The 477,505-nt window shown below is 35.7% G+C and overlaps 18 protein-coding genes and 1 long non-coding RNA gene across 29 annotated transcripts; 8 read left to right on the forward strand and 11 right to left on the reverse strand.

Annotated features, from left to right (window-relative positions):
* Positions 1-1,689: 1,689 nt before the first annotated feature.
* Positions 1,690-4,478, reverse strand: LOC123322541 (mitochondrial import inner membrane translocase subunit Tim23). 2 transcript variants are annotated; one of them, XM_044910483.1, is made up of 5 exons: positions 4,317-4,478; positions 4,020-4,260; positions 3,511-3,680; positions 2,480-2,591; positions 1,690-1,800 (listed from the first exon to the last, which is right to left on the reverse strand). In XM_044910483.1, the coding sequence occupies exons 1-5, from the start codon at positions 4,384-4,386 to the stop codon at positions 1,794-1,796; spliced, it is 600 nt and encodes a 199-aa protein (XP_044766418.1). In that variant the 5' UTR covers positions 4,387-4,478; the 3' UTR covers positions 1,690-1,793. The 2 variants fall into 2 exon arrangements, with proteins under 2 accessions (XP_044766418.1, XP_044766419.1); XM_044910484.1 differs by lacking the exon at positions 1,690-1,800 and having other exon boundaries at positions 1,867-2,591.
* Positions 4,479-6,714: 2,236 nt separating this feature from the next.
* Positions 6,715-7,623, forward strand: LOC123312039 (proteasome subunit beta type-1). Its single transcript, XM_044896224.1, has 2 exons — positions 6,715-6,905; positions 6,965-7,623. The coding sequence occupies exons 1-2, from the start codon at positions 6,811-6,813 to the stop codon at positions 7,575-7,577; spliced, it is 708 nt and encodes a 235-aa protein (XP_044752159.1). The 5' UTR covers positions 6,715-6,810; the 3' UTR covers positions 7,578-7,623.
* Positions 7,624-7,979: 356 nt separating this feature from the next.
* Positions 7,980-8,849, forward strand: LOC123317836. Its single transcript, XM_044904448.1, has 2 exons — positions 7,980-8,046; positions 8,099-8,849. The coding sequence occupies exons 1-2, from the start codon at positions 8,016-8,018 to the stop codon at positions 8,785-8,787; spliced, it is 720 nt and encodes a 239-aa protein (XP_044760383.1). The 5' UTR covers positions 7,980-8,015; the 3' UTR covers positions 8,788-8,849.
* An 8,115-nt stretch (positions 8,850-16,964) lies between these two features.
* Positions 16,965-20,835, reverse strand: LOC123322582 (endothelial differentiation-related factor 1 homolog). The gene is made up of 2 exons (XM_044910526.1): positions 20,584-20,835; positions 16,965-17,634 (listed from the first exon to the last, which is right to left on the reverse strand). Exons 1-2 carry the CDS (start codon positions 20,705-20,707, stop codon positions 17,318-17,320), a joined length of 441 nt encoding a protein of 146 aa, XP_044766461.1. The 5' UTR covers positions 20,708-20,835; the 3' UTR covers positions 16,965-17,317.
* Positions 20,836-26,333: 5,498 nt separating this feature from the next.
* LOC123306490 lies at positions 26,334-30,777 on the reverse strand. The gene is made up of 4 exons (XM_044888528.1): positions 30,476-30,777; positions 29,281-29,950; positions 27,773-29,210; positions 26,334-26,449 (listed from the first exon to the last, which is right to left on the reverse strand). Exons 1-4 carry the CDS (start codon positions 30,775-30,777, stop codon positions 26,334-26,336), a joined length of 2,526 nt encoding a protein of 841 aa, XP_044744463.1.
* A 24,082-nt stretch (positions 30,778-54,859) lies between these two features.
* On the reverse strand, positions 54,860-271,948 carry LOC123316690 (obscurin). Of its 9 annotated transcripts, XM_044902893.1 has the most exons (60): positions 271,755-271,948; positions 255,472-255,516; positions 254,841-254,951; positions 252,858-252,976; positions 250,229-250,372; positions 239,731-239,853; positions 237,919-238,089; positions 237,439-237,604; positions 206,372-206,464; positions 192,566-192,865; positions 187,134-187,293; positions 186,390-187,079; positions 181,942-182,301; positions 179,941-180,285; positions 179,481-179,705; positions 174,507-175,124; positions 170,123-170,452; positions 166,635-166,886; positions 163,390-163,531; positions 161,985-162,169; positions 161,673-161,924; positions 160,109-160,286; positions 159,920-160,053; positions 159,656-159,865; positions 159,298-159,596; positions 157,366-157,526; positions 156,710-156,885; positions 152,561-152,848; positions 150,903-151,025; positions 144,013-144,843; positions 135,046-135,333; positions 130,579-130,824; positions 128,205-128,573; positions 126,424-126,441; positions 124,165-124,391; positions 121,927-122,094; positions 119,931-120,111; positions 119,283-119,688; positions 115,832-116,210; positions 114,373-114,531; positions 114,072-114,316; positions 113,575-113,876; positions 111,896-112,250; positions 108,390-108,716; positions 105,223-105,460; positions 104,389-104,671; positions 97,452-97,750; positions 93,772-93,997; positions 91,334-91,580; positions 80,268-80,495; positions 73,099-73,243; positions 70,256-70,391; positions 70,029-70,200; positions 65,898-66,364; positions 63,515-63,692; positions 61,160-61,448; positions 58,657-58,837; positions 57,046-57,271; positions 56,877-56,982; positions 54,860-55,168 (listed from the first exon to the last, which is right to left on the reverse strand). In XM_044902893.1, the coding sequence occupies exons 3-60, from the start codon at positions 254,862-254,864 to the stop codon at positions 55,052-55,054; spliced, it is 14,307 nt and encodes a 4,768-aa protein (XP_044758828.1). In that variant the 5' UTR covers positions 254,865-254,951; positions 255,472-255,516; positions 271,755-271,948; the 3' UTR covers positions 54,860-55,051. The 9 variants fall into 9 exon arrangements, with proteins under 9 accessions (XP_044758828.1, XP_044758820.1, XP_044758844.1 ...); XM_044902885.1 differs by lacking the exon at positions 254,841-254,951; XM_044902909.1 differs by lacking the exons at positions 166,635-166,886; positions 254,841-254,951.
* LOC123316741 (ejaculatory bulb-specific protein 3-like) lies at positions 74,692-78,898 on the forward strand. The gene is made up of 2 exons (XM_044902960.1): positions 74,692-74,904; positions 78,645-78,898. The coding sequence occupies exons 1-2, from the start codon at positions 74,718-74,720 to the stop codon at positions 78,848-78,850; spliced, it is 393 nt and encodes a 130-aa protein (XP_044758895.1). The 5' UTR covers positions 74,692-74,717; the 3' UTR covers positions 78,851-78,898.
* Positions 271,949-281,723: 9,775 nt separating the features above from the next.
* Positions 281,724-283,813, reverse strand: LOC123320773 (28S ribosomal protein S29, mitochondrial). Its single transcript, XM_044908202.1, has 2 exons — positions 282,728-283,813; positions 281,724-281,962 (listed from the first exon to the last, which is right to left on the reverse strand). The coding sequence occupies exons 1-2, from the start codon at positions 283,678-283,680 to the stop codon at positions 281,752-281,754; spliced, it is 1,164 nt and encodes a 387-aa protein (XP_044764137.1). The 5' UTR covers positions 283,681-283,813; the 3' UTR covers positions 281,724-281,751.
* Positions 283,814-283,982: 169 nt separating this feature from the next.
* On the reverse strand, positions 283,983-285,368 carry LOC123320766 (flotillin-1-like). Its single transcript, XM_044908191.1, has one exon. The coding sequence runs from the start codon at positions 285,295-285,297 to the stop codon at positions 284,002-284,004; it is 1,296 nt and encodes a 431-aa protein (XP_044764126.1). The 5' UTR covers positions 285,298-285,368; the 3' UTR covers positions 283,983-284,001.
* Positions 285,369-287,135: 1,767 nt separating this feature from the next.
* LOC123314418 (probable DNA mismatch repair protein Msh6) lies at positions 287,136-297,105 on the forward strand. Its single transcript, XM_044899707.1, has 2 exons — positions 287,136-290,186; positions 296,381-297,105. Exons 1-2 carry the CDS (start codon positions 287,258-287,260, stop codon positions 296,794-296,796), a joined length of 3,345 nt encoding a protein of 1,114 aa, XP_044755642.1. The 5' UTR covers positions 287,136-287,257; the 3' UTR covers positions 296,797-297,105.
* A 5,045-nt stretch (positions 297,106-302,150) lies between these two features.
* On the reverse strand, positions 302,151-303,606 carry LOC123312421 (putative peptidyl-prolyl cis-trans isomerase dodo). The gene is made up of 3 exons (XM_044896847.1): positions 303,446-303,606; positions 303,122-303,313; positions 302,151-302,865 (listed from the first exon to the last, which is right to left on the reverse strand). Exons 1-3 carry the CDS (start codon positions 303,498-303,500, stop codon positions 302,645-302,647), a joined length of 468 nt encoding a protein of 155 aa, XP_044752782.1. The 5' UTR covers positions 303,501-303,606; the 3' UTR covers positions 302,151-302,644.
* A 25,893-nt stretch (positions 303,607-329,499) lies between these two features.
* On the reverse strand, positions 329,500-330,243 carry LOC123306500. The gene has a single exon (XM_044888541.1). It carries the CDS (start codon positions 330,241-330,243, stop codon positions 329,500-329,502), a length of 744 nt encoding a protein of 247 aa, XP_044744476.1.
* An 11,903-nt stretch (positions 330,244-342,146) lies between these two features.
* Positions 342,147-445,637, forward strand: LOC123308295 (ecotropic viral integration site 5 ortholog). Its single transcript, XM_044890901.1, has 13 exons — positions 342,147-342,299; positions 405,482-405,786; positions 425,730-425,959; positions 427,119-427,310; positions 429,384-429,743; positions 432,844-433,002; positions 433,061-433,297; positions 436,369-436,704; positions 437,217-437,384; positions 437,444-437,707; positions 444,268-444,369; positions 444,557-444,606; positions 445,515-445,637. Exons 1-13 carry the CDS (start codon positions 342,244-342,246, stop codon positions 445,519-445,521), a joined length of 2,466 nt encoding a protein of 821 aa, XP_044746836.1. The 5' UTR covers positions 342,147-342,243; the 3' UTR covers positions 445,522-445,637.
* On the reverse strand, positions 391,073-397,896 carry LOC123308288. Its single transcript, XM_044890889.1, has 3 exons — positions 397,688-397,896; positions 395,333-395,435; positions 391,073-391,519 (listed from the first exon to the last, which is right to left on the reverse strand). The coding sequence occupies exons 1-3, from the start codon at positions 397,761-397,763 to the stop codon at positions 391,117-391,119; spliced, it is 582 nt and encodes a 193-aa protein (XP_044746824.1). The 5' UTR covers positions 397,764-397,896; the 3' UTR covers positions 391,073-391,116.
* On the forward strand, positions 439,608-441,473 carry LOC123308278. Of its 2 annotated transcripts, none has more exons than XM_044890877.1 (2): positions 439,608-439,975; positions 440,044-441,473. In XM_044890877.1, exons 1-2 carry the CDS (start codon positions 439,610-439,612, stop codon positions 440,059-440,061), a joined length of 384 nt encoding a protein of 127 aa, XP_044746812.1. In that variant the 5' UTR covers positions 439,608-439,609; the 3' UTR covers positions 440,062-441,473. The 2 variants fall into 2 exon arrangements, 1 of the variants encoding a protein (XP_044746812.1); XR_006537082.1 differs by having other exon boundaries at positions 439,608-440,743; positions 441,366-441,390.
* Positions 445,638-449,357: 3,720 nt separating the features above from the next.
* LOC123310627 (zinc finger protein on ecdysone puffs) lies at positions 449,358-460,524 on the reverse strand. Its single transcript, XM_044894185.1, has 6 exons — positions 460,363-460,524; positions 459,909-460,239; positions 455,482-455,845; positions 452,689-453,305; positions 452,345-452,579; positions 449,358-449,987 (listed from the first exon to the last, which is right to left on the reverse strand). The coding sequence occupies exons 2-6, from the start codon at positions 460,227-460,229 to the stop codon at positions 449,725-449,727; spliced, it is 1,800 nt and encodes a 599-aa protein (XP_044750120.1). The 5' UTR covers positions 460,230-460,239; positions 460,363-460,524; the 3' UTR covers positions 449,358-449,724.
* Positions 460,525-464,397: 3,873 nt separating this feature from the next.
* On the forward strand, positions 464,398-464,879 carry LOC123316000. Its single transcript, XR_006538011.1, has 2 exons — positions 464,398-464,603; positions 464,661-464,879. It is a non-coding gene; the product is annotated as an uncharacterized LOC123316000 (long non-coding RNA).
* LOC123315991 (arginine kinase-like) lies at positions 464,825-473,087 on the reverse strand. The gene is made up of 4 exons (XM_044901904.1): positions 472,802-473,087; positions 467,160-467,595; positions 465,333-465,553; positions 464,825-465,118 (listed from the first exon to the last, which is right to left on the reverse strand). Exons 1-4 carry the CDS (start codon positions 473,070-473,072, stop codon positions 464,871-464,873), a joined length of 1,176 nt encoding a protein of 391 aa, XP_044757839.1. The 5' UTR covers positions 473,073-473,087; the 3' UTR covers positions 464,825-464,870.
* Positions 473,088-473,646: 559 nt separating this feature from the next.
* LOC123318342 (centrosomal protein 43-like) lies at positions 473,647-476,699 on the forward strand. Its single transcript, XM_044904952.1, has 3 exons — positions 473,647-473,945; positions 474,017-474,064; positions 474,120-476,699. Exons 1-3 carry the CDS (start codon positions 473,865-473,867, stop codon positions 474,975-474,977), a joined length of 987 nt encoding a protein of 328 aa, XP_044760887.1. The 5' UTR covers positions 473,647-473,864; the 3' UTR covers positions 474,978-476,699.
* The last annotated feature ends 806 nt before the right edge of the window (positions 476,700-477,505 follow it).

Genomic DNA, 477,505 nt, shown 5'->3' on the forward strand with positions numbered 1-477,505 from the left:
TCGATGTTTTAGCACTACAGTTTTTAAACCAGAGGAGATACAAAAAATCTGATACCCCATTCTCGTTCTCTTTTTCTGAGAAACTAACAATATAGTAGTAGTCATTTTTGCCACTTTCTTTTGTTTTCGAGTTATAAGCAAAAAATGGAAAAATGGCGATATCGAAATAAATTTATATCTCCGCTAATACTGATGATAGAGCTCTGAAATTGAAACATTATACAGGCACTTTTTTACATAGAATCCAGTGGCGTGCTCGCCTTTTTAGTAGGATTTTCAATTACGATGCTATTACCCGAAGTTATCTTTTTTTGAATGGGAACACTAGTTTTCTGTGCAATTTTTTGAAAGCTTAATTTTTACTGATTTCAAAAATATATAACATCACATGGTTTGTATCAATATAAATAATAGAAAATGGTCAAAAACTTTTTTTCTCAATATTTCTATGGTTTCAACTTTTGATGAGCACAGAAACATATAGCATCGTATGATTACCACTGTCTCCTTCTATAAATCCTTTCATTATTATAAAAATTTATGAAATATATCTTGATTCAAATTTTGTGAAAATTGGTAAAAAGCATAGAAAGAATGACATTGCCGGAAGGAGACTGCTCTTGTTATAGGAAATTCTATTTTTCTGTGCTCGTCAAAAGTTGAAACCATAGAAATATATAGAAAAAAGGTTTTTCACCGTTTTCTATTATTTATATTGATACAAACCATATGATGTTATATATTTTTGAAATCAGTAAAAATAAAGCTTTCAAAAAATTGCACAGAGAACTAGTGTTCCCATTTAAAAAAACATAACTTTGGGCAATAGCTTCGTTATTAAAAATCCTTCTGAAAAGGCGAGCACGCCACTGGATTCTACGTGAAAAAGTGCCTGTATAATGTTTCAATTTCAGAGCTCTATCATCAGTATTAGCGGAGATATAAATTTATTTCGATATCGCCATTTTTCCAATTTTTGCTAATAACTCGAAAACAAAAGAAAGTGGCCAAAAATCACTACTACTATTGTAAGTTTCTCAGAAAAAGTGAACGAGAATGGGGTATCGGATTTTGTCTATCTCCTCTGGTTTAAAACAGACCCTTTCTCTATGGTTTAAAAACTGTAGTGCTAAAACATCGAAATTTGCCCACCTATACAGTTCACAACTGTTGTGAACCACTCTACGAACAAGCCTATTATTCAGTTATCTAAAAATGACGAAGTTGCCATGCATTTTCCTTTATCTAGTTGGGTTGAAAAAGTTGTATTTCAGGTATCACCAATTTTGCACACCACAAGTCAAAAACTTGCCCTGTATATCATCTTGTCCGTTATAAATAACTGCTCTGAATACTTGACAATACCAGGTCTATGAAAGTATTGCTTGTTTCAAGGTAGAAGTAAGTAATTACGTTAGGATTGTGTTTCACTTCTCCAACATACAAAGTTACGCCCAAGTTCTAGACTGGGAAATAAGAGTTAAGCGACATATTCTGAAACGTATTCCCAATCTAAGTGAGGTCCACTTCATGTAATTTTATACATTGGAAACTATAAGGTATTCTGAAGATATTAATAATAAAATATTTTTTCAAAGATATTTCAAATAGATATAGAGCTTGAATCAACTTTTAAAAGTAGCCGTCTTGTTAAAAACCCTCTCCAAAAGCACACAAAGTAAATACATGTTCAGAACTATCATACTAATTTATTTACAAGTTCACAATTAGGGATTAAAAAGGTGGGATAAAACAAAGTGTTCTATATTTCCTTTTGCATGTTGTCTGTCCTATCATTTCCTGTTGAAAAAAAAAATACCACAATGAATAAAGGATTGATAGATTCAAAAATGGTAGAGAAAGAGATTCCTAGTTGGTTAATTTATTGAAATCTTCACAGCTTATAGCACAATATCACAGCAAACAATATTAAAGAAACTAAAATTGATTTTTCTGACTTTCTTCACAGTCTGATAAACGAGCTTTCTATTCTGACAATTTCAATTAAATCAAAATATTTTATTATTTGAAAGTCTGTACTGTCCAATTTTTGTTTATTTCATTTATATCTTTTTTTTTCAACTTTTGCATCACTTTTCAGACTGTAAAGTAATGTTATAAATTAACACAAAATAAATCTATCGTTACAGTGAGTAACCAAACATTTAACTGTTTCAATCACACATGAAGAATCTATTTTATATCCATGAGAAATATTTATCAAATTACTCAGATAAGATGAAAAACTGTTTCCATGGAAGATGTTCTCCTCATTTAGAGTTTATTTTCAATAACATTTTCTCTAGAGTTAAAGAATCGATATATACATAATACAAACTATACCAATAATTAATCTGTAGAGAGAACTCCTAGGTGAGGTTTTCGGACTAAGTGCTATAACTATTAATTCTGAAGTCTCAAAAAGATAAACCTTTGAAAATGTTACAACCTCCCATCAAAATGCGAGAATAGTTCTTACGCTGGATTGAATGTCCTTATGGCTGTGAGTTTATCTCTGTTGTTCCAGAAAGCATATATTAAGGATACACCTAATCCTATTCCTCCTCCAATTCCGCATTTCTTCAAACCAGCTAAGAAAGAGAAAGATATTCATAAAGAATCACAAATCAAGGAATTAACATTGATATTACCATCTTTTCTTACAGAATGTTGGTACTCATGTGCCAATCTATCATTGAAATGTCATAATTTGACATTTCAATGTTTTAATAACATTGAAGCATGGTTGTACAATTCAAATCAGAGCAGATTTCAACATTGAACCAGGTTCAACCTGTCAAAATTGTATGGACTGGTCAAGTTCAAATTTAAACTTTGCTTGAACTTGAACTGTACAATGGGGAATTCTCCTCAATTTGGGTTATCACTGCATATGTAAGTTTAAACTGAATAATTATGAGTTTCATTTATGATTTTTTCAAATCACTGCGGAAACTATTCAAAATCATCCTTCAAATATGAAGTTTTAAAATTTAAATCGCTTTGTGTGGAGTTTACGATTTGGCAACAGTGCATACAAGACAATGAAAAGAGCAATGTCCGATCAGCTTGTTTATAAAATATCAGCTGTTAATCTACAGGCGCGTACTTACTGGCGAGCTTCAACTGCAACTGGCCATAAAAATCCTATAAAATTTTACGACCTTCCTCATTCGTCGCAGACTTCATAGACAGCCATCTTTGTCTATCTCATCAAGATAATGCATTTGTTGTCCTTTATTATCAAGATATATTTCAGTCGATGTTGCCAGCTTGTACAATTCTCACAAAACGCTTTAAACTTTAAATACCCATTTTTCATTTTTAAGTGCTTAAAAATAATTTTTTTTGGGAAATGGTTGAAGTGGTTATTTCAAAATGTGACATTTCAAAGATATTTCATAAAAAATACATCATTTTCGTCAGAAGAAGTATTCCCTATTGGGCCTTAAGAAAATTATCATAAAAGTTCACCACTGAAGGTAAACCCAACTTTCACTCCGTAATTACCTGTGGATTTATATAAAAGACCTGTTGCTGTAGCTGCTGCTATTGTATTAAGATCATCATCAGTCCCTCGTACCCATGAGAGAATTACTCCAAAAGCTGAATATATCACAGCAACTGATCCAAATGTATTCGCTGTTGCACTACCCTTTTTCATTATGTGATTTATTAATCTGAAATTTGTGTTTGATTATGAGGAACTTGATTGATCACTATAATGAAGTCAACATTTACAAAATTCCTATTTAAATGCATGCTCGTAAGATAAATACTAGAAAAAGGTGCTCGATTAATTAAAATTACCAAACTGAAAATAGGGCAGTGTACTTGAATCACACCATTTAAACAAATTAGGGTGCCATTCTCAGAGATAGCTGAAATTAATATTTCAAATTCAATCACAACACTGCTTTATGTTTTATATCAACCTACATATACCTAGTTACAGTCTATAGTAGCATTGATAATTAACTGGGTAATTTAGAAAAAGGCAACCAGCCCAAGCGACTTACTGAGTTCTTCTCAATTTTCCAGTTTGTCCTGCTAATGTTGTAGCACGAAGTCCATTGTAAAAACCTGTGGCACCACCTATACCAGCTCCTATCATACATGATCCCCCAATTTGTCCAAAGGCCAATTCCATTCGGCCTCTCTGTTTACTTGCTCCATCCAGAAATATGAATTCTGGTTGAGCTTGATTTAAATATCCTGGATCGTAGTTCAGGTAAGGTGATGAAAATGGTTTGTAAGCACCTGATAAACATGCCCAAATGTTATTTTGATCGAAACTTCAGTATGAGAAATCTCACCTGTCAATCCAGAAAAAGGTGAATTTCCTTGACTAGAGTAGATATCTCCATCTTCACTTATATTCGACATATTAAATTTATAATATTTAAAATAAAATCAGAAGTTCTCCTGAACCAACAAGGATTATTACATCAAAGGAAAAGACAGAAAACGTGATGATTTAATTTGACTTTGACATAGCATAGAATTATATCTACAGCCGTAGAACTTCCACTTGCTTCCACCATCTAAATAAGTTTTTGGAATTTTTTTCCATTTTCACTTATGGTAATGATATATCAGATGTAACAATACAGTTCCAGTTGTTCTAGCAAAATTTATTTTCTATTCATCGTAAGATATGATGATTTCTTTTCAGGATTCACGTGAATCCTGCCAACGATGTCCCCTCTGTGAAATAACCAAATTCAACTTGTCTCTTGTCTCCATTGAACTCTATGGGAACTGGAATGGCATCGCGATACAGGCAAAATGAGGAAGAGTGAAAGGGAAGAAGTAGAGCAACCTTTCTCTCTCGCACGCCGTTGCTATTAGCAACGTAAACATTTCAATGTGCGGGAATGAAAGAATGAACTATTCGAACTGAAAATATTTGAAGGTTTGATACTGATTGGAAAAATTCACTTCTTTCTCTATTCCCAAATTGTTCAAATCTTTCAACGAGTCGGTTCGTACTAAAAATAATTAATCATTAGTTTGTCATTCTAATCGAAATTTCTAAAAATTTTGCACTTTTTTTAGTGATTTATGATGTTAATCATAATTTCTTGAATTTCGGGAACGAAATTTTTAATAATCAACCTTGCAGCCTTGGTGAATTAATAAAATAGAAGCTTTAGAGTAATTTGAATATAAATATTAATTATAATCTTGAGGCAAGAATATAGGAAATGATCTTCTGAAAAGCCTCGGATAAAGCTTTGGAATCATATGAAAAGCAGTGTCAGCAAAGACAGAGTTGTCTCTGGTGTCAGTGCGAGAGATTTTAAATATTCCAAATAGTTCAATATATAAAAGGAATCATATCAAAAAGTAAAGAACAAAATTGCTGAAATATTTTTATTTAACATAATTGGGACAAAAATGTTACATTTGCTTAACAATTATTAAATAAAATTAATTTAGTCATTTTCTGACGAATAGTAGAGGATCTCCATGAAGTTCATCATTCATTAATTTTGATTGATGGAACATTCTACACTAGCCCTAGTGCACTCTTCATGTTCGAAATAAATCCTAAAGCGAATGTCTTTCGATAGTGAAAAAGAATGTTGGTATCATCAATTTCCAATGATTCTAAATATTCTATAGTTTCACTGAAAATTTCCTGAACATACCTCAGGGAAAAAGATCTAATTGGAGCTTTAAACCCTCTCCGGAACAGATTTCTAGAATTAAGAATGTCAAACACTCTATCAATTTTTCTAATGAATTCAACGGTAGCGGCACTATCTTCGAATTGTAAGTTCTTACATTTGTTATCAAGAAATTCCATAGCATCTGCTACCCCATTACTCATTGTTTGAGTAGCTAATCTGACATTCATAATTCTATTTTTATAATTGATAATGATATGCTGAGATGAGAGGGAATTAGCCAACCTTAGACCTTCCTCCATTTGAACTTTTTCTAATTCCTTGACAAACTGCCAAGAAATGTTTCCTGTGGGGGACTGCAAATTTTTTTCTGCAAATGTATTTCTACGGATACCAATTTTTCCTTCCTGTAGCTTTGGTCCAAAGTTGTAAAGTAAAAGGTTTTCGGAGAGGGAACCTAAAAAAATGAAAAACATAAGGCATAATTCCTAATTATTTACTGCTTCTCTCCTTTTGTGGATTCTCACTTCTGTAAAACTGTTCAGGATGGATTGGTTTATGTGATACCAACACTTCACAGAAAAAATATTATATTTATGTCCCCTGCATTATGGCATCCGTTTCCAACACAATACTGGACCATTGTTGTTATGAAATTCTTCTTATTCAAAATGTTTTTTGTTACTGCAAAAACCACTTTTGTCACTCTGGGAAACACATAGACTTAAAAAACACTCATCAAAAAACTATATTTAAGCTTTGAAAAAGCACAAGAAATTCTGTTCAACAGCTAACTTGACTTGATATATAGACATTTTTCGAGTTTCTTAGGAATGTAAATCGGAAGTATATGGCTTCTAAACAATTTTTCACCATGATTTTTACTAAAATACTGACAAAAAGACATTAAACAATGTGATTTAAAATTTATCTACGAAAATGACATTTAAATTTAGGTTATAATAGTGTAAACAAAAACACGCTAGAGAGAGAAAGGTTGCTCTACTTCTTCCCTCTCTCTCGGTCACAATTTTCGACGAATTTTGCTACCTACGAAGCCATTCCAGTTCCCATAGAGTTCAATGCTTGTCTCTCATGGCTCTGTGATTAAAGTCAAAAAGTTGTTGATCATCGTTGGTCAAAGCTTTTTATTCATTTCGACTATCCTAAAATTAAAATGTCTTTAATGATGAATGATTCTCGCCCATATTTTGAAGATTATTCACAAAAACCAATGCAGCGACAATTTAGCCCATATGCAGATAATGGAGGGTAATATCCAGCTGAATGTATCTTTCGTTTTGAAACTCATTCAAATGTTATTTTTGCAGGAGTATTATTGCTATAGCTGGTGATGATTTCGTTGTAATTGGAGCTGACACTCGATTAAGTGCAGGATATTCAATCTACACCCGTGATCAAAATAAGCTTTTTAAATTATCAAATACAACTGTGTTAGGTTGTTCTGGTTGTTGGTGCGACACCCTTACCCTCACAAGAATTTTGAATGCTCGTATGCAGATGTACGAGCAAGAGCATAATAAGATTATGTCCACACCTGCTTGTGCCCAAATGTTGTCAACTATGCTTTATTACAAACGATTCTTCCCATATTACATATCCAACATTTTGGCAGGATTGGATTCAGAAGGAAAAGGATGTGTCTACAGTTATGATCCAATAGGACACACAGAACGTTCGAGTTATAAAGCTGGTGGATCTGCAGGTGTTTTATTGCAACCTCTATTGGATAACCAAATAGGTCTGAAAAATATGGTCAACATTCCTAATGCCCCCCTTACCATCGAGAGAGCAGTTGGTATATTAAAAGATACTTTCATCTCTGCAGCAGAAAGAGACATACACACTGGTGATAGTATTAAAATTAATATTATCACTAAGGATGGAGTCAAGGAAGATTCTTTTGAATTGAGAAAAGATTAAACTATTGTACTTTATTTCATTCATTAAATCTGTTTTGATTTATTAAGAGGATATTATTATTTCACATAGACATATAGTCTCTATGTCTATGTTATTTCATGAATTATCCTGAGTAATTGTGAGTATCTTGTTTTTGTGCGTTGAATAATAAACTAGAAGTTTTACAGTAAAATAAATTGTTATCCTCTTGGAATTTTTATTTTTTAAATATTAATGGTGATCTCATAGAATTAATAACTTGTTAGGTTAGTATATCTATGGGTAATCCATAAGTCTATGGTATTGTCAAGTCTCTGTCTTTCTCTATGATTTGCATTCACAGAATACAAAAACATAGTCACAGAGAAATAATATTTATGATCTATGATGCTTCCTAAATTTCAGACATTCGCATTTGTTTTTCTATGATTTGCATCATTCAAATTTTGACTTTCAAGCATGTATAAGAATATATTGGGTGATATGAAGGGTGAGTGATCTGAGAACAAGCTCGTTTCATGGAATAACGTTGATATTTCCAGCCATTTCTTTCAAATTCGACGCGAATTGTACTCCAGATTGCATGTATATAAAAGAACATTCGCCTCGGAATAATGATGCATCGAAACCCCTAGGACGAACACTTTTTGTCGCCAGAGTGCCGTTATATTTGGAAGAGAATGATATCAAGAAATTATTTTCAGCGGTTGGACCAATAGTTTCAGTGAATCTTCAGAAAAATAAATCTAATAGTTATGAGGACGAAGCTTACTTCATGAAAGGATTGCAATGTGCATTTATTATATACAAATCCAGAGAGAGCTTAGTGAAAGCGTTGAATTTGGATGAGTTAAAAACATTAACGGATGAAAATTATTCTCCGCTGAGGGGTCTGCAAAAATATGTGAAAAAGTATAATGATTCCATTTGTAGTCATGCTGTTTTGTTGAAAGAAGCAAAAAAAGCAATTAAGATGCAGGAAAAAATAGAAGCGTTGTTGAGTAAAAATAATGATACAGTTGAAGACAGTTGCACTTTGATGATGTTGAAAAGTAAAAATTCTGATTCCATTGGAAAACCTATCACTAAAGAAAAGAAGCAACACAAAAATTCAAAAACATGCTTTCGACATAAAACACTAAACATGGAAAATTCTACAGTTCCGAAAAGAAAAAAGAGGGATATATTAGGCAAAAAAGATCACTCAACTCAGTTCAGTGAACGTTTATAAACTTTATAATCACTTGATGAATTTGAGCTTTTATTGGAATAAAATACACAAAAAATATTTTTTGTCAGTGTTTTTCATACAGTCGGCTTATACATCGTTAAGCTGCATCCACTTTAAGCCCCGTACACATCTGAGCAAAACAGCCGAATGAGCATTCAGATGTGGACGGACAAAACACATCGCACCGAACGCGCTCATGTTGCGCAAAGCAGATCCGCAATTTGTCAGTCCATCAAAGAAAATTCGTGCTCAGTGTGGACGGGCATAGTTGACATCTTTTCCTCGAACCGAACGCACACATTTAAATATGGATTTCTCGCAAGAAACGTGTTTGAATTTAATAAAATAGTATGAAAGCAGCACAATTTTGTCGCCCTCACTTTGAATGTCGTGCAATAAAAAAGTGCTGTTGAGGCTACGGTCTCGACTTCTTTGTAGATATAATTGTGAAGACCATCTAGTACGCCGTCGTCTCTTCTTTTTCAGCAACTCGTACAGAATTATGAAAGAGGCACTAGCTCAACCTAAGTTTTCAATCCTTAGAACATAGAATACATAGAATGATTCCTTTTTTCTAAGTTTCCATCGTTTACGTTCGTAGCACTGAACTGACACATCCATTGGAGCGGCTCCGAACACATGCTCATGCTGCTCGTGCGTCGGATAGAAAAATTGTCCAACGCTCATTCGGTGCGGCGTGCTCATTCAGCTATTTTGCTCAGATGTATACGCGCCTTTATCCAAGGCTGCGCGGCAAAGCTGCTGTGTATGTGGATGCGTCGTCGGCTTGTGCCGACATGCCGCTGAAAAATCGCTGAATTGTCGGTCTCCATCAAAGCAAAGATTATAGAGCTAACTCTATAATCTTTGCATCAAAGGAAGCCAATAGAAATATATAGTGAGGATGTACCAAACGCTGGCCTCACTGGCTCGAGCGGCTTCAGTTGCAATTTAGACTGTGTGCACTACCATAGACAAACTATGCACTACCGAACATGCGGCCAATTGTTGTCTTTTTCTAGAATTTTGATTAGTCCACACTCACGTCTATGTCCATAGAAAAGAGACAATTATTGGCCGCATCATAGCTTCCTCCCTTTCTACAGAGCAGACACCACAAAATACTAATATACAGACACTCTTTCTTGCGGGTATTGCTCAGTCCATTTCTCTGTCAATGAGTCGAATTACGAAGGTCGATGAACAAAGGTCACTGTAACAAAGGTGGCACAGTTTTACTATTATTATACGTGAAAATATTTAAACATCCCAATAACATTAACCTCTAGCAGTCTAGCGAGATGTTCGATATGAGAAGTTCTCAAGAAAAATCATTCACGAAATCCCTGAGAGTTTCATCAAATTGCTCAACATTGCTTTCAAGCTCTGTGAATAGAAACTTTGACCCCCGCAGAGTTTGTCTCTGACCCTCGTTTTCACACACTTGAGCTATGGTCCGTATATACACATTTCGCGTAGGTATGGTCCGTATATACACATTTGGTAACCGAAAGTTACCAGAGCGGTTACTCTGGTGACAGATATTGAACCGAATTGTCAGGAATTCGACATATACGGACCGCCCACTTACTAACCAGAAGAAACCAAAGTGTATATACGGACCACAGCCCTGGTGACAGATATTGAACCAAATTGTCCGGAAATCGACATTTACGGATCGCCCACTTACTAACCAGAATAAACCAAAGTGTATATACGGACCACAGCCTTGGTTTCTTCTGGTTAGTAAGTGGGCGGTCGAATTCCTGACAATTCGGTTCAATATCTGTCACCAGAGTAACCGCTCTGGTAATTTTCGGTAAAATTCGGGCAAATGTGTATATACGGACCATACGCCATACGGATAGGGAATCAACGCTTAATTGAAGGATAACGGATTTTTTTTTCAACCGATAAAAATTTCTGTCATGAGTATTACTTTATGTGGATTTAAGTTTGTGCTTTTTGGTGTATTTTGCTTTAGTTTCTTTTTCTGGTGTACTTCTATTAAATTATTTCTGAGCTTTTGGAGGAACGTGAATTCTTTGAGAAATCACAAACAAAAAAACATAAAAACTTCGACTAACAAAAAAAAATACTTAATTGATTATTAATTCCCTCTTTGCACAAAATTATCAAGAGTTTCTTGAATAAGCTTTGTCATGTTCATATCGACACTTCGTGAAGTGGCAATTCGTCGTCAGAGCTTTGATTTTCTTCAATGATATCAGCAATTACTTCATCATCTTCCAAAAACTTTGTGCCCCAATTTTCGTCATTATAACCATGTGCCCATATCTTAGAACCTCTGTTTCATCTATCGGATCATTAGCACGATTTACTCTGTTCACTAACTCCACTAAATCAATTTCTTGATGTAGTCTAATTCAGTTAAAGGAACCAAATCTTCTCCATTCCATTCTTCCATGTTCGTAGAGGAAAGGATTTGACATTTGACACCATGAATTTTAACCAAATTTTCAGACACTTTTTTCCAAGATTCGGCTAATGCAAACACATCATCTTTCAATGACACATATTCTTCAAACATTGCGCAATATTTTAATCATCTTGTAAAAGCACCTCTTGCAACAATCTTTTCCTCTTAAGACTAATAAAGGATTTATTAGTTATTTATTAGTCTATGCTTTTCCTGCAAGTCTCTTTTACATGATGAATCACATTCTGGTCCATTGGCTGAATCAGTGCGGCTGGTACAAACATAACCTGAATATTGCCATCATGACTGGTCAGTCCTTGATCTAACTTATGAGCTGAAGCTTTATCCAATAACAATACCTAGGGCTTTTTCTTGCAAATTACTGGCTCTGAGATGCTTTCTTACACTTGGTACAAATTCATTATGGAACCATTCTTTGAAAATGGCTTTATTAACCCAAGCACTTTTTTGTTTTCGATAAACAGGTAGCTGGATGTTTCTGAATGGTCTTAGTTTTTTTGATTTACCGATAACAAGCAATCGCAATTTATGCGTATGGTCCGTATATACACATTTGGTAACCGAAAGTTACCACAGCGGTTACTCTGGTGATAGATATTGAACTGAATTGTCAGGAATTCGACATTTACGAACCGCCCACTTACTAACCAGAAGAAACCAAAGTGTATATACGGACCACAGCCTATGTCGGCCAGTTGCATTTCCATAAGGCATAAATGTAATATGTAATTCTAACTTTACTGATCTTGCGGCCAGGTGCACCCTTTTCGTCTGCGTGTACCAATGTCTTTTCAGGTAGGCAACGCCAGTATAAACCGGATGATTCGTCCGCGTTATATATTTGTTCTGGAGAAAGACCAAGCTGATAAATTTTTTGTTTAAATTGAATACGAAAAGGTTCTACAGCATTTTTGTCACACGACAGCTTTTCTCCGGTAATTTTCAAGGAGCGGATTCCAAATATACGCTTGAAGCCATTAAATCATCCTCAACTTCCTTCATCCTTCAAACTTCACTCCTTCACCATAATCCATTTCTGAGAAGAATTATCGAGCCTTCTGGAGTATGACTTCTTCAGAAATAGGTGCGTGCCGAGATCTCTGTTGTATAAACCATGTTTATACAGCATCTTCAACATCATGAAATTCATTTTCAGTTCGCGATACATAGCGGAGAGTTTCATCCTTCTTTTTTTTATGTCCGATATTGTGGACTTTCCAACACCAAACCTTTCTGTCAGAGACGTGAATGAAGATTCCAGAGTTAAAGTCACATGCTTGCGTTTGGAAGCTATGATTTAAACTAAATGAACACTAACTGAATGTCCCCAGAAATATGTATAGCCTTAGCCATAGAGAAAGGGACAACTTTTCTCTTGTCTCTGGCCTTAGCGTACGAGTTTCAAAAGAACAACATGGCGGGCGTTCGGATTGCAGAGTTCGGATTATACATATGATTTTAAGCGGGCCGTTCGGATTATCCATACATTACTGTAGTAATCTTTCTCGCATCAAATTAAGATACGTTCATTCAATTATTCTCAATATCCCAATTGCTACTTCTATATTCAGAAATGAAAAGGTTTCAGTGATTTCGTTTTGGAAATCGAGTGACTGTCAAATCGTCCGGTAATCAAAGTTTTGTGAAACCCGCTGTCCGTGTTCTTGATGAATTTTTCTGAACGCGCGTTATTTTGTTATTAGGCAGTTTCGAATCATTCTGTTCTACGCATTCCAGACAAATAGTCAAGTATACAGTTTTGCAAGAATCTGTTAATACACTCACTTTCAAAAGTCCTGCACCCCCTAATTATTAAGGCTATCTCAAACTTTGAAAAAAAAATTATACCCTCGGGTTCAAGGATAATGAAAGGCTTTTACAGAAATAAAATGAAATCAATTTCATTTCATAGAATTATGAAGTTGAAACAACAAATACAAATTAGGAATCAAAAATTGCAAAAACAAAAATTAAATTTGAACGGAAAATTAAGAGTTAATTATTAAAAGAGCAAACTAATATGCAGTATTCGAGCCTCTGCTGCTTAGCAATGCATTCACTCGTCTAGGCATTCCAAAAATTAAATTATTGATTATTTCCTGCGGAATATTCATCCATTCCTCGGTAACAGCTACAATAAGTTCTTGTGAATTTCGTGGTGGATTATTTCGACGGAAAACGGCTCTGGAGACATGATCCCATATATGCACTATAGGATTTATGTCAGGAGACATCGCGGGCCATTCTAATCTGATAATGTTTTGGTTTTCCAGGGCTTCTTGAACACCTCTAGTGCGATGTGGCCTGGCATTATCGTCCATAAAGATAAATTGAGCCTCTAATTCATTACCCATGGGTATAATTACAGGATTTATGATATTTTCGAGGCAATATGCACCAGTCATCGTCCCGGATATGTGAATTAGTGGCGTTCTTCTTCCAAACATTCTGCCTCCCCAAAACATTTCAGTGCCACCGCGAAAAGGAGCAACTTGAATAGCTCTCTCAGGTCTATTTCGACATCCTGGTTCCCTCCAAACTCTTAAGCGGTAGTCATCACTTACTAACCCAAACCGTGACTCATCTGTAAATAGCACATTCCTCCATTCTTCTAAATGCCAGTTTTGATGAGCTCGCGACCACTGCAGACGAGCGGTTCGGTGACGAACAGTTAATAAACGAACTCTTAGAGGCCTTTTGGACCGCAATCCTGATGTTAAAATTCTTCTACGAATTGTAGCACATGAAATTACACGGTTGTGGGCTCTTTGGAATTCCGACCTGAGTGTTGGTTCCGTCACTGACCTATTTCTACGGGCTGATTGGGCAATATACCGATCTTCCCGAATCGTGGTAACACGAGGACGACCATTTCGAGGTCTTCTATGCACTCTACCAGTTTCCTCATAGCGCCTAATCGTTTTGCTAACCGTGCTTCTATGGAGGGTGCTCTCTACCCTCCATACGTGCTTCGAATAATGTTCAGTCTATTGGCTATCTGATGGCGTGAGAGCCCTTCTTGCCAGAGAGCAATAATTCTAGTTCTGTCAAACTCAGACAACTCGTTTCTGGGCATATTACACAGTTTTTGAACTAACCGGTACTCAAAACGAAAAACTACTGATCCGCAGAAAGGCACACATTTGACAAAATCGATATTTAAACACAAGAACATTTTTCGTTTCGTAATGTTATCGTTTTATTTGGTGGTCAACAAGTTTCTGTTGTTGTCAGTAACAATTTGTTGTGAATCTTGATTATTTTATCTCCACTACAGGGGGGGTGCAAAACTTTTGAAAGTGAGTGTATGTATTTCAATGGGCTTCCTACAACGGTTAATTTCGACATGAGGCAAAACCGCTCGATTTTTTTTTCAATATTCGATAAACTACCGATCAAATTGAGTTGACATTCAGTACTTATAGTTGCAAAGTACTATACACGAATTCTTGAAAAGAATTCGGTGGGTTATCTCATCACTTTAAAATAAAAAAAAATCTGAAAAAAAAACTCAGCATCTCAAGAGCTGATTGCCAGATGAAACTAAGTTTCTGTCAAGAATCTTAAAATGTTATTCTTGGGCCAAGTACTCGTTTCAAACTCGATATAGCTACATGAACAGTATTCATGGGCGCCCGCAGAAAATTTTCTCAGGGGGGGCAAAATATCATCTACGATTAGTTTTACTGAAAGAAAAATTTCTCTAACGGTGTCTATCAGAAACTCAGGGGGGGCCGTGGCCCCCCCTGGCCACCCCCTGCGGGCGCCCATGACAGTATTAGAAGTATCGGTATATACTTCACACGAGCGTCGGAATTAAGCACTGCGTTTGAGTTCATGCAAAATGTCATTGAAATGCACCAAAAATATTTCAACTCCATTTATAAAAATTGACATCAGGCGCATCGCAAAGTTAACTAAATAAAAGAAATATATCTCTTTGCAAAGATATTACACAATAGTGGTGTAATATCTTTGCCTATATTTGGCTTTAGCGCGTTTTTTGCTGGAAGAACATTGTCATATGCTGAAATGAAATTTGTTCGAAAAAGCCCCATATTTGTTACTATATTTCAAAAAGGAACTCGAAATTCCGGTAAATAAAATTCGAAAAAAATAAGCTTTGTCACTCTTCGTATGAGCACCAACCAGTCAAATTTCACATTAATTTCAATCAATTTCACATTAATAGATTCAAAATTACGAACTGCAACAATGTTTTCCAGAACTTTGAACTCAAAAAAGATTTCAAAAGCATTACATTCGCGCACACCCACACATTCATGGACATACATTTTTTTAGGGATTCCGAACTTATACGTCTCCTGAAACGTTTTTTGTGAAAATTTTTTTCGTAAACAGTTATAAATAATTCACCTTTATTTTCAGAGTTTACCAAAATTTTTATATATTGAATAAACTCATATCCATCTATCCATAATTTTTTTCGAAATGTAATAAGAGTGTAATAAGAGCTGGCGATTGTCAGCAAGCTTTAAGAAATTGATAATTGCAGATTCACTAGAAACGCAAACTGGATAGAGTAAGCAGAAAGATAACCATTTGTATTTTTATTTAATTATTGCATTTTCAGGCAGGTATCGCCATATTTTTTTGTCATTACCGCACTTCAGGTACAACCGTTCAGGTACAACCTCGATCTTTTTAAATCATTCAGTTTATCCATAGATCTCTATGAGTTTATCTGTTGTCGTTTACTCTGCGAGAGTTGAGCTTGTGGAAATTCGAATTTATCATGAATCTGATTAACTGGATTTTGAAATAGTTGCCCTCATTTTTCGGAAATTTCGATAGCTTTATCCTGTGGGAGCACACTCCGACCACGTTGTTGAGCAGAACTGAAATTTCAAAGATATCTCAGAAAAAAGAAATTCCAACTTTCCTTCATCTGAAAACCGAGAGTTTGGAAAGTTATCGCGTTTATTTTGAAAATATACGCAATTTCTGAAATTCTCCAAACCTCTATCGCAAAAAACACACCATTTTTTCCCTACTCTATGCTGCTTCTGGATCATTCCAGGCCTAAGTAAGAGTCATTCAATTAATAATAGTTGCCGGCGTTTAAAATCAAAGTTGCAGGAAGCAATCATTCATAGATTGCGCCTCAAAGCGAACATGACTACTGACATGGGGTTATATAGTCTCTATAGCCATGACTACAATGACTCTAACAAGAGCAATTGTAGTCGATGTAGGCTTAAGATCTCAAAGTGGTTACTCTAATCTTTGCTGGTATCAAATGTGGAATGCGATATCATGAGCAGTGCGTTAACAAATCGGCGGATGAGGAAGTCGATTTTGACTGTCCTCAAGTCTGTTGCTTTTGGAAATTTGATTGTTTGCGAGAGTTAAACATAACTTATGCTTGATAATTAAGTATTGCTCTCAGTTACCAAATACGTTAAGCCTATTTTGATAATTTAGGTATGTAAAACTCTAATAGGCCTTATTATCCTACTGTGGTACAATGAGGCCTACTGTTGGGTTCATCAGTGAGTAACCGCCTTTACTTTTTCAACTTTCTTGAAAAGCGAATATTCTGAAAGATAATTTGAACTGATTTCATTCAACTCTTTAATTCTTTCCGTCTAGTATTTCTAGGAAAAATACGCTGTGGAGTAAACTTACAGGGGTTCTATTTTTAAACTGACCAGAACCCATTGAATTGAAAGAAATAAATCAACAAATGCAGCACTCTTAAAGAATAGCCAATAATATATTTCGATCATGTTTTTGAAGTATCAAAGAGGTTATTATTTGATATATTGAAATAACCTTATGACATACACACTATTTTTAATACCACTTATGTAAGTTCATCAATGCTTAATAGTCAAAATAGAAACATATGTATTGATTCTTCTCTATCATTAAATATCCCATTTTTTTCGAGATTGTTATTTTAATTCATCAAAAATTTGAATCGAAATTAAAGTGAAACGCTGAAAAAACTCAGAGAAACTTTAAATTAAATGCAAATTGAAATCTAACAATCGTATCAAGATTTAAATACAACAATTTCTCCTCAGTCCCCTCAGTGGGGACTTTTTATTTTTTGTCACCGGGGGGCTGAAGGGGTCTTCCCCTGTCCTTTCCTCTCAGTTTCATTCCCAGCACTCGTTCTATTTTTCCAATTATTATATTATTTGGAATACCCCTTCCTGCTTCATAGTCTGTTATGATTTGTGGTTTCTCGTTAATTTTGGTCGCCAACTCTTTCTGACTCATATTTTTGGCTTGGCGACCCTGCTGGATGAGTTTACCTAGATCCAAGGAGACTGTTTCATGTTTGAGTTCTTCAGTCTCCCGATCTAGCTTCGCAGTATTTTTTGTGGCAACGTGTTGTTTATTGCTCCCAGCTCCCCCTAGAACAAATATAATTTTTAATGCATTGTTTCCTAGCCAGCAGCTGATGGTTAACAATACAGGGCGAGTCTTTGTCGTGTGTTGAAACACTAGATTCCAATCATCTAAACAAAACTAACAGCAACTTTTTTCATTTACACTTTCTAAAGATGTAGTTGCGTCAAAAAAAAGAAGACCTCGTTACACGCAGGGTAAGGATTCTAAGTATGACTCATTATTTTTATTTCAAGGTTAACAAACAGATGAGTTGTGCATGAGCGTAAGCGACCTAGGGTAATTGTTATTTGTTTTCGTTATATACAACGATACATATAATTATTTTTAGATATGGAGTTTCTATATAAGGTTGTGCAGAATTATGTACATATATTAATTTCTGGACCTGAAAATAGGGCTATTTTTATGTACACTTTCTTCTAAAAGTGGATATTAAGGCAGTCATTCCCCTCTGAACGATTGACTTGAAAACCTTATTTTTTTCAAATAATTCCCAAACGGTTTCTATAACTATTATTGAGACGGTCTTCGATTCCTGTCAGATATCGCTAGGGTGTATTCTTGCACCATACCGGCTTCTGACATTGAATAAAAGGGCCATCAATTCATTCCATTTTCGGCGTGGTAGGAGTTGGTGAGTTCAAATGAGACCGAAAGCATATGGTCAGCACCTACTTTCTTGACGAAATGATATTTTATTATTTTTGTTAATATTTTGAGTGATGGTGGATTGGTTGTTAGTTCGATTCAGATCATTCCATTTTTTTTTATTTTATATTAGCCGGTGTCATGTTTCTGAATTAATTTAGTTTATTATTATTTTACAATAAGAGATACCTATATTTTTGGGAATTCAACTGTAGATGGCAGCGACATTACGATGACAGTTCGAACTAAATAGTTAGTTATAGTCATTTATGAAGAGAATTTTGAGATTTTCGCCAAATGAATACTTTTTTCTTAGATGATAGTTGTTTTTTCTCAATTCTGAAGATTTTTCGCCGAAACTTGATTTAAGTGTGTTAATAATTATCAATTTTGGATCAAAAAATGTCATGAAGTGTTGGTATTTATGAAAAAAATTTTCGACTATGTTCTGAATCAGCTGACAAACAGACTAATATTCTTTAAATCCGAATGTCTTGGCTCTTTAACGATCGGGACATTGATTATATAAGAGCCACTGCTATGATATCTTGCATTCTTCAATGCCAAAAATTGGAACATTGATGCTAAGAAAACTTGTCCAAATTGAACTGGAAATATTTTTCTGAATGAAGTTTGCGTGGATGTTATCGAATTCATATGTATATCTACTTACTAGTGGGAAAAAGACCTCTCTGGGGAAACAGATTTGTGATTTGTGCATATCAAGGCAAATTCAAGGCCTGTTTAGATGTGGATAATTGTTAAATGTTGTATAGATATTTTATCAACCGAATTATTTAAATTTAGATGTTAATTTTGGTAAATTTTTCAACAATAATGTTTCTTCCTTTAAAAAAAATATTGTACTACTCCATAGAATACTTGATTTCACAGTTACTGTGTTAGTTAATTCTTTCAGAGTGTTTGATTACTATTAAACATTTAGATAACTCCAATGTGAGAATTTATGTATTCAGGTAACCAGAGCAGGAAATTTGTACGCCATCGCCAAGAAAATTTTCATTATTGAATAAGATCACTTGTTTTAGTAGTATTGAAAGTAGTACCTACATATTTTGCTAAAACCTGATATCACATAGAGCTGCCAGAAGACTTTCAATGTAGTTCATGTTCAAATTTGCCTACACTCCACCACTGACAATTCTCAAATTGATATTTCAAGTGTGGAGGTAGTAAATGAGTATAATTTTTTATGATTAGTTCAGAAATTCCCACTGTTTGAGATATCCTTCAAGACCTTTTGCTCTTTCAGCTTCATCTCTACAATTTACTTGAAGTCTTCGTAGACATGGAAAATTAGTTACTGTCTCTCTCTAAAATCGAGAAATATTGAAATGTATATGTATCGCAAAAGCTGTGGTACAAATCGAAGGACCACCAAATAATGAAAGTTATCAAGTCAAGAAACTGATATTTGTTAAAACAACTAAACAATTCATCAATTTTAATTATGTACATAAAATATTTTTGTTGTTCAACACCAACAATTTCCTTTTATATCTCCCAAACAAAGGAGAATTCATAAATCATTCATCAATATATTATTTTGCAATGACCCCAAATAATGGGACAGTGTGCACATAGAGATGGCAGGGGCACAATGACATCACAAGTAGAAGATGCTAAGGAGATACTAACCGAGCGATTTTAAAGGAGCCATATAATTTTCAGCAAAGACATTTATATATAGGTTTTTCAAGGTGAATAAAAATACTTCCTTTACACATGATGCAAGAGCTAAGAGCTATCCATTAGCAAATAAAGGTCACGAATGTCCAGTGAGAGATTTATATCAAAAAACCAATCAGAAAGTTGAAGCCATTTCATACATTTCATGATTACAAAACAGTAAGAACACAGTTTGGAAGAAATAAGAACAATTTCTCCAACATATATTAAATTAGGTAGGACGAAATGAATACCTTCAGTAGAAATAATAGAATGTCTTCAATCCATGTGCATTTACTAAGCCTTTGTATAACAATTCATTGTAAAAATGGCAGGCATTTGCTAAGGAGCTCTTCATCACAATAACAGTTTCTTTTAGAGCCGACTTACATAACTGATTATGAGTACTAAGAATAGAACATAGTTTCCATTTATGAAAAACATGCTTTATTGATACCTAGTTGAGGGTCACAATGAAAGTTTAAAATATCAACAAACCTTCAAGTACCTTAGTTATCGATGGTATGAATTAATATATGATTGATATTGTTATAAAGTTTGATCACAATTATACCCAATCCAAATACAAGGAAGATAAGGCTTTTTTGACTCACATTTCAGTTGTGTGTCCACTGCGACTCCTTGACGACGTGCAGCGTTTACAGCCTGCTCACTCTTCATTGTCGAAGCCTTTGGGGCCCTTTTTTTTAAAACGGTTACAGTATCCCAATCAGACATTGTGGTTTTGTTGGGTTAATGTTGACAAAGATTTCGAAATCTTTTAAGATATATCCTTTTCCTAATAATTATAAGACGTAAATGACTTTGTGTAAAATGACACTTAAATCACGATACCACAGAAAATATTAGCAAAGCATAGAAGAATTGACATATTCTAGAACATGTATTTTCTTTAGCTTTGTTACGCATGACCCGAAATCATTTTGAACTTGGAACAAAAATTCATATGAAAGTTTCGGTTCGAAGAAAATCATATATTAAATATATTGCGTTTTTTCAATTACTTGCAGTTGGTATTGAACATAACTCAATTTGGTATCGACTGTATCGAGCAATCTGTATTCAGCCCAGCCTAATATTCATTTCTAATTCTTCGATCTGTATTACAATCATTCTTTAGTTTTGTTTTTCCGTTCGCTCCATGTAGAAAGGACCAAGTGTAATCGGATCCTAGATTCAATAAGGCATTTCGATCAAAGAGAAAAATGATAAATTTATTATTTGAATTGATATGGTACACATATTGAAAAAGTGTGATGAATTTACAAGTAGTATAGATGAATACTTTTTATCATTACATAAGTATAAGTTATTATATATAAGTTTTTATACATTATGTAATAATTTGAATTAAGAATGAAATGTACATTTTGCATAAGGATTGTAGATTTTCTGGCAATATCAATCATAAGAATTCAACTGTTATTTGAGGTAAATGGGAGATTTTTAAGATTTCTCAATCCAACCCTCAAGTGAATGTACACTTCATTGTCAAAAACTTCTCAGTAAAGCTCATGCAAAAAATAAATTTACAAGATCGATTATATTTGAGAAGTTTAATATAGAAAGTTGACTAATTTGAAGAGACCACTCAAGATTTAATACTCTAAAGAAGTTTATTACTGCTTACCCAGAACAATAGTGTTATTTAGGGTAGGAACCCCTTATAGACACTATAACTTTGAACAAATTATGATGGGAATGCTTATTAGAAGTTTTTCTTTTCTTGAATAAGGAAAGACTAATTGAATATTAACTTTAAAATTTATTATGATCAAAAATGGCATGAAGGTCAAAAATAATTGTATACATACTCTGCGTAACAATCAATAAATATACTTTACAAAAAATGGAATGAAGTAAATACTTCCGCAGTCCGAAATTTTCCACCTTAGTGACGAATCAAGTTCTCAATCTGCAGGTACCTGCAGATTGAAAATGGGGATACGTATCCCCATTTTCAAAGCTCGTCTTGGAGTTTACAGCTCCTGACGAATCGTCTTCGTCTTTTTCAGAGTTCGAAATTTTTGAATTACTTTTTCTTTCACATTTTCCAGTTCGTAAACATTCTAAAGCTGCCTTTTCTCCTTCTTTCGGATTTGACTCCCAAGGGTTCCAAAATTTGAGAATTAAGGGCTGTATGAAACGATGAAATAGAAATAGAATCAATGGAATGATGAAACAAGAAATGCACCCAGCCATGTTGAATGTTTATCACAGAAGCACAGATTACAGAGTAGAATAGATCTGACACTCACGTTCTACGATGCAAAATACAGTTTATCCCGCCCTCAGCGCCCCCATGCGGCTGCCACCCAACTAACCGGGAGAAATGTCGGTATAACTGGAAACTGCAATCGCATGGCGCGAAATTTAAATTAGCCCATTCACTGGTATTTTAGACGTCGATAGTATAATATGGATTATTAGGGCGAATTTTAAGGAGAAATAAAACTTGTCATGAAAAATATACATATATTGATATACCCAGCACAGGAAAAAAAATATGGAAATACATAAGCTATAATTATGGCAATGAATATATGAGCAGAGGTAAAATGTCAATAGGGTCACATATCTTCGTAAGACAATAATTATAATAAACAGTAATAATATTGTTCATAGGAAATGAGGTTGAAATCATTATATGTTCAGAAATCTTCAACATTATCCAAAAAGGACACAATGTTTGTTGGGAGTCAGCAATAGAAATCAAAAACAGCATGCCAAAGCTAAGAATGCATGAATAATTTGGAAAAGAAAAAATTAGTTGCCCAAAGACCTATGTGGATTTTATATTTTCCTGCAGGAAAGATTTCAAAGTCTCTAAACAACGACTCCCTGTTTTATCTTCCTCACAGTTAGATCACCAGGAATGCACCGACATGAAATTATTAATAACTAAAGTTTTGAATGATGAAATAAAGTGTTCAACATTTGGGTTAGTATTCCTTACTCCATGTGCTCTAATGTACCCAAAAAAGTTTACTAAACAATCTTGATTGAAAGCCCCAGTGAAAATATATTTAAAGTGATAATCATTGAACAGTTTTTGTGTAAGGTAAAGGAATGCGTTCAATGTTGTCACTATATTCTTCAAAGTGGGCACCACAATGGATCTTTTCTTTCGAGGGCAATAAAATGAAATACTGTTGAAAATTTGTATCGCCTGCTCCCAAACAACATTGTGTTCTGTTTGAATACTAACCGTCTTCTTTAAGAGTTTCGCAGTGGATGTCCAAGCTCTGGATACATTCAACGAATCAAATAACTCATCCAAGAATAGTATAAAGTCAGCAGTGTCGATAGCCTCTCTGTGAAGCTGAAGCGGATGCTTGATTTCTAAAAAGGAAAATAGTAAATTTTTGTATTATTATGTTTGAAAAAAATACTTACCCCATTGAGAAATGAGCTCCATCATTGACCCCACGGAGTGGCTTAATAACTGACTACACAGTTTGACTTTCATTTCCATTAACACAATTTTTAAAGGGTTTGGTTGGATTGGTTTAAGTATAAACGATTAATGTTATAATTACGTGGTTCTTTGAATCAAATATTTCTCACAAGAAAATTGATTTCCTGATAAAACTGTCGAGTTCAATAAATGGGTATTTTTAATTTACTCCCGTATGATATCTCGTTTGTAAACAAGAATTTGCATTAAAGCATTTTGACATTGACACTGTTGGCGTTCACAAATCCAATATGTCAGCAAAGAGGAACCTCCTCTTTGATGTCAGAATACAGTAATCTGTGGAGAATATGATATATATTTTCGTATGCAGTGCCACATAGCGATTGATTGCAGAACTAAAAACCGTATTTGGGGTGGGGGTAAGGAAGTGTCAAGCCCCTGCACAGAAGTGTCAATAGTCAATACTGTCAATAGTGACAGAAGTGTCAGAGTCAAATGTCATTATCAGATGATAACAGGAGGTTTGAACTACAGACGCAGAACCTACGATTTATTTTCTTCCTAGAAGCTACTAATCCCGTACATAATTTTTCGTATTTGCAGTGCTATGCAGGCTTTTTCCTAATTATTAACTTTGGCAACAGCTTAAAGTTGACTCGATATTGGCAAAGAGTATCAACAAGAGGATTCACTCTATCATTTTGGCCGGTTGCATTTCAATGCCCTTGAATGTTCCTTGGTTTAGTGGAGGGACGAAAACGAAAGCAGATGTTCGTTCTGTTCGCAGGTCCCAATCTGATTGGTCGCCCAGATTCTCGTTTGACTATAGTGAATCTGAGCGCAGTATTGCTGGCGCGTAGCGTCTCCCCACTTCAAGGTTGAAATTCCATGCATTCGTTCCAGTGATGGTGTTCAAAAATCTGGGTGTTGAGATTTTTGGCAATTACTTAAAAGTGGACTGTTACCAAATGATTGAGTTGGAGATGGTAAAATAAAATCTTTATTGTATATCAAACACGTCACATAATAAATAGACACTCGCATGAAGTAAAATTATATACAACATCTAAACAGAGTGAACCTATTTACAAGTATTGAGAAGTTATTGAGAGAATTTGAGAGTAATGTATCAACGAGAAAATCAACGTTGTATTTGCTTGAGAGAAAGAGCAGGTTGAGTGAATTTCATGTATCGAGTAACAAGATCAATTATTATGTATTTGATAAGAATTGAGAGAATTGAGATAGATTTGCATCAAAACGTGTTTATGTATTTTGAGTTGCATAATAATTGAGCTTGATAGTTATGAATTGATGTGAGTGTTATCATGCAAGCACAACGTTTACAGTGATAGAGTTTACGATTTCATAAACTGTCTCGCTATCAGAAAAACAGAAGGTTGCAGTGATAACTTGAGAAGTTAGAGATATCTAATATAGTGAGACAGGGGTAATGAGACAGAATGAGAGAGAGATGATTACCAACGCTTACAGGAATAGCAAATCTATTAGAAAAGCAGAAGGTGTTTTATGAGAGTACATAAATTGAGGTGAGTTGTGTTACAAATGTAATGTAGAGAGATGATTACCAACGCTTACAGGAATAGCAAATCTATTAGAAAAGCAGAAGGTGTTGTATGAGAGTACATAAATTGAGGTGAGTTGTGTTACAAATGCAATGTAGAGAAATGAAATAGTGTAAACGTAGAAAGAATTAATGAATAGTATTCAGAATTGAGATGAAACAAGACGAGCAGTTCACAACGTTAGAGAAAATAAATAAGGTATCATAAGTTTCAGGTAATAAAGACATGCAAAAGTGTATAATAAATTATACTTATTGAGTTGAAATCAGATTGGACCTCCTCGAGCGTTATCACAAACCAGTCTGTCCAAGAGAGTTAATTGAGTGTATTCCTTTGTTCGGAGTGCTGAGTGTAGTGAGATGGATTTCGATCTGGTCTATGAGAAGCCTTCGAAGTGTCCAACTTGAGCGTAGAGGTACCTGAAACTTAAGAGGCCTGAGAAGTCTGATCGTAAGAGGTGTAAAGTTAATCTGAGGTGACATATATACAAAATGAGAGTGAATACAAGTATATAAGCTTTTAATAGAGTGGTGTGAAATGTGAACTTGGTGCTAAAATTAGAGAAATTAAAATGTGAGTGGTTTTCGAGATGATGTGATTTTAAGCGAGTGGAATATCGATGCATTTTGAGAAGGTTGAAGCAGTTAGGTACATTGAGCACGTGGTTGAATGAGAGATTTGGAGAAAATTGAGAAAATATGCATGCAAATATGATAGAGAGATGTAGAGCAGAATATTGCAAATGTAATAGTGAGAAAATGCATAGCGATGGAGTGAATGTTGAGAGGAAAATTATGTAGAATGATATTCTAACGTGACACATGCAAAAAATGATTACAGTTTTTGTTGAGTGAAAAAATACTGTACCTTTTTGAGATGTTGATCGATTGATTAGTATAATATAAAATAATATTATTAGATTTGAGCTGATTGAAAAAAGTTGAGAGTGCACTAAAAAATCACGTTAAGAATTCACACCAAGTTCCAATTCACTTGAGCGAACTAAGAATCTAGAGAGAATGAATTAAATTGAGCAGATTCAACAGGTTCCACCGGTTTTTTTGAACAGCTGATTGACAGCGATTTTAAGGTTACGTTCACAGAAGCATGTAACGATAAACGTAGTCACTGAGTTGCTAAAGATGTGCATGGAGTGGTAGAGTTGGGTTAAAAATTACTCCAATTTTTAACATTCCGGCCGCCATAATTAACGGAGTTGATTATAATCGAGTAGGTCTTCGTAAATTATCCATTGTGAGGAAGTTGAGGCAATCCATCACTCCAGTGTCTGAGCTACTCAATCCACCCATAACTGGAGCGAAAAGACTGCTTTCAATCCTCAGAGTGTGGAGGAATGGATGAGATGGCTGCACTTGAGATGTGGGTAGTTGTGCCACGAGTTGTTGAGAGCGGTGCCACAGTGCCTTGCATGTAGAGTTGTTTGGTGAGTTTCATCTATAACCAAAGAAGTAAATTGAGAGTGTTGAGGAAGAATAATTGGATGCTTGCTATCTGGGTCGAGCTGAGAATGGGAAATTCGTCCGCCTACACGAATTACACCATTGTTGTCGAGTTGTCGAGTAGTGGAGTGAGTCTACTGAATACATGTGAAGAGTGAAGTGGAGTCTGTGATTGAAGAGCCTTGAGTTCATGTGGAAAGTAGACTTTTTGAGTTGCCTTCGAGATGCTTCCAAGTCAGTTGAAGTCAGGTGTGTGAGGTGTGCTGGATCCAGCTTGCGTTGGAGTCGTGCGAGAACCTTTGAACAAATAGAGGTAATTCTCAACAATTTATTCAAATTGGAATACCTATAGATGAGATCCCATGAGTAGTCTGACGTAGTGGAGGTGAGTATGGAGATGGCTGGTCTTGCTTCTGATTCATGGTCGGTTGTCGGTGCCGGCTGACGATTTGGCCATGAATCTTCTGACTTGGAAAGCCATGGTGGTCCCGTCCACCATAGCGAGTGGTTGCGAAGTTGAGATGAAGTTAACCCTCGTGATGCACAGTCAGCAGGATTGTCTTTGCCGGAAATATACCTCCAATGGGCCCTTGGAGTTAGATCTTGGATTGTTGCAACTCTGTTCCGTACAAAGTCCTTCCAACGTGAAGGGTGAGTGTTGATCCAAGCTAGAGTGATTGAGGAGTCCGTCCATAGAGTAGTTGAGTGAATGTTGAGAGCTAAAACATTATGCGCATAATTAACGAGTCGAAAGAGGAGAAGAGCAGCTGATAATTCGAGTCTCGGGATTGTGAGCGGTTTAAAGGCGATACTTTGGTTTTGGAGCAAAGCATTGTAACTTTGCATTCCTTGGACGGAGTTCGAACGAGAAGGTAGAGAACGGCTGAAATGGCGAGTTGAGATGCATCAGAGAAGCCGTGGAGTTGAATGAAAGAACCCTCTTGAGTGTTAATCCATCTTGGAATTGTGATGCTGGCCAGCTTGGAGAGATCTTCACTGATGTCGTACCATTTCTGTTGGAGTAGTTGAGGTAGAGGTTCGTCCCATGATAACTTTTGGAGCCATAATTCCTGCAACAATATTTTAGCCCTAATCGTAACAGGGGAGACTAAACCGAGTGGATCAAATATTTTTGCAATATGAGATAGAACTGATCGCTTGGTGATCAAAGACCCAGATAGATTGGAGCTGACTTTAAAAGTGAAATAGTCTTCTTGAGGGTACCAGATTAGACCTAACACTTTAGTTGAGTGAGAACCTTCATCGAATGAGATTGGAGTGGGTGTTGATTCTTCCTCTTGAGTGACGTGAGAGAGACTTGAGACGTTTGACTGCCATTTTGCTAGCGGAAGGCCGGCCGCCATGCAAAGGTTCTGGAGTTGTTTGGCAATTTCGAGAAGTTGATGTTCAGTATCTGCTCCACCACAAATATCATCAACATAACGACCTTTTGTTAATGGAGGAATGGCTAGTGGAAAGTTGTGACCCTCATCTTTGAGAAGTTGGAGAAGAACTCTGATTGCCAAAAATGGAGCTGATCTAGTTCCGTATGTGACTGTTGTGAGATGGTATGTCTTCACGTTGTTGTTTGAGTCGAGCCAAAGGATGCTTTGAAGATCCCAATCATCAGGATGAACAAGAATCTGTCTGTACATCTTTGTGATATCTGTAGAGAAGACAAATTTAAATTTACGCACCCACATAAGAACATCTATCACGTCGAGTTGAAGTTTCGCTCCGGTGTGCATAATATCGTTGAGAGAAATACCAGTTGAGGTGGGGCTGGAGCCGTTGAAGACTACTCGCAGTTTCGTTGTAGAGCTGTCTGTTTTGAGAACACCATGATGAGGAAGAAAATATCTTGAGTTGACCTTTTCTGACGAGACTGGTTGCATGTGCTGGAGGAGTTCATATTCATCGAGAAATTGGTGGTAGAGCAGAGAGTAGTCAGGATCCTTGTCGAATTTCCGAATCAAGGCTTGCAGACATCGGAAGGCTCGTTGTCTGGAAGAACCTAAGACGTCAATAGATGATTTCAATGGTAATCTTACCATGTATTTCCCTGAGGAGAGCCTAGAGTGAGTGGAGACAAAGTGGTTTTCACATTCTTGCTCGTCAGAGGTGAGATGTGACGTAGACGTTGGTTGAATTTCTTCCTGTTCCCAAAACTTAGTGAGGAGATGATGTAGGTCTTCATCTTGAACAGTATGAAACATTGGAGATTGGATTGGGAGGCGTTCCTGTTCTTGACACACAGGTCCTAGGATTAGCCAGCCGAAGATTGAGAGTTGCGCGATTGGAGATGATGGAGGGCCTTTTTTCATCTGAGGAAGAACAACTGAGCCATATACATCAGCACCCAAAATGATGTCGATGGCTCTTGAGATGTGGTATTCTGGATCAGCTAACTTGAGATGCTGGAGATGTAGAGATTGCTGAAAACATGTATAGAAGGAAGGCAAATTAGAGAAAGATGATGAAAGAATGTGAGCATCAATATTTATGGTTTGATGGTCATACGTCGACTTGAGAGTGAGGGCAAGAGATCCTTGTGTTCTAGAAGTCTTTCCATGAATTCCCACAATTACAACATGCGACTTCCTTCTAGAGATGTTGAGTTTTCTGGCTAGATCTTGAGAGATGAAGGTCAGCTCGGATCCACTGTCGATGAGTAGTCGAACCGTGTGTGATCCTGTTGAGGTGATGAGATGGGCGATGGCAGTGGCGAGGAGAGTGTTGAGTCGTGGTTGAGGTAGCTGAAGAAAAATAATTCAACGCTTCTTCGAACTATTTTAAAGGCTTTAGAGCTGAGTTGCTAGAACTCACCTCCCTTTGAGCAGATTTTTGAGATGTGAGAGCGTATTGTGGAAGCACTCGAGGGGGTACCGGTGGAACTTTGCAGTGTGGTTTACTGCTGAGAGGAGCATCATGTAGAAGTGTATGATGACGACTTCCACAGATTTTGCAGATCTTTGTCGTTCTGCAAGAGTGGCGATGATGTCTACCGAGGCAGTTAGAGCAGAGGATGCGATATAATACTACATCAGCTTTTTCTTGAGGTGAGCGTTTGGAGAAGCGAGGGCAATCTGCAATAAAGTGGTCGTGTCCACAATCATCACAGGTGTAGCTGGGCATAGAAGAGACTTTTGAGATTGGAGTGTTCGAGGAGGCCGGTTTGCTTGAGATGAGTGAAGGAGAAGGTTTATTTTGAGCTGTAACCTTTTGAGAGATGGTGTGCACTGTTGTGCGAGAGCGAGAGGATTCTTGAGGTGACTGTCTCTGGTTGGACTCAGTCCATTCTAGAGCTCTAGAGCGGGATTGGAGGAACTCCATCAACTGAGCGAAGGAGGGAAATTCGGTATTAGAGGAGATGAGAGTTTCCCAATGAGTGCGAGAGGCGTGATCCATACGATTGATGATATGGAACACCAAGAGATTGTTATTCTGCTCTAGATCTTCACCTAGAGCTTTCAAACTTTGGAGAGGATTGACGATGCTGTCAATAAATTGACGAAGAGATGAGGCGGTAGAATTTTTCTGATTCGCCAATGAGAAGGAGAGAAGTTTTGAGTATTGAGAAGAGAGGAGCAGCCTTTTATTTTCATATTTATCCATAAGCTTCTTCCAAGCTATGGGAAAAGAGACTTCCGTTAAGGGAAGACTAGAGATGGCGTCGAGAGGTTCTTGAGAGAGACATGTTCGAAGGTAATGTAACCTTTCAATGTCAGAAATTGAGGTGCTATTGATCACGAGTGATTGAAAAAGGTCTCGGAAGGCAGGCCATTTTGAGAAGTCGCCTGAGAAGGTGGGAATTGAGATGTCAGGCAATCGAGGACGAGTTTGAGAAGACTGAGGGGCTTGAGCAGAAGTGGATGGCTGTGAATCCACAGGATTGAGTGACATATTGAGTTGTATTAATTTTGAGATGGCTGATTGGTATAGAGAGTATTCCTCGAAGAAGACTGAGGATGCGAAGTATTCGTGGTCGAGACAAGACTCAGGCCACGCTGACTCAAAATACGAGTGAGTCTTTGAGAAGTTCTTGTGAAGGTCTTGCAGTTGTTCTTGAGTGTGTGACAGGTCTTGTACAGTCCATGTTGAGATGTTGGACAGCTTGGAGAAGATGTCCTTCATGAGTTGCAGTCTACTCATTTGAGTAGCGACTTTCAATTTGAGGTTGGTGGGAAGACCAGCCGAGCGAGTTTGAGGTCCCACATCAGGCTGCGAAGATGTGGAAGATCTGGACGATCGAGTAGTAGGGACCTGCAGTTGAGTGTCATCCTCTTTTGGAGATGGAGAAGATCTTCCCGACTTTTGAGACATGACCTTTTTGAGATGAATGTGATAAGAATGAATTATTATTCCAACTCAACCATCCGGCTCGAAGGACCAAATGTTCAAAAATCTGGGTGTTGAGATTTTTGGCAATTACTTAAAAGTGGACTGTTACCAAATGATTGAGTTGGAGATGGTAAAATAAAATCTTTATTGTATATCAAACACGTCACATAATAAATAGACACTCGCATGAAGTAAAATTATATACAACATCTAAACAGAGTGAACCTATTTACAAGTATTGAGAAGTTATTGAGAGAATTTGAGAGTAATGTATCAACGAGAAAATCAACGTTGTATTTGCTTGAGAGAAAGAGCAGGTTGAGTGAATTTCATGTATCGAGTAACAAGATCAATTATTATGTATTTGATAAGAATTGAGAGAATTGAGATAGATTTGCATCAAAACGTGTTTATGTATTTTGAGTTGCATAATAATTGAGCTTGATAGTTATGAATTGATGTGAGTGTTATCATGCAAGCACAACGTTTACAGTGATAGAGTTTACGATTTCATAAACTGTCTCGCTATCAGAAAAACAGAAGGTTGCAGTGATAACTTGAGAAGTTAGAGATATGTAATATAGTGAGACAGGGGTAATGAGACAGAATGAGAGAGAGATGATTACCAACGCTTACAGGAATAGCAAATCTATTAGAAAAGCAGAAGGTGTTTTATGAGAGTACATAAATTGAGGTGAGTTGTGTTACAAATGTAATGTAGAGAGATGATTACCAACGCTTACAGGAATAGCAAATCTATTAGAAAAGCAGAAGGTGTTGTATGAGAGTACATAAATTGAGGTGAGTTGTGTTACAAATGCAATGTAGAGAAATGAAATAGTGTAAACGTAGAAAGAATTAATGAATAGTATTCAGAATTGAGATGAAACAAGACGAGCAGTTCACAACGTTAGAGAAAATAAATAAGGTATCATAAGTTTCAGGTAATAAAGACATGCAAAAGTGTATAATAAATTATACTTATTGAGTTGAAATCAGATTGGACCTCCTCGAGCGTTATCACAAACCAGTCTGTCCAAGAGAGTTAATTGAGTGTATTCCTTTGTTCGGAGTGCTGAGTGTAGTGAGATGGATTTCGATCTGGTCTATGAGAAGCCTTCGAAGTGTCCAACTTGAGCGTAGAGGTACCTGAAACTTAAGAGGCCTGAGAAGTCTGATCGTAAGAGGTGTAAAGTTAATCTGAGGTGACATATATACAAAATGAGAGTGAATACAAGTATATAAGCTTTTAATAGAGTGGTGTGAAATGTGAACTTGGTGCTAAAATTAGAGAAATTAAAATGTGAGTGGTTTTCGAGATGATGTGATTTTAAGCGAGTGGAATATCGATGCATTTTGAGAAGGTTGAAGCAGTTAGGTACATTGAGCACGTGGTTGAATGAGAGATTTGGAGAAAATTGAGAAAATATGCATGCAAATATGATAGAGAGATGTAGAGCAGAATATTGCAAATGTAATAGTGAGAAAATGCATAGCGATGGAGTGAATGTTGAGAGGAAAATTATGTAGAATGATATTCTAACGTGACACATGCAAAAAATGATTACAGTTTTTGTTGAGTGAAAAAATACTGTACCTTTTTGAGATGTTGATCGATTGATTAGTATAATATAAAATAATATTATTAGATTTGAGCTGATTGAAAAAAGTTGAGAGTGCACTAAAAAATCACGTTAAGAATTCACACCAAGTTCCAATTCACTTGAGCGAACTAAGAATCTAGAGAGAATGAATTAAATTGAGCAGATTCAACAGGTTCCACCGGTTTTTTTGAACAGCTGATTGACAGCGATTTTAAGGTTACGTTCACAGAAGCATGTAACGATAAACGTAGTCACTGAGTTGCTAAAGATGTGCATGGAGTGGTAGAGTTGGGTTAAAAATTACTCCAATTTTTAACAGATGGGCATAATCGGATGATTGCAATAATCGGATGTTCGATTATCGATTTTTTCAATAATCGGATGTTAATCCGAATAAAAATCGTCGTAATGGCAAATGCTTTTTTTCTGCATTCGATTCATATTTTGTAGTATTTTACCTGAGTTCATGGGGAAAGTTCCCAAATTCTACCGAAAAAATTATCATTAAATTCATTCCGAAATGAAAAATACATTACCAAATCAATAAAATATTATTTTTTTCAATTTTCAGCTTCTGTAATATATTCTATATTTCTGGACAAAATTTCGAATTAATTTCCAATATCTACGTTTTCGTTTCTTATACTTAATTCTCCAACTATACCTTGCGTTCAATAAGAATGAAAAATCTATCGCCGAATGAACGATCACAATCAGAGACAACTGTCTCTGATCACAATCGGCCCGAGCCAAAAATCGATAGAAGATTTTTATTCGAACTGTATAGTATAATCACGGCCTTCTAAACCGCCGTGGTATAATCGACATGCAGCCGCCGACTATGTAACCATTCGAGAATTCTCATAATCCGATGTTTCGGTGAGTTCGAATAAAAATCGTCTACAGCGAGCCAGTCAAGACCATAAGGCACAATATTGTTTGCCAACCCATACGGCTTTCATATAAAATGCACTCTAAAGACTATATTCATTCAGTCATCCCCTCCATAAAATCGGTCCCAGTCAAAAATCGCAGAGACGATTTTTATTCGAACTGTATGGAAAGATCGACATTCAGCCTCCGATTATTTAACGATTCGAGCATTCTCATAATCCGATGTTTCGGTCAGTTCGAATAAAAATCGTCTACAGCGAGCGAGTCAAGACCATAAGGCACAATATTGCTTGCAAACCCATACGGCTTCAATGTGAAATGCACTCTAAAGACCATTCATTCAGTCATCCCTCCGTAAAATCGGTCCCAGTCAAACATCGCACAGACGATTTTTATTCGAACTGTACGGAAAGATCGACATGCAGCGGCCGATTATTCAACGATTCGAGCATTCTCATAATCGGATGTTTGCGATTATTCCAAAAATCGGATTACCGATTATTTTTCATCCGATTATGCCCATCACTAGATTTCCCTTGTAAATCGGCGAAGTGAAACCTCTTGTTGTTACTCTTTGATATTGGACTGACTCAACAGCTTCACACAGTCACACACACATATTCCTAGGAGCTGGTGCTTTCGAAAACTTGCGATTGACATATCTCCGAATTTTCAAGAGGTAATAGAATAGTTTTTAGTGCAAAAAAAGCATTATTTTTCGTAATGAGCGTATTTCCTCCTTCGCCCGTTGCGCAAAAGAATGCGAATTACGAAATAGTTATTTTCCTTATTATCAAGTGCGGAAAGTGATACTTGCCCGCACGAAACTGCCGTTGCCCGAACGATGCGAAGCAGAGTTCGGGTAAGCAGTTGAGTGCGGGCAAAACACTTTACGCAAGAGTTAGGAACAATATTTTTTCTACAAGCGCTTGAAATATATAAATATATCCATTTCACGAAACAGATCATATCTCATTTGATTAATTCATATATAATGACAGACGTAATTCTGCATGTCATTACTATGGGTTTCTCATCGTTGACGTTCTATGCATAGAAACATGATAGAATTTAATTTACTCTATAATATTTGCGTGCGGGAAAAACCCCTGCTAATCCATTCCCGCACGCAAATGCGTGCGGGAAAGAAATAGCAGGCGTTTTTCCCGCACGTTTTGGGAAAGTGACTCTTTGCAACTTGGAATGCGTGCGGGAAAAAGGTTGAACGCGCACGCTTGTAGAAAATAGTTATTTTCCTATCAAGTGCGGAAAGTGATACTTGCCCGCACGAAACTGCCGTTGCCCGAACGATGCGAAGCAGAGTTCGGGTAAGCAGTTGAGTGCGGGCAAGACACTTTACGCAAGAGTTAGGAACAATATTTTTTCTACAAGCGCTTGAAATATATAAATATATCCATTTCACGAAACAGATCATATCTCATTTGATTAATTCATATATAATGACAGACGTAATTCTGCATGTCATTACTATGGGTTTCTCATCGTTGACGTTCTATGCATAGAAACATGATAGAATTTAATTTACTCTATAATATTTGCGTGCGGGAAAAATCCCTGCTAATCCATTCCCGCACGCAAATGCGTGCGGGAAAGAAATAGCAGGCGTTTTTCCCGCACGTTTTGGGAAAGTAACTCTTTGCAACTTGGAATGCGTGCGGGAAAAAGGTTGAACGCGCACGCTTGTAGAAAAAAAGTGTTTTCCAAGAGGAACCTTCCTCTTTGGTAATAATATTCTCTGGACGGTTCGTCAAGAGGATCGACTTCAACAATTGCACTAGAATGAATCTACAGAATCGGTACTATACGGTATCGGTACTATAGATACGGATTCACTACTCATTAAGTAACAAATCGAATACACGATGAATAGACCAGTGGGACATCAGAGATTCTATATCTCTGGGGGACATATCTCTAAAATGATGCTACATTTTTGTAAAAATAAAAAAAATTAAAACCTCATTGCACTTTATTCATATTACACCATTGAAAAATTGATTTCTGATAGGTTGATTCATTGTGCATGAGTCATATCTATAGACTGGAATGATCACCAAATTAAAATTTACCTTTAGTCCATTAAAGAATGATTATGATTGATATATCGGATGGCTATGGAAAATCGAATTCAAGTTGGTAATAGCCCAAAAGTAAATATATAAATGGAATGAATTGTCGGCCTGATGATGATGTATGAATACACCCTAACGATATCTGATAAGATACAATTCATTTTCCTAACGTTCAGAGTGAAGATAGCAGTATGTAACAATCTGATCAAATTCTCAGACTGAAAAATCGTACATTACGATAAGTACTAACAGAAATACAATTACCATGGTTTTCGTCGGGGTGTGAGTTGTGTTGCTCTGACGAGGTCAAATGAGACCAAAACCATGGTCAGCATCTACTATTGTCGACGAAATGGAATTTCTGGTAATACTTTGAGTGATGGAAGTTTGTTAGTTCGATTGAGATCGTAACATTTGTTGATTTAATTATCGACGGATGTTATGCATCTGAATTAATTTGGTTTATTGTTCACCTGAAACCGGAAAACTGACAGAAATCAAATTAAGCGGATATTCTCTACGTGTGCGAGGAGGCGATCAAAAAATTTTTTGCGGTGTTCCCCTGCTCTAATATCAGCAATATTTTCACCTACTATAATCAATTCAAAAATGATTGACATCCCAGTAGGCCTTGAAAGTCCAGGCCCAGCTTAATATCTCGTCACAAAAGAAAATTATATTCAAATTTAGGCTATATCAATGAACATTCTAAGTTGTTAAAATTATGTTCCCAAATTGTTCGATTCATTTAAGTTCTAAACAGCAGTACCTACAAAATTCAAATTTATTGGGTCAGTGCATAGTAGTTTATTCACGACAAGCTGAGCCCGCCTGCTTCGCAGGACCAATTTTTCACATTCTTCAACACGACACAAGAGAGAATACATATTACTTGATATGACTCAAATAATGCGTTCTTTAAAAAATGCCTGGACGAATTTCACTGCTTCTCTATCTGTAGATGGATGATACATCTTTTACATATAACGACGACCATATTTCGCAATTTACAATCATTCAACTCGCAATATTTTTGGAACTATTGATCCAAAATATCTCTGAAGAGGTAGATGTTCTTGTTAAAAATAAATTAACCATTCTCGAGTAATTTGAGTGAGAATATATAGGTACGTTCTTCTTCCGAGAGTACAACTAGAGCCAGTTGTACAAAAAATCATAGGTACCAACGGTCAAAAGTTTGATTGACCTTACTGAAGTTATACTCGCAAAAACGAACAGAATAACCTTCAGAGTTGAATTTCTTGTAAAATATGCATTTTTTGTTGATATATCAACAGTAAAAAAAAATTATTTTGATACGTATTATCTAAAAAAATTTTTAGAACAAAACAGAAAAGATTTACTTTGTCGAGAACTACCCTTTGTGATTCCGGGAAAAGATTAATAATAAAAAAAATCCTCTTCTATCTTCAAATAATACTCAATATTGGAATTTCAACTGCGGGAGAAATATCAGTTCAAAATAGACGGTCAGAGAAATTGGATAGAGTAAATAGAGGAATGAATAAATATCCTTACATTATTTTTTTTTTCATAATCAAAGCCCTAGAGCCCCAGCTCAAACGATTAAAATGAACCAACACTATTCTGTAGACGATGGAGAGCGATGTTTAAAACGGCTGGCCAATAAAACTGATAGAGAAATGTATCAGATTTACTCAGAAAAATTTATATTTCTTTCTGACACCCCTAAAGCTGTAACTATTCTTTCATGTATTTTACGATCGAGGGTATGTTCCTTTTTTTTGTTTCGAAAATTTGAAATGGCCAAGAAAATTTATTTCCCAATGCACCCATTCCATCCATTTTCTTGGATGGCCATTTTAAATTTTGGAAAAAAGGAGGAACATGCGCTCCATCGTAAAAAGAATATCGATTCATTTTCATCGTTGGAGGTGGTTTTTCTGAGTACATTCTGATACATCCCTTTATCCACTAATTTTCTTGGCCGGCCATTTTTAAACTTGAAAAATGAGGAATATGCACTTCATCGCAGACTGAATAGTTCATTTTGATCCTCGGAGCTCTGGTATGAACAAAAAAAATTATGTTAGGGATATTTTAGTTGTCCCTCTATGTACTTTATACATCAATTTCCTTGGCCGGATGTTTTGAACTGATTTATCTTCTGGAGAAGGAATCCTTAAAAAACTATGAATAGAAAAAAAATTGGTTCATGGTTGGAGGTGGCGTTCTAGGGCTGTCATACTGAAACAAATTTTTTTTTCTGAGTACATCCGGGATTATAAAACATGATCTATAAACATAAACATAAACATAACTTTATTCTCATAATCAGTGTACAAAACAAAGGAAGAGAGAAAGCGTCAAGAATACAAATTCGAGAAATCACTGAAAGGGATATTCCATAAATTCCTTGATTGAATATGGTTCAACCATCACAATGAGCTTAGTTACTTCAGTTCTGAATTTTTTTAGATCTGACAATATGACAATTTTTTTCGGAAGTATATTGAAAATCCTTATGCACATATATTTTGTGTTTTTTTCAGTAAGTGCCAAGGAATGCCTCGGAAAGTGATATGGATCTGTGCGCCTTGTATTGTTTTTATTCAAGAAATCTTCAAAATATTCAGGATGTTTTTTTACAAATAGTAGACATTCCAGTATATACAGACCTGGAAGAGTGAGCTTAGAATTGTCTCTGAAATAACCTCTACAAGATTCCCTATATTTTAAACCTAGTATTGCCCTTAAGGCGTATTTTTGTAATATAGACAATCTATTCAACTCGCTGCTTCCACCCCATATAACCAGTCCGTACCTAAGAACTGAAATAAAATTTGAGTAGTAAACAACCTTCAGTAGTTCCACGTCCACTCTAAGAGACAATACTCTGATCATGTACAGCACTTTATTTAATTTTTTGCTGACCTAATTCACATAATCACATATAATTCTTGGTATGAATAAGTTTAATTATATGCATATTGAGAAATATGCACCGTTTCATTAAACGAGATTAATTCCTTAAACTTCATTTTTTTCCATAGAGATTCTATTATGCTTAAATGTCGTTTTAGAGCTCAAGCTTCGTTCAATCAAACGGTGCATGCGGCATTAAGGTTCAATGAATAACGAACAGTGCGATCCACAGACGACTCTCGTTATAAGCAACAGTTGTTTCTCACTCTCGTACTCCTTGACATATGATTTTCATAGTCCAAGGATAAACGAACAACCACAAAAAAAAAAAGATGAACTCGAAGACACATGCGCTATCGCTCGCCTTAGACTGGCCATACTCCACTAACTTAGGTGTACGGAGAAAGTTTAACTTTTTTGTCCACCTAAGAGGTAAACCTCGGCGTATGTGCCACTACATCCGATGAAACTCCAGAGCTGTGTGGACTCCAAGTTCTCAAGATAAACAAACGGTACGTGCAGAGACAACCATGGGCCTGTTCCGATATTGCTGGTTTTACTGGCCCGCAATCGAATAACAATAGAACTCGAACGACTGGGCCAATAGGAATCGTCTCTGAAATACTGACAGTACTCAAAGATTATAGCAAAAAGTATCATGATACTCTTTGATTATAGAGTTAACTAACTCTATAATCTTTAACAGTACTGTACGAATTTTTAACAGTTTATAAAGCAAGTAAAATACGATTTTCACAATTATTTATTTTTCTGCCTTCTTTTGACAATCAATCAAAAAATTACAACTATTTTCCCAGACTACTTTTTGAATACATAAAAATATCATTAACATCAAGTGATCAAATGAACCATAAAAATGTGTCATCGAAATGGCTTCAACATTCTCCACCAACCGGAATGAATGATTGTCTTAACCATCAGAATTTTCTTTGGTGGTCAGCACACAAAGCTTGCTTACTGGCCTAGTGAACTCCCCATTCTTTGTCAAAATGGAGACGACTCTTATTATGCCATCTCTACCAGGATGCAGCCTCAAAACTTTTCCTAACATCCAATCGTTTCGTGGTGCCTTTTCATTCACTACCAAAACGATATCTCCAACTTTGATGGGTTCAGGTTTGAAAAACCATTTCTCCCTTTTCAGAAGCGTAGGTCTATATTCTAGAATCCAACGTTTCCAGAAGGAATCTGCAAGAGCTTGAGCAAATCTCCATTGTTTCCTACAGTCAAGATCTCCAGTGAATTCTCCGATATTCTTAACGTTTCCGGGCCTCAATAATAAGAAATGGTTAGGTGTTATCGATTCTAGTTCGTCTGGGTCAATGGGAACATGAGTCAGTGGTCTTGAATTGAGTGTCTTCTGCTAATAAAGTTGATAAAACTTCTTCTTTGGGATTTCTTGACTTCAATACAATTTTAAGAGAAGTTTTTATAGAACGAACCATTCGCTCCCATATACCACCCATATGCGGAGCTGCTGGAGGATTGAACTTCCAGCGAATGCCTTCAGTAGAGAGTTGATTTGATATTTCTACGTGATCGCAGTTCTTTTCAACATAATCTTTCAGCTCCCTATCTGCACCAACAAAATTAGTACCATTATCACTTCTGAATTCTATTGGTTGAGCTCTTCTCGCCATAAATCGTCGGATAGCCAAAATTGTTGAGGATGTATCCAGAGATGCTGCTATTTCAATATGGACAGCTCTTATACTGAGACATGTGAAAAGCACACCATACCGTTTTTCCACTCTCCTTCCTATTGAAACCGTCATAGGTCCGAAAAAATCCACTCCTGTATAAGAAAATGGATAAACAAAAGGTTGTAATCTATGTTCTGGCAAGTAACCCATCATAGGAACTTCTGGTATACATTTATATCTCTTACAACCTTGACAATTTCTAAAACATTTTTTAACGGCAGCCCGTGCATGTAAAATCCAAAATTGCGATCTTAAATTGTTTATCACCGTTTCAACTCCTATATGGTTAGCTCTTTCATGATAGTGATGTATAATCAATTCGGTTATTTTATGTTTAGGATCAAGAATTATTGGGTTCCTAAAATTTTCTCGTAGGCCTAATTGTTCTCTGAAGAAAAAACGTCCGTTCATCCTCAGCAAATTATTTTCATCTATAAATGGACAGAGTTTGAATAGCTTATTATTTTGCGTAATGTTTTTGTTTGTCTTGAGGTTAGCTAATTCAACTCCAAAGCAATCTAGTTGTACCTTTTGTATTAAAAGTTTGAAAGCTTCATCTAAAAAACGATCTTCGAGAGTTATATCCCTAAGTCTTTCTCTGTTTCGTAATTTCAAGATATGAGTTGCTAATAAAACCCAGGCAGTACTTCGAAGTAGTCGCACCCACTTAGAAAATCTGCACTCATCCGGTACAGCTACAAATCTATTTTCAACTGAGTCATCTACTACAACACAGTTGATTTCAATGGACACATTTGGTTCTGGAGGCCATTCTTCAGCAGGCATTTCTAGGAATTTTGGACCTGATAACCATATCGAGAAATCAAAGTTTCGACTTTCCTTAGTTGCCATATCAGCAACGTTAAGCTCAGAAGGTACCCAATGCCACTGCGATATTTCTGAGTTCTCATGTATTTCTCCTAATCTATTAGCAACAAAAACGGGGAATCTTCGACTTACTGATCTTATTTGCTGTAAGACCACTAATGAATCTGTCCAATAATATATATTGCGGACAGAGTATTCTATTTCCTCTATAATGGACTTAGCTAATCTTATACCTAAAACAGCTGCTTGAAGTTCTAATTTTGGAATTGTTTGTTGTTTAATCGGTGCTACCTTGAATTTGCAAGAAACAAAACTAGTCGATATGTTGTCACTATATTCGGTTCTCAGATAAGCAACGGCAGAGTAAGCTTTATCACTTGAATCGCAGAATAAGTGGAGATCCATTTGCAGGGATAATGAAGGAAATGAAGGAAAGTATGGTCGTCTAATTTTGATTGGCACAAAGGAATTTAATTCATGAATCCATTTCTTCCAAAAATGAAAAAGATCCTCCGGAATTTCTATATCCCATTCTATACCGATTTTCCAGATATTCTGAATCAAAATTCGAACTTTCACCATAAAACAACTCAAAAATCCTAAAGGGTCAAAAACGGACATAACCAGCCTTAAAACTTCACGTTTTGTTGGAATCTTTTTCCCATTATACAATTCTTCAGGCAATTTTTTAAAATTGAAATTGAAAACAAACTCGTCTGTTTGAGGAGACCAGTTGAGTCCTAAAACGCGTTCTATCTTTTCAGAATCAATTTCTTTAGAGGAAGAATCAGTTTTCAAATTTTCTGGTATTGTTTTTAAAACCTTTTGAGAGTTACTTATCCATTTCGTTATTTCGAAGCCACCTTTCTTATGAACTAGGATAACATTTCTCACCAACTGAATTGCTTCATCTTCAGAGTCACAAGAATCCAGATAATCGTCTACGTATAGTGTTGTCGCTTGATAGCTCTTCCTATGTTTGTGAACTCCTCCTCACATAAATCTGCATTTTTATTTTTTATGAATTGAGCCTTAGATGGAGAGGAGATCGCACCAAAAATCATGACATTCATCTGATACACCGATGGCTTGCCTACTCGATCCCTTCCTCGCCAAAAAAATCGTTGACTGCACCTGTCCTCTTGCCGAATGACGACTTGATGGAACATTTCCGCGATATCAGCACTAAACGCAATTTTTCCTTGTCGAAACCGCCACAGAACTGAAACTACAGATGGAACGAAATCTGGTCCCTGAAAGAGGAAATCGTTGAGACTGTAACCAAAACTTTTAGCTGCAGCATCAAGGACAAATCTTATTTTTCCAGGTTTATTTATATTCCAAACCGCAAAATGTGGGAGATACCAGTCCTTCGGATTTTCTGTCACTTCATGATCCTCTAATTTCTTTGCATAACCTTTGCGTTCATACTCCTCGATTTTATTTATATATTGTAAAGCGAAGTTTTCGTCTCTATCCATCTTTCTTTCCATACATGCTAAGCGTTTTAAAGCCATAATTTTACTATCGGGAAAGGTTACGTCTTTTGTTTTATATAAATGACCTATTTCAAACCGAGTTCCATTATAAATCGAAGTATTTTCCATGATTTCCAAAGCTTTCTTGTCATCTAATGAGTAAATATCCCCTGGTTTACTGCCATAATCCTCATATTTAAAACTATTTTTCACTAGGATTTCTAATTCATCACATGAACAACAACCACAGAAGTTGATATTCACGGAGGAATTTCCAGAAATTGGAGATAATTTTTCAGTAACTGGTCCATGAATTGTCCATCCCAATTTTGATTTTGATAATATAGGCATGTTCAAACGAGGTTGTATAATTTGGCGAGGAATAATTAAACCACAATTATCTTGTCCTAATAAAATTCTAGGCTTTGCATTATTTAAGGAATTCAAGACTTCTTGATCTAAGTACGGATATTTTTCCATTAATTCATCAATGTCTACGTTCTGCTGAGGCAATTCAAGGTCTTTGACAGTTCTTAAATTCCTTATTTTATAAAAATTTTGTTTCACCTTAATTCCTCCGGAAATTTCGACAGAAACTTTTCTCGAATTATCTTCATAATGAGTTACCTGGTTTGTCCACTGAAAGCACACGGGAACTATAGGACCTGACAATTCCAACTCACTGGCTAGCTGTTCTTCTACCAAAGAGCAGGTCGAGCCCTCATCAAAAAGAGCGAAAGTTGTCACTTCCTTGCTCGGTCCTCGAAGAACAACGGCTGCTATTCTCAGAAGAACAGACTGCTTCTCTGTTGACAGCTTGCCACAGAAGGATGAATTTTCGTGGGCCAACGTTTCTTCATTCGGAGGTACCGCCAGGTGAACCAAATGATGATGTTTTCCAGAACATCCGTTTACGCCACATCTCGTCTTCTTATAACAGCGTTTATAACTATGTCCTAAACATAAACAAGAAAAACATAATTTCAGGTCTGAAGCATCTTTTCTGCGTGCTACAATTGTTTTTTCGAGGAATGTTTTACAATTCCCCACATTATGTCCGTCTTCTTTACAGACTGGACATGATTTTTTGTCGAAAATTTTGTCAGACTTATTTTTCAAAGTGAAAATTGTTTCTTTCTTAAAGTTCACCTTTGATTTTGAAATTGGATTAGAAATCGATGCCACTGCTCCTATTTCATCCTCATACCATGCCGCGAAGTCTTCTAACGAAGTTGGTAATCCCTCTTTGTCTCTTTGCAACTTGCACTTACCCCAATTGTACTTCTGTATCGGGGCAAGCTTCTCTACAATTATTGCCATAAGTTCTGGATTGAACAAATACAATGTGCAATTAATATTTCTCATAGTCGTAACTAAATTATTAATAGCATTCGAAAATGCAATGCAAACATCTAATTTATCTTCTTTGACAAACCCAAATTTTTTAACCTTTTCCATTAAACTCAATATTATCCAATCAGCCCTGCCAAAGTTCATTTCTAACATTTTCATAATTTTGCTTACATTTTCAGGTGAACTCAAAAGTGGTTTGATAGTTTCACGTGCTTTGCCTTTCAAACTCCTATCCAACCTCAATAAATTATCGTAATCATTCAAACCATAAACCTGAGAAGATCTCTTAAATTCGCTAAAGAAAAGAGGCCACTCTGTGAGCTCTCCTGAAAACAAAGGTAGCTCTTTTAGTTTTTGACGTTCAAGTATTTTTGTTACATTTTCTGTGTTTTTAGTGCATTGTTCTACTATATTTAAAAAAGCATCAGACCTCTCTTCAAACTTTCCTTCCCAAGAAAAGACTGGATCTGGCTTCCTTTCAGAATTTGCCACTCGGTCAGGATCACATTTACGTATCCAATTTCTCACCTGATCTTGATCTCTATACATACTTCTTTCAGACATATTGCCTTGTGAACCATCATCAGTGACACCTTCCTCTTCGAGCATTTTCATCTTCAGCTCCAATTCTTTGAAAGCTATTTCTTTTTTGCTTTGAATCATTCGCAATCGTTCCATGCACTCCTCATTTTCGAACCTTTCTTTCAATCGTAGAGCTTCCATTTCCAAATTCAGTCTTGACGTAGTGCTTCTTACTCTTGATTTATTACTTTTTGAACCAGAGTTTGAATATGTATCATCCACATTTTTACTCCCTTCATGATTGTTTTCTGTTTTCTTCTGAACTACAGAACCTTTTTCTAACAATGGATCTAATGGACTCACCACCAACTGATTCAAATCAACAGATTTTGCCCTTTCAGCTTCATAATTCTGGCCATTCCTAGACAACATTTTATTACTCATGTTCCCCGAGACCAGTCCGCTCTTGCCAACATCTGCACCTAATCGAATCGGTGGAATACCCTTATTGTTTACTCTCAAACTTCTTCGAAGTGCTGCTTCTCCATTTTCTTTCTTCTCCATAGCGCAGTTCAATATACTTTTTACGAAGGACCACAATAAACTGTACGAATTTTTAACAGTTTATAAAGCAAGTAAAATACGATTTTCACAATTATTTATTTTTCTGCCTTCTTTTGACAATCAATCAAAAAATTACAACTATTTTCCCAGACTACTTTTTGAATACATAAAAATATCATTAACATCAAGTGATCAAATGAACCATAAAAATGTGTCATCGAAATGGCTTCAACAAGTACCGTTCAGGAATATCGGAACAGACGGCTTGTCTCTGGGTACGTGTATGGGTGGCTTTATATTGTCGAGTGGTGGGGACTAGATGTCGCAGTGAATCCAGAGATATAGAATTATAGAATATCTCTGAGTGAATCTCACGCTTGAATTAGTTTCTTGCCAAAATACGTAACATTTCAACCTGCTATATCTCGCGAATTTTTGGTCGAAAGAAGATGCTGCAAAGAGCATTTTTCGTCAGGAATATAATATATGCCGAAGATGAAGGTCATATTCATTTGTATATTGATTCATTTCAAGACAGTCGAAAGACCTCTTCAAGTGGAGCATATTTTCTAATCAAATTTAATTGTAATTTTTCTCTATCTCTTAGGCCCGACGCAAATAGAAACGCAGGTTGGTGAGGTGACGCAGGTTGACGCAGCTTTTTCCTGCCATGCACGTACTATCTGACAAGTCACTGTAACGCTTTATTTGCGCGGTCTTTGTCTTTTCTATGCTTTACAAAAACTCACTCTGCGTCACCTCAATAACCTGCGTTTCTATTTGCGCCGGGCCTTATAGTTTTCAAAACGTCGTGCATAATAGCCGGACAGAAATGGACTCCTGACTCCTTCTGACTTTTTAATAATTGTCGTCATATTTCAACCGAAATCATTAACAAATTTAACATATGAACCTTTCTCTTGAATCACTATCTATTGAAAAAAACCGATCAAAATCCGTTGCGTAGTTTTGAAGATCTAGAATACATAGGGACAGACAGAAAGACAGCGGGAAGCGACTTTGTTTTATAATATGTAAAGACAGTGATAGTGATCCATCTAATTATGAATAAGAGAAAAGAAATCAACCGATTGCAGCATTGATATGATAGATTTGGTATTAACCGTGGTGGAATAGTCGTCTTGGAGCTGGCCGGCCGGGAGAAAACATACGATTACGATCTATTGATTATTGATCTAGTTAGCCTAGACCAGTTCCATCCATCAAAAATATTGAGTTACCATGGCAACAAACAATAACTTATAAGAAGTGTCAGTTTGAGGTCAAAAAAGTAAACTTTCATAGAAATGTGAGGAACTGGTTGGATAATAATTTTCCAGAAAGATGGATCGGACGTAATGGGCCAGTCAGTTGGCCTCCACGGAGCCCCGATATTACCCTTTTGGACTACTTCGTATGGGGGTTTTTGAAAGAAATCGTATATATGACTCCTGTGAACTCAAGGGAAAAACTTATTGGCCGTATTCAAAATGCTTGCGACGAATTGAGAAATCGAAATTTAGCTGCTGCTGTCGGATCAATTAGACGTCAATGTGAATTATGTGTTCAGCAAAATGGGTCATATGTACTTCAAACATCTTCTTCGTTCGTTTTGACTGTGGTTGTTAATGCTTATTTTTTTTAGTTACACGTTTCGTTCACAAAAATAGTCTTATTATTATGTACCTACCATATCAAATTTTGGCCATTTCTTCATGCATGAGAATGTGTTTTATTTTTTTAACCGGAAACGGTGCCTCGTACAGCAAAAAGTCAAGAGACCGAATTTGCTCCAAATTGAATAAGGATTTAAAAAGTAATTTTTATTGTCGGCAAAACCAGTGGCGTATCATTTTTTTATCTGAAAATATTCAGTCTCGCTGCAGTACGGACGCCACTGATAGAATAGAAAAGAAATGATATTACGCAAAAGTGCTCCTTGACGCTCAAAACCTATGTCTCAAATTTCATAAAAATATTTCAAGCAGTGTGAAAGTTATTAATAAAAAACATTTTTTTTTCTATAATTTTAACACCCCGTATCTCGGAGAGGAAACATTTCTCGACATATGTTTATATGACAAACTAGGGCCTATTTTTGATGTAGAATACGTGGTTGAAATTTATTGGTTACGATCTGGACCAGCCTGTATATAAGAATAGAAAATTAAGAAAAAAAAACTTTTTGAGAAATTTATTTTCATTCCCTGTATAACTGAATGTCCTCAGGTTTCAAGGATATAATCCCAATTTTCAGATTTCAAAAATGTCCATCGTCTCCAGAAACGTATATAGCAGTACGCAGCTTTCTATTTTGTGATATGACAAACTAGGGCTTATTTTTGATGTAGAATACGTGGTTAAAATTTCTTGGTTACGATCTGGACCACCCTGTATTTGACAGCGTTTGTTTCAAAATAGCGACCACCCCTGTTGGCAGACGCTTACGATTTCAATTCAGTTAAGATGCTAGACCATTTTGACACAACATTCATCTTGGTAACTATTAGGAAGTTCTAATCGATTTTTTCTCATCTTTTTAATTTTCTTTATCCAATAAGGCGACCACACACGAACGGCAGACGGACGGTTTCAAGTTCACATTATTAAAATGAACCGAAGTGCCAAACCAAACCTTTGGTAACTTATGAGGTAGTTGTTTTTGCTGCCAGCTCTCGGACTATTAAGAGGTAAGCAGATTTACGAAGATATGCCTAATACCCTCAATGTCCTTCTCATGCAACCGTGAAAAATTGGACTGCAAGCTTCAAAAGAGGTAAATTTTCCATTGAAGATGATGACCGATCGGGAAGACCAATTTCTGTGTCAGTCTCCGAAAATATCGATGCAGTTCATGACATGATTTTATCAGACCGTCGAATTGGGCTAAAACTAAGATGTCTAAAACTCTGGTGTATTCACTGATTCGATTTTGTTTTTAATTTCGTGGGGATATGGGATCAGTTTCGTTTCTCCTACTGTAGGTAGCGCTGTTTGGAATTTGACAGAGCATTGTCAATTGATATTTGAAAATAATTTGAATACTTCCTACGACTCACGAATATGTTCTATTTATAAAGGATTATTGGTGTGTGAAAATGTATTAGTTTCGAGAAAGGGATGTAGAACATTCATTTATTCAACATGTCGTTCAGTTTTCTGTATGGACAATCAAGAACTACAGCTAAGAATTCGGTGTTGTTGGAATTTGAAGCAGAACCAAATGAGATGAACGAACATTCGGGACCGATATAGCTAAGTTTTATGGAAACTTCAGCAATGTTTCAAAGAAACTGTATTGGAAATACGTAATGTGAATTGTGAGCATGTATTGAGAATCAGGAATACATAAATCTATTCGAGTCTGTTACTTAAAATATTCTTCCTGAGTAGATATAGTAAATATTCCCTTTCCGTCAACTGAATATATTGGATATTTGACCAATCAACTGTGTTTTATTAATATCATATTGAATTATCTCCCTCACGAATTCAATTTGTCAAACGGAAATTATCTTGAAGAAAAATAGTAAATACTCCTTCGAACCCTAATTCGATAGTGTTGAAAATATTGAAGGATTTGTTTTTACAAAGAAAATTAAAGTGTAAATCACAAATAATCCTTAACAGCTGACAAAATGGGCCAGTTCATATTTTGAACTCGTTGATCGATATTCGATATATGAACGCAAAACAAAATAAAACGAGAGATCATTGGACTTCCTTTGGATAGAACGAAGCAAATGACATGGTGGCGCCGCCACGAAACTGATCCCATATCCCCGATTTTCTGAAATGTTGATGCTTGCAAAAAGTGACAAGTGCACACACCACTGTTTTAGACATCTTAGCTAAAACGGATATCTGAAGCACTGAATATTTCATACGAACACATCTATATGATTATTGACGTCACAGATAACAGAATCTCATGTCTAAATTGACGTGAAATAGTTCACGTCAATCTGTTATCTGTGATGAGAAAAATTGCTGCAAAATGGATCCCCAAAAGTTTGAATTATGGAGGGATGAACTACCCTCCATAGTTTGAATGTTGACCAAAAGCGTGCAAGGGTAGAAGCGTCGCGTTAAATCTGTGCTCGATTTGAAAACGATGTAGACTTCTTAAACCGAATTGTTACTATGCTGCCTTGCTAACAAGAAAGGTCCCATCTGCAAAATGTGAGAAATATGATATAATCTGAATAATCTAATAAAAAATACCGGAAAGAAATAAATCAAAATTATGTTTTGCAATTAAATTCTATTCTTCGACATAATATACAAAATAAAACATGAAGAGTTTGTTAAAATACTATTGCGTTATACAATGAATAGAAACAAAAACCGGATTTTCTCGAAAGCTATATTTTGGATATGACCTTTCATGTTAGGACGGCAGTATGGATGAGACTTGGGTACATTTCTACGATCCAGAAACAAAGCAACAATCGATGGAATAGCGACACTCTGGTGCTCCTAGACCTAAGAAGATTCGTGTCCAAAAATCTACTAGTAAAGTTCTTGCTTCAGTTTTTTAAAAGGTCGTAAATTTTCTTCCAACAAGGAGGTAATATAAAAGCTGTGGAGGTCTAGTTTTAAGAGCAAGAAAAAACATTTTTTTTGAAATATCTAGAGACGTTGCAGGTTCGCTGTAATAAATGTATCCAATTAAGAGGAGAATATGTTGAGTAATAAAATATTGTGACATTGAAATTTTGTTTGGTTCTATAGTAGCCCAACAAACACAATATACAGCAACTGTACAAATACTGCACTACAAGTGCCACCAGAATGCAGCACAGAGATTGCTGTACTGTAACTGCACAGTTTCTGTATTGATAATTCTGCATTTTCAAAATGCAGTTTTTGATGTACAGTAACTGCACAGTTTCTGTATTGATAATTCTGCATTTTCAAAACGCAGTTTTTGATGTACAGTGACTGCACAGTTTCTCTATTGATAATACTGCATTTTCAAAACGCAGTTTTTGATGTACAGTAACTGCACAGTTTCTGTATTGATAATACTGCATATTCAAAATGCAGTTTTTGATGTACAATAACTGCACAGTTTCTGTATTGATAATACTGCACTTTCAAAACGCAGTTTTTGATGTACAGTAACTGCACAGTTTCTGTATTCGCAATTCATTTCAAAAATGGAGTATTTGATATAGAGTTAATAATAGAATCTAGAGTAATAATTCATAGGAATTCCTAAAACTTATACATATACCTTCTTCAAGAAGTTGAAAATTCGATTATGAAGGTTAAAGACACATTTCATAAACAGATTTAATTCAATAATTATGAAGACTCCTTTCATTACCAAAATATGGATTATACCCATAGTAGAAGAATACTTCATCGCACCATGGTGGTACTAGAATTAGCCAAATGATGGCATCACTGCTTTTGACGGTTGCGATCACAAGTAGCAAGTAGCATACACGGCTATTGCGATGCAGCATACGCCAAACGATGGCGCCACCGGCGACGCACTACTCTATATCCTCCATGTAACCGGCGTTTATAGCAGGCACGAACTACGCTGCTTCGACGATTGTCGTAGGTAACTCCTATGGTTCATTATCCTCCATCCTCAAGAGCAGGCCATTCCTCAAATAGCGTGAACTCACCTTTGCGCTTACCGCCAAAATATCATGTGAAATTGAAAATTTCTAATTTGCAGAATAGATATTCTGTTTATAACTAGGAAACTTCTCTAATAGAATATTGTTTCGTAATTTCAAGTTTCGATATAGTTTTTACACAGTGACTGCTACATTTAAAGTGCAGCTTACTGTACAGTTTGAGCACAGTGTCCATTGTATATAAAATACAGCTTGCTGTACAGTTCTTGCGTGAACAAACTCCATATAAAATACAGCTAGCTGTACAGTTTTTGCACAGTAACCACTGCATTTAAAGAACAACTTGCTGTACAGTTTTAGCACGTAACTGCTGCATTTGAATTGCAGCTTGCTGTACAGTGGATTGCAATGCCATCGCTGTTTTTGAAGTGCAGCTGTGGCTGTATGTCGAATGCAGTTTGTACAGTACAGTAACTGCAAAGTCCACCGGGACATATACGGTCCTTTTTGGTGCAGTTATTGCATTGCCGTAACTGCAGTCAATAGAAGCAACGAAGTACAGTTTTTGCACAGTAACTGCATTTCAGTGTTTGCTGGGAGGCTACGAATTTTTCAATATATCCTCTTATATGATTTCAACTCGAGACTGCATCTCCACAGATATCAGTTCTCATCCTTTTTTATATAAGTGTTTCACTTTATAACCCACATCGTAAGGCATGAGATTGAGAAGTCTTGCATCCAACTCAATTGGAAAATGGGAAAAAGAATGAGAATAAAATATTAAAATTTCTTTGATATAGGCTTATAATTAGTTATTATGGAAAGAGATTTTATTCATCAATTTTAGTTGATCAAGTTAATTAAACAAATTAATCGCATTTAGTCTGATTTAACAAAATAGTCGGATTATGAAATGGATTTCAGATTCTAGTTTTGGTGGACTATTCGAATCCACTGGCTTAGATTTTCGAAGTTGGTCGAAAAATCTTATAAAAATTTAGTTCAAGAGAGGGATGAGTTGTTGGTCGTGGGAGGAAGGGGTAACGTCTTTCGCCTGCTCAGCTTCTCACTGAATAAATGAATATATTCTTCATTTCTTATTACAACTATGTGAACCTCAAAAGAGTGACGTCAAAGCAATTAAATCAATTAATTCATGCTCCTGTGAAATATTCATTCGTGGAGTGAGGTTCCAACCTTAAAAATGCGGTGCTCCCATAAGATGGTGATCATTCTTGAATCTTGACACCATCTCATCAGTTGTAATGGTTATCTAAAATCTACAAGATAGTGTAAATGTTGAACGACAACTATTGTACAGAAGCTGAAAGGGGAGAAGGTAAAGGAAGCTTGCGCCAAATTCAATGTAATTTGTGATCGAGCTGATTTCCCGATTCTTGGTATTGGTAAATTTTATCCAGTCAAACGCAAAAAAACTAGTAAATTGAGGTGATTGACTAGTAAGCCCAGCGATATATTTTTCCGGTGGATCTATCTTTTAACACAAATAAAAAAAAAGTCATAAGCGAAAATAAGATCAATCAATCAAATCAATTTATACACTGTAGTGATATATGTTTACCCCGGACGTCCAGTTTCAAGAACGACTATTCCACCACGATCAATACCTTTATGTCTGATATCAATGCTGCAGTCTGTTAATTTTTTCCCTTATTTAGAATAGAATGCCGAAGCGAATAATAAGCTATATCCGAACTAAGATGGTTTCCTTGAGCGAACCTAGGTGTGCAAAAACTATAGGACAGCGTCACACTGACTATCTTGCGCCGAAACTCTTCAATCAGTTTCCATCTTACGGATAAACAATGTCAATATGTTCGGAAAGAGGTGTGGAAAATGGATTATATCCTGTGGAAGGGAAAGAATACATGACTTCATTAACCATAGGTGTGGGTGTGGATAAAAAAAGTTATATATACGAAAAAAAAAGAAAAAAAATGTATACGAAACGATTACATAAATGAACGAAAAAAAGGGTATTCAGTTCAAATATAGGGTGTTTCATCATAAACTGGACAAACATATATGGTCGGTAGGTGAAACCGGGAGAATCATTTTTGTCTTATGACATATACCCCGATTTCGACGCACATGCGAGATACAGGGTGCTAAACGTCGTATTTGAGCAATATTCTAATGAGTGTGGTCAGTTATGTATAAACCTCAAAGTAACGGTTTCTAGTCACATCGGAGTATTTTTGAGTGGTCAATTCAGAAAAGATGTACAACTTCAAAATGGCGGAAAACCTTCAATGTTCGTGATTTTTTTTTTCGGATGCCAAATTGAATTTCATTTTCTGAATGAACACAATTGTAGAACAATTTCTGTGAAGAAATTTTTTTATAAATCGAACACAACTTTTTTTCACATGTCTACAGCGAAAAAAAAAAATTCACCCGAAATTGTTGAAACTTTTTCCAATTGTACTTCCTTTTATATCTAAAACGAATATGGAAACAGAATCGAAAAATATTAAACCGTTTCTTTACTGCATTCATTCAAATATCTCGTAGGAACCTAACATAATAAAAAAAACTGGTTGGGCTTTGAGGCTCAAAATTTTTACATTGAGCTGTCGAAACATTACAGATGGTAATATGAATTTATCACAAAAAAAAAATTTTCGATGAAACTTTGTTGGGAGTCGAACTCGCGACTTTGTGGTATTACCCTCAACTGTGGAATGTAAATTGAAACTAATCGAAGGATATGAATTTTTGTCACCAAGCAACGGCAATTACCGTTGCTTGGTGACAAAAATGAATGATGAAAATTCATATCCTCTATCCAACAATTTTCTTGGCCGGCATTTCTGAAATTGAAAAATGAGGAAAAGGCGCTTCATCGTAGACTGAATAGTTCATTTTGATCCTCGGAGCTGTAGTATGAACAAGAAAATTATGTTAGGATATCTTAGTATGTACTTTAGCCACCAATTGCCTCGGCCGGTCATTTCGAATTGACTTATTTTCTTCAGAAGGAGTCCTTAAAACATTCTGAATAGAAAAAAACAGAATATCGGTTCATTTTGATCGTTGAAGGTGGGGTTCTATAGGGCTGCCGGAATGAAACGAAAATGTTTATTATTATATTCTAATACATCTTTCTATCCACCAATTTTCTTGGACGTTCATTCTGATCTTGAAAAGCATGAGGAATATGCGCGTCATCGTAATATGAAAATCAATAACGAAATCAGCGATTATGAAACATGATCTATAAACCTTATGAAATGAGACCATCTCTCCTTACATATAGCTAATTATTCGCTTCGACATACTATTATGAATAAGGGAAAATAAATTAACCGATGACTGCAGCAACATTGATATGAGAGATCGTCCGGGAGCAAAAACACGATTATATGACTTGAGGAAATAATATTAATTCGAGGAGGATCATATGTTGTATGTATCAAATCAAATATGGTTCCATCAGGACAATAGTCTCAATCATGAATTAATTTGGAATGTTTCGAACATTACAGTTTAAATGTTCCATGAGCTGTGATTTTCAACATCGATACATTTTAGATTTCAGGATGAAGAATATTTCATAACATTTAATAATTTTACTCAAAAGCTAAGTAAATTCAATTGTTTACGAAACTGAACATAACCTCTCAATGTAGTAATTTTTGAAAGATCCTCATTTTGAACTTACTGTACTTAACTGGCATGGGGAAAAATTGTTGGGCAGTGAAAATAAGAAAGACTCGAAGATGATATTAATGCAGTTTTAGTTCTAACTGAGATATTACAGTACAAATCTGGGTTAGCTGATGACTGAAGTTAGGTACATAGGTTACGTTAATGTCAGCTGATGTGCTAAGCTCCCTTGGCTGTTTTGCGAGAATTGACCCTATCGACTTGAGTGAATGGCACGAAGGCATCTCGAATTTTTTAAAATTCACAATTGATATCGATATTTTGCGTCCGAATTCAATCACGGATTGTGCTATCAGTTGTCGTTTTCTGGTTGGTTTCGTGTAGAAAAGTATAGGTTCTCAGGAATAATAAAACTCCTCCGAAACTATAAGAAACGGCAACAGGCCCCAGGTGAAGCTGGATACGTTTACATTCGTGTTGAAAAAATCTCGAATTTCTGAAGCTTTTTTCTCTTATTTTCTATCTATTTTCCGAGTCGAGAGTAGTACGCGCCTATGCTCCGCTTATAAGTCTTTCGTTTGGCATTTTTAGCGGACATGGATGTGCTAGGATTTTCCAAGAAACAGAGAATTGCCAAACCTCAAAATCAGCTGATTTTCCCCTTTTACCTCTCCCACTGGGTGCTTTTGAAATCAGTAGTACGAAGAGATTAGACGCCACTTCAGTTCAGTCATATACCTACCGTTTTTATGTTCCTTTTTTTAACAGCTTTTTAACAGGTCTTGAGGACCATATTTTGTTTTTGATTGATCTTGTTAAGCATACTCTCGTATATTCGACAGAAATTCATTATCGCGAAAACTTCAATTGATATATTTACAGATTGAATGTATTTTTTCTTCAAAATTTTTATTCGGAAGCTATTATAACTTCTGTTCGATAACTGAATTCAGCAGAATATCAATAACAGAATAATAGAGGAAAATATTCACAAAAAACAAATTCTAACAAGAGAAAAAATATAACAATATTTACATTTCACAAAAAAAATTAAATTTTTCAAGATGTCATGAGTTCTTCTTGAATACTGAATGACCTGGTGAACTTGCTCCCAAGTTTCTGTATCAGTTTTTCGGATTCCACCGATTTTTCATTGTGGTAATCGTCACAGTATTCCTGAAAATGAACAAAATTAATTTACGAATACAAAGCTAGAAGACGGGGTGAGTCTTTGACTCGTACAAATATTTAAACAGATTCTTGAGGCCAAAAGAAACACTTCTTTTCTTTATCATTTTTTCCAAATCAGCTTGGTTTAAAAGATAGAGGCTGTTGAAAAATCATAAAAAATGTTGTTTTCAGTTCTCATAAATGGTTTTACGAAATGAATTTCGGAATATACTTTTTCATTTATTTGATGAATCTTTTTCGAACACAAGATTTTACCCACGTCTTCCAGTTTTCTCATTATTACCATTAAGTAGCATGAAATACACCAAAAATTCAAAGAACTAAACTGTTGAAACTAAGTTGGACGCTATCTAATGAATATTTGAACGTTTTGTGAAACAAAAGTATTCTTCATATATTCTCGTATAATGCGCCGTTTGCGAGTAATTTGATGTTCAATAATAAAAACTATTTCTGTGATATTCGGAAAATTGGGTACTTTGGGTGAATACAACTCTGTTTAAAAGATACACAGATGTGTAGTGTCACAGATTTAGCTAGTTATTCTGAAGGTAATTTTGTTTTTCCAAAGGTGGCACAGTTCATTATGAATACTTAAAATGGCTATATCTTTTTATCAGGGCCGGATCGGATAAAATGGTATTTGAAAAAAGTGTTTCTTTTGACCTCAATAATCTACTGTTGAAATATTAACGAGTCAAAGACTCACCCTGTATGAAAGTTATTGTTATTAGCAAAATTATGTTACACAATGAGTATAAACAAGGTTGTCTTTCAACGAATTATCATCAGTCTGTTTTACACAAAAAATAGTTTTTTTTTCAGGAACCGGTTGTCCACTATGCGAGTACTTCTTTATTTGAAAATCTCACCCCTGACACCATTGCAATATCTAAGTCGTTCAGGTATTGCCTTCTTTCACTGGACCACCTTGCGTGTTAATGAATGAATATACGAATGTATACAGGTTGGGCAAAATTAGTTGTCTACTGAGGGTATCTCCACAACTATGAGAGCTGGGACTAATCGTCATGTGAAAACAGAATCGGCCTATCATTTCTAGATCTTGAGTATGAACAAAAATTGGGAAATGGCCATTTTCAATAATGCTGAACTATTATAGCTTGTTTCAACTCGTACTGAAAATCATTCTGACATTCCACAGGCATTCTTCTATGAGTAATTCAAACATGATTTTATTATTTTTCCATGCGGCCGTTTTCAAGATTCTGATTTATCACAAAATGTAAACTATAAATGAAAGTCCTTTCATCTTGCTGCAAATTTTTTGATGATTTAAAAATGTATCATATGTAACTATTAATCTAAAAAGTTCAAGAGAAAAAACTTTTTTCTCCTTTTTGTTTCATTATTCAATAATATATATTCAATAATATATAAAGACAATAAGTAGGTAGGCGTTACCATAGAGACTGTTGAATATGCATTTATTTTTCCTGGACTATTATTGTGTCCAATATTGACTCTGAAAAGATAGAAACGATAGGCCGGTTCTGTTTTCTGATTTGGATTTCTCAGGAAAAAGGAGCTAAACAATGTGTTATCCTTTTTCTTCTAGCTGCTATAGTTCTCGAGATCTCCTCAGCAGATAACTAATTTTGCCCACCCCATACGTGTATTTGAGAATTACACGAATGAGTATGCGGGGTGCCATAATGAAAAAATTTCTTACCTTCAATCGATTTCCCAAAAATACAGCACGTTCCCGTTTTTTGATCATGAAATCGGTTGGTAGTAGCCATCTGTTTTCGTGGCATTCTTCAGCTGTAGGTCGTTTGCTATAACGATAAACAATGATGGGATTTCGTATGAGTCGTAGAAAAATTGCGGGTTGGACTTACTTTGGATGACGTTTGAACAGAAGCATCAGGAATCTAGTAGCCTCTTGTGAAACTTCTTTGAAGAGGTGTTCGAAACGATATCTGACGAATAGGATGTTTTGTCTTGTTTCGTTTTCATCTTCACCACTGAAGGGAAGTTTTCCGGAAAGCATTACGTATGTGAGAACACCTACGGTCCATATGTCTGTCTGAGGTATGGCTGGTTCTTCGCTAAGAACTTCGGGAGCTGCGAAAATTGAAAAAAAAAAACATGAAAAATTCATTCTTCGAAGTATAGAGGTAATCATAATACAAGAAGTTATTTTGATGGAAGGTCAAAATATATAGTTTTGGGTACCTAATATTTTATATATGGCGCGTCCCGAAATGGGCAATCTTCCTAACATCCTGAATAATCATTACTTTTGAACTACTCTACATATTTTCCTAATATTGGATTTATAAGTTCTTTGTCTGGAATTCTGTTGATCAACATAATGTCGTATTTCAGGCCTCAAAAAATTGATTATTATGTTCAGAGTCTAAATAAAACCCTGTACTTATATCAATATTCTGCAAGTACAATACAAATTTGGAAAGAGCAGAAAAAAAAATAAGTAAAACTAAATGTTTTTCGTGTTACTGCATATAATTTTTTCACTTAACAAGTGAACAGCTAACAGCTTGAGGCAAATTTAGATATTTCCAAAATTTGGTAGCACAAAATTTAAAAAAAACATTTTTTCTTGCTCAAAAAACTTTTTTCGAGCTTGAATAACCATCCACTATTTCTTATTCCCCTAATTTCTGGATCCCAACCTTATTGAAAAACGAGATTTTTTTTATTTGGGACGAATTTATTATTAACGATAACTTACTTTCAAATATCTTGTTTGCGTAATTTAAATTTGGGCTAAATTTGAAGAAAAATATATCGAAATGAGAAAAATTTCTCATTCAGAAAGAAGCATAACTTTATTTCAAACTGAAATAACGGCACTGCAACAAATCTGCATTTGAAATTTATATCTTTATAGCTAGAGCAAGAGCATATAATATGATAATTTCTCAACTCTTCTAATGAACCATTGATGATAAAAATAGCATGAAGCATTGTATAAGTAGGTACTGTGTGATTTAGCAAATAATACCTACACTTTAATATCGATATCCTCTACTGTTGACCCAGAGAACGTCACAATATACAGGTGTGCCGGGAGTAACTGTACATACTCTTACCAGAGATAGGGAACGAGTACGGATTGACCAGAAAATATTAATTTCCGGGCATTCCCCAAGTAAGCTTGACTTGAGGGTGATTTTCGAGAAATTCATGGGAATACTGAGATTATCATCAAAGCCAAACTGATATACGGAATTTATTAAAGCATGCTGTGATCGATTCAGACAGATATAAATTATTTCGATATTTCAGAGCCGAACTCATTAATACTCATAAAATGTTCAGGGTGGAAACATCGCTTCTTATTTTGAATTTCAAATTATTGTTTCGCTTTTTAGAAAGAACCCACAAGCCCTATATGAGGGCTTGTAACATTTCACCTCCACAAACGGAAAAATATATCACCAAAAAAATGCATATGAAGTTTTCATGTTTTCTTTGTTACTTACAAATATATTGTGGATGGCCAACTACAGGGACTTCACTACCCAGTTTGGTAACCCTGTGAGCAGATCCTAGATCGATCAATTTTATTTGAACTGATCTGATACTGCACATAACAATGTTATCAGGTTGTAGGTCCAGATGGCAGAGTCCTCTCCAATGAAGATACTGAAGACCATCCAAGATCTGTAAGAAATATATGTTTAGCGCAAGAACAGAAAATACACCACATCAAAAGAAGAATGTATGTATGTTTAAAAAGATTCCTAAGATTTCCAAGAGAATTAGATTGGTAAAAGACGTCCGATTGAATGGCCACCACGCTTCCCAGACTTAACACCTTTAAATTTTTTCCTCTGGAGACATTCAATGTCAGTTACTTGTAATGTCGGTTTATATTCTTGGTGAAATTGACGCTTAGATGAAAAGCTGCTGTAGTCGGTTGAAATCAGTCAATACAGAGAAACTTAAAGCGGTTGAACAATTGCTTGGTGATGAAAACGGGAAAAAAGTTTAAATACACATATTTTGAATACTCATGCAATCAAGTTACGAGATAACGAAAAGAAGAAGATACTAAAATGAGAATCGAAAAGTTGGCCGAGTTTTAACTTTTTTTCGAAACACCCTGTATATAAAAACTGATCTCTTGTCCTTTCTATGCAATTAACTAGATTAGGAATCCCCTCAATCAGTTTGTATAAATGTTCTTATGTATCAATAGATTATTTGTTAATTTTATACATGAGTTTCATTTCAACTTCAACTTTTCCCCCAGAAAAATATAGAATATAACATCAAAGACCTGTCCATGGATTGACGGGCCGAATCCACATTTTCCCCTTCAATTTTTGTGTTTTAACATCTTAAAATAATCACCTTCTGTTTAGTGGAATGCTGATTTCTATTGATCAAGATACGGGGTGCGTTATTACACTGGTGACAGCGGTGGGATTTTTCTTGATTTTTCTGGGGTAGAATATTAAATTGAAAAATTATGTATAAAATTAACAAATACTCTATTGAAAACATTAGAACTTCTCTACATACACTAGTGTAGTCGATGACGACCAACTTAAGTCTTCAATTTCTTAAAACTCATGAAAAGAGCACAAATCAATTAACAATATTTCCCGCACTTTTCCGTAGTAAACGATTAGCGCTGATTCGTTTCGACCCTATACCTAGGCCCGTTAGTAACTCTAATAAAAAAAAATTCCTAAAAACTCCTAGTTTCGATCTTCATCCGTTTTAGACCATAAATCAAAAAAAACGAATACTCCTGAATACTGTTTCAAAAATTCCTCCTAAAACTGACCTTAACTTTAATTTACTTCCGTTTTCCTCTGGCTACCTGTTTCCTATTATACCGTTTCTACAAAAAAAAAACAATTATGAGTCGACCGAGTTTCCTATACTATCCCGTGATTTACTTGTAGTTTTTCCTATAACTTCGTGAAAACCTCTTTATTCCTCGGACCGACTGACTAGATTTTTCGAGGTACTTTTTCTCCCTGGTCTTTCTCTACCACGCTATGGGTGGAATGCTTTAAAACAAAATCACTGAACAATCATTTTTGCTGAGTTTTAAAATCAGCGTTCCCAAGCACGGCTTCTACAAAATTTTTAGCTATTTCGAATTCTGAGAACCGATTTCTTCTCAGGGTCTCTAAACTAATAAACTTATCCGAGAAAAGTAGCAAGATACAGACTCTGCTGTTATGAACATACTTATCGCCCTATCTTCGGCCGAATTTCTCTTTATCTTCAGACTGAGTAACATGAAAACTCCTTGTGAACTCAATACCTTTCTGTCTCAAGTGCTCTGAAGTATCATATTATAATAATGCTGTCGTAGCGTTTGTGTCTGTGTGAAATATTGTAAGTCCGCATGATATATCGCCCAAATAATCATAAATTAATTCATAATTCTCGTATTCCGATTTATTGCAATACTCCCTACCTTTGAAAAGTTTTGGCATTGGATGCCATAACTTTTCATAACTTAATATGTTCATCCCAAAGTCCATCCATTCGATCGATTATTACATGATTGCCTTTGATATACATACTTATGAGGGGTTCAGAGCTGAAGTGAACCAAGTCCATTCAGCCTAGTTTTGAGATGAATGGCTTAGAAGTTGCTTATCACCCATTAATTCAAAAGTGACTTCTTTAGATTTTCAAAGGTTAGAATGTAAGCATATGCTTACATAAGAATAATAAGAAATGAAGAAGTCACTTTTGAATTAATGGGTGATAAACAACTTCTAAGCCATTAATCTCAAAATTAGGCTGAATGGACTTGGTTCACTTCAGTTCTGAACCCCCCCTTATAATGAACGATGATTCATCAGTAAATTAGGCATTTTACATGAAAGAATTCTTCTTTCCACTCAATGCGAACTATTCGTGAAATATGCAACTTTGTTTCCATCGAACAAATTGGCAGGTAGTTTTCACCAAGCATGAATCAACTCACTAAAATGTAAAATGCTGTAATTTTACCTGTCCAACAATTGTAGTGACTGTTTGCTCCGAGTATTCGTGTCTACTGGCAAGATAGGTCAGGACGTCAGCGCCTTGAAGTTTTTCCAAAATGAAGACTGCTGGTTTAGTTTCTTCAGTTTTGTAGGCTGCCAGTAGGCTTGCAATACGTTCGTGCCTCAAGGATCTCAGAGCAGCGAATTCGCCATCTACTTCTGGTAGATGATCTTTGGTAGCGTCCATTAATTTTGCGACGACTATTTCGTCCGTTTTCTTATTGACCGCCTTCACTACTTCTGAAAATCTTCCCCTGGAATTGAAGAAAGATGGAATTGTAGAGCTATTTAAATAAGTATTAAACTGACAAAAATTTATTTGTCTATATTACTTGGGGAGCCGAAGAGGGAAATTCGGGATTTACTCGAGCGTGTCAGATTAATATAAAAGGACATACCTTGGACCCTGCAGAGTACCTCTACCAAAAATTAGACCTGTATATAGGGGGAATTGTCTAGGACACCCTGTCAAAATAGTAAAAAAAAAACGATCATTGTACATACTCGAGCGTGTCAGATTAAGATATATGTGGTTAATTACATGTTGAAAAGTATATATTCTCTTAGCCTGACAATTTAAGCGTGTCGAAAATGTTTGAGAGGGCGCCAAAGTTGCAAAAAAAAAACGTCACGTGTACATTCTCGAGGGCGGTGGCGTTTTTTCTCATTTTGAAGCTAATGATTCAAGAATAACGGAAAAAATATAATCTGATAGTTTTAGCCGAAACAATTAAAATTGGCCATAAAGGTCACAAAAATCAGTTTTTTTGAATTATCTCCTTTCCTGAGCTTCAAATCTTTTTTGCATTCGTTATAAAAGTTGTTGAGCATAACATTTTCTACAAATTTTGTCCCGAGCAATTTTTCTACGTTCAAACGTTTTTGAGATATATGGCGATTAATGCGAGGTTTTAGCGATACATGCTGAAGCGAAAATTCACTCGTTGGAAAATAGTACATTCTAAGGTTCATTCACAGACAACACTAAAATTTTCGTGACTATATGACTACGTTCGGCCAGTAAACACCGGTACAGAGCGAGTAGAACTAGAGTTTTATCACAGATCAGCTAGGGCTGATGGAGCCTGTACAAATTGGCAATTTTTGAATGAACGAATGACAAATGTCAACCACAAAAATCTGAGAAAAATTTGAATTTGAATGCAATTTGTTCGAAAATGTATATGAATATATAATCTTAGGGTGGATTAAACGGAAATTCTACAGTTTTATGAATAGTTTGTTTATAAGTTGTTTTTTTATGGTTTGTCTCGTTTCATAACCCTACTTCTACACAAACTCCTTTCGCGCCCCTTGGGAGCTGGGGGTCATAGAGTTGATTCCGAAAACTCTACTCCGTCTAGAACGAACGACAACTATTGACACTTTTTGTTCTGAAACTGCGTGCCCGAACGACTCGGAACAAAAAGTGCTGATATAGTCTACTGGCCGAACGCACCTTATTTCGAAATTGTCATCATAGAAATACCTTGTAATTTTGACAACTGTAGATTAGACTGGGATTCTACATTGACCTTGCCCTTTCGCATGTGTGGCTAAGCTTTTCGCCCTTATCGCCCTCTAACTCGAGAACGGTTAAGAGTAAGTAAAATTGCTTCAGACAAAAGCTGTGTAGAATTTTATTATCTACAACTTTTATAATGAATACAAAAACGATTAGAGGTGCAGGTAGGGAAATATTCGAAAAAAAAAGGATTTTTATCATTCTCAAAGTGTCAGATTAAGAAAACCCCTCCTGATAAGTGTCAGATTAATGGGTCAACACGTCTTCAACACCAAGATTAACCATCTGTATGAAAATCTGACACGCTCGAGTATGTACAAGTAACGATTTTTTTACATTTTCAAAGGACCGCTGTGACCTTGCGTCACGTCGAAATTGTCAGTCCCTTGAAAAGTAGCTTCCTTCGGGTCAAATTAACATATCCTCCAAAAATTTGACACGCTGGAAATTTTTTTTTTACCATTTTCAACTCTTCCGTACGGCCAGTCCCACCGCGCAAACTGTCTGATAAGCATGAATTCATTATCAGAGACTCGTAGGGCATATACAGTATCTTAATCTGACACGCTCGAGTATGTACATCTGATGATTTTTTTTTACATCTTTGAGACCCTGCTGACGCTTTCCCCACCGCTGAAAGTGCATACATCATAGAACCTTTCTTTCTTTCTACCATCTAATCTTCAAAATCCACTAGGTCTCCACGGCGCTCGAGTAAATCCCGATATAGCATCGTCGGCTCCCCAACTAATCGAGTGCACAACATATTGCGTGTTAAAAAAAAAGGTATATCACCTTGACATCTCAGAAATGAAGGAGTATTCTTCTTCTGGATTTTTGTACTGCCATTCAATGGGTTTTGCTTCGATAGCATAATCGGGGTACGTTTTAGGATCCACCTTCACTTCGTGTCCACTGTCTGTCATCTGTTGCAAATGTTGCATGGCTTTGCTGAATTGTATCATAGGAACTCCTGTAATTTGAGAGGAATATTAGGATCAGATTATCTTATTCTACATTATAGAAGTATACGAAGCTATTAAGTATCGATTGGAAATGGAGCATCATTTAGCACTAATCTTGTCTCGAGTACCTATATCAAAAGTCTCGTAGGTTTTTCGTACATAACCTCCTTTGAATGTGAACATTTTTTGAAGTGAATACTTCTTTTGGGCGCGCTCTAACGTAGGGAGTGAATCAAGATTGGTTCAAATCTGCGTTACGGCCGAATGAAACTAAATAGTGGATAAAATTTTCAGGGCGTAAAGGCCTACATCATGTGCAATTAACATTTTACTGCAAGTCGATTGAGGATTGAGAACTGTTTATTCACGTCAACTGTTGTATGCAGGAAGCATACCTTGCAAGAAGGGCCAATTTAGGAGAAATTATGACCTTTATACGTCCATTCAAAGATTCTCAATTGCTACTCCTTAATTCAATATATTCAGAAATGCAAAGGTTTTATTGATTTCGTTTTGGGTATCGAGGAACTGTCAAATTGTTGTTTGGAAAGTCAAAGGTTTATGAAACCTGCTGTGAGTGTTTCGTTCATTCATTAATCAATTCGTATATTGTGTCATAAAGTGACCATATCATAAAGAAATTATAAAAAAAACTATTGAGGGGCTAATATGCAGGTCTTGTATACGTATACCTCAGTAGTGAAGTTTTTTTTAGTTGGGGTTTTGAAAATTCTGTAAATAATATGTAAGTAACTGCAATGTGTATGCTATGATGATATATTGAATATTTGTTCATTTTAATTTCTGATATGAATTGTACAAATTCAACTAAGTTTATTAATTCAAAACAATGTATTGAACAGAAATAACACCTTCGACATAGAGCAAATCACCATATACTTTTGTCTCCTAGTCAATGCTCTATATCCGTTGTCCATAATTTCAAATTTTTGTAAATGTTTATAAATTGCAAATAAAAAATACCACCAATTGATTCCAATTGTTCAGGTGAAAGCTAACATTCTGATCACAAAACAAAACCATACTTTTGTTTTATTGCACAGGATATTTGTTTTATGGTCTCAACAAAGTCGATATTGAAATTCAAAACAAGGAATAGAATTCGAATTTCGCGCCCCTCTATTACAAAACAGAAAACTGTTACTAAACAGGTTTTCTGTATTGACAGTACGTTTTCAGCGCCATCTCATTGTCAAATGTGTTTTCACTGACCAAAATGTAGTCGGTTTTTATAGGGCGTTTCCTATCTTTCTACTCTATAATCTTTGTTCGTAGAGAGACCTAGGAAATTTTTGCTTCGTATCGCCAATGAATTAGCAAGACTTGTTTCGAGTATTTTCTGACAAAAGGGCTAACTTTCGTAGAGATCACTAGCAACCAGTAAGAAACTTCACGTGATAAGAGTGGAGCAGGTTTTCTTCTGCTGAAGTATCTCTATTTGTATGTTTTCAAAATTAACGAAATGTTTTATGAATAGTGATATAAATGCGATGGGAATTTTGCGGAATATAGACAATTATGGAATTTTCAAAAGATAACCTCAAATGAGACTTGGATCTACGAGCTTTTAACTGCCAATTCACAATGATGTTAATGGTTATGGTAATGTTAACGGTGAGCTACAATGTAAACGCTTAAATAATAATAAATAATAGAGCTACTACGATACTGTTCCTATCAATGTTAATGTCAAGCGTAATGTTGATGATAATGATAAATATTTCTTAAATTTATTATTATTTAAGCGTTAACATCGTAGCTCACTTTTAACATTACCATTACCATTAACATCATTGTGAAATGGCAGTTAGTCAGTCAAATGCTCTACCATCTAACACTGAGCTACCAGTAGGAACAACAACCGTTTCCTGTCTACAGAAGTACAGAACATCTCATGAACGTGGAAGTTATATTATGTCTCTAACTCTACTAACTCTGAATTCTGGGACACGTGTTCCTCTTGTGCGGATGCAACAGGTCCTTCTATAGTAGCTCAGTGGTGGAGCACGTGATCTATCAAGAGAGAATGTGTTCAAGTCCCGCCTTTTACTTTTCAGAATTCCTTAACTGATGTCTGTATACCGCTAATTTTTTATCATTTAAATTTACAAAGAAGGGGAGGATATGACTGAAAAGATCACCTCGGAAATGACATATGCGTGTTTGTTAACCAATTCATATTCTAATATTACCTGCATCTTTAGTGGATATGGGAGCTGAGGTCACTCCTAGCTCACTCCAACCCATGGCGTTCTTTGCCGCCAACCTGAAAAGATAAGTTTTGTTCGGCTGAAGTCCCTTCATCAGATAAAACTCGTGATCTATATTGTCCGCCTTTTTGGTCCATTCCATGTCATCTGCCAGTTTATAATCCAAACGATAACATAAGACAGGCGAATTTCCGTCGAACTTGGGTTGTTTCCAGGTCAGTAAAATTTCGGTGTCTGACACTTGGGCAGCTTCAGGAGAATCCGGTTCGTCAGGAGTTAAACCGACCACGATGCGCGTCCTGGCGACCGTTTGGCCTATCTTGTTCCTCGCGACCACCTTATACATCCCTTGGTCGAAGGAGAGGGCAGGGCAGAGTTTCAGATGCGATCTTCCTATTTCGTCCGTGATTATTTTGATGCGATGGGATTCTGCGATTATGGCGTCGTTTCTGAAAATTGGGAAAGTCGCATGAGTCGAATGAATCTATACCTATTGCTTGAAAAAATAATTTTTACAATCGAGCAGTGAAATATCCACATAACTTGCTATCAGTTCCGTGAAATGATCACAAGAAATTGTGGTTATGTTCCGGGGGTTAGCAGATGATCCGGCTATAAAAAGCATAGACTGTTCTCATTTTCAACAACTGAACTGGAGCTACCAGAACGCTATTCCTAAATCCAAAACACAAGACTCCCCAAAATAGCTCTGTATGGCGAATTCACAGAGGGAGCCCGAAAACCAGGAGGCCAGTATAAGCGATTTAAGGATATACTACATCAATCCCTAAAATCAGTTAATGCCAATCATAACTGGGAACAATTAGGGTGACCGGCCACCGAATGCGAAGTTGAGCGAAGCTCAGCGTTTTCAATGCTAAATGACAAGCTACGTCACTCGATTCGTAGCTTGTCAATTATATTAGCATTGAAAACACTCAGCTTCGCTCAACTTCGCATTCGGTGGCCGGTCACCCTTAGCGTTGTACATGTCACAGTGGAGGTCTTTGGCACACAGTTTTTTTTTTGTCTTTTTGTAGATTTATTCCCGGTAACGGGATACAGCAATGAATGAATTCCTGAAATCCCAAGTTGTTTGAACCACGAAAAAATTTTGTACTATTGTGCAGCAGGCAGCAGATTGGGATATACTGCGCCTGATTCTTATGCCTCATGCTCATGGGATAAAACAAAACATTCTTCCATGACGGAGGAATAAACAGCATTGTGCGACGTATTACTGATACAATAATTGTGAATGAAACTTTTCTGTGAAAAAATTGAGTCTGCTGGCTGCGGCGGGCAAATTTATCTGACAAAATACGCGCCAATATGACATTCAATCGGACCACACATTAAATAAAAGAAGCGTACAAAGCGACAATAGTTAACAACCTCATAAACTGTCCTAGTTGATTCCGCCAGTCCTGACGGATGGCGGAGAAAATCGAATAAAATTTTTTGCCATTCAAGTTTTTCCTTTCTGATGAAAAAGGTGCGATTTTTCTGCAACTACAACAAAGCCAAGGTCGATCGTTTCGCGAAGACTTTCGCTCTTAATTCGACTTAAAAACTTATTTGTACTCGGGAACATCTAACACTTCAATTGAGCTTGATGGGTTCAGCTGCCAAGAAAACAACTGGACCAGATGGGTTATCTTTTATTATCTCAAAAAGTGTTAACCAGAACTGACATCTGATCTTTGTAAATTATTCAACATGTCATGTAAGCAAGGAGTTTTCTTTGAAGAACCTTAGAGTGCAACCCATTCCAAAGAAGTGGAAAAACTGACATGAGATGATGAGAAGAATACCTATCAATTGAAGAGAAAATTGAGTCCCTGTCAAACTAGTACATGGTTGGTCCCATACGAGATCGTCTCAAGCATTCTACACTTTGGGGCATACTTTCGATAAGATAATTAATGAAATTTGAGACAAATAGGTTTTTTTAAATTCCATTTTTGGTTCTGTCGTTGGTTACTCTTAGTCGACAAGGTTCCTCGGTGTCTGGGGTGTTAGCGACAACCAGTGGAAGTCAAAATCAACGTACACAAATTATATTTGTCGACTCGTACAAGGAAACACAAATGGCACTATTACAAAATTCGTACAGTGAAAGACTCGAGATCAGTGAATTTACAGGGGCAAAAACAGACGGAATGAAACAGGATCCGATCTCAAACGTTATACGGGGTTTACGGACGTGTTCGCCAGCCAGAACCTAAGACGCACACTTAACGGACAGGCATCGACTTCAGCCAGGTTAGGGGATGAAATACGACGACACAGAATTATGACGGCTCACCCTTAGGCGCGTTCGGCACTCCCCGGGTATCCACACCAGCAGAGTGCTTCCCTAACCGTAGGGGTGAACACGGGAATGTTCTAGGAAGGGTAGCCACCCCAAAGTGCCTTCTGTACCCTCCGGGTATCCGCACCAGCAGGGTACGTTATTGACAGTAGGGGTAGAATTCAGACTCGGGTATAGGAGGGGTGTAGACGGAGACTGAAGTTCCAATGATATATTAAAAAAAACGTGTCGTCTTACCTATCGTTTTGGCCACTTGCACTCGTAAAATTTCCCGAACCACCCAATAAAAGTAACGAAGAAAAAAAATAAAATTATATTCTGAATCGTAGCAAAAAGAAAAGAAACTCTAAAGAAATCTTCCAACGCGGTAGCAAGACAAGTTTTTACGGTGGACCGCACTAATTAATCGCAAATCGTGAGTAACCGTAAGTCGACAGCAAGTTCATGGTAAGTGAACAGCAAGTGAAGTGACCTGCGGGGAAACATCTGATTTTATACCCACAGGGGGGAGTGCGGAAATCAGATGTGCCCCGACTGTCGAAATTCAGTAAAATTTGCGTCGATGAAGACGTCTTAATTTCGACTTATCTGTGCTAGCAAACAAAAAACACGGTTTTCTTCCAATTCAGGATGTTTTATACGGTGCGACATCGTTTTTCAGAACTGAAAACGGAACAAAAACGGCGCGGAACGTTTAGGTGCGAAACGTTTACAATTCCGAACGATGTCGGAATCCTGAATTGGAAACTGCAAATATTTCTGTCCAAAATTAATTCAAAATAAAATTTCTTAAAAATGAAAACTAAAAGATTATTCTAAAATGAGGGGGTATGTTTGAAAACTACCCTTTCATTACACTTTGTGTCATTAGAATGACATGAAACGTTTTTTAACGTAGCGGATAAGACGCTCCCCTACTCCTAGGGTCAGATCTAGCACTGATTTTCGGGGGTGGCAATGCCATATTTCATTTGGCGATTTTTGATCGCAGTTTTTTTTTTAACTTAGAGAAGTCTATCTATTCGAGCATATTCAGAAATGAATAAATGCCCAGTTTCTTGTTGAGAATAAACTATTAAATTTCCGCTTATATAAAGGATGTGGCTGCATCGTGATTTTCAGAAAATCTTGGAACCGCCGCGCCGTCTCGATTACCCATAAGCAAAATCCATAGGCTTCTTCTAGCTTCAGATGAGCACGTGCAAAATATCGATACATTCGGAATGCAAGCGTGACCACATCAATTTTCTTGATGCATAAACAACTCAAAGAAAGTCTTTCCGTTTTCCACCAAAATTAGCAAGCTTTTTAACACTTTAAAGGAGAATAATCCTGCCACCGCCAGAATTGAGCTCGATAGCTTCAAAATTGCGACTTGTTGAGGTTCCACAACAAAGCCTTACAAAAACAGACAGAACGTTTTTTCACGGATTGTGAATCTACGTCCTTCGGAGCGGATTGGTAAGCTCCACAGGAGCTGGATCTGTTCCCTTATCAGAACAGGCATACTTCTCTCATGTTGAGAGTTCATCGCTGAAACATTCATTGCAACTCTTGAATTCTATCCAGAAGAAAGCCGTATGTCTGACATACTTTAATAGACGGTATAAGAACGTTGAATTTTTCCACACCATCAACCCTTTTTTCCTGTCATTAGAAGAAAAAAATAAGATTCAAAAGTGCTAGTCAGCCAAAATTGTAATCAATCAACATATCTCTATCTGATGTTTGATATTTTATGTTACAGTTCATTGAGGAAGTGACTCAAAACATTTTCAGAACCTCAATTAGGTACTCACTTAAACCACTGCACGATTGGTGCTGGATCTCCAACAGCCAGACAACTGAGCTCCAAGTCTTTGCCTTCTTGCATAGCACTGAACTGTGGTTTTTCCCTGAAGAATGGTAGCCTTCCTTCCTGCTTGCTTTCGATGAATGCTTCTGCTTCAACGTACGTGTCCAGACGTGAACCTGTATGAAAAAAGAGGTTAAGGACTACGTTCATCAGTTTCGAAGATTTATTTACCTATTTCGTGCTTCAGTCTTCTGATTGAATAGCTGCTTTCGCCAGTACCGTAACGGTTGATTCTTGCTTTTCTCTCATCATCTATTTCTTCATCCATAACATCAGTGAAACGACGCCTTTCTCTGATTACTGGTGTCTGAAAAGACAATACGACTATCAGCTTACGACTTATGATAGATAATTAAACAACTTATACAGAGTTGGACAGAAGTCTCGAATAAAATTAATACTTCTTTAACTAATAACTGAAAATGAAAACGCTGAAACTTGTCAATTTACTCTTTATTACCCTCATTGTCTGGCAATAAAATTCAGTGTTTCCTTCAACCCCTTAGCTACAAACTCATCCAACTTATTTCAAGTATGGGTTCGTTGATAAACCCAAGGAAAATGGAAATAAGAAGAATATTAAATGAATATTAATGGAAACAACAATTCCGGAAGAATTGTCTTTCTAATAGTGTGGGTTAGTTATTAGATCATTTTCCCTCGACAGTACACTCAGTACAGTGTAGCACTGAATCTTCCGAACGGAGGATGGTAATCTTAAGCGATATTGGGGCGTCGTTTTGAGGTATTCCCATCACGATTAGCCACCTGTCACGCAAAGACTGAACCACACCTCACTTTTTCTGCAGACTCCTATAACAGTCCAAAGCTCCCAAGTTTAACTACAATATTGAATAACTTATCCTTGTGAAAATCATCTAATTAATTTTTTTTCAAAATAATATAAGCAATCTGTCAGACATATTCGCAACTCAAATAGAGATGCAACTAGAACTCATTTTTTTATCGATTCCGCATAGCTACAGAGGGGTGAAATCTGAAACCCTTTTTGCCATAACCTTTTATTCAGGCTCATCAAAAAATATGTATCGAAATGACGATTTTTTCTAGAAACTTCATTGCCTTTTAACATTGCCATAAAAGGATAAATTAGATCCTTTGGTTTCTTTTTGAACATCAAATCGGCGTATTACTCATTTGACATATTTTTTCGAATAATTTGTGCACAAATCAAGTAGGTACACACAATGAACTAACTCGTTAATACTGTTGGTCAAACTGACATTCGAAATTACAAAAGGTCGATCGTAAGTAAGATGTCTAAAATACTGGTGTGTGCACTTGTCACTATTTGCAAGCCCCAACATTTCAGAAAATCGGGGATATGGGATCAGTTTCGTGGCGGCGCCACCATGTCATTTGCTTCGTTCTATCCCTGTTCTACCAGAGGAAGTAGAATGACACTCTCTCGTTTTATTTTGTTCTGCGTTGATATCGCACATCGATCAACGAGTGAACTGGCCCATTTTGTCAGCTGTTAAGGAGTATTTGTGATTTACAGTTTAATTTTCGTTGTAAAAACAAATCTGTCAATATTTCAACACTATCGAATAAGGGTTCGAAGGATTATTTACTATTCTTCTTCAAGGTAATTACTGTTTGACAAATTGTATTCATGAGGAGGGTTATTCATTTTGATTTTAATAAAACACAGTTGATTGGTCACATATCCAATATATTCAGTTGACGGAAAGGGAATTTTCACTATATCTACTCAGGAAGAATATTTAAAGAACAGACTCGAATAGAGATATGTATTTCTGATTCTCAATATATGCTCACAATTTACATTACGTATTTCCAATACAGTTTCTTTGAAATACTGCTGAAGTTGCCATTAAACTTAGCTATATCAGTCCCGAATGTTCGTTCATCCGATTTGGTTCTGCCTCAAATTCCAACAACACCGAATTCTTAGCTATAATAGTTCTTGATTGTCCATACAATAAACTGAACTAACTGAACGACATGTTGATAAATGAATGTTCTACACCCTTTCTCGAAACTAATACATTTTCACACACCAATAATCGCTTATAAATACAACATATTCGTAAGTCGTAGATTCAAATTATTTTCAAATATCAATTGACAATGCTCTGTCAAATTCTAAACAGCGTTACCTACAGTGGAAAAAACGAAACTGATCCCATATCCCCACGAAATTAAAAACAAAATCGAATCAGTGAATACACCAGAGTTTTAGACATCTTAATCGTAAGCACCGAATGAAGATCATGGCGGCTTTTGGTTGGTTGTTCGAAAACAGAGCAAAGGATATATTTTATTTTTTACGGTACTATAAAAATTCAGGAATGCAAAAAGTTTCCAGATGAAATTGTCTTTTCAATGCATAATTTTTAATGATGATATTCGAAGATTGAAAAGTTATGGTAGAAAGTCAAAACGGGTTTCTGGTGCACTCTATTCGAAAAATACTTCTGCAAAACTTCATTCGTTCATCTTAGTCATACTTTGAAAAATTGAATAAATCCATAGCCAAGTCTTCTTCTTTGAAGCAACGTAACTCTTCAATGAAGCTTTTCCAGACATACCTCCATGGAAACCTTTCGTCTTATTTCAAGGTTCTTAACCTTTATCCAAATTTATTTCGATTAATCCTGTTACACCCTGTATATATGCAATATAATAACAATCCAACTCGAAATTTACTCGAACTTTACCACCATGCTCCATATTTAGAAAACTAGCAATGGCATTGTGTGCCACATTTAAACTTTTGGTTACCAGGCCATGAACAATGATGATGTTTTTGGCACTGCACATACAGGTTCACTGATGATCTGTTTTTCATTTCACATGGCCAAAATGCAAGAAGCATTACAAGTCTCTAACTTGGAATGAACTCAGTAAATAAGATGAGTTACTATATATGATCTCTTAACTTACCTCTTTCATTCCGAGTTAGAGACTTATACTGTAGAAATCCTACAGTTATTTTGTTATCTAAATTTATTTAGTGATTTACTTACTCTCCAATCGTAGCCATGCTCATCAGATACAATATGAGAACTTCCTGGACCTCTGTTTGCTGCTACTTTCATATATTCCCTGATACGAACAGGGAAATCTACATCTCTGAGCTGAAGCAGGTAAGTATCTGGGCCGTTTTGGTAGCTGAAAACAGAAAAAAATAGAGTCAATAACGGTTGAATAATGAAATACTGTACACCTGTGGAGAAGTGAATTTCTACTGGGCATTTAGCAGAAAGTGATTCTTTGAAAACAAAAATGAGTAAAGTAAAATGAACATAAAAAGAGGCGAAACGGAACAATATGTGTCTTCTTTTTTTGGATCTTTGAGGTGCTATAATTTCCAGTTCTATGATCGAATCGAATTCGGTTTTTGCGAATCGCCGAGTCAATTTTTTTTTCTATTTCATTTGCACAGGACAATAGGACAATGAGAAGCACCTGAAAATCTATATTCTCAGTAATTTTCATCCAAATCGATACATTTCTGTTGCAAAAAAAAATTTGAAACGAAAATCGCTCGGAAAATCGGTTTTTTCATTTTTCACTATGAATTCGAGGTTATGTCCCACCTCGGTAAATGGTTATAGAAATCTCAATTATCTACTACTCTCACCTTGAATTTTCTCTTCATCAATATTAATTCACTTATAATTTATGCTAGATTTTCCGACTAACCACATACTGCTAAGAGTACTACTTTTACCGAATTCTATTCATTAGTATATCACTCATAATTTTCCGACCAACCCCATACGGCTATATAAGAATTTTTATTTAATTCGGGTTTCTTAAATCGGTTTTGATCTGGTTTATCAATGAAAGCAAAAAGTTGTTGTAAGCACTTGATTTTTGAGCGAAATTTCATCAATTTTTATTCATTAGTTTCTGGTGAAATCCTGGATTTGGGAGTTTTTCATTGGATTCGTCAAAATCTACTTGCCTGTGTCAAAACGTGAATTGTTCCAGGGAATGTTTCTTTTAGATGAACTATGTCACAATTTCTCGAAAAATGAAATTCATGAAACGTACCTATACCAAACATTTTCGGTTTATCTATTTTTTCAATGAGTTTAAGCTATTTCATGAATTTCGAGAAACAATAGTTTTTTGGTAAGATCAGAGAAATTCTACCTTTACATATTTATTCAACGCAATTCTCTCACAGAAGAATTGTTATAGGGTGATTGGGGTGAAAGGTTCAAATCGAAATGTATTTGCTTATGTTGCTGATCATTTTCCAGCATTCAACAACTGTAGGTATCTATACGTTATATAAGGTATCGAAATATTATAGATGATTCTACTAGATCTTTTCTTTTTAACGCGACGTATATTCAAAATTAGATGCTATCGGGAATAAATTATCTAAATCAATCGCATTAGATGAAATTCTAAGAAGTCCTTCTAGGCGACATTCAAAAATAAACGATCCTACATAACAATCATATTGTTACAAAAACACAAAGTTTGAAGATCGAGTTCTCGAAGGAAAAAAAACGATGTGATGAGAAAATAATTGGGGTTTCCGTCGTCGAAACAATTTCGTACTCTTATAAATACCCGATTCGCTTTTTCTCAAATCAGTCGATTTAATCCGTCGAAACATTTTATCAACATGAAGTTCTTCGTCATTTTTGCAGCCGTTGCCGTTGCTTGTGTCTTAGGGGGTGACGTATACGATACCTCGAGATTCGACAATGTTGATATTGACGCCATAATTAAAAATGAACGTTTACTGCAGAACCACTTCAACTGCTTTCTGGAAGGAAAAGGGTGCACACCAGAAGCTGAGGAAATCAGAAGTGAGCAAAACGAATAATTATTGTGCACACATTTTGTTCATCTTTACAAGCATCATATTTTGTACACCTACATTTGCATGGAATAGTTATTTGTGCAACCAGTTGGAAAAAGTATTATTTTTCGTAATGCGTGAAATACGAAAAATAGTGTTTCTCATCGTATTTCACACAATATTTTTTCTAATTTTGAATACGATGTAGCTATGAATTCAAATCAAAAGTACCAAAAACGTCTATACAAGCTCGCAGGTTCTTTTTGAATCGTTTAGTGGCGGAAACATTTTATTTTTCACTCCGTTACTATGGAAGCAAATATCTTTTTATCATCAGTTGCGGAATATTTTACTTTTCGTAACTGGTTATGAAAAGTAAAACGTTTCAAAACGTCAGTTAGTTTCAAAAGTGTCACTTTATATGTCAAAATTAGAAAAAAATATTATCACCTACTTTTAATCCCTTTTAAGTTTTCTCAAAATGTCTCTGAAACTATATTCATTATACACAACCCGGACAGAATTGTAATCATTTCAACCACTTGCTGGTACTTTGTTTCTATTGAATAGCTTACATGGCAACTCTCACCATGGCAGATGAGTAGTCATGAAAAAAAATCCTAAAGGAATTCTATTCGATTGGATACTTGGAAGTGACTCGAGCATACGAAAATACAGCGGGAGTCTCTTAATCTCGTACTACTAAGTTCGTAAGCACCGAGTGGGAGAGGTAGGAGGGGAAAATCGGCTGATTTAGAGGTTTGGGAATTCTGTTCCTTCGAAAACCGCCGCACATCCGTGTCCGCGAAAAATGCAAAACGAAAGACGAATAACCGGACCATAGGCGCGTACTACTCTCGACTCGGAAAATACATAGAAAATACGAGAAAAAAGCCTCAGAAATTCGAGATTTTTCACAGGAGTTTTATGCGATCCGTGCGTTGCGTACGATGCGGAACTGTGGACGCTTACCTTAACGAAGCCAGCTTCACCTGGGGCCTGTTACCGTTTCTTATACTTTTCTACACTCAACCAACATAAAAACGACAACTGCTAGCAAGAAAATCATTCTCCATATCCCGTAGCACAAATCGAACGCCAAATATCGAGATAAATTCTGAATTTTCAAAAATTCGAGATCACTTCGTTCATTCAAGTCGATAAGGTCCATTTTCGCATAACAGCCAAGCGAGATCACCACATCAGCTGTCATTGGGGTAACCTATCTATGTACCTAACTTCAGTCATCAGCTCTTGTTTGAAATAAATTTAGTTAATCTGATTAATTTTTTAATACTTATATTTCGGATAGGTCGATTTGTATTTTGAATTGCTCCCTTTTTTGATGAAAATGATTTTTATGCATATTCATAAAGGGCATTTCAAGTCACTCATCAGGCGCAAATTCTTATTCGTTATTGTTATAAAAAGATATTTAACAAACATCAACTGATTCAACTCAATGAAATAGTTCAAGCAGTTTGAATGCAATGTCAGGAGGTTTTGTTCAGCATTTTTCGCCAAACAGAAAAGTTAGATAATTGTTATTCATACAAGAAAAGAAGTGATGTTAAATGTTTTTTCAAGAGAAGAAAGTTTAACACATGAGCCCGAAGGGCGAGTAGGTTTCTTTCTCTGAATGAATTTAAATTTATAAATCAAATCAAAATTTTATTTCATTTTGATTAGGAGTCAAATGATAACACTTTCAAACGAATTATCTTATTTATGAAAGGATATTGCTATGATGATTATTGCTACATTATTATTTAATCCATAGCAACAAGAGTAAGATGACGTTTATGCTCATGTCATTTCTTATATTATTTGTATATAAAAAAAATATTTCATTGAATGGATAAACGTCAACTTACCCTTGTTGCTGTGGTTTGAACAATGTCGTCTATAAACGTCAAAATGGAATAATAGTTATTTTGTTATTTATACGGCAAAAGTCAGTTAAATGTTTATTTCTTCGAATGAATAAACATTTATAAATCACGTGTTGTATACAAAATTTTGTTCCATTTTGATTGGGATTCAATTGATAACACTTTCAAAAGAATTATCTAATTTATGAAATGACATGAAAGGTATCGTTTCCATTGATTGTTGCTTGGGCACTATTCAAACCATAGCAAGATGACGCTTAAGCACTTTTGCTTGCAAACGTCAAAATGGAATGAAAATTATTAAGAGTAGTAGAGCGTATCGAGAGAAGATAAACGGGGAGATTCATAACTCTGTTGTTTTGAGAGAAACAACGTTTGTAGAAAAGTCAGACAAAATGCCGAACATAACTGAAACCCACTAGATTGAAATTTTGATTACTGCCTATACGGAGGTAGGTCAAGAACACAAATTGAAGCTCTTCATTTAAAAAAAAAGAGAAGGATATTGAATATTGATTTATCGCCCATCTCGTAAACTATCAAAAACAAGATTGCAAAACAGTTTGGAGAAAATGAGGATGTAAGAAAACAAACACCTAATCGCTGTCAGAGTGCCCTCACTTAAGTTGTCAAATTGAATGTATTCCTCTGTGTTCAAGAAAGTCCTCATGTCCAACTAAGCAAATAGCTAGAGGAAATCGAAATTAGCCAGTCCTTGTAGAGTAGACGATAATTCTTAAAGAACAGAAATTTCATACTCATGGAAGACAATCCCCTCAGGAACTCAACAGAGATGATCTAGATACAATCCTCAGGACCTCCTATGAATGATCCAGTAGAGAGATATGTTGTTGACATAGAAAACGTCATGTTTTCTGAAGAATCAACCTTTACGTTAACCGATTAGGTAAACGGTAGAAATTATCGTTATTGGACAGACAAAACCCACAGTGGATGAGGAAAGGCCACACTCAATATCCAGAAAAAGGCAATGTTCGAGCAGGGATTGCTCGTGATCGAGTAATAGGACCAGTTTTCTTCCAAAAAAATCACAATGGACCTGGATATTTAGAATTCTTGATGGTAGTACTGGTACGATTCGGATGAAGCTGATGTCCTAAATAGAAATATCTGTTTTCATTATGACAGTGCACCTCCCCATTTTTCAAGACCTGTCGCTGAGTATCCAGATGATATATTCCCAGGCCGATGTATTGGTAGAACTGATAGAAGACTATTTTTTGAATAGCCTCCCACGTTTCCAGATTCAACACTCATGGACTATTTCTTATGGGGGTACTTGGAAAGCAAAGTTTTCAAGATCAAATCGGGAAACAACGGGCAGTTAAAAGAACGAAAGCACTTATTTCCGCATAAGTCAAATGACATTTCTAAAGAAATGTCCCAAACGAGTTTCAGTTCCGTTTAGGATATTGTCAGTTAGTTAATGCACGACATTTTCAGCGTTTCTTGAAGAAACATATTTCAGCTGATGTTAGATAGATCAGTTGTTTAATTTTCTTCATCTTCGAACAAAATGAAGATTTTTAATTTTCTACGCACGTGCAAATTGAGAACATTCAATAAAACAATTTGGATTGTCATTTAAAACAATTATCGATGGAGTCATATCTCAAATTAGGCTCCAACATTTTCTTACATCAAAAAGAACACAAAAAAATATTTAGGATATACTGAGTCTTTCCTCGTTAGGTACTATATAACAAATGATTTATTCGAGGAATGATATTGTTGTTGGACATTTTCTGGTTCGAAGCGTTATATTTCATTCAATTTCATCATCCGCCGTCATGAAATACCTGAAAGTCTTTATTGATCTATTTTGAACTTGCAGAACATATTCCTGAAATAATGGAAACCTGCTGTGCCAAGTGTTCAGACAAACAGAAGGAGAATGGCAAGAAAATGACAGAATTCTTGATCAAGAATAAACCAGAAATGGTTAAGCAGATGCTGGACAAATACGACCCCGACAGAAAATATCTGGAAAAATGCGCCGATCACCTTAAATCCCAAGGAATCGATCTGAGCAGTTTCTGATAAGGATGTGTCGTGTGATATCTGAACGAAATAAAGTTTGTTGTTTTATTCAGTTAGTTTTTTTTACACCCCACATAAAGTAAGCTCATTTCTTACTGGATCTCTGATTCTTCCATTTCCAGGCGAATGCAAATGAGTCAAAGAAGACTACAGGGGCCCCCGATCATATCCACATTTATTCAGAAAAAAACCTCGTCTTGCAAGTGAAAATGAAAAAAAAAATTGCCTCACAATCACACGAAATGCAACGAGATCTACTATAGAGCAAAATTCAGCTGTCAGTAAAAAATAACGTCAAATCAAAGGTTAGCCATATTCTCTCTAATTATTCCTACCCTCCTACAATAACTTCCCCTAACGGTGGCAATAAAGTTTTCGGCATCCCTTTGAAATCTAGGCCACCGTCGATAATGTGTCTACATAGGGGTACAAAGTGCAAGACACTTGTTTTGCGGCATTTCTTAGTTCTAAATAGTAAATATTGGTCATATTCATTTAATAACCCTAAGGAAGAGTCGAATAGTGTTGATGGGGATGAACAAGTTATTCATTTTTCGTTGTACTTGCATTTCATATAAGATATTGTGGAAAACTGAACCGTGTTGTGTAAATGATCAATTTCTTTTCATCTTTGGACTTCTAATTTGAAGGATAACACATTCTTTCTGAACTATATAAGGTGAGCTTCAGTTTCATATTTTTGAAATCCCATTCTTACTAAGGTATTGTTTCAATTCCAGGCTTCTCTGATGATCCAAAAATAATTGTTCATTCAGGAAATTGATTTCTTAGAGTGGGTTAAATTTCACAGAATCTTTCCAGTTTTCATTTCTACTGCATATTTACTTTTCTAAAAAAACTAGTAAAAAAGTGAACTAGTGTTCACTTTTCTGTTCACTTTAATCCATTTGTTATATTTCAATTGAACTTATATTTTATCAATGAAATTTATATTTGTTTTGAAAAAAAAAATGGAAAAGTAGAGGGGGGGCCCGAAATTTTTCAAGAGTAGGGCTCCGGAAATCGTTGATCTGCTACTGGTGATATTCGTGCCCTATTCGTGACATTCGTGAAATCAGTAATTTTCCACAAATATCTCAAAAACATGAAGTGCTCCATCATTCGAATGATTGAAACTGATTCATATTATAACTGGAATTTAGGGGAGATACCCATAAACCATAACGAACAAGACAACAAGAATACCTAAGTAAGTACGTGATAAAAATTGATGAAACTGGTGTTTTGTGCTTATCTTCACCAAGGTCGTGCTCCTGATGCTGTGTTGAACTCATACAGTGAAAAATTTCAGAGTTAAAATATCAACCTAGTTTTTCCCCAAAATGTCAAAAAACAATAAATTAACAGGAAAAGTTGCCGAAAATCGATATATGAAAAAAAATCAAAAGATTCTTACTGGCTTTCTGATTTGATCATGCCGATCTCGTAGTTAAGGGGAGATCTCGATGGAATCTGGTCTTCCCATGGGGTACGGGCTCTGGGAACCTTCTCTTGAGGTGGTGGAGTCGCCCTTGGTGTGTACGACTCGCCAGGCGGGTAAACCATCTTCGAAGGATGGGTGAATGCTCCTTCGAGCGGTCTGCGTCTGTACCACCTCTTGCAGGAGGCATTGTCATACCATTCTCTGAAATAGTAAAGACAATAATAATAGGAATGACCACGCCTAAACAGTGAGGCAATTAATACAATAAAAAGGATAAATTCAGATGCATACCACCCGCTGATCAACAAGTGTTACGATCTGAATTGAAAAAGATTCACCAAGTAAATGAAAAACTATATTGCGAAATTTATTTCATTCGTTAAACTTTTTGTGTGATAGAACAAAAAATAACATTTTTTTCCGGTATTTTTTAAACCGAACCGACTCGGAGAAAAAAGGTACCTAAGGAAAGAAGGGTTTCTTTTGACCTCGCAAATCTACTCTTGAAATATTTGTACGAGTCAAAGAATCACCCTGTAGAATTTCATAACAACTTTTGTTCTATATCTGTTTGAAAAAGCTAACAATTTTGAAGGAGTAAAGAATTGTTGAAACTTTCCCATTACCATCCCAGTAGTCTGGAATATGAATTATTTCCAAATATAAAAGAAAGATGATGTGTTGATATCCAAACAGAAAATAATTAATAATCAAAATTAATCCATATCTATACATAACATCTATCCATATAAAAATCAATGTTACGATCTAAATGGATATAACCAACCACCAGTAACTCGGGGTAATAGTCCATCGTCAGCGTAGATGCTGACTATAGTTTTGACCTTATTTGTACCTACTTATTAGAGCAACATAGCTGCCACCTCTATTGTGAAAGGAGATGCCAGAAGATGCTTATAGGTATTTTCATGCATACCCCAGCGTCTCATGGCAGGTACATACTCAAACTATCAAGTCAAATTGAACGAAACCATGGTATCTACTCTTCCTTGATGCCGAGGTTCGAATTTCCTCAAAGAGATCGAGACCACAAAATGTTTTCTAATTTGTCATAAATCCACGTCGAGTTTTTGACTCGTAAAAATATTTTAATAGTCGATTCTTGAGGTCGAAAGAAACACTTCTTACTTTACTACTTTCTCCGAATCAGCTCGTTTTCAAAGATGCAAGCTGTTGAACAACCATAAAAAATGTAATTTTCAGTTCTATCTCACGAAATGAATTCGGAATATAGTTTTTCATTTATTTGATGAATCTTTTCCGAACACAAGATATCACCCACGTCTTCCTAGTTTTCTCAGTATGACCATTACGTACCATAAAAATACCAAAACCCAACTCTTGAAACTAATTTGAAAGCTATCTAATGAATATTTGCACGTTTTGTAAAAGAAAAGTATTCCTCATATTTTCTCTTATAATACGCCGTTTTCGTCTAGGTAAGTTCGAAAATTAAATAATATCTGCGAAAATTGTGCTGAATATAACTCTGTTCGAAAGATACACAGATGTGTAATATCACAGATTGAGCTAGTTATTCTGAAGGTAATTTTGTTATTCCAGGGGTAGCACAGGTCATTATGAAAACATAAAATGGCTATATCTTTTTATCAGGGCCGAATCTGAAAAAATGGTATAGGAAAAAAGTATTTCTTTTGACCCCAAGAATTTACTGTTTTATTCGATTTCGATATAGAAGATACATTACAACAAAATTGAATATTCAATGAATGGAAATATGCAGTACCTAATTGTAAATCGATAATTAATCTTAATTTTCGGAATTATCTGAAGCAAGATTTGAATTGTTCCCAATTAAAATGGGGGTTTTATCGAACTCTTACGCTAATAGAAATTCCAACTGGTTGATATGATACTCTGAGATATGTAGAATTTTCCTCTGAGCATATAACTTATCGTTTCCATCGATTATTTTGAGCTTGTATTCGAAATATTCTTCAACGTCTTTCGACATAGCTCACTGTTCACTTTAAAAAACCACCACCGACTGTCGTCTATTTCCGGACGTATTGATGACACCGATTTGAAAAACTTCCAATGTATTTAGGATACGGTACATAAATAAATTATCACCTGTGTATTGATGCATAAGGTATCAATGAAAAAATAATCAATCATTTCATTGAATTAAGCATTTGTTTTGAATTGATTCTTCTTACGAACTGATCCAAAATTTCAAGTTAAATGTCCGTTAAGTGAATTTAACCAAAAGAAATAAGGTGGACGTTGGAGGCGTAACATTTTGGAATTGATCAATGATGAAGAATTTCTAACGAAAGCATTCATTACACAGGCCAACACACATTTTGGTGCCTGCGATTTTTTAACTGTTCCTGAGTAATTTTTGGATGCAGAATGTAAAAAAGTTCTCAGATTTTGTCTATCAGATCTAGTTTTTGAGATTTAAAAAAAAAATTGTGTATATAATTCACGTTATAACTGTTATAATATATAATATTACTATTGACAGTTAAAAAAACAAAGACACATGGATTTAAGTATTTATTGCAAAAACTTAATTTACATAATAATTACATTAGTCACTAATCACATAAAAATTTTCTTTTATACGATTTTCTAGAATGGAGTTTACTAGGGCAGTCTCGCTGAAGGCTCCAGCAGTAGTCCGCCATCATGTGGCTACCCCATCGTCCTTGATAACGATCTTCCATAGTTTTAATATCCTGATGGAATCTTTCCCCCTGTTCTTCACTACAATCACCTAAGTTTTCTGGAAAACGATCTAGGTGGCTGTGGAGGTAGTGAACTTTTATACTCATGTTACAGCCGAGAATATTAAAATTTGAAAGCATAGTTTCCACTAATTCTACGTAATTCTCTGCTTTATGATTGCCAAGAAAATTTTGTACTACTTGAACAAATGAACTCCAAGCGTTAGATTCAGTCTCGTTCATTGATGTGGTGAGTTGTGGATCTTTAACAAATTGCCTTATTTGGACCATCAAATATACCAGCTTTTAGTTTTTCCGTGCTAATGTCAGGAAATTTACGTGACAAATACCCAAAACAATTTCCATCTCGATTTAAAGCCTTCACAAATTGCTTCATTAGGCCTAGCTTGATATGCAAGGGCGGAAGTGAGATTTTTTCTCTTGAAACCAAAGGTTCGTTGATCACGTTTTGTATTCCTTGAATCATGACATCTCTTGAAGGCCAATTTTTGTTAACCCAGTGCTCATTTTTAGCTCTGCTGTCCCAAAGGCACAAAAAACAAGGATATTTTGTATAACCACTCTGCTGTCCAAGGAGGAAGTTAATCATTTTTGAATCAACACAAATTGACCACTGATGATGTTCGTATTCAATTTTTCTCAAAACTAATGCTATTGTTTCATATTCTTCCTTCATGTCTTACATATGAAATGTGGGGCCCAAGATTTATCTTGATCTCCTAAATGCACGCCAAAATAGGCAAGATAAGCTCTTTTCACAAAGTCAGAAATCGTTTTTCTGCTCTCTTTCAAAGTGTATTCACCACACACATAACAAAAAACATCGGGATGATTTACACAGGTACGTCTGCTTGTGGATGCCATTGTTTCAGTTTAGTGTCTTGATACTACAAAACGACCAAAATTTACACAAAATGATAGCACAACTTTACTTGGGAAAACTCAGTAATATACTAAATCAAGTACAGCCAAGCAGGCCAAGGATCGAGTCGTAGGCAATTACAGGCATAAAAGTAATTAAGAGCCGAGTTAAGAGCACTGTATTGAGTAGTTCCTAGTATAGGAACATTGGGTCAGGGACAATTCCAGGATTTCCAGGTATCCATTTGGCTAATTAGATTCTGGGAAATTTCTATTTTGACGATTAAGTACATATTTATCTCTTTATTTGTTGTCCTTTATCAGAAAAAAATATACCATTTAACCTGTAACGTGTATCTCAGAAACTAGAGCTGATAGAAAAAATCTGGTGGCATTTTTGGAATCAGCACATTAAAAAAATCTAAAATCAGATGTTAGATTTCCGGCACCAAATTTTTTTTTTCATTTTGTTGGCCTGTGTTATTGAAATGGCAGATATCTTGTGAAATATCCTCTAGTTTCTCCCTTGGCGTAGTTATACCTTCATAAGTTTCAAAATTATTCAATTTCCTACATCATGATTTTCCAAGAAAGACGTTATAGGTTTTCGGAAACTGAACAAGGATATGAAAACTTCATATTTAAATTGATCAAGAAAACCTGAGAAAACAGCATCAGTTGGAGTTCCGTATCTTGCCGTTTGTTACATCGTGAATATGCTAGGTTGTCTGACTCGGGTTTGTCAGGCGGATTTTGTCCCAGTTGGTGGTGACGCCTCGCGAACAGAAAACAAACTGTCCGACTCTCAATTACAATAAAAACAATTTCATCGTCGGACGCGCCGATAGTTCTCCTCGTAAAAACTAAAGTAATCCTATCACAGCATTTATCGCACCATTTGTCATCTTTATTGAAATCATCTATGAATTAAACCAGACTGATATTGAACAACTTTGAGAGAAGTATTCCCTGTTAACGATATTTATTGTCGAATTCAGTGTTAGTTTTGAGAATCCAATGAGTGGCTTCTTCTTCTGAAGTAAAATTAACATTGAAGTAACCAGTTTAGATGATCGGATTTTTTAACTAATCAGATCCAATGATTGCAGCCACCTTCAGTGTGTACAGTACTGAAACTTGAATGAAGGTGATTATAGCTGCGAGAGAAATACTTGGTGATAACCAGACCAGAAGGATTGCTTGCACATTTTTCATGATGAGCGGCATACATTTTGCATTCAGAGCATGAGTTAGATGATCAGAATTTCAGTAAATTTCAATTCCTCCAGTCCTATATAACATCAGAACGTCTCATGTTAAATGATCACTTTGTGATTCTGACCTTGAAATCTAACATGGGCTGATAAAATCTGACAATTTAAGAATAAGAGTGAAACTCCAAATACATCGGACAATTTAATACTTAAGGTGGGATCCATTGCTACATGGCCTAAGACAGCGGCGTCCCTCGCTTCGTCTCTTTCATGCACCCCTTTTTTGTTTTCCATTGAACCAGTAGCGTCAAATTTCGCAGTCAGTTGCACAACGTAAGCAACAGATACATTTTTTCCTGGTTGTCGTTCGTTAATTAATGCCGCTGTTGTTCGCGCAGAGTCGTTATTTCGAAAAAATAATTTTATCGTTTCCAAACTTTTTTCTACGGAATACACCATTTTGATTCCACTAAAAATTTACAATCGCTTTGACACACTTGTAACGTTCTTAAAAATTCACGATAGACTGAGGTAAAAAAAATTAACAACATAAATACTAAATACCTTTGAAATGGGTCGGATACGAATAATATTCTCGAGATAAATTCCACATTGACTCTTTCATTACTTTCGCTGTTATTTCATTATCGATGGATATTTCGAAGCGAAATTTTAGGGTCCAATAGTAGGTACTCGTTAAACGATCTTCATAATAAGTTATCGCAACACTCCTCATCTATATTCAAATCAAAAGAGCGGAAAAGTTGTTCCCCGCCTCGAATCAAAAATTGACAGGTCCGAGCGATTTTTCACATTTTCATTTTGAAGTCGAGAAATCGAGGTGTAAAGTTTTCGTTGGATCTCCCTGTATATTAGTAGTGTTCTTTCGAACTGATTCAACTCATGGCACTTACGTAATGGACGAGTTCACTAGCGTGCGCTAGCACCACTCTGTAATCTGTGGCTAGCACAGATTACATCTGTAATCTGTGTTCGCTAGTGTGAAAGTGTTTTGGCTTTTGGCATCGGAAAGAAAAGGAGAAGAGATAAAATTTCCGAGAACATTTTTGAGACAAAATTGGAAAAACCTCAACTCAAGAATCGACTCCGAATCAATTTGTGTGTCAAGAGCACTTTTGCGATGAAGATATCAAAAAAGATGATGGATTTATTATAAACGAAATCGAAATTATCATCCCTCGTGAGAAATTGGTCGCATTCAGCGGACGGAGCGCAAAGTGCTTCTGCTACCCATCGGCATCGGTAGCGATAGCGGTCGGGAACACGTTGAACGTTCGCTGTCAAGCCGAGATAGGATAAGGCAGTCCGACGAGCTGTCACGATCAGCTGATTGGTTGAGAAGTCTGTAGGAAAGACGTAAACAAACGGATTTTTTAAGTTTCATTAACCTTGTGCTGGTTAAGTCAGATTTTTTTTTGTGAAGAACATAACCTAGAATTTTGACGAATTACTTTGTTGCTCTAGTATATTTCCTTTAATTTATTAAACATCCTTATATATTTCTTACCATCAATTTCCAACTTTCGCTCCTTTCTGCTACCGCTACCTAGCACAAATCAAATCCGCTCCCAAAAGTGGCGTCTGCTCCAGAACGTGTTGAGAATGTAGCGCATATGTCACCGAACGTTTCCGCTAGCGTTTGGAACAGTTGTGCAACTGTTTCGTCCGTTAAATGCGACCATTATTGACTCTTCTGAATAAGAATATCCAACCAATAAAACTACATGGTTCAGAAGTGGATATTCTTGAAGAATTTTGTTGGCATAACATATTATATATGGTTTACTAGCTGGCCCGGCGAACTTTGTTTCGCCTCAGAGATACATAAAGTTGTATTAACTAACCATTGGTATTTTTTCAAGTAGGAGATATATTAGGCGAAATTAAAGTACATACAAAATATACAAATAATTTAATTACATTGAAAAAGGTATGTACATTTTTATTTACATAAAAAGACTCAATATTTCTGGATCTTCCACGAAGACGTGGCATTTTTCGGTGAATATAACGTAGGTACTGTAAGAAAAGACATAACTTATGTAAAAAAGGTATAAAACTGAATTGAGATGAAAACGTAGGTACTGTAAGAAAGTACATAACTTATGTAAAAAAGGTATACAACTGAATTGAGAAACTGGATTGAGATGAAATTTGATTTTAGTAACAGGTCTGAAAAGTTTTTCTGTACCACATTTTATGAATAATGCATAATTTAATTTTTGATCATCACTCCCTATTATTTTCGAATAGTCAATATTTGAAATAAAAACGATTGAAAATAAGTATTATGAAATCATTGAATGAATAAATTAGTATGTTCGAATATTTATTGATTATCTTGCGAGTAAAATTGATAAAAAATCATGTAAAATACTCACTGTGATATCACACTTAGTTCGCAAAACGTATAGTTTTTTACGTATACTTCAAAAACTTTAACACTTTCACAATTAGAATGTCACTTATCCAAACACAATGATAACACTAAATTTTTCTGAATCCGTTCGCAGCTCACCCTCTCACACGGCCTACTATCAAAATACTGTTCAAATATAAGAGACATCACAACAAAGTCGCGCAGTAAGGCCAATCGAGGGTAGTTCCCAGTAGTAAATAAGACCGTTTGACCAATAAAATATCAGGTTTAAGCAAAATAAACCGATTTGGTTTGTTTGTTTGCATTCTCTTATATTTGAACAGAGTATAACATATTTATGTCCAAATATCGGCAATTTGGCCGCTAGCCCGACGGCGACGCACGTTTGTATTTAGTGAAATGTGCAAACAAAGAGCAATAAAACGAATGCAGATTTCAGAACAGACCCAAGATTCGTTTGAAGAAGAAATGCCGAAGTATGGAAAAACCTTCAATTTGTACCAGTTAACATTGGGGCACAATAGGCCACTCCAACAAAACAATTAAATATGGCCGCTGGGGACGTGCAGGTCGCAAAACAAAGGATAATAGGAATTCACACTCGTAATCTACCACACAAAACAACTAAAATATGCCTATATCGTTTGAAAATCAATAAAATATCTGCGATGGTATTGATTCCAAGCCTCTGTGAAGACTTAGAAATCGGTTTGTTTACGTCGGTCCACAAGGCTCAGCAGGCAATCAGCTAACCGTGACAAATCGTTGGACTGCCCTAAAGAGAACTATTATCACGTACACCTCACAGCTAAACAGCTTCATGAAAAAAGGATAAAACACCCCAAATATTATATTAGGTCCTCTATCTCTCCACTTTTTTTCAATAAAATAGGAAATCAATGCGATGCGATATTAGACAACAAAAAAACTGATATCTTTCCGTACGGGAAGCGGGTATTTGTGTAGAGGGCTCTACTAAATTCGAATAATATTAGAATAATTTGAATAATTCGAAAATTCGAATAAATTCGAATATTCGAAAAAAGCATGAAACGAATATTCGAATTGACTCATCCCGAAAATTCCGAGCCCTAGTCTGTAGCCGGTTTCCCACTGACGTCTTTATTAAATAATTGTGATGAATAGCTTATTTATTTGAATCAGGATCGATACCGTATTCATAAAAACCTCCTCTGAAATAAGGCAATATTTTGGTAAAATTTTTATTACATTCAGAGGGTTTTTTTCAGTTAACCTTGAGAGATAGACATATGCTCTCGCGGACTTTTTTGTAGAACTGTTGAAGAGCCACATTTTTGTCATACATTTTATCAATGTTAGTCATATGGTTTTCGCAGCGTACGCAACAAAAGCTTGAAAATTGCAAATTTTCTTACATATTAGGAATTTTTGTAGATGTCTGAATTTTTTTCAGTGAAAAATATAGCATATGCCACCCGAGAATGATAAAGCATTCTGAGAGTGAAAAAATTACTGAAATCGGTCCAGTAGTTTTTGAATTAACTAACAAAAAATTAATTTTTCCCCTTTAAAGTATAAAATTTCCAAGAAAAATATTTTCCAGTGGACTAAATTGTGATTCTAAACCATCCTCGAATTCATTGGAATATACACAAAAAATTTCATCAAAATCGGCCCAGCCGTTTAGGAGTTGTGTGACAAAGCCACGAACAGAAAAATTATATATATTAAGATAAGATAAGATTAAGAAGATTAAGAAGATTTGAATAATTCGAAAATTCGAATAAATTCGAATATTCGAAAAAAGCATGAAACGAATATTCGAATTGACTCATCCCGAAAATTCTGAGCCCTAGTCTGTAGCCGGTTTCTCACTGACGTCTACTACGGCAGCATCATTATTTGATGCGGGATACGGCTTTATCTTCAACCTACGATATCTTCTAAAGTATTCATCTAAATCAAATTATGTAAAGGGCAATTTTGTTCTTTATTAAATAATTGTGATGAATAGCTTATTTATTTGAATCAGGATCGATACCGTATTCATAAAAACATCCTCTGAAATAAGGCAATATTTTGGTAAAAATTTTATTACATTTAAAGGGTTTTTTTCAGTTAACCTTGAGAGATAGACATATGCTCTCGCGGACTTTTTTGTAGAACTGTTGAAGAGCCACATTTTTGTCATTAATTGTATCAATGTAAGTCATCAGGTTTTCGCAGCGTACGCAACAATAGCTTGAAAATTGCAAATTTTCGTACATTTTTGGAATTTTTGTAGATGTCTGAATTTTTTTCAGTGAAAAATATAGCATATGCCACTCGGGAATGATGAAGCATTCTGAGAGTGAAAAAATTTCTGAAATCGGTCCAGTAGTTTTTGAATTAACTAACAAAAATATAAAATTTTCCCCTTTAAAGTATAAAATTTCCAAGAAAAATATTTTCCAGTGGACTAAATTGTGATTCTAAACCATCCTCGAGTTCACTGAAATATACACAAAAAATTTCATCAAAATCGGCCCAGCCGTTTAGGAGGAGTTGTGTGACAAAGCCACGAACAGAAGAATTATATATATTAAGATAAGATATAAGATATCGGTTCTCAACTGAGTATTGGAAACAGAATCTACTCTAATACCTAAGTGATAAATCTGAGATTGCTACCTTTTTTTGTCTCGATGTGTACTACTCCTCACTGAAAATTTATATAATTTTGAAGATTACGGTAAACCAACTAACATACTTTTTTTCAATAAACAATGTTAAACAAAAGTAGGTACAATTTTTTTGATCAGTGATTTCTTTTGAATTTCATTGATTTCGTCATTTATTATGAATGAATAAAGCTCATAACATAGTCCCCTCTATAATTTGACTTGTATTTTATTGCATATAATTCAAAGAACTCATATTTAATATATTAAATATTCAAAGAACTCATATTTAATATATTAAATATGAGTTCTTTGAATTATATAGTATATATATATATATATATATATATATAGATTTGAAGAAAGGTATTTGAAAAATCATCAGAAAAACCACGATGACACATAACCTACAATGAAATGAAGGCTGTTCATTACAATTATTAAATTTGACGCTTGAATCCCCCCCCCCTTATCAATACACGCAGCAATCGCAGCGACACCTATCCTACGTTCCCCGTTTTCGGGGACACATTTTTAGTACGGCGATAGTTCTGCTCTCTCTACTCTCCATAGATGAAACCATAGTCTAATAATTGATAAATTATTAGTCTGTTGATGAAACCATAAATATAATGCACGAAACACGAAAAAAACGCCTGAATAATGTCAAAATTCACGTTGAAAATTCATTATGAATTTTCTTTTATATCGCTTGGATTAGAGAGTCGGGGACATTCCAAGGATTGTAAAATGATGAAAGCAACCGAAAGATACAAATATAATTTGAAAAAAATTCATTTCCATTGAAAGAGTTTTTTCTATTATTTACAAGGTTGGCAAACGTTCCTGAACTCGTCCATTCAACTGAAACTAATTTAGCAATCAGAACATATGCATTCACTGAATACTGGAAAGAATGCGCTCGCTTTTATCATAGCTATGAAGACGTTTACTCGAGGTTATTAATGAGTCGTTTTGGTGTTTTTCGACTAATTTCAGCGATCAGAATAGTAGTTAATTGTTACTTTCGTGTTGTGTATGGAGGAACTGATTGCAAACGAAGGAAGAACTATCGCTTAAACTGATCTATCTGATTTAAGTTACCTACATAGACACCTTCATTCAGTACGAAAGAAATAAATCATTATTATTATTGAATATATCAGCAATTTAATTCAAAACTCACCTATACAGGGACCAGTACTCCCTAAGATATCTGGAACTAATTCTGAACTCGTCTGAGTAGGTCTTATCTGCCCTTTCCAACCAGGGATGTTTCAAGGCCTTATAAACGTCCATCCTTTCTTCCCATCTGTATGTCAAGAGTCTCGTTATGAAATCTCTGGCCTCTGAACTGATGTTTATCCACCATTCTTCTTCGAATACCCATTTTCCACTTTTTATATTGGTCAAGGTTTCTCTGTCATTCGCACCTTGAGGAAGAAAGATGGTGATAACGATTCAGATCAAAATCTTACTCATAGGATGAAAAGCTTCAAACAATGATTTTAACTCCCATGAAATCCACAACGGTTAAGTCTGCTATGATGATTACGTGGCTTTTTTGAGCTATTTTGAAATTTTTAAACTCGATGCTTTTGGTTTAAGAATTTCGATAAATGTACTAGAGGTGCTATAGGTGTTGTGACCGCTGACCAAGATGTGTTGTTGCGGTACCAAAGTCGCATTGGTGATAATCGCCATGCCCACATGTCAGCTGTGGCCCTGGGAAACGGGTCAGGGGGCTTTAGGGCTTTTCGCATGCGGTAACTAATCTTTATTTGCCTATTGCTTATTGCCCCTGATTCATAACTGGAATCTTTGCCTCTGAAGAAGTCCATGACTAATCTCTACAGAAGGGGTGACGAGCATTAGCCTTGTGGGTACTGAATTAATGTGATATGGACCACAGCCGGCGTTCGCAAATAAAACGTGAGGCCCGGCGCAAATAGAAACGCATGTTGGTGAGGTGACGCAGGGTGACGCAGCTTTTTCTATTTGCGCCTAGCCTAAGGCCAGGCGCAAATAGAAACGCAGGTTGGCGAGGTGACATAGGGTCACGCAGCGTGAGTCTTTGTAAAATATAGAAAAGAACAAGACCGCGCAAATAGAGCGCGATGATGACTTGATGCAGAACTAAGTGCAGCGCAGAAAAAAGCTGTGTCACCTCATCAACCTGCGATTCAATTTGCGCCCTGCCTTATAGTATTGTCGCTAGCAGTATCCAGGGTATCATTTGTTTCCTTTTTCTATTGATATTATTTTCAGCCTAGAATTTCATCTAGATATGTACTCATCCTCGAAGAGACTACTTTTCGTGCTGTTAATACATCGAGGTAATAACGCATACCTGGTTCAATAAGGATGAGTCATAAACTGCTTGATGAAGTTATCTCTCAAAACTAAAATATGCCCCTTATTGAACCATTTGTTATGATTATTCGATAACGATTAGACCAATTCGCAAGGAAGCCCCAATTTGGCGTCCTAACATAGAAATTATCTCTGTAGAATTTAAAAATTAGTTGTTGCATAAACTGAGTTTCCCATGGAACGATAAAAATAATGAAGGAGTATTTGCAGAAAAAATAATCACGACAATGGAGAAATGTTCAGAAACAAAAAATCGGCATAGCTTTAAAATAGTACAAAAATTTAAATTATTATAGGAGATAAGATAAATTAAAGATATAACTAGTAGCAGTAAAAGATCAGAATGAACACATTTTTGTAGAAATTTTCTGCTTCAAACTTGACGAGAAGGCAACATATCCAGCTATCAGTTTGAAGAAATTGCCTACGGGTTTCTTCATCCACTGATTCTTCCGATTAAAGTTCAATGAGAAGGAACACCAATCCGGTGAAACGATTATTAAAATATTAAAGGAAAAATAAAATTTAGAACACACTAAGTGTCCGAGCGTGAATTGTCAAGTTTGTCAGGTTTGTCAGGTGTTTTTTGACCAAGTTGTGAGCGACACTTTACGGACAGGAAACAAAACTCTCCGTCTGTCAATCACGATGACAATAACAATATCATCGTCGGACGCGCCTAAAGTTTTTCTTTAAAACCCAGAGCAATCCTCTGTAATATCACCGCATTTATCGCACCATTTGTGATCTCTAGTGAAATCATCTATTAGTTATACCAGAGTGATATTGAGCAACTTTGAATGAAGTGTCTTGTGCCTTTTATATCACCGAGGTGATAACCACGAAGCCGGTACAGAAGGAAAGATAGTTCCCTGTTTTCCTTCCCTTTGGAACCCCCTATCTGCTACCAGACCAGTGGATAATCGCAAGGATTCTTCTTAAGCCCGTTGGGGAGAGCAATTTTATTTTCACATGATCAGTTGCTCAATATCCGCAATAATCATTATTTGAAATTGGTCGCAAATAGAAACGCAGATTGGCGGGGAGACGCAGGGTGACGCAGCTTTTTCCTGGCGTACTATCTGATAAGTCACTGTCACGCTTTATTTGCGCGGTTTGGTTCTTTTCTATGTTTCACAAGAACTCACGCTGAGTTACCTCACTAACCTGCGATTCTATTTGCGCCTGGCCTAAGAGTCTAAGGAAAGAAAAAAATGGGAAGAATTAGGAGATTACGAGTTTTAAAATTACCTCTAAATGGTGATCTTCCGGATAGTAAAATGTAAGTTATAATTCCCAAACTCCACATGTCATGAGCCATACTAACTCCTTCTCCATTAACACACTCTGGACTCACGTATTCTGGCATTCCGAATTTGAGATTGTAAAGTCGGGCCATGTTGATTCTTCTTGTGAGGCCAAAGTCGCAAATTTTCAGATCGTCGCCTCCAGGATGGGATATCAAGAGATCACCAAGCTAGAAAGTATAAATAAAAATCATATTTATTCGTTGTTTTCGATGAATATTGCTACTTGCATGTTTTATAGTTTTTAAAGTAATATTTTCAATTATTCGGTATTTTGATAGGATGCTCTGAGAAAGTTTCCTTAGTGTTCATATTCCCTTCAGATTGATTATTGGGAAAGTGAGAGTTCGGCTTCTGCAGAATTACATTTTTTAACCAGCTTTTATTTACTTGACCTGTATGTGTACTCTATACACTTTGATAAAAGCACTCGGTTGGCCATGAAATAATTCTCTTAGTTCTCTAGTTTTTGTAACTAGAAGGGACTAAGGTTGATACCCATGAAATGTAGTTAATGTCATAACGACGTTGCCACAACGAATATCAATTAATATTGCCATAATGCCAAAAGTGGTAGAAAAAGGGAGAAGACAAAGTATCAGGAAGAGAGAGAATTTAGAATTGAGGGACGCTCAACCAAATAATAACACTGTTATTCAAAAATCTACAATACATCAGACGGTGTAGAACGTATTTAATGTGAGTAAATTTATATAATGTTTCATCTAAACCTAAAAGACTTATATTTAAGCTGAATGTTTCCACAATCAGAAAGATTGTGAATGGGGAGGGTAACAAAGAATTTCCTTTTATTGGGAGACCCAAAAAGGTGGTGGCATTTATGGACTTTATTTTTAGAAAAGACCTGCAACATTCTTTTGATTATCCATTAATTCCTTTGAGAGATACCCATTTCCTACCACTGCATCAGATTGATTTCATCTTCAGTTTGTTTTTTTTTTTAATTCAACAACTGATGTAACGTCTTCAAACTTTAACTAAAGAAGAAAACCAACATTAACTCTTCTTAAATAACTGCATATTATGTGTCAATAATTCAATTTTCCTCCATAGCAAAAATGAATATATTTAAAAACTGATCTCATGTTTTTTGCTGGAAATAACTAGATTAGGAATCCCTTCAATAAGTTTGTAGGTATAAACTTGTATTATAATTGGGTAGCCCACGATGCTGAATCGGGATTTACTAGAGCGTCGTGGAAACCTAGTGGATTTTGACGAAAAGATGGCAGAAAGAAAAAAAGGTTCTATCATGTATGCACTTTCAGCGGTGGGTAAAACGACTGCAGGTTATCAAAGATGTGAAAAAAATCGTCAGGTGTACATACTTGAGCGTGTCAGATTAAGATACTGTATATGCCCTATGTCTCTCTGATAATAAATTCATGTTAATCGGACAGTTTGCGTGGTGGGGCTGACCGTGCTGAAGAGTTGGAAATGGTAGTAAAATGTTTTTTTTAAAGCATATTAGATTTTTAAAGATTATATAATTAGACCCAAAGGAAGACACTTTTCAAGAGACTGATAATTCGGACGTGGCGCAAGGTCATAGCGGTCATTTGAAAATGCAGACAAAATCGTTAATTGTACATACTCGCGTGTGTCAGATTTTTATACAGATGGTTAATCTCGGCGTTGCAGACGTCATGACGCATTAATATGACACTAATCAGGGGGGTTTTCTTAATCTGACAGTTTGAAGATGTTAACAAGGCTTTTTTTTTAAATATCTCCCTTCCTGTACCTCTAATCGTTTCTGTCTTCATTATGAAAGTTGTAGATAATAAAATTCTATACAACTTTTTCGTGTCAATTTTACATACCCTCAACCGTTTTTGAGTTAGAGGGCGATAAGGGCTAGGAGCTTAGTCACATATATGCGAAAGGCCAAGGTTAATGCAGAAATCCAGTCTAATGTACATATATCTTTCAATTTATTAACGCCCTACTAATAAGTGTTAGGTAGTGATAATTTCCTGGTCCTCAGTCCCGTTATCACTACCTAACATTCATCATATATGTCAAAAACGTTCGAACGTAGAAAAAATTGCTTCGGACAAAATTTGTAGAAAATGTTACGCTCTACAACTTTTATTATATATGCGGAAACAATTTGGAGCCCAGGAGAGGAGATAATTGAGAAAAACTGATTTTTGTGTCCTTTATTGCCAATTTTTCTTATTTCGGCTTGCCGAAACTGTCAGATTATATTTTTTCCGTTATTCTAGAATCATTAGCTTCAATCTAAGAGAAGTTTGGCGCCTCCCACAAATTTCGTCCTGCGTGAATTGTCAGACTGAGAGAATATATACTTTTCAACATGTAATTTACCACATATATCTCAATCTGAAACGCTCGAGTATGTACAGGGTGAGCAAAATTCGTAGTCTACTGAGAGGATCTCGAGAACTATAGCAGCTAGAAGGAAACGGATGACACATTCCCGAGGTTTTTCTCGGAGAAACAAAGAATGGTAAAAACCGCAGTCTCCTACGATACTTCGTTCTGGAGTTTTACAATTTCGTAAAGTTCTCATAACTTTTGTGTCTTGGAAGTTACAAATCTGAAATCTGAAACTTAAACCTTCTACAGGCACTTTTTTACGTAGAATCCACTGATGAACTCAACATATTTTTTTCATTTCGAATCATTAGGTGAACTTTCATTTTTTTTAATCTAAACTTTTATTGAATTTGTTATTTTTCTATTGGACAAAAATCTTTTGTCAGTAGATTCTACGTATGAGACAAAAAAGTTATGAGAACTTTTCAGAATCATCAAAATCTCAATTTTTGTTTATAACTCGAAATACAAAAATGATTGGCCGATTCTGTTTTCAGATTTGGATTAGTCAGGAAAAAAGAACTGAGAATGTGCCATCCGTTTTCTTCTAGCTTCTATAGTCCCCTCAGTAGACAACGAATTTTGCCCACCCTGTGCAATGATCGTTTTTTTACTATTCTGACGTAGACAATTCCCCTATTTACAAGTTTAATTTTTGGTAGAGGTACTTTACAGAGTCCAAGGTAACTCCCGTTATATCATTAATCTGACACACTCGAGTAAATCCCGAATTTTCGTCTTGGGCTTCCCAACTATTATGTTCATCACAGATTTTCCAATTCATTTACTTTATGACGTAAATTCACATTGTGATAAGTAACTTTTACGTAGAACGGACAACATACCGATGATTTAAAACTCCAAAATATTTTGACAAGCGTCCTAACCTCACATTTTCGAACTATACAGTGTTGAATGTGTCACATTTCCATGGCCAACGGAGTGCTTTCATAAAAGTGAATATAGAATATGTACCTAATGGAATATTTCAGCGCGTTTTTCATCAATTAAATGAGTGACCTTAACGTGAAAATTTGCACAAACGTTTCAAAGGTCGATGACAATACAATTTTGTCAGAAGTTTGATCGAATATCTTATATCCGAGATCTTCAGGATAAGTGGAAAAAAATGCTCTTCTGGCGAAAGACGATTGAATCACCCTTGTATTTTTTTTTGGCAACAGATCCATTTCTTAATGGAGTTCTTATTTTTCTTCGACTACATTTCAGATGAAAAATGAAAACTCTAGTTTTACTCACGGTCAAACCCATATGTCCAAATCCTCTCTCGTGCATATAATGAAGTCCGCCCAATATCTGCCTGATGAATCCAGCAATATCGCTCTCAGTATAATAATCCTGTCGCAGCAGATAATCCTTTACCAATTCTCCACCTGCGGCTAATTCAAGTATCAAGGTGATCGAATCTTCCGTCTCGTAGGCGTCTCTCAGACCGATCAGTTTCCTGTGATGCAGTTCGTTCATCATTTCATATTCTTTGTACATGAATGGTCGGAGGTCACCACGTCCATGCATAACCTTAGCGGCGTAAGTTCTTCCTGAAATATGGAAGGGGAGATTTTCAGAATATTTTACTGATAAATAATTCATGGCAAGTCTTCGACTCTTCTCTACGTCTTCTCTACGCAGTCGAGAAATAATGGTATGTCTCATTCGTTTACATCATTCATGACTTGGGAAAATAAAAATTAAAAAAACTGGCTTATATTTTGTATTGCCTCCTCGTGCTCTGAGGAATTTCTTATGACTGCTGCCATATAACGTGGTAATATTACAATATAGACCCGGATATGGAACACAGTATTCCGCCGTCAGGTGCTGCGAGTACCTTAGAGATATCTAAAATAGATACCTACGACAATTCAAAGAATTGTTGTTTCATTAAAGCGAGCTAGTCATGAATCAGTGCAGGAATTCCCAGCGATCATATAAACACAAATTTGTAGACTGGTTTCGGGAGTAATGTCCCTCATCAGTACAGTGCAGTGTTGCACGTCTCAACCAGAGGTCTTTAAGCGAAACTGAGGGCCTGGCAAGGGGGAATATTTTTCAATCCCCATCACGACGCGCCACCTGTCCCACCAAGACAGAGCCAACCCTCATTTACTCTGTAGAATCCTACTCCCATCCATGACTCCCAAACAATACCACGTGATCTGCAGTCACCGTAAGTACAACTATTCGCCAAGAGTCGTTATTTCTTGACTGAATTCGGTCCGAGAGCGTACCCTTATATTCTCCTGCAGTCCTTTGGCGAATAGTTGTACTTTCGTTGACTGCAGATTAGAAGTATGTCTGAGAGTCATGGATGGGTGTGATTTTCTACAGAGTAAGTGAGGCTTGGTTCAGTCTTGCTGGGACAGGTGGCGTGTCATTATGCGGATTGAAAAATATCCCTCATGGAGGGCCCCTAGTTTCGCTTAAATACACCATCCTCTGGTTGAGATGTGTAACACATTCCGAGTCATTCGCTTGACAAGAGAAGACGTGCTACAGTGCTCCTAGTGCTATAAAAGAGAAAGCGGACGAGAAAGTCGAAGTGTCATAAAAGAGAAAGCGGACGAGAAAGTCGAAGTGTCACAGTGCCTTAAAAGTGAAAGCGGAGGTGAAAGTGTACACTGGCGAAGCTGCGGAATTTATGATTCCGTCTACGAAACTTCCGAAGTTTTTTGTAAGTTCTATAAGTGTATGTGTTATTGAGCGGAAATTCGTTCAAATTCAGTTTATTCAGTGTCGAGTCCAGATCCCAAGATCGCTGGTTCCACGGATATCACTGGTGAGTCGATTTATTTTTCTGATAGTATAGAAAATATTTAATTTAGCCACATAGCTTAATAGTAACATAGTAGTAAGGATTTCCAATATTCATTATTATTCCGAAATACCTCATATATTATAGTTCAATACGGACAAAAAGCCATGTCGGAGGTCTCAGACAATGAGAGCTCCTACATGGAAGCTACGGACACCGAAGAATTTAGCGATGGAGATGCAGAGGAGCTTGTAAGGCTCAAAGAAGAGAATGGGCAGTTGAAGGCTCAAATAAATAAACTGACTGAAACCGTGTCTCAGTTGGTCGGGGAGATACGCCTCTTGAGAGAGGAAGTTAACAAGAATAAAGCTCCTCAATCCCCTAGTTTTGCTGAAATTGCAAAACAGAATACGGCACAGAAATCCCCCACATTTGCAGAAATTGCAAAGCCGGTAGCGGCCCCAAAAATTCCTCCAAACAGGAAGTAGCTCCAGAACCGGAGAAGAAGAGAAATTTTGCAACTCAAGTTGCTAAAACCCAGAACGCGCCGCCCACAAAACGCGCGCGTAAAGGAAGTTCATCTTCAGACGAAGAGACCGCAAAAAAAGCAACGGAGTTACCTAAAAAAGATAAAATTCCACCCATCACGACGATGGGTACAGCCGATTGGGTAGAGATCTCAAAAGCTCTCTACTTGAAGAAATTCAGCTACAACAGAGCAACCGTCGTAAAAGACGGGATCAGGATCGTAGCCTCGACTGTGGACGACTACAGGAACATAACAAAATATTTTGACCAGATTGGTAAGGAGTACTTCACGTACCAGATGGAGGAAGAGAAAAAGATATATGCAGTTATAAGACATCTCCCAATAGATGCTGACCTAGATTTAATAAAAAATGATCTAAAGGTCCAAGGAATCCATGACGCCGAGGTGTCCAGAATGACATCCAATAAAACCAAAAAGTTTATACCCTTATACCTGGTAAAAACTCAGAGAAAGGAGATTTTCGAAATAAGACGCCTCTACAATCTCTGCATTGTAGTGGAATCAAAAAGAAGGGCAGAAAATCCAAGCCAATGCTTCAGATGTCAGAGGTACGGACATGCCCAAAACAAGTGCTCTTTTCCATACAGATGCGTCAAATGTTTGGGCAATCATTGCACAAAAGATTGCGAACTTACCAGAAAAGGTGAGGAGAGAAATGCCACATGCGTTCTGTGCGGTGAAGAAGGCCATCCAGCAAGCTACAAAGGATGTAGCGAATTCAAATTAGTTACAAGGAAGAGGAAAACAGGCCAGAAATCGGCTCAGCAGAGCACGATTCCTCTAAAAGTCCAGGAGAAAAAGAAGCCCACCCCCTCCAAAGTAGACGACAAGAAAAAAGAAGTACCCAAACCAGTACAGAAGAAGGAGACACCGAAAATGCCCCAAGCTAAACCTACGATCAACAAAACAAAAGAAAACAGAAAAGTCTCTGAATCCGCCGACGATTTAGACACTTTTACTGAAAAAATTTTCAACAAAATCATGTTGAAAATTGAAAGAGAGATGGAGAAAAAACTCCAAGGAATGTTCAGTAAACTGAAATAATGGAACATACAACTAGGAAAAATTCCCTTAAAATAGTCTCCTGGAACATAAACGGGGTCAGAACTCGAAAACCCGAGATAGAAGAAATAATATCAGAGAGAAAACCTGATATTATAGCCTTACAGGAAACAAGAATACAACCAAATACGCGATTGAATATCATGAATTATGAGATTTATAGATGTGACAGAATCGCAAACACTGGGGGAGGTGTTGCCTTACTGGTTAGACGAGATCTGAAACACTATTTTAAAGGAAGATCTGACGAGTCACAAATAGAAACAGTGACGATTGTAGCTGAAATAAATCGACAAAGAGTCGAAGTCACATCGGCATATAAAAGACCCCCAAATAACCTATTGGAAGAAGAAATCAACAACTTACTAGATGGAACAAACCCGAAAATTTGCATCGGAGATTTTAATTGCAAATCTCCAGAATGGAACAGCAGGATGGAAAACAGAAATGGCAGAAAACTGAAAGATCTCGCTGAAAAACATGAATAAGCTATCGTTATTGGACCTGAAGAACCAACGTACCTAGCATTCGGAAATGGATTACCAGATATAATTGATATCGCAATTATGAAAAATATCACTAGAGAATTCTCGATAGAGACCTTGTGGGACGGAACCTCTAACCACAACCCCATCGAATTAACAATAGGAGAAGGGCCAAGAAGAGAACTAATGCAAACAAGAGAATACACCGATTGGACGAAATATAGCCATCTGATACAATCGGAGGTAACAGAAATACCGACAATCAACACACCGGAAGACCTAGAAAGAGCAGTTGATAAACTAGAAAAGAATATAATAGATGCCTACAAAAAGAGCACAAAGAAAATAACGAGACCAGCACCGATACATCCACACGGTGATACACCCAGAGAAATCAAAGATCTCATCAGGGAAAATCGGAGACTAAGAAAAACATACAGGCTCAATAAAACAGATATAAATAAGAGAAATCTAAACCGACACAGCCAAGTTCTAAAAAATGCCCTGAAGGACATGAGAACAAATAGATGGAACAAAAGAGTTCACGAACTAAATACTATCGATCATTCTGCATGGAAAATGCAAAAATGCCTGAGAAGAGAAAAGACTAAAATACCACCTCTCCACGGAGAAAGAGGAATGGCATATACGAATATCGATAAAGCAGAAGCACTGGCGGACTCGATAGAAAGAGAATCGAGAATAAATTACAGATCTGATGACGATAACGACGAGCTGGAAGATCTTGTAGAGAACAACGAAGAAGAAATGGACGAACCACCAGTAGACGACAAAATAGAAAAACCAACTTCTCCATTTGAAATAAAAGAGATAATCAGAAGCTTGAAAAATAGAAAAGCTCCCGGAAGTGATAAAATAACGAATGCTATGTTGAAGAAATTACATAGAAAAGATATAGCTGCTCTCACAAATATTGCAAACGGTATAATGAGGACTGAACACTATCCGGAAAAGTGGAAAACTGCAGAAGTCATAGTGTTCAACAAACCAGGCAAAGATAAGAAATTCCCCCAAAACTACAGGCCGATAAGTTTATTGTCCGCCCTAGGAAAAGTAGTAGAAAGGGTAATCGCTAGGAGGCTTACAGAAGAAACTGAAAATCTGAATCTCATTCCAGCAGAGCAATTCAGATTCAGAAGAGACCACTCAACTGAACAGCAATTACTGAGACTCACAGAATACATAACAGAAGGATTCCAAAATAAACAAGCAACCGGTCTTGTACTACTAGATGTCGCCAGAGCATTCGACAGAGTATGGCATGAAGGATTGATTTACAAAATGAGATATGCTGGATATTCAATGAAACTGTGCAAGTTGATTAGGAATTATTTGAGGAACAGAAGATTCTACGTGAAAGTGGAAGGAGAAAACTCCACAACCAGATATATGGAAGCAGGGGTGCCTCAAGGGTCAGTACTTGGGCCGTTACTGTATAACATATATATTCACGATATACCAAAATCTCCAAGGACTATGCTGACACTATATGCCGACGACACAGGAATCGCAATGCGACATCGCAAGCCAGAAATTATAGAAGGAATGTTACAAGAAGCTATAGATGAAATAAATGACTGGTGTATTAAATGGAAAATAAAACTCAACGGACAAAATAGCCAAGCGATATTGCTGCAGAAGAGGAGACTAAGAACTACAACAAATCTAGAGGTAGATGGAGAAGAAATCGAATGGAAAAACGAAGCAAAATATTTAGGTATCACCCTAGACAAAGGTCTAACATGGAGAAGCCATATCAAACAAGCCGTTGACAAAACCAAGGCAGCGATGAATATGCTCTACCCGCTGATAGGTAGAAAGAGCCACATGTCAAATGAGACAAAATTGAAAATAATCAAAGCCGTTGCTAGACCGCAACTGACTTATGGATCAGGTGCTTGGGGATTCGCGGCAAAGAGCCATATACAAAGAATTCAGGCAACAGAAAACAAGCTACTACGATGTGCCATAGATGCGCCTTGGTTTGTCAGGAACAAAGAGATATATCGAGATTTGGAGTGGGAAACCATCACTGAATTTATGAAGAGGAAAGCTGAAAAGTTATTCGAAACAGCGAAGGAACATCCAAACGAAGAACTCAGGAGACTAGTGGACTACGATCCGGAGGAAGACAGAAGAAGAATGAGAATTTACAAAAGGAGACCGAGAGATCAATTGAGGAGAGATTAAAATGAGTACGACAACTTATTAAAACTATACTAAGAAGAGATATCCGAAATGGACGAACATGAAAACCCTAGCACGACAATGTGCAAGAAGAAATCAACCGATTAAGGGATAAATGGTTTATAGGCAAATGCCCGGAACCAACAAAAAGCAGGTTAGGTTTAGTGGGTCGCGAACTCAGGAGAGTGAGTAACCCCACAGTGTTCCCTAGAAATGGGTTCCTCTGGGCGAGAGATAGAGCCCCGTGTTTTCACGGTCGCAGATTCCCACTGCTATAAAAAAAAAAAAAAAAAGAGATGTGTAACACTGCACTGTACTGATGATGGGCAATGATCCCGAAATGAATTACAGTTTGTTTTCTTCGAATTGTCGTCTCCATTTTAGATATCTCCGTGGTGTATTTGACGGCGGAGAACAGTGTGCTCCAGATCCTAGCCTTTAATTCCTCACCGAATGCGGTCTGCGAGCGTACCCTTATTCTCTCCTGCAGTCTCTTGGCGAATAATTGTACTCTCGTTAACTGCAAGGTATGTCTGGGAGTCATGGATGGGGGTAGGATTCTACACAGTGAGTGAGGGTTGGTCCAGTATTGGGTGGACAGGTGGCGCGTTGTGATGAGAATTGAAAAATATCCCTCATGGCGGGCCCCCAGTCCAGTTTCGCTCAAAGACACCATACTCTGATTGTGAAGTGTAACACTGCACTGTACTGATGAGGGACAACAATCCCGAAACCGGTCTATAGTTTGTGTTTATATGTTTCAGCCTCTTTACGAATTCCTGCGCTGATTCATGACTAGCTCGCACAAATGGAACGTCAGTTCTTTGAATTGTCTTTATTTTAGATTACAATATCAGCCAAGATCATGCCAATGATTCATTTTCTGACATAAATGATTTGTGAATAAAATAAAACCTCTTAAGCTTTAGCGCATCTGAATGAATTGAAAACTTCCTGTAAAATAGAAAGAACATTCTCTTCAAGAGCAACAATGGATCATCATCATATTACGCCTAACATTCGATTCTTGCACTGTTCAACTAGACTTAAAATTACTTTGTGTTAAGATTGAATTATCATTACCGTGCCTAGCTATTTTTCATATCGACATAAACTTACCATTCAACCTTTCTACAGCGTGATATGTTATTCCCTGCGTTCCTCTACCCAATTCATCCCCAATATCGTAGAGGTCGGTGTACAAACGTTTTCTTATCTTTATCGGCGATGGGTTGTTGTAATTTCTCATGTTATATTCCCAGTCGTTTTCTTCAATGTGGAGCATTGCGCTGCTACTTGTGGAACCGGCCACATTCCTTGCACTCACGGAATACAATCCTTCATCCTTCATGATAACATCGTAAATAGTCAGGATAGTGGTATCAGGTTCGTTGAAGGCGATCTGAAAGGAAAGCATCAGATGAACATAAATAACTTAAGATCAGAAAACTAGATCTTTTAGTGCCAATTTCAAAAAACGGTGATCAACGATCAACTCCGCTTATTTTAAGCACAGAACAAAATCCAAACAAACTGTTTCTAACATTGACATTTGCTTTGTCTTAAGAGTGAATAAGGGTAAAGAAACCCCCACAACACAGAGATACTCCATTTTAACTGAAGCTGAGATGCGGCATGGATATAAATCCATAAAGTCCCAAATCACGTATGTATTTATGAAATGAAAGGCAAAATATTCGGTAAAAATTCCATAACCCTTCTCACAAAATCTTAAACAACAAATAGATATCATACGAAGAAGTATGCGAGTTGAAGGTTTCGTACAAGAGCATGTCATCATTTGATATACTGAATATATGTTTGTGGAAAAAAACTAATTGATTGATAAGTTCTGGAGTGTCGAAGAATCAAGTGACTACTCAAACAATCGAAATACTCATAAGAATTCTGCACGAATAGAAACTCAGAGGAATTCAGTTCTCGAATTCTCACCTTTATTCTGCTGGATGGTGCAAGGGGTTTCCAATCTTTGTACCATTTGATTTCAGGATATGGTACACCTACTATTCTTGCTTCAAATCTTCCTTTACCCCTCAGGGTTATATACTCCACCTCTGGTCGTTTCAAGAATGTTGGCAATTCTGCTATTTCCAATCTTACTCTTTGTCTCGCTTCACCGTGTTCGTTTCTTGCTACAGCTTCATACCATCCAACATCTCTCTCTAACATCCTTCAACAAAATATTCACTGATATTGAGGAATGTAAATTGCATGAATATTGTAAGAAAAGAGTCGATGAAAAATTATTTTATGTGGCGTCCGAGGAAAAAATTAACGGCGGAAAAAAAAAATTTCTACTTATGTGTCCTATTTCAAGAAATATAATATTATTCATACTCTTATTTCTCTTTTGAACATGTTACAATGTAGTGAAAATGAAAAAAAGAGTGCAATAATGGAAATTAATTCGTATTTCACCTGCTGATATTGATATAAACAAGTGTTACGGTCTGAATCGAACAAGCCAAATTTGACATCGTCCGTACTCAGTTAGGAAGCACGGCTCACCAAAGAAGAGTAGATGATGACCATGACTTAGGACTCATTTGATCTCGTCAGAGCAATACAGCTTTCACACCGATGGAGAAAGGCTTGGAATTGACGGACCCTAATCAAATACTAGAATGAGCTTCTGAGCATAATTGAGTACTCTAACGTCATGGCAAATTTGGCCAATTCGATTCAGATCGTAACACTTGATGATATCCATATCAGCGAGGGATGTTTAAATTAATTTTCATCATTGTATTCATGCCTCAATGATGTAGGTGTTATATATTTTTCGTTAGATTTTCGCTGGCACCATTTCTGACGAGAAATCGAACGCGTCTCGCCTCTCCGTTCCTACGCATGTTTACTATAATATGAGTGAAGCGTACTAAATCAGGAGAATATGGGACATATAACATTGTTTTCGTCTGGATTTCCATCTGGAGGATAGTGAATTGGATCTCGTTGCTCACTAGATAGCGCTCGTATACTTAATAATAGTCAAAAGGTTCTACAAGTATTCAATTACGCTCTTTCTATTCCAAGCTTTTTTATCGTAGAGTTGTGTTACTCTGACGAGGTCAAATGAGACCGAAACTATGGCCAGCATCTAATCTTCTTCAATGAGACACGCTTCCTGGCGGGGTTATAGTTTATAGTTTGGTAAGGGGGTTACATCCCACTGCGACCTTAAAGTCTATTGCGCCCTCTATTCTGTTCGCATAACTACGCCGTCCAGCTCTATAGTTGCAATGAACTCTAGTATCTGAGAGGGTACCAAGGGGGCTATGTCCTCATTCCTCTTATAATTTTCTCGTACTAGGAATTCCTTGCACAATGGCGAAGCATTTTGTAACCAGGTAAATAGGAGTTTTTACCTCTTCCCCACAGAATCTACACTCGTCAGTGTCTGATTCCAGGAAGATTTCCCAGAGAGTTTTTCCTTTGGTTTCTTCCTTCTCCGGATACTCTTTCTTATAGGTGCATTTTCCTATACCACAGAAAGTTTCAGGGTCAGTAAGTGGCGATTGAGCTTCCTTTCTGGCTAGTTTTTTAGGCCCTTCGTTCCTTTGAGTCCAGATTGACCAGACTGCCTTGCTGTTCTTGCATATTTCATTAGGTTTCCTTCGGCATATCAGCTTCATAAGAAAGCTCGAAATTAATTCCACTGAGTTTGAAAAAGCGGTTCAAAGAAAGATTCTACATTTGCTAGGAAAACAAAATGCACAACTTGAACATATACCGGGTGTCCCAGAACTTTTAGGCCAGCAGATATCTCAGTTACCTGCGGAAAAAAAAAATTTTAAAAAATACTTGTCGTAGGAGACCATACGCTCTTTCATGCAGCATAGCAAAATCCACCCCCTGACAAACAACCCCTGAGAAACAACCCCTAACTTTTGTTTTTCAAATGGCACCCCCATGTTTGTTTGGCTTCAACTGACAGCTCTTTTTAATTCTCAATCAATGATATATCATAATATGTAGTTGTAAAGATAGTCACTCGATAAAATTGAATTCGTTAGTGGGTACTGTTAATTGGACTGATCGAATTAGTCCACATTGTAGAGACAAGAAAAAGTGTTGTATATCAAAATGCAAATTTTTATTTTCCATAATTCTGCATGCCATTCTAGCTACCATGATACATCATTGAATGAGAAATGAAAAAAACTGTAAGTTGAAGCACAACAAACATGGGGGTGCCATTTGAAAAACAAAAGTTAGGGGTGGTTTCTCGGGGGTTGTTTGTCTGGGGGTGGATTTTGCTATGCTGCATGAAAGGGCGTATGGTCTCCTACGACAAGTATTTTTTTCAATTTTTTTTTCCGCAAGTAATTGAGATATTTGCTGGCCTAAAAGCTCTGGGACACCCGGTATTATGAATTTTCAATGTGATTATGTGAAACTATAAAATTCGATATTCACCCTCGTACCCTCGTCTGATTTTATATTATTGCTTATCTCTTAACTTCTTATTTGAAATTTTGCATTTGTAACCGACCCCAGCCAAGAGATTCACTTGACTTGTTCCTTTTTCCCATACAAAATCATCCTCTCACGTTCTCTGGCTTCATAGTTTATCTCATTCGCGAATTTCAAGGAATACTACCGCATTTGTAATATTCAGAAAATTCCGTTTCGGTTCTCATGGAGGTGGGAGTTGTGTTGCCCTGATGAGGTCTTATGAGACCGAAACCATGGCAAGCATTTCATTTACAAGTCAGTTCAGCTACTGGGTTCTCTGCGGTAACTTTAGGAACAGAATTAAGGAACCCGTGATGTGTATGATACTGGCTGCAAACTACAGGGCAGTTAGAATAACCTTCTTTCGGGGCAGTACCATTTACAATATATGCTAATGAAAGAAGTATCGATATAAAACACCCAACCACTAATATTCTGGTCAAAAAGTGATTACTGACCAAACTTTTGTAGTTGGTACCAGTACCAAACCAAAGAAACGTTGGCATCAACTCATAGAACAATAGGGCAAGGCGATCATAAGTCAATTATAGTTCTATAGGCTATATGTGGCGTTGGTGAGAAGAATATGATTAACCCCGTTTAGTAATTAAATATGAAATCAATATCGTTTCGGAACCTACTTGTTTATGAACAGTGTAGCCTGTCCGTTTCTCGTGTAGCTATAATCAAATCGACCTCCAGATTCAATGAGTTCATCGTTGAAGTAGAAGGAAACTTTAGGCTTGGGATATCCATAGACAAACCAGAAGAGGTTAGAATTCTGGTCCTTCACGCCGTACTGGGTATCATGCTCCTGCCTTAAGAATCTCGGGGCTTGGGCCATGTTATCTACTGGGGGTTTTTCTATATCGAAATCTCTCGGGAAGTAGGGAGAAACGTCCGGTTTGAATTCTACATCGGGAGGAAGATACGGACGCCACTTTGGCAGTTCAGGTTCAAGTTTCTCCCTGTAAGGAAGTAGAAAAAGGATTAATAGAAGACATTCTGATATATCAAGCATGTTGTTATTATGGAAAAGGCAGCTGAAAGCAACAAGGAAGCAAGCAGAATGAGCTAAAGTAGCGGAGTAGATGGAACCAAATAACTGGGGGAATATCACCGTTTCAACATTGCAGAAGTACCCAGCTAGTTTGAAAATTGGGGATTATTGGTGTGTTGATGAGTTTGTTATTATTCTATTTAGTTTAACGTAATTTACTCCGTCGTGTCCTAAGATTAGCATATAGGTAGATGTTCTCAAAGTGTTCTTTTCCTCTAATATTTATGGTGTGAGAACCTATGGTTCCCAAAAAAGATACCGAACATCTTAATTTGGTCCCTTCGCTTCGAAATCAGTTAATTGCCGTCTAATTCACGACGTGCATTCCAAGATAAGACTACAGGGTTTCTCGATTTCTTTTGATATTCATGATGTGGGAAACCTAGGTTTACCAGAGAGTTACTCAAACATCCTACATAATCCTATCCATTTCTAAAGCAGTCTCTTCTCCACTAACTCCAACCGTGTATTATAAGCTCAGCTCACGTTTTTCTCGATTTGTTTTCTCTTTGAATATTCATGGTCTGAATTGGAGAAGAGAAATCTAACATATTGCCTGAATAGTTCAGGTCCTTTCTGAATCAGTTCTTACTCGACGGATGTTACAGATCGTTCGCCAGCCAGAACCAAGATACTTAGCAGACACTACTTCTCTGCTTCCCTGCTCCCCCCCCGGAGGTTTCAAACCAGTAGAGAATCGTACTCACGGCAGAGGTGGTACTCGGATAGGACGAAGAAAAGGCACACTGGTTCACCAGTCTGTTTTTTGCTTCACCCAGGTTTTCACACCGGAAGAGAATCGTACTAACAGCACAGGTAGAACTCGGAAAGGACACGGAAAAAGCAAATCATAGCGGTTCACCACTCTGATTTCTGCTTCCACCGGGTTTTCACACCAGAAGAGAATATTACCAACAGCAAAGGTGGAACTCAGACGGGACGATAAAAAAACACAGTGGTTCACCAATATTTTTTTCTGTTCCCCCCAGGTTTTCACACCACAAGAGAATCGAACTCACAGCATAAGTGGAACTTGAATAAGACATGGAAAAATCATAGGGACTCACGAATCCTTCTCTGTTCCTTCCGGAGTTCAGAGCAAACAGAGAATCGTACTGACCATAGAGGTGGAACTCGGACAAGACGAGGAACAGGCACAGCTGTTTTCTGATCCCCCTTTGTTTTACACCAACAAAGAATCGTATAAATAGCAGAGGTGGAACTCGGAAAGGACGAGGAAAGGGCACTCTGTTTTTTGCCCCCCCGGGTTTTCACACCAGCAGAGAATTGTACCAAAGGCTCAAGAGAAACTCGGACAGAATAGGGAGCAGGCACAGTGATTCGCCACTCTGTTTTCTGTTCCTACCGGGGTTTTCACATCAGCAGTGAATCGTACTGTCAGCAGAGTTCGAAATCGAATAGGACAGGGAAAAGGCAAGGCATAGCGGTTCACCACTCTGCTTTCTGCCCCCCTGGGATTCCACACCACCAGAGAATATTACTTGTTAGTAATAATAATAATAATAATAATAATGGTGAACCGCTGTGCGTTTTTATCGTCTTGTCTGAGTTATACCTCTTCTGTTGAAGAGGTATAACTCAGACAAGACGATAAAAACGCACAGCGGTTCACCATTATTTTTTCTGATCCCTCCAGGTTTTCACACCAGAAGAGAATCGTACTGACAACACAGGTGGAATTTGGATACGACATGGAAAATGCATGGCGGTTTATGACTCTTCCTCTGTTTCTTCAGGGGTTAAGAGAAGAGAATCGTACTCCCGGGGTTTAGAACCAGCAGAGATTCGTACCAACAGCAGAAGTGGAACTCGGACAGGATGGAAAAGGTACACAGCGGTTCACTACACTTTCTCTGCTCCTCTTGAGGTTTTGAACCAGCAGAGAATCGCAGGAGTGGAACTCGGACACAGTGGTTCACTACTCTGTTTTCTGCTCAGCCAGGGTTTCCACACCAGCAGAGAATCGTACTAACACCACAGGAGGAACTCAGATATAACTGGGAAAGGGCAAGGTATAGCGGTCCACTACTCTGTTTGTTTCCCTCGGGGTTTCACACCAATAGAGTATCGTACTCTCAGCAGAGGTGAAGCTCTGACCGGAGAGTTGAAGCTGAGATTCCAAGTACTGAGTGCTCTTACCTCTGTGCTCGATATATGGCTTTTCCTGGGCATCGCGTCGGACCCAACGGTTTTTCTGGCACTTGTCATACACGTGATCAACCTTCACGTGAGCTACGAGGGGAACGAGCTGAACACGCTCACTACCTTATACCGGAAGAAATCGCAGCGAAACAATAGAAAAAGTACGACTACGGAAATTAGACAAAAAGAATACCAGCTAAAAGACTACCTTCAAGCGTACTAACTTACACGGAAAGCAAGCAGGAAAACTGAAATTACCATTTAAACAAAGAAAAAATATATGGTTGTCGACCCAATGATATAATGACTAAATATGAATACAGATTTAATACTCTGTATAGATTGACAACTCGATACAGAATCAATACTAAATACCGAATGCTAGACCGGCGGGGAAACACCCTCCTTTGTAACCATCTGTAGGGTGCAGAAGATTCGCGTCGATGAAAATATCTTGGCTTGACGTAATGACGAACAAAAACTTGGTTATCTCCAACTTCAGGATGTTTCTCATGGTTATACATCGTTTTTCAGATATGAGAAAGAAGAAAAACGGTCCGGAATGTTTAGGGTCTCACAATGAATTGGAATTAAAATTATGTGAAGTAAAACCGGAAACGAGAAAAAAGATTAATTTTTACGGAAAAATGAAACTTCATTACAACCGTCACTCTTCATTCGGTTTCATGCTTAGAACATAGAATATTATTATTCTATATTCTAAGGTTTCATGTCACTGGGCAGAGAAAGTTTTTTATGGCATAGGGTATTTCTAATATCATTGAGTGAATTCGAACTTTCTAATTCCTATAACTTGGAAAATAATTCCAACTATGATGGCAGTGTTGAAATCTATCGAAGCAAACAGCAAGCTTTTAGTTCATTTGTTAGCCTCCTCAAATATCTTAATGCAGAATATCTTACCTGTGTGTGATAGCATAAGGTGAAGGATCACTAATTCCATATTTGTTCTCTACCCTGACTCGGAATTTGTAATCCCTGAAAGGCTCCAAGTTCCTGACCTCACAAGTACAACTTCTTATACCAGTTCTGGCTGTGAACCAGTCGCCGTTTGGCAACTCGCACATCTCCAATTGGTAGGTGACCGGGAATCTTGGTCCAGTCGGTATGGATGGTTTCCATGAGAGGGTGCAATGGCGATCAGTCATTTGTGAAATTATCGGTGGGTTTGAAAGAGGCATAGGAGCGCCGCTACGTTTGTATTTGTCATATTCTATGTATTGGTCTACCATTGGACGTTTGCTCTTCATTTCGTTCTCTGAAATACGCAGAAGAAATATTAAGGGTAACTTTATTCGAACCAAATGCTCATTCTATTTATTGTAGGTACGTGTAAAAAAAAGGAAAAAAGGGTGGCAAGTTTTTAGTAAGCCTTTTTATAACTCAAGGACTCTTACTTATTATTATTAATAATAGAACTTCATCATCATTAGCAATTTAAACAAACTTTACCACTATTCTTCACCCTGAATTTTTTGAATTGACCTGATGCAACTTATCAGATACACTCGCAAGTACTGAACCATTTATGGAAATTATGGAACAATTGAGACTCAAGTAACGAGGGCCCGACTCAGATGGAGCGGCCACATTCTGAGAATGCAAGACATAAGAATCCCCAAAATAGCTCTGTATGGCGAATTCACAGAGGGAGCCCCGAAACCAGGAGGTCAGTATGAGCGGTTAAAGGATACACTACATCAATCACTAAAATCAGTTTGTCAATCATATCTGGGAACAACAACTAGCGTTAGACAGGTCACAGTGGAGGTCTTTGGTACACAGTTATAATGGATAGTCGAGAAGGTTACAGCGGCGGCCAGATATGGTTGGTGACTATCCATGCCCGGAGTGTGGAAGGATCTGTAGGTTATGGTTGGGTTTCTTCAGTCACAGAAGGGCACACAGTCGCAAATAGCTCTAAGAAAGTACAGGGTGTTCCTAAATTGAACGTACAAACGAAAAGGGAAGATTCCTTAAGTGAGTTTAAAAAAAAAAGTCCCATATACATGGGGTAGCAAACGTTTCGTTTTCGAGATACAGAATGTTGAAGTTTGAATTTTTTCAAGTTTTTTTCTCATAGTATCTACACTTCACAAGATAATCACTGAAATGTGGCATAGATATTACATTTTAGAGTTCTCACCACGTGACATGGCAATTTCGATAGAAGATCTACAGGGTGATATTTTTTCTGGAACACTGCCACCTGTTCTTCTGCAGAACTTTTTTTTGGTGAGCAACTGTTAATTTGAAAAAATGTAAAAAGAAGCTTTGTTCTTATACTAAACTTTTCGGTCTCTTGTAGTTTTGTCGTATCTACCAACGATTTCGAGAAAAAAACTTGAAAAAAATTCAAACTTCAACACTCTGTATCTCGAAAACGAAGCTTTGGCGACCCCATGTTTATGGGACTTTTTTTTCTTAAACTCACTTAAGGAATCTTCCCATTTCGTTTGTACGTTCAATTTAGGAACACCCTGTATAAGTCTGTTCGCACCGTTTTTTTTTTGAGCCTTTTTGTAGATCTCTCGGTAACGGGATGCAGCAATGAATGAATGAATGATATAAAGAATACTTACCATCGAACTTCAGTACTGCATGACATATGTCACTTCCATGTTCGTTGGTTATCTTACAGGTATACTTTCCTAGATCGTCAACATCAACCCCAGCGATCGTTAACCTGAGCAAGCCGGCCATGTCTGTCTCCATCTTGATACGAGTGGACGGAAAGATTTTTTTTCCTTCATGATACCATTCGACTTCTGGATCTGGTATTCCGGAAGCGCATGCTGTGAACTTCGCTGTCATGCCTTTGAAGAGTTCGGTGTCACCAATTCTCTTCAAGAACACTGGAGGCTCTATCTTTTGTCGTACTTTTCTGAAAGGAATGAAGGGTATGAATTATCCAATTACGCAAAATATAGAAGGATTTTGGAATCAGCACGTTGTTGTGTAATTTAATTATAATTTCGATTTTACCAATTTTGACAAAGAAACATTTCGAGGTGCCTGATTGAGCATCAATGTTTGATGAATTGTTTTTGGAATTGGATGTTAATTTTTTTCAACCTACATTTCTTTGACCACCTCCAGTGAACCGGTACATTCATCTTGACCTTCTTTATTTATGGCAGTCGCTCTGTATACACCGGCATCTTCTGGTTTACAATCAATAACATATAAGCAGCACATATCGCCATCACGTTTGATGTGGAATTTACTGGTTTCACGTAGAGGAATTCCATCTTTCGACCAAGTAACTTCTGGTTGAGGTACACCAGTGACCCTGCATGGAAATTTGGCATCTCTGTCTGGCAACTGAAATTTCAAGCAATGTTATTATAGGGAAATGATGGATATGTATGACGAAATACCTGCTGTAAATCTCCAAATCTTTGAGTGAAGCTTGGTGGTTGGTAAATTTTTCTCACTGTGGCCTTTCCTTCCGTGGTATCGTTTCCTAACGGATTTATTAGTTTCACTTTGTATATTCCGGAATCAGATGGTTGGGCTTGGTCAATTTTGAGGCCAACCTGCGGGAAACAACATGAGAATAGATTCTACATACCGATCGATTAGGAACTCAATATTGGAAAGATAGTAAGACTGTTATTTAACTTAGAGGTCGTGAAGCAACAACTGGTTATAAACTGTCAATTGTCAGTATGAAAAAAAAATTTCAGAATATTAGTAGGTCATCAAAATACTCTGTCAAAATACTCTGTCCGAGATCATCTAAATAGTAATTTGTATTTGGCGTATCTTGAAAGCAAGGATAAAGATGAAAAGCATACATTCCTCCTAATATAGAGTTCATGGGACTAGCCCATGGTTTTGATTAGAGCAGATGAAGTAAGAGTACATGAACGTCAATTCAACGCCCCTCAGAATTTACAACTGGAGGTTGGATCTGCCAATTGAGTTCCAATGAATTCAAGTTCCTATTCGTCTTTTGCTTGCCATGACTAACAAATCGCGAAGCTAGTGCTTGCGTGTTTGTAGCTGAAATCTCGGGAATAGTTGTTTTGCTCATGACTAGTTGTAACCTCTCGGCAAACCATCTAATCTTTTCAAAAATATAGCTCGTCACAATGTACTACATGAATGAATGACCGCTCAAATGAATCAAATGCGTTACTGAAACTTAATCATTGTATTTATGTAGATGAGATTAGAGTAATTCTTTTGGATAAAGTGGTATTTCATACTGTGTGTGGATAGAACTTCAATCATAAAGGGATGGTTAATAACATAATTTTTTCATATTTTTACCTTAATCCAAACTTATTTATCACTTGCTTGAAAAATCACAAAGCTAAGTTGATACAACATTCCATATCTTTGAAGAGGAACGAAATTTGCCTGGACAGCTATTTAATAGTAAATAAGTACACATACTAGTGGAATGAAGTAGGTAATGTCATTATTTCACTGGTGGATATACCTAGTGGTGCTTTATGTGGTTCATATGTGTGGATAATAAGAAAATTTGTATATCTTTTGTATCTTTTGTATATATTGATTTGACATTAGGTCCTTTCGTTTGCATAAAAAGTGTAGCATTTTTCTACACTCTATTTTAGTATTCGTTTGCTACTGAATTTACACTAGTGTAGAGGAGGTGTAGTTTATCTACACCACCTTTCGACTAGGCGTAGATAAACAACACCTCCTCTACACTGGTGTAAATCAAATCAAGTGTAGAAAAGTGCTACACTTTTTATGCAAACGAAAGGACCTATTATTGAGCTCCCGCTTGACAAAATAACGATACTCATTGTATTTATCATTTTCTATCATCACGTATTACATGAAATCTCAGTTTTCATTTACCTTCCTGCCATCGCAAGTCATCAATATTCTGTCGGTTGGCACCAATGGTACGTTATCCTTCATCCATTCTACACTTGGGATTGGATTACCAGTGAATCCTGCTTCGAGAACAAGCGGCAGATCTTCATCGGTTAAGACATCTCTTAATGCGTGTAAAAACATGGGTCTTTCTTCGGGTTCTCCACTCCTCGTGGCCGGTTTGACTGTCAGAACTGCAGAAGTCTCAGCCTCTCCAGCTTCGTTGATTGCAATCGCCCTATACGTCAGGGCGTCTCTCGCTTGATCGGCCGCATCAAGAAGCAAAATGCTCACGCCTTCGGGATGATCGGTGATTTTTATATGCTTGGTATCAGAGACCACTTCAGCGCCATTTCTAAACCTGAAAATGATGATGATGATATCTAAAAACCTTGTTTTTTCAAGGTCTGACGTATCACGCTAAGTACATAATAGAGTTATGTAATTGAGAACAAAAACAAGGCTTGAACAGGTATATTTACTCTACAGGTTCTAATTTTTCAATCTAGTTATTCATAAGTTTCAGTGTCCAAACCAATACACTGATCTATGTTGAGGAAATTACAGAAAGTAGACGCGAATAATTGAAATCTGTAGTATGATAAACTTGCCTTTTTCCAACCATAATGAATCATACTATAAAAAAAAATTTGAATTTTTTCTCGACTGTGCCAGAAGAAGCGTGAACGTGAGCGTCATTTAATGAATATATTAATTATACATATAGGGTGTTCAAGAATCAATGGATAATCCTCAAACACCTCATGAAAGAGCTATTGCAAAAATTTATTTTCATCAAAAATGTCTTTTTTCAAAATATTGATTTTTTTATACCATTCAGAGTACCATCAAATTCTTAGTTTGTTTTTGGTGAAATGATCTTTGTGGAGTATGCTATTGAATATGGGGAAACGGGAAACTACATTATTGGAAAATCGTCGAATGATATCAGTTATTTTGTTTTCAAACGTGTTTCAATAGGGGATTACTGGTAATACTGGTCTTTGACTCGTACAAATATTTTAACAACAAAACAATAAAAGTGTTTCTTCTTACATCAAAAATCTATCGTTAAAATATTTGTACGAGTCAACGACTCACCCTGTATAAATGCTTCAATTTTTCGTTGTATAATGTATGTGTGTTTCAATAAATGAATAAATAAAATTATCAGAAAAACCAATCGAAAATCGAAATTTCATGATAAAATTTGATGCATAGCATTTTGGAATAGAAATAGGATATGAAAGCCCTCATTGCAGTTTGTCTAGAAAACGTGAGAAAACTTCATGAAACGTTGTTCCCTTTCTTGCCGTTCTGTCTCTAGCATCCGAATTCATTGTTGAATTTAGTTTTTGTATTAAGAATTTAATGAGTGGTTCTGCTTCTTCTGAAGCAAAATTAATATGGAAGTCTCCAGTTGGGATGATCGGCTTCCCTCCATGATGATTCATCATCAGATCCAATGTATTTTTATTACTATATTATTTCTATTACAACCTATTGACACACAGTCAGGCAATTCCAATAGGAGCAAGAAATTTTCTATCCAATTAGAACTTTGAAAAATAATACATTTCAAATTCAACTTTCTATTGCTGAATAGTTTTCTATTATAAACTCAATTTGGGATCCTATCCACTACAGCAACTAAAAATCTAAACTTGTTTCTGTAATCTGTGGCATAGGCTAAAGCAGACCAAAATTCTGATGATGTAACTTATATCGTAACTCCTATGAATGTAACAATAAGACAAACCCCTTCGCTTGCTTCAAATGCCTCAGAAATTGCCGAAATATGTTCTTTCATTCATTCATTTATTGCTGCATCCCGTAACCGAGAATATATCTACAAAAAGACTCAAAAACAAAACTATCGGTGCGATAAAACCTATAATTTCTTAGGGCTACTTGCGACAAAGTGCCCTCCTATGACTGAAGAGACCCAACCGGGACGTACAGATCCTTCCACACTCCGGGCATGCATAGTCACCAACCAGATCTGGCCGCCGCTGTATCCTTCTCGAGTCTCCATTATAACTGTGGACCAAAGACCTCCACTTCCACTGTGATCAGTCTAACGCTGGTTGTTCCCAGTTATGAGTGGCATTAACTGATTTCAGGGATTGATGTAGTGTATCCTTAATCCGCTTATACTGGCCTCCTGGTTTCCGGGCTCCCTCTATCAATTCGCCATACAGAGCTATTTTGGGGAGTCTTGTGTCTTGCATCTTCAGAATGTGGCCGCTCCAGCTGAGATGACTTCCGCATTTAAAACTTTGTGGAACCATCTGATATCCATTATTTGTCTTAGTTAGTTAGTTGTTGCGTTTGTTCAAGCTGTTTAATGTGTAGCCTGTAGGGCGTCCAGCTTTCGCTTCCGTAAAGAACCACTGCTTTGTAAACATCTGTCTTGGTCTTCTGATTGAGGTCGTGATTTTGATACACTCTGTCCTTTAGTTTCTAGAATGCCGAATTGATGCGGTTGTGTATTTCCGTGTTCAGGTTAGCCCTAGTATTTATGATGCTTCCCAAGAAGTATGTGCAGCCTATTGGCCTGCTACTAAATATATCATCAGTTAGTTCTGTAGTAACTATTATCACCTTCATTCAGTATGAGTGCTGTACACACCAGAGGTTGCTCCAATCATTGGATCTGATGATGAAAAACCGATAATCTTAACTGGGGATTCCTATGTTTATTATGTTTCAAAAGAAGCGAAGCTACTAATTTAATTCTCAAAACGATTGAATGCAATGAACTCTTCTTCAGTTATCACAAACCTATCGTATTTTTTTGGAAAATCATGATATAGAAAATTGTTTAAATATATTTATCTCAAACAATGAATGGAGTTATAATTTTATTCGATCAAAATATTTAGTTTCCTCCCGCAGTGTACTATAGGCGCACTATTTTTTTTCTTTCATGAAAGTCTTTCAGTCTTTGTAAATTCGACTTTGCCATTCTAACTATTCATGAAAATTCAACGCTTATGTAACTTAAAAATGAATTCGTAGGGAACAGCTGACTAAGATGCCACGTTTTTTACAAAGAGCAATGATGCCTGGCCAATACTTCGATAACTATCGCCGCTTTCTGTAGGTTCTGTCCGAAGCCGAAGTGTACTTATGAGTAAAACCACTAGCGCTTCCGTCGCTACTTTGCTGTGACCCCCCCCCCCTACTTTGTCGTTTCATTCAGCCGTAATACAGATTTGAACAGATTTTACTCCCAACGTTGTAGCGCGCTCGAAGAAGTATTCACTTCAAAAACAGCCAAGCTGATGTATTCACGCCATTTGCATGAAACTTCTTTCATTTAAATATTGAAAAAAGCGACAGCTTTCAAAATTTTCCGGACATCACATTTTCTGTAAAATGGCGTTACTACTCACCGACATATTGCACTCTCAATTAAACACCTACTCACCATGATATTTTCGGCTCTGGGTAACCATCGGCCTTCACTTCAAATTTCACAGGAAAACCTTCGACCACTGTTTGGGGCTGTAGTCTCTTCGAGAATTCCGGTTTCACAGGTCTTCGTTCGACCGTCACCTTTCCTTCAACTGCAGATTCGCCAAGTCTGTTGGAAACTAGGACTTGATAGGTTCCCGCATTTTCCGGCTTGGCACATTCGATTACCAAAACTGTTCTTCCGTCGGGATGCTTCTCAATGAGGACATCTGCAGATGCTCTGATGGGTAAACCGTCCTTCATCCATTTGATCTCGGGTGGTGGATAGGCTATAACCTGTGCTTCCAGACGTAAGGTTTCACCTGTAGCTAGGTCGGTATCTTTGAATACCTTCTTGAATTTGGGTCTCTTAGGGTTTGCTGAAATTTGTAAAGATGATTTATACTTGATTCATATTATGATAAGAAAGTTATAATAGGTCCTTTTGTTTGCAGAAAAAGTGTAACGCTTTTCTACACTCGATTTTAATATTCGTTTGCTGATTGAATTCACACCAGTGTAGAGGAGGTGTAGTTTATCTACATCTCCATTTGACTATGTATAGATAAACTACACTTCCTCTATGTTGAAATAAATCAAATCGAGTGGTCGAAATACTCACGTTGAACAGCCACTGCACATAAGCAAGATGTGTCTCCGTTCTGATTTTTAATCACCAACTTATAAGCTCCACTATCCTCAGGAGTAACATTGTCGATGGTCAGTTTTGCAGTGCCATCCGGAAGAAGGACAGTTTTAATTCGTTCATCAGTGATTGGTTCGCCATTTTTATACCATATAGCCTAAAAGAAGCGAAATCATTCATGAGTCTGATTATGTATTAATCGTTCCATATAGGAAAAAATTAACAGTTAACATAGAAAAGACTAAATTCATGACATTTACAAGCCTCAGAACTGGATAACAATCATACGATATTTTATCAATTAGAGAAAGTGATAAATTATTCCAGATAAGAATTGCAGAAAATTTTAAATATTTAGGAATAATAGTAGACTCTCAATTGAGATGGAATGAACAGGCCCAGCTAATAGCGAAAAACTCTCAAGCATATATTCAGGAACTTGAGAGAGATATGTAAAGAAGATGAACTGCGGAAAATATATTATGCTCAGTCGAACCACACCTGAATTATGGAATACTAGCCTGGGGAGGACTAGCGAACTCACACTTTAAAGAAATACAAGTTGCTCAAAAATGGGTAATTAAAATCATGTATCGAAAATTAATTTTCGATATGATATTTCTCATGAAATAGTCATTGCCAAATTTCATGGAAAGGGGTGCACCAAACATAAGTTTTGAATAGGAAAAAGGGATCGAGTGACACCTCATTTCAAAGATCTTTGAATTTACTCTTCTATTCTAGATATAATATTCTCTGTTCAGTACTTTGGAAAGAAAAAACATATTTTCTCCTGATCGACCAGTTTTATTCGAGTTGTTTTAGTGCGAAAGAATTAAAGAGGCATTGGTACTACACTCTCTGAAAATGAGCAATTTCACCTAGATATTCGATATTAGCAATCAATGAAAATGAAATTTACCGAAAAAGAGTAAGAGGAAAATTTTTCTTCATTTAATGTTGGTAAGAGGCAGAAATCACAATGTAAAAATATGAACCAAAGTGTATTAAATGTGTTCAACACCAGATGCTCCTCAAAATGTACCTGAAATTTTCGAATCGGGTTTTCATTTTCGCATCGGGTTTTCATTTTCGCATGGAACCGAATGAAGTTCAATTTGATTGGTATGATTTTCTTGAATTTTTGTACTTACTTGCCGAATTACTCACTTAAAAAACTCGATCGAGTAGGACTTTTCTGCAAATGAAATTCGAAGACCTTTGAAATAAGTTGTTACTCGTCCCCTGTTCCCTTTCAAATTCTTGGGGCTGAGTACCGCAAGATGCGAACTATAATGGATGTATTTTATTATCTTGGGGTATATGGGGTGTCAACTTTTCATTGGGGCACACATAGGGAGCGACAATTGGATGTAGTGGTTCGTGATTCGAAGATGCACAGGAGAACTGTAGAAGTGAATTCTGATTTCGATAAATCACAGTATCTTCATTCTATATAGTTGAAAATAATTCTGGAGGAATTAGTATACAGGGTTAGAACTATTTCGAGGCGGACTACAGGAATATCGGAAAACGTTAAAGGGTGGCTTAAATTACAAAAAAGTAGAACACCAGTATAATCGCTATATAGGATTGTGACAACAAGCCGAATTTCGTGTAGTTATTTCCAAAAACAAATGAGTTATGAAGAAAAAAGAAAATCTTAATTTTCAGTTTTTTCGAGATACTCAGGAACCATCAGAGATATTTTGGAACTGTTTACATCAGCACACTCATCCTTAAATAACGCAAAATTTTTGTAATTCAAGCTACCCTGTATTTCTAACGGCTTTCGATATCCCTGTAGTCCACCTCTGAATAGTTCTAAACCTGTAGAGTACCCACAATGAATTATTTTATTTTATTATTCACTAATAATAAACAAATAACTCGAGCTAAATAGATGATATACAATTATAAATAAGCAGAAGCAAAACTCAGAACATTTTTTCCAATGTATGTGAATACTCACCGTTGGTTTTGGACTACCAGATACTTTAGCTTTCAACTCGAGATTTTGTCCTTCGCTAATTTCATGAGTACGATCTAATTTGATGTGGAAGTTTGGAGGCGTTTGTATCATTGCGATTTTGGCTATACTTTCCACTTCTCCAACGCAGTTCACTGCCATTGCTTTATACTAAAATGAAAACACAATTATTGGTATTATAGTTTATGTCCATAGTACGTGAAATTATACGTGGGTGTTGAAAAATTACAAAAGGTGATACATACAACATACATTCGATAAAAAAAATATGTTCAAAACAATATAACTAAGAAAATTTGGTTTTTAATCAATTGTTCGAATATGTGATTCTTTTAGTATGATTAATACTATATTATTCATCGAGCAAATGGATAATAGACATATGTGTGAGTAGAATACTATACAGGGTGGGCTAAATTCGATGGGATTGATAGGCACCTCTGTAAGCGTAAGAGCTTGGCACGTTTACGACCTCGATTTTCAAAATATTATTGATGGCCAAAACCGCATCCCTCTTTGTTTTTTTGATTCCAAGTTATAAGTGAAAACTCATTTTTTCTACTAGGTTTTCGAAACTATTACTTTCCACACGCATCGACGTTTGGAAAGAAGTACTTTTCCGCACGCTAATGTTAAAGAGTCGCATCAGTCATAAAATTTAGGCATGTCTCTCTGCACCAATCATAAAATTTAAATGTTTCTCTATGCGGCTGTTTATTTGAATTAAAGTTTCAATGACATGTAGGCGTTAATTTTCTACTCCCTAGTAGGAACATAAAATTTTTTCATGTCTATGCTACGAACGACTGGAATTGCTATAATGTCGGTATCAAGACGAAAACTCTCCCTGAAAGTGTTTCATTTACGCTAGTAGGAAAAATATCGTTCTGAACTCATGTGAAAAGTGACTTTTCCGTATCGATAGCTTGACTGCGTCTCCTGCGGAAAAGAATGACTTACCACACTTGCGGAGAAAATAACTATTTCGGTTCTTTGAATTTCTATTTTGTTTCAGTGATATCAAAAACAAATGTAGCATTCTTGAGACACTTTTCTATGTAGTATGCAGTTGCGTAGTCAAAGATTTTTTTCAGTACGCCACTTCATTGAAATAGTAATAACATTTTTTGGAATATAATCCCTATGTTTTTTTTTTCATACTCCAGTAAATTTTTTTTCTGATGCAGAATATATAATATGCTCAATGTCTGTAATTTTTCTTCCAATGAAAAAACCTTATGATTCTATGTTGTATCAGGTTATGAGAGACTTTTTCATTCCAGATATCCAAAATGATGAGAATTTTTCAATACGGAATGCATCACTTTCAAGAAATTTCATAAACCTGAATTTGAATGAATATGTTCCGAAACCGTTACAACTAGTATATAATCTGTATATACTATACAGTACTAGAATAAAGTTCTATACATATTATCATATTATCAATGGAAATGACCTGCCAACTTGACTAAACTAGTTTTTGAGTTTTTTTATTGAAAGAATAATTAGAGACACAACGTATATTATATATTATGAATCAGAAAAGAATGGGACTGGAATATGTGAAAAAAATTGGTCTCCTATTTAAAAAATGACAGTTGCTTCTATATCTGTGAAATGACTAGATACAAAAATGACAAAGTGTTTCTTTTCATTTGATGTTTTCAAAGAAAATCAAAATACCCATCTAATAATGTATGTTCCTATACGAAAACCTTATTATCCCGGAAATAAAGTCAAATCTCTATGAAAGAGAGGGTTTTCAGAATGCCTTGTTAATTTTATCAACATGAATGAGATGAACAGCTTTAGTGGAGTTTTCAATGCCAATTTTTTGGTGTTTCTTATCAAGTGACAAAACGAATAATTTTGGTTAACCTTGTATATCACAAACCAAGTTTTTTCTACACAAAACTCATCTTCCGGATATCAGTGACCTATTCTCAAGGATTCAGCTTGTGTAAATGTGAAATATCTAATTTTTGTACAATTGTTTCTGAACTGTCATCAATCAAACTTCGATTGCGACCTCAAATTATGATGATAACAATAAATTAGTATCAACCGTTCGCTAAATTTTAGCACTCGCTCAAATAATAATTAAATTATACATAGTTGATGCTCGATTTTATTTCACGGGCCATAATATTCTCTACATAAATGAATTTTAAATAGGAATATGTTTAGAAATCATCAACAGCAAACAAAAATACTCACGAATCCAACGTCATCTTTGTTGTAGTTCTTTATGTGGAGACAACTGGTAACTTGCATTTCGGTATGTGTTTCTACCTTATGATTTTCATCCTCAATCAAAGGCTTAGCATTGAAAAACCACTTTATTTCTGGCTTTGGCAAGCCATCAGCACGCACCATCAGATCAGCTTCTCCTCCATCTTCCACATTATCTTCTAGCAATCCAGTGATGAATTTCGGTTTTTCAGCTGTATAAAATTCGCGTTAAAATCCAGCATGTAGAAATGTTGAAAACATCTAGGGTTATCACGAAAATATGTACTACTGGTTTTATATGTATCAGATTATGAAGTTTAGGCAGGTTATTCGAGAAAAAAATGAGGAACTACTATGGAGGGTATAATGCTTTTCGATATAAAAGGAGTTTTTGTGAATATATTGCGTCGTTCTCGATATAAAGTATGATGGAAAGTGAATGATTTTATTTTTTTCCTACTCATGTAGGCAGAAGATAACTGATGTTGAAATAAGATGTCTCGGCGTAAAGTGGGAACCGAAATTATTTCAGAGAAATAACATCCGCTGAGATAAATATCACCCAGTCTTACGATTTGAATCCATTCAGTCACGCACTTTTATTCAGAGTACCAATGAAAAGAAGATGACCATGGTTTATGTTATCTGATCTCATGGGTGTCATGCAGGAGAATTTTTCTTAATTTCTTTTAGAGATAAACAATCTCTACTTCTTTAAATAAAATTCCATCAACTGAAATATCCTAATCATATCTCGAGAACGATGCAACATAGAAGGTGTTATAAAACTTTCTCGGATCCAAAGTAGAAAACCGAAATTTCGTGGTATCTCCTTCAGAGATGTAGGTATTATTCGAAGCACGAGAAGCCAAAATAAGTTTGCAAATAGCTAATTCAAACTACAACGGCGGATTATTTATCAGGTGAAAGTGCACATAAGAGACTTGAAATTAAAATAAGATGCGATCATTGAAATATACCGAGATACATAATGAGTGTACCAAGTCTAGTGAAAATATTTAAATTTTCAGGTGAAAATTGGTATATATTTCCTAGGCAGCGATGAGAACGTTCCTGAATTGAGCGGTAAGGAGTGTTAGTCTACACTAGTCACATTATTCTACTGACGCCAAGGTGAAAGTAATCCAAAATTGGTGGGATATGGTATGAATTCACTAATCCCCCAGCCATAATATCTTGGACGAGAATAATCTGGAGACAGAGGAGACCATGACAACAATTCATTTCGATTTTGATATCCAAGATAACTTCTCGCTCTGGATAATCTGAACATAATAGGTTTTAATTCTTATGCTCCTAGATGGATGAAGAGTCTCATTCTTGTTTTTAGGAGCATTCCCTCGTCCAAAGAAGGGCAAATCTGGGTGTTCCCACAAACTGTGAGCTACAGAAGCAATATTCGAAGGGCACAAGTGTGATTCAACACATAACTGACTTGTCCCAAGAGCTTGAATTTTCGCACCAATTACAAGGTAACCGAGAAGGTGCTTCACGACGTGCGAAAAAACTTTCAGCTCAATACGAATTGTTTCATTAAAGAGTTCACCTTTTTTGTAATGAATTTAAACAATTTCGATGCGCTGTTGCTTCGTATATCGTTTCATTTTCATTCTCGACATAGTGATCATCTGTCCAAAAATGACAGCACTCGATATAACAAATGTCAGAATCACGGAGTATTCCAAATGAAACCCTTAATTGAAAACTACAATGTATCTATGTGTGCTGCAGAGCTGATTGACGATTTTGCAAGTGTGATTGCTCGCATCTGTTGAATTTCAAGATCTATCTAAACGACATACATTATTACACGTGAAGTGTAATTGTAGGTATGACCTCTCCGTGTCTTTCTTTTTTCTCAGGTTGAATTCCTGTATCCATACCGCTATTCAGGCAAATTGCTGAAAGAACTAATCCTCTGGCTCGAAGACTGAAGGCTAAATGGTGTGAACTGTAAACCATCATTAAAAAACCGCTTTTTCCTTACCAGAAAATAATATGGCAAGGAACAATAAAGTCCATCGATATAGTTGAGTGAACCGGTGATTTCACTTCACTCAGTGCCATCATTCTTAACGGTTCTATGAAATGAATACTGAAAAGTGATCAAGGCAGTGTGCAAATTCACCCATATCAATAATACCGATCCCGCATTCTATCGCAATTTGGAATCAAAAGCGAATAAAGCATTGCCATCAATAATTATTTTCTAAATAGACTTACTCGACGGTTCAGTGTCTTCTGTAATGGAAAATTTTATATGGTTAGTGTGAAATATTTATGTCTGTTTGTTGTTTCAGGAGGTGTGATTTATATCCCACTGAATTTCAATTTGAATTTTAAGCAACTTATAAAAATTGTGAACGCAATTGTCGTACATAAGAGAAATAAAGTAAGTTTAAACATAGAATATACAAATACAGGGTGATTCACCATGAACGGTACGAAGAAGAAAATTCGCGAACTGTGTAGGTTTTTTGCCATTTTGAATTTTTTTCACTTCTACACCATATTTGAAAAGCGCACGAAAAAGCCAAGATGTGACCAGAAACCTTTATTTCAACACAATTTCAGATATAACTCATCATCACCAAAATATTGTTTACAAATGACAGCTTATTAAATGATATAAAGTTGTAATGGCGTTTCCTTGGTTGTATCGAGCGCCATCTATTCTTTAAGGGGGAAAGTAGTGGTGGTCTTGAGCCGAAGACAAGGTTCCGTGTAATCTGAGCGACAACCAGTGAAAGTTAACATCAGAGTTCACAAATTTTATTCGTAGATTCGCAATGAGGAACACAAAAGGCACTGTTATAAAATCAGTTGAATGAAAATCGCAACGCAAAGGTGGTGAATTTACGGAGAGAGTTGAACGGAAAGAATAGGGGATCCGATCTCAAACGCGCCAAGGGTGATGCGGATTCGTTAGCCAGCCAGAACCAAGGTTCACATTTAACGGGCGGATGACGGAACTCAGCAGGGTAAGGGTTTGAACAAGACGACACATAAATAAGGCTGTGCACCTCTGAGTGCTTTCTGCTCCCCCAGGGTTCTCACACGAGCAGAGAATCGTACTTACAGTAGGGGTAGAACACAAATTGTGGCAAAGGATGGGTAAAGGAAGAGGCTGAAGTACCCAGATAATAGTACGGAATGCTGTCTTATCTCTGTACTCTAGATGGCTCATCTATAGTTTCAACAATTGCCCTTACACCGGTGAACTCCAATTCAAAGGAACTCTCCCCTACTATGACGGTAACAAAAAAAAATGAAAAATGAATGATAGCAGAACTACAGAAAAAATTTAACGGTAAGGAACCCCGAGTACGAAATTATGCTTGAACCTACCTTGACAGAAACAGGCTCGCCACGAAATGGCACAAGCAGAATAATAATCGGAATCGCTACTTAACACCTGACTAATCAAAATTTGAATTACTGTAAAATCGGACTGCAAAACTGTGACAGAACATTCGAAAAGAATAATCAAAACTAGAATGGAGTAATAGAATTTGAATCGCCACTATGTAAATCCGGAATCACTACTAATTTACTACTCGAATACTCAGTACAGAATGAATTAACACTAGCTACCGTATGAATACTCAATACAAAATTAATCGATTCTTTTTATACCCACCGGTGGGGTGTGGAAACGGAATGTGTCTCAGATGCTGAAAATCGGCATGAAAATGTCTTGACTCTGCTAATTAAAAATCAAAACAGAAAACTTATTTTTAAAACGGCGGTGCTTTTTTGTGAAAAAAAATGAAACGTCATTACAATGTTTGTCCAGTTTATGGTGAATCACTCCGTATATATCAGTTGCACCATTGGGTATTGAACTCAATGGTAAAACGAAAACTCTGAAGCCTTCTCAGAGTCCAATAACTCTGAAAACAAATTCTCTTCCAAATAACGAACTATTCACCTATTACCTGTGAATAATAATAATAAGGGAATAAAACACAACAAATAATCTTAGGAGGAAGTGGTCGACTTACTTATTGTCTTCAATCTAGCCTCACTCGTGGTCTCTCCTAGTTCGTTTTTGGCTGTTACCTTGTAGTATCCACCATCAGAAAGGAGTACTTTCTTGAAGATCAACTTGTACGTTTCATTGGCGACATCTTCGACGATCTCAACATGATCATCAGCCTCTATAATATGATCGTCCTTCGACCATGTTACCTCTGGAACTGGATTGGACTGTACGATAATCTTGAATTGTGTTGCTTCTCCAGGTACCACGGAAACGTCCTCTGGACCCTCGATTTCCGGGCGCAGGATTATTGTAAGTTCTGCGCTGCTTTCTGCCTCGGACCATACGTTCTTGGCCTTGACTCTGTAATTTCCTTGGTTGAATCTCTCACCTGGAATATTCAGTTAGTTTAGCTAGTCACTAGACCATGTGTCATACGTTTTCTTCTAACTCTTATAGATCTCGAGATCCCCTCAGTAGACAACAAATTTTACCCACCCTGTATGAAATAAGTGTAAAACTATTGTAAAGAAAAAATGAAACAGAGCAGATGGCAAATATTTTGAGCAGTCTCGTTGCCATAGTATTCAAATAGTTGAGCTTTTGGGAAGAACAAGCATAGTCCATAAAGTGAAAATACAGGATATACATGTATAACGAATTAAGTGTTCGGCACACCCAACAGGTGCTTTTACAGTATGAACCACAGTCTTATACAGGCTGGTCCAACGATAACTTAACACCTCGATTTTCCGACTGACAATGCTTCAAATTATCCATCGAAAATGAAATAACAGCGATAATGGTGAAAGAGGCAATGAGGTGTTAAGCAGTTATATTATTAATTTTTTGTCCAAAAAAACTATTAACTTTTTGTCCAAAAAAGTAGAAGGACCAAGTTTTTGATTCATCTTAGTCTATCGTGAATTTTTAAGAATGTTACAAGTGTGTCAAATCCATTTTGAATTCGGAGTAGAGTTAAAATGGTACATTCCGTAGGAGAAAGGGTGGAAAGGATAAAATCATTTTTTTAGATATAACGACTGCGCGATCAACAGCAGCAAAGAACGATATCCTGAAAAAAATGTATCCGCTGCTTACGTTGTGCAACTGGTTGCCTAATTTGGCGGTACTGGTTCAGTCGGAAACAAAAGGGGGTGCATGAAAGTGACGAAGCGAGGGACGTGGCTGCCTTAGGTCATGTAGCAATAGATCCGACCTTCAGTAGTAGGAAATATTCCGATATATCTGGTGTTTCACGCACAACAATCATGAGAATCCTTAAACAACATAAATTCCATACGATTGGTTCAAGAACTGAATGAGGATGATTCCGAACGCCGACTTCAGTTATGTGAAGAGGTCAGTGAATTGATATCAATCAAAACTGCATGTGCGATATCTGTATTTTTGGACGAGTGTTCAATTTCTCTTAACAGCATTGTAAACCGACATAACTATCGGTATTGATCAGATGTAGATCCAAGATTATTTCGAGAGGTGCATACTCAGCAAAAAATTAAATATTTGGGCAAGTATTCATGGAAATATTGGACCTTTTTTATGCCCAGTAATCTCACTGTCAAATTTTTTCAGATCCATTGGAGAAAGCTATTTATCCAGCTCTCGTGCAAGTATTGGAGAATGCAGAAGATAATCAAACCACCTCATTTCGCTCAAAAGCTGCGTCGGTTCTTAGATGAAAATTTTCCTCACGCCTGCATTGGAAGAAGGGGACATATTGGGTGACCACCCAGATCGCCTGATCTGGCTCTACGGGAATTTTTCCTATGAGGTCCATTTACGCTACCTAGCCTGAGTCCCTGATGATTTGCGAACACCAGATATTACACCAGAAATGTTGAGTAATGTACGTGATCGTTTTAAGCAAAACATATATTAATAAGTATATGGAAGTGAATGGTGCCCATTTCCAGCATTCCATGAACTAATCCTAAAAGTAAGTACTCTTCCACAATTTTACCATTCATTTCGTTATCGATGTAAACTTTGAGGCAAAATTTCAGTATCAGATATTACTCGATAAGATCTTTAACATAAGGTATCGCAACAAGGGATTGTGCTCATCCCTGTAGGGATTGTGCTCATCCCTATGAGGAGGTTGAAGTTACGAGGATGTGAAGAGCGCAAAAGTTGTTCCCCCTCGAATCAGAAATTGACGTATACGAGCAATTTTCTACATTTTCAGTTTGAAGCCGGAAAATCGAGGTGTTAAGTTTTCGTTGGGCCACACTGTAGACATTTCACGAAAACTATAATGACGGAGATTGGTTGCACAAGAATTTCGCAAAATTTAAATGTTGCGCTTTTACTGAAAAACTCTTCATATTATGGCAGTAATACTTTCTGAAATATTTCAACACTTTTGTACTTACATCTTGGAATGGTCAACGAAAAAGTACATTCTTTCAATCCATCTTGAATTTCGTGGTCTTCAGTCTCCAGAATTATTTTGTTCTTTTCGTAGTCATCAATGGTCATTTGTTCGTCGTTGAAGTACCATGTTATATCGGGAATAGGATCAGCAATAACAACAATCTTATGGATAACAGAATGTTTCTTGACTATCGTTTGATCAATTAATCCTTGGCTTATCTTTGGTCTTCTCAGTTCCTTCTCAGCTAGAATCATAAGACATAAAAATTGATTCATGATAATTATTAGCCTCAGTTTGATGACAGACACAAAGTTTGATGGTGTTTAAGACATATTATTGAAAATAGCAAACTTTCAATGCCAAATTATCAGCATGAGGCTTTAGTGAAGTAGACAAAAAACATGGAGACTAACTCAACTCTACAGTATTATAAAGGGTGATTCCGGAGGTGACCGTCACATTTCAGGAGAAGTTTACATTAGTAAAGACAGCTTCGAAAAAATGTTTGGTTTATGGCTGGAGCCCTCTTATCTGTTGAGACTCTACAGGGTGATTAGTTCGATTCGACTTCGGTATGGTTTATTCAATTTTGATTATTTTCTCATTGCCGTACAATATGAAGGTGTAAATTCAATAATTCCAACGTTTTTCTCAAAATACCGGGTGGTTATTGTGATAATTTTGGATTACGTGTGCAGGTTAATGAAGAACACCCTTTACATTGCGTTTTCAAAACCGTTTCAGATCCTAGCATAAGGAGTCGTTATTCCAGTAATTTCAATTTTTTCCGGGAAAACATTTTTGAAAAAGGAACAATATCGAAATCTCGCTTAGATGCGGTGGAAAAGGATTCAATATGCAAAGCTGTTCCTGAGTTGTGAAATAGTTTTATTAAAATACAAATCCATATTGAATTGCTCATATTCTGAATAAAAACATTTTACAGGAAATAACTTAATATGCACTTAAACCGGAAGAATTTACATAAATAAAAACATACGGGACATGAAAGGCTAAACTGAGGATTAACAGAATATTCACATTGCATTTTCGAAATAGTTTCCACTTTTTTGAAAAAATTTTTGTGCTTTTTTACCTGAAATTCTGATGAGAGTTGGATTTTGTTTCAAAATATTGTATCTCTCCAAAAATTTTTCAATTAGATTTTATCTACTCCTAATTTCTACTTTATAAACTTTTTTCTCAGATATCCCCACAAAAAATGATTTAGAGGGTTCAAATCAGGCAATCTTTGTGGCAAAGCAATGAGGGCTGTGACGTGTTGTAATCTTCGTGATAGATATTATGGCAATATTTCGTGAACCTTTTGAATGGAATGGAATGGATCAAACTTTTCTTTCTTCAAAGTCTTGCGCACTTTGCTTTGCGAAGTTCCTTACCCGATACTTATTTGACGAGTACCTACTAAAAGACGGTTCCTACCACCCGTTCAACGATTTGATTAGAAATTTCGTTATTATTGGTATTTGGCCTATCAATGTGCTCCGCCTTACTAGGATTCTTTAGAATAATGAAACACTTTTCCAAAAGTTCCTTTTTCTGGTTGACGTCAGTTGAGAAATCCTCTTTGGTATTCAATTTTGGATTCATTTCCACTTCCATATCTGCATATTTCGCATGAGTAAATAATTGTGGCATGTCGTTATACACTTGTGACAGACTATTCATTTGAAATTAATCTTCACGTATTAACGGATTTAAATAGGATTTTTTTTGGGATTACAATTTCATGGAAAATTTTCAATTTGAAATATTTTTTGTCGACCTCTATCTGATTGAACATGATACAGACTTTTGTGAGACCGCAAATGAACAAAATTACTTTACGCTAGCCGTTTCATAGAATTAGTTTTTTTATCAGAACACCAGTGGAGCGCATATGGAGTGATTTCTGATTTTTTGCAGACTTGTTTATGATGTTGTACTCATGAATAATCCAAGTTTGTGACCTCGAGCGCCGAACGCAACCTTGTCAAAAATCGAAGAAACCGCGAAAAAATCGTGCATTTCTCAAATTTTGGCGATTATCACCCTGAAGAACTAGTTTTCGAAAAAACTTCTTCAGGACGTTTTTGAAGTAGACTAAATTTGCTAGAATATGATACCAGAACTTTTTCTGCATAACCAATAGTTTTCGAGATTAAGGCCCTCTTTGCTACCGCTTAATGGAAACTTAGGGACACCGACAATTGGCAACGCTGTGAAATTATTAAGTTTTCGGTACACTCGACTTACTTGAGGATTCAAAAAGAAGAAATTTCATATTTGTTTCCATGATCTGTCAATATTTCATTTGGTCTGCTGCCCATCACGTGAGTGCCGTTTGAACTCAAAATCTACATAATGTGTCCCAGAATCTCCCAGTCTCAGCGTGGGTTTGTGTTTTTCATGTAGGGAGACTTTAAATGAAGGTGAAGTGCACCTAGTGAGGAAAAGAGGTGTAAAAACCTTTTTGAGTTGAGTGTTTCTCTTAAGAATATATAAAATAAATAGACGATTCTTGAAGGGTGTGAATGAGTTATATGTATGTGCACAGTGCTTGTCAGATAAAATACAACAATCCGAAGTTGATCGAACCAGCTGTTAGCAGTGGACAATCAAATATTACGCCATCAAGACCCACGAGATCTGTCTCTGAGCAGTTCAATTTCAAATTTCAGAACACTGTTTGTCTATGTGAAGACAAAATAACTGAAGAGTTCCTTGTGGCAGAAATGAAGAAGAGAAGAAGGCAGAAAGACGGAACAATCTCATAACTGCGGAAGAGTTGTCTCTCAGTGCAACTATCTTGAAAGCAGCTGAAAAAACGTTGTGATGAATGGGCTCTTGAAATAAGAGATCGTATATATATGAGTACACAGATTTGGTAGCCCGTGATGCCAGGTACCACCAACAGGAAGGTCCAGAGGAAATCGTCAGCATCTCTCTGTTGATGAGACCGTGGAAGAGATTTAATCATTTCTGGAAGAGAAGACCACAAGGTCTCAATCCCAAAATGATTGCCAGAGATGCAGCCCCACAACACCTCTTGCAGATGATTTCTTGTGGTTGCACGAAGGGTTGTGGGAACGCGTGCAGCTGCAAGAAGGCAGGATTAAAATGCTTATCAGTCTGCAAGCACTGCAGCGGAGCCTCTTGTGACAATATACCTGATTTTGCAGTAGCAGATATCCCAGAAGGCGACGATCTGTCCGATGTCGAAATGTAGGATGACTTGTGGACACAAGAAGTCGATCATTCATCACCATCCCCTGATGGAGATATACCATCATACGTCAATCTAGATAAGGACGAATCTCAACCGGGACCTTCAGAGAGGGCTAAATTAAATTTTTTTTGATTTTTGACATAAATCTATTCCGTAACGAATAAAGCTATCAATTTTTGTTGTAATTATCTTTTTCACTTCTTTATTCGTAGCTTAGCTTAAACATCATGGTTCACACTTCTCATTCTTTTTCTTCTACATCCCATCATAAAAGTACAGGGCTCCGGTAGTATAATCAGGGTCAAAATTCATTCAAAACGGAATTCTAAAAAGATGATGAACTTTGAAAGGCTTAATCTTGAAAAGTATTGAGTCTACTAAGACAATTCTGGCATCATAATGTGGCAAATTTTGTCAGCTTTAAAAACGTCCTGAAGGGGTTTTTCCGAAAATTAGTCGAGAAAAACACGATTTTTTCGCGGTTTTTTCGATTTTTGACAAAGTTGCGTTCGGCGCTCGAGGTCACAAACTTGGATTATTCGTTAGGCCAACATTATAAACAAGTCTGCAAAAAATCAGAACTACCGGATTTCACTCATGCTGTGATGTATAAAGTTACTGGACTACTTTGGCTACCCAACTATTGACGATACAGCTTTACTAAGTACCTATTTCAGAATATTCTAACGGCATTGGAGCTTAGTTTCGATATTTCTATTATTTGAAAATTATTTCTCGGAAAATCTGAAGTGTATCAAAAAATTTTATAATACTCATATGACTCATAATGGTAGAATCTGAAACGCTTAACAAAGTTTTGGAAACGCAATGTTTTTTTTTACCTGAACACTTTATTTGAATTTCATTCAGACTCACAATGACAAACCGGTATTTTGAAAAACGTATCATAATTATTGAATCTACTCATTCGTATTGTACTACACTGAACCTTGACCTGTAGAGTCTTAATAGGAGCCCCCAGCTACAAAACAAACATTGTTTCGAAACTGTCTGGACTAGTGAAACTTCTAAAATCTGACGTTCTTTTCCGGAATCACACTGTTAAGTATATTGATGCAGACATTTCTTGAATAAACTCTTATTCTATTCTATCATACCATGGTTTTCAGATTTCAATAGATTGTTTCTGCAGGTATTTAGATTCACCTCTCAAATAGCTCCATACAGGAGAACCTATCATTTTGTTTCAATTCGAAATATAATTGTTTTACTCACGCGTTACATCTAATACAGCTTTCTGTACAGCCTGTCCTAAGGGATTAGAAAGTATACAGGAGTAAGTGCCAGCATCTTCCATCTTCAATTTCTTTATTTCCAATTTGAATTCTTCTCCCTCCTGGCTCACTTTCATCCGAAGGTGAGATTCAGGCGTTATTTCCTTATCGTCATGCAACCATTTTGCTGTGGGCGGAGGGTTGGCGAAACCACGAACGATGTAGGTGATACCTAAAGATTCTGGACGAGAACCATCTTTCATGTTGGTTGTAAGAACACTTGGGGCAACTGTCGAAATGAAAGAAGTTTAAATTTCGGGAAAATTATATGAGACGGGTTGATGAATTCCTCAGCGAATAGGTTTTATGCGAAAGATGCGGCCCTCAAATGTTTCTAAGCATATAACATACTGACGATAGCCGGTAACACAAATACGGGAACAATCAATTTGGGCGTTAAAGCTTCATTTTGGGATATATAGGGTGTCCCAGAATTAATCGATAATCCTGCAACATCTCATAGAAGATTTGGGCACTCTGGAAAAAATACCAAAAAAAAATCTCCTACAGAATTTTTTTCCAAAACAACGATTTTTTCAACACCGAGTTACGTCTCCAGAGACCACGGCATGAGTAAAGTTAATCATTTTTCTAATGCCAAAATATTCTTCATGCAATACTCCGATAGGTATCGTATCGAAGGCTTTTGTCGTTATTGAAAAAAATCTCAACTTTTCAATCAAATATGTATACTTCATTCAAATTTATTTTAGCAGTCGGTTGGCCATGAAATAATTTTCTCAAGTTTTTGTAACTAGAACGAAGTAAGGTTGGCACTCATGAAATGTCGTTAATGCCATAACGCCGTTGCCACAACTAATATCAATTTTTATTACGAAAATGCCGAAAGTGACTGAAAAAAGAGACAGGGTTTCAAGAAGTGCTATTTAGAATTCAGGTCCGCTCATTCAAATAGTTATACCCTGATATTCTAAAATCCACAATACGTCAGACGGTAGCGAACATATTCAATGTAAGAATTTATATAATGTTTCATCTGAATCTAAACGACTTATATTTCAGCTGAATATTTCCACAAACAGAAAGATTGTGAATGAAGAGGATGACAAAGAATTTCCTTGTGGTGGCATTTGAGAATTTTATGTTTGAGTGAATTTTCGTTTTCTACAAGATTTTCGATAAATGTCATCGGAGAATAAGTTCCCCAAAATGGATTTTTCTATTTTTCATTTGTCTTGTCCTATACAATGTAAATGTCTCAAGGTACCAATCAATACCTAATTATTATTATTACATCAACGTATTAAGATGAATAGCCACGAATACGCGCAAGTTGCCCTGTTACTTGTTTATTCATGTGAAATTTTTGTTGAAAGGTGAAGTACATCTTAACTTGAAACTTCCTTCAATTCCTTTTACTTATATTGATGCAAGCAAGATGATTTTTGTTGAAGAATTTAACATTCTTGTAATTATCTGTTAATTCCTTCGGGAGATACCCATTCCCAACCACTGCATCATATGCATTTCATCTTCGGGTTAATATTTTTGAAATCTACAAATGATGTAAGCCAAAGAAGATAACGAACATTAACTCTCCTCAAGCTAGTGCATATTATGATATTATACTGATCTCTTGTATTTTCCATGCAAATAACTGGATTTGGTATGCCTTCAATCAGTTTGTATAAACTTCAATTATGTTCGTCACATATTTTCCGAAGAGATTCGACATTGTGATAAAATACGTAATAACAGAAACTTTTACGTAGAACAGGCAACATAGCGTTGATTAAAAACCCAAAAATGTTTTGACAAGCTTCATAACCCCACGTTTCCGTACTATACAGAGTGAAATGTGTCAAATTTCCATGGCCAACCGACTGCTAAAATAAAAGTGAATGAAGTATATGTAAGCCTGAGTGGCCAACCCTCACTCAAATGGAGGCCTTTACTACTAGTCATTGTTGGTTTTTTAAACATTTAGGCTAGGACAACAAGAGTTTTCAACTGATTTTTAGCACCAAAGTTAAACAGTTTTATTTGACTGTTGCTCGTCATTTATAGACGAACAATGCTCTTTAAAATGGAATCTTTTTCTATTTCCAAACCTCTTCTTCGCTTAGATTTTGAGAAACGCTTACACAAACAATATCTAATCTAGATCCTGCACGAGATTCGCGATTCCTGTGGCCCGTCAGGATCAGAAGAATAGAATGTAAAATACTAAGATTGAAAGTGAATGTTGAAAAAAAAAGGGAGAATATATTTCGTTTCTCCAGAAATAATGAATGAATAATGAATGAATTTTTTTTTTTCAAATGTGCGTTACGGCCGAATGAAACGAAATAGTGGTAGAGGTCTCTATAATAGAACAAGATAGCTATCGTGGCAGAGGTATATGTAGTGGGATCTTGCTGCTGCCAAAGATTAACTCCTTCCTCTTTGCTGCTACGCTTCTTCGGCTTCGGACAAATGGTAAGGAGAACGGGAAACTTATTTTAATCGAATAAAATTATAACTTCATTCATTGTTAGAAAATAATATATTAGTTAATATACAGGGACTACTGGGTGAGTCTTTAACTTGTACCAATATTCAAACAGTAGATTCTGGAGGTAAAAAAAAAACACTTTTTTCCTAAACCATTTTTTCCGATTCGGCCTTGATAAAAAGATATACTTAGCCATTTTAAGTTTTTATAATGAGCTGTGCCATCCCTAGAAAAACAAAATTTCTCAATTTTTCGAATTCCACAGATATTTTTTATTTTGGAACATCAAAATACATACTCGAAAACGGCGCATTATGAGGGAAAATATGAAGAATAATTTCATTTCACAAAACGTTCAAATATTCATCAGATATCGTCCTAATTAGTTTCAAGAGTTGTGTTCTTTGAATTTTTGATATTTTTATGGTACGTAAAATAATAATAAAACTGGAAGACGTGGGTGATATCTTGTGTTTGACAAAGATTTATCAAATAGATGAAGAACTATATTTTGAAATTCATTTCATTCGATAAAATCATTTATGAGATAGAACTCAAAATAACATTTTTTATGCTACAACAGGCGTATCTTTTAAACCGAGCCGATTCTGAAAAAATGGTGAAAGAAAAAAGTTTATCTCTTCAAATATTCTTATGAGTCAAAGACTCACCCTATATTCACGATAGGTTTGTGGAAACTGAAATAGGATCTGAAAACCTTCGATTGCCAAGAAAACGTCGGAATACTGCATCAAGTACAAAGTACGGTATCTTATCGTTATGTCGTTCCTTCACTAGCATCCGTTCTCATTGTCACATTCAATGTTCGTTCTTGAAATTCAAGGAGTGGCTTCGCTTTTTCTGAAGCCAAATTTACATTGATGTCCCCGACCCCGGTTAAAATGATCGGCTTTTTATCATCATCATATTATTATCCAATGATTGCAGCAATCTTTGGTGTGTACAGCACTGACTGAAGTTGATTATAGCTGCGGAAGAACTACCTGGTGATATGCCAAAAGGATTGTTTGCCCATTTTCCATTATCTAACGAGCTGCACATATTTCACGAATTTCTGAGGCATTCAGAGTAAGTGAATTAGTTTGTCTCATCGTTTCATCCATATGAGGAGGAATGACATGAGTCACATCAGTAGAATTTCGGTAAATTGTAACTCCCTCACACACTCAGTTGCAGAAAAGGCCATTATACTGTAATGGTCCCTTTAAAATTTTAATTCTTTATTAAACGGGGTTTTCTGTTGCAAGTAACCTGATTTAATGATTTAAACGTTTTTTGCAGTGAAAATTGTTGAGAATTTCTTTTATTCGTTACATATTATGTCTAGTTTGTCGAGCATGTCTAGCCTCTCGTCTCTTTCCGATGGAGAAACAAATACTGACACGAAAAATTCATTAGGTTCATAGCATAGATATGATTTTTGCATTTTCCAAGATTTTATTAGTTACACTATCGTTTGTACACTAGAAATGCCATTTCTCGGGAGGAATGTCATAATTCTTTTAATGAATTCATTACCGAAACATTAACTAATGGAACGAAAATTATTGAAAAATTAATAGTCCGGGAGGTGGCGTCACTTTTTCATCAGTGATTTATCTGCAACTCAAATGTGATTAATTAGAGAGTTACACTATTACTGTACTCGAAATCGAAAGTCAGTCAGCGCGACCGTGTTGGGCCTGGGCGTGGGAGGCAGTTAAACTCGCCGGAAAAATCTCAAAAAAAAGTGATTGATCTCCACGTGAAACTTTGTAATAATGTAAATTATTCATGATTATGAGTGAAAATGGGCGTCAGTCACGTTCCCGATGGTGGAAACATCGTCAGTCAGGCGTTTGAACGGGTCGGAAAAATCGGAAAATGAAGTGATCGATCTGCACTTGAAATTTTTAAAAATTATTATTTTAATCGAATTGAACGTAAAAATGGACGTGTCACGTTTATAGTGGTGGATTCTGCGTCAGTCAGGCTTCCAAAGTCAAGGGCAGTGACCAGCTTCCTTTGGCGCGCTGCACCTTATGCAGTTCGAATGTTTATACAGGCAGTTACTTGTTTATACAGGGAAAGGAAGCCCTTCAGTATTTAAAGCTTATTCTGTAAACAAATTTGTCATCACTACACTTCTCACGGGGAGACAGGGTTTTTTACTGAGGTTTTTCCCTAAGCTCTTGTATCATACTCTAAATTGTATGGTACCCCGTTACACTAACCTTTGCTAAAACTCACACATATGCTATATTGTTTGATAATTAAAAATGTATTGATGACATTCAAAAGAATATATATATATACAGGGTGCTTTATCATAAACTGGACAAACATATATAGTGAGTAAATAACACCGGGAGAATCACTTTTGCCTTATGACATATACCCCGTTTTCGACGCATAAGCGAGAAATAAGGTGTTCAACGTCGTATTTGAGCTCAGTTATGTATAAACCTCAAAGTAACGGTTTCTGGTCACATCGGAGTATTTTTGAGTGCTCAATTCAGAAAAGATGAAGAACTCCAAAAAAAAATTTCAAAATCGCGGAAAACCTCCGATGTCCGTGATTTTTGTTTGTTTCCAAATTGAATTTCATTTTCTAAATGAACACAATTTTCGAACAATTTCCTTGTAGTTTCCTACAATCAGGAAACATTTCAACAATTTTGAGTTTTCATTTCTCAGAAACGCGTCATAAGGCTTATTAGCGGCTACACACTGCCCAACTCGGTCGGGCCGACAGACCGACTTGGTTGGGTTGGATGTGAAATCGGTCCGTGTGTAGCTATGACCGACGACAGAGGATTTGTCGGGTCTTGTCGTACAGCCTAGCCATCCAGCCGCACGACCGACCGACTAAGCTGGATCGTGTGGAACGCTGTCGGGACGTCGGGTGGAAATGTCATTCTGTATTCAGATGTCGACTGGACAGGTATTCGCTGCTGCAAAAATGGCCCTCACTATTGATCCGAGCGATGTATAATCCAGCGATCGTGAAATTCAACTGACCAAGTTGGACGGCGGTCGTGCCGTCTGTACGCAACGCCCAATCTGGTCGTCCCGACAGTTGGCCCGACCGAGTTGGGCAGTGTGTAGCCGCTTTATATTCAAACTTCGGCAACGTGATTCATGTCATCCGATTTTCAGTTATTTTCGTATTCTTCCCTTCCCTTGTAAATTCATAATTGTCTTGTTTATATCCACCTGAACATCGGAAAATACAGGAAATGCTCTGATTTTCATGGGTATGAAACATGACACACTGATACCATAGCCTTCCCCAGGCATCATACAGTTAAATATGAGTCCTCACCGAGTTATATAGGTATCAAATTATATAACCATTTGTCCAGTCGCTTGAAATCAATGAGTGGAAAATCTTTAACTAACAGGTGTTACTACAGTGTGGAGGAGTTCCTTAAGGACTCCATTTGTTGAATTTGTTATTTTTTTTTCTCTTCTATTTGTTATAATATATGACTTGTCCTATATATTTCTAAAGTGTCCAAAAGAATCAATAAAGTTTATTTATTTATTTATATGATGAAACACCCTGTATAAACAGGTAATTGTTATGTACACTCGATAAATAATCGTCAGCCGGCACGATGCCGGTGGAATATGCGTCATTCGAACTGCATAAGATGCAGCGCGCCAAAGGAAGCTGGTCACTGCCCTTGACTTTGGAAGCCTGACTGACGCAGAATCCACCACTATAAACGTAACTGACGTCCATTTTTACATTCAATTTGATTAAAATAATCATATTTCAAGTGAGGATCGGTCACTTGTCAATTTTCAGATTTTTCCGATCACTTCAACCGCCTGACTGACGATGTTTCCACCATCGGAAAAGTGACTGACGCCCATTTTCACTCATAATCATGAATAATTTACCTTATTACAAAGTTTCACGTGCAGATCAATCACTTTTTTTTAAGATTTTTCCGGCGAGTTTCATCGCCTCCCACGCCCACCGCTATTGGACTGACTGACGCGCGGACCTCATATATACAAGTGGAGAACTACTCATCCTAAAAAATTCGTGTGAAGATCGATCACTAGTTCAAAAGTGACGCCACCTACCGGACTATAAGTTCTTGCAACAGGCATTGAAATAATGAAAACATCAAATTTAAGGCACTATTAATTAATGCTGATTTAATGGACTCCTTCTTGCAACTGCGTGTTCAGTCTCTATATGAGATCGTTTGATATGACAAACGCAATTAAATTTTGGAATGTCAAATGCTTCTTCATTTTTCAGCCATTCATTCATTTTCGTTGTCTAACTCTATCCTTGAAATCCTCAACATGGGCTGATAATTTCTTACAATTCACGGGGAAGAGTGATGAGCCTCTTCAACCACTAATGAGTTTGGAGGGTTACCAAACGATTGAGAAAAAGAAGTAAATGATATTCAGACGCCTACCGATAGAAAAATCCGTAAATATTACGATCTGAATTCAACTAACTATCTACCATTACTGAGGGTGGAAAGAAAGACCGTCATTATCAAGAAAGAGTAGATGCTGACCATGGTGTTGATCTCGTTCGATCACCCACCCTGATGAGAACAGTTATGGAATTTTCTGACTATATTAAATGCCGGCAAGTTCTACCCAGTATCATCATACTCGATCGCCATCCAGCAGCTAACGAACCAAAATTGAAATCCTCTCCTTTCGACCCAAGAGTAAAGATGGTAAAGTTCATCTTCATAATGCTTCAAATCTCAGTCGTGAGACATTGAAATATATTGAGAGAATGCCTACGAAATTCATCTTGTAGACTTCACGTTGACGTTGCTGCAATCATTAGATCTGACAATAAAAAAGCCGATCATCTCAGGCTTCAATGTTAATTTTGCTTCAAAAGCAGCAGAGACACTCATTCTCAAAATGAACACTGAATATCACAATGAGAATAATAACAGAGATAGAACAATAAGATACGGAACTATACGGTTGATGCAGATTTTTTTGCGTTTGTTGTTTGCAATCGAAAGTTTTCATATCGTTACTTAAGTTTCCAGAAACCTTTCGTGGCTTTTTTGAAAAATCAATTGTATGAATGAAGTTATAATTTTATTCGTTTAAAATAAAGTTCCGTCAGTGGAGAGAGTTCATAACTCCAACTATTAGATGGATTTATAGCGAAAGTTGCCGAAGTTTTACTTTTCGCGTGGCTTTTCACGCACCAATTTTTTTTTTTCATTTATGACCTCACCTGTGGATGATAGATGAAAATGAATTATTGGGGATACTACGGTACAATCCTTCGAAATGATAGAATTGATAAAGATATGGTTGAAAACTTAATACTATGCCTGAAAATCAAGAAATGAACACGAGCAGGGAAAATATGTATTGGGAGTCTATTTTTTAGGACTGTCAGTATACATAAAAAGTTGGCAAAAGTGAAGGTATTTGTGAAATGTCTGAGAAATCGAATTGTTCATCCTGAAGACACTTCTTGTTATTCCTACAACTGCTCACCATCTTATTTTTTTCACGATTGTGTATCACAATCATGGATGAAAACGAATTAATAAATTAACCACTAATTTTCACTAATAAATTTACCATATTTCAATCAAAATTAACTGCGTTCATACTTACGAAGTACAAAAATTGATGGTTTTGTAACTGCATCACATTGGGAAGGATGATAAGATATATGAATCATGCAGGTTTCATTTGTTCATTACAAAAAATTTAATAATTTAAAACAATTTCATCCATTAGACAAAAAAATACTCAACAACATAAAAAACTCACTACTGTATTTACAAAACAAATGATGAAATCAATAAACTCTATTCTCATTGAATAGAAAAGTCCTTCCTTTTTCTTTACAGGTTTTAAACCTGACAATTTTTCCATTCCAAAAATACAAAAAGTAAATCAACTATAATAAAAGGTTCATTAGTTTTAGCATTTATTGTTTTCATCATCATTATCGAGCAAAAACTTTTCAAACGTTGAAGCAAAATTTTAAAGATTGTTAGATTAGCATATAAAAATCATTAATTACTCGCCATATAAAGACCCTCTTTTTTACGAGGTTGGAATACTTATACAAGGCTCTCACCTTGTGATTAATCTTGAATTCATCCACATGCTAGCAGGGACAAAATCTTTTTGTTTTAGAATCTGATTCGTTGTGTTCATTGAGAAAAGAATCTCCGGTTAATGTCAGCGTTTTAGTTAATTACTGGAAAAGCATAAGCATTAATTTAAGGTGTATGTGTAATTATATTCGGAAAATGCTTTGAAATCACTTCATTTCAGTTGAAATCGAATTTTTCATCCTATGACTGTTTGTTTGGCTGGAGATATTGTGATTTTTCATAGTTATTAGGGTATATTTAATAAAATTTATTATTTGTTAAAACATAGTGTGTATGGTATTTGATACGTTGTTTCATTTTTAAATACCTTCTTCTAGTTTCCTTCCTTCGTGGTCATCCTCCACATTTTTTGTGATTATCTCTTCATCTTCTCTTTCTCTACTTTGAGGTTTATCATTAATTTCGCCTTTGGCAATAGTGTTGTCCACCGAAAGAGAAGCTTTTCTGGATAAAGAAGTAGGTTCAGGGGTAGGAGTACCTGGTTCTTCATTTGCATGATTATGCATCTCAATGAATTCTTTTGTCCCGCTTAATGCTTTGGATGGAGTACCTGCGCTCACTGGTGTAGGTTCAGCAATTTCAACCTCTGGAATTTTTTGTATCGTAAGTTTCAAACTTTCCTTTCTTCCACTCCTTGATTTCAGAGGTTTAGGTTCTTGAGAATTTACATCGGATGTTTGTGGAACATCTACAAACTCTTTCATTTCAACTTTTTCTACCGGAGCAGATAGGCTCCTACCAATTTTTGTCTTATGTTCATCAGAAATACTTTCTTCAAGTTTAACACCTGAATTTGTCTCTATCAGTTTTTCCTCCAAAATTTCCTCTCTCTTACTAGACAAGGCATTTGTTGACTTTGGCAGTTCTACATCTTCAACGTTTTCTTCCTCTATTATTATATTTTCCACTACATCTATTTCTTCTATTGTTACTGATGAAGTTCGTCGAGATTTTTTGGGAAGGGTGAATGTTTCTTCTGCTGGTTTGATACTTTCATCATATCTTATATTGTATTCAGCAGATTCAGCATGGACTGAGCCTGGTGACTCAATCAAAGGGGTGGAGGGTTCCTCAATGAAGGGTTTGAGAGTTACTGTTAGAGTTTCCTTCATGGTCATGTGGTTTTTATCAACTGGACCTATTTGTATAAAATGTGTAGTGTGAGACTTGTTAATATGGTTGAGTTTTTACAAATCGGTTTCATGTTATTCTTGATCGAGAATATGTGTGATGAAAAATTTCCCAAAAAAACACCAAAAATTTGAATCGAATGTATAATGATGAAAAAAATTGCTACAATTCGTCGCTCATTCAATTGGACTTTGAATATCGAAAATTACTTCTTTGAGAGCGTTAAATTTCTACACACCTATCGAATTCAGAAAAAAAATTAGAAACTGAATAAGATTCGAATCAGCCATAACAGTTGAAGGATACCCACTTGGAGCACTGTCGAATAAATACAGGATGTCCAGAAATAAAGACAACAAAATTTGGTCACAGATTTTCGAGGCAAAATAAGGAGACCCCTATTTCGTCTTTCGGAGTTCAGCACCCTGAATTTTGTCCCTAATAGTCATCTCTTCTTATCTTGAAATCCGGTTATAAAAATCAAACATCATAAATTTTTACACAGCAGTTTTATTATATGAGAAATCTGCTACCTATTAGGGCGATGGGCAATGGTTTTAAAGACATTGTGTTGTGTTGTCATCCAGCAAAAAGAATCGGATCCATCGCCAAAATAGGTAGCACTGTAAGGTTTCACCTATTATAAAACTTCGTCAAATTCATGCAGTGACTTTCGCATGACCAGATTCTGAGATGAAAAAAAATCTATATTTGGGGGGGTGTACCTTTGAAAGAGTGGGTCTATTGGCAAAAATCAAAACTGTGATAAAATTTTGTTACACTAATTTCGAGACATCCTGTGTGAGGAACATTCCGTAATTTGCATTCAGTTAAAAAAATTTTATGTTTCCGAAAATTTTCTATTGTAACATAAAGTATGTTCGAAAAAATGCGGCGTCAAATAGGCAGTGAAATTTGGTAGTTTGCTATTCTGTAGCAGTCAAGGTGGCGTTTCGGATTTCTGCTAGAATCTGATGGAAATTTTCCTAGAAAAGTTTTGATATTGAAACTCACAAAAGATGCTGATGCTATTAGCTGAGCGCGACATTTTGACACATAACATCAAAAGCTTCATAATTCCGAAGGCAACTTTACCATTAATTTTTTTGAACAACCGTTAGTTTACCAACTTTATCGTGATTGCTTGAAAACAAAATTTTTTGTGTTCAACAACAAAAGAATCTTCTACCTATAAATAATTTTGTTAACCATTGTCACTATAATTTTTGTTTGCAAGTGCGGCAAAAATGAAGATGTTCCGATATCCGAAATTGCTAATATTACGTGAAAAACAGCGTCAAATATACATCCCCTCTACATATATTATGTGCTTCGAAATTGAAAACGTTTTCGTTGAAAAGGGAAAGAGATATTGTAGTTTTTCATTATTTCGAACAATCAACTACTGTTTGTAGCATACAAATACTGGGACTACCAAGCTATTATGAAAATGTTCAAAAGAGTTTAAAGCATTAGGTTGGAGCAGCTATAGTCTGATCAAATGGTGTGCCAAAGCGCCTGTTTTGTAACATGAGTCCGGAATTGTGTGTTTTCTGGTGTCCTGAATACGAATCCGCAGTTTTCTGCCTCGTAGCAATATTGGCTCAGTTCGAAAACGTGAAAAACCTCGAAATTTTTGGAGTTTTTCCGGTTCTCTGGTAATATCTTGCGAACGATGCGTACAGAAAATGTGACTATATTCAAAATTGATGAGCACAAAATTCTGCATCGAATGACAACTGTTATTGCTGTAAGCTCGACATCGTCAGTCGAAAAAATTCAATTTTAGTGAATTTTTGTGAAAACTCTGACCCTTCCCCCTAAAACATCCAATATGTTGTTGGGTGGGTCGGATTTCTTCTTATTGGAGTTATTGTACCCCTTCATTTCGACAAAAAAGCGAAAAATGAGGAAATGACTAGTTCATGCGTAAATCCAAACTTGAAATTTTGGTGTTCACTGAAATGAATATTTGCTGAAATTTTTATTCGAAGGTTTTCTTACGTAGAGTGGCTGTTTTCAAATCGCTATAGCCTAATAATGTGTTTATTGTAGGTACCTACTTGAAAGAGAAGTTGCTGAAAATTGTCCTTTTTGGACTGATTACGACAGGTCCCTCAAGCTGAAGACCCACCTATAACATTCTAGCAAATAGATGTGATAGGAATTTCGTGCCCATTTTGTGCCAATTTGTACCGTAAAAAAATTTTGTGCCCGTATATTCCGACTTTTCCGATGGGTCACCAACTTGACGCTGAGACCCGCCCATGGAATTTCGACAAATGAATATGATAATAATTTTGTGATCATTTGCTGACAATTTGTGCTGTAAAAAAATTTTGTGTCCGTATATTTTCCGAGATATTCCGACTTTTCCGATGGGTCATCAACTTGAAGCAGAGACCCGCTCATGGAATTCCGTCAAATGAATATGATAATAATTTTGTGATCATTTTGTGCTGTAAAAAAATTTGGAGCCCGTATATTTTCCGAGATATTCCGACTCTTCCGATGAGTCACCAAATCGACGCTGAAACCTGCCTATGGAATTTCGACAACTAAATATGATGATAAGTTTGTGCCCATTTTGTGCCGATTTTTGCCATAGAGAAAAAATGTTGTGCCAGTATATTTTCCGAGATATTAAAATTAAAAGGTTCTTCGCGAATTTCGGCCTGTGCCGGTTCTGGTACAAAGCAGCAAACTGCAAATTCGTAATCAGCACCCTAAAAAATATATAAATATTTCCGTTGATCATGCTACTATATTTTTGTTCAGTCAGGAAGGAAAACATAGGAATACCAGAAACGCCAACAAATGTTGGAAATGTCAATAAGGATATTGAGATGTGGATAGTAGCACACCATGTAATTGAGAATCAAAGAGCCTTTCTATTTTGGACTGGAAGAAGAGCCTTGAAGAAGCTCAGAATATCCAACATATCAATAAATTAATCACGACAGCAGAACAATGAGATCAAGAAGACAAGTACATCTGAAGACACTACTCGAAGATCATAGGGGTAAACATCTTCACTCTGTATATTTTTGGAGTTTGACAGTCCAAGGCTTGTTGGAAGAATAATTATAATTTGCTCAAGGAGGAGACGGAGAGATTTGATATGATTTGTCAAGATGGAGTGATATATACAGGGTGTCCAGGGAATAACTGTACATACTCTTACCAGAGATAGAGTTGGACTAGCTGGTTACGGATTGACTATAAAAAATTAATTTCTGGATTTCCCTAGAAAGCTACAGGGTGATTTTCCAACTTCATGGAAATACTTAGACCATCATAAAATCCAAACTTATTGACGGATATTATTGAAACTTGGGAGGTTATTGACACATGCTAAGGTCAAGTCAGAAAGATATCAATTATTTCATTATTCCAGGACCAGACTCATTAATTTTCATTTAAAGTGTTCAGGGTAAAAAAAACACTTTGTGTTTCGAATTTCAAATAATTGATTTGCTTTTTAGGAAGAAGCTAAATTATGCTTCAATTTTTGGTATCACTCAAAGTTCTCACATCAACAATTATTTTTTTATGAATTTTTGAATTTGGATAAAGTTCGAAAAATTGAATTTTCCACCATGAAGAGAACTGAAAATCTCATGTTTGAATATAAAATGCTTCGGAGCTTTAATAAGCACTTCAATAACGAAACGATAACAAATTAAAAAAACTTAAATAAAGTAAAGAGTACCTAATAAAAATAAAAATAGGAACGAATGAATTGCTGAGTCAACGATATTTCAAAAGTGGTTCGAAACGAAAACCATTAGCTTGTATACATTTCTCTTGCCGAATTTTCAAATTGGATACAGTCTTCCGAATCATACCGCCATTATTTCTTATAATATCGCAACAGTTGATTATTCTGTTCATCAGCTGGTCTCTTGACTGGAAGAAGTGTAACTTTGGTCTATATCATTGTTGTCGAACACCCGGTATAAAAAAGAATAATTTTGAAATATGCTATACACATAACCAATTTTTTTTTTCAAAATACCTTTATTTACTCCCTCAAAGTGAAATCCGCGTCTGGGGTGGCCACCCAGTATATCAACAAATTATTATAGTCTTCTTCACCTTCAGTGACTTTTTTAAGGAAATTTATTATTTATTTTCGACCTGCACATGATGTCCTGTTCAGGTAAATAAATTGCAATTTTCGAACTTTACCCAAATTAAGAAATTCATAAAAAAATTATTGTTGATGTGACAACTTTGAGCGATACCAAAAATTGAAGCATAATTTAGCTTCTTTCTAAAAAGCGAATCAATTATTTGTAATCCGAAATACAAAATGTTTTTTTTACCCTGAACACTTTAAATGAAGATTAATGAGTCCGGCCCTGGAATAATGGAATAATTGATATCTTTCTAACTCAACCTTAGCATGTGTCAATAACCTCCTAAGTTTCAATAATATCGGTCAATAAGTTTGGATTTTATGATGGTCTAAGTATTTCCATGAAGTTGGAAAATAACCCTGTAGCTTTCTAGGGAAATTCGGAAATTAATTTTTTATAGTCAATCCGTAATCAGCTAGTCGAACTCTATCTCTGGTATGAGTATGTACGTTTACTCCCCGGACACCCTGTATATATATATTCTTTTGAAAAAGAGTGTTACAAACTTTTACAATCTGAAAAACAATGAAGCGGGTGTAAAGAAATGGCAACAAAAGACAGATCCTAAAAACCTGTTCATCGTTCCAGATCTCAGTGTAAGCAGAGGAAAAATGTCAACGGGGTACCATACATATCTTCGTATGATACATGAAAAAACAGAGATAAAAACCTCAGAAAAAACTCTCTGATGGAGTGATAAAACAATAGATGAAGATAGCTGTTATGCACGTCCTGTCTGCTTGCAGGCTTCCTCATCTGCTTTCATCTATATGCTGGCATATGCTGCTCGCATATACTGGCACTATGTTTTTCCAATAACTGAACAGAACCACTCAATGAAGCCAAGTTTTAGTTCTACTTGTACAATTTTTCTCTCCTGTTGATAATAATGTGATGCAACAAGAACAAAAAGAAGAAAAAATGCAAAAATTCGATACCTCATAGAATTAAAGATTATTCCTGCCTGAAGAACTCTGGCTGAGGTATTGGCTTGCAGAATACAGAAAGCAATATTGCCCAGGTCCCATCAGCTGTTAAAGGTTACTTGCAGTTTCCATTCGAAATCATCAGCAATGAGTGAGTGGACAGTTCCAACAGAAGTCATGCTACTTCAACTAGAACTATTGGACCGCCACTTCCACTTGATCTTTGGATTGCAAAGTTGAATTTGGTCGAGAACTCTTAGCTTGGATAAAAAATGATTGAAGTCAAGTATTCGTGTTTCGATGAACCGGAATTTTGTCTTATGAGTTCAGACCGACATGCGTTAGTTTCCTAGAGCAGAAAATTCTCTTCACTGATGTCATTGAATTTCTGTTTTATTATTGTTTTCAATAAACTCCGAACGAAACCCGAAAAAATTGTTGCAATCACCGTCTCAATGAGTTCGTGAGTTATATCACAGAACCGAAAACTGAAACAGAAAAGTTTTTTGAATGCAAATCCGGGAATGGCCCTTATCTTATGCTCAGCAGTGTACAATTCGAGTGGATGCTGTATGTTTGAATATGTCGGAAAATGACTGAATATATCATTGAATAGAGATGCTGAGAGTTTCGTTGTTGGCGGGTGAAACTGTTAGATGAAATTATGATACAAAAATCAAAACAACTACAAACTCAATCTACGCTTCGCAACAGCACAAAAGCTTGTAATACTTCTCAGATATGTATCTTCCAGTAATAGAGGAAAGAAAAGAAAAGCATCATCATTAGGAGATTGCTCCAAATGATTTTCTCCATACTGGGTACTACATTCGCGAAGCAAATTACCGTTTAAAAATTCTCCTTCAAACTGCTAAAACCAGACGATAAAAGCTAGAGTACTCCGGTAAATCTATAACCAAGACTACCGACAGAACAGTCCTCGCAAACCGTTAGGTATTTCGAATCCTGACGTCAAAGAAATTTTTTTATCACCATACCTTTCTCCTCTTCATCGCTGACTTCTTCTATTTGGACATTTTGTGAGTCGTCTTCTACAATCTCGATCTTCATTTTTTTCGGTTCTTCCCCTGTTTCTTCCACGGCGTCTGTATGTGTTACTTCTGTAATTAGTTTGTTGAGGGATAACAGTTAGTTTACTCAACATACGAGAACAAAGGAGTGAAATTAATATTTTTGGGCCGGTGGTTTGCATAATCCGATTTTTGTTCACGTCAGACACATAATGAGGTAATTTGCGACATAGTGCTGTAGATTATTCAAATTTTCAGAAGGGATACATAGTCAATTCAAAATAAGCGTAATTTCTAAAATACCCGTTTGAAAATGGTTATCTTTATTATCGAATGAGGATCATTACCTAACGTTTGAATCAGTCGTTCAGAACAGTGACCACTTTTGTTCTACTCCACTTATGGAATTCTTAGGAGACCGTCCATGGTGACGACATCATTAGGAGACTTGTCTGTCACCTCGTGAGGATCCAACCATTTCTAAATACATCATAGCAACCGTGGTTTTCTCCTGTGTTTTCCGGAAGTCACAAAGTAATGGGCAAAATGGGCAAAGGATGGACAAGAAACTGAATGGTAGAAGAAACAGGTAGTCCAAGTAGTAGGAAATTGCTGTTTATTTTTATTCTCTTCTCGGAAAGTTTTCTTTTAATTTAAGGTATAGGGTTTATTTAATTAACCCCCCTCTTCCTCACGTAAAATCGAATGAAATAATAAAAAATGCAGGTTTTAATTTGAAAATCATAGGTTTAGACGAATTCGGTATGGCATACTCTTGAAATTGCCATCAAATTAGCTATTTAATCATGCAAAGATATGGTGGGATGTGTCATTTAAAATAAGAAAGTAGCTGTTTTCAGCACCGGAAAATGAAAATATTTTTGGAGAGAAAGTTCGTGGTCGAAAACACCAACATAAACAAGATTGTGATTAGTGCTCTATAAGCTCCTAATAGGCCATCCACCGTGGGACACCCTGTATAAATCGATTTTCAGTGCCAAATAACTCGAAAGAAAATGGCACTATTTCACTAATTTCAAAGAACTTTGAATCATATATTCTGCCCTCCAAAGCAGTATTTCGCAAATGCTTACAATTTTGGTCTGAATCAAGATCCGGATTCTGCAAACCAATGGCCTTCCATGAAGAAGTACATGGAGAAACATATGACGATAACAGCATGAGTAGACATAAACAACATGGGTTTGAAAAGAACGTACACTTCGGGACAGTTATTGCAGGATTTCATCATAGATTCGATCTACAAACTTTCCAAGTACAACTTAACATTACCGAATGTCAGTTTATGGAAGTAAATCCTGCAGTATTCTTGGGGTTTGGACATTGTACATGTATCACACCAATGTACTTACTGATGTGCATAAAAAAATCCTTGATGCGGTACCACCAAATTGATAATAGCAAACAAGTCGTATATCTTGAAAGGATATATTTGAATTTCACGAATTATCAAAAATTCTAGAGAAATGGTAATAATATAAAACTCATAGACACAAAATATAATATACGTTCATATAAGTTTTCGCATTTATAAGTATTTGATTTTCATGAAAAATATCATTGGGAAAAAGAAATTTAAGAAAAAAAATACAAAATGTACTTACTGTGAACTGTAACATGGCTCTTACTACTGACAGTACCCAGTTCATTCGTTACATACACTTCGTATTCTCCTTGTTCTTCATATTTTATGAGACTGACATCTAGGTTATAAGTTTCGTTTCGTTTGGAATCTCTAGTAATTTTTATTCTGGCATCTGCGTTAACTTCCCTACCGTTTCTGAGCCATTTGATCTGAGGTGTTGGACATGCTTCTACCTCCAGTTCTAGGTGAAGGGTGGCTCCCTCCTCAACTGTGGTATCTTTGAGATGCTTGATAATGCGTGGAGCACCTACGACATAAAAATCATCAAGTAATATTCCTACTATAAGAATTTCGAAAACATTTTCCAAGTTGAAAGTATTGGATAATAGTAAATTTGGATGTCCTGCATTGACACCATTAATGTATAGTTCCATATTTAAAACATATCAAGATGCTTCTTGGTACCCAAGTCGTCTTGTGTGAAAATGTCATGAATTCTTCAATTTTTTAATTTGTAGAGCCCGCTATATTAGAAGCTGATATCTTCAGGGTTGTCTGTTGTCTGTTTTTGGCAGATACCAGGAAACTATGCCAATCAGAAAAATGGAACGATAACTGCTCCAAAAATGCATCCAAATTGGAAAATTTTTGAGGCAAGAGTTTCCGAAGTATTCTAGTCATCAAGCACCTTGGCAAGCTATTGTGAATGTGTCTAAAATTATACGCAAGAATTTACCGCCTTCTGTGCGTTGCTTGTCACAAAAAACAACGACAGAATAATTGTTCGCAAATTGCTTACAAACTGTAGTCGTGATATTGATTGAGTTGAACTGCGAAAAGTGTAATAATTCAGTGAGATTAGATAAATGGGTGATGCCTAACCTACTGCTGGTTCCTGTACCGAGCATTTGTAATGAAGGTTCATTTTTTTTTCAAAAATTTACCCTCATTTTAGAGTGATTTGATAATTTATTTTGATTTTTAATCAACATTCTTTTAATTCCATTCAATATTCCGACATCGTTCGAAACTGTAAACATTCCGGACCGTTTTATTTCTTTTTCAGTTCTGAAAAATGATGTAGCACTGTGCAAAACATGCTGACGTTGGATATAACCGAGTTTTTGTTCATTAGTTTATAGATAAGCAAGACAGTCAAGACATTTTGATCGAAGCGAATTTTACCGTTATTTGCATCAATTATGAAGGTCATACCGTTTGCACACCGTTGGGTACAAAAGGAGATGCCCCCCTCCCCCGCTAGCCAATTATTCTCTATTTAGTCGAGAAACCGCATTGATTACTTCTGATTCTGAGCATTTCTGTATTTAGTAGGGATTCTAAATTCTGTCTTCTGATTATCTCCGTCTTTCGTATTTATCCGGATTTCGATTAATCCGGTCTTTTGTAGCTGATTATTCTGAATTCAGAGCGAATTCGTATAGTATTAATTCTGAGCTATATACCGGGTGGCCCAACCAGACGCGGCGCTCATTTTGAGGGAGTAAATGAAGATATTTTAAAAATCTTTTCTTGTGGTGTGGTGTGGTGTAGGATGTCGCAAAGCACAATTTGAAAATATTTTCAAATATACAGGGTGTTCGAAAACAAAGATATAGACCAAAGTTGTTACACTTTTTTAAATGTAACACCCTATATTTGACCTCAAAAATGGAATGGCCAACTCAAGTTACGATGAGTTTCTTCAGATTACTTGATAGCTCGGAAGCACCCTTTACGAGATAATGGCGAAAAATCGAAAATATGTTTTTTTTTAACTAGCAATTAATGAAGAAACTAGCCAGCGATACAGACAGAATTTTTTCGAGTAGATAAGTTGGCTACTCCTACATATAAAAGAAAATTTCAACTCTGGAATATACAGAGTGATCATAATTAATTCTCAAACATCAACTACAAATAATCGTTCTTATTAATCTTTCTTATTTCAAATGGCACACCCTGTATTTCTATATCTCCTTGAACGTAAAAATTAACTTCGAAACTATCTTCATAAAATTTTCCTACATCTAAACCTGATAGTTTCTGAGCAATTTTCGATTTTTAATTCAAAACTAGTAAACCATTTTCGCCATTATCTCGTAAATGGTCCTCCTAAGGTATAAAGTGATCTGAAGAAAATCATCATAATTTGAGCTTGCCATTCCATTTTTGAGGTCAAATACACAATGTTACATTTAAAAAAGTGTAACTTTGGTCTATATCTTAAACCTGTATATATGATAATAATTTTAAATTTTGCTTTTGAACACCCAACAGACACCACAAGAAAAGATTTTCAAAATATCTTTATCCACTCCCTCGAAATGAGCGCCGCGGGTGAGCCAACCGGTATAATCCTGTAGTGAGTGCCCGTTTAATGTGAAATTCTGCGATTTTCTGTTAGGGTTTGAGGGAACAATCTCAGCAACCTTCGTTCGTTGCGAGCTGTCAAGGTACGTGCAATCATAACTTTGTAGCCGAGATTCCTTGCCATTCAACTGCATTTCCGTAATTTTGCTATAATTTTTTCCGTCATAGTGGATTGCGTGAAGGAGTCCTTGCCGAGTGCATGGACAATCGCTGAGATCCACCCTCTAGACGAGCCAGAGTCAAGAGATAAGACACCACTCCGCACTAGTATCTGGGTAAAGCTTCCACCTTTACCCATCCTTAGCCAAAACTTGCCGGTGTTCTACCTCCACTATTAGTACTATTCTCTGCTGGTGTGAAAACTCGGGAGAAACATAAAGCACTCAGGGGCGAACACCCGTGGCGCGTTTGAGATGGGATCCCCTTCCATTCTGCTCACTCCGTGCAATCATCACTTTCTCTTAGCTAAAAGAAGTCTAACTATTGTACTTTGATTTTCTCTTGACTGATTTATTTTATATCCCTGTGAATCAGAGTTGTGTAATAGTGCCTATTGTGTTCCTTATTGCGAAATAACGAATAAACTTTGTGAATCCGAATTTTGACTTCAACTTGTTATCGCTAACACCCTAGAAAACTAGAAAGCTTGTCTTCGACTCGAAGCCACCAAGGTAGGTTTGCTATTTACCTCTTTAAAAAATAGCTGGCGCTCGAGATATCCGAGCAAAAGTTGTTACACAGTAACTATACTTATTAGTTGGGGAGCCGACTATGCTAAATCAAGATTTACTCGAGCTAGTGGATTTTGAAGATTAGATGATTAGAAAAAAAATGGTTCTATGATGTACGTATGCACTATCAGCGGTGGGGAAAGCGTCTGCAGGGTCTCAAAGATGTAAAATAAAATCGTCAGGTGTACATACTCGAGCGTGTCAGATTGAGATACTGTATATCGTCGCCTTGGACGTGAATAGGTCTAATCCACAATTTTAGGTTTTCTGAGTTTGAACTGTAGACAACTTAAAAAAAGCTCAAATTTTGTATTTGTGAAGACATTCAATCGATTTGTAGCTTATTCGTTGAGTTCTAACAAAATTGCTGAAAGATCTAAGCAACAATTTTTTTAAGTGAATAGAATCTAGCGGCTTGGACCGTTATACTATTGTTTTCTACAGGGCTGATTTGAAATATTCAATAGGAGTAAAAAGTAGTAACCCACATTTGACAAGCTGAGACCTGAATTCTATAGTCCTAGTCGTGAGCTAGGCGTTAATGATTTTTTAGAGCGAAAAAAGTTCAAATGTGTTTTACTCGAAATTTATATTGAGTGGATTAGAATTAGACCCATTCACTTCCAAGGCGACGATATGCCCTACGTGTCTCTCATAATAAATTCATTCTTATCTGACAGTTTGCGAGGTGGAGCTGGCCGTAAGGAAGAGTTGAAAATGGTTGAAAAAAAACTTTTTTCAGCCTGTCAGATTTTTAGAGGATATGTTAATTGGACCCAAAGGAAGCTACTTTTCGAGAGACTGACAATTCGTACGAGACGCAAGGTCAGGGCGGTTAATCTCGGTGTAGCAGACGTGTTGACCCATTAATCTGACACTAATCAGGGAAGGTTTTCTTTATCTGGCACTTTTAGATGATAACAATGCATTTTCTTACAATATCTCCCTTCCTGTACCTCTAATCGTTTCTGTATTCATTATGAAAGTTGTAGATGATGAAATTCTATACAACTTTTGTCTGACGCAATTTTAGATACTCTTATGATATTCTTGAAGATACTTACAATTCACAGTTAATTTGGCACTTGTTTCAGCCTCACCACATTCATTGCTCAATTTGCATGTATATTTTCCAGATAGGGAACTCGAAACTTCCTTTATCACTAGCTTCACACCATCATCATACTCAATGCTAGTGAATTCGGACTTTGTTTCGGTTATTTCCATCTCATCCAAATACCTGCGATTCATAACAATTTCATTTTAGAAACTAAAAGAATACATTTGGTGCATAGTGAAGGAATCCTTATTTAGACTTTATACACACTTAGGGTCCCATAAACTACGCCACTGACTTATAGGGTGTTGAAAATTGAAGATATTTTTCCAGTTTTTTCTTTATTACGAAGAGTGGTCCAAATAAACTACTTGCTCATTTTCAGAGGGGAAATTGGAAAAGATAGGAAAAAATTATTATATTATTGAGAACAATTTTAACTCTGCAGAGCAAGATTCGCAATTTCCTTACTGAAATTAGGCATTGAACTAAAACGGGCTCAACAACCTGACAAACAAATACAGTTTGAGGAGAATAAACGCACAATAATCACTAGCTTCACACGATTCGTAATCACTTACAGACATGAATTCGATATTTTGTACTAGTGTGATGAAAAGCTGTGAATAGTATTAATTATTAATTTCATTTTAAAAATCTCACCATTTGACTTTGGGTTTGGGGAAAGCTTCTAGTTTCACGTCGAATGTGACGTCACAATCACCCTCAGTTACGGTCATATTATGAAGAGGTTTCGTAATTTTCGGGACTTTTTTGACGTCAACCCTGACTTCATCGTCCACTGTGCCATGAATATTCACTGCCTAAAAGTAACATTTTTGAATTGTTTAATGGGAGAAATTATTATCAAAAATGAAATTAATTCCAAGGAGCATCCTTTATTATAAGAAAAAAAAAATGAAAGTTTCAGAAATCTTTGATTGATGTAGCCGATACTTAATGAAAATCCTTAATTGAACTGAAATCATATTTATTTTGAGTATAGACTAAACGGCCTCAAATCACATAAAATTGAATAATATAAGGCATTGGAAAATTTATGGATACCCAAATGTGGATACCCTGAAAATTCTACGGAACGCAGTACCAAATGTATACCCAATGTTGAAAACTACGTTCTAAAAAAAATTTTCAAATACGCCACTGACTTTTATGTAAAAATATCTATTGTAAGCAGTTTTCATTTTTTCATCACATACAGGGCCTGAGAAATAATAACATCTCCAAAAGTGAACATTTTCCTTTTCACCATGTATTTTAGGAACAAAAATAGTTGGAATATTTCTGTTTATGGCTTTGAAAGTTTTACAAAAAAGTGATACAAGGTCGCGAAGCGCGTCTCTATCTCTAATAATATCTGAGGTACAGTGCAGTCTCAACTAAAATGGGACACAGTGTATATACTGTTTTTTTAACGAATATCAAATTTCCTGTTTTAATAATTTGAACTTGAACCTAACGTTTTGTAAAAACATATGATATCTGACCAATTTATGAAAGAACATGAATGTATCATCGAGATTTCGAAATGGTATAACTCACTTTATTGCCATCAGTCAAGGCCTAATTTATTGTAAACCTTGTTTTAAAAATTTTGAACTGAAATGCACGCAGAATAAAGCAATCATTCATAAGAAACTGTAGAACATGTATGGAAGCTCATGATGGCCAATTTGAACACTTTTTGTGAAATTCAATTCAATAATACGATACTTATTTCAAAATTGTTTTTTTTTGTTTTCTTACATCATTAAACACCTAAAATATTCAAGTTAATCTCAAGTAATGAAGTAAATAAGCACTTTTAAATCAGGAAAAAATGCTAAAAATAAATTCCTATCATAATGAATCAGAAGCTTCTTTTCTTAATTGCAAAATTCCTAAAATTTACCCCATACCTTAATAGGTATGAACTTAAAAATATTGATTTCAAAACTATGGGGTACAATAATAAATGAAAACGAGAGATAATGATAATTTATTGAATTGAAAAGTTGTTCAGAGTGGCCACCAACTCATCTATTTGAGAGTAAAAAGTCTTATCCTCGATATAAAACCAGATAATCCCTAACTTGATGAACACACAAAATAATAGTTTTTTCGCTTTCGACGGCAGCTTCAGTGAAGCAGTGAAAAATGTCTACGGCAACTGAGGAGAAGTTGGCTCATCGGAAGAATTGCGCCAACAATATAAATTTTAACATTTTATGAATCTCTTAGTTGAAGGGTTAAATTAGGAGGAGGTTGATCCTACCCTGCCTTATTTACCCAATACTCTATTTGGTTCCATGCGAAATTTTGGGGACATAATCGATATGAATTTTGAGCGGGGAAAATCAAAGTAAAAACTGAATCATCGAAACAATTCATCCATCTACATCTAAGAGATAATCCGAAACCAGATAACAACACTTTGTAATTATTTCATTCCATTCAATGATAAACCAACTGGAGTTTCATCTACTTAATTCAAATAATGATCAGCCTTAAGTATCATGAGATACAGTGTGTCATGGATAGAACAATCTCATCTTTATTCATTATCGATATATCTGAAGTATATTGAATCCTCACCTTAAACTTGTAATTAGCTGCATCTGTGGTAACTGCTCCAGAAATCTTTAAAATATAAGAATCCCCCTCTTCTCTTATGGTATAGTGAGAATCTGATTTTATTTCTACATCGTCCTTGAACCATTTAACTTCTGCTTTAGGTTTAGATTCTAGTTTGATGACGAATTCGACATCCTCTCCCTGAGCTACAACCTTGTTCTTCTGTAATCCCTGAATTATTTTAGGCTTGCTGTAGACATCCAACTCCCAAAATTCAGACACCTGTGCCATTTCGTTCAAAGCCACAACCGAATATGAACCTTAAAATGCCAAATGCGTTACTCGAATAATTCAATATATGCGAGGGTTCATATTCTACCTGTATCTTTGATTGATGTTTTCTGGATAACCAATGAGTATTTGTCTCCTTCCTCAACGAATTTAACCCTTTCACTCTTCTTTATCTCCTTTCCATTCTTCAAGTACTTTACAGTTGGTTTTGGTACACCTTCAATCGTCATGGTTAATTTTAGTACTTCATCAGCATGAACTGATGTGTTTTCAATTTTCTTTGTGATTTTTGGAGGAGCTGAAAAATTAATTATAGAATTTTGAACATAACCAAGCAGTATTGTTTATTGACCTTTCACAGTGAGCGTCATCTCTCCAGTATCACTACCAAGCTCATTTTCAGCTATTATTGTGTATTTACCAGCATCTTCAGATTGAACATCTTTGATTACCAAAGAAATATTTTCATCATCATCGTGAAGTATCCTGCAATGAGCACACAAAAAAATATCACCTATACAGATATATCCGTTTTACTCACTTATATTTTGAACCTGCTTCGATTATCTCATTGTTGTGAGTGAATTTGACAACTGGCTTAGGGTAACCTTTCACCTGTAGCTCTAGCATAGCTGAACCTCCAGCTGTTACTATAGGGTCTCTTCTCTCGATAACAAGTTTTGGCTTTTCTGGCTCCCTGAATATTTGATTGATTGTACCTAAAATGTGTTCAGGCTTTTTATTATTGGTAAAAAAACACTGGTGATGAAATCACTTTATTCATAAAAGTTTTGTATGTGATAATATATAGTTATGGAAGACTAGTTTCGTAATAGAATTCTGTTGGACCCAACAAAAAGTTCTGTTTGTAATCTGCTCAGACCCCACATGAAGAATTTGCTTCAGAACTGTGTATAAGCTTGTCTGAAACTTTTATGTTTCCTATGCACAAAATTCAATTTCACGTATAAGAGCACCAAACATAAACATAAAATACTGTTCACACTAATGGAGGAATTCGTTAATAGAATAAACATACTAGTAAGGGCACTGCTCATTCAAATATGGTCAGTCAAATATTCAAGATTTGCAATATTAAGGCAACATACTTTGCACAAGACGACGCTGATAGGTTGTACGGACATTTAACCAAAAAGTAATCAGACTGAAGAAACATCCGCTTTGTATACCCTAGAGCATCTGCAGCAAATGGAACACACGCAAGAGCAGAGATAAACTGACGATACACGGAGACCAACAGAGCTGTGATAACGTCAATAGCTGCACTGCAGATAATGGCAGGCATACCGCCCTGGAGGCTTGAGTCAAAACTCCGCCACAAAAGGGTGCAGACTACGAAAAAACAATCTAGTAGACCACGATCAGAGCGACATACAGATCCCACCTATGTCAGAGATTTAGGGACCAGACCAAACGAACAGAACGCAAAATAGCAAGAACGAGAACCATGCAACCAAGTATACTAAACAAATGGCAACAGAACTGGGGAGAGGTTGTGATAGCACGAGCATACTGCCGAGGAGTTGGAAGCGACAGAGTGAAGCTGACATTTTAGGCAACTGAAATTCTTAAGCGACATGGTGACGTTCTTGTGTATCTGAAAAGTTTTAATTTGACTAGTACTGATGCCAAATGCAAATGCAAGAACGGATATAATGAAGATTAACAACGCATTAATTGTACGCTGTTACACAGACAAGGCACAAGAAAAAAGATAAAAAATAAATTTGGAAACATCTTACTAAGACTGTAAGTGAATCGAAAGAGACTAGTAAAGTCGTAAGCAGAATTAATGATTGGGTAGAGACTGTCGTTTAAGACTTAGCCCAAGTAGACTTACCGACTTATAGGAAAATTGTCTACAAACTGCTCGTTGGCATAAGTGCAAGGTGGACAGCTTGAACACTTTTAAAGGTATGCTCTGCGAGGGCTAATTATGTTGACGTTCTCTTCATATTTTATATTATAAGGTGTGTGAAGTCAATTTATTTTTATATATCTCTATCTACATATGTAAAAATTCTGGGCCTTATAAAGTTGATTGTTTATACGCAATATATTAGTAGCTGCCTTCAAGTACTCACCATGTACTGTTAACTCCGCACTACAACTTATATGACCTCGAGATGTTTGGGCAACGCATGTATAAAGTCCAACATCCTCTGGTCTAACATGTTGGAACACAAGGGCAAGTGAATCCTCGTCATCACCCATGAGGACCTTGAAACGTTCCTCTGGTTCGAATGGTTCTCCATCTTTCTTCCATAAAAACGTTGGCTTTTCTCCAGGAGGAAGTGTCTCTCCTTCAGGCATATCATCGAAGACTTGTTTGTCTTCTGTTGAAGAAAGTAAATTAAGAAGTTTCGACATCGGTACAATGCCAACAATGATTTTACCTGTTACTACCACTGTTGCTTCGCAGGATGCTTCACCATACTTGTTGGTTGCAACGCATTTATAAGACCCAGCATCTTTCTGTTTGACTTCAGGTATGACTAGTTCGTAAAACCCTACATCTGAATGTTCTCGTATAATTTGATAGGGTTCTGTATTATCCAAAATTTTGTGGCCATCTTTGAAGCTGAAATCATACTTTATTGTACAGGTTTTTTTCTAGAATCACCACATTGATTTCGATAAGTGAATGTTTTGGTTTTTCAGTAGCAGAAAAATTCACAAATGAAGAAAACATATTTGAAAGTCCTAATGCTTATTGGAATATAACTTCAAGGATTTGACCTAACACAACACAGAATCCATGTTGGGTACTACAAGGACTTTATGGATTATTGTATAATAGCATCAGATTTACCCTCCATCTGACTCGAGGGTTTCAAACCATATATCTGTTTGTTGTGTAGACTCCAGGAGAAAATAAGAATTTAGTACAGTCAAAATGAACAAAAGAAACCATTTTCTAATGTCGTGAATATCAGAATTGAATTTTTCACCGCAATTTAACGCTATTCTTCATTTACTACCGACCGCATCATTCAACAACCTATGACATATAATAACTATTGAAAAAAGTGATTTTGCACTTCACCAAATATCAAAGGGAATTAATAAGAAGGAGAATATCCAATATTTTAGGGTTTCTTAACGATGAAACAAAGAACAACCGACGATTCTAATTTCTAATCAATCGCGGAAGTCAATTTTTAGTTGAGTCGTAAAACGCTATTACAAACCTTTATCTATGCATAAAATGGGACAGCTTCGTGCATGATAACTACATACTACTTACTTTGTCACGATTATATTAGAAGATTGAGTATGTAGGTGCAGGTAGATATTGTAGATTTTGAAAAATCTGCTTATCTGCTTGAAGTGCCTATAGCTTTGGTGATAATAAAGAGAAAGAACGCTTTGAAGAGAACTGAAATAGGATATCATATGGGAGGATACAAAACAACCATATTATGTATTATGCTAGGCCGACGACGTAGTATTTATCGCCGAATCAGATGATGACCTCCAAAGACTATTACAGACATCGAATAAAAAGATGCATTGATTTAGTAATACTTATAAATTGATGATTAGAGAGGCACAAGTAGCAAACTAGCTTTTTCTGCGTTATCTGCCTACCCACCAAAAGAGTTAATCGGTGATATTTTTGATCAAAATGCCTAAGATTTGGGCAGGGTTGAGAAACTTAGTTTATGTCAGTTCAAGTCTTCTTCATTCTAATTTTCGAGTAAAGCTAGATGATCGTCATCTTGCTATTAAATTAGCTTTTTTCCTAGGGTTTAGTTTTGAGGAAGCCTGCATCATCTTCCCAAGATCTAGAATACTCACAATGATATTTCGGGATTTGGTTCACCAGCAACTTTCACCATAAATCTCAGATAAGTATTTTCCAAAAGCTCTGTATCCTTCAGAGCTACAAGAAACTCTGGATGGTCATTCTTCATTCTATCAGCTCTTTCCTCCGGTGTTACTACAAAAGAGAAGTTTAATTGAAAAATATAACTTAACATTTCGAATGAAACCATACAAGATGATTTTCACACCAACAGTGAGTTGATAGTGTAATATGTGTTCTATGTCATAAGTTGTTATTATTTTTTTAATGATTGATATTATTGATCAAATAATTCTGCTGCTGTTTTGATCTTGAATCAAAATACCTCGCGAGTTTTATAATTTCAAGAATATTTTTTCCTCGGTGATTTATTTCGCAGTCCAAGTACGACTGAAATGAGTATTAAATTAGTATTGTACTCTGTTGTAATAAAGAAAATGGTCGAACAAGTGAATCAGCTGATCATAGTGATCAGGTGAAGTGAGAAGTGTTTTTGAGTACTGCTACTCTGGAAAAATTGGTGGAACTTTTGTATACATATCCAGAACTGGCTGAGTTTCGTTATTCCTTTCAGACGGAGATTCATCCATGTGTTGAGGATCTTAAGTTCTGGTAATGAATGAAAAGAGAAGATGCTTCAAGGGTCACGATGAGATCATTCCAATTAATCAATATGGAATATGATAAGATTAATATGAAATGCATGAAAATTATGTATGAGTACATTGGAGAAAATTTCTGACGGCACAATGATGTAAAACCATGCCCCATCATAGTAAACTTCTTGATATTCACAAGAAAAATAGAGAGATTTAGCACTTGGTCAGCATTACAGAAACCATAGTTTTTCATTTCAGCTGAAAGTATGAAGGGAAGATTTAATACACAAGAAAGAATCGAATTGAAAAAAGAATTGAATGAGCGTTTTTCTTTGTCGACAATTGTTTTATATTGTAGTTGTCATCTTTTGTGCTGTCATGTGCCGTGTCATGTTTAGATTCATTAGGTACGTAGAGGATTCACTTCTAACACAACCGTCCTGTGTTCATTAAGCTTGATAGAGAATTACTATTACTTGTATACCACGTGACTGTTAGGCTGTGGTTGAAGGTCTTTTTCCGATTCCCTTCACACAATACAGGGAGGAAAAATAATTGAAGTTGCCGGAACGTGCAAATTTTCATTGTACAATAAAAAGATATACTACACACAATATACAAAAAGAGAATAGACAATTTCGAATTTCAATTTGGAAGATTCGTTCTGCTGTTTTCACTGTGTTTATTTGATTAATTTTAGTAGAAAATTCTTAAAATGGATGAGATATTGATGCAAAGCCTGATTTTTTTTTTCGGCAGAAATGTGAAAAATCATATAACATTCGTTTCCGAATTATGAATTATTTTTGTCCAATGAACTACATTTTTCATGAAATATATCCTTGAAAACCATATACTAATACACCTGTAGCGGGAGAAAAATATCAATAAATTTGAATGGCTGCAATTCCTCTTGAGTAGCGAGATTTTTCGATTTTATTTCTCCCTCCTTACAATTCTTCTTTTTCAGCTTGAACGATCTCGAACTTTTATTATTCTGAGAATTGAAGTTTGACCAGGCTGCTTTGTAACAGGAGAAAGATAATTTCGAAATACGTGTTGAATTTTAACTATTTTGTCATGTATACTGGTTTTTCTAGTTACCTCGATTATTTAAATAAATTTCCGACCAAGCAAAGGTAAAGAGCTAGGCTAACTTACTTCGAAATCTCGAGTAAAAATAACAGAATTCCCGTGAAAATATTCAACACGCAAGCCAGGCAGGCACAGATTTTTCACCTATTTTAGACAAGAAAAAAGAAAGATGCTGCACCATTTGTACAATCTTTTGTTGGTGCTCTGAACGGAATGTAGCAACCAGTTAATTCTTGTTTTGAACACTGGAGATAATGATCCAAAGGAGAAAACATATCAGCTTGTTCAACAATTTTTCAGTATGATGAAAGAAGGATTTGCTTTGAGCTAAATATCGCCTTGTTGTACTTGTACTTGTTGTACAAATAAAGTTATTGAGAGGGGTCTACACCGTTTCAGTGGTCAGTTCAAAAAGCGAAAATGTATATCTTACGTTAGAAACCTCTAATTTATATAGGGGTTAATAATAATTCAACTCCATCAGTTCGTCAAATTTTTATTTGTCAAACATTAAAAAATAGGAGATTTTTTTCATTGAAAAAAAAATCCATTTATGTCATTCACTTTCCGAGGTGAAATGACTTCTTTCAAATAATTTCCACATAAAATTTTTTCGGAAAAGTCTCGCCATTGGCTTCAATTCGAAACCTGCAGAAATTTAAAAAAGACTTTCGTGAAGTTTCGAAGAAAGTGAAACCATTGTAATATTCGTAACTTCTACTGATCGTTCAAGTGTTGTGGAAACATCCCACAGAAGTGCACGATGTGCAGCCCTATAGCATCATCATGATAAATGGAACAGGCTGAAACTTTCTTTTTGGTGTAGACTGGCTGTTAAAGTTGTGAAGTCAATCAGTAGTTATTGATCTTTTCTGTATAAATTCCAAGAGTTGAAATGAATGTTTGGGTTTCTGAGCTCTACATGAGGGCAGTAATCGAGTTCTGGTTCGACCTGGTCCCTGTGAAGTAAAAGAAATATTTCCCAGCTTTGAGCAAATATCTAAGCACTGGACTTTCGTTAATTTTATTAACATCTTTGATCAAGGAATAGACCTGCCAATTTCTATGGACGGAAAACTCAACCAACGGTGCTCACAAGTATGTGACTGTCATACAGTCATAAGCGAAACTGACCATCTAATTTTGGGTTGAACTGAGAAGATCAACCAGGTTGCCAACCCAAATTTAGCACCCTGTTGGTCGTTGACATTACCAGAGGTTTCATCCATTCAGTTGCTGAACACCGCAGATTAATAATTTTCTTCAATATTTCCAAAAAAACCGATCCAATAAACGTCTTAATTTCGATATGCCCTTAACTGCGGAATTATCGAGAGGATTTTGTTCCTAGCTCTTTTCCCTCAACCAGACCTTCTGGAAAAATTATTTTGACTCATAAATCGAAAATTACAAAGATTCAGACAAAAAGCGTCAGAAAAAGGTAGGAAATATTGTGTCATAAGAGTGTTTAAAAATTTTGAGTTAACGTGAAAATAGCCTTCTGCTAAATCTCTCTGAAATTTCACACCTCATTCAGTACTAACATTCATGAACTATTAACTGCGCAGAACAAGATGCGCTGCTCGTTTCATTTGTGGCAATGGCCGTGTACAATCCGGAATCTTCTTGCTTGACTTGCTTGATTATCAATTTATATTCATGGGTTTCTTCGCACGATGTGAACTGGATACGCCCTGACATCTTGTCTTTGCCGTTTATGGGTTTGTTGTCTTTGTACCAAGTGAAACTTACTGGCATTTTGTTCAGAGCAACTTCAAAGTGAGCTGTCTCGTTGGCTATCAATTGAAAAAATCAGTAAATCATGAACATTCATTCAATATGTAAGATATCCAGGTTGAGACACCATTTTCTATTATTATAATATTCTAAAATAATATGTACCTACATTGATAATAATGATACCCATGCAGCATATGATACACCTAAACGTGATTAATGAAGTTTTCAAAATTCGCTGAAATATGCAAAATAATTTATATGCGCATTTCTACAGACAGAGTGATCGATAAAAAACGCACAAAATTGATTTCTCCGCTATTTTATGAAATACTAGCTCACCCAGCAGGCGTTGTCCTGCCATAGCGAGGAATTATTCATCAATTGAAAACGAAGTTAAAATAGTATGAAAATTTGAAAGAATTCCGTATTTTAAAAATTATTGAGCCCATTTTTATACATACAGATACGAAAATAAAACGCCGTACTTAGGGAATGAAGAGGACTGTAGAAATGCAATGGCACAGTGCGTGAACAATTTTATTACATCTAGTTGATAAATTACTCATCACTGAACTCTGAGAAATCAGTATTGGGATCATGTTGTTCATTCAGTTCATTTGTCAACTATCAATAGCGAGAAAGACTTAATCACTTGTCCGTGGGGGGTAGACTACCCTACAAACACTTCTGCAAAAAATTTGAATTTCGTCCAGTTTTCTTGATTTGTCCAAATTTCCAGCCAACTTTTCCGAATTTTTCTTCTGTTTAAACTTTCTACCGAGTATGTGGAAGGTTCTTAAGAAAAAATGAATAAAATCGGTTCAGCTGTTTTCACGTCAAGACATGACACAAAAAACAGGGCTCCAATTTCTTTTATAAAGATTTTCAGTTCAAAATACGCAATTTTCATGGAAAATTGAGGAGCTTTTGCCTGAAATGAATAGACCTTTTGGTACTGATGAGTTTTAGTTAGTCATTGATGTGGTGTCTTAACGACCGTTTTTCATAAATTCACCCAATTCGCATTTTTGTTTTTTCAGCATATTTTGAGTCCATGATCATTTTTTAAAAATCAACGATTTTTCTTGATATATTCAATCATCATCGCTATAGTGAGAAAGAGCTTGAGAAGAGAACCCATCAATGACCAAATGGTTTATCTATTTCTGGGTCAACAAATTAGGGTTCCTTTTGAAAATACTCAACTATCGTCCACACCTCGTGAAGGATTCATGACAAACTACTCAGTTACACATGAAAAGTTGCCTTATTTGTGGCCATATGCACCATTTCACTGAACGAGATTAATTCCAAACATCTTTTTTTCCCATAGAGATTCCATACTTGAACGTCGTTTTAGAGTTTGAACTTCTTTTAATCAAACGGTGGATACGGCCATTAATATGAAAATTGATGTGTTCTAGAATGTATTACAGGAGATATGAATTTTGTGCGTTACTTTTTACTCAGTCTGCACAAATATGAATATCAGTTTCTTGTTTTTGTTCTTTCTTTGATTCGTTACACTGATTTTTTGTTCGTTGGTTTGTTTGTTGGTTTTTCAAACGACAAATATTGATTTATAGTGAATATAATGTGAAAACTATTTTCTATTTTCAAACTGAGATCCGTACAATGTATTCATATAGTTTCAAACCTCTTGAAATCGCCTATCAAAGATTTTCATCTGATATAATTCATTCGCGAGAACATATTGAGTGTCCGGATGTCGATCTTTATTAAACAAATGAGTTTGCCAAAACAGTCAAATTATTAAATTCTGGAAAAAGAACCTCATCCGGCAAGACTTCAATAATCTCATGCCCGAACTAAAAAGAGAATTTTTTTATTTTCATTAGCATTAGTTATTTAACCACAACACGTGTTTCGATAATAATAATAATAATAATAATAATAATAATAACTGTTCTTTAATGGCCATCGACCGAAGTCCTTCAGCCTAGTGAATTATACGAATACAAAAAAAAAATCATTCTATTTCAGTTTTTTCACTGCAGCTCCGATAGTCTGTCCATCACACTTCGAGTTGGAAATTTTCTGTGGTTAGTTACCGGGGGGTCCTTGTGGAACATGATTTCGACATCCTCTATTTCTTTCAATCTTTGTGCAAATCTTCTATTCACTTTCTCTAGTCTTTCCTTGATTGGCTGTATGTTGGCTTTTTCATATAAGAGTTCATTTGATAGGTTGTGGAATTTATTAAGTGGGTGTCTCAGTCGAGTTATGATTCTTAGTGCTGATCTTTCTCCTACTTCTATATTTCTCAGTACCGAGTCCGCAACGTTTGTATATAATGGATGTCCATATTTGTTTCGATATCGTAATAGAATCTTCAGGTAGGTGAAGATAAACTGAGATATTTGGTACCGAACGAGATGCTGTATAAGCAAGCAATTAAATTCTAATCCTGAATATCTAGAGGGGGTAATGATAGTTTCCAAAACATTCAGCTCACAGAGCTTACAGAGCAGGAAAAAAAAGGAGTATCTTTCGTTGAATAATACAGCAAAGGAAACTTTCTATTGACTTTTTATTTGTGCAAAATGAAATTAAATCTATATTCCTAGAAGGCATAGATAACTTTCGTCTTCCCTCTGATTTCAACGATGTTTTTGTTTATTTCACATAAATTCCATAGAAATTTATAGTTTATGTTTTGTTTTTTTGTTTGTAAGAAACTAGATAGTGGTGAAGAAAAGTTACCATGCGGAATTAATTGATAGGATTGCGAGAAAGTTATTTAAAGGGGTAATGAAGGAAGTTAATTCCTTAAAGAAAAAACTGCTCACAAATATAAAACTAAATCTTATGCAGGAAATTCAACTATTAAAACCGAAAATATATACTTCAGTATTCAGTCTTTGCGGGACAGGTGGGGCATCGGAATGAGAATTTCTCAATTACGTTTAAGACACCATCCTCCGCTTGGAATATTCAGTTGCATTTGGAGGTTTCGTTTTCTCTGGAGTTTCCTCACTTGTTCTTGACTAGCTCGCATTATAAAGGTTACATTGTCTATGTAAACCCTCTTCGCATACAATTTTTAAATGAATATTTTTGGCTGGCAATCATGATGTTATGGGTTCGAGTAGGGGTACTATTTCCAAGATTTAATAATTTTTCTTTACGCCGTTGATTATTTTCTTTCAGTAGATACATCTATGTATCTCGCACATTGAACACTCAATCTGTACTTTGAAAGTATATATATATATATATATAAAATATAGCATTATAATGTTCATAAACTGAAAACAAATTTAATACTTACGCTCAATATTAGCTCCTCGCATTGTCTTGACGAATCTAGGTTTTCCTTCGTCCACCTCTTCTAGCTTTTCCGACGCGGTTTTTCCTTCTTCTTCCCTAGTAGTCTTCATGGTCAAGCAAATAGAATCCGCCTCATATATTTGTTTGGTTTCGCTTGATGATTCCGCAATTTTAACGGACTCTTGAACTAAAACTTTCTCAGATACCGATTCTGATTCCATTTTCATCTGCTGAGTGTTGATTTCTTCTTTGATTTCAACATCTTTGATTATTTGTGTTTTTGAGCCACTGGTTATTTCATTGATTTGAGTCTTGCTCTCCGTTTTTATTTCTAGAGAATAATTTTATATTAATATTGTCATCAGATTAAGAAACCCATCACAGGTTAATGATAGAAACTAGTAGAAGGAAATATATAATTAACTTTGTATCGAATAGCTCCACACGAGGTTAATGATCTCCTGCACAGGGTGTCCCAGATTCGATGATATCTCAGAGCATCTCATGTGATATTTGAGACCTACAGAAAAAATCTTCAAGGACCCTCGATTTCTTTTCTCGAAATAATTAGATATCAGACAGCAGAATGATTTTTTCTCGAGTTACAGAGCGCTTCTGAAATATTTCGTAATATCTTTTTTCCAGTAATTTTTATGTTTCATGTGATTCTCGTAACGGATCGTAAAAAATCAATTACCATTTCAGGGATAGAGAGGAGAGCCGGTGTCTTTAAATAAGACCCCCTTTATTTTTCAACAGAGTTTTTCAATAGCAGATTTCTCGAGAAGCATCTTGTTATCGGTTTTCCAAAAATGTTATACGTTCCGGAAACATTTTCTTTTTCGACTTTCTTTTGAGATGGGACCATTTATAGATAAATATTTTTCATATATTTGAATATTTAGTTCATTTTGTGTCTATTTTGTGATCTTCTTCAATGAATATAATAAATATCACATAAGAAGGAAAAATTATAAGAAAGTTTTTCGTCTTCATTCTTGACAAGGGACATCTTATATATAAATACTATGTGTTGTCTTCCCACAGAAGTTTCGATTCAATTGATTGGTATTCTTCATGAAATTAAAACAAATAATTTCTCCTTCTTATATATTATGTATTATCTTTAACGAGTAAGATTACACGATAGGTGCAAAATGAAATTAATCTTTAAATTATTGAAAAATATTCATACAGGCCGAGTTTTTGACTTTTTAAAATATTTTAACAGAAGATTCTTGAGTCAAGAGAAAAACTTCTTTCCCATACAATTTTTGCCGATTCGGCACTGATAAAAAAATATATGCATTAGATAGCGTACACCTTAATTTCAAGAGTTGAGTTCTTTGAATTTTTGGTATTTTCATAATAGTATGTAATGAGGAAACTGAAAAACGTAGTGATATCTCGTGATCGAAAGAACTTCATGAAATAAATGAAAAACTATATTCCGAAACTAATTTCTTTCGATAAAACGGTTTGTGAGATTCGGAAAAAATGATAGAGCAAAAGAGTGTTTCTTTTGACCTCAAGAGTCTACTGTTAAAATATTTGTACCAAAGATTATAGAGTTAACCCTATAGTCTTCGATTTGTACGAGTCAAAGCCTCACCAGGTATGTCACTGTCACTGTATATGTTAAGAATGAAGTCCAAAAACTAAATATATTTGAAACGGATGACATTTCTGAAAAACCGATAACGCGATGCTTTTTGACAAATCTGCGACTAAAAAACTGTCCCATTTAAGGAACATCGTCTCTCCTCTCTAATCAATTTTATAATTCCTTAGAAGTATCACATTCAACGTTAAACTCACTGCAAAAAGTGTTTTGGAATTTTTCGAATATCTCGAACATAATAAACCAAGGTATAGCGAAATATATGAAACAGGCATTTTTAGAAATGCTCTGTAACCATAGGCAGAAATTGGAGGGGGGCAGGGGGTGCCGTGCCCACCCCCTCTGATGTCCATGGTGTTACCCCAGAAAAAAAAGGAAAGAGAAAAAGGTGAAGGAAAGAAGGGAGTAAGAAAAGAAGCTAAAGAAGGTAAAGGAACGGTAAAAACAGCTATTCAGGAGTTTTTTCGTTGTTTTTAGCCATTTATAGAATTTTGGAACATCTCCACCCAACATCTTTACCACAGGGGTTACCCGGTTACCCGGGGTGGTTACCTCAGATTTGACCCCCTCCCCTCCCCCAAAAAAAATGGCCTGTAACTCGAGAACGAATCAAGATATTTATGATCTTCTTCCTGATATCTAATCATTATGAAAAAATAGATGTGGGTTCCTTAAAATTTGGTCTCATATCTCACGAGATGCTCTGAGTGAGCATCGAATTTGGGTCACTCTGCGGGGACCCTTGGTGATCTGAAACAATTAAAAGGCAAGCCTAGTGGTTTGGATGGAACTTCAGCGACTGGCCTGACTGTACAACCAAGGTGCTGCAAACTTTATCACAACTAGGTAATTTTGGGTATTATCTATAAATTCACAACATATTGAAGGCGATATCGAAACACCTTCATGGAGTTTCCCATTCTCATTATGGTAGCTCATCCAGGGTAAATCTTTCTTAAACTCACCCAATATTATAAGCTTCATTATTAATGTGTCAAATTCGGATTAGAATTCAACAAAAAAAGTTAATACGTTATAATAAATTAGAAATTAGTTCCATTCTATAGAATGTGTGTGTACTGATTGTAAGCTTACATGAAAAAGAAATTCTGAATATATATATATATTTCGTTTCAATATTAAATCATTAATTATAATATTTAAATAACAAGTATATCGGAAAAAAACCATTATACCCTATAAACTTTCAGGCAATTTTGAGTATAAAGTATTCAAATAATACGATACAACAAAATAAAAACAGACAAAACCAGTTTAGTATCAATTAAAAAGTATCACAGTCATGAACAGTGATTCAGATTCAGCAAAATATTTTAAAACTAAATTGTCAGAAGCAAAGGGCTTTACAAAAAAAATATATGTATTCTATGAATGTTAGAAATCTTTTTAGCCGTGGATCCATCTCCTTCAATTCATGATAACCAAGCGCTGTTCATTGCTGGAGTATTTTCTTTTCTGTTTATATTATATTTTCATCTTTGTGAATTTAGATCGTTTCTATATTTATATGGTATAAAAACTCTCTATGTTGGAAATAATTTCTGTTCATGGAATATCATGTTGTGTTCATTCTCTAGGCATGTTCTGAGAAGGTCAACAATCGACACATCCTACGTGTTATTTGAGTGTCATTAGAATGATTCTTTTGGTAGTCCCGATGTCAACCTCGCTACAATCGCAAGGTAAATACCCGCTGGCCAAAAAGAGTAGGTATTGACTTTGTCCTTGATAATTATTTTATAGGTAATATTATATTCTGATATACAGGAGGTTCGAGCGAAACTGTTAAAGTTTGATTTTCAGAAAATAGCTCTGAATCCACTTGTAAAATAATATGTTTTATTCCATTTTGACGTTTGTAGATGACATTATTAAATTCATAGAAACAAGGGTAATTTGACATTTATATACTCAGTGGAATAAAAAATTTTTAATTCACAAGTGGAATAAAATAACATTATTATGATACTATATATAATAATGATATAAATTATTATGAACGGATAAACTTCATTTTGTTCTTGATGCTATGGATTGAATAATGCTCTAGCAACAATCAATCGAAGCGACACCTTTTATGTCATTTCATAAATTAGATAATTCTCTTAAAAGTGTTATCATTTGAATCGTAATAAAAATGAAATAAAATTTTATATACAACACGTGAGTTGAAGATGTTTATTTATTTAACTCACTTGTCACTAAGTAGTATATAACACGTGGGTGATGAATTTTGATTCATCAGATTATTTCCAACATTCGGTGTTTGTGTTTCTATCCGTGTATGAATATGGAATTCATCAAGATAAAATAAAAACATCAAAGTAATATCAACAGATTCCTGTATCACATCTCGTAGTCGTTTAGATAAAACTGAAATAAATGTGGAGTGGACCAATTAACGCCATCTACGTTACCGTTCTACCTCAAGGTAGGGATGTAGGAATACAGCTCAGAACTACCTTACATCATTTCACAGTAATAACCCTGTGAGATACAATCTAAGGTCGAGATTCCTGTGAAAATGTCTACCGCATTTATGGAAAAAAGGTGAATGTTTATTCCAAATAGTATCTGGACGTGTAAAAGCCTTGACCAAAACATCATGAATAGGGCACCCTGTCTGTGTATAAATTTATAAGCAGAAATTAATATTGATTATATATTTAAAATTCTCATAAATAATATGAAGAAGCGAGATGAGCGTAAGCTTGTACCATGATTGTCAAATTTTCTAACTCACCATCATCATTTTTATCTGAGCTGCTACTTATTTGACGTTTGTAGTTTGTGTTACTTTCCGTTGATTCACTCCTCAAATATTTTTTCTTGTACCTACTGTAGGCGTCGTCTTCATCTTTATTTTCCATATTTTCTGTCCTAGATGATTGCCTGAAATATCTTTTCTCCGTGCCCTCTTCATCTCTTGAATTCGTTCGTGAATACTTTCTCGAGTAATCTAACTCTTCGTCTTTGCGCTTCGAGTCGCTCCTAGAATATTTCCTAGCATACTTAGCATAAACGTCTTCCCCGTCGTCTTCCTTTCTTGCGTAATCGTTTTGTCTTGAATTACTCCTCGAATACTTGCTGCTGTATTTTGAGTAGGAGTCTTCCCCCTCAATTTTTCTGTTGTCTGAATATCTATCGCCCAAATCCTCCTCCTCCTTATGTCGCGAAGTACTCCTAGAATACTTGCTAGAGTATTTCGAGTGAATGTCATCCTCTATATCTGACTTTCGGTCCACAGAGTCTGTTCTAGAGTATTTCTTTGAGTATTTCGAATACACATCTTCATCGTCGTCTCTTAAAGATGTTGATCGTCTTGTATATTTGCTGACGTAATCATCCTCATTTTGGTTGTCTGGTTGTGAAATGAAACAATCATGATGAACATTTCGAGGAACTCGTTAATCCTTATATGAGAACTAGTGTAGGTCAAAGTAAGTCATGGAGAACGTTATTATAGTTTCACTTCTAACCATTCAAAAGAGCAGCATTTTTGTTAAATTGGTCCGGAAAAATTGAGTAGCTTGTTCATGTCATGTCCGACAGAAAAATACCCGCCATGCAAAACTTTAAAATTGCGGAATAAAGAAAGTTATACAGGGTGATTCATGAAGGGTGGCGAACGATAGTATCTCGGGAAGCATGGAAAATAATCTTTTTTCAATCGTGGACCAAAAATAGTTATTTTCCTAATAAGTGCGGAAAGTGATACTTGCCCTCACAAAACTGCCATATCGTTCGGGCAAGCAATTTTGATCTATTGGAGAAGGCTATTTATCCAGCCCTCGTTCAAGTATTGGTATTTCGTTCAACCGGTGCGTCAGTTCTTAAATGAAAATTTTCTTCACGCCTGAATTAGAATTGGAATAAGGGGACATATTGAGTGGCAACCCAGATCACCTGATCTGGTACCACTGGACTTTTTTCTATGGGGTCACCTGGAATCCAAGATTTACGATACCCAGCTTGAATCACTGGATGATTTGCGAACTCGGATCATTAATGAATGCCGTAAAATTACACCAGAAATCTTGAGTTATGTACACGTGAACGTTTTCAGCAAAACTTTTATTACTGCATTGAAATGAATGGTGCCCATTTCCGGCATTTAATGAACTAATCACAGTATTTCATATAGATACCTATAATTTCGTTAACGATGGAAATTTTGAGGAGAAATTTCAGGATCAGATAGTACCTAGTCCATAAAATCTCCACCATGGGGTATTGCAACACTCCTCATCCCTTTTCAAAATTAAGAGATTTTGCTCACCCCTGTTGGGGGGTTGCAGTAAAGGGCATGCAAAAAGCGGAAAAGTTGTTACCTCTCGAATCAGAAATAGACGAGTCCGATCGATTTTCCACATTTTGAATTTGAAGCCGGAAAATCGAGGTGTTAACTTTTCGTTGGATCACACTGTACATGCCTATAATTTTTAGCTTTCGGACAAATTTTCTAGGAAAAATGCAAATAATACATTATAGCAATTCAATGGTTGATCTGATTGTGATAAGAATTTCGGTGTCACATTCAAAAAACGAATAAGTAGTCCTTTCCAAGAATTCAACTCTCCAAACAAAGCGTAACCATGAAATTTCAAGTGTTTATCTCGAGTCTCTGAAATATTCTAAACCTACGGTCTTCGTGGATCACCCTGTATATTATGATTAACAGGATTTCATTGAATAACATACATATATTCTTTGAAGAAACATATCATAATTTGACCAATATAAGTCAGCGGTTAAATTTTTCATTATGGGTATTTCATCTCAGACGAGCTACCACGTATATTTCTTATCCCATAGTGATTGGAAAAATTTACTGAAACGCGTCGAATGATTTTGTCTGAAAGACATCTTTGGACGTATACAGGGTGTTCCTAAATTGAACGTACCAACGAAAAGGGGGGATTCCTTAAGTGAGTTCAAGAAAAAAAGTCCCATAAATATGGGGTCGCAAACGTTTCGTTTTCGAGATACAGAGTGTTGAAGTTTGAATTTTTTTCAAGTTTTTTTCTCATAGTATCTACACTTCACAAGATATTCAACTGAAATTTAGTATAGATATTACATTTTAGAGGTCTCACCACGTGACATGGCCATTTCGTTAGAAGATCTACAGGGTGATATTTTTTCTGGAACACTGCCACCTGTTCTTCTGCAGAACTTTTTTTGGTGAGCAAATGTTAATTTGAAAAAATGTAAAAAGAAGCTTTGTTCTTATACTAAACTTTTCGGTCTCTTGTAGTTTTGTCGTATCTACCAACGATTTCGAGAAAAAAAATTTTGAACGATTCTCTCGAAATCCTCGTGAAAATCCAAATTATGATGGGAAGGCCACTTTGTAAGCTGTGGTGAATGAATTCAGTGTCAGTTTTTATGGAAATTTTCCTGATCTGTAGCGATGATTCATAAAGATTCGATAAACTCGTATAATCAACACAAACTTCAACACTCTGTATCTCGAAAACGAAACGTTTGCGACCCCATGTTTATGGGACTTTTTTTTCTTAAACTCACTTAAGAAATCTCCCCTTTTCGTTTGTACGTTCAATTTAGGAACACCCTGTATTTGAGACTTGAACGAGCAACCCCCTACGATTCAACCCCTCAAAATTGAATAGGGAAGAGGGGTTTAGTGATACTTCATTTGAAAGATATCAGAAGCCTTTTCATAACGGTGTGTGAAAAACGTGATTCTGATGAACCGTTTCCTCCAAAAATCAATTTTTCAGCTCAAATGAGCCACCTTGAATATTTTGGTTAATTTTACAATTTACATGCCCTTTTTTTATCGAGCCTTTTTAACAAACATGAAAAATCACATTTTCACAAAAATTGAATTGTTTTATCATGCTTTCAATAAAAAAAATAAATCCGCGTTTTCAAATCAAATGTTCAAATTCTCCTCCATACAATAATAAGAATCTTGACTGAAAACCGTCTATAACATGGTTCAGTATTATTGGAGTTATTTGACGACACTCATTTACAATTCGTTGGCGTAGTTAGTCCAAATTTTCAGGCTGAGTCACAAAAACCGTGGACTAGGATGTCCCTATAAGAAGAAATCCAGAGGGTTCAGATCAGGAGATCGAGTATTGCAAATTGAGTTATTGGCAAACTGGCGCGGCGTAGTGAGGAGGAACTCCGTCTTATTGGAATTTCAATTGTTTTTCAAGTATGTAGTATATAAAGGATCGTTTTCTGATGTTTCTGTTTATTAACAGATCAATCGCATTTTGCAGCATTTCAAGATAAATTTCGTCATTTAAATTACGAGGTGTTGTCGAAAATAATTATTCCGATAGCAATAAAAATCTAGCTCTCGATGAAAACGACAGCAGTTGGAAAAAATAATAATATTTTTCTGTTAATGGCATTATTCCCTTGAAAGTTAAATATATATTCTGGCGACCAAAGGACCTCATTTATTCTATTGACCGGTTCTAAATAAGAACAATAAGAATAAACAGAGGTCCAATTAGGTGGTCTCCCAAAATTCCTACCCAAACTTTTGGATTTTCCGGATGTTCAGTGTGAGCTTCTCGAAACTCATGAGGATTTGTATCGCTCCAAAATCTACAGTTGAGCAGGTTAACCTCTCCATGAAGTGAAAAATTGCATTCGTCAGAAATGCAAAAGTTGTACAAGAAATTTGGGTTATTGTTGTTATTCGCTCTGCCATAATTTCGCAAAACTCTTGTCTTCGATCCAAATCATCATCATTTAATTCATGCATTAATTTAATTTTGTACGGATAAACTTGTGTTTATGTAAAATTCTGAAAACGTTAGATTGACTAATACCGGAAGCTGCAGAAAGTTGTCGTACAAATTGCGTATTTGGCATAAGTTGGACATGTCCCAATACTGCCACAGCTGCTCCTTCATCTTCCAAATTCCAATGGGTGCCTCTTTTTTATCCATTAGCGAACCCGGCACAACAAATTTTGAAATCTATTCCAGTACGTATCTTCTTATAGCTAAAGCTAACGTAGCTTCAAAACGATGGTTTTGATGAAATATCCTTGCAGCCACTCGGACACAATTTTGATTTTAGCAATACAGGCTTACCAGCTCAACACGTTTTTGCAATGTGTACACCATAATTATTTTTAGAATATTAAACAAATCTGCAAAGTAGTAACTCAGCAGATTGATTTATAATACATCAAATGATCGAAGAAACGTATTATAACCAGATAAACACCTTCTAAGAACAAAAAATGAAGCCAACATAAGGAAATGCTCTGATTTATTTTTATAGTTTTGGAGAATTTTTTTTATTACTTGAGAAAAAATTGCAATTATATATTTTAAGTTACATTTTGAAAACAACCAAAACATTCAAGGTGGCTCATTTGAGGTGAAAAATTGATGTTTGGCAAAAACGGTTCATCAAAATTACGTTTTTCATACATCGTTGTAAAGTGGCTTCCAAGACCTTTCAAATGAAGTATCACTCAATCCCTCTCTCCTATTCAATTTTGAAGCATTGATGCTCCCCTTCTTAGGAGGTTGCTCGTTCAAGCCTTAAATATACGCCAAAATATGTCCCCCAAACAGAATCATTCGACGTCTTTCGGTAAATTTTTCCAATCACTAAGGAATAAGAAACATACGGGGTGGCTCATCTGAGATGTGGAATACCCTGTATATTCAATTCCTAAGCTTATCAGCGAATGTTCGTGATTCAAGATTATTACCGATAGAAAGGAGTTTTTCACGTCTAGATCTCCCTGCAGACAATTCTAAATTGTCTCCCTCGACGAACGTTCTGGTTGCTTTCCTCATAGAAATCGAGTCTCCGTCGTCGACCGCCTCGGCAGCTGTCACAATTCTCTTCTTCAAGTAAGAATTTCCATCGCTAACACCAACGGTCGATTCTGCTATGACGCTCTTTCTGCTGTAAGAGTAACTGTTTCCATCACCTGCGAATACCAATTAATTCTTGAACCATAAATACACCCTGTATGAAATCCAAGAAGCTCAGTTTATGTGCATCGAACACTGTCCAGTAAAAATTTCCGCAACCCCCAACGTTAACATCCATATTTTATTATTATAGCTTGAGGCATTAGGAAGGAGGAGTATGCTGAATGATGCTGATCTTCATGCAAAGCAGATTTCTTAGTGCGTATTGGCAAATTAATGACCGCGGAATACCTTCTGAATCACCGTAGCTCTTGATCTTTCTTGAATAACTGTAACTGTCCTCATCACCCTTATCCAAGGCAGACTTAGACTTAATTGATCTTCTAGAAAAACCGTAATCCTCATCACCAGTGGCCAAGGATCTCCTTTTGTATCTGGAGATGGAACTGTCTTCATCTCCCTCTAGTTTAGATCTCGACGAGTATTTATTGGAAATATCTTCATACTTGGATCCTCCGGTGAAAGATGAATCTGTAGCTGTTCCATATTTGCTACTAGACAAATCGGAGCTATATCTTGAGGATAATCCATCTGCTGTTAATGAGCGTCTACTACTGTATGACGATTCTAGAGCTTCTGTGAAAAAATGTAGTGATAGATTGTGTATATTGGATACAGCTGAAGCATTCATTCATTCATTTTATAAATAAATTATAGATTGAAAAACTATGAATGCACGCTTCAATATCAAATTGAACTGATTCAATTACGATTTATCAATTTACGAATAAAACCGAAAAAAGTTTTTAACAGAATAGTTATAGTGAGAAGGGGTTACAGTTCACTGCGACCTTAAGGTCTATCCTAACATAGCTGTTTTCATCGCGCCCTTTACAGCTCGCCTTCCAGATCCAGAGATCTGAAGAAATCCAATATCTGGGACGGCTTTAACGAGGATAACTCCCCACTCCTACATGTTTCTTGTTCAAAGCACTCTTTCCTTTGGCTTTAACAGAATAATTCAATTATAGAAAAAAGCGTGCGGTTCAATGAACTTTAATATTACAAATAAGATTTCTCTAGATATAAAGCCACGCTTTTTCACTGTAATGTGAAACATTCTATTAATAAATCAATTTTAATTCGGTTCTCTATGGAAATCAATTAATCGTAATCAATATTTGGACTCTCAGTTCTTGTAACCCCTTTTCATTTAAAAATTATTGTCTACTGTTTAGTTCGACTTGATATTGATATTCTTCAGTTTTTTTTAAACTATAATTTTTTATATTAGTTGCATAGGCATTTTCCTTTCATTATTTTTCAAAATATCGATTTGAGTTACTTCAGTCAGGTTTGGAAGGTTCTGTTATTTTTAACGTCAGTTCCTGTCCAACATTCTTTTGAATCGTGAAACCTCTGATAGCTTGATTTTTCAGCAGAATGGTATTTATTGTTTCATGAAAGTTACGGTTTCTATTTTTTTCAATACTTTTTCATTTTTCAAATATAAGTATAAGGTATGACAGATTAAATGATTCACAAATTTCAGGAGAATGAAATATCAAATAAGGTAATCAGAATGTCTGAAACACACTTCATGGGGGAAAAAAGTTGTTTGAATTTTTTCAGACCATAAAACTTTTTTATTTTTCTACATAGTAGCACGAAAACGTTTTAAGGGTGGCAGTTATGATCAATCACCCACTTTTTTCTTAGGAATCAGCTCATCAGTCTAAATACCAAGAATAAAAATTTCCCGCAATTTTGCATTCTCACATGGTCCTTTATTTCTTCGTGTCCGGCTCATATAAAATATTTTTAGAGTAATTTTGTAAAAAATTTTTCAAGTAAAGATTCGAATTATAGATCCAAATTATTGAAGATAAAGCTAACCTAACCTAACATCTTGTATGCGGTATACAGTGTTTCAGAAAAACTCCCGTTGATAATATTCTAGAAAGTAATTGTTGACCTTAGCTTTTTGTAACAGAATAGTTGCCATACTATTGATTTTCTTAAAAAAATCTGCCAAGTAAACTAAATTTTCAGCCAATTTTAAATGGAAATGTTTTTCCAAGAAACAGTGTAGAGTGCTGTGTATACCCACAGGATTTGAAAATTTTTTGATACTTAATCACAGCTTCCTGTGAAAAAAATGTTCCCTTTATATCATTTTCTCCTAAAATAGAGGTGTAATAGTTTAAATACAAGCAATAAATCAAACTGGTTAAAATTGATTAATTTTATTCAAAGAAAAAGGTTAATCACTTCACATGTCACACGACGAACCTGCTCTGGAGCTTGAGCTCGAGGTATATCTTCTACTCATCTCGTCGTCAATTTCAACATTCACTTCGACACCAACACTGTAATCGGCAATAACGTGATCACTGGCGTGCACTGGTTGAACACTGCAAAGTTTTGACAAAGCACTTCCGGATGGCGCTCGATAAAGCGGTAGGTTATGAGGTATCACTTCCTCCACAAATCTAGGTTTGTTGATTTCGATCAGCGGCTCGATCTCTTCAATTCGCCTGAGATAATCTCCGTGAGGTGGATAAGGACTTTGAGGGTGTTCTGGTGATTTTTCTTTTTCTCTATTTCGTTGCTCAGGTTGCTTTTGGTGGTTGCTTTTTCTCTTCTTTATATCTGCAATGGAAATACAAATTTCACATTATATATCACAAAACGAGTCACATCAAAAATGGGAGGGTTTTATCAATCATTACTTGTTTTCCGATTACAGTACTCATAATCATCATAAGGTACAGATGTTTTTAAGAAGATCTGAATAGATCGTTGTAGAAGTACAACGCTTCAAAATTGTTTAAATTAACAAATATTTCGCCTGAAAAGCTCGTAAAGTTAAAAATTCGAGCTCTTAGAATGGGTTGCTGCTGGGAAGCATCGAACATCATAGTAATACAAAACAATTCAGAGAATATTAATAAGTAGTTCAAACTGGAAGAGATTTGTTGATTCCACAACTTTCTATGGAATTAGGCGTTCAACAAATAACTCTAAAGGAATTTTGTGTGGACCAGAGTTCAAAAAGTTCCGTTGACATAGAAGCTACCCCCTTTCTACAACAACTACGTTGTTTCTTTGCCGATTGAAGGTTAGGAGGTTAGGTATTCATGAAAATGTGCCTGAATTCAACTGAAAAATCATTATAAGCGATGAAGTACATTTCCACTCCGGAGGATTCGATAATATGTAAAATTGTCGCATATAGAGTTCGTGAAACCCAAAAATTGATAATGAAAAGCCTCTATCCCACAACGTGATCACGAGGGAGTCCAAGGAGGTAATTGGGGATTTACTCTAGCCTGTCAGATCAATTGGAGAAGGCGTACCTTGTATCATTTAGACTGTAAATTAGCCCAGTATATAGACAATATATAAAAGACGGCCCGTCAAACTAGTATGCCTGTTTTGGTTCGCTTTTTCCGCTGGTTACAGATCGGTTCAAAAAAGTCGCACATTATTCATTCATAGTGAGCTCGCAAGTAGCGAAGCGAAAACAAAGTGCGAACCAAAACAAAGATAGTAAAAAAAAATAACATCAGGCATACAAAGATTATAGAGTTAGGTTACCTAACCGTCCTAACCTAACTCTGTGTAATCTTGCTGCTACGTGCTACGTTCCTTCGGCTCTGAACAAATGGTACGGAGAGCGGCGACTGGCCAGAGCACTCACATTATTTGTGTTTTTTTTCTTCATTGGGTTGGTTTCCGTTTCTCTGTCAGATGTCGCTACGATGTATTGATACATCATAGCCGCTACTGACATGGAATAAAAGGAGCCGGCCATTCTTTCTAGTTTCGTCGACGAAGGAGTTTTGTTGCTCCGACGAGATCAAATAATACCGAAACCATGGTCAGCATCTACTCTTTGTCGACGGAATGAAATTTCTGGTGATACTTCGAGCGATGGTAGTTTGTTAGTTCGATTTATATCGTAACATTTGTTGATTCAACTATCTGTGGATGTTATGCATCTGAATTAATTATTTTATTTTTCACCTGCCTTACTTTAGACCAAAGGTGCTTCACAGGTTTTTCAGAGTGAACAAATGAATGAAATATTTATGAAATACTTATATCACAGACCACCAGCTCATGTTTAACATAAACATATCCTGAAAGTTTACGTTCATCTTGGCAAGTTTACTGCAGAAGAATGAAGAATTCCTGTCCTCGATCATTTTGATAAAAATTTTCGATGAAAAAAACTTATATTGTCGTGGTGTTGAAATCTTGTACCTATGGGAAAAAATAGGAAGAAGTTATTTGAATACGACCTTTGAGAATTCAGGCCAATCAATGGTAAGGTCCATGTGTCCAGCCCCCCCAAATTTGAATTTTTACCTTTTTTTGATGCTAAAGTTTTGTACCAGTTTTGTACCGAAATGTACCGTTGGAAAAGAGTTTTGTACCCCTAATTAAAATGATGAAAATACGGTTTTCAGTTTGAGGGGGTGGTAGACATGCTCATCCCCACTTTTGAAATTTCAAATTTTTTATATCTCAAAGTTTTGTACCGAAATGTACCGTGAAGAAAAAGTTTGGTTCCCTAAGATTAGGGGGTCTTAGAAAGGTGTCAAATTGGGGGAGCTGAAGATATGTTTTTGATATAATGAAGTTTCGGTTTCCGAAACAAGCTGAAACATGTGTACTAGTTTTGTACCGAATTGTACCGTTGAAACAAATTTTGTACCCTTATTAAAATGGAGAAAATACGGAATTCAGTTTGGGGAAACTGTAGACTTGCTCACCCCCAATTTTTCTTTATTTCAAAGTTTTGTACCCAAATGTACCGTCAAGAAAAAGTTTTGTAATTTAAGATTGAGAGATCTTAGGCCATCCTACGAAAAAATGAACATCTTCAGTTTTCTGATAACAGTTGAATCTAGAGGTACTAATAATATGGAAACACATTGACGTCTTTTTTTTCAAAATCGTGTAGCATATTTTTACACAGACTCACTCCAACCAGTAGAGATAAAACACGAACAATCAACATACTATCAACATTGTTGATACTATGGTATGCTCTTCTTTGGTAAACTCACAACCTCTTTGTCTTTCAAGACATTCTACTTCACAGAAAACGCTAGTACATGGCGAAACAGTAAATAGGTTCTTTCGAAAGATTGATAATCTTCAGCAATATCAGGATACTCAATTTATCAACAGAATGTTTCCGATTTCCCTTCTGTCATTTGACCATTTCTGGAGTGGGATTCAATTATAAAAGTTTTTTGCTTTTGTACATTTCGGTACAAAACTTCGAAAGAGAAACAATTTTAATTTTCAATAGTGGAGGGTGAGTATGTCAACATCCCCTCCGAACTGAAATACCTACGTATTTTCGTCATTTCAATTAGGGGTACAAAACTTTTTTCAACGATACATTTCGGTACAGAACTTAAGCATTAAACAAGTGCAAAATTGATTACTTTTTTCAACGTCGCGTCGCCATGTATTTCTTTCTGATCTTAGGTTACCCAAATTTGATTGTATCAAGAAGAAAATTATGATCTGTGCAGTAGGGAGATAAATCTAGGGACGGAGGATGTTGGGAAAAAAATTGAATTAGTCTCACGATTAATGCCGTTTTTAAAACGGTTTTATCGGTACCAAAGTGGTACACATGTTTCACCTTGTTTCGGAAACCAAAATCTCATTACTCCATCCCTGGAATTCTCCTAAGATCCCCAAATCTCAGAGTACAAAACTTTTCTTCACGGTACAAAACCAGTACGAAATTTTTACATAGAGAAAATATGCATTTTCAAAAGTGAGGTACACTTGCTTTTAGCCCCTTATTGAAAATGATAGTTCTCTCAATCTATTTGGGGCTACAAAATTTTTTATCGAAGGTACATTTCAGTATCGAAAAAGTAAAAAACCGTGGCTCTTTAAAATATCCCATATTCCTTGTTGTAAACAAAACACCCCTGAAGCCTCAGTACTTTATATGGAGCACAGGTACACCCCCGGGGTAGAGAAGAGTGCCGTTTTTATTACGGTACATTTCAGTACAAAACTAGTACACATGTTTTAGCTTGTTTCATAAATCGAAATCTTATTATTTCGAAAATATGTCTCTAGCCCCCCCTACCCCCCAATTTGAAGCCCTCCTAAGACCCCTTAATCTTAGGGTACAAAACTTTTTCTTGACGGTACATTTTGGTACAAATCTAGTACAAAACTTTAGTGTCAGAAAAATTGAAAAATTCAAATTTGGGGGGGCTGGAGACATACACCTTCAATGGTATGACGGAATGATTCCAAAGCTTTCAAATTCGGAAACTCCTTTATTGTCCAAAATATCCGCGAGACTACGTGTCCACTTCGAGACTCTCTTACGAGACTTGAAACGAGACCGAGAAAAGTCTCATCTAGTCTCGTCGATGAAATATCAATTTTGAAGTCTCGTCTCGAAAACGAGACTATAATAGACATTTTTTTCCTCGGTACATACATAGTTAACAATTATGAATAAATTAACAATATTTCAAATAAATAGGATATTGATCACCTATTCTGAATTACCGAAACTGCCTGTGAAAGCACTATATCTAAAAAAAAATTAAATTCTTCAATAGTTGAGATCTGAAGAGATGTCAATAAAATTTTCAATGTTCCAACTGATAAAAAAAATGATGTTTTATTGATACATAATTCAGGGATTAATAGCTTATTCACTACAGTAAATTCAAAATGATCACCTTGCTTGGAGCACTCTTCGTTTAATTGTTCTTCTCCAACACTCCTTTTTCCTGAAATAAACTTTTCTGAGGTCGCTTCTTCAAATCTACACTCTTTTTTGTCTGATTCTGTCGATTTTCTCACAGAAACAATTTGCTTCTTGTCACTTTCCTTTGATTGTGCTGTATTTGAAACACTTAAAGTTTTTTTCTCGGAATATTTTTTTTCAGATGAAGTTTCGAATTTTGCTTGTCTAACTTCTGAATGCACTTCCTTTGAATGAGTAAATTGTTGGGCAGATTCTTCTTTAACTATCTGTTTCTCTGTCTTAGTTCGCGCAGCTTCAGCATTAAGTTTCAACTCTGGTGTAACTTTTTTCTTGATTGGTTCAGATGGTTCTTCTTTTGGTGGAACTCTTCTAGGTTCTTCTACGGGTGCTACGTTAATAGATATTGGTTCTTCCTTTGAAGGAGCTTTTTTAACTTCTTTCGATGTTACTACACTAGGAATTGGTTCTTCTGTTGGAGGAACTTTTCTAGGTTCTTCTTTTGGGGTTTCGACAACAGATACGTGTTTTTTTACTTCTTTTTTGACTTCTGCAGCTGTGGATATCCCCGACGGTGTTTTAGAAAGTTCTGGTGTGAGTGTGGACTCAGTTGTAGGAGACGATAGTCGAAATTCGTCTGGACTTATATCACCACTTTCTTCTTCTGTGAAACGACCAAATAATATATATTTTGGAGAAACTATTAGCGTTTACATACCTGTTCCGTGTTCCTTAGAGAATTCTCTTATTTCTTTGAGCCAATTTTCTTTGACTCCTTCTCTATGAGTGGTTAGAATGAGGGAATTTTTAGTTGCCCTATCGACTAATTCAAAAACGTAATCTTCTTCGGGATGGTCTTTCACTTCCACTTGTTGTAACTAGAATAATATTTGAAATCAATCGATTTTTTTGCAAATGCTGCTTCCTACATTTCGAATTCAACTTTCGTACAATTATGATGAAATACACCAGAAAAAACTTCTGGGAGAAATAGATAACCGAACATCTCTCGGTATAAACGAGCTATGCATGTCCTCTACCTAGTTGCAAAATGGCGAAGGTAATCAGTTTGTCTAATGAAATTTACTTTCTGTTATCCTTTTTCACGAAGGATTTCATCAGAAAATGTTGAATAATCCGCGACTTTCACGCTATCCCTTGAATATATATTCAAGTGTACCATGTATGTAAATATTTACAGGGTGTCCCAAATTCGATGCTCACTGAGAGCATCTCAAGAACTATAAGGCTTCCAGGACCCCCGATTTCTTTTTTTTTTCGATATTATTAGATTTCAGAAAGCAGATCAAACATTTCTTGATTCGTTGTCGAGTTGCAGGGAGTTTCTGAAATATAACTGCTTCAAATATTTCACTATGTCTTGGTTCATGTTCGAGATATTCGAAAAATTGAGTAATCTTTTTTTCATGAATTTTTATGTTCTTCGTGGTACTCGTAGCCGATCATAGAAATTAATTACCATTTCAGATATGTAAGGTGAGTCAGTGTTTTTCAAATAGGACACCCCATATTTTTCAATGCAGTTTTTTAGTCGTAGATTTGTCGAAAAATAAGAACCCGTTACGGGTTTTTCAAAACTGTCATCCGATTCAATTCATCCTACTTCATTTTTGGCAGGGGACACCTTATACATGGTGTATCTGAATAACACCAAAAAAAATGTAAGTAAGTATTCGGTATAAAATTTTTTGAAAAACCTCCCGCGGAAAAGTTAACAAAATAATTATTTTTCTTTTTGTTTTTCCCTGCATATTATGCTAAGGACACGATTCTTGGTGAATATCATTTGTCAATGAAATTACACATATTAGAATTTTTTCAAATCTGAAGTATGCTCAGAAAGGGTTGTAATAGTAAGATTTTTTTTCTCACAGCTTCTTTTGGATGGAAATTTTCATTTTAAAACAATATGTATTTAATATATGCATTTACGAAAAAAAAATGTAATGCATTTTCAAGAGGGCTGACGCGAGGGTATTTTGAGCACACTACAGGGTTGAAAAAATTCCAATATGTTTAATTACATGGACAAATTTTATTTGCCGAGTTTCGTGTATATAGCTCCATAAACAGGGAAAATTATTTTTCATGAAATTAAAACTTTCAGATTGTAATGTTCCCGCGCCGATTTCAAATTTCGGAATAATGTCAGAGTTCGAGCGCATTCAATGTTGCGCCGTAAGCGTTGATTTTTTTGTCGATTCTCCTTTCATACTTTCTTGAACCGGAATCAATCAAGATTTGGTGACTGAGAGAGAGATTAAGTAGCGTTGAAGCTAACCTTTAAGGGATTTAATATTTCTACTCTCGAAATCGATTAGTCAAGATTTTTTGTTTGTATAACTTGATTAAAACTCTTTAAAAGAGGATATTTAGTCATCCGAATATATCAAACCCCGCTTAAGATCAAGGGTAAGTTAAAATTCTTGAGAAAGGAGAGTCGACAAGAATTTCTATTGTTTCAGGGTTTTCTTTTTGTATGCTTATATCACTGCATCATTGTAAAACGCCGGTTGGATATTATTGGCTCACAGTGGATGGATAAACTGGACTTTCAATTCTTTTTTTTGATCTGCCTTATTGGAAGACTCCCAACTAATTGGAGTGGATAAGTACCCCAAGTGGGATAATTTTGTATATACACTTTGTAAATTGTGTAAAATCTAATTGCTACAAAAACTTTTCAATTTAGAATTTAGGCCTAGAGATAAGTTAGAGAGTTAGGTAGTTAGGCATAAGAGTAGGTGTTAGATAAATTTAACAGATAGGAAGTAGATAGGTTGTAATATTAAATTCAGTAATATAGGGTTAGTCAATTCTTCTATTTCTATTCAATTTCCTTCTTGGTTCACATATTCAAAGTAAAAGAAAGAAGCCCAATATCGTTTTGGTAATTTCATAAATTTTTAAGTGATCAGGCATTTAAATTACCTGGCGCCCCCTTCATTTCATTTTAGATTATATTTAAATAGAGGGTGAAGAACCTATCCCCCTTGTGAGCTAGCTGGTTACACTTTTGTCAACGGACAATTACTTTTTTTCCTTCTCATTCTTAATATACCCGTTACAAGATGATTGCAACACACAAAATGTACTGAATCTCTAAATAAATGAAAAATATTCATATATAAGGTGTAGTCAACAATGAAGTCGAAAAATTAATAAATATCTTTGATGATGACAGTTTTGAAAAACTGTTCACGGGATGCTTCTCGACAAATCTGCGACTAAAAAACTGCGTTGAAAAATAAATGATGTTTCATTTAAAAAACACCTATTTATGAATTCGAATCTTTAGTACGAACTTATTACATGAGATCCCAAATAAGCATTCATTCAATAAAGATTATCTTACGAGATAATGCTATATACATTTTTTTAAATTACGATAAAAATCACAAAATAGAAAGCTGCGTACTGCTATATACGTTTCTGGAGACGATGGACATTTTTGAAATCTGAAAATTGGGATTATATCTTTGAAACCTGAGGACTTTCAGTTATACATGGAATGAAAATAAATTTCTCAAAAAGTTTTTTTTTCTTAATTTTCGATTCTTATATACAGGGTGGTCCAGATCGTAACCAATAAATTTCAACCACGTATTCTACATCAAAAATAAGCCCTAGTTTGTCGTATAAACATATGTCGAGAAATGTTTCCTCTCAGAGATACGGGGCGTTAAAATTATAGAAAAAAAAATGTTTTTTATTAATAACTCTCATACTGCTTGAAATATTTTTATGAAATTTGAGAAATAGGTTTTGAGCGTCAAGGAGCACTTTTTGCATAATATCATTCCTTTTTATTCTACCAGTGGCGTCCGTACTACAGCGAGACTGAATATTTCCCGATAAAAAATGATACGCCACTGGTTTTTCCCACAATAAAAATTACTATTTAAGAAGAAATCGCCAAAATTTGATATGGTAGGTACATAATAATAATAAGACTATTTTTGCTATATCAAATTTTGGCGATTTCTTCATGCATGAGAATGTGTTTTATTTTTTTAACCGGAAACTGTGCCTCGTACAGCAAAAAGTCAGGAGACCGAATTTACTCCAAATTAAATAAGGATTTCAATAGTAATTTTTATTGTCGGAAAAACCAGTGGCGTATCATTTTTTTATCTGAAAATATTCAGTCTCGTTGAAGTACGGACGTCACTGGTAGAATAAAAAAGGAATGATATTATACAAAAAGTGCTTCTTGATGCTCAAAACCTATTTCTCAATTTTCATAAAATATTTCAAGGAGTGTGAAAGTTATTAATAAAAAACATTTTTTTTTCTATAATTTTAACACCCCGTATCTCGGAGAGGAAACATTTCTCGACATATGTTTATATGACAAACTAGAACTTATTTTTGATGTAGAATACATGGTTAAAATTTCTTAGTTACGATCTGGACCACCCTGTATATTTTAGAGTATTTAATTCTCAATATGTATACCTATTTCTGTTCAAATCTTTGCATTCATTCAAGTTTTCAAAATTTCGAGAGAAGACTGAAAAAAAGGTATATTTGCGTATTCAAAACTATATTCGTTATTTCTATTCTGAATATCTTAATCACAAATCGTGTTCCGAATTTTGATCAAGATTTGCCCAGAACTTTCGTTTTTCAAATCTGATCCCTAATTTTTTATGGTTGCGTTGGATTCTTCGAAAAAAAATAATGATTGTTCTCGAGAACGCTTCAACAAAAACATGAAAAATTAATATAAACTATTACTATAATATTGAACTCGAATCTTGTGTTCTCAATTGGTGTGTTTTTATCTAACATTATTGAAAGGAAAACTCCAAAATATCCCACATCAGTGCGGCGAGGTATGTGAACGAATGGGCTCATGTTCAAAATCTACCTTTTCATAAGTTTCAGATTACAAATTTGATGTCGAAAGATTAGTATACAAAGAAGACTAGCACTAGAAAGAATTCATTACATCAAGAATTTCATAACAAGATTGATAAAATCAACAGTTCACTACTCTTTTGGCACAGGTTATAAAGTTTTTATATAAAAAAAAAATGTTTTGCATTGTGAGAAACAGAAGAATACTATATGCATATATTCGAATATAATGTTTATATTCTCTATAAGAGAATCATAGCCTATTATGTTCCATAGGACTGCAATGAAAGCACAAGAAATGATTTATTGACATTCGACATCTTTTCAATGTTCACAATTTCATTGAGCAACCTTTGACGCACAAATAGCGAATCAAAAAATATATGCACTTTCCGGTTATTCACTATTTAACTGAAAAAATGTCTATATTACCGAAAAAACTAAATGATAGTAAATACACACGTATACAATAATAAAAATGTCGATGTTAATAGCCTTATCATATATATATCAATAGCATTACTCACAATCCTTCATATTTGTTTACGTTTTGCAGCGCCCTCGAAATGCTTATGGGGTCATACTATGATATTAAATTGATACATTGCAAATATAGTTACAAATATGTTACATGGATATCATAGAGCGAGGACACATTTGCAAAATGTGGATATAATTTGTATACAGCCCAGAGGCACATCTCAAATATCGTATGGATACAGAAAAATAATACATTTTACTTTACTTTTGTTAATACATAACAAAGTTCCCTTTCCCTATTAGATTTTCCAAGAAAAAACAACAAATACGATTCAGGTCACCTTTGCAACTATCCTTTTACTCCTCGTAGAGGGTTTATGATAAACTTCTCAACTATGTACATGAAAAGTTAATAATTGAGCATTTTTCTGCTACTTTTTATTCACTCTTCACAACCGACCTAGACCTTTTTTTTCTATCATCAGTAACATATCTATTGAGAGATTACGATACATTTTGGTCACTCTTTTTTCAAAATTTAAATTGTGTCGCGAATACTGTACTGCAACTATCCCCTCCGCCATTTTGCAACAACATCATTGCATCAATCTAAATCAATTTGCACCTACAAATTTCGCTCCTGCTGCTGCTTCGTCTTCTAGAGAAGATATAATCATAATACTCGATTGATTCAGAGAACGAAATGATGCAGCATGAAATACATTCCTTCTCTTCATGACAATTCAAACTATTACAAACATTCACAAAGTAACGAATCATACTCACCTTTATGACGTCTTTCAGTTGAAAAACTGATCGGTCATCAGAAATTCTCCTTACTTTACAGATGAGTATTCGTCCTTTGAACAAAAATAAATATCTCTCCTTCACTAAGTCACCGACGGTGATCGAAAACCAGTCGTGGCCCAAAAGGCGGCCTAATTTATATATACTTCCGCGGTATCCTTCGATGCTAGAGGTAAATTTATCGTCTTCGGCTCTACTGGGGATACTGAGCATCAACTCTAAAGCTTTCTGGAGATTAGTGTTGTCCTCTTGTAGACATGCACTATATCTTACCAACTCCTAAAAATTAAATCGAGGAAAAAGTGACATAACTGATCAGCGAAAAATAATTATCAATTTCATGATGGTTGGTAACATGTTAACGGTGGGTATTTGAATATAAAGGGTTATCATCAATTTCATAATATGAGAGGTCAAAAATCAATTATATTTGTATTTCTCTGGTTTTAGAGTGTAAGGAAAAATACCATTACAAAAGTATAGGATAAGTATCCGAAATTCCGTCTACCCTAACTGTTTCCCCGAATATCAATAACATTTCATGGTAAATCCATTCTGAAAAATAATTAATATTACGAGCAACTACCTGAAGCCCTTATTAATCAATATGAGACCTAGGCGAACCTCTAAAATGAAAAGTGCAAAATTCGAAAACTGCATTTTTTCAGAATGTGTTCCCAATTCCGCCTAGCAGCTGTTCCTAAAACCGCCTGGTAGGCGCAATTGGGAACAATCCACCGCCATCAAGGGAATTTGAGGAGCTGGTCGAATTCTGTCAACGGAAGGGATGGCCCTTGCTCGTTAGGTGTTACGCTAATGCCTATCACATTTTGTGGGGTAGCACTGGGGTCAACCCGAGGGGTGAGGCGCTAATTGACTTTCTGTATTCAACAAATCTTAACCTACTCAATAGAGGTGATGAGTCGACCTTCGTTACTTCGAGTACAAGGGAGGTGCTCGACATAACTTTGTATAGCAGTTTCATCGCTGTGGAAGTGATCTCTCTACCCTAAGAGCACACAACGTCCATGGGACGTACAATTCATGTCCAATTAACGTCGGAACGTCCATGGACTTGATTTGTATGTCCTCTGGACGTCCGTTTCCGGACAGTTTTAGGACGTCCAAGATGGATATCCATTGTTAGTCCAATTTATGTACAATGTCCGTATCGGATATCCATTAGATAACCGTGATGGACATAATACGGACTATATGACATATGTCCGAATCATATAGTTCCAAAATAGTCCCCGACCGACTTAATACAGGCAATGTCAAAAATATGTCCCTACTGGATATCCATTAGGTGTCCGTGATGAACATAGTACGGACCATATAACTTATACATATATATTACATGGTCCGTATAACGTCCATCACGTACACCTAGTGGATATCCGGTAGGGACATCTTTTGAATGTCCTCACCGGATATTCACTAGGAGTCTGTAATGGACGTAATATGGACCAAATAACATGTATATATTACTTCGTCCGTATAACGTCCATGACGGACACCTATTGGATATCCTGTAGGGACATCTTTTGAATGTCCTCACCGGATATTCACTAGGAGTCCGTAATGGACGTAATATGGACCAAATAACATGTATATATTACATGGTCCGTATAACGTCCATGACGGACGCCTATTGGATATCCGGTAGGGACATCTTTTGAATGTCCATACGGGATATTCACTAGGAGTCCGTAAGGGACGTAATATGGACCAAATAACATGTATAAGTTACATGGTCCGTATAACGTCCATCACACATCCATCCACACCTAGTGGATATCCGGTATTGACATCTTTTGAATGTCCATACCGGATATTCACTAGGAGTCCGTAATGGACGTAATATGGACCAAATTACGTATACACATTACATGGTCTGTATAACGTCCATCACGGATACCTAATGGATATCCGGTAGGGACATCTTTTGAATGTCCATACCGGATATTTACTTGGAGTCCGTAATATGGACCAAATAATACATACATGTAAATCAATGAACACCAAAATTTAATATTATTTTTCACTAAACTCCATTTTTCCGCTTTGTAGTATATGAATATCTTTTGAATATTATATTATGTATAACGTTATGATGAACGAAGACTAAATACTTGAGTAATTACTATTATAAAGTGATCTATGTTTGAGTTTCAAGACTTTAGTTTTTATTATATGGTATTTCTGTATTAATCGACTACTATTCCATAAATCAGTTAACAATATAATGAATATGTTCCTACAAGTAGGTATATCGTATAGTCTCGGTAGCTAGGACGGTTGCAGCGAAGACTCAGTAATGCGATGTCCCCACGTACGCGCGAGTTCGAATCCGGGCCAAGTGTAAAAACTTTCTAGTGAGTATGGATGGAAATGAGAACAACACAGAAAATACCATCTGAGTTTGAGTGTAAGACATTGGGTTCTAGGACATTAAAATTCTAATAGGATAGCCAACGACGTGGTAAATTTTTGTACCGTTGAGATAGCTAATGATGGTCCCAACGGGATATCCATTGGACGTCCGCGATGGACGTCAGAATTCGGTTCAAAGTTGTGACATTTGTACGTCCCTCGGATGTCCATAGAACGTCCATTGTACCAGAAATGGACGTCCCATGGATGTCCGTAATGTCCGAAGAGGACGTCCTATGGATGTGAAGAGGACGTCCTATGGATGTCCATAGGAATACTTTGTGCTATTAGGGTATCAGACCACCGACACATCTGCTTCACTATCAAAGGAAACAGAATTGTTAAGGATCCAGAAATTTTTAGGAATCCGAGAAGAACGGATTGGTCCAATTACTTGACAGATCTCTCTGACAACCTAGGAGAACCTTATACCAAAGACCACAAGAGAGTTAGACACCGCTGCTGACAAGTTTCAGGAGTCAAGACACCTGAGCTGAGCGATGCCAGAGTTACTAGCAGGCATGTCTTTAACAGGACAATGAGATCTGGCCTTGAAAATGACTGGGATAATTACAAATTGGCCCTGAAGAGATACGAAGGACTCATAAGGAAGTCCAAGCTTGAATCGTGGAGGCGCTGGGACACACATATACCATTGCCCTGGAGTTGTCTTCATACCCAAAACTGGCAAACCCACGCATACGAGAGCGAACGACTTTCGTCCAATAAGCTTCTCCTCGTTTGTAATCAAAATGCTGGAGAGGTTGGTAGAAAGACACATCAGAGATGGTACGTTGCAGGCGTATCAACTGCACCCCTGCCAGCATGCTCACCGAATAGGCAAATCAGTTGATTCTGCTATTCACTCGGTTGTTAACTGTATTGAGGACGGACTGCATCACAAAGAATGGACATTGGCTATATTCCTAGATATAGAGGGTCATTCAACAACACTGCGTTTGGCGCGATGCAAGCTGTGTTGTCCAAACATGGCGTGGAATATACACTCTGCCGTTGGGCGAGGTTTCTGCTGAGGGATCGCTGCATAATTGCTTGGATAGGCGGCTCTACAATCCGGGACTCATCGGGAAAGGGATGTCCGCAGGGTAGTATTTTATCACCTCTAGTGTGGAATCTTGTCCTGAATGGGGTCCTGGTCGAGCTAACGAGGGCTGGGTTCGTTGTTGTGACGTATACGGATGATTTTGTCCTACTGATCAGAGGAAGGGTAATCAATGTCATATTCGATCTGATACGGAATGCTCTGCGTATGATTGAACGATGGTGCTCAGAGAACGAACTCCTGGTAAAATGGGGATGGTTTTTTTACTAGAAGGAGACTGCTCCGCAACATCAAGCTTCCCAGCTTGTTTGGACTCACTCTATCCGAGCAAGTCCGATATCTAGGTGTGACACTTGACCACAAACTATTATGGAACACATTGAGACTGAATCGAGCAAGGCTAATGTAATTTTTTGGTCTACTCGGAGAATACTTTGTAAGATATGGGGCTTCAAACCACACATTATGCACTGGTTAAACACTGTAGTGGTGAGGCCTATTTTTGCCTACACATTTCAGGTGATGGACTTCCATGGGGAAGAACTGTAGCAGCACCATTATGACTAGATGTCAGAGGAACGCATGTCTAACCATTACGTGCACTCCGAGATCCACCCCTACAGCAGCCACGGAGTGTCTGCTGGGTTTACCTCCTACCTCCTTTATATCTTTTAGTTACAGAGGCGGCTATCAAGACAGCTCTAGAGTTTCGGAACAGGGACAATGGCGCGATAGAGGACTGTTCAGGTTGCACGCTAGGGCCCTCAAGATGGTGGAGGAAGCTTACGCATCCCTTCTCCATAGAGGGTAACGCGCGGACACCACCTTCTACTTCGCCGAACCCTAAATGTTCCTGACAGAGACCTATGGTCTAAATCAAACAGGCTTCTTATCTCGGCAGGTCCCACTTGGTTCACCGATGGCTCTGTGATACCCATAGGGACTGGAGTGGGAATGTGGGACCTCGTTTCAATCTGTCCATCCCTAGGAAAGGATTGCTCCATAGTGCAGGCTGCATTGTATGCTGTTCTGGCCTGCACACTGGAGAATGTCCGCAGAGGGTACTCCGGTAAACACATCTATATGTGACAGTAAGGGAACCCTGAAATTCCTTTGTGAGGAAACTCACACCTAGTAGAGGAATGCAGGGAGGCTCTGCGAGAGCTGGTGAAAAATATCTGGTGTTCGATGCACGAGGGACTTTCGGGAAACATAATTGCTAAGCGGAGAGCCTCGCTCAGCTTTCGTTGGTCCGGGACCAGCGCTGCCTATATGTCGTACATCTATCAAGAACTTCTTCAATAGATGGCTAGACAGAAAATTTTCATCTGAATGGAACGCAACGGTGGTTGCAGGCAGTCGAGGTTTCTCATTGAGACACTGTCCTCTATGCCTGAGGTCAAGAAATTTTTGGCTCTTGAGAGGAAACAGTGAGTCTGGTGACTGGAGCAATGAGTGGCCATTTGCTAAATAAACACTTAAATAGAAAGGCTGTTCCCTGTGCCGCTGGTGCAGGAGCACTGATGAAACGGTTGAACACATTCTATTCATCTGCAGCAACCAGCAACAATTGTTTACTAGACCCGGTGGAGCACCGCACGTAGAAGAAGGAAGAAGAATTTCCCAAGGGGTAATTGGTCCCCAGATCAACTTGTATAGAAACGATGACATTTGGTAATTTTCAGAATCGATTTCGAAACTTTCAAAAACACGTAACGTGCAGAGATTGAAGTTCTAATTCAACAGACAACAAGTTGATATATAATGATAAATTTAGAATCACTGAAATAGCGAATGTTGACCCATTTCAAAGACGCCCACCGCCAATGTCAAGTATTATGAACTGAATTCGTAACACAGCACAGATGCCAAAAATAATTATTCTAATAAGGAATATACTAACATTGAGGTATATACAGGGTGTACCGTAAAGACCCCGTCAAACGAAAACGGAAAGTAGATCAGAATGTGCTCTACCTCATGTGAAAAAATCGTTCATATGAAAGTCTCACAGTTTTCGAGATATTTGATGTTTTATGAAAATGATGAATTTTTTCACTTAAAATGCTTTCTCTCTTGCGGAAGCTACAATTAAATACTTTTCGAATCAGTTTTTTTTCCGTAAGTTTTGTTGAATGATTAACTCAATTCATGCAATGAAAAATACCACAAAATATTATACAGGGATTCTGAAAAAAAAAACGGAAAGTAGATCAGAATGTGCTCTACCTGATGTGAAAAAATCGTTCCTATGAAAGTCTCACAGTTTTCGAGATATTTGATGTTTTATGAAAATGTTGAATTTTTTTACTTAAACTGCTTTCTCTCTTGCAGAAGCTACAATTAAATACTTTTCGAATCAGTTTTTTTTTCCGTAAATTTTGTTGAATGATTACTCCAATTCATGCAATGAAAAATACCACAAAATATTATACAGGGATTCTGAAAAACAAAATTGAAATTCATGTTCTGAAGGAAGTGTTTTTTTGTGCTGAATTCTATCTGTCGTGGTATAAAAAAAAGACACTAGACCTTTTCTGCATATTACGTTGAAAAGTTGCCCATTTTGTGAGGATTCCGAAATGGTAAAATACAGGTGAAAACCTTCTTCACGAAAAAAGATATTTGAATGTTTATCGAAAATGGAACATTTCTATGAAAAACTGATTTTTTCACCTTTTCCATAAATACTTTCATTTTGCACTTCTTGCTGAAAATAATCAATCAACAAATCAATAAAATGTTATTAAGAAGCTAATTCACTGACTGAGTTTTTTTATTTCTTTTTCTTTGCCTAAAGAACTCTCGAACATCGATATGATGTGATGGATTCAATGATTCACCAGACTTAAATTGTCTGGATTTTTTTACTGGGGTTTTTTAAAAAAAGGAAATTTATTCGAATCCTATAAGAGATGAAGCACACCGCATTCGTATTTCAGCAGACAAAATAGCGGGGAGAAGTTTGAATGGTTTGAAAAAGGCATTTCTCAATAGATGATGGGCATGTATTAGCGAAGGGGTTGGCAGGCCCGGATCTACGATTTTTTCTGACCGGGGCAAATATTCATGATGGCGCCCCCTCCCTCTTCTAAGCAGGTTCGTAGGAAAAAAAATCTAATTGCATATTCGTCATCACTTTCAACTCGAGTTATTTTTTTGACTAGTTCGAGGTCGTATAGATTACGAATATGCAATTAGATTTTTCCTAAGATGAGTACTTTGGGAAAAAATCACTCATATTTTTTTCCCATTGTTCCATCAAAAGATATTTTTTCTCATTGTTCCATTAAAAGTTATTCTTTTCCCAAAATACTCCCAAAAATTGCATAAATAGAAAAAAATTGAAAAGTTTGTATTTACAAGAATGTCGTTTGCAACCCGCCATCGTCTATCGTTTTTACCCGCGCTTCATGAACGAAATTATTCCGAACAAAAATTTATTTTTGTAACTACATATATCGACCCGGATCATTTTACATATTAATTCAAGGTAGATCACGAATATGCAATTAGATTTTTGGAGGATCAGTATTTTGAGGAATAAATCACTTTTAGTGCAAAATTTCGGAAATATTGGTCAACTTTGAGGAGCTGTAGCAGCTAGAAAAAAGGCACTAGTCATATGCTGCTTTTTTGGTGATGAATTGGTTCTTTGCAAATATAAAATCCACACTTCATTCATCTATCTCGAACGGTTCAGATTTTATGAATTTTTCCGCGAAGGTCCAAAATTTCCGATTTTCCATCGACCATAACTTGAAAAGCAATTTTTTTTTTAAATATCTGTTTGCATATTCGTGTTCTACGCCCTCGAATTAGTGTACAGAATGAATTCGGTTTTGATCGGAGACCAAAAATATTCTTCAGAAAACCGCCCACAACCATATATTTCATTTTGTGAAAACATTTAAAAAAAACTCAATTTCGTGAAACTTTTGTAAAAAACATTTTTTTGTACCTCTCTTAGTAACAAAGTTAAAGGGGGGCTCAAATTATGGTGAAAAACTCGGTATATCTATGGAAAATTTGAAAAAATTTCGATCTTACCGATTTCCACCAAAATTGGTGTTTTTACTAAGGCATAGATTACGAATATGCAAACAGAATTATGCTGAAAGAATTAGTTTTTATGTTATGGTCTATAGAAAATCGGAAATTTTGGGCCTTAGTTCCAGATGAGAAGGCGATGAGTCGGCAATTCCCCAGGCAAAAAAATTACTGCTTGCGACGCAGTGTAAACATATCAGATCTTTCAACCTATTTCACCCAAGTGTGGCGGTCATTCGTAGATGACTGAATAATATGCAGTTAATTGATCTCTCATTGATTTTAAATATTTTAGGCATAGTGATGGTTTATCATGTTTCCATTCTACAGTTTCCATTTTAGCACTAGGAAATTAATTTTTTCCGAGAAAATCAAAAGTGAAAAAATTTCAACCTCTGGTTGATTTTGGCGCCCCCTTAGGCTGGCGCCCGGGGCAAGCGCCCCGCTTGCCCCCCCCTAGATCCGGGCCTGGGGGTTGGTCATTTTGAGCATTTGCTCTAATAAGAATCCTGAATTTTTATTATTGATATTTTTATAAAGTTTCTTCACAATAGATTTGTTGATGTTGAAGGTCCTGTGCGTTATTACATTATATCATTGCAATTAATGAATAATTTCATTTTATAAGTAATTTAAGGACTAACTGACATTTTTCAAGAGAATTATTCAATATGTTACAGCAGAATCTGCAAAATGAAAGAATTTGTGGAAAACGTGACAAAATCAGTTTTTCACAGAAATGCTCCATTCTCGATAAACATTCAAATATCTTTTTTCGTGACGAAGGTTATCACCTGTATTTTACCTTTTCGGAATCCTCACAAAATGGGCAACTTTTCAACGTAATATGCAGAAAAGGTCTAGTGTCTTTTTTTCATACCACGTCAGATAGGATTCAGCACAAAAAAACACTTCCTTCAGAACATGAATTTTAATTTTTTTTTTCAGAATCCCTGTATAATATTTTGTGGTATTTTTCATTGCATGAATTGAGTTAATCATTCAACAAAATTTACGGAAAAAAAAACTGATTCGAAAAGTATTTAATTGTAGCTTCCGCAAGAGAGAAAGCATTTTAAGTGAAAAAATTCAACATTTTCATAAAACATCAAATATCTCGAAAACTGTGAGACTTTCATATGAACGATTTTTTCACATGAGGTAGAGCACATTCTGATCTACTTTCCGTTTTCGTTTGACGTGGTCTTTACGGCACCCTGTATACAATTTCACGTAATTTATTACATTCTTTCAGGAGAATCTATAAAATGACCCCTCATGAAGGGGTAATGAATAATATAAATGAGAGACTCCCCATATTTGAAATTGCATCAGTTTGTTGACATCAGGCATTGATTATTTGTCACATAATATGTAGAATGAATAAAAAATAACCCACAAAATTCATATTTTACGCTTACGCAACTCTTAATAATAATTGAGGAGTCTATCCTGCTCTCCTACGTGGTTTGGTGGTAGTTGAGTCTTTTTAAATGACTTCTGTTGCTGAGGATGATTTTGTCTACGATGTTTTTTTTTATCAACCCTTTTTAATTATGAGGATTGGGAGGAAATGGTCAAACTTGTTGAATTCGATGGATGTCTTTGAGGTGTAACGAGAACACGCATAGCATATGATGAAGGATTCAAAAAAGAATCAATTTTCCACTTGTTCATTAATTTTGTATTCGTGATTTTCAGATAATTCATTGAGTAAAAAAAGCTTTTGATAACACTTCAAAAACATCAATCAATCACTCCTGAAGTGTAAGTCATTGACCTCAAAATACTTGAAAATTTGTTTAATGAAAAAAATATGAGCATATTTTTCTACAAAATAGTAAATAAAGTAGATATGAATTTTGTTCGTTAGTTTTTACTCACTCTGTATATGTCGAAGCCAATTAAAGTGGATAATCTGATCTTATGTATAATTTCCATTATTTAAAATAACTCTAGGCGATAGCGAATTGAACAAAATGATGAATTATCACAAAAATTGTGTATGTAAAGTACTCAATTAATTTATCACTAAAATCATTCAAAACGTAGATTACTCTATATGAACTTGAATATGTTTCGAGATAGAAGCATTCAAACCACTCTTTTTTATTTCAAAGTTATCTGAATAAAGAGAAATATTTTAAATTGAGTAGTGGAATTAATGTCTGTGAATTAAATATCAATGAATATGTTTACGGCATGCAGACGATTAATCTGTAAAAAAAGTACACCTCCTGCCCGGAGGTGTACTTTTTCAGAATTCAATAATCGTATGCATGCCGTAAACATATTCATTGATATAAAGAAATATGTAATAATGCATATCACTGCGACCTTAAGGTCTATTATGCCCTCCATTAGAGCTGTTCTCAACGCCCTCTACGTCTATACAGAACTTATACTCCATTCACTTATATCGTAGCACTCGGATGGCCATGAAATAATTTTCTCAAGTTTCTGTAATTAGAACAGAGTAAGATTAGCACTCATCAAATGTCGTTAATGTCATAACGCCGTTGCCGCAAATAATATCAATTAATATCACAAAAATGTGATTGAAAAAGAGAGAAGACGGGGTTTCAGGAAGTGCTATTTAGAATTCAGGACTGCTTATTCATATCGTAGGTAACCCCGATATTCTAAAATCTACAATATATCAGACGGTAGCGAACATATTCAATGTACGTGAATTTATATGATGTTTCATCTGAATCTGAACGACTTATATTTTAACTAAATGTTTCCATAATCAGAAATATTGTGAATGAAGAAGATGAAAAAGAATTTAATTCTTTTGGGAGACCCAAAAAGAGAATGGGGTATTTTCCTAAATTCCAAAATATATATGTCATTAAGATCTTCAGAATTCAAATATATCGAAATATATTTTTTTCGAATTTTAACATATTGCATTTTGTCTGTATTCACTTCTGATTTCAGAAGTGCTCTCTTATGAACATTCTACGTCATTTTCACAATCCGGCAACGCCCATCGAGTCAATAATGGTCACATAGACATAGAGACTCTATGTCTATTAATGGTCATGAAAGTTTTCTCAAGTTTTCTGATCAACAGAGAAGTAATAAATATCAAGTTTTGTGATCACATTTGACAAGAAAAACAAACAATGACACAAAATGTAATCGGTTTCAAGAAGATATAGACACAGATTACAGAAACAATTTTATGCAATCTGTGGATATCTTCTGGATCGGTTCCACTGTTGTCGAATTAACAAAAATTACTAGACTTTAGTAAAGGCATTCTACGTCACAAGCTTTCAAATATTCGAATGTTTACTAAGTTTCGAAGGGTGTATTTCTGAAATTTCTGAATTTTGAAGCGAATCTTTCAGGTGTTGGATAATTAATGGAAAAGGGTTTCTATAAATGATCTTAAATTCGATTTTGGAGTTTTAGGAAACTTGCCCATTATATTTCAGGGTGAGCGAATGCGAAAAGTTACTATAGAATTTGCGGTGAATGTCATCGTAGAACAAGTTCCAGAAAATTAATTTTTCTATTTTTCATTGGACTTGTCCTATACATAGTAAATGTATTAAGGGATCAATAAATATATAATTATTATTATTATATCAAAGTATTAAAGATAAACAGCCAAATATACGAGCCAGTTGTCCTGTTAACTGTTAATTGATGTGAAATTTTTGTTTAAAATTGAAGTTCCTCTTGCCTTGAAACCTCCTCTAATTGTTTTAACTTCCATTGATGCAAGATGATTTTTTGATGAAGAATTTAACATTCTTGTAATTATCCGGACGGAACTATACCAGTGCGACGGAAGCGAGAGCGAAAGGAAAAGCACTAGCACACCATATATTAGACAAAACATCGAGGTGACCACGGAAGTGGTGAACAAGGCCATCAAATCTTTAAAAAACAGAAAGACCCCGGCCCGGACGGAATACAGAATGAACTGTTGAAATGTGGTGGGGAAACACTCACAATGGAACTGAAGAAACTTATCCAGAAGATATTACATCAATGCAGAATACCACAACAATGGAAAACCAGCATAATTCTACCGATGTTCAAGAAGGGAGACAAGCGCGAACCAAATAATTACAGGGGTATAAACCTGCTCGCTACTACCCCGAAACTCGTCGCAAAAATAATAACGAACAGGATTAGTTCGAGCACTTCACTATCAGACGAGCAACAGGAGTTTAGATCTGGAAGGTCCTGCGTTGACGCTGTATTTGTGTTACGAAAGGTGGTGGAAAAATCTATAGAATATAACCAAAGAGTAACAACTCTTGTTACTCTTTGATATAACAAGCCAGCTTATATGTGTGTCATAGACTTAACAAAAGCCTTTGATCGCTTAAAACTGGAGGATATACTACACCTCTTATATAATAGAAACATACATCCAAATGTCATCGAAACAATAGGGGACATACCTATATCGAAATAATAGGGGACATATATCGAAACAATACAGGGAAAGCGCGAATCAACGGCCAACTAACAAAAGCTATCCCAATAAATAGTGGCACCAGACAAGGAGACTCCTTGAGCCTATTACTATTTAACATCATAATGGATGAAATTATCAAAAGAGTGCGCAGGGGAAGAGGCTACAGAATGGGTAACAGGGAAATCCAAATACTCTGCTACGCAGATGATGCAGTGATAATGACCGAAAGTGAAGATGACCTTCAGAGACTCCTGCATGTTTTCAATGCCACGGCAAAAAAATTCGAAATGCTGATCTCAGTTGAGAAAACAAAGTGTATGACTACGTCAAGGGAACCTTCAAGATGCAAACTGGAGGTAGATGGTAATCAAGCAGGAGTCATCATTTAGATACCTGGGTGTGAGTTTAACAAACTATGGGAACATGGAAGAGGAAGTAAGGCAGCAAGTCGCTAGGACCAATAAAGTGGCAGGATGTTTGAACAACACGATCTGGAAGAACAGAAATCTCCGAATGGAAACAATGACCCGTATTTACAAGACGACCATCAGGCCAACCATGACATACACCGCGGAGACGAGACCAGACACATCCAGAACTAGACAACTCTTGGAGACTACAGAAATGCGAGTTCTAAGACGGATTACAGGCGAAACATTGAGAGATAGAGAACGGAGTGTAAACATCGGAAGAGAATGTAAAACGGAAAATATTAACGAGTGGGTGAAAGGAAGGAAAGTGGAATAAAACCGGCACATTGTTCGAATGAAGGAGGACAGATTGGTGAGAATTGCAAGAGATAAGTCACCAACTGGGAGGCGAAGTGTTGGCCGTCCTAGAAAGAGATGGAGTGATGACATCAACTTGGGATGAGGTGAATTCATTCGATGCAAGAACAGGCCTTAGGCCTAATCTAGAAGTTAGAAGAAGAAGTAATTATCAGTTAATTCCTTCGAGAGATACACATTTCCTACCACTGCATCAGATGCATTTCATCTTCGGGTTAATTTTTTTTTAAATATACAGCTGATGTAACGCCTTCAACCTTTGGCCAAAGAAGATAAACCAACATTAACTCTCCTCAAGTTACTGCATATTATGTGTCAATAATTCAATATTCTTCCATAGCAAAAATAAATACCTATATATGATGAAAATGATCTCTTGTATTTTCCATGCAAATAACTAGATTTGGTATGCCTTCAATCAGTTTGTATAAATGTCAATTATGTTCGTCACATACCTATTTTCGACTTCATATTTTCCGAAGTGATAAAATACGTAATTATACTTTTACGTAGAACTGAGTGAAATGTGTCAAATTTCCATATCTTCTTGGTCAAGATCCTGAAATTTTCTCTAATCATAGATGTGAAATTGATTTAGGGAAACGCCAGCATTTTTATATTTTTCTTGAGTATGTCTGGATAGTTCGAGGGGTGTCCACTGAAGAAAATTAGATAATTCGTGATTCGACATAGACCGTCCTTGACCCTGCGGACCCGATGTTTCATTCTACATTCTTTCGCGAAGTTTTCAGGCGACTTGGCGTGTCGGAGCCTAACCATTATATGCAGACCACGTGCCTCGTGACGTGTCTTTGGGGTTCTAAGCAACAACACCAAGAACACTCGGTGTTGTTCTTGGGCCCGCTGCGGTCCCTCCTTTATCCAGATTCTATGGTTGTATTTCTTTTATTATATTGATGATATCTGGTGTGGTTTCTTTTTCATTGGGACACTTAGTGTACATAATAATATGTATGTACGAAACGACCATAATCGAAACTCACCTTGAGAAGCAGTTGGTAGTCGTTTATGCGTTGAATCGGAAGTTTCAAATGTTCGGATAGCGATTTATCGTCGCCTAGTCGTTGCGAGAGACCCTGTAATAAAAAAAAAACGTTAATTTCCAACGAATATCTAATAATACATCGATAATAGGAGAGAATTATCGGAAGATTCGTCTCCAAACTTATTTGCGGCAATCTTTAATGAGCCAAGGAAGAGAAACATTAATGAAATGTGATAAATTGGACTGTGAATAAATTGTATACGACGATTGTTGTTTGTGTCTGTAACTCGTGCCAAATTCGATCTCGTTCAAGAATCTGATATGTGTTTTGTTTTGGATATTGTGCCGTAACATTTTCAGTGAATCAAAGGATCGGTATGATTCGACATAGTTGGATCAGTTTGACGTGAAAATGTTATAGAAATAATTTTCAATTATGCATTGCCCAAACAAAAACAACAAGATAATTGTTAACATGTAATCATCTATTGATAATGAAAGATGTGTTGAACGAATGAGCTCTGTCAACACCAAAATTCTTTTTAACATGGAGTTTTCTAACAAAGAATATGCAGATATAAACTAACAGATTTTGTATGTAATATATTTTTTAACTAACCTAAACAAAAAAATGATATTTAGCGTACTTATTCCCGAACAAAAGTGGAATATTCATGAGGGCAAGTAGGTAATTTTCGTCCGCGTTCACTTTTCGTCCGCAAACTCCTTCCGTCCGGCTGTTCGTCACTAAGATACCAATACTGGATAGATGGGAGATTCAATCAATTTTGTGAATACAGAATTTGATATAAACATAAATGCCCGTGACAATAACTGCCATTTGCTGTTGTCACATTAATTCTTTACGAAATCGGCTACATTTTTCGAATGAATTAGGTACGTAGTTTGAATGTTGGCGATATTGATATGGATATTGGTAGTTTACTCCAAAGCTGAGGAAAGTTGTAATGACGGCGACCTTGATGAGGCTTTTAAACGGGTAACGGGTAACTACTTGCATAAAAGTATATGAAGTCGCCACAAAAATGTAGAATGCATATCAGAAAATAATTGTCTATATTGTCTCTAGGTGGCTAGCCTCCACTGCGCCTCAATTTACAGGTAATAAAATTGATATTTTAATAGTTATGGTATGATTTAGTTTTTCTGGTATTATAGTGTATGTTCACTCTCTGAGAAAGAGGGGAGATAAAACTTTCAGAATGCATGTGTGGTTGTGAAGTTCATTTTCCATTTAAATTGCTATAGATCTGAAAATATAGAATTATATAAAGATTGTAGAAGGAAATTAGGACATAGAATTGATTTTTCTTTTAGGTGCGTTACTAACTGTGAATATCATTTTTCAACAATAATGTGAATAAAATATATATATTTATTTCAGAATGAATCATTCGTTTATTAATTCCGATCAACAATTATATAAATAAAAACGGCTGACCTGATTTCATCCAAGTTTAAAATCTTTCTCATACTTTGTAGAAGGTTCTTATAGAGGAAAAATTCTGAAAAAATGCTTGGATCCTGAGCAAAACAAGAAAACTACACGAAATCGAAATTTCGCTCATAAGTGTATATTGGGTAGTCTCCCCTTCACGTACGTACAGGTGATTGACACTTGCTAGCTTGCTTACAGTTGACGAATGAACAAATAAATGAGATATCCAAAAATTATTTTTACGTATCCAAAGTTTAACATTTTGGTTATGAGTCAAATAAATTGAGACACCCAAAAATTTATTTAACGTACTCAAAGTTTGACATTTCGGTTATGAGTCAATTTCTTATTGTCAGACTGACTGATAAAAGTGATCAAAATATTTCAAAGTACCACATGAAAACATCACGATTGTCCCTTGCACTTTCCTATTCACTTTTTAAATTTCGGTGGGACGTATCTTGTAAACGAAGCATTTTCATAGAAAGGCCTTCAGCACTTATCCGACTCCAGATAACTCAGAGATCAATATCCAGAATTTGTTTGCAATTTTTATGAAATACCCGGTATATTGGATTGAAGAAAACAATCGGTGCTCACCGATGGAAATATTTGCTGGAATTCTAGTACCTACTAGAAAATCGACCCATAATTTTTGAATATTATCGCATTCAAACATAAGAATTCTCCTGATTAAAAAAATCGGAGAAGATTTGGAATGAAATAAAGAAAACATTTGCGGTTGTTCCCCGACTGAAATATGTGAAAGTGGGTTGATGAACCCATGAATTGCCAGCACTGGATGCTGGATGAGAAAAATAGCATTTTGTGACGAAATTTGGCCCAGAATAGATCCTTGAGCAATGCTCAAATTTCTTTCGAATATCGATAAATTCCGTTGGGATCATTTTCATGCACCAAGATTACCATGTCTTATGAAAAAGATTTCAAGACTGCTTCAAATTGGTGCAATCATGGAATGGCGCCCAATTTCATGGATTTGTTTATTCAATTTGGCGAAATTCTGTCCAGTTGAGTTTAAATAGCTTTTGGCAGAATGAAAGGTTGGATCCGGTGCCAACTTCGAAATTTTTCGAGGATCGATGGCGTTAATCAGAGGAAACTTGAGATTGAATTTTGAATTCCTCCAGTTTAAATAATATTCTAGTCTAGACTATTTGTGGCACGAAAACATACAAAAAAAACAATCAAATCTGACTCCTATCTGACCTTTACTTTCATATTATAAGCCTTCAAACAGAACTTTTTTTATACTACTCTTTTGGATGATTCACGTAGGTATTATTTGAATTGAATGATGATATATCTACGGTACGTTTCATTTTTGTCAGATCAGAACCCCCTTTCTTGCGCTTATTGATCCTTTTCCGACCTCTATTTGGGTAATTGGAAATATAAAATCGCACAACTTTCCGCATGTTAACAAAAAAGTTTAAAGCCAAAATGCCAACATCTTGAGATCCCGAGTTATATTTAACTCGAGATATAACTTCGGGAGTTATAAGTCGAGATAGAAAATAAAATATTATTACTTGGCCTTTTTACGTCTTCGTACCTTTCAATAAGACATCGTCTTATGGAATACTTGCATTATTTTCAACAAAGAATTAGTTAGTGATTCCTCGAATAGAGTTTCAGGTTTTAATCTTCCCAGGAAAATATGGCGTAACTCCTATTCTCAATCGTATAAGAACAGGTGGCTGACATTTCAATAGTAGGTGAGCTTTTCAGATGGAATTCAGTTAAACTTCAAAAACGCTCAAATTTTGTAGATGTGAAGACATTCAATCGATTTTATAGCTTATTCGTTAAGTTCTAGCAAAATTGCTAGAAGATCTAAGCAACAACTTTTTTTAGTGAATACAACTGAGCGGCTTGGATCGTTTCACTACTGTTTTCAATTGGGCTGATTTGAAATATTCTATAGGATTAAATAGTAAGAAACCACAAGCTGAGACTTGAATTCTATATTACGCAACCGTTCGTGAGCAAGGAGTTAATGATTTTCTAGAGCGAAAAAAGTTCAAATGCGTTCTACCCGAAATTTATATTGAGTGGATTAGACCCATTCACGTCCAAGGCGACGATAAGTGATGCCCACGAGAGTCCCGTTTTCAACCGTTTTATATTTCATTGACCAGACGAGACGTCTGGTCTCCCTTAGAGTGTTTGAAGCATGGTAGGAGAGAGCCTCCATCGAGTCATACATCGGCTGGAGGTGAAGAATGAAGATATGGATGACAGTGCGCATCCCGGATGACTGGAGAGAGGGTGTTATGGTCCTGATACACAAGAAAGGAGATAGGATGGTGTGTAACAACTGTAGAGGTATTACCATAGAACAACTGTTTACAATCAAACAATCAATGGAAAAGAGCTGGGAATTTGACCGCAACTTACACCAACTATTTGTGAACCTCAGGCAGGCCTACGACATTGTCGGGAGAGTACAACTTAAGAGGGCTATAGAAGAGTTGGATTGCCCAAAAAAATTGAATCAGAATCAGAATGACACAAGCATGTATCAATGGAGCCCGTAGCAAGATAAGAGTCGGGCATAACCAGTGGCGGCTGGTCTGTGAGGGCTATAGGGCTACAGCCCCCCATACAAGAAATCACAAGAAATCAATCCTTTTATGCTATTTACCTTCCCATACGATTTTTAATGAAAATATAACATTCCACGTTTATTTACATAATTTATTAATGTAAAACTTTCATGCCACTCCTGCAGTTTTGTTTATTTCAATCATAATCTAGCAGTTCGTCCCTGCATGGGCGATGAATCGTATAGCCCCGAATTCTAGCATTCGGACAGTCATTCGGCTCCAGCCGCAACTGTTCGTGTCGGTCGTTTTAAGGAGTAAAAGGGCTACGATAAAAGTCGCCCCTATCCGCTTCAGTCAAGCCGCTGCCCGCTAAGGAGTCGACAACCTAGCGTGTGTTCGTATTTGTTTACGTTTTGAAATCATGGTGGACAATAGTGTTCAAAATATTTTAAAAACTGATTTCGCGAGGCTTTCGCTGGCGGAAAAAAGCCGTATTAAACTGCTGGGTAGACCGACTCTCGATTTAAATTTAACCCAGGCAAATAAAACTCCAAAAACTTCTTACGCAAGACGATTCTCAAGACAAGAATAATAATAATAGTGATAAGGTATGGGCAAGGGCAGGATTTAGAGATTTGAAGTACCTTAATGAAAAAATTGAGAAGCATGAGCTATCTGCCAAGCATGTAAATTGTTCGACAGAATTAGCTTTTCTGGTTACGACTAATATCGCTGCTCAATTAGATTCAGCTTACCGGAATAATATTATTAAGCACAACGAGCAAGTAGATAAGAACAGGTATATGTATATTATTCTAAAAGTAGCCCCCTAGTGAACTAGATCACGAGCCGCCACTGGGCATAACACAGTCACTCGGTCATTCATTGATTTTTATTTTCAGTGTTCCGTTAAGACAATGACTTCAGTAAGCAGTAGATACTGACTACACCATGAGCAGTGAACATTTTACTGTAAGTCAATGGATAACTGTTCGTCCACGTGAATTGTTGTATGCAGGAAGCATCCCTTGCATGAGGGCCCGTTTAGGGAAAATTATAACCTTTATATTGGTCCATTCAATGATTCTCAATTGCTACTCCTTCACCATATTCAGAAATGCAGTGGTTTTATTGATTTGGATTTGGGAATAGAATTGTTGTTTGGAAAGTCACAGTTTTATGAAAGCTGCTGTGAGTGTTTTGTTCATTCATTAATCAATTTGTATATTATGTCATAAAAAGACCATATCATGAAGAAATCATAAAGAGGGTACCTATATTGAAGGGCTAACATACAAATTTTGTATAACTCTGTAAGTATTTTTAAAAGTGTGGTTCTGAAAATTCTATAAATAATATGTAAAGAACTGAAATGTGTATGTTTTGATAGTATATTGAATATTGGTTCGTTCATATTAATTTCTGATATATATTGTACAAATTAAGCCAAGTTTATTAATTCAAAACACAGAAATAACACCTTTGACGTATAGCAGATCTCCATATAGGGAACTCTAAGGGTACGTTCATACCGAAGATGCCTGGATGAGCGCGGTGGAGGTCGCGGTCGCGATCTTTACATCGATTTCAAAACAAACCTTCATATTCTAATATCTAATGAGACCGTACATACCAAGGATGTTTCACCCGTTCACCCTCGCCGCTCATCATCACGGTTTTCAGCGATGTCGATAGCAGATTTTTTTTTTTTTTTTTTTTTTTTTTTTTTTTGGTGTAGCAGGGGGAAAATCTGCAAACAGACGAACACACCCTCTGCTGAGGGGGAACAGTGTGGGGATTCTCACTCTCTGAGCTCGAGACCCACTAAAAACCCTTAACTGCTTCTTCATAGGTTCCGGGCATTTTGCCTATTAACCAGTTGACTCTTATGGTTTCTGGACTCTCACACGATCATAGTCGTGTTGATAGTTGTTTGCTGCCTATAGCTTTTATAGGTTAAGCTCTTCTTTGGTTACATTTAAATCCTTAACTGATCTCTCGGTCTTCGGTGGTAGGTTCTTGACCTTCTAGCTTCTTCTGTTGGATCGTAGTCAACTAATCTTCGTAGTTCCTCATTTGGATGTTGTTTGGCTTTGTCGAATATCCTTTCCACCTTTCTCTTCATAAATTCTGTAACTGGTTCCCATTCCAAGTCCTTGTAGATTTGTTTGTTCCTAACAAACCAGGGTACGTCCATCGCCATTCTAAGGAGTTTATTTTCAGTGGCCTGTATTCTCTTGATGTGGGTCTTGGCTGCGAAGCCCCATGCCGCCGATCCATATGTGAGTTGTGGTCGCGCAATAGTTTTAATCATCGTCAACTTGATGTTCTTATTCATATGACTTCTTCTGCCTATGAGTGGATAAAGTTTACTCATTGCGGCTTTTGTTTTATCAACAGCACATTTGATGTGGTTTTTCCATGTAAGTCCTCTGTCAAGCGTCACTCCTAGGTATGTTGCTTCATTTTTCCATTCAACCTCTTGTCCATCAACTTCAAGGTTTTCTTCCATCCTCAATCTTCTCTTTTGCAGTAATATTGCTTGAGTCTTTCTTCCATTGATTTGGATTTTCCATTTGATGCACCATTTGAGTAATTCATCTATGGCTTCCTGCAGTCTCCGGTGTATGATCTCTGGGCGTCGATGTCTGAACGCTATTCCTGTGTCATCTGCGTACAAGGTGAGCATATTCCTAGCATTCTTCGGGATATCATAAACGTATATTACGTAAAGCAGAGGTCCAAGTACCGATCCTTGAGGCACTCCCGCTTCCAATTGTCTGGTTTGAGAGGTTGCTCCATCTATCTTCACATAAAAGTTTCTATTCCTCAGATAGTTCCTTATAATCTTGCATAGCTTGGTCGAATATCCTGCTTTTTTCATCTTGTAGATTAGGCCTTCGTGCCATACTCTATCAAAAGCTCTCTCGATATCCATCAGAACTAATCCTGTGGCCTGTTTTGTCTGCATTCCTTCGGTGACGTATTCTATGAGCCGTAGTAATTGGAGTTCAGTCGAGTGTTCTCGTCGAAATCCAAATTGTTCGGGTGGGATTATCTTCAACATTTCTGTTTCCTCATTCAGCCTTTTGGCGATAACCCTCTCGACGACTTTTCCTAGTGCTGATAGTAGGCTGATTGGTCTATAATTTTGAGGAAATTTCCGTTCCTTTCCAGGCTTGTTGAAAACTATCATTTCTGCAGTTTTCCATCTCTTTGGGTAGTATTCGGTCCTCATCACTCCGTTTGTTATATTCGTCAAGGCTGCTATTCCTTTTCTAGGCAATTTCTTCAACATATAATTCGTTATCCTATCTTCTCCCGGTGCTTTCCGGTTTTTCAGTTTCATTATGATCTCTTTGATTTCTGTTGGTGAAGCCGGTTTTGGAATGATTTCGGTTTCCGGTGGTTCCATCATCAGTTCTTCGTTTGCCTCCACTTCTTCTTCTAGATCTTCATTGTCATCATCATTTCTGTAATTTATTCTGGCTTCTCTCTCAATTGAGTCGGCAAGTGCTTCGGCTTTTTCAAGTCTCGTATATACCATTCCGTTTGCTCCATGCAGTGGAGGTATAACTGTCCGTTCTCGTCGTAAGCGTTTTTGCATTTTCCAAGCCGAGTGATCTATTGTATTCAGTTCCCTTAATCTCTGGTTCCATCTGTTATTACGCAGTTCTGTTAAAGCATTTTTCAATATTTGACTATGCTTATTCAGTTTCTTCTTGTCTTCTTCTCTTTTTGTTGTTCTGTAGATTTTCCTGAGTCTTCTGTTCTTTTTTATAAGTTCCTTTATATCCCTTGGCGTATCTCCGTGTGAATGTTTCGGAATTGGTTTCCTTATTCTCTTGGTGCTTTCTTCATAGGCTTCTTTTATATGATTTTCCAATTTTTCAACTGCTTCATCTAATTCATCCTGGGTGTTTATTTGGGGAATTTCCCTGATTTTCTCCTGCAGTAAATTCTTATATTTCTCCCAGTCTGTGCGATCCTTGGTTTGTGTCTCTTCTTCGTTTCTTGGGCCATGTCCCACTATGAATTCTATGGGATTGTGGTCTGAAGTTCCGTCTTCTATTGTATCAATGCTGATTTCTTCAGTGATGTCTTTCATTACGACAATGTCCAGTACATCGGGTAGTCCATTTACTCTTGGTATGTAGGTCGGTATATCAGGTCCTATCACAACTGCATTAAGTTTTTCAGCATAAATCTTCAGTCTTCTCCCGTTTGTATTTTCCACCCTACTGTTCCATTCCTGCGATTTGCAGTTAAGATCACCAATTATGATTTTCGGGTGTCTTCCTTCTAGTAGCATTTTTAGATCCTCTTCCAGCATGTCCTTATCCGGTGATTTATAAGTTGAAATAATCTTCACTTGCCCTCGATTAGTATTCACAATAATCGATATTGCTTCTACTTCTTGTCCATTGAATATTTGGTCGAAATGGTGATCCATATTCCTTCTAGCCAGTATAGCAACGCCACCTGTGCTGTTAGGTCTATCATTTCTGTAAATATCGTAATTGGGAAATGCTATCCGAACGTTGGGGTTAAGTCTCGTTTCTTGGAGAGCTATGACATCCGGTCTCTTCTCTTCAATCAGTTCTTCGAATTCTGATCTGCGGGCTCTCAATCCTTCGACGTTCCAAGAGACGATTATGAGATTGTTCTTTATCGTCGTGTCAGCCATTAAATATTCTTAATAATTTGCTGCATCTTCTTCTCAATCTCTTTCTCCAGATTCTGCATCATCGTGCTGAGGAGGTTTTTCGTGAACTTATCCAGTTCCTCAGTGATTCCAGAAATTCCTTTTCTGGTTTCGGCTTTTTTGACGGTTTTTGCCTTTTCCGTCTTTTTTCTCTGGTTTCTTCGTCTCTTTGACCACTTTGGTTGCAGTTTCCTGGGGTTTCTTCACTTCCGAAGAGTTTTGGGATGGCCTCGGTGTATTTTGTGTTGGCCTCGAGCTGGTCTGGTTCGATCTTGGCGATCTCTTGGTCTTTTTAGTGACCAATTTCCATTCGCTACATCCCTTGTAGCTAGCTGGATGTCCTTGCTCTCCACAGAGAACACAAGAGGCATTTCGCTCCTCGTTCTCCCTGGTAAGCGTACACTCCTTGGAGCTGTGATTACCGGAGCATTTCACGCACCTCCATGGAAAAGTGCACTTACTTTGGGCATGTCCATATCGCTGACAGCGGTAACATTGTCCAGGCCCAATCGTCCTTCTCTTAGGTTCAACAACACAGTTCATGTTGTAGAGCCTTTTCACCTCGAAGATACCCTTATTCTGGGTTTTAACCAGCAATAAGGGCATCGGCTGTTTTGTTTTATTTGAGGTCATCCTTATGACCTCAGCATCGACGATCCCTTGATCCTTGAGGTCGTCAAGGATCGTCGGGATATCTGCATCCAGCGGTAGGTATCTCACTACCGCGTATATTTTCTTTTCTTCCTCCCGTTGAAGAGTGTAAAACTCCCTATTTATTTTATGAAGGAAGTCCGTCATCCTTCTATGATCATCGGCGCTTTGTGGGACGATTCTTATACCGTCCTTTACTGTCGTCGCTCTTTGGTATTTAATACCGTTTCGCATTAACGCGTTCGAAATTGAAGTCCATTCGGACGTACCTCTCAGGGTGACAGGGGGGATTTTTTCTTTTCTCTCCACTGGAGTGGTTTTCTCTTGGTCTGGGGTTTCCAAGACTCTTTTCTTGTTTGCAGAACAAAATAGTTTGATTTTATATGGCGATCGGGCAGTTGCCGCGAGGTACCTTGCACGCTTATTGGCGCTCTTCAAATCACGTGACATTCACCAGGGTAACGTATTCATTTTTCTAAGATGTCTAAAACACTGATGTGTGCACTTGTCACTTTTTGCAAGCATCAACATTTCAGAAAATCGGGGATATGGGATCAGTTTCGTGGCGGCGCCACCATGTCATTTGCTTCGTTCTATCCTTGTTCTACCAAAGGAAGTCCAATGATCTCTCGTTTTATTTTGTTTTCGTTCATATATTGAATATCGATCAACGAGTGCAAAATATGAACTGGTCCATCTTGTCAGCTCTTAAGGATTATTTGTGATTTACAGTTTAATTTTTTTTTGTAAAAACAAATCTGTTAATATTTCAACACTATCGAATAAGGGTTCGAAGGAGTATTTACTATTCTTCTTCAAAATAATTTCCGTTTGACAAATTGCATTCGTGAGGGGGGTAATTCAATATGATTTTAATAAAACACAGTTGACGGAAAGGGAATTTTCACTGCATCTACTCATACAGAATATTTGAAGAACAGACTCGAATAGATTTATGTATTTCTGACTCTCAATACATGTTCACAATTCACATGACGTATTTCCAATACAGTTTCTCTGAAATATTGCTGAAGTTGCCATAAAACTTAGCAATATCCGTCCCGAATGTTCGTTCATCTGATTTGGTTCTGCCTCAAATTCCAACAACACCGAATTCTTAGCTGTAGTTCTTGATTGTCCATACAGAAAACTGAACTTACTGAACGACATGTCGAATATATGAACGTTTCACACCCTTTCTCGAAACTAATACATTTTCACACACCAATAATCGCTTATAAATACAACATATTCGTAGGTCGTAGTAAAGTAGTCAAATTATTTTCAAATATCAATTGACAATGCTCTGTCAAATTCTAAACAGCGCTACCTACAGTGGGAAAAACGAAACTGATCCCATATCCCCACGAAATTAAAAACAAAATCGAATCAGTGAATACACCAGAGTTTTAGACATCTTACATTTTTCAGTTCGTTTATGAGCTTTGACTGAAAGGAAAGCATCTTCGACATGTACTGCCAGGCATCGATGTAAACCTCGACCGCGACCGGGACCTCCACCGCGCTCATCCATGCATCTTCGGTATGAACGTACCCTAACGATTTGTCAAAATTAGCTAAGCGTTCGTTGTCGTGGGGCACACAAGCCTTTCCCTCCATGGAATCGCATGCTGTTTTAGTGTCGAGTATTGTGTTTTGTGCATGTTTTTGGAAAAAAATGTTCTTCCTGACGTTAGATTAGAGTGATTAGACTATAACTTTCTCAGAAATGCCTCTTTACAGTGATAATAGAAAGCTTTGTGTGCCCCACGGCAACGAACGGTCAGCTGATTTTGACAAATCGTTAGAGTACCCTATACTTTTGTGTCATAGTCAAAGCTCTATTTATTGTCCATACTTTTGAATTTTTGTGAATTTTTTATAAATTGCAAATGAAAATATAACACATCCAGCATCGTATTTCATCGATATCAATTGATTCCAAACAATGTTCAGATGAAAACTAACATCCTGATCACAGAACTAAACTATTCGCGAATCCAATTACCGTTGAGGGCGCTGCGAAATGAAAACAAACTTTGACGTTTGTCAGTACTCTTTTCGAGATTTCTACGGCCTAACAGAGTTTTTCTAGAAAATCAAGAATATCAAGATATTTATCGGAAGTGAATTGATTGATTTAGTTTCGTAAAAAAAGATCAACATTCTTTGGAAATGTTTCATTTGAAAAGGATGAATTGTGGAATAAAATCGAGCGATGATATTGGTGATCCACTGTACCTAGACACAAAATCCTATTATTTCACAGATTCTTTCTTGAATTGAACCTAGCTAATAATGTTGAGGCAGCATATACTGAGTTTGTGAAGTAAAGTATTTCAATTCCATGTTATGATATAGGTATTCCTCATACTGAAATCTCAAGAGACATAAATATAATTCAGCTCATGAAACAAGTTCTACAGATGAGAAAAAGCATTCATTTGGAAGTATGAAAATTATGAAATTGTATTTCTAAATCGTCAATTGAATTCAGCAGAAAACTTTCGCAAAGAAAAATCGTTTAACCTAACTCCTGCATGTTGGAAGCACTGGTATAAATACCTTTTCCAATATTTTTTCGGAATCAATATTTCTATTCAGAAACCCAGACAATAATCTCAATTTGACTTCTCCAAATAATAATTACTTTATTGGACAACGTGAGATAAGAAAAAACATAAGGAACTAAACTTGTTTTGAGTTTGCAGTACTGACAAAGTAGTTTCGTAATTCAGTCGGCAGAGGGCGTCTAGATTTTTGGATTCGCCAATATTTTCGTTTTGTCGCGCAGGGTGTTTGTAGTCGATATTGTCATTTCATTGTCAAACCATAAAGTAAGTCAAGTATGGGTGTGTTCTGTGTATCAAACGTGTTTTCACTGACCAAAATGTAGTTGGTTTTTAGTCATAGACATAGAGACATGGACTGTGCCTTCCCTTTCTATCTATGCATGAAATACGGTCAAAAAAAGTGACAGAGAGAAAAACACGTCGGGAATGCAGTTGTCTTTTTCTAGAACCTTCATTTCATAGACATAGATGTCTATGCTTCAATTCGAAAGTCAACACAGACGATAATAATAATTATTATTTTCCTGTATGTCTAATTGTCTACAACTACATTGTCTACAGTACGTGATATTTGTGGGATTAGGATTACTGGGATTTGCGTGAATAGTGATATTGATATTTTTGCGAAACATGGTTCGTTCGTGCTTTTTGTGTAAGTGGAGAAATGATATACTTCCTCTTTTCTATGTTCACATCAAATCACAGATCTACAGAAAAGAGACAGGTATGTCCCGACCAGCTTTTCTCTCTTTCTAATAAATAGCCAATTTCATGCTGTCATTGCTCAGTCCATGTCTCTATGTCTATGTTTTTAGTACGAGAGATATGAAGGCGTTTCCTATCTTTCTACTCTATAGTCTTTGATAGAATTATTCTCGGAATCATCACTAATCTTCCCAGATACTCGACGATGAACGGAAGTTTTTGCTTCATTAATTTATACAGGTCTTGAAAAAATCAATGAATAAAATTTCATATGATATTATAATTGTATATTCAAATACAACTAATCAATATAATATACTCTAGATTAACTAGAGTATGAGTTGAAATTATTATTCGGCTTCCACAAAACGTTATAAATGATGAGAATACGAGACTTTCAGGAGACTCCCGCACGATACTCGAGACGAGACTTCCTATCTAATTGACGAGACGAGACGAGATATTGTAAAGTATATCAATTTTGGCAGTGCGATACACACTGGTAAAATTACCGGAACGGACAAAATCTCAACGGAGTTTTTAGTTCAGTTAGTCCCGAACCCTTTGGCAATTTTTTTTTCAATTATAGCTTGATTCTCCGCCAAATAAATGTTCATATACAGCCTTCACTTTCTTGTTATACTTATACAAGACAAGGATGAAAAAAAAGGATGAGAAGTAAGCTTTTATTCAGAACACCCTGTAGGTTGAATCGTTGACAGACGAGAATGGTTACGAACACATGTAGCACCATCTTTTCTGAACATTTCCGAAATCTCGATTAAGGCAGCGGCCAATTGCGCCCAATTTTCCACTAGAGAGACTCTTATATTTTATCTTCTACCTAACATGTCCCAAACATGCTCGATTGAATTAAGGTTTGGAGAACATGCGGTCCAATCTATCAATCAATTAAATTACTATATGTAATTTCTCTCACAATCAAGATATCGCAATGAATAAAATAAGGATTTTCTTTCCTTAAATGATCAGAAAAGATTATCTGACCCCGGGTTTCTTGAAGCTCGATCGGAGAATCACCGCTTAATGGACGAATAGACGTCAATTGGTTTTCAATGGATAATTCAATCAGGATCGTTTAAAATGTCATTCTCTCATCAAATTATAATGTTCTTACTCCTCTTCAATTATTCTCAATTGCTACTTATTCAATATATTCAGAAATGAAAAGATTTCAGTGATTTCGTTACCGTTGATCGGACAATCAAAGTTGTATGAAACCCGCCGTCAATGTTCGTAAACATTCTCGTTTCTCAACTATTCATTCCACAGGGTATAGAAAGAATATATTTAACAAAAACGTTATAACTGAGACCGCTATGTATATTTGTTTAAATACTGAGTGAGAAGCAAGTACATAATCATTTTGCAAATGATAATTAACTCGTATTACGAAACGATTTTTCAGCAAAGATGATCACTGATTCTCTAACGCTGCATTCTCTTTCACCTATTTTCATATTTACGAATTACATCAAGTAGTTCTCAAAAAACTCAAGTAGCTACTGGACGGATTATTTGATATGAAATTAAACGTTTCAAAACTCTTAAAATTTCGGAGTGATTATCCCCGTATGATAATAATGAAATGGAAATAGAGAATAGCCAAAACAGAACTCATTGATATGTTATCGTTTTTGGCAATGCTTTTCGATCAAGGTAACATGATACGCGTAACTACTTGTTGGACATAATCCTGCGCTAATTGCTCTGACACTAATCCTACCTGTGGATGGGGGTAAGGTATATCCACTGGTCACCAAATCACACACGAAAAAAACTCTCACGGGGTGGTCGCACTGAATCACCTTGCTAACTCGGACAAAACTAGTTGGTCATAACTCGGACAGAATGTGAAAATTGCGAGATGGTCGGCATGGGCTAAAGATAGATACGCCAGCTGAAACGGACTCATTGCACTACTTCGATGTAGCGTCATCGATTCGATGCTCTATTTCTGAATTTCTTTTCCACATCGTCATTTTCTGCGGTATTTTCGTTATTGTGGGTGGAGGAATGGAAATCGGCGGATCGGCAATGATTAGTCACAAAGTTATTGTTTCGACGGTATTTCGTGCCAACAGGAAAGGCTAAAAAGTAGGAAGGTGATAATTGCATTTTGCGGATAACGCCTTCTGCAGGGAATACGCTGAGGTCGATTGAAGACACAAATGGAAACAATTAAAAGTGTAATATCTCAAGAAGTGGGGCTACACTTTGGTATAAAGTTGACCAAAATAGAGCAACAATTGTAAAAGGTACAATGATATCTATCAAAAAGGCTCAATTTATTGTATCCGGAATTTATTGTCAGGAAAATTTATATTACAGGAATATCTTGAAAATGTTAGGGAGTAGGATGAAAACTCATTGTTCCAAAAGATATTTTGAATGAATTTATTTGGAAAAAAGTGAATTGAACCCTGTCTCTTATCCGTCATTTATGATTTAGGTATCTGAATATTCATTTATTCAAAATGAAGAGAAATCCTAACAGGAAATCCCAATAACAAGGATTCACCAAAATACAAGAAAAAAAAAATACAATAAGAATCATGAATTTATTACACACATTATACAGGGTGTATTTGAAGGTGACGCTTTTTTTCAGTAGAAGGTAGAACTGGTCAAAATGAAGCGTTTCACCAAAAATCACATAAACAAAACTTTCAGAATGACAAAGATAAAAAAATTTTAAAATGATAACTGAAGTAGATCCTTATACGACCCTTAACCATTTGTTAGCTGAATTATCGTAAAGCAGAGGGGAAAAAACTTATCTCCTGATTCGACTATGTGTTTTCGTTTAGGATATTGGCTCTTTCGTTATCTACGTGGTAATGAAAATGGAAACTTAGATTTGCCGAATTCTTCTCATTATTTTTTAGTAAGTTACATGATTTTATGAAATGGCTCATTTCGATACCAACTGACAGAAGAGACTTATTAGGACACAACTGTAAAGAATAGAATAATACTTCAAAATCTCACCAATAAAATTCGTCTAAATTATTCACGAATTTTTTCACAATGGGCATCACAATCTTCTTGTTCGAACATTCGAATAATCCTCTTAAAAATGGGATGAAATGGGGAAACATCATAGCACTTTTTCAACATAACTGACATGAGCACTTTCAAGAAACTGCCTCGATTTAAAAAAAAAAATTTCACCCTAAATTGCACGATACAACAATTATGATTCTCTCAAAAGTGACCTGACACATCTAATCCGATGAACTTGGTACTGCCATATGTTTATGTTTTGTTTCGTTTCGAATGCATGCCGGAGTCATCTTCCACTGTCCCGCACTTGAAATTCAATCAAACCTTTGATAACACCGGGTATACTAAAAACAAGAAAGAAGTTCCAAAAAGGGATTTTCTTTCAATAATTTCTACAAATACATACATATATGCAAACAATCTTCTCTTAAAAACAGTTTGTGAAGAGTTGAATATGTCGATAAAAAAGATATGCCAGTTATAAAATCTCGTAATTTTCAGGAAAGTGCAGTTGTAAAACAATGATGTTCGAGCTCTCGGGATATAAAAAAGTTCTCTACGGCGACCAGTATAAACACGAGTATTGAAATAAACCTGATGAACAAGGGAAAAATCGAAATTATCATTCATTATTCGAAATAAAAGTATCTGATCAAGAATAACCCTTCTTAGCTCTAGGGTAACAATTTTGTAAATTCTCAATCTTGTCTCATATGGATCTGCAGGTGGCGAATCTGCCACCTTGTGAACTTATGATAATAATAATAAAGGGCCTTTATTTTGTACTCTATGAATACAATAATGAGGCGAAGTTTAGCCTATAGCTATTCTACTTAACCTCTTACAATAATTTTATCGAAAACAAATAAAAAAAAACCTTTCTGATATAACATAACAAAACAAGATGAAAAAAAAATATCTTCTGAATTCTTCAAATTCTGTTGATGTATTTGTGATAAAAAGGGTTCCAAATAGGGGTCGCATACTCGACTATATTTCGAACAAGAGAAAAGTAAAGAACTTTCAAGGTTCATGTTATAACTTAACGCATATGTAAGCGCAGTTTTTTACTGTCTGGATAGAGGAGAAAAATATCTCTACACAACCATGATAGGAAATATACTGAACTCGTTAGCAATATAGAACATCGAATTTAAGTTATTGCTATATCTCTATCTGTATTGGAGAAGCAAAACGTAATCTTTAAACAAAAATAAAAGAGCACAAAAACTAGCTCAACAAGGACAAACTGACAAAGCCAGGCTCGTCCAACATGCTGGGATGAAGCTTCCATCATATCGAAGGAAGAAAGGTCAAAATCAAAAAAACTGAAAGAAGCAGCGTTCGTGGCCATATAGATACGAAGATTTCCAACATTCACTGGACTAGACGAGGCAGAAAAAGAATATAACTCTATAGAGTTCTATAAGAATATATAGAAATAGAGCGAGTTCTTTAATGGTTCGATCAATAGATCCGATAAATCTGATAAATTTGTTCAGAATGAAGTGAAACTGAGAAGAAAACCCTCTTCGGTTAATAAAAAGCGATTCCTTAAAGACGACTGGTAAATACTAGTCGACGCGTTGGTTATAGTGAACCTAGGTGATGGAAACAGCCTAACTGCCAATTCACAATGATGTTAATGGTAATGGTAATGTTAGAAGTGAGCTACGATGTTAACGCTTAAATAATAATAAATTTAAGAAATATTTATCATTATCATTAACAATACGCTTGACATTAACATTGATGTGAACAGTATCGTAGTAGCTCTATTATTTATTATTATTTAAGCGTTTACATTGTAGCTCACCGTTAACATTACCATAACCATTAACATCATTGTGAATTGGCAGTAACAAATCTTACTATATGAAAAATTCTTTCGGCTTCTAACATAATTCGTTTCCTCCGTACTATGCGGACGAAAGGACCTACTGGGGAACATAAGGACATACATAGTGTGATGACTTTTCCCGAGCGCCAGCTATAGGGGAAATAGAAAACCCACCCTGGTGGCTTCTTTGTTATCTAGGGTTTTAGCGATGATTATTGGAGGACAGAATCTAAGTTTAAAACTTTACTCATCATCTCGAAATAAGGAACACAACGTTCACTAATGCACAATCATAAAATCTACCAATTAAGAGGAACATAAACTGGTAGATATCAGTCAAGTAAAAGTAGGTAAAGTACAATAGACGGAAATAGCAAACGGTCTACTACACAAGCCATTTTACAGAGTGAATTGAACGGGAAGAAAAGGGGATACGATCTTGAAAGCGCCCCGAATGTTCTTGACTCGTTCGTCAGCCAGAGCCAAGACCCCCAGTTCTCAATAGGACAACGATAGGATTCGTTCTTCCACTCTGGTTCCGTCTTTCCAGGGGCTTTCGCTCCAACAGTTAAACTACTTCCTCAAGCGTACAAATTTGGACAGGACGGGGTTGGCTTAATTTGGGGTTCAAATTCAACAATACGGGGCGGCGGCTTACCTTACTCACAGCACCGACTACGAAGTCTATTGAAGTTGTTCGAGGTTATTATTAGTCTGTAAAACAGGTTGAAATATTCATAGGGTCTAATCACCCTAGCAATCTCTCTTTTAAACGATATCCGCAACAACTCAGGTAAATAAGAAATGAAAATCTAACGGCTCAAGCTGTTTAAAACCAGTTGAGAATCAAGAATGAATACAGATGATTAAAATGAATACAGAATGCATGACGGATAGGAAAAGATCCTGTATCATATGCAACCTGAGGGGATAGAAAAAGGAATGTCTCCCATGTGCTGAAAATTGGTGCAATTTAAGCCGATGAAAATGTCTCCGGCTCATAGCCCTTATACGTACTCACGAACAAAAACGCAGATTTCTCCACACTCATGATATTTTTACAACTTGATGCGTCGTTTTTAGAACTGAAAAACAAACAAAAACTAATGGGAATATCTGCAGTTTCCTACAATTTCTGAATCTGCAAGCGGAATCAAAATTTCAATAATTAAAACAAAAACAAAAAATATATCAAAGACTCATTCTATTTTCAAATGAAAATCAAGCTTCATTACAATGGTTGAATACAAAGTTCTTAAATATATCATCAATGTCGGATGGTAGTTCACATTTGTAGGAGATACTTTGAAACTAAACGGTAATCGCATTTCCTCAGGCTTGAATATTAACCTTACAGGCAGGAGCAGCGTTTAGAAAGCACTTGTGGTGGACCCTTGTTTGGTGCTTTTGCACCAAACCAACAACACATAGGCTATAATTGGCATAATATTGTTGGTTTTTTTCCCGTACCCGCTTCATTCTAATTATTTACTATTGGTAATTCTAGTTTTCTTACTGATGAATAGATTCAACTATGTTTCATTTACTCTCAAGCCGATGTTACAATATCTCAAATAACGCAGAAGAAACGTATTTACCAATGTATCTTTCTTGTTTGTGGTTTTGAATTATATCGGACAATTTTCACAACATTCATTGAAAGCATCAAAACATACCAAACATTACAGAAGGCACGTAGCCCCATCGAGACGGTTATTGAAAAAAACGAAGGTGCCATCGTGGAATACATAAGAATTAAAAGTATGCAGTCGTCGATATGATTATTTACATATCGTATTACTTACTTGCACTGATTATGTTGCTACGATGCTAGCTATAAATAGGTGTTGAAATTTTCACGGTCATAACATATTAAGGTATATTTAGAGTATGTCTCATTTAAATATCTCATCAACGGACATGAATTCACATGACGAAAAACGTTCTGATTTCGAGTAATCATGCGGAATTATTCCTGTTTGATTGATGAAAGAAGATAGTTATCAATCAGGTACCTACATGTTCATTCATTTTTGTAAATGTAATTAATACCTTTTTTCGTAGGCACGACAATAAGAAAGCAAAAATTCGAATTCAAAAATTTCAACCATTCCATCCCTGTAATTAAAGAAAGTTTTCCAAAAAAATCATCAAGGAATAGCTCATCCTCAGCAATTATCTATTTATCCATTTCTAACACGAAAAACTAGGGTTCCATTTGAGAAACTGAACCACCCTCCACACCTCCTAGGCATGGGACTCCTCAATGATCATTTTTAAATTGCAATGCTGGAGCAATTGTTGGAGCATTTATTAACAAAATGGTAAATACTCACCGAAGATATTAATTTTGCTCGTTACTTATTACTCACTCTGTATGTCTTCTTTTCACGAAATCCTCATTCTTATTTTTATCTTTATATCTAAAATCTTGGGAGCGTCGAATATTTCTAATAGAGTATGAACAGTATAGTATAATATGCAAAATGAAAATACGGGCAGATATGACAGGGGCGAATAATAAGCATATAATACCTGGAGAAATAAGGAAAAAAATGGACTTGTTCATAGGTTTTCTGAAGGAGACCGAGTCAAAAAATTAAAACTGATAACGTGCGTTCAAAAAATTTCGTCGTCAAGTAGGCTATGGAATTGTGCAGCATCCAAAATCAATTGGGGTTCGGTATGTATCACTCAATGGCAAAATGTGGGGCCTATTTTCTTTTATGGAACTTAAACAGTAAAACGTTATGAATAAGGAGAAAGCATCATGCCTTTTTATAGCTAGATTGAATTTTGATAAATTGTCCAATATTCATTTTCATGTAATTCAGTTCTTTGATTTAGTCATGGATTCTCAGTAACGACCAAATCAATTCAATATTTATAGAGAATTAATAAACATATTGAGATTCTTACTGAAATAGGTAGAACCGTTTTACAAAAAAAAAAAACATTATACCACGATCCATTCAAGATTCATACACCGTACGTATGAAAATAGTGGACATCGGTTAAAATGTTTACCAAGAATTTTTCTAACCGCCTCAGATTGCTTGGATTCTTGGGATCTGAACATAGAAATTGTTTCCTCAAAGGCATTGGAAATTCTACGTTTGCTGAGCATCTGTTGAAAGCAAAGCACAACTTCAACGATGACTTCGAGATTTTACATATAGAGACTTAAACTCAGAATCTGAATCTTTTAGGAAGTTTGGAAATCAATAAACGTAAGTTATCGCTGGTTTACTCAATGACCAGATCGACTTCAATAGCTGACCATTAGTGAATTTATTGTGAATATTTGTGTTCAACTAATAGTATTTTCGGTAGTTTATTCGCTAACATAAAATAAACAAAACAAAACAAAAAATATATATAAAGCTTGAATGTTAACAAAGAAAAAAATAAAAACGTCTCAGGGTAGATCATAGTCTTCGATAATACCGAGGAATATGGGTACCTGTCCGAAAATTGCGCCGAATGTTCTGGAAACTGTCATTACACCCTCTACTTTCTTAGGAGTAGAGTTTAATGCTTGCTTATATATTTCGTTCGGTTCAAAATATTTCAGTTTACCTCCACTCACCTGAAGATGCTATTGTGATAGCGAAACACGTGTCGTAGATTAAAAACTCATTTTGTGGAAATAGTATAATCTGTTTTAAGTAAAACGGATATAATTCTCATTTTATCTGCGGAAGAATTTTCTGCTTATATTCAATTGAATAGAAGGACCATTTCTCCGATATCCATTATACTAGAGCCATGCCAAATAAACGTACAAATTCCTGTAATCAACTCAAAGGTAATTCGTCACTTTCAGCTTAACATCTGTAATTGTACGTGTATGTCAGACATAACAGATTCGAATATAATTTGTTAATTCACAAGTTGAAATGGAGTTGAATGCTAAATACGCAATTTTTCAAACCAGTCAAGTGAAAATAGAAAGTGTCATTGAAAAATAACTTTTTTTTTCCTTGAGTATGAAATAAATATCTATGTTACATTTTTCATCTTCACAACAATTCTTAAAGGATATTCTATATTCTTTTATACTTATCATATATTGGACAATTGGACACTATGGAAGAACTTATCTTGAAGCAAAAAATAATGCGCTTATTACGCGAAAAATTAATTCTATTTGTTAACTTCATTATTAGATCTACATACGAGGATGTATTGATGTCTTATTGCCTAGACCAGTTCCAAGCATCAAAAAAGTAAACCAGAGTTACGCAATAAATAAAAAAAGAAGATGTCCACCGGAATTGTAAAAATCGAAAAATTGGAGTATCGAGCCATCATCAAGTACATATATTCAAAAGGTTTATGAGGTAAGCAGATTTACGAAGATATGCTTGATACCCTTGGTGATCGATGTCCTTCGTATGCGACCGTGAAAAATTGGACTGCAAGCTTCAAAAGAGGTAAATTTTCCATTGAAGATGATGACCGACCGGGAAGGCCAGTTTCTGTGTCAGTCCTCGAAAATATCGATGCAGTGCATGACATGATTTTATCAGACCATCGAATTGGGTTAAAACGGATATCTGAATATTTCATATAGTTCACGTCAATTTAGATATGAGAAAAATTGCTGCAAAATGGATCCCCATATGAATGTTGACCAAAAGCGTGCAAGATTAGAATTATCGAGATTTGTGCTCGATTTGAAAAGGATGTAGACTTCTCAAACCGAATGGTTACTATGGATGAGACTTGGGTACATAAGTTTCGTGTGCAAAAATCTGCTGGAAAAGTTCTTGCTGCAGTGCCATTGAATAATCACGTTTGATTTTTTGGATAAGGATAGAACAATAACCGGAGATTACTATTCGACACTACTGACCACTCTACGGAATAAAATTAAAGAGAAAAGACGCGGAAAGCTATCCAAAGGTATTATTTCGTTTCTGCAGGACAATGCCCCCGTACACAAATCTCATGTTGCCATGCGAAAAATTCGTGATTAAGGGTTTGAATTACTAGAACACCCCCCTTATTCACCAGACTTGGCTCCACCCTACTATCATCTCTTTCCTCAACTGAAAAAATTTTTAAAAGGTCCTAAATTTCTTCCAACGAGGAGGGAATAAAAGCTGTGGAGGTCTGGTTTGCAAAGCAAGAAGAAACATTTTTTTTGAAAGGTCTGGAGACGTTGCAGCGTCGTTGTAATAAATGTATCCAATTAAGAGGAGAATATGTTGAGTAATAAAATATTTTTACATTGAAATTTTGTTTGGTTCTATAGTAGGCTAAGAATTTTTATTTGTCCGTAGACATTGGTTGAGTAATGACACGTATAACTGAGTAGTTAGCGCTGCATCCTCCACAAGATGTGGAAATTAGTTATCTTTTTGCGCCATAAATCATAAAGGGATACACCTTTTATTACTGAGGATGATTTGGTCCTTGATGGGTTTTTTAACAATTTTTATTTTATTGAGGGATGAAATGGTCAGACTGATTGAAATCGAATTTTTACCTGATTATGTATTTTGAGGTCAATGACATACACTTTTCATTCAAAAAAAGTCACCCTTCGCATACCGCATAGTTAGCAATTATCTTCCCAAATCAATTTGATAACATATTTATAATCCAGCAGCTTATTCAATCTGGTTAAATTTCGATAAAAGTTGACCAAAAAAATTATGTGGTCTATTCAACAGGTGCTCAAGGGGCGGCTGACAGTTACTACATGGCCAAAGGGCGGACAAGACTGCAAGTCCCGTACTGATCGTGAGTTTATACAGAGTTACTAAGAACTTATGCCTAAGAATGAGGCCCATATCATGGGCAGATTGCAAACACATGCACGCCATCTGCCAGTTAGATTGGTCCCTTTCTTATGTATTAATTCTTAGTAAATTAACGTTACTCCCGAGATGCCAATAGGCATAGATGAGGTGATTAGAGATTAGAGACATGTGTGAATTTCTTATGCGACGGGATTACAATTTCGATAAAACATTTGTATTGAGTCCAGGTCTGAGATCCTTAGTATAATTTTTGACTGTTGTGAATTGTGAGAACGACACAAACGTTGGGTTGAATGAAATTTATTTACATTCTTCGTGACAATTTGGATTATTTTTCCAGCCTTTGTGGCTTTTCAGGCTTCGAAATCTTCCCTGGTCCTTCTGGCAATAGGAAAATTACGGAATACGGCTTATCGATAGTCGATGAAGAATTCGACGTCGTAATTCTATGAGGTGGATGAGTTTGAAGGGAGGTTATTTCCGAGAGAAAGAAAAATAAGGCTCTTAGGGAAGAACGCAAAACGATTGAATCGCTTATGGTAGACCACGTGAGGGAAATTAAAATTTTGGTTAAGAGATTGGAAGAAAAAACATTCCAAAGGTACATCTGAAAATTATTATAACCTACAAAGAAAAAAATGCTGACCTGCCACGAAACCAAAGACGGTTATCGAGAAGACCGATGTTTTATAGGTTATTGAAAACGAAATAAAACCGCACTCAAAGAAGTGCGGTCAACAAGAGAGTACTTTTTGTAACTGAGAAGCTTAGAAGTTGAAATAAATTCGTCGAAGCTATCAAACTGGAGACATTTCTTCCTGCCACAATAAACAGGAAAAATGATTTTTCATTTTCATTGCGATAATCGTAGAAGACGCTGTCGAAATTCACGCTAAAAGCGCAACTGACTACAAAAAACAAAGAATATTACATGTACCAACTGGTGGAAGAAGAGGAAATATTTGCCCTTATAAGGTGCATTGCAATACAATGCAAAGATACCTGTAATCATAGAAGAACTCAAGTATCAAGAATTACACGATACTAAAATCACTGCTACTGATGCAAACGCCATATATGTATATGGAGAAAATTCTCAGTGCAAATAGGATTAAGAGGAGTTTATACCATGGGACTTTCTCGCCATCCGTTCATAAGGCGTAAAGGGGGAAAGACTACTAGAATGTGGGGTGTTGCCGGAACACTTGAACGATAAGTAAAACTTACGAATATTACAATAGTTTCCACTTTCGTAGAAAAGATGGCAGCACTTAACGAATGCCTTTCTTCAATTTCAGCAGGATAAGAATTGTAGCCAATGGCGAGACTTTCCGAGAAATTTCTTCATGAGGAAATTCATAGAAGAGATAATTGCACCTCGGAATGTTAATAACGGTTCTCTCTTATCGAGCAACAAAAGCGTAGACGAATTCGAGCTGTTTATTAGAAAAAAGCCCTCCGGAAACTCAGACTAAAGTACCGAACTATTGAAAACACTGAAGTGAAAAAGGCAGAAAAAGGGAAGAAATCAGAGGAACTGACAAGAAAGAAGAGGGTGTCAAAAAAAGTGAACATAAATAAAAATTGAAAACGAAATTGAGAAAAACTCACAAAATTATCAGGAACAATAAACCAATGTCATCGAAGAAGAAGATTGATTTACTCAAGATCTCCTTCTTGAATATCAAAGGGGCGATTTCTGAAGAAATCAGAGATTGAAAAAATGATATCTGGAAAAACATCTGATATTATACCTACCTCAACAAGACAAGGAGTAAATGATAGAATTTCATTTATAAACCGTGTGATCCATAATGATATATGACAATAACACAGACAATCCTTAGTCTTATCAGTAAAAAAGGACAACTATTTCGAAGATATAGCAGGCAAATCACCAATAGGATCAGTGACTAAAATTAATTCAAAAAGTGTCGATATAACTTTGGAGTAAGATCTCATATAAAAAGAAATAGAGGTAACTGTCAATCCATATACTTAATTGAACAGAAGAATCAAAAGCAGAAATGAAGGAAAACGGAAAATTTTTGCTGAAAAAGATAGCACAGTATACCTATATAATGGGACTTGAAGGGCCAAAGTTTTCAACAACAAACAAAAATAATTATAGCATGTGTATGAGATACTTACAGTTTTAGCAGAGGTTAGTGTAAACAGGGTTCCATACAATTTGGTGTATGAAACAAGAGCTTAGGGAAAAAACCCTTTCTCTCCGTGTGTGGTGTGGATTGTAAGAAATGAAATTGTTTATGGAATAAGCTGAAATATTTTATATTGAAGGGCATCTCGCACTGCAAAAATTAATCCTTTCTTAAAAAAAAAAGAGATAAGATTCAATTTGTAAGATTGACCTAAAATGGACAACCCAATTCAAAAAAAAAAATTCGGAAACTGCATGTATAGCTCTAAAAACATCCTGAAATTTAAAAATGGGACAATGAAATCAGATGATTGATGGTATCTTCTGATTCTTCACATTCACAACTAGGGCTTTCAACTGAATTCCACCTGAAAAGCATATTATTGCAACGTCCGTAACCTGTTCTTATACGATTCAGAATACACCATATTTTCCTAGGAAAATCAAAACCAGGAACTCTATTCCGGGATCAGTAACTGATTCTTTGTTGAAAATAGTGCACGTATTCCATTCCGACTGCCAAAGGTCCTTGTTCTTATATTCGAGTTCAAAAAAAGCTGAACAATGAAGGTTTACGCGACTTCAGTCTAGGAATCGTATTTTCTGGAATGTAGGACAAAATTGGAAATGACTCGGGAAGAAATTGAAATTTATTCCAGGAACTCATAACCGCAGGCTATCTACGAATATGAGGTGGTACATTGTTTGAAACAACTGGTACCATTGAATAGGAGAAGATCTAATAGTTCCAGTTATAGTTCTCATGGAAAGATTCACCTCTGCATCAATTTTTGGCACATGAGCACTATCAATTTGGTTTACCCCGTTTGGATGGAGCACAATATTCAGCAACCGAAAAAACCAAAGCTAGGGTTGCCGTTCGGAGATTAGTTGCATCGGCATCCCATGAAATACCAACTAGTTTATGCAGAATATTATTTCTAGTTTTTAACTTCAGACGCAAATTTTCCAAATGGACTTTGAAATTCAGCGAGGAATCCAGCTTAACTACTAGATATTTAGGATTGAACGTAGGTTTCAAAAAAGAATTACCGAACACTACATTCAATTTTCTATATTTTTTATGATTATTCAAATAGAAACACGAAACCTCTGTTTTATTTGGGTTAGGACGCAAACGCCACTCGAAGAAGTTATTCCTCAAAATGTCGAAATCTGATAGACTATTCTCTATGTGTCTAGAATCAGAATGACGGAATACGTCATGTCATGTGAAACTGATACTATCGGATATTGGCGAAAAAAACATTGAATAAGAGGTTTATCTAATTTTAATCATTATCCGAATGAAATTCCAACAAAAATTATTCAAGTTTGAAGCAATTTGACTCATTGATATTAGCGCTCCTTCGATATGTTTACAAGACAGATTCGGCATGCCGTACCTCACTGAACTGAACGAACGGTCGGTAACTCGGTCGCTAGGGAAGGCATCTCTGCGGTGCTTTCTTCGTAGCTCGATTGGAGATGAGCGTATTTTTTCTACGGACCGAGTTGATTTGGGATTTAAATTGAAACAGCGCATTCCAAAGAAGGTCCATATTCCATAGATATCATATACCTATTTTTTTCGATTTATATGAAATTTATTGAGAGCTATGTAATGTTTGGAATTTTTAATACATTATTATTTTCACAAGTGAGAATTCACATTTTTGGTGCTCGCCGTCCCTGACGGGCCGCCACTGAAGCGAACCATCATTCCACACTTCAGATGTGTATAATAAAGTTTGAAAATCAAACCATCCTTCCATACTGTGTCATATGCTGCAGATAAATCCTCGAATGATGTTCCTGTTTTTAGTTTATCATTGAAACCTGTTTCAATGAGAGTGGTGACTGTGGTGAGGGCCAGAACTTGATCATAACAATTTCTATTTTTCTCGAAACCCCCTTGACAATTTTGGAGAGGGTCTTTAAGAGTCGATTCAATCCTTAAAAAAATTAGCCTCTCTAAAATTTCGAAAGTTATACTAGGGGTCGATGACTACTACGATCAGAAGAAAGATTTAGTGGATTTGATTTCTGCTTTTAATTCATCCATATTGAATGGATTAGAGGTAACATCCACGCCTGGAGTTGAGGTCCTAGAATTGTGTAGTTTATACTTTATATCTTTTATTTTTTATTGTGAAATTATAAGTGAATTAGGAACATTAATGAGTCTACGAGCAATGAGTTTAGGATGGGTTTAGTTTCCAACAATAAACACTTCTGATGATCTGAAGTTTGCGGTGAAAATGCTGGAATAGAGAATAACCGAAGCCTATGGAGAAAGCAATATCGTAATGTGATGAACTTGTGACAAGACATCTGCCAAGCCACACATAAGAGGTGAATAAATGAACTGATTTATTAAATGAGTAAAGCAGAATGCAATAAGAATAAACCGCCAACGCCAAGTCCTTAAAAGTGCTCTTTCTAAAAAAGGAATAACATAAATTCTAACTCCAAATGGGAATAAAGAATTATTGCATTCGCGAACATCGATAGAACAGGCAATTCTGGGCAAAACACAAAAAATCAAGAATAAATTGCAGACCAAAAGAAAATATGAAGACTTCAGCTGATAGCGAAGAAATATAAATGCGGCTTACTAATGGAAATCATACTTCGAAAACAAGAAGGCTGTAGATGAAGATACAGTGAGGATCGTCATGTTGAAGAAAATGTTAAGATAAGGAATTTCAGCCATAACTCACTTCACGTATAGAATCATGGGAAAAAACAAGAAAAGAAAGAAAACTCTCTCAAAACTAGAAACCGATCTATCATCGCCTCTTGCTGAAATAATGGAGAAAATAATAGCCAAGAGGCTAATAAAAGAAAATTAAAACATAAATCTCTCACCTACATAACAACTTGGTTTCAGAAATGAACGCACGGCGAAACATTATTTCGTATTTCAAAATAAACAAGCAACAGGCGATGTTGTTGACTTGATCGAAGAGTTAATTTCTAGTTTAAACTGTGGGAGTTTTTTTGGCAGAAAATTCAGTGCTTGATTATTCATTATCTAATTACGCCGCAGCTTTTGTTTAACAAAAGCGCAAAGAATATAGAAACAGTTGGAACTTTTCAATAATTTTACAGACAATTTTTTGTGAAAAATTCACAGATTCATATCCAATCAGTAAGTGTATTTTTTTTCAATTCTCATTATTCTAGTGAAAAATGGCGTTGAAAATCAATTTCAGTTAAAATTTATGAAGATGGTGTTCTCATAGGTGAAGATTTTTTACATCGAAATAAGTCATTTCACCAAAAATGCTTGTATGAAATGTTAAAGATGGCTGAGATATAACATCCGGAATTTTGACCAATAGTCATTAAATTTTAAATGAACTAAAAAAATAAGAATAATTAGGCAATAAAGTGAACATGTCAGGCAACCCAAGTTACCTGACTCGGATAGTCAGGTGTTTTTTGACCCCGTTGCGGGCGTCACTTTACGGGCAGGAATCAAAACTCTTCATCTGTCAGTCACAACAATGATAGTAGTATAGTCGCCGTGCGCTCCAAAACTTTTCAAAAAACTAAAGTGATTTTGAGCAACTTTGAGTAGAGTGCCTTGTGTCTTCTATATCAGCGTGGTGATAAGCACGAAACTTATATGGAAGGGAAGTTAGTACCCTGTTTTCCTTCTCTTTGGAACCTCTTTTCTGCTAACAGACCAGTGGAGTTTCGCCAGGTTTCTTTTCAAGCCCGTTGGTGTCAGTAATTGCATTTCCACCTGTTCAGTTCCTCAATATCCACAAAAAAATCATCTGAAATTAATCGCAAAGTTTCCATTTTCATTGCCACGCAAAAATCCAACAGGTCAATATCCTGAACGAAACTATACCTATTGATTCAGTTATCATGAGATAAGTTTTTCCTGGTTGCTTTGCGATAATTCAGATCACAAATCATGTAGGGCCGTAATAGGATCTATTACAGTGATTTTTTTCAAATTATCCTTCTACTTCGTCATTTTGAAAGTTTTGTATAGGTGATTTTTGGCGAAACGTTTTATTTGACCAGGTCTATCTTCCATTAAAAAAAGCCTCACCTTTAAATACTTACACCCCTGATATGCCTACATATTTGCATCTTCCAACCAAAGCGGGTAATCGCATTTCCAGGAATTTTTGGCAGTTAATTCATCAAATTATCCAGAAGCCTTTTAGCAGAACGAAGGAATCGAATGATTTGGAGCTTTACTATAAATTTTTGCAGAAATTACATATTTAAACTCCAAATAAAAAAAAACTTTACAGTTTTCCTAATATCTAGATGGCTTGTGAAAATGCTATCATAATTTCTTATCTTATGAGGAGAGACTTCAAATGTTCGGGCTTGACAGTTTTCACGACCGTAGAATGCGTGGAGACCTCATAATGACTTTTCGCGTACTTCATAATTTGGCAACCTCGGCAACATCTTCACTATAAATGACAATAATCTTCGTGGTCACCAGTTTAAACTCTATCACGAGGTGTTTCGAACTCGTGCGAGACAGTTTTTCCTGCACAACCGGGTATTCACTAGGTGGAACTCTTTGCCGGAAGATGTAGTGAGTGCGGAAAGTGTTAATTCCTTCGAAAACCGACTAGACTCTTTATCTTTGTTAGAATAGTTTTCAGTTTGTTTATGTCTAAAGTGTCATTTATGTATAAGATTCATAGGCTTCGGCCTCATCTTATTATCTGGAATAATAATAATAATGATGCTGTTGCCAAGATTCTTCACCAAGAATTGGCACTAAAACACCAACTTCTAAGTTCAAAAAGGGTTCCTTATTACAATTACCATCCGGATGCTGTATTGGAAAATGAACATCACAAGCTCTACTGGGATCGCACGGTTCTGACAGACCGGAAAATAACCCACAATAGACCAGACCTCATATTGCTCAATAAGGATGAGGACAGAGCACTTTTCATCGATGTGGCGATTCCAAATAATAACAATCTTCTAGATAGGCACACTGAAAAAATTTCAAAATACAGAGATCTCGAGGAACAAACCAGAAGACAGTGGAAGCTGAAAGATATCAAGACCATCCCTATTGTCATTTCATCTACAGGCCTGATATCGAAGAAACTACTGGAGAACTTGTGGAAACTTCATTTGGACGAAAATATTTATAGAGTCATGCAGAAGGCGGTACTGCTCGGAACGGCGAGAACTGTACGCAAGTACATGGGAAATGCAGAGGAACACCGCCTGCGCCGACAGGAAGTGCGGGTGGAGCAGGAATCCAACCTACAGCAGGGAGGCGAGGAGCGACCCGGACCCGACCACCACCACGAGCCCGAAAACCTGGAAAGGGCTCCAACAGAGCTTAATCCTTTTGATATCTAAGATATCTGGGATAAGTGAATTTTCCTCTGGAGAGGAGTGTGAAAGCCGCAAGGCTAAAGTCATAATGATGGTTCACTCAAGAAATAAATTACAAAATCCAGTGGTCCGCTTATGTGAAACACGCTATGCGCATGCATCGTTCTTGTTTCAGTAGGAACCACTGCCAGATTCTTAAATAGCATTATTTTCTCTTTTTTCGACGATGGTACTTAAAGAATTCTACTTCACGCTCTTACCTCAAAATATTCCCTAGCTTCCGTGCAATTTTCTAGAAATATTTGTGCTTGTGGTTCATCTCTACAGTAGTTCACATGTTTATCAAAGTCCCTCTCCAGTCTCAAGTAGGCTTTTCCCAATAAATGTGGTTCATTTTCATAGTATTTCACTCCCTCCATTAGGACTCTAGATAAAAAAAATAAAAATATTCTTAACAATTGATGTTCCTTTCGTGAAGAAAAAGTTAACAGATTTAATTAATGAGAGATAAAATAAAAATGGAGATATAGTATGATCCATTTTATATTAGCAGTATCTGACGACAAATATGATAATACCTCGAAATAACTATTCTTGTACTTGAAAAAATACTCTCAAAATGTCGGTTCATTTTCATCGTGGTGAATATCATACATACATATTCTAGTCATTATTCTTATATGAATAGAATAGAGTAACTATGAGTTCAGTAAAACTGATTTATATTTCAAAATACTCACGTTCTATGAAATTCAGCAATTTCTTTCAAATTGCCGAATATTACTTCGAAATTGTCTCTTACTATTTTTGGTACTTTTTTAGATTCACTTCTAAAGAGATAGTTATGTACAACAAAATCCAAATCTCTAACAAACTCCTGTTCGGTTTCAACGAGTTCCTTCACAACAGCTCTGAAAAAAAAAAGAAAGAGATCAAATATTTGGAACTATAATGTAGGATCATATCATATTTGAGAGAAACATCTTCAGTTAAAGAAATTAGACTGAGTGAAAATCTCCAGGAAAATCTTACATGCAGTGAGTTCCACGTAAAAGGGTCACTGGATTTTGTGACTTGTGAATAGATAGTATTCTTCATGGGCTATCAAAAAATCGGTAAAACTATTCAAAATTGATAAATCGTTTTTCAAAAAACAATCATTTTTGAGAATGCGACAGGTTTTCCTAACTGAATGGTATAGGAACAATTCCTGACAATTTTTTTTTCATTTCAACTTCCGGTTCTTTTGAAATTATTAAAATGTTCCTTGCACTAAATACTTAGAATTTTTCGAATATAAGTATAAATATAATTGTTGATTTTTTCTTTCATCATTCATCTATGTTAATTGAATTGATGATGGGCTTAAAGGTCTAGAAGGGTTTAAAGAAAACCAACTCAGTAACCCCACGATAACAGGATATCAAAAAATCCTTAAGAAAAGACTGCTACACGAGATGATATGCATCAAAGGAAACAAAAACTCCATCAACAAAAGGTCCGACATCGACAATCTCAATTCATGCTACTTCGGCCTGATCGACAAGATGCAAAAGTTGGGACGTTGAAATATGGAAATTCAGACAGCTTTGTTGGTTTCATAGTCATTACGGAGGAGTTTATATTATTTCCACACTGTGACATGCCACCAATCTTTTACCTTTTTATTCCCAACACATGGGAAATTCCTATCACCGACCGTTTATTTACATGTTTTCAGTCGTGATCGATGCTCTCATACTGCTGGTATGTTCAATTCCACCGCACTGTGTTTTTCTTCGAATTTGAAAGTGAAAACACGGAAAACCAGAAAATAATGTAAGTTCTAGAAAGTTGTTTTATATGCGTACTGTATGTCACGTAATTTTAAGTCACGCTCTATGTTTGTGATATTCTGTATTGTTCGTTCCAGAGCCCTGAAGATGGTCTAAATATAGACCGAAACTGTCGGCATTTTACTGAGTTGGTTTTCTTCAAACCCTTCTAGACCTTTAAGCCCATCATCAATTCAATTAATCAATAGAGGTCATTAACTACATACTTATTCATCTATGTTGTCTGCGGTTCAATAGAAACAAGGTGTCAGTATTGACTAAAAATACATAGCGAAGGAGGTGCAATAGGAGACCGGAAGTACTCGGGTCCATTGTGTATCGCTACACGTCACGCCACATTAGCGCGCATTGGCGTAGCTGCCATTAAATTAGGCGGTTTTGTGCAATTAATTTAAATAATTTATTCCTCATCTACTAAACCGTGAAAATATCTTCCACACCTTTTTCGCACAAAAGTTCAAGTTATTTTGAATTATCTTTTTTATAACTTTACCCATTATTTATGCTACCCCACTGCTGACGCACCGAGTTCTGTCGGTGAACTTAATATTGCCACCTGCTACGTCTTCGCCATTCCACGCGGCTTTGAACTGAATTCCACCTCCTTGGCTATATCTTCTTGGTATTCACATCAAGAATTTATTTCGCGTTATCATCAGACGCCTTTCAAAAAATCAATCATGTTTTTTTTCGATTAACAACATTTTTCCTACTCACTGTCTTCTGAAAGCAGCATCACCAGGCAGACCAGTTCCTGGGACCGGATCATCTATCGTTTGAAGTATTTGGCATGGTACCCATCCTTCCCTTCTGTTACCACTGACTTCTCTCACCAACCACCTACAAGGAATGTCAATAAATCAAATCCGAATTCTTTATCGAAAAAATTTGGTACTAGCATTTATCCGCGACTACTGGATGGATATTTCAAACTTATTTGTTTTTGGTACGTAATATTTTATATTAGACTAAAATAACTGCCTTGATTGATGTAGAAGAAGCCTTCAAGACTGTCCTTGCTAAATCATGAGGACTGCAAAGAAGATGATGATTTTCATACAACAACAACGTTTTAACTGTACTATGTAAGTTTAAAGGCGAAGCTGTTCTCATCCAGTATACAAGAAGATGCTGACAGTAAAGCTTCATTCTTTTTGAAGTGAATACTTCTTTGGGTGAATCAAGATCGAATTAAGAGTGGATCAAGAATCAAGATCCGCTAACAGAAAGTTAGCAGAAAGTTTCGTTTTCCAGCCGATTGGTACCTACAACCTAAATGCTCTGAACTTTTCCAGAAATCAGAAATTACCATAAGCCGCTGCAGACCGATTTTTACCTACTCTGAAATTGTCCCAAATGTACTGAAAACTATCATTACCCTGCTCTCTAGATTTTTAGGAGAAGAGCTAAATGCTTGCTTTTATCTCCTCCTTCGGTACCGAATATTTCAGTTACACACCCACCTGAAGATGCTCTTGTTATAACGAAACACGTGTCGTATTTTGAAAACTCCTTTGTGGAAATCATATATCTGTTTTTAGTTCCATTATGGATTTTCATCAAGTATAGGCGTATTATCAAGCCGTTTCCTAAGAGAGTTTATTTTTAAGGTTCACTGGCAGTGATTTATCTACCATCAATAGTAAGAATGCCAAAATCGAATTCAAGTAGATTGGAAAAAATGGGTGCTTGGAAAGCTTCACGAAAGAAGTGAAACTTTTTTTGGTGGTAAATACAGCAATATTCCTATAGTTATGATAAACTGCCAGAAGAACCTATTTTAATCCAACAAAATTATAAATTTATTCATTCAGCCATGATCATGATTTTCTAAGACAGACGAGATAGGTTTGTGGAAACTGACGAAGGAGACGAAACCCTCGATTGCAATTAAAAGAAAACGTGATAAAACTGCATCGATCGTAGTTGCGTATACTGCCATTCCCATCATCCGTACCTAGTAATTGTCATATGCCGCCCACAGACTTCGTTCTTTTCCATCCGTTCGAATCGCCGCGATTCGAACCGTCGTTCCAAAAACGCCAAAAACCGATGTGTGTGGTGAAAAACCGTCGTTCTGAATCGTCGGTTTTTCACCACACACATCGGTTTTTGGCGTTTTTGGAACGGCGGTTCGAATCGCGGCGATTCGAACGGATGGAAAAGTACGAAGTCTGTGGGCGGCATAAGTCAGTGTAAGTAAACACTCCGTAAACATTCGGGACCGTTGTACTAACTGAGTAACGATGTACTACCGTGATAAACATAATTTAGAGATAACAGAGTTTATGTTGGCTAGTACCGATAAGCCAGATTCCAGACATTTTCATCCAAGCGAATTTTACCGATTGTTGGCAAATGCGGGGCATACCGTTTCCACAACCCACCGGTGGGTATAAGAGGAAATGTCCAATATTTTATTGTATTCTGATACATATTCTGTGTTTATTCTGATTTTGGTCGCGAAGTTGCATAGATTCATTTCGTTTCTGTCTTAAGTTGTCATTCAGATTCATTCTGTTAGTCCGAGAGCTGGCAGCAAAAACAACTAGTACCTCATAAGTTACCAAAGGTTTGGTTTGGCACTTTGGTTCAACTTTATTACCAAAACTTGAAACCGCTCGTCTGCCGGGTCGCCTTATAGGATAAAAAAAATTGAAAAGATGAGAAAAAATCGATTGGAACTTCCTTATAGTTACCCAGATGAATATCGATTGAAATTTATTTTGGGAGGATTTTGCATCTCTTCACAAACCTTTTAGGGCTTTCACTCCCAATCTCTGAAACAAAATCAATTAAAAATGAAATCAACGATTTGCTCCTGCGTGAATTCTTGCACTAATTTGTCAGGAGCAAATTAACTAGAAAAATTGTTGCCTGACAATGAACTCAAAATAAATAACGTTGAAATTATAATTCTTCGTAACGTTTCGGAGTCTATATCAGACTCCTTCATCAGACGAAAAAATCTACTTTTGAAAATCTTCTGGAATTGTCGCTTTTTGTCTGACATTAATTGTCAACACACAGAAACAGAGACTGCACAGAAACGTTGATTCATTTAATTTTGAAATTACCGGATGACAGTTCCTTCTTTAATAAATTGATCCAAATATGATCTATTCCTACCGAACAATTTGCCAAATTATTATCCTGATCTAATAGAATACACGTAGACTCTTTAATTTTTCGTTTATAATGGTCTGGTTCTGTCATTAAAATTTTTGTGTTGTCCCAATCCATCATGTGGTCTCCCGTATTAGAACAAATGTGATCTGCGATTTGCGATCGATTAATTTCTCTATTTTTAATATTATTTTTATGTTCGCGTTTTCTTATTTCTAGAGGTCTGGACGTTTCACCTGTATAAGTTTTACCACAAATACAGGGTATGTTGTAAATACAATTTTTTGATTTTTGTTTTTCGTTCAAAGGTTTAGTTTTTGTTAATATAGATCTTAAATCATTTTGCGTTTTAAAAACAGTTCGTATGTTGAACTTCGAACCGATTCTTCTTATTTTTTCTGAAAGGCCATTAACATAAGGAATTACATTCAACAAATTTGGTTGTTCTTGACGGTTTGTTGGTTGTTCCTGATCATTATTACGATTTTGGTTAGTCATTTTTCTCTCTAAATTTAATATTGTTTTTTCAATAAAATTTTTTGGGTATTGATTATCCCTAAGAAAATGTTTAATGAAGTCAACTTCATTATTTCTAATTTCGGGTGTAGATGAAATTAAATTAGCTCTATCATAAAGTGTTTTAATGATACCTCTTTTGACACTTACTTGGTGATTGGAATAAAAATTTAAATATCTATTAGTATGTGTCTTTTTTCGGTATACGCTCGTTTCAAAATAATTCGGAAACTTTTTTATTGAAACATCTAGGAATGAAATTTTGTTATCCTGCTCTAATTCCATTGTAAATTTTATTGTAGGTTCTTTGTTGTTGATATGATCAAAAAAATTCTCTAGTTCATCTCTACCATGTTGCCAAATCACAAAAATATCGTCTACATATCGCCACCAAGTCTTTGGTTTTAGTGGGTATGTGTCTATATATTTTTCTTCGAAAGATTCCATGAATATGTTACTCATTACTGGTGATAAAGGAGAACCCATAGCCATACCAAATTTTTGTTTATAGAAAACATCATCTAATTGAAAATATGTGGAATTCAGGGAAACTTCTAATATCTCCATTATATCATCAATAGTCAATTTCGAATTTTCATAAATGGTTCTATCATTAATCAATTTTGTTCTCACTATTTCAAGAGTTTTATCAATTGGAACATTTGGAAAAAGATTTACTACATCAAAACTTACTAAGATGTCTGTTGCATTTAAATTAGAATTTCTTAATTTTTCAAGAAAGTGTTGAGTATTTTTCAAAAAACTAGTTGATTTTCCTGTTAATGGGTTCAAAAATTGTAAAATATATTTAGCAAAATTTTGACAGGGGGATCCGAGTGAACTTACTATTGGTCTCAAAGGAATAAGAGGTTTATGTATTTTAGGTAGGCCGTATAAATGTGGGGGTTTGCTATAAGATGGTGTGATAAATTTCTTTTGAGCATATGTGAATTTTTTGGAATTTTTTGAAATAATTTTCTTCACTTTATTCTCTGTGAGAGAAGTTGGATCTTTTTTGATTTTGGAATATTTATCGGTATCATCAACAATTTCTAAAAGTTTTCTTTTATATTCACCTGAATCCATAACAACTGTTGCATTTCCTTTATCGGCAGGTAAAATTTTAATGTTATTATCATTTTTCAATGAAGTTATAGTTTTATTCTCAATTTTATTTAGATTTGGTTTTATTTTAAAAGGTTTATCAAGTAACAATTTATTTAGTACTCTAAATTCATTCGATTTATCAAGCGGAAGTTTTTGGGCTGTTTTTTCAATAGCTGTAATTATATCTAATGTTGGAATGTGTTTTGGAGTTAAAGCAAAATTGAGTCCTTTTGATAATATCAATTTTTCATTTTCATTCAAATTTCGTGAAGATAAGTTGATTACCGTTTTATTAATGAAGTTGTTACTGATTTTTGTATTGTTGAATTTTTGTTGGTTTTCTTCCATTAGTATATTAAATTTTTTGAAATTAGATCGTTTGCTCTTCTCATATTCATGGAAATACGAAATATTCACACAATGTAAAATATGTTCAAAGTCTTCCTTTGAAAGGTTACGGAAAATTTCTTCTTCTAACCTTAATATATTTTGTTGAAATCTTACCTTATTATATCTCAGAAAATTTATTCTTTCTCTTACCAACGCATAACCGAACCTGTTTTTAATCTTTTCCGAACCATTACTCCGAAATGGTAGCCTAATTCTCAGGAATTTTGGAATCAATCTATTATCTCTGCATCTACACATGAAGGTGAGACTGTTTTCTGTGTGGGATAGTTTTTTGTACAATTCTTCCAATTTTCTAAAACTTGAAATAGAAAAAGGCCCATACCTTTCTTTCAGATATCGAAGAATTATAATTTCAACGTTATTTATTTTGAGTTCATTGTCAGGCAACAATTTTTTCTAGTTAATTTGCTCCTGACAAATTAGTGCAAGAATTCACGCAGGAGCAAATCGTTGATTTCATTTTTAATTGATTTTGTTTCAGAGATTGGGAGTGAAAGCCCTAAAAGGTTTGTGAAGAGATACCAAGATGAATGTTGTGTCAAAATGGTCTAGGATCTTAACTGAATTGAAATCGTAAGCGTCTGCCAACAGGGGTGGTCGCTATTTTGAAACAGACGCTGTCAAATACAGGGTGGTCCAGATCGTAACCAAGAAATTTTAACCACGTATTCTACATCAAAAATAAGCCCTAGTTTGTCATATGAACATATGTCGAGAAATGTTTCCTCTCCGAGCGAGACTGAATATTTTCAGATAAAAAAATGATACGCCACTGGTTTTTCCGACAATAAAAATTACTTTTCAAATCCCTATTCAATTTGGAGCAAATTCGGTCCCTTGACTTTTTGCTGTACGAGGCACCGTTTCCGGTTAAAAAAATAAATCACATTATCATGCATAAAGAAATCGCCAAAATTTAATATGGTAGGTATATTATAATAATAAGACTATTTTTGTGAACGAAACGTGTAACTAAAAAAAAAATTAGCATTAACAACCACAGTCGAAACGAACTTAAAGAAGATGTTCGAAGTATGACCCATTTTGCTGAACACATAATTCACATCGACGTCTAATAGATCCGACAGCAGCAGCTAAATTTCGATTTCTCAATTCGTCGCAAGCATTTTGAATACGGCCAATAAGTTTTTCCCTTGAGTTCACAGGAGTCATATATAAGATTTCTTTCAAAAACCCCCATACGAAGTAGTCCAAAGGGGTAATATCGGGGCTCCGTGGAGGCCAACTGACTGGCCTATTACGCCCGATCCATCTTTCTGGAAAATTATTATCCAACCAGTTCCTCACATTTCTATGAAAGTGGGCTGGACAACCGTCAAGTTGAAACCAAGCCGCTAACCTTGATTCTACTGGAATATTTTCCCACATATTTGCTAGCTCTGCCATTAGAAATTGTAAAAAATTTTCACCACTAACTCGTTCTGGTAAGAAAAAGGGTGCAAATAGGTGATTATTATAAACTCCAAGTCAAACATTAACACTAAATTCTTGGTCGAATGGGATGTGGATTTTCGTGGCCCAAACATGCTGGTTATGAAAGTTTACCACGCCCCGACGACTAAAACACGATTCATCAGTCCATAATATAGTATTTAAAAAGTTTCTATTCTGCTCAATTGAACGAAGAATCCATTGGCAAAAAAATAACCTTCGCTGTTCATCACCTTGTCGTAAACCTTGGACGGGTTGCAAGAATTTTTGACTTAGAAAATCGAATTGTGCGAGCTGCTATTCGACTGCTTGTTGTTGGATTCCTATCAAATTCACGAAGTATCCTCCATGGCACACTTTGCTTTCCACAATAAAGAAATTACAGTCTTTTATGGTTATGCTTGTATTGAAACGAGTAATTGGAAACCAAAACTGTCATTTAAGTTTTCTAATCAAATTAATCTACCCTAAAAATAGGAGAAAATTGCTACAAAACCGTAGTAAGCTTTTTATTGCTATATCAAATTTTTGCGATTTCTTCCTGCATGAGAATGTGTTTTACTTTTTTAACCGGAAACGGTGCCTCGTACAGCAAAAAGTCAAGAGACCGAATTTGCTCCAAATTAAATAAGGATTTGAAAAGTAATTTTTATTGTTGTTGTTTATTGTATTAATGGAGTTCAATGAGCAGTTTGCTAATGTGGGGAAGAGACTGAATGAGGAGATCAGAAGAGGCAGGAATGTGGTGAGACCTAGAGGGGCGTCAATTTGCGGTTCATTCTATTTGGCTGAGGTTCAGGAGAATGAGATAATAGAGATTATAGACCAAATGAAAAATAAAGTGGCACCAGGAGCTGATGGTTTGAAAACTGAAACACTTAAGTTTGTAAAACGGGAAATAGCTGCACCTCTAACATATTTGATGAATTTGTCCTTCAGAACTGGAAAAGTGCCCAACGCCTTTAAGCATGCCATTGTAAAACCTATTTATAAAAAAGGGGACAAACTGAACGTTGATAACTGCAGACCTATATCTCTAATGTCAAGTTTGTCAAAGATCTTTGAAAAACTACTAAAAGTGCGCATGGATAGCTATTTATGTAGGAAAGGAATAATGTCCGACAAACAGAGTGGCTTCAGGCAGGGTAAATCTACCGAGGACACTATAGCACATTTGACAGCCATACTTAGTAAAAAAATCGACGAGAAAAGCCCCACTTTGTGCATATTTGTGGATTTAATAAAGGCGTTCGACACAGTCAGCCATGAGTTGTTGCTTTCGGTCTTGGAGAGTGTAGGGTTTAGAGGAACTTCGGGTGAACTGCTACATAGTTATTTGGAAAAGAGGAGTCAACAAGTACAGATTGGAAATAAAAAAAGCGATAGTGCGTTTATTGAGTGTGGTATTCCACAGGGAACTGTGTTAGGTCTCCTTTTGTTCGATCTCTACATCAATGAGGTCTTTAAGATCGAAATTGATGGAGACATATTGGGGTTTGCAGACGATATTACCCTGATTTACAGTGCCAAGGATTGGAAAACTCTGAAACATAAAGCAGAGATTGATTTTCTGAGGGTGATTAAATGGTTTGATAGCCGTCTGTTGGCTATAAATTATGAAAAGACATACTTCATGCCGTTTACATCATATGCGCCATATTTACCACAGTTCCAGGCTTTGAAAATAATTTGTAATGGATCCCCAATAGAGATCACAATGAAGTCTAAAATCAGGTACCTTGGGGTGTACCTTGACAGTCACCTCAGATGAAGTGAACAAATAAATTATGTAACTAAAAAGCTACGAAGTATTATGTATAAGATCAAATATTTGACTCAGGTACTTACCTTGGAACAGCTGAGAATATTGTACTGCGCTTTGGTGGAAAGCCATCTGAGATATGGAATTATAGCGTGGGGTTCCGCATTGAAAGTGTATGTGAGTAAATTGGAGAGGACTCAGAAATGTATCCTTAAAATCATCTACAAAAAACCCCGTAGATATCCCAGCAACCAACTTTACTCAGACAGTTATTCTTCCTCGTGACAACTTGTAGACAACATAAATACAGATCCGAGCTAGTCTATATGGAGCACAGATATGACACTAGACATAAAAGTAACACTGCGATTACTCCCCGACCAGAAAAATCTATTATACAGCGGTGTCATACATACCTAGCGCCAAGGTTCTATTCGCAGATTCCCCAGGAATTTAGGAGATACAACTCGGTTACACTGTTCAGGACAAGGATGAGGAGATGGTTGACTGGAAAACCTAGACTTTGGGTGCACCAATGTGTTGATGTCAACAATTCTTACTACTATTGATGTGGTATTTCTCCGTTGCTCTCATTGCTGTTAAAATTTTATTGTGTTTTATATATATATTTATTCTATATTGTATTTATATTGTATTTTTTCACACCCTGAGTTGCATTGTGTTTCGATTGAGTTGCATTTTTTGTTGTGATATTTTGTACTTTCCATTAGTCCCATTTGTGCATTAAGATTTTTGTAATTTGTGGTGTGATCCCGCTTTCAAGGTTCGCCTTTAGCGGAATTTCAGTTTATTTGCTACCAATGATGTTTATGCGTTGTTTGCACACCTTGTGGAGGTGAAAAATATACTTATTTCCTCAAATAAACTCATTATTGTCGGAAAAACCAGTGGCGTATCATTTTTTCATCTGAAAATATTCAGTCTCGCTGCAGTACGGAGGCCACAGGTAGAATAGAAAAGAAATGATAGTATGCAAAAAGTGCTCCTTGACGCTCAAAAACTATGTCTCAAATTTCATAAAAATATTTCAAGCAGTGTGAAAGTTATTAATAAAAAACTTTTTTTTTTCCATAATTTTAACACCCCGTATCTCGGAGAGGAAACATTTCTCGACATATGTTCATATGACAAACTAGGGCTTATTTTTGATGTAGAATACGTGGTTAAAATTTCTTGGTTATGATCTGGACCACCCTGTATTTGACAGCGTCTGTTTCGAAATAGCGACCACCCCTGTTGGCAGACGCTTACGATTTCAATTCAGTTAAGATCCTAGACCATTTTGACACAACATTCATCTTGGTAACTATTAGGAAGTTCCAATCGATTTTTTCTCATCTTTTCAATTTTTTTCATCCCATAGGCGACCACTCACGCCCGGCAGACGAGCGGTTTCAAGTTTTGGTAATAAAGTTGAACCAAAGTGCCAAACCAAACCTTTGGTAACTTATGAGGTAGTTGTTTTTGCTGCCAGCTCTCGGACTATGTATTCAGTAGAGGATTTTGAATTCTGTATTGAGTGATAGCTTAAGATTTTCCGTTTTCTCTTTGAATTTGAGTGCCTATTGTAACTTGCCTTTTCTTAAAGTACGTGTAGAGATAGCTTTGTAACCAGGCTTTCTTAGCGTTTAATTTGAGTTACGACACCCCCTGATTTTCACGACTCAAATACCTTGTGCCAGAGCAACCTCTAGAGATAACATCCCTATACCGAGTCCAGAAGTAAGACAGTACTCCATACTGGGAACCTCAGTTTAAAACCCCTTATCCTACCTAGTTTCACCACTGCTAGGAGTACGATTTCCTGGCTGGCGTGCAAACCCAATGGAAACAGAAACCAGAGTGATGAGCAAGTGTGCCTTTTCTCCTATCCTAATCAGTTCTATCCCTGCTGGGAGTAAGATTTTCTGGCTAGTGTACAAACCCGTTGGAAGCAGATAGCAGAGTGGTGAACAATTGTGCCCCTTTTTCCTTATCCTGCTTGGTCTCTCTTCGCTGGAAGTACGATTTCTGGCTGTGCAAACCCGGTGGGAGCAAAAAACAGAGTAGAAAACCTTTGTCCAAAGCCGTGCTCTGTATCCTAGACCTGAAATCCTGTAGCTAAGCAACTGGGCCCAATTGACTGTTGAGTGTAAGTCTTGGTTCTGGTGGCGAGAAAAAATGTGCCAATAACCGAATAACCTTGCCATTTTTTTCATAACTTCAGAAACATTCAACATAAATCAATCTTCTTTTTTACTGTCGCTTCCTTAAGTTTTGCATCTTTTGAAATTGCAGTATCTCGGCTCTTTCAAATACAACAACCAGTTTTTTATTGCACTATTGCATGATAGTTTTTGAGATTTGGCGATGAAGTGTTTGTGGGGTCTACTTTGTGAAGTTTGCGAAATATGTTACAGAATGAGAAATGTTTTTTGAGGAATCTAGTAGGTCGCTGTCAAAAAATTTGACAAATCTAGAAAATTATAAAATTACACTTTGAAATTGTAATAGAAAGAAGACGTGTCACGTTCGATGAGTTCGGATACATACAAGAAATAGATCGTAAATGGAAGTAACGCGTTAATAACGCCTATTACACAGGGTAGCAACGTTGGCATGAGCAACGTACGAATATGTCCGAGATCAGCTGCCTAAGCAAATTTTGGTATGACAACACGCAGCCTCGAGAAAAAGAAGGAGACCCAAACTGGAATGGCAAAAGGAGTGAAAGAAAAAATACAGCAATTTTAGGTAATTCAAAAATAACAAACAATGGGGAAGAATAATAATGATCTCCGTCAAAGTAATAAGAGAGCAAAAATTCATTAGTCTACTCACCTAGCGTTTACATTCAGTCTTGTTGGAGAATATCTGGAACTTGTATGTTTTCTTCTTGGTCTTACCGAGAGTTTATGTCGAGCAGAAGATGTATCTAAGGTATCGGTTGCTCCTACTTCTAATTCTGGATCTAATTTGAGTCTCCTGTAAAGAGAATTTTTCACGATATTAATCGAACGTCTTATAATATATTATAATATAAGAACAGATGAATTGCCGTTTCTCGGTGACATTAAAAGACGATTTCTTCGACTATTCAAATTCCAATATTGAAATACACGTATGTATTTAATTCGAAATTTATTATTATAAATTGAGAATTACCGTTTTGTAGAAGAACGTTAAGTAGATAAGTAAAACGATTGGTGGAAAGCTCTCCTTGAAAAATTAATTATTCCAATCTATTGGACATGTCCTTCAATATCTTCAACCTATATCAACCAGTCAATGATGAAATATCAATTATTATTGTTAAACAACGAACATATCTACTATTCGTCAAATCTTCCAATACAATTCTCAAAAACTGTTTGTCAAGACTTTTGGATCCACCAACAGTTTCACTCGTGAACTTCAGGGTATATTTCTTTTTTTCGACCCAATGAATGGGCTTCGAGCAGTGCCAAGTTTTGAGGGCGGTACATCGTCTCCGTTTTCAAACTGTCCTATTGATCAACAAAAGTAATCCGGCCCCTAAATGATCTACGAACCTCAGGTCAACGTCAATATATTTGGTGTCATAAAGTCCTGGCTTCTCCTTATTCCCATATGTGAATGTTCGCTATCGTCAATTACCAAAAATCAACATGTCCTGAAAGCATCATCTCGGAATTCCTATAAATATCTATTTTTCTTCAAAAAAACAACAAACAACTTCGTTAACCTTGAGGTATTCTATTGCTTTTCGGTAGATTTCTAGGAGCAATAATAATTATATACAATGAAAGTGAAAACGCCTGAAAAGGAAGGCAACGAAGTATTGAATAAAGGTCCGTCAATTCCAAATGTTACCCCATCGGAGAAGAAGCTATGTTGCTCTGACGAGGTCAAACAAGACCGAAACCATGGTCAGCATCTGCTTTTCTTGATGGAGCGTACTCCTGTCAATATTCATATCGGCGGGTGGTATGCATCTGAATTAATTCTTTTTATATGCAATATTCACATTTACTGTCATTATTTCTTTGGGTGTGAAGGATCGATTGAAAGAAGAACACTCTTTGCTTCTGAGCCGACGTCTCGATTTTATTTAAAAGCATCTTCAGAGCATTATAAATATACAAAACGACATCATATGCAGGAAAGCGCGAAAACTAAAATTACCCAAACAGATATGCCTTGTAAAACGGAGTGTTCAAATGTAAAGTTGGAAATTTAAAACATAACATAAATCAAAAAAACAAACAAAATATGAAAATCACAATATGAGTAAGTATAAAAGTATAATAGCTAGTGTAATGTAATTATGTATTTTGTTTTTATCAAAAATCTCTATGTAATTTTTGTTTTCGTTCTTTCCTGCACATAGTGGCTCACAAAATGTCTTTTTTATATTCATAGTGCCCTGAAGATGCTTTTAGATAAAAAGTCAGCTTAAAGGCAAAAAGTGTTCTTGTTTCAATCGATCCATCGCATCGCAGCCAAAGAATAATCAAAGTAGATATTTACTATGATCATCAAATATATTCTGAATATTCACATTGCCGAATTGTGAATCTTACATTTTGATTTTTTTTGTTATTATTAAAATATTATAGCAAATACAGAGGAAGGAGAGGTTGATTACAAGTAATAAGGATTCCTTTCAAACTTTGAAAATAAATTAAGTATCTTTATTGTTGAAAAATTTTATGAATGGTAGATATGTTCGTTCTTTCGCAATGATAAAATTGATTCTTCATTATTGACTTGTGGATGTAGGTTGAGGGATTTGGTATTTTTAAGGCATTGAGTGTTGGCAATGCCGACAGAAGAAATAGGGATCGATCAATCTATACTTCCACTTCAATTGACTTTGTCAGACTGAAAGTATTCATAACGAATTCTTCTATTCTTTTTGATAGACTCCTGAAAATTCGCGGTACCGAACTTCTATTTTTTAGATAAGTCTGCCGAAAAATTGATAAATTCCCACCTCCTTCCTTCATCAACTCAAAAACTTCGAAGTTAATGAAGTATTGTTGATTTAACACACAAGATGAAAGACGGAAAGACGGCTTTTCTGAGGATGCCAGAAAAATTGGTGCGGCTGACTGAAAGGTCCTTGCCAGTTGCCAGAGACTAGAAAGGATGGTGGACGAGGATGGAGAAAGTCAAGGCCTTGTAGGGCTGTAGCAGTACTGAGGATGATGATAATTTTCAAAATACTGTCTGGTCTTAGTAGTCAGGCATAGGTTACCTGTCATTTAACAATAAAAAGTATATCCAAACTTTATTAGTCTATTTTGACCAAAAGCCAAAAACAACAAACTTCGCTTATAAATTTATTTCGTCCTAATATTCTGGACAACATCATAATGGAAAAATTATAATGTTTGTGAAGTCCAGAATATTAGATCGAAACGTTGGACGGAATAGATTTGTAACCTATCAAAATTATTCACAAAAAAATGCATGAATAGGTACTCACTTTGCTGCTTGAGGATCATTGGTATCGATGAGTTCAACAACATCTCCTGCTTTAAGGGTCAATTCGTCATCGTCAATAGCGGTATATTTCTGCCAAGCCACAAGTATCTCTCCTCCTACCTGATAAATATCTTGTTTAGTTCTCTGAACATTGAAACGATCTAGTATAACAATGTAAAAAGTTATGCTGGCATACACTAATGAAAAGCACTAAGTTGTAGATAAATTAATAACTAGAACTAAATATATTTTTGGTGAGCATTAAATAAAACAAGCATATTTAAATTTCTACTCCTATACACCAACTACAAAAACGAGTAGTTCTTAAGTTTTTGTATTCTCACTGCCATTAAATACGACCATCTTCAAAAGAATTGAATCTTAGAAGTATTATAATGGAAATCACATATTCATTGCCTTCTCTAATACAAAATACAAGCGAGTCACCTCCACATAAAGGGTGCACATAAATAGTTGCGAAAAAATTTAGGGGGTGAATGCTGGTCAAAAACTATATAATAGTTATAATAAGTTATATAAACTTTTCTTTCTTGAGCCCCCTCTGCTTAGTTCCAGCCCCCTATAGATGTCGTCCGAAAAGCAGTTCTGAAGAATTAAGTCAAGCAGATATTTCATGCGCACGGGAAGGCATTAAAAAAATTTTTGGTGATGTTCATCTATGCCACCACTGAAGCTTATTTTACTAGAAACTTTTTTCCATACTTACTCATATTTTACAATAAAAATATAATATCTGATCTTTTGGTAAGAGGAAGGCGAAATGAAGCCAGAAAGGAACAGTCCAAAGTTAAGTCATACTGTAATATGTGGTAGAAATCAAATAATTAATCCATTCCGTTTCGTAGGAATAGATTAATCAGTAGTGAGAACACAATAAACTGAAGAACGGTTATTTTCCAAGTCGCATAAGTGACGGTAATGTGATAATTAACATAATTAACTATGATAAAATACTGCAACAACTACTGTCTTGTTCCTAATTTATTTCCAACTAAGCTTTTGTGTGACCATCCTCTGCAAAAAAATCATGACAGGTGGCTTGCGCGTTTGGCAACAATTTCTATCTAAGACAAGTTTCAAACTCCACTTATGCGATTTTTCATATGAATAGGTGATTCAAATGAAACATTACAAAATAAATCCATCATTTATCAAGATAATCGATACCGAAAATGATTTCCTGGCAATATTTCTTTTTGTCATTCATGTCTGGTATTCGCCATATTTGAAGGGCATATCGACTATGGTCAACCTTGGTCCTTGAAGCTTGAACTACCAGATTTGAAGATGATTTTGTAGTTTACTAGCGAGATATTTAGCGGAGTAAGCCATCTGTTATGCAAGTTTAACGTCCAGTTTCATAATAAAATTAAGAGTCACTTTTAAGCTTAATGCTTCCTTTACTGTCGTTTTTAGTAGGTTTAAAGGAAGCTTTGAAATTAAAGGGACTTTTGGTTTGATTATGAAACCGGCCGTAAGTGTTATTGTTCAACAATTACCTAACCGAGCGTGAGAATAATTTCCATATTTTCAGGTTGAATATTCATAAAAGCAATGCCTGATGAATTATCTGAATCAGCGAAAAAATTGTTTTAAGAAACAAACAGCATGGTTTTAACTAACATTCAAAAAACCAATACTACATATTTTCAATTAAAACGTGACACCTTCAATTCACTCCTGCTTGTGAAAAATATCCGATTTCTAGCTTCACAACCTAGACAATTGTTTGAGAAGTATTATATCAGAATTAAGAATACCTGTTAAATGTCGAGAAGAACAATCATATCATCAACAATCTGACGACAGTTGTTAGCACAGGAAGTGTTGAAGAAATATTTTCGGGGAACTACTGCACAATGTTTTCTCAATGGGAAGAAATAACCGCATAAGTGAAGTTTTCAACTGAAGAAATTTAAGCGAAATACAAATTATACAAGCGATTACAACATCAACGACCTACAGGACGGCGAAGAGTGAAAATCATTGCTAATGGAAAATCCTTTTTGTCCTATGTATTCATGTGCTAATTGTGTGTGTTGAAGAGATTTTCGTGTATTGTGTTCTAGTGTATCTAAAACAAATTGAAATAAACAATTAAAGACAATATTAATTTAATGATGAAAATATTCGCAGTGGAAAATGGCTTTCTGAAAAGAACATCCTGGTTATGGAATGCTGAAATAGTACCTACATTATAATATATACTATAAATCGTTGCTTCTAATAGAAAACCCTAAAATCCTTTTGATGTACTGCACAATTTAATAATTTTTTTTCTTTAAATCACCATAGATTTAATGAGGTATCGATAATGTATGTTTGTACTCTTGTGAACTTTTCAAGAATAGGGTGATGTTACGATTCCTCGGCAATAAAATTGAGTATTCATCCCATTAAATCAAGATAAATACTCAATGAACTCAGGAATTGGGATTTGAAGTGTCCAAAGAAAGTTCGTCTATCGAACTCCGGAAACTGTATAGGATAGCCCTGAACGTCCGCTCTCAAACAATTGAAAAAAATTCAAAAATTATATCTACAGAAAACCATTTTCCTGGATATCTAATACTTAAAATTTTGCTTCTACTCACTTCTTTTGCAGACGCTTTCGATGTTGCCATTCTTCAGTGTAAAATCTAAAAACAAAATTAATCATTATAACATATTCAGTGCACATATTGAATTATTGTGAGACAAGTCTCGAGTCAACATCCAAAAATTTTCTTCCGACCACTCGAAAGTAAACAAATGTAGTATCGTGAATTCCGTTGCAGGATTTATGGAGAATAACTATTTTGAATCAAAATTATTTATAAATCATAAACAGATTTTAATTTCATATTGTACAATTCCCAATTGAACAAAAACCCATAAAAAGGGAAAAAAGATTCATTCTCACATAGGTAGCTATATAATCGGAAAACATGTTCACAAAAAATAATTAATAAACCTTTGAATTCATCATTGTTCAACAGATCTTCGAAAATTAAATGAAATAGGAGGTCCCCAAAAAAGCATTAAAACTATTAATCGAAATCAATATATAACATCGAAAGAAGGGCCATTCCATCGAGGAAGAATCGATACTGGCCAAACCGTACTGTTTCACCTCATCAGGGCAACACAACTACCATCTCGATAAAAAACTAATCGAATTTATGGACCCTTTATTAGATGCCAGTAAATCCTATAAAGCATCTGGAGTTGTGTTCTCTGATGAGGACAAATAAGATCCTAACTCATGGTGAGCATCTACTCTTCTTCGATGGAATCGCCATTCTGTTGATATTCCGAGAAGCGGTTTTTGGCTAGCTCGACTCACTTCGAAACATTTGTTGATAAAAATCAACAATATCCAGTCAATATAAAAATATTGACTGGATATTTGAATTTAAAAAATTACATTGTCAGTGTTTTCAATGTCATGCTAACTAGCGATTATAATAAACTGCTCCGCAAGAGTTAGGGATATCGTATTCAATAGTTTTTAAAAGTAAGTAATCTTCGAGAAAATCGCTGAAAAATCATTTAAAACTCAATAACAACTTGAATCGATTCAATAAAAATCAGTATGAGACATTTCGTCAATCTGGTCGCCTTTTTTCTGAAGTTTGATTCTTTGCATATGCTTCATGAATGTTCTTATTTTGAAATGAAGTCAGTTTATCAAGGGCTTCGATTTGAAAGGAGTTTTCTGAAAATGCCAAGACGTAAATTAACAAACGCTGAGGCTAATAGGGCTATCGGAATGCTACAGGGTAGCCTAACTCAGGTTGTTGTTGCGAAAAGGCTCCAAGTCAGCCAAAGTGTGATATCTCGACTTTGGAATAGGTTCAGGGAGACAGGTTCCGTGTTGAAAAGACCAAGGCTTGGTGAACGACGAAAAACAACACCTGCTCAGGATCGTTTCATCACCGTTTCGGCGAGAAGAAACCCTACGGAATACGCTTCAAAATGCAGATGGGGTCCAAGTTTCCATCGAAACCATAGACGACGTTTGAGATAGGTGAGTCTAGGTTCTAGACGTCCATTAAGAGGAGTCCCATTAACACGTGACCATACGCGTCAAAGACTGGCAACATATCAATTGGAACGATCAATGGCGTAGTGTCCTTTCCAGTAATGAATCCAGATATGGACGATTTTCAGATTCGAAGAATAAGGGTATGAACAATCCCACGCATACCCCGTAATCGTCAGTATGTCCAAGAAGTCCATCCATTCCGAGGATGGGTAGTGTTATGGTATGGGCCGGGATATGTTTCAACTGGCGCACAGATCTACACATTTGTCCTGGGAATATGACCGGCTTACACTATAGGGAGCATGTCATTGAAAATGTTGTGCCAAATTTCCACGCTGCTATTGGTGAAACTTTTCAATTTCTAGACGATAACGCTAGACCGAACCGTGCAGCCATAGTTGAGAATGCGCACGAGGAGCTTGGTATTCCACATTTACCAATACCTCCGCACTCACCAGATTTGAATTGCATAGAACATGCATGGGATATGCTCCAAAGAAGATTAGATAATCATCAACCTACCCCAGAATCCTTAAATGATCTGAGAGAGCTTCTGCCCCGTTTATGGAACCGAATTCCTCAAGAAATGTTCAACAACCTCGTGTGTAGTATGCAAAAGAAGATGTCAAGCTGTTATTGATGCCCGTGTAGGCCATACATTGTATTGATAGTCTTAAAATGCTTGAATTATCTGGGAATAAAATTTCGTTATTTTACTCGATTTTTCTTAACCGCTCTGTACACGCTGCAGACCTACAGGCTAAAATTAATTTCCAACTTGAAATCATATTAATATGAAATTTCATCACAAAAATCTTATTTCAATTTTATTTTTATGCAATTTAAGTATAAAATATCCCTATCTCATGTGGAGCAGTTTACTTCATATGTACTGAAAATGACTTTTCCTCGGAGTTCTCGAGTGCCAGGTAGGCCAGGCGCAAATAGAAACGCAGGTTAGTGAGGTGACGCAGCGCGAGTTTTCGTAAAATATACAGGGTGATTCATAACTATTGTGACATAGGCTAAGCGCAGATTGTTTCGACCAAAATATGGCGATAGGACCAAATATACCTCAATAAAATAGGAAAAAGATAGAGGGCGTTGAATTTGAATTTTTTTTATAAGGGGACAGAATAATATTTTCTTGGGAGTTCGAAAGACCTTTATTAAAAGAATAAGAAAAGGCATTGAAGTCGGAGGAGGCCACGTAGAACATTTAATTCAAGTTCATTCTTTTTATGTTACACTGTTTTTAATTATGCTATCGTCGAAAAAAATAATAAAATAAATAAATCGTTCCTTCAAATCCCCTTCCGATGCTCTGAACTGTTCAATTGTGTTTTTCTTAAAAACGGATGAAAAAATATACAGTGAAATTATTAGCAAAAAAGAAAACAAAAATTCAACTTTAACGCCCTCTATCTTTTTCCACAGCAATATTTTATTGAGGTATAATATATTTGGTCCTATCGCCATATTTTGCGTTTAGCTTATGTCCCAATAGTTAAGAATCACCCTGTAGAAAAGAACGAGACAGCGCAAATACAGCGTGACAGTGACTTGTCAGATAGTACGTGCAGCGCAGGAAAGAGCTGCGTCACCCTGCGTCCCCTCACCAACCTGCGTTTCTATTTTCGCCTGGTCGTATTCTTTATAGAAGAAATTTCAAAACTACTATCTTGGCTTCTAGTCGAAAATATGGTTCTCTGCTATATAGGGTGTAAGCGATAACTATTGGAGGTCAAAATCTGATTTATTCATTATCGCAAAATAGGGAGCACAATAATCACTAATGCACACTCATAAAATCCACCAATTGGAAGAAATATAAATTAGTAACCGACAATAATAAAAGCACAGTTGCTTAGGTGGTAATAGAAAACAGGTTTTACACTGAATATTATGTACAGTATACAGAAAATTGAGCGATACCCCCTCCGAAGTTGCTCTTGTCTACGCTACTAATTAGTTCCAAATGTCAACTTATTACTATACGCTAATTCTATGGTTCTTTAAAAATAGCTGATTGACCGATGCAGCAGCACCTCTCTAGAAATCTCAGAATTTTCCGAAGTGGAAAACTAATCACTAATGTACTCTCAATCTACTCAAAAATACTTTCATTCTGTATGAAATGTGTCCACGTATGAATTATAAAGAATCTTTGAACAGATTTATAATCCATAATGGTACTGCTCAATTGATATATTCACTGGAGTCAACTCATTTATGTGCACCCTCAAGAATATATATGTTAGCAAATGTTAATTTGACCCCCCTTAAAATATACTGATAATGTCCGACGACGAATGTCGAAGGAAGAATAAGAGTATAGAACCTATGCTCTGTGAACTCTGTGCTCCAATGTTACCTGCTCTCTCTTTTGCACAGGCCGAGCACACAATTACTTGAACTACCTCGTCGGGCGGTACGCTTTGTACCTGACCCTTTGTTAGATCACCTCCACGTGCTAGATAACCGACCGCCATTTTACTTTGTGAATAAAAAGTACCAACCACGTGTTTTATTAAATCTAACATCAGAAGTGGGATTAAATTTCTTCTTTCGAGAAAAGAAATTGAGGATCCTATTTTGTGAGTGAAAATCGTTTGTGTTTTGTGAGAATCTACAAGAATAAGCCGAAATGGACCAGCAAAATCTCAACAAAGCTCCCGAAGAAAGTGAAGCCATTTCGGTAATGCGGATAATGGAGAACCAGGCCCAACTTCAAATGAAGATGATGGAGTTGCTAGCCAACATGTTTAGTTTAAGGAACGACACCGACCACGTGGTGACCGCATAATTATCGTTAGCCCAGTTTGACCCCGACGATACATCCTTTTCAACCAAGGAGTGGATTGAGGAAGTTGATCGAATTAAATTCGAAACAGGTACGTCTGATACTGTTGTAGTATTAAAAGCTGGGCAAGCCCTGAAAGGCCGTGCAGCCAAAATTTATCAAAATTGGAAACCGATTGTTAGAAATTGGTCAACATTTTCTAGGAATTTAGAGATAGCGTTCCCTGAGAAAGGAACTCCGGCCACGAGGCTTAAAGCTAGCATGTTGATAAGTAGTGCAAATTTTAGTTCGTTAGTAGAGTATGCTCATGCCAAGTTGAATTCGATCAGGAAAGTTTGTGAAAAGTTTCCGTGGGAAATTGTGTTGAGCTTGATAGCACATGATATCACTAATGTAGAAGTTAAGAATAGATTATTAGTGCAAGAACCTAAGAATGAAATGCAGCAGCTGAAATTGCCTTCTTCATAGGATTCCGACGCTCCATATTAGTCTCAGATAATAGTAGAAAACTAGAAAAATGAAGCAGCTACTGAAAACAGAATCAGACGAAACCTTTCATGGGAATTGTAGGAACTGTGGAAAATTTAGGCATAGAAAGTTAGATTATTGTAAAGAAACGTTGTTTTAATTCTAATCCAGAAAATTCCAGTCTTGAATGTAATTTCTGTGATAGAAAGGGACATACTGAAGATTTTTATTTTGTTAAGAAAAAGAGAGAAACAAGTTCAGTTAAACTTTAGTTACCCAGTGTTCGTAACAATCAATTAGCACATTAGATTTGAATCTAGACTTGTCAGGATTGGACAATCGATTAGTAAAGTATTGAATAAATCGAATATTGTCAAATAACAAAAATTTTCAAGCAAGTCGACTAACTTAGTCGGAACATACCTAGTGGAAATAAGATACTGGCGCTTTGTTATGTTTCAGGAACATCAAAACCAATTCCAAAAGTTTGATCTGTTTTGTACGTGAATTCTTATGAAGATTTACACAAGACAAGCGCTCTCAAGAATGTAAAATGTTCCCGTTGAGCAATCCAGGAGTATAGTATAACGCTGGCAGGTCTCGAACATCAGGTTAGGTTACCGATTGATGTTAATCAGAAAATTTCCATGAAGGTGACATCTATCGAATAAAGAAAAACTGAAGCCAACATTTATTGGACCTTTCGAAGTGCAAGCAGTCCTACCAAACGATCTATATGCCTTGAGAAGAGTAGGAGTCCAGAATAGAACCAATGAGATCTTGGCCTAAAAAAAGCAAATAGTGATGAGTGAGTGCTAGTTTCAATGATGCGCTATGATGAAGTGAAATATTCTCATGTCCATCAGATTTTATGTTCTATACTGTTCCTTATGAGATTCTTATTGTTATGTTATGATCCATTGTATTGTCTCATGTTCATTTTATGTTGAATGTTTTCCAAAGCACTTGAAATTCCATGATAAGTTTTAGGTACTTTAAATACGAATATGTAAAATTGACAAGTAAGGCCCAGACGGGATGTCGCTAGTGAGGCTAACTCTGTGCAATTGACAAGTAAGGCCCGGACGGGAGTCCCTAGTTGAGGCTAACCTCTGTTCAATTTCACAGTTGTGATATTGACAAGTAAGGCCTAGACGGGAGGTCGCTAGTGAGGCTAACTTCTGTGCAATTGACAAGTAAGGCCCGGACGGGAGTCCCTAGTAGAGGCTAACTTCTGTGCAATTTTACAGTAGTGATATTGACAAGTAAGGCCCAGACGGGAGGTCGCTAGTGAGGCTAACTTCTGTGCAATTGACAAGTAAGGCCCGGACGGGAGTCCCTAGTAGAGGCTAACTTCTGTGCAATTTTACAGTAGTGATATTGACAAGTAAGGCCCAGACGGGATGTCGCTAGTGAGGCTAACTCTGTGCAATTGACAAGTAAGGTCCGGACGGGAGTCCCTAGTTGAGGCTAACCTCTGTGCAATTTCACAGTTGTGATATTGACAAGTAAGGCCTAGACGGGAGGTCGCTAGTGAGGCTAACTTCTGTGCAATTGACAAGTAAGGCCCGGACGGGAGTCCCTAGTAGAGGCTAACTTCTGTGCAATGTCACAAACCTAATTTAACAGTTTATATGTTGTAAATGACAATTTTATCAACTTTTGAAATTCCAAGTGTTTTGCTGACCTGATCTGTAAACAGTAAGCGGTGGTGGTTTTTTTCTCGCTTGGCTCTTTTTTCCACCTATAATAATGCCGCAGCGCGAGCCAGCGCATCAAACAGAGCCATGTACACAAAGATTCAACTGTTTTATGTTTACAAGCTCCCTTTAACAATGTTGTTTGATATTAAGATATTGTTTATGCCTACTAAGTGAAACGAGGACGTTTCAGTGGTCAGTATGGCCGTGTTAGCAAATGTTAATTTGACCCCCCTTAAAATATACTGATAATGTCCGACGACGAATGTCGAAGGAAGAATAAAAGTATAGAACCTATGCTCTGTGAACTCTGTGCTCCAATGTTACCTGCTCTCTCTTTTGCACAGGCCGAGCACACAATTACTTGAACTACCTCGTCGGGCGGTACACTTTGTACCTGACCCTTTGTTAGATCACCTCCACGTGCTAGATAACCGACCGCCATTTTACTTTGTGAATAAAAAGTACCAACCACGTGTTTTATTAAATCTAACATATATTTTATCATGAGAGAGGAAAATCTATGTAAATAGATTTTCCGACCTCTCTTGGATTCTCACATGGAAATGGGTACGTAGCACCAGAATTGAACTTTCTCATGATAATGAATGCTGATTTATTGTCTTCTCATGTTCATCTCATTAATTTTAATCAGTTCTCACTTACATATGACTAATTACTTAAGTTTCAGATGAATCAATTTTAATGTTCTCCAAGGTGGACCCTGGATTTAGTTGATTTTCTTCAGAACACGATGTGAACTATAATATGGTTCAACAGTCAGTGGTAAACCATGACACTGGTTGATAGTCTCTCGTCCTGGTTCCACCCTGGAACGTCTTCTATGGTAATCGCGTACTCTCTCAATTGGTATGATCTCTTCCTTTCTTCTCGAAACCAACGATTAGTATTCTCATAATTTATCATTTGTATCTCCTATTTTGCTAGTGGACGTTCTAATCTTCCCTACTTGTAAGCAGTCCGTCTCTGCAAATGTTGTATTCATTGATGAATTTTGCCCTCTTCAAGACCAACGTTGTTTATATAGATTATATTATTGCTCTACTCATATTTTAATATATTGATCTCATTAATGACCAGACTTAGACAATCTAGCTTTCACTTCTTGGCCTGCATAATTATTACAACTCCATTACATTGCATTAGTTATTGTCATTTAAATTCTAAACTTGTGTTTTTCTGGCACAGTAAAAAGGCTCTCGCATTCAATTAATTCAACTTTCTCAGTGTCTAAGTCTAACTTCAATTGACTTCTCATTCGAACTTCTCTAGATTTTCTCTGTTTTCAGTTGAATAATGTCACTCTGAGTTTATAGATGTTGTTAGTATTTGTATTTATTCTCTATTAGCTTCATGCAGGTGACTTATTCAGTTTATGATTTTCAACGATATACAATAAATTTTTTTACACTACCATCTCCAACTCAATTATCTTGTAACGGTACACTGCCTTAATTTTACAAAATCTGAACATCCTCGATTTTAAACAGGTCGGAAAACAACAAAACGGCAGGATTCGGTTCTCCGTTCCTTTTTATTTTTCCAGGGGCTTGCCCACCGCCAGTTAGACTACTTACAGTGCCGTGGGAACTCGGACACGACAAAGTTTGTCTTCCGTACCTACTTTTGCATCTTTTCAGGAGCCGCAACGACGGTCAGACTAATTTCAACAGTACGCCTTGCCTTTAAACAAACAGCGCGCAAATGAAAATAACGACTCTCGGCAATATGAGGTAGGTAAAGTAAAAAGCTATCTGCAATACCGCAGGCAAGAAAAATGCTAAAGCAGCTCAAAACTTGGTCGGTAATCCATGAATAATAGCGCGGTCAGGAGATGATCCTTTTTTATATCCCACCTGGGAGAAGAGTAGGAAAGGAATATCTGCCAAGTGCTGAAAATGTTTAAATTCACGCAAGTGAAATTGTCTTCATTCTTGTTAATCGCCACTAAACAAAAATAAAAAAACTCTGAAATGTTAATGATTTCCTAGAATTTCTGAACTTAGAATGGAAATTAAAAATGCAATAATAATCAAGACGGTAAGAAGCAGCGGACTCATTTTAAAATTACATGTGTAACTTAACGAATTTATGGGTTTGAGCCAATTTAAAGTTCAGTCTGTTCTCTTCAAGATATTTTAATATTTGAAGAATTTTTTCTCTATTAATTAATTTTTAATATTCAAATAAAATTCAAGATGTCCACCCTACCAATTTCAAAGAATTATGACTTGGCCTCGGTGAGGGTGCTACTCGAATAAATTATCTAGGGACTAACAAGGCCAGTAGACCCTAAGAAACACACAGCGTACAATCAGTTGGTTGTAAATAACTCCTTTGAAATTCAGTTGCAAGATTTGACCCGAATAATATACACATAATAGAAAACATCAAAAACTTCTAATGAAGTTAGATTAAAATATACACATAGGGGCACACTTTCATTGACGTTTTATATTTTCCAATATAAACATATTTTTTTTCATCTAACTGGAAGAAGGTCAGAATCTTGTACATCCTCAAGGTTAGTAAAGCCGACTCACCTTTATGCGCGTTAAATGGTTCCCTCAGTGAACTCAGCCAAGGGCTGCCAATGCTAGAGGTATTCCTCGTAACATGTTGAGCTCTAGAAACATTACAACCATGCTCTATGGTAAGACTCTCAGATAGACGATTTGAGGCGCTGGTAGGTCTGGTTTGTCGGACTAACACACATGACAGTCTTTGCTGTCTTTAAAACTATTATAACGGCGTTTCTTTGGTTGTTTCGAGCGCCAGATATTCTTCAATGGCTTCGAGTCGAAGACAACGTCCATTGTTTTCTAGGGTAATATCGACATCTAGGGAAAGTCAAAATCCGAGTTCACAAAGTTTATTCATTGTTTCGCAATAATGAACAAAATAGACAATACTACATAACTCTAAAAATCCACTGGTTTAGAGGGGATAAAATAAATCAGTCAAGTGAAAATCACATTGCAATAGGTGGAACAGAAACAGTTTACTTTACACAACTGAAAGGGTTTTTTTCGAAATTAAATGAAAATAGCAATGCAAACGTGATGAATTCACGGAGTGAATCGAACGGATCTGATATCAAACGAGCGGGTGTTACGGATTTGTTCGCCAGCCAGAACCAAGGCTCACACTTAAAGGGCAATGATGTCGGTACTCAACAGGAGTAGGGTTTGAACAAGATGACACAGAAATACTGCGGTTCAGCTCTGAGTAGGTACTTTCTGATCTCCCCGGGTTTCCACACTAGCAGAGATTCGTACTAACAACAGAGGTGGACACTGGCAAGTTAGGAAAAAAAGTAACCGCAGTTCACTCCCTGAGTGCGTTATGTTCCCCCAGGGTTTTCACACCAGCAGAGAATCGTACTAATAGTAGGGGTAGAATACAAATATTGTTTCCAGATAATAGTATGGAGTGGTGCCTTACCTCTGGACTTGGTCTACTATTTACTTGTTGAGCGGTTGAAATCACGGTATCGTAATTCATCTTAAACATTTGAATAGGAGTTCAAGAATCACTTGGGCTAAAAGCGAAAGAGAAAATCGCAAATTCTATCGTTGTTAACGGCCTAGACACTATACAGAATTCAGAATGTATATCAGAGTTTGAATCACCAGCAAATACTAAATCACTGCTATAATAATTATTAGAGACTCGAATACTCAGCATAGAATTAATCATAATTAACATAAGCTACCGCATAAATACTCGAAACAGAATGAATGGACCAGCGGGGTGGCATCCCCTTTTGTACCCACCTCTGGGGGGTGGAAAAGGTATCCCCTCATTGTACCGAAAATCGGTAAAATTTGAGTTCATGAAGATGTCTTCACTTCTGCTTATCGGTATTAGCGAACAGAAACTAGGTTATCTGCCAATTCAGGATGTTTTTCACGTTTTTCAGAATTTAAATAGGGATAAAGAAGTTCCGAAATGTTTATCTACCTTTTCGAGCGATGTCGGATTCCTGTGTTGAAATTAAAAGTATGTTAATCAAAACCAAGACGAGATTAATAATTAATGGTCAAATTATACTAAAATGAGGGTTTATTTAAAAAAAAAAATGAAACCTCATAACAATATCTTCCAATCAAATTTTTCAACGAAACATATTTTCGATGTACCTATTATCGACGAGTAACTGCATGTTGTTTTTCCGAATCGAAAAAATGAGGTCTTTGACCCCAAAATTCCACAAACACATTTCAACTTTCAACATTCACACGAATAACATGGAGTTGGCCAATATTCGGATATGTTTATCAAATCAGCGAACTAATATAGCAACAATTTCCTCCGGATTGGCATCTTTTAACAGTCAGATGTATTCCAAATTATCCAGTAATAATTTCCTCAACATCAGTGTGATGTGTTTGCTGATTTAGAATGTCCCCTATCAGTTTCTCTTTCCGAATTTATATCGAGTGTAGATTCATTTCTATTTTGAAATTACCCGAAAGTCACATCTCATCAAGTAAAAATGCTAAAAATTTCAATGTCGAAAACAAGATGTGGTAATTGAAGAAAATTTGGTGCCTGGGACGATCAAAATACCCAAAAGACGATATAGTCGATTAATTGATCTATATAAAGAGTGGGTCAGTCAATCACCACTAAATATCATTAGTTTGGTCGTTTGCCAGCATCAAAACTACTGAAGGGTGCCAATACTTTAGTAGAATTGATTGAGGATTGTTTTTCCCCATAATTATTCTCAAATAGAGTATAATTACTTTCCCAATTGAATGGGCGATTTAATACTTGACTTTTCATGAATTGTTTGACTGTTGTGCAATTGCTATGTTAGGCAAGAAAATATTTACCAGATGAAATCATGGTCAGTGAAAATTCCGAAAAGGTCAAGGGTGAGAATAAATAGATTCAGTCCGGCTTCTTGATGTTATCGTTTCACTTTTCAGCATTCCAAATATCACCGCTGAAAAAAGCAAAAACGGTTTTTCGCATTGGGATGTTAAGGAGAAGTAATACCCCAAGAATCTCCATTCAAAAACGGCATTAACTAGTTCTTAATTTACGCTTTTAATTTTTCTTTTAAAGCCTTGATTTTTGAAAAAATTTTCCAATTTTTCCCATAGGTACAAGATTTCGAAAGCACGACAAAATAAATCGTTTTCATCGAAACTTTGAACACAATGATCGAGAGCAGAAATTTTTCATTCTACTGCAATAAGCATACCAAGACAAACGCATTCGGTAAAAACTTTCAGGTTATGTTTATTACAACACGAGCCTTTGAGAGACTTTGAGAAATTTCATGAATATTCCATTCATCTGTGCGTTAACTCTGAAAACTGAATAGATCGTGAAGTGAAGCAGCTGTGGCCTAAACCAAAGATTAACTCTTTGCCTGAACAAATATATAAAATAATAATACGGTAGGGATCTTGCGTTCTGCCGCCTTCAATGAATTTGTGAAATAAGACTATTCTCTACGTATTGACAATTTTCTAGGGGCCGTTATATCCATTATTTTCGAGAAAACTGTCAATTAGCATTCAATGATAATAAATAGGTGATTCGTAACTATTGGCACATACAGTAAGAATAGAAATAGAGCGATAGGACAAAATATATCTAGAAAAGGTTTTGCTGTGGGAAAAACATACAGAGTGTTAAGGGTGAACGACAGTAGATTATAATGTCACAGCAAAAATAATTAACCTGAAGAAATATCATTCAGCCACACAGCAGCATTTTTCTGACATTCCTCCTTGAGAAAATAAAGTCTTCAGTGCTTTTTTCTCAAAAACAGCTAAAATTCTCGAGTTCTCGTGAATATAACCAATAATAAAGATAAATTCAGATGCATACCACCCGCCGATATGAATATCAACAAGTGTGACGATCTGAATTGAACTAGCCAATTTGCCATCGTCAAGGCCCCAAATGGGGTACGCTCCATCGAAGAAAATCAGATGCTGACCGTGGTTTCGGTCTCATTTGACCTCATCAGAGCAACAAAGCATTTTTCTTTTATTAATATAACCAATATTATGAGCAAATGATTTTTACATCCTACTTTCTAATCGAATTCACTAAGAAGTTTCGTCAAAAATAGCCACTTACAATTTTATTTCGTCATCATAAGTCATGCATTCATGTGAATGCTTATAACCTGAGTGAATTTTGAATTCACTTGATGGTAGATACCTAATATGAGTAATAACGAAGAATTCAACTAGAATTAATCGAATAGGTACAGCTGAACCTATCAGAATTCAGATGTGTTAGTAGAAGGCTTCATAACACAGGGTGTTTCATTAGGAAACGGAAATACTTAACAGGCGAATAGGTGGCAAAGAGGTGGACGAGGAGGTTCTGGAGATACCACATTTATGGGCTTTAATTGTCTTCGTAGCCGAGATACAGGATGTCTTATGAATTTTGCTCGTTTCTTCCTGGGGCCATATAAGACAAAACACCAGGTATATTTTCTTCATAAATATGAAGAAAATATACCTGGTGTTTCGAAGAAACACGTTTGCCAAATGGCAAAAGTGTTTCTTATTCAAAGGTCAAATGTATCATGCAATAACCGAAAGTGAAGTAACTAAAAAATACAAACTGAAAAGGTCTGCAACTATAAAAAAGAAATACATAAGTCATTACTAAGAAATGTTAAAATAATTATGGATTCAATAGTTTTGATATTTCATCATTAAAATTCACTTCAAACCACTTTCAGGAATCCAAGATCTAAGAACTTTCACATTTATGTTAAAAATCTATACACTAAAACTATCTGCGCGAAAATTTAAAGCACATGCTTCAGTTAAGTTTTTGTGATCTTTTCAAATATTGAAACAGATTTCCAAAATTTCGATTTACAGGATGTTTTTTCAAGGATTAAAATGATTCATAATTTTTTGTCAACCCGGAACTGGAATCTATTTGAGGTTATTGCATGATATATTTGATCTTTGAATAAGAAACACGTTTGCCAAATACATTGAACTCTATGGGAACCCATAGAGAGTTCCCATAGAGTTCAATGGCCAAATATGAGGAAAATATACAGAGTGGTTTGTCTGATATGGCCTCAGCAAGAAACGAGCAAAATTTATAAAACATTCTGTATCTCGGCTACCTTTGTTAGTAAGAGCCACTAAATGTGGTATCCCCAGAACCCCCTCGGTGCCACCTATCCGCTGTATTTCCGTTTCCCAATGAAACACTCTGTATAACGGTTCTATATTTGTGCTCTGAATGCTATATTCAAGTTATAAAACATGATATATTTCTGCTATATAGCTGCTCTTTAATTCATCAAATGGAGCGTTGTTACAACTTTCACAAGCGTTCGATGAATTTCAGAAGCATATTTCTTCGAACTAAGTCAGAAAACTGAAACCACCTGCGAATGCTGTAATTCTAAATTGTAATGCTAAATTGTTTTTTTCTCAAAAACCGTAATCCTTAGCAAGAAATTGCAGAAAATCCTATTTTTTCAAAATTAATCAAGTCATCAAAAATGAATATGTAATAGTATTATATGAATAAGGAAAAAAGTTCCTAGCGAAACAAATTTCAGGAGTGGTTTTTTTCTACTTCTTGCAATTCAAAATTGTTTTTCAAGTGCTTTCTTTAGAGAGCTATATCTAAGCAGGGGCTACTCTAAAAAAATTATGAGGCCCACAATATTTTTTGACAAGAAATCACCTCTATTCGCAACTATTGATCTAGCTAGAGCATGTATATTTACAAGAGGTTGAGAAGCACTCACAGAATATTGTATAGATCTGTGGTAGCCTGGTTAATAAATATTTATATTTATTTTAACGGATCATAATTATGTTGTCATGCAAATCAATATTGGTCAATGGTCATAACATACCAGGGGTTGAAAAACTACGTTTCAATATTTTGGGAGCCAGTTCTAGACCTCAAAATAAGTAAAAAGTTCCATGGGTCCGCAAGTGAGCCGTTTTGGAGATATGAGCGATTTTCGGTTTTCAAAATATTCACTACTAGCGCAACCAAATACAGAAGATACAGATACAGATACAGAAGATATCCTATTTATTTTTGACTAATAGTATCTATCTTACAGAAGATGTTTCATATGACCACCGTCCATTTCAATGCAAGAAGTACATACAGGGTGGGCAAAATTGGTTGTCTACTGAGAGGATCTCGAGAACTAAGGCAACTAGAAAAAAACGGATGACACATTTCCGAGACCATTTTCGAAGAAACAAAGAATGGTGAAAACCATAGCCTCCTACGATACTTTGTTTTTGAGTTTGACAATTTCGTAAAGTTCTCATAACTTTTTTGTCTTTGAAATTACAGATCTGAAACTTGAACCTTCTACAGGCACTTTTTTACGTAGAATCCACTGATGAGCTCAAACTATTTTTTCATTTCGAAGCATCAGGTGAACTTTAATTTTTTTAAATGCAAACTTTTATTGAAATTGTTATTTTTGAATTGGAAAAAAATCTTTTGTCAGTAGATTCTACGTATGAAGGTGCCTAAGAAGGTTTAGGTTTCAGATCTGTAACTTCAAAGACAAAAAAGTTATGAGAACTTAACGGAATAGTCAAAATCTCAATTTTTGTTTATAACTCGAAATCTAAAAATGATAGGTCGATTCTGTTTTCTGATTTGGATTAGTCATGAAAAAATGTATCATCTGTTCTCTTCTAGCTGCTATAGTTCTCGGGATCCCCTCAGTAGACAACGAATTTTGCCCACCCTGTACATTGTCGCATGAAGGAATTACGTACTCGAATCGGATGCGAAATACTCAATGAAAGTACGTAGATGTCATATGCAAATCAAATGTTTTTGACGACAGCTGTGGTTTTTTTTTGAGAACCGATTGAAAACTATCTCTTACTGTCGAGCCTGCAAATTGATAGCCGAGGCGCAGCCGAGGATAGCCAGCAGGCGAGACAATATAGACAGTTTTTTGCCGAGGTGCATATTATATTTTTTCGTCGACCTCGCATAGCTTTATGAAAGTAAAAAGTTACCCGTTTTATGGCCTCATCTAGTTGTAGTTAAGTGTTACTGTAATCCATATCGCTATCACTAACCATTCTTGATTATACTGACTACACTAACAGTCAGTTCGCGTACCTAATTTACTGGTAAAATCAAGCCGATTTCGTGAAGAATTAATTTCACAACATCAAATGACAGTTATTGTCATAGGCAGTTATGTTTTCATCAAATTCTGTATTTACCCAAATTGATTCAATCGCCCCGGGATCAAATAAATTGCTTAGTGACCAAGAGCCGGACGAGAAGTAAATCAGTACGAAAAGTGAATCAGGATGAAAAGTACTCGCCTTCAAAAATAGTCGACTTTTCGTTCGGAAATTAGTCCGTAAAATGTCATTTTTTGTTCAGATAGGTGAAAAAAACTTTTAATTGTAAGTTCATTAAACAAGACATCTGAAAGATGAAAATAAATCGAATATAATCATTTTTGGTTGCGCTAGTAGTTTATTTGAAAACCGAAAATCTCCGAAACGGCTCATTTGCGGACCCACGTTTATATGAAATTTTTACTTATTTTGAGGTCTTTAATCAGATCCCAAAATATTGAAACTTTGTTTTTTTAACACCCGGTATATCACATTCAAATTGTAGATAGATCAGTGAATCGGACGAAGCATTTAAACGAACGAGTTCATAAAAGTAAGTTCCAAGGAACAATAAAGGAGAAGTTATGTACCGTCGTCGGTTGGAAAAAAAATAATGATTGCAATGAATAATATATTCAAACAGCAAAAGCTGATAGTCGATCTGTCAAAGTGAAGATAGCTGCCACTCGTCCACTCATTCTAAAACAAGTAGTCATCTACGCACCTTGATTTATGCCCACAAACACCTCATATTCCGTTCGGCAACTGTTTACAAAAATAAAACAAAATCGTCGTCGTCGGAAAACTCAGTTTAACCTGCTGTCTGTTTTGAGAAATATCACTATCGTATCGTTTATTCGAAACCTACTGAACGATCATTGAAAAACCAACGAACGACGCGATCGGGAACTGCTCTCATCTGCATCTCTCGAGAAAAAGTTATTCTGGTCCTGCGGGATGTTGCGGTATGCAAGCAGTGCCATATTCATTTCGTGTATGAGCCAATAGATCGTGGATCGATCCATCGGATTGATTCATTCAGAATCCTTGATTAGGAGATCTTTTATTTGACTGTGAAGCGTGTGAATTAGGACAAATGTTAATACTTTCCGCTATAGCAATATATATATAAGCAACAGAACTTATTTGTATTTGACTAGTAGTTGGGGAGCCGACGATGCTATATCGGGATTTACTCGAGCGTCGTGGAGACCTAGTGGAATTTGAAGATTAGATGGTAGACAAAAAAAAAGGTTCTATGATGTATGCACTTTCAGCGGTGGGGAAAGCGTCTGCAGGGTTTCAAAGATGTAAAAAAAAATCATCAGGTGTACATACTCGAGCGTGTCAGATTAAGATACTGTATATGCTCTAGGTGTCTCTGATAATGAATTCATGCTTATCTGACAGTTTTCGCAGTGGGACTGGCCGTACGGAAGAGTTGAAAATGGTAAAAAAAAAACTTCCAGCGTCTCAGATTTTTGGAGGATATGTTAATTGGACCCAAAGGAAGCTACTTTTCAAGGTACTGACAATTTGGACGTGGACGCAAGGTCACAGCGGTCATTTGAAAATGTAAAAAAAAATCGTTACTTGTACATAATCTAGCGTGTCAGTTTTTCATACAGATGGTTAATCTGGCGGTTGTAGACGTGTTGACCCATTAATCTGACACTAATCAGGGGGGGGGTTCCTTAATCTGATACTTTGAAGATGATAAAAATCCCTTTTTTTCAAATATTTTCCTCCCTGTACCACTAATCGTTTTTGTATTCATTATGAAAGTTTTAGATAATAAAATTCTACACAACTTTTGTCTGAAGCAATTTTACATACTCTCATCCGTTCTCGAGTTAGAGGGCGATAAGGGCGAGAAGCTTAGCCACACGTGCGAAAGGGCAAGGTCAATGTAGAATCCCAGTCTAATCTACAATTGTCAAAATGACAAGGTGTTTCTATGATGACAATTTCGGAATTAGTCACGAAAAGGACCCCGCACACACACACACGCACACACAGCGGGTCCAGTGAATTTTCTCCATTTCTACATATTATATTTATATCAACCTTGAGAACAATATATCAGATTTTCACGGAGGTCTTACATCCGGTTTGTTCTATAGGGCGTTCCAAAATTGCAGCTACGGAAAAATGAATCTTTAAATTTTGATGATAATTCTTCTAATTTTCAGAATTTCATCATGATGCCTTTAGATCTGAATAACAAGATATCACAGATATCCAAACACTGCCCACTACGTTAAGTTTCGTTATACAGGCTGTTCCATGAAGCTGTATAAGTAACTGAATGTAACTTTGTTAGTGACTTTGGGACCACTCTGAGTTTTTCAAAATATGATACTATGATGTATGTCCACCTCTGTAGGAAGTTTCATTAATGTACAAAGAACAGTTGCAAAATTATTCAGGTTTAAATTCGGATTATATACAATTTTTCTTTAAAACTTATCTGTAGTTGAGATTGATGTCAAGGAATATAGGTTTTCATTCAGTATAATTATTATGATAGGTATTGTCGGTGGTCGAAAGGTGTTTCTATTAAGGAATGTACAGGATGGACATAATTCGGTGTCATTAATCTCCTCATTTCGCTATCTCAAAATCTGTTTATATAGAAAAACAGTATTATCATTCCAGGTTGTTGCATCTTTGAGCACTCTAAGGATGTATATTTTTTTAAATATTATACCATAAAAGTATGTCGACCTTTGTGAAAAATTTCACTCGGTGTATATATGATTAAAATATTGTTGCCAAATCATTCAGGTTTTAGTTCATTACTTGGAATAACAATTTATATAAATCATCTGACAATCCTTGTTTTATTTTGCATACAAAAGTGAGAAGATCTTTCTTAGAAATGTGCCTTGATTTAGTTTCATCTTAGGGAACTGGCAAACACTGCCTAAACAAATCATGAAATTCGTCTTTTGTAATTGAATAAAGGGCTTTGAATTCCTCATCAGTAAAATCCTTCTCGTCATGATACCTCCATTTAGGGGCTTCTCCATGGCATTCGCGCATTTTTTTGTAGATAGAAATGTAGATATTTGAATTCCGTTCATTCTAATGTTTTTCTTTATGTATCGTATTAACCAACAAGGAGAGGACGAGGTATAAAAAGATCCTCATTCATGTGGTGTCTGCAAATTCTAGCATTCTCACTCTCATATGCCATGTGCTATGAACTTTTTCACTCTGCACTTCAGTGTTAACCTACAAAGATCACCACCGTCTTCATTGCAAGTGAAGCACGCATGACTTGGAGTTTGACGCAAAGTATTTAATTTAACTGGTACTGTAGAATAATCATTTATGTCGTTGATTTCTTCAGTTATCTCTTTCAAACAATTAATGCACAATCTCGTTAATTGGGTTACTTTAACTACAGGTAATTCTAATACTTCACGCTTCAAAACAGCCAGATTTTTTTCATCGACATCATCTTCTCTATCTATTCGTCCGAGGTTATTTAATGGAAACTCATGATCACATAGGAAACATGCATATCTATTTCTCGCGCATTTGTTGCTGTCTTTTCACATTAACTTTCTATAATTTTATACCAATAATGGTCGCAACGATTAAAAAAAAACTAACTGGAAACTACTTAACAGAAATAAAAGCTAAACAACCGTTTGAGTAGCCTAGAGAATTCATAAAAAATAAAATAATTGACAGTCATCTCAACTACAGATAAGTTTTAAAGAAAAATTGTATGAAATCCGTATTTAAACCTGAATAATTTTGCAACTGTTCTTTGTACATTAATGAAACTTCCTATAGAGGTGGACATACATCATGGTATCATATTTTGAAAAACTCAGGGTGGTCCCAAAATCACTAACAAAATTACATTCAGTTACTTATACAGCTTCATGGAACAGCCTGTATAACGAAACTTAACGTGGTGGGCGGTGTTTGGATATCTATTATATCTTGTTATTTCGAACCTAAGGCATCATGATGAAATTCTGAAAATTAGAAGAATTATCATCAAAATTTAAAGATTCATTTTTCCGTAGCTGCAATTTTGGAACGCCCTATAGAACAAACCGGATGTAAGACCTTCGTGAAAATCTGATATATTGTTCTTAAGGTTGATATAAATATAATATGTAAAAATGGGGAAAATTCACTGGACCCGCTTTTCCTAAGTAAGTGTGCAGGGTCCTTTGAGTGTTCTCTGTGACTGAACCTTAGAATGTACTCTATTTTCCTACGAGTAAATTTTCGGTTCAGCATTTTGCTTGGGACAAAATTTGTAGAAAATGTTATGCTGTACAGCTTTTATAATGGATGAAGCCCAGGGAAGGAGATAATTCAAATAAACTGATTTTTGGGAACTTTATGGCCAATTTTTATCGCTAAAACTGTCAGATTATATTTTTTTCCGTTATTCTTGAATCATTTAGCTTCAAAAAAAGAAAAAACGCCACCGCGCTCGAGAATGTACACGTAACTTTTTTTTTCTACAAGCGTGCGCGTTCAACCTTTTTTCCGCACGCATTCCAAGTTGCAAAGAGTCACTTTCCCAAAACGTGCGGGATAAACGCCTGCTATTTCTTTCCCGCACGCATTTGCGTGCGGGAATGGATTAGCAGGGGTTTTTCCCGCACGCAAATATTATAGAGTAAATTAAATTCTATCATGTTTCTATGCATAGAACGTCAACGATGAGAAACCCATAGTAATGACATGCAGAATTACGTCTGTCATTATATATGAATTAATCAAATGAGATATGATCTGTTTCGTGAAATGGATATATTTATATATTTCAAGCGCTTGTAGAAAAAATATTGTTCCTAACTCTTGCGTAAAGTGTCTTGCCCGCACTCAACTGCTTACCCGAACTCTGCTTCGCATCGTTCGGGCAACGGCAGTTTCGTGCGGGCAAGTATCACTTTCCGCACTTGATAGGAAAATAACTATTTTGCAACTTTGGCGCCCCCCCACACATTTTCGTCACGCTTAAATTGTCAGATCAAGAGAATTTTTTACTATTCTGACAGGCTGTCCTAGACCCTATATACAGGTCTAATTTTTGGTAGAGGTACTCTACAGGGTCCAAGGTATGTCCCTTATATTAATCTGACACGCTCGAGTAAATCCCGAATTTCCCTCTTCGGCTCCCCAACTATAGCCCACTATTGAACAGCATAAAAGTATTCATGACGAAAAGGCCATACCAGAATATCTACAGGGCTGCTGACTCGAAGTGTTACCAATTCAAAGATCTGTTATTTCGTCGATTTTAAATATTCTCATTTGAAAATTAGTGAAAATTTGGGAAACATATTAAAGTTTTAGAAAACGATGTCATTGTTCGATATGTCTACTCTTGGCTCGGATGACATCTTTAATTCTGCCGATGAACGCATCGCACGCTGCTGGAATGTGGGCTTGAGGAATTCGATTCCATTCACGGTGAAGACTTTCTTTCAGCGACTCCAAACTCTGATATTTCTTTGAGGACACCCTGGCCTCCAAAATATTCCAAATGGAGAAATCGAGTTCAGATCGTGTGAATTTGAGGCCACTGTTGTGAGGAAATGAAGCGAGGAACGGCATTTCGCAAAAACTGTTGAGTTTTTTGAGCTTTATGGGACTGTGCCTTGTTGGAAGGTCCATGCTCTGTTACCAAAAGTTTTGTGTGCCCATGGTGTGAATGCAGATTTTAAAACCTTTTCGAGATAAATATCCTTGTTAACTTTGATGCTCTGGTAGATAAATAAGTCACGGCAGCCCAAACCATAACGTGCTGTGGTCCTTGCACTCCTGTGGCAACTCTTTGTTTCAGATTGTCGTTCGTCCTTCCTGATTATTGTTAATTGTTCACATATTGTTGAACAGTCAAAATTTTTTCATAGGAAGAGACGAAGTTCGGCAGAGCTTGAGTTTCGAGCAAGAGTTTCAGCTTCTTCGATCTTTCGAGTCGCAGTTTTTTTGCGGCGATGGGAGACATTGCACTTTTTGAATTTGGAGAAGCTGCAATACAAGCTTGGTTTTCAAAATCTAAGCTAATCTCTCAAGCGATATTTTGCTGCACTTTACCCTGGATTTCGTTGAATTCGACATCCCACTTTCTGTATCATTTCCGGAGATGTTGATGTTACTTTATGTCCACCACCATGGTCTTGCGTTGCTACCAGTATCATTGTAACGTTTGAGGATCTAGTATACGAACATTTTATTCATACCTAAAAAATGCATCTCACGAACAATAGCTATTTGCGATTTTCCGGCCAAATATAAGGCGATCACACTGTTACGTTTGAATTCCATTTTTATATATCTCTTCTATATTGGGACACATTGTTTTTTTATTATGTTATACAACATACCGTCTGTTCCGATATTCCTGAACAGTACTGTAAGTATTTCAGAGACGATGCCTATTAGCCCGGTCGTTCGAGTTCTATTGTTATTCGATTGCGGGCCAGTAAAACCAGCAATATCGGAACAGGCCCATAATAGACTAACGTCTGTTAAATTTTCAATGCACTGTCATTAGCCGTTTGGCAAATACCGAAGTTGGTAACACTTCGAGTCAGCAGCCTGGTATATTCAGTCATAAATGGTTAATGCCTTCAATGTTACGAACTGAATCGAACTAACAAAATACCATCACACAAAGTACCTACTTATAAACAGAAATACAATTTCATCGAGAAAGAGTAGGTACCTGGATGCTATCCATGTTTCCGGTCTCATTTGACCTCGTTAGAGCAACACAACTTGTACCCCGACGAAAATGAAATTAATCAACGGCCCCTTTATTATATCAGATGACCTACTAAAGAGCTATTTAACTAATAGAAGAGAAGTTGTTCAGATCGGTAGTTCTAAGAGTTCTGAGGAGATAGTAACGTATGGAGTACCACAAGGAACTATTTTAAGACCAATACTGTTTCTTATATACATCAACAGGAAGCTGAAGATGCAATTTGTTTCGCAGATGATGTTGTTATTCATCTTAGGGGATCTTCTTGGGAGGGGTTGAAGAAAGAATCACAAAGAAAATTTCAAGAAATAAACAAATGGCTGAAAAGTAATAAACTCACCTCAAAAACCGAAAAAACGAAATATATGGTCCTCAGCTCTTATACTATACTGGTCTTCCAAACTTGTGAAAACTTGAGATTGACAGCGAAACCTCTATTATTGAAACTAAAAATATGAAGTATTTGGGAGTAACGATTGACCAACAATTTAAATGGGATAAACATATAAAAAATCTTACAAATAGGATAATAGAGGTCTGCTATTCAAATTCAAATATTAACGTGTTCATCTGAATAATATCAAATATTTCAGAATTTTCTAGGAGCCTTGATACAATCACAAATCAGCTGTGGTATTATTGGGTGGGGTGGCACTTACCAAAACCACATTAGACCATTGGAGGTAGTTCAAAAGTGGGTCCTGAAACTGATTCACAAGAAACCGCGTACCTTCCCGAGCCATGAGTTATTTGAGCTAGCCGAAGTTCATGATGTAAGGGTAAGGCAGTTATACGCTATTAAAGTCTTATCCAACATCTTGTCCAAAAAGATAACAGTGAACGGCTTGCAACACAACCAGGAACAGAGATCATTACCAAACACCCAGATGTATGGTATGAAGACAATTGGAGAGCGATGCTATAACTATCTTGCACCCAAAATTCACAATATTATACCAGAAGAATTAAAAAATATAAAATCGTTCAAAAGACAACTGAAAGCTTGGATGAGTATTAACACACGACTTAATTCTTATACATAATTTGATAGATAATAACTAATGAGGAGCACGCAAACAGTGAGTCAATTTGTGGACTGACCTGATGATACCCGATACCCTGAATCTTTTCCCCTGATTGGACATTTTATTCACCTATTTTGACAGATTCGGCACAAATATGCTGATATTCCCGCTCAAATTTTTCTCTGTGTAGTTTCGTTTTCTTTTCTGAATTATTTTATTTATCTCTCATATTTCATTTATCTCTCATGGAACATTTTTCAGAGTTATTATTGATTTAATATCGCGCACTGGTTTTATACCTCAGCGATGTAATCAGTTTATTAAGCAAAATAAACTTTCTTTCTTTCTTTAGATATCAGTATAGAATAGATATGATGTGTATGAATACACTCAAGCGACATCTGACAGGATACGAGGGCCAACCCAATTCATTTTCATAACTCTAAGACTGAATCTATATTCATTACATACTGCTATCAGTATGTAACCATTTGCTCAAATTATCAGTCTGCAAAAATCGTATAGTACGATAAGTATCAACAGAAATACAATTTCTTCGAAAAAGAGTAGATATCGTCGGGGTATGAGTTGTGTTGTTCTCACGAGGTCAAATGAGATCGAAACCATGGTAAACATCTACTCTTTCTCGGCTAAATAGTATTTCTTTTAATATTTCGAGTGAACTGGTTGGGATAGTTTATATTCATGTGCTGCATGTAGAGTTGCAGAACCACCTTTTTTCTTTCATAATTAATATCTAGCCTTCATGTTTGATCGTTGGACGTCGCTGGATTTGAATATCGTCGTCCCGTCCTTTTCTGTTGATCTCACCAACCTCCCGTAGCAACTTCGAGGGATGACTTATCTGAGCCAAGATCCAAGAATGGTACAAGCACCGTGAATCTTGACAATCGTACAGTAACAAACACAGTCAAGCACTAGCAACAAGTCTCACTTTCTTTTTCCCTCCCAGATATCCTCCGGCGACCTTAGCATGGATCACATGAAGCCGTTCATGTCTTCGGATCCTGGGTACCTGGTGTCTATCTTCACCACCATTCTCAGACTTCAACACAAATTTAATAACCCCATTCCCTAGTATGAGGGAATTCTTTTGTGTCTGGTAGGATTTAACACCAAGGGTAGTAACCTGCGATTTCCTGCCAAGATGGCCTTCGATTGACCTACTTCCAGCTGATGACTAGACCAAGATCAGAATTTTCGTCCTGGACCTTATGGGGTGTGTTCATAAACTTACTCCGAGAGTAGAGTATGAGTATGGTCATGCTCAGAGAGCATACTCTGAGGAACTAAAAGTACGTTTGTGAACGCTTCGGGTAATCAGAGCTTACTCAGAGCTTGCTCTGAGTAAGTTTGTGAACGCAACCATGGAAATTGCTTCTATTCCCGCGTCATCAACTACCGCCAATACTTTCTCTAATCTGCTCTCGACAATGTGAGTAATCATTTGGGCATGGTCTACGCAACAAAGCAGCTACATTTTCATGCCTAGTTCCGGCTCCATTTTCGATCTTGAAATCGAATTCGCACACGTCCCATTTTTCTACAATTCCAGCATCTCATATGTCTACTCCTAAGCAACACTCCCTCCATCCTCATACCTTCCTGGTAAGCAGGTTCCTGGGAGTCTTCCTCAATAATTCCACTGTTACTTTGCCTTTTGCAGGACTGCTTTACTGCCTCGAATTCCAAAGCGCATGCCAGTGTGTCTAGGAAATGTATTGGACTAGCTAGTATCAAAGCTTCTCTCTTTACACATTTGAAATGTGTGAAATTTTAATTCATCGTTCAGTCTTACATGGTTGCATGAAGGAAATTTGATACTCTAAATCGAAGAATTTGATTTTCATGTTACTCAGTCGAGTCCAAAAAGGGGTTTGCGACTGATCCCGGATAAGTATGAGGGAATCGAGGTACCTAAGTAAAGCGGTATCGCTTTACGGTAAAATTATCCATGTTGATAGAGACTCAGATCTGATGAAAATGGTCATATATTCAGATGAGAATAAATTGGTTCGCGGAATCGAGCTGAGTAGCTTCATGGGCGGAAAAGTCGTACCTGAGAAAAATCCTCCAATTATTTTGTTTTGGGCGTGTTGGAAACACCCATATATAGTTGTTATCTAGGGTGTTAGCGATAACTAGCGAAAGTCAAAGTTTATTCGTTGTTTCGCGATAAGGAACATAATAGGCACTATATATTACATATATGTTTATATTAAGTCTATAGTTTCCATGGACCTAGTTACAAAAATGGCAAACAAGACATTGGTATGTAACTGAATATTTCTATATTTAATTTCTCCAATATTAAAATCTATGAAATGATAAATTACCGTCATCGTAGACCGTTGAGCTAAAGAGGACAATCTTTGATTGAACACAATGAAGAAATGGAAGGGACTCTCCGGTCAGGGAAAGTGAGGCCAACTGAAATAGAGAATTGAAGTATACCTATTGCACTCTGTACTTACGCAAACAGGAATAACCTATTTTTTCAAGTTTCAAATGAATATTAATCGTGAGTTTAAGCATCCAGAGCACTTTTAGATCTCGTTTACAAATTGAACACTTTCAGAAATCATCACCAGAACGAAATTAAACCGAGTAATAACCAAAACTGTCAACTGATTGATGTGTAAACAAAACACTAAAGGAAGAGAGATACCCATTAATGTGTCTATTCCACTCCCACGCTTTCTGGCAGTTTACCGAACTGCGGGTCCCTTCCATTTCTTTATCGATTTCAATGTCGTAGACAATCTTGCATCAGTTTGTCTAAGTTATCTATAAGCTTGTCTATGTTTTGCTCCTCACTCTACAGTCGCGCCAACTGATGAGCACAAAAACAGTAGCCTTCATTACTTGATTGGTGATGGAAGGACATGTAAAGAATAGGTTGCATTTATTTCATTTTATTATCATATTTACAATGGTCCTGTTATTTCCTGTAATTTAAAAGGGTTATTATTACTGACAAATGATAATTCATTCCTCAATTCGGGATAATATTGCTGTATCCACTTTCTGTCATTATAATAATCAATACAGCTAATAAATTCTTTTTCTGAGTAATTCTCCACTTCAACAGGTATAAAAGGATCCAAATGTTCAAATCCTTCCTTTCCTAACAAGAACCTAAAAGAAAGTGAAGATTTCATTAAATTATTATAACTTTTGAATGAATCTACAATAGCAATACGAAGATTCTAACATAACAAATTTATATTTATTTTCCATTCCATTATTTTGCTTCACAAACAGATCCACTGTAGAATGATTTATGGATGATTATGGAAATGTGCTTCTGCCATAAATATTTTCGTGAAAATTCGTTTTTTCTCAATGAAAAATAAAGAATGGTTCTACATATTGTATGCTAAATTCTGCCGTTGAAAATTTCACGAAAATCCTGCAAATTTTTCTTGAAATAGGTATCGTTCAGCGTGAAGAGCTGGGCGAACGTTTTCCCAAAATCTTAATTTTTTGGAAAATTGGCAAGATTTTTTTGAAAATTTTTAGCGTATGGTTTGGTTGCCTTTTCTTGAATTTCGCGATTTTCGGAAAATCCGACAAATGCCTGGCTAGCCAATTAATATATTTTGCGAAATTTTAAGGGCACAAACCTAACACAATTCAGCACATATCACAATGTGAGATTCAAGATATTCAATGAATTCTATTAATGATATTTGATTCCTTAAAAAAGAATTCTATCTCTAAGAAATAATCATCAAAATCTGTTTTGGTGCATAAATCACACTTTCATTGTAATCTCAAGCTTATTGTTATGAATAAATGAAATTGGATTCAAACTTTCTTTGGTTAACTACAGTGGAGTAGTTCAAGCCTTCAAACCTCAACCGGAAATAAATTTTTCAAGCATCATAAGAGTTCACTTACTTAGGCAAAAAGGACTTAGGATTCGGTTCTCCCATGGCAAGTGCATCTACTGTTACAACAATTCCTGCATTATTCCAATCAAAATTTGTCAAACTTAAAAATGCCTTTGTAACTGTAACCTTATGTGGATGTACAATCTCTTTATTCTCCTTGAAGATTCTGGTTTTAGGATGAAAAAATGCATTATAGCCATCTATTGCTACCAACGTCTTACAAACACCAGATTTTGATAACTTTTTAATTTCTTCAGCCAATACAACAATACAAGAAGAAGCATACTTTATTCGATTGATACCAAAATCAATCAATTCCAATAAGGAAGCATTTTGAGCAGTTTTCTCTCTTTTATTCCATATGTAATCCTGGCTTACTTTAAATTGCTCATCTTTTAATAATTCCTCATTTTGAGTCTTGAAATGTGTTAGCCACATTGCTGCATCAATATTTATATCTATAAGACCTTCTTCCATAACAGCATTACTTGTTTCCCTACAACGTCTCATCCAGTTTCCTACCCAAGGAACATGTACGAGTAAAAATCCATTTTTATGACCATAATGAATGATGTGTGCCAATGACAATGATCTTCCACTGCCCATTACACCATATAAGACGAATCTATAAGCTGGTTTATTATAATCAATAATTTTCAAGGAATTAATAACATCTATAGCTGGTTTACGTATCATGATACAAGTTTCATTGAAAGTTTTGCACTGTTCTTTGAATAATTTCGGGAGTCCCCCATGAGTAAAGAGGGTTTGTACATCATTTTTTGGTAAAGAATAAAACTGAGCTATGTGATCCGCAGAATGATTCGATGGATTTGATTCAGCACAACGAAAATTATCACCCCGTTCTCTAATTTGTGTATTTACAGCAGTTGTCAAGGCTCTCCATTCTGTTGATATTATATTAGCTGCTGGAAATAATCTTGAAAAAAATGTTAACATTGTATCTGTATGAAAATTTTTAAAGATTTTCCAATAATATATTAATTCATGGGTATATTTATATTTAATAATAAATTCTCTTCGGTTTTCTGGATATTCTAGGTTAGAGTTTAGATTAGAACACAGATGAAAACGTCAGAGATAGATCTGTGAAACGTTAGATTGTGACATTATATTTTTCATTCTGAGAATGGTTTTGCATATGAAACTTGTTCGTCGGATCAATCTACACAATTTCAAAATTGGTGAAAAATCTCTTTTTATCTCAATTCACCATGAAGAGTAATTTGAAATATGCAGACTAGTAGAAAACCAGATTTATTAATTTTGTTTGAACAGTCTGTCCAAATCCGCCCCACTCAATGCCGCTACAACTTTGGGTAGCATCATTATAATATTCATGATTTCACTAGTTAATTTCGAAACGCCAATATCTCCGGATCCCGTTGAAACCATCGTTATTTTTTTAGCCTCAGCCAAGGGAGCGGCAACTTCTGCAGCAACTTGAGGTAGAACATCTAGAACCATTTTCACCATAGCAGCTTCTTTGTACTCATTCCATGCTTCTGCTTTCTTTTCCATCTGTTCAGCTTCAGCTTTTGCTTTTATCTGTATGGCATACGCTTCAGCTTCGCCCCTTAATCTGATAGCCTCAGCTTCTGCCTCGGCTTCTAAGATTTTCTCTTTGCGATGAGCTTCTGCCAATTTCTCCATTCTGTATTTCTCGGCATCAGCTTCACATAGAACTGCTGCTTTAAGTTCTCTCTCTTTTCTTATTTCTTCTTGTTTCTGTATTTCTATCTGTTGCATCCTATCAATAACTTCAATTTGCATATTCTCTTCTTTTATTCGTTGTTGAATTTTCGTGGCTTGGAGTTCATATGCTAAATCAGTTTCGGCTTCTTTAGTTTTAACTTCGATATCATAGGCTGCCTTTTTCAATTCGAAATCTCTTTCGGCTTCTGCAACTTTAATTTCGTTTGCATAAACTGATTCCATCTTCTTCTCTTCTGCGTAAGCCACTTTGATAGTGGCATCAGCCCTGGCTTCAGCTTCACCAATTCTTGCGTCTCTTTTCACTTGAGCAGTACGACTCATCCCAAGTGCTTCAAGATATCCTTCGTCATCTTGTATATCTTTAATGGTGTATGAAACCACCGTGATTCCCATATTAACTAAATCAGAAGAAGCAACTTCGAAAACTTGATGGCTAAATTTCTTGCGATCTTTGTAGATTTCCTCTACGGTCAATCTACCCATGATGGCTCTTTGATGACCTTCCAAAGTAGCTAATGCGATTTGTCGAATTTGTGAATTGGTCTTACCTAGAAATAATTCACAAGCATTAGCCAGCATTTCATGATTCTGGCCCTGTATTTTGATTTGAGCGATTCCAGTTACAGATATGGGTACTCCTTGGCTTGTGTAAACTTTTGTGCTATCAACAATTAAGGTCATTATGTTGAGTGAAATTTTTTGAATGGACTGAAATGGGCTACATATAAAAACTACACCACCAGCAATCAATCGTGGTTTTCGATAACAACATCCATAAGCCACCATAGCTTCATTAGGACCGCATGAAGCGAACCTAATCCCCATGTCTTTTATGATCATTTACCATTTTAATTTTACAGAATTGTCATCTACCTGAACGATTTCAAAATTCTTCTTCTATGGTTTTGAAAATTCAATTGGCATTCAAGCCACCTAGTGGCGAAATTTACAAACGCTGAGTAAATTGTTTCTGTGGTTTTATTTCAAGAGCTTATATTTATTCATGCCATGGATGGAGCGTACTCTCCATACATTAATTATTTATGTATTAACTGAGCCCGCTCGCTTCACAAGTCGACTTTTCTTTACTTTTCTTTTTCCAAGACGTCATTGTGATAGTGAGGAGCTGAAAAGTACAATGTAGCCTACAGTGATTCTCCTTCGCGGTCCGTCTCTTTTTTCCTTAAGAGTTGATCAGGTTAAGATAACATGCAAAAACAACCGAAAAAACTCTACAAACTTTAGATTTTCGAAAATTACAGTCAAATACTACAATTTTCTTTATTAGTTTTAGATATTTGCTTGAGTTCTTTGATTGGAAGTTTCTAGTATTGTATTTTATATACATATAGGTTAACTCTATAATCAAAGATTATAATCTTTATCTATAATCTTTGGAACTGACAAGGGAAAATGATCCCCGGCGCACGTGAATGTTTCGACCTCCTATGGTTGTTCATGACTAACTCACATTATTGGAGCGACAATTCCTTCGGAATTGTTGTTTCCATTTATATTTCATTCTTCCGATGCGCCCGGTTAGGCGCTTGAACTGGAGTGCTGGAGTTCTTTCAATTTTTTAGATTTGAATATGCAAAATAGCATTGAATGCTATGTCATCGAACGAGAAACTATAAACCTATATACTTGAAAATAGTTGAAAACGCGTTTTCAAGATGATTCATAAAAATTTCCCTCCGAGACATTCAATATACAGTTTCGCAAATACGGCCGGTCGCCACTCTTGTTGAATCACCCTGTACGAAGTATTCAAGTCTTCAAGTGCAGTCAAACAGTCTGGACAGCTGCAAACGAGATTGGTGCATGACTAACACTAATATTTCTTCAGCACAGATTACAAAGAATATGCAAACTGTGTAATCCATGTTTCTTCAGAATAAGGTTTTTGGTATTTTAATGAAGAAGACTATTTCGGGGCGTCATTCTTTTCAGTCTGCTATTTTTCATTCAATTCCTTTGTCAAATTATCCATAGTAACTCTACAGTATTCCCTCACACTCAAAGAAGAATGTTCCTCCCCAGATTTTTCATCAGGCGTTTAGATTTTTGGATTCGCCAATAAGAATGCGAACAAAAATTTAATTTCGCATATTTTGTCCTTGTATGCTCATTCTTAACCGCTCAACATAATACTTTTCTGCTATTAAAAATATGTGAAATTCATACAAAAAAGCATTAGAATCACTATATTTTTTATTCCTTTGATCTTAATTGCCGAAAATTTGCCGCCCCTGAAGTCTTACCAATACTTTTGCTCCTTTTTCCTTTAGCTTCTACAGTTTAACCGAGAGTCTGTGGTTACACATAAGTTTAGCCGGCTAAAGATAGAAGAAACTAAGATTAACATAAGCTCGAAGCTAAACCTAAGTTTAGCCGCCTAATCTAAGTTTAGGTTCACACCAAACACCTTTCCTAACCTGCTTGTCAAGTTTGTAAATTTGTTCACCAGGTGGCTGGAAGATGAACTTGAATCGTTGAATTTTATCGATCACTTCAATCAACGCTTGAATCGGAAAGTTGATGAAGTATCAAAAACAAGTGTGTTGTTAATATGTAAATAGTCGTTAATTTATAGACAGAACACAAATAATATCTGAAAATATGAGATTTCAGAGAAATCAGTCAATAAAAAATTGATGAGGGTTTCTTTTTTGTCTGTGGTTAACCTTAAAAACATAAACTACCGCGAATTTGGAATTTGGTGCGCGGTTAAATTCAAGGTTGTTTATTTTTCAAATTCAAAGAATTTTCATGAAAAATACTACTTGAACAAAGAAACATGTCCAAAACGCCTAAAAGAAAAAGTCTTGGGGGGCAAACCAACACATTATTCAGTTACTTCAAGTCACCAAAGGTCGAGAAAAAAGATGAACTTGTGAAAGAAACATTGGAAGAAAAACCTATTTCACCAGAAGAGAGTGATGATGAGGAAATTGTGAAGAGTAGAAAACGAAAAAGAATTATCATCCATAGTGATTCTGAAGATGAAGGGGAATCGGGAGGGAAAAAAGCACCTAAAATTGAAAAATTTGTCAGGAGAAAGTCAGAGGAGGAATCAGAGGGTGTTGGCAATGGTTTTAACGATTCATCTGAAAATGATGATAAAACTCATAACGGTAGTGAGATGAAAGGATCATTGGAGAAATTCTCCTTTGAATATAATCAAACAGCAGACAAAAATAAACCAACTGATGATATTCTAAAAGATTCTCAAATAGCCATGAAAATGCCAGCATCATCAGATGTAGTTGTCAGCATCCATAATAACTGGAAACACAATCATCTCGCTTTCCTTCAACCAGACAAAATAAAAGATAAAAATAAAAGACGTCCAGATCATCCTGAGTATGATAATCGGACCCTTTTCATTCCTGATGACTTTCTGAACAATCAAACACCAGCTATGAGGCAGTGGTGGATTCTTAAAAGTTCACACATGGACACAGTCTTATTTTTCAAAGTTGGAAAATTTTACGAATTATATCATATGGATGCTGTTGTTGGAGTACAACAACTAGGTTTTTCCTATATGAAGGGGGAATTCGCCCATTCCGGTTTTCCTGAGAGTGCTTATGCCAAAATGGCAAGTATATTGATAGAAAAAGGTTTTAAAGTAGCTAGAGTGGAACAAACAGAAACTCCAGAAATGATGGCTGAAAGGTGTAAGTTACAGAAGAAAACAACAAAGTATGATAAGGTCGTGAAAAGAGAAATTTGCCAAATATCAACAAAAGCAACATTGGTTTACAGTGCTCAAATGCCTGATGCCACTCAAGCGATGTCATCTTATCTCTATGCAATCGCGGAAAAAAAGATTCAGAATGGTGTCAGATTTGGAGTATGTTTTGTTGATACGTCAATTGGTATTTTCCATCTTTCAGAGTTTGAAGATGACAAACATTGTTCAAGGTTATTAGCACTCTGCGCTGAATATAAACCTGAATTGATTTTAGTAGAAAGAGGTCGACAGAGTTCTGTAGTATCTGAAGTATTTAACACTTACTTCAAAGATATAAGGAAAGAAAATTTAGCACCAACCTCTCAATTTTTAACAGCTGATAAAACTCTAGAAAGTCTTTCAACAGGCCCATACTTTAAAGATAAATCAGGACAATTCGCTTGGCCGCAAATCTTCTCAGAAGTAGCCGAGGAATGTATTCCTAAATCTGAATATGAATTAACTCTTAAGTGTTTAGGAGCTTGTCTGTGGTATTTGAGGGATTCGGAGTTGGATATTCATGTTTTTTCAATGAAACAGTTCAAAATGTATACTCCGAAAGACTTAGAAACTAATCATAAAGTAATCCAGAGGGACTATATGGTTTTAGATGCGGTATCAATGGATAATTTGAATTTACTTGGAGGACAAGGATCATTGCAAAAAAATATCGATTACTGTGAGACCCCATTTGGCAAAAGACTTTTACACCAATGGATTTGTCGACCACTGTGCGACGTTGATAAAATAAAAGAAAGGCAAACTGCAGTGAAAGAACTGGCTTCAAACACAGATTTCTTGAAACCTGCCCAGGAAATTCTCAAAAAATTGCCTGATTTAGAGAGACAAATTGCAAAAATTCACATCTATGGAAATAAATATTGCGCCGAAAATCATCCTGATGGCCGTGCAATATTTTATGAATCTAAGACTTATACGAAAAGGAAAATTCATGACCTCTTGAACACACTCAGAGGTTTCGAGAGTGCCCAAGGTCTCACAGATATCTTCAAGGGTTGTGAGTCAAGATTATTGAAAAAAATCACTCAAACAGGGGCATCAGGGATGTATTTAGATTTGAGTGAAAGCTTGCAGTTTTTCCGAGAAGCATTCGATCAAGAGATGGCCAGTAAAGATGGTGTTATAATACCAAAAGCTGGTGTTGATGAAGATTACGATGCAGTTATGGATAAAATCGCAAATATTCAGAAATCTTTGGACAAGTATCTGAAGGAGCAAGAGAAATATTTTGGTTGTAAAATTTCCTATTTTGGATCTGATAAAAAAAGGTTTCAGTTAGAAATACCTGATACTCACACAAGAAAAGTAACCAGTGATTATCAACTGGAGGGAACAAAGAAAGGAAATAAACCCTGTAAAAGATACCATACTGAAGAAACACGAGGTTTTCTTAGTGCTATGTTGAAAGCTGAAGGTGAAAAAGCAAAAATCATACAGGATTTAAATAGGAGAATTTTTGAGAAATTTTCCCAAAGGTACAGTGAATGGGAGCAAGTAACCCACTGTATAATGTACCTGGATGTTCTTTGCTCTATTGCTACTTACTCCACGTTGTCTAGTCATGCAGTTTGTTTGCCTGAAATTCGACCGTTCCACGATAAAAGTATGATATGCATCAAGAATGCAAGGCATCCTTGTATCACAAATATAGAGAATTTCGTACCTAACGATATATCTATGAACTGTGATGATAAAGCTGGTTTGGTCTTGATCACTGGACCCAATATGGGTGGTAAATCGACTCTAATGCGACAGGTTGCTGTGATAGCTGTGATGGCACAAATGGGTGCCTTTGTGCCTGCAGAAGAATGTACTTTGAATCTTGTGGATCGTGTTTTTACTAGATTGGGAGCGCACGATAATATTATCGGAGGGCAGTCTACGTTCTTTGTGGAGCTATCTGAGGCTTCCTCAATTTTACAGCATGCTTCCCCACATTCCCTGGTGCTGTTGGATGAACTTGGCAGAGGTGAGATACGTTTGTTTTCGTGGCAATCGCTGATTACGAATGTTGCATATTGTACCAAGTGGTATACTTCACACAATACACAAAAAGAGAATGGAGAATTTCTATTTCAAAAATTCTTTCTGCTGGTTTTACTGTTCATTTTTATTTGATTATTTTTGTTGTAAAACTCTTGAAATGGATGAAGTATCGTTGCAAAGCCTAATTTATTTTTTTCCAGAAAATTGTAGGAAATTTCTTTTTCGTTTCCAAATTTGATATACTTGGCTTTGCCCAATTAACTACATTTTTCATGAAATATCCTTGAAAACCATATATCAATAGGAGGTCAGTAGAGAGAAAAAAATGTCATTTAGATTTGAATGGGGTGTAATTCCCTCTTAACATATTGGTAATAAATAAATAAATAAATAAATAAATCTCTTTATTCCAGAATAATTTACAAATTATAAAGAAATGGCGTCATGAAAACAATACTTTCTTAACCTAGGGTGGTACCCCCCTTGTAGCCAAGAAATCATTAAGACAATAAGGTTCCAAATTTATCAGATATTCCTTAACTTTTTTCTTGAAAACACTATCAAATCGTATTAACTTTATTTGATTTGGAAGACAGTTATAAAATTTGATGCATCTATAATACGTACTCCTTTCTGTTATTGACAATGAATGAGGAGGATAATTTATATTCGGTCCTCTTGTGGCATAATTGTGACTGGCCTGAGATGAAAAAGTTTCATTGTATTTGAATAGAAATAGGAGGCATTCATATATGTACAATGCATAGATGGTAAATATTTTATTCTGTCTGAACACTCCCCTACAACTATCTCTGAACTTCATCTTATTTATATAGCGTAAGACTTTTTTCTGAATAATAAAAATTTTTTGAACCTTTGCATTTGTCCCCCAAAATACAATGCCGTATCTAACAACAGATTCCGAACATGCATGGTAGAGAACAATAGATTGCTTGATGTCTATAACTTTTGAAACATTTTTGATTGCGAAAGATGTGGTGCTCAGTTTATGGCATAAATAGTCAATATGAGTTCCCTAATCAAGAAATTCATCTATGTAGATACCTAAAAATTTATGGTTCTTTTCTAATTTGATTTGCATGCCATCTATAGTCAGGTTTTCAGGTAAATCTACCCTTGACCTCTTTGTCCGAAATAAAATAGAGGTTGTCTTATCAGTGTTTAGAACCAATCGGTTATTTGAAAACCATTTTGTCACTGAATTTAGTTGTTCGGATGCTATTTCCTCAATATTGCTAAGACTATCACTCCACACTAGGATATCCGTGTCATCGACATATTTCAACAGCTGGTACAAAACAAGGCTTAGATCGTTTATGTATATCAAAAAGAGCAAGGGGCCCAGAATACTGCCCTGTGGAATGCCTACCATCAATTCAACAACACGAGAACTGAAATTCCTGCCTGATCTGTTTATTGAAACATATTGTTTCCTTCCATTTAAATAAGTGGACAGCCAAGAGTATGCCGGACCTCTCACTCCATAAGCATACAGTTTCTTCAGAAGTATTTCTATATTGATGCAGTCAAATGCCTTGGAAAGGTCCAAAAACATCCCCAAAGTCAAATTTCCCCTCTCGAGCTGCTCGACAATTTTTTGAGTGAAATCAAATATAGCTGTGGTTGTAGATTTATTTTTTATTGAGCCATGTTGATTCGTATTTATGATGTTGCAGCTATTAAAAAACGCTAGTAATTTAGAAAGGACAATAATTTCGAATAATTTCGAAAAACTCTGTAATAAACTAATAGGACGATAATTTTCAAGTTTATGAGGATCGCCTTTTTTGAAAAGGGGTATAATCATTGCCAATTTCAGCTGCTCGGGAAAAACACCGTATTTTAAGGAGTAATTTATAATGTAACATAAGATATCTGGAATATCTTCCAAGCATGCTTTTATTAACGATGTGGGGATGCCGTCTTGACCACTAGTTTTTTTATTCTTAAGTTTCGATCAGTAATATGCGTTCTATGCTTTCGGAAAAAGTGAAGTCAAATTCTTGGCGGGAATACAGAATTAAATCTTTTTTTTTAATTTCCAGAGAAGTGAATAAAAATTATTCACCCAATATTATAATTTGTGAAATAATAATTGCCGAATATTGTACATACTCAGTGAACTCAAGAGTGACATTATAACCAGTTCGTTATTCATTTTCGTTTTGTTACAAGCTTTATTATTTCAATATTGTGTGTACGTGTTCACATCATATATAGTTTCGTCAAAAATTATCTAGAAGTAGTAAATCAATGAGTGGAACAGATATGTGTGAACAAAACCAGGCGCGAAATAAAGAAAACAAATATTTCCCTCTTCTCCCACCATTTCCTTACCATTTCTCCTCAACGAAAAACGTGACTGAATATGAGATGTTCTCTCCTTCATTAGTGCAAGTGGAACTGAGCGCAGTCTAATCGCTTTCATTTCAATTGGCCGCGGCTTAGAAAGTTCAAGCGAGTTTGACTGATGCTATTTGGCTTCAACTTTTCTCTATCTTCCTCTCACGGGATATTTTCTATCTACTCAGCTACTCAATAATCAATAAAGAATATTTTTGGGTCAACATTTAATGTAATAATACATACAGGGTGTCCCAACGAGAATTTTACCCTCTTCTTACAGAAACGTAGAATTTTGGAAGAACAGGTTAACTTCTGTTTTTAGGGGGACGAATTTCCATTAAGAATATGTTCCGAAATAACCACCCCTACGAAGGGGTGGTTACCCCCAACAATTTTTGAACGTGGAAAAGATGTCGAATGTTGGTTAGTTTGAATTTTATTTATGTTCTGGACACATCAGAGACTGTATTTTCATTAACAGAAAATTTGCCCAACTTTCAGACATTCTCCAAGTGTCGAAATATTCTTCGGGATCTTCTATTGCAAATTCTTTCAGTAGACCATAATTGATCCCCAATTAGTTGATCCCTCCTGTTTATCCGTTTTCTCACCCATAGCCTCTCATTTTTGCTACTAAATTACTCGCTACTCGCCTAAACTACTGGCTTAAATCGATTTCAAGCGAATGACCAGTAATTACCGCGGTTATTGCTGGTTTTGCCCTTGGGGACATTCACAACTTCTGACCTCACTTCAATACTCAGAAGTTTAACCCAGCTCTCGAGTATGCGGTCATCTGCGGTTCAAAACGATGACGTTGAAGGGCTAGTTCATACGTCATGTCATTATAACCAACAGTGGCCAAAAGTGCTTTAATACAGTTGGTTAATACCAATATCAACAGGTTACTCGCTTAAAATTAGTCTGAATAAGGCTTGAGATCTTGAAGGCGCGTTTTTACTGGCGAGTGGAAGCAGTAGCGGTAATGAAAATCCTATTAAGTTTTGAGACTTTCGTCGTTGGTTTGCAAAGATTATAACTACATAATCTAACCTAAACTAATAATCTTTGGTTGGTTTGGTAATGTGGACGTGTTGCGAACACGTTTGTGTGTTTGAGAAACTGATCTCGTACTTTGTCGAATTTCATTATAATATCCTCCTGAAATCTCTACCAAAAAATTATCTGATATAACAAATACGGAATGCACGATCTTTTATTTTTATTTCTCGAGTCGCTCATTTTACCCAAAAATCAATAAAATATAACAGAAAAATAATTCAAAAATCCAACTATGAAATTTCATTCTTTTCGAACCAAATTTCGGATTGTGTTCGAATATAATAGCTCAGTATTTATTTCCAATATGTAATCATTTGTTATCGTTGTATATTTCATTTCGTACAAGAGTTAAGGCGGAAACACATTATTAACACGCGACGCGAGCTGACGCGTAAATTGTACGCGCGTGGCGTCACGTCGGGTGTTTATTCCTTTCATGGGTGGTGGGAAGCAAAATTCCCACCATCAAATATCTGTATTGTGGGCAACAGAAATTATTTTTACCACTCGGAATTGATGCTGCCATATGGCGATAACATTAATGAATACCATATAATAGGTTCAATAACTATGGAGGAAGAATTCTGCATAGTATTTTTGAAGTTTATAGTGCACTGTTGGATTTCTAGTGGTTTGAAAGTAGATTTTCCGCGTTTTTGTAATAAATCGACCATAATTCTCAGAACAAGGTGAAAAATGAGCTTTTTGTTTTGAATTTCTGATATTCTGATTCATATTATACGGATTCATTCCATACACTGGGTTATTTCTTTCCTTGGTCGAGCAGTAATTTGATTTGGATAAGTGGGAAATATCCTTCCCAACGCCTATATTCGAATATTTTTTTTTCGAAGAAAATGTTTCTCTACGATTCATTGCCACTTATTTATTCGTTATTCTCGTGTCTCCAGATATGTGGTCCCTGAGTAATGCGCGTCACATGCAGGCTGCAATGGAATATCTTTACGAATTCGATTCGGACCAACTCACTTTCCGGATCAATTTTGCGAGACAACTGATAGGTGGTTTTTCGTCCAGAAAGCGTAGAAATAAGCGGGTATTATTTCTAGCCAACAAACGAGTAGTCCCAGATAAAGTGCGACTATCGAATGTGGGAAATCATATGCCTCTTCAGCAGGCTACCTATACAAAAGATGTCGACTTTGTAGTACTAAAGCTGCAGAAAAGAGAACACGTTTCATATGTTCTTCATGTACAATACCTCTATGTATTCAACCTTGTTTTAATAAATTTCATGGAAAATAAAGTTGATTTGGAATAATACTTGTGTCATAATAGGAAATAATTACATATAAGGTTATTTTGAATTCATAAAGTTTTTTTAATACCATTAACTTGGGCAGTGGGAAGAATAATTTCGAAAAAATTATGTTATGCGTAATTGTTAGGAATGCTACTGAAATTGATGCTTTCAATTAAACATCTTTTTTGAAAACATTTCGGTCGTGCCCATGAAAGGGTTATAGTATGATTCTGGTCTACAGAAAACAATACATTTGATTCGACTCGACACGCATCACGTTTCATCGGGTCGCGTCGCGTTTTAATACTGTGTTTCCGCCTTTACCAGTTTCGAACATAACCCATTTAAGGCGGAAACATATTATTAAAACGCGACGCGAGCTGACGCGTCTGGAACGGGTGAAATGTACGCGCGTGGCGTCGCGTCGTGTGTTCATAGTATGATTCTGGTCTATAGAAAACAATACATTTGATTCGACTCAACACGCATCACGTTTCATCGGGTCGCGTCGCGTTTTAATACTGTGTTTCCGCCTTTACCAGTTTCGAACATAACCCATTTAAGGCGGAAACATATTATTAAAACGCGACGCGAGCTGACGCGTCTGGAACGGGTGAAATGTACGCGCGTGGCGTCGCGTCGTGTGTTCATAGTATGATTCTGGTCTATAGAAAACAATACATTTGATTCGACTCAACACGCATCACGTTTCATCGGGTCGCGGTTTAATAATGTGTTTCCGCCTTTAACCTTTAATTTCGTATCTGAACGGTTAAACTTTAAACTCCATACTTCAAACAGAGACTGACTTCAAATGTTCCTTTGCTTTCTCATGTTTACAAACATAGAACAAGATAATGACAAGAAAATTCTTTTCGAAATGGAAAAAAATGTTTCCCTTGACCTAAGAAATCTTCTGTTAAAATAATATGTACAACTGAAAGACTCTCCCTCACAGAGAGTTTTTGAATCAAGTACTATTGTCCGACCAACGCGTATTATCAATCTTAATCTGAAGTGGATGTTTCAGTTAATTTAATTACTATTACTTATATATTTTTTATTTAGCTAATTTCATTACATTACTATTAATCGACTTTTTAAAGTCTGACGTGTAGAAAGAAATTTTTTTAGAATTTAATGATGTTGGAAGTTGGATAATCACGTGCTTCTGAGATTGTCTTTCCTGAAGAGGTTTATTGTAGTCTAGATTCGTTTTGAGTTAATGAATTAGTATAATTTATAGTGGTTAAAGTCTACCAGCCAGATTGTTGATGAAACCTGTTCAGGAGGTATATCTTTTCAGCTTGAAGAAGAGAACCTGAGTTCTCGAAACTGTTTAGCATATTGAATTGAGTGAAAAAACATCCTATTTTATATTTACTTGCCAATTTTCCGATAGAGTTGGTTAATCGATTACTATTACCTACCTTGATAGTCGCTACAAAAATGATCTACTATAACCGCACAATTTTATGTTATAGGTACTTCTACTCATGATGGAAATGCTATAGCAACTGCTTACGTTAAAAAGCTTCTACAAATCAATTGCCGAACCCTCTTCTCAACGCATTATCACACACTAGTGGATCATTTCGTCAATAGGACTGATGTACAGCTGGGTCATATGGCTTGTATGGTGGAAAATGATGAAGATCCGACGCAAGAATCTGTGGTTTTCCTCTATAAGATGGTTGAAGGCAGATGTCCGAAATCGTATGGATTCAACGCAGCTCGTCTTGCTGGTTTGAAACATTCCATAGTGTCTAGGGCAAGGGAGATCGCAAAGGTTCTGGAAAATCAAAGTAAAGGCCGTGATATTTTCAGGAAGATCTTCTGTACTTCCGAACCGACTAACTTAAGAATGTTGATTTCCTATTTGAAAAATCTGAAGTTTTAACATATTATATTGTTTTTTTTTCTTCTATATTTTCGAGTAGATGAACGTCTTTATAAATTTGTTCGTTATATTTGTTACCAATGAAGTTAAATGGCCGTATGGAATGATATTTTATACTGGAGTATAGTGAAAATATTAAGAAAGTTTTTTTCTTCAATTTTGATATATACTTACTTTCGATATTGAAAACATCTCTGATTCTTGTTTTACCAATTCTAATCTGTTGTTACTGTTTGTAAGTGTTAACATTTACAAGTAACCCCTAACAGTATTAATAGGTTTCATAAAATATAAAGTTTATATGCATCATTATTTCTCTTATTGAAATTGACACCCTAGTGCTCTTTCATAAGAAGGATAAAATTTTCAGGGACAATAATTGAAGCTACATTTGTAAGTTTTATTCTCTGTTTTGAAGAAAAAATTCCACATAGTATTCACAAAAACATGCCGAAATTCGTTTCTATTTTTCATCACAGGATCAAATATATTTTTACCGAATTCTGTTTCTAAAAACATGCATGATAATGAAGTTCTAACGCCCTAATTGGCAAGGAATACAATAATACGTTTTATATTGAGATGTATACTACCCGCTGATAGGAATATCAACAAGTGTTACGATCCGAATTGAACTAGCCAATTTGCCATCGTCAAGACAACTGAGAGGAGAATGTCCCACCGAAGAAAAGCAGATGCTGGCCATGGTTTTGGTCTCATTTGACTCCGTCAGAGCAACACAGCTACTTTTCCGATGGAAAAACGTTTGGCATCAATTCTGCCGTGACTGTTTAGATGCGGCTGAATTAATGAGAAAACTGGAAGAGTCTGGAATACTAAGACCAGCATTGATATGGGCAAGATCATATTTTGAGGCAAGGAAACAATTGATGGAGGTTGAATAGAATGAAGAAATTTTCAAGTATGACTTAGAAGTGATGATTTTGGGCATTCCGCAGGGAAGCATCTCTGGTCCGCTCTTTTTTATGTGGAAGATTCAAATGGAAACAGGAGCACAGAACACTAATATCCACAGGAGTTTCAGTGTTAAATTCGAATATGCTCGGAGTCTAGTGGAACAAAGACGAATCGAAACCTCAGAGCGATGCGATATCGAATAAACGGCTGGTCTAGTTTAAATGCCAGTTTGTAGTGGGGATTGGTGGGGATGCCGGAGCGCAACAAGCAACTATGAAGAGTAGACTTAGAGAGAAGGAGAACGATCACCGTACTAAAAATGTGTCTCCAAAAACGGGGAAAATAGGAGTCCCTGCGATCGATAGGTTGATCAATAAGAGGTCAATTCGAAATGAACAGCCTTCATTTTATTTTAGGTTATGTGTTATCGTAGTTTTTTCTGATGATTTTTCAAATACGTTTCTTCAAATCTATAGTAAATATGAATTTTCTGAATTACTAGCTGACCCGGTAAACGTTGTTTTGCCATATAAATAATTTCCATGTTGTATCATAAAAAAATAGAAATTAAAAATTTTGTCTAAAAAATAAAATAAAAATTTAGGGGTGGACTACCCCTAACATTTAGGGGGATGAAAAATAGATGTTGGCCGATTCTCATAGATAGCTGACCCGGCAAACGTTGTTTTGCCATATAAATAATTTCCTAATGATTAAATTACTAAAATGGCTATTAAAAAATAAGGGTTGATCGTAGAAGGGTGAAAATTGAGGATTGTATGTATTTTTGTATGTTGTATCATAAAAAAATAGAAATTAAAAATTTTGTCCAAAAAATACAAAAAAAAATTTAGGGGTGGACTACCCCTAACATTTAGGGGGATGAAAAATAGATGTTGGCCGATTCTCATAGATAGCTGACCCGGCAAACGTTGTTTTGCCATATAAATAATTTCCTAATGATTAAATTACTAAAATGGCTATTAAAAAATAAGGGTTGATCGTAGAATCGTGAAAATTGAGGATTGTATGTATTTTTGTATGTTGTATCATAAAAAAATAGAAATTAAAAATTTTGTCCAAAAAATACAAAAAAAAATTTAGGGGTAGACTACCCCTAACATTTAGGGGGATGAAAAATAGATGTTGGCCGATTCTCATAGATAGCTGACCCGGCAAACGTTGTTTTGCCATATAAATAATTTCCTAATGATTAAATTACTAAAATGGCTATTAAAAAATAAGGGTTGATCGTAGAATCGTGAAAATTGAGGATTGTATGTATTTTTGTATGTTGTATCATAAAAAAATAGAAATTAAAAATTTTGTCTAAAAAATACAAAAAAAAATTTAGGGGTGGACTACCCCTAACATTTAGGGGGATGAAAAATAGATGTTGGCCGATTCTCATAGATACCGGATAAGCACAAAAAATTTCATCAAAATCGGTCAAGCCGTTTCGGAGGAGTACGGTAACGAAAACTATGACACGAGAATTTTATATTAGATATGCAATAAAATGCAATTCACATTATAAAGGGGACTAAGTTCTTAGCTTTATTCATTCGAAATGAATGACCAAAAGAAATCACTGATAAAAAAAAATGATACCTACATATATATTTATCATTGTTTATTGAAAACAGGATATGTTAGTTGGTTTAATGCAATCTTCAAAATTGTATACATTCGCAGTGAGGAGTAGAACTCCTCAACAAAAGGTAGCAATCTCAGATTTATCACTTATTAGAATAGATTCTGTTTCCAATACTCAGCTGAGAACGTTATAAACCATATATTATATATGTTATGCCGACAAAATTCTTCAAGAATATCCACTTCTGAACCATGTAGTTTTATTCGCTAGATATTCTTATTCCGAAGAGTCCACTTCTCACGAGGGATGACAATTTCGATGTCGTTTATAATAAATCCATCATCTTTTTGATATCTTCATCGCAAAAGTGCTCTTGACACACAAATTGATTTCGAGTCGATTCTTGAGGTAAGATTTTTTCCAATTTTCTCAAAAATGCACTCTGAAATATTATCTCTTCTCTTTTTCTTTCCGATGCCAAAAAACTCGTAGACTAGCGCACGCTTCAACATTTCACCATGGTCATATGTAGTTCTCTTATCAACATAGAGAAAGGCTTGATGCTTATCAAGAATCGAAAATAAACCATATATACCGGGTGGCCCACCCCAGACGTGGCGCTCATTTTGAAGGAGTAAATGAAGATATTTTGAAAATCTTTCCTTGTGGTATGTGTAGGATATACCAAAGTAAAATCTTAAATTATTGTCATATATACAGGGTGTTCGAAAACAAACATATAGATTTTCAAAATATCTTTATTTATTCCTTCAAAATGAGCGCCGCGTCTGGGGTGGGCCATCCGGTATATAACGAGAAGCCGATGTGCGGGAGAAGGGTTGAGAAAATCGGACAAAAGGCGGATCGCGAGGGCCGTAGGCCCGAGCTACGGCCGTAAGGCGAATCGCGAGGGCCATAGGCCCGAGATATGGACGAAAGGTGAATCTACCTACAAGGTGGATCTCCTGGCCATACTAGTAATTAATAATATTATATTCTCAGATGTCTAAAACACTGGTGTGTGCACTTGTCACTTTTTGCAAGCAACTAGTTTAAATCAAATTCAACATTTCACCATCCAGCTTCGGCTATTTCTAAAATAGTTAAAAAATTCCAGCAATGTGCATGGGTGTGTACGAAGATGCCGTCATTGCAGTACCTATTGATAGACCATCAGTTGAAATCGTCTAGCAAGAGAAGTAAATGTGTGTGCTGTTGTTGAAACCAGTGTATATCAATGACTTCGATACATATGTATCGGTATATGTACCAGTGTACATATGTGTACCATACATGGACACATGGTCAGAATAAAAATGTGATCATTTCTGCGAACTATGTGGATGACACAAACGCACAAACTTACTAGTCATTCATAGAATTTTTTTAGAACTTAACTAAAGAATTAAGATCTTGAGTTCAACACTGATAGAGGAGAATCAAACGTGTTTTGAAGCGAACAAACTTATTCTTAATAGAGAGAGAAGACTAGGATGGTTCTCTATTCACTTTCCATTGTGTATGATGAAATCATGGATACAAATATAGATGAATGGACTAAATTATTAGGAATATACAGTGATAAAAATCTGAAGTGGAAGGAATATGTCAATTATCCGGGAGGAAAAAATCAGAACAAATATATATGGGCTAAGAATTATGGCAGGGTACATCAATCCCCAAGCACTCAAAGTTTTGTACCATGAATCGAAGTTGAGGTTTGGGATTGTATTCTATGGGTCATCAAATGTAGAAGCTTTATTTATATTGCTGAAAAAGTTATAAAAATCATGAGTAATCTCAAATACAACAAATCATGCAGAAGTTTTTTTTAAGAAGAATGGTTTACTCACAATATGCCTTATATATAAAGGGTGTTTATTGTTTATGAAAAGGAACAGCCAACTTCTCCGAAAATATGAAATTATTCCACGAAACAAGAGGTGTAGACTATACCCCAAGCTTAATCTAACAAGTCAAAAACTATAATAGAATACAGATGTCTGAAAATTTTAAATTGACTACCTGTAAACATATAAACGTGATAGAAGATTTCAAAGTCTTCCCAGTATATCTAGAAGTTTTAGGGAAGAAGTTCATTGTTGATAACCCTAACATGCAAATTTCGGGCATAAAATTATGATAAGTTCTCCATGAACATCATAGGAACAAATAATATAATGCATGGGATTTATTTCTAAACAAATGTAACTAATTACCAACAGAACTAGAACGATTCTATATATTTATCAGCTTTTCGATGATCTGAACTAAACCAACGATCACTTTAGGTGATTCTAATATGAAGAATAAAAGCAGAATGTTGAAGGATTATTCTAAATCTTATTTAGCCTGTCGCCCCACGCAAAAACGGAAAAGCTCAATAGAACAACCTGCAAAATATTTCGAAAGGCGGGCAAGTGCGAGCCTACGATCCGTCTGAATATTGCATTGTGAGTATATCACTCACAGATTAATTTAACTATAGTGAAGCAAAGAGTATAGTGTTTAACCTAACTCCTTGTAGTGAAGAGGATTCATTGCTCTGATGATTAGCGCAAGTGCTGAAATAGATCACATTGATCTATCCTCAGCTTTCTTAAACGCAGTGTTGAGGAGCTGTGGATAGATCAATACTCTTGATTCTTCTAGTGGATACTTTGCGTGAAACACCCTGTATACATCTCAGAATTATCCTTAAAAAAATTTTTTTAGGTAACGTTGACATTGGTAAAAAGCTCATCCTAGTGAAAATAATTTAATGCAGTTCCTTCAGTACGATTATATAATTTCCCTAAAAAATTATTGAACAAAATTTATAAGGAATAATGAATTAATGGGAGATCAAATCTATTTATTATTACGTAAAATCAAATTTGTAAACTATGTGGAGAAATCTTAGAAAAACAGCCACATGTGCAAATCAGTATAAAGTCATAAAGTGCAGTTATACATATTAAGTATTCAATGAAGAATTATTTCAAAAAATTTATCAGTCAATCATATCATTAGTCCTTACTTAAGCTGGAAGCATGTTGTCAGAAAAATGCTTCTATACATGAATTTATACATTTTTACAGAAAAATTCCAGATTATCAAGAATTTCTCAAGAAATTGACAAATGATATCATTCCTTTTACGTTGAAAATATGTAAGTATATAAAAAAAGCGATAAAATAACTGTTAATCGGTATCAAAAAACAATTCAACTCAATTTTGCATTTATAGAATATGATTTGAAAGTTGTCTTCATTTGTAAATTTTTGAGTGGAGAGGTAAGTTGTAACAATATTCAATAAAAATTTGGACTTTGTGAAATAATCCAATACAAGCTTAAACAGTTCGTAGAATTATATGTACACCAGAATCTGTGAATACAGGTTCAGATAGTTCTCCAACTTTTAAAGAAAATGAAGCTTCTTCAAAGGGTTTCTGCATAGCTCCTTTTCGGAATGGGCCCAAATCCCCTCCTCTTTTAGCAGAAGAACAATCAGAATATTCAGTTGCTAAATCAGCGAAGGATGCTTTACCTTGAACTATCTGTTCTCTATAATCTGCAACAAAATAATTTATTAGATTTCAAAACCACAGTACTTGAGTATTTTGGTCTATTGGAAGCTTTCTCCTTAGGGTGATCGGCCACCGAATGCGAAGTTGAGCGAAGCTCAGCGTTTTCAATGCTGAATGATGAGCTACATCATTCGATTCATAGCTTGTCGATTATATTAGCATTGAAAACGCTCAGCTTCGCTAAACTTCGCATTCGGTGGCCGGTCACCCTTACTGCTTGTGACCCATACTGACACTTACTTTTGACCAATTCTAAAGCTTCCTCTTTGGTTCTAGTAATATTTGCTTCCCTCCAAGAGGACGGCCTCCTAGAATCCTTGTGTTTTACAAGCAAATGAGAACACTGGACTTGTTCTGGTCCAGGTTCAGCAGGCTTCTCTGGCACATCCCACTGGGATTCTTTAGTATATACATTGAGGTAATAGTGTTGTCCTAAAATTTCAAAATATTGATTGTTTTGAAGAAACTGTATCTATGACATAAATAAATGAAGGGGCTCAAGAATTGATTGACTGAAGAAAAACATTTCATTCATCAAACAAAAACCTGAAATGAGAGAATTACCAGTTGATCGGCTTAACCGTCTTTCCCAACCGGCAGGCAACGGTGCGTCCGCCATTTCTCACTTACAATATTTGAAATGAGAAAATTCCATTGACAATATTGACACATACAAAATTGACATACAACAACCACAGAACCAGACATTCCAGAAAATGTTGTTTTTACGGTAAAATCAACTCAAGTGATTCAAGGAGGAATTTCTTATCTTGAAAAAAAGTGTCGTTCTACGGAAGAAGAAATTTTTGAAAATTCACTACTTTCGTTGGTTTCAATAAATTTCGAATATAGTTCAAAGATCTGCTTTTCTGAACTGAGAAAAAAATAATTGTAAGTTAATACATTATAAATTATTTTATCTCTTTCCTTTACTCACCTCTGCTAATTGAAAGTCAATGACAATATTTAAAAAAAGGCATTTTCCTGAATTCCGACATTCCGACAGTCTTCTAGTGCGCAATGCAAATAATCAGCTGGAAAACAACCTGATCTGACAGGTTGACACTGACAGTTACTCTTGTTTATGTGGATTGTTGTGTTGGGAAGCTCGGCCGAGCTCTGGTGAATCTTCAAATTCTCATTGGAAATAGGAGAGTTGTGGAAAAACTTTTATATTTTTTGAATAAATATATCTGTGATAAAACCGGTTTTTCTTCAATTCAGAAAAAGACTTTCGGGACATTGTGATTTGAAAAGAACATCAGTGAAGTGAAGAAAAATTAATTACAGGGTTAATTTGGCATTATCGTGATTGTTTCGTGAACAGGTAGGTGTAATTGTTGCGAAATATGTTCATTAAACGTTCTATGTCCCTTCTTGATTGAACATTCATCAAATTTGATGTGGGTCATTCGTCCAACAATACGTTGTCGTTGTCTGTTTATTAACCTTTGCAAAATACTTTACTGAAATAAAAATTAACAGTAAACTCTCATTTTCAATAAAAATTGAATTTCTTCCAAAATCCTAGTATTGTCGAATACGTTGAGAATTTTTTTATGAGGTAATTGCGGTATGAGTGGTATATGACTAATACCAATAATTTTGAAAAGGAGTTCCGGAATTCTCAATGCCAATGATAATAGGAAGAAAAAAGATGTGTAGGAGCGATGAAGGGGAAAAGTGGGAGGATGAATGAATATTCGTTGCGAATATCATAAAAATTTGCCAGCTGTTGAGATCATTAATCGATATAGATTAATCTCATCAGTTCCTTGCTAATCAGTTTGAAAGAGAAAATCGTGGAGAAAATATATACCTACGTGCCACTGAATTTGTAATCAATGATTATTCAGTCTTATATGATGATAAAGGCAATATTATTTTTTTTTTCACTTCCAGATATTTTTTTGATAGTTATCTTAGTTCGCTCAACTTAATGAATTATGTCCATTCTCTTTAAAATATTTTGTGGCATTTTACCGAAATTAAAAAAATATGAATATCATAATGCGTATAAGTACCTATGTTAAAATTTATTTTTATTTTACATAACGTTATACATGGTGAGTCTTTTTAAATATACGTATAAAGAGTGTTCCTTAATAAGCTCCTAAATAAGTGAATCAACGGTCAACTGTAGATTTCTAATGAAAAAATTACATTTTTTTCTCTTCCATTATTTCCTTCGGGTCTTCGTTTCCGAAATACAGGGTGTCTTGTTAACTATAGTCGCTAAAAATAATGAAAAATAACTTTGCAATTTAAACCGAGACTCGAATCGAGATTTAAACTTAAAAAGCTAGTTGTCAAATTTTGCTGAAATCAATAAACCTGAAGTATCACTACTTGACCTTTTTCATGTAGAACACATTGGCGCATCAGAATTTGCTTTGCAAATGCAAATTGGTCCAGTGGTGTGAAAGGTGGGGGTAAAACTTTTGTGCAAATTCAATATCTCTGCCACTGGCACGTCTAATAAAACCGAGTAGAGTGCAAAAAGTAAATAATTCTGCAATTCAAACGGTTCCTGAGATATCAGCAAAAAACTGAAAAAAATATAAATTTTTGACGCCTTGTTTCTCAGAAAACGAAGAACTGGAGGAAAAAATGGAAGAGAAAAATAATGTTATTTTGTCATGGAAAATCTACAGTTGACCGTTGATACCCTTCTTATTTAGGAACATTCTGTATATAGGGCAATACCTTTGAGTATAGTATAGTATTTTCGAGAGTATTTTACATTCTATGGGCACTACCCATGTGTGGATGTACCAAAGGATGTACCAAATTTCACGAATTTCACAGATAGATATTCTTTATTCTCGAATATCAAATTAATCGAAAACGACGCATTATGAGAGAAAATATGAAAAATATGAGGGTATTGACTTTTATTTCCAAAATGCTCAAATATTCAATAGTGAGCGATCAACTTATATTTGAGAGTTGGGTTCTTTGAATTTCTATATGGTAGGGGAGACTGGGGAGGGTTGATACGTTTTTTGGAATTTTTATTCTGGAAACTGAATTATATGAAGAAGCAGGACTTTTCTTATATTATATAATTCTTCAATTAATCGTTCAACAAAATAAATATAGAAGTCGCAAAACATAAACATCTTATTCTGTACAGAACGTTGAACATAAAAACATGCAAACTGTCTCAAGCCTCCCCACATATGGGAGGATTGATACGATGTACTGGGAGAGTAATCGAGAGGATTATTCAGCTCAGTAGGTAGGTCAGCAATGATACTGGCTTGCTTTGGTCCTATAGGTGTAGAAAAATCAGGAAATTGTCAGTTAGTCACTTCCACACAAGAAAAGTCGGCCTCGTTAAATACATGGGGATTGTACGGTTTTTAAAAATCCTTTTGATATGTTGGATGGTGAAGACGCCTTCATGTAGGCCTATCCAACTAGCTACGGAATATTTTTTGAAGATTATACATGTATCAGGCCTCCCCACGACAAATGTCTCAAACCTCCCTGAAAGCAATTTTTAAAGTGATTTATGTTTTCATCTTATACCCATATATTTTGAAGAGCGAATAAAACTGTAAATTGAGTAGTTTTATGCATATTTCCCAGTGAAATGTTTGTTTATGCCGAAGAATTAATTCATGATCATAAAACCCTTAGGTAACTTGAGTAAAAACTTACAATTTCTCCAGTGGCGGATTTACATATTTGCCGCCAGTAGGCTATTCAAATTTTGCCGCCCTTACCATAATTATTTAGTTCAAAATATTAAGGACAATTTTTGTGTCAGTGAAAATGTAACTTTGAGATTTGTTCACTGTAGTCCTAATAACTACTCATAATTATTTTAACCTAGGGAATCGATGTGTCAGTTCCCGAATTCCTAGATCATTTTTTCAACGCAAAGATTAAGATGAGATTCCACAAGAAATACAACGTTTATTTCTGAATGAAATAAAATTTAGTCACAAACTTCTAATGAGGCGAAGTAATGGATATATTAATTGATATTAGTCACACAGTGATATACATTCTGTAAACGTAATCAAATCATTTTTAATTAGGCACACAGTTTAAAATAGAATAGATATATTCTAAATCAAACGAAAAGAAGAAATTTATTATCATTAAGTATGGCACACCATATATACATGGTAACATGGTCCATAGGAACAGTTGTAAAAAATTAATTAATTTCACAATAAAAGATTGATTTTGAATAGCTCGAAATATTCTTAACAAGTAAGGTCTCTAGCAATTTCTTGGGAAAATTCACGGTTTTTCAGGAAAAAAGACCGTAAACAAAGTGCATATCGAATATTTCTGCGTTTGTGCACACAATCATTTTAATGAGTATGCATATGTGACAAAAATCTCAAGATGATTTTTTGAGAATGGGTTATCCAAAACAAATTTTTTATTATAAGATATGAACATCGAAAAAGTTTCTTGCGAAGCAAGAATCAGGGATGGATTTTACTACTCCTTTCTATTATAAACGAACAGAACCAAAATTTTTTTTAGTGCCCATATAAAATATCTGCTCGATTGAATACATGAAAGTTTATTGATTTTCACAAAAAAAATCAAAAGCTGCTTTTCGGGCGCCATCTTAAGGAGCCTGTAACTAAGCAGGGGCACAAAAAAGAAAAGACCTTCCCTACTTTTTGAATCCCCCCTGAATTTTTTGCAACTATTCATATTATTATATGGCCACAATCTAACTGACGCTGACAATAATGAAATACGAACGTAAATCATAAAAGTCTCTCAATTTATTGATTTATACGTTATCAAAATATCTTTCTGCGATGTCGTCATACGAAATTTTGTTCATTAGCTCTGTACACAAAAGAGCCAAAGCGTTCAGCATGTCGTTTTTGAGTTATTAGCAACAAATGAAATTTTGACGATTTCGAAAAGTTTTCATAACTTTTTTGTCACTGAAGTTACAGATCTGAAACTTGAACCCTTTTTTACGTAGAATCCACTGACAAGCACCAAATATTTTTTCATTTCGAAACATTAGGCGAACTTTTTTTTTAATGCAAACTTTCATTGAATTTGTTATTTTTGAATTGGAAAAAAGATTCTGTTAGTATAATCTACGTTTAAAAGTGACTAAGAAGTTTCAGATCTGTAACTTCAAACACAAAAAAGTTATGAGAACTTTTCGAAATCGTCAAAAGTCCAATTTTTGTTTATAACTCAAAATCTAGAAACGATAGGCTGGTTCTATTTTCAGATTTGGATTAGTTATAAAAAAAGAGCTAGCGAATGTGTCCTCCGGTTTCTTCTAGCTGCTATATATGCTATATATACTATGGCTCTTATAGCCATAGATACAAACTTCTGGACAAACATTTCTTGAATTGTGTTTTCGTAGGAACCGAAAAAACACATCCCAACGATTCAGATTCTGGTTTCATCGAAATTTTTCACCCTCACGAAGTTTCAGTATAAAGACCAATGCTGCCGAAATAAGAGGGAAACAGGAAAATAGTAATGATGCACTACTTGTTCCGTTTTTTTATATTTAGGGAAAATCAGATGCAGATGAATATTAAAATATCTACTATTTCGGTTTTATAATTAGTACAAACAAAATTGTCCCCAAATTTGCCGCCTCCTGAATTCTGCCGCCCTAGGCTGCAGCCTACTTAGCCTCTATGGTAAATCCGCCACTGAATTTCTCACCTCGAAACACTCTTCATTGAATATTTCACAAACAAACTACTGTTAGCCTTACATATTAACGTCACGCAATGCCCTCTGCCAAAGAAAAGTGTTCACTAGTATAATACTTTTGAAAACGGCTACAGATCGCGGATATAAGCCTGTATCAAGCCTCCCCATGTATCAATGCTCCCTAGTCTCCCCTACTTTTATGGAATTCACCTCGGAATTTACTTAAATGGAAGTTTTATCTCGGTATTATCTCAAGAATCTCTATTACAAAAACGGCATTCACTAGTTCTTAATTAACGCTTTAAATTTTGTACATCAAACCTTGATTTTTTTAAATTGAAGTTAAAGGACGTCTTGATGTCACCCCGTTTTTTTTTTTCCAATTCAGTTCCAAAAAAAGTTGATATTTAGGCCCTGTTGTTCAATTCGTGATGAAAGTTAATCCTGGATTAATCTGTCACGTTAATACAGGATTAACTTTAATCTCGGTTTAAACCAGAATTGAACAACCGAGCCTTAGTGTCTATAATATAAAACTTATGTGCCCCACGGCAACGAACGGTCAGCTGATTTTGACAAATCGTTATAGGGGTATTAAATCAGCGCTATGTTGTCCGTTCTACGTAAAAGTCTCAGACATAACCGAGGACATTACGTAGGGGAGACCGGGGTTGGTTGTGCCAATTTTAAAGTATAATTATTTGTACATCTCGATAATAAGACTCAAGGCTCTCAAACGCATATTTATTTAATTTGAACATATATCTGTAAAAAAAAATAGAAACGAACTAATTGAAAGCAATACAAACATGGCTACTGAGAATTAAAAAAAAAACTCTAAATGTCACAACCTGCCCCGACATGGGGCTGGTTGTGACGCTTATGGGGTTGGTTGTGACGCCCCTACATATCGTCATCGGAATTGCAGTGAATGCATACAAAATATGCCCTTTTATCCGGGCATTCTTCATGAGCCCATCTAGAGCAAATGGTGCACTGCAGCCATTTTTCTTTAGGTCAAGAGATGGAGAAAGGTTCGTGGTTCGTGACAAATTAAACAGTAAGTTTCCTCTTCATCTTCCGAACTGCTATTAGCTTTAATGGTCTTAGCTTTAGCTTCATCTTTACCCTTGCATATATTTCTCTTGACACTGGTTTCCTTTGTTTTTTCTTTTGTTCTTTCAAATTTTTCATCTTTTGTTTTTCTTTTAATTCCTTCTTATTTGGAGTATCTGTCCATATGGCTGATCTACCAGGTTATCGTCCTTTTCTTTTAGCTAGACGTTTTCCAGCCTTTGGTGTTGGTCTCAAATCTTCTGGAGAAAAATATGTTGTGATGCCAGAAGGTCCTGGTGAATTTTCAAGCTCTAAGTCTGCAAAGGAAAGGGAATATGTCTTAGATGGTGAATTTTTGGGGGTGCTTGGGGCCTCAATGTGGTTGGTTTTACTATTGGGCTGTGTTTCTGGAATGTCACAACCAACCCCAAAGCACATTTCTGCTTTGTTCTCTTATTTCCAACTTTAGTTCAATGAATGGCCAAATAATTTTATATATGTGAGAAAGAGCATACCTGAATTAGTATTTTAACGCCACAATACTAGTTTCAGCTGTTACATTAGTCACTTCCCACAACAATATTTGACGTCACTTTTATTTCCTAAGGCACCTCGAAAATACATAAATCATCCAAACACACGCGGTACGTTAGCGATCAAAGCCACCGTCAGGCGCAATACGTAATAGCTATAGCTGGCTCTATTGGAATAATCGCGACGCGACTGATATCTATTAATTGAGCGCAAAAGCCTCTGTCACAACCAGCCCCCGTCACAACCAACCCCGGTCTCCCCTACCTATTTGATCAAAATATGAATTCACTTCGAGAAATACGTGATGAACATAAATTAACGTTTATACAGGGTGAGTCTTTGAATCGTACAAATATTTCAACAGTAGATTCTTGAGGTCAAAAGAAACATATTTTTTGTATACCATTCCGACGCTGATAAAAAATCGTTTTAAGTTTTCATAATAAGCTGTACCACCCTTGTAAAAACAAAATTACCTTTAAAATAACTAGCTGAATCTGTGATACTACACAACTGTGGATCTTTTAAACAGAGTTGTATTCAGCCAAAGTACCCAATTTTTCAAAATTCACCGATACTTTTCAATATTTGAACATCAAATTACTCGAAAACGGCGCATTATATGAGAACAAAACGTTCAAATATTCATGAGACAGAGTCCAACTTAATTTCAATAGTTCGGTTCTTTGATTTTTTGGTGTTTTTATATGGTACAGGGCTCGATACAGGGTGTCCGGGTTAAAGTGTCCCTATACCTTATTGTATAAACTTAAGGAGCTAGAAGAAAAAGTTAAATACAAAACTTGTCTATAATCAATTGAACTTTTATTTTTTATAACCCACCTTTACGGGGTGCTCCGTTTTTTCCCTGTTGATATCAACTTTCTTATTTTAAATGGAACATCCTGTATATTATTGCTTTTTTGAATTCCTTGTCAAATTTCAAGGTGACTTTGTTGTGACAACCATGGTCTTATATATCACCGATTCTGAGATATTCGACTTTTTCCTAGAATTTTGACAGCTGTAGGTGCTCACTAAACAGCTGATATTAGTTTTCTAATGAATGTATCAAAACCAAATTTTGCCCAGCTCTTGTCAACATATTGGATCATACGTTACATCTCTATTTTTAGCAATATGATATACAGGGTCTTCAAAATTAAAATTAAAAATTTAAATAGAAGTTCAATCAATATTTAATTTTTTCGAATGGCAAATTTTTTTTCTCGTTCATCATGTAGAGCAGGTTGAAATGAGCAAAAAATAAATTTAAACTTTTTCTGTAATATGAATAGTTTCAGAAATATGGACGAAGAAGTACATTTTTCCGACAACAATAATTAATTAAGAATAATTTTTTTTTATGGTTATTCAACAGCCTGTATCTTTTAAACCGAGTCGATTCGGAAAAAATGATGAAGGAAAACAGTGTTTTTTTTAACATCAAGAATCTACTGTCAAAATATTCGCACGAGACTCACCCTGTATAAACGTTAATTTATATCACAAATTTTCGAATGCATATTCCTCGAAGTGAATTCACATTTTGATCAAATAAGTACGTAATGTCTGAGACTTTTAAGTAGAACGGACAACATAGCGCTGATTTAATACCCTTGTCGAAAAGTCGAAATCAGCTGACCGTTCGTTGCCGTGGGGCACACAAGCTTTTCCTCCTATCGATTCCCGTTCTGTTTCGGCCGAGTGTGAGTGGTGTTTTATTGTGTTTTATGTAAAAAATTATCCAAAATTTCATTCCCAACGTTAGATCCTAATCATGGACAGTTCGTAATCGAGTTTTGTCTTAAAATTCCGTACAGCGGGTATTCTAAAAAACTTCACCTCGCTCCTTTCACCTCTACTTCCACACGTGACTACACAACAAAAAGCAGACATTTTCTCATTAGCTGCGAAAGTATAAAAATAAAAATTTTCAACACACACTGGATCAATAAACTGCTTTGTGTGTATAAAATGTGTGTATAAAATATACCGGGTGGCCCACCCCAGACGGCGCTCATATTGAGGAAGTAAATAAAGATATTTTGAAAATCTTTCCTTGTGGTGTGTGAAGGGTGTTCAAAGGCACAATTTAAAATTATTGTCATATATACAGTGTGTTCGAAAACAAAGATATAGACCAAAGTTACACTTTTTTAAATATAAATTGTATTTGACCTCAGAAATGAAAGGCAAGCTCAAATTATGATGAGTTTCTTCAGATCACTTTATACCTTAAAAGCACCCTTTACGAGATAATGGCGAAAAATTGAAAATATGGAGTTTTTTAAATGCCAATTAATGAAGAAACTAGTTACGCCAGCGATACAGACAGTATTTTTTCGAGTAGACAAGTTGGCTTCTCCTACACAGAAAACAAAATTTCAACTCTGGAATATGTATATAGAGTGATCATAACATGGGGAATAAACTTAACTCAGTAGCAAATTCCATGAGAGTTATACAAAAGTATGTTAATGAAGAATCAATGAAAATAATGTATTTTGCCAACTTTGAAAGCCTCATGAGATTTGGTATTATTGTATGAGGAAGCCACCACATATTGGAACTGTTCAGAATTCAGAAGAGGGTAATGAGAGCGATGTTCAGGTTGAAATGTACCCAAAGTTGCAGAGGTATCTTCGAAAAGAATGGGACATTAACAATATATGGGCTGTACATTTTGTAGACAATCATGTAAAGGGTGGGCAAAATTGGTGATAGCTGAACTACAACTTTTTAACCCAACCAGATAGAGGAAAATGAATGTGCCATTCATGTCGTCTTTTTTCGAGAAACTTATAATGCCATCAACTGAATTCCTTCAACTTCTTTTGTTTTCGAGTTATAGGCCACAATTTAAATTTGGGCGATTTCAACTTTGGTCATTATCTCCGTTCCTGTGCTAGGATGTTGAAATGAGAACATTATTTCTACAGGTTTATTTGCTGAGCTATAACATGAAGTTGTGTTTTTTCTTACGAAAACAGTAGTTTGAAATGCCTTGAAATCAATCGCCATTTTTTTCAGAAATATATCAAACATCGCCCTCAGTCTTTCTAAGTCATTTTAAACTACTGTTTTCATAAGAAAAAACACATCCCCATGTTATAGCTCGGCAAATATACCTCTTGGAAAAATCATTGTACGACACTGGATTGCTGGCAAGAAAGTGTCTGTATAATGTTTTCATTTCAACATCCTAGCACAAACAAAAACGGAGATAATGACCTAAGTTGAAATTTAAATTTTGGCCTATAACTCGAAGAAAAAGAACATAGAGGAATGCAGTTGATGGCATTATTAGTTTCTCGAAAAAAGGCAACCGTAATGTGCCATGCATTTTCCACTGTGTCGTTGGTTTGAAAAAGTTGTATTTCACCACACGACAAAATATCAAAATTTGGTGATATCTTCAAGACAAATGAAGATATCGTAAAACGGTTTTCAGTAATAGACTTTTCACGAAAATCGTGACCAGGATTCCTCTCAAAGTTTTTATCTATCTAGTCCGAAAGTACCAAAAACAGCCAAAATCAAGTAATTTTGAATACCCGTACTTCCAAGGCGTGCTAATAATTCTTGAAGAGACTATACCAAGAATTTTTCTCGCGAGTGTAGAATCATTTTGATAGCGCTTTGTTGGAATTGTTTCTGTTCATCCAATTTACCATGAAAAATTCTTCGAATCGATTCCCTTTATCGACAAACATTCGCTAGCGACTATTGAAATTGGAATCACCGAATTCCGTGTCAAAGGAGTATAAAATAATCTATGTGAAAAAACATAGGTTCAGTTGAATAATTTTTCATGGAATCGGATAGGTCATTGTATCATCATTATAATGACGGCAAATCAGACTAAAATTATCTGGATTGCGAAAGGTCAGCTGCTGTAGAAGAGATTTAACTAAATGAACGCTATTGTCCAACGATTTCAGGTCGGTTCATCATTATCCATTCAGACTCATCCGGAGGCCTATGGAATCGTAATTATCGTATTGAAATGGTGGATAATTTAAACTGATCAATGTGAGACAATGACATTTCTGATGGGATGAGCTGAAAGAAAGAACGAGACAAAGTTTCATTAAGAATAATATATTAAGTGGTTGAGATTAGGATTGAAGATTAAATTTTTATGTGTATAGTGTGTTTCACTGAAGCCGGTCACTGGATTTTGTGACTAAAATTAAAAAGTGGACCATCAGAGTGATAGTATTTTTCGAAGGATATCCAAATGTGCTATAAGAAAAACGATCGGAAAAATCATTTAAAAAAATTTCTTTGACAATTTGTGACTCTTTTATCGTCTTGTTTCTTATTTCAACTTCCGGTTTTTGCGAAAACGGTAAAAATTTTCCTGCACAATTTCCTTACAAGAATTTTCCTCATATTTTATGAATGCTCAATAAATTCTTAATTCGAATATGTAAATATAATAAAGGTAATTTTCCATTTATTTCAATTCATTCTATTCAAAATGATCTTGAGGAAATAAAATAAACATGCGGAAAATAACGTGCGTTCAAAAAAATTCGTTGTCAATTAGGCTATGGAATTTTGAACGTCGATATTTCGTGTCTAAACGTAATTCTTAGCTAGTGTTATACCAAAGATTAGAGTGCTATACTATTTTCCAGTTGAACTGTCAATTTAGCATTTTGGATTGTTGTTGAATTAAAATTATCAGCAAATTATAAAGATGGTTTTTACGGACGTGTGAAAAGCTTTTACTATTGAATTCTATTTCAAAATTGGGGAGAAAATAAAAGGAGAATGGAAATATTCTGTTCCGGCGACTTCATAGAAGCCTTTGTTGCTGTAGATTTTTGATTATTATCAATTTTTCCATAGTACTGTGTTGACGAAACAGGTATGTTCAAACAAAAAAGGAAGTGGTCGACCAAAGAAGAAAACTCCAGTGTTCAGCAATAATGAAAATATGATGACAGAAGTTCCACAAACCTCTGTTCAGGGGTTATCTCAAGTGGCTGGAGTATCCGTTGGCATATGCTACACGATTTAGAAAAAAAGATATCCATTTGTTTGCATAAAGATTGACATGTTATTAGAAAATTGAAAAGATTGTGATTACCTACCCTTGTAGCACCCAAAGAAAAAATGGAGTCCGGTAGGCATCAGTCAAAGGCAAAATGTGGGATCTATTTTCTTTTATGGAACTGTAACAGCCGAACGTTATGAATTCATTCATGTAATTCAGTTCTTTTAGTTCAGTCATGGGTCTTCAGTAATGACTAAATCAATTCAATATTTATAGAGAATTAATAAACATACTGAGATTCTTACTGTGATTCATTCATTCATTCATTCATTGCTGTATCCCGTTACCGAAAAAACATAATACCACGATCAATTCAAGATTCATGTCTCTTACGTATGAAAATAGTGGACGGATAAAATTTTTACGAAGAATTTTTCTAACCGCCTCAGATTGTTTGGATTCTTGTCATCTTACTCAATGAAAGAAATGCTTTTCGCACGTTGGGTGAAATTTACAGGTAACTTTTTCTAAAAAGTGCCTTTCCATACAAAATTACGATATATAGGTTAATGTCATCATTGTTTACTTTTGGCCTTAAGGTCTATTGTGCCCCCAGGGTGATTTTGAATAAAATCGTTTGAGATGAATATGAAAGCGCATTCTAATTAGAATGCGCTTTCATATTCTCAATTGAGAATTGATTGAGCGTTCAGAAAATAGGCTCAAAATACATCATACCCATATTGTGCAAAAAAAGTTTACCGTTTTCGGGAAAAGTGGAAGTTGAAATAGAAATTGTCTTTCTGTCATGAAACAAGAAAAACCTTTAATTTTTGTTTTGAAAACTGGTTTTTCTATGAAAACTGGTTTTTCTATGAAAACCTTCTTATACGATAATAGATAGTTCAACGGATAGCATATTTGGATAGCCCTTGAAAAATACTGTTGTTTAACTTTTTAATTCTACTCAATGCGTCACAAAATTCAGTGACCTTCTTACGTTAAACACACACTGTACAGAGTGTCGCAAATTCAGCAGAATAGCTAGAGCAGAACAGATTTGTAGTCTCCTACCGAGCATCCTACCATCCTTCATTTTTGAGTTATTAAAAAAAAATTTGATTTTGACGATTTGAAAAAGTTCCCATAACTTTTTTGTCCTTGAAATTATAGATCTGAAACTTTAACTTTCCACAGGCACTTTTTCGAGGACATTTAAGACGTTTTCTTTCCAATTCAGAGATGACAAATTTAATAATAGTTTACATTAAAAAAAACAAAACTTTGCCTCATTATTCGAAATATAGGAGACACCATCTTTTAAGATTGTCAGTGGATTTTACGCAAAAACGTGCCTGTAGAAGGAAAGTTCAAGTTTCAGATCTGTAACTTCAAAGACAAAAAAAATAATGACAATTATTCGAAATCGTCGAAATCTCAGGAACGGAGGATCCTAGGAGGCTACGTTTTTCACCACTTTTTGTTTCCCTCTGAAAAAGAGCTTGAAAAGGTGCCAATGGGGCTTTCTGTTTTGCTCTAGCTCATCTAGTTTCCAGTATCTCCTCACTGGACATCGAGTTTAGGAAACCCTGTACTTGTCGGAGATTTATATACCCTGTATAAAATTTTTAGAACAAGTCGAATAATGAATGAATATCTCGGAATATACTGTGTATACTGTGCATGATCTCTGAGGTACCAAACATTTTTTTTTTGATCGTTCACTCCCGAAATTGATTCGTGAGTAAGCATAAGGTAAATGGATTTCGAAATTTCTGGAGCGTAACTCATTATGTCGATTGAAATTCGAATATCTGCAAAAGATTCAGATCAAAGGAGCAATTTCATTCACTGATGAATGAACGTTACATATCCTGCAGCATCGCTCCTAGCACTTTTAGCTTCAAATTTAAAATCGGCATAATGTGATATACTGCTCTTATCCATGAAAAACCTCAGCGGTAACCGCACTTGAATATTCATGCACTTTTGCTCTAATTATGCACATGTATGCGAAAGGTTCGGGTTTAGGTCGCCTAGAGCCTAGATATGGAATTGCAATTAAGTTCGAATTCGCTATGCTCTACCTACCACATCTTGCTGATGCCGTGAGTGTATTCTGCATTGGGATTGGGAAAGTTCTTCGCAAGAGATGTGTCAACAGAATAAAATACAAGGAGGGCAGTAAAGAGCTAGATTCTACCATCAGCAAAGTCTGGAAATGGATGTTGGAACTAGCATACTGAAGTTTGAGCATTTCTAGCTTATTATAAGGATATGCCTTGTTAGTTTTTTTTTCTCTGAGTAATCGAAAGTTGTTGTTATGCGTAGGTTGATGAGTTTCAACAGGAAGCATGAAGAATGAAGCATTTGTGTTTTTCTCGGCTTTTCATTGTCAATTCACAGACTAAAAAGGGTTATTTTTACTGCTGAGATGTCCATTCATCTTATCTGTTGCCTATTCAGAAAAAGTGAACATCAAACTGGCAACTGTCATGTCATTTGTATAAATTCTGTCGGTCTGCCCAATGACAGTGGATGTTACGATAGGTTAACAACTAGTAGGCCAGGAGATCCACTCTTTTCGGGATAAAATTGGCCTAAAAAAAACATAATGTAATGAATTTCAGAAATGCCAAAAATACTGCTCTATGAGATGAAACAGTGTACTCCACTTAGACTAGAGAAGTCTAGAGAAGTCTTCCCTAATCTAAGGTACTACCCAACCCTCTACGTGATCGATTCTAACCAAACTTTTCTCGGTTTCATTAAACGGATCTGGAAGTGAATTTTTTTAAATTCGAAGTGGGCTATGGAGTTTTAAACATTGATATTTTCTGCTTCAACGTGCCTAATGTTTTAGCTTCGCGGGCTTATTTCAAAACCTTTGGGATCGACGTGTTGGCTACCCCTCATATACTTTTTATACGGGGTGTTTCATGAGTCGTTGGCCATAACCTAATAGTGAATGCAGGTCATCCAGGTTTTGTATCCTAAGACTATTAGTTTCGGAGATACGGGGTAATTTATGAACATTAGCCTGAATTTGTGATCTGGAATGCAAGGTCCGATTTCGATCAAATTTCATGGGTTTGTTCACTTCTGGAAGTTCTTCCGAACAGCTCATGAATCATCAATATTTTCAGGGCAGTACTCAAAATATCACAATTTTTTTCTTCCAAGCCCCAAAATCTATATTTTTTTACATCCCTCACAGAAACTTCGTTCGAATTCAATTCAATTTTCACTTTGCATGGCACACTTGAGGAAATAGGAACCGGACGAATTAATCTTTCATGTAATTTTTTCGTAAAGTGGTCCTGTTTTTATTCCCTTGCTGTTATTATTTATTGTCTTCTGCCGAGATTTTGATTTTTTTTTAATTCTGTTCAGTGATTAAAAGTATGCATTATCAAGCTATGAATTCTTTTGGAATTGCATTTTGAATTTAAATTCAAATATGGTATTAGTAAACCCTCTTAGAAAAGGTAATACAAAAGTGAAATCGTTTTGAAACACAAAAAATTTTGACTTGTAATCCGAAGGAAATATGCTAAGTAGGTATGGCTTCTTTCGAACATTGAATATTTGTGTTAATTGAATTCCAGAAAATATGTTCTAGGCTTCCCATTATAGCTGTCAAAATCAGATATGGGTGTTCCAATTTTTATTCAAAATTAGATCTATGGCTCAGAATTTCATCAATTGTGAGTATTTCTATATGATATTTGTCTAATTGTGTATTGCTTTTGCAATGGAAATTACATGGTCATGCATGTATGGGCTGAAAATAATCCACATTTGAAACATTCCAAAAATTTCAATTCTCAATAAACGTTTGGTGTGCAGTAATTGATAAGACCCTTATTGGGCCTAACATATTTTAAGAAAGGGTAACAGGACTAATCTATTTAAATTTTATTCAATTCACTTCAGTTTCATGGCTAGAGGAATTGAATATCAGGGAAATTCATTTCCAGAAGGTCCACACCGATTTAGAGAAGTTACGCAATATCTGAATAACAACTTTTCGAACAGATGGATAGGAAATAGTGGACCTGGGTATGGCCCCCAGGGTCCCCGGATCTAACGCCACTATTATTTTCTGTGGGTTTATGTGAAACAAAAAGTATATGCCACTGAAATAACTTCACGGGAGCATTTGAGACAGAAAATAGAAGAAGCCTGCGCAGAAGTTGCACAAAATCCCGATATGATAAGAAGAGCAATAAATAATCTGATTTTGAGAGCTAGGAAATGTGTCGAGATGGAAGAACTCCATTTCGAACATCTCTTATGATGGTGTATATTTTCATTGTGGTTTTATGAAAGGAAATAAATAGTATTCGAGTTTTTCGAGAAAATAAATTTCAATACTTGTGTGTTATGAAGCAAATACACTTAAGGATTACATTTTCCAACAGGATTTACATCATTTGTATCTTATTCAATATGTACCAAATTTAAAAAAAAAAATCACAGCCTGATTTTGCCTACTTTTAATCACTTTTTTACGAACATTCAGTTTGTTCTGAGGGTTCAAAAAGAAAAACAGTAGGACAGAATTTAAAATGATTCAAAATCTCGGCGAAAGACAATTAATAACCAAAAAAACTAACGTCCAGTTTCATAATCGAATTTAACGTCACTTTAAGCTTAAAGCTTCCTTTACTGTCATTTTTAGTAGGGTTAAAGGAAGCTTTAAAATTAAAGCGACTCTAGGTTTGGTTATGAAACCTGCCGTAAGGAATAAAAACAGGACCGTATTTCGAAAAAATTACATAAAACATGAATTCGTCCGATTCATATTTTCTTGCGAAATGTGCCATGCAAAGTGAAAATTAAATTCTTCAAAATGAATTATGAAATTTTTCATGGCAATAACCAAATTTCTGTAAGGGATGTAAAAAATATAGATTTTGGGGCTTTAAAGAAAACTTACGATATTCTGAGTACCTACTGCCCAAGAAAAAAATTGATATTCCATAATTTTTTAAAAATCTTCCTGAAGTGAACAAACCCATAAAATTTGATCGAAATCGGACCTTGCATTCCAGAGTTATGTCTATCTTAAATTTAGGCCAATGTTCATGAATCACCCCGTATCTCCGAAACAGATAACCTTAGGATACAAAACAAGCAACTTTTCTGAAAAGCCTGGATGACCTGCATTAACTATTTTTAGGCTTTGGCCAACGACTCATGAAACACCCTGTAGAACTTTTCAAGCTATACAAAATTATAATTGATTATTTTGATCTATTTATTATTGTTTACTTTTGTCATAAAAGCCTGGAAAGAAAGGGTTCATTCACTTCGCTGTTTCTTTTTCATATCTTCAGTATAGTGCGAGGTATAGTGTTTAAATTTTAAAAGGCACCACCTTAATTATCTTGATGCCCATTTCTATAGAGGAAAAGATGTCGAATCTGGGTAGCGTGGCGGCCATTTAATTGGCTCTTCTATCAATCCATTTCTCTTGGAAATTATCAGGTAGCTCCACCTAGTTGGAATTGAAAGAAGTCTTCTTGTAAAAGCCGAGGTAAAAGCAATCAACTTGGTGTGGATAGAAATATGATTTTAAATTGCTCACAGATAATTTTGAAGAGAAATGGATTGGCAGAAGAGGACCGGTTGAATGGCCATCACTCTACCCAGACTTTTTATCTCTAGACGAGTCTCTCGATTTTTCCTGAGCTGTATAGCGATTAATTTCAAGAGAGAATTCTCTAATTTATTCTCTAGACTACAGCTCAATCCCCAAACCGACAAACACACGGACTTCCATATTCATAATAGTAGTAAGGATATCTGTGTATTTAGAAATTGATCATTAAAATTGAATATTCCGTCTCCTTCTCATTTCTACTAGGTTTGCTTATTTGTAACATAGGCAACATGAAATGAATGCGTTATCCAAAATGGAAACTCCGAACTGACAGATTCATTTCGATGCTGCGTCCAAGCGTGTTTTAACACGTTGACTGTCCCCATTCTAATTTTTTTTTCACCCCCCACGTCCAACACATTTATCCAAAGAGAAGGGTTACTTTTGAGTGATAAAATATATATTCTATGAAAAATTAATTCTGCAGCCATTTAAGGAAGTTTTCTTGTTCAAAATCTTCAAGTCCAATGGAAGGCTTGATGCTGACGTTTCTTGAATCACGTATGATTAATTATGATTGAGGCTATCAATACATATTTCTACAAGACGTTAAGCCCATATGAACCGACCAAACTGCAGCGTTCATGAAAAGTAACCATATTTATCTTGAACGTCAAATGAATCAATGAATCACATACGACTCATGGACTCCTGGCGAAAATTTTTATGTATCATATGTGACTCATGGGACAGTCAACGTGTTAATTCCCCAAAACCTCACTAAAAATGACGGACTAATTTCGTTCGCTAATCAAAATTATCGAGGGAAACGTAAGCGAGATATGCTCACCTCATTTTCATGAACCGACTCATCAAGTGTTGTGAAATTCGTAATATGGATCTAGTTAATTGTCAATTTCGAGGTACATTAAGCCGCCGCCAACCGCGATACAGCATGAATATAAATCCGACAGAATTGTAGGGTTGAAATCGATCAAGGTGTGTCTGCTCTAATGTTGGTTTTCAAGGGTGTACCCTTGAACTCACATAAACAGTTCTACTAACAATAATGAGTTCTACATATATTAACCTAGCACATAGGTATATGTCGATATTTTTTCATATATACAGTCCCTGGCCAGTTTATTAGACGCACTGAGATTTTTTTTTATATTTACTGGTATTGCCCGAGGAAAAAGCAGAATATTTGAATTTCATTTCCACAGAATGTCAGTTTCATCTACGACTCTCTTAAAATTGTTCTATTTGACATTTATTTTTGATGTTGTAGTATTAATACTTAAGTATGAATCAGTACTATGTCTTCCAGTGGACGTCTTGCATTCTGCAGGTTCGGACGTTATTTCGATAATCCACATATGAAATCATTATCTTTGAATGCAGCAAACCGAACAATTCTGCTTTGATAGTATGAAGCTCTCATATCTACACAGGGTGGCTCAGCAAAATATTAGAATTTCATGTTTAATCATCAATAAATCAATATTTTTTATCAAATATGATATATTATATGTGAAAACCATTTACAGATGAAGTATATGTAACATATACATTCAATTTAATAATTCAATATTGAGATTTTGCATCGAATCAATGCGTCTAATAATATGGCCAGGGACTGTATATGTACCTACTCCATTCAAGAATTATTGATTCCGGTTGGTGATTCCTCATAAAGTGAGATTTAGGAATTCAGCTTGGTATTCGGAATTATCTAATCCATAGACCAATCAAATATAAGTGTACGCACTAACAGAAGATATTTTGAATTTTGTATATATTCTTGGACCCTTCGAACAAATTAAAAGAGTACCTAATTGTATCAATTTTGAATGATGATTCATTTGATTTGAACTTCCGAAGCCTAATGGGATGTCAATAATTCTTGAATGGACTATAGTTACAAAAGATCTCCAATGATTTCTGTAGTTTCAATCACCGAACTGGAATACATAAATATGACCTTGTAAAGTATGTATTTGAAAAGAAGAAGTATTCAAATTCATAGCAAATTACCTAATCAACATTTAAAATTGAAACAAATCCCAGTTTGTTCGATTTAATTAAAAACATGAACAGCGGTACAGAATTCAAATTATTTCGGTCAGTGCATATATTGATATACAATGTGGCCCAAAGAAAACTTAACTCCTCGATTTTTCTGCTTTAAAATGAAAATGTGGAAAATTTCTCGGACACGTCAATTTCTGATTCGAGGGGGAACAACTTTCCGCTCTTTGCATCCCAATAAACGCAAACCTCCTAACGGGGGTGAGCTCGTCCCCTTGATTTTGAATAGGGATGAATAATGTTGCGATACCTCATGTTGAAGATGTTATCGAGTACTATCTGATCCTGAAATTTCGCTTCAAAATTTTCATCGATAACGAAATGACATGTAAAATTGTGGAAGAGCTCTTACTTTTGTGATTAGTTTATTGAATTCTGGAAATGGGTACATTACTCAAGATTTCTGGTCTAATTTGACGGTATTCATTAATGATCCGAGTCCGCAAAATATCCAGTGACTCAGGCTGGATAGCGTTAATCTAAATAAATGTAGCCAGTGAGATTATCGGGTATAAAAACATTTAATTTTTGGGGAAGCTGAGTACGAAACTGACGACAAAATTTTGTATTTTCATCTGACCAATACCGACAGTTACGCCGGTTTACAATGCCATTAAGGTAAAATGAACACTCGTCCGAAAACCAGATATCGAACATGTATACTCCATTCACTTTTATTTTAGCACTCGGTTGGCCATGGAAATTTGACACATTTCACTCTGTATAGTACGAAAATGTGGGGTTATGACGCTTGTCAAAACATTTTTGGTTTTTAAATCAACGCTATGTTGCCCGTTCTACGTAAAAGTTTCTGTTATTACGTATTTTATCACAATGTCAAATCTCTTTGGAAAATATATGACGAGCATAATTGAAGTTTATACAAACTGATTGAATTCATACCAAATCTAGTTATTGGCATGGAAAATACAAGAGATCAGTATAATATCATAATATGCACTAGCTTGAGGAGAGGTAATGTTCGTTATCTTCTTTGGCTAATTTTTGAATAAGTTACATCAGTTGTAGATTTCAAAAGTATTCACCCGAAGATGAAATTCATATTATGCAGTGGTTGGGAATGGGTATCTCTCGAAGGAATTAACAGATAATTACAAGAATTTTGAATTCTTCAACAAAAAATCATTTTGCATCAATGGAAGTCAAAATAATTAAAGGAAGTTTCAAGTCAAGCTGAACTTCAACTTCGAACAAAAATTTCACATAAATGAACAATTAACCGGACAACTGGCTCGTATTTGTTTCTGTTCATCTTAATTCATTGATATAATGATAATAATTAGGTATTTATTGGTACCTTGAGGTATTTACAATGTATAGGACAAGTCAAATGAAAAATAGAAAAATCAATTTTCGGGAACTTATTCTACGATGACATTCATCGAAAATCCTGTAGTAACGTTTCGCATCAATTCAACCAAACATAAAATTCTCAAATGACACCACTTTTTTGGTCTGCCAATAGAAGGAAATAATTTGTCATCCTTTTTATTCACAAACTTTCTGATTGTGGAAATATTCAGCTGAAATAAAAGTCGTTTAGATTCAGATGAAACATTATATAAATTCACTTACAGTGAATATGCTCGATACCGTCTGACGTATTGTGGATTTCAGAATATCAGGGTAACTACATATATGAATGAGCACTTCCCGAAACCCTGTCTTCTCCCTTTTTCAATCACTTTCGGCATTTTCGTAATGGAAATTGATATTTGTTGTGGCAACGGCGTTATGACATTGACGATATTTCATGAGTGCCAACCTTACTCCGTTCTAGTTACAAAAACTTGAGAAAATTATTTCATGGCCAACCGACTGCTAAAATAAATTTGAATGGAGTATAGTATTGATTATCGTTAATTATTTCACAGACTACGTCACAGAATTGAAGTCAGCGATCGGGATCATCTTCATTCAGTTCCTGCAATCGTATCTTGTCAGGGTGGAATTTATTTTATTTAAGGATTCGAATGATTGTTGTGCGCGAAACGCCAAATACATTAGACAATTTCGTAGTACTACAGGTCGGATTCATTGCTACATGACCTGAGACAGCCATGTCCCTCGCTTCGTCTCTTTTATGCACCCTCTTTTTGTTTCTGTCAGAACCAGTAGCGTCTGTGGTAACCAGTTGCACAACGTAAGCAGCGGATACATTTTTTCCAGGATATCGCTCTTTGCTGCTGTTGTTCGCGCTGACTCGTTATTTCTAAAAAATAATTTTATCATTTCCATCCTTTTTCTTACGGAATACACCATTTCAATTCTACTACAAATTTACAATCGCTTTGATACATTTGTAACGTTCAAAAATTCACGGTAGACTAAGGCAAATCAAAAAAATGGTCCTTCTATTTTTTTGGACGAAAAATTAACAACATAACTACTAAATACCTTCAGATACGAATAATAATATTCTCAAGATGAATTCCACATTGCTTCTTTCACTATTTTCGCTGTTTTTTCATTATCGATGGATATTTTGAAGCGAAATTTCAGGGTCAGATAGTACTCGATGCGGTCTTCAAAATTAGTTATCGCAACACCCCTTATCCCTATTCAAAATCAAGGTGTTGTACTGACGACCGTTAGGTCGTTGAAGGATGAAAAAAGCGGAAAAGTTGTTCCCCCTCGAATCAGAAATTGATGGTTCCACATTTTCATTTTGAAGTCCGAAAATCGAGGTGCTAAGTTTTCGTTGGACCACCCCGTATGTATCGATACCCCGTTTCTCTTATCGAGAAAATTGAATTCCCAACATAACAAATATTCAGGATATTTAACGGAAAGTCCTTTTCAAAAGGATGAACTCGAAACAGATTATATGATTTTCACAATTTTTCACCCATCTGAAGATGCTTTTGAGCTGTTGTGATAGCGACACACGTGTCGTGTCATTTTTGTGAGAATCATATAATCTGATTTATTAGTCCGAGAGCTGTCGACGAAAATCCCCAAGACTTTTGTAATGGCTTAATGGCTCATATTCAAATATTAGTTGGTTTTGGTGGTGTACATGAGTCAGCACTCACTCTCAAGGTCAGTGAAACAACTGGCGGCGACGCTCTTTGATTTATGTTAAATTACAATATCCGTACTTTGGGTGACTGCTGACTGCCTCTGTTCTATTGATATGTGGTCTGACTATTTTTTTTCTCAAATAATATATGATTTTTGAGCAATAAATGTATTTTCAGTCATTACAAATCTTTTGAAACGACATGGTTAAGGCAGCAACTTCTATGGGGTACTGAGCCCCCGCGTTTCACTAAAATATGGTCTGACCACTTTCTCAAGTTTTCTGTTCTATGAACTAACTGAGTGACTATTTTCAATCATTACAAAATACTTGCAGAGAATGTTGTAATTTTATATACCTACATCAAAGGGCGTCGCCGATAGTTGTTCCACTACCTGACCTTGAGAGTGGGTGCTGACTAATGTACAGGATGGGCAAAACTCGTTGTCTACTGGAGGGATGACACATTCTCGAGCTCTTTTTTCCTGACTATTCAAAATCTGAAAACAGATCAAGCCTAACGTTCATAGATTTTGAGTTATGAACGAAAATTGAGAAATTGTCATTTTCAATGAAGCTGAATAACTCGCTTATTTGAACTCGTATTCGAAATCTGTTTTTTCATTCTACAGGGACTTTTTTATGAGGAATTTGAATATGATATTATTGAATTTTTCGATCCAGTCATTTTCGAGATACGACAAGAACTTCTGATTTTTCAAATCTAAACTATAATTGAAAGTTCTTTCGTTTTGCTGCAATTTTTTTGTGATTTCAAAAATGTATCATATGTCGCTATTCACATTAATTAAACTGAAGGAAAAAATATTAATACTTTTTCCTGTTTTTTTATTCTTTGTTGAATTATCAGTAGGCTGGTTTACCATAGCAACCATTGAATATGCTTTATCTTTTGTGAACCTGAGCCTCTATGATTGGTATCACGGATTGCTGAATGAATATTTAGATGATTGTCAGCGTTCGCAATGTTCGGCATGCTTATCTTACGATGGTTTACAATTCAAACATTACCGTTGACAGAAGTACCTATTTTTCATCATCTTACTTTTGCAAAGATTATAATTATAGGTAGCTATCGTATTTTATTTATATTACTGACTCTTCAAGATTCTCTCATAAATAGAAAAACGATAATTGAATGAATTTTCTCCTTTAATAATCAGACGAAAGTCTTTTACTTTCTTTGAAAGGATATCGATCTCGATATCGATATATAAAAGAAATAATTATTCGACTGTCGGTGATTCCTATCACAGAAGGTTGAGTTTACATAGACTTATGTGGAGTTCACGAACCATAATGCATTTTGAACGGTCGCTATGGTTACGCCAGTCTACTGAAAATTCAACAGCGAATCGAAAGGCAGGAAAAAGTATTGAATTTTTTTTCTTATGTTATATTCATGTAAATCGCGACATGTGATACATTTTTGAAATCAGCAAAAAAATTGCAGCAAGATGAAAGAACTTTCAACTATTGTTGATATTTGAAAAATCAGAAATCCCTGTCGTATCTCGAAAATGACTGGATCAAAAAAATATAACAACGGATTTCGAATACGAGTTCAAATAAGCGAGTTATTCAGCTTCATTAAAAATGACAGTTTCTCAATTTTCGTTCATAACTCAAAATCTATGAACGTTAGGCAGGATCTGTTTTCACTTTTGGATTAGTCAAGAAAAAAGAGCTTGAGAATGTGTCGTCCGTTTTCTTCTAGCTGCTATAGTTCTCGAGATTCCTTCAGTAGACAACGAATTTTGCCCACCCTGTACACCCTCAATACTAAATCATATCTAATTATGAGTCATTACAAAACTCTTGTCGATTTCCGTTGCCAGCTATAGGTTCAGTCATGGATTCTCAACAAGTATCGGCCACATCAATCCAATATCAATAAGGATAGTTGCACACTCATTCACATCGAAATTCGAACTTCCCTTCCCAGAAATCACCATTTCCGCACAATTTCATCCTGAAGTAGAAAATACTTGGGGTGTAAGTTTCGTTGACCTGCCTGTAAGATGAACTAATAAGGATGGCAACATAAATACGAAAAAAAAGACATCTACATAAAATATTATTCATTATTCAACACTCTTACTCATATTATTACTACGCTTCGTAAGCACGGCGAATAACTATTATCATCTGTTGAGAGTGAGCGAAAGTCTGAGCGTTTCCCATAGTCCGCCGACTTTCCGCAATAAAAAGATCTTCGACACCAGAGAAATTATTTCCATACTCATTATTATCCCATTCCGCACTTCTCGCGACATCGCTTTATGGTTTCTCTATGGATTCGAGTGCCATCGATGTTCGGAAACATCTCCGTCATTTTAATCCATTAAAACCGATGCAAACTTTCTCATCGTTGAGCTTTTGGGACGGCACTTCATCTGGAAAATGGAAAATACCTAGGGGAGTTCAGAAAGGCTTGAGTTGGATAATGTGTAGCAAGTCATTTGATAGCGGGCTTTTATCCGTGTTTTCGTATTCTCGTTTCTTCGGATGTTACGGTATATGAACGGAAACTTTTTAGACGATTGCACGAAGAGAATTGACAGATATTTCATTTCACGCATTCTGACGTAGAAGTCGGGACTCGGCCAGCAAAGATGAAAATCTCACTTGTGTCAAATTACCAACATAGATCGTTTGAAATTCCCAATACCCTTATTTGTGAAAGTATAATAGCTAGTTGTTCATGCTCTTTCGAACTTTATTTTTTTGATAAATTTTGAAAAGAAAATCAATTATATGCAGGGTGGTGGCAAAAAGTTATGTTTTGTTAAATGGAACACCCTATACATATGTTATTAAATATTTGAATAGAGCTCGAAAAGACATTTTGCCATTTTTTTGCCAACATTTGAAAATTGTAGTTTTTACTCAATTTTTTCAAATGGAACACCCAATATATTAATACATTTTCAAATAGAGAATTTCAAGAGCTATTTGATAATGTATATTAATACATACATAGGTCATACATAGGTCTCCTAGTCTTAATTTAAGATATACTAATCAATTTATGTTGGAAAAAATGTAATTTGATTCTTATTAGTGGATTTTTATATAGAAAGCGTTATTATAGCAACAACAAAAAATTATCTGTACAATCTAGAGCTGACATTTCTAGCTTTGACACATATTTTTTTTATGTTGCTTTAGATACGATTTAACTCATTCATTACTCAATTATACCAATATTCTAGATTTACCAAAGTAAATTACTTGTAACTCTTAAGCTATGACCAGGAGAAACCCGTGATATGCTATATCATCAAATAGCTCTTGGAACGCTTTACGCGAAAATGTATATAGGGTGTGTCATTTAACAAAATTGAAAAAAACTATAATTTTCAAATTACACTGATTACTTGTTTGTAAACTTCGAAGTTTAAAAGTATTAATAAGAAGAAGACTGAATTACAATTTTTTTGACACCATGCAGGACTTTCTAGATTCCATAGAATATAAAGGATGGCCCATTTAAAAATTGGAATTTAATTTTGCTATAAAAAAAAAACTGCTCAATATTTTTCAATGGTTGAACATTTATTTAAAAGGTTGGTTCATGACATTTATTTATGAAAAATAATTTCGGCCAAATGACCACCACGGCTGACTTGGCAGTAGCCTATTCGTTCCACCCAATTTTTTAATACATTTTCGATTGTTTGGGGCTCTATTTCACCAATAGCAGCTTGAATTTCGGTCTTGAGGTCTTGAATTGTTTCTGGATTGTTGGCGTAACACTTATCTTTCACCGCTCCCCAAAGATAATAATCCAATGGCGTCAGATCGCAGCTTCTTGGTGGCCAATTCACATCAGCATTTCTGCCGATTATTCGATTTCCGAAAATGCGGCGTAAAACATCGATTGTGGCGTGTGCTGTATGGCTCGTTGCACCGTCCTGTTGAAACCAAACATCGTCCAAGTCGTCAGCTTCAATTTCTTGAAAGAACCAATCGTTCAACATTGCGCGGTAGCGCTCGGCATTAACGGTTACGGCGATTTCTGCTTCATTTTCAAAGAAAAATGGACTGATGATGCCGCCAGACCAAAGTCCGCACCAAACAGTCACTCGTTGTGGGTGCATTGGCTTCTCTATGACGACGTGCGGGTTTTCTGTGCCCCAGATGCGACAATTTTGCTTATTAACATAACCACCGAGGTGGAAATGAGCTTCGTCCGAAAAGATGATTTTTCGATAAAATTCGTTATCCTCCGCCAAACAATTTTCCGCCCAATTTGCGAATCGTAGACGACTCGGATGGTCAATTGGCTTTAGCTGTTGCACCAATTGAACTTTGTACGGCTTCATGGCAAGATCTTTACGCAAAATTCGCATCAAAGAAGTGCGTGAAATGTCCAATTGTTGAGAACGATGGCGAACTGATGTTGATGGTTGTTCACGCACACTTTCAGCCACAGCAGCAATATTTTCGGTTGAACGGACCGGACGTGTACGTACACGTGTTGGTTTATCCACCAACATTCCGGTTTCACGAACACGCTTCACAAATTGATCCACAAATTGGGTTTTTGGAACATTTTTTTTGTCGAATTTTTTTCTTAAATTTCTCACAGTTTGAGTAGAAGACTCACCACTTTGGAAATAAGTTTTTAATATTTCCCGAATAGCCGAATAGCGTCCCATTTCGTAAACTTCAAACTTTCAACTAAATATTAGTCACGTCAAAAAGAATAGTTGACGTTTATAAAGTCAAATAATCGGTAGTTCAAATTCCAAACACTAGATGGACCACCCTTTATTTTACAGGCCTTTGAAGTTGGACATTTTTCGAAGGATAAATGCATATGAGTCAAAACCAAAAAATCGAGGACCCTCTTCGACCTATGTTTTTGAAAATGTCTTTTCAAGTACTATTAAAATATCTTATCATATACAGGGTGTTTCATTCAACAAAAGGTATTTTTTTGTTAACACCCTGTCTGTAATTGATTTTCTAAATTTTTTTTATCAAAAAAGTAAAGTTCGAAAGAGCATGAACAACTTTTATGTGAAACTATTTTTTGTAGCTTTTACAATTTCTCAGATAAGGGGATCGGGAATTTTAAACGGGCCAGCCTGTGCATAATGTATAGAAATTTTAAACATTACATAGCAATGAAGAAATTTTATAAAAATCTAAAATATCAGGTATATGGTGATATCATACAGGGTGTATGATATGTCATGTGCGGTTGGCCATTAGATTCGGGGATACAGGGTGATTTATGGATTGTGGCTTAAATTTTCGATATACAGAACTTGAGAACGAGTAGTCTACCTCAAGTCTACCTAGAGCTACCTACCGAGATTTCGAATAATAAAAGCCTCCTTTTCAATTATTTATCATTCCGAATCATCAACACACAGCAAGCGTATGCTGCCTAAAAATTATATTTGAAAAATATATTATTCAACTATGAATTCGATTAAAGTTATCAAATCTTAAGCAGAATGACGAGTGATATCTTCGAAATCAATTCACATAATGAATATTCAATGTACAAAAAATCCATACTTTCTGAGAAATACGAACTTCTTCATATTGCAGAGCAAGCACAATCACAATCTTATATTCTATAGTTTCGAAAGAATTCATAGTTCAATAATAAATATTTCAAAAATATTTTTGAACAACTTGCTTGAACATTTGGTGTGTTGATGTCCCAGAATGAAAGAAAAATAATTAAATGTAGGGCTTTTGCTATCCAAAATATGTGAAGGTGGCAATGGAAGTTATAACTGAATAGAATCGTATTCTCAAAAATGAACATATAATATGATTTCGTTCGATCGTTTCTCTTTTGCAAAAAATGTGCCGTGAAGTGGACATTGAATTAATAAAAGATATAGATTTTGATATTTGAAAGATAAATATCAATAATCTCAGGGCTGTCCTGTCAACGAGACAACAAAATTTTATTAAAATAAGACCACCCTTTGAACACAAAATATATAATATATATAATGTATCTCCGAAACTAATATCCTAAAGTACAAGAGAAGCAACCTCGGAAACAACTTTCCTGAAAGGCTCTGCATTCTCCATAAGTCTATGACCGACCACTCGTGAAACACCCTGTATACCTGATTTGTATGGAATATAGAACTTCTTTCAAAAATCCTCCTAGCGAACGCTCGTTCAGGTACCACCTGCCAACCTTAGCCGGCCTGGCCCCATTAACATATCGATGGAGCTTTACCTACTTAATTATCAATGGGACTTGACTAATTTCTGTTGTGATTTTATTCAGATTACTATGAAAATTAGATTCGCCTGTTATATTTAATATCATCCGATATTTTTAGTTTTACATAACAAATTTGAAGAGATCATTGTTATTTAAAACGATTGTTTTGTTGCTTTTCTTAGATATTTTTTATAAATATGAAAGTGCGTGCTGAATAGGTACATAATACAAAATTTAAGACTGTCTCTCGAAAACTTTTCAAAGAAAATAAAATGCCGAGCTATCAAAACTGAAATCATATTGTTGTTATATAGCGATATGCCTAGTGCCCGTGCACCTACTTTTTCTAAAATGATGTTAGCTCTTTTTGCAATCGTTTGTAACTATTTGTTACAACAAAATTCTCGTTTCTATTTCGATAAAAATGAAAGAAAATTACAGTATTACGCTGGGTGCTAACTTAACGGGCACCCGAATATAAAATTCGGTTGGGCAGCTTAGCGTTAGTAACTATTACTGTTACTAGTTACTATTACTATTATTGTTACAAATAAATAACATACAAATACATACATTACATATAATGGGATAATGACCCCAAAAATGCACCCTCATTTTTGAATTTTTGACCGATAAATAGTTACTAACGAAGTACTGTTGTAAGCAAAACATAAATAGAGAATTTTTGAAACTGAGGATGTTATCTTCGGATTTTGGGGGTGCCATTATCCCATTAAAGTTTAGGGTACAAACAAAATATTTGGCTTAGAAATAGTTAGGTACTATCGATGAATTTTCAAAGTGTACTTTATTTTTCGAGAAAAATCACAAAAGTAAGTACTTTTCCATTATTTTACCTGTCATTTCGTTATCGATGGAAATTTTGAAGCGAAATTTCAGGGTCAGATAGTACTCGATAAGATCTTCAACACACCTCATCCCTAATCAAAATCAAGGGGTAGAGCTCACCTTCGTTAGGGGGTTGCAGTTATAGGGATGAAAAGGGCAGAAAAGTTGTTCCCCCTCGAATCAGACATTGACGGGTCCGAGGTGCTGAGTTTTCGTTTGACCACACTCTTTTTTCGAATTAATTTATTTTCTGAAGTAAATTCACGATGTGAGAAATAGGTAATTACTGAGAATCTTACCTAGAACGGACAGCATAGATTTAAAACCAAAAAATTTTCGTACTATAGTGTGGAATGTGTCAAATTTCCATGGCCAACTGAGTGCTGCCATAAAGGCTGTGACTAGAGTCCCGACTCGGGATCTGTGTCCAGTTCCGACTGACGAATTCAAATGACTCAATTTCCAAACAAGTCTCTTGACCTTACTCGGGATCTTTGTTCAGTCCTGACAATTGTAAAAGGGTTTTGAGGTTATATTCGCGAATCGTATATTATTTATGAATAGTTGCGACAAAATTCAAGGAGTGATTCCTTATCAAAAAATAGTGTGGGATTTTTCTGAATCAAGATTGAAAAGGCAGGAGAAAATACTATCTTGGAATTTGAGAATGGAAGGTGTAGCAAAGTATGCAATTCTAACTGGTGAGAGAGTTGAGAATTGCTTTGTGTAAATTGATCCACTGAAATTGCCAGACGTAATTTTTGATTCAGAAGTGAACCTCTTCCTTACAGCCATTCTTGACAAAAAAATGTGATCGAGAAAGAAAGCTGCCAAATATATTTGTAAAATGTATGATATATTATACGAAATAATGATGCAATGCTGCGGTCCTCAATAAAATGTATTTTTATTTGAAGTGTATGAAAATTTTGCCAAAAAGGTAAAGGTATTGGTTCTGTTTAAAATATTCACCTTAGATGTTTCATTTCAAGATTGCTCTTTTTTCTCTTTATAAATGTGATGATTTGAAAATAAAAATACTTTAACAACATATTTATCTTTAACTACATGCACAATTGAAATATGAATCATTGTTTCTATTTGACTGGGTATAAGCTTATGATTTGTACTGAAAATTGAGTTTTTCGCTACTCCTTTCACTGGTTAATGATTTCAGTGCAGTGCATCGTTGAATTCGGGACCGAATATCAGTCCCGAATTTAATGACTTCACACATGACTGGACACGAGTCCCGAGTCGGGACTCTAGTCACAGCCTTTTATAGAAGTGAATGAAGTAGATTAGGTACTGCTCAAGTGCAATGAACTAATGATTCATCTGCTTACACGTACTTGAATTTTCACGAGATCGCACTGGATTTGGGGGGATGATAGCTTCGGCATATTTTATAGCGGCGATTTCAGGAGAAATTTACTTTGATGGGCTCCACTCTTTGTCGAGAAGAGATCACCTTGAGGGACCATATTTATGAAGTTGGGGCTTATTCTTATCAAACCGACATATTTTACTCTACACGAGATTCCGTTGCGTGAAACAGTCGCATATTTCAACAAAAAAATATTTCTAAGTGGATGGAACAACGCACGGGGGAAATGTCCATTGGGGAGAATTAAGTAACGTTCCCATATCTCATCCGATCTCCCAACTGCACGCCGTGGACCAATGAATGTCCCTTAAGACCAAATTACGATTTTCCTCGTCTCCTTCTTGCGGTTTTCTTATGTTTTAAAGATGCTTACATCTTACTCAGCGGCGAAAAATGTTCAGGAGAGAGTCTCACGTTTTCCCAGAACGAAGAATATTTTTTCGAGCATTCCCAATGACTTGATGGATTTATGATTTGCGGAAGTCGAAGAGAACCTCCCTGCTTTTGCCAAATAACTCTGAGGGAAAGAGTGAATAATATGTCACGCAAAGAATCGTGAAACATAGAGCCTTCGCCCTTAAGCTTTACAACTGTTTCAAATGAAAATATAAATTGCTCTCCTAGCAATGTGAAATGAACATAATAAAATAATTCTTTTTGTAATTACTCAAATTTAAGAAAACCAAGGTTGCTCATGACCTACAGTCTTGCACAAGCGTACGAGTGTACCAGAGTGAATGAGTAATCCTGAATCACCTCAAGTTACTACTAGGAGAGCGCCTTCAAATCTCCAAACTATAAAACCCTTCTACAAAAGAAAGATTCACAGCTGCCGTCAAATATAGTCAAACACCACCAACGACGACATTGAGAGTCATTGGCTACGCTTCAAATCATCTCTCACAAATACAGCCAAAGAAATATTCGGCATAGAACGCTCCCGAAAATCCCCAGACTGGTTCACCGACAGCGAAACTATATAGACAATGACAATGACGAAATGTCAATGTCGGAAATCGAAGGTGCGATAAAAAATGTGAAAAATAATAAGTCACCTCCGGCATTCCAGCGGAGATTTTCAAAGCCCTGGATGAAGACATTGTCAATAGTCTCCTTACACTATTCCGCAAGATCTGGAAACAAGCAGATGTGCCACAAGACTTCAGAGACGCTTTAGTTATCAACCTCTATAAGAACAAAGGCGATACGTCAAATTGCAACAATTACAGGGGCATATCGTTGCTTAGTGTAGCCGGTAAAATTCTCTCGAAGATTATGGCTAATCGTCTGATTCCACTCGAAGAAAAGCTATTAGGTACCTGAATCCCAGTGCGGCTTCCAACCCAATCGAAGTACGGTGGACCTAATTTTTACACTGCGACAGCTGCAGGAGAAGGCCCGTGAACAACAATCAAGGATCTATACAGCCTACATCGATTTAAGTAAGACCTTCGACTCGGTGAATCGGAGAGCGCTATAGAAAATCATGGGACGCCTTGGAGTACCCGAAATATTCTTAGCAGTGTGTAAAAGCCTCCATACCAAAAACACCGCTAGAATACAGCATAATGGCTCTAAAACCGACCATTTCTTAACCAACTCTGGAATAAAATAAGGCTGTGTGTTAGCGCCTTCACCGTTCAATATTTTCGCCATAGCTGTCTCGATAAATGCTGACATGTGTGGAATAAGATTCAGATTTGATAGAGGCCTGTTTAACCTGAAGCGCTTCAGAGCAAAAACCCGTACAAAGTTTATCACGGAACTTATTCAATATGCAGACGACTGCGCACTTATCGCTAGCAGCTCAGAGGATCTACAGATAATGTTGTACACCTATAAAAATATATACGAAGCTTTAGGCCTTAGACTCAATATCGACAAAACCAAAGTCCGCCAGAAAGCGTTCAAACGGATATCAGCCTGGAGGATGAAACTCTAGAACAGGTCGAGCAGTTCAAATACTTGGGAAGCTTCATAAATACTAGGGCTAACCTGGACACGGAAATACACAACCGTATCAATTTGGCATCACGGGCATTCTGGAAGCTGAAGGATAGAGTGTTTCAAAATCACGACCTCAATCTGAAGACCAAGACAGCTGTTTACAAAGCAGTGGTCCTCCCAACGCTTCTTTACGGAAGCGAAAGCTGGACGCCTTACAGGCAACATATTAAACAGTTTGAACAAAATCAACGTCATCTAAGACAAATAATGCACATCAGATGGTTCCACAAAGTTTCAAATGCAGAAGTCTTGCAACGCGCGAGTTGTATGTATAACAATCGGGACTCAAGTAACGAGGGCCCGACTCAGATGGAGCGGCCACATTCTCAGGATGCAAGACACAAGACTCCACAAAATAGCTCTGTATGGCGAATCCACAAAGGGAGCTTGAAAACCAGGAGGACAGTATAAGCTGTTCAAGAATATACTGCATCAGTCCCTAAAATCAGTTAATTTCAATCATAACTGGGAACAACTAGCGTTAGACAGATCACAGGGGAGGTCTTTGGTCCACAGTTATAATGGACACTCGAGAAGAATACAGTGGCGGCCAGATCTGGTTGGTGACTATCCATGCCCGGAGTGGGGAAGGATCTGTAGGTCATAAAGTAAGTCAAGTATTGGTGTGTTCTGTGCTGTAGGTCACGGTCTGATCGCACCGACAGTTTTTTAGAGCTCGTACTCGCACCATCGCTCAATCATGCGCAGAGCATTCTGCATTAGATCGAAAATGACACTGATTACCTTACCTCTAATCAGTAGGGCATGAACATATGCAGCACTTTTACGATAGCGATTCCCTGTCCTACTAACTACACTTTGAGAAACCCGGAAATAGTTAGCAACTTCTTGATGAGTTGAACTTTCGTTCGACCAACACACTAATTGTTCAAGTTGGAAGGCTTCTAATCGCATGTTAAACCCACGACAATTAATCTACAAGATACTACATAACACCAGATGAGTTGCAGTAGTCGAATAGTCCATTATGGCACATACGAACCGCAAGAAAATCATGCACCTAGAAGGGTTGAGTTTTCAGTAATATTTTTTAATAAATCCATTATCGTGAGGACCCACATAGTATTTACAGAAATACCGAAAATTTGATTCAAGTGCGATAATTTTTTTTTGTCTTAAATATCCACTTCAATTTTTGAGCAGACGGCATGGAAATATGACAGCTTCTTTGTCTTCTGGTATGAACAAGTTGGTATTATTTGGTGTGTAAAATTTGACAAAAGGTCAAATGAGAATAAGAAGTCATCACATATTTCCTTGAATCATGTCGGAAAAATTAATCTCCTGATACCTCCATATTATGCCAGATGAAATTGCGCGACGTTTCCCGAATTCGAGCGACTCTGCATCCCCTACCACTTCCGAGATAACAAAGACGATGCTCGGTTTCCATTCATCCTCTCTACTCAGAACTATTGAGATACGTATATTCCATATCATCGAGGCGAAGTCATTGTGATTCGTATTTTTCCGATGCGAGAGCCTGTATTCACTCGGCATTTTCAAGAATTGTGTAAACCTCTCAACTCCCCCACCCCAATCAAGCTCCAAGTCCCGTGGGAATATTTATATCGATATAGCTGTCCCAATAAACTTTTATTTTCACGTTACCATTTGCCAACACCGCATCCCTGACCTCCACATTCACCCCCTCCAGACGGGCAGCAGTCTCCTTGTCCGGATCAGATCGATAAAGCCGTAACAAAACGAACTGATTGAAATTATTCAGGAGCCGTAGACCTGAGGGTGCAATGACTGGATGAGGAGGAAAAAATGCATTTGTATTGGATGCACTGCGCCCCTTGAGACTGTGGGGGAATGGATTGCATTGCCGGCCGACCTAGTTTCTCGACTAGGGCCCTCCTAATGATATTTACGATACTACGGGGACTCCGGTTTTAGGGGGATAATAAAAATGGAGGATTATAGTTTAAGGGTCCTATATTTCTGATGAAGGGGGATATCTGAAAATCGTGACGAGAAGTAGTGATGTTTTCTTACATGTTGCGGCGTTCGGAAAAGGAAACTATGTATAATGAAATGATATGATGAAGACCTCTGAAGATGCAGGAAACAGCGTAACAATGACGTTTATTTATGAGGGATGTTTCCAAAGTTCCGGAAATTATGCTATAATTAAATTACACAGAACTTATAGACAATGTTACTGGTGCTTGGCAAGTCAAGACATGTTTATGCAACTATCTAGTGCAGTATTGTTCGCAGGGCTGGACTGGGACCATTTGGGGCCCTCACCTGTTAAATGGCTCTTTACTGGGGAATTCGTTGCTCTCTCCCAGAATACAACTAGGTTTCCATACGAATATTTTGATTGTCAACTTTTATTGACTTTATTATTCATTAAAATAAGAAAATCACAGTTTTTTTTATTATACCACAATACTACCAAACACATGCTGTAGAACTGCCAATAAATACAACGGAGCAGTATTGCAGTATTGAATTGATGTGGTCGATTCTTGATGAGAATCCATAATTGAAATGAAAACATATCATATGATGTTCACAAAAATGATGCGTGCTTCGCTATGACAATAGCATATTTAGGTGGGTTAAGGTAAACTGAAACATTTAGTACCGAACGAGAAGATATATAAACAAACATTGAACTCCTAAAAATCTTAAGGGGGTAATGATAGTTTCCGGAACATTCAGAGTAATTTCAGAGTAGGTACAAATCGGACTATTGCGGGTAATGGTGATACCAGGAACGTTCAGAGCAATTACAGAGCAGATACCAATTGGAGGATCTTTAAAGTTAAATAATATTGCAAAGGAAACTTTCTATTACCTTTCTATTGATGCATAACGAAATCTACTATATTCCACAATGTCACCTTCCCTTAGATCTCAACGAGTTTTTATTACATATTTATTTATTGCACCTGCAATTTTGATAAAAAATTGAGTTTTTGTTTTACAGCTTTTTTTTTCTGAAATTGCTCTGAATGTTCTGGAAACTATCATTAGCCCCCTCTAGATTTTCAAGAGTTGAGTTGAATATTTGTTTATAAATCTTCTCCTTCGGTACCCAACTGAAGATTTTATTGTGATAGCCAAACAACTCATTTTTTGAAAATCGTATTATCTGTTTTGAGTTCTAAAGTGCAGTTTTTTGTTAACTCCAAAGTATAAATGAATTAGGTCAAAATTATTTGTTAAATGAAAAATGGATTTAAATCCATCCAAAATACTGTGTATATAACAGTTAACAATGTTGTTATACTAAAATAGAAGGGGCTTAGCTAAGATGCTTCAATATTCTACTATTTCCCTAGGCCTAAAGTAACAGATCTTTCTAAGCTACTCACTTATTGAAACTATTTCATCTATTATCTTCGTTAACTGGGGGTCCTCCGCGATCGCGGACCTGACCAGTCCGGGCCTGATTATTCGATCGGGTCTGATTTAGGTGTTCGACTGATCCCGAGGTGTTTTGATGGTACTATTCTTGTTTGTAACCATGAAAGACCCAGCAAAATCTGAAGGGGCAAAAATTTTCTTTTCATGGAAAGAATATGTGTTCTTTTTACCTCGAGACCAAAAGTCAATCCAAAGAATGCAGGCAAGCAATGGCGCAAACCTGATGGAAAGATAATGCTTACTTTATATTCTGGAATTACGAAGGGATTATTTTTATGGGTTATCCGGCGAAACGTACTATAATTAACGCAGAATATTATTCTAATTTATTGTCCGGACCATTGCGATAGGCACTTGTCAAAAAATGGCATGGAAAGTTGCATATAGAAATGCCCACGAGATCAACGAGAGGAGACTTCACTGAAGTCTCGTAAGCGGTTTCAGTTGCAATTCAGACACTGTACACCAGTGTTAATGTGGATGCGTCTTCTTTCGTTGGCTTTGCCGATGAGATTTTGTCGATTGGCAAAGCCGCTCGGCACACAGCGGCATAATGTGGATGCAGCTCAACGACACTTCGACATGAGGTACAAGTTGCCTGAAATGAGATATCTCAAAAAGAAATCTGCCATCTTATGAGGATAAAGCTGCATCCACATTATGCCGCTGTGTGCCAATTGGCAAGGCTGCTCGGCAAAGCTGCTGCGTATGTGGATGCACCGTCGGCTTATGCCACCATGCCGCTGAAAAATCGCTGAACTGTCGGTCTCCATCAAAGAAAGCCAACGGAAATTTATAGTGAGGATGTGCCAACCGCTGGCCTCAGTGGCTTCGAGCGGTTTCAGTTGCAATTTAGACTCTGTACACCCGTGTTAATGTGGATCCGTCTTCTTTCGTTGGATTTGCCGATGAGATTTTGCCGATTGGCAAAGCCGCTCGGCACACAGCGGCATAATGTGGATGCAGCTTTATGAATGCATCGGTCCGATTCTTAGTGCATAAAAGACATCATGGAGGTCCAAAACTTTATTAATTTTTCTCTTCCTACGGTTTTATATTCAACAAATTTTGATAAATTAAAATTGTTCTGATGTGATGTGGGAATGCACGTCCCACGTCACGTCAGAACAATTTGAGAGTGTCTTAGATTTTTGAACCATGCGCGTCAGAGTAATCTGTAGGCACCTTTACTCAACTCTAAGTGGGAGCGCCCACCAAAGTAGCGTAGCACTGACATGGCACATACATGACAAAGGCGATGCAAAATTTTCAGATATCGCACATTTGAGTGTCAGTTGCGTGAAATATGTCGTTCTCAGTTCAAATCTGTTTATTATGCATCGCTTTTGTCATGTATGTGCCATGTCAGTGTTACGCTACTTTGGTGGACGCTCTCCCCAAGACACAAGTATGCAAAAAATTTTTGTAATAAATTTATTTATACTGAGTGTTCTGTCTTATGTCATACAGTGAACGCTGAAAACCGCACATTCATAGAAATTTGACTTTATTTCCGTTTTGTTCATCACTAGATGTGTATATTGATTTTCTCTAATAATATCACATAAAAACTATAAAAAGTAGGGTGTTCAATGTCAAAAAATCAACTTTTTGCCGTTTTTGTATCCAGTGAAAAGACGAAAATCTGTATATCACAAACTACAAAAAAACATCTCAATGACCTGTTTTCAAAATTTCAACTTTTTAAAATATGAAATGTAGTAGATTTCATTGGACCCATCTTCTTGGCAATTTTTTGAGGAAAACTGATAATGGGCCATATGCATAAAGAAGTAGTGAATGCTTTCACTTCAGTTTATTGAAAGGAAACAATACACTTTATAAGCAACTGACAAAGATAGTATTATAGTAAAAGCAAATGCTTTTCTTTATGCATACGACTCAATAAGTATCAGGAATATGGAGGGATAGGGAAGTACTAGAAATACAGACTCAGATGGGGATAGAGAAGCGAATAAAGTTATAATAAAAAGGGTGTCCCATTTAAAATAACGAAGTTTGTAGTAATTTTTCGTATAAAACGGAAACGTCGAGTCTCAAGAAAACTCAGCAAACACCTTTTGATTTCATTGTAATGTTTTTTATATTTGCAGGTGGGTCTCAGGCAGCTGTCGAGGTCGGAAGTGAGTATTTTTCTGCAGTCCATCTAACCTTTCCCATCTTCCGTTCTTCCCGGCAACATAGTAAAACGAAAAAAAACTCGGTGTGGGCATTCGCGGACCGCCTAAGTAACGACGTTTCGGTCGCGGATCGCGACGAATCTATCAGGAGTGCAGGAGGCGGCCCGGGTCTCGGATTCTGCGTGCCCGATCTCCCGATTTTCCCGTTGGCGGCGGGCGGCGGCGGCAGCAGTGCCATCCCGGTCGCGATCGCGGGCTGGATACCGTTCTCTTCGCACGGTACGCCTTGATAAGGGCGGAACGAGGACGATCCAGGATTCGGGGTTATGTGATGTTGTTTGTTGCGATTTTCGGCAGGAAGAATGGTTGGGGATTGAAAAGGATTAGGTAAAATGCTTTGATTACGATGGGCGTTGTGCCGGAAGTCTTGTTAGTACGTTTTTATTGATGTAAGGGATCATTTTGTATCTCTAGAGGGACGTCTGTTGGCGGTATTGTTTATATCCCAGGTATAAACACAAGATTGAACGAACCAAAAAAATCAACAGAGTGAGAGATGTAAACCATTCGATTTCATTTCAGCGTTCAGTCTTGTTTTACAACGGTTAAACTACTTGGACACTTTTTCAGGAAGATTTTTTTCAATTATCACTGAAAAAAGTGATAAAACTCATAGAGGAATCTCCCGCCCCTTCAACCTTTGGACCAGAGTCCAATCAAATTTGGGACCGATAAGGATTTAATTCCTAAAAAAGATTTCCCTGACTTATCCCTGGGGGGACGTGAGCTCAACCTTTGTTGGCAAAAAAATATCAAAGGGGGGGTGTTTTTGTGATTTTTCGCTTATATCTCCATAGCAAATCCGAATATGGACAAACACTTTTTTTAGAAGTTGGATAGTTGTGAATTCTGCGTCAAGTGAAACTGCACTCTCTTCGAAGAAGGTTACTCCAAGATTTCGGGCAATATTTCTAGGGATGATAGAATGGAACATTATTTTTGAAGTAGGTACCAAGGTACCATAATACAATATTTGATGACGCCAAAACACCTTATTTGCTTATGCTCTTTCGATTCGTCGGATTGACTAAGGTCTTGAAAACTACAAGACCTTTTTTTAGTTAAAAGTTGAGTGCGGGCAAAACACTTTCCTCAAGAGTAATTCTTATACAAGCGCTTGAAATATACGGGTGACAATTTGAAAAATTGCCTGTCCAATTATGTCACGACAAGGATGATTTCAGAGAAAATGCCGGAACAGGTCAATTTCTATTCGTAGGGGGATATATTTTGAGCAAAATTGTAAGCCGAAATCTCCTTGACCCTAGGTGTAGGAGCTATCATCCCTAAATTCTCAATAGGGTATAGGGGGTGAGCTATACCTCAATTGAAAGATCACTTGACCCTTTACATGAATACCATGGTTTGCAAATTTTTGAGTCCTTGAAGTTGTTACAGGAGCTGACAATTTGAAAACTTGCCAGGCCAATTATTACTCGACAAGGATGTTTTCAGAGAAAATGCCGGAACAGGTCAATTTTTATTCGGCTTTGGCTCACAATTCTAGCTGAATTTTAAGCCTCTTCTCAATCTTAGATGTACGGGTTGTCACCCCTAAATTCCTAATAGGGAATAGAGAGTGAGCTATATATATATATATATAATACCTCAATTGGAAGACAATATTATTATATAGAGGGAAATATTGTCTTCCAATTGAGGTTTAGCTCACCCTCTATTCCCTATGAAGAATTTAGGGATGGTAGCCCCTACACCTAGGTTTGAGGAAATTTCGGCCAACAATTTTGCTCAAAATATGTCCTCCTCCCTTTAAAAATTGACCTGTTCCGGCATTTTCTTGGAAAACATCCTTGTCGATACATAATTGGCCCGGCAAGTTTTGAAATTGCCACCTCCCGTAACTACTTCAAGGACTCAATAAAAAATTGTAAACCATAGTATTCATGTTGAGGGACAAGTGATATATTGAGGTATAGCTCACCACCTATTCCCTATTGAGATTTTAGTGGTGATAGCTCCTACACCTATGGTTGAAGAGATTTCGGTTGACAATTCTGCTCAACATATGCACCTACGAATAGAAATTGACCTGTTCCGGCATTTTCTCTGAAAACATCCTTGTCGCGACATAATTGTTGAACAAGTTTTATGCTCCTTTAATTTTTGTAAATTTAATATAAAATTAATATTTGAGTTTGTGCATCTATGTGCATTTTTCCTTTTGGCAATATTACCGATGTTTGTTTTTTTTCTTAGGGTAATTGGAAATTATAAATTATTAAATGGGTTTTTTTTTATTGTTATTTTCGCGCATCTTATGAGATAAAGGTGCGACAATGTCTTGAGATGGAATTGTGGACATATGTACCAGTATCGCCGCTGACTTAGCCAAGAAAGTGTGTTCGATTTATTCCGCTGTTCTCTTAAAATTGAACTGATCTAAATTTCTCGCTAATGAAACAAATTCAAGTGTGGAGCAATTGGATTTCGCTACTTAACGCTGGCCAGCTCAACTCTTCACAGCACTCCATAGAGGTAAGTCGCATCTTTATTGCCGCTTTGTTTCACATTTTTTCCACCCAAGCAATTTCCAGTTGCCCTACAATTTATTCAAAAACATTACAGTCCGCTAACTCTTCTCGAGCAATCGAGTGGTCCTTCAGAATTCGCATTTTATTTTTGAGTTCGAAATCAGACCACTGAATATTTTTATACATTGGTCCTTCGAGCCGGATTAGCCAAAAGGCAAAATTAATACTTTTACCATCAGAAAAGTAGAATTTAATCTCGAATTTAATTTCAATTCCTTAATACAAAATTCAATTAGATTAAGGACTCATTCTTCAGGAGCCATATTCCACATATGTTCCTTATCAAAACTTGTTCGTTCCGTTCGGCCAAAATTTAAATCAAGCATCACGCATTTCGAGTTACTGTACCTGCGTGTTTCTATTGCTGAGTCAAATACATTTCTGCAACTAACCTGTTTCATGGTTTTGTTTATTACTGATACGTCAGAATTCGCAGATCGTGGATATCGAAATATCCCTTCGTTTGAGGTTTTGATTTCTTGAATGAAATCAAAATGGCTACAGCACTTAAAAAGATAGAAGCGCTTCGCAGTCTTCAGCTTAATCGTATGATCAGTCTTCACCGATTGGCTAAATTGTGTGAAGAGGATGAAACAAAAAGGTCGATATTTCAGGCTAGAATTTTGGATATTTCTGACATAAAAGAAACCTACGTGATGTATCAAAGTCAAATTATCGAGTTGCAGGCGCAAAGCGCAGAAAAATTAGACGAAGAGGTTAAAGCTTTTCAAGCCTTCGAAGATCTTTATTACGAGATTCAAGAAATAAATACGAGACTATTTGAATTTAAGGAGGAACCTCAGCGAAATTTGTCTCACACTTCCCCTTCCGCAGATTCAGATCGCTTCATTGCCTCTATAATGCCTAAGTTACGCTTAGTAGAATTTGATGGAGACATTACGAAATTCTCCACTTTCATAGATATGTATAACAGTTCGGTTCATAACAACCCCGCTATTCCCACGCACGCTAAATTTAATTTACTTCTTTCCTATCTCAAAGGATCGCCCCTAAATGTTGTGAAACATTTACCGATTACTGACTCAAATTATCAAATTGCTTATGATATTCTTCATAAACGTTATAACAATCCCCGCTTAACTGCACAAACTTATTGGCGCAGCATTATCAGTTTTCCGCCGCTAAAAAATGATGATCCAGAATCATTACGTACACTGTTAGATATTTTTTCTGAAAACTTAGAAACTCTTAAACGACTTGATTACAACATTAAACATTGGTGTTTTCCGCTGGCTAATATTCTTCTAGATAAATTGCCTGATGTTTTATTATCTCGCTTTGAACTCGCTAACCAAACAGCTAATGTAATGCCAACTTATCAAAAAATATATGATTTTCTGGAGACTCAGTGTCATTCACTCTATTCGCTTCATTCACGAAACAAACTTGGCAGCTCAAAAGTTAGTTCGCCCAAAACCTTTCATTCTACGAACACAAAAACCTTTCTTGGAGCTCAGTCGCCCCAAACTGGTATACGCGAAACAGAAAAATGTGTCTATTGCAAAGGCTTCCATTCAATCTACACATGTGCCGCTTTCAAAAATAAGACTGCTCATGAACGATATGAGATATCCAAAAATCAAAAACTTTGTCTTAATTGCCTCAGTAATAAACATGATACAAAAAATTGTCAAAGTGCAAACTTTTGTCGTCATTGTCCTGGAAATAAACGCCACCATACATTACTCCACTTTGAACGCCAAAATGCCCACAATAGTGTTCCTACTCAAAATCATCAAGTTACTCAAAGTCAGTCTTCGTCAACTTCCTCTGAATGTGGAGTTTCGAAAATCAATACCTCGAATACTTCTCAATCGCCTGCACAAAGTTTCACTCAATGTGGATTCACGTCAGCTCAATCACAAGTCTTATTATCCACAATACTGGTGAATATTCAGGATGTTCGCGGTAATTATCAATCAGTTAAAGCAGTTTTAGATTGTGGTTCTCAAACTACTTTCTGTAGTCAAAAACTAGCTCAACGTTTAGGTTTTCCAAAACGATCTAATCAAGTCAATATACAGGGTGTAGGTGGAAAAAATTTGTCATCCAATCTGGGATCTATTTTTATCAAAATTCGAAACATTTATCAGCCTGATATTTTTGTTACTACTCAAGCTACAATTCTGCAAAGAGTATGTCCTGATTTACCAGCAGAAAAAATTAATATTGAAAATTGGCATTTCATAAATGACTTACAATTAGCTGATCCAACTTTTTTCAAACCCTCGCAAATACATTTGCTCATCGGCATGGATTTGTTTCCGCAAATCATAAAAGGTGAAAAGATAATCAGTACCGATTCGAGTCATCCTATCGCCATGAACACAATTTTCGGTTATGTGTTAATGGGTCCTATGCCTTTGCAAACTCCTCTAAAGTCATATAACGCCGTGAATTCGTTTTTCTGTCATACTGACAACCAGTTGCTCACAAATTTGATTTCACAATTCTGGGATGTAGATTCAGCGCCGCAAACAATGTTGATGAGTCCAGAAGATGAAATTTGTGAAAAATATTACATTAAGACCGTATCTAGACATAAAAACGGTGTTTACACGGTTTCTTTGCCATTTAGAGATAATTTTCAGAAATCACCTCTCTTTCCTGATATGGAGCAGGTGGCTCTCGGTAGATTCTTGTCATTGGAAAAACGTCTCTTAAAAGATCCTGAAATGTATTCAGAATATTCCAAATTTATGCAAGAATATTTAGATTTAGGTCATATGGAACCTGTCATTGCAGATGAGCATGATCTCGATGATTATTTCATTCCACATTTTGCCGTGGTGAAAAAAGAAGCTGTAACCACAAAATTACGTGTAGTTTTCAACGCAAGTGTACCTGATCCCACAACTCATTTGTCTCTCAATGATACTTTATTGCCGGGACGTAAATTACAGAAAGATATTGTCGAAATTTTACTTTTCTTTCGTATTCATCCTGTAGCTCTTACATGTGATATACAAAAAATGTATCGTGGTATTATGGTTACACCGGAACATCAAAAATATCAAAAAATATTTTGGCGTTTCAATCCGTCCGAAAAAATATCGGTGTATAAGTTGCTCACCGTTACTTATGGTTTAAACTGTTCCCCATTTCTTGCACTACGTACGCTTCAACATTTAGCTGAATCAGAAATTTCTAACTTTCCTCTGGCCGCTGAGGTAATTCTTAACGAAACCTATATCGATGATATCACAACATCATGTGAGTCAACAGACAAAGCAATTGAGTTACAGAAGCAGCTCACTCTTCTTTTGAGCCAAGCTGGTTTTAAGCTTCATAAATGGGGTAGTAATGCACCAGAAGTTTTATCTCATTTAGATCCTTCACTTATTAATCCTCACATTTTAGATCTCGATTCTGATGACGTCACTAAAGTTCTCGGTCTCTGTTGGAACCCTTCAAGTGACGAACTCAGATTTAAAATTGTTACTGTTAAAGAGAATTGTAGCAAAAGAAATCTATTATCGCTCTTAGCTCGTTGCTATGATCCTCACGGTTACCTCACACCTATAACTTTCACACTGAAGTATTTGATACAACAAATTTGGATATTGGGTCTAGAATGGGACCAAAGTCCTACTCCTGACATTATAAGGCAGTGGGATCTCTACCGTACAGAATTTCAATGTTTAGATAATTTCAAATTATCGCGGCATATCGATTTAACTAATGCGGATTCTATTGATTTGTGTGGTTTCTGCGATGGTAGCGAGAAAGGCTACGCCAGTATTATTTATCTTCGCGTTATAAAGGGTAGTCAATGTTATATATCGTTCGTAATGGCAAAAAGCCGCATAGCTCCTCTTAAAAAAGTTTTAACTATTCCTAGAATTGAACTCCTTGCCGCTGCTTTATTAGCAAAACTTCTGAAATATACTTATGAATGCTTAAAGAAAAAAATCTACATAAATAATATATATGCATTTTCTGACGCTTATATTGTCTTGCATTGGATCAAATCTCATCCAAGTAAGTGGAAAACATTTGTAGCTAATAGAATTGTTCTCATTCAGGAAAATATTAACGCAGAGCACTGGCATTACGTTCCTTCGTTCTTGAACCCAGCTGACGTCGCTAGTCGGGGGTGTTCACCCAGTGAACTTCTTAACCATTCGCTATGGTGGGCCGGACCTCCATTTCTGATGAAGTCATGTGATAAGTGGCCAACGATGTCTAATAAAAATTTAGATGTTTCGGAACATTCAGACAATGAAAAAAGAAAGCAAGTAGCTTTGATCGCTACTGAAATATCCACAAACTTCTTGGATAATTTACTTGAAAATAAATCAGATTTTTATGAAATTCAATATATTTTGGCTTCCGTACTACGCTTTTTAAAAAATTGTAAATTGCCTAAACTGGATCGAAAAGTATCTAATATTGATTCTCAAGATCTTTTTGATGCTTTGAAATGTTTGGCGAAACATAAACAATATAAATACTTTTCAGACATTATTTCTAACATAAGCGCAAATAAGAAATTCCCTAAACCTATTCGGAAATTAAATGTTTTTCTTGATAATGATGGACTTCTGAGGGTTGGAGGTAGAATTCAGTATGCATCTATTTCCTACAATAAGAAGCATCCAATTCTGATGTCTCGTGATAGTCTACTCGCTGTCCGGTATGTTGAATACCTGCATAAAAAGTACCTACACGTAGGAGTCCAGACTCTTCAATATTTGATATCAGACGTATTCTGGATAGTATCAGGTAAAAAACTCATTAAAAATATAGTGTCACGCTGTATCAGGTGTTTCAAAGTCAAGCCACGCAGTTATGAGCCTCTTATGGGTACACTTCCTTCTTGTCGTGTTATTCCGCAAAAACCATTCGCGGTTAGTGGAGTGGATTTTAGTGGAGCTATATCCTTAACGTTAAGTAAACATAGAGGAGTAAAATCACAAAAAGGTTATATATGTTTATTTGTTTGCTTAGTCACAAAAGCTATACACCTAGAACTGGTCTCTGATTTAACAGCTGAGGCTTTTCTGGCCGCTCTTCGTAGATTTGTAGCTCGCCGCGGTTACGTAAAGCAACTTTTCTCTGACAACGGTACTAATTTCGTTAAAGCCAGTAAGGAACTACTGAAAATCGCAAAAAGAGCCTGTCATCAAGAGGCTATCTCTTGGAGTTTCATTCCACCTTCGGCACCCCACTTTGGCGGTATATGGGAGTCAGGTATAAAATCTGTGAAGCATCATTTGATTCGCACTATTGGCTCACAAATATTAACATATGAAGAATTAAACACAGTTCTATGCCAGATTGAAGCAGTTTTAAACTCGCGCCCTCTAACTCCTCTTTCAGCCGATCCAAGTGATATGCAAGCTCTTACTCCTGGTCACTTTTTGACTCAAGGACCGCTAGTATCGCTACCTGACGAAGATTTTTCAGATAAGCCGTTAAATAGGTTAAACCGTTGGAACCTTGTTCAACGATTGCAGCGCGATTTTTGGCGTCGCTGGACGCAAGAATATCTCCGTACCCTTCAGGTCAGACAAAAGTGGTTGAAATCAGGGTTGGAACCCTCCATAGGCACCTTAGTATTAATTCAAGATGATACTTGCCCTCCACTAGAATGGCGCCTAGGACGTATCATTGAAGTGTTCAAAGGTCCTGATGGACAAGTTCGCGTTGTAACAGTGAGAACTATACATGGCGATTTCAAACGCCCGTTAGTAAAACTATATCCTCTTCCACTTGAAAATGATTCTCATTTTGGTGGGCCGGAATGAACAAGTTTTATGCTCCTTTAATTTTTGTAAATTTAATATAAAATTAATATTTGAGTTTGTGCATCTATGTGCATTTTTCCTTTTGGCAATATTACCGATGTTTGTTTTTTTTCTTAGGGTAATTGGAAATTATAAATTATTAAATGGGTTTTTTTTTATTGTTATTTTCGCGCATCTTATGAGATAAAGGTGCGACAATGTCTTGAGATGGAATTGTGGACATATGTACCAGTATCGCCGCTGACTTAGCCAAGAAAGTGTGTTCGATTTATTCCGCTGTTCTCTTAAAATTGAACTGATCTAAATTTCTCGCTAATGAAACAAATTCAAGTGTGGAGCAATTGGATTTCGCTACTTAACGCTGGCCAGCTCAACTCTTCACAGCACTCCATAGAGGTAAGTCGCATCTTTATTGCCGCTTTGTTTCACATTTTTTCCACCCAAGCAATTTCCAGTTGCCCTACAATTTATTCAAAAACATTACAGTCCGCTAACTCTTCTCGAGCAATCGAGTGGTCCTTCAGAATTCGCATTTTATTTTTGAGTTCGAAATCAGACCACTGAATATTTTTATACAATTGTCCTGGCAAGTTTTCAACTTGTCACCCTGTATGAATATATCCATTTCACGAAACAAATCATATTGGTGGTACAAACGAAGAGGGGAGATTCCTCAAGTGATTTTAAGAAAAAAAAGCCGAACTTTCGTTTTCGACAGGTTGTTGAAGTTCGAATTCTTGGATTGGACAAGTTGTGAAAATCATTAATTATTAGAAATATCGTGTTTGATTTGATGTGTTGAAACTAACAATGTATTTATTCAACAGATACAACAAAACAACAAGAGACCATAAAATTATGTATAACAACAAAGATTATTTTTACATTTTTTCAAATTAACAGTGGCTCAACAAAACAAAATTCTGGAGAAAAACAGGGAACAGTGTTCCAGAAAAAAATATTACAATTCTCCCTCGTCAGTGTAGTGTTTAAATATTTTAACCGTAGGATAGGGCCTTATGATTTCAATTCTCATCACGATGCGCTACCTGTTCCTCAAAGACTGAACCAAAACCTCAGTTTCTTTGCAGACTAATACACCAATTCATGGCTCCCAGATTTAACTACTACCTGTAGTCGTCGAATGTAAAAACATTAATCTAAACTCTAAAGGACCGCAGGCAAGTCACAGCGGTATTCTCGCTATTTTCTAGCGAGCCCCATCCTCCGTGGGAATATGCAACTCTACACCATACTGACGAGGGACAATGATTCCCAAACCGGTCTACAGTTGTATTTGGATGGTATTTGTCGTTTTCATTGATTTTGATGGTAACTTTGTTGTCCACTGGTTTTCACATTAAAGGATCTAAAAGTTGGTCCCGTTTTCGAAGGTATTATAAAATCATGTAACGTCATTTTTCGGAAAAACCTTCGAAATTAGCATATACAGGGTGAGTAATGAGTATCTAAAGCACAAAATTGATTTCTTCGATATCTTATTTTTTGTGGAAAAAGGTCAGTGTTTATTTTAACCTACACAACTATAATTGAGGGGTTCGTCATACACCCTCTATGAGGGTTGGAAGGTAATTGAGTTTTTTCAGATTGCAACCCCAACTTTTTTGCAAGAAATGGAGAGACCCATATTTGTTGAGGATGATTTCATCACCGATGGGTTTTTATTACCTTTTTTTTTGTAAGGATCTAATGGGTAAACTATACATGGCGAGTCTTCACTCGTACGAATATTTCAACAGTAGATTGTCGAGGTCACAAGAAACACTTTTTCCTATACCATTTCTCCCCAATCGGTTCGGTTTAAAAAAGATACAGGCTGTTGAAAAACCATAATAAAATATTATTTTCAGTTCTATCTCACAAACGGTTTCATCGAAGTGAAACACAAGTTATCACCCACGTCTTCCAGTTATGATCATTACGTACCATAAAAATACCAAAAATTCAAAGAACCCAACTCCTGAAACTAAGTTGGACGCTATCTTGTGAATATTTGAACGTTTTGTAAAATAAAACTATTCCTCAAATTTTCTTGTAGAATGTGCCATTTTCGAGTAATTTGATGTTCAAAAATAAAAAATATCTCATATTTGGAATATTGGGTGCTTTGACTGAATGCAACTCTGTTTAAAGGATCCACTGATATGTAGTGTCATAGATTTAGCTTGTTATTCTGAAGGTAATTTTGTTTCTCCAGGTATGGCATAGCATATTATGAAAACTTGAAATGGCTATATATTTTTATCAGGGCCGAATCGGAAAGAATGGTATAGGAAAAAGTGTTTCTTTTGACCTCAAGAATCTACTGTTGAAATAGTTTTACGAGTCAAAGACTCACCCTGTATACTAACTGTGCCGTCCTGCACGAACCTTACTCAACTTTACTTTGTCCACTTCCCTATTGACTTCAAAATGCATAAAAAAAACCTTGAATTCAAAAAGATCAACCATTCCATCCCCATCAATGACCAAATAATCTTCATCAACAAGTATTCATTTACGCCACGAAAAGTGAGGGTTGTCATTTAAAAAAACCCAAGTAACCTCCAACCCTCCTTGGAGAGTCTGACAAACTCCCCAATTATACAGGAAAAGTTGCGTTATTTGAAATAGAAATTGATCTATTCAAGCAATGCTAGCATGTTTTTGAGGACACCCTGCGAAGTCTTGCGTAACTGACAGATTGACAGTAATAAAATTGGCAAATTGACGTCATCAATTTCTTGACAAATCTCATTCGGAACATGATCCCACCCAGATGTTAATTAAATTGGAGTTGGTGCTCGGCAGCACAACTAATTTATTTAATATCAGGTTTCAAGTCATCAGTGTAACCGAAGATTATACGATAAAATCACGTTGGCAGAGTACTTATAAAACTATGAGCGTGACTTATATGTATACGTTTCTCAGAGAAGAAATCGGTAGCCTCAACGCATTGGATTTATCTAAAAATCGATTTGGATTTTGAGATCTAATTAACTTTCTATTTTTTTGAAGTTGAATTCATATCTGAATAATAATATAATTATATGTAGAAGTACCGTCTAAAAGTCTAGAGCCTTCAATCGTAGTGAATTCCTCCTAGAACCCCAGACAACCCTATTGGATGAAGTTTTTCCTTAAACGTCAGCCGGAAAATCTCAGGTGAAATCTAGAAATGAAGGGAAAATGCCATTTTCACTAAACTCCAATTTAACTGCCTATGAATGGAACTCATTTCAAGTTGTAGCTTCTTTCAGAGCGTAACTCTTAACAAAACGATGAAAAATTTCAAATGTAGAGAGGGATTTTTGCTCATTATTTTCTTATCACATACCTACCTCATATAATATGCACGCCACTGCTTTTGATCAATTTAATTCATTCCTAGATTCATTCCTTCAAGCAGTTCGCACTTGATCTCTGCTATTATTTTTCAGAAAAGGGAGATTTCTCGAGAAAAGCAGAATTTCATGAAATAGCGTTATTTCCACAGTAACGCAATGTATCGAGAAAATGAGGAAAACGTCCCGAGGTAATGACCTAACAATTCACCCAACATAAAGAAAAACTTTTTAAGGCCCCCACCTTTTTAGAATTCTCAGTAAAAAAAATTTTTCGCTTCCTTATTTTCACACCCTGTACAACAAGATCTAGAAAAAAAAATTCCTGGGTCGACTAAGAATTGCGCTTTGCTTGACTGGCCAAAAATTCAACAACAGCGAAGAAATGTCGAAGTTATAGTTAGAATTTCAAGAAAAAGAGGTGACTTCATAAAATGGTGCTATTTCCATAGCAAGTTATTGTATTCGAACACGGGCAAAGACGTCCCGAGGTGACCTAAAAATCCACCCACCATAAAAAATTTTTGTAAAGACCTCTACTATTCCCATTCTTCGACAAAAAACGAAAATTTTTGGCGGCCTTATACATTCACATCCTGTACAAAAAAAAATTACCATGTGCCAGTGGCATACATGTATGCGAAGGATAAGGCCTTGCATCTCGGAGCCAAAATCAATTATCATCAAAGTGATTTCCGAATTATAACCAATTTTTAGCTACAATGACTGTTTGCACGCCAGTGTAGTTGCTGAACACGAGGTATTCAACGTGTAACAATGACATAAATATGGTGTCAGTTTTTATCAAATCTCGTTCAAATATCTCCAGCCGTCTAGACAATAGCGAAGAATTCGTTATTTATTTGGATTACCTACATGTAACGCCCTGTATCTGGGAAACGAAGCATTCCCGGACAAAGACTTTTCCGACTCCAAATAACTCGGAAAACAAAATCCTGAACTTGATCGCAATTTTTATGGAACACCCTGTTTGAATATATTGCTTTATTTCAAGCAATTTCATTCAAAGTAACCCCTCAGAAACATTACCCCAACAAAGAAACCGTTTGACAGGAAAAAAACTCAAAACTATTACATAATTGTAAATTCAGTTCACGAATAGTTTTCAACAAAATCTTTCAAAATGAAGATTTAAAATTTGAATTGTGTTTTATTTTTCACCAGAAAAAACATCGATATATCGCTAGGTCCATGTTTTCTTTCACGACGTTTGCATCTCTGATCCAACGCAATTCGTTGCGACCATTATTGCTTCAAAATTAGAAAATTTCATCCATTGGAACAGATAATAATGCTAGTTCTTAGAAACAAGCGCTCGATAAATAAGTTTCTCTCAGAAGCGGCATAGCTCTCTTTCAATTTGGCTCACTGCAAATTCACTTGGGCATAAATGATAGCATTGGACATTAACATTTTCTGACATAATTGAATGTAGATGCAATATTCATCTATTCTTCAAGGAAACGCCGGTTTGACTTTCTTGCCGTGACTAATCATATCAATTTTCAAGCGCAGGTACTTGAATTCTACTGATACTGATGTGGGTCACTAGAACACCTATAAATTCCGAATGTAATGGTAGATATGGGTTATCTTTTTCTTCGAAACGGGTCAAGTTGATTGTCCTTCACTTTGTATTTCATCGATGTTTCTTGGTATGCATAACTCCTCGAATACTCCCAAAGTATTTCAGTTTATCACATATGTTGGTAATGCTCGTCTACCTACGAAGGCGTAGAAGGGCCAATAAATTATAAAAATTGATCTAAAGGAGATGCTCAAAGTTCATACGTCCACTCGTCTCTGAATTGCTTCATGCACTGCTCTTGGAAAGTTTCGATTAATGAATTAATTTATTTAGAGGTTTTATAATAGAAGTTAACCTAAATGGATTTCTGACTCGTTCTCTGTCCGCTTTGTGAGTAACAGAAGTTTCATATACCTACCTACTATTTAAAATATTTTTTATGCAAGTTTTTATCCTTCCCCAAATATAGTAATCTAAGGGTGTTAGATCGGGTGGACATGGTGGCCATCCGAGATGAAAACCATTGTTTGTCAGCCACCGATCTTCAAAAAGTCAAAATCAAAAATGTTACATTTTGGTATGTGGAAGTTCACCATCTTGTTGTAACCATGAATTTTGAACGTCTGGCGGCTCAATTTTTTTTTGTCAATATCTTGGAATATCTATCTCCTAGAAGTGAGTATTCAACCAAGTATAAAACAAAGGTTAATAATTGATGCTATTATGCCAATTGAATGTACCATTCATTTTCGGTTGATTTCTATTCGTCGATTCAAATAAGAGAATTCACAAAGTTTACATCTTATTTATTGAACTTGAATCATCATTCCTTCACGAAACTGTATGTATAATTTTCACGAAATTAGTTTCTTGTTCGAGATTAAATTCGATAGGACGCATCTCATTCTCCTGACGATAGAACAACATAAACCTAAATCTCTTTCATAGCCTTCTAGAGAATTTTCGGGTTCATGTTTCTCATTTTTCTTATTTATTTTGATGGTATACTTGTACCATCAACAACTCGATTACATTCGCCATGAATATGAACGAGAATTGAGCGTTCTTCATTTGAGAATTCAGGCATCTAGTGATCCGCGTTTGTTGACTGAAGTCATGGTAATCAGAACCGTTCTCAAAATTTTACGAAACCCCAATCTACTTAAATGTTTGGATATGAGTTTTTTGGTGCAGTAGCAGTAGCACTACCACTTTCGAAAAAAATACACTCCTGTTAAAAAAAAAAACCGGACAAACAAAATATTCATCGATTTTGATCAATTTATTGTCTATTTGTAGCCTATTTCATCTAGTTTATCACCTGATGTCGAAGAATTTCAATTGAATTGAATGGTATACAGGGTAGAACTGAAAGTTGCAATTTCCTCTTAATTTCTAAACACCCTGTGGAGGTGACGCAATGCTGGGTCTTTAAATGAGTTTTTGAAGCCTGATCTTCTCTTAACATTTTCTTGTTCAATTCCCCTCAATAACTCTTCTAAAAGGAAATACGATTTTTCAAACGAAACTATGCAATTTATAACATCAACGAGAACTCATCAAGAATGTACAGATAAAATTATGAAAAATAAACACATTCTTATATTCTAATATTGAGTATTGGCGGGGTAAGCTTCCAATAAAATTGGAATTTTCCTATTGATCCTCCCTAACATCTCCCACACATGCTCAGTTGGGTTTAGATCGGGGCTACGTGGAGGCCAGCCTAATCAATGGATGTTCACCTCATAGAGATAATCTATCACAATTTTCGCCACATGGGCTTGCGCAACTTATTCTGATAATGAAAAAAATCACTTGTTAAATGCAATGCTGAATTACATTCACAGAACATAAACATTTGATTCCAGTGAACTGTAACTGACAAGATAAATTACATAAACACTAATCATAACGTTGCTATGAAACCGAATAACGGTGTTCCTTGATCAAAAAGTAGGTATTGTTCTTAATGTTATAAATTGCATAGTTCACTTCAAAAAACGTATTTCCTTTCAGGAAAGAGCTATCGACGTGAATTAAACAGGAAAATGTTAAGAGAAGATGAGTTCTACCCTGTATACTAGTGTATATCATCAAATTAAATTGCAATTGAAATTGCAGACTGCACGTGAGGTGATAAACTAGATAAAATAGGCTACAAATAGACAAAGTGATCAAAATCGATGCACACCTTTAAAAAGAATTTGGTGAAATGTCAGGTTTTCTCTGTCCAGGAGTGTACCTACGTTTGAAAACAGCCTGTATAAAAATGCAATGTTTTCAAGCGTTGATTGATGAAGAATTTCAGGATCAATTTATTATTTCATTTCCTCTTTCGATGTCACAAAATCAATATCAATGTCCTGAGGGTTTGCAATCAGAGATCTCAGGCTATTTCTTTTTACCCGTGTCGCATGTTCCCTTTTGTCCTCAGGGCATACAGATTTGGAAACTGAATCACGTCAAGAATAGAAAATATTGTATGCATCCTTCCACTTTTTCATTTTATCCGTTTCATTTCCAGAAGTAATACGAAGGATGAATTTGTAGTAATGATATAAAGGGACATGAATTATTTTCATTGCAGCGTGATCAAACACTTTACCTACCAAGACGACATACACATAAGGTCCTTTCGTTTGCATAAAAAGTGTAGCACTTTTCTACACTCGATTTTAGTATTCGTCTGCTGATTGAATTTACACCAGTGTAGAGAAGGTGTAGTTTATCTACATCTCCTTTTGACTATGTGTAGATAAACTACACTTCCTCTACACTGGTGTAAATTAAATCTAGTGCGAAGAAAAGTGCTACACTTTTTATGCAAACGAAAGGACCTATTTTATTATAACACAAGTAGATAACTAGTGTTTTAACACATCCTATTTCGAACTTTGTGATGGAATGTATGAATAACTGCATTGTGGAATAATCAACGTTAGGTACTGAAAAAAAATTTGATCCTTTGAAATCCATATACAGGCTGACTGTACATATACGGGGTGTCCAGTGAACTATATATTTGCTAGCTATTCTTATTATTATTCGTAACCTACACTGCTCAAAGGTATTCCGTAGTTGTTGTTAATTTTTTGTCCAAAAATTATCAATTTTTTGTCCGAAAAAGTAGACGGACCATGTTTTTGATTCACCTTAGTCTATCGAGCATTACAAGTGTGTCAAAGCGATTGTGAATTTGTAGTAGAATTAAATGGTGTATCCGTAGATGAAAAAAATGAAATGATAAAATTATTTTTTAGAAATAATGACTCTGTGCGAACAACAACGTCTTTATTTAACGAACGACATACTGGTATCCGCTACTTACGTTTTGCAACTGCTGGCCAAGTTTGACGCTATTGGTTCAGTCGGAAACAAAAAGAGGGTGCATGAAAGAGACGAAGCGAGAGACATTGCTGTCTTAGGTCATGTAGCAAGGGATCCGACCTTTAGTAATAGGAAATTGTACGATGTATCTGGTGTTTCACGGACAACAATCATGGGAATGCTTAAACAACATGAATTCCATCATTATAAGATATGTTTGGTTCAGTAACTGAGCGAGGATGATCCCGATCGCCCACTCCAGTTCTGTGAAGTGGTCAGTGAAATGATTAACTGTAATCAAAGCTAAATGTTCGATAACTGTATTTTAGACGAGTGTTCATTTTACGTTGACGGCATTGTGAACCGGCATAACTGTCGATATTGGTTAGATGAAAATCCAAGATGAGGTGCTGGGCTTCCCCAAAAATTAAATGTTTGGGCTGGTATTTATGGAAATTGTATATTGATGGATTTTATCTTCGAAATCTTCTACCGTTTTCACGAAAAAGAACGATATTATGTGACGAGTGGTATAGAAATAAAGTAGGTCGTGGAGTACGTACATAACATTTTTTGATCGGTACATTTTTTGTTTCCTGGAATTTTGCATTCGTAGAGGTAGGTATTCGAGGAATAATTTTATTTCTTTGCATATCTAGCTTGAAAACATTTGAAAATAACAGGTTTCCTTTTATTAGGTTCTTCACTACACTCATCAGTGTTGGTGACAACTTGATATTTTTTAGTTTGAATTGAAGTATGAAGTGAGATTTGAAATACATATTTCTTCTTGACTTCTCTTTTGTGTGAAATCATCATTTATTAGTACGATTGTACTAACCTAAAATGTACCATTCCTGAGTTCCCTTCAAGATGTCGAAAACAGAAAGAACGAATGACTTGTTTATGTTAGAATATTCGAAAGCAGAAATTCTGAATTCACTACAATATTTTGGAAACAGTAATAAATATCTCAAGAACCCTGAGGTTAATATGAAAGAATGTTCAAATATCATAAACAAAAATTGAAACGTCGTATACAATTCTAAAATGTGATGAAATGCTGTGCCTTCCCTCAAAATAACATATATTATCCCATAGCAACAAATTTTCAACTGAATACATCTCACTATAATTCATTACTATTCAACAAAAAATGTCTCATTCGATTCTCTAAATACGTCTGATTGCCACCTGAAACAGTCTGTATAATAGAGCCCACTTGCTTGTAATTTCTCTTTGTTATAGTTCACTATACAGGGTGTCACACCCATACCATTCTTTAAAATTTTGAGTAGAGAGATGACTCCTTGTGAATTCGTGGAACGGTTTTACAAACTTTCGTTTTAAAATGGGTAACTCTGTATTGTATTATGAAAATTGATATCCTTCGAATTCTGCATTGTTTTAATGTCGAATTTTCACCATGAAATTGTTTTTCATTGTGAATTAATAAATCTGATCATGGATCTTTGCTGAAACATTTTTCAATTGATAACTGTCGCTTTTGGGCAAAGAATAATGTTTTTGCCGCAATTGTAAAAAATTACAAATCATGGCACAGATGATAGAAGGTTAGAAAATTGTTGTAAAAATTGGCAAACTTGAAAACTCAATTACTTCAAAAATTACAGCCCAATTTTTAAAAATCTAATGGAATTTCTATTGAAAAATAATGTAGTTGTGATAGTGTGATAGTTACACCATCGGCCTATTCTAAGATATTAAGAAAAAACAATTCATATTTCGAGTTTTATACTTCTTGAAATACAAACGATAGTGTTTTCATTAGTCCCATTGAGAATAAATATTCTTATTATCAATAAATGTATTTCTCAGAATGATGAAAATCGAAATGTTATCCAGAAAATAGTTTCTTCTGGAAATACCAGAATTTACGTATTTAGGGCAATGGGGTTATTTTCACACCTTCATTGATTTTTAACGTGATTTTAATTAAGAGTGTACAGGGGGCTCTAATTTGAAAAAGTTTAGTTTTCAAGTCTCCGAGATTTCCAATATTGGCAAAGATTTTGTGACAATGATATGTATTATTGGCCGTTGCGACATAAACATTATTCTCATTCCTAACGGAAGCCCAAAAACGGCAATTTCCCAATGGAAAACCTTGAAGTTATTCATGTTCCAGCAGAGTTCCATTTTTCGATTTGTTTTCGTAATTTCACCTTGAAAAACGATTTTCCGGTGATAATTCGCCATTTTAACAACGCAGAATTTCATGTGGAATGAATTTTCATAATAAAATATAGGGCTACTCGTTTGAAAATGAAAATTGGTGTTACTTCCAGTGAAAACTAAGTCCCAAAAATCTCAAAGAATTCATACAGGAGTCATCTCTTAAATAAAAATCTAAAAATATTTCAAGCTCTCTTTTAACGAACGAATTTGGTCTGACACCCTGTATACCTGTAATTGTATGAGAAAACTTTGTAAACATTCAGCAAAATGAAAATTTCCAATAAAAAAAAAATTCAGTCCGATCAACTGAAACTTTCGAAACAAAATGCAATGGAGTGTAGGACAAATGCTCGACTTCTTCTCAAATTGAATTGAGAATAAAGGAAGTATATATCTTTCCCAAGTTCTCGAACACAGCAAAGTTGTCCGAAAAAAAAACAATGGACAACTTGAATATGTTGTCGATCTATCAGATACAGCAGTTTTATAACCTATACCGGGTGATTCTCTATAATAATAATAATAATAATAATAATAATAAAGTTTATTAATCCTTTTCGACATTTAAAAATGTATAGGACAAGTCATTTCAAATATTATACATAAGTATATGAAGAAAGCAAAGAGATTTAATGAACAGAGTCCTTAAGGAACTCATCAACACTATAGTAGCATCCGTTAATTAACAGATACTTCACTTCTCGCTTGAAAGACCTTCCATTCATTGACTTCAACCTACTAGGCAAATGATTGTACAATTTTATACCAACAAAGCTAGGTGAGGTCTCATATTTAGCTGTACGATGTCTGGGGAAGGCAATGGTATCAGCGTGACGTGTTTCATATCCATGAAAGTCAAAGCATCTTTTGTATTTACTGATGTTAAGGTGGATATAATTAAGGCAATTAAGGATGTAAATACATGGAAAGGGAAGAATACCTAATTGAGTGAAAATCGGACGACATGAATCGCATGGCCGAAGTCTGAAAATAAGTCGTACGATACGCTTTTGTAAAATAAATAGTCGATTCGCCCCTGCCGAGGAGCCCCAAAGAACTACATTGTAATTTAAATGACTGTAAACCATGCTGTAATAAATGGTCAGTAGTTCGTCGACAGGGAGACAACTCTTAAGGCGTAATAAGGCATAGTAAGCGCTGTTTAGCCTCCCACAAACATGATCAATGTGGAGATGCCACCTGAGGTTTCCGTCCACATACAGGCCTAGAAATTTCACGTCGTCGGTCGCCTTCAATTCACCTTGTTTATGTTTTATAATGAGAGGTTCAACACTCTGATTATCTTGATTCCGGAATCTGACTATTACCGACTTCGACAGATTAAGAATAAGTGCGTTACTGTGGCACCAATCAATGAAACACTGAACTATTGTTTCGCACAGCCACTTCAATTCCTGCCAACTTTTGGCTCTTATAGCGATAGAAGTATCATCAGCGAACATTATCAGTATATAGGCTAGCACGTATGCAGGCAGATCATTAATAAATAATAAAAATAGAAGCGGGCCCAGAACAGATCCTTGAGGGACACCCATGTTGTTAGTGTACTCATCAGATGAAACATCATTCAATCTATAACTTTTTTATTATTGGAGATAGAAAAACAAAATTTGGGGGTTGTGTATTATAGTTCAATTTATATTTTTTGACATATAAACTTGTTTTGCCGTACTTCCGGTTTGACCGGAAATGACCCCACCTTTCGATTTTTAAAAGGGACATCGTTTATATTCTTACTTATTTCGATCTACAATGACATTCTAAATTCAACAACACATCACTTGTCAATATTTGACAAATAAAATAATTTTTATTACAATTTTTATTTTTCGATCTAGAATGCCATGGATCGTGTAAATCGCTCCATTCTTGATCAGGTAACACGGGAAAAATACAACTTTGAGGCTTATGACTCCACCGTCGTTTTGAGAATTATTTAAAATTCGCAAATATGAATTTTTCCGGTTGACCTGATTTTTTCAAATGGAAAGGGGGTGGCTCGTCGGCTTTTTGTGAAATATAATTTTCTCACGAATAAACGTCTGTTTCTCAGTGTAGTATAATTTACTCTGCACTTTGAATCAGCTGATTTTCAGTGTAGAATAAAAAAACACTGCCGTTAGGTTGTCAGGCTCGCAGACTAACAATTTTGATTTAATATATCTATGGTTACGTTCATCAGAAGATTTGTTACTTTTTCATCATCTTGTAAAGTGATGAACTAATGGCAAATTTTAAATTTAATTGTATCCATTTTGAAGCAGATTACTGTGAAGTCGGTGACATTAACATCAAATTTTGCATTTCACACCACACAACACATTACACCTCCTTTTGACAAGGTGTAGATAAACTACACCTCCTCTACACTGGTGTAAATCCAATTAGCAAACGAATACTAAAATCGAGTTTAAATTACACCGAGTGTAGAAAAGTGCTACACTTCCTATGCAAACGAAAGGATCTATAGATAACACACACTTTCACTCTATTTTCGCTATTTTTCTAAGTAAAAATAATTTTATTTGTCAAATATTGACAAGTGAGGTGTTGTTGGATTTAGAATGTTATTGTCGACGAAATAAGTAAAAATATATAGGATGTCCCATTTAAAAATCCAAAGTAACGGTAATTTCCGGTCAGCAAAGTACAGCAAAGTAAATATGAAAAAAAAATGTGAATTGAACTATAATACACAACTCCCAAATTTCGTTTGTCTATATCTCCAATAACGAAAGGGTTATATGGGTGAACCACCTTGGAGAATCACTCGATATACTTACTCTCCCATAATTCTGATTCGGTACCTACCTATTTGAATTTCTTCTTCGCTGATAAACGGGGAAAGACTGCTCAAGAATTGTAAGATCAATTTGCAATAATCTGGATATTCTAAAAGTTAATTGTTTCAATTGTAGTCAAATTGTTGAACTTGAGTAGGCACAGATGAGGAGAATCGAATCACAATTTATCTTCGATTAGAACGATGATCAAAAATAGCTCGAGAGGAACATACTTAAGGATACAATCAACTCGGTAATAAATATATCGGTCCATGCCATTCTTAATGACTCGATTGGCTCCTATGAAGTTGGATTGGAGTATTTTTATACTACAATCTTTTATACTTCAAATATCGTTCAATATTGAATTCTTCTAAAGGAGTGGGCTGATATCGAACTTTTCATTACAATGTCTTTTGATGAAAAATAAAGAAATCAGCATCAATCAATCTAGTCTTTCAATGTGGACTTAATTTCCTCAAATTCATCCTCCTGATAGTACTGATTCCGATACCTACCTCTCAGGGGTGACCGTTTTTCATTGAGACATCCTGTAGATAGGATGAATCAGTTGAGAGTACTGAACAAATCTCATTAATATTATTTCTGATTGACTTCAGTAGTTTATGTTTCAAGTAGCATGCTTCTTTATTGATTTATTTTCGATGGGTACAATAAGTAGGTATGTATTACGGTTATCTATGAAAATGAACTGAATATTTGCTCTATTTATATCGATTTTATCTCTTTATTGCATGTTTCACTCGCCTGGTGTAATACGCCCACGTTCCACAACGTTTTTTATGTGGAAGTTATTTATTTTAAGTGCTGTTTAGTATCAACAATATAACGGCTCTAGAATGAAACAGAAACTGACGTTAAGGCTCTGATTAATGGGTTTCTGTATTGATGGTTCTTGCTCACTCCTGCTGCCTCGTTATTATTTATTAGGAATTTATGGGTTTATTTGTTTGAAGGATTTTCTCAGATTTTCATATCCAACTTCGAACCAATTTCATTGACTTGGTTCAGAAAGCATCTCAAGTATTGCCACTTTTATTCAAAAATAAATAAATTGTTCGTTTTTTCAAATGGAACACATTGAATATATTATTGTTCTTGGGATCTACATTGGTTTCCTTCTAACTTCTTCAATATTTTCCGATAACGCACCGTCATCAAATTTCCTTGTAAACACGACCTTTAAAAATGCATAGTTATTTTTTTATTAGAAAAAAAAATGTATCTCTACTGCTATGGTCGTTGACACACGAAATTAATAGTATTGGAACAACGATGAAGTAGCGATTCCCAAAACGAAACCAATAAAACCGCATTTCTGGATTTATTGAAGGAGTGACAAGTGAGAATTTTTGAATGGACGTATAAAAGTCATAAATTTCTCTAAATGCGGGCCCTTCCTGCAAGGGATGCTTCCTGCCTACAGCAATTTACGTGGATGAACAGTTCTCAATGGACTTGCACTAAAATGATCACTGCACGTGGTGTAGTCAGTAGTGTATGCAGTCCTTTACGCCCTGAAAATTTTATCCACTTCGAGCACGATAAATATCGATGAATGATAAAAGTTCATTTTATTATCCACAGTTTTTCAACATTTTTTGCTAATAACTCATAAACGAAAAATCGTAGGAGGCTACGGTTTTCAACATATTTTGTTCCTCTGAAAAAGAGCTCGGAAATGTGTCATCCGTTTTTCTCTAGCTTTTATAGTCCCCTCAGTGGACAACGAATTTTGCCACCCTGTACAGCACTTTTGTTTTTTTGTTCCTAAAAATGAGTGGAATAATTTGTGCTAATTTTGTGCTGACTTGTGCCATTGAGATTTTCAGAAAAAGCTCCTTACTTTTTCTTCAAATGGCGGATATTAGAAAAAATCAGTAGATTGTTTGAAAATCGGTGATGGCAGCATGCCTTATGTTCATAACGTCATAAATTATCAGAATAACAGTGTTGCCAGAATTCAATTTTCAGAAGAGAAATCTCTCGTAAATTGAGTTCAATAAACTGCAGCTAGTGTAGGCGAGGATTATTATTGTTACTGAACTTTTTGGCATCAAGAAGATGAGTCAGACAATAGTTTAGCAGATGAAGTCAAAATTTCTTTTTCGTCAGAGAATTAACTTGGACTATTTTTGCACTTTCAGTGTGCGACAAACTTCTATAGTCATCAGCTATTTATGCTAGAGTTGATTAAGCTCAATTTAAGAATTTCCTTATAAAAATTGAATTCTGACAACACACTTTTATTTTAATACATTTCAGATAATTTATAACGCTATGCAAAACTTAACGAGTCGTATGTTGTGTATGGAGAGTTGCAATCCTCAACGGAATGAATTACGAATTACCATGTGCACTGATTTTCGAACAATCTACTTTTTTTTTATATACACTATTTGAAGAAAAAGTTGGGAGTTTTTTCTGAAATCTCAACGATACAAGTCATCACAAATATAGCATACCTATATGAAAAATTTTCGTCAAAAAAACACGACAGGGCTGGTCTAACTTTTTTCCAAAATCTTTACTTTTCGAAAAACTAAAAAAAGGTTCGTGAAATTTTCAACGGCAGAAGTTAGTACACGTGTAGCACAATATTTCCTTGAAAAAACGAAAGTGACCCGAAAATTCGAACGGCACAACTCAATACATACATGTATAGCACAATCTATTTCAGTCAGTGAAACCCATTTTGTCCGGAAGTGTTGGGCTGAACCATTCCATACATTTTGTGGAATATTTCATGAACCGAATGAAATTGAAAAAAAATCTCCGCGGCACAAAGCAGCACAAACCTAACACTATTCAACACAAAAACTTTTTTCTTGAGATTCGAAAAGTGCTGGGCCAACTTCACACACATGGTAGAAAGGGTGGTGATCATCAGCTGATACTCGTATAGAAAAGTAATATTATGACATCGGATAGCCTACTTTTATAAGAATACAGAGTGTAAATCCAAGTGTGTCGAATACAAATCTCGGCTTTTGAACTTGCATAAAAATTCTTATATAAACTGTGTTAGAAATTGAAAGTTTTCATTTTAAAATTAAGTTGAATATTAGGATTTTTGAACCCATTAATGTATTGCTCTTTCCGTTTTGTTTTTTTAATAATTATTAGAAACAACTATGGTAATAATAAACTAATTGCAAACATGAAACAATTGACTTGAAAAAACTCCACTCTTTATAATTGATTCACTTCGGTTTCCATCCTGAATTTCATTTCTACTAGATTAGTGAAAAAAAATGACAATTCATTGGTGATGAAAAACTATTCATCAACGAACTCAGCATGTCGCACGGGTAAACCCACAAGAGAAATGTATCATATTCTGTGTTCGTTTTGAATATATAGGTCGCTCATGAATTAAAACAATCTCTCTCGAGGATAGGTAGGAAGAGTTCATTTTCCAGCACGAATGAGAGATGAGAAACGTTATACCTAATTAATATTCCATTGTTTTCGGGATTTACACTAATAACATTCCGAAAACAAGGTCACTTGTATCATTTTATTTGTCATTCCAACTTTCAGAAGTAGATAGAATAATCGAATAGTAGACTAGGCCGATTTCGTACACAAATGACTTCTTCAATCGGCATGTCTCTTCATCAGAATGTTTAAAACAATTATTGAAGTATTAATGCGAGCGAAATGAGCTGTAGCTTAAATTATAGGTAATTGGCATATTGCGAATTTGTTGGTGCCAAATTATTTACGGCCGTTTTCAATCGACTAATTTATTCATCTTTTCAGTTACTGACGAAAGAGAGAGCTATTTCAAAACCTATACAGAGAAGAAATCAGATGGTTTTTCTGTCAGTAACTGAAACGATGGATAGACGAAAGGATGATCAATTGACAACGGCCGTTATAGTCGGTAATCGAGTTCAATACTTCGTTCATGGATAACCAATATTATTTTCTCTTCTTCTGCTTCTTTTACATGTCCATGGCTGCTCAGAGCATTGAAACAACTGAATTCTGATGGGTTCAGTATTCGATTAATTCTAGTTATAAATTCTTTGTTATTTACAAACACTAATGAAAAGCAATATCAGGAATATGGACTTTATTGAATATTAATTACAGCTACGCCGACGTATTCCTGATATTGCTTTTCATTGTTGAATAAGATGAACGATATGGAACGATCCTTATAAACACTATTGCTCATGAATACAGAGTGACAATTTAAGAACTTGCCAGTCCAATTACGTCACGACAAGGAGGATTTCAGAGAAAATGCCGGAACAGGTCAATTTCTATTCGTAGGGGGACATATTTTGAGTAGAATTGTAAGGCAAAATCTCCCCAATCCTAGGTGTATGGGCTATCAGACCTACATTCTCAATAGGGAACAGGGGGTGAGATTAACCTCAAAGATCATTTGTCCCTCTACATGAATACTTTGGTTTGCAAATTTTTATTGAGTCTTTAAAGTAGTTACAGGGGCTGACAATTTGAAAACTTGCCAGGCGACAAGGATGTTTTCAGAGACAATGCCGGAACAGTTCAATTTTTATTGGGAGGGGGACATGTTTCTAGCAGAATTGTAAGCCAAAATCTCCTCAATCTTAGGTGTAGGGGTTATCACCCCTAAATTTTTAATTGGGAATAGGGGGTGAGCTAAACCTCAATTGGAAGACAATATGTCCCTCTACATAATACTATGCAATTGAGGTACAGCTCACCCTCTATTCCCTATTAAGAATTCGGGAAATTTCTCGCTTAACCAGTGACTCCCCGACGAACTTTTCATTGCACAACCTGGTGGTTCCCGAATATTTATTTGTTTTGTGACGAACTGAAAATGACATCGCAAAGTTGCACTCTTTACCTTGTTTAGTTGAGTGAAGTGTGAGGTTATTATTATCAAGAAAATGTAGAAAGAAGGCTCAATAGGAGATAGAAAATACTCGGCTCCCTTTGGCTTCTCCACGCGCCACGTCACACAAGCTCGCAAGCTGATCGTATAATCAGGCATTGCAATTAATAATAACCTGCAGTATTCACGTCCATGTTTGAAATAAGTAAAATATCGCAGGAATTTGGACAGGTTGAAAAACAATCACTTATGAATTCGCCTTAAACGTTTCGGAACAATTTTGTTCCTTTCTCAAGGCTAAAAAGAAGGCATTTCTTAATCATACACAAAACAAATTATACCTCATTATACAACTAATAAAACTAATATTTTGAAATTGGTCATGGGAAGTCAAGAATAAATTGATAAATAGTCCGATGTGTGACAGTACATGAAATAAAAACAATGAAACCGAATCGTAATTACGCATTGCGCATGATGGCGTCGAGTGAAGGCGAAGTTGAGTTACGTGCTGATGAAAACAAAGAAAAAAGTGAAGTTAAATGCACCCATTGTGGTAGAAAAGTGGCCCAAAAAAAAGTTCAGTGTGGAAAATAGGCACAATAGCCGCAAACCGTAAGGAAGCGATTTGTAAACATATAAGAGTCGAAGAGATGGCGGATGAACCGCAGATTCCATACGAACAATTAATCACACAAATGAAAATAAGAAATGTGGAAAATGAAGAAATTATTGGAGGAATGTCAGGAAAATAATCGAATGCTACGAGAAAATATTAAATTATTAAATGAAAAGGTTAGTTTCCTAGAACAGAAATTCGATAAAAAATTATACAATCAAGCAGTTCAAAAAAATATAAACACTGCAGCGCCGTCACAAAGTAGAAACACAGATCACCAGTCATCAGTCATCTGAACTACGAGCCTCTAAAACGATACCACCTAAAGGTCAAGGAAATGTCAACGCTACGCTCAAAGATAACCCCAAAGTAACGTGCGTTCAAAAAAATTCGTCGTCAAGTAGGCTATGGAATTTTGAACGTCGATATTTCGTGTCTAAACGTAATTCTTAGCTCGTGCTTTACTATTTTCCAGGTGAACTGTCATTTTAGCATTTTGGGTTGTTGTTGAATTGAAATTATCAGCAAATTATAAATATGGTTTTTACGGACGTGTGAAAGACTTTTACTATTGAATTCTACTTCAAAATTGGAAAGAAAATTGAAGGAAAATGGAAATATTCTGTTCCGGCGACTTCATCGAAGACTATGTTGCTGTAGATTATTAAGAATGAATTTTTCCATTGTACTGTTTTGCGATGTGTTGACGAAACAGGTATGTTCAAACAAAAAAGGAAGTGGTATACCAAAAAAGAAAACTCTAGAGTTCAGTAATAATGAAAACATGGTGACAGAAGCTCGACAAACCTCTCTTCAGATTTTATCTCAAGTGGATGGAGTATCCGTTGGCATATGCCACCCGATTTTGAAAAAAAGATATCCATTTGTTTCCATAAAGATTGACATGTTATCAGAAAACTGAAAAGATTGTGATTACCTAACCTTGTAGCATCCGAGAAAAATTGGAGTTCAGTATCATACTGAACTGATGCATACTGACAGTATGCATCAGTCAAAGGCAAAATGTGGACCTACTTTCTTTTATGGAACTTCGATAGCAGAACGTTATGAAGGAGAAAGCATCATGCCTTTTTATAGCTGAATTGAATTTTAATAAATTGTCCAATAGCTATTTTCATGTAATTCAGTTCTTTTAGTTTAGTCATGGATTTTCAGTAATGACTGAATCAATTCAATATTTATAGAGAATTAATAAACATTTTATTGAGAATCTTACTGTGATTTATTCATATGACTGAAGTAACTAGAACCTTCTTACAAAAAACATACTACCACGATCAATTCAAGATTCATGTCTCTTACGTATGAAAATAGTGGACGGTTAAAATTTTTACGAAGAACCTTTCTAACCGCCTCAGATTGTTTGGATTCTTGTCATCTTACTCAATGAAAGAAATGCTTTTCGAACATTGGGTGAAATTTACAGGTAACCTTTTCTGAAAAGTGCCTTTCCGTACAAAATTACGATATATAGGTTAATGTCATCATTGTTTACATTTTGGGAAGATGAAGTAATTCAAGGAAAGACATACGTTCAGCCACCGAACATCAGCCTTCAAAATTTCATAGCCTACTTGACGACGAATTTTTTTGAACGCACGTTAGTACCGGTGACGGCTGATAGTTTCTCTATGGTTGCGGAAAGTAAACATACAAATACAAACATACATAACCTGGACAAAAACAGAAGAGAAGAATCTAATACTAATATTATAGAAACGCCATGGAGGAAAGTAGTATCTAGGCGAATGAGAACGATTGGCACAGCTGAAACAACAACAAACAATGAGATGAATACTGCATTCCAAGGAAGAAATACCCTTATAGTTAAAAAAATAAACACATATCACCAAATAAATGATAACGAATGCTTCCAAATCGGCTTGGACTTTGTGCATAAAGATCAAGTTTATGACTGTAAGTTTTGGCCGGCGGGAGTTTCGTTTGCTAGATACAAATTCAACTATGAAAATAAACAGATGAATAACTCGACAAAAAATACAAATTTTCAACAGAAATTAACCGCCAAACCAAATCAATAACAAAAAATATCACATTACTAAATTTAACTACTTAGTGTCTTCGGAATAAGCTGAACACACTCAATATAGCACTGATGGAAAAATGCCCTGACATTGTATGCATAAATGAACATTGGTTTAGTGATGAGCAGAGTCTGGTTTTGCAAAAAATATTTCTGAATGATTATAACATTGCTGATCACTTCTGTAGAGCCAAGCTTAAGAACGGTGGCTCTGTAATACTTGTCAAAGATAGTTTGCGTTATAAAGAAAATTTTGGAATGTATAAAGAAGATATAATATCTGAAATATCTGCAGTAGAAATTCCCCAAGAAAAAATATTAGTTTTCAGTGTATAAAGATCGCAAAAGGCGAATTTAGATCAGTTTTTGAATAGACTGGATAATATCCTAGAGAACATCTTATTGCTCGATAAATACACAAAATACAAATGGATCGTATCCGGTGATTTCAACGTAAATATGCTAAATGAAAACAAGGATAAGGAAAAACTATGCAATTTATTCAGGTGCTACAATGGAGAATACAAAATGCATGAACCATCTAGAATAACAAAGGATACCTCCACTCTAATCGATAAAATATATTCTCTAATATTGAACTGAACACCACAAGCTCAGAAAATCTACACATAGGGGATCATCGCTCTCAAATCATAACCTTTCCATCTGAAAAAGATGATTCTTTAATGAATGACACAAATTTTAAGTTTCGAAGAATTACAACATCAGGAATTAATAACATCAAAGAAAGACTAAATGACAACAACTGGAATAGTGTACTCACCCCTATGTCAGCAGATGAAAGCTATCAATACTTCTTTGATGAACTTAGGCTCTGGTTTGAACTAGAATTTCCAGAGAAAATAAAACAAAAAATGCAAAGCTTAAATAAAGCTGGTATAAATGAAAATGAGGAGATAAGAAAGATCAAAAACAAACTAGACATACTTGATACCATTTTCAAAGTCACAAAATGCAGTAATATATATGAAGAATATAAAAGATACAAGACATAACTTGCGAAATGTATTGAAAAAACACAGATCGATTTCAACGAGGCTCTAATAAAAAATTCAGCAAATAAGACAAAAACTATATGGTCCATAATTAAGAAGGAAACTGCAAGGAAGAAAATCACAAAACCAAAGGATGGAAATGCAGAGGCATTCAACAGTTATTTTGCATAAATAGCTCAAAGAATGAGTGGGAACACGGCTGCAAACAAAGGAGAAGCCTTGGAGCTGCTGAAACAGATTAATCCTGATAAGTGTGAATTACTGGAATTTCAACCAACAAATGAATTCGAAGTTATAAGCATCATCAAAGGAATCAAAGGAAAGGGGACACGAGATATTTATGGAATGTCAACTACCATTATCAAAGCCCTATCATTGGAAATTGCACAACCATTAACTATCATATTCAACAAATGTCTTTCCGAAGGTGTATTTCCGACTGCACTTAAAATTGCCAAGGTATTTCCAATCCATAAAAAGGGAGATGAAAATGACCCTTCAAACTATAGACCGATCTCAATACTACCAAATATACCAAAAATATTAGAGGAAATAATCAAACCTAGACTCCTAGCACTTTTTGAAAATAACGGAATTCTCGGCAGACAACAACACGGATTCAGGACCAGCAAATCCACAACAACCTATTTGATGGAGATCATGAACGACATAATAAAGTCCTTGGATGAAAAGTGGACAACAGAGATTGTTTCAAAAGATTTATCAAAGGCATTTGATACTGTGAACCACGATATTCTACTCAGTAAATTGAGACATTATGGACTGGAGGTTGCTGCTCTGAACATGATCGTCTCGTTTCTATCAAATAGGCAACAATATGTAGAATGGAAGTAGAAACATAACGTCTGGAGTGCCGCAAGGATCGAAGCTGGGGCCCTTACTTTTCCTATTATTTATAAACGACTGAATCTGACTAAGGACGAGTTGAACATGTATCTGATAACTCTTCTGTTTGCAGATGATACCTCTTTTTTCCTTAAGGCCGTAGATGAGGGTAACCTGAGGGCATTGGAAGAATATGTGCATACAACATCAAAGCACTGGTTCAGCTGTAACTCACTTGTCATAAATGAATCAAAGACTCAAAACTTAAAAATCAAGAGTAGTAAAAGCGAGACCATCAAATTACTTGGAGTTACATTAGATGGGGCACTTTCATGGGAGGCGCACATCGATTCATTAAAAAGAAAACTAGCAGTTGCAATCTACACCATCTCAACTGTTAAAAGAGTTTCCAGCAAGGAAGCGGCGGTGATTTCCTAATTTGCAAATTTCCATTCGTTGGCAACGTATGGAATTCTCCTGTGGGGGACATCAGTACAAGCCAGAGACATCCTGATTCTCCAGAAGAAAGCGGTGAGAGCAATAATGGGTTTGAAACAGAGGGAGAGTTGTAGAGAGGCGTTTAGGGAACTGAAAATACTTACCATACCAGCCCTATACATATTGGAATGTTCCACATATGTCCATAAGAACTTAGACAGCTTTCCAACTAATAGCTCATTCCACGACTTCAATACACGATGCAGAAACAAACTTACCATTCCATACCATGGACGAAAGTATGCACAGCAGGGAGTAGACTACTGGGGTCCTAAAATGTACAATGGGTTTCCCGATGCCATAAAACAAATGAATGAAAAAAAGTTCAAGAAATCTCTCAAAGAATTTCTCTTGAAAGAGACAATCTACAGTTTCGATGAATTCTTAAAATATTGAATGTTTAACTTCCAAATTGACGAAGCATGTAAATTATTGATGCTAATAAAAGTTATTGTTATTGTTATTTCATACGTTGTTATCGATGCCAGATATTCTCATACTCAGTCTCGGCTTATTTGATTTATCCCAACCAGCAAACATACAGTGTGAGACAAACATACAAAAGGCGACGAACACGAATTCATAAGCGATTGTTTATCAACCTGTCCAAATTCCTGTGATATTTTACTTAATAATTATAACGTTTTTGCACAAAAGTTGAAGTTATTTTGAATTATCTTCTTTTTAGTTTTACCTATTTTTCTTGTCTATCGATATGCCACTGCCAACGGACCCAGTTCTTTTAATTGAACTTGACTTTTCCACCCTTCCAATCGACTTTGAACTGAATTGCAACTTTTTTCTATACCCACTTTTGATTACCACAAAGTGGTAGTCTTATTTCACCTTAAGTGACATTGACTCTTCAGTAAACAGAACATCTGCTGAGCCATTTGGCTCTGTTTTCGACTCAGAATATTGACTAATAAGCAATAGAGAAATGTGAGTTTTAGTAGAAATATAAAATGAACAGTGGAACTGAAGCGACTTCGACTCATGCGAGTGAAAATGATAAATATAAATGAATATAAAACCGTTACTGTGAAAGCGGCAGTAAAACCAAAAAGCAGCAGTATTCACCAATGCAGGATAGTGGTAGGTACTAGTGGCAATACTGACACAAAGAAATTGTGTTATTCTTTCGAAATTCAGGTGGACACGAGTACCAACGGCTCAAATAACAAATAAGCAAAAATTATACCATGTTTTTATAAACATGGAAAAAGTGTCTGCCTGAAAGTAAAAATCTAGATTCCAATTGGAGTTTCAACAAGATTATCATTAATTTTTTTCAGTATACATTTTTCTAACAAAAAATGTGTGCAGTAAATAGAAATATGTAGCTGTATTTCATTTTAAAATATGTATGTTATTTTTTCCACAAATAGGTAAACACGTTTTAGCGTATTGATGGTTAGACAAGATATTTCAAGATTTTTTGTCTTAACAAGAAATCTCAGTATTGACGGAAATTTTTTTGCCTTGTCTTGAAATTCTGAAATCACTTCTTATCTTGAAATCAATACAAGATCTTGAAATTTCGAGAACTTGGCGACCCCTATTTGAAATCTATTTCCTGTTGGATGATATTATTGTCTATGGCTAGTATGCATCTGATCGGCACCTTTGATATAGTTTTCGTGATAAAAAACGTTTTTTTCTGCTAGATCTCCACGAACTGAATGAAACAGCTACCGCAATTTCCCTACAATCCGGCTAAGCCCCACAATTTCGAAAACAACCAGAGCATTTATTTCCTGAACACCAGTTAACGAAGCCCTCGACTTCCCATTCAATCAACCTTTTTCCAGATCTAATTAGGAAAACACGACGTGAAAACTAGGGAAAACCAAATTGAAATTGATGGCGAAGATCGTTAGTACCTAACTTTCAGCGACTTCTAGCGTCATTCTTCCGGACAGAGGCCTTATTGAATTTCTGCTGGCGGATGAAAATATCTTAAGGAATTGATAACGTTCAATAAATCTTCCACGGTCCCGGGCCTACTCAATTCGAGGACTTGATAAATCTCCGTCGATTTGAAACGTTTCGCCGTTCCAGAAATCTGGCGGTTAGGTCCCATTTTCGCGACCGTTCGTTGCCCGTAAATGCGTCAGTCGGGCAATGCTGCAGGTCCGAGGGGTCATACCGGATCAATGTGACCGGAGGTGTGGACGCCTGGGATAGAATAAAAAATGAAATTCGTGTATTCTTGTCGGGGATTCTCCCTTTTTGACGAATTGCCCATTTCTCGTTTTCCACCACCTCTATGTCGAAATTCTATTAGAGCAATGCTTTTTGGCGTATGCTTGTTACAAAACTTGTTACTTAATTAATTTGTGTTTTGTCTCTGGTAAAAAACCGATTTCTTTTTGGAATAGATATGTACATACTGTTATGTTCTGTTTTTTCTATTTCAGTGAATTTTTTATTTTGAATATAAGTTCAATTAACGAAGCGAACCCACAACTCCACAAAAATTGAATCTAAATGTCAATATCAATTTATACTTTCCCAATACTGTCAAAGAGGGTTCTCAGCTAGTAGGTATATTTTATACAGTGTGTTTTCAAAGGTGAGGCTTTTTTTTTGACAGTAGGTAGAACTCATCAAAATGAGTCGTTTAACCGAAAATTGTCTATATAATATATCCAAGATGGCTGAGATAGAACCCCTAGTAGTTCGACAAAATTTCATTGAATTTCAAGTACGGGACTGTGGAAGGTGACTCCGGCATCACTAAAACGAACCAAACATAAACACATGGCTGGACAATGAATGGTGCGGTACCCAGTTCATCGGATTAGATGCATCAGGTCACTTTTGAGAGAATCATAATTGTTGTATGGTGCAATTTAGAGTGAAAAAAAAATTTAGAAAATCGAGGCAGTTTCTTGAAAGTGCTTATGTTAGTTATGTTGAGAAAGTGCTATGATGTTTCCCCATCGATTGTTGGAATGTTCGAACTAGAAGATTGTGATGCCCATTGTGAAAAAAGTATTATTTTTTACACTTGTGTCCTAAGTCTCTTCTGTCATTTGGTATCGAAATGAGCCATTTAATAAAAAATAATGAGAACAATTCGGCAATCCTAAGTTTCCATTTTCATTACCACGTAAATATCGGACGAGCCAATATCCTAAACGAAAGCACATGGTCGATGCAAGAGATAAGTTTTTCCCCACTGCTTTGCGATAATTCAGCTAACAAACGGTCTAGGGTCGTATTAGGATCTATTTCAGTAATCATTTTCAATTTTTTTATCAACTTTGTCATTCTGAAAGTTTTGTATAGGTGATTTTTGGTGAAACGCTTCTTTTTGACCAGTAGTTGGGGAGCCGAAGAGGGAATTCGGGATTTACTCGAGCGTGTCAGATTAATATAAGGGGACATACCTTGCACCCTGTAGAGTACCTCTACCAAAAATTAGACCTGTATATAGGGGGAATTGTCTAATACAGCTTGCCAGAATAGTAAAAAAAAAACAATCATTGTACATACTCGAGCGTGTCAGATTAAGATATATGTGGTTAATTACATGCTGAAAAGTACATATTCTCTTAATCTGACAATTTAAGCGTGTCGAAAATGTGTGGGAGGGCGCCTAAGTTACAAAAAAAACGTCACGTGTACATTCTCTTGCGAGGTGGCGTTTTTTCTTATTTTGAAGCTAATGATTCAAGAATAACGCAAAAGATATAATCTGACAGTTTTAGCAAGCCGAAACAATAAAAATTGGCCATAAAGGTTACAAAAATCAGTTTTTTTGAATTATCTCCTACCCTGGGCTTTTTTCCCATTCATTATAAAAGTTGTAGAGCATAACATTTTCTACAAATTTTGTCCCAAACAATTTTTTCTACTTTCAAACGTTTTTGAGATATTTGACGATTAATGCGAGGTGTTTAGCGATACATGCTGAAGCGAAAATGCTCTCGTTGGAAAATAGTACATTCTAAGGTTCAGTCACAGACAACACTAAAATTTTCGTGACTAATTTCGAAATTGTCATCATAGAAATACCTTTTCATTTTGACAATTGTAGATTAGACTGGGATTCTACATTGACCTTGCCCTTTCGCATGTGTGGCTAAGCTTCTCGCCCTTATCGCCCTCTAACTCGAGAACGGTTAAGAGTATGTAAAATTGCTTCAGACAAAAGTTGTGTAGAATTTTATTATCTACAACTTTCATAATGAATACAAAAACGATTAGAGGTACAGGGAGGGAAATATTCGAAAAAAAGGGATTTTTATCATCTTCAAGTGTCAGATTAAGAAAACCTCCCCTGATTAGTGTCAGATTAATGAGTCAACACGTCTACAACACCCAGATTAACCATTTGTATGAAAATCTGACACGCTCGAGTATGTACAAGTAACGATTTTTTTCTTACATTTTCAAAGGACCGCTGTGACCTTGCGTCACGTCCAAATTGTCAGTCCCTTGAAAAGTAGCTTCTTTTTTTCCTCATTTTCAACTCTTCCGTACGGCCAGTCCCACCGCGCAAACTGTCAGATAAGCATGAATTCGTTATCAGAGACACGTAGAGCATATACAGTATCTTAGTCTGACATGCTCGAGTATGTACACCTGACGATTTTTTTTACATCATTGAGACCCTGCAGACGCTTTCCCCACCGCTGAATGCATAAATCATAGAACGTTTTTTTCTTTCTACCATCTAATCTCCAAAATCCACTAGGTCTCCACGACGCTCGAGTTAATCAAGATATAGCATCGTCGGCTCCCCAACTACAGTGTTACCTTCTGTTGAAAAAAAGCCTCACCTTCAAATACACCCTGTATTCAACACAGAATTTCAAGATAGAAAATAATTTCAATTTATAATAATCGATCAAAATTCAACAACTACACCTCCTTTTGAATAGATGTAGATAAGCTACACCTCCTCTACACTGGTGTAAATCAAATCGAGTGTAGAAAAGTGCTACACTTTTTATGCAAACGAAAGGACCTTATTTCTGAAACTGATACGAAAAACATTTTTTCTTCTAATTTAATTCTCTTAGCATCAATATCTTCTCAGATCTTTGTTTTCACTTTCCAATACCAATAAAATCTTCAATTTCATTTCATGAAAGCAATATTTGCTATTTCACTATTCAAATCTCCATAAACATTTCAATTATCTCTTATATTTACAGTATTTAATGAATTCTTGAGATTCATTTTATTCAATTCTTTCCAATTCAATTCCCTTTCCAATTTTTCATTCCCCTTTCGTCAAATAATTAATTTCTACTTATCAATCACAATTTTTCTTCAATTGTCAAAACCAAAACCTCAGTAGCTTTCCTTCTATGACGTTTACCGTAGAATATAAGATACTATACACACACATTGATTTTTCTATACAATTCAACAATAATGATCTTTCTACAAACTTAACTAAATTTAACGCAATTATTCTTTGAGCTAAGAAAACTCTTCTCTGACTTCATATGCCTTACTGAAAGAATAATAATAATTAAACTAATTCAAGAATTGCTGTTTGATTGGATGATTAAAACCACATCACTTTCATTGAATTTTAAAGGAAACTGGACCATATCAGTACCTATACTCCATTCACATTTAAAAAAGCACTCGATTGGCCATGGAAATTTTTCACATTCCACAATGCATACATTGTGTATTTAGAGTTCAGGCTTTTTCTAACAGAAACTAGAACTGGTCAAAATAAAGGGTTTTGCCAAAAATTACCTTATACAAAACTTTCAAAATGACAAAGTTTTGAGGCAAGGGGACCTTCACCTTTAAAGAAAAGAAATTCACATACATTTACAATTGACAGGACAACTGATTATGAATGTTTTTTTATACTTTAAAATAACAATGATATATTTATTGATCCCTTAAGACTTTCACAATATATAGGGCAAGTCAAATGAAAAATTGATTGAAATTTGCTGGAACTTATTCTACGATGACATTCATTTAAAATCGCTGTATAGTAACTTTTTTTATGCAAGATACACTTGATGGTTTTTTTATTTGTATTTTATTGAGCAACTCAGTGATGGTCAGATGATCGTGCAATATTATGGCCTGATCACATCCGTCTATAGAGACGGCTGTGATACACCGGGGAATTTTCATATTTAAATGTTGCAGTATTATTGATATAATAACTATTTGAACCGCCGAACCGCAATAATCTGGACACACTGCGCCCAATTTATCCAGCCACTCATTAACGACAGAAAATCATCCCCTATATAAATGAATAAAGATCTTATTTCGAAACAATTCAAGTTAAACTGAACAAGAAGAGAAATAAAATAGTGTCATTAACGATATTTTATGAGTGCCAACCTTGCTGCGCTCTAGTTACAAAAGCTTAAGAACATTTGACTCGTACAAATATTTTACACTAGATTCTTGAGGTCAAAAGAAACACTTCTCCTATACCATTTTTTCCGATTCGGCCCTGATAAAACGATATAGCCATTTTGAGTTTTCATAATTAGCTGTGCCACCCCTGGAAAAACAAAATTACCCTTGGATTTACTAGCTAAATCTGTGACACTACACATCTGTGGATCTTTTAAACAGAGTTCTATTCAGCCAAAGTACCCAATTTTTCAAATTTCACCGATACTGTTTAGTTTTTGAACATCAAATTATTATCGTACGTAATGGTCATAATGAGATACTGGAAAACGTGGGTGATATCTTGTGGTCGAAAAAGATTCCTCAAATAAATAAAAAACTAAATACGGAAATTTATTTCTTTCGATAAAATCATTGGTGAGATAGAACTATAAATAACATTTCTTATGGTTTTTCAACAGCCTGTATCTTTTAAACCGAGCCGATTCGGAAGAAATGTAAAGGAAAAAAATTTTTCTTCTAATCTCAAGAATCTACTGTTAAAATATCTGTCAAAGACTCACCCTTTATATATAGAGTTTTTTTGGTTTAAGTATGACAACATCCATGAGCATCAGTAACTGTTTGGCATCTTTTCAGTATATTTTCCACCAAGTTGTCGAAAAAATTTTACTCGATTTGTTGCCAAAGTTGGGACAAAAGATCTCCGAGCTGTTGAAGCTTTTCCGGCTGTGAACTGTGGGCATCAAAGTGTCTTTTTAATTGGTCGTGCTTGACTGGATTTAGTTCTCCACCTCGTTCTCGTCAATAACACAGTCTCCTATAAAACTACTTTCTAACTTTGTTCAAAGTTTTAGTTGAACTATTCCCCATTTCTGTAGTTATCTCACCCGGTATTATACAAAATAGACCATGCATTAGGTTTGTTCCTAGAGTGGTTTGTAACGGTTGTGAACTGTACAGAGCAAGCGCAATTCCATTTTAGGGTAGCGAAAATCCATTTGCGCTTGCTCTGTACAGTTCACAACCGTTTTGAACCAAACGAAGGAGCTCTAAAATTATAAAAATATACAGCGTGTTTTAATAATTTAATTTTAATATAAAGAGGACGGACTGCGCTGGACTTGCGCGAATCACCCTGTATATTTAAATTATGCTCAAGAGAAACGTGACCCAGTATTTTTATAATTTTCTAACATAAAGACACAAAGAATTTCATTTCATGAGTAGTGGTTTTCACACTGTATCTATATTGAATTGAAAGCGACGGAATTACCTGAATCCTAACCTGTCCAAGCGGCGATACCGGGGGAAAGTTCCTACATGTAGATTCATTATATGCCGATTTTATTAGCTTTAATTGCTTCACTAACTGGAGGCGAATTGAAATTTGGCGGAGCCTGGGACCCAACCAGGTGGAAGTTGAATCAAAAGAGACAGGTTTATACTAGCAGCAATCTAACCTCGTTTCCGGAAACGTGTCCATAAATTTTAAATGCTGACTGCTCGGTCAGACGGATTTACGTGTCGGAGGGCGATGCGACGGTGCGTTTCGCTTTCTACAGGTTCAGTAAAAACCGAAAAAATTTAACACCAATTCTATTCACATCAGATCGCTAAATGAAATTATAATCATTTTCCCAAGTTCACTACCGTGTCGTTGCTGGCGATCTTAGTAGTTGGGTAGCCCACGATGCTAAATCGGTATTTACTCGTCCTGGAGACCGGAGATCTAGTGGATTTTGAAGACTAAATAGTAGAAAGAATAAAAAGTCCTATGATGTATGCATTTTCAGCGTCTGCAGGTTTTGAAACCTGCAGTAAAAAAATCGTCAAGTGTACATACTCGAGCGTGTCAGATTAAGATACTGCATATGCCCTACGTGTCTCTGTCAATAAATTCATGTTAATCTGACAGTTCGCGTGGTGGGGCTGGTTGTACGGAGGAGTTGAAAATGGTAAAAAAATTGTTTTCGAACGTATCAGTTCGAGCAAAAAGACAAAGTCAATGAAGAATCCCATTCTGATGTACAGGGTGTCCGAGTTAAAGTCCTTATACCTTATTGTGGAAATCAAAGGAGCTAGAAGAAAAAGTTGAATACAAAACTTGTCTGTAATCGATTGAATTTTTATTTTTTATAACCCACCTTAATACAGGGTGCCTCGTTTTTTCCCTGTTGGTATCAACTTTCTTATTTTGAATGGAACACCCTGTATATTATTGCATTTTTGAATTCCTTGTCAAATTTTAAGGTAACTTAACCATGGTCCTATATACCAACCATGGTCTTATATAGCACCGATTCTGGGATATTCGACTTTTTCCTAAAATTTTGACAGCTGTAGGTGCTCACTAAAATAGCTGATACTAATTTTCCTAATGAATGTATCAAAACCAAATTTCGCCCAGCTCTTGTCAACATATTGGATCATACGTTACATCTCTATATTTAGCAATCTGATATACAGGGTCTTCAAAAATTAAAGTTAAAAATTCAAATAGAAGTTCGAAAAGAACTTGATTTTTTCATATGGCAACTTATATTTTTTTCTTGTTCATCATGTAGAACAGGTTAAAATGTGCAAAAAATGTTTTAATCTTTTTCTGTAATGTGAATAGTTGAAATATGGTCGAAAAAGTGCATTTTCCCATAAGAACCAACGATAATTAATTAATTAAGCTGATAGAATATGCAGAATATGGTAACCAAAAGCCATGATTATATCTCAACCAGTTCAATCCAGAATAAAAAAAAACAGAAAAATCAGAAATTAAGGATACATCTTATCAGAGAATGCCCCTGGTGACCCAGGGGTCCCTACATCTCATAACTTTGTTTCTATCCAAGCTGTGGACTTGATTTTTTTTAAACAATAGGCCCGGCAATGAGCATATACTAAAAATAGTTTGATATGTATATAGTTGTCCGACAACAAAATATACACATGGGTTCTGTTTTTTTATATGGCAATCCTCCCCAGTTTTGTTGCATTCTTGGATATGCTGTCAAATTGTTGAACAGTTGTATGGCAATTTCAGCTATATTCAATCAAACGAACTGTATTGGAAATACTTGATGTGAATTGTTAGCATGTATTAAGAAATATATAAATCTATGGGAGTCTGTTCTTCAAATATTTTTCATGAGTGTAGTGAAATCTCCGTTTCCGTTAACTAAATATATTGGATATTTCGCCAATCAACTGTTTTATTGAATTACCCCTTCGTGAAAAAAATTTGTCAACAGAAATTATTTTGAAGAAGAATAGCATCGACTGCTCAGAAAAAATAATTAAAAAGACCCACGCTATTTTTTGACATGGAATTACCCCTTGAATTTAATATATTATACATTTAGTATTATAGTCTGCAACGAGGTCTGCAGATTTCACTGACTTGGTGTTACATAGGATCGAAATAATATTTCAATTCCGAACTAGGTTATCTGCATCATAATCGTCTATATAAGGTGAATGAACAAAACAGTAATGAAACTAAATTAGCGATTAAATCCACGTTCGGTTGATTCTATTAATCCCATTGTTCATTCGTCTGAGGTATTTCATTATAGTGGAATTTTGTCTCGAACAATTGACAATTAATATTTTGAGTTATCTTTGTTTGGTGTTTGAAATGAATGTTCGTCGTATTATCTTTATTAGGGAAACGTTGCAGAGATAATTTGAATAAACTGATTATCCGTCTTTTTTAAAGGTACACCTCAAGGTACCCACACAGTGTAAACATGAGGAAAACGAATAATACGCTGTTTTGTTTCGCAAGAAACATTTTGCCCAATTCATGTTATAATAAATTTCTGATATCTTCATTCATATTGAACAAAAAAGTAGTAGTTGACTTTAAAGTAACTTTTTCATAGAATAACTATAATTCAGGAAAATTATTATGAATAGTAACCGCACTGAAAGTAAACGATACATGAAATTCACTAGAAAAAAAAATGCTAAAAGCAGATTGGATTGATATTTCCACCCCTAATAAATAGCTTTGGGAATTGAAAAAAATTAAAAGAATGTAGAGAGCATCTATACAGGGTGTTTTCTTATTGAATGTCAATATTTATGGGGGTGATTTTTGCGCCCATTTTAAGAAAACACCTTCATATAAACATATGTCCTAAACGTCTTATCTTTTGAGATACAGGGTGGTAAAGTTTTCAAAAATGAATCATTTATTATTAATATCTACAATACCATTTAAAATATTTCAATGAAATTTGTCATACATGTATACTATGATTCAAGAGGCATTTTCGAATGTATCACTACTTTCTTAATTTCCGCCAGTGGCGTTCGTACGTAATTTGACCTACCTATTTTGGCAGATGGTACGCCACAGATTTTTAATGAAATGAAAATTATTTTTGAAATTCCCAATCATTTATTACCAAAATTGATCACTTGACTTTTTTTAATCCGATTCACGGTTTCCGCTTAAAAAAATAAAAACCGTTTCTCTGCATGATCATAACACTATCCTTAATACATACATCTGACAATATCACCATGCGGAGACATACGTAAATTTAATTTTTTAGGTTCATTCATTCATTCTTTGCTGTATCCCGTTACCGGGAATAAATCTACAAAAAGAAGAAGAAGAAAAAAAAAAAGATTGCGAACAGACAGTAATTTCTTAGGGCTAGTTGCGACTGTGCGCCCTCCTGTGACTAAAGGGACCCAACCGTGACCTGCAGATCCTTCCACACTCAGGCCGCCGCTGTATCCTTCTCGATTCTCCATTATAACTGTGTACCAAAGACCTCCACTGTGACATATGTTCACATAAAGTTTTCTTCTTAAAATGGGCCCAAAAATCACCTCCATAAATATTGAGGTTCAATTAGGAATCACCCTGTATAGTACTTCACATTCTGTCATGTTATATATTACCATTGAGTATAAACTCAATATACTCGATGATATTACTCAATATTTCTCAAAATCCCTAAAAAATTTAAAAACATAACTCGTCAACACCTTGTATAGGGGTTGTAAGTCATCTTGTATAATGCGACAAACAACTATATCAATCACATATACTCCATTCACTTTTATTTTAGCACTCGGTTGGCCATGGAAATTTGACACATTCCACTCTGTATAGTACGAAAATGTAGGGTTATCTTCTTTGGCTGATGTAACTGATGACGTAATATCAGTTGTAGAATTCAAAAGAAATCAACCCTAAGATAATATGCATCTGATGCATTGGTAGGGAATGGGTATCGCTCAAAGGAATTAACGGATAATTAAAAGAATGTTAAATTCTTCAACAAAAATCATCATGAATCAATGGAAGTCAAAATAATTAAAATAAGTTTCAAGGAAAGAGGAACTTCACCTTTAAACAAAACAACTGGCGAGTATTTATGGCTGTTTATTTTTCTTACTTCGATATAATAATAATTATACATTTATTGATCCCTTAAGACATTTACAATATATTGGATGAGTAAAATGAAAAATAAAAACATTAATTTTCTGGAACTTATTCTATGATACATTGATCGAAAATCCTGTAGTAACTTTTCGCATTCGTTCACCCTAAAATAAAACTCTCAAATGCCTTCACTTTTTTGGGTCTCCCATTTCAGATTCATTTACATTGATACCGTCTGATATATTGTTGATATTAGAATGCCAGGGTTACCTACTATTTGAATGAGCGGACCTGAATTCTAAATAGCACCTGAAACCGGGAAACCCTGTCTTCTATATTTTTCAATCACTTTCGGCATTTTTATGAAATTAATTGATATTAGTTGTGACAACGGTGTTATGATATCAACGGCATTTCATGAGTGCCACTCTTACTCCGTTCTAGTTACAAAAACTTGGGAAAATTATTTCAAGGCCAACCGAGTGTTAAAATAAAATTTAATGGAGTATATATACAGAAGAAACTCCAGCCCGTTAACAAAATTTACTTGCACTTTGAAGAATGTTGTGTTTACTTATGGAAATTTCTTATTCAAGGAAGTAATTTCATGATTTAGGAAGTAGCCTTTGCAAGATTCCTAGGAATAGAAAATTTATAAAACAGCCCCCATAAAAATACACAAAACGGGAAACGACATGTTTGTTTCCCGATCTTCATTAAACATTCGAACACCTGATTCAAACTATTGTTGAAGAATGGACAGAACAGAATGATATATACAGTCTCTTAAAAAGGGTATTAGCGAATTTGGGTTGAATGGGTGTAGCAGAAGGAATGAAGGAATATTCATTATTGAAACAATCCTATTTTTAAACGTTCCATCTTTCGAAAAGTTCCCTTTTGAACCTACTTTCATTTTATATCATACTTAAATTTTCATAAATTTAAGGAATAAAATATACTTCGATATCAAATGATTTTTTTCTCTGTGAAATATTGGCCGAAAGGTTTATCAGATATAACAGCGTAACCGCTACAAAATGGCGCATGCATTGGTATACAGTACGTGAATGTTAAAACATATTAATTGATTTACCAGCAGTTAAACTCCTGAAACTTGTTAAATTTTATTTTCAACATTGGTATAGGTATGGTGACTAAAAGAAGAAACGCAATTCATGGACCAGATGCAGATACCCACTTGGTCAGAATAATCTTGCATCATTAGTGATAAAATATAAAATTCTGTTCCATTCATTCTTCTTGATATGAAAAGAAATATCAAATAATATTCTGAGTTAATTATGTGAAAAAGTAGAATGTTTTAATGAATTGATAATTTCAGTTGTTTATAAGGAGGGGGGCTCAGCCCCCTCAAACCATACATTATTGTTACATCTATTGTGATACTTCCACTCTATTTATAGTTTTTTCTCAGAAAACAGAGAACTGACAGAAATCAAATTGAGTACACATTCTATGGGAGCGAGAACGAAATGAAAAAAAAAATTGGTGCTGTTCCTCTATAATTACAAGAGGTAGAAAATGCCGCACCTGAAATTAGTTTCGCAAGAAAAATTTTTCTCATTCATATTATACATGTACCACGGAAAAATTTATTTTTGATAGCTTGATTCATTTTGAACAAATCTTTTCTTTGACAGAGAAATAATTCATCTACACCAAAAAATACCTGCTCAATTTCATTCCTCGTCCAGTTTTTTGGATTCTAAGAAAAAAAGAAAATTGGTTTTCAGAAGCCACCTTAAGAGGGCTGTATCTAAGCAGTGGCTGATTTTCCAAAAAAAAGTTTTCTTATGAAAGAAAACTATCCATTCCTCCTCGAAATGTTTCAAATGACTCGTGATAAACGGGCGTTCGATATGAAAATAGAACAAATTGGAGATAAACAAAAATAAACTTTGTTTGTCGAATGAATTTCACACCTTTACGCCTCCACCCTCCTACCACTCCTTCGGCTCCATGAAATCCTCCCGTATATTTAACGCCCAACCCTCCCGATAATTATCATAGGCTAGTTAATCGAAATATTGAAATTAGATTGATGTTCTGTGTGTGGCATTCAATTTTGTTAATTCGTATATTTTGTCGAACGAGGAATACTATTTCTGTCTAGTTTTTTCTCATGTCATAGAAAAACTAACAGCGGGTTTCATAAAACTTTGACTGTCCGATCAACGATTTGACAGTAACTCGATTTCTAAAACCAAAATACTGAAACCTTTTTATTTCTGAATATATTATATTTGAGAAGTAGCAATCGAGAATAATTGAATGGACGCATGAACATCATAATTTGATGCGATAATGATATTCTGAATGACGATGACTGAATTATCGATTGAAAACAAATTGACGTCTATTCGTCAATCAACCGTTTATTCCCCGATCAAGCTTTATGAAACCCGGGGTGAGTAGAATAGAAATTTCTTCTTCATATGACAATGAATATCTTAGAATGTAGCATTTTATCCCCATTTTCTGCAGAACATATTATATTTCATAAAAAGCAAACACAGTCATATTCAAGAAAGAAAATTGAACATGGGAGTTTAAAATTTGAAGTACATTTTTAAATCATTAGAAAAAAGATTTATGACAAAACTCGGAGATCTGGATGTCTGCCTCTTCGATTTCATCTTTTTGGGGATTATTTCATCATCCAAGGGGCAGGCACGAACGAAGGATGTAGCATACCTTTTAATTTTCACATTTTTTCCCACACAAAACAAGAATATCTGCATACGAACAAATCTTATACAGGGTGGGCCTGGAATAAAATCAATTTTTCTTCAATCAGTAACTCAAAATGAAAACGCTGAAACCATTCAATTTAATTTTAATCACTTTCATTCTTTAACCCCTTAGCCGCAACTTCATCCAACTTCCGTTTTTCAAATAGAAACATACATACAGCACGTGTGGACTCGTTGGAAAGCTCACGGAAAAGGGAATCCCATCACAATCTTTTTTATAATTGGCTATTTCCTGAATTTCAAAATATATATGTCATTAAAATCCTTACAAGTCCGAATTTTTTTTTTTTATTTTAACAAATTGCATTTTGTCTGTATTCGCTTACAAAAATTCTAATTTCAGAAGTGCCCTCTCATGAACATTCTACGTTGTTTTCACAATCCGGCAACGCCCATCGAATCGATAATGGTCATAAAAGTTTTCCGATCACCATAGACTTAATGAATATCAAGTTTGGAGACATTTGACTAGAAAAACAAACAATGACAGAAAATGTCATCGGTTTGAAGAAGGTACAGCGACACAGATTACTAAAACAATTTGTTGTAATCTGTGGACCACAGTCGGTGGATATATAGTCCATTCAAGAATGATTGACACCCCGAGTGGCTATGGAAAATCGAATTTAAGTTGGTAATAGCCCATAAGTTCAGATTTTGTGTTGCGGAATTCAGGTTGGTATTGTGAATCAACGGTGATCCATAGACCAATTATTGTGAATCTATGCACTGACCGAAGTTAAATTGAAGTATGTACAGCTGTTTATATTCTTAATTTACTCCAACAAATTGGAAACATAATTATATCAATTTTGATTGCTGATTAATATGCTCTGAATTTGAATATTTCTTCTTATCAAATTCTTTTCTAGGTTATATTTAAATATTCCACTTCTGTGATTGAAACTACAGAAATTATTGAAGATCTTTCATGATCAGATATTAAGCTGCGTCTGGACTTTCAAGTCCTACTGGGATGTCAATCATTCTTGAATGGACTATAGATATCTATTTCTTCTTGATCAGTTCTACTGTTGTCGAACTAACAAAAATTACTAGACTCTAGCAGAGGCGGATCCAGGATTCGATTTTGGGGGGCACAACCCTCCTCCCCATTCCCCATCTCTCCCAACCTAAAATTTTCTATTCTTATCTGAAAAAATACTTTTTTATGGTAATACACGAATATCTTTAGGCTTCTTCTGTTCTAAAGATAAAGTGAAAAAAAAAATGGTTATCGGTCAATAAGAGAAGTTATAACACGAAAATATAAAACGAATTATGTAGACGTATTCAGAGACGGGTTCAGATCTCACAGATTCAAGTTTTGGTGGACTATTCGAATCCACTGAGGTAAACTTTCGGAAATAGGTTTGAAAATCATATGAAAATTTACTGCAAGCGAGGAAAGAATTTTTGGTCTTGGGGAGGGCACGTGCCCCCTGTGCCCCCCTCGCACCTGGATCCGCTACTGGACTCTAGTAAAGGCATTCTACACCACAAGCTTTTACATATTCACTAAGTTTCGAAGGATGTATTTTTTCCAACTGAAGTTTGTGACGAATCTTTTACTTGTTGGATAACTAATGCGGAATGGTTTCTATAATAGCTGTGACTAGAGTCCCGACTCGAGACTCGTGTCCAGTCCCGAGTGACGTCCTTAAATTCGGGACTGATATTCGGTCCCGAATTCAACGATGCACTCAACTGGTGTTTTGAAATTATTAAGCAGTGAAAGAAGTAGCGAAAAACTCAATTTTCAGTACAAATCATAAGCCTATATCCAGTCAAATAGAAACAATGATTCATATTTCAATCGGGCATGTAGATAGATAAATATGTTGTTAAAGTATATTTTACTTTCAAATCAACATTTATAAAGAGAAAAAAAGAGCAATATTGAAATTAAACATCTGAGTTGAACATTTTAAACAGAGCCACTACCTTTACCTTTTTGGCTGAATTTTCATACACTTCAAATAAAAATACATTTCATTGAGGTGTCGCAGCATTGAATCATTATTTCGAATAAAATATCATATAGTCCATTCAAGAATGATTGACATCCCAGTAGGACTCGAAAGTTCAGACGCAGCTTAAATCTGATCATAAAAGATCTTCAATAATTTCTGTAGTTTCAATCACAGAGTGGAATATTTAAATATAACCTAGAAGAGTATTTGAAAAGAAGAAATATTCAAATTCAGAGCATATTAATCAGCAATCAAAATTGATATAATTATCTTTCCAATTTGTTGGATTGAATTAAGAATGTAAACAGCTCTACAAAACTCAAATTACCTTCGGTCAGTGCATAGATTCATAATAATTGGTCTGTGGATCGCTGTTTATTCACCATACCAACCTGAACTTCGCAACAAAAAATCTGAACTTATGGGCTATTACCAACTTAAATTCGATTTTCCATAGCCACCCGAGATGTCAATCATTGTTGAATGGACTATACATTACAACACAAATATATTTGGCAGCTTCCTTACTCGATCACATTTTTTCAGTCAAGAAAGGCCGCAAGGAAGAGGTTCACTTCTGAATCAAAAATTACGTCTGGCAATTCTTCTGGATCAATTTACACTAAGCAATTTACACTAAGCAATTCTCAACTTTCTCATCAGTTAGAATTGCATACTTTGCTGCTCCTTCCATTCTCAAATTCCAAGATACCATTTTCTCTTGTCTTTTCAATCTTGATTTAGAAAAAGCCCACACTATTTTTTGATAAGGAATCACTCCTTGAATTTTGTCGCAACTATCCATAGATAATATACGTTTCGCGAACATAACCTCAAAACCCTTTTACAATGTCGGGACTGGACACAGATCCCGAGTCGGGACTCTAGTCGCAGCCTTCTATAAATGATTTCAAATTCGATTTCGGAATTTTAGGAAACTTGACAATTTTGTTGTTATCAGATGCAACACAAAAGTCTCTTGGAATAGAGTGTATTACTAGTAGTACTAAAAAAGAAATAAAAAATAAATAAAAATAGAAATTTACAAGAAAATATTATTTTCCAAATTTGCAGTCTTCCTTTGAAAGCAGAGATACAAAATATTCAATTCAAATAGAAAAACAATAAACTTCAATATTTCGAATAATTTTGTTCGAATAACCTATAGTAAATTGAGCTTTATTTCTTGTAGTAGTAAGGACCATTTCTTAAATCCTCATCTCTTTGCGAATTTTGGAATTCGGAAAAAGCACCGTTTGGGGGTCTCTTATTCTGAGGTGATTTGGGTCGAAAATTTGGTGCAACATCTTGTAAGGGTGGCGTCAAGGTTTTCAGTGTTTGCGGTCTATCCGTCGAGAAAGCTGGCTGGTTGGCGAATGGAGGCAAAGAAGAAAATCTGGGATAACCCAGATTTTGTTGTTCGAAAGATGTAGCGTTCGACTGGTCGAAAGTTCGCAGTGTCTGTTCTGAATTTATGGAATTCGCTTCTGGACAAACCACTCTTGAATAGCAACATTCGGGATAGTTCTTGGTATTAGGATGTTCTACATAGCAACCCTCAGGGGGTATCCTGATTCCACATCTGTAAGTAAGGATGGATTTTAGCGAAATCAATACTAATCAATGAAATTGCAGTCAGTCAGTACGTAATTTTTTGGATTATTAACACGTTATCTTATCATATACTCCATTAACTTTCATGAAAGTACTCGGTTGGCCATGAAATAATTTTCTCAAGTTTTCGTAACTGTAACGGGGTAAGGTGGGCGCTCATGAAATGTCGTGATGTCAAAACGACGTTGCCACAACCATTTACTAAAGAGGATGTTAATCTTTGTTGTTACTGCTAAAAAATGCCCAAGTACTTGACAAAGAGACAACACTGAGTATCAGTTTTTAGAATTTAGATCCGCTCTTTCTAATAATTCATTCATTCATTGCTGTATCCCGTTACCGGGAATTAATCTACAAAAAGACATAAAAAAAGAACAGACTTATAATTTATTGGGGCTAATTGCGACTGTGTGCCCTCCTGTGACTGAAGAGACCCAACCGTGACCTACAGAACCTTCCACACTCCGGGCAGAGATAGTCACCAACCAGATCTGGCCGCCGCTGAATTCTTCTCGAGTCTCCATTATAACTGTGCACCATAGATCACCACTGTGACCTGTCTAACGCTAGTTGTTTCCAGTTATGATTGGCATGAATTGATTTTAGTTTAGGGATTGATCTATTGTATCCTTAAACCGCTTATACTGGCCTCCTGTTTTCCGGGCTCCCTCTGCCAATTCGCCATACAGAGCTATTTTGGGTAGTCTTGTGTCTTGCATCCTCAGAATGTGACCGCTCCATCTGAGTCGGGCCCTCGTTACTTGAGTCTCAATTGTTGTACAACTCGCGCGTTGCAAGACTTCTGCAATCGAAACTTTGTGGAACCATCTGATGTGCATTATCTGTCTTAGATGACGTTGTTGCGTTTGTTCAATCTTTTTAATATGTCGCCTGTAGGGCGTCCAGCTTTCGTTTCCGTAAAGAAGCGTTAGGAGGACGACTGCTTTGTAAACAGCTGTCTTGGTCTTCAGATTGAGGTCGTGATTTTGAAAGACTCTGACCTTTAGCTTCCAGAATGCCCGTGATGCCGAATTGATACGGTTGTGTATTTCCGTGTCCTAGTATTTATGAAGCTTCCCAAGTATTTGAACTGCTCGACCTGTTCTAGGGTTTCATTCTCCAGGCTGATATGTGTTTGAAGGCTTTCTGGGGAACTTACCAGGATTTTGGTTTTGTCGATATTTAGTCTAAGGCCTTAAGCTTCGTATATATGTTTATAGGTGTCCAGCATTATCTGTACATCCTCTGGGCTGCTAGCGATAAGTGCGCAGTCGTCGGCATATTGAAGTTCCGTGATAACCTTTGAATGGGTTTTTGCTCTGAGGCGCTTCAGGTTAAATAGGCCTCCATCAAATCTGAATCTTATTCCAACACCTCTTACAGGTATACTCATGTCAGCAATTATCGAGACAGCTATGGCGAAAATATTGAACAGTAAAGGCGCTAACACGCAGCCTTGTTTTATTCCAGAGTTGGTTAAGAAATGGTCGGTTGTAGAGCCATAATGCTGTATTCTAGCGGTGTTGTTGGTATGAAGGCTTTTACACACTGCTAAGAATTTTTGGGGTACTCCAAGGCGGATCATGATTTTCCATAGCGCTCTCCGATTCACCGAGTCGAAGGCCCTACTTAAATGGATGTAGGCTGTATAACCCTGATATTCCGAAGTCGAAGATTTATCAGACGGTATCGAACATACGTACCTAATGTAACTAAATTTTTATTACGTTTCATTTCAATCTGAACGACGTATATTTTAGCTGAATGTTTCCACATTCGAGAAGATTGTGAATGAAGAAGATGACAAAGAATTTCCTCCTATTGGTAGACCCAAAAAGATGGTGCCAGCTGGGGACTTTATTTTTAGAAAAGACCTACAACGTCAAATTTGGAATTATAATTTGAAATATGTCATCTTTGGGTTGATTATTTCGAATTAATTGTTGATTAGAATCGATAACTGATGTAACGTCTTCAATTTTTGGTCGAATAGTATAACCAACATAACCTTTTATCAAGTAACTGCGTATTATATGATAATAATTTACTTTTTCTCTACAGCAACAATAAATATATTTAAAAACTGATAAGGAATCAGTTTGTATGTTTGTGTAATTATGCCTTTCACATATGTTCGAATTCATTATTCATTTTCTGAAATAAATTCACATGGAGAAGACCTTTATGAAGAGCAGACAACATTGCGCTGATTAAAAACCCAAAAATGTTTTGACAAGCGTTTTCGTCCTGTTCAGAGCAGAATGAGTCAAATTTCTATGGCCAACTTTTTGCTTTTATGAAAGTGAATGGAATATAATTGATTTTTTATTTTATTTTGTTCCGGCGTTATCTTCGGACTGACGTACCGATATTCACGGGACTTTGACTATTGAAAAGAGTGCCCATTTTATTTTCCCGCCCCTAGTTCGATTTGAAAATTTTTAATTCGAAATTATTTTTTGGGTAACGAATTTACAACCTAGAAAGGAACTATAAGCATAGCGATATATTCCTTATTTTTGTGAAACGTAGTGGGTTAGTACCCCACAGAAGTTGCTGCCTTAACGATGTCGTTTCAAGAAATTTGTAATGGCTGAAAATGCATTTATTGCTTAAATATCATATACTATCTGAGAATAAAATAGTCAGACCACATATCAATAGAACAGAGGAAGTCAGCATTCACCCAAAGTAGGGATATTGTAATTTAACATAAATCAAGGAGCGTCGGCGCCAGTTGTTCCACTACCTGACCTTGAGAGTGGGTGCTGACTCATGTAAGTCATGTACATCACCAAAACTAACTAATATTTAAACATAGACAAAGAGACATGGACTGAGCAATGTCAGCATGAAAATGTCTTTTTTATAGAAAGAGAGGAATGATCGTCGGGCTTTTACCTGTATTTTTTCTGTTCACATAGAGGTGAGTGTGGACCAATCAAAATTCTAGAAAAAGACAACTGCATGCCCGACGTGCGTTTCTCTCTGTCACTTTTTTTGACCGTATTTCATGCATAGACATAAAGGGAAGGCACAGTCCATGTCTATATGTCTATGTATTTAAATATGAGCCATTACAAACTCTTGCCGATTTTCGTCGCCAGCTCTCGGTCTATGAGGGTCAGGCTGCGATCAAAGTTTCTGTAATGTGTGATGATATGGAAGTGCCGAAGGAAACTCAACGAATCAGGCACGAATTACTAGGTCTATTTAGCCTGGGCTCCGGTTCACTCGGGAATCCAAGAAAATGAAGAGGACAATACACTTGCCAGGAAAGGAGCACAAACTCCTTTCATTAGCCTGGACCCTTTCTGTGGAAAAAAGAAAAATCGGAAAGGTATTAACTCTGAAAGAATCTTCAGAGACCGGACATTAAAGAGTTTCTTTTACACTGTAGTATCTGAATATCAGCAAGAATATTCTACATCTCCTTATTGGATTCCTCACAAGGCATTGTCGCCTCAGGATGCACCCAATGGGAATGGGTCTAGCTGCTAGCAGATACTGCCGAGTGCAGGTTCTCTGGGAAGGAGGATGAAACTCCAGATCATCCGGGGACAACAGGATGCCTCGATAATGCTAGCCAAATCAAAAAATGCTACGGACGAGAAACTTGCAGGAGCCAGTATGTAATATCCTTGAAGCCATCCCAGATACTGGAGTTCAATAGAACCCTGGAACTGGACGGCTAGCTGTAGAGGACGTAGCAACGAAAGTAGCTCTGATACCCCTTTTCGAAACTGTAAAACTGAATCGATAGAATCATTCTTGAACTCACCCGATTGCTGTAACGCCTTGTCCAGGTATACACCTGTAGAGTAGGCACAAACCAGGAATCGTAAATTCGCCATTTACTTGTTGTCCTTGGTAGCTACACGAATCTGGAATAACGGATGGGTGGATTGATCCATAAATATACTCTAACATATTTTCATTTAGTCAGCTAATCGTGCATAAAATTTTTATCGATTTCATAAGAGAAGTATTGAAAACCAGATGCTACCGACAAAAGAAAATATTCTGGACGAATATCTCCTCTGGAAACGAAAATAATGTTTAAAAAAAATTATGATGTTAAGTACGGTGCTTTTGCTTGCTAGTTTGAATTTATCGCCAGAGCAGTCATTCACAGAGTAAGTAAAAAGTAACACACAAACCTCGGATCTTAGGTATTCTCTATGTAGAAGAATTCTTGAATAAGTCAAATTTATCAACTTTAAAAAATTAATCACCCCTAAACTATATGTCGTCGTCCTCATCATTTTAAATAAAAATGCGATGAGTTACTATCACTTAAAAACGGCTGAACCGACTTTATTCACTTTTTCCTGTAAACCTTCCTCATACTTTGTAGAACGTTTTAACGGAAAAAAATTCGGAAAAGTTTCCTGGGAAATCAGAAAAATCAAGAAAACTAAACGAAATTCAAATTTCGCACGCAAGTGTATGTTCGGAAGTCTACGCTCCACGGAGAAGTGATTGACACTTGCTGGCGGTTGACTTTTGACAAATGAACTTAATCAACAACAGGATCTCAATATTGATTCAACGTTCCAGGGTATTTTGGATATCAGTTAATTAATTATTGTGAATCTGAGTGATCAGTGCTCAGTACATTAATTATTACAAGTACTATATGATATGTATACATCTTTTAGACATTAAGCTTCGTAAGTTACATTTACGTTGAAAATACGCTTCCTTTGAGTGCTTGTAGCATTCATGCTTTTAACACACTGAATGGGGAATTTGAGTTATCAGAGTTTTAACTGAATAATTATGAGTTTCATTCATAAATTTTTCAAATGCACCGCGGAAACTTTTGCAAATCATTCTTCAAATATGAGGTTTTAAAGTTTAAATCGCTTCGATTTGGTAACAGCGTCTACTAGAAGAAGAAAAGAACAATGGCTTGTTTATAAAATAACAACTGTTGATTCGCAGCCATCATAAGGCGCGTACTCACTAGCGAGCCTCAACAGCAACCAGCCATAAAAATCCCATAAAATTTTACGACCTTCCTCGTCCATCCCAGACTTCATACACAGCCATCTTTGTCTATTTCATCAAGATAGTGTATTTGTTGTCCTATATTATCAACGCATATTTCAGTCGATGTTGCCAATTTGTGCAATTGAAACGAAACGCTTTAAATTTTAAATACCCATTTTTATTTTTTATTTTTAAGTACTTAAAATAATTTTTTTTGGGAAACGGTTGAAATGGGTATTTAAAAATGTGATGGTTCAAAAATATTTCATAAAAAATACAACATTTTCATCAGATGGAGTATTCCCTATTGTATGTAGCCTATTTCTGTGATGGCAAGCCCTCTATTTGTTTATTCAACAGACAAAACATAAACTTTGGTTTACAAAGAGGCACTTTAATGAAAAAGCTGATGTTCTCTTTAAATGAAAAATATATATAAGTAATATTATTTTTATAAATATATACTCAATCAATTTTTTCAATAAAAAGTTCGAAATGAAAACGTTCTTCCCTTTTCATACTTTTGTGCCTTTATTTTTTTCATCTCTCATTTTACTTCCAATTACTCAATATTTCTCCATTATGGCAGGACAACGTCTGCTGGGTCATCAGCTAGTAATACATAAATTGGAAGAATTCGAGTTCAAGTTCAACCATTTCATTTCCATATTGAAAAAAGGGGAAGGATTTTGCAGGACTTCAGTAGATTGTGGCATTTTTCGTGCATTAACTTTACGTAGGTACTTTTTTCGGGATTTTTTTTTTCGACCGTGCGTTTTGCACCAAGTGAATGTGAGAAAATATGCTTTGTTGCAAAAATAAGTCTAGGAACGACTATTAATAAACTTGATATTTGTACTTATTATCCAGATATATTGATTTCATTATAGAAAAATCAAATAATTTTTCAGGCTTCATCATTATCATGCCGTTCATTAAAACGCAATGAATGTAAAATCAAAGTATTATCGAACTTATTCTAGTAATTGACCAGTTTTTTTGAAATGAATATGTCGCTGATTATCACCACATTGAAAAAGTTCAATTTATTGGCGATCAATTCCAACATTTCCACTAATTATCACTAGCTCATATTCTTTATTAAAAATCGATGGACAACAGGACGTTGAATTGTATTTACCTGATTGTTGCCAAGATTCGTTCACTAGTGAAAGCAAAATGAAACAAACAAGTAGTGTCGGATTCACCACATTCATCTCGACTGAAGTAATCGAACAAAATAACTGACCTTTATACAATTTTCTACATTGAACATTGAAAAAACTTAGAAACTCGGACGAGCTTGCCAGAAGGGATATACTTATTCCATTAGAGAAGACAAATCTTCTAGAAGTTGCTTGATGAATTGTGGACGTAGATATAAGAGAATTTCTCACTAATGCTAGCCAATGGTGATAACTTTCCAAATGAGTATTTTTCGTGATAAATAGTTGATCATTCTAACGGATAGATGATTCACTATTAGGCAATTGGGACAATTACGTTATTGTCATTGTGATCTATTAATCTATCAAAGGTAGAGCTTGCTATTAATAATTAATATACGTCATATATATATAGAATATACAAGAAGCAATTGTATCTCTTATTTTCGGAATACTTTCACTGTTCATAATCAATATTCCCTTTATTTTTAAAGCTTCCTTTTTTCATTTTTAGTAGGACTGAGGGAGGATTTTAAATTAAGGGTACCTATTTCAAAATTGATTATGAAACTGACCATCACTAATTACTATGTTAGATAACCCTGAATTTTGTATAATGGAGTATTACTTATTGGCGTCAAGCTGAAGGCACACAAACCACCTATGACACGAACGTCTAGGTGTCGCGGTGTAATCGCTCGTGAATGATCGTGATCTTTAGAGTTTCAATGTTCGACACGACTAATTCCCGTTTGCACTAACTTTTCAGATATCTTCTAATTCGTTTGCGCCAACCTCAATTCCGATTTACTTAGCCAAATATTGAATATTGGTGGTAAAACGGCAGAAAAGGTTCGAAAATTATTGATTGGATGAAAACGTTTTCATGGGAACCTTATCTAACAAAAGTATGGTTTTGTTTTGTGATCAGGCTGTTAGTTTTCATATGTTGTTTGGAATCAATTGATATCAATGAAATACGCTGTCGGATGTGTTATATTTTTATTTGCAATTTATTAAAAATTTATTAAAATTCACTAGGACGCAAAAGTATTTATATAGTGATCTGTTATACGCCAAAGGTGTTATTTCCGTTGATTTGAATTATTAAACTTAGTTGAATTTGTACCATTTATACAAGAAAGCAGAAAGCAATATAAACCAATATTCAATATACCACCACAGCAAACATATTTCAGTTCTTTACATATTATTCATAGAATTTTCAGAACCACAATTAAAAAAATCGTTACAGAAGTATACCAAGCCCGTCAGTATATAGTTTCTTCATGCTTTTTTTTATGATTTCTTCATGGTATAGTCTCTTTATTACACAATATACAAATTGATTAATGAACAAGACACTCACAGCAGGTTTCATGAAACTTTAACTTTCCAAACAACAATTTGACAGTCACTCGATATCCAAATCGAAATCAATAAAACCTTTGCATTTCTGAATATATTGTAGGAGTAGTAATTGAGAAGCATTGAATGAACCTATAAAGGTCATAATTTGCCCTTCATGCAAGGGATGCTTCTTGCAATCATAACATTCAAAACCTCTTTGATCAAAATGGCCGTATAAAAATTCTGAAATTTTAAAAAATTTCATATGCAAATACCACTCAAATTAATATTTTCACCAGTGTAACGATCTTAATACCACATTTGAAACTAAGATGGCGATCACATCACTTTAGTCGTACAGTGACTTTATCAAACACAGTGGCGACAATTGTGGTCTCGTTTTTCATCGTTTTAGCAAGAATATGGCGGATTTGGTCACATGACGTGACGTGAGCCAATCCGTATTCCGAATTAGAGATCATAGCATTGAAATCCGCCATATTCTTGCTAAATTTCCAATTGTCGCCACTGTGTTTGATAGAGTCACTGTATTTAGTGGCTTCGTTTCCTATCTTTCTACACTATAATCTTTGTTTTCGTGTAAATTTGTGGAAATGAAATGGATCCGACTGAATATGATCGAGTGCTTAGGAAAGAGAGAGAGAGAGAGAGAGAATAGTGCTTCCTACTTAATCACACTTCAAGAAAGTGCATCATCGGCTTTGAACATTTCACAATATTCCCTGTGAAAAAGTGCCTGTAGAGAGTTTTCATCTTTTTCAATTATTTTCTGAAATGAAGAAGTTACGGCACATTTTCGAAATCGAAAAATTAATCTATAATTTTAACACCCCGTATCTCGGAGAGGAAACATTTCTCGACATATGTTTATATGACAAACTAGGGCTTATTTTTGATGTAGAATACGTGGTTAAAATTTCTTGGTTACGATCCGGACCACCCTGTATAAACGTTAATTATATTCATCACATCTTTTCGAATTAATTTATTTTCCGGAGAAAATTAACATTCTGAGAAATACATTTATGTTAAATCTTCAGTGCCAATCAACTTCCTTTATGAAATTGAATGGACTGTAATACGTATCGCGATGTTGATAGTATTGATAGTGAACCCTCAATTAGGACTGTTATTTATTATTTTAGCCTGTAAAATATAGGAAATCTGTCTGTTCGATGTTTAGAATGGCTGTATCTACTCGAAACGTGACCGAACAGAAGAAATAGAAAATGAAATTAGTGTTTCATTACTTTCATTTGATGTAATGAAGTTAATGTTGAAATAAACGTAAAATTCCAAATTTTTACCTATTTGGAATAAATCATTTTCAGTTGATAATAATTTATTGATCCTTGAAGCTCAACAGTTTAATGCAGTAAGGCACAGTGTGTATAGTGCGCTTTATCAATTATGAAAAGTAGAAAAATACTGAAAATTACTGCGGCTAATGCAGCGGATGAGAAGCAACATCGTGTGCAAACAATAAAATCTGGTATAATAAAATTTTCTGGCAGAAATCCGAAGGAGAGCCATGTCCGTTCTTTACAACCTCCATTTTACGACATCTGATCCAAATTGAATTCTTTATGTTACCGCGTTCCAACTTCCGGAAAAAGAATTATTTTTGCATTGTTTAAATGTTAAACGAAATCTAGTGCCAATTCAGTGTTGTAATTCTTCATTTTGAATAATGTTTATTTTGATTTTGAAGGTTGAACTGAGGTATGAAAATGAAATTATACTTATTATATACAGGATGTTTCAAAAAAAGGTGACCCCGTCTCTAGAATAGGTAGAAAACTGAAAAATAATTGGGGTTTGCTCTGTAAAAAATGTTCGTAACGCTATCCATATTCAAGATGAAGAGCGTTGAAGAGTAAAATTGTATACACATTTTTTACGATTTTGCCGGCAACATTGTAATGAAATTATGTTTTGGATACTGATTCATCTCATGAATTTGTTTTCATGTCTAACTCTCATAGGGGGCGCTAATTACAGTTTTCGTACAAATTACTGTTGAACAGAAACTTTTTAAGGATTAGATTTATTGATCAAAATTTCATGTGAACTTAAACATCATGCAATTTTACACCAAAAAGGTATTCTTGATAAAACTCGTGTACCAGAAAAAGTTCTGATAAATTTATTTTACTATTATGATTATTACTTAGAATGCATTATGTAAATTAAAACTTTTCGTCGCGTGAATGAGACCTCATCGATGTTGCCAGTAGTTTGGGCAAAATCGTGAAAAATGTGTATTAATTATATAAATTATCTTGAATACGGATGGCATTACGAAAATAAACTCCCTGTATATCGATAATATATCGAAAATGTCGAAGCGACATTTCTAAAACTTTAAATACAGGATGTCCCGGATAAGATGGAAAAGATTTTTATGGAAAATAGACAGCCCATACATAGAGTACCACAAAAAAGTTATTTGTGCAACCAATTTCAAAAGAAGTTTGCAAAAGAACGCGAAATACGAAAAATGCTTCCCAACGTGTTTCACACAATATTTTTTCTAATTTCGAATAGGATGTTGCTATGAATTCAAATTAAAAGTACCAAAAACGTCTTTAATAGCTTCTCTCGGAGATTCCTTCAAAATCGTCTAATGACGGAAATTATTCAATTTTTCACTCCGTAACTATGAAAGCAAGTATCGTTTCATCATCAGTTGCGAAATATTTTACTTTGCGTAACTGGTTGCGAAAAGTGAAAGGTTTCAAAACGTCAATGAGTTTTAAAACGTGTCACTTTATATGTCAAAATTGGAAAAAAATATTTATGACTCTTAGACTCTGATAAACAGCTTCTTTTTCATATTTGAAAGGAAATTTATTCACTTCAAGAATTCACCAAATCAACGGACATTTGAAATTGAGATGCTCCTCAATGTGTTTAAAAAATGCCGTTTAATGTCGATTTGCTGGGCCGCATCTAAAAAAGTTTTATAATTCTACGAATTTCGTGAAATAATTGATTTTCGCTATTCTATATCTTTATCTGTTTAAACTGTAGTTTTTATTTAATCAATTCCCATTTAATCTGGGTCCCTATGTTTAACTGTGAATGTGCATATTCACATAATTGATGAAACATATTAAGTGAAATTCGGGTAATTCAGTTCCAGGAACTTCCTGCATGGCTTTTGATTTCTTTTCTTCAGCTTTGGATGTTCCATCCATGCTTCGAGCCATATTCTGCAATGGTTGACTCATCTGTCTGATTCAATCGACAACATCTGGTTATCCCGATGTAAACCTTATTACCACAATCGCAAGGTATTCTATAAATGCCAGCTTGCGTTAGTGGATTGATTCTATTTTGGGTACTCCTTCACTTATGCCAGTTTTTGTATTGGCTAAAAAATATATAGATTTTCCTATACAAGTACTGTGTTTTCTCAGGAGTTTTCCAATTCTGTCTGTGACGCCAGGAACTAAACTCGCATAGGCTTTCTTGTCAGAAACCTTCGATGTGCCTTCTTTCAGTATTTGTAGTTTTGCTTTCATTGACCGTCAAATTTATTTTGGATTATACCAATTAGAAACGAAGGCATTTCGCAAATGGTTCATTTATTTCTGTAGAAATTCCGGCTCACATTTATTATACGTCGAGATCTTTCCACAAGTGATCACTCCTCGTTGCTGTTGTGGGTAGTGGTTGACTGGTTGGACTCCTTATGTACATATCTGTCTATGTGCGTTGGTTTTCTACGAAGTGAGTGAAAAGTAACAACGCCCAAAATTTATATCTTAGGTGTTGAAGAGCAATGCTCGAACAGGTCAATTTTAATTTTAAATTGCGCACCTTTCCAAGTATAATTGGGGAGTTTGTCATTCACCCTCCACAGGGGGTAGAGGTTAGGTGAGTTTTTTTCAATGGAACCCTCACTGCCTCACTTATTGTGACAGAAATAGATTTTGTTGCTGTTGATGATTTGATTATTTTTGTTCAAATTTATTAAATGCGAATACTATTTTCGTAAGGAAATAATTGATGAATGATACGTATCAATTACATTTATTGTCGTTATTGTGATTCTTATTTCTGATAATTCATCAATTACTGCCCTATGAAAAAGATGTGTTTTCGGTATAACTTCAAAAACATTAGTTCCACACTTTCTGGTTCCATTATCCCTATAAATATTTATTTATTCAAACAGATTGGCTATTTTATAAATATGATTCAGATGTTCAAGAGCATACAAATTTACAGTAACGTGAGAAACATTGAACAAAAACATGAAAACTAAAGTAGGTGCGTTTAATAAGGTCTAGCTTAGGATGATTTGGAATGACTTGAAAACTATAGAAGTTAATTTGATGCCTAAAAAGAAATGTGAAAACATTTTTTTAATGGCATGCAGACAATTACATATTGAATTCTGGAATCTTTAGATGTCGATATATTACTCACATCTTCAAGACATAATCCGCATAGAAGTGAAAAAATCACTAACTATTGAATCTCTGATACAGTGATACTTCTATGAATGAAGAGGATATACGTCAATACATTTAATAGTAAAGGTGAATGAGACTAATTTTTGGCTCTAGATTATTATTAATAAGACAACTTTCATATCAGAGTATTTCAATTTATTCGGGAATCAGTAGATGGGAACGTATGATTCTATTGCCAGGCTAGCAAGATCCCCAGACTACTCCTTTTGATTTTTTTCTATTGAATAATGGACTTATGTTCAAAATAAAATTATCAAGACTATAGTCAAAATAAGGCTGATTTAGGGTAGAGAGGCAGGAGCGGCATCAGAGACATTTCCAACGTTATGCTGTTGAATACAGTGAATTCTGATATAAAAAGATGTCGAATTTGTTTACAGAATAATGGTACTCAATTTGAGAATTTTTTATTAGTACCAAAAATGAAAGATATCAAGGTTTTATGACAACCGTGGCGATGTTTTCTGCTTCCTCAGGCCTACAATTTATTCAAAACATAAGATTAATCAGTTGTACGTGATATCAACAAATTCTTCACCAAAGAAGTCTAAGAAAACCACTACATTATATAGGTGTATATGTTACAATCATACAAAATCTTATCCTCGTAACTTAGAAAACTAAAGCAAAATAACATCAGTCGCTTGGGAAAAATTATCTACAGCAATTTTGATATATAAGATCCCTTTTTCAGGATGTAGTTAAGCTTATATCGGTCAAACTAAACAATATTGAAATAACAGGATAAAACAGCATAAAACCGATTTGATGGATGTTAGAAAAAAAGACAAAAGAGACCTTTGTTCTCATTACTTTAATGAAGACCATTCAATCGATTTTGATGAAGTAGATGTTTGTGAGAGGGAGGGAAATTTTAAAAAAGAAATATTTTATAGAGATGATATATATAAGTTTGTTCGATTCCATGAACTATAGAACTGACACTGAACATTTGGCTAAGCATCATAGTTCCATCATTAGAAAATACAACAATCTTGTTAACTCAAGATATAGAATTCAAAAAATTTAAAAAAATAAAAAAAAAAATAACGATAAGGATGAAAATAAACTACATATTTTAATTGTAGAGAATAATTTAAATGTTTTCATGTTGTTGAACAAGAAATAGAATCTTATTGTTGTTCTCATGAATTGTTGTGTTTTTGTTGTTGTTTCTGTGGTCTGTCGGTTAATCTCCTTTCTCCGTATGTCATTGCGTTGTGTGCAGTTTTTTTGCCATTCTTGAATGCGACTGATGGTTTTTTGCTTTACTTTTCTAAGGAACGAGAATAATATTTTGTATAAAATCTGGTAATAGTCCATCGGTGGAGTTTTTAATAATGGTTACAAACAAACAAATGGTCTACTCCACTATATATTTAAATTATGCACAATTTGCATAATTTAAATATATAGTGGAGTAGACCATTTGTTTGTTTGTAACCAATATTTTGTATGATTGTGGATTGTAACATTGGTACACCTAATGTAGTGGTTTTCTTAGACTTCTTTGGTAAAAAATTTATTTATATCACATGTAACTGTGTGATCTTATGTTTTGAATAAATTGTAGGCCTGAGGAAGCAGAAGACAGTCTGCGAATCGTCACCACGTTTGTCATAAAACCTTGATATCTTATTTTTTATTAGTTGTATCAAAATTGATTATAGAAATTCTGTCCGATATTTCGATACATTTTTGGCAAAACATCGTAAGCCTCAATTACTTGCATTGTGGCTTACAATGTTTTGGCAAAAATGTGTCGATTCATTCAAATTGAGTATAACACGAATTAAATAATTTTATTGAAGCTATAGATGTTTCAACTAAAAATGCAATTCAATGGACGAAAATATTTCTTTCAATTTTTGTAAAATTCTCAGCTTTCTTCACCAAATCCATATTTCTTTCCAGAAACGGAGGGTCACTCAGCTGCCTGGTGGCCGAACCATCCGATGGGGCAATCTACAGCAAACGCCTCGATGTCGGCAACGCCATGAGATTGGATACTGGTTCGGTCTGCAACAACAGCCCTCAGAAAGAGAACAACAACTCAGTGGACGTCAGTGGCCCAGAGCTGGAGCTCCTCGCCAAACTGGAGGAGGCAAACCGTATCATCGAGTCGGACGCCAAGTCGCTCAACTCGCTGAGCGGCGCCTCCGGCCAATCGGGACATTCCAGGAAGAGTTCCGACACTTCGCAGATTTCCCTCACTTCAGGTTAGTTTTGCGTGCTAAAGATTCATATCTTTCACCAGATTAGATAATTTATTGTAAATTGTAGCATGCCAAACCTCCGGCAAGTGTTCGACCTGTTGTCGAATCATTACCATTATACAGGGTGACCCTTTTTGAAAGATTATCTGAAATAACTGCTTGGCAAGAACCTGGGTAAAAAAGGTTCAAGTGAGAATGTCTTCTGAGGTATATCAAATGCAAACATTCATTCAACCTTGAACTTTGAAATAGGGTCAAGTAGATTTTTCTCAATACGGAATATATTTTTTATGCAAAATACTAATACTCATGAAAAACTAAAAACATGGCAAAAAAGGAGGAGACAAAAAGTTTTTTGCAAAGAAAATGTATATTTTTTCTTGGTAAAAAAATATAATTAAGAAAAATCTCGACCGGTGAATAATTGTAGTTGAACGTAACGCTCAGCTTTCACTATAACATTTTTGGTTTATCTTTCAAATTTGATAAAATTGTCAAGTGAACTTCAATCAATTCGAATTCCTTTGATATTTATTACAAAACCCTTTACTAAAGAGCTGCACAAAATATAGTACCTACTCCACAATTGTTAAGGAAGTTCAGAAATTTTGTTACCTTTTTCAAAAGATAATTTTTTATATCATAACTCGGACTGGCAAAAATATACACTTTCGGTATACTATGGAGAACGTGCCGACATTGATGGTTTCGCTCTTGTTTGAGCTCGTCAGTATCACAAGACAGACCGGACGTATTTCAATGTAGCCATGTATGAGAAAGCTTAGGTCGTTGAATGCCAGGTGTCGCATCGATTTATTTAATACTTTAATGCCGCTGCTGGCTTTCAACAAAAGGTCCTCTGCTTCATTCAGTTGGCATCGTTTGGTTGAGTTATGTGATACTGACGAGCTCAAACAAGCGAAACCGCTCGATGCCGTCACGTTCTCCATGGTATACTGAAAGTGTAGATTTTTGTCAGTCCGAGTAATTATGTTATCTTTCACAACCGTTTTGAACAGTCTGTATCTTTTAAACCGAATCGATTCGGAAAAAAAATTTGTAAAGGATAAAAAAGTTTCTTTCGACCTAAAGAATCTATTCTTGAAATAATTGTACGAGTCAAAGACCTAGAATGTTTTTTCTGCTCTTTTCATAACTTTTTAAGTGTCATGCAAGTTTTTGTCGTTTGCGTTTAAGAATTTCGAATCAGTTATTATTTCTTACAATCAAGTATGATTCACAATAATTTGAAAATTTGTTTTCAAATAATGCCTAAAAATACACGTAAACTGCGGGTGAAGCTAATAGGGGTTTTGGTGTGATTGAGGCGAGATATGTTGTGAATTTCTTTCGAATTACTGCTCGTCCATCGATGTCGAGAAACTGGAAACGTGATCGAAAGACCGAGAAGTGGACGCCTAAGATCTACCATTCCTGCACAAGTTTGTGACTATGTCTACCCGTAGACACATTTAACACCGGTAGGAGCCTTTGAGTATCATGCAACAGCGGCTTCTGATTCTGGTGTTTTGGTTTCTATTGAAACAGTTCGTCGAACACTTCGAGACAGAGACAACCAACGAGACTGTCAACTGCCTTGTAAAAATCCATCCTATCGTAATTCTCCATCTCTCTCTAAAGACCTTAAACCCTTACGTAGGTGGCGCTTGCATCGGTCGAGATCTGTTTCGCGGGAAATTCAAATGTCAGTCTAAGGAATCCTCTGCTTGAATGATAGATTTTATTCTTGATAATTTAGAATATTTCCTTTCTGAAATGATAGAACGCCAGGAACGTAACTAAGAATACATTTTTTCAGGCATTCTTCATAGTCAAAAAGGAGATATTCTAATATCAGGAATAAAAAGTATTTTTAATAATATTACAGGGAATTGGTTTATGTGAAGTAGAAAACTTATATGGGCAGTTTTACATTTTTATTGTAGGAAAGAGCAAATACATATATTATATACCATAAATGACAGTTTTACATTTTTAATGTTAGAAAAAGCAAATACTTATATTATGTACAAGAAAATTAAATTACTAAAAATTTCCTAATTTTTGTATCAGAAAGATTTGACATTGCTTTCAAATCCTGGCCTCCTCGCTTGCATAAACTTTTCACCTTTCTCAAGTGATCTTCTCTTTTATGGATTATCTCAATCAATTTTTTCTTCCTTGGAGTACAATCATGTGAAGATAAATAGTTTATTTCCCTAAATAGAGTCTTTCGTGATTGAGAAGGTGAAGAGAAACTCTAGTCTCTAGAGAGAATACTTTTGAGAAGGATTTCTCTAACTCAAAATCATATACGATGTCAAGTGGATTGGGCCAATGAGCACGTGATCAGTGGAGATTTGTATTGGTCATATAACATGAGTCGAGATATGGACGATTTTCGGATAATCGGCGTGTTCGGAAATTGACCTATCCTCTGGTGCCAAGAAATCGCAGATTGGTACAGTTAGTTTTTGGGCAGGCATGTTGTTTAAATGGACTTGTTGGTACTTCAAGATCCATGAATGCGCAGATTTACATAGAGCAAGTCATTGACTGAGTTATTCCTTTTTTTATGCTGCTATTCGGCCAAATTTCTTATTTTTGGGCAATTTTGGATAATGCAATTGTGCTAGAACTGTCGGTGAAGCTCCGCATTTTGGTCTTGCCCCCTCGGTCGCCAAACCTCAATTCTATTGAACACGCTTGGGATCAGCTACGAAGAGCTTTGGATTCTCATCAACCACCTCCACGTACACATCATGAACTCAAACAGCTTTTGCCGCAACTCTGAAGAGAAATAATTGATCAAGCCTACTTCAACAATCTGATTCGGGAAAGCCATACTTTTTACTGAACTTTATTTTTCCAATTTTCTGATTAGAATTATTTTGTATCGCAAATACTAAAGATGAATTTCCACCTGAAACTGGAAAACTCATAAAGAACGAATTAGATAATTTAATAAACATTCGGAATTCTCATATTTAGAAAATTGGTGAGAAAAGGAAACTTTTGAAAAAGTTTGGTATTCGTTATAGCTAAACGAAATATTCACTCGAAGCAAATTCATCATTAACATACATGTTTCTAATCAAATGGTTAAGAATTGTTTCTCAATTTTCAAGCAAGAGACTCTTCATTATCTTCTAATCTAAGGAACATTCCCATGGGCAATATAATAACCCGTATAATACGCAGAACACGACACACAACAAACGTCTATAATAATCATAAGGTACCCACGTCCTTGGCAAAATTGCAATAATATAGTTCATTTACATCCACCATGTATGGTCACCAGTCGATGGCTACTTAAATTGAATAAAAAAACATTGCTATCATTCCTATTTCCACCACGTTGCCGGTTTTCAATTAGAAGAAGGTGTAGGTTCTGCACATTGAACAAAGCTTCCAGAAGGTGAAATAATAGTTCGATATAAATAATTTAGTAAATGTAGCACGATTGACATGTCGCAATAGAAAAATATTGGTAACGGTATTATCGTTCAATCGGGCGACCAGCCCGCAATTTTCACGGCAATGATGCACCGACTTTCGATTGTTTTGAATCCCATGAGTAAACATGGATCCCTATTCTGTTACGATAAGGTGATAAGATTGTTTTGAAGTGGATCGTTGAAAATTTTTAGGTGTTTCATGTAGTGCGTAGTGTTTTTATTCTGTGGAATGGTTCCTGTATAGACACAAGATGTCTGCAGATGTACTCAGTTATTTACCAGGAGTTTTCTCTGCAGGTAAACTATGGATGACCATTTTGTTACATCAATTAGCGTAATTTACGATGGGAATTGTTAACGTCATTGTTGTAATCCCGCTATATGCTGATTAGCAGATTAATCTCCGATATACACACGCCTTGGTAGTTCAGATGTCAACGTACCTATACTAACGTCTCAATAACGCACGTGAAAACAGATCTGACCAAGTCATTCTATTTGAGATCAAACATTACTTTTCTGTTCTTACCAGTGTTTTACAACCTTTCTCACGACACGATCCCCTTCATAAGAAAAAATATTTCGCGATGCCTCTGACATTCGTTTTTTATATCACCCAGAATTTGTGCTAATTGACATTGAAAAACGATTTAATTCTCACAGTAGCAAAAACGACTCCGTCCTTCTGAACTTATTGATTTTTCCAGTGGGGTGATTCTCTCGACCTCTCGTGACCCCCTAGGGGGTAGCGACCCACAGGTTTTAAAACACTGATATGTACCGATTTGACCAGGGATTCTTCGTCAATGAATCCATCCCATTTTCGACTCAAGATTCGAAAATTACAGTAATTTAGATCAAATAACAACGCTCTTGTTTCTGAGAACAAAAGCTCGAAAACACTTCTAGATAAAGAGACGCATAATTTCAAAATATTATATTAAAGCCATAAAAAAATGTTCAAAGCTACGACTCTTATACAATAAACCTTATTCCCATAAACCATAAACATTCCCGTAATTTCATGAAGCATGAAGCCATTGAGCATCCAATACATTTACTCACTTCCTTCAGAAATATCACAGATTTGCAAATCATTGTCTTCTAATTAAGGTCCATTAGAAGATCGCTTCAATCTCGGATTCAAGGAATGGCTTTCTTATGATCTTATTTCTGCCACTTCAGTTAAATTTCAATCGTTTCTTCGCATTCCGAGATATACCTACTCGCAAAATCAGCTTTTTTGAAACGATCTATGGTGCATTTTAATGACCACGTAAAACTACATGGATATTAAAAAGGTTGATTGGGAAAACCATCACTATAGAAATTTTGGGAGAACCTTCCATCACTGAGCTGAAAATTTGTATTGAGCGGTTTTGGACACTAATCTTTTGATAGTAGAGCGGCTTTTATATGAGTTACTAAAATAAAGATTTCCATTTAAATTTATTGAATTTCCGTAACTTCAATTCATTCAATATAATACATTTCTAATTTATTTGCTCTAGGATTTCGTGCCAACCATGAGCACCCTGTACAACAATGTCCCAAAAAAGGTTCATTTTGTTGATAAAAGGTTTTCTCTCATTTCATTACAAATTGTTTTTACGATATTTTACTGTCTGATTACGATATTAATGTTTAAAAACCTTTGAAGGTTTCGATATATTCGTAATTTTCAAAGCTCTGAAACGATACAATAAAAAATAAAAACAATCAATAAAGACTTGAAAATCAAAACAACTCTAACGTCTACGCAAGCATAGCAAAATAATGAATAAAAGGATTAACAATATCGAAAATAAATTGAATATTGACAAACTAAAAAAGTCATAGATGAAAAAGGACAGACAGAACAAAATCACAATCTTGACATACGTTGATTGAACAGACAATGAATTGAATTTTTTTTTTATTGTAAACGCGTTTTTTTATATTCCCCTGAATCGGGCCCTGAATTTTCTGTGTTATAAAATATGGATATAAAAAAATTGTGTATTATCTTCATTGAGAAGAATCATTTATTGATTATAACTATACATATAGAATTATATATTTAGGGACAAAGGAAATTTAATTTATAGTGATTCATCAATCACTAAATTTTGAATTATCTTCTTTTAAAATATCGATATGAAAAAAAATTTATAATAAAGAGGAGGATGATGGTATTGTTTTCATTTCGATATTTCATAAAAAAAAGTAAAGTGACGGGAAAAAAGGAAAATGTTTTAAATTTTTCTCAATTCAATTTTTTAATTCATTGATGTTCCTTAAGATTTCTTCTTTATTCATCTATGAATACCGTCTCCAATTTCAAAAAAAAAAAAATTTCCGATATTTGTTATCCTTTCATAGATATTCTTGTTTTGTTTCTATGGAGAATTTTTTCGTAATCATGACACATTCAAAATTGCCTCCCGTGAGTGGCGACAAAAAGGCGTTACAGAAATACAAACACAGTTTTGTTTGCAAATTCTGAATTAATAAATACTCTTTTTTCGGAAAATAAGCTTAAACTGTGTACTTGAGATTGATATTAGAGGATATTCTTTTACGCAATTCAAAATGCTGCAAAATTTATGCAAGGGTTCTTTTTTCAAAGGTCTTCGCAATCTCTTTATCAAAATTCGTGTACAAAAATTGTCACTATAGTGAGCCTTGAGCCAGTTACATGCAGTTTGTGGACAGAATAATTACAGCCACTGCGCCAAAGAAAGCTTTGCTGGTTCGAAGGAGGAGTTTATACCACGTACATATAAGGCGTAAAACCCCTCAAACCAAAATCTCCCCACCCGCCAAAAGAGTGAGAAAGGATAGCTCCTCGTCCAATGAAGATACAAACAAGAAAAGAGTCTTGGAAACCCCAGCCCAAGAGAAAACCACTCCAGTGGAGAGAAAAGAAAAAATCCCCCCAGTTACCCTGAGAGGTACGTCCGAATGGACGTCAATTTCCAACGCGTTAATGCGAAACGGAATAAATTACAGCAGAGCGACTACTGTGAAGGACGGAATTAGGGTCGTCCCACAAACCCCACAAGATCATCGAAGGATGACTGAATTCCTCCACAAAATCAACAGAGAGTTTTACACTCTCCAACGAGAAGAGGAGAAGAAAATTTACGCGGTAGTGAGATACCTACCGCTGGATGCAGATATCCCGACGATACTTGACGACCTCAAGGATCAAGGGATCGTCGATGCTGAGGTCATAAGGATGACCTCAAATAAAACAAAAAATCCGATGCCCTTATTGCTGGTTAAAACCCAGAATAAGGGTATCTTCGAGGTGAGAAGGCTCTACAACATGAACTGTGTTGTTGAACCTAAGAGAAGGACGACCGGGCCTGGACAATGTTACCGCTGTCAGCGATATGGACATGCCCAAAGTAAGTGCACTTTTCCATGGAGGTGCGTGAAATGCTCCGGTAATCACAGCTCCAAGGAGTGTACGCTTACCAGGGAGAACGAGGAGCGAAATGCCTCTTGTGTTCTCTGTGGAGAGCAAGGACATCCAGCCAGCTACAAGGGATGTAGCGAATGGAAATTGGTCACTAAAAAGACCAAGAGATCGCCAAGATCGAACCAGACCAGCTCGAGGCCAACACAAAATACACCGAGGCCATCCCCAAACTCTTCGGAAGTGAAGAAACCCCAGGAAACTGCAACCAAAGCAGTCAAAGAGACGAAGAAACCAGAGAAAAAGACGGAAAAGGCAAAAACCGTCAAAAAAGCCGAAACCAGAAAAGGAATTTCTGGAATCACTGAGGAACTGGATAAGTTCACGAAAAACCTCCTCAGCACGATGATGCAGAATCTGGAGAAAGAGATTGAGAAGAAGATGCAGCAAATTATTAAGAATATTTAATGGCTGACACGACAATAAAGAACAATCTCATAATCGTCTCTTGGAACGTCGAAGGATTGAGAGCCCGCAGATCAGAATTCGAAGAACTGATTGAAGAGAAGAGACCGGATGTCATAGCTCTCCAAGAAACGAGACTTAACCCCAACGTTCGGATAGCATTTCCCAATTACGATATTTACAGAAATGATAGACCTAACAGCACAGGTGGCGTTGCTATACTGGCTAGAAGGAATATGGATCACCATTTCGACCAAATATTCAATGGACAAGAAGTAGAAGCAATATCGATTATTGTGAATACTAATCGAGGGCAAGTGAAGATTATTTCAACTTATAAATCACCGGATAAGGACATGCTGGAAGAGGATCTAAAAATGCTACTAGAAGGAAGACACCCGAAAATCATAATTGGTGATCTTAACTGCAAATCGCAGGAATGGAACAGTAGGGTGGAAAATACAAACGGGAGAAGACTGAAGATTTATGCTGAAAAACTTAATGCAGTTGTGATAGGACCTGATATATCGACCTACATACCAAGAGTAAATGGACTACCCGATGTACTGGACATTGTCGTAATGAAAGACATCACTGAAGAAATCAGCATTGATACAATAGAAGACGGAACTTCAGACCACAATCCCATAGAATTCATAGTGGGACATGGCCCAAGAAACGAAGAAGAGACACAAACCAAGGATCGCACAGACTGGGAGAAATATAAGAATTTACTTCAGGAGAAAATCACGGAAATTCCCCAAATAAACACCCGGGATGAATTAGATGAAGCAGTTGAAAAATTGGAAAATCAAATAAAAGAAGCCTATGAAGAAAGCACCAAGAGAATAAGGAAACCAATTCCGAAACATTCACATGGAGATACGCCAAGGGATATAAAGGAACTTATAAAAAAGAACAGAAGACTCAGGAAAATCTACAGAACAACAAAAAGAGAAGAAGACAAGAAGAAACTGAATAAGCATAGTCAGATATTGAAAAATGCTTTAACAGAACTGCGTAATAACAGATGGCACCAGAGATTAAGGGAACTGAATACAATAGATCACTCGGCTTGGAAAATGCAAAAACGCTTACGACGAGAACAGACAGTTATACCTCCACTGCATGGAGCAAACGGAATGGTATATACGAGACTTGAAAAAGCCGAAGCACTTGCCGACTCAATTGAGAGAGAAGCCAGAATAAATTACAGAAATGATGATGACAATGAAGATTTAGAAGAAGAAGTGGAGGCCAACGAAGAACTGATGATGGAACCACCGGAAACCGAAATCATTCCAAAACCGGCTTCACCAACAGAAATCAAAGAGATAATAATGAAACTGAAAAACCGGAAAGCACCGGGAGAAGATAGGATAACGAATTATATGTTGAAGAAATTGCCTAGAAAAGGAATAGCAGCCTTGACGAATATAACAAACGGAGTGATGAGGACCGAATACTACACAAAGAGATGGAAAACTGCAGAAATGATAGTTTTCAACAAGCCTGGAAAAGAACGGAAATTTCCTCAAAATTATAGACCAATCAGCCTACTATCAGCACTAGGAAAAGTCGTCGAGAGGGTTATCGCCAAAAGGCTGAATGAGGAAACAGAAATGTTGAAGATAATTCCACCCGAACAATTTGGATTTCGACGAGAACACTCGACTGAACTCCAATTACTACGGCTCATAGAATACGTCACCGAAGGAATGCAGACCAAACAGGCCACAGGATTAGTTCTGATGGATATCGAGAGAGCTTTTGATAGAGTATGGCACGAAGGCCTAATCTACAAGATGAAAAAAGCAGGATATTCGACCAAGCTATGCAAGATTGTAAGGAACTATCTGAGGAATAGAAACTTTTATGTCAAGATAGATGGAGCAACCTCTCGAACCAGACAATTGGAAGCGGGAGTGCCTCAAGGATCGGTACTTGGACCTCTGCTTTATGTAATATACGTTTATGATATCCCGAAGAATGCTAGAAATATGCTCACCTTGTACGCAGATGACACAGGAATAGCGTTCAGACATCGACGCCCAGAGATCATACACCGGAGACTGCAGGAAGCCATAGATGAATTACTCAAATGGTGCATCAAATGGAAAATCCAAATCAATGGAAGAAAGACTCAAGCAATATTACTGCAAAAGAGAAGATTGAGGATGGAAGAAAACCTTGAAGTTGATGGAGAAGAGGTTGAATGGAAAAATGAAGCAACATACCTAGGAGTGACGCTTGACAGAGGACTTACATGGAAAAACCACATCAAATGTGCTGTTGATAAAACAAAAGCCGCAATGAGTAAACTTTATCCACTCATAGGCAGAAGAAGTCATATGAATAAGAACATCAAGTTGACGATGATTAAAACTATTGCGCGACCACAACTCACATATGGATCGGCGGCATGGGGCTTCGCAGCCAAGACCCACATCAAGAGAATACAGGCCACTGAGAATAAACTCCTTAGAATGGCGATGGACGTACCCTGGTTTGTTAGGAACAAACAAATCTACAAGGACTTGGAATGGGAACCAGTTACAGAATTTATGAAGAGAAAGGCGGAAAGGATATTCGACAAAGCCAAACAACATCCAAATGAGGAACTACGAAGATTAGTCGACTACGATCCAACGGAAGAAGCTAGAAGGTCAAGAACCTACCACCGAAGACCGAGAGATCAGTTAAGGATTTAAATGTAACCAAAGAAGAGCTTAACCTATAAAAGCTATAGGCAGCATACAACTATCAACACGACTATGATCGTGTGAGAGTCCAGAAACCATAAGAGTTAACTGGTTAATAGGCAAAATGCCCGGAACCTATGAAGAAGCAGTTAAGGGTTTTTAGTGGGTCTCGAGCTCAGAGAGTGAGAATCCCCACACTGTTCCCCCTCAGCCGAGGGTGTGTTCGTCTGTTTGCAGATTTTCCCCCTGCTACACCAAAAAAAAAAAAAAAAAAACTACCAGAATGTGGGGTTGTGCCAGAACACTTGAACGATAAGTAAAAGTTACGGATTTAACAATAGTTTCCACTTTCGTAGAAAAGATGGCAGCACTTAACGAACGTCTTTTTTCAACAAGATACGAATTGTAGCCAATGGCGAGACTTTACGAGAAATTTCTCCATGTGGAAATTCATAGAAAAGATAATTGCACCTCGGAAAGTTAAAAACATGAATGAGTATTTGTTCTGCAATGACAAAAATTACTTTTTTCCGTTTGACGAATACAAAAATTTCCGACTTTCCGAGGTGACGAACTGATTGAATTGAATTATAATGAAAACCCCATATAAATTAGTGGTTTCTGTCGTAAGATATTTATTTTCTCTTTTTGGACTGACAACTTTAACGGTGTAGACAGACCCCCCTCAAGCAGTATGCAAATAAAATGCTGTTTCTGTTTGGCCTAAGGGTATTCGAAATTATGCTCCCTTTGAATTGTGGCCCAGAGCTCAAACAGTATTGTAAAACCGAGATACTGATAGTGGACCAATATTTACCAGTCGCTTCCAAGAACTAGTGTCTGAAAATATACCTGCAATTCCTAGTAACCAGACAGTGAAATTTAGAAATTTGTTGAAATACCTCCGAAGTAAGAAGTAGATGGGAAGTGGCTGAGAAACTAAAAATTATAGTGTTGCTTCTTTGAATAGTGTTTGTGTTTTGAAGTGGGATCTAAATCTTTACGAAAAATGGTTCTAAAGATCAAAATACACAAAAAAAGAAGGAAGGTTAAGGAACAGAAATTGCGTGAGTTTAAAACTACATAATACAATATATTAAATGCCTAAATTTCCATGGAAAATGGATTTTTGTGTTCATATTATTTCCAGTGATTAATCTCCGAAATCGTGACAAAAAAAATTAGCCACTCCTAAAATTTCAATCTTCAGTTTCAATGCTTTTCGAAAATTCGGAGAGCACTGTTACGAGTAAAAAAAATTCATCTAAAATTATCCCAAAAAACAAATTCGATGGATTTGAAAACTCAAAGATGAAAGTTTGAAGGTCAATGTCAAATTGAGTTGAGTTGGAGTATTTTCTTGAGATTTTTTCATTATTGTCTATTGTCTTCAGAGACAAGTGAAATTGTAAAATAAGTATTTCGCTTTAATTAAAATACTATCTCTCTTTCATTCTAAATACAAAATATCTTTAAGTCGTGTATTTGAAATATTAAGTATTTTAACTATTTTCATTCTAATTCAAATTGCAAAATATAGTCAGGTGTAAGTAAATAAACAAGAACTAATCCAACCCAGACCATTTATCTGTAGAAAAAAGGAAATTTACAAGATTGACAACAGATTGGACGCAACTCAATTTTTTTAAATGGGACACTCCTTGTATATTTTTCTGTTTTTGGCTAGCTCTATCTTTCCAGCTCTCGAGTCATAGACATAGAGACATGGACTGTGCCTTCCCTTTCTATCTATGCATGAAATACGGTCAAAAAAAGTGACAGAGAGAAACGCACGACGGGCATGCAGTTGTCTTTTTCTAGAAATTTGATTGGTCTACACTCACCTCTATGTGAACAAAAAAGGGACAGGTAAATGCCTGACGATCATTTCTCTCTTTCTATAAAAAAGCCAATTTCAAGCTGACATTGCTCAGTCCATGTCTCTATGTCTATGTCTCGAGTATACGTCTGTCTCTCTTATTTTGAGAACTACAGAGTTTAACGTTTGACATTCAATGATATTACCTATCAAATTTTAAATATTTTCACTTTATATAGAGACCAATAAAAATAGGAAAGCTGTAAGAAAAGAATATTATGGCGTGATATAGAGAATAGAGATCATCCAATTCCAAGTGAAAAAAATATTTAAATTAATACACCTATTAATAGTTATTACAGCCATAAAAGGACACTAAAATTTTCGAATATGAAGAATTTCGGAATAATTTCACATATTTCTTTTATAATGTATACACAGGATGTTCCCAAATTGGAGCTACAAACAAAGAATAAACATTCCTTAATTGATTTCAAGAAAAAAAAGTCTCATAAATTATATAAGGTGTTAAACTTTGAATTTTTGGATTGATATCAAAACAAGTAGTGAAAATACATTAATGTGTCAAAATTAACAATGAATTTATTCACACAGCTTCACAGCTTACTAACTGAATTTCAATGACAATATGGATTTTTCTGAAGATTTCGTGAGAATCGTTCAACATTTTTTTCTCGAAATCGGTAGCAGATACGTCGAAACTACGAGAGACCATAAAGTTGGTGTAACAACAAACCTTGTTTTCACATTTTTCAAATTTACAGTGGCTCACCAAAAAAATGACAATTGACAAAGACAAAACACTTGATAGGACGTGAGCAGTGTTGCAAAGCTTGAAAATTTACAGATTTACATAGGCTTAGAGACATGGACTGTGCCTTTTCTTTCTATCTATGCATGAAATGAAATACGGTCAAAAAAGTGACAGAGAGAAACTGAACATCGGGCATGCAGTTGCCTTTTGCTAGAATTTTGATTGGTCCGACAGGTAAAGGCCCGACGATCATTTCTCTTTTTCTATAAAATAGCCAATTTCATGCAGGCATTGCTCAGTCCATGTCTCTATGTCTATGCTGATTTAGCTTGTTAGCGGTCGCCATTTCGCTTACGAAAGCTATCCCCCTCTTTTATTCACAGAAATCACCCCTTAACGAGATCCCAAACGTATTTAAGTGAAGATGAAAAATTTTGAAGCCATAAGTATTTCAAATACTAAATACCAAATACCTCAGTGTTAGATATGTATTTGTAAAACCAGTTGCAAGTTACATTTTCGAGAATCAAATGAATTTGTATCTCGAATGCGTATTTCAATTACAAGTTATTCAAATACTGTCCAACCCTGCAACTTTACAACTACTGAACACAGATTTTTAATCTGTGACTACTGAACTCCTATACAATTGGATCGGTATTTTTCGAATATAAAGAAAAAGAAAACGAAGTTACCTATAACTCCGAAACGATCGGACGGATTGTGCCCATCAACGAGCTCAACCGGTGCATTCGGACCCTAAAGTTAATAATACCTAGTCGACTTAATAACCTGAAAAGTGCAAATTCCTAGCTGTCGGAAGGTAGTGCCGGCCTGACGGATAAAATAAGGTGTTCATATTTCGGAGAGTTCTATTGTTCAACTTCGCAGATTGCAAAAAAGTGACTATGGTGAGCAGAAGGTCTGGCCAATGGCCATCATATTTAATCTCTATGGTCGCGGAGAGCTTTCAATGCGCTCCTATACAACAACAAAAATACATAGATTATTCAGAAAAGTTGGATTATGACCATTTGGACTTCGAATTCTGCAGGGCAGAAAGGGGTAAGTTCAAATGTTTTAAAATTAGGAATGGAGATCTGAAATTTCATTTTGAGAGTTGTTTCGAAAAATTGTGAATATTCTCGATATATCTACCTACGTTCTACCTTTGAAATAAAATTTCGGATTGTCGATGGTTGTTAACAGAAGATGAACAGGAAGAAGATTCTCATTCTAGTGGGGCAATGAGAAGTCCACTGCTTTGACAGAAGTCAAAATTAATGCTTCAAAATGGTTTTAATAAAAATATGATTATTTTTATAATCTTCAATGTCTCAAATACTGCAGCTATATAAAAACATGAATTGGATATATATTTATTTGATTGAACAACAAATTAGCAATACCTATTTGTTTCGTGTTTCATTCAATATTATATTTTGTTATATTGCTTACCTAATTGGATGGAATTACTTTTCTTACATCTTTTTTTTGATTTAATATCTGTATTTTGGCGGTTGACTTTTAATCACAAGCATTTGTCTTCATGGAGCATATCCTTCAGAATTATAGTTATTTTGATGTCACATACGACCAGGTGAACTATACTGGGTGTGACTTTGACTTGTACATATATTTTAACAGTAGATTCTTGAGGTCAAAAGAAGCACTAGATACATAAAGCAATTTTAAGTTTTCGTAATGAGATATGCCACCTCTGTAAAAACAAAAGTTCTTTCAAAATAACACGGTAAATATATGGCACTACCTCTCTCTATCTTAAACAGAGTTGCATTCAGACAATATACCCAATTTTTCGTATTCCACAGATATTTTCATTTTTGAATATCAAATTACTCGAAAACGGCGCATTAAATGAGAAAATATGAGAAATACTTTCATTTTCCGAAATTATCATGAATTTTCAACAATCAATCTACCCAAATTGAAAAAATGTTGAAGAAAAAAGCGAGGAAAAAAGTGTTTCTTTTGACCTGGGACATGTTCTGTCAAAATATATGCACAATTCTAAAAGTAACCCTGTATAATCGTTAACTCAACTATAGATACTTTCTCATTTAAATATCGGCCAATTTTATAATTGTTGGATCTGAAAGGGTTTCGTCGGTAAATAGTAAATGTCTCATAGTCTCATCAAGTCTTATCAAGTTGGCCACCCCTGCTGTATTTTTTTGCGCGCTTTGAAATACTTTGTTTCTCAGAATTCGTAGATACTAAATTCAGTTCCTTTAATTGTAAATTTTGTCTAATAGCTTCGTGATGTGACATTACGTTCAGGATGCGAACCATCGAAATTATTACACACTTCTTCAATACTTCTTACACGATCAACCTAATCGCCCATCATTAATATTTCAAAACAATGTTTTCTCTTAAATGAACCATATTCTTAATCGTTGAATTTATTTCTATCCATTAGTTTGGCAACAGTTATCTACTGTATTTGAGTAGTTTATTTCTAACTACATAGAGGGTAATCTGGAAACACGTTTTAACGTTTTTATTCTAAAGTATATATATATATATATATATATATATATATATATATATATATATATATATATATATAAATCCTATTTTTCAAATGTTCAGTAATTTATACCTCGTTTTTTCAAATTATTTCCACGAAACGTCGTACGAATTCATAATAACGAGTTTTTTTCATTAACTAGTACTTACAATACAATTATTATTTAAATAGCTGTATTGTGAATAATTCATAGACTTCGTGTTTTTGTTAATGATAAAAGCAGTAGTTTCAAAACTTTAAATAATGGACTTCCACAAGGATCGGTATTATCTCCTCTTCTTTTCAATTTATATTTATGTGATATCCCCGATACGTCTTCCGAAAAATTTATTTACGCCGATGATATTGCTCTTGCTTTTCGCCATTCTGATTTCGAAGTAATAGAAAATACTTTAACGCAAGACTTAGAAATCCTGAAAAATTATTTCCTTGAATGGCGGTTATGTCCTAATCCAAATAAAACAGAAGTTTCCTGTTTCCATTTAAATAATCAGCAAAAATATAGAAAATTGAAAGTAACTTTTAATGATGATGTTTTACAACATAATTTCAATCCTAAATATCTCGGAATAAAATTAGATTCTTCATTGAATTTTAAGGTTCATTTGGAGAGTTTACGTTTGAAATTAAAATCGAGGAACAATATAATTCAAAAATTAGCTGGTTCTTCATGGGGTGCTGATGCCATCACACTTCGTACGACAGCTTTGGCCCTAGTTTTTTCTGCTGCTGAGTACTGTTGCTCTGTTTGGTTCAACAGTGCTCACGTCAATAAAATCGACACCATACTCAATGATTCTATGAGGATCGTTACGGGGACTATCAAATCTACACCTTTGCATTGGTTACCCGTTCTGTCAAACATCGTACCACCTCATATTCGCCGACAGGTGGCAGTCTCGAAGTCTTGGAATAAATTCCATTCCTACCCAAATTCATTTCCAATTTTATCATATTTACCAGATTCTAGAAGTGCCAGATTAAAATCTCGTAAGCCTTTATGGACTAATGATTTTCTGTATTCAACTAATAACCATAAAGAATTTTGGCAATCAGAATGGAATTCATGTAATCTCTTTAATAAAGATTTGATTACTGATCCTTCAAAAAAAGTTCCTGGCTTTGATCTTCCAAGAAAAATTTGGTGTACACTAAATCGACTGAGGACTGGCCATGGTCGGTGTAATAGCATGCTCTTTAGGTGGAATGCTGTTGATAGTCCAAGATGTGAGTGTGGTGCAGAAGAAGAAACTATAGACCACTTGGTAAAGAGTTGTCGAATATATCGTTTTCAGGGTGGTTTCGAAGGTATTCATTCGGTTACCGATTCTTTTTTGAGTTGGGTTACTAATTTCAAAATTATTTAATGAGTAAAATAAAATTCAATACACCCCTCTCGTTTTTTTTCTTTCTTTTTTGTTTTCAGATTATTCTTCGTCAACCATCATAGTAGAAAGAATGGGAAGAAGTTTTTGGATTTTGTCATATGAAGAAGATGTCCTTCAATTTCAATTATTTTCAGCATATTCTTTACACAAATACATCATCATTACACTTATACGGGCAAACAGAGAGTTTTTTCTGAGGTTTTTATCTCTGTTATCTCAGGATAAATAAATAAATGAATAACTAGGTCCGGAGACTAGGTTGTCTCTGACTGGGTCTTTTCAAATTCAAGAATATTTACAGGGACTTCTTCTTCTTCCTTTTACTATGTTCACGGTCGCTTAGGCCATTCAGAAAAATTTCCACATCAGCCGAATGAGCCTGCTGCTAAGCAGATCCTGGTAATTCCAATACTCAATCGGAGTTTTTATTTACAGGGTCTCCTATACAAATTAAAAAATTGGGGTTATTTTTGTTGAAACCGTTACTAAACTAATGTAGTGTAACGAAAATATGGCATCGGATGCGTTATTCGTGAATGTACAGGATGTTCCATATTCGATGTCTAGTGAAGGTATCTCGGAAACTAGTAAAGCTAGATGGCAGTTTCCCAAAAAAAAAAATTTGCCTACGGTGCTCCGTTTTTGAGTTATTAGCAAAATTGATATTTTGACGATTTCGAAAAGTTCACAAAAGGCTTTTTTTACGTTACGACTATTCTGAAAAGAAAATTTCTAATTATGAAGCAAATTTTTATTCTTTTAAATGCAAACTACACTGCGCAAAAAAATTAACGCATTTATGGAAATCTCAAATTTATTCTACAACTGAAGGTGTTCTCAATGATAATTATTTTTATCAGAATTATGCATGCATATGTTATCCACTTTCAACGGTTTTCTTCAATACAGATGTTTTTTCCCAGCAGGAATAAAAAAAGATGATATTATCAGATTTTGAATGTATTGGCTCCATTCTAAAATCAGTTGTTCTCGATCAATTCTAGTGATCAATAGTTTTTCATTCCTTTGATTTTCTACACTCGATCGCTATACAACGCGAAACACGCAATTTGACCCAAGAGGAATGTGCCCAAGCGGTAGTTTTGCGAGAAGAAGGGTGGACATACACAAGAATTGCAGAAAGGTTTGGAGTTTCCCATACAAGTGTGTCCAGAATGTTGCAGCAATTCAGGGAGACAGGTATGAATGTCCGAAGACCAGGACAGGGTAGACCACGCGTAACAACTGCCATTCAAGAACGTTACTTGAGAGTGTCTTCGTTGAGACAACGGTTTGCAACCGCTCGCCTCCTTCAAATTCAGCTTGGGCAAACTCATGAGGTGCAAATTAGCACTCAGACAATAAGAAACCGCCTCAGAGAATATGATTTAAGGCCTCGTGTGGCGGCAAGAGGCCCAGCTCTTACCCCAGTCCATCGAAGGGCGCGTTTGGATTTTGCGAGAGAGCATATCCATTGCTGCTCGCACAGACCTAGTGGTCGTTGATAATGGAGCTATGCTGATAAGTATATAAGGAACATTCTTGAAGAGCATGTAGTGCCATTTGCCCCATACATTGGTGAAAATTTCATTTTTATGGACGATAATGCCAGACCCAATCGTGCGCGCATCGTTCAGGAGTACCTTGAAGAGGTTGAAGTCTCTCGAATGGAATGGCCAGCAAGAAGTCCAGATCTCAATCCGATTGAGCAGGTTTGGGACAACCTCAATAGAAGGCTGAAAAGTTCAGAAAATCATCCAGCTACTCTCAATGACTTAGGAATCCAACTCGGAGAAATCTGGGAAGGATTAGATCAGAACATTTTAAGATCACTCATTTTGAGTATGAACCGTCTGTAATTAACGCAAGGGGTGGAAATACTAAGTATTAAATCACTTATCAGCATTTCAGTATTTTGAAAATGGTTCATTTCTCTTCTTTCACATAAGATTCGGTGAAATCCTGAATTTTTCTTCCATTTAATGTGTCTTGTTTCGTTCAAAACCTTCCCGAGAGAACATAAAAAATAAGTTATAAAGTCAATGTAGAGTTAACTTTCATTAAAATTGAGATTTTCAGAATGTGCGTTATTTTTTTTGCGCAGTGTATTATTGAGTTTGTCATCCTCGAATAAGAAAAAAATTCAGATTTCAAAACTATACAGTGTGTCAATTTGAAAAGGTAACAATAGATGAAGCTTTGACTAGGACTCAAAATTATATGGTGATCTGCTATACGTCGAACAATAGGTACAATACAAGACTTGTTGCGAATTCCTCCATGAGTGTGTTTGAATTATAAATCGAATGCGGGAAGTATAACACACTTGTAATAATGATATACTCTTGACTACTCGTTTCGGCCAGTGGCCATCCTCAGGTCAGTGTCACTGAAAATGTAAATAATTTCGGTCTATTAATCTACAATTGATATTCATTCTCAAACCTCCTCATTAACATGTTCAGGTGGAGATCTTACGTTAATGAAAAGGTTTGAGAATGAATATCAATTGTATATTAATAGACCGAAAAAATTTTCAACAAAAAGGCCGACAAAATTTAATTTTGTATCGCGGGGAGCTGTATACACTAGAGCTGGTCCTGTTCTTTCGTAATACTTTTAACGAAAAGAAAACTATGGTAACAAAAAAAATTCAGTTAATAATTCAGACTAATTTTAAGTTCCCGGCATCTTAAATTTATTACACTTGTGTCTTCATTTTCGGCTGTTGAACATATCAAAATGGAATTTTAATTTTTTTTTATGGTTTTTGAACAGCCTGTACCTTTTGAACCGAGGTAAAGGAAAAAAGTGTTTCTTTTAACCTCAAAGTCAAAGACTCACCCTGTATGTAGTTGAAATATAAAAACATCGATGACGTTATCACTCCGCTATGATGTAATTACTTTGAAATTTCCATGTAAAATTGGATAAATGAAAATGAACCTTTTTCAATATTTTTTCGATATTGAATGGTTATAAAGAAAATAAATATGTTCCGAGTTCCGAAGCTAACGTTAAGGAAGCAAACATATAACTTTTCCTCAATTACGATCTATCTTAATTTTCTATCATGTATTATCATGTTCCCACAATTTAACCCCTCCAATCTGCCTTCAGGAAAAAAGCTTTTCTATAGATAATATATCTTTCAAACAGTTGGTTCATTTCGAGCTAAGTTGTTATAATATTTTTGCAATTATTAAAGCCGAATAGTTATTTATAAAAAAATTTATTTCTTCGGATCTGAATGCATGGATGATGGCGTGCTTTATGTTTATGAAAATTGACGTATGTCATTTTATCCACGAGATTTTTACATCCTTATGCGGTTTCATTGAACACAAATTAATAGATACATTTTCAATCTAATCTTCAGGTACAAGTTCAACTCAAGATCGATCAGAAGATGGAGGTGGAGAGGAAGATCTCTGGACCATGTGGGGTAGAATTGTGAACGATTGGGAAAACAACTGGAGGAAGCATAATGGTCAAGTGAGGGAACTGGTCAGGAGGGGGATCCCAAAACATTTCAGAGCCATTGTGTGGCAGCTTTTGTGTTCTGCCACGGAAGCCCCCGAAAAGAAGTTATACGCCGAATATATAAAGGTGAGAACTATCCATCTCACTCAAAAATTAGTGGAAAATTGAAGGAAATTTCAATTAGTATTAGTGTTTAAATCGAGTCTTGATGAGAATCCATAATGTAGAAACTGAATTAAGTACATGATCTTCATTAGGATGAGTTACTTACCAACTACACGTGTTTCACGCTATCGCAGTAGCTAATAGTATAACTTCACCCTGGGAAGTATAACCTCCCAGATATCCCAGATGTCCCAGATCGAGACACTGGCAGCCAGGCCATGCTGAGGTCCCTGGAATCACTGCCAGGCATCTCTGCTTACATGGTGGTGCCGTAATACCATAAAGCAACTGGCCAGAGGCAATAAAGTGACTCTTCCATGGGTATCAGGGCATTGTGGTGTTGAAGGAAAAAAAGCCGATGAACTTGCAAAAAGAGCATCAAGGTTAACATCTGCTGGAGCTGAGCCTTTCTGAGGGCTTAGAAAAGACCAATAAAAGGCAGCAATATAAGGAGTTGAACAACAGAATAACCCTCTGGATTCACTCAGTCAAAGAAATTCGCGATGATTTCATTGACCTATACTAGATAGCTGATGAAGCTGTCACGAGTTATGGTGATGGTGGGACTGCTGACCGGGCACTGTCGGTACAAATATTTGGTCGGTACATTTGTACCGTATGGGAAAGTCAACAGATGAGATTTGTAGGCTCTGTGGATCAGAAGCAGAAAGAGCTGGTAAACATATGGTCCCATGTGGTATGCAAGTGTCCAAAGCTGGCTTGCCTAAGATCCGTTCATATAGGGAAAACCGGTCCTGGATAATCACGAAGTAACGTCCAAGGCTCCTAATATAAGGATGTTGTCGGTTTTATCAACACCATTGACGACCTCCTTGGGTTTCTATGAATGAGAGGGTAGAGAACGAAAGATTTATATGGTCGCAGTTCCCGGAAGGATAACCCGGTTCAAATAATAAATAATAATACCTTCTCACCCACCTGAAGATGGTATTGGGATAGCGAAGCACTTGTAATCGTTGAATAACTCATCCTAGTGGAACTCATGTAATTCTGTCTCTACTATTAGTGAATGTTCCCATTGCAATGTCACTAAGCATTAATTAAATTTCCGAGGAATATTTCAATTTTCTTCGTTCATTATTTTTAAAATTTTTTTCAGACTAAATCTCCATGTGAAAAAGTTATAAGGAGAGATATAGCACGTACATATCCGGAACACGATTTCTTCAAGGAAAAAGATGGCCTAGGGCAAGAGTCTCTTTTCAATGTTATAAAAGCATATTCCTTACATGATCGCGAGGTTGGATATTGTCAAGGGTCAGGTTTCATTGTTGGACTCCTACTTATGCAGGTGAGTACCCAATAATGATAAGAAATATGTGCGAAACAATTCAGTATTTTCTAATTTGTACTTTACGATCATTCCATTACCTTACCCATGAAGATTGACCTAGTCTGTGAATGAAAACCATATAGGCAAAAAGAAAATAAAACTCTCCCTGAAATTTTCAATATTGATATTTATGGAAATGTAGACTCCGAGAAATGAAAGATGAACACTCTGAATTTTCACAAAGGTTTGTTATGAAAATAGATTCCACGTAAATTCTGCTTTTTTCAAATGTCAGATTTTCGAATTTTCAGAAAATTGTGAAACGTGGAATTACGAAAAAATATTTGAAAATGGAGCTCTGCTGAAACATCGGAAAATTTCAGGGTTTTTCATTAGAAAATTGTTATTTTTTGGGCTTATACTTCGACTGAGATGTAACAAAAGTAAGGGAACATACAAATATCCATTATAGAACCTTACACTAACCCTAACCTAACTCAAAATAAGGGTAATAATTGAACCTAACATGGATGAGCCGTCCCATATTCGAGCTTTGGAAGAATGTGTTGCCGGGAGAGATAGAGCTAGTAGTGGCAAAAAGCCCGCAAATTCCATTTAAAAAGCATTGAATGAGTATGGAACTTATGTTATTTGTGCGTTTTTCATGACAATTCTAGGAGCAAACATGAAAATATTGGGCGCATGCATTTCCTGAATGATTACTTGTTTTATAGCTGAAAAAATTCATGAATATGAAAATTCAAGGAACGTCGCGGGAAGAAAAATATAAATCCTATTGCGATCGCAGTAATGGTTTATTTAATGAATTTAAATGAATACAGAGTGTTTCAAAATTCAATACAATAAGTTTAGGAGTTTATTCCCTTGGGAAGTTTATATAAACAGAGGACCTCAAACGCGAGCTGTGCGGTTTTAAAAGTTTTCTTTTGTGTTTTATCAGGGAAGTTGAATACTGACGGCACTGATCCTACTTTTAAATTTTTATTGCCATGAACATAAAATAGTCCTCCTCAATGGGAATGAAATTTTTTTTTTTACCGGCAGTTTGTACAGTTTATGTCTGCACAAAATTTAACCATTATGTATTAGTGTTATTTAAACACTTTTATTTCAAAACACTGGGGAAAATCGCACAAAAAGCACAACAACAGCAAACTAAACACTCGTAAACAATGCTTTTATCGAGCTTTTTGCCACTACTAGTTCTATCTTCCTCTAGGCAGCACGTTTCTCTTTCCTTTACCGCTTCCATTGTAAGTTATAATTTCCATGAATTTAACCAATTTCACCAATTATTTCATCGAAATTTCCAAAGTTTTGAATGTATCTTATGATAACCTATAAATAATGTAACTAACAAAATTACCCTTTTATAGAGGGTGAGTCTTTGATATATTTATCAGAATATTCCCGAGATCGAAAGAAACTGCAATTTTTCCGATTGGGCTCGGTTGGCGACGAAAGTTAAAAGAAAATGTCATATATTTATTTGAAAATGAGAGGTTATGTTTGAATCTCTTGTACGAAATCAAATAAACAACTATAATAAATGATATTTAGATGACTAGCAAAGCAAATATGGGTGGTTTAAAGCTGTTGTTATTGTCGAAAAGGAAATGGGAATCAAGAGAAGAATATTCAATATTTATCACCAACGAAATTGCGGTAACTCACTTATTGTATCATAAATTCTACTTCGTTCACCAAATGGAATGGAGAACGTGAGTGTTATGCTTGTTTTCCTCTTAAAGTAGCATATTTCCAAGGTTAAAATGGTATATTTAAATGATTGGTGTCAGGTTTCTAGGGGCGACATAGCTCATTTGTTTCGTTCCAGAATCGCATCTTCAATCTGCACATCAATACCGTTCCTTTATTACTATCACGATCAGAGCGAAGTAACCTGGAAATCTGCTCTCCCCAGTCTCTCCACTTTCCTCCGAAACGTCACTATTAAGAAAATTTATATTTTCATATCTTTCTATCCAGGCTGAATAAAAAAAAAAGTGTATTTAAACATTTTATTTGTGAATCTGTACATTTTCTACATATTTTTTTTTTATATTTCAGATGCCGGAAGAAGAAGCTTTCGCTGTGCTAGTAAAACTAATGCAGGACTACAAAATGCGCGATATGTTCAAGCCCAGCATGGCTGAACTCGGTGTTTGCATGTTCCAACTAGAAAATTTGGTTGGCGAACAACTGCCCGACTTGAATCAACATTTTCAGTCCCAGAATTTCCATACATCGATGTACGCTTCGGGTTGGTTCCTAACCTTATTCACAACAACCCTGACACTGCCGTTAGCCTGTAGAATAATGGACGTGTTCTTGTCGGAAGGGATGGAAATTATTTTCAAAATGGCCTTGGCCATGTTAACCTTAGGAAAAGACGATTTGATGTCTTTGGATATGGAGGGAATGCTTAAGGTGGGTTCCTAACTTAGTTCTTGGGGTACGCCCTTCTGGGCATTGGTCTCAGGTTATTTTAGCTTTGATGCAACAAAAAGGCGCCCTTACCAATCGGACGGACGGAAGAATATCGTCGCGAATCTACAATTACCTTTGAGTTCGGCTTGTTAGGTAAACTATCATGACTTGACAACTAAGAAGGGAAAAAGACATACCTTAGTTTGCCAATGTAAGAGGCACTTTTAGAATGAATAACAGTTTATAAAAGGTGATTACCTGCGATGACGTTCATAGAAAAACAAATCACAATTTTGTACTTGAAAGAACGGTTTATGAGTTTTTGAGATTCTCGTGAAATAAACGGAGTTCGCACTTTTTGAATTTTTCTGTTGGAGAGGTCAAAAGATTGAAAAAATTCAATCTTAACCTTTTTCAATTTTGCTATTATGTGGTATTATAACTAACACTGTTTGCTGTTTAATCCGGAAATGTACAATTGAATCCAATTAATCAAAACTCAAGATTTTCAAATGAATCCTATATTTTTTATTATTTCATTCGATTTTATGTAAAATATGGAGTGGTTAACTTAAACAAACCCTATAAATGAGAGAAAACAGCAATTTCGGACTGCTTGATTAGTCTGCGACTTCCGTAAACCACATAAATAAACTGAAATTCGATAAATAATTATGACATTCTTTTCTTAATAAATTTCATTTTATAATTTGTTTGTTGTGATTATTGAGGATCCATAAACAATTCATGAAATATCAAAATTTATTTATCGGATCATCGAAATTTTGTTTCAATCTGTGGTTTTCCTAAGTGAGATGCATAGACATATAGACATGGACTGTGCCTTCCCTTTCTATCTATGCATGAAATACGGTCAAAAAAAGTGACAGAGAGAAACGCACGTCGGGAATGCAGTTGTCTCTTTCTAGAATTTTGATTGGTCTACACTCACCTCTATGTGAACAAAAAAGAGACAGGTAAATTCCCGACGATCATTTCTCTCCTTCTATAAAAAAAGCCAATTTCATGCTGACATTGCTCAGTCCATGTCTCTATGTCTATGGTGAGAGGCTACAAGCAGCTCGAAATGGCTGTTTCCCTCATTACAATTTTTATCTTGATAACTCTAAAAGTTTTCATTTCATGTATAGGGTTCACTAAGGAACCCCACTCTTTTTTGCGTAGAATTGACTGAAATAGAAGAAAAGGAGGTTGTGATTTCAAAATATAGGTATATAGTTATGATAAATTCTATTTCATTTGTCCAACTTGATGATCTCCTCATAACCGACTTGTACATTTTCAGTCCAAACAGCAAGAAAAATTGAAAATTGTAAAGATTTTCCTGCGAAACCCCCCTAGCAGAAATATTTGAAAAATACCTCATAAGTCGTTGAGTTTTTACCCAAGTTATAACATTCTGTTTGAATTCTCATCAAGTGAACTGAAGATGTTATTAGGTTTCCATAAAACTAAATAGGCCATCGCGGTTAGGCACCTTGTATATTCTTCCTGGAGGGATTGAAATTTTTTTTTAACTCAGAAAAAATAGTATTCTATTCAACAGCATAGTATGATGGCTATTATTCACACGAATGACGTTTACCAAACGAGACGACGTCGACTCATTCACCAGTTTTGGGAGATTATTATATATATGTATATTCAAAAATATGCTATTTCAAATAATATCTGTTTCGGGCTCTAGTTACCCCCACCTGAGTTTTCTATTAGTATGACTTTATATGTCTCTATGTCTGTGGTGGTGACCATGAAGTTTGATAGATCATCAATGGATAATGACTGATAAATCACTAGTTCAAATTTAGAGTTTCCAAGGAATGAGTGGAGTAGTCTTCGGCTAGATTTCACGCCTATAATTGCCAAATAAAGACTCTATGAGTTATGTTTGTTTTTTAACGCGCAAATCAAATCAATAATAGATGTTGGAACCAGAGATCCTCCATATAATTCATATACAGATTTAGAATGTAATTCTACAACTAGTGTCTCTACATTCAGTGAGGAAACATTGTCACAACTTCAGAATACTTTATATTATTCTAATAATTTCTATTCATCATATATATCCAAAGATACAAGAGATAATGAAGTGTTCTTGAATATAAAAGAATGTGTTTCTGAAAAACAACAACTCGACATAGATATATTAGCCAGTGTAGTTTCTAGTCAGAAACCTTTGAAGGTGAATGTTCATCAAACAGATAAGAAGGTAGACCTATCGAATAGTTCCAGAAAAAAACGATCTCCATCTATCAAATCCACAGAAAGCAAGTCGAATGCACCTATCAAAAAGTCACCTCCTGTTTCACCATTGGACACTAATTCCCACTCTATAATTTCCCCACCAAAAACGTCGCAAATCAAAAATAAAAGTAAGAGTTCTGAGTCTAACATCAAATCATCAAAGTCTGAAAAGAAGAGCAATTCACCCACCACCCCAATTGCAGGTAGAAAAGCAAAGGTCTCTAAAAATAAAAAGACTGAGTCTAAGTTACCGGAAACTGAAACTAAAGAGGAGATTAAAAATAGTAAAAAAGGTGGAAGAAGAACAAAGGAAGAAGGCGAAGATAAGAAAAATCTAATCAATCAATCAATTTTAACTTATGTCACCTGAGGATGCTATTGTGATAGCGAAACACGTATCACGGTTTAAAAACTAATTTTTGTGAAAATAGTATAATATAAACTGTTTTGAGTTAAATTATAATTGGCGTTATGTGATCTATACAGTACAGCAATAGTGCGAGCAATGTAATTCGCTATTATTACACCCACAAAGCTTAGACATTATTGTACAGGGTGGGTAGAATGATTGTTACCTGAACCACAACTTTTTAACCCATTGAGAAAATTACGGTTTTGTGTTTCCGAGAATCACATAATACCATCAACTGCATTCCACCGCACTTCTTTTGTTTTCGGGTTATGACTTTCAGGCTATTACAGCTTTGGTCATTTTCTCCTTTTCCATTCAATCAGGTTTTTAAAACGCCAACATTTACTCGATTTATGCATTTTTAACATATCGATTTTTGACTTCGTTTTTAATAAAACGTCTTTTTTTTCCAAATTTCAGTTCTTCCAAAAAGAATTGCCTCAGAGAGCAGAGGCTGATCCAGACAATTTGATGACTTTAGCTTACAGCATGAAATACAACGCAAAAAAGATGAAGAAATTGGAGAAGGAATACATTGTAATCAAAACAAAAGAACAAGAAGAAATGACAGAACTGAAGGTGAAGGTTCCCAAACATGAACATAACCAGTGTAAAATAATCAATACTCCTCTTGTAGAAACTTCGAACGGAGAATAAACAATTGAGACATCGATGCGAGATGTTGGAGGAAGAAAGCAAGGCTTTGGCAGATCGGCTGGTTAGAGGACAAGTGAGTCGAGCCGAAGAAGAAGAAACAACCTTCTGTGTTCAAAGAGAATTGGATGCTCTGAGGCACACGCATTTAGAAACCACCCACCAGTTGTGTTTGGCTAATGAGAAAATTCGATCTTTGTCACTCATGATGGAAGAAACGGTAAGCACACAAGAAAATGTACGAAGAGGTAGAAGGGCAATGGAATTATTTTAAATCCCGACTTATAAAGGGGATTTGAAATAATTCTGCGACCCCACCACGCTTTCGTAGCAATATTATGAATTTTTGTTCCAACTATGCCACAGTTGATGACAATTTCATTTGTATGTATGCTCTTGTTGTTAATAGTTATTATGTACCAAGGATGAAATACTGTCCATTTGAGTCGAGGCTGCAAATTGATAGCCGAGGCGCAAGGGAGGCTAGCAAGCAGACGAGACAGTAGTCAGTTTTTTGCCGAGTAAATACTCATTTGTCTGCTAGCCTCTGCTACGTCGCCGTAGTTGTCAATGCCCTCAGCTGTTAATGCATATTCATATCGTTATCTTGTCGGCAACTAATGCCGACGTTTCGCGGATATATTTCCACTTCTTCGGGGCTACAAAAGATACAATTTTTCAAAGATCTTATCTTATATAAATCCATTCATATAAAATCTACCAACATAGAATGCAATAAAGGCTGAAATAACATTTAAAACTTTCAATAGTAAGAAACAAAATTTAAAAAATCCAAAAAAAAATATTTTTTTTTATAATTCAAAAAAGAGTAAAACACGAACTATACTAACATAATCAAAAATACACAAATTTATCAGCTTTTTCGGAGAATAAATTAGATTGGACGAAAAAAAAGCAACTTGAAACACTCACCAAAGTTGAAATTATGTTTTCCACCCGATGGATTTTAAAAACAGTGTAATGAACAATATAGACCAGAGACTCATGGAAACTCGAAAAAGTTCGTCAGAAAATTCTATACAAATATTGTATCGATAAATGCAATCCATCACCTTTAATGAATGTGTCAAAATTGATGCGACCCCCCATATCGTGTTTATGACAGGTGGAATCAACCGTATGATATCAATTGGTTATCAACAGAATTAACATATTTTATTTATCTTTTTTATCTTATTTTGAAATTACCTAGTTGAATATTTATTTTTGAAATAGAATTATGAATTATGATCTCAGGAAATAAAATACCAGACACTTGTTTATAATGAACACCGAACACCAATATTCAAACTAAGTTCTTATTTCACTCGGAAAATTGGAGTTATTATCACAGGCACTTATGTTTTCACTGAATCGTGGATTTTCATTTTCTATCTTCAGTAAGTGAAACAATGGATAGATAGTTTCATTGAAAACTGCCGTAAATCGCCGCTCTCGTAGCGTGGCGTATCATAGTGACAACAGCACGACACAGACGAAAAATGCAGATCATAGGTTATTTGTGTTCTGTGATAGATATCTTGATCTGTTCTCCAGTTTTAGGACGTTTCTGAAAAAAGATTGTTTCAAATATTTCGCTATATCTTGGTTTATTTTCGAGATATTTGAGAATTTTCAAAATATTTTTGTCAGCATGTTTCATGTGATACTCTTAACGGATCATAGCAATTAAGTACCATTTCAGAGATATACAGGAGAGTCGATATTTTTTTTGCATCAGATTTGTCGAAAAGCATCCTGTTTTTCAAAAATGTTACCCGTTTCGAAGATACAGTTTTTCAACTTCATTCTTGTCATGTGGCACCTTATATATAAACATATTTTTCATTTATTCAGAGATTTAATTCATTTTATGATTTTTCTTCAATTGACATAATTTCATATAGGATGAAGAAATCATATGAAAGTTTCTTAATATTGTAACGTTTTCTTCGCTTGATTAAAACGTCCAACTTATTAAAATTATTTATTTACACTTAATACACTTATAACTCACAAACTAACTATTACACTACTATTTATTTCCACTCTTGTTTATTTCTACTAGTCGCTTGCACTGTAACTGTACTTGTACTTGCCTACCTGCTCCTCGTCTGGGCTTATATAGGCGCCGGAAACATTCAGGTACCTTCGCGGTTGTTCTAGAACCTCGCGACCGCTCTGGTTCTCGAAAGGTCCGACCGCAAGGGCCGGACTGGTTACAATATCATGAAAAATACACATACATTGAATAGAAACATAGTACGAACTCGAAAGAGGACTAAAGTAAAAAGTAAGACGCATATATAAGATTTATTCAGGGTGAGTCATGAATACTTTTAAGTATATATTTGACTTTTAAGGTCCAAAGGAACACTTTTATGCTTTACCATTTTTCCGAATCGGCACAGTTTAAAAGATATAAACATTTTAAGTTTTCATATTGAGCTATGCCACCCCTGGAGAAACAAAAATTCCCTTCAGCTAAATCTATCACACAGATTTGCATTCAGCCAAAGTACCCAATTTTTAGAATATCACAGATACTCTTCTTGACCATCAAATTATTAGAAATCGACGCATTATACAGAAGTGGGTTGTATCTTTTGTTGGAAAAAGATTTTCATCAAATAAATGAAAAACTATATTCCGAAATTAATTTAATTCGATAAAACCGTTTCTGAGATAGAACTTGAAACATTTTTTATGGTTTTTCAATAGCCTATATCTTTTAAACCTAGTCGATTCGGAAAATCTAATGTTAACATATTTGTACTAGTCAAAGACTCACCCTGTATATAAGGTGTCCCATGTCAAGAATGAAGTAGAAAAACTAAATATCTTTGAAACTGAGGACATTTCTGAAAAACCGGTAACAAGGAGCTTTTCGACAAATCTGTGACTTGAAACTGCATTGGAGAATATAGGGTGTTTCATTTAAAATTCCTGTGTGAGTACAAACGATACCGCAGCGAGTTCTCAGTTTTATGTCCGCTGTCAACCGGCGAAAACTGGGGTAAAACACTGCAACAATAATAGCACTTTTTAATTTTGAACTAATAATTTCACAAGCTTTTTCAACTTTCAAAACACGGCAACATTAATAGCACTTTCGTAACGAACATGTACTAGTTTTTTCAACCCACATTCATGCGCATACCTGAACGTTGATGAACGACAATTTTTTCTGCGTTAATGCTATTCTCTCTGTATCTGCGTCCAGTTTTGAACCCTAATTTACCCATATTTATAAATAACTTTGCGCTATAGCAGTAATTTCATCCTTTCCAGCACACTTCAAGGCAATCTTCAATAGAAGAGATATCCATGAAACAAGAACAGTTACAACAGAGAGAAGAAATGATCGAATGTCTACAGGAAGAACTTGTCAAAGTTAGACTGAGAGAAGCTGAAAATGATGCTCTCATCAGGGAACTCAGGAGTAAGATACACGAGCTAGAGGAAGACAAAAAAACTCTCAGGGAGACCGCTCCGGATAATAGCGTGGCTCATCTTCAGGAAGAATTGATTGCGGTCAAGCTGAGGGAAGCTGAGGCGAATTTGTCCTTGAAGGATCTCAGGCAGAGAGTTAGTGAGCTGAGCGCACAGTGGCAGAGACATTTACAGGTAAGAAATAAGTTTTGAGAAACTGTCGAATATTTGTTTACCGAAGAAGCTACCGATTATCCGTTCACTTCAAACTTCATTGGTCTTCGAACGTTGGAAGCTGGATCGTTCTGAGATGACGTTCATAGAGACTCAGGTCAAAAACTCTGGCACTTGAGAGAAAATGGCCAAGTCTATTGGCTGCTGCAATGACCTAGTTTTCCCTTGTGCCGGTGGTGTAGGAGCACTGGCGAAACTGTTAAGAGGGAATTATACTACGTGACTTTTGATGCGGTTGAAAGGAAATTTGGTCTTTTTCCGATTCCCTTCAAACAATACAGGGACGGAAAATAATGTAATAGTTGATGTTACCAATAAGTGCAAATTTTACATCAAGAAATAATGACCGTGTATAAAAGTCTGTCCGAGTTCGCGAAGCAGCTCGTTAATTCTCGAGTATTCGAGAAGCGACAAATACACAAAGTCGTTCGTAACAATACTAACCGAAGTAATAGATGCAATTACATTTACAGGACCACCAGAAGGAACAGAATCAATCTGGCGAAAGCCACAGCACACCCAAAAAACTACTATTCTGGGAAAATCGTCACAATGAAACTCAGAAATTAGAAGATGAACTCATGACTACCAGAATAAGAGAAATGGAAACCCTAACGGAACTGAAAGAATTGAGACTAAAGGTAATGAGTACCTTAATTTCCATATTATCTTCCTAAATCTTACCTCCGATCAATTTCAGGTAATGGAATTAGAAACTCAAGTTCAAGTGAGCACAAATCAACTAAGAAGACAGGATGAACAAATCAAGAAGCAGAGAGAACAGCTGGAAGCAGCTGAGTTGAGAGATCGAGAAGCGGCAGCTAGACTACTCGAGGAACAAAGAAGATATTCTGATCTCGAGAGCAAAATGAAAGATGAACTCATGAACGCTAGAATTAGTGACGCGGAAAAGACGCAGGCAGTTGCGGAATTGACTCAACAGATTAGTGAATTGGAGCTGAAGGTGAGAAATTCCACAAAATGCACATTGAATTTATACCGGTTGTATACATCTTCGACTTGTACTTACTGCATTGCTCATTTCGAAAGTTTGCATAAGAAGATTATATCCGATTATCCGAATTCTTTTTTTTTGCCGAGTTGCCACAACTGTCTTTTATAGGGAATTTAGAATCAAGTTCCTCGGTTTTAGAGATATTCGACATTTTCGAAAAATAAGAAGATTAACACCCTTTGCCTCTCTTTGAGGTTGAAAGACTGCAAATGAAGGAATTTCTGCAATCTGTTTTTTGATAGCATTCCTGGATAGATGCGCTTTCGAATGTAATTTATGATTTTTGGGCCGAATGCATAGTTTTTGTTTTCAAACAGAGATCTAACTCTGATTTTTTATTATCGGACTATTTCCTAGCACTAAAGGTCGGACCCATTGCTACATGTCCTAAGACAGGCACAACCCCTCGTTCTCTTTCATGCACCTTCTTTTTGTTTCCGACTGAACCAGTATCGTCAAATTTGGCAACCAGTGGCACATCGTTAGCAGCGGATACATTTTTTCCAGGATGTCGTTCGTTAAATAAAGTCGCTGTTGTTCGCGCGGAGTCGTTATTTCTAAAAAATAATTTTATCTTTTTCACCCTTTCTTCTACAGAAAACGCCATTTTAAACTTAAACCAGTCCGATAACATTTTGCATCATAAATGGTCCAGCGTAGTTGACTATTTGGGGACAAATTGGAATAATTATTTGAAATTTCAATTTTATTTCCATAGAATGATGAATATACTTATACAATAAATGTGCTACACAATGAACAAAACATATTGGAAACTTATCAAAATTGTCCCTTGTCAATTTTTTTTTTGACAAAAATTAATACTTTTTGGACAAAAAATTAACAACATTAAATACCTTTGAAATGTGTCTGATACGAATAATATTCTAGAGTTAAATTCCGCATTGCCTCTTTCACTATTTCCGCTGGTATTTCACTATCGATGGCTATTTTAAGCACGATAGTACTCGATACGATCGCGATCTTCAAAATTAGTTATCGGAACACACTTTATCCCTTTTCAAAATCAAGAGGTTGTGCTCACTCCCGTTTGGGGGTTGAAGGGGGATGGAGAAAGCGAGTTCCCCCTCGAATCATAAATTGGCGGATCCGAGCAACATCTCTTTAATATATGATTTTATATGCATCTGAATTAATTTCTTTTATTATTGACCTGTCAGAAAGCATGATATATTTATAAATACGATTTTCTTGGTAAGGGTCACTGCCGCGACTTTGAACGTTTCCACTGCTTGATTATGGTGATATACTATTCCTGCAGTCTGAGAGTTTGAGCAAATGGATACATGCTGCCATTTTCACTGTGAGAGTGAATTCAGTCATCAAACCGACTACTGACTTCGATTGATGTTTTGAGCGATAGTGTTCTGTTAGTTCGATTTAAATCGTAAAATTTGTTGATCTTATACCATCGGGTATTGTGTATCTGAATTCATTTCGTTTATCATTCATGTTCGTTTTTGTTCACGAAAAGCATTTTTCTCGAAAACGGTCGACTTGTTGACTTCAGAACATTAACGGTTTCACAAAGCTTGATCGAGGAATCGAACACTTGACTGAAGGATAAACGTCAATTTGTTTTCAATCGACAATTCAGTCACGATCATGAAGAATATCATTGTTGCATCAAATTATATTACATACATTTATTCAATGCTTCTCAATTGCGAATTCTTCATTATATTATTATAAAATCGAGAGCATATGCGTGGCGAGTAGACGTGCGAATGCTGGGCTCCAGTTAAATGGTAGAATTTTACTATCACGAACAACTCAGAGGTGAAAACTTAATATCAACATAACACAAAAATTGTCCAAATAATACGGAAAATGGTTTTAACACGGGAAATGAGGGATGAATTAGAATCGGCTGTGAATAACGCTGTCCATAAATGCCTTACCAGTGATGCAGTCATAAAAACGATTGTAAACAACGTGTCCGAAGCGATAATGAAAACAATGGAAACGAAGTTAGCTGAAATGGAAAAATCCGTCAACACTATACACGATAAATTATCGAGTATGAAAGAGGAATATGATTATAAAATTTCTGAACTGAAAACCGAAACTGAAATTGCCAAGTCGGAAAAAAACACTTTACAAAAGAAGTTCGATCAAATGGATCAATTCTCAAGGAGGTCAAACCTAAGAATTTTGAATTTCGAAGAGAATCCGAGTGAACAAATCAGGGAAGAAGTAATAAAGTTGATGAATACAAAATTGGCTATCAATCTAACCCATAAAGACATCGACATATGTTACAGAGTGGGAAAGAAAAATGAAGGAAAGGCGAGAGGAGTCTTCATCAAACTACATGACTATATGGTTAAGCACAAAATCTATAACAAAAAGAGAATGCTGAAAGGGACTGGAATCATTATAAGGGAGGATTTAACAGGTCCTAGAATGGAATTGCTGGGCATGGCTGTTGACAAATATGGTATGCGAAACGTCTGGACTGATTCTGGTAGAATATTTATAAATAAGGATAATAAGTTACACAAGATAATATCTAAAGATGAGTTAATGAACTTACTGTAATTTTTTGTAATTTCTTGTACTAAAGAGGGCACTTATATTTTCAGTAAAAAAGATGTTGTGTTTTCTGTTCCCTGAGATTAGATGTGTTTTTTTTTTATTTCTCATATTTTTGCTGGAGTTTAGTACTATTCGCCCCAGAAACAATTGTATTTTTGATACTTTTTTTTAAATTTTTTGTTTTTCTGAGGGATGTTGGACATTTTGGATACATTGGATAGTTATGAGGAAGTTATTACGAAGACAAGTCCTAGTTTACACGATTATTTTGCGGGAAGAGACAGCAGGTTGGCGGGTGCATTGGGTGTTATACATTTTAACATTCGGAGTCTGAGGAAGCATTTTGATGAATTGCTCGTATACTTGGAGAGAAACTTGAATAATTTGGATGTCATAGTCCTGTCGGAAACATGGAATCTTGATTCGGTAAGTGAGTTCACAATACCAAATTATACGATTTATTACAACGAATCGAAAGCAAATCAAAGTGATGGTCTTGTGGTTTATATAAGGAACTCCCTAACATCAGATGTTCAAATTATCTCTTTGGCCGAAACTAAGCTCCTGAGAATAACTTTCGATATCAATGATAGAAATAAACAGACGAAATGTGGAATTACAGCATCTTATCGCCCCCCATCAATTGATGTACGAACCTACTTAGATGATTTAGATAGATATTTCTCTACTTTGAAATGGGAACCGATGGAGTTGTTTTTAGGGGACATTAATGTAGATTTGCTAGACAAAGTTTCTATAAATACAAATGGTTATAAAAACATAATGAGCCAAAATGGGTTCGTTTCAACCATCAATAAACCAACGAGGGTAACAAAAGACTCGGCAACAACAATTGACCATATTTTTATCAGACAAGCTAACTATCTACTGAACAAGATTGAACTCGACCCACTCGTTGTACATAGTAGTATAACAGATCACTATTCGACGCTCATTATGATATCACGACTAACCACAGCTAACGTTACACCCAATATAACACACAGATACAATATAATCAATTATAATAAACTGAGATCAATTTTAGAGGTGGAAAGATGGAGCGAGATTTTATCGTGTAAAGAGACACAGAGAGCTTATAGTGTCTTTGTTGATGTGTTGGGGAAACATATCGCTGAGTCAACTGAAACAATGCTACGCAAGAAAGGTAGAAACAAGCTGAAGCCGTGGATAACAGAGGGGTTGGTGAAGTCGATCCATACCAGGGATCAGATGAAGAGGAAATTTCTGAGGTCTCCTACACCTGAACTCGAACTGGAGTTTAAAAAATATAGGAATAAACTCAATAGTCTAATAAAATTTACGAAAGATAATTATTATAAAAATAAACTGGATGCATGTGATAATTGTGGGCAATCCTGGAAAATAATTAATGAAATTTCAAATTATAAACCAAAAAAAAGTAATAATGTTGAGAATGTTTCTTTATTAGAGCATGGTGATAAAGTCATTACAGATAATGAAGAAAAAGCGAATTATTTCAATGATTACTTCATCAATGTTGGAAAAAGGATGGCCAACAGAATTGAAAAGTGTGAGTTACCTGAAAATTTTTTAAAAAAATCTACAGTGGCCTCATCGTTGTTCCTTCGACCTGTTGATGAGAACGAAATAATTTTGGCAATATCGAAACTCAAAAATAATTGTGCACCGGGCCCTGACGGAATCACTACAACCGTCATAAAAAGCATTCATGAATACATAGTAACACCACTAACACATATCATTAACCTATGCTACACAAATGGCAATATGCCAACACAGTGGAAAGAGTCTAATGTAACGCCTATTTACAAGGCTGGAAATCGAAATAATGTTGAAAATTATCGACCAATATCAGTGATTAACAGCTTTGCAAAAATTTTTGAACAGACCATCAAAGTGAGGTTGATCGAATTTTTTGATAAACATCATGTAATCACTCCACAGCAATTTGGATTTGTCAGCGGTTCCAGTACGGAAGATGCTGTTTTAGATTTCATAAAATATACCGTTGAGGCTTTGGATGAGTCGTCGAAGTGCTTGGCTGTATTCGTGGACCTGGCGAAGGCCTTCGACACTGTGTCACACTCTCTCCTGTTAAATAAACTTTCTGATTGTGGTGTAAGGGGCCATACATTGAAACTATTTGAAGATTATTTGTTCCAAAGAAAGCAGAGGGTAAAAATTGGAGATAAATTCAGCACATCATCTTTTGTCACTGGTGGAGTACCACAGGGGACAGTTTTAGGCCCCATCTTGTTTCTGGTTTACATCAATAGCCTAACTCAGATAGTGAATTTCCAAGGACATATTGTATGTTATGCAGATGATACAGCCATAGTATTCAAGGGAAAATCTTGGAAAGAAGTACATAATAATGCTGAGACTGATATGCAGAAATTTCAATGCTGGTTGAATAATAACCTGTTAAGTATGAATATGGATAAAACAAAGTACATGGAATTTTCTCTGATATCTAGCGAACATCCTACTGAGATGAAATTTCACATTCATAAAAATACTTGTAATAACAAAGATGGAAATAATTGCTCCTGTCCTTCTATAGAAAAAGCTGAAACTGTTAGGTATCTGGGAATTTTGATTGATCATCACTTGCGATGGGATAAACAGACTTCCAATGTTGCTGAAAGATTGCGACTTCTCCTCTATAAATTCTATAGGCTAAGAGATATTCTTTCTAGAAAAAACTTATTAACTGTATACAAAGCTCTGGCTGAGTCAATTATACAATATTGCATTATGGTGTGGGGTGGTACTTTCGACAACTCATTAAGGCATTTACAAACAACCCAGAATTCAATAGTTAAAATCATATTTAGGAAAGAAAGGCTTTTTCCAACTGACCAACTGTACCTAGAGACAGGAATACTCAATGTGAGATCTATATATAGTTATCAATGCTTAAAATGGATGTTCTCGAATATGAATAAGTACAACATTATCACAGTTAAAACAACCAGATCTACTGAAAACCGAAATGTTGGTATCCCCCTCTTCAGAAAGGCACATACACAGCGTTTCCTCCCTTACTTTGGTCCAAAGCTGTATAACCTGCTTCCTGCACATCTGAGAAATGTGAGCAACTTCAGGCAGATCAAAACGGACCTCAAAAGCTATATCATAAGTAATCCTTCGATTTTTGATATTTTCTAGACGATCGTGATGAACTTTCTTTCTTTTCTCCTTTGCGCCCACCCCTCCTTTCTGCTGTCTCTTCTATTTTTCTAAGTTGTTGAAGAGTAATTGTTTTCCTTTTGTTTCTTTTATAAAAATATGCCACATGTATTGAATGCAGCTCATCCAAGGGCGAGTGAGGGGCACAATACAGGCAATATGCCTAGGTGCATTTCACCGTCCGGGATGGTGTGAACATTTATCGTTTATATTAAAAGTTTTTTCTGTACACACACGGAAACAAATAAATGTTATTATTTATTTATTTATTATTTATTTATATTCAGAAATGAAGAGGTTTCAGTGATTTCATTTTGGAAATCGAGTTACTGTATGAAATTTGTTGTCGCTTTAGAACTTGCTTTCAAAATGTTCAAATTTTCCAGTGCCGTGAATATTTGTGAAGAAAATCCCTTTCTCCGCCACTGAATTCGGCTAGGGTACAAATAAGTAGCTATTAGCAGTGGAAATCTGTGTACAAAAGCACAATCTTCTAATTCGAAGGATATTGATGCAAAAATTAGAAAAAACATCTCCTTCGCGACACAAGAGTTTCCATTATAGGACAAAAAATATAAAAAGGTTTTCGAAATCGTCTGAATACCAATTTTCGCAAATAAGTCAAAAACGGAGCATCATAGGAGGCTAAGATTTTGACCATCCTTTGTTTATCGGAAAAAGAGCTGGGAAACGTTTTGCTCTTTTATTTTCCGACATGAAATACTCCTCTAAGGTTATTCATCTACTTATAGAGTCAAGAAATCGCAACGGAAGGTGAGCTCAGGATACATTCGGTCGATGAGAGTGAACGTGTACGAGAACTTCAGGACAAAGTGGCAGATCTACAGGCGGAGGTGAGCGATTAGATTAGCGAAATACTAAAGCGAAAATTGCACCAGTTCGACCTGTTAATAACACATAATTAACCGGCACATTTGCTTATGCTTCAACAGCAATTTTTCGAATTAACAAAAAGTTCCACTTATTCATATATAATCTGACACCTGTGTGATTTAAATTTGCTAATAATGTATTGTACAGTTTCCTACGCCAATAACCAGCCCGGACACAGAACCCTGGAGATGGGTCGAGTAAGTTCATTTTGCTTTGTGTTTGCAGAAACTTCAGCACTTATGCATGTTTATGTTGAAATATATTTAATGGTTATTTTTTATTGTGATTTGAGTGAAAGCGCTTTTTGTAAAGAGTTCGTATAGGATGCTTATTTTAAAGGTAATAAATGTCCCATTAGAAATTTCATGTATGTTGTAGTTGAATGCTACGTCCATTGAGGATGGACTTTTTGTTGTTGTTGTAGAAAATAATGTTTCACATAATTGATTATGGAATTTCTGTATTAGAATTTATTTGGCTATTTTCATCATGTTGGCTGGCGAATATGGGCCGATACGTTGGATAGAATAAGCCAGATTGATGGAAATGCCCAATAATTCCTATTAGTCTGCTGAGAGTCACTTCTGAAAACGTTCCCTCTAAAAATTCACGAGACATGACCTTACTTCTTCTTGCATGAGGTAGTCAGTGAATTAGGAAAAAGAGATTTTTCATTGAAGAATGATAATCCAATTTTTCGCAACAAATGAATAAAATGAATTGGTGGCACAATGGCAGAGACAGAGACCAAGTGGAAGTATTGAGTTCTAATCTTGCTGGGGGCATACATTTTTTCATTCTTTGGTTTGGAATAGTTAAAGTGGATTCAAATTTGAAGTGTTTTCATCTTTTTCACCAGTTCCTCGGAACATTTTTGGTCTAATGATACCTTTTCGTGTTAGAAAGTATTCTGCTTTTATGAGTTCACTGAGTTCCCTAGGTCGTTCAAATATTGAAATTTCGCGATAAAATCATTAAATTCAATTTCATTCCTTCTTGCCCTATATTTGAGCTTCCTTCAATTCTTCATAATATTTTATTATACCATTGGAGTGCATGTTACTGACTATGTTATCTCTGCAGAAATACAATACCAATATTTTAGGTCATGAGATTGGAGGCCTTCAAAAAACGATGGATAGGCAACGGTAATCAATGTCTACAGTCAAGGTCATCGTCGGTAGACAGTACAGATGATGATATCAAATTTCGCCTTGACGACCCTTCACTTAGGCTTACAATAGCAGATTCCCCCACCTCCCATGATCATCCCTTTGGCGATTTCTCCACCACAGTTACTTCAAATACGGACCTTCTTAAAGATAATAGTGAAGATTTAAAAAATCATCAACCAAAATCCCCCGTTTGACCATATTCGACTGTGTTAAAAATGTAGTCAATTGTATTCTGCAAGTCCTAGAATTATCCATTGATTATTTGTGAAAAATGATAGATGAATCTGTTGAAGGAAACGGTAGTATTGAAATTCTACAATTTTCACTCATTGTTATTCATGAAGATGAATTTGTTGTTTCAGTATTACTGTTGTTATTTATGATGTAGTATTTATTCAACATTATTGTTTTGAATATCGTGGTTTCTGGTTATTGAATGAATTTGTTTTCCAACATATGTAAGCAATAAAATAAAATGGTTAGATATAAAACATTCCACAGTGTCAAAAGCGAGTCATTCATAAATGTAGGCTTTGTATGATGATAGTCGGTAGGTTTTTACAGGAATCGAATTTTTCTCCGTTTTTGTAAAATTTTGACTGGAACCATATTTCTTACACAATAATCAATTTAGGTATGATATTTATTATTTGAATTTTAAAAAATGGATTACGACCACGATTCTAATCAATCAGATTTTCTTGTTGAAAATAATTTTATAATAAATATTAATATTAATTCTTATAGTTTTCATAGAATTTTTAACTGACGACAGCTTTTTTATTGAATATTGTCAACTTTATTTTTATATGTTATGTTTTTAACAATCAGTATTTTATTGGCTCTGTACTTAGTGGTAATATACCTAATGAGATTGTTTCAGAGTTTAGGATTAAAAAATTCAATAAGTTATCTGATGCTTATTCATTTTTTTTTGTATCCTTTCTTAAGATCTGACAATCTGAATTCAATAAGATGTATTATTGTAATTTCTTATTGAAATAGTCATTTTTCTAGTTAAATACGATTCGTCAGTATAATATTTCACTACAATTTTTTTAACATTCCCATTTTCCAAAGAGAAGGAGTTTTGATATGAATTTTTTAATGGTGAATAATGTAATTGATCAATAATTGTTGTTTTTCGAAATTTCTCTAACTGCATTGGCTACGAGACTATTTTATTTTTTATATAATTAATTGCATTTCGAATTTCAAATACAGAAAATTCTTGTTCTTAAAAATTTTCAACTTGTGATTTAATTGTGCAATCAGATGTTCTTATTTATTTAGCAATTAGTGATTTATGTTATGTTTCTTCATTGCAAAATTAAAATATTTTATTTCTAATGATCAGTTATTTGTTTAATTAATTCAGATTTTCAAACATAATTTGGTATGGTATTATTTTGAATATTTGTTAAAAATGTATAATTATGTATAATTTAACAATAAAATGTCGATGTTTCAAATATTTCATTGTTCTACACTAGGAAGCAACATATTTCTCGCAAGAGGTGTAACCTCCTCTTTCCCTCTTTCAAAAAGTCTCCCCTACTAGAGACAGTTTTCTATATTCTAAGGTACAAGCAAAACGATTAATTGAAACCGAGTTTCTATTAATTTTATTACAATAAATGCGATAAGATATAGCTGATTGATCCAGTTCAAAGAAACACAACGGTTTGTCAAGGTTCCATTGACCAGAGAAAATAAAAAAAATTGCATTATCTTTAACAGTCAAGAAAAATAATATAAACAATACAACAAGGTGATGAAACCATATTTCAACTTTTAAAGCAAATAAATATACAAAATTAAACTCAATTCAAATGGCACTGCCGGTTGATTAAACTTTTTAGGGCATAATATACAGTGAACGCCATAAAACAGCTACTTTTAATTCTTACGGAAATTTAGAAGTACATACAATACGTCAATCATGGATTGCTACCCGATGATTTGGCTTTAATTAGATAGCAAAGAAAAGTGTAATGGGTTTATTCATATAACTCTGACCTCGAGCACTTTCGGAGGTTTTCGTGAACAAGAGGACCAGCACCAGCAATAATTTCGAAACTATAAATAGAACACCGACAGGGTTGAACTCGGAAAAGAATAGATGCAATTGGCAATTGTACGAGAAAAACATACAATAAATTTGTCCAAGTAGGAAGTTTAGCAGCAATCTTTGGATCCCACTGCATAATAACCCCTTCCGCCGCGGCGATGCAGTCGACTCCCAACCACTTTTTCGTTTCACTCAGCCCAAAGATTATAATCTATAATCTTTGATTCAGCCGTTACGCACGCAGATTTGAACAAATCTTGATTTTCCAACGTCCGAGCGCGCCCAAGTGACTCACAAAAAAAAAGTACTATGCAGAATAAACTTGATATCAAAAATCAAACGGGAATCAAGATAGAATGACCATGCGCGGTGAGGGTTCAAATTGGCTTTTTTAATCTTTTTGCATCCCAGAAGAAATATTCTCGGTGGCGGTTTTATCTTTCATCAATAGTCCAAGTAGGAACAACCTTCTTTTAATTAATTGCACTAGAGTAACGGTTTAGAGGACCGCACGTTACCAGGATTGCTGGGGAAGTTACACCTTACGCTTCCATAATGAGTTTGCACGCCATGACAAAATTTCAAACCGCAAATTCCTATCGTCAAACCACTGGTTTATCAACCGCCAAAGTTAAACGACAAGGTAAATCGTACATCGTACAAAGAAAAGATCAGGACTATGCCTACTGCATTTCCATTTACAATTCTACGAGTTTCCACACCATGACTGAATTGATAATAGAAACGTACCGCAAATACTTATCGCCCAACGTTATAGGCCTATAAACATAGCGTTAATCCTGTAGTTTAATAAAGCAGGGATCGCGCTGAGTCAGTGGCGCACCAATCCTGGTGAACTATATGTTCCCATGACCAGAGATCGTATTCAAAGTTTATAATGAACCTAACTCTATAATCTTTGATCGTATCGATACTCATGGGGGGGGGGGGATTAACCAGAATCACACCCCTCGTCCTCCACTTGCTCAAAATGCCTCAGAAATAGGCGAAATGTGTGCAGCACATTACATCATGAAGTTTTAGTGCTGTACACACAAAAGAGGTTGCTGCAAAAATTGAATCTGATGATGATAAAAAGCCGACCATCATTTGAATATTTTTTTGCTTCAAAAGAAGCGAAGATTCTCATTGAATTCCCACAACAAACACTGAATATGAAAATGAATAAGAATGCTAGAGAAGGAATGAGAATACGAAACTGCTACTCACACAATTGTGGGTTTTTACATATCCTTTTTTAGTTTCCAAGAACCTATCGCGCCACTACCTGACCTGCGAGTGGGTGCAGACTCATGTACCCCTTCATATTTCATTATGAACCACCATAAATGTCTTTTTGTCCAAAGCTCTTGGTCTATTAGTACTTTCATTGCCGACTGAATCAGAATGTCATCGTATTGGGCAACAAGCAGAACAAACAATGTGTTACTAGGGGTAGCCGCCCGTTTTGCAGGACAAATTGCGAACCGCAGTGTACACAACAATTTCTTTAAAAAACCCTTTCTTTCAGACTTCCACCAAAATCAATAGACTTCTGACCATCGTGGATGTTCAAGAAATTGAGCTCGATAGCTTCAAAATTGCGAGTTGTAATGTGTCCACAACAATGCATTATACACAAAAATTTTTTCCTGAAATGGATTTCCTCAGGACGGTTGACAGAAATGTAAAGAGTTCAAAATAGGTTTCAAATATATTTATTACACAGGAATAATCAAGCAGAATACAGTGTCAATTTTACAAATACTCTACAGTAAAAAACGATTATATTTGTAATATACTACGTATAATTTATTGTTTCAAGCTGTGCGCCTAAAACATGTTGCCTAATTTGGTAAATAAAATTGGAGCATATTTTCACCAAAGGAAAATAATCAATTATTCGAATCAATTTATAATTTTGATTCGATAAAATAATATTTTATATTTCCAAATTATAGATAAAGAATACACCTATAAAATTATGTAGTTTTCAAACAAAGGCAAAACAGGGATTGTGAGATGAAATGACATCTATTGATCTACCTTAATCCATTAATGCCCCCCATTTATTTTTTAGCTTTTTTGCTTTTTGGACCAGCCCCATTTTTGACATTAGTAGCCACTTGTCTTTTTGGCCTTGGAGTTGTAGGCTGTCCAGCAGGTTTTGGTTTTTCCTCGCTGACTGAAGTATTTTGTTCTTTTACTTCTTCTTCCTTCTCCTCTTTTACCTCAACAGCAGCAGGTGCATCGTCATCACCATTTTGTTTAGAATCCTCTTTATCTTTTTCTGCTTCTTCAGTGCAGGCCTCCTCTGGATCATACATTTCAGCTGCGAAAGATATTAAATTATTTAAAATTGTTTCTCACAAGTGGTTCAAAATGTTTATTTTTCTCATATAATTAGAAAAGCAAGGTATTTTAGAGGAAGTCAAATCGAGTACTTTTTCAGTATACTTAATCGATATTATTCGGTTAAAATTTTTGACTATCCATTCGAAAGTGGGGCGAGTTACTTTTAGTATTTAATTTCATAAAGGTACATGAGATCGACGAAAAAATGTAATATGCAATTGTCTATTGAAACTAACTTTACTATAATAGACAATTTTTTGTCCGTGGTCAATAAATAACAATTTTATGATTTAGCTCTGACACATCCGCCTGTAGAAACTACCCATGCTTTTTTATTAAGAAAAACGTTTATTTTTTGAATGCACCACTTCTTTTTCCTCGTTATCTTATGTTGATAAATATTTTAAATCCTGAAGAAGTTAGGAACACTGAGCTGAACGACTTTCAGATGAAATGAATGAAAGATGAGAGAAGTCCCTTAAAATTTACGGCTTATTTTACTGGCATTGAAAGGAGAAGGAAGCTTCAAATTAAAAAGACTTATTTATTGAGAGGGAGTTGGACAAATCTCTACGATACCACTTTCATCCTATAGCGACGAGAATACAACCGAGTCATTATTTCTGAAGTATCTCACCTCATTTTCAATATTCCTATACAGTGTGAGTCTTTGACTTGTATGTATATTTTAATAGATCTTGACGTTAAAAGAAACACTTCTTTTCTTTGTCATTTTACTCGATTCGGCTTAGATGTAGCTATTTCAAGTATATATTCATAAGCTATATCACCCCTGGAAACCTGACACTGAAGTTTTTCCAAATATTAACTCACGCTTTCCATTCCATTTGATTTCAATTTAATTTTCGATAATAATAACGAATTCAGCTTGCAACCACCCATAGCAGCTCTGATATTCATTTACAATATGTAATCATTTATTATCGTTGTTTATTTCATTTCATAGAGTTGCCAGATTCAAACATAACCTATGTGCATAGACATAGAGACATGAACTGAGCAATGTCAGCATGAAATTGGCATTTTTATAGAAAGAGAGAAATGATCGTCGGGTATTTACCTGTCTCTTATGTTCACATAGAGGTGAGTTGGACCAATCAAAATTCTAGAAAAAGACAACTGCCTGCCCGATGTTCGGTTTCTCTGTTTCACTTTTTTTGACAATATTTCATGCATAGATTTAGAAAGGGAAGGCACAGTCCATGTCTATATGTATATGCCTATAGGGTACGATTTGTCAAAACTAGCTGACGGTTGGTTGCCGTGGGACACACAAAGCATTTTTCCATCACTGTAAAGGGGCAATTCTGAGAAAGTTCATAGTGTAATCACTCTAATCTAACGTTGGGAAGAAAATTTTTCCAAAAACATACACAAAACACAATACTCGACCAAAACAGCATGTGAATCAATGGAGAAAAAGCTTGTGTACCCTACGGCAACGAACGCTCAGATGATTTTGAAAAATCGTTATTTGAGAATTTTATTTTAAAGTGAACGAATGCGAAAAGTTACTACAGGATTTTCGGTTAATGTCATCGTAGAATAAGTTCCAGAAAATAATATTTCTAGGGGTTGAGTGGAGTAGCTCATGCTAGACTCCGCCCCAAGTGTATTTTTTTTCTTTTTCCTCAATAAAGATACTATTATTATTATTATTTTTCATTTGACATTTGATTTTTGTTGAACGGCCTAAGTTAGTGATGTAGCGTATTTATGCACATGAAAAATCTAAAATGCTGGGCTAACATTTTTACGGCACAAATATAGCACACCTCACTAGATGAATAACAAAATCCATTTCCGCTGTTATTAAAACCCAAATTTTGGAAAGTGTTAGCTGGCCCATTTCATGCATTCAGTAGGGAATAAAGAACGAAATTACAACAGCACAAACTCACCACGAAAAACTTTCGAAAACAAAAAAAAACGCTAGGCCAACTTCACACACTCTCATTAATACCAACCTTACAAGGAGGAAGTAAAGACATTTCAAAGGTCAAGATTCTACAATCAATATTACACATCTGTACTATTACTACCACCTTCAGACCCTATGAAGTTGTCTCAAGGAACTAAAAAAATTAACCCATAATTTTAAGAGCAGAGAGATCGAAGAAAAATGTAAATTTACCAGTTCAAACGGCAAATTAACTGTGACAACTTCAAAATTAATGAAAAATACAGTCATAAAAAGCAAAGTTTATTAGAAAGAATATAAAAACAGAGGTCCGGTTATTGGTCAAAAACTATAATAATTTAGTGTGAATTGTGAGATTAAGTTCTAAACTAATTTACATGAAATTTACTCACACTCAATAGCGTCTTGTGAATTTTCAGTGTTCTCTTCATTACCATCCTCCGCTTCTTCTTCACCGTCAGCATCGCCCTCTTCTTCTCCTTCATCTTCTTTTTTCACTTCTGATTCCTCTTCTTTCTTTTCTTTCTCAACCTTTTCCTTTTCTTTCTCCTCTTGTAATTGTTTTTGGTACTTATTTTTAACTGCCTCAACAAACTTCAGATAATGCTTCTTAGATTTCAAGTGGTTCTGTAAAATAAAATTTTATGAGTGGACAATCATTCTATATCATTGGAAAAGAATGATAAAAAATAATGAAGTGTAAAAATGACAAAAAAGACCAATTCCTCATATTTACCTGAGAAAATTCCTCGGAAACGAAGGTGGTGTTGCAAACCTGGCACATGAACCCGGTAAAAGGTATCAAAGACTTGGATCCCAACAGCCTCGTCTTACGATAAGCTGGAATTCTATTCTGCAGATCGTGAAGATCGTCGTCCATTTCCAAAATGGGGAAATCGTCTTCCTGTTCGGTCACCTCTTCCATCAAGGGCTCCAGATCGAACTCGCTCTCGTCCTCCTTGACAACCACCGCGCCGTCGGCTTTGTTGTTTTCCTCCATGAACTTGGCGAGTTCTCGCAGATGCTCGGGACTCAACCTGTGCTCGACCCATTCCATGCGAGACGGGAACTCCTTGCTGCACATGTTACAATTTGGGTGCAAGAAGCGTTTGAGTCTCTGATGGCCTTCGCTCTTCCTATGGGCCATAATCTTGCCGAGGAACTTGAAGTCGCACATGTTACAGTGACTCTCCACATCGCTGAATTTGCGACTGGGTTTCTTGTTCAAACGCTGCATCCTGTTCAACTCGATAAGTTTCTTTTCCTCGGCCAGACGCATGTTCTCTCGAAGAATGCCAACGGTGATGCTCATACTTTCCTCTAGACTGTCCAGCATCTGCTTGTGTGCCCTGCCTGTAAGCAAATGGAAAATTCGAGTTAACGTCGTGCTCATACAGGATGATTGACGTGAACCGTCCCCTAGAATTCGGGAGAATGTGCAACGAGGTGTACAGGGTGTGCGAAATTTATGATACCTGAACTACAAAAATATTATACTACGATAGGAATATGAATGGAACTTTTTTCAAGAAAGACAACGCCGTCATCACAGTTGGATTTCAGAAAAATGCAAAATGTCGATTTTTCCAATCAAACAGTATGTTATATCCTCACATTTCAATTCAGAACAAAAAAATTGCTGGAGTTAAGTTAAACTTCCGTATCACACAATTCTGGAAATTTTCTGTGAAGGTCGCGCAATGGCGAATTCGCTTGTATCCATTTTGATCTATCATAAATGTATCGCATCTTCTAACATCTTCAGCAAATGTTACGATATAAATCGAACTAACAAACTACCATCACAGTACCATTTCGTCGAAAAGTAGACCATAGTTTCGGTCTTCTTTGACCTTGTCAGAACAATACAACTTATACCCCGAAGAAAATGGAACGAATTGGCATCTTTATTCGATATCAGCAGTGGGTATGGTGAAGGAATACACCTTCAATATTTAGAAAAATTGAAGTTAAGAATACGCACAGCAGGCCGATAAATAAAAGTTGACGAGTGACGTCAATGAATTCGGGACTGATATTCGGTCCCGAATTCAACGATGCACTGAACTGGTGCTGTGAAATTATTAAGCTGTGAAAGAAGTAGCGAAAAACTCAATTTTCGGTACAAATCATAAGCCTATACCCAGTCAAATAGAAACAATGATTCATATTTCAATCGAGCATGTAGATATGAGTTGTTAAAGATAAATATGTTGTTAAAGTATATTTTACTTTCAAATCAACATTTGTAAAGAGAAAAAAAAGCAATCTTGAAATGAAACATCTTAGGTGAACATTTTAAACAGAACCACCTTTACCTTTTTGGCTAAATTTTCATTCACTTCAAATAAAATACAATTCATTGAGGTGCCACAGCATTGTATCGTTATTTCGTATAAAATATTATATATTTCATAAAAATATTTGGCAGCTTCCTTTCTCGATCACATTTTTTTCAGTCAAGAAAGGCTGCAAGGAAGAGGTTAACTTCTGAATCAATAAATTATGTCTGGCAATTCTTCCGGATCAATTTACACTAAGCAATTCTCAACTTTCTCACCAGTTAGAATTGCATACTTTGCTGCTCCTTCCATTCTGAAATTCCAAGATAGCATTTTCTCTTGTCTTTTCAATCTTGATTTAGAAAACGCCCACACTATTTTTTGATAAGGAATCACTCCTTGAATTTTGTCGCAACTATTCATAAATAATCTTTTACGTTTCGCGAACATAACCTCAAAAACCTTTTACAATGTCGGGACTGGAGAAGGATCCCAAATCGGGACTCTAGTCACTTCCTAAATTTTTTCTCGTATAATATTCATGTGAATGGCGACATTTTTGAAATCAGCAAAAAAAATGCAGCAAGATGAAGGAGCTTTCCACTATAGTTTACATTTGGAAAAATCAAAATTCCCTGTCGTATCTCGAAAATGACTGGATCAAAAAATTCAATATCATATTCGAATTCCTCATAAAAAAGTGTCTATAGAATGTAACAACGGATTTCGAATAGGAGTTCAAATAAGCTAGTTATTCAGCTTCATTGAAAACGAAAATTCCTCAATTTTCGTTCATAATTCAAAATCTATGAACGATACGCTAGATGTTTTCAGTTTTGGATTAGTCAAGAAAAAAGAGCCCACCCTGTACTATCAGATAAAGAAGGTAAAGTGTATGGTATTCTTGAAAATGCGATCTAATTACTTTTAAAACGAGGTGTCACTCAATCCCCCTTCCTATTCAAGATTTTAGGTGTTGCTGTATAATAATTTCGTATGCACCGAGTGGGAGAGGCAAGGGTGAAAAATCAGTAGAAGTATCGGAAATCGTTCTATTCTTCCAAACCGCTACGTCTCACCAGCCGCGAAACAAACCAAACGTAAGTCGAATAATCAGTGCCAAGGTAACTTTCTGAAAACCTTCCAGCCAGATAGGAGAAGACCAAAGAAATGAAAATTGAGATAATTGCAAGGGCGTAATATCTCTCAAAAATAAAAAAAAGTTTCAATGAAAGATAAACACTAACCTCTAACATGCTTCTGAAAACTTTCTCCATCCCACATATCTTTACTGCAAACAAAGCAGTGCAACAAGTGTTGAGGAATGCCGCAATATTTTCCCTCCTTGTCCTTATTCTTCTTAGCATCGTCGTCAACAGCGGAGTCGTCTTTCATCTCTTGATCTTGGGTATCTTCAGTTTTGTTCTTCTCCTCCTTCCAATCCCTCTTCTTTTCATCTTCACCTTCTTCGGTGGATAAGTCGATGGAATCATTTGGTTTTTTCTCCTCCTTCTTCTTCTCCTCTACCTTCTTGGGGGTGCTGGTTTTGTTCCTGTTCTGGTTTCTGTTGCGGTTGCGACCCTGATCACGCCATCCGCCACCGCGATTATTCTGCGTTATCAAATAATTAGTAATTTTAATTCGTTCTATTGGTAGGGGGAGTAAAATGTCTCTGAAGATTATGCCCGTTTTCACCAAGAATCTCTAAATATTAAGGGACGTCTTCTAAGCCCATTCACAAACTAGTGAAAATTGATAATGATGAATTTGAAATTACAAAACTGTCAAAATGTCAAATACTCCATTGATTAGTATAGATCACATAAATCTACTGAAATGCTTTCGGTTCATTACTACAATGTCTTGGCTGAGTGAAATAACATGCCTCTTCTATCCAAATTCCGTGACCTACGAACCCCTTACTAAGTACCACCTTGTGGTCAAGGACTATAAACCAACCAATTAGTCTATAAATCCTTGACTTGTGGTAACATTTTATAGTGAAAATGACTTGATGTTTAGGCTGAGAAATTCTTGAGGGCTTATTGAGATACTATTGGTGAAAACTCAAGTAATCTCAAAAGGTATACTAGATAACATCATAATGAGATCACCCTGTGTAAGTTGAAATTTTTCAATTTTTGGGATAATATTATGCCAAGACAAGAAGTCGATATCTTTTTGTGCCTTATTTTTTATCGTGGCTTTCATGTTTTCCCACATTGAATGACTTTTTGTAAAATTTCCATTTAAAGTGGAACAAAGTTTTTGTCCTCACTGGACTGGTGATTATCAGACTCAGAGTTCGGAAAATATATTTGAGCTATTCATTATGCCTAGAGCAAAAAGAGGAGCAAATTCTCATAAACTCAGTATGCTTTATAGAAGTCGAATAGCAAATCATCATTATCACAACTGGTTTAGACAGTCTTCACTGAAAAATCCTTCCCTTTTGAATGAGTAGTTGTCTGGCAAACAGACTTTTCTGTGAAAATGACACTCTTCCAACAAGATATAAGTACATAATATATCAAAATGCATTGAAAAATTTCAAATCATTTTAGGTGTTCTTATATTGATGTCATGTAAAGTGTGGTTGACGATAACAACATATCATAGTATACAGTGTAATGCACAGATTTCATATCCTCTGTATTTATTACTTAAAGAAAAATACTAGAACAGTATTTTCATTTTTATCATTTTAAATAACGCACCTTTCATTTATTATTGAAAAGTTTCTTATGCGCCCTCTACTGGGGTGGAGGATAGTTGAGTTTTATGGAAACAACCCTTTTTGTGTCAGAAATGGACAGCCTTTGGTTGGTGAGGATGATTTTAATTAATTTCAATGGGGTTTTTAACCAACCCTTTTTTATAGGGATGAAATGATTACTTATTGAATTCGAATTTTCACTTTTTTTTTATTTATTTCAAGGTCAATGACATAGGTATACTTAAGAGTGAGTGATGTGCTAAGAACATCATTCACTCAAGTTCAACCTATTTCTGAAACAAAATGTTGGAGTTGCCAAAAAACTACTTCCCACTCCTCATAGAGGGTGCATGATAAATCCTAAATTATACATGAGGCGTTGACCTGTTCTACAATTTTTCTACAAAATAGCAAATAGAAATGAACTTCTGTGCATTATTTTTACTGACTTCATATATAGAAATGCATTATTGTCTCAAATTTGTATTTCAATGGATTTCTGTCTCTCTACTACACTTAGAACAGTTCCCAAGCTTGGGATAATAAAAGATGAAGTTGGCTCTTTTATCTTCTTCACGCCTTTATTTTTAAAAGAGTACCCTGGATGAAAAATGATCTCACAACTAATTATGGTAACAAATTAGACATTATCCACAGTGGAAGGGGGTACAAAAGGTGATACTTTTTGATTAATAGTACCAAAGAAGAATTTTGTAGGAATTCAAAGAATCACTGAATGAAATGGGTATTTATCCAAAACCAATATCCCCAATGAATTTCAAAGATAACTGATTTTTCTCCTGATGGAGGAAGTTAAATGTATAATTTTCATCAGAGAAATGAAAAATGAACGAATCTCTTATTAGTTATAAGAAAATCATTAAAAGCTATCACTTTATAATGAAAAATTTGATCATTCACTAGAAATATAAGAATAAAATATGGTTAGTAGTCAGGCAATTGTAACAAAAACAACACTATGCCTGAGTAATTTTTCGTTACTCTTTTAGGCACCAACTGATGATAACCAACTGCAAGAAAAAAAAAGTTTTCTGAGAAAATCAGAATGGCATAATTTATACTTTCAAGATAAATAATTTTCCCAAGGAATATGGGCATAGAATAGAATTATATCTTCACCATATTTCCTCCTTTTTGGTTCATGACTGACTACATTCACCATAGAAGTTAGGAAATAACAAGCTATAAACAAGAAGGTGACAAAAAGTGGTATACAAAAAGGAATTCACAAAAATATCAAATACATACATACAAGAACACTAACATAAGTAAAGATAACCAATGTGGAAAAATATGGAAGTTATTTCACTTCATTAATAATTACGTGTATCTTTTGAGCCAACTGTAGATACATTTTTCCTCAAAAGTCAGACAAATCGAAAGAATCGTTGATGGTACAAAATTGATTGGTGAATATGGATTGGTACTGATAATATTGCTCTTGAATGCGAGAGCTATTTTGATCTTGATAGAACCAAAACCAACCCAAATCATTTTCTGAACAAATTCACAAGAAATCACCTTAGGAATATCGTTTTGTTTGATGTAAAAGTGACTGATGCTACTAATGAAGAGGGTTTTTATTTTGTGATCTGTTACTATTTTTACATGTGAAGATAACTAAAATGTTGAAAAAACTATCCTCAGGGAATAATCTCTATTTCTATTTTTTGTCTAATTTAAGTCTACCAGAATGTTTCTCAGGAAAGTTCGAAATTGACTCAAACTTAAAATGATAGTTAACGGTAAAATTTTTTTTAATGAAATAAAAGAAAATATTGTGATAGACCATTAGACGGGATGCAAAAATCTATTCAACAATGTTAGACCTAAATCTGAAGATTTCGAGAAGATATAGCAAACCATCCAAGATCATCTTGATGTCAAATTTGGGACAAATGAACTAATATCTACAAAACTTTGCATTTTTGGTATAGCAAAATTCAAATAAACTATAGTTTAGGGTGTAGCATTTGGAATAACAAAGTTTGGATCTTCTGCTATAACCAGAAGTATCAGAGACAAGAATATTCTAGTTGAATAGATTCAATTATGGTCCACAAATTTTGAGAAAAAATCCAGGTCGATTTTCTTAATACCTACTTCTAGTTGTAACTATACATGAAACACTATGTAAGTGTTCTTCACCCTTGATCAATGATATTTTATGAAGCAGATAACTGTAAGATATTGAAAGTAACAGAAGGCTTTTACATCGAACAGAAGATAATCATCCAAAGAAAACTAGATTTAATAATTTTTTCCCAAAAAGATTGTTCTACCATTTAGAGAGAAAGAAATGGCTGGAAAATGATCAAAATTTTATTTGGCATTACCCAAATGAGGAGAAAATTTAGGAAGGCTTGTGAATTATTCAACTGATGAAAAAAGTAGGACAGTATCCATTAAAATCTGAAAAAATTATAATATCATTACACTATGAATAAGATGTAGAATTACCTGGAGTAATGATAATTATATACACAATCAAAGTCTCAAATTAATAGGATGTGTTGTTTTAAAATTATTCTTGTAACATAAAATTAAGCAACATTGGTATTCATATCAGTAAACTAGTAACAACAGTACATTACATATAAAATATATTCACAACTGAATAACGATAGATTTCTTAAGTTTGGGTAAATATATATGGAGAGGAACTAGTCCATTAAAGGGAAAAGATGAAACTGCTGCACTGCTCGCCTCAACTCTGATGAGGTCCTAAACTACGAGACATTTAGAAGAGAACCTATATTTAAAAACATATGAGGCTTATCGAAACTATTGTCGATAACATAAGAATAGATAGTATATAGAAGGTGGATGGGTCTTTGTAAACAAGAACATAAAATCGAAAAATATCCAAATACTAGATTTGACTTACGACATCAGATGTAAGTATAATCGACTAAATAGAAGTGAAAATTTTCATACCTTGTTATAAGGCTCTGGGCGTCTGAAATCAGACCGACCTCTATTGCCAAATCGACCAAGATCTCTATCTTGGTTATAAGCAGGTGCAGCATTTAACGAGAGTAATGACGGTGGATTATTCATTGGTTGCTGCTGTGGCTGCAGTAGACTACTAAGAGCAAGAGCAAGCTGTTGGGGGTTTGATAATTGATTCATGAAGCCCTGATTCATATCATTGGACATATTCCCTTGCCAAGGATTAACGTTTCCTTGAAACGGCTGTTGAGAAAAAGAGCGATTGCCGCTTCTATTGCCCATTCCCATAAGTCTTCTGTTAGCCATGGCTAGTGAACTACACGAGAAGAAATCAAAAAAATTATTTAGATTAGGTACGATTGGAAGAAATGCAATCGGGTGACGCCACCACGCAATATATCCTTGTGGGAAATGGAAGATTTATAGTCTAAATACTCACTTGTTTACCACTCAAACAAAGAATTCACAAATAATGCACGTCAAAGAACAATAGGCTGAGTAAATATTAGGAAATAGAAATACTAACGACGCCCAAATTTCACCAAGCTTCGTTTGACACAAGACACAACACCGGCAAAATGGTGGATTGTGGGTGGAGTGGGGGAGAAGCTTTTGTTTGCTTTTGCTAGGGATGGGGCGTTATTCTCTAACCTGTTATTTAATAACGGTTATTGAAAAGAAGCAATAACTAACCGTTATATGTCCTGAACAATAACAGGTTGCGCAGTAACGTGTGCGCGAAATATCGTTGATGAAATGAATAACAGTGGGCGTTGAAAAAGTCGTTTATTTAGACCGTTTCTGATATAACAGTCGTCGACGTTGGCGTTGAAAAAGCCGTTTATTTAAACCGTTTCTGATATAACAGTCTGCGACGTTGGCGTTGATGGAGTTTAGTTAGACCGTTTATCATATAACTGTCGACGACGTTGGCGTTGAAAAAGCTGTTTATTTAAACCGTTTCTGATATAACTGTCGACGACGTTGGCGTTGATGTAGTTTAGCAGAGAGGTTGTCTCTGGCGGTTATTGTTTAGTTAGACCGTTTCTCATATCACAGTCGGCGACATTGGACTTGTTGGCAGTTAGTTAGATCGTTGTTGGCGTTTATTAACAGTTTACACTTTTCAAACTGATAACGTTGTCCATATTCTCGACTCTCGATCTCGGTTGATGGTTCTGTTACGTTAGCGGGCGGATGGGAGGCTGTTATTGGTACATTATGTTGTTCACATCGAAGTGATGAGATTGGATAAAATATCGGGAGGAGCACTCACCGCAGATATTAGCCGATATTAGCGTACTATTTTATTGTCTATATAGAGAGAAAAAACAAATAAAAAATGGTTATTTAAATATTGGGGAACACATTGAATACCCTAATATTTTTCATCAGTTGCGAAGTATTTTACTGGTTTAAAAAAAAGTAGATTTTTTCACATAAATGTAACATTAAGATGAATGAAAGAGGTAAACATCATCAAAAATTTCCAACTCACTCGTGACTCGTTTACACCCTAAATTTGTAGAGAAAACCCCTTAATCGACAAACGTTGAAGATGTTATCGTTTTTCAGAGCAAATAACGTATTCACCTGTTATCAACAACCGTTATTAAAAAAAAACCATAACGGTTGATAACCGTTAGTGAGATATAAAGTTATTGCCCATCACTAGCTTTTGCTCAGCGGCGTCATTGAAATTTTAGAGATCATAGATATCAAAGAGGTACTTGTAGATATCAGGATGTGTTTCATACAATTATATTTTTATATTTACACACAGGACAACAAAAATCATTGTGCAATCGAAGGATAATATGATATGATATGAAATCATTAATGAGATCAGGTGATCGGCCACCTGAGCAACTGACATATTGTGAAAAAGAAGAAACAGAAAACATCAATCTTGATTTACTTTATGGTTAGTGGTGTGACAATGGCTGACCATTGAACTTTAGTTCAATGTGGCTGACAGAATCCCGAAGATGCCCGAAGTGGCGGTGGCCACCGCCACCAGTGGCGTACAAATATTCTTACCAAAGATTATACTCTATAATCTTTGATTCTTATTTTAGCCGAAAAAACACTGCAATTCGGAATGAGATTAGAAGTTGAAAGAATATACATATTTGATGGTACATATGAATTTCATAATTCCAACGATTCGTTTAAAAAATAAAATTGTTCGATATAATTCATCAATAAATTGAACTGAAATCACCTGAGGCGCGAAGTTTTTCCGTATAACTTCTAAGTTTTAACGACTGTCAAAATGAGATTCCTACACCAGAGGATTGTTGACAAAATTCATATTCCTCAAAAAAAATTTCTTATAGACCATATTAGTGAGGTTAGAATCACTCAATTGGCGGGAGATCCATATTCAAATTTTTTTACATAGGAATCAACTTTAAGATGGAATATCGCTAGCTAGAAGTAAATGTTAATATAGAGACATGCAAAATTGGGTGCCCCCATTATTAGAGGTTGTTTCCATGTACATTTTACATCACAAAATACTTTTATATGTCCTAAAATCAAAATTTAACACATTATTATACGGAATATATCCGTATGTCGTAGATCATTTCTGTTATACGTCAATCATGAACCGTAACAAGGAAAATGACATGTTGCGCTTGCGCGTTAGAATGATGTCAGCTTGAGAGGTTAGAAACGAAATGAAGCTACGACAAACTTCCATGGATCTTGCCGACCAATTTTATATTGATCCATTATTAAAAAAATATACCATTTTATTACGAAATTTTGTTTTCAACTTGTTAAGAAAGGATCATAGAACACATTCCAACAGAAATAAATCTTAAGAAATTCGCTAAAATATCCAAAAACAGGCGAGAAGTACGCGGCATTTTTAGTCCCATAAGAAATGCGTAGGGAATTCAGGGACCAGATCCACGGATGGATCGCGATTCAAAATTCCCGCCTAACCTCACTAATATGGTCTATACTGCTTGCAGACTACCCCTTTTCGATCCTTTTCCGTATGTTACTTCGACTTGCCAATCTGAGGCACGAAGTTTTTTCCATATAACTTTCAAGTTTAATCGACTGTCAAAATGAGATTTCACAAATGATTGTTGATTATTCAATATTCGGTAAAAATTTTTCCCTGCACTGCTTGCAGACTATAAAGAATTTATTTCCAACGAGTCCCGTGATTGGATTATTTACAAATCCCTTCAAAATATGCTTCTGTGACCTGTTATAAGGGCTAAATGAAAATACCTCTACACACGGGCATTCAAAGCCTCCCTATCCTATTATTGTGGTACGGCCTAGTCCCCGCCTTCCTAACCGACGTATTTCTTAATCATTTTCGAAAAGCTCCAAAAATGAGATCGCAAAATAAAATCTACCTCACAGTCTTTCAAATTTAATAGAAGTTGTATTGCTGTTGACCGGTTATGATACTCTTCGGAAAAAAATGCTGTTTTAGCACTACCATTGACTATTAATTGGATTGATTGATTTGATTGATTGGGATTGATACTCAATGGTACTACTGAATATATCCGGACAAGGAAAGAAGTATTCATGGCAAAAAAAAGCTTGTTATAAATAACTCTTTGTGGGATTCTACGTTCTACACCATTTCCTAGAAACACACAGAAATCATAGTTATAACACGCTTGTGGATCTGCTCTAACTGATTAGTGATTAATTTCCAATTATGTTTCCCATTCCCATTCACAATTGTACTGAGACAACCTCAACTTTTTTTTCTCTTCTCATGAAAAACTAACGTCCTTTAACTTCAATAAAAAAAAAATAATCAAGGCTTTACGTACAAAATTGGGAGCGTAAATTGAGAACTAGTGAGTACCGGTTTTGAATGAAGATTATTGAGGTATTACTTCCCCTAAGTAAACACATATACCCAAAGATTATAGAGCTAGGTTTGGTAATATTCACACAGAGAGAGTGAGAGACGCCTGGAATATTTCAGGAATCCAGGCGTCAAACTCTCTCTATTGGATAATCGAACATGAAATAAAAACGTTCAGTCATGTCCTTCAATTATTCTCAGCTATTGTGAATCTTGGGTACTGATGGATAGATGACAGAAAAGTTGAATACAAGCGATCGAAATGAACTTAAATTAAGTACTTCGTTAAGCTAGCAGAACCCAGAAGCTAATTTGACAGAAGTTATATTGAAAAAACTTTGCGCTTAGGTAATTTCAGTTCAATTTATCAAGAAATTATATCGAATAATTTCATTTTTCAAACGATTTGTTGGAATTATTCATTTTATATGTTCAATATATATTCAAATTCATACTTCTTTCAACTTCTAATCTCATTCCACAAGAAATTTTTCAGGCAAAAATAAGAGTAGTTGTACGCCACTGGCTGCTATCGCCACTTCGAGCATCTTCGGGATTCTGTCAGCCAACTTAACTTCACACATTGAACTCTATGGGAACATAGAGTTCAATGACTTCACACCGCTCTCATGACTGTCAAAATTTGAATGTAACAACGGAACAGTTTCGTAGAGTAGATTTTTAAAATTTTGAATTTTTGTACTGAAGGAAGAAAGAAGTATGCATATTACCGAATTAAAAGGATCGGGAGATTTGAGGCCACATCAAAATGAATTATATCATCTTGCTCAAATGGCAGGACTAAATATGAACTTGAGAATTTTCAGGTAATAATTCATTCATCAATTACTGAAGCAATAAGCATACTATTAATTCAATTTTAGGATTATCATTGAAATGCTGAACATCGGTGTCGATGCAAGAACGATTTATAGTCTTTTTAGATCAGCAGTAAAAACAAGGAGACATGTATAGAAATTTTAGTTGTTAATAAATTCTGTTCACTGCGTATTTTGAATGCTTTATATATTTTTAATAATTCAATTTAAGTTTATATCAAATATATTATACGTTTGTTGTAAGTATAATTTTTATCAATGGAATGATTGTTCGATTCTCAATATTTCTAAAATTCCGTCCTGCATTTCTCTTATTGCATCTGCTTCCGTCAAACCAAGTCTTCTCTTGTTGGAAATATCAAAAACTCCATCTTCAGAATCTGTATGTTCTCCTCTGGTACCACGAACTTGAAGATGATATTTTTCTGCTATAGAATTGAGTTTCTCTTTGTTTGACGAAAGTTTTGGTATCCTAATATGTACTGATGCTCTTATTGTCGTACCTTGAAGATTTAAATCTAATTACTAATAAATAATTATTTATTATAATTATAATATTATTTATATTATATTAATCCCCTCTGACATCATATCTTTCCTTAGTAAGATAGGGCTGGTGGGAGAAGTTTAGCTCTCAGCTTGTTTGTATGCCACAATAGACCGCCCAACAATCTTTAAACTATTTATTATTAATAATCACATCAAAATCTCACCCACCTAAATTGGTCGGACAGAATGTGAGAAACCCGAACCTAGGACTTCTGGCAAATGTGAGATTTTGTTCTAGAAAGTGAACTCCTTCGATCATCCTGTTATAAACACTAGCAATATCTCCTCCAGGTTGCATTGATATTATTCTCAGATGATCTTCTTCATTCACCCAGACTAGAAACGTTTTGTTGTTATTCAGATAAATTCCTCTCCCTATAGGCCAGAATCTGCATGATGAGAGGAACACTATCAATATAAAGCACAATTGACCTTAGTGAAATACTTCTTGTTTAAGGCTTTCATCATATGGCAAAATTATTATTTTTTGGTGGTGTGAAAAATTTCAAACAGCTTTTTAGCAAGAACTTTTCTTTCCATTCCTAGAGTTAGTTGAAGAATCAATGAATAGAGTTTTGGGTGTGAAAGTCACCTCTTTGTGTTCCTTATTTGTAAATAGTAAAATAACGCAATTACGTTTTGTTGTTTGAGATTGAGCCCTTTGCAGAAGCTTCTGCATATCGACCTTGTAATTTTAAGTAAATATATAGTGAAACTAAAGAAATAAAACCAGAAACTAAGCTATATATTATTCATAAAAATAACAAATTCTTTGATTTCCATTAAAAACACCAAAAAAATGAGGAATTCCAATTACTGCCAAACGACATGCGCGATCCTTTTTTTAGATCTCGATAATGAATTTGAACATGCGCAAACGATGTCTCCGTATTGTTTTGAATACCGTAGTGACTTATTGGGAAGATTTTTAAATTCAACTGGTCATATTTTAAGAACGGTGGGCTATTTTTTATCTGAAAAAAAGGTTTAAATATGCACAATATGACCCAGACTATTGATTAGGATATATACAATGCTTCAGAATTCGGACATAAAGTTAAAAATAAAATATACTTGTCCCAAGTCACCCACCGATTTGGGAGGCTTGGGACACAAGTTAAAATCCATTGATTTCTCAACTCTCAAATGAAATAAGTGACTTTTGGGACAGTGTGTAGTTTAAAAAAAATTATAATTCGTGACTATATACACATAGTTGAAATTCGGTAAGGAAATCAAATGATAAACCACTTTTTCAGCCAAAGTGAAACTCAAAAAAAAAACTAAACGAAAAATGGAACTTTGATTTCTTTGGTGATATCTTTGTGAAAATAACGTAAATAATAATATCCTGAGAAAAATCGACAAATTTCCTGCTACCAATGCGGCGCTTGTATTTATTCGGCATTGTCCCAAGTCACCCTATATGGAACAACAAAATAAAAGAATAAGATCCGTGTTGCCGTTTGATTTTTTAACAACCTTTTTTCATGACATAACTAATATCCCAATATCCCACGTATGCAGAAAAAAAAATTACACATGCAAATGGTGAAACGCATGTACTGGGCGCTAGAAAGTTTAAAGGCCATAAAAAAAGCCCTTTTACTCTCCTGAATTCGTTAATTTTTCCCGTCAATTCAAACGCACTGGTCACGAAAAACTCAACAGGAAATAATTGTTAAACTAACCGAAGAGGCGCTACACAATCTTATAAGTTTGTTCCTCCACTCATAAATGGTAAGAAACAAAAGAAATCTGCAAGATATGTAGTTGTCCGAAGTCACCCGAATCTACCGGTACATGCGATACAGTTTAATACAGAATTTTGTAATATGTATAATAGTTTAATTAAAGCAAAGTAGGTCTGTGTTTCGCCCGGCCCTACATGCGAAAAAATTCATCCAAATAAGTTCAATAATTATTCATTATAATTGCAATTAACCTATCTAGGTATTTGATGAATTTTTAAAATAAAGCAGAAAAAATATTTACCTCGAAGCATTAGCGGATTTCAAAAACCTGTCTCCTTCTTTGAACAGATAGTGATCATCAATTAATTTATTCTGTTCTTCTTTCGACATAGTCAATAAATCTTTATAAGCTCCCTCAAGTTCACCAGTCATTGTGTTGAAAATTTTGATCATTTTTTCTTCGATCTCTCTATACTGATCTTCAGTTAAACATGGATTGAAGGGGTAGCCTTCAAGTGATCTACCACATCTCACTCTAGTGGATATTATGTGCTCCCCGCTTGGATCCAAATTTTCTATACTACTGATATCTCCCCAATCCAGTTTCGGATGTTTATGTTCTGGGCCGAAACCGATGTGATAATCTTGTATGATTGGATTGAACAGTGACGAAAATACAACGTAAGCCTCTGGATCTGGGGCATATACTCCTACCCCCGAATCGTGATTGTGGAAACCTGAAAGAATTGTGTAATGACACTTTGTATCTTGAGTGATACGAATACCGTAACTCCAACGATATGTCACTCTACCCACATTCCCCCTTCAAGAACTTGAGGGGCTATCTTTGCACATCTCCATCCAAACAAATACTGATGGTCTAGCAAGTTTTGTAAGGATTGATTGTGTTACTAGATATAGAAGGTATTACGCTTTTCATAGCACAGAACACACTCTTGACTTACTTTATGTTTCTTAGTTGGCGATGACACACTTCCTGTACTTGCTGAAACTTATTTCTTACCAATGCATATTTGTCATGATGTCCGAAATAATTTAGATTCAGAAAGGTTGGGTTAAAAGCAAAGATATAATCTCTGGGTTTAAAGTTTCAACCCAACAACTTAAAAAATGGCTGTCCTAAAAGGAATTTCTGGGGGAATTATGAAGGCAGAATTTTTGGAAAAGGGTTATTATGACTGAATGAACGACACTCTTTCGAAAAATTTCATTGTTATATTCTTACACTGGTCAAAAATTGAAGAAGATAATATGCGTACAGAGTGGGCAAAATTGGTGATACCTGAAGTACAACTTTTTAACCCAACGAGATAGAGAAATGTCGTCTTTTTTCGAGAAATATATAAGGCCATCAACTGCATATTCCTCTGTCTTCTTTTGTTTTTGAGTTATAGGCTAAAATTAAAATTTGGGCGATTTCAATTTTGGTCATTATCTCCGTTTCTGTTTGTGCTAGGATGTTGAAATGAAGACATTATACAGGCACTTTTTTGATAGCAATCCAGTGGCGTACTGTGGTTTTTTCCTACAGGTTTATTTGCTGAGCTGTAACATAAAGTTGTGTTTTTTCTTGTGAAAACAGTATAGTTTAAAATGACTCAGGAAGAATCGCTGTTTTTCAAAAATATATTATACATCACCCTCAGTCTTGCTAAGTCATTTTAAACTACTGTTTTCATCAAGAAAAAATACATCTTTATGTTATAGCTCAGCAAATATACCTGTTGGAAAAAATCATAGAACGCCACTGGATTACTATCAAAAAAGTGTCTGTATAATGTTTTTATTTCAACATCCTAGCTTAAACAGAAACGGAGATAATGACCAAAGTTGAAATTTTAATTTTGACCTATATCTCTAAAACAAAAGGAGATAGAGTAATGCAGTTGATGGCATTATTAGTTTCTCGAAAAAAGACAACCGTAATATGTGCCATGCATTTTTCTCTATCTCGTTGGGTTGAAAAAGTTGTAATTCAGGTATCACCAATTTTGCTCACCCTGCACTTGTAATAATATATGGGTACATATAAAGGAAATTAATAAACACCTTCAAATCAAATGTAAAAAAAACTAAACAAAACAGGAGGGAACTTTGATTTCCTTCATTCTTTGGTGATTTCTTTGTGGAAATAACGTAAATAATAATATCCTGCGAAAAATTGGCATATTTCCTGCTGCCAATGCGCCGCTTGTCTCAAGTCACATATGAAACAACAAAATAAATGAATGAGATCCGTGTTGCCGTTTGATTTGTGAACAACCTTGTTTCATGACATATCCCAATATCCCACATATCCAGAAAAAAAATTTACACATGCACAAAGGGAAAAACATGTACAGGACACTACAGAGCCGGAAGTAGGATTCTGGCGCCTGTGGCGAACTCTCATGATGCGCCCCCTAAGAAATTCTCTTTTTTTGTTGATTTGTATTTATCTTTCATAATCGAATAGATTTTTTGCTCGAAAAAATCTTTCCTATTTTTCAAAGAAATTAATACAAATAAAATCAAAACAAAAGGTATACAAAATATAATCACAATAACATGCATTCAAAATGAACTATAATTTGACTTTTCTCGCTTTGGTTTCCGCAAGAATATCAATGATGACGGGATTCTTTTCTATTGATGGGACTGCTAAATAAGCCAGCCTGTCCTGTCCACTTGAAGACCTTAAATAGGTTTTTACTAATTTGTGTGGCAGTTGTAGTTACTGATAAGGTCAAAAATATTTTGAGTGGCCACAAATTTACATGGATCTGAATCGGAACTATACTTCACTTTATGTGCTTTCTTGTTTAGTTCGCCAAGTAGAAAGTCGTTCAAAGATATTTCCTTTAGAAAGCTGTATTCAGCAACTTCTGGCAAAGCACTGAATCTTTCTTTAAGTTGCACTGCGAGATAGAGTCCTCTTTCAACTTATTCTTCTAGTCAAAATTAAATTTTTCAACATCAGCTTCTCCTCCATGCTTCTTTCATTTTTCTTCTCTTTTCCTCTTCTGTAATCTTTATCTGTGATAATATACCAGCTCTCCAGTTCGAATGATTTCCAGGCTCATATTATAGCTGCACTCAATAACTAAGTATATATTATAATAAGAAGTGTGACCCTTAAAAACACAAATGCACGAGCGTTGTCTGCGATAAGAGGAGCTACATATTGTTGTTCTGAAGGAAATACTCCCAATCGGCTAATAATAGAGACGTTCTTTAAAAGGCTGTGGCGACGCATTCTGTTTTCAGGGTGATGGTGTGTGGAAAAGTGTGGAAGATTAATAATTTATTATTATTGAGTATTTGGTTATTATTATCCAGTCTATGGTTGTTTACAATCCCACAAGTACCGGGTGGGCAAATTTCGATGTTTTAGCACTACAGCTTTTAAACCAGAGGAGATAGACAAAATTTGATACCCCATTCTCGTTCTCTTTTTCTGAGAAACTAACAATTGTAGTAGTCATTTTTGGCCACTTTCTTTTGTTTTCGAGTTATAAGCAAAAATTGGAAAAATGGCGATATTGAAATAAATTTATATCTCCGCTAATACTGATGATAGAGCTCTGAAATTGAAACATTATACAGGCACATTCTCATGTAGAATCCAGTGGCGTGCTCGCCTTTTTAGCAGGATTTTCGATTACGAAGCTATTACCCAAAGTTATGTTTTTTTAAATGGGAACACTGGTTTTCTGTGCAATTTTTTGAAAGCTTAATTTTTACTGATTTCAAAAATATATAACATCATATGATTTGTATCAATATAAATGATAGAAAATGGTCAAAAACCTTTTTTCTAAATATTTCTATGGTTTCAACTTTTGATGAGCACAGAAACATATAGCATCGTATGATTACCACTGTCTCCTTCTAAGTCTTTTCATTATTATGAAAATTTATTAAATATATCTTGATTCAAATTTTGTGAAAATTGGTAAAAAGCCTAGAAAGAATGACATTGCCGGAAGGAGACTGCTTTTGTTATAGGAAACTCTATTTTTCTGTGCTCGTCAAAAGTTGAAACCATAGAAATATTGAGAAAAGAGGTTTTTGACCGTTTTCTATTATTTATATTGATACAAACCATATGATGTTATATATTTTTGAAATAAGTAAAATTAAGCTCTCAAAAAATTGCACAGAAAACTAGTGTTCCCATTTAAAAAAACATAACTTTGGGTAATAGCTTCGTAATTGAAAATACTGCTGAAAAGGCGAGCACGCCACTGGATTCTACGTAAAAAAGTGCCTGTATAATGTTCCAATTTCAGAGCTCTATCATCAGTATTAGCGGAGATATAAATTTATTTCAATATCGCCATTTTTCGAATTTTTGCTTATAACTCGAAAACAAAAGAATGTGGCCAAAAATCACTACTACTATTGTAAGTTTCTCTGAAAAAGAGAACGAGAATGGGGTATCAGATTTTGTCTATCTCCTCTGGTTTAAAAGTTGTAGTGCTAAAACATCGAAATTTGCCCACCCTGTACATTGTTCGTTTACGTTCACATAATGTGTTATGGCCCATTTTTGTTATGTTTTGTGTTAAATATTAAATGAAAAATATTCAATTGGAAGGAATACTGTTTTTTTATTATTTTTATTTTGCGCCTCCAGATCGCTAGCGCCTGTGGCGACCGCCTCTCTCGTCACGACCTCATTCCGGCTCTGGGACAACAGAAAGTATAAGGGCCATAAAAAAACGCGTTTTTACTCTCCTGAATTCGTTAATTTTTCCTGTCAATTCAAACGCTCTGGTCAAGGCAACTCAACAGGAATTAATTGTTGAACTAACCAAAAAGAGTACGCTACACAATCTTATAAGTTTGTCCCTTCACTCTTAAATGGTAAGAAACAAAGAAATCTGTAAGGGGGGTAATTGTCCAAAGTTACAGGACTGTCCCAAGTCACCCGAATCTACCGGTATCAGGTGAAGCCTCTTTTAGCTCTTCGTTGTGCTCCAACTCTATTCGGCATAGTGCCGATGAATGATGATTTGAGAAAAGTTTTGCCAACTGTCCGTCAAAGCATTGGCGAGCTGGTATATTCATGGAGGTATAGGTCTTTTCCTATCTCCATGGGTATATTAGTATTCTGTGGTTACAGCCATATTCGGGATACTCTGGCTGCAACAGAGGGCGTATCGCTTATCGAAAAGACGATGAACTTGTGGTTACAAGTTCATCGTTCTGTGGTTACAGAACACTAATATGAGCTTGTAACACCGTAGTCACCGTATCCTTATCCACCAAGAACAGCGAAGCCTAGAAGATTGCGCTAAATTTCATAGCGACGCAAGCAACAAGCTAAAAATGAAATCATAAAAGAGAATATCTTACATAACCCGTTTTCAAAAATTTCTAGGTAAAATAGTAAAACTACCCGATGATTGTACCGTATGTGTATAAAAGTAAATTTCCTGGTTTGGGTAATCTATTACAACAGTTCCCGAAATCGGATATTTAGCGTAACATCTACATACACTATACATATAACTGGTGAACTTTGAATACATTTTTCTAAAAAAATCAACTCCATAACTCCAACTCTCTAGTAAATTAACAAACTATAAGAAGCATTCCTTGCTTGATGTGTAACAAATATGCCTTGAAAAGCCATAATTTCCTCGATAATTCTAAATCAACGATTTTTATTGGGTCGTCCATTCACAGGTGATTTTTTGTGCGAAAACGTGTTGTTGAAAATATGTAAAAATAATTCAGTTACCTACAGAGTATACTAATAATGCGCATAATAATATTTATTATGCCGATGAAAAGGGGAATTTTGCGCAGATTTAGCAGAAGAAGAATCTTCATTCTTCTTGGCCAGCATAGATAAGCTCATTCTCCAAAAAGTGGAGCCTGAATAGGATGTTGACTAGAAAGCCTATTGGGTGAAATAAATGATCGCAAAATTACCTGATTGCACGCAATCTAATAAACTCGACCCAAAAGATGTCTTTTTCTGCTTCAACTCATCGAACACTTGCCTTGTTAAATATTTTTTCAGGAGCGATTTCGAATCGGATTCAGATAATTTCTGGAACCCATCTTCTAACGAGCGTAATACGTCGGGACTGACCTTTATAAGGCCACATTTTATATTACATTTTTTGCATCTTTCTTGTTTCTCCATTAGATGAGGTGAAAATTTAATCAATTTGGATCTCAAGACAGAAAAAACTGACATTTATGAATACTAATTATCATCCATTAAAACGCATTTTCTGTGACTTTTCATTCGGACTCAATAGAAAAGAGCATTAAAATTAAAGTATAATTTTAAAAAATCGACCACTTAATGCACTTCATTCATTACAAATTTATACAAGTTTTTTATCTTATTCATAAATATGTTTGCAAAACATTCCTTTGATGCGCTGCTCGACCCCTCTTGCTTTTCAAGATATTGACGGGGTGGCCTCTCCGTTTGGGGGAATGATCGTTCACATACGAATTTGTAATCGAAAGATATCAGATATCCCCCCTCAAATGAAATGCACCTGTCTTGGCGTTTTCAGAAATAACATATGCTGACTTTTTATATGGACCACCCAGTATAATTATTCGCCAAAGAGCCACGTACTAGATTTTTTGGGAGGAGACCGAGAAGGGAGTATGATAAATGAAGAAACAGGAAACATTCCTAATGTTAGAATTTAGAATATATGTACAAGTCAGATAATCACCCTGTATATTGAACAGAGATAACCTAGAAACCAGAGACGGCGAAACCAAAGAAAATAAATAAATCAAAAGAAGAATGGAAAATGACAGCTGCTCCAGCTCCAATCAAATTTTTCTATAATTTCGAATAGTATTCGCAATGTTCATGTTTGAATTCCACAATTTACTGGATCAGGTGGAATGATTTCGTTTTCCCGTCATTGTGATTTGCGGTTTTATTCAACGCCTTCGAATTGTGAATCAATTCATTGGGTACAGTAAAATAATTCTTCAGGAGTCAGAATAGCCCAGAAGAATGTCTATTGAAGATGAAACAGAACTGAAGGATTTGCTTTTGCAGACCCTCAGTGAAAATGGTAGTTTAGCTAAAATCAAGGTCGGTACCTTAAAACAAAAGAGAGAATATTTCATTGGAGATGAGGAAATTGAAGGTTGATTTTGTTTCAGGCCCAACTGCGAGCAAGTGTGTTCTTAGCACTTGAAGAGGACATAAATGTTAGTAGACTTACTAAATATGTTTGGTACAATATTGAATGATCAATTTTTTCAGACAAGTAGTCGAAAACCTTTGCTGAATGAAAAAATCAAATCAAGTTTGAATACACCTGAAGGTCAGCTGATGTTTTGTATAGTGAAAGAATTCTTGGAGTTCTTCAATTTACAATCTACCATGGCAGTATTTGATGCTGAATCTTACCTGGGAGTTTCATATGACTACAAAGATCGAGGAAAAATATCAAAAGATTTAGGTTTGCAATTTCAAGATAATACTGCTCCTTTACTTCAAAGTATTATTCAAATCGCTCAACAAAAACCTAGAACTTTGGAGGTTAATCTCAATATCAATGAAAAACATGCTGAAACTGTAGAAAATAATATAAGTAGTGGTTCTAATTCAATTAAGACTGAAACTAGTATGAGTGATGAAAATAGTGATAGTGGAACCTCTGATGTGAAAAATAATAGGATAAATCGTTATCACAAAGAAATTTCAGGGGATGTCAGTTCTGAATATGATCAAGAAAATGAATACAATGTAAGTTTGAATAAAACATTTACTACTGAATCAAGAGAAACATTGAATAGTTCAGAAAATTCCATAAATGGTAATGGTGATTCAATGTATGATGGACAAGGGAACGTTTCAGAGGTTCTAAATAATACAACCCAAACTACTATTCCTATTTCAGCACCAGATAAACATGATGAAGTTACTGCTCCAGTTGTGAAAGATTTGAAAATATCCCCTGAAAGAGTTAAGTCTCCCCCTAAGTCTGATAAATTTAAATCAAAAAATAATCTCAACTCTTTATCAGATCTCCCCCCTCTTACGATGAATAAGTCATTATCAGGAAAAATTTTACCATCCCTTTACACTAAAGAATTTCGTGAGAAACCAAATTCATAGTGATTACTTGTTATTTCCGTTCATAATAGGGCATTTTTTGTACTTATTAGTTAGGGGACTTTAATATACAGTGTCTTGTCGGGAGAGCCCATTGGAATTCTACAGAGAGATAAATATTGGATCTGTTTGAAATGAAATTTTGTGCAAAGACCTGCAAAATATTTGAAAGTATTTACAACTTCCAATTATACAGGAAATCGAAATAAATTGGCTTATTTAAATATTATTACATTTTTGAATTAATTTCAAATTCTACATTCTACATTAATTTCAAGTGTTCCATTTGAAATAAGATTAAGATATTTGATATCTATTTCTGGTCTAGCTGGAAGTCATGAGTCTGCAAATATTTCAAAAAGGTAGGTTCATCTTTGCACTAAATTTCAAACAGATCCAATATATTTTTCTCCGTACAATTTTAATGGACATTTCTGGTGGAAACCCCTGCATATGAAACTATTATTTCACAATAGGTTACTCATTTTAAAATAACTATATTGAATGGAGTTTTTCGATTTATTTCAATTAGAAATGAAGATCTGCTCACAGATCGTGGTTATCAGTTGTCAATGATTTTGAAAAAATCATTCAAAAGAAACAACTTCATTCAATTCATCAAGCTGTAAATCTGCTAAAAATGAAGATGTAATGTGTAACTTCTGTATACACATACCATATACATACCTCAACATTCCTAATAAAATTTGGTACAATATAAAGTTTTAATAAGCCAAAAATGTTTCATTACATTTTGTAGAACAGTTGTTATTTCATGTATTTGATAACAGTTCATTTAATAGTAATTTGGTTGTATAAATTAACAAACACAAAGTGAGATTCCTTGGAAAGATAAAACTTGTTTCACTTTTATTCAAAATATATTTCTTCATCAAGAAAGTTTTCTACAATTAATTATAGAATAATTTACGCCCAATTGGGCGTAAATCTTTTGCTTGAATGTAATATTGGTAAGTGATGAAATGAAGTAGGATAATTAAAATTGATGCTCCATCTTCTGGAATCAAACAAAACAAGGTATTTAATATTTGAGTACCTAAAGAATAATTTCATCACAAATTAAATAATGCTGAAATTTACACCAAAATATGCTGCCATTTGTTGAGTCAAACAAAATGAAGAACAGTTTTTTTCAATAAAATTTGTTATCATTTTACTTCTTACGTGTTATCTTTGAAGTGTGTAAAATAAATTCTACAAGAATATTTCTGGCGTTATGAAGGCTTATTAATTTTTGTGGCAGCTAGTTTTTATATTGATTTTCCTGTTTATTGTTAGGATAACTCTGATGTGTACAGAATTTGATTCTTCTCATTGTTGAGGGAAACAGTATTTTCTTACTATGTAATCTTATTTATATTCCTAGACAGTACTTAACAGTTTATTTTTGTTTTATATGTTAATGTATACATTTTTCATCCAATATGTTTCATCTATAGACTAATAATGAGTTATTGATTAATCTATGGTTTCACAACTCCTGTTTATTTTACAGCAGGGTTCTCATTAATTTGCTCAAATCCTAAAAACTATTTAACTAGAGTAAATTTCAAATAGTCCGTTGTACTATTGGACTGCTTGTAATTTTTTGTGGTGAACACATTTTCTTCAATAGTGAATCCTATTATTTTCATTGAAGGAAAGTTGGTGCCATACTGAGAAATGGTTATATTTTTCTATTATAAATAAAAATGTTATAATATATTTGCTTTTTTTTATTTATCCATTCATGTTACTTATTGAAATTTTCTTCGTATCTTTGACTCCTTTTTGAGACATGGCGAAACAAAAAGGAAATCCAGAAACTGGAGTTATTGCATGTAATTAACCAATGGCGTCTCCAGCCTTTGGGATAAGGGGGTAGAAAAAATCAGCTAAAGTTATGAACTGGAGGTAGTATAGAATGAAATAAATTTATTTTAAGTTTCATCAGCTTACAGTATATTATATAATTCATATCAGAATACAACCGAATAAAAGTTTCAAACTATAACCAAAACACAACATTCTTGGATTCTTAGCAAATTATTCAAAAGCTCTGTTGTTGAAGTCGTCAAAGTTTTCACTTCTGGCTTCACGATAAATGCTCATCATCGCCGAACCGTTAAGTCGACTCCCAACCATCGTACTCCTTAGCCTGAATTTGATCCTACGAAGGGTGCTGAATGATCGCTCTACGCTCTACTCTGCAAGACCCTTTCTCTATGAGTGCAAGTAGTGCACGATAGAGCGATCAAAATTCTTAAAGCTTTTTCTTTCTCGGTAAAAAAGTGTTTCTCTCAAATATCAATATAATTACCAGCTCTTTAAAATTACCTTTAGGTTTCTCTTGGTGTGACTTTATAGATAGCTTAAGAGCACCACATTGCGATTTTCGTGTTTTATGCTATTATTTCATGAGTTTTTAAAGAATACTTGTGAAGCTCTGAGGGTGGGGGGTAGCTGCCCGTCTCTGGGAACACCCATGTAATTAACATAAGCACAAATGTTGCTAGTTTACGAGGTACTGT

The sequence above is a fragment of the Coccinella septempunctata genome, chromosome 1 (genome assembly GCF_907165205.1).
Source record: "Coccinella septempunctata chromosome 1, icCocSept1.1, whole genome shotgun sequence".
Lineage (NCBI taxonomy): Eukaryota > Metazoa > Arthropoda > Insecta > Coleoptera > Coccinellidae > Coccinella > Coccinella septempunctata.

Bases quoted from the DNA above. Each gene is read 5' to 3' on its own strand.
- LOC123322541 (XM_044910483.1), bottom strand. From the start codon at position 4,386: ATGTCGAATATAAGTGAAGATGGAGATATCTACTCTAGTCAAGGAAAT. The intron at 3,681-4,019 runs GTAAGTCGCTTG...CACAAATTTCAG, and splicing joins GGAAAATTGAGAAGAACTCA to ATTAATAAATCACATAATGA. The intron at 2,592-3,510 runs GTAATTACGGAG...TCTCTTTCTTAG, and splicing joins TCTTTTATATAAATCCACAG to CTGGTTTGAAGAAATGCGGA.
- LOC123312039 (XM_044896224.1), top strand. From the start codon at position 6,811: ATGTCTTTAATGATGAATGATTCTCGCCCATATTTTGAAGATTATTCA. The intron at 6,906-6,964 runs GTAATATCCAGC...TTATTTTTGCAG, and splicing joins CCATATGCAGATAATGGAGG to GAGTATTATTGCTATAGCTG.
- LOC123317836 (XM_044904448.1), top strand. From the start codon at position 8,016: ATGTATAAGAATATATTGGGTGATATGAAGG. The intron at 8,047-8,098 runs GTGAGTGATCTG...TGATATTTCCAG, and splicing joins TATATTGGGTGATATGAAGG to CCATTTCTTTCAAATTCGAC.
- LOC123322582 (XM_044910526.1), bottom strand. From the start codon at position 20,707: ATGTCTGATTGGGATACTGTAACCGTTTTAAAAAAAAGGGCCCCAAAG. The intron at 17,635-20,583 runs GTGAGTCAAAAA...TATTTGTTCTAG, and splicing joins AGTGGACACACAACTGAAAT to GGGGAGCTGGGAGCAATAAA.
- LOC123306490 (XM_044888528.1), bottom strand. From the start codon at position 30,777: ATGTCTCAAAAGTCGGGAAGATCTTCTCCATCTCCAAAAGAGGATGAC. The intron at 29,951-30,475 runs GTATTTTGAGTC...ATTTATTGACAG, and splicing joins AACTTCTCAAAGACTCACTC to CATCGTCAATCCTCTCCAAA. The intron at 29,211-29,280 runs GTGAGTTCTAGC...ATTTTTCTTCAG, and splicing joins AAAAATCTGCTCAAAGGGAG to CTACCTCAACCACGACTCAA.
- LOC123316741 (XM_044902960.1), top strand. From the start codon at position 74,718: ATGAAGTTCTTCGTCATTTTTGCAGCCGTTGCCGTTGCTTGTGTCTTA. The intron at 74,905-78,644 runs GTGAGCAAAACG...TTGAACTTGCAG, and splicing joins AGAAGCTGAGGAAATCAGAA to AACATATTCCTGAAATAATG.
- LOC123316690 (XM_044902885.1), bottom strand. From the start codon at position 255,501: ATGGCAACATCGAAAGCGTCTGCAAAAGAA. The intron at 187,080-187,133 runs GTATGTAAACGC...GTCGTTTCACAG, and splicing joins CTCTAAGGAACACGGAACAG to AAGAAGAAAGTGGTGATATA. The intron at 114,532-115,831 runs GTAAATGAAAAC...TGTTTCCCGCAG, and splicing joins TGACTTGCGATGGCAGGAAG to GTTGGCCTCAAAATTGACCA.
- LOC123320773 (XM_044908202.1), bottom strand. From the start codon at position 283,680: ATGTTAACATTTTTTTCAAGATTATTTCCAGCAGCTAATATAATATCA. The intron at 281,963-282,727 runs GTAAGTGAACTC...ACTTTCTTTTAG, and splicing joins CCTAAGTCCTTTTTGCCTAA to GTTCTTGTTAGGAAAGGAAG.
- LOC123320766 (XM_044908191.1), bottom strand. From the start codon at position 285,297: ATGATCATAAAAGACATGGGGATTAGGTTCGCTTCATGCGGTCCTAAT.
- LOC123314418 (XM_044899707.1), top strand. From the start codon at position 287,258: ATGTCCAAAACGCCTAAAAGAAAAAGTCTTGGGGGGCAAACCAACACA. The intron at 290,187-296,380 runs GTGAGATACGTT...TTTATGTTATAG, and splicing joins GTTGGATGAACTTGGCAGAG to GTACTTCTACTCATGATGGA.
- LOC123312421 (XM_044896847.1), bottom strand. From the start codon at position 303,500: ATGGCGGACGCACCGTTGCCTGCCGGTTGGGAAAGACGGTTAAGCCGA. The intron at 303,314-303,445 runs GTAATTCTCTCA...TTGAAATTTTAG, and splicing joins ACGGTTAAGCCGATCAACTG to GACAACACTATTACCTCAAT. The intron at 302,866-303,121 runs GTAAGTGTCAGT...ATTTTGTTGCAG, and splicing joins AGCTTTAGAATTGGTCAAAA to ATTATAGAGAACAGATAGTT.
- LOC123306500 (XM_044888541.1), bottom strand. From the start codon at position 330,243: ATGAAGCCGTACAAAGTTCAATTGGTGCAACAGCTAAAGCCAATTGAC.
- LOC123308295 (XM_044890901.1), top strand. From the start codon at position 342,244: ATGTTGTTTGTTGCGATTTTCGGCAGGAAGAATGGTTGGGGATTGAAA. The intron at 433,003-433,060 runs GTGAAGGTTCCC...CTCCTCTTGTAG, and splicing joins AAGAAATGACAGAACTGAAG to AAACTTCGAACGGAGAATAA. The intron at 444,370-444,556 runs GTGAGCGATTAG...TGTATTGTACAG, and splicing joins TGGCAGATCTACAGGCGGAG to TTTCCTACGCCAATAACCAG.
- LOC123308288 (XM_044890889.1), bottom strand. From the start codon at position 397,763: ATGAATGTGGTGAATCCGACACTACTTGTTTGTTTCATTTTGCTTTCA. The intron at 395,436-397,687 runs GTAAATACAATT...CCGTTATTCCAG, and splicing joins CGAATCTTGGCAACAATCAG to ATTCGTGTAGCTACCAAGGA. The intron at 391,520-395,332 runs GTGAGTTCAAGA...CCTTACTTACAG, and splicing joins CAAGGCGTTACAGCAATCGG to ATGTGGAATCAGGATACCCC.
- LOC123308278 (XM_044890877.1), top strand. From the start codon at position 439,610: ATGGTTTTAACACGGGAAATGAGGGATGAATTAGAATCGGCTGTGAAT.
- LOC123310627 (XM_044894185.1), bottom strand. From the start codon at position 460,229: ATGGCTAACAGAAGACTTATGGGAATGGGCAATAGAAGCGGCAATCGC. The intron at 455,846-459,908 runs GTATGAAAATTT...TTGATAACGCAG, and splicing joins GCCCAGAGCCTTATAACAAG to AATAATCGCGGTGGCGGATG. The intron at 453,306-455,481 runs GTTAGTGTTTAT...ATTTGCTTACAG, and splicing joins TTTTCAGAAGCATGTTAGAG to GCAGGGCACACAAGCAGATG.
- LOC123315991 (XM_044901904.1), bottom strand. From the start codon at position 473,072: ATGTCAGTTTTTTCTGTCTTGAGATCCAAATTGATTAAATTTTCACCT. The intron at 467,596-472,801 runs GTAATTTTGCGA...CAATTCTTTCAG, and splicing joins ATTAGATTGCGTGCAATCAG to GTTTCCACAATCACGATTCG. The intron at 465,554-467,159 runs GTAAATATTTTT...CTCATCATGCAG, and splicing joins AAATCCGCTAATGCTTCGAG to ATTCTGGCCTATAGGGAGAG.
- LOC123318342 (XM_044904952.1), top strand. From the start codon at position 473,865: ATGTCTATTGAAGATGAAACAGAACTGAAGGATTTGCTTTTGCAGACC. The intron at 473,946-474,016 runs GTCGGTACCTTA...ATTTTGTTTCAG, and splicing joins GTAGTTTAGCTAAAATCAAG to GCCCAACTGCGAGCAAGTGT. The intron at 474,065-474,119 runs GTTAGTAGACTT...CAATTTTTTCAG, and splicing joins CACTTGAAGAGGACATAAAT to ACAAGTAGTCGAAAACCTTT.